General features: G+C 39.9%; 5 protein-coding genes, 1 long non-coding RNA gene and 1 pseudogene across 18 annotated transcripts; 4 read left to right on the top strand and 3 right to left on the bottom strand.

Moving 5' to 3' along the window:
* Positions 1–26,815: 26,815 nt before the first annotated feature.
* Positions 26,816–98,281, bottom strand: LOC132674462 (putative cation-transporting ATPase 13A4). Its single transcript, XM_078453123.2, has 27 exons — positions 98,214–98,281; positions 98,045–98,125; positions 96,479–96,548; positions 94,852–94,986; positions 90,604–90,673; positions 80,316–80,450; positions 77,642–77,812; positions 76,421–76,578; positions 75,625–75,813; positions 73,053–73,114; positions 69,246–69,396; positions 67,535–67,621; positions 67,159–67,312; positions 65,898–66,009; positions 60,358–60,482; positions 55,722–55,882; positions 54,778–54,900; positions 53,485–53,564; positions 51,976–52,018; positions 51,477–51,586; positions 49,030–49,126; positions 47,444–47,516; positions 40,140–40,311; positions 38,958–39,151; positions 37,506–37,594; positions 35,538–35,618; positions 26,816–30,367 (listed from the first exon to the last, which is right to left on the bottom strand). Exons 4-27 carry the CDS (start codon positions 94,894–94,896, stop codon positions 30,155–30,157), a joined length of 2,895 nt encoding a protein of 964 aa, XP_078309249.1. The 5' UTR covers positions 94,897–94,986; positions 96,479–96,548; positions 98,045–98,125; positions 98,214–98,281; the 3' UTR covers positions 26,816–30,154.
* Positions 98,282–119,313: 21,032 nt separating this feature from the next.
* LOC132676583 (phospholipase A and acyltransferase 1-like) lies at positions 119,314–134,432 on the top strand. Its single transcript, XM_078453122.1, has 3 exons — positions 119,314–119,467; positions 125,108–125,376; positions 134,180–134,432. Exons 1-3 carry the CDS (start codon positions 119,329–119,331, stop codon positions 134,279–134,281), a joined length of 510 nt encoding a protein of 169 aa, XP_078309248.1. The 5' UTR covers positions 119,314–119,328; the 3' UTR covers positions 134,282–134,432.
* A 1,439-nt stretch (positions 134,433–135,871) lies between these two features.
* Positions 135,872–251,543, bottom strand: ATP13A5 (ATPase 13A5). 2 transcript variants are annotated; one of them, XM_081796604.1, is made up of 30 exons: positions 251,312–251,543; positions 227,584–227,757; positions 226,767–226,913; positions 226,429–226,499; positions 226,249–226,329; positions 222,368–222,437; positions 210,525–210,659; positions 201,566–201,638; positions 200,641–200,769; positions 193,307–193,477; positions 190,976–191,133; positions 188,060–188,248; positions 184,056–184,117; positions 182,316–182,466; positions 179,694–179,780; positions 178,949–179,105; positions 176,867–176,984; positions 173,547–173,671; positions 172,569–172,729; positions 170,248–170,373; positions 168,798–168,877; positions 166,499–166,541; positions 164,693–164,802; positions 161,242–161,338; positions 159,177–159,249; positions 150,953–151,127; positions 148,518–148,720; positions 142,669–142,757; positions 140,261–140,341; positions 135,872–138,332 (listed from the first exon to the last, which is right to left on the bottom strand). In XM_081796604.1, exons 1-30 carry the CDS (start codon positions 251,372–251,374, stop codon positions 138,072–138,074), a joined length of 3,660 nt encoding a protein of 1,219 aa, XP_081652730.1. In that variant the 5' UTR covers positions 251,375–251,543; the 3' UTR covers positions 135,872–138,071. The 2 variants fall into 2 exon arrangements, with proteins under 2 accessions (XP_081652730.1, XP_081652731.1); XM_081796605.1 differs by having other exon boundaries at positions 226,471–226,499.
* Positions 141,273–144,739, top strand: LOC144612749 (uncharacterized). The gene is made up of 3 exons (XR_013557951.1): positions 141,273–141,489; positions 142,955–143,131; positions 144,247–144,739. It is a non-coding gene; the product is annotated as an uncharacterized LOC144612749 (long non-coding RNA).
* An 11,514-nt stretch (positions 251,544–263,057) lies between the features above and the next one.
* ATP13A4 (ATPase 13A4) lies at positions 263,058–387,078 on the bottom strand. Of its 3 annotated transcripts, XM_078453119.1 has the most exons (32): positions 386,252–387,078; positions 385,509–385,848; positions 384,074–384,221; positions 351,494–351,667; positions 338,955–339,101; positions 334,584–334,654; positions 334,412–334,492; positions 332,846–332,915; positions 331,219–331,353; positions 326,972–327,041; positions 316,655–316,789; positions 313,981–314,151; positions 312,760–312,917; positions 311,964–312,152; positions 309,392–309,453; positions 305,585–305,735; positions 303,869–303,955; positions 303,249–303,402; positions 301,988–302,099; positions 296,452–296,576; positions 291,780–291,940; positions 290,833–290,955; positions 289,541–289,620; positions 288,032–288,074; positions 287,533–287,642; positions 285,082–285,178; positions 283,496–283,568; positions 276,187–276,358; positions 275,001–275,194; positions 273,549–273,637; positions 271,578–271,658; positions 263,058–266,407 (listed from the first exon to the last, which is right to left on the bottom strand). In XM_078453119.1, the coding sequence occupies exons 3-32, from the start codon at positions 384,134–384,136 to the stop codon at positions 266,195–266,197; spliced, it is 3,591 nt and encodes a 1,196-aa protein (XP_078309245.1). In that variant the 5' UTR covers positions 384,137–384,221; positions 385,509–385,848; positions 386,252–387,078; the 3' UTR covers positions 263,058–266,194. The 3 variants fall into 3 exon arrangements, with proteins under 3 accessions (XP_078309245.1, XP_078309244.1, XP_078309246.1); XM_078453118.1 differs by lacking the exons at positions 385,509–385,848; positions 386,252–387,078 and having other exon boundaries at positions 384,074–384,539; XM_078453120.1 differs by lacking the exons at positions 384,074–384,221; positions 385,509–385,848; positions 386,252–387,078 and having other exon boundaries at positions 338,955–339,001; positions 339,072–339,101; positions 351,494–351,552.
* On the top strand, positions 280,852–281,501 carry LOC132674463 (large ribosomal subunit protein eL22-like; annotated as a pseudogene).
* Positions 387,079–413,488: 26,410 nt separating the features above from the next.
* OPA1 (OPA1 mitochondrial dynamin like GTPase) lies at positions 413,489–500,269 on the top strand. Of its 10 annotated transcripts, XR_009612270.3 has the most exons (33): positions 413,489–413,672; positions 419,886–420,204; positions 420,848–420,944; positions 422,653–422,760; positions 423,260–423,313; positions 423,984–424,051; positions 432,263–432,373; positions 437,098–437,151; positions 440,554–440,658; positions 442,344–442,430; positions 443,945–444,058; positions 447,950–448,030; positions 448,157–448,231; positions 448,545–448,616; positions 448,700–448,799; positions 449,115–449,245; positions 451,821–451,893; positions 451,988–452,060; positions 453,367–453,482; positions 454,353–454,417; positions 455,206–455,282; positions 461,068–461,233; positions 463,199–463,351; positions 464,706–464,814; positions 465,346–465,425; positions 469,423–469,563; positions 471,785–471,901; positions 473,185–473,278; positions 473,801–473,911; positions 494,630–494,799; positions 495,710–495,777; positions 496,809–496,905; positions 498,160–500,269. XR_009612270.3 is itself a non-coding variant. In XM_060639549.3 (31 exons), exons 1-30 carry the CDS (start codon positions 413,641–413,643, stop codon positions 495,772–495,774), a joined length of 3,048 nt encoding a protein of 1,015 aa, XP_060495532.2. In that variant the 5' UTR covers positions 413,491–413,640; the 3' UTR covers positions 495,775–495,777; positions 498,160–500,269. The 10 variants fall into 10 exon arrangements, 4 of the variants coding, with proteins under 4 accessions (XP_060495532.2, XP_060495533.2, XP_060495534.2 ...); XR_009612271.3 differs by lacking the exon at positions 496,809–496,905; XR_009612272.3 differs by lacking the exon at positions 423,260–423,313 and having other exon boundaries at positions 413,490–413,672.
* The last annotated feature ends 640 nt before the right edge of the window (positions 500,270–500,909 follow it).

Genomic DNA, 500,909 nt, shown 5'->3' with positions numbered 1-500,909 from the left:
GCAAGGATACAGAGAAGGGGGAACCCTCTTACACTGTTGATGGGAATGCAAACTGGTACAGACACTCTATAAAACAGCATAGAAGCTCCTCAAAAAGTTAAAAATGGAACTATCCTATGATCTAGCAATTGTACTACCAGGTATTCATTCAAAGGATACAAAAAAAATACTGATTTGAAGGGGCACATGCACCCCAATATTTATGCAGCACTATTAACAATAGCCAAATTACATAAATAACCCAAATGTCCATTGACTGATGAATGGATAAAGAACATGGGAGCTATATGTATATAATGGAACATTACTCAGCCACCAAAAAAGAATGAAATCTTGTCATTCGCAACAACGTGGATGGAACTAGAGTGTATTATACTAAGCAAATAAGTATATGCTTAGAAAGACAAATACCATATGATTTTACTCATATGTGGAATTTAAGAAAGAAAACAGATGAACACAGGGGAAGTGAAGGAAAAATAAAATAAAAACAGAGAGGGAGGCAAACCATGAGAGACTTAACTATAGAGAACAAATGGAGGGTTGCTGAAGGGAGGTATATGGGGGGTTGGGTCGAATGGGTGAAGGGCATCAAGGAGGGCATTTGTGACGAGCGCTGGGTGTTGTATGTAAATGATAAATCACTACATTCTGCTTCTGAAACCAATAACGCAGGACATGTTAACTAACTTGAACTTAAATAAAATCTTGGAAGAAAAAACAGATGTCATTTTATCGACTTTTTAAATCATTTTTTACAACACACAATGATCTCTAATATTTATGAATTCACTTAGAACTCAGTTTCAGTGGAGTCAGTGTCAAGCACATAGCATGTGCTATGGTGGAAGCAAAATTATTTTAAGCACTCAGAGCCTGTCAAAAATTGATTATTCTTATTTATTTTGAATTTTGAAAAATGTTTTATCAATATCAAAATCTAACGATTTACCTTTCTAAACATTATTTACCTACAATGGAGAATTCAGTCTCTTAAAACACACTTCATCTCTGACCTTTTTTTTTTTTTTTAACATTTATTTATTTTTGAGACAGAGAGAGACAGACAGAGCATGAACAAGGGAGGGGCAGAGAGAGAGGGAGACACAATCCAAAGCAGGCTTCAGGCTCCGAGCCATCAGCCCAGAGCCCAACGCGGGGCTCGAACTCACGGACCGCGAGATTGTGACCCGAGCCGAAGTCGGACGCTCAACTGACTGAGCCACCCAGGCGCCCCAGATCTCTGACCGTTTTTATTGCAGTTTCTTCTTCCCATACTCACATGCTGCAGATTGAGTCAAGTTGTGTGATGAAAATAGAAGACTGCATTTTTATCCAGATTGTTGAAAAATAACATATTCGTCACATCACAGGTTTTTAGCAAGATGCTCTGAGCATCAGGCACATCAGCATGGGCCCCTCCTTTGAACGGGATGGGGGGGTGGGAGTCATCTTACCCAAAACTGCAGTGAAATTCATGGGAAGAATGTATCACAAGCCCAAAGCTGGCCATCCATGCACATATATTTTGGTCTCTTTATTATACCTTTCACTTTTTTTATTCCCTCAATTGTCCCCATTTTGGTCCTGCTGGCCCCACTGTTAATAATGATAGCAGAGAGGGCAAACCTGAGGAGGTAGATGTAGTCATCTGATGTACAGACATAGTGTGAATGAAAAAACCCATCTGACCAAAACAAGGATTATTTTCTTGGTGAAGTGCTCTTTACAATGATTATGAATTAGATGAAATATTACCTAAAACTGGTGCCACTCTGTTACCTCTACTTTCTATATTCTCTAATATATTAAACTTCTACTTTAGTCCTCACAGTGAACTGACATCCAGTTAGTAAATTAATAGGCTGCATTTTAAGAGTTTCTTAAACACTTGGATATATTTTGTGCATTAACAAAGCTTTTGTTCTTTAATGTTTCTTATTATTTCCATTGCAACATGCTTTTCTTACAAAATATAGCTCTTCTCTTTGCTTGGCATAAAATGCTCTAATTGTAGATGATACACTAATGATAATACGATTTTGAGTTTATATAAACTCAGTAGAAAATGTGGTTAAATACTTCTTGTATAAGAAACAACACCATCATAATTAATTTAACTCCCTTATTCAATATTCTTTTGAAACCAAAATACAAAGTAGTATTACTTGCTTTTTTCCTACTGAAGGCTTAGTAAGTAGATGGAGAAAATACTACCACTCCTTTCAAAATAACCAAATTGACACCTGGGAGAATCTTTGACAACCTGAAAATGTATTTGAACAGGAAGTTTAAACAGCAGCTGGCTTTTTGATAGTGGAGGAAACTGCATATGTGGGGGACATGGGGTATGTGGGAAATCTCAGTACCTGCCAATCAATTTTTCTGCGAACTGAAGACTGCTCTAAATAAAAGTCTAATTATCTTTTAACATGTGACCATGCTAAACAAAGTGACCACTGTTGTGGATTAGAAATAGACTAGAAATGTGCAGTATGGAGTGGAGGTTAGCACAATCAGCTCACTGGGCTCCACCTAAGGAATGGAGAGTGGTGGGCTAGGGACTCATGCTACAGGGAATATGATTGACAGTGTGCCACAGAGGCAGGGGACAAAACCAGCCTTGCTCTCTGACCCAGGAACAGAGGCCAAGGAAAGTCACAACCAGCAGCTGTTCACTGGCAGAGGGCAAAATGGAAAAGAACAAAGTTCATGGTGCCACTGTGAACTTGGCCAAACCCCAGCTGGCTCAAGGCCTGAAGATGCTTGATCCTGGGGAGTAGAGCCCCACCCTACAGGAGTTGGTTCTGAACTGAGGGCCATGGGGACTACCAAGAGGCAAACTCAGAGCCATCCTACAGGGACAGTGGACACAGAGAAAAAGAGAGAAATGTAGACAAGGGAAGTACCACTTAAGGGCAGCTCACCAGAGCTGCCTCCATCACTACCAGAGCTTCCATCACCATCACTAATAATAATAACTTCAATATTTGCAAATGACATATCAGATAAAGGGTTAGTATCCAAAATATGCAAAGAACTTATCAAACTCAACACCCAAAAAACAATCAATGATTATTATTAAGACATTATTAAGACAATGATTAGAGGGAAATATATAATTTTAGATGTGTATGTAAGAAAAGAAAATAAATGTTTGAAATCAATGAAATAAGCTCCCAATCAAGAAGCTGTAGAAAGGAACTGCAAACTAAATCTTAAAAAGTATAAGGAAGGAAATAATAAAGAAAAACAGGAAAAAAAGCAGAAATGAATAAAATAGAAATCAGACTTACAATGGAAAAATCCAATGATGTTGAATTTGTACTTAAAAGTTAACTAAAATTGATAAATTCAGAAATAAATCAGAATATTTTTATGGCTCCTAAAGAAAATTAATGTGTAACTAAAAGCTTTCTACAAAGATATCTTCAAGTCCAAATGGCTTGTGAATGCTTTCAAATCTTTAAGGTAGAAGTGATATCAATTTTGCACAAACTCCTTCATAAGTAGAGGAGGTGGAAACGTTCACAACTTGTTTCATGAAGTTAGCATACTCATATACCAAAACCCGATAACGTTTGTTAAAAGAAAGGAAAATTACAGGCTAAGATCTGTAAGAAACATAGATGAAGTAATCACAAAATATCTTATCCAGCTAAATCAGTGATATATATTAAAAGGTAATATGTTGTTACCAAATGGAGTTTGTTCTAGGATTGCAGGAATTTGAAAATCAATCAATGAATTTTGGTATGCTAACATTCGGGAAGAAATTTATAATGTCATGAAAATTGGTATAGAGAAATACTTTCATAAAGTTCAACACTAATGCATGAGAGAGAAAGAAGGAAACAAACAAGGAAACAAAGAAGCCTCTCAGCAAACTAGGAATAGACAGAAACATCCTTCAGCTAATATGCTTAATAATGAAATATTGACTATTCCCCCTATGAAGTTATAAGTAAAAGAAGATTACCAATAATCACCACTAATGTTTAATACAGTTCTGATAGTTTAACAGTGCAATAAGACAAGAAAAAGTAACAACATTTATAATTGAAACATAAGTAACAGTACTATATTATATACTTGATAGTTTCTAAAAAAAGTAGATCTTAAATGTTCTCACCACAAAAAAATAAATAGTAATTATGTGAAGTGGTGGAAGTGTTAACAGACACTTTGATGGTGATCATTTCACAGTATTTAAGTGTACCAATCAACTTGTACACCTTAAATTTACACAATGTTACATGTTACATCGTTACACAATGTTACATGTCAACTAAGAAAAAAAAAGTACAGCTCTCTGTGTGAGTAGATAATGTAATTATTAAGAAATCCAAAATAATGTACAAATTATACAAGTTAATAAGTGAATTTGTCAAGGTTGCTGGATACTGGGTCAATATAGAAAAACAACTGTGTTTGTAACAAGCAATTTGAAAATGAAGTTAAATGCCATTTGTAATATCATCAAGCCAAAAAAATCAATATACTTATAATAGTCCTAATCAAGTTAGACAAACCTCTAGACTGAAAACTGCACAATATTGCTGAAAGCACAGATCTAAATAAAAGGAGAGATATATTAAGTTTGAGGGTTAGCCAGGAGCAATCCCATTTATACTCACATCAGACATTTTGTGTGTGTGTGTGTGTGTGTGGTAGTTGAGGAGCTGATTCTAAAATCGGTATGGAAGTACAAAGGACCTAAAGCCATCAAGACAATTTTCAAAAAGAATAATTGTGGAAGACCTACACTACCAGAAGTGAAGACTTACTACAAATTCCTACTAATTACAAGCCAAAAAGGAAAAAAAATGAGAAACAAAATAGAGTCCAGAAAGAGACTCAAAGATATTTCATCGTTTCATTTACAAAAAAAGGAACCATTACAATTCAGTAGGAGAAAGGATGGTTGGCTCAATAGGCAGTTGCTAGAGCAAAATGAACAGTGCTAGAAAAATGAGTTTTCCCCCCCATTTTACACCATATACAAATTAATGGTGGCACATGTACTTAAATGTGATAACTAAAACAATAGATCATCTGAAAGAAAACACAGAAAAAATATTTCATGAACTTTAAGTAGGAAAATATTTCTTAAACAGGAGATAAAAAAGATAAAAAAAGATATCTTACTTTAATGAAACTAAAAGCTTCTGTTTATCCAAAGGTCTCTGAAGAAGATACTAGCTATCTGTACCTATGTATAAAAAAAGAATCATATTTGGAAATATCACAAATGACTACGAATCAATAAAAAATGTAATGTATACGCAATAAAAAATGAGCAAAAGACTTGAACGGTCATTTTACAAAAGAGGATTTCCAGGATAATATTCCACAAGGTGCTCAATATCATGTCATTAAGAAAATGCAAAATAAAACTACAATAACATATCACAGCCAGAATAGCCAAGGCAATCCTAAAAAAAGAACAAAGTTGGAAGACTTCACCAGATTTGAAGACTTACTCTAAAATGACACAATGATAAAATGACACAACAATGATAAAATGACACAATGACATAGCCACAGTATAGCTAAAGTGGAAAAAACTGATTATACCAAGTGTAGATAAAAATGTGAAGCAATGGTACTCATATACATTGTTTTGGGGAGTGTAAATTGGTACAAACGTTTTGAAAAACTGTGTTGCTAAAGATAGGATCACTCTATGAGCTAGTAACTCCATTCTTAGATTTTTACACAGAGAATTGTATATGTTCGCCAAAAGATTTGCACAAGAATATTTGTATCAGTTTTATTCATAAGGGTCCCAAATTGGAAATAATCTAAAGGTACATCAACAAGAGAAAGATAAATATTGTGTTTTCGTATAACGTAACACTACAAAATAATTTTTTAATGTAACTTTTAATGCGAACAACAATAAATGTGAATTTCACATACGAGTAAATAAAGGATGGTAAATCAAGACACAATTCTATTTATAGGAAATGAGCAAAAATAACTGATAATAGAAGTCATTGAACTGTCTGTTTAAGATCAGTGCACTTTGTTGACACCACTGAATTTATATATGTCAACAAAAAGTAATAAAGGGAGGGTGTTTATTAGACACCCTGTTCCAAGTTGGTGGAAGTTACTTTAATTACTTTAATGGAGTTATATCGAGAAAGAGAAAATAACAGCAAAAAGTCACAGTAACTTTCAGAAATATGTAGCTCCTTGAGCAAAGATGAATAGAAACAGTATTTTTGCTTCCTTGATAAATTGGCCTCATAAACCTTGGTAAATTTCCTATCATGTCTGTTTTCCCAAAGGTTATAAGCTAGATGTGGGACTTGAAGTTTCGGTTGAATCATTCTTTCATCTGGCATTCTTTTTAATCAAATCCTCTCAGTCAGCTTGCCAATGTTTGTGTAATTTGAGTTTATCTTAGTGTATATCTCCATTTTGACCAATGAATCTCAAGTATAATTTCAGTGTTCTCAATGATTATTCTTCTGAGGCAGTTAAGAGTCACTCAGATGTCTCCAAAGTACTGAACACCCATGGGTAAAATCCACTAAGAAGTGCAGGGTAGAGGAAGGAATATGTGTGCTGTTAAGAGGAAGGTAAGTAGAATCTAGAGGCCTCGTAAATGTAAAGACATTGGGAACAGAGAGAGGAAGGATCGGAACCTCAAACGCACTACATGTAGTTCCTTGCGGTAAAGTGGCTTTTGCCACCTATAAGCTATGTGACCTCAGGACTTACCTTCTCTAAGTCTCAGTTTCCATCTCTGTACGTAGGGGATAACAGCACACACCTGGAAGCATAGTTGTGAAGAGTAATAGAGGTGGAAGGTGTTGAGCACAAAGGAAGCTTTCAATCAGTGTTAACAGGTGATCTGATAATTGGTTCAGCCAAAGGTGGAGAGAGTTTTTGGTTTTGAGTTGTGAGATACTGAAACAAGGTTGGTAATGGGAAGCGGCTGTGTTCCACAGGGTGAGGAACCCGGATCTACCACCTACTAGTGAGTTGAATAGCACAAAGGTTGCGCCATCTTCATATAGACTTGATTTCTAGTCTCTGTTGCCAGTAATGTTCCCTCACTTTTTTGTTTCCTACTAGAATTCCATGCTCCCAATACCAGGAGAGGTACCACATTTCTAATGGTCTTTTCCTTGGCCCAAAATACAAAAGGAAGCAGCCTGGATTCGGAGTAACAATGAAATATGCACGTGCCTTTCAACAGAGGTTGCTGCTAAAGGGCACAATTTAGAGCCCTATCCAGGTCTATCAGCAGAACCTCTGTTCTTTATACCCCACCCCATTGCCTTCTAGAAGCTCTCGCTTCTGCTCCTTGCTCCATCACTTACTAGTTAATATGATCTGGGTAAATGATTTAAGTTCACTAAATTTTTAGATTCCTCATGTGAAACTGTGGCTGCATGAGAAAACTCAGCTCAAATCATCCCTCTACCACTTAACCCCATATAAGTCGTCGAGCAACCCACTTTATTTCTTCTGATGACTCACTTTCCCCTTCCATAAAGGAAAATATCAGTATCTTCCGGGTTTGTTCCAAGAAACCAATGAGTTAATGCATGCAAAGCATTTAGCAGGGCTCTTGAAACATTTCAAGTATGTAGTATACATTAACGGTTAATATTAGCTTGAGTAATGCACAGGTCAACAAAATTTCAGTAGATTAAAAACGGCTAGTCCCATTGGAGTCATTGTGAAATGATTTGACCATAGGCAATATTCAGAACTAAATGCTATTTGAGAAAACCATTAAGTTGTATTTCTAAAAGTGATTGATCCAATGGCTTAAGTGGAATTTTTGCTTTTCCCACAGAGCACGAATTGTCAAAATTGAAGTCAAACACAGGCCAAAAAGTAAACTGCTCACCTTCGTGATACATGAAACTGGGAAAAGAGCTTTAAGATAAACGCCAAATTGATTGAAAAACTAACTAGCTTAGTAACTAATATATAATATATATTATATGAATCATGCATTAGAAATTATATGTACATATGTATTATATATATGCATATATATGTATATATACGAGCATACACACACACACACAGTACAATCATCTTCACTCATATAGGAGGAAAACCGTGTAATAGGGGATCCTCCCCCCCACCCCGGGTAATGTGACTTTGCATATGTTACTTAACTGAGCCTCATTTTCTCAGTATAAAATGTATATCTGAGTGGCTAGCTCATGGGGATTAAATGAGAACATACAATATGGAGTTCTAGTGCATAAAAGGCACTTTTAAAATCATTTTCCTTTCTTTTTTAACGTTTTATTTATTTTTGAGACAGAGAGAGACAGAGCATGAACGGGGGAGGGGCAGAGAGAGAGGGAGACACAGAATCGGAAGCAGGCTCCAGGCTCTGAGCCATCAGCCCAGAGCCCGACGCGGGGCTCGAACTCACGGACTGCGAGATCGTGATCTGAAGTCGGCCGCTTAACCGACTGAGCCACCCAGGCGCCCCTCCTTTCTTTTTTAAATAAGTAGGTCTTATAATTACCATCAGAGATGGAACTAAGATTGGCCAAATTCCGCAGGAAAGGAGAGTTACAGGGTGCAGCTTCATCTAAACATTGTCTCTTCCCCCGAGTCCTCTTTTGGAGAGCTCCTCTTAGTTGGGGCGCAACCGTCCCCCAGCTCTCTGCTTATTTTTGTTCCTGAATTTTCATTGCATCTAGAGCACTAGCATTTGTGTGTGACTGGTGTTGTGAACAGGTCCTTTTGCATTTTTGTAAACGCTTTTATTCTTATGCTCACCTTTCATGTGTTTATCTAAATATTTCTTTTCAGCAATGTTTAAAGTTTACTTTTATTTATTTTGAGAGAGAAGATAGAAAGAAGTGCAGGAGGGGCAGAGAGAGGGAGGCAGAATCTCAAGTAGGTTCCGCCTTGATGCAGGGCTCCGTCTAATGAACCGCGAGATGGTGACTGGAGCTGAAGAGTCGGAAGCTTAACCGACTGAGCCACTCAGGCGCCCCTGCTTATCTACATATTTCTTGCGTACTTACCATGCACAGGCACCGTAGTATGTGACTCAACTCTTTTAGAATGGGTCTCTGGGTTACAGTTTGCAACACATTCACTTACTCAAACCCACATTCTCGCAGCACCAAGTCAGTATTTACTCAACCAAGACATAACATAAATAATTCTCAGTACGCTAATTACCTCTGGGAATGGCAATGCCAGTTTTTTGCTGTGAAGTGTTAAGCCCTTCCATGCAGAGGTGCTCCAATAGCCTTAGAGTAAGTTAGCTTTTTCTGGGCAGGCCTCAAACTTTCCCTTGAACCATGGACAAGGAGATGATACCTCTGAGTCCTTTTATGGGCCAAGAATTCATCGTGTTTGTCCTTTTTCTCAAACAGCAATCACAGCACCATGTTTCCATTCATTATTCACAATCTACCCTTTGTCATCTTTATCTGGAGACCCAATTGTGTTCCTTTGTGTGATAGGTGAGTGAAGGTTCTCCTCTGCTCTCTTGTCTCCAACTCTGCCGTGTTCCCAAGTTCTTTTCTTTAATGTTAGGGTAAATATCTCTGGTTCATGGATCATGTTAATATTTTAAGCCTACTTGTTAATTTTGAGAGAGAGACACAGAGAGCATGAGTGGGTTAGTGGCAGAGAGAGAGTGGGATAGAATCCTAGGTAGGCTCTGCGCGGTCAATGCAGAGCTGGATGAGGGGCTCGAACTCATGAATCGTGAGGTCATGACCCGAGCCGAGATCAAGAGTTGACGCTTAACCAACCGAGCTACCCGGGTGCCCCAATTAATGGATCATGTCAGTATAGTCATTGTTCCTTACCCCTCTATTACTGCTTTGGTTTGGCTGCATGTAGTAATTTGTGTTAGTCATCACTGATTAACAAGAAATTTTAGTTATAGTTTCATATATCTTGTCCTGTGTTCACGCATGGAGTGTCCCTTGAGCAGGGGGAGACAATGTCTTGGGTCACTTTCTCTTTTGTCTGCATTTGGCAATCAGAGCTAACCTTTCTCAAGCACTTACTCAGGTACCATTCAATCCTCACAACTACTCCATGAAATAGGCGTAATTATTTATGAAAATAGATACTATTATTCACAGTACTTATAAATTATTGTTTGTAGATCAAAAAATTGAGTCTTAAAGATGTTCAAAATAATTATTGAAATAGGTCAACCTCTTAAGTCTTCCCTGTACGCTTCTTTCTGGAATAAGAAAGGCCCTTTCCTCTTTAGCAGTGTGAATCAAAACCCAATACCGAAGAGATGAACATATTATCACTCTCAGCTCCAGACATTCCCATAAAGTCAACTACTCTAACAAAAGTGCTACTTCCTGGAAGTAAAAGTGCAAGTAAGGACTTTTGTTTGATGCAGCTAACAGCAAAAAAACAGAAAGCGTGAGTCAAAAAGTAATGAGATGCATGGGCTAATCAGCAGAGGCCATTTCGAGAGCCAGAATTTGCCTTAGACCAGGACATGGGACAACATGGCATGTTCTGTTAAATTTTATTCCTGAAATGAGGGCATCAATAATACAAGAGGGGTATCTCAGAAATGATATGGTTCAAATTCCTTTCCTGACAAAAATAGCTATAGACCATCCTTCACAATGAGCATCTAGAGGCTACCAAAGTTAGGCTGCTCACTAATTTATAGGGCTATACCTTCCCTTGTTGGATAGCTGTGGTGTATTAGTTTTTATTGCCACATAACAAACTTAGTGGTTTAAAACAACACAAATCCATTATCTCGCAGTTTCCGTGGGTTAGGGGTCTGACTGTGGATCCTCTGCTCGGTGTCTCACAAAAAGATCAAGGTGTCCTCTGGGCTGTGTTCCTTTCAGAGATCAAGGACCTCTTTCCAGATCACACGGTTATTGGCAGGATTCAGTTGTTTCTTCTAGCACCGAGAGAGAGAGACCACCACCCCCCCTTCTCTTGCTGGTTGTAAGCTAGAAGTTGCTCTCAGTTCTCAGTTCTTAGACACACTCAGAGCTCTTACCACACAGAGCTTTCCATCTTCAAAGATGCAATGGAAAAAGCTCCCTTGCATCAAGCCCCTATCATGCTCTGAATATCCATAACTCCAGAAAGAACACAAGCTCTTTTCTGTGCTCACCTGATCAGGTCGGGCCCACCTAGGCAATCTCCCTTTTGATTAACTCAGCTGAGTCTATGTTGATTACATCTGTAAAATCCATTTTGCCACACAACATAACATAGTCACAGGAGTCACAGCTCATCATATTTATGGGTCCCACCACACTCAACTGAAGGGAATTATACAAGGGGAAGAGTCAATGGAGAGGTATCATGTTAAGATTCTGCCACCAAAGATGGTTAGGAAATTGTCCTGTAATGAAAATAAATCAGGCTGGATTCTGCCAACTTATACTCTGTTCTCCACATCAGCCTCTCAACTATTGGAAGACAAGTGCCTTGATTATTCTTTGGGTAACTATTCCCAATACCTTTTAAACGATTCTATTTTTTTTTTTTAATTTAAATCCAAGTTAGTTAACCTATAGTGTAACAATGGTTTCAGGAGTAGAATTTGGAGATTCATCACTTACATACACCCAGCACTCATCCCAACAAAAGTGCCATTCCTAATTCCCATCACCCATTTAGCCCATCTCCCCATCCAACACCCCTCCAGCAATCTGCAGTTTGTTCTCTGTATTTAAGAGTCTCTTATGGTTTGCCTCCCTCTCTGTTTTTATCTTATTTTTCCTTCTCTTCCCCTGTGCTCATCTGTTTTGTTTCTTAAATTCTACATATGAGTGGAATCATACTGTATTTATCTTTCTCTGACTGACTTATTTTGCTTAGCATAATACATTCTAGTTCCATCCACATTATTGCAGATGGCAAGATTTCATTCTTTTTGATCACCCAGTGATACTCCATTGTGTGTGTGTGTGTGCACGCGCACGCGCGTGTGTGTGTGTGTGTGTATACTACATCTTCTTTATCCATTCATCAGTTGATGGATATTTGTGCTCTTTCCATAATTTTAGCTATTTTTGTTAGTGCTGCTATAAACATTGGGGTGCATGTGCCCCTTAAAATCAGCCTTTTTGTATCCCTTGGATAAATACCTAGTAGTGCAATTGCTGCATTGTAGGGTAGCTCTATTTTAAATTTTTTGAGGAGCCTCCATACTGTTCTCCAGAGTGGCTACACCATTTTAAATGATTCTTGTTTGTGAAATCCAGATATCCCTCTAAATACACTATACTTCTTGTTTGAATCTTAGAATTAAATATAACTCCCTAGAAGTTTCCTAAATATTATAGATTATAATAGAACTGTTATTTCTTCTATTATGCTGAATGGGCTTCTAGTGAGACATCCAAGTACTAATTTTTTATAGCTATATCATAGTGGTAACTAAAAATTCAGCCATGACCAAATAAAGCACTTTAATTACTTTTTCACGCATAGCTACGAAGCCCAAGTCATTGATATCCCCACCTTGTAGTTTGAGAATAACTTTAAACACAAACTCAATACCGAGGCCTGTTACACCACATTGTCAATTTCTCTCTTACAATCAAGTCTAGAAAACTTTTTGAATCTTGGTTCTGTCGCCTATATTGTTACCTTTCCCTCATAGTGGGGCGTCAGTCACAGATTAGATAAGCTTGCCTTCATCCAAGCTGTTAACATAAATTTTGACAAAAGACCCGAAAGAGGCCAATAGGGCGTGATTTTTGATTTTCAATTTTAATCCTTTGAGTAGGGTTTGTGTGTGTGTGTGTGTGTGTGTGTGTGTGTGTCTTTAAATTAAAGATGAGGAGTACATGCTGTTGTTTAAAATAATTCAGGGGCACCTGGGTGGCTCAGTTGGTTAAGCATCCAACTTTTGCTCAGGTCATGATCTCATGGTTCATGGGTTTGAGCCCTGCATTGAGCTCCATACTGGTGTGGAACCTGCTTGGGAATCTCTCTCTCCCTCTCACTCTGTCCCTCCCCCCACTCATGCTTTCTCTTTCTCTCAAAATAAATAAATAAACTTTAAAAATATATTAAAATAATTCAGACATTCCAAGAACCTGATTTTTCTTACTAATTCATCACATACTGTTTGGTTTCGTAATGGTAGCTCTCAAACAATTATCACTCCCCAAGTTTAATCAGACAAAGGGAGGATATTTCCAATACTAATTTCACTTACTATTTGCAAATTTCCCATAGTAAGTCCTGCCTCCTTGGATGTAAATGAACTCCTTATATTTTCACAGCACTTTCCACATTTCATATATGGGACTCGCAAAACTTTCAAATCAGAGGGGTTACGTGATACTGTTTTCAGGCAAACTAGCAAGGCCCCAAAAGGTGTCCACACTCGTGGTTAACAGCAGATCCTTGACTAAAGCCCAGATCTGTGGTCTTAGAGTCCAGGAATCCTTCACTGTTTCCCAGAAAACAAATTAATGAAGTGAAGAGCTCTCCTGTCAAAACTGTATCTTCCACACCAAGTAGCCCTTTCCTCCCCTGGAGCTGCTCCCAGTTGTAATGTTGACATTTAGTTGGCAGGCGTCAGTAAAGAGGGGGAGAGCACCAGTGGAAAGATTGGCTTTGCAACTCATGTGAACAAAGCATCTCTTGTGTCTCAGAGGCAGAATCAAGACCACCTTTAGAAAGCAAATGCAGCACGAATGGCCTAAGAGAACCCTGAATCAACGGCTGACATGCACACTGTGTGCCTCAATACATGCCTGGCTAAGGAGAGAGACCTATGCACCCCATGTGATTCAGAAAATTAAAGTACTAGGCTAAAGACTTTATAAATACATCACAGAGTTAGAGAAAAAATAAAGAGCGGCCAAAGATTTTCATGAACAGTCATCTACATGTTGGGAAAAAAAAACATCAAAACTGGCACAGAGCTGTTTAGTAGTGAATACAGGTAAGCAGGTTTTAGTTCTTTGAATCCCTTCAAGATTTGAAGCATTATACCATTGTCCAGATCAGTGTGGTATGATAATAGAAGTCGCTGATGTGAACCATGTTTGTAATTGAAATTTCCTAGTGGACGCATTAAAGAAGTAAAAAGCAGATTAAATCAATTTTTATAACATATGTTATGTAACCCAACATATCCAAACTATCATTTCAAAGTGTAACCGATATAAAAATTATTGAGCTATTTTACTCTTTTTTCTTTCACTATCTTCAAAATCTGGTGTGTATGTTACACATAGAGCACATTTCACTTTTGTCCCACTATTTTGCTAGCATTCAAGAACCATGTATGACCAGGGACTGCCTTCTTGAACAGTGTAGGTGTACGTGAAATCACTTATTTTTATTAGGTTAACAAAGAAGGGTGTGGAGAGAGGGTGGGTGTGGATTTCCCACAGATCTCATGGGGAACTGGAAGACCAAGCAGGAAACTGACACCCTTCTGCTATGTGACCCACATCTCATGGGCCCTTTCCGTCTCCAGTGTTCCATCTCTGTCTGGGCCCCCATTCTCCTCCTCTCCTTTCTCATTGCCTACCTGCAGACACTATTGCAGTGTGAATAGCATGGAGTGTGAAGGGGGAAGAAGGGGGCTCGATTTCCAGCCTGTCCCTTGTAGACTGAAGACCTTTTACAAGTTACTTAACCTCTTTGATCTCAGATTTCTTTCTATGAAATAGGATTAAGTCCTTCATCACTGAATTCTAAGCATCAATTAAAATGACAAATGTAAACTTGTCAATCCCAAACAGACCCTGCAGTTTCTAAGCTTTTAATGATTATTTTTCAAGATGGCTATAAGTTTGGTAGAAGAGGCAGTAGGGAAAGAGAACTGGAGAAGTGAAAACTTTTTAAAATATATATATATACTTAATACCAGGCCACAATGTTCTCTTTTTTTAGTACTTAGTGCTTAAAACCTCTCTATACTTTTAGCATAACTTCAACCCAAAGCACACCGAGCTTCAGTAATACAGATATACCAAAAACATAAGAATTAACAAAAAACTTTCAGGTTTTGCTTGAGTTTGTCCAAGTAGATGGAGACCCAGATGATGAGGGGGAGACCCCTTCCTGAGCACGATGTGGGATATACACTGAATACTCCACAAAATGTCTAAGAAGGAAAGTTCATTCTGTCTGATGCATATGGGGTTGGCAAGAACTCCATCATCTAGAAGACAGTCTTCTCAGCCCGTTCCCCAACTATAAAATTGTGCCCTTGGATCTCAAGGAGCCTTACAATAATTAAATCTCTGCAGTTCCTAAAGCCAGTACCACTACAGTTGCACCTACCCATAGCCTCAGATACTTTGAGAAGTCCGTACTCCAAAAAAGGGAAGACTCACCAGTTCATTCTCCTCTCCTTGGTTGAGCAGAGCCCGGTGGTCCTTCTTACTCTTCTCCTCCATCTAAACCAGACTTGTTAGGGTCCCTCCTGACTAACTCTTTGGGGAAAAGTCAAAGCTGCTTGAGCCTTATGTGAACTCAGAGCAGTCACTACTTGTCACTGCTTTCTCAGGTGCTTTTAAAATCTCTTACCACAATCCTCACCTATTAGGCTAACAAAGAAAAGAGAGGAAATACTCTCCTCAGCCACAGGATTGGCCCATTCATCTATCCGCTTAGTGTGTTTCTTTTTTTTCCCCCCTCCCTGGTGTTTATTTGCTGATGTGAGATGTGATAGGCTCTAGACCTAAGTTGTTGAACCAGAAAGATTAATAATTTCGTGCACTGCCCGTAAGTATCTCAGCCAATGAATGAGAATGGCCACTTCACTAAAACCCCAAGGCAAAAAGATTAACTAGTTAGAGATGAATAAAAACCCTGTGTAACTTCGGGATATGGATATGTTGGGGTGACATTGAGAATCTTAAGGAAGGGGAGTTGGGTTCATGATGGAGAATGTAGCAATCATTTTGGAATCAGGAAAACTTGAACTCTAGTACCTGCTCTACTGATGAGCTTGAGCAGATCACTTAAAATCTGAATTTTAGGTTTCTAATATATAAAGTGTCAAAAATAATTAAATAGTTGATATGACGATCTAAGATATTTGTAAAAAATCAACAATAGCACCTGTCACACTCAATAAAAGATAATCATCGTCACCATTATTGTAACTCTAATGAAGAAAAAAGAAGTTTCTAATAATAATTTGACTCCTTTCACTTTCTTTTTTTAGTTTGTAAAAGTTTTCAGATAAGCATATAATGCAGGAGCAGCTAGAAAGGCTGATTATTGGGGATATCATCTAAATTTCCACAATTGTATAATTACCACTGAACTTGATATTTTTATTAAAAAATAGGTGCACTGGGATCCACTCTAAGTTGTTCATAAGAAAGAATTTTATCTTTTTTTTTTCTTTTTATTGCATCTAGTCCACTGAGCAAAATCCTTGCCACTTTGGCTATGGAAGAAAACTTACCAGGAGTGAAGACTGCAGAGGATGACACTTGACTCTCTCTTCTGCCTAAGAGAGTCATTGGTTGCCTTCAAGGGAACCAGTGCTGCCTTGAAGTTTAGGACAATCCAACGTGCTCTCTGGCCCAGGAGGAAGTGGTTGATGGAAACAAATAATTACAGCTTTGCATGCCAGAGAGGCTGCTGAAGTGCCCACACTAAAGAGAAATATGTGATCACAAATGTGGCATTTTAAGTGTTACCAATCTGAGGTAGAGCTCAGATTTGGAGAAAGTTGTCCTGGGTTTTAGTAAAACGTAATCAAAGACTTGAGGAGCAGCTGTCACTTACTTCTTACCCATCCACTATTCACTCATATTTCTGCTAAAAGAATAGCTCCTTTGTCTGGGCAGTCTGACTTCAGCTGAAAGCACCAGGAGGAGTCACGATTTACCTAAGAGTGGGCATGTGACCCAGTTCTCAACAGTAACGTGCAAAAGAAAGACAACTAGGGACAGAGGTCTTCTGGAAAAGATGAACCTATTGATGAAAAAGAGAAAATAGCTTATTTTCTATCTTTTACTCCCTTCCTTTGAAAGCGATAGGTGAGGTTGTGATGCTTGGAGTATGGCAGCCATCTTTCGATCATAAGGAGAATGAAAATCACCATGCTAATGATGGCAGAGCAAAGAATAGAAGAGCTTAGATCCTTATGATACCACTGAGCCATGGCACTAAGCCTGGGACTACTCGCTCCAGACACCTTGTTCCAAACTTAATGAGGTGTTCTTAATAAAGCTGCTGCCGTTTGTGGTTTCTGCTACTTACAGCCCAAAGACACAAAAATGTAACACCCATCACAACTCTGTTCAACACCTACTCAGTAATTGCATGTTAAACAACAGATACTCCAGACATTCGTGCTAGGCCTTTGGGATTTAGTGGCAAAAAGGAAATTCACTATCCTGAGGGAGTTTACGGTTGCTTGGGAGAAACAGACAAGTGAGCATCTGCCTAATTAGAAAGGATCTAGAACTCAGAGTGAATGGGATAACAGCTTCCTGAAGGAAGTGGCATCTGTGCCGACATCACAAAGATGAGTGGAAGTTAACCAGGTGGAAGGAATGGGGGATAGAGCTGGGTGGTGAGCACCTGTTAGGCCAGAGAACAGAAGGACAGAATGTGGGAAACGATTCAAGAGAGGTGAGAAATATATCCTGTGTGGGGTATCAAGAGAAATCAATGACTTAAGAAGAGAGGCAGAGAAGGGATGCACAGAACAATGACGATGGAGATGTAAACAGGGGTGCACCTGGCTTGGAAGAGCTTATAAACCAAGTCAAACTGATTGGTCCATTCTTTGAGTGGATTGCATGTGTGCCCGTGCATGTGTATGTGTACGTGTGTGGGTTCTTTTGCTTTGTTTTGTTTTGTTTTTGCTTAGTATGTGGCTAAAGAGTTCTCCTTACTAGCTAGACCTGAGACATTTCTACTAATGAACATTCTTTCCATTCAACATAAAGTCTTTGTTTTTCATGTTTACTTGCTTATTTTGAGAGAGAGAGAGAGAGGAAGAGAGTGCAGGGAGAGGTGGAGGGAGAGAGAGAGAGAAAATCTCAAGCAAACTCTGCACTGTCAGTGCAGAGCCCGTTGTGGGGCTCGAACTCATGAACGGTGAGATCATGACCTGAGCCAAAACCCAGTATTGGATGCTTAACCGACTGAGCCACCCAGGCTTCCCCAACATAAAGTCTTCTAATAATTACAACTGTTCACAAATGGCCCGCAGTTCATGAGCTTCTGAGCCCTAGCGGTGTGCATGCTGACATTTGGCCTGCTCACCATACAGATAATTGAGTCACCAGGTCAAAGTTTGTATTAGATACTCTTGAGGTTTTGTAAGTACTGAGCTGTTGCTTCAGCCACCAGAGGACATGCTCTGCAGAGAAAATAATCACATCTGCCTTAAACACTAACTCCCAGAGGATCTGCAACTGACAAAGGTCAAAGGATCCACTGTCAGATGTCCATAAGCCAGATAAAGCCAGTCACACTCCTGTGGCTTAGCCAGCCCCTTGCAGGCCCACGTGTGGAAGAGTCGCCAGTTGTGTTTATGTGTGTAGCAGGGAAGTGGGGCAAGGGTGAAAGGATCTCTGGTGCGAGAAGGCACATCAGCATTAGTAGGAATGACTTCCTCCATGCTGCACAGCCATAGTGCTCAGGAGGTGATAACTTACATTGGGACATTGGGACGTTAGGACTCTCGGATCCTTTCTATCTGAAGGCAGCAGATTCTTGATCCCCTGTGGCTGGAAGCAAAACACAGTTCATCGTGTGAACCCCGAAGGAAAACTCTTTACTAATGACAAGAAGTTGTCACCACCATATGCCATAAGGTAAGGCTTCCAGAGACAGGAGAGGAGGGAGGAGCAGGATGAGGAAATGCAAAAGGAAAGGGAGGGAAAGGCTCACCTCACACACAGTCCTGAAGAAATGATTCCCCTCAAAGGCCTAGTCTTAGACCTTACAAGGACTTACTGTTCAGAGTAAAGCCAGAGGAAGTATAGAACTAAGAGAGTATCTCATTTCCTCCCATAGTCCCTGACTCAGAACGCAATTTGGTTAACTGTTCAACTCTTGGTTTTGGCTCAGGTCATGGTCTGTTGGTTCATGAGTTCGATCCCTACATCAGGCTCTGTGCTGACAGCCTGCAGACTGGGATTCTCTTTTTTTTCCCCCTCTCTCTCTCTGCCCCTTCCCACTCATTCTCTTCTCTCTCTCTCTCTCTCTCAAAATAAATAACCTTAAACAAACCCACAAAACTTAAATTTTAAAGATATTATTCAAAGTCAGCACTATATTTCAAGTATCAACTAAAATTTGCACTTATTATACAAAAATATTTCAGCTCACAACATGTACCTTGCTTTATTCTTTTTGAAGAGCCTTGGAAGAAAAAAACTAGATAACCAAGTTGAAGCCAGTGGATGGAAATCTGATCGAGCTAAGGAATTAGATTTTATGTGGTTGGCAAAAAAGCATCCCTTAGAGGTGTACAATGACTCACCGACCTGTTCAGCTCCATTCCATTCTGCCCACACAGGTGAAAAGCTGCCTTATGCAATGCACTGTTCTAGGCCCTAAAATGAGAATCTAGAGCTGAATGAGCCTCAAACCCTGCCCTTGAGCTCAGACTACTGGAGTCAAGTTCCAGAATCTAAATCTGTATTTTCTGCTTTCCTCCAGCTGCTCTTGTGACCCATGTCACAAAAGGGCTTTGACAAGTTCATCTTTCATCCACAAGCTCAGTTCCAACTAGTCATTGATATGTTAACCATTCACTGCTCAGCTAGATCCTTTGAGATGTCTTCCTCCTGTAGAAACTGGATGATTCAGAATCTGTTGCCAGAAGTTATGTTTGAAAGTCACTGATTGTTAGAATATCTGAAATTATAGTAGAAAACAAGGCAGCTCAAGGATTTCTGATTAGAGAATGTGAAGCAAGGGGGAAAAGGTATTCCACCTCCCCCACTTACAACTGACTTTGATTCATGAGGTTCTCATTTCTGCTCTTGTTCCAGGCCTGGCTGCCCATTCAGCTGCCCTCTGTAGGGGACAGAGACACAAGTTAGGTAGCTGGGCCAGCTCTTCCATGGCCCTCATGGGGGTCAAGTATGAGAGCCTGCATCAAACCTTAGGATCTTCTTGGTTTTGATTATAAAATTAGTTGGGACGCCTAGGTGGCTCAGTCGGTTGAGCGTGCGACTTTGGCTCAGGTCATGATCTCTCACTCTGTGAGTTCGAGCCCCGCATCAGGCTCTGTGCTGACAGCTCAGAGCCTGGAGCCTGCTTTGAATTCTGTGTCTCCCTCTGTCTCTTCCCCTCCCCCCACTCATGCTCTGTCTCTCTCTCTCTCTGTCAATAATAAACATTAAAAAGAGTTAAAAAATTAGCTTCAGATGCATTGCAGATACCATAATTTGGTGTGGAGCATTGAAAGTTATTTTTGCTCATGCACTTGCTTATGCTGTGATTTTAAAAGTATTGTATCTTCAGTAATTGAATAAGTATTAATTGACTTAATCTGTTATGGAGTCGATTATATTTTCCTAATGGTTTATACGTCCAGGTTTGGTAGCCCTCGTGGCCCGTGGGTTCACCAACTTTGCTCTGGGGTCCATTCCCATAGCATTTTATACATAAGTCAGTAACAAAACTCTTACCACATTCAAGGGAAAGGACCGTTCTTCAAATCCCAGCATTAAGTTCAGGGAGTGGCAGATATGGTAGGTGCTCAATAAATAATGTGTAAATGAATAAATCACTCTGTCCCTGCCTAGAGAATCTGCTTTACAATATTCCATGTTTCAGATTGGGCAGATGTGTACAGAGTTTTTCCTTTAGGATGGTCATTGGCAGAGTGGAAAACAGAACTAGAGCAGATACTATCTGTGGTCTGTTTAAATCCCTGTGGATGCCTTTGAAGCCTCAACAGGTGTTTGCATGTTCTTCTAATGACCTGCATTGGCCATTCTCTGCAGAGGATTGCCTTTGAGCCCTTTTGCCTGTCCCAGCAAAGACCCCAAAGTGCCTGGAATTTACTCCCCACCCCCACTCTCCCCAAGCAGTCCTGAGCCAATGATGAAGGCTGAGTCTGAGCCTTTTCTCCCTCGCCAAGAGTTAGGACACTGAGGTGAAGTGTGCACTCCCAAGCTCCCTGGCAGCATCAGGTTGAGATTAACACTTTGCCAAAAATCACATTCTTACTTGTCTCTTCTTCCACTACTTTACCAGTTTCTCCTGGAATAGTTCCTTAATAAAATATTTGCACATAAATCCCTGTCCCGGTGTCTGTTTCTGGGAACCCAACTTCAGGAAAGAACTAAGGCTTCCTGGTATTTGTATCCCCTGAATCTACGTAGGTACCATCAGCCCATTTCTATTGGGGGGAAGGAAACCACCGGCTATATAAGCAGATTTCACCTTCCCATGCCCTCACCTGGCTTTTACCCAGCAACCTCACCTCAAGGCCTCCAATTTCTTTTCTCCCTGCTGTAAAAGTTTCCATAAAACGTGAGTTTAGTTTTACCATTTTTTCTGCCTAAGGTTTTAAAAACTTTCCAAGAGAAGTCGTAACTTATTTTATGCTGCTGGAAATGGTTTGACTATTGTCAAGGACCTTAAGCTTGCCAAAACTTATGCCACATTGTCCAGGGTACTCTGTGTATTTAGTAGCTGCGTAAGAACAGAATGTGTAATTTGATATTCGGGAGGGCTTTCCTGATGACTGGTCACAAGAACAAATCTACACCGACTGCCACTTGCACGACTTGTCAGCTGAGCACAGTAAATGCCAGTGAGAATGATTGTCAAGTGTTAACTGTATTTGTCAGGTAAGTCACCAACTGGAATCTGACTAGTGGCCAAAAATGCCCCGGTGCTGTCAGATCACTACCATGGTGAACACTAAACCCCCACTCCTGCCTCCCTCATGCTACTGACAATGCTGATGACCACTGAGACCAGTGATGGATGCTGAACAGAAGGGCAATAGAATTTCTGAAAATGATGTTGTCTCCACTCAAAGATCAGGGTTTCAATTATATTTGTCAATCCAGGAGGCTTCCTTGGGAAGAAAACAGCCTGGATGAGGCCAGATGATTACAAACATAGGGAATGGGGGAGCCTGGGTGGCTCAGTCGGTAAAGCGTCCCACTTCAGCTCAGGTCATGATCTCCCAGTTCGTGGATTCAAGCCCTGAGTCAGGCTCTGTGCTGACAGCTTAGAGCCTGGAGACTGCTTCAGATTCTGTGTCTCCCTCTCTCGCTGTCCCTCCCGCACTCCTGCTCGCTCTCTCTCTCTCTCTCTCAAAGATAAACAAACATTAAAAAATGAAAAAAATCAAGGGCACCTGGGTGGCTCAGTTGGCTGAATGTCCGATTTCTGCTCAGGTCATGATCTCGCAGTCTGTGAGTTCGAGCCCCATGTCGGACTCTGTGCTGACAGCTCAGAGCCTGGAGCCTGCTTCGGAGTCTGTGTCTCCCTCTCTCTCTGCCTCTCCCCCACTCATGCTGTGTGTGTGTGTGTGTGTGTGTCTCTCTCTGTCAAAAATAAATAAACATTAAAAAAATTAAAAAAGAAAAGAACAGAGGACTTAGAGTTTTAACAAAGAGCAGGGATAACTGGACTCACCTCAAGGGAGAGAAGTCGGTCAGTGGGGTTTCTTCCCACCAGGGTCTTTTATAACATGGAGTACAGAATGCAGGGTGATAAACACAGTATTTCCAAAGGAATTACACCAAAAAAAAAAAAAAAGTTCTCTCCCCACTGCTGGAGTTGTCAGGAAAAAATTGTAGATTTATCTCTATGGGGACAAGGGCAAGATAGCACATTTAGGGACAATCTAAGTTATTCTTTTAGGATCACAGTTCCAACACCTGATTCATCATCAGAATCACCTGGAGAGCTTGCTAAAGATACAACTCCTCTGGACTCATCTCAGAGATTCTGAGTGAGTACGCGTGAGGTTGGGCCCAGGACTTTATTCCTAATAAGCAACTTGGGGATTTTCACGATGGCTCAAGTTTGGGGACAAGGTTCCACAGGAAGCCTATAAATTGCTGGGAACTATTTCTTGGATAGAGTGAGCTAACACTCTAATGTTAATAATGTCTAATAATGGGATGGCCAAGAGGCCAACTAAACACTACCTATAAATATGCCCCAACTTGGACTCCCTTGCGCAGGTCTTTGCATCTCATTTCAAGATCCAGTAGACTTCAAGGACCAACTGTAAAAAGCCTTCACCATAGTCATATGCTGGGATGACAAGGCCACAAAACGAGGTCTAAAAATAAAGTTGACTCTTTTGAATTGCAAGTTACTGATTCTATAAACCAAGGCTGGAAGTAGGTCATTCTCTACCTCATTTTACATAACAATCAGGGGCACCTGGGTAGCTCAGCTTCTTAGGTCAAGCACCTTTAGTTCAGATCATGATCTCATGGGATCCAGCCCTGGAGTTGGCTCTGTACTGACAGTGTGGACCTAGCTTGGGATTCTCTCTCTCCCTCTCTCTTTCTCTCTGCCCCTCCCCTGCTCATGTTCTCTCTCTCCCTCTCAAAAATAAATAGATACCTAAAAAATAACAACAAATAAATAAATAAATAAGAATCAGCAGACTACATAAAAAAGAATAATTTTAAATAATTAGTCAATTATGGATAATTACGTTTTAATTAAACTAGAATTACACTCAAGTCCTAGAATTGTGTGTTCGTTAGTTCGTTCCTTCTTCATTTATGCATATTCTCTTATCCTCCTTTACTGATTCACACAACACATTGAAGAGCTATACTATGTGCCAGGCCAAGACTTAAGGACCCTCCTTAAAGTTTTAGAGATGAAGGAAAAGAAACTATTGCCACATTTAATTTTCTTTGACATCTGCAGTTATGAAGAAGGGCGTAAATAATATTCACGTGCCAATAGTCAAGATGTAGACACAGTGACTAATTTGCTCAAGTCGCAAATCAGGAAAGTCTGGATTAGAGTTCAGAAGGGTGTGATGCCTAAGCTCGTACTCTTAACTGACATATGCCATTGCCCAAAAGGAAATTTGAGGTTGGTTTTCTCTATCCGAGTACTGTGTGGTTACTGGTAATGGGGTCAGACATGGGGCTCTGAATAAGAGCCAATGACTTCAGCTGGCAAGACTGCTGTGTCAACAAAGCCAGCTCTGCCCTCACCCCAGCCCCAGGTGCACGCCCAGACTCCTGCTGGCTGGAGCCACCCCACTCTTCTCTGGGACACTTGTGAACTTTCCCCACTGTGCTAGGCAGAGCTGTGGGTGGATACACAAAGATTTGGCCTTTCCCAACTACCACTCTTGGCATCCAGACCAAATCAGTTTCTGGGATCCATTTAGGGAGGATCCAGACCTACAAAATTAGCCTCAAATCAAACCGGTTTCCAATTAGTCATGGATGGTGGCTTGAGTCTTAAGACTATCAAGTTCACCAAATTCTCAAGGCTAGCCTCGGGTTAGGTGAGGACAGAATTGGCTCAGCTTTCAGACCACAGGATCCAGCCAGTTGTGCAGTCACCTCCTCTTGTGCTTTGTTCTGTCCGTTTGCAGGCCACGGACAGAGTGGCTTTAGGGCTCTGTGGAGCTTTCTCAGAGTATCCCTCCTACATGTTCCTGTATGGACTTCCACTAAATAGGCATTCACCTAGGGGGGAGGAATCTTTCCTATCTTTATAAGTTATGTTTTCTGCTTAACATAAACCTGGAACAACCTGGATCCCAGATGGCCTACCACTCTGAAGTCCCTCCTGAGTCACTGAGAATTTCCACAGAAGCCCTCTGCAAGTGATGCTGCTTGTAGGGCTCCTACTCACAGCATGCTCTCCCCTCCTGCCACCGGGCTTGGCTCTAGGTACCACAGGTCACCACTCTGAGATGATCTCTGCTCCTGCCCGAGGCTTCTGTGGGCCTTGTCTGACTCTGAGATTGGTTGCCAGGGTCCCCAGACTTCTGTGACCGCATGGCCACTCTGTGTCACTTGTCCATTCTCCATCCCCTTCAGGCACTTTCTATCTCCTTTAGCCATTTGGAGACATGTTCAGACTGTCCATGTTACTTGTTACCTATGTGTCTGTGCATGATACGATCACCATTAGCAACATGCATCTGTGCTCCCACAGCCACGACACTGTCAGGATTCTCTCCACCCGCCTTTTATTGCACTGTGACACACAGAACACAGGACGGTTTAGCTCTTCCTCTCTTTCTGTCTCTCCCTCACTGCCCTCCCTCTCTCTCCATCACAGCTTCCCAAGTCCTTGCAAAAGTTCTGAAAGTTAGGGTGAAACCAGAGAACAGAGAGAATACACACCCAGTCGTACTCAAACTTCCCTTGTCCTCCAAAACCTTGTCCCTTGGTTTTTAAACAAAGTGCCCTGCCCCAGTTTTCCCTCCCCTTGGGTTGAGCATATCCCTGAGAGAGCTTTTGTCCCTGCACACACATTCACTCCTTGGGTCCCCTACACATTGAGAGTGTCTTTGCAACACATGCCTAACCCATCTAACTCCACAGCATACCTCCGCACTCTGCCATGTAAATGGGCAGCTGGACTGATGAAGCTTCCATGTTGGAATCACTATACTTTGCACTTTGTGTTTTTATTCATAGTCCTATTGTTTTAGTTCAGCTTCTTTGTACTGCATGGAAAGCAGATGTTCACAGACAAAGGAGGAAAAATAAATCAACAAAATGTCCTAGTGATTATATTTTTTATTCAATCATGCCACAGCTGCTTGCCGAGCCCCAACCACTGCCCTGTGCTGGGTGCCGAGTGGGCAGATGAGAAGTATCAGGCTTGGTCCCTACCCTCAGAGAATGTGCACTCTAGTTAAAGTGGAGTTGGGTGGGAGTTGGAGGAATTCAAAATGGCACAGGACCATAATGCATGATCAAAAGAGGTGCCTGCCACACAAAGGAAATATTTGTGGAGTGCGAGCAGTGTGTAGACAGAAGAGATCTCCCTTCTGGCTTGCAGATCAGGTGGCATTCTAACTGGGTCTTGAGAATGGGTGGGATTTGGGTGTATGGGGATGAGAGTAAGAATTATCAATGCCCCCAAAGAGAAAACAGCATGAGCAAATGTATCGGGTTGGGAAAGTAAGTCCCTGTATGCCTGGAGTGAGTGAGTTACCGAGTGCTGGCAATAATGAGCTACTGACTGGCGTAAGGGAGGTTAGCCTAAAGCCAAGACAGAGTCCATATGACTCGAAAATGCTGGACAAAGTGGAGGCCGAGCAAAATTCAAGCAAAGATATAGGTTTCTGCTTCTGGAGACCGAAATCACAAACCAGAGCTATATCTGCTCCCACAAAATAGGCTGTAGGGCTCTGGTTATTGGATTTTACTCCTCAGCGATGGGAGTTGACCTTTCTGTGACTGATGATCAAATTCAAGAGAACTAAAATCTCTTTTTGGAAGCAATTACACTTGTCATGGCAGTCCACTGGATGGTTACCTTGCTTTGATTGCCTTCTTGTTCTTCAATGCTACAAACATTTCATCCAGGAGAAACATGGGAGAGTGACAGAGCAGAGAACTCATTGGCAGAAGTCCTGCATCTGAACGCAGCTCCAGCTCCTACATGCCCTTGTACAAGTTACTGAGACTTTTGGAGGGTCTGGTACCTCATCAAAAGAAGGAGGATAGTAATTCTTGCCCTGCCTTCCTCTTTAGATTGTCATGAGGCTTAAACAAGAGAATGAGTGCAAAAGTTTTTGTAGACGGTAGTGCCCTGTTACCAAGTGGGGAATAATGGTGTCTACAGCATTAGGAAATGTCTAAAACTTTGTAAAGATGTGATTTTGATTCCACATTCCTGGAGTATTAGCCACAGTGAAATACCCCACTGCAGAAAGGGAAAAAGGTTGATTTTATAACACCAGAATTACAGATTATGCTTGCCTCTTTTGCACAGAATGACTTATTACAGCATAAACTAAATACAGGACTCTGAATAAATACTTGCTTTTCTAGTCATTGCATCTGCAAGTGTGCACACGCACCCTTCTATGAGCTCAGAGGGTGCAGATGGCACAGACATATTTCCATTCGCAGATCATTACATGTTTCGTGAGAAGAACCCAGAGCCAGAGTTCCTCTCTGTGGGTCAGAGCTGCGTACCTTGGAGCGAACATACAAGGGACCTTTTAAATGATGTGGATCAGATGACTGTGTTCTTTTCTCCTCCAAGTCCTGGTCAGACAAGCGTATCAGGCGCAGGTACTCTGACCTCAGGTTTGGCACATTCTCCCACATTTTCTTTACTGATTTTTTTCAAGCAGCTCTTTCTATGAAAACACACACATCAGAAGTATGTCCCAGCTGTCAGTTTGGTGGTCAGGACCCATCAGTGGGTACCTGTTTTCTAGAATCTTATCCCCAACCAAAGCCACCTTCCAAGGTACAGAGCAGTCAAGCCCATTTGACTGTGGGACCTCACAGGGCTATAAATCTGTCCTCCCCAGCCCGTCTCCCCACAATAGGCAGCCTGATATTCTATGTGGGCAGTGACAGTAAATGGTTCACATCACAGCATAAGATTGAGACATGTGCATATCAAGTCTGAAAAGGATCTGGTAGGTAATTGAATTCCATCGGATAGTTGACTTCCACCTCTAATTGGTCTCTGAATATCCATCCCCTTGTACTGCCAATGTCATGGGGCACACACCTCATGGGTCACCAGCTTCCACTGCTTTTTGAGCTGTTGGGGCAGTGGTCTTCGTGTCAGCCTGAAGCCATATCCACTGTGCCCTTTACACACTGAGCGTGCCACCAGGCACAGGTGGAAGCCTTCTCTCCCACAGGAACCCTTCAAGTATTTGAAAACAACTCTCACATCCCTTGACAATACCCCCAACCCCATTTTTTCAAGTAAAGCATTTTCTCACTACCTCTCAGTTACAGTTAACTTCAAGTACAGTCTTCAGAATAAGTCTCTTTTGACAAAGATTTTAGGGTTGTTTGGCTGGTGAGGAAATGGAGTCTTCCCTCTCTGTTTTCCTGCCGGTCTTGTTGAATCACTGAGGATGGAACTTAGGACCAAGGTAAGAGCAACTCAGAGTCTCAGAAAGACAGACAGACACTCATGGGTTTTAGTTTTGTTTTGTTTTTAACCTGCCTCTAGCCCAAGCTTGGCAGGATGCCTGGCATTCATTTGAACATTAGGCCCTGGTATTAGCAAAAGGTTGCTTCCTTCCACCTGGCGAATAAGAAACCTATTCTTTGTTTTACTGTGAGATCACCCCAAACACCCAGCCCTGCTGGAGCTTTGTAATTAGGAGGTATTTGGAAACAACAGAAGGTTTGCTCAGGAGATCTGTGTCTGAGGCCTGGGTCTGCTCTCCTTACTCTGAATCTCAGTTTCCTCACGTGTAAAAGTGGATGATAAGCCCTTCCTTGCCTGAGTCTGAGTGAATCGTGCAATGCAAATGAGACAAGAGAGGTGACAGCACCTGGTAAGGGGATCTTCTAGGTGGGAATGCCCTTGCCCAGGACTAGGTTGTAGACCATCTCCAGCCTGCCATGTTGAAAAATGAGAAAACTACGAGTTTTAGAAAAAGACATTCAGAGCTACCATATCTCTGCTGTGGCTAACTTTGTAAAAGGAAACATTTCTTTCTGTACCAAGGAAGACAATGATTCTGCAGCCTATTTACATGATTCTTCACACCCTATTTTAAAACCAGAAGCAACAAGATACTTTCATGGCTGAGAAACACTGTGTTTCCAGAATTATCTGCAGCCACAGAGCCTCCAGCCATGCTCCGGAATTCAGCCAGGGAAGGGAATGCTTGCAGAGGCTATTGATAAGGAGAAAAGCCAGCTTGGGACACTCCCCCATCCAGAACCTTCACCTAGGATTTGAGGTTTGTAATGAAAATTTTGCTTTTGCTTTAAAATACTATCTGTGGATGTTTTCCTAAAACTCATAGTTGTTTGCTGAGCTAACAGAAATCTGGATGTTTTCTATGCTAAATGAATCCAAGATAACAAAATTGTAATAGTGATAAAATAAGGGCAATTTCTGTTTCCTGAAAATTGAAGCCTTTTCAAATTTAAGAAATGTGTAGATTGCATAAGCACTTACATCAATTGATAACATATAATGTTGTGGTACAAGACTAATTTTTCTCAAAAATAATTTCCATTTTGTACTCAGCCCCACAAATTATGTAGTTGGTCCAGCTCGGGTTCCTGGGAGAGAAACTAAAGTAGCATGTATCAAAGAGCATCAAAAATTAAGAATTTCGAGATGGCAGCAGCAAAGCATTAAACCAAATGTGGGGCCCTTCTAAGCATGGGGCCCCAGGTGACTGCACAGGTCATGTGCCCATGAAACCAGCCCTAAACACAGGAGACTGTACTTCCCAGCTCCTTTGCCAAACCCTTGATTAATGAGATATGAGTAGTGGAAGAGAGGCGTTCCACTTTTTGGGTGAGGCAGTGAAAAGCCTTTGTGCCTTCTCCAGTCTCTTCCTTTCCCATCATAGTGAACGTGGAGTACTTGTTTTCAGCCGGTGGAGCCGACAGATTGAAGCAGTCACCACTGAGGAGAGCTAGTCTACAGAGTCACCTGGACCACGAAAGAAGCTCTTGTGTGTTAAGCCACTGAGACAAGGGACTTGTTTGTTACTGAAGCATGAGCTTAGCCCATCCTTCCAAATATGTAGGGGAAGGCCAGAAGCAGAAGAAAATGTCTCAACTCTGAAAGTACTATGCAGGAAAGGAAACCAGACAGTGAAGACTGGTATAATGGCTCTCATGCACTTGTTTTTCCATCAATAAAATAAGAATTCAAAGGTGATCCTTCACATGTTACAATTCTATGGCTACACATAGTGCTACTTTCAATTCATTTAAAAAATGTTACCTAAGAAAAGAGAGTATATATTCTCCTTGTCCTTTAGCCTCCCAGTCTCTGGGCTGATTGCCATCGTTAGCTCACTCTTGATTCACCAACACCATCAATACTTTCAGAATCAAGAGGAAGGCACTCTTCTGGGGGCAGTGTTCTGCTCTGTAGAAAGTATTTTATCAGGTAAACTTGAATTCGCGACCGTGATTGGATAGGTTTTTTTATTCCAAAAACTTCAGCTGATTTTGTAAGAGTCCCATTGTTTGAAAATTACTGAAACTGGTCCCTTTTGTCATTGTTTCTATGCTTTATCACCTTAGAGATCACTTTGGCTTCAGAGTTGTTCCTCATTGCTCTCAAACACCGGATTGCTGTAAGACACCCCGCTGCCACACTCTGGCATGTCAGAGTAGGACGTTTGGTTTAGCGGGGGCCAGCTGGGGTCATCTGCCAAGGCCCTCTGCCATATCCGATACTGGCTTTTTGATTGATAGCCAAAACACCTTTTGAATGTTGTCCACAGGGCTCGGTTTTCAATAATGGCCTCCTGCAAAATAAGAGAGTTATTCTTTACAACCAGAGGTTGGCTATGGTCCTCCATAGACCCTACAGAGAAGCTACCACATTAGCTGCTTAGATCCAGCTTGACAAAAACTTGAGGCCTGTACGAACAAATCCAATGTGGTTTCATGAGATAGGTCTCAGCCTCTCAAGCTTTTCCACTCAAGGAGCTCTTCTGGGAAAAGAGAGAGTTCCCAGTTTTAAGAATCTGGAAACATAGCTTGAAGTAGTCCGCCTCGAGGGTGAAATTCCTTTTGAATCTCATATATAAATTAAATTTAAAATCATTCAAATTCTGCAGTCCACTCCCTACCACACCCCATGGAATTACCCTATAGAAAGATGTGGCTTTGGTGTGCCCTGCCATATGACTGCATAGTCCCGAATACAGGTCAATAAATTGGAATGTGGGCCACAGTCTTACACCTGGACAGATCTGGATTCAAGTTCCAGCTCTGACATCTATTATGGACAAATCAGTTACCTTATCTGAGCTTCAGTGATTAGAAATAATAATTCCTTCTTTGTGTAACTCTCCTTACAATGTAGGGCAGGGCATGGTATAGATGCCTCCCTTTACCACCTTTATGAATTATTTACTTAACAAATAGCTATGGGGGCATCTGGGTGGCTTAGTCAGTTAAGCCTCCTACTTTGGCTCAGGTCATGATCTCGTGGTTTATGGGTTTGAGCTCTGTGCTGAGAGCTCGAAGCCTGGAGCTTGCTTCAGATTCTGTGTCTCTGTCTTTCTCTGCCCCTCCTCCCTCATGCTCTGTCTCCCTCTCCTTCAAAAATAAATAAACATCAAAAAAATTTTTTTAAATAAATAAATAAGACAATCAGCTATGTACTGTGGCCCTATTCACTGTGGCCTCTTTCATCTACAAGTATTTCACTACAATGCAGATTATAGAAGATATGTCTCTTTGGAAACATTTTGGACTGCCATTTTATTTCATGAGTTAGACTGAGCCTCAAACAGACCTCAAGTTATAACATAATACAGAGTGTATAAGAGGTTATTGTGTTATTTTTTCATTTTTATCGTAAGTCATAAAAGTTAACCATCTTAGAAGTTATCTTGAGAAAAACAAAAAATATGAGAAGCCTGCTGTCCCACAGAATGAGAACTCATTTTGGTGTCTATCAGTGGTATCTTTGCTAGATTGGAAGAATCAGTTCTATGGGATTCCACAAGGACCTTTGCCAGGGTAGTAGTTTTCCTAAATTCCACCCATCTTTGATATTGGAGTCCCATTGCCAATGGAAATAATAGAGAACAGCTAGTCTGAATCTTTCTGTCTCAAAAAATGGATCATGTGTTAGCAGGCTGTTAAAGACCCACCCAGCCATCTCAAGAGCATCTTGTAAACTTCAGGGCTCACCTAGCCAGACTTGTTATTCTACTTTTTCATTTTGTACTCAGCCCCACAAATTATTACTTTCCCACAGCAAGTTGTTTTTTTGTTTTTTGTTTCGTCCTTCTTAATTAAAAAGAGAACAGTAGTTCTCCATCGAGCTGGAATAGGGCAGGATCATAGGTATCCAATTACTGGTCTTTAAAGTCTAACTTACCTCTAGGATATCTTATCAGGTTTTAAACAAAAAAACAAACAAAATGAAACAAAACCAAACACACATACAGACACACACAGAGAGACTTTAGTGCTATAAGACATGCCTTGAGTGTTATCACAATTCTAGAAGTATAATGGCCTGTCTCACCTTGCTGGTCTGGATTGGGAAACTGAAGGACCGAGAAGTAACCTGTTCTGTCACTCTACATTATAAATTAAATGTAGAACTAGAAACAAAAGGAAACCCTTGAAGAAATATGATTTGTAAAACAAAACAAAACAAAACAAAAAACATAAAACAAACAAACAAAAACTTCACCACACAAGCTCTTCAGATTGGCTACTAAAATAATTCACACACACATACATACATACATACATACACACACATATATACACAAACACATAAGTAATAAAAACGAGAAGGATTAAAACTATCCAGATTAGCTCCTATGCCTTTCAGTTGGAGGTTAGATCATGAGAAAGCAAGGTGAGGATAAGATCCCAATCAAGACTGCTCTAAAATTAGGGATAGTCTTAGTCCTCTCAGCAGACCAGGACATATTTAGAACTGTGCAACAGGAGGCCAGCCATCCCCCATGCCTGTCCCTTGAAACCTCTCTGGACCATCTTTGTCACCAACTGGCCACCAATCTTTAGTATCTCCTGTCAGATATACCTAGAGCTATGTGAGGAAAACATCTTGCTGCATCCGTGATAGCCTGCGGTCTTTACCTACTCTGCTCACCTCATAGGGCATGAAATCTTAGTGTCTGTAATTCTCCATTACAACTTCCTTCAACCACAGACTCAAATGGCTTTGGTTTGTTCCTGAATGCCTACTGACAGCAGAAGGTAACTTCGAATAAGTGAAGACTGCCATGCAGGAGCCTGGGGGTGAGAGCTAGGACCCCACAGCATCATTTCTCAGTGTGAAAGCTGCTGGGAACCCCCACTGAACATCTACGCCGGTCTCCATTTCTCAGTGGACTCGAGAAACAAAGGAGAAACTTAATCTTTCATGAGTGTCAAATTATCCTCTCCATCTGCTGGAGGCAAGCAGCGTCACTTCTTAACATTTAATAATTGAACAAAGCTTTATCCAGCTTCTATTAGAATAAAGCAGGGTTTTAGACACTGTAGATACTGAGATGAGTTCTTGTCAGTGCCGTTTACACAATCTACACACTTGCTGTAGACTGTGAGCAGCATCCCTCCATCATCAGGATCTGCCTCGAATTGCACCCTAGGTCATGGCACAGGGTCAACAAATGTTTGTGGAGTGAATGAACAAATGAAAGCCTGCATGACTGATAGATACAAACTAAGAAATGCTAAGTATCACAAGAGATAACATAATGATAATAGTTTATATTTATCAAACATTTACTACATGCTTTTCTGTGTTCACCTTTCATGCTCACAGTAACCCTGTAAGGTTAGGTACCCTTATTATCACGGCGTTTCAGATGAGAAAACGGAGACATAGAGAAGTGGAGTTGCAAGTGCTGCCCAGAGTCAGGCGGCAAGAAAGGATTCCAACCCAGGTGAACTACTTCCAGCTTATGCTTTCTTTTATCTGCAAACATGGTGACATTCGAATGGCTTCCTGCTAGAGGATTATGGGAGACTTTGTTGCTCGATTACCTATAGCACAATCCTCCCAACTTTTTCCTGCCCACCTAAGAGGAAAAAACTCACACACAATGTCAGCAAATCTGTCTAATGTTTGGCATAGATCCACTTTCCCAGAATCCTTTTCTCCTCAGGATGACAATAAGACACAGTTCTGACCAATGAGGCATAAGAGGAAGTCTGCAGGGTGGCTCTAGAAAATGACTTTGTTTCCTTATAAAAGGTTCATACTTAAGGGAAGAAAAGCTTGCTGGTGCCTCTCCTTCCATTTTTTTTTCCTGCATCAAAACACAGGTAATGCTCAGCTATGTGGAAGCTATCTGGACACCATAAGCAATACACGCAAATATGAAAGGCCCGTATCTAAAGATGGGGAGGCAGAAGAGAGAAAGATTGATGATCCCCAATGACACCACTGAGTTGCTGAACCAACTCTATGGCCACTTACCTCGAATCTTCCAGTTAAGTGAGACAATAAATATCTTGACTGTTTAAACCACTGTTACTTGACTCACCCATCCAGGCTTTGGGAAAGATTCATGAAGACGATACTACTACTGCTGTGCCATAGAGGATGGAATAGCATTCCCATAAGGAGATATTGGGGGAAGCTATACCAGGCAGAGGAAATAATGTGATCACTGACAGGGACAAGGTACGAACATAAGATTATCCTTTAAAGGGCAAGGTTCATCCTTCTGCAGCTGGGTATGAGGACACTCATGCGACCCTCTCTTATTAATTTGGTGGCTTTGGAGACCATACGGGTTAGCACGGTACTTCACAGTGTGGTCCCTCCACCAGCAGTATCAGAATCACCTGACAAACACTTGTGCCTATTCTAGACCTTTGAATCGGAAATGCTAGGGGAAGGGCTGGGCAACCTGGGTTTTAATAAACCCTCCAGGTGACTCTGATGCCCACTCAAGTTTGAGAAGTCCTGGATATGCACACAGAGAGAGGCTCTAGTACCTTAATTCTATGTTCTTTTCTGCCACTGTCTCCTGTGTGGTTTTTACCCTGCCTGTTAAGGAAGGTGCTGCAGAGAAGTCAGGTTCCAGGGATTCTCCCCTCACTGGCATAAGGCTGTGTTTGCCACTGGAAACATTGCCACCCAGACTGGGGACAGATGGAATCTGATGCTCACCTCCCCTTTGACACAGATGTCTTTTCTAACGGTGACCCCTGTTCTCCAGGAGGCTTTGAAGAATGAAGATTTGGTCTAAATAACAGCGCTGAAGGAGGAGAGTGAACCACATAGCCAAAGAAAGGAGACCACAAACTCATTTCACTGAGGAAATGGAGTAAATGGGAGATGAAGAATCAAATCTAAGAAAAGCTCACTATGAATCTTATTTCCCATGTGTAAAGTAAAAGAAATAGACGTTGTTAAGTGAAAGAATCCAGACATAAAAGGCCACGTATTCTATGATTCCCTTTATGTGAAATGTCCTGATAGGTAAATGCGTGGAGACCGAAAGTAAATTAGTGGTTGCCAAGGGGTGAAGAAGGGGGAAGGGGGAATGAGGAACGACTGCTAATGGGTACAGGATTTCTTCTGGGGTGATGAGAATGTTCTGGAATTAGTGGTGATGGTTGCACAACTCAGTGAGCTGCACACTTTTTAAGAAGGCGAATTTTGTAGTATGTGAATCATACGTAATTTCAAAAAAACGAATTGAGTCAGTTCTCTACTTGTGGATTTTAGAAACGAACAGGTCCTTAGACATCATAATCCCATTCTCTCCAGGTCCACCATGTCGATGAGAAAATTAACACCTTGTTTGGAGCTCACTAGAGGAAAGCACCATTGCTCATGTCACCAGGGCAGGGAGCCTCTTGGACTGCTGACTCTTATCCTCTAAGGCTGTTCCTTTTTTCAGACTCCCAAAGAATGCCCCGTCCATCCCTACCCACAGTGATCAGAAGCCGGAGGGCACTTACCTCCACCACAAGGGACACAATGAAGTTGGAGCTGAGCATAATTGTGATGTAAACCCTCCACAGAAGAGGAGTACAGAGAAGCTGGTGGGAGATGGAGAATCACTGTTAGTTTGAAGACAAATAAATGTCAGAAAGCTGTTCACATGTTCACAGTGTACATTTTCATAGGTTATAAATCACATGTGTAATAGACATGCTTACATGTAGACATTACATGTGTGCATATTAGAGGCACACACATAATAACGGAAACTATGATTGCTGCTTTTATTCTTTTATCTTTCTTTCTTCTCCTTTTTATTTTTTGGTGCCCCTGTAATTTCTCAATTTCCCCAAATCAATTCGATCAAAATTTGACAAATTTGATACAAGTGTTTTTGTTTGCTTGCGTTGCTCGCTTTTATGAGGGAATACAGGAATGTGGCTCTATTCCCAGGAGGCTCTGATGGTACACAAGTCGAATGTGACAGGGGCAGTGTTGCCCTTGTCTCTCTGGTGCCACATCTCCCCTCAGCTGAGCCCTGCTTTGCAGCCCCGAGCCACGGCTTTACCCTCAGGGCTGTGTGCACGGCTGCACAGATGGTGCCATGACAAGGGTACTCACCAGTGGGGCAAGTGGAGCTGAATGGGAATGGATGTCTGTCTCTGCCTGCATATTCACATTTTCTAGAATGTACCCACAATTTTATGTAATAAGAAGAAAAATAATTATTTTTAGGGTGAGCAATAATTCTCTGCAGACTCCTTGGCAGTCATGTTGGCAATGACCCCACACAGGTCCTCCGAAAACTAAATAGGCTCCCTATTTTGTTGTACCAGAGGAATCAGCCTCTCTGTAAGACTCTTTCGTCTTAAAGAGTGTGACTAAACCCAACATATCTTAACCCTAACTTCTGCAGGATTAAGTTTTAACTCACTTAGAAGTCTAGCAGCCAAAGACTATCTCCATGACTGCTTACTCGAATTCGTGAACATATTTAACAATAGTGGCAATTACGCTGTTAACCACAGTGATACAATTATCACAAGGAAAACCGAATGTAGACATGAGTTTGTATGTCACGTGTCAAGAAGGGTTTGTGAAGGTTTTGCTGGTTTGCAATGAACTGTGAGCTTCCAGTGCTCATCTCCATTTAGGAACCTGATCTACAAGGATCAGTCATTTACTGCCCTTATGTGCCATGGGTTATATTAGGCACTGGTAATATGAAACTGAATAAGATAGGACCTTGGCCTTCATGACACGTGTCTTTGAGTTGGAGAGATGGGCAGGCAGGCTCACGTAGCACTAAGTAAAAAAAGTCCATTCCCTTTTACCATCTCTTCTGTATTCTATTTATTGGTCTAAAGGACATTTGGTAATAATAAACTTCTAATTCAAAAGTATAGGTTAAAGGAATTGAAATACACATTTCCCCTAGCTTGTATATGTAAAAATTGTCTCATAGATTTTGACATTTGCCTCAAAATTACACACTCTAAGAGAGTTCATGAGGTAAGTTATGGCTCTTTGCAAACAAGTTTTGCAGACATTAAGTATGAACATACAAACACGTCTTTATAGAGATTTTTTTTAAAGATGTAAGTACAGATTTGAGAATTAACAGAAAAAGTGTTATAGGCAAACTGTTTTCAACAGCTTCAAAACAGAAGCGCTTAGGGGAAAAAATTTTCTTACGCTCGAAACAGTGTATGTATATAGATTTTTCCATTCTTACAGGGATCTTTTAAAAGAAAAATGGCCAATGCTTCTGAAATATTTGAAATCAAGACTAGACAGAATCTTATTTCCTGGCTGGCTTAAATTAAAAAAAAATACAAATAAATGTAGTATTCTTTTTTAACTCTACTATTCCAAAAGGATAATCAGTGTCACGAGTCCATGTCAATTGCCACCGTGACCTGCTTCTTGCAGTCAGGGTATTATATAACAGTAAACCATCCTCATAGCCCAGAGATAAGACTTACATCCAAACGCCTATATAATTCTGGAATATCAGCAAATAGAATGAATAGACACACACCCAGCTGTATGACCAGCACAAGGACAAATATATCTGAGGAAATAAGAACACAAGCTATCATTTAGAGAAATTGGAGTATATACGGAGTTTCACATCTATTGACAGACATAGTCTAGATGAACACTGATTAAGCTTACTTGATTCCTACATCCAAACACAGCATAATAAATGGAAAGTACTCATTTCTATGCAATGGGTCTCACCTCCACAATTTCTATGCATGTCCTTGAAGCAGATGGAAATTTTCACATGCATGTTGTAAGTTTCAATTAATAAAAGTGGGAAATACAGAGAGAGCAATTTTGACCTAATATATTTTCAAAAAATGCCTTGAAGACAGTTAAGTACCCAAGTCTTTTTAATGCAAATCCCCTGCTTCAAATTCTATTCTGGAAAAAAAAGAGGGCTGTAAATAAACAAATATTTAAATTGCAGTAATGTAGAGGTAAGCATTTGACTGCTTTCTCATCCCAAGAAGGAGAAAGGCAAAATAATTTTCTCTAAATAAACTAATTCTTATGAGGACATTGATCCTTCAACTTATGCTTCTAAATTTTCCCAATTAGGGGTGCCTGGGTGGCTCAGTTGTTAAAGCATCCAACTCTTGATTTCGCCTCAGATCACCATTTCATAGTTCATGGGTTCGAGCCCCACATCAGGCTCTGCACTGACAGCATGGAGCCTGCTTGGGATTCTCTCTCTTGCTCTCTCTCTCTGCTCCTCCAGTGCTCATGCTCTCTCTCCCTCTCTCTCTCTTGAAATAAATAAGTAAAGGTAAAAATAATTAACTAAATATTTAATTAATTAAATGTTCCCAATTTGAGAAGTAGGGATGTATACAAATGAATGTTCCACAGGGTAACCAGGTCACCCACTTCTCCTAACACACACCGCACTCCAGTCCAGAATGTAAGGAGGTAGCATGTACTTTGGCCAAGAGCCTCCACAATTACTATAGCCAGGTTCCTTCAGGCTGGACCCCCTCCCAGGCTGCCAACCACACAATGCCATCTTAACCATTGTCTTCACGGCAGGAGACATGTTCCAACTGAGTGTTGTGACACTTCTCTCTCTCCACCTCCTCCCAGATGAATTCCGACAAGTACTGACACATGAGGAAATAAATGACTCGTCCCAATTTACAGTGGTGCCATGAAAGGACACCTGGAGACAAACTTCCGGTGAAGGAAAGAGGTAGAGGAAGAAGCCCTAGAATTTAATGCAGCTTTGAGGAAAGGAGCTAAGAATGAGGCTGCCAAATGTGTTTATAGAGCCCTGGAGTATAAAGTCAAGGGCTCCAGATAAGCATCAACTCCGCTGCTGCTCCCCGAGTGACCTGGGCATGTCTGTTCCTTCTGATGACCCCTCACCTCTGATCTGGTACAACGCTACTCACAATTTTTATATATGGGCTGCCTAAATGGTTTTCCTTTAGAGAAAATAAGAGCCACGATGATACAGTTGATTGTTCCCAAGAACCATATGGTAGTGTTTTCGAAGCTTGTGAAGGCACCATTACTTCCGATTTTTTCTGGAGCAGTGGGAGAAATGGTTAACTTTGAGATGCTTTCATTTTGCACTGTGCAGGCACTAAAAAGGAAACAAAAAAGGTAATGAACGAAGATGACAGGTCTTTATGGAGCACTGGTATCTACAGGATTCCATGCCCTCAGTGCTTTTGTAATTACCTACACTTTGGGAAAGAATATACTGAAAAATAAGGGGAAAGAAACCAACACAGATAGATCTATATTTTGGATAGATGAATAGATAAAAGATAGATATATGATAGGTAGATAGATAGATAGACAAGTTATTCAATAATTTGGGTACCCTTCATGTGTAGTAAGGTTATGTGGGAAAAAGATGAGTAAGCCATGAGTTTTTCCTCTTGTGGCTTAAGATCTCTGAATATTGATAAATAGGGTGACCATATAATTTATCATCCAACAGGAGCATATTTGAATGTGAAAGGAAAAGACTAGTATCATCAGCAAAACCGGTAGTTGCCAGAGGAGACATGCGTGGAAGGGGTGGGAAAAATAGATAAAGGGGATTCAGAGGTCCAAACTTCCAGTTATAAAATGAATGTTATGAGGATGCAAATTACAGCATAGGAGCTGTAATCAAAAATAGCATATTAATATATGGTGACAGATGGGCACCACATATCATGGTAAGCAAGGAATGATGTATAGAATGGTCGAATTGATAACTTGTTATTAATGTAACATTGTATGCCAAATATACTTCAAGGATTAATTAATTTAAAAAATTTCACTGGGATATCAGGCTCAAACTGGGGATGTCTGGGCAAATTATAATGCATGGTCACCCTAGGTGTAAAAGAAGGTCATGGATCATTACCACACAAGACAGGCAAAAGTAAGTGCCAATGGATAATATCCTCAAACTGTGCTACAGAGGAGAGAAGATCACTGGAAAATTCCCCAAGGGACTTGAAAGAAAGCCAACGCCTCCAGAAGAATGAAGAACCCTTTACTTCTTGTCATAAGGGCCAGACCATGTTTGATGGAAATTAGGATGTGAGAAGCTGGAATCAGAGCTGTGATAGTACCTGTGCATCTCCATGGAATACCAAGGCTGCCTCTGAACCAGAATGAAGCCCGCAATGTGCATGGCTAAGCTGAGAAGAAGGTTGAGAATCACAGAGAGCAGCAGAGGTGGGGAGATCAGCCGTCCTGCAGGCCTGAAGGGCACCAGCTTGGGGTAGGCACCATTCAAATTCACTACAAAATAAATTCAAGTGTTATGTTTGTGAGAGAAGGAAAATACTGTATTCTTCATCAGAAGAACGGTGTAACTTCTTAGGCCCACACAGCCAAGGAAACTGACAAACTGGAGTACATCAGGGTTTTGAGGGAACAAAATACAATGAATGGCTTCAAACTCAAGTCATAGGAGCAATTCTTCAGGGAGAAGACAAAAACAATCATGAAATGCTTTCAGTTTTGGCTATTTTTTAATATATGAAATTTATTGTCAAATTGGTTTCCATACAACACCCAGTGCTCATCCCAAAAGATGCACTCTTAAATGCCCATCACCTCCCCTCCCCTCCCTCCCACCCCCCATCAACCTTCAGTTTGTTCTCAGTTTTTAAGAGTCTCTTATACTTTGGCTCTCTCCCAGTCTAACCTCTTTTTTTTTTTCCTTCCCCTCCCCCATGGGTTTCTGTTAAGTTTCTCAGGATCCACATGAGAGTGAAAGCATATGGTATCTGTCTTTCTCTGTATGGCTTATTTCACTTAGCATCACACTCTCCAGTTCCATCCACGTTGCGACAAAGGGCCATATTTCATTCTTTCTCATTGCCACGGCACTCTCAACAATAGCCAAATTGTGGGAAAAGCCTAAATGTCCATCAACTGATGAATGGATAAAGAAATTGTGGTTCAGTTTTGCCTATTAAATAGGCAAAGCCCATCAAATTATAGGTGAGGGCATGATGATAATGTACACTCTTATACACTGCTTCTGGAAACGTACACTGACACAAACCTTCTGCAGGGCAATTTGGCAATAAATATGAAAACACCGGAACATGTTCATAACATTTGACATGGTTATTCCATTTCTGGAAATTTGTCTTAAGCTAAAAATATCAGAGATGTAGAAAGATGTTCTTTAGTGCATCACTTACAGTAAACTATGTACATCTACATAATGAAACAACAGGCAGTCACTAAGAAGCAATGCTTTAAAATATTCAGTGACAATGGGACACCTGGGTGACTCAGTTGGTTAAGCATCTGACTCTTGATTTCGGGTCAGGTCATGATCTCGTGGTTCGTGAGTTCGAGCCCCGCCTTGGTCTCTGCACTGACAGCGTGGAGCTTGCTTGGGATTTGTTCTCTCTCTGTCCCTCCCCTGCTCACTCTCTCATTCTCAGATAAATAAACTTAAGTAAAATAAATTAAATAAACTTAAAAAAATATTCAATGACAAAATGAGAAGTGACATCGGAAAAAATGGCAGAGCAGACAGCCCTAAGGTCCCATCCTTCCACAGAAACATTGAAAAACAAGCAGAAACTATCAAAACTAACTTTTTCAGAACTATGAACAACAAAGGTTTACAGAAGTCAAACAAATGCTGAATCAAGAAAAAGGCAACTTAAAAATGGTAGGAAAGCTTTGTGACATCTGTACTTGCCATTGCCCTACCCCTCCTCAGCTCAGTGGCAATTTCAAAGTCGGTCATTGGCCCTCCCAGTGGAGGACTCTGGTCTCTGGTCACAGGAAGAGCAAACTGCATCCATCGGGTATGTCCATTCTAACCTGTCTGGGGGTACCTGAAGGACTGGTGCAAGGCGCTCATCTCTGTTTCACCTAATGCAAGACTGAACTCAGGGCAGCAGCATCCACTGCTTGAAAACAACTGTAAGGCTCACCAACTACCCACAGTCACCTGGGGCAAAAGATGGCAGTTGAGACATAAAATAATAGCTACGATAAAGAAAAGCTAAAGAACGTTTCTTTGGAAAATTACGGCTTTCAAAAACATATGTGTATTTTGGGGACTATAGAAAACCATGCACACACCTAAGGCAAGTTACCCACTCAGGAAAGACTGGAACAGCCCCTCAGTTTTGAGCTCTGGATGATCTCTGCACTCAGCACAAGCCTGGCTGAGTGTTGAAGGGCCCCAGCACAGAACAAATCTGCAAAGACTGGGAGAGGTTGTTCTTTGTTCATGGTTTTGCACTCATGGAAGTCAAGAAAATCTCTGTCAAAAACACTAGCTAAACAAAAGCTAAAGGAACAGAGATTTCATTGACCATACATGGCAACTGATACAGTCTTTGCAAAAAATAGTTTAGGAAAGTCACCAAACAAATGGACTATGACAGCCTTCAAAAACTAGCAGAACAAAAGCCATCAAGTCCCGGGGAAGGGGGATTTCCAGAGTTATCTGGATTTCCAGAGTTACGACATTATAATATTCAGCAGAACAAAATAAGTTGACAGAAATAACCTCTGAGGACACCCAGACATTGGACTTACTAGACAAAGACTTTGATTATTTTTCTCCAAATCCCAGCTTTTTTAAAAATTTATTTTTTAAATTTACATCCAAGTTAGTTAGCATATAGTGCAACAATGATTTCAGGAGTAGATTCCTCAATGCCCCTTACCCATTTAGCCCATCCCCCCTCCCATAACCCCTCCTGTAACCCTCTGCTCTCCATATTTAAGAGTCTCTTATGTTTTGTCCCCCTCCCTGTTTTTATATTATTTTTGCTACCCTTCCCTTATGTCCATCTGTTTTGTATCTTAGAGTCCTCATATGAGTGAAGTCATATGATATGTTAGACAAAGACTTTAAAACAACTGTTTCAGGGGCGCCTGGTGGCTCAGTCAGTAAAGCATCCGACTTCAGCTCAGGTCATGATCTCGTGGTTTGTGAGTTCGAGCCCCACGTCGGGCTCTGTGTTGACAGCTCAGAGCCTGGAGCCTGTTTCGGATTCTGTGTCTCCCCCTCTCTCTGCCCCTCCCATGCTCATGCTCTGTTTCTGTCTCTCAATAATAAATAAATTTTTTAAAAATTTTAGAAAACAACTCTCTTTTTTTTAATGTTTCTATTTATTTTTGAGACAGAGAGTCAGAGCATGAGCAGGGGAGGGGCAGAGAGAGGGGGAGACACAGAATCCGAAGTGGGCTCCAGGTTCTGAGCTGTCAGCACAGAGCCCGACACGGGGCTCGAACCCACGAACCATGAGATCGTGACCTGAGCCGAAGTCGGACGCTCGACTGACTGAGCCACCCAGGCGCCCCGAAAACAACTCTTTCAAATATGCTCAAAGAAATTAGGAAACAATGTATGAACAAAATGAAAATGTCAATAAAAAGACAGAAAATATGAAAAGGAGCCAAAAGAAATTCTAAAGAATCTTTTTTATAATTTCTACCTCTTCATTGACATTCTTTCTTTTGTCCAGTAAAAGTAACTATTTGAGTGGCGCCTGGGTAGTTCAGTTGGTTAAGCATCTGACTTTGGCTCAGATCATGATCTCACAGTCTGTGAGTTCAACATCTGTGCTGACAGCTCAGAGCCTGGAACCTGCTTCAGATTCTGTGTCTCCCTCTCTCTGGCCCTCCTTCACTCGTGCTTTGTTTCTCTTTCTCCCTCTCTCTCTCTCAAAAATAAATAAAAATAAAAACTAAAAACATTTTAAAAAAGTAACTATTTGAGCAAGTATAAAAGGCTGTAGGGGCACCTGGGTGGCTCAGTCGGTTAAGCATCCAACTTGGGCACAGGTCATGATCTTGCAGTTCATGGTTTCAAGCCCCACATTGGGCTCTGCACTGACAGAACAACGGAGAGCTATTACTTAATGAGTACAGAGTTTCTGTTTGGGGAAATGTAAAAATTTTGGAAGTAAAGAGTGGCAATGATTGCACAAAACTGTGAATGTAATTAATGCCCCTGAACTATATGTTTAAAAATGGTCAAAATGGCACATTTTATGTTATGTATATTTTACCACAATAAAAAATAATTAAAATATTTAATGACATGAAAATTTATGACAAAGTTAAATGAAGAAAATGTACGCACAACTATATAGAGAACATAATTCAAATTTCTTCATTTATATACATACAGAATGCTTTAATTCATTAGTTCTGAATGGTAGAATAAAGATGGATTTTTTTCCTTTGTTATATCTTACAATGTTTTCCATCTTTGTTTTATAATGAATATATATTAGTAACCATAAGAACAAAAAATAATCAAGTTATTTATCAAAATATAGAGGAAAACCTGGAGATGCTTGTTACTAAACAGAGAACAATTAGAGCTGAAATGAGGGGTGTTTTGAAAAATGTGGAAGAAAGACTGATCTAGGGAGAAAACATAGATGGCTCTTTGCCACCCTAAATCGCAGAGCTGGGATGGGTGCAAGTTACATAGAGATAGGCTTGGCTTCATAAGAAGAATTCTGTTAACAGTATGGACTGGCCAAGGGTGTTCTTTCCAGAGATTTGAGCCCCTTGGATACACCTGACACTGTCAGAATTACAGGGAACACAGCAGTAGTCAAGATAGACAAGGTGCTGTTCTCACAACGCACACACTCTGGGACAGGGGAGGCAGGAAGACGCAAATAAAAACACAGATAAAAGCATAACTTCAGATTGTGAAGGGCACCCGCCCCCCCCCACACACACACAAATAGAGCACAATTGTGCTTTCTGCCTCCACTGCCACCATGGTGCCCATTAAAAAGTTTCTGGTGAAAGGGGGCAAAAAAAAAAAAAAAAAAAAAAAGAAAAGAAAAAGGAAGAAGAAGCAGCAAGTTATGAAGTTTGCCCTTGACTGCACCCACCCTGTAGAAGAGGGAATCATGGAGGCTGCCAATTTTGAGCAGTTTGTTCAAGAGAGAATCAAAATGAATGGAAAATCTGGGAATCTCAGTTGGAGGGGCTCTAACCACTGAAAGGAACAAAAACAAGATTACAGTAACTTCTGAGGTGCTTTTTTCCAAATGGTGTTCGAAATAACTCATCAAAAAATATTTGAAGGGGGCACCTGAGTGGCTCAGTTGGTTAAGCATCCAGCTTAGGCTCAGGCCATGATCTCATGGTTCCTGGGTTTGAGCCCCACATGGGGCTCTGCACTGACGGTGTGGAGCCTGCTTGGGATTGTTTCTCTCTCCCTCTCTCTCCGCCTCTTCCCCACTTGTGCATGCTCTCTCTCTCTCTCTCCCCCCCCCCTCAAAATAAAGAAATAAGCCTAAAAAATATATCTGAAGAATAATCCCTGTGATTCATTGCGAGTAGTTGCTAACAGCAAAGAGAGTTACAAACTGTGTTACTTCCGGATTAACCAGGATGAGAAAGAGGAGGAAGAGGCGGATTAAAACTCATTTATCTGGAACATTTTGTATGAATTCTTGAATAAAACTTGGGAACTAAAAAAAAAAAAAAAAAAAGCACAATTGTGTGATAGAGAAAAATTGGCTTGGTGACTACTTAAAGTGAACTTCCTGAGGTGGTGACATTTGAGCTAAGATCTGAATAAGAAAAAACCAAAGCCATATAAAGATGGAAAGGGAGAGTGTTTTAGGCAAAGCAAAGAGCAAAAACAAAGGTACTGTGGTGATCACAAGCTTGACAATGCTCAAGTGACAAGAAGACCCTGGTGCCTGGGATAAGAATGTAACAATGTGGTTGTAAGTGAAGCAGAAGCAGGCAGGGGCTAGAGCATTTTAAGCAAGTAGGTGGCAATAAAATTTACTTTTCAAAATTAACACTCTTACTGCTCTTTGAAAGGTAAATGGGGAGGAGGGGAAGCAAGATGAGTTGTGAGGCTGTTGTGGGAATCCGCAAGGGAGGTGACACGGCTCTGTGTCAGGGGGTACAGAGCTTCGGAAAGCAGAGCCAACAGGAGCTCCATCCAAAGGGATGTGAAGGATAAAGAAAAGAGAAACCAAGGATGGCTCCAGGTCTTTGAACAACCAGGTTGTTTTACCAGAATGCAAGGAAAGGGAATTTTTTTCCCTTTCACTGATGTGTTCTAAGTGCCTATTATGGTAAGTAGTACAAATTAGGCACTCAATAAGTAGCTAATAATTTTGTTGAATACCAGATCTGGTAGAAGATAAGAAAATATATTTATATGCTGATCCAGCAGACCAGAGAAAAGTTGATGACCGTGAAGAAGGAGATTATAACAGAAACAAAATCCCCAAGAAGGTAGGAAGAGGTAGGATTAAACGTATAAGTGGAGCTGTTGGCATTTATATGTAACAGAGAGGAAAGCAGAGAATATGGTGGATGGTGGGGAGTGGATGGGTTGGGGTGAAAGCCTACAGCAGGGAAATTGGGAAGACAATTCATGTTAATCAAGAGGTGGAAATGGGAGTGGCCTAATGGCAAGATTATCTTTAATCTTCATTCAAAATCCCCAAAGGCTAGGATTTAAAGATCTAAAACAGGGGCACCGGAATGGCTCAGTCGATTAAGTGTCCAACTCTAGATTTCAACTCAGGTCATGATCTCACAGTTCATGAGATTGAGCCCTGTCAGCATTGACAGCATGGAGCCTGCTTGGGATCCTCTCTCTCCCTCTCTGTTCCTTCCCTACTTGCTCTCTCTCTCTCTCTCAAAGCAAATAAATAAACTAAAAAAAAAAAAAAAAAAAAAAAAAAGATCTAAAGCATAAAAGCTATCCAGCCTCTATAAACTGGGCATATATTAACTATAATTACACCTGAAAGCATACTGAAGACAGCATTCCTGATTTTCAAAGTGCACTTGAGAAACTGAACAAGAAGACCATGGGAGAAGGGAAGGGGGAAACGATAGTTACAAACAGAGAGGAAGGGAGGCAAACCACAAGAGACTCTTAAATACAGAGAACAAACTGAGGGTAGTGGGGGGAAGGAGTGGTGGACAGAGGGGAAAATGGGTGATGGGCATTGAGGAGGGTACTTGCTAGGATGAGCACTGGGTGTTGTATGTAAGCAATGAACCACAGGAATCTACCCCAAAACCAAGAGCACATTGCACACACTGTATGTTAGCCAAATTGACAATAAATTATATTAAAAAAAAATGAAAAGCAATAAATTATCCCAAAATATAAACAAACAATCAAATAAATAGATAAATAAGTTTAATGACCATTATGGAAGCCCCGTATTTTGTGGAAAACAGAAAAATAACTAGCCAGCTTTTCCATGGCTAATACTTTTATTTCAATCCAAGACTCACAAATGGGGCTCTTATTTCCTTTTTCCCTCTCTGAATGGATCTTTGGGCGTAAGTCCCATATCCCTGAGGCTGCAACTGGTGTCCCTCCTAGTGGACCAGCCCTTCTGGAAGAGCCAAGAAAGTTTCAAAAATGTCTTACTTGTTACACCAATAAGAGTTGTGATGGCCAGATCCTGGAACAGAAACTGGTAATTTGAAAGGCTGTTTGTCTCCTGAAAAGAAAAAGGAAAGCAGGTCAAAAATGTTGTGACCCTCTGGATGAAGTCTGACATCAGTTGCATTCATTTTTGTTCCTGCAACATGGGATTTTACAAGAAGAAGGTGTGGCCAGGGTCCTGTTTGTGTTGGTAGAAGTACCAAAGATAAGGCTGTGAAACCCCCTCCAACCAGGAGGCCACCTTTGTGTGCTTTCTAGGCTGGGTCCTTTGTACATCAACATCCTCCTGTTGAGGGAGATGTCTTACTCTACTAGATCCATCTCTGATCTCTTTTCTACCTGCTAGCAGAAAGTCAGGGTTTGGTCTGGAACAACAGGACAGTGAGTTCCCAGTAGTAACAAGAGACAAATGTGTGGTGATCTTACCCAAATTTTACCAGTGGAAAAAGAATAATTGAACTCACTATTTGCAGTCTTGGGTGTTATTAGCAAGTCCTGATAAGGCATCCTTGATATTCTTGGGGAAAAAAAGGTTAAGATCTTACTGATTTCAAGTAACTTGCTTCCTTGCCCCCCTTTTAGTGGAAAGGAGATCAAGATGACCCAAGTTCAACTCTAGTTTGTAGCATGAGTTGTTGGGATTCCAAAATAGGACCAAATTTCTGTGCACAGCCTCTCCTTCTCCATCTCATTCATTGTGAGCGGGAAAAGACATAAGCAATCTGAAAATAACAAAACTGAAACCTTCAGCCCAGAAGCAAGAGGGCAGGACATAGAGATGAATCTAACGAATCATCAGTAGGCTGCTTATACTCGCTCATGAGAGTCGATTGCAAAGTTTTCAGGGATTATTTTTTTGAACTGGCTGTTAAACACAGCCATTATAGAACCTGAAATTATACAAATCTACCATTAAATACATTATGCTAAAACAAAGCTAATAAACACCCCCAATCCAGCACTTCCTAATCCTTTTCCTACATTGTGCTGTTATCTATGTTCTTTAAGATATTTACAAGTCTTCTAACTCTGGGGTGCAAGTACTACATAATGACATGCCATGTGCACACCTCTTCCCAACTCCATGCTCAGTGACGTCAGGCAGGCAGCTCGAAACCAGCCATGGTGGGCATATTTACACCACGGAAATCAGCAAACATGAATAACCAGGGCTTGCTGTCCCAGGGAGAGCGGCTCTGAAACATTTACCAGCTCCCCAGTCCCAGATCATCTCGCTACTGAATGGTACGCTCGGGTAGAGTCACACTGGAACAGAGAAGATGGAGACCTCGTCCAAGCAGCCAGAAGCAACCGCGAGAAAGTGCTATGCCTTGATCTTCAGCTACTACTACACACAAAATGTCTCTGTCAGAGAGTCAGAGAATTGACACCTTCAGCTTCTCCTGTGTGCATCTATTTCTGATTTACTTTCACCATAAAGGTAGTTTCAGAGGGGCCCTTGGTCCTCCAAGCTCCCCCACGTGCACTCTTCCTCAAGAGGCATGCAGGTTGGGAGGATGCAACTCCTTGTTTCAGTTCTAACCAGGAGCTCGGGTCACCAGTCATACCCAGTAGAGCAGCAGAACACCAACATACTGGATCATGCTGTACAGAGCCATGTACTTGAACATGCAAAATGAGGTAACGAGAGCGGCACGTCCTTCCCTGTGTAAGCAAAGAAAGGACAGAGTAAGGAGATGGAAAGAAAGGTCAGTGCCTCTGCTGTTCAGCTGAGCTTAGGAGAAACACTCCAAAGCCTGATTATTCAACAGTTTGTCTGACAGACTGGATAGCCTCGAGCCAGAGCGAGCTGCCTGTCAGTATGCTAAACGACTAGACTTTCAGGAAAGACCAATTCCCGGCCCAGCCCCCCAGCCTTGGTCCAGTTCGAGAGCCCAGAGTGCATGGTAGCCTCGTGCTCTCTGTGGGCATCATGTCAGAGCGGAGTCAGAGGACCTGGGGATGCGTCCTATAGCTCGTACCTACTCACAAGTGTAATTTGGAAGGTCATTTCCTTCTGTCAGTCACAGTTTCTTCATCTGTAAACTAAGGAATTTAAATAAGATTGCAGGCTTGGGGGCTATTTTCATGAAGGTGTTTCATTTCATTCAAATCATTTGGCCATCCCCGCTTTTTCTAAAACTGCACTGAAACAGTGTCTATGCTCAAATACATCATATATCGAATTTAAATAGACTGAAAACAACGAACGTGTTTGTTTCCGTTACTGTTGGTGGACTTTGAGTAAATGGTATATATTTAAAGCATAAAATAGATTATTTATGAGATGCCACTTTTATCACTTTCATTGGAAAGAAACGAGTTTAAATTTGCTTCTGGTCATAATGTTTTCCTGGGATTCCAAAGCCTGATTTCAGAGTGGGCTTTTCCCTGTACTGGGGCTCAGCTGCTGTCATTTGCTCTACCAGAAGGTAGTTTCTCGTCATCTCTCACCTCCTTAGAAAGGGTTTTCGCATGCCACACACCTGCAGCAGCCAATTCCACCCCCCCAGCCGCCTTCTTACTTTTCCCATTACCCTTGATTTATCTGTGTATGTGTTTATTGCCTGACTTCTCCACCAGAATAAAGCTTTATGAGGTCAAGGAATGTGTGATTTACTTGCTTCTGGGTCTCCAGGGTCTCCACCAGTTCCTGGCACTAAGTGCCTGCTCTATAAATATTTGTCAAATACACACATAAATTTTTAAAAATTTGGGAGGAGCCAGCAAAATCATCATTTTAATATGGTGGGAATAGTATGACATTTGTAGAGAAAACATTTAAATACCATCAGTTCTAACATAATTTCTAATCCTATATGGCTGTGTGAGCTTGGGAACCTCAGTTAAGTTCTCTAAACCTCCATTTCTTTATTTGTAAAAGGAAATAGTGACCACTCCGACATCTCCAGGCTGTTTGGAAGTATAAGATAATGGGTATTAAAGCACTTCACAAGCTGTAAATACATGCTAGTTATAATCACCCAAAGCAGCCACAGTGCTAACCATTTCTATCATCCCAATAAAATACAGCAGAAGTACATCTTCTGGGAGGTACAGATAAAGCACCAAGGGAGATTTTAGTAGAAGCAGCAAAGATGAGTTAATATTTTGAAAACTGGGGATGGGAAGGATATTCCAAAGAAGCATAAAGAGGCAAGAGGAAAAGAGGGCAATCGGGGAAAGGAAAGTTTGTCTCTACCCCCCATTATAAAGCACCTATGGAGATATATGTAAAAATAACAATAATAAGATCAACACTTTCAAAGCAGTTACAAGTTCCAGATTCCAGGGGTGCCTGGGTGACTCAGTGGGTTAAGCATCTGACTCTTGATTTAAGCTCAGGTCATGATCTCACAGTTTGTGAGTTCAAGCCATGAGTCAGGCTCCGTTTTGCTCATGGAGGCTGCTTGGGATTCTCTCTCTCCCCCTCTCTCTGCCCCTCTCCTACTTCTGCCCCCTCCCCTGCTCATGCTCTCTCTCTCTCTCTCTCTCTCTCTCTCAAAATAAATAAACAAACTTTAAAATTAAAAAAAAGTTCCAGATTCCAATTTTCTAAAGATAACCTATTGAGTGGTTTTCATTATGCCACTACTCTCCCACAGTTATTATTTTTTTTAAATTTTTTTTACATTTATTTATTTTTGGTAGACAGAGACAGAACACAAGTGAGAGAGGGGCAGAGAGAGAGGGAGACACAGAATGCGAAGCAGGCTCCAGGTTCTGAGCTGTCAGCCCAGAGCCTGATGCGGGGCTCGAACTCATAGATCGCGAGATCATGACCTGAGCCCAAGTCAGACGCCCAACTGACTGAGCCACCCAGGCGCCCCTCCCACAGTTATTTTTAACTGCTGGTAAGTCCACTCAGGAGTAGAATGGCTGACTGCATTGTCCTGCAAAGCACCCACCCCACCCAGGGACACAAAATTTCCGTTGTTTCCCTGGCCGAACAATGGGATCTGAACTTAAAAGTCAAGAGAGATTAAAACAGTGCTGGTGGAAAGCGTCTACTTACTTGATAAGGTGAGGTACACACTCAATGTTTGGAGTTTTAGAAGTGAAAGGTGAGGCCACAGATGCCTCCTGTTCTGATAAAGAGATGCCCACGTGAGCCATTTTCAAAGCCTGAAAGCAAAGAGTCAGCTTACTCTGCTTGCACACTCACAGATGTCTCCCCTGAGGCCACACGGGAAGAGCTTGTCAAGCTAGCTACAGGATGGCCCGTGGACCCAAGCACGAGCCAGGAGGGGACCAGAATTTGTTCTGCCTATTGCATAACAAAGAGACGACACTGGGACATCTGGCCAAAGAAGTCAGTATACTGATCACTGAGTCATTGGGCGGCCTTGGTCAAAACCCTCCCAAACCCTCCACGTCAGTTCTTCCATCAAGAAGAATGGAGATAAGTGTATCCCAGGGATATTATGTCTAAAGGACTCCAGGCAAGTGCAATTAAGTGTAAGTCCTGATGTGTCCTGGTGTGATTATGGCCCCACACACCGGCAGCTACTTACCCCGCAGTCATTGGCTCCATCACCGCACATACCTACAAAGTAACTAAAAGGGAGCCATGTCAATTGTAGGGGAAATCAAAGCAATTTTAACTGCTCATTTCTCTAATTAAAAAAAATAATAAAATGAACTTCGTTACTTAGGGGACACTCTGATTCTTTATTTTAAGGGAGTTTTCTGAAGGGTCCAGTTTGACTAAAAGTAAAGTGTGACTCTACAGCTCCCCGATGGATTAGGAAACCCAGCACACCATCCTGACTCCAAGCATTTCAGGGAGACTCTGTACTTCACTGCTTAGAAAGCAGCTTTGTTGGCTGTAAAATGGGACGTTCACAATTATATGACATAACACCATGGCACAGTGGAGAGGGCACCAGATTTGAAGCCAGATCTAGATCTTTGACCTGATCACTTGACCATTTTGGCCATTATTTTTCTCTCCTACAAAGTGTTATGAGTATTCAGTGAGATGCTGTAGGGAAAAGTGTCTTCTGATTTCTAAAACAATAAACGAAAATTACTTGGTGCTGTAAATAGTAACAGGGCAGGAAATTTGCCATTTTAGCAGTCACTCAACTAACAAATGCCCAGACTTTGAAGAAAGAAAATATATTCCTGCGTCAGGATCGCTCTTTGAGGGTGAGTGCATCCTGCTGGCTTTAATTCTTGACAAAGATTATGGATAGTGTGCTTTTTAAGGTAGGAGTGCTCTGACAGTATTTATAGGATTTGCTGTACTTGCCTTCCACACTGTCCTATGAAGGCAACTAGTTTACTATCTAGGTTTTCAACCAAGTTAAGAAGACAGGACTTTCTGAATCAAGAAGCTTGCCTAGTGACTAAATCAGGGGGGATGAAGTGGGAGTGAAAAAGATTAGGAGTCATGTCTATATGGTCCAGCACCAGAAATGAAGAAAACTTACAGGACTCCATGGGTTCTGTTAACAGGAAATAAAGGGTCTCAAATGATGGGCACTTTATTTGAACTGCCTATTCTCTAATGCAGATCCTTTGTGTTAAAAGAGAAGTATTATTCTGATTCAGGACAGAGAAGATACTTTGCCATATAAATATTTCAGTATTTTTAAGGTTATGTGAATCCCTTGCCATACGAATCTCCTTATGTCACAGCTGTGATGATAATGTATAATGTCTAAATTGTCATTGTACCTTCAGGAGCTGAACTCAAACTATCCTTCCAGGTTCATTTCTCACCACACACTTTCACGTCCCATATGTTCTAGTCCAGTGGTTCTCAACTCTGGGTGCAAAATTGACCCATTTGAGGAGCGTTGAAAAAACACTGATGTCCAAGCCCCACATGAACAACTGAATTAGAATATCTGGACAGTGGGGTCCTGGGACTGTTATTTTTTCAAAGCTCCCAGGGTGACTGTCATAGGCAGTTAGGTTCAGAACCACTGCCTTAGGGGACTTCTTGTACCTCTTACACTCTCCCTGACTGTCATGCTCCAGGCACTTCATACCACCTGAATTGGTAAAGAACCTACTCCAGTTTCTGAAATTCTTCCACCAGACTGGATTTCTGCCCAGGAGACATTCTTGCAAAGATTGTTCCATTTATCAGTATCTGTAAGGAACCCAAGAGAAACTTTATATCACGTCAGTTGGTCATACATGAGATAATTGATAATACTTAGAAGGCTGACTGGAAAATAACATCCATGAATGGCAAAACACAATTTGTTTCCAAGAAGTCTTTTTTTTTTTTTTTTTTTTTTTTATTTTTAAGACATTGAGACCTTGGTCATCAAGTAGGCGACCAAGGAGACCAAAAATCAGTCAAGATGACTGCTTAATAAAAATATTGGATGAAAATGATGACCTTCAGATATTTAGCTGAACTGCCATCAAGAAAGTGGTCAAAAATTCCTGAGCTTAATGGAATCTTGAACCAGTAGAGTATGAGAAATTGCAAGATATCGAGAGGTCAGCATCCTAGGGAAAGGAAAGGAGGCAACAGCTTCTCAGAAAATTGTTCAGAACGAGCAGGAAAAACAGCCTCATGATGAAATAGTGACAATTAGTGGTCTTTGATTTAACCATGCCATCTGGGCTTGACCAATTGTGGAGCTCAGCTGATATCCCAAGTCTAATTTTGGCTATGGAACATTGGTGGTTTGGAGATATAATAAATGTATACCAGCTCCATCCACCTGAGCTTTATTCTACAGAGTCTGAATTCTGTTAGATCTCTGTGCTCCTTGCTGTTCTTGAAAGTAACTCAGCTTAGTCTTTAATCTTTTTGTCTTAAACAGTGCCTAAGATGATAAGCAATTGAATACAAATAATTTATCTTTGGATTACACTAGACACAATCTTTCTTTAGTTTGTCCACCTGTTATGTATATAACTTACCTGCCCCTGCTATGGGTTTATTCTTCATCAGAAAATTGTTATCTTTGACCCTTTCTTGTGTAGACTCTCTATCAAAAACCTAACAGAATTCCTTTCTTGGGCTGCTTTCCTCTATAATTGATGGATTTCCCCTTCACCGTTAGACCCCTCACCATGGCAGTATGAAGACAGCCACCCAAAAGCAATCCTTATGACTTGAGAAGCTCCTAATACTTTATTTCTCTAGATGGTGAGAAATGGGCTAATCAAATTTACTAATTTTAAACCTATCTAGAAATGAGACAACAAAATGTTTTTGCCCCTTTATGACACATTCAATAGGTATTTCTTACCTACTTAAAAGTTTGAAATTACTTAAGAACATGCTCTGTAAGTGACTTCATTGGCATCTTTACTGGGAGACTGATAACCCTCTTAGAACTTACCTTTGGGAGTAGGCTACTGAAATGTTGACTTATAACCTGAAAGGATTTTCCACTTAAGGCAAAATGGTAACTTCCCTCTCTGCCATGATCAGAGACTTCTTCCTTGATATTAATGTAATTATCCTGCAAAAGCAAAACACAAGTTATTTTAGACACTTGATAGAGTGGTAAAGGACCACAAGTATATCAGAGAGAGGCAGTGACGACTGGCCTCTCTCTTTAAGAGAGACTGGGGTCTCTCTTTAAGAGTCACACTCCAGCACCAATTCCTCAGAGAAACACTTTGTCTTTGCTGGATCAATCTTTGCACATCACAGCCTCTAGTGAATAGAATAACACTCATGTCCTGTTCTCATCCTGATTTGATCTTGGTGAGTCCCAGAGAAGAGCACATTTCACAAAATTCAAGCGTAAAATACAAAGCACTACAGCTTAACAAGTCTCTCCCTGAAGTGAGAAATTACCATTTTTTTTCTTACAGAATTAATATTGTTCCACAAGGACACAATAGAGATAGGATACTGAATGATTGGGAATACATGGATAAAACTTTCTTTTCCCAGCCCAAAGACATAGTCTAATTTTCCAATGTGCACAGCAGTTTCTCTCCCAGGGACTAAATCTCCTTAGGACCCAGTGGGATGGTTAGCAAGCAAAAGGAGGATGAGAAATTAGATTCACAGTCCCCCTTACTACATTTTTTCTCCTATAGGGCCAACATTATTACACTTAAAATAATGGATCCTTTCCAGGACCCACAACGACACTATACATTAAAGCTCAGTAGGAACAGTATGAGAAATGGATGAGTTCTTCGAACTGCATAGGTGTTAGACATTTGGGGAAATTTGTTGACCCTAGGTCACCTCTACATCTCTGCCAGTCAAAGTTGCTCAGAAGTCAACACTATGAGCCAAGTTAGAGAAGTCTGTTTTTAGGTGTACCTGATTGCTGTGTGCAATGGACTTCTCTTCTACTAATTTCCAAGATATAGCGGCTGATGAGGACCCAGTGATTTCATTCGCTTCAATCAGAATGACTTGTTGGCTTTCAGAAACCATTCCAGACTTTCTGGCCACTGTTATTGCGGTCTGAAGATTGTCACCTATAAGAAAGGAAGGGTATAGCAAGGTGAGGTTGAAAAGATAGAACCAATTCATGCAGGGCCTGGAAAACTAGGGTAAGGAGTCCAGAATTTATTTTAGGTGTGAAAAGAAATAATTTCTAAGTCTCTCTCATGCTGATTCTCCATGAATCCATGATCCCTTTCATGATTCTTATTGCTTTTTATCTGGTTACTTCATAACCCACCAGTTTTTCCAGAGAGTGGAAAGAAAAAACAAAAAGGCAAAATTCAAATCTATTTCCATCATTTTTCAGCTTGGTAAACGTTTACCAAAACCCTACTGATTTAATATAGTACCAGGTGTTTCCACTTTCAGCCAAATTGGAATAAGACCACTAAAATCTATCTCTCCCACTGATTACAATGGGAAACTATGGGAAAAATACAAAAAGCAACTATCTGAGGACTTTGAAAAGTAAACAAAAGCAGGTAGAATGTGGAAGGGAGTCAAATTTGGAGAAATAATCTACAAGGTGGTGATATTCTTGGTTTTATTTTTTTCTCTCACATGTGTGACCTGAGTGTGAACCCCAGTCCCAGTGCTGTGAAGGATGCTAAATACAACTCCAAAAGAAACTTAGTCTTTCTGACCAGAGAAACTAGAAAAAGAAAAAGCTTAAAGGCTGAAGAACTATGGGGCAGACCCTGGAAAGGAGACAGCTAGACAACCAGACTAACTTACTGGGTGAACTCAACCCAGAGCTGTGCATGTGCAGAATAAACCCAGGGAAGGAGAGTAGAAGCCTCAAGAATTGAACTATGATAGGAATCACCTCCCATGTCCTATAGTTTTGCTTGCTCAAACAAACAAAAATCACCCTCACCATTCTCCAGGGGATTTTAACAAGATCCGAAATCTCACACTATAATATTTTAAATGTTCAAGAAAGTCAACCTATAAAACACCTGGAAAATGTGGTCAATTCTCAAGAAAAGAAAAGACAATCAACCATTGCTTGTACCAGGATGACCCAGATGCTAGAATTTACCAATGTTCTTAAAGCAGCTGTTATAAGCTTCCTCCATGAGGTAAAGGTTACCACTCTTAAAATAAATGACAAGATAGAAGTTCTTAAGAGAAAAAAATATATATACTCTATAAATAACCAAATGACGGCTTTAGAATTGAACAATATAATAACTGAAATAAAAAATTCCCTGGATGCTCTCAAAAGCCAAATAGAGGTGACAGGAGAGGGAGGCAGTGAATTTGAAGATAGGTAAGTAGAAATTATACAATCTGAAAAACGGAGAGAAAATTAAAAAAACAAAAGAACAGAGACTGGAGAATGACAACAGTCATGTCACTAGAGTCCAGGAAGGAAAGGAGAAAGGAATCAAAACAGGAAAAAATATTTTGAAGAAATAAAGCAGGTAAGTTCCCAGATACGGTAAAAGATTTAAATTCATAGATTTAAGAAGCCCAGCGAATCCCAGTAAGATAAACTCAATGAGATCCATACCCAGAAACATTACAATCAAACTTCTAAAAACAAAGATAGAAAATACCTTAGAAACGGCAAGAGAAAATAATACATTATATATTAGGGAATGATTACTCAAATTATTACAGATTTGTCATCAAAAAACATGGAGGCAAAATGACAGTGAAATATCTTTGAAGTGCCGAAGAAAGAACTGTGAAGCTTTGAAAGTACCCTTCAGAAAGGAAAGAGAGATAAGACATTCTTAGAGGAAGGGAAACTAAGATAATTTGTTGCTAGCAGACATACTCGGAAATGCTAACAGTTCTTTAGGCTGAAAGGAAAGGACACCAGAGGGAAACTTCTAACATTAGGAATAAAAACATAGCAACAGAAATAATGAAGATCTGGGTAAATATAAAAGTCTATTTTTCTTCCATTTGTGTGTAACTCGTGCCTATTGAAAGTGAAAACCTTAACATGGCATGGTGGGGTTTTCATTGTCATATACGCGACAACCATAACATAAAGGAGAGAAGGCAAAGGACGTTCATGGTTGTAAGCCTTCTTGAAAGGGTAGGTACAGATGTGATTGCTAGAGCAACCACTGAACAATAAATAACATCTGACTGCCTATCCCTAACATGGCTTTCTTCAGGTCTCTACCAAAGTACGTATGAGGAAGCCCAGAAGAGCTAACGGTGGGCAGGAGTTTCTCTACCCTGAGGCCAGAGCCCTGAGAGCGAAGAAGTGTCCACAATGCCTCAGCAGGTCACCAATAGTTGGGCTGCTTTGCAGCACAGGACACTTTTGCCATCCACTACCTGAGAAGTTCCACGCCTGAGCCTCAGTCATCTGACAGAGAATATAACAACCTACTTTAGAAGTCTCAGAAGCTAGAGAGGAAAATATCAGGCAGAACAACCAGAACAACACATGACAGACAAAATAGAGCAGTTGTTGGAGATAGATAAAACCTGCAGTAACTCCGGGAGCCTTGCGGGGCTCAATCTGTTAAGCGTCCGACTTCATCTCAGGTCATGATCTCACCACGGTTTGTGGGTTCAAGCCCTACCTCAGGCTCTGTGCTGATAGCTCAGAGCCTGGAGCCTGCTTCAGATTCTGTGTTTCCCTCTCTCTCTGCCCCTCCCACGCCTGCTCGCACGCTCTCTTTCTCTCTCTTTCAAAAATTAAAGAAAAAAAACATTTCTACACAGTAAAGAAAAAAAACTTTGCATTATCTCATTAAAAATAATAAGTGCACTTAAGAAAACTCAAATGTAGCCCTTCTCCTCTAACGCCCCCCCACCCTTAAAAAAGGTTTTCTAGAGCTATTCCCACCCCAAAACGTGATTTCAGATCTCAACATTAAGAGGTAATTTGAAGGAGATAATGGTCATTTTTGGAACCTGAGTTTATGGTTTGGAAAAACTGGATGCAAAAAAAAATCTTAAAACATGTTGGCAAATTATAAAAATGTGAGAATAACAAGAAAAAAGATAAGAGACTGAGAACATAAATCCAGAAAGCCTATCATGTGAATAACAGAAATTCCAGAAGGGAAAAAAGAAGAGACAGAGCAAAGGCCATAATTAAATGAACAATAGAAGAACTTTCCCTGACAGGAAGAAGATAGATTAAAAGTGTTTACTTTTAATTAGTTAATGAAATCAATGGGACAAAAAGACAAACATATAGACATATTCTGGCAGTATTTGTAAACTCCGAAGTTGAAGAAAAGGACAATATACAGAAGAGAATAAATTACCTACAGTGGACTGGCATTGGACTTGTAATAACACCTAGAGATCATTAAGGAAAAAACAGGACTATAACCCCCAAATCCTACACCCAGACAAGACGGCATTCACCTGTCAGAGCCAAGAAAGATACTCCAGGGTATGTAAGAAATTAGAGACCATAACATCCTTCTATCCTATCCAAGGACAAGCCTTGAGAAGAAAAATTTAACCCAGCAAGCAAAGAAACAGAACAGAAATTCCAATATGAGTGAAGAAGTGAAGAAGCGGGGTACAGAGTGATGCGTCCTTATTTCTACCTAAATCTCAATACTAAGGATAGATTATGGAAATGTGTAAAATAAGTGCTAAATAAAGATTTTTGAAACAGACGGGTCATGATGTAAGGGCAATTCTAAGTAGCAAATTAGCTCAGCAATACCTACAAGTTGGATTGAGGGACTAAAAAGGAAGAAGGTAAAAGGGACCCCTAAGTCTCTTGTATTGTGGGGGTAGAATGGGAGGTGGGAGGTACAGAGGAGAAAGTAGAAGTATCCTAGACTGGGAAATAAGGGCTCTGGTGGGGAAATAGTGTACCTTGGCGACACAACTATCAGAGTTCAATGCACCTGACTGGAAAGCAGGGAAAGAAAGGCACGCACTTAAATTTGAACACATGAAGAAATGATCTATTCTCCACTAAGAAGCATTCATTAAGAAATTTCACACACTTTTCTTGCATGATCCTTTCTCACCACTCCCTTGATTTGGGGTTTGAGAGAAGCACAGGGGACAGTTTTTTGTTTTGTTTTTTTGTTTGTTTTGTTTTTGTTTTTGTTTTTGTTTTTACCACCAGAATAATAAATGGGCCTTCAGGGTAGTTTACACACCATGCTGACTAAGCATTTCTCTTCCTACTAACATTTAACAAAAATTGTCATCTGTGCCTGACCCACGTCTTCTTGTCAGTCAGGGGTTATTTCAAATGGCCTTTCTCAGAGAGGACACCACATATAAAGTAGCCAGTTAAGACATCACCCTGTTTTGTTTTATGTACCTCATAACTCTTATTGCCAGCTGCTTGTTTGATCAACTGATTGATTTCCTATCTCATCCCACCTGGATGGAAACTTGGTGAGAGCAGTAATTTTGCCTTTTCTGTTGCAGATCTCCAACACCTAGAATGGTGTCCCACCCACAGTAGGTAGTCAACAGTCTTTGTGAAATGAATGGATCTTGTCTATTTCCACATCAAATTCTTTCTGTTTCCATGTACAACTTTGTTATATACCTGTGATCATTACAGTCCTTATCCGGGCAGAGATGAGCTCTTCCAGAACTGGTTTTGTTTCTTCTTTCAACCGATTCTCCAAGATGAGCAATCCCAGAAATATCAGGTCTGCTTCTACTTTGTCCCTGGAAACATATATATAATTGAACAGAAATAACACAATATGGGGGCGCCCGGGTGGCTCAGTCAAACATCCGACTCTTGACTTTGGCTCAAGTCATTATCTCATGGTTCATGAGATTGAGCCCCACGTTGGGCTCCACACTGATGGCATGGAACCTGCTTGGGATTCTGTCTCTCCCTTTCTGTCACCCTCTCCTCTGCTGGTTCTCTCTTTCTCTCAAAATAAATAAATTAAAAAAAAAGAAATAGCACAATGTGGTCTTTCTTAGGGGAAGCAAAACCAAAGCAAAGGCAAATATGATCCTATCAGAAGTGGTTCCCATTCACCCACTTAAGCACCATTCCTTAAACACTGAATATGTGCCAGTAAATATGCAGAAAGAAGACAGGAAGGGACATGAAGGATACTGAGATATTTGCTCTGACTGAATCAATTGGAAGAGAGAGTATTTACTAAACAAAAGATTTGCTTTAACCTTCCTAGAGAATGAACTAAATGACCCCAAGTCTTCTTTCTGCTGTGGCTAGTCTGGTTTCCAACACCTCACCTGTTAGCAACCCCCAGAGAGGTATTCTAGAATGGAAACATGAAAAGTAAGTGAGACTCAAGAACAATAAAATAAAATGCTAGTCTCTCCTGAATCCAAGCCTATAAGCAATATTATTTTAGCCCCAGGAGTTCTCAGACTCAAAAAATAGCCCCTCTTTTATTTTTATTTATGTATTTATTTAGTTAGTTAGTTTATTTATTTTGAGAGAGACAGCACAAGTGGGGCGGTAGGGGGTGGGGGAGAGGAGAGAGAGAGGACCCCAGCAGGCTCCGTGCTGCCAATGCAGAGCCCGATGTAGGACTCAAACTCACGAACTTTGAGATCATGATCGGAGCCAAAACCAAGAGTCAGATGCTTAACCAACTGAGCCACCCAGGCATCCCAAAAGAGCCCCTATTTTAAAGCCAAGCTCCTCCCTCTCTTCTTCCCTCAGTGGAGAGCATTGTTCTTCTGCATATAGTATGAATGTTTCTGGAAAGAAGAGGGGCTTCTGAGGCTCCCGTCCACCTCAGTAAAATTTCCAAGACATTCCATAGGATTAAGTGCAGGGAAGTATATCTGGGGTTGGAGCTCCAAAAATTCTGCCATGATTCACTTATCTGAGACCCAGACACCTCTAGCAGACACAAAAGCAACATACCAGCATTGCCTAATTCTGTCTGAAATATGGGTGAAAGCAGCACCCAGCAGGACCCACCTTGCCCTACTTGCCACGGGCATCTCACAGCTGGGTCTCCTGTCAGCCAGCGGCATCAACTAGAGTTAGTCATGCTTCTAGGACCCTGCTAACACCTCCACCAGAGTAGTCAGAAGTGGGCACAGTTTGCGCTACTCGCTCCAGGCATTCCCCAGTCTTCTGAACCTGGCATTGAAATCTTTCCATAATCTGGTTCCAAACTATCTCTCCAGCTTTACCTATCACTAAATTCTTCACCTACCCTAACCTCCTGACAAGGTGGACCAGCCAACATGGCTATGTTCTGTACTCAACCATCTCTAAATATTTGCTCTGAACTGCCATGAGACATTCTTTCTTACTTTACGGAAAAGGTTGTAAGTTCACCATGATCTGCCATTGAAGAAACCCTGCCTGTTTTTATTCCGAGGCCCAATTCACAGGCCCGTCCCCATAAAAACCTTCCCATGGGGGTAAATATAATTGCTCCCTCAGGATCTTACCTCTAGCTCAGTGTAGCACACATTTTATTTGTTTATATACCTCTTGCCATTCTTTGTTATCTGATCTGTCTCAACAACCTGAGGGCAAGCCTGCCTAGTTCAGAGACAGGCTCAACAACATGTGCACGGCGCCCAACAGAGGAAGTGCTCAGCCAGGGTTCCCTTAGTCGAAATGCTTTGATGCCTGATGTGACCTTTTTTTTTCTTTGACAAGCAGCCGAGGAAAATGTATTTTCTCTTTCAGAAATTCTGCTGCCAGAAGAGTTTTTATGGAAAGCAAAGCCAGTCAGTCTGTCAAGTGAATGACCATTTACTGAATACCTAAATGAGGGCAAGGAACAGGGCTGAGGAGAAGGGGGAGAGAATGTGCAGAAACTATAGTAGCCCCTAATTCTGGGGATTTCACATTTAACCAGGAGGAGAAGGGGGACTTGATTGCCTCGTTTGTATGGAAGGCTGGGAAAAGTACCAAGAGGTACAAATAATGGTCCTATGGAGTCAGATAGGAAGGTGTAATCATTTCTGGGTACAGTGATAGGAGAAACTTTCCTGGAACAGGGGATATTTGAGCTACTCTTTGAAGGATAACTTAGTTGATGACTGAATGAGGTCCTCCAAACTTTCTAGTGGCCCTCGTATCCAAACCTCAGGCTTTGGCTATTTTCAGAGATATGACATAAGCCAACCACAAGGCACCAGGTTGGGTCAAGGAAATGGCCACAGAGTCAGCCATCTGATGTAGTCTGCAGCCTATCCCGGCACTCATGTTTCTGGTTCCCCCGGCACATGGCCTTCATAGGGTTCCATGCACAGTAATCAGGATATTAACTAGTTCTTAACCCAGATCTGCCACTACCTTTGCTGTGTGACCATGGGCAAATCACTTTCTCTGTCTGCTAATCTACTTCTTCTTTTGTAAAAGAAGGTAGTAAAACTAATGCATCTCCAAGATCTCTTCTAGCCCTAACACTACATGATTCTTCTTTTCATGAGTTTCAATATAAATCAAGAAGTAGAGAAGAAGTGGTCTCTTGAGGGATCTGAAGCTCTGCAACCTGGAATAGTGAGCTACCTTTTCCTGCTTCCTGAACAGACAGTATATCTCCTCCTGACGCATCTAAAAATAATCAAGAATGGGGAATGTGATGCAAAGGGGATATTGTCATCCATGAGATTACATTTCCTGTCCTTGGAATCCAGGCTGTTTTTAAAGGTTGAAATATGCAAAAAGTGGGCTGAGAACCCTCAAAGAAATTATGGTATCAGGGTTGGAAGCACTCTGCGCGCGTGCATGCACACACACACACGCACACCCTAGAAAAAATTTTCTGCTCTAATTAGGGATTAGCAAAGCTTAGGTAAATTAACTAAGCTAGGAGTAGATGTATGGTGATGTGGTTTTAGCACAGGAGGGGCAAATTGACAACCTAAGATTAGATCCTATTGGATCCTATAAGGGTTTAGATCTTGCCAGACTTTGAAACGTTGGAATTTCAATGCTGTTAGCCCAGGCATGTACTCTCCTGTGTGCCACAACCCTCACAATTCCCTATTGGTTATCCGTCTTCACCATTAGTGCTTTGTTATATGCACCAGCTCAAAAATCATGAGTTTGAAACTGGTAGATATGCAACTATTTATTATAATCATCAGAAATAGCAGAATAGCCAGAGTCTTAATATATATCTGTCAATGGGTTCTCAAGAAACAAAGTTCCATTCCCAATTCTGCCACAACCTGACCCCAGGTTTGTTTGTTTGTTTCCTTCAAATGTGAGATCCAGTCTCAAAGTTCACACTCTTAGCTCTCTGACTTGAGTAACTTTAATGGCCCGAGTCAATTAAATTACAACAAATACCCAGAGTTGTAATAGCCCGAGTTTTAAGGATCAATCTAAGCGGGCCTCAGGACTCCAATACTCAGTAATCTTTGATGAGCCATTTCCCCCTCTGGACCCCACTATCCATTCACAAAGTGACAGAGTTGGACCCTGTTGGTGGTTTTCAGCAGGAGAGGCGCTGCCTCTAGAAGGCATTTTGGAAACCTTGTAGGCATCCAAGCAAGATTTCCTGCAATGACCAATGCACCATGAAGAATTCCCCTGCATCTCACATGCCTCTTGAATATTTTACAGGTCATCCTTTCATGGACATTAAAAAATCATTTATACTTTCAGTACTGGGTTATACTGTTTATAATGTACTATTATTATACTATATGGTATCTGTGTTATTATAGCATATCTAATACTACGAATATTATATTAAACAAATATAAATTGTTATACTTCCCCCATGCTGTGTTTTACATATAAACACAAAGTATTTTTTAAACACTTTTGATATTCTATTGAATTTTTCAGAAATGTAACTGCCATGTAAAGTGAGAAGAGATTATACTGTTTGATTCAGTTTTACCAAGTGTTTGTAACCATTTCAGAGTCACCTCCCTGACAGCAAGCAAGACTGCTGGCAGTATTTGCAACTCCAATATGTAAATGCACCTGTATCAGTCTGCACAGTGATTCTGCACACAGGGGCCAGCAACATATTGCTTCATTTAGATTTAGTGGAGTCAGCTGAGCATTCACTGAAATATTACTTTTTGTCATGAATTGCATGTTTGCTTCTATGTTTACTATATAACAGGGCATGGTCTTTACTTCTATTTTTTTTAATTTTTATTTATTTTTTTTTTTACATTTTTATTTATTTTTGAGAGACAGAGAGAGACAGAGTATGAGTCGGGGAGGGCCAGAAAGAGAGGGAGACACAGAATCCGAAGCAGGCCCCAGGCTCCGAGCTGTCAGCACAGAGCCCGACGCGGGGCTTGAACCCACGAACCGTGAGATCATGACCTGAGCCGAAGTTGGACACCCAACCGAGCCACTCAGACGCCCCAGTTCTTATAGAAAATACGTGCTGATCAAATTACATACAAATTTTATTTTAAAGGAAGTGGTACAAAATATAATGACAATAGGAGTGTTGAATCTGATAGGATTGAGCACAAGTATGTTAGACCTCCCAAATTCAAGATCCAAAATAACAAAATAAGTCCTGATTATCTCCACAGCAGTGTTACCCCCAGAAGCTGACAGAGTACTGGACATGGCAGTGAAGGTGAAATAAACAAGGTAGCCTATAAATGGTGGAAAATACAACAACAAATTTGAGCGCATAAATACTGGAGTCCATTTTAGTTTTTAGGCACCTCTTTTACATCTCAAAACTACCTCCTGAATGGCTCTTCTGATTCTGTGTAAGTCTAAACTCTGTTCATTTGTTTCATTAAGTTGCAAATTTATCAATTGTTTTTCAGACAGATGTCATGTTTTCTAGCAACTAATTCACTAACTCTAACAAAAAATGAGCTACTTGTATTTGTTTCAAAACGGGGTCGTCACCACAATTTCAAACTCTCTGAAACGTTGGTTATTTTCCTATGTCTGTTTTTACAAAGCTGTACAATGATGTCATATTTTATAGTTTATACAGTTTTTTCTCAGAAATTCTCCCAGGGTTCACATCAGCTTTGTGGCTGAGGCAGGACAAGGATGACTCTATCCCTGTTTACCAAGTTCAGAGACATTTTATGCACGCCAATCCAGCAAGCTGTATTGTTCAGTCCACTGCCCAGTCCACTGCCCAGCAAACCATTCTGCTTTATCAAATCCTCCCTACTTACCTGGTGAAGGCAGTGGTGTGATGATCCATTTCTAGCTTCTTGTAGGCCAGTGCTATGACCCGGAAGCCCTGTGTCGTGTAAATCTGAAGTTCACTAACAAAACTAGTTGGTACTGTTCAGAAAATAAGGCAAGATTAGTATGCAACATTTATTCCGCTGGTACCGGTGGAAAAATTCTTTATAAACAGATCCAACTCTGTCCCAAGAAAACACACCTCGTAAAAGATACACAAATAAGTCAGTGAGAACCCTAGATATAATTATACTGTCAGGGTTGGGATCCAGTGAAGCTGAAATGAGAAAAAAGCAGGACAAAAAAAGAAAAAAGAAAAAAAGATGGGAATCGTGTGTAATTCTTTTTTCTCCAGTTTGACCAACAAGCATTCATTGAGAGTCTGCTTACCATGTATGTGTCAGATATTGGCTCTACAGAGACTGAACGGCAGACCCTGCTTTAAAGATCTCTGTCGGGTTAGTAACAACCAGTGGAATGAGATCATTGCCAGTGTAATGAGATCTAAGCAATTGCAGTGTGCTATGGAAACATTTCGAGGTGCTTGTATCATCCTGGCGGGAAGTGGGTAGACGAAGGAAGAGGAAAGGCATTTTGGCCAAGGGAGCATCATATGCTCAGACATAGAGACACAAGACAGCAAGACTTGAGTAGTGAGTTCAGCTCGGGGGAAGCATGAGGAGAGAGGATAGGAGTGGCAAGGCATATCTGGAAAGTGTGGTAGGATCCAGATCATGAAGGACTTATGTGTGATCCTAAAGGAGTCTGAGACTATCCTGGAACCTATGGGAAGTGACCGAAAGAATAGCAGCAAGAAAGTGACAACAGGGTTATACTATGTGGTGGAAAAACCAATCTGGCCACAGTATGAAGGGTGAATCGGAGTAGGGGAACCTGGGACCAGGATTTACCAAACATTGAAGTGATCCAGGGGAAAGGTGATGAGGGTCTGGGTGGATGGAATGAGAGGGCCATGGATCAGCAATTGATAAAATAGAGGCTCTGAAAGAGAGGGAGGAATCAGGGCCGAGTCCTAAATTGGGAGTAGCGGCAGAAATTCGTAATACCATTCACCAAGATGGAAAATACAGGAAGTGAGAAAGAGAAGTATTGAGTTTGGGATGCCAGTTGGGTTACCGAATTAGCAATGGCCAGTAGGCAATTAAATTTATAGATCATGTGCTGATGGGACACATTTGGGCTGGAAAAAACAGATCCGTCTGTTGAATCACAAGTCTGTTCGCTTACCTGTCTCAGGTTGGCAAAAGCTGGCCACCCTTTCTGGTGCACCTTTCATGAATGCCAGCCGGTCACCCCCCATCTCTTGGACAATGACTGTCATCCTCTGCAGTGCTGATGAGAATGGGAACAGATGCAGGATTGCAATTCCTTCCACTGGGACCTGGTTGAGGGAGGGGGAATGGAGAGGGACATACCAACATAGCTTCTAGCTAGTCAAGAGTTCACTACTCCCTCAATTCTTATTTTAGCAAATACGGGAAGCAAGGTCTTAGCAATTTTCACCTATGGAATTCAAAGAAGACACGTCTGTCTTCAAAATTTTCCCTTCAAAAATTTCCCTTTGAGTCTGGGCATTTGGGGGTGGATAGCAGACAAGGCTTACCTGGCTGGCTGTTTTGCAGGGCTTAACTACCATGGCATGTGCTGGCACTCCCTTGATGTGGAAATCGTCCCCAGAAACAGCCATCTCCTGTTTCACAAATGGGATATTTCTTTGTAGAGATTTAGTTCTTATTCGTCCACTGATACCACGCTCAAACCCCCTCTTTGAGAAAATCCTCAGGCCACCTTGATGTATTCTCAGTGTCACCTCCCTCAGTCAGATGGAGGTGAACCAGACTTATTTTGCCATGGGGCGCGGGGGGGGGGGAGTGCATTGGAAATGCCACAGAACTTGCAAGGCAGACACCTCTGAATTATTCATGCAATTTATCCTGCTTTCTCTGTTGGAATGTGCTGCATAAAGGTTCATTCTCCGCTTCTGAAAAGCTTAACTTGAAAATAGTGAGCATGAAGAGGCAGGCTTGTGTGAGGCAAGCACCATACTGTCTTTGTTTTCCCAGAGTTCGACACTGTTCCCACCCTTCCTTCTCTGTCTAATTTGAATCGATAGTCCTCAGGGCCAGGCAGGGCAGGGACTGTGATGTACGTGGCTAGTGTTCAGTAAACGCTCAGTAATTGGTGTAATAATAACTCTAAATTATAGTCAAAGGAACCTTTTACCCAAAGATGTCAAAATGCTTTGTAATCATATCATCCAGCAGCTGAAACAATCTCAGAAAGGAAATTGTAATTCCTACTTAAAGATACAGAAAAACAGTGACCCAGAAGAAATGGGGGGACTGGCAGAGTGATATCAGACTGCTACAGAGCCATATCCCACTAGCGCTGGAGGGGACCCTAGAGACTGTCTCCTTTAGCAGGGTAGCACGCGGGAATCACTGAGGCCTAGAACTGCACAGGGCTTCCGGGAGTAGGAGTGGGCTTGTGGCGAGCGTTTCCTGTATTACACAGGGTCTATCTTCTATGTCAACCACAGCAACTCCAACTGTTGGTTTTTTAATAGAATGTTTCTGAATAGGTTTCCTTTGGAGAAAAGATTCCAGCTCTGTTATTTCATTTTGTTTGTTTGTTTTATATGAACACTGCTGATCTAAATCAAGCCCTTTTGTTTTAAGGTCATGGGAGCCAACACTTGAACAAGAGGGATGCCTTCACAGGGTCAAGCAGTCAGAGCAGAGCCAAAACTGGAACCGGGAAACCAGAGACCTGGTCCTGAACTATACGTTTTGCTCTTAAATCTACTTCAAAATCTCAACAAAAGCTCTTTCACGGTTTCCCTTTTTATTTCTTCCAGTCTTAGAAACAAAGTCAATATTCATTTAATAGGAATAAAACTTTGGGTAACAATGAATTATCCTAAGCAGTGGAGACAGTGCTGTTTCCTAATCCCCATGTTCTAGAAAACTTTACAACCAGACATTGCTCAAAAGTTGGAAAATAATTATACAGCAATTATGTTGTCTCAAGAGTTGGAAGATATAGAATAATTGTATGAATATGGTTAACCTACAATGTCCCAGGCATACTATCAGGGATTTTTTTTTAAATGCATCATTCCATTTATCCTCATAATAACTCCACAATGGAGATACTATTATTAGTTAAATTGTACAGATGAGGAAAACAGACTTAGATTAGTTTGTCCATCACTACTGCATGTACCTCTATATTGAAAGTATTGAATATGATAAAATCTGTGTTGCTCTGGCATTGAAGAAGCTTCTTAGGTCATGTGCAGAGCAGGATCTTACCCAGGTGGTGGCTTCAAACATCTTGAGATCCAGAGGATCTCCCTGGATGGTCCCATCAAGAAGAATCAGAGAGTGGCAGCTGGCCATGGCCGCACACAGCGGGCCCCATGGCAAAGACCTGCCGGACACAAAGCTGTGGACTTCTTGGAACCTGAAGGAGAAAAGGGAAGGGCCTTCAGTCTATCCATCCATGCTAAAATGGAGCTTGTGGAAGTAAATATCTGTTGAAAAATTACTGCAGCATGCATGGTTACACTGGCATGCATCTTCTAATGCCCCCAAATTAATCATGCTTTATTTAGCCGTTATTCTTCTATAAATTCAGCAAGCGTGAGAAAGGTCTTTGAGGTTTGTCTCAAACTCTTTCTTTTCCTTGCTCTTTCTCTGGCACTGATTTAATCCCAGAGGTATAGAAAAAACTAGAAGTATCACCCTTAGTTTGAAACACATCCACTACCACCCCAACTACCAGACCGCTTCATTTCCAATGTGGTGAGAAGCACAGGCTAGCTCATTGTATGGCTGTGTGTGTATATGTGCATCTTCACTCAACCCTTCGGGGCAGGCATACATTTTTCCATCTTTCTCTCCAACATATCTGACGTTTGGCCCACAGCAGATACTCAACAAATGTATGAATGAATAAATGAATGAGTTAATTACTGGAAAACCAAAAGACTTTAATGATAAAGAACTTTAAAAAAAAAAAGCATTTTTGAAAAGGACATTTTGTCCCCCTCTTCCGTCCTGACATCTAGCGTCCATCATCACCATCATTTTTTTATAGAAACTAGCCTCGTCTAAAACCTACTGAGGTACAACTCCAATTGTCACATGCAGGGTTCTTTCACTAAGTCAGAGATGAAGTCATCAAGTGTGGCCTCAGGTTTACTAGATGCATGTCCTTTGAAGCCTTGCTGTCATGTCTTACACGTGGAGCACCGTAGGTGGTCCACAAAGCAGCCCATCCTACGTGGGGGACCTCAGAGGGGCAGGTGCTTCCAAGGGGCCAGAGTCTACATGCTCTTGTTTCAGATTTGTGGACCAGCTCAGCTGTGGCCCTATTATCTCTTCTTCCTCTGGGGCTACATAGGACCTCTAGCTGTGCCTCCAATGTGCAGTTTCCAGACCTCTCTACCACCCTAATTACTCATTACTGGAAAAGTTTTTATGTGTCACATTTTGTCTTAAAACATGCTCTCCAAGATCAGATTATTATTTCCCATGATATGGACACTGAATTTCTTTAAATATGGCCTTAGTTTGCTCTAGCCTTTTATTCCCGAAAGCCTCCCCATCACAGAGCTAACTCATAATCCAGGCGTATTTCTTCCTGGCTTCCTCATTCAAGTTTCCCTACAAGTTCAAAAACCTCTTGGCTGATTACTGACCCTGTTGATTATATTTATTATTATGTATCAGTAGTTCAAGTTGTCTTAGTGGTTTCCAACATGTCCCCCAGTATTTTAGTACACATTAAGCAATCACCAGCAGCGTGATTAACACAGATGCTTAAGCTCACACTGAAAAGCAAACACAGATTAAGGGAAAAAAATCTTATTTTTAAGTTGGCACACATATTGCCATTGCTACGTAATTCTGAATATATAATTCTGAGTTCCTGGGGACTGGGCCAAACTCTTGTTTTTATAACAAATAAATAGAACTCTCTCTCATCCTTGTCCTTGTATTTTTATTTGAATGTTTATGATTGATCCTGCTCAAGTAGCCCAGGTGGCCTTCTAATGGTTCTTGAAGTATCTGGCACATTGGGCAGGAATTTTTGGAAAAGAATTATTAAAGATGAGCTTACCTTTTACAAGAAGATATTTAATAGCCTGTAAGTCAAATGCTGACTTCTACCTAGTATTGAGTAGGTTTTCTCTGATGTTATTAATTAAATTTGGCAATCTTTCTTTTCAAATTTTAAATTTTCCTTTTAGGAAGCAAGAGTAGCAGGCTTAATTAATCAATCAATAACTTAAACATTGTATCAATGTTTTAATTTCAATTTGACAGGTTACATTTATTTCTTTATTTATTTATTTACTTTTTAACATTTATTCATTTTTGAAAGGCAGAGAGAGACAGAGCGCGGACAGGGGAGGGGCAGAGAGAGAGAGGGAGACACAGAAACAGAAGCAGGCTCCAGGCTCCGAGCTGTCAGCACAGAGCCCGACGTGGGGCTCGAACTCACGGACCGCGAGATCACGACCTGAGCTGAAGTCGGCCGCTTAACCGACTTAGCCACCCAGGCGCCCCTGACAGGTTACTTTTAGAAAAGAAAGTTTTGTGAATAAGAGGATGCCTGAATTCAATAAGTGGAAAAGCATTCAAAAGATGGAACATTAAAAAAAAAAAAGGTGGAACATAGTAAGTTCATTTTAATTAAACATTTGCTGGGCACCTGTTATGTGTGCCCATGTGCCTGGTATAGTGCTACAGCACTAGGAACACAAATATAAATAAAAGACCAACTACTCTCAGGATGCTTACGTATTTGAACAAATACATACATTTTTTGTGGAAGCTGAAGCGGAAACATACAAATGAACAGGAAGACCAGGTCTATATCTAAATCTATGTTTGAGACAAAATGAAAAGAACTTGAGAACGTTTAATATTTATAAGAGTTTCTCCTGTGGACCAAAGTGGCTAGAAGCACTGAAATCTATTTGTTAACCCAGGAAATAGACTTGCTTATAAATAATATTTTCATATGAGAATGTATTACACACATGTAATTAAAATATTTTGTGGATAAATTATAGGTCACCTGCATATAAGAAGAACCACAATGTACCTTTTATGTATTAGATGCTTTTGTGATGGAGGATGTGAGGATACGGGGGAAATACTTTCATTTAAAAAAAAATGTAAAAGTCAGATGGTTCGTGTTCTGTTCGCAAGTGGAGGTAGTGACCAGAAAAAGCGGGGGGGGGGGGGGTGCAATGTCAGACATGCCCACAAGAGGGCCACACAAGAGAGCCATGCAAATCATACCACCCCGAGCTGAAAATTGCCAAAAAAACGAGTCTTTTCTGGCCAGAAAGGAGGAGTTGCCCTGCACCCAAAAGGTGGAGTTTCCAGAACTGCAATACCAAAGAAAATGAGTGCATTAGCTACGGGTTCACGGCTGCTGCTCTTCCTGAAACTCACTGTGCACAAGTCAGTGCAGTGTTCTCCTTCCAGGCAAACTGAAAGGCTTCAGTTTGTAGAAGGAATGTTACCTCCCTGAGGGACCGTGTCCTGGTATTCTCCAAATCAGGTACACTGGGTCAACTTCAGGCCCCTCACTAATATGCTGACAGCAAATTACAGTTTTAAGATTTTTTTGCAGGGTGCCTGGGTGGCTTAGTTGGTTAAGCATCTGACTTTGGCTCAGGTCATGATCTGGGCTCTGTGCTGACAGCTCAGAGCCTGGAGCCTTCTTTGGATTCTGTGTCTCCCTCTCTCTCTGCCCCTCCCCTGCTCTCTCTCTCTCTCTCTCTCTCTCCCTCTCGCTTGCTCAAAAATAAATAAACATTAAAAAAATTTAAAAATGGTTTTACAAATCACATCTTAGCAAAGACGCGAAACCCCTCTGTCTCCTAGGTTTGCGAGTGGAATGGGGCAGGGGATAGGGTGTAGGGAGCTATGCATGTTTCAGTAAGACTTGGAAGTGCTCCAAAGAGACATTACATGAAGGCACTCTGGCAACCACTGCTCTGAAGCCAAAATGTCTTCATTATTAATTTTCAGGAGAAAATGCAGAGTATTTTCTCTGGGAAAAGAGAAACTCCAGTGCATTCAGTCCCAGGTACTCACCCACTCCTATCGCAGGGTACGGCTCCCCAGAGATCCAAACCATCCCTTGTTAAGGTGCCTGTCTAAACAGAAACGAGGGCTCGGTTTACTCTGAAGCGACAGCCCATAAGGTATGTTTTAACAGGGAAATATATGTCACAAACACGTTACTGAAATCAGCACCTCAAGGAAGGACACAGTCAGGTGGGAATCCTGGGGTCCTCGGCAGAAGCTTGGACGGCTCCTACCAGTTGTACCAAGCTGGCAATAAAGGAAGAAAACGGTATCTGTCTTACAGACTTCAGAGGCTGGTTGTGAGGATCTAATGGGAAAGTCTTGGTAAGCCTGTAAGAGCTATAAAGTGGGTGAGTCCCAGGTTTTACAGCAGAAGATAAAAGTATGTCATCAGAAATAAGTAATGGGAGTAGACTTTTTCCCTGCTCTAAACAGGTGGTTTGCTCTTTGACACCTGTTAGGTAAAAGAGGGTGCTTTTTGGTATTTCTCTCCGTACAGGATAATGATGAAGAGCTTGGACTCGTTTAAAACACTAGCTGTATGACCTGGGAGAGTTATTTAATCCCTCTGAAACTTGGAGCCCTTACCTGTACAATGTGCTTATAATCGGATGAGGTTATTGTGAACGTCAAATTAGATGATACAAATAAAGTGCTTGATTTAATGTCTGACACAGAGTAAGAGCAAATTATGATAATTACCCCTAATTATTACTTATTTTATGCAAATTCATGTCATAATGATTTGTCCCACCCCTGCTTCTTTTGCCAAGTGCAGGGATGAGATGACCCCACAAATAGAACATTCTTCTTTGTTATGCTAATTGGATCACAAAATAATTCAGAAATGCTGGCAAGAGCCATGTTAGCCTTCTGATCGTGGTAGGTCTCTCTGATAGTCCAGTAACCATGTAATATAGCTCTGATCCTATTACTTTTCTGTCATCAAGAACCTCAATGTCCTGTTTAATGGACACAGGGTTTCCATTTGGGAAGATAGAACAATTCTCAAGATGGATGGCGGTGATGATTGCGCAACAATGTAAGTGCACTTAAAGCCACTTAAAGATGGTTAAAACGGTAAATTTTATGGAATGTTCATTTTGCCACAACAAAAGTAAGAAAAAGGAGAACGACAATTAAAAAAGCAAAAACAGAACCAAAAACCACTCTCAAAGGTACCGCACTGCCTGAAAGGTATGTACAAATGTCTTACCCAGATAGCAAAGGTGTACAAACCTCTCCCATTACTGACGTCTTGCTCTGGTCAAAACCACCGGCTCTATTGCTTTCCTAAATCCACTCATTTGCCCATATTCACCTGCCTATTATACCCTTGTGTTGTATTAATTTTCTATATATTATGATGATTTGACATCTTAAAAAACCTTTCTAAGGAAAGACTCCATCTCCTGGGCTAGCCAATTCTTAGAGATAGTAAGGGACTCCGCGTGCCTTTGACATGCAAACTAATCATCTACCTGGCCCCCTACTCCTCGGGAGGCAATAGTCTGCTGCCTTCATCATCCTGGGGCCAAGGGCCAGAGACCACCCTGCAGCCCAAAGCTCACCCAAATCGTTCAAACTAGCCAGTCATAAGCTGTTTACCCTGCCCTGACCTGCCTTCCCCGTAGAGACCCCAGTAAAGGCCTTGGTCTAGGCATTTCCTCAGATCCCTTATCCAAACTTGCCATTCCTCCCATGGCCCACAGGACTGTGCCTCTCCTTACCAGGAGAACTGTAATGTTAAACTTCTTTCAAAGGCATTGACCTCTCTCTGCAGTCATCAATCCCCTTTATAAATGAAGACCTGGACACAAGACAGCCCATCATCCCTGCCTTACGCTCTCACAGCCCCTACCCTCACTCAGTATAGGCAGACACCAGACCAAAAGAATATATGCAGGAGGAGGTAGAATAAGAGGCTGGTTGGGAATAACTGGCATATAGTCAAGAATAATTTTAAGCAATATACTACAGATGGGAAAATACAGTAAGGATTTGATTGGAGCTTTCCTATAGCCAAGTGCAACTGCCCAAGTAAAATACAGTTAAATAAATCCTTCCCTTTTTAATTCATTCATTATTTATTATGATTAATTATTATTTATTCATAATTATGCATTATTCATTATTATTCATCATTATCATTATTAATTATTTATTTATTCATTATTAAACCAATAAATATTTATTGGGCACTGACTATACGCTAGGCAATATCCTTGACCATGGTAGTGGTCAAGCAGGGACCATAGTGAAGGGTTTAAGTTTTGTTCCTTGTATGTGGTTTTGTCTGGGGAGGGACAGAATGCTACCTTAATTAACTGTGTTTTAGAATACTAGAGCTGGAAGGACTTTCAAAGACCTGCTTATTCAGTACCTACTCTCCCTCTTCTAAACCCTAGAATCTGGAAGCTCAAGAGACGTGCCTTTCCTAGATTACGCATCCAACCAGAGATAAAAGGAAGGCAGATAACACATCCTGTGTTTCCTGCCCCAGAAAAGTGTGAAGCGCCTCTACCCGATGACAACGATGATAAAAATGGCAATGATAATGAGGGTGAAACACACATACCTTGTCAAAGCAGACAAGGTTTAATTGTCCACATACATTGATCCTCTGGGGGCTGATGCAAAAGATGCCTCTCTTCTTCAGCCTCTTCTGGGCATAGATAATGCCTGTGGTCAGAGCAGCAGGTAGAGCAGGAGGGACCGCAATTGTGATGACATCAAGGGCTTTCTTCACCACCTCCTCTGGAGGCTCCTGGGACATAAAGTCACTCTTCAGCTATTACAGGTAAATCAGTCCTGAACAGCGTGGTGCATATGACTTTTTTCCTCCTTTTTGTTTACTTCCTTAGGTCAGATTCCCAGAAATGATATGAGTGGGTCACAAAGTATGCACGGTTTATGGCTCTCATAGATTTTCCAAAGTGCAATGAAACAGTTTGTAATGAGTCATTGCTGCTACCAGCAGAGAACAATGTACAAATTTGCCATGGCCTCACCAACATGGGGTATCCAGGTTTTATTTTCAGCTCCTTATTTAGTAATGCCAAAATACTATGTTACTGGGATAAACATATTCTCAGATCGAAAATGAAAAAATGGTGTAAGAAGTGTAGAAGATGAGAGGCACTGTTGGTAGCTCAGGAAACAGCGACTTGCCCCTCTAGTTCTGATTGTTATAATATTACTTGGGGATCAATCTCTCATATTGGTGAACTGTGAGTACATGTGCAGGTATCAGTGTTTGGCTTTGTTTCCCAGGTTTATAAACCATAGCTGAGATTAAGGTTAACATGCAGAGTATAAATTATACCTCCATGAGTGTTACGTGTGCATGTAGTAAAAGAACAAAAGCAACTTACCCCGTTGAGCACATAGACGCACAAAGTATAGATCATCCCAATGGTTGCTGTCCCTACAAGGCACAGGAGGAACCTGATGGCATCCCTGTAAAGCTTAAAATTCATTGGCTTCGGGTACAGAATGGATCTCACGAGGTCGCCTTTTGCAGTGTTGAATCCTGAAGTAACAAACACACAATCCACATTCTTAGGATGACAAATCTTACTACTAGCACGCTTCTAAGCCTCAACATGGCCTTTGTTTTTCTCTAGAGATATTTCAACAGTGCTTAAACCCAAACACAATTAAAGGATAATTGGGAAGACACCTGAGTGCTAGAATGGAAATATCTTACTTTTTCAGAGCCTATTCCCTTCTGATCTTTCTTCTCTCTACTTTCAAAATCAATGTGACCCAGAGATAGGAAACCACCACACTGGGATCAGAACACAGCCTTGCCCAATATAACTTCATTTTAAGGAAACGACTCACACACACACATACACACACACACACACACGTTACTTGAAATTAAACCATAGGACCCAGTAAATACTGATGGACTTAATTTCTAATACTTTTCAGTGTCAAGTTTTCAATTTCTTTTTAAAAATTTTTTTAATGTTTATTTATTTTTGAGACAGAGGGAGACAGAGCACGAGTGGGGAAGGGGCAGAGAGAGAGGGAGACACAGAATCCGAAACAGGCTCCAGGCTCCGAGCTGTCAGCACAGAGCTCAATGCAGGGCTTGAACCCACAAACCGTGAGATCATGACCTGAGCTGAAGTTGGACGCTTAACCGACTGAGCCACCCAGGCGCCTAAGTTTTCAATTTCTAACCCTGGCTAGAAAAACTTGGGATTTGGGGCTAAAAGATCTAAGTTCTAGACCCAGGTCTTTCAGTGACTAGCTATGTGATTTTTTTTTTTTTAAGTTTGTTCAGATTGTGCTGACCTCAGCCTATTTATGTACGAAGTGGGAACAAGCATCTTTGCTGTGCAGGTTTGATATATAGAGATAGTTTCTAAACTACAAAACATGTTAATAGTAATTATTGTCATAGGTATTTTGTTGACTAAAAGGCATGTGCCATAGTGCAATTCACACTTGAAATATGGAACTTTAATAGGTTTGGTTCGTTATCGAAAGACTATTGCTTACCTAATAGATTTCAGGCACTAGACACACTGAGCAAAAATATTTCATTAAAGTAACATACCAAAGAAGGGATGCTCACTCACCAGTCTGCAGCACCACCGCCCTCACGGTCCCGGAGCACGCTCCCTTAGCTTGGATAACCTCTGTCCCACAGAAAAGGACATGCCTTTTATAGTCGGCTTCACTCTGCGTTTTCCAGGGCATGGAGCTCTCCATCTTGGGCAATGGAGTTTTAGTGACTGGAATACTTTCTCCTATAGAAAACAAACATCTCATTTAAATCACGTATGCACTCACTAGGCATGCGGTGGACGTTTGTTATAAGCCTGCAGGGGGTGGCAGGGACAACCCTAGGTATTAGGGATACAAGGAGATTGTTTTTTAGGAGACTTTTAGTCCCAATAAATAAGAATAATGTATTATAAATACTATAAGTATTGTAACATCCAACAAGGACATTAAAGAAGGCTAGAAATAGCTGTGTAGGGAATAGCAAGTTGTGAGGTCCAGAATGTGGGGCATGGGGAGTGAGGGGCCATGAGACCTGTGCAGGAAACCAAAGCAGGGAAGCCCTAGGTGCACATATTTAAGTGTTTACATGGTTTTTGTAGGCATTAGTGGCAGAAGGGAGTGGGGAGATATTTAAGTGTTTTTTTCAGGAGAGTAATATATTCATGTACGAGAGAGAGTACTCTATCTGCAGTACAGGGAATGGATTGAAGTCTGGTGAGGTTGGAAGCTGGACATCCAGATGGAGAGAACAAAGTCTGACTTATGGCAGCAGGCAGTGAGAGTAAAAGGAAGTCCAGGAGCTGAGAAATAAGAAGGTAAGAAGTTACAAAACTTGGGGAGAGTTTTATATTGGGAGGTCATAGGAACAGAGAAATTCAAAATGGCTTCTTGGTTTCCAACTTGGGGAAATGAGCAGAGGGTGGCATTAGTCATCAACAGAGGGATTATAGGAGGAAGGAAGAGTTGCTTTATGTTCACCATGAGTTGGAGATGTCTTGTGGGATGGCTATGTTGAGACGTCTTGCATTTATTTATTTGAGTCTGGAGTTCAAGGGAGAAGCCTAGACCAGAGACATTTAGTCAAAGTTCACCACCTTACAGGCTATGATTAAAGTCACAGGAGAGAGAAGATTACTGAGGGACCAAGAGTGAGGATAGAAGAGGATAGGACTAGGACATAGCTCTGAGCACTACCAACAATCAGGAGCAGCATGGGCAGGGCGCTATCTTGGACAGTTAGGGAGAAGAGAGTTTTCCAAAAAGAAAGATGGTCAGAATCATCAAAGGCAGCAGAGAGGTCAACAAGAAGAGAAATCTAAAGAATCCATTGGGTTTGGCAATTGGGACATGGGTGACTGCTGCCAGTGACATGGAAGGAGCAGATGGCAGTGGGCTGAAGTGCTAATACAGGGTGGTGAATGACGTTGAGGAAGTAATTAGGGTCTGATCTGTGGAATAAACCTTGTAAAGCCTTCCACTGGCCTTTGAAAAGTGGGCAGTACAAAGTCAGAGATATGTCCCACTGTAGTAGGGCCACTTTTTGCCAGAAGAAAGGTACTTAGCATTGCAGAGGTCCCAGCACTAAAGGAATTTTACAAATCTACGGATTCCTTATATGAAGAAACATGGCCTGCCACGCATTAAAAAAATTGGGGTGGGGGGAGACCATACGCCTGGGTGGCTCAGTCGGTTGAGTGTCTGACTTTGGCTCGGTCATGATCTCACAGTTCGTGAGTTCGGGCCCCATGTTGGGCTCTGTGCTGACAGCTCAGAGACTGGAGACTGTTTCCGACTCTGTGTCTCCCTCTCTCTCTGCTCCTCCCCTGTTCATGCTCTGTTTCTCTCTGTCTCCAAAAATAAATAAACATTAAAAAAACCTTTTTTAATAAAAAAATAAAAAAACATTTTTTGGTAAAGTTACATAGAAGAAAGATACATGTTCTTGTCTCCATTTCATGCCTTCCTGGTCTGTCCTAGAGAAATGGATTCAATTTTGGCTTCAGTGGGAACCACAGTATGTCAATGTGTCTTCTCAGCCCCCTAGTCCATCTGTGAAAAAAACTTTATGATTCTTCTTTATCTTACAGAAATGTTGGCACAACATCTCCTCAAATGTGCACTCGTGAGAACTTGAAGCACTGTGATCTCAAGGTCTCTTCTCTCTGGACCTCAGCTTCCATATCCATGAGATGCAGTGACCTCTAAGGTCCCTCCCTGCTCTAGCAGCATACTACTTAAAAATGAAATTCAATTAGTCCTAAAGTCCCAGTGTGTTTTCAGGCAGCAGATGTGTGACAAATCCTTTGTCGTGAACCTTTTCACATATTCAAGCCAAGGCAGGGAAGAGCTTGGACTTGACCTTCTGGGTTTCAGGATGTCATCAATAGCTTTCATATCTTCCAAGTTTATCAAAAAATATAATTTATGTGAAAATATGGAACATAAAAGTCACAGATGATTTGAAATGTCTAATGATCTCTACAGTCTTTTAAGGTAAAGCGACAGGGTTGCAATAACCTTTGTTCAAGAAGAAAATGCTAAGCACTCAGAAAATTACAACTGTATCAAACATAGGACACAGAAAGCAGCTTTAATTTGAACTCTCCCATCCAGAGCAGGACAGTCAAGTAAGAATTGTGGGAGTGTAATATCCCACAGCAAGCCCCAGCTTTGCCACTGTTGTTCTGATAGAGAAGGAACCTGGGAGAGCTTGCCAAGGCTGTAAGTCGTGAGACAGAACCGTACCTGTCAGCATGCCTTCATCTACCACACAGCTGCCATCAATCAGGATGGCATCGCATGGCATTTGCACTTTGTTCCCCGTCAAAATTAATAGATCTCCGGGTACCAGGAAGCGTGATTCCAGCTCTTGGATTCCAGCTGAAAGTGTGAGATGGCAGAGTCAAGTCAGATTTTTTTCTCACAACAACTAGTCCAACATCTAGCTTAATTGGAAATCAATGAAAAAGCAACGTGGATGGAACTGGAGGGTATTATGCTCAGTGAAATAAGTCAGGCAGAGAAAGACAGATATCATGTTTTCACTCATAGGTGGAATATGAGAAACTTAACAGAAGACCGTGGGGGAAGGGAAGGGGAAAAATAGTTTCAAACAGCGAGAGAGGCAAACCGTAAGAGACTCTTAAATACAGAGAACAAACTGAGGGTTGATGAGGGGGTAGGGGAGAGGGGAAAATGGGTGATAAGCATTGAGAAGGGCATTTGTTGGAATGGGCTGGGTGTTGTATGTAAGCAGTGAATCGTGGGAATCTACTTCTGAAGCCAAGAGCACACTATATACACTGTATGTTAGCTAACTTGAGAATACATTATATTTTTAAAAAAGGAAACTATTCCTCAATGTTGATTCAAAATCTGAGAACAATAAGAGAAAAAAGTAATAAATTGCATAAAATGAAAACAGAGAAAAAACCTAAAGACAAGTTTAGAAAACATATTTGAAATTTACAGTACATTATATTACAAAAGATTAATATTCCTAATATATAAAGAATTCCTGAAAAAAGAGATGTACAGCAAATGACTATAGCAAAATTGCTAGAGATGTTAACAGTTCATACATGCACACACACACACACACACACACACATACGCATAGAGGCATACGCACAATGCAAATGGCATGCTAAACATTTGAAGAGATCTCATTCTTACTCATAATTTAAAAAATGAAAGTTCCTTCCCTCCTACCTACCTTTCTTCCTTTCCTCCCGTCTGCTTTCTTTTACTTTTTTCCTTCCTTGCTCCATCCTAAAGCTAGAGGGGTTAAATAAGATAGGCATCCTTGCAGAAGGTTGGGTGGTGTGGGGTGTGGGGGCAGCCTGCTACAAGTTTTGGAGCCTAAGCAGAATGGACAGGTGTTTACATGACCCGGTGCAGGGTGTCAGAGCCCAAGGAGGGAGAGAAGGGCCACATTGGTGACAGTGGCCTGGTGTGGGATGTTGGAATCCAAGAAGGGTGAAAAAGGGGTCTACATGGAAGTAGGGGAGGGCATCAGTAATGATGGATGTTGGGTTCCGCTCAGCAGGGATTGATAGAATAAGTAGATATAATGAGGCTAATAGGAGTCAGGTTTCTCATAAAGAAAGGAACTTACAAATATAGATGGAAATAAACCTAGAATAAACTCTTTGGTATTAGATTAGAATTAGAGACAACAATGTAAACTGACAGTTTTCAATAGATAAATAGGGAAATAATATAGATGTAAATGTATGTGTATGTAAGAACACGCATATATAAAATACGTTTGCTTATCTTTTGATATACATATATTCACTAATTCTGTTCTCTGGGAGGGCCTGGGAGCAGTGAAACCCCAATAATAATGTGCATATCTAGTGCCCAAATTTTGGTTTCTAAATTCTATTCCTCTCCCCAAAAAGAATCCTTATTCCTTAAGGAAATGGCTGATTATAAGGCTGGGTCAAGAAAAGTATCATATAAGCTAGAACATTTTGTTGCTCAAGGAAATACGGAGAAAGAAAAAACATCAAAACCAATTTAACAGGCTTTCACTGCCTAAATGTGTAACAATTTGAGCATCACAGTAAATAAAGATAAATGAACTATGACCCATCAAATAAAATAGGAATTCATGAGTCCATATGATATAAGCACATGGATGAATAAATGAGGAGAAAGATAGTTTTTTCCTACAGTAACTTTACAATTAATGTAGGAGAAAAGATAAAATTAGAAAATCACCATTTGGCAACCATCAAAGTAATAATTTAGCCAAGAAATAGCAATGGATACTACAACTAGTGGGTAAATTTAATGAGGAGAGTTTATTTATATCATCTCAAAGTATCTCTCAACAAAATATTTATTAATTACAAAGGGGAAAAGAGTAAATTTACAGTGGAGAAACCTGGCAGGTACTATTTAGCAAAGTAATCCAAATTAACATCACCAGTAATAGGACAAATTTAAATTATGTAGCACTTGAGAGGAAGCAACAAGGACATAGCATCACTTCTGTGATATCCAGCCAAAAATGCATAACCTGAATTTAACTATTAGGAAACATCAGACAAATCCAGATTGTGAGACTTTCTACAAAATAATCAGAGTGAAAGGAATCAAAGTCATGAAAATCAAGGGAAGATTGAAAAATAAAGAGATATGTTGAACAACACCATTGTGTGATCCCAAATCCTTTTCTATTAAGAACATTATTAACCACTGGGAAAATTCAAATAGGGTCTGAGTATCAGTTTCTATTAATATATCAATATTAACTTCCTGATATTAACGGCTACACTGTCATTTATGTAGAAGAACGTCCTTGTCTTTAAGAAACACACACTAAAATAGGTAAGAGTCATGGAGCCTTAGTTTGGCAACTTACTCTCAAATTGCTCAGGGAAAAAGTTATTTGAACTATTCTGGCAACTTTTCTCTAAGAGTCAAGTTATTCCCTTAAAAAAGAAAAAATAAATAAACATATACATATAACATTGCCCATCTATCTAATTAGAAAAATCTAAAAGTTTGCCGGCATAGTCCGTTGACAAGGCCATGAAGACACAGGCACTCTCACAATTTCTGGTGCAAATGCAAGTTGGTACCATCTCCATGGAAAGAAATTTAGCAATATGTACCTAGCAAAAGTACATACACACATCCATCCTTTAACTCAGCAATTTTACTTCTTGAAATCAATGCCAAAGACAAACTGGTGGCAATATGAAAAGACATATGCACAACAAGCCTTTTTACTTCAGCACTATCTGTAATAGTAAAAACTAAAAAACAACAATAAAAAACATACTTCAATAGAGAATTGGTTGAATAAACAATGGCTCCGCCATACACAAGAGTACTATACAGCTGAAATCACACACGAAAACTATTTCTTTATCCCATTATGAAAGACTCTCTATGAAACACAGTTAAGTATATAAATACACCTGAAACTAATATAGCATTCTATGTCAACTATACTTCAATTAAAATAAAGCATGTAAAACATACACACCAGGAAATGTAAGTTAAATGTGTATGGTATATCCCTGTCATCTAAACAGCAGTATAAATATATATAATCTTCTGGATACATGCGATACAGATATGGATATTATATATAACTTTTGTATCCGTTAAATGTAAGAATAAATCAAAAGCAAACAAAAATGATTCCTATAGAGATTATACAAGGTAGATAAAGAGGGATAGGAGCCTGACTCTCCCAAATGTCTTGTCTTATGGATTTAAGACCTTTAAGATCTTTTGAACCATGCAGATAGTTTATGTAATCGTAATACACATTTTATCTAATTTATAATTTATACATTATATATATAATTTTATTAAATTTATACATTTATATTTTATACAATATATATTTGTGTAATATCTACATAAGGGAATACAAAAAACAAATTTGAAAAGCTAACACTAAAAACCTAAGGCAAAATGAATGGGATGACCCTATCAAATTGTTGACATAAACAGAGAAGAATCATTTTGAGTAACTCTGAAACATAATTTTTTTTTTTAAAAATGTATAATTTGTACATTTGAAATGGCATATCATAAGTGGGAGAAAAGAAGAATTCCAACAAAACATGAAATTGTTTTTAGGAATTACATTCCCGCAGGGTGTCTTGGTTTGCTATTCTAAGATTAGTGTGTATAAGGAACAGAGCAAATGAGTAATTTGTTGCTATCATTGAGAATCAGGACACTTGAGATAGAGAAAGGAGAGACAATCAACAATCAACAATCAACAATCAACAAAGTTAAGTAAAAAGCCCATAGCTCTAAACTTGAATTAGAAAGGCCAGTATGAACTCATAATGTATTGTATCTTTAAGAAATTATTTCCTGGGTGCCTGGGTGGCTCAGTCAGTTAAGTGCTGACTTCGGTTCAGGCCATGATCTCGCGGTTCGTGAGTTCGAGTCCTGCGTTGGGCTCTGTGCTGACAGCTCAGAGCCTGGAGCCTGTGTCGGATTCCATGTCTCCTTCTCTCTCTGCCCCTCCCCTGCTCACACTCTGTTTCTCTCTCTTTCTCAAACATAAATAAACATTTAAAAAAAGAAATAAATTATTTCCTACATCTGTCTCCTAAAAAGGCCTAGCAACAGTGACTAACACGTAGAAACGAGCACTTCCAGTGCACTGTTTGAGGTCTCTAACTACCATTAATTACTAAGAGCTCTTTGGAAAAATGGATGTGTCCAGGTTTAGAGCAGAACTGTTCCAGATGAACGTGGAATATCATACCATATCAGAAAGCAATAAAATTTTCAAAGACTGCTGAAGTCATGGCAAAAGAATTCAGAAGCCAACCTGAGGAGGCACTCAACGGCCAAAGATGAGACAATTTGAGCACAATAAGAATAAAAATTGCCATGGAGAGAAATATACCAACAACGTTTAACATTATACATCCATATTGACTCTAAAAAAAAAATTCTTTGGATAATGCTAGAGGATCAACCCATTATTTTGAAAGCTGGTACATAAAAAAAAAATAATCAAATATTAATCTTTTATTTCTTAAACAAACTGAATCTCAGGGTAATGAAATAGTTGAGGAGGGTTTTTCTTTACTGAACTATTACGCTTAGTATGTGAAGATGGTATGATACAAGTAGAAATTTCAAACTCCTAATGAAATAGTAAATCTAGGTCATAAACATTTGTTTGCTAATGTCACAAAAAGAAGATAATCAGATAGTATGCACCTCCCATTTTAGAAGTTCACAATATCAGAGTGCCTGGGTGGCTGAGTTGGTGAAAGGTCTGACTCTTGATTTCAGCTCAGGATGATCTCACCATCCTGAGATTGAGCCCCACATCTGCTCTGACAATGTGGAGCCTTCTTGAGATTCTCTCTCTCTCTCTCTCTCTCTCTCTCTCTGCCTCTCCCCTGCTCATGAGTTCTCTCTCTCCTTCGCTCTCAAAATAAATAAATAAACTTAAAAAAAAGTTCACTATATCAACTATAAAGTATTCTTGCCAAAAACTCAAGCCTTGGATCTAACTACCAATTTACAGGAATTGCAAGCAATAGAAAATCAAGTTAAATAATTTTATGAATATGCAATCAACATAACCCAAACTGTAGAACCCACAGGATGAAGCACTTCCTTTCTTCAACAACAACAAAAAAATGTGCAAGGAAAATGTAAGATATGGAGGAGGGAATGTGTAGTTAAAATAAACTTGAGACTTGGGGCCCCTGGGTGGTGTAGTTGGTTAAGCATCTGACTCTGGATTTGGGCTCAGGTCATGATCTCACAGTTTGTGAAAGTCGGCTCCATGCTGACAGTGTGGAGCCTGCTGGGAATTCTCTCTCTCTCTCTCTCTCTCTCTCTCCAATGCTCTATCTCTCTAAAAATAAGCATTTAAAAAATTATTATAAAAAATAAACTAGAGGAGACTAACCAATCATTTGCAGTATGTGGACTTTATTTAGATCCTGATTTGAAGATGTATATACATGTATAAACACACACTGGTGACTCAACTAAGAAAGTTTGAATACTTCTATATAATTGATTTTTTAAATTATGGAGCTACTTTATTTTTTTTAGGTAAAGAAATTTAAAAGGAATTGTTATATTTTGCATATATACTGAATTTTTTTCAAATGAAATCACGTGATATCTGGAATAGCAACAAAATAAATCTAGAGTGAAGGAGGTAGTAAGACAGTTGGAAAAAAAAAGATTCAATGAGCTGATAATCATTGATTCTGAGTGAAAGCTACATGGGTGTCATTATTGTATTCTCTCCATTATTGTCTGTATGCGAAATGTTTCATCATAAAAAATTAAGCAAGAAAATGACCAGGTTATTTTTAAAAGGTCAAGATTCACTTCCAGCCAAGAAGTAGTAAAAAAGAACAGATTTATCTTCCCACCAGAAACAACCAAACCCATACAAAATATGTGAAACAATGGTTTTGGGGCACTGAACATAAGCAACAAAAGACAGAAAACAAGTGAAGGTGCCTTGCAATTGCTTAGCTTACTGCCTTTAGAGACTTCCCAGGCCACTGTGCAGGGAAGGGGAACCCAGACAAAATCCAGAAGTCTCTATGAGTTCAGAATACAGACCCAAGAGTGCTTAGAGATGAATCATCACATGCATTTGAGGAAACTACTGGCAAATGAACAATTGAACATTTACATTTAAAAATACCATTCACAAGACCATCAAAATCATGAAATATTTAGGAATGAATCTTAGAGAGAATGTGTAAGGCCCACACACCAAAAACTGTGAAATATTGCTGAGAGAAAGAAGACCAAATTAACCAAAATCAAATAAATGGAGAGACATACTATGTCCATAGGTCAGAAGACTCAAATTTATTAATATGTCAACTTTCCACAAATTGATCTACAGATTTCACACAATCCTAATCAAAATCTCATCATGGTTTTTTTTGTTGTTGTTAGAAATTGACAGGATGATTCTAACAGTCCTATGAAAATGCAAAGGGCCCAATATCACCAAAGCAACTCTGAAAAAGAGAACAAAGTTGGATGACTACATTATGCTATTTTAAGACTAATTATAAAGCCACCTTGTGGCTTTGGTATAAAGACAGACAGATCAGTAGAATAGATAGAATAGGGAGTCTAGAAACAGATCCGCCTGTATAAGAACAACCGATTTTTTACCAAGATGCAAAGGCAACTGAGTGAAGAAAGGATAGTCTTTTCAACAAATGATATTGGAACATTTGAATGTCTATTTGCAAAAAAAAAAAAAAAAAAAAAAAAAATGAACTTCAATCTTTAAAAAAATTCAAAATACAATATAGATCTAAATAAGAAACCTAAAACTATGAACATTCTAGAATCCAATGTAGTTTTTGTTTGTTTGTTTCTATTAATCTCTGAGGGAGACTAAAAACCAGAACCTTTACCTGTCTATCATGAATTTAACGTTATCTGATATGACTGGCCGTTATAAATTATGAGTTTCCAACAAGATTCAATTATCAAGTAGAAGAGTTATAAACAAAATAAGACTCAATCAGATTTTTAAAATCCAAGTGAATTTTAAGAACATTTTTCTCATCTCCCAACATGTCTTCCCAATTTTGTCATTCTGTTGTCTGTTCCTCATTGTACATCAAAGACCTCAGGCGAAGTTTTTTTTGTGATCATTAACAGACAAGAAAGAATCCCAAATATTTCATGGTTTTAGATCCTGGCTTAAAAGGGTCCCAGAATGACCGTGAAGAAGAAAAGCTTCACAGCAGGCAGAACTTTACTTATTACATTAATTTTCCTATTGTGCCTGAAAGGAGAAATAACTAGAAGACCAGATCGATACTAATTTACAGTAGGAAGCAAAGGATTGTCCTGAAAGATTGAAAGTGTATTTGTCCATTAGAAGCCTCATTAATGATGTCTAGTCTGGAGGAGGCCTTTTACACCTGGAGAAAAACAGAAACAAAAACAATACATTCATGGTTATCAGCTAGCCACCAAGGACTTCACCGATTGTCTCATGAAAGGAATATAGTGGCAGTGTTGCTGATTATTTATGAGTTCAAAGACGTGTTCTTCCACTCACCAAAGCTAAGTTGGTTATAAACCCTGCTAAGCACCCAATTTGCCAGCAGCAACCCCAAACTCTTAGCCACCATAAGTAAATAAAGCTAAGCAAACAGCCTGGTTTTTGCTACCAATTGTTCAAACAAAAACACGGCACTTAATTTAATCTGAATGTGGCTTTTTTTCTCTCTCATGAAGGACATTCCCCTTTTGGAAAGAACCCCATCACTTGGAGGTCTGAGAGGAAGGGTGACAGGGGGCATCACCCTGCATTCTATGTAACATTATGATCCTGGGACCCAAATCGTTTCTGTTTGGGCTACAAATTTTATGGCTTTTTGTTGCTTGTCTGGGTGATAGAAAAGTATGCATTGTAGTTGTTAATTATAGCCCTCTCTCCTCCTGAGAACCAGGTGTGTTCCAACCTAAGGGTTGGATAAAGAAAGACTAGAATTTTGCCACCAGGTTATATTCATAATTACTATCCCATTTTGAAAACTATGGATTATTTCTTGATGAAATGAGTTATTCAGACTATTCAGTCCTTTAGGAAAGTGTCCTACTTGTACTCCCCAACTTCATATGCAACAAAGTTGTTAAATATTGTTAAATCTGTTCAATCTACCCTAACCTTTAACAAATTTCCCAAATGTGGGGGATTTCCAAGGAAGGTACCAGCTTGTAACCCTTCATTTTGCAAAGGATGTCTCATGTTGGGATGAGCACTGGGTGTTGTATGGAAGCAAATTGGACAATAAATTATACTTAAAAAAATAGCACTCTTTCTAAAAATTAAATATTATAGGTTATATAAAATACATCTAAATAAAACTTTTAAAATTGAAAAAAAGAAAATAACCAATATTTCCCATTGTATGGTTATAAAAATACATTTTCAAATAAAAAATACCTCACATCAATTTATTGAGTAAATATTCATTAAGAATTTATGTATTAAGCACTTATTTACATTAGGACAGCACAGAAAAGCTTGATAACCTTGGATTAGACAAAGATTTCTTAGATCTGACACCAAAAGCATGATCCACAAGAGGAAAATTTGATAAACTGTACCTTAACAAAAGTAGAAATATCCACCCTTTGGGAGACACTGTAAAGAGAATGGAAAGCTAAGTCCCAGAGTGAGAAAAAGATATTTGCAAGGCATCTTTGTGACAAAAGATTTGTATTCAGAATACAGAAAGAAATCTCAAAAGTCAATTAATAAAAGTGAATCTAGCAGCACAAAAATTTTAACTTCACCAAAGAAAATACATACGTAGAAAATAAGCACTTGAAAAAGTGGTCAGTGCCATGAGTCATTGAGGAAATGCAAATTAAAATTACAATGAGATATTATTACACACCTGTTAAAAATGGCTGAAATTAAAAAGACTGAGCATACCAAGTGCAGATAAGAGTATGGGGCAACTGCAGTTCTCATACACTGCTGTTAAGAATGTAAAATAGTACAAACACTTTCTAAAACAATTTCGCAGTTTCTTAAAAAGTTAAACACTTACCTGCCATATGACCTAGCCATTTCGCACTTTTGTATTTTCTTTTTCTTCTTCTTTTTCTTTTTTTAAATGTTTATTTATTTTTGTGAGAGAGACAGAGAGCAAGCAGGAGAGGGGCAGACAGAGAGGGAGACACAGAATCCGAAGCAGGCTCCAGGCTCCGAGCGGTCAGCACAGAGCCTGACGCGGGGCTCGAACTCACAAACCGCGAGATCATGACCAGAGCCAAAGTCGGTCACTTAACGGACTGACCCAGCCAGGCGCCCCACAGTTATGTATTTTCCCATAAGAAATGAAAGTGGATGTCCATGCAAAAACTTGTACACAAATTTTCATAGAGGCATTATTTATAATAGCCCAATACTAGAAACAACCCAAATTTCCATCAGTAGGTGAATGGGTGTACAAACTAGTCTATCCATACACTGGGACTCAGAAATAGAAAGGAATAAACTATTGATATACTTAATAAAATAGATGCATTTTAAAATAATTAACTTTGATTCCAGTAAAATTAACCCAAAATATCTTATAAAAGACAAAAAATGCCCACTGTACAATGCCATTTATATAAAATTCTAAACACGCAAGGCAGTTGCTTGAGGATGGGGTTGGGTAGGGAGAGGTTACAGACAGAAGGAACTTTTGGGGGCAATGGATAGTCATTATCTTTATTGTGGTAATAGTTTCATAGATAGTTACAAGGATGTACATAAGTCAAAATCTATCAAATTGTATCCTTTAAATATGTTCAGCTTATTTTATGTCAATTTTACCTCAGTAAAGTTCTTTTTAAGGTGAAAACATCTCAAGTCCTTCATTCCTTTAAGTAAGTGCACCAGAAACACACACACACACACACACACACACACGAAGAGGAAAGTAGTAGCAACAACCAGGAATACAAGTTTAAATCCCGTTTTGATTCCTTATGAACAACACAGATCTAAAATAATGAGACTTACCTCTTCTCCCACATACAGAGACTGTAATGCTATTATGTGACTCAACTAGGTGGTGGAGCTTTACAGATTGCTGAAAAAGAAGAAAGGAAAATGGGAAAAAAGGCTTTTCTACTTGAGGAGAAGTCCCAGGTATTAATTCAGTAAAGTGCTAGTCTCTTTAAAGATAGAGCACTGACTTGTTCCCAACTGAATGCACTGGCTAAAAATGAAAGACCAAGCAGCCTATTAGTTACCTGAAAAGTCATTCAACTTGCTGTGCTGTTCACCAGCAGTAAGAAGTATGTGTTCTTGGATAGAAAGAAATTTCCCAGCATGCTCTGTTCACTCAAAGTAGTTTTTGATGACCATAAATTTGTATTTAGTTCTTTCAGCAGAGAACATCAAGAACTTGAGTCATTCAAGATAAATGTTCATACCTAAATAGCTTTGAGAGCTAAGCAATATCTCAGTTTTGAGTTATTCCACATCAGAGTTCTTAATCTGTAACTTTATGAGGAGTTTTAGTGGTGCCTACTATTCCTCATAGTATACATTGTTTTAATATATGAAATACACAGGACGTTGACAGTGAATCAATAAGAGGATAAAAAAGAAAAACACAATAAAATTACATTTGATTTCACAGTTTTAAAGAAAGTGTTGTGTAAAAGAGGGGTTCCTGGGTGGCTCAGTAGGTTAAGTGGCCGACTTCAGCTCAGGTCATGATCTCAAAGATCGTGGGTTCAACACCCGCGTCGGGCTCTGTGCTGACAGCTCAAAGCCTGGAGCCTGCTTCGGATTCTGTCTCCCTTTCTCTCTGCCCCTCCCCCACTCACGCTCTGTCTCTGCCTCTGTCTCTGTCTCTCTCTCTCTCTCAAAAATGAATAAACATTTTTAAAAAAGAAAGAAACTGTTGTGTAAAAGAACTATCTGTTTCTAGGGGTTAAAACTCCTAATCATCTAGTGTATTCATTTTTTTTCTTCTGATTTTGCCATTTATGACACCGCCTAAACCTTCTAGCATAAATCATTTATAAATCTGATTAATATGTCCTAAGAACAATTAATAGAGTAACACATAGTGAAAGACTGTTTTGCTATTAATGTATCCTTTTATTCATTTTTTCATCCACTCAGCATTTATTACACACACTCTGTGTCAGGGACTATGCTAAGAGGTGGGGATAGAATGTTCAAAAAAAAAAAAAAGAAAAAGAAAAAAAAAGATATAGTTCTTACTAGCAAGGAATTTACAAACCACTGGGAGAAATATATTTATCAAATAGTCACAAACGTAAATGTATCATTACAATCAATAATTAAAAAAAAAAAAGGTATGCTTTTGGAGCATATACAGCCCATAGAAGCAATAATAGAAAACTTCCCTAAATAAGTGACTTTGAATCAAATCGGTTGTTGCATCTATGAGTCTCAAACTCAAAAGAAATGTTTGGGCTGGAAATATATACAAATTTGAAAGTCATTTTAGAACTCATTGGTATATACAGCTATCAGAACAGTGAAGAATCTCTCAATATACATACATGAAAAGGCCATGAAGACATACTATTATGAATAATAATAAAGCAAGTTTGGAGATTACATAATGATGCTACCTTTTACATAAGAAAGAAGGAAAAACAAGGTTCATATATTTGCATTTGCTTGACTTGCCTAAAAATTTCTTCTGAAGAAAACACAAGAAATAAATGTGGTTGCACAAGTGGAGGGGAAGAGAAAGATAGAACATACATTGTATATGCGGTAGAGTATACATTGTATAGTTTGCATATTGTTTTGCTTTTGAGACACTGCCTCCCCCACAAAAGGCCACTAGAGGAGGATGAACTATAAAAAAGATTGAAAAAGAGCAACTAGAGAGGATGGAGAGTGTGTTGTCTCTGAAGTCTCAGGGAAAGAGTGCTTCAAAAAGAAGCAACGGAGCAGTTAACTATCAATTGCAACTGAGAAGTTTAATAAAAGCTGCAGCGTGAAAAAAAAAAAAAAAGTGTCCGCGGTAGGAGGGAGACCATGAAATCAACAAACAAAAGACCAAAAGTCCAATAAAAATTAATGAAGGACACAAATACAGTTCACAGTGAAAGAAATGCAAATAGCTTAGGACATGAGCAAGTGCTCAACTTGTAATAGAAAACATGCTGTTGAAGTTATGCAATTCTATTGTCACTTATATTGGCAAAGATAAGGGAAACCAACACTCCTCTACTGTTGGGAGGAGTGTAAATTAGTATTACTTGTTTAAGATGCCTTTTGAGGATGCCTATGAAAACAATATACCTAGTTTATAATTAAGTAATTTCAGGTATAAAAATTTTATGTCTCTATGTCAATATATATAAGCACACATATGTATACTTGTTATATCCATATGCATGTGTAATATAAATACACATAATTTATATATATTTATAAACACACATATATGTGGATGTGTAAAAAGATACATGTGCAAGAATTGTGATTGTTTTAACAGCAAAAGACTAGAAATAATCTAACTATCCATCAACATCAGACTGGTTTAAAAAATTATGGTGCATCTAGAGAAAACATATTTGGGCAGACATGAAAGATATTTAACATATATTAGGTGGAAAATGGGAGCGAGCGCACAACAGTGCACATAGTGTTTCCATTTGTGTGAAACAAATTAGTGCCTGTGTGTTTAATACTGCTCAAGGTCATAGAACTTTTGGTCTCAGTGAATGCCTTTGGAAAGGGAACCTGGATACTGGGAGATCCAAACTGGGAGGGATATTTACTTTTTATTTATACCGTTGTGTTCTATTTGAACTTTTAAAAAATCATGTGCATATATTACTCTTTCTATTAAGAAAAAAATAACTAGTTTAAAAAAAGGAAGTTTTTAATTTTTATTTTAAAAAGTTTATGTATTTATTTTGAGAGACAGTGAGAGAGCGCGCATGTGAGCAGGGGAAGGGCCGAGAGAGAGGGAGAGAGAGAATCCCAAGCAGGCCCCAGGACCAGCTCAGAGCCCAACACCGGGCTCAATCCCACGAACCGTGAGATCATGAACTGAGCCGAAATCAAGAGTCAGATGCCCAACTGACTGAGTCACCCCAGGCGCCCCTTAAAAAGGAATTTTTAAAAAAAATGTTATAACCACCTATGGCCTTAAGATTATAGTGGTGATCTTAACAAGAGTTCTCTAATGGAGTCACCAGAGAGGAAATCAGGTCAGTATAGTGAGAAGAGACCAGGAGATCAATAAGTGACAAAAGCACACATAAAGAAGTTTTGCTGTAAAAGGGAGAAGAGAGGTAGAGTGGTAGCTACAGGTGGAAGCGGGGTAAAAAGAAATGGTTGCTTCCTTACTTGAGCACATTTAAATGCTAACAGAAAGGCCCTTGGGGGAGGGAGTGAGGAGGTCATTGAAGGACCACAGAAGCACCCTGAGCAGGTCAGAGAGGGTGCTTTGGCAAGCACAGGCAGGGGCCCTTTCTCCTCCATAACGGGAGAGCAGGGCGGGTGGGAGGCAGAAACAGAGTCCTTTGACAGTTGGAGAGTGGGGAGTTGAGCAAATTCCTGTCTTCTGGCTTCTATCTTCCTTGTGGAACAAGTGGTGAGATTATCTGCTGAATTAGAGAAGTGGACTATGAGATGAACAGGAGATCTCTCTCATGGAGAAATATTTGGTGTGAATTCTTAATTTTGAGAATGGGACAGTGCATTGACCAGGGACCTACAGAAAGCTTGCCCAGATAAGGATGGAATTCATGGATTTAGAGTGTCATCAACCAATCTGTTCTACAGGACTTTTTCCCAACGGCACCTAGATTCCCCTGGCGTGGGTATAAAGAAAGCCTAGTGTTGGACTCAGGCTTTGACAAATAAGTACTGACCAACTAGAAAAGGCAAAGAGTCATTATGAAACAGACCCTTCCACCTTGCACCCTCTCCCATCATCTTCAAGATTCGACAGTATTCTCTGTACATATTTTTTCACTTATGCACAATTCATAGATATTTGTAAATTCCTCTGGCTGATCAGCCTGAATAAACTAAAGAGAGGAGGAAAAATAACTTGGAAGGTTAGGAATCAGGATGTAATAGAAGGAAAAGGACTAACGTTGTTGAGTATCAATATTTGTGCTAGATATTTACAAACTTGGTCTCATTTATTGTGGAGTGGGCAATGGCTATTTCCTGATTCTTCTTTCTAACAGTATTTCAATAAAGGTCCTACTGTTCCCTTTCTGTGGCCACAAGATTGGTGGGGGAAAAACTCACCTCTCTGAGATCATATACCGTCAACGCTATGGACGTGATGGACATGATTATGATGGCAAAAGCATATTCCTTATAGTCTTCACTAAACCACAAACAGACACTGAAGAGTTGAAATATGTAAAATGGATTTAAAACCTGTTGGCAGACACAAAAACAGGAAGGCAATGGGGATATTTAGTCTTCGCCCTGAGCTACTCATTGACTTGTTTGCTTTCAAAAGCCTCTCTGTGACACCAACCACCCCATACAATATTCTCATTCTTACTGTATTTATTCAGCAATTGTCACGTGCCAGACACTGTGCTTAGCAACTTTACCTGAATTTTCTCATTTAATTTCCATAATTACCTTATTACCCAGAAGCTTTTACTTATCTCCATTGCAAAGATGGAGAAGCTGAGCCTCAGATCTCGAGATCTGAGACATGAGATTCTTGAGAAACTTGCTGAAGGTCACACAGCTGCAACAAATCACAGAGTAGGCCTTGAACCCGGGGAGCTGACCCTGGAGCACTTACTTTTAATCACTGCTGCACCTTATCATTCACAAAGTAGTGTCTCGTGGGTCCTCATGATGACCATCACAAGGGTGTAGGGTGTGGATACTATGAGGTTTAGTTCACATGTACTGGCCCTCAGAAGGGTGAAGTTTTAGTTCAGGTTTACGGAGTTAAAATGCTCTCGAGTCTGTTGTTCTTCCCTCGGACACAGCATCTGCCATCTTCTAAGCCATCAAAGTACTTAGATTTATGGATAAGTTGAAGACTACATTTGCTCATTAGTAGAGAGCCAAGCTGAAACTGGGAAACTGTCCTTGAACATCTAGGACACTGTGGAAGAAGGGAGAGGCTAACTCCACAGTTGTTAGCCTGCTTTGGTTTAAGACATTTTGTACCCTTATTCAAATGCTCTCCAGTTGATTTCCATCTGTCTAAGATGGGAACAGTAATCTTTGCCTCTGGTTGGGGAAGGAGCACACAGAAACATTTCCTATCAGTTTCTTTTGCTTCCTTTCTTACTAGAAATATTGAGAAAATACCTTGGGTTTAGTAAGTTTTTTCAAAAACAAGTAGGAGTAGAAGTAAAGTTCAGAAAAAGACCCAGGGTACAGCTGTATGGTTATAGTTTCATAATAATCACTGCAAAATGAAAAATAAGCTCAATGGTAGACTCAAAGAGGAAAAATTCAACTTAACAAATGATGGCCAAGTCCTTTTTTTCCCTCCCACACAAACATTGAGATCTAGAGAACTAATAAGGCTAATGCTGAGGAAATTATGTTGCCCATAAGAAATGTCTTGAGTTTTTAAATTTTTAATTATTATTTTAGTTTCACAAAGTTGGGAAAGGCTAAGAAACATTGGATTAAAAAGGAAAGAAAGAAAGAGAAGAGGTGCACCCAGTTATTAAAGGATAAGTAGACACATGAGTGTCATTATACTGTGCCAGGCAACATGTGCAAAAGATGGTCTCCAAGGAAAACAGTAGAAAAGAGATATGAAGAATCTATCCTTTGTACTGTTTTAAAATATCACAAATTACGGTTACTTATTAACAAGTAGCATTCTTGATTGTTTGACTAGAACTCCTTTAGCCTCTATTTAGTGCCAAGAGTAAGTCCTGCGTACCTCTTTGATGAGTAGTTTCCAAATTGGTGTGATTTCAACATCGATAGTATTAGGCCCACATATTAACCTCCTATAGGGAGAGATCATAGGTCAGTCAGTTACAACTAATAAAAATGAAGCTCATTTTTCACTCATTCGAAAAAAGGCCTATTCACTTTCTCCCAGTCAAGGTAAGCCTCCCTTGTTCCATAATATCTCCATCCTTCTCAAAATAACTGAGTGGGGAGGGGGTGGTTCCCAAGGACAAAAACAATAAACATGATCCTATTGCATCTACTAAATTAGATTCTTCCTGAGGTCTAAATATTTCCCTGATGGCAATTTGGGTATTTAATATTAGTGGTTGCCTCATTCAAGTAAGTTTCCAGATTGGCACTCTCTCAACTCTGTCCCCAACTGTGGCTCTGTGGATGTGGGATGGAGAGATCATTGCAAGAAAATAGTTTTACTAGTAAGAAGTACTGGACCTACCTTCCTACTCCTGTTTAGTTCTGGGAAGCTGTAGAATTTATTTTAATGTGAGCAAAAAGATGTTGGGATCTCAAAGACAGCTCTATACACAAAGTTATACACCCTTTAACTGAAAACCTAGAGGTATATTTCTTAGATTATGCAGAGCAAGGACCCTTTATGAGTTATTTTGCTGTTGGGAACACTGACCACACTCTCTGTGCCTCCTATGTAGATATTCAGATCAAGTAGCTTGGCCAAATGTATTAGAGCAGTGTCTCCTGAGATTTAGCGTTCATACACATGACTTCCTGATCTTGGTAATGTGAAGATTCTGATTCAGAGGGATGATGTGTGGTCTAAGATTCTGCATTTCTAACAAGCTTCTAGGTGATGCGGATGCTGAAAGGCTCTGGGTCCCTTCAAAGTACTGGAAAATGGGGGTGCAGGGGAATATGAGTATCACAGAAACTTAGGACCAGCAAGGTCTTTCCAAAGTCCTCCTCCCCTTTTTAACAACTAGGGAACCAAAGCCCGGAGATGAGAAGTTCCTTGCTCAAAACCACACAGTGAATTACTGATAGACTTGACATTCAACACTGTGCTCTTCCTCAGCCTGGTTCCTCTGCCCTGGAACTGCTTTGGAATCATGGAGCTGCAGTTCTTGCACAACAGTTTCTGCTGCTCTGAAATTATTATTCAACTATGTGATCTTGGCATAAAATATATTTCCTGCTTACAACCCAAACTGGTTCAACCCCATTATTATAACCTTGAGAAGCTCTGTGTAGAGTAGAAAGAGGACTAAACCTGTGAGACTCAGCTCTTCAATCACCTCCCATCCATGTGACCTTTGTTCAGGCCATCGAACCTCTGTGAGCCTCAGATTTCTCATGTATTATGTTGGAATGATGGGGATATTCATTCTACCTCCCCCACAACGCTGATCCGACGAAGCAAGAGAAGGTATGTGCATGCATTGAATCTAACAATACTGAATAGAGCATTACAAAGTTTTCTGATATTGACCAGCTAAGATAATGATTTGCTAGGCTCTCTATTTGGCTGATGGCAACCATCCTCTTGAGCTGATGTAGAAAACAGTAGGCATGGTACCTAATCTCTTGTTCTTCTCTTGTTAGACCTGATCCAAATTTCAGATGTATCTTGGCAGAACTGAGCCAGTCTTCCAAAGAACTGAAATAATAATGAGAAAGACCTATTTAGAAATGATATTTTTGAGATAAGTTTCTCTGTTTCAGATGAAATTACTGAAATGACTTACCCAATTTTCTGGAAATGTCCTTCTAAGTTGTTCCAAACATATCTTATTTTCTGCACTTTTATACATCTCACCTGGAAAAGAAAAGTACTAAGAAAGTCTCTTATGTAGGGATCAGTAAATACATAGCAGTTTGGTGGCTAAAGAAGTGCCTGCAGAAGAAGCAAAATAGAGCTCTAATACACTTCTTACACTCCTTTCCTAACTTACTGCAACTTTCCCTGCTACACAAGTGGCATTCTTTCTTAGGAGTTTTCATTCAGTTGAAGTGTATCATGCGTGGGCTTACTATGCAGATGAGTATATATGATAAAACTCTGTCTCTGTGTTCCACTAGGTTATTGATAACCTAACAAAGGAAGAAAATCTGTTACAAAAGTGAAAACTATACCATACAGTCCAATATATATATGTCAAAGAAATAAAAATATGATCAAGTAAGATGTATGGTATTGAAATGCCGTAGAAATGTTGAGCGGGCAGATGGCTGAAGGCATCATGGAAGTGATGGCGTCCGAGCTGCAGCCTTGAAGGGCTGAAAGACTCCTGCCCAGATAAGAAGGAAGGAGGCGATGTCAAAGAGAATCTGCAGAAGTCGGTTTTGAGGAGGGGCAAATGAGTGGGTCTACTTGACTGCAGACTGGAGAATGAGGCTGGAAAGATAAAGGTCTGAGTGTACCATCTTAAATGCTAGGGTGGAGTATTTAGGACTTTGTCTTGTGGGCAATGGACATTCAGAGAAAACTATAGAATAGACTGTGAACAAAATTAGCCTGGTAGCATGTTCCAGGAAAGACTGAGGAGGTTTTTGCAAGAAAATTTTCTCCAGGAAGTGAGCGTAGATGTCAGCAGTGAAAACGAAAGTTAAGGTTAAGGCTTATGGGAATTAACCCTTCTTATTTCTGATTTCTTTAAGCAACTATATGTGAATCTGAATTTCCATTAACTGGCGACCTAACTGAACAGAAAGAAATATAGTGCCATGTTTTTATGGGGCAATAGGTATAACCTACTTTTGCCCATTGGAATTAACTGGAAGCTTTAAATACTAATGCCAAGGTCTCACCCTCAGACATTCTGATTTCACTTTTCTGGTGTGCAACCTAAGCATAAATTTGTTTAAATTTCCTTAGATAGTTCTAATGTGCAGCCAAAGTTGAGAAATGTATTCCTTTTACCTCTACTCTGAGAATTGTGTTCTTGAGAAATTCAAGTAAATTTCTCTGCACTATAATTTTCCCAGAATATACTGAGGAAATTGAGCAGATTATCTCTAATTTCCACTGCACTCTTCTGTGTATGTTCTATACCTCTGAATAGTACAGTCAGTATAATCAGATAAATTCTAGAACTAAGAGTATACAGCTGAAAACTAAAAAGGGTTCACTATATGTTTTTTGGTAAAGAAGTGAAAGAATGCTTTTAAAACCACATGAACATCTAGAAATAGAGGTGAAATCCCTAAGCTCCAAGATCTGGAGTACACCAAATCAATCTGAATCCTATTCAATAAATATATGTGCATGCACACGAGTGGGCACACACACGTGTGCATGCACACACACATTCATAGTTACCAGTGAGAGCATTAAGTGCTGTATATTTTATTTTACAGGATCGATTTTTTTCAATGAGATCGGTTGCAAAGTAACTTTAAAAAATCCTATTTTCCTATTGATTTTCTGTATAAAATTTAAAATTGGAGTGCACTGCCACTGGGAGTGATTCTCCCTTCACAAGCTGCAAGTTAGAAAGAGGAAAGAGGGTCTGAAGGAGATTGGTTGCCATTGTCCACTTTGCAACCTCATGTCTCCTAACACCTGGCTGTCTTGTTCAGTCCCGGCAATTCTGCAGAGCTGGACTGTTGGGTACGTGGGCTTTTGACACATCTTTAGTCTTTTTCATCAATCTCTGGTAGACATATTCTCACCTTCATATCTTTAGTTCACTTTAGGACTTTTGTCCAAGATCGCATCTAGTAAGCAGGGATTGAATTTTAACTCAAGCCCACATGGCTCCAGAATCCCGTCTCTTAAAGGACATGATAGTCAAGCTAATCTCAGAAGAAGGTATGAAAAATCCCATAGCTGCCAGAATTCAAGTTGAATTGAGGGCTGCCTCCTTTGTTCCTTCTGTGGTTTCACAAATCTGGGTTAGAACATTTTTAAAGGACACACTGTGGGAGGATATGAGGCCCCTGGTCAGAGAACCCAAATCCAGAGGATGTGAAGGCACAGACTGAGAATGAGAAGCTTATAAAACAGCAAACACGAAATGTCAGCAGATGAAGGCAGAAATAATGAGGAATAAAGAAGTTCCTGCTAAGTTTTATCTCAGGTCAGAAAATAGAAGATTCCATTATCTCCTGATAATTTCTTGTGTTTAAAAAAATTTTTTTTTCTTTTATTTCAAGACAGAGAATGAGTGAGGAAGGGAAAGAGAAAGGGGGAGAGAGAGAATTGCAAGCAGGCTTTGTGCTGTCGGTGCATAGTTGGATGGGAGACTCCAACTCGGAAAATGTGACATCATAACCTGAGCTGAAACCAAGAGTCAGACACTCAACGAACTGAACGACCCAGGTGCTTCTATTTGAATTTTTAATATTTCAACATGACTTTTGGTATAGCTTTAGTGAAACTTTATTAAGTCTTTTGTAGACAATCGTGGCATTAAAATTTTGTAAGAGCTTAATAACTGTCAATTGGTTTATTCAACAAATATTTATTGATAACTTACAATATGCCAGGTCTAAGCTAAAAAATTAAGAGATTTCACTGTAATGCAAAAAGGGTAAACCATGATCCCCGTTCAAGAGGTGCTAATATTCAGATGGAGGAATAAGCCCTTAAATCATTAGTTTGGGAAACACACTCAAATTTGCCTCCACCGGGATTGACTTGCCTTGAAAAATCCTGCAAATCCTCTAAATCCAGCTCAAATCCTACTCCCTTCAAGAATCCTTAATCCTTATTCTGTTCGGCCAAAAAAGGTGTCTATTCCATCTATCTTCTCCAGTTTATGTAGTAACGACGTGTTCATCCCTTTCCTCCATTTGATTTCATCTTCTTGAAGGCGAGACCCTGTATCTTATCGATCTCTGTATTCTCCAGTTTGGCTAGGACAGTCACTTTCATGTAGGAAGCACTGAATATGTATGGAATTCAAGTAAACTTTACGACATTGATTAGTTCTCACTGAGATCCCATATACAAATTTCTTCTCTTACAAAACAGGAAGATTAACAGATGCAATAAACTTCTAGTTAATCGCCTTAATTTGGATGAGATATTATTTGCCTGGACTCTGAGAAAAGATGATAGGGAGGTTTTAATTGTAATAGTATAGTAAGGGTATATTATTTTCACTGAAATAAGGAAAATGTAAAGAATTTTAGACAGGAATCATTGTCACTTGAAACTTAGATCATGGATTACACCACACTACCTAGAGTGTTCAAGCAATACAATGTTAACAGAGTATTTTAATTACTTTTTAAGTTTATTTTGAGAAAAAGAGGAGAAAGCACATGGGTGTAGGGGCAAATGAGGGAGAAATTATCCCAAGCAGGCTCAGCACTGTCAAAGCAGAGCCCGTCATGGGGCTCAAACTCACCAACTGTGAGATTGTGACCTGTGCCGAGATCAAGAATTGGATGTTTAACCTGAGCCACCGAGATGCCCATCTACAAACTATTACTGACTGCGTCTGGGGAAGTGTGGGTGAGGCTACCGTATAGAAAAGAAGGAATGTCATGGATAAGACTTGAGATCATGGGAAGAAAGATGGAGTAGGAGAGCTGTGAATGGGAGGAAGTTTTAGCACTAGATGCAACATAGAACAAAGGCCAGTGCAACTGGTCATTGAAAGTTCTAGCTGTCTGTGGTTACAGCTCTTTCATGTCCCTTTCCTGGGCCATAGTTTGAAGTGAGATTAGGCTTGGGACTGTGCCGTGAAGACTCTACATCGAAATTAATCATTTTCAAAAATAAAATGGTAGAAAAATGTTCTGGGAAAATAAACTATCCAATGGATTAAAAGGAAGAGAGCTTGGGACAAGAAACACAGGAGCAGCTCTTTCTGTTCCAGTAGGGGGCGGGAAGGTGGCGAGGGGGTGAGAGTAGATAGTAAAACGGAAGAAAGGAGAAGGAACAAGAAATTCAAGCCCCAGACAGCTGAAACTGCTCCATTGGCTGAGAGGTCAAGTGCCCTCTGCAAGCCTTTTCATTTACCAATGACTTTGTTCGGTGCTCCTTTGGATGGTAAGCATGCTTTGATGGGGAAGATGCTATTCAGAGTACTGAGGTATGAAAGATTTCTTCAGTACTTTGCAAGAGTTTCCACACAATGACCGGAAAACATGTTCACATGTGCCCAAGCCAAAGGCTTTTAATCTTTGGCCCAGAAAAGCAAACGAGGGATATCAAATAGTACCTGAAGAACTGGCTCTTCCCTTCTAATGAGGGAGAAGCAATAGAGACCGAAATGTTCTCACCACGTTTTGTAAATTTCACATTTTAGTACCAGATGGCATTAACTTGCTAGAAATGTCTGAGCTAAAGTTCATTTGAGGTAATGTTTTTGGATTTATTTCATTTTAGTCCATTCCTTTGTTTTCAGAAAACAAAAAATATTGAAATACATGGAAAAAAAGAGAGAGAGAATATTCAAGACAACAGTAAAAAACAAGCAGCTGCATTCAATTTTGGAATTAGGATCTTAAAAAAAGACAAGCTGTTAAATTCTAGTTGTTTTTCTAATATAACATGTTGAGAAATAGAGTCTGGTCATTAAATCCAGACCTAAAATTATTTTCAAATAATTATTCTTCCACTATACACAGTTCACTGAAAATATGCTTTAAGCCTGATATTTCCCTAGTAACAAAAGGTGAAATGGTAATATTCAATAAAATGTGATCCTGAGGAGTATCTAAACAGAATATATTGGCCTCACCATTGAGGGCTTTTTCTCTCACATCAATACAATTTTCCTCCAGCAAATATCCTTTGTCTGGGTTGATGGAACATCATTCTGCCATTTTTCATGAGTTGCTAGGGAGTCCGTTGAAGCACACAGACTGTATTGTGACAGACTCGTGTTACTTATACAAGGTATAAATTAGGGAAATTGTAGACTTGGGCATTTTAAGATTCCACAACCCATTACTAATTCATCCTTATTTCTTCTCCATTCCAAAGCCAGTACTTTTCCTTCCACCACGGTTCAGGCTTAGTTTGTATTCAAATTGTCCCAAAATTCATGGGAATTTGCTTTTGTGGAATCGCCTCTTAAAAATCTTGAAGTTTATAAATTTTTCAATGATAAACGGTCCCAGGTCCTGTTCCCTTTGGCTTTCATACACGTTTTTCCTATTCTGAATCTACTATTTCCCTAAAAATGGCAAACATTTTATAAGCTTTCTTATAATTCTCTTGCCAACTCTTCTAATCCCCCATAATGAATACATTTTCCTTAAAAGGACTGTTTGACTTCATCTTGGTAACCTATTATGTTCTTTAGAAGCCAAAGAAACATAAATGTAAGCATCTTAAATTTCAGTTACTGCAATCCAGAGGACTCTGGTGAACTTTATTCCTGCAACTCAGTTTGATCTCACTTGGCATTGCACAGCCCATCTAAAAGCAGGCTAACTGTCCAGTCCACTCTAATAGCGCCAGTTCAGTGTGGGTTAAAATATTATCAGTTCAAGATTCTCCTTTCCTCTCCTCCTCCTATGGGGATGGCATTTGGACTTCAGGAGAAGTTCACTGCAGGGAGCACTGAAGGTGAGCTTGTGGTCCGTGACAACATCCCCATGGTATCTTTTACTAACATAACACATAATGTGTCCTCTCCCGCTGGGTCTTTCACGGTGACCACTCTGTGGTGCGTTGATACTTAAAAGATTTCAGCGCCTCAGTCCCCAGCCAGTGGCTGAAACCACACCTTTCTTTAGTGTATGTTTCTTCACTTCTTTGAAGGAACTTTTTGGCAGATAATGGCTCTCGCTTTCAATAAATTTCCATATTCTATTCATGAGTATGAAATTTTGGATCTCTTTCTTACCGTCTGTGAGATACCAGGAAAATTTAGGAAGGGGCTGTCCTTAGGAATCTGCTGTCTGTATTCATTTCTGTCACCTTACTGCTCCCTCCCATGGCCAGGTGATAAGGGGACTTGCCAGAAAGGAAATTGTTCTCAAAAATCTTCAGCTGGAAGCTGGTCCTGGGATTCCCCAATTTTTAATTTGTTTTTTTTTTTAATTCTGTTATTTTTAATTCTGTTATTTAAGCACCTAACCCTCTCCTCGACTCTCTGCTACCAGGGATGTTTTTAATAAAGAAGGTGAGGAAAAAGTAACAGAAAATAATTAGTTCAACTGGATGCAAACTATTTTAAAATCTCCACCTCACATCAAAATCATGGACTGTTTACCAAAAACTTCTCCCTCCCAAATTTGATGTTTTTGTCATTATTCTTGCCAACTTCTTTCTCATCCATCACAGGGGCCCAAGTGCTTCTGGGTTCAAAGGAGAGAGGTCATAGAGGAGAACTGCATGCTAATTAGTGTAGTCAGAATGTATACTCTGCTCCCAGCTGGGGTTTCTAGTAGAATTAAGGTTGAGGTGCTGGTGGTAACAATGGAGTACCACAGGATTCAACTGAACGTCCAAGAAAGTAAAGGTTTCTCAAGGTGTATGATGAGTTTTGACTACACTTGGGCCTAATTAGGAGAACATAATTGTTGTTTGGGGGAGCTAAACTGTGTCTCATACTTTAAAATGTCAACCCAGTGTAAGCTGTTAATCAGGGAAGTAGGATAGCATTTTGCGTAGAACACCAGAGCAGACTCTAGCCACACAATGGCAGAAAGACTGTTTGCATGAGAGGACATCATAAATCCACTAGGTACTAATAGCATGCGAAAACTCCTTTCAGAAGAGCGATTTTGCACACAAAGAGCCCCGAGGGAAGAGATGGAAATGGAAGCATCCATCAAGTAAGGAAAGGGTGTTTAGAAAATTGCTCTTCCGACTTCATCTATCATACTATCAGAGACTGCTGTGTTAATCCATTTACCACCACTGAGTATGAGCCCAAAGACGAAATGCAGAAATGCTCCTTGGGGAGAGCGTTCAGCAAAACTTCTGCAGAGGCTAATGTGGACAATGGGGATCATCCCCATATCATATCCAAGGAGTATTGACTGCAACTTACACACCAACATGCAGCTGTGTGTGGTTTTTCAAATGAGTCATTTCTTAATTCTTTGGCTTAAGGAGCATGTTTTTGAATATATGTGAATACATATATTCATGTGAATACATGCTGTAGTTTTATCCCTGACTCTTCCATGGTGTTTGAACTTGTTAATTCTCCAAGGGTTAAAAACCAAATAAGGTCTTATTTCTCTGAATGCTACTGTGATGTATTAGTTCTCCATGTATATATAAAAAAAAAAGAGTGTTAATTAAAAATGTTACAATGATTATGGAGAAACTTTTACAATGTTACTCTCTTAGCTTTCATAGTTGCCCAAAGGAAGAAAAACAAATGCCAAGTGCTCACTGTGCTGCTATATGTTACCAATTTCAATATTAACACCTTGATAATGAAAATAATGTCTTTTGTTTTTACAGTACTTTTCTCTTTCTGTAGTGCTTTCAGAACTTTTATCACATCTGGTTCATTTTTATGAACATTCTGAAAGCTAAACACTTCCTTACCCTATTAACTATTAGTTCATTCAAATGATTGAAGAAATCCCAGTTTTTGTGAAGATCATGTGAAATTACAAGACGGAAACTGTTTTTAGGCCCATTATGCTTTGGTGGTTTCATTGGAGCCTTAGTGACGTGTGATTCTGAGTGACAAAGAGGCCATCCCCTGTGGAATGACCAGGAGTTGCAAAGGCAGCTTAAGAGAGCAAACTGTGCAGCCAGTGTTACACTAAGAAGGATCATTCCCTATAGACAATGGTCTAGGAGAATCATTCATTTATGGTGAGTGCTGATGACCAAAAAGGAGACTTAGCTTTGAATCTCTTCAGGAAATGCATACACTACTACAATTCACTTGTGATAAGGATTACAACACACGTTTATGTTAGTGATTTCAATCTTTTCTGAGCAGAGCCTGTTTTGGACATAAAATATTACACAGATGGGGTGCCTGGGTGGCTCAGTCAGTTAGGCGTCCGACTTCGGCTCAGGTCATGATCACTTTCGTGAGTTCGAACTCCATGTCGGGGTCTGTGTTGACAGCTCGGAGCCTGGAGCCTGCTTCAGATTCTGTGTCTCCTTCTCTTTGCCTTTCCCCCGCTCGCACTCTGTCTCTGTATCTCTCAAAAATAAATAAACGTTAAAAAAAAATTTTTTAAATATTACAGATAGAATAATACTTGCCTTTATATTATTTGGACCCAAGTCCAACGTTCTCAGGGAGAAGGACCACATCTTTTTAATTCAGCGATCCATACCTTCATAAATATTTGGGTTTTTTTAAATCATCACACCATCATCTACATACACTTTAGGTAAAAGTACCGTGTCTTTGGCTATGCTTGGTTAACATGCAGATTCTTATTATAGATCCAAAGACCTCAGAGATTTTCGACTCATCAGCTCAGAGCCTCTATCGTTCAACATCAAGTTTATATCCACATATCGATTCATGTATTTATTAATGTGTTCTTTTCACAATTTTAAAGTATTTCTTTTTTTTTTTAATTTTTTAGTGTTTAGTATTGACAGAGAGAGAGTGAGAGAGACAGAGCATGAGTGGGGGAGGGGCAGAGAGAGAGGGAGACACAGAATCCAAAGCAGGCTCCAGGCTCTGAGCTGTCAGCACAGAGCCTGAGGCGGGGCTCGAACTCACAGAAAGCGAGATCACGACCTGAGCCGAAGTCAGACGCTCAATCGACTGAGCAACCCAGGCACCCCATAATCTTAATGTATTTCACATGATATACTTTGCATTGCATGATATTGGGTGCCATGGAGGATAGAAATTGCAGATTTAACATAAATGGGGGGAAAATCAGTAAACAGCAAGTAGAAAAAAATATTCAAATGCTTCTCAGAGAGAAAAATAGAAGTTCTGAGAGTGTGAATAAGTGATATGGAAGAGAGTGAACAATTTGGCATATGTCTACCTGAAGTTATAAAAGAAGAGCATAGACGCAGCAGGAGAGAGTCAATATGTGAGGACTTAGTGTCCAAAAGTATTTCAAATGTATTAAAAAACTAGACCTTGGGGCGCCTGGGTGGCTCAGTCGGTTAAGCGTCCGACTTCAGCTCAGGTCACGATCTCGCGGTCCGTGAGTTCGAGCCCCGCGTCGGGCTCTGGGCTGATGGCTCAGAGCCTGGAGCCTGCTTCCAGTTCTGTGTCTCCCTCTCTCTCTGCCCCTCCCCCGTTCATGCTCTGTGTCTCTCTGTCCCAAAAATAAATAAGCGAAAACAACAACAACAACAACAAAAAACTAGACCACTAGACCTTATTTCAGAAAACTGAACAAATGTTGAAGAGTATATATAAGGATAAAAAGAAATCCACAAGTAAATGTAGTACAACAGAAGACAAAGACAAAAAGAGAGAAGACAGATTATATCCCTATAGAGAGAAAAGGCAGATTTTCTAAGAGGAATTAGTAGTGAACTGGAAGCAGCTGGAAAATTTATATATATATAATATCTTCAAGGTATTGAGAGCAAAAACCTATCAATCCAGAATTGTATACTTCATAAAAGTATCTTCCAATTTAAGGGGTAAAATTAAATAATTTTAGGAAAAAGTCCTGAGAAAAGGTGCCAATAACTGACTCTTACTAAAGACATTCAAAAAGATAGAAAGGTTAAGGTGCAAGAAGGAATAATGAGCAAAGACAGATAAATATATGAATAAATCTAGACAAAAATCAACAGTATAAAATAATAGTTATAATGTCTATTTTGTTGAGTTAAATAGGTAAAATAGAACCAAAATTCTGTACAATAGTAGCATGTAAATTGGGAGCACCTGATCAGCATTAAAGTCCTCTGAGGTCCTCGCATTGCTTATGAAGAAGGAAAAAATCATGACTTACTTTAAACTTTGCACATTGAAGTTTTTAGAGTGAGCACTAACAGAATAAAAGTATAACTTTCAATTGCTAGAGGGAGAAGTGAAATGAAAGAAAAAATACAGCAAACCCCAAACATTTTGTTATTAGCTATGTAACAAATGATCCCCAAACGTATCCCCTTAAAACAATCATTTATTGTCACTCATGAACCTGTGTATTGCTCATCAGGCAGTTCTGCTAACCCGTGCTAGTTTAATGGTTCTTGGGTGGGATCATATATGTGACATCACTGGGGGCTTGGTCTCTGGGGGCTGGCTAGTACGAGCTGGACTTATCCAGGACTGTTCATCTCTGCTCCACATGGACACTCATCTCCCAGTGGACTTACCTGTTCTCATACACATGGCAACTGGACAAGTTCCAATAGAATGAGTGACAGTCCTCTTGAGACCTACACCACAGGTTGGCACACTTTTTCTGAACAGGTCCACACAGTAAATATCTTAGGCTTTGTGGGCCATACTACTGAAGAGTTGGAACTACTCAACTCTACTATTTTTCAAGAAGCATTCATAACCAATTCGTAAATGGATGAGTGTGGCTATGTTACAATAAATCTTTACTTACAAAAATGGCATGGCAGATCTGTCCTATGGGCTGTAGTTTGCTGACTCCCAGCCTAGACTTAGAACTGGATTAGTTTCTCTTTCACCTCGATGGAAGGAAATACAGTCTTACTGCCAAAGGGATTTGCATACAGGGAGAGAAATAATTGCATCCCATTTTTAACAACAGCAACAACAAAATCCACCATAATGTCAATAAATCAGAAAGAAATCTAGGAAAGAGGGGGAAAGTCCACAGAAAAAGTAAAATAAGACAATATAAGGCAATATAAATAAATCCAAACATCATTATTCACAAATTCACAATGAATGTGAGGGGAATCATCTCTCATTTTCAAGCTATAAAGCGAAAATTGCTAGAACTGCAAAGAGGAATTTTAAAATTCATCATCACTGCGGGAGATTTTAGCTCATTTCTCTCAGTAATTGATTACGCAAATGACATTATGGAGTGCGGCTGAAAACATACACCCTGCATAACTCTGCAGTTCTTGTCCCAGATATATATTCTGAAGTTATTCTTATCTGTGTTCACCAAGATTCATGTACGAGGTGCCCCACAGAATCAGTGCACGTAAAGCAAAATAACTGGAAAGAACCAAAATGTCAGTCGAAAGGAGAAAGAACGAAGAAAATAGGCTTCAGGCCTAAACTAGAATCCTGCATGCTAGGAAAAATGAGCTTCACCGCACAGATGAGTCTCAGGAACTGAGACTAGAGTGTCCAAAGCACGTTGCAGAAGAACACACACTATCTGATGTCATTTACCTAATGTTCGGAACATGCAAAACCAAACAATGTATCTTTAGAACTAAATACATGTATGACAAGACTATTAAGATGGCACCTGCCTTTGTAGGTTAGGGATGGGAATGGGATGGGGGGGCATGTAGAAGGCTTCAAATACCTCTTAAGGAGAGGATCCATGTTAGATTATCTCTTTCCAATATAAAACAAGTAGGTTTCTCTGAGTTTCCTCTCCTCTCATCCATTACTTCATTTGCATAATACAGACCCTGTGAGGCTGCACTCCTCTTACTGAAGGAGGCAGAGAAAGAGGTTATGTGGCCTGTGACAGAGGACACCATGGGTTTTCATATAAAAAAAATTCTCTTTCACCTTGTAATTACATTATCCAGTTTTTCTGCTAAGCAGAAAAACTTTAAATACCGTTTTTCAAATCTCATTACAAATTATATTTACGCTCAGTAAATATAATTTGATTTTTATCCTTTGTTACTTCTGGTCTTTATATTTGACTTTAATAAATGTGTATTTATGAATTTTTGTACGACTTAATTTAGACTCTTCAAGCTAAAGTCTACCAACCACGTGTGATTGTTTAATCTACCAGGTAAAGTGTGTTACTGTAAAATTTACTCTGGTGTGGGTATTTTCCCTAACCTGACGCCATTAAATCAAGTGGTCCACCTATGAACCCCTGAACCCTTCAGGAAATAAAATTGAGTCCTGGGCACGCCAGCCCTCCCCCCTATTGTTTGTCTGGAATCCTCTTACTCACTCATTCACTCTTATTTGAGTGGGGTGGAAGGAGAGAAGGAAATTTTTCTAATCTCAACCAAGCCCTCCCTGCAGAGGTGACACCTAGGAACAGAGGGACAGGGACCACTCTCCTGAGAGATGATTGAGTTCACTCCTTCCCTTGTTTTGTCCCTAGTACCGACACAGCTTTATTTTTTTTTTAATTTTATTTTTTATTTTTTAAAATTTACATCCAAGTTAGTTAGCATATAATGCAACAATGATTTCAGGAGTAGATTCTTTAGTGCCCCTTCCCCATTTAGCCCATCCCCCCTCCCACAACCCCTCCAGTAACTCTCAGTTTGTTCTCCATATTTGTTTTGTCCCGCTCCCTGTTTTCATATTATTTTTGTTTCCCTTCCCTTATGTTCATCTGTTTTGTCTCTTCAAGTCCTCATATGAATGTTCATCTGTTTTGTCTCTTCAAGTCCTCATATGAATGAAGTCATATGATTTTTGTCTTTGTCTAATTTCACTTAGCATAATACCCTCCAGTTCCATCCACGTAGTTGCAAATGGCAAGATTTCATTCATTTTGATTGCCGAGTGATACTCCATTGCACATATATATATATACCACATCTTCTTTATCCATTCATCCCTCGATAGACATTTGGGCTCTTGCCATACTTTGGCTATTGTGGATAGTGCTGCTATAAACATGGGGGTGCATGTGTCCCTTCAAAACAGCACACCTGTATCCCATGGATAAATGCCTAGTAGTGCAATTGTTCGGTCGTAGGGTAGTTCTTGTTTAATTTTTTGAGGAACCTCCATACTGTTTTCCAGAGTGGCTGCACCAGCTTGCATTCCCACCAACAACGCAAAAGAGATCCTCTTTCTCCACATCCTCGCCAACATCTGTTGTTGCCTGAGTTGTTGATATTAGCCATTCTGGCAGGTGTAAGGCAGTATCTCACTGTGGTTTTGATTTGTATTTCCCTGATGGTGAGTGATGTGGAGCATTTTTTCATGTGTCAGTTGGCCATCTGGATGTCCTTTTTGGAGAAGTGTCTATTCATGTCTTTTGCCCATTTATTCACTGGATTATTTGGTTTTTGGGTGTTGAGTTTGATAAGTTCTTTATAGATTTTGGATAATAACCCTTTACCTGATATGTTATTTGCAAATATCTTTACCCATTCTATCAGTTGCCTTTTAGTTTTGCTGATTGTTTCCTTCGCTGTGCAGGTTTTTATTTTGCACAGCTTTAAACCTTGTGGCCTTGACCCTAGTCCTGATTCATGCTTGCCTGTGGGAGTTGACATCAGAGGTGAATTTCCTGGGCTTGCTGCTCAGCACTCCCTAGCCCAAGGTTTTCACCTGCCTCGGGGTCCTTCTGTATGTGATATTTCGAGCACCACCCTGCCTGACATGGATCTCCCAGTGAGTCAGAGCTACTGAGAACCCCTGCAAGTGAAGTTTACATAATATTATGGCTAAATCTTCATTTATTTGTTCACCCATTAAATTACCACGGATGGTTAAGAATGGTGCCTCTAGAGCAAGACTGCCCTTGGGTCCCAATCCTAGCTCTATTACTTATAGCTGTGTGATCTGGGACAGGTTTTCATGTCTTTCTGCTTTGGCTTCTTCTTTGTGAAATGGATAGAATAAAAGTACCCATTTCATAGGTTTATCTGAAGGGATTAAACTAGTTAAAATATTATAAAGCATTTAGGGCATGCCTAGAATGTAGTAAACACTCAAGTAGTCTTCACAATTCTTACCATTGTGTTTTAAAGAAAGTTCTAGGTACAAAGCGGATTTTATATCTAGAGGTCAAGTATGAATTTGAGAGTGTTAACATTAATACTGAGCAGTAGTTCTCAAACTTTTCATCCCAGGAGGCTTCACATCCTTAAAAATTATGTAGGATCCAAATAACTTTTGTTTTTGTGAGCTATATCTATTGACACTTATTAGAAATCAATACAGAGCGATTTTTAAAATATCTATTATTTAAATTATTAATAATGCCCTTTGTATAAACATAATGTTTATTAGTATAAAGTAATAATAACTGTTTTACAATAATTTTGTAAAAAGTAACTGTTTTACAAGGCAAAAATAACACAGTGGTAAAAGTGGCATTGCTTCCCATTTTTTTTCAAATCTCTAACATCTGGCTCAGTACAAGACAGCTGGATTCTCATACCGGCTTTGGAATCAGCCTGTTGTCGTATCACAAGTCCTGTCGCCTTTGGAAAACACTGTATACTTGTGAAAGAATTAGTATGAAAAAGAAAAAAATAATGACTCAGCGTTAGTATGAAAAGTGTTAAGACCTTGTGGACTCCCTGAAAGGGTCACGGGGAACTCTGGGGTACACAGATCATACCTTGGAAACTGTTGTGCTAGAGCATGTAAGAGTAGGGAAAACAAAAACAAAACGACAAGCTTAAGGGTTGGTCAGAAGTGCTGCAAATCCTGGGGCTTTCCTGCTTTGCAGCCAAGGGACCTCAGGGCTGTTGTGCTTACCGGAGCCTCCACCTGGCACATTCCACTCTTGCGTCTTTGCATGGAGGGCCCCTTCTCTTTCTTCTTCGTAGCTTAAATACCACCTCCTTAGGGAGATGGTCCCTGACTGCCCTACTGAAAGAGATCCTTTGTTATTTTGTAGCATAGCACTCTGTTGTTTCCTTTTTAGTACTGATCACAAACTGTAATCACATATATTTGTTTGCTGGTTTATTGGCTGCCTATCCCACCAGTAGATAAACCCCCTAAGGTCAGACCCTTGTCTGTTCTGTTCATCATTGTAAGAGACATCTGACCCCTCTCTTTCTTCCATATCTCATATTCAATCCATCAACAAATCCCGTTGACTCCACCATCAAACTATACCCGGAATCAGGTCATTTCTCACCTCCTCCATCCTGCCACCCTAGTCCAAGTCCATGACCTAGTCGTGATCTGTTAAATAGCCTTCTGAATGAACTCTCCCACCCCTTTCCTTGCCACTTGCTATCTTATCAGCACAGCCAGAATGATCCTTTCTAAACAAAACTCCCTGCTCTGCTTAAATCTTTCCATTACACTTAGAGTCAGATCTAAAATCTGAATCATGTTCTATAAAGTCCAACCTGATCTATTTCTCACTTCTTCCTTTACGTTAGTCATACGTTTTTCAAACACATCAGGCATACTGGAGTCATTGTACTTACTGATCCCACTGATGAAAATACCATTCCTCGAAATGACTAATTGCTTCCCTTCCTTTAGGCCTCAGTTCAAATCTCAGTCATCTTATTAGAAAGATCTTCCACAGCTACTCTCCATAAAGCAGCAACCCCACACTCCCCAACCTTAGTCTATATACCTCTTCACCTGTTTCCGTCTGCTTATTAGCGCTTATTGACACCCAGCATGTTATATATGCTTTTGTTCAAATCTTTCCTCTCTCATTAAAATGTAAAATCTCTGAGCACAGGAATGTTAACTTTTTTTCATTACTACCTGTTTCCTGTGCCAAGAACAGTGCCTGATTCCAGTAGGCCATCGCATTCTTTCGTTGCATGCATGAGTGAAAAAGAGGTCGCTTGAATGCTATGACACTTGATTTCTTGTTCTACGTGATGCGGGAAGGTCAAAGGGGTCTTGTAGTTTTGTTGCAGAATCAGGACAGAGAAGTCATTTTGCTCACCTCCAGGTCTGGGTCAGAGGTTCCCCGAAGAACTCTCCCCGCACTCTATTATGTTTGTGGTGACATTTGGTACAAAGAGCTTGCTTGCTTTTTTCTGAGGACTGTCATAGCTCCGGTGCCTAGCCCAGGGCCTTACCACATAGTGGATGCTTAAGCAGAGTTTGACAAATGAATTATTGCATGAGCAAATAAATAACATGGAAACCAAGGTTTCTAAAAGTAATACATGGTAGCATCTGACCCTTGATTTCAGCTCAAGTCATGGTCTCACAGTTCATGAGTTTGAGCCGCATATTGGGCTCTGTGCTGACAGTGCAGAGCCTGCTTGGGATTCTCTGCCTCCCTCTCTCTCCGCCTCTCTCTCTCTCTCTCTCAAAATAAATAAAGCACTTCAAAAAAAGAAAAGCAATACATGGTTCTATGCATATTTAAGCTGTTGTATGAGGAAAGAGGGCTAACCTCTAAAATCAGACTCAAACTGGGGGAAGTAGAGGAGAAACAGAGACCATAAATAACAGCGGCAGTCGCATTTCAACTGATGAAGACTGGAGTAGAAAACCGAACAAAACACTTAGTAACTACAAACTATTTCTGGTCCCAGTTACATAGCTGATCTATAGCAAGTGCTATCATACCATGAGTCACAATTGTTCTTTTAGGAGCAAATCATATTACAGTTCTTTTAGTTTTTACTTGGTATCGATAAATAACAAATTAAAACCCACAGCAACATCGCTTGCTCTCAGCAATATATATTCTTTCCTAATGAACTGAACTGGCTAAGGAAGACTCTCCCCCCACCCCCTGCCACCCCAACCTGTGCAAGATGGCTCTGTGAACACACTTCAGTGAGAAAAATCTGGCTGGATCCAATGTAATCTACACTTCTTTATTGAGAAGAGATCATACAATGTCCTCAGTCGGCAGTTCTTAGCCTACCAAACTATCAGTCTATTTTGGGAAAACATGTCAGATTTGCTTTTATTCTCGTAAAAAGGAAAAAAAAATGCATTTTTAAAATTTGTAATGGAAAACCTACTAATCCTGGAGAGAATACTCCTGTCTAGGCTCTGCGATTTACTAGCCATGTGACCTTGGTTAAATTATAACCACTCTGACTGTAATTGCTTCATCCAAAAAAAAAAAAAAAAAAAGAGGAATTGTAAGAGTTAACTCCTGTGGGTCTCTGGCCCACCAGTTCCTTTCCCCAGCACCTAGAAAAGTGCTTCAGACCCGGAGCAAGCTTGATGAATGTTTCGAGAATTAGGACATGTGATACAGAGAAACTGTGATCTTTCATCTTGTGAATTTTCAGAGTATCCACTCCTAGCACATCAGTGGAGCTTAGAACATGTTTATTAAAAAGGAAATGATTTTTTAGTAGTAATAAAAAGATTAAGATGATGCAATTCAAGTTGTGGGTAATTGAGCCCAAATCATTTTTAAAATATATTATTTGAAAGAAATAAGTAGATGTAGGCAAGTCAGTAAATGTGACTTGCTCTTTCCCAATCTTCCCTGGAGAGGCTGGCCAGGTGGTTTTCAGTAACATGCCTTAGTAAGGGATTTTCTTCACACAGAGGAACACCCCACATGAGCTCAAATCTGAAGATCTCAGGACATAGTTCTCAACATGGAAATTGGTGGGAAAGTGAGGTTTTGGGTCACTTGCTTTCGGATTCAATAATACACGTGTCACATCCACAAAGAAGCTCTCGCACCAGCAATAGAAGGAAGGAACTCCCTTACGAGGTACTATCCTCCAGGAGAAGAGCGACTCCTGTGGCATTGGTAAAAGGCATCTACTGTCCGGCCCAATCAGAAAACTTGACAGCCCTTCAGGTAGACACAGCACAGCTAGAAGGTTGTGAGCAGAAGCACTAATTAACAGTGGCTTCATAGATACAAGAGTTTTTCCATATATCTTGATCTCTAGATAAGACATATGAAAACTCTGTTTATGTCAATCTGCTACACAAACGTGTTTTCCCCAAGATGACCTTCTCACTCACGGATATAAACCAGGTGGGATCTATGAGGCCCTCAGCACTAAACCATTCATCTTGCTGAGAAAAGAATACTCCGAGAATGTTCTACAGATGAAGCGTGTCATTCTCATGTATGAGAAAGTCTATTTCTGTGTATCCAACTGCTACTCATCATTCAAGGCCCAGCTCTCTGGTCAACCCTTTCTGTGAATCCTCTCCTAATCTCCCAGCTGAAAATGAGTTTTCTCTTCCCTTAGAACTCTGTTTCTCAGGGCCCCTGGACAGCCCAGTAGGTTAAGCATCCAACTCTTGATTTTGGCTCAGGTCATGATCTCATGGTTCCTGGGATTGAGCCCCGATCGGGCTCTGCACTGACATCATGGAGTCTGCATGGGATTCTCTCTCTCCCTCTCTACCCTTCCCCCACTCTCTCTTTCTCTCTCTCAAAATAAAATATTAAACATTAAAAAAAACCTCTTTCTCTCTTGTGGCTTTGAGAATTCCTTCTTTTTATTACAGACAGTGTTTCCTTTTTCTTTCCAGTTTTATGAGATATAATGGACACATACATTGTATTAATTTAAGGGGAACAGCATAATGATTCAATATTTGTATATATTGTGAAATAAACACCACAATAAGTCCAGTTAACATCCATCACCTCATAAAGTAACACATTTGTTTTTCTTCTGACAGGAACTTTCAAGATCTACTCTTATAGCCACATTCAAATATGCAATACAATAGTCATATCTATAGCCACCATGCTGTACATGACAACCTCAAGATTTATCTTACAACTGGAACTTTGTACATTTTGACCACCCTCACGCATTTTGCCCACTCTCCACACCTTCCTTTGGCAATCAGCAATTAATTCTTCAGAATTATGTGTTTGTTTGTTTTAGATTCTATATGTAGTGAGATTGGGCCTGTGTTTTTATTCCTCCGCTATACCAAGGAGCCTCCTCAGCAGAGCCAATTGCCTGCCAAAGGCCTGTTTAGCATGCAGTTAATAGTGAAAAGGGAATGAATGAAACATTAATCTAATATTCAGAATTAACTATTGCCTTCTCATTTGGATAGAGTCTATTTGATACAGCTTTAGGAACTAATTATACAGAAGCCCTACGGCTTAGTAGCTGAAGTTAGACCTGGAAGTTGGGAGATAATTCTTACTGCTCATTTACTAAGGACCCTTGAGGAAAATACATTACTTATCATTTCTCTCCTGGAATACTAGAACTGAAGGTGTCCATAAAGGTTATTTAGTCTATTTCCTAAGACACCCAGAGGAAGAGAGACTTACACAGATCAGCATTGTATATTAATGATCCAGTCAGAGCAGAAGCCTGCTCCAGACCCTAATCTATGCAATACAAAGTGGAGGTTACTTTGGTGAGGGATTGGCTGGTGAGAGGGGCAAGGAAACTATCTTAGGGGACAGAAATACTCTCTATCTTGACCGGAATGGTGCTTGCTGGAATGTATACACATCCCCCCAGTTCTACACTGAAGATTTGTAAATTTTACCAAGTGTAACATACTTCAGGGAAAAAAAATTAAGCATTTTAATGAAATTGCATAGTTCCTCATCCATTATTTCACTAATGCTATTTACTTTTTTTAAAAAAAGTTTATTTTTGAGAGAGAGAGAGAGACAGAGCGTGAGTGGGGGAGGGGAAGGAGCTTGAACTCGGAAAGGCGTTATCATTATCTAGACCCAAGTCAGATGCTTAACTGAGTCACCCAGACGCCTCCCTCACTATTATTATTAAATACATGTCCAAAATTTTTTCTGATTACAAAATAATACATATTTAGTAAAAATTCCAAAGTATCAGAAATGTAAAAACCTAGAAAAAGATTACCTTTCAAAGAACCACTCCCCACAGAAAAAACAAAACATTGTGTTTACTATACAACCCAGGTTTTATGTTTATATTTAAAAAAAGCAGCTTTTTTGATAGGTTGAAAGTGCTACATGTTGTCACCTGCTCCATAATCTACAGGACATATTGAGTAGTGTCATGCTATTATTTGTGACAACACTGTCCCCCTGCTTCTTAAGTACTTGAGATCTACATCAGAGAGATGAGAGACTCTGCTATCAATTAGAGATTCAACAAGGATATAGCACTAAATCTCCTTTTGAGTATTGATGAATGTCTGTCATTCTACTCTCATGCCATACTTATGTAGAAAATGTAACATTTCATAAAAATCGACCATCAGAGACTTAAATGTTCTTTCTGAAAAATAGTGACTTAAAAGAAAAAAAACTCACAAAGCTTAGAATTTTCATATTCATCAACATGACGAACTCCCCAACCTTCCAAGTTGTCTCACTTCTACGGTGGCCACCTTAACACTGTTTCTGGAATCAGTAAGTCAGGAACCAAGCAGAAAATGGGGCAGTAAGGGAGGGGTGGAAATCTGTGTGGATATTTGTGGTTGTCACATGACAAAGAGCATTTACTGATATTTAGTGGGTAGAGACTGAAGTACCTAGATTGCACAGCAGTTTGGCACAAGGAATAAATGTCCCGTGTATTACAATATGACTGAATATGTGACTGGCCACTCCTCTGAGTCTGGAACTTCTTTCTGCTTAAGTTAAACGAGAGAGAAATTTTGCAATACAAGGTATTTTTTCCATAAAATATCAGTGTCAGCCCTCGCATACCATGTTCTTTGATTTTATTTATTTGAGAGGCTGAAAGGCTTCTCATCTTCTGCCACTGTTGACTCTTTCATGGTAAGTAAGTGCACACTTATGGACATTTTATTGTATCTTTTTGTATAGTCATGGACCGATTATTTACATAAGTAAAATACGTACTATTGTAAATTTACTTCACCTTTTTGTTCAAATAGGGCACAATATTACATATTTTTGAAATTTTGTGTATGGTAAATATTTTCTATGAATATCTGGATTTAAAGAGAGAACTATAAGATGCTTAATATCGTAAAAGAGATCTGTGGTTGATCAGGATGAGAAGCATTGCTATAGAAAATTAAACAATTAGCAGAAAAATTCTTTCCCACTTTTTTTCACTTTTGCACGCATAATTCAGTGTTGGAATCATACAAAGAATGATCATACAAAGGACAGTGGTGTGAGTTTAAGTCTTTAATACGGAATGCAATCCCAATAAACTCTGTATCCTTATACTTCTGTGGAGGTCTTAAACTGATTTTCTTTTGGCAAGTCATGTCAGCTAGATCGTCTTTGTGTCTGTCATTGCAGATGGCGTTTAATGATTGCTTTAGTTTGAGCTATCCTGGTAACCCCCAGCCAGGGGGCTTGATTGAAGTGTTTCGTTCTGGCTATCAGCACTGGGCACTGTACCTGGGTGATGGTTATGTTATCAACATAGCACCTCTAGGTAAGTTTTGTTTCCCACAACTCCTGGAGGTTTTGAATTCTCTTGTTATAAGAAGGAATCATGAATGAAATCTTAAAAAAAAAGAAAAAAAATGTAGAAAGTAGATATATTTATCCGAAATAGGTTTAATGAAGGACATAGTAAGACCAAAGTGGCTTTGGTTAAATAACAAAGACCAATTAACATTAAAATGTTAACCATTTAACATTAGAATCTAGTAAAATCTCTGGATTAAAAAAATTAATAAAAAGGAAATAATCCACTGGGGAGAATATTGCTCACAAACATAAGCGTCAGTGTCTTTACCTATCACACTAATCATTTCAATTTGTTCAACATCTATTTATAGATTACCCAGTATGTGCCAAAAGCTATTCTAGATGCTGGGGATACATAAACAGCAAAATCCCAACAAACATATGGGTAAAGAACTATGAACAGTATGTAGAAGAAAAGAAGTCAATACCCATCTTTAAAGGGACTGATCTAGGAATTGTACAACAGAAAAACAAAATTTATGCCTATCACATTAGCAAACGTTTAAAAGTGATAACAGCTAGTGTTGATAAGAGTATAATGAAACCAATGCAAGTATATTGTTGAAGGAAATGAAAGTGGATAACTTCATTCATAAAAACAATTTATTATGGCATAAAAACAGACATGTAGACCAATGGAACAGAATAGAAACCCCAGAAGTAGACTCACAAACGTATGGCCAACTAATCTTTGACAAAGCAGGAAAGCATACCCAATGGAAGAAAGACAGTCTCTTTAACAAATGGTGCTGGGAGAACTGGACAGGAACATGCAGAAGATTGAAACTGGACCACTTTCTCACAAATTTCACAAAAATATACTAAAATGGATAAAAGACCTGAATGTGAGGCAGGAAACCATCAAAACCCTAGAGGAGAAAGCAGGAAAAGACCTCTCTGACCTCAGCCATGGCAATTTCTTACTTGACATATCCCCAAAGGCAAGGGAATTAAAAGCAAAAATGAACTAGTAGGAATTTATGAATATAAAAGCTTCTGCACAGCAAAGGAAACAACCAACAAAACTAAAAGGCAACAAATAGAATGGGAAAAGATATTTGCAAATGACATGTCGGACGAAGGGCTAGTATCCAAAATCTATAAAGAGCTCACCAAACTCCACGCCTGAAAAACTACCCAGTGAAGAATTGGGCAGAAAACATGAATAGGCACTTCTCTAAAGAAGACATCCTGATGGCCAACGGGCACTTGAAAAGATGCTCAACGTCGCTCCTCATCAGGGAAATACAAATGAAAACCACACTCAGATATCACCTCACGCCAGAGTGGCCAAGATGAACAAATCAGGAGACAATAGATGCTGGACAGGATGTGGAGAAAAGGGAAACTTCTTGCACTGTTGGTGGGAATGCAAATTGGTGCAGCCGCTCTGGAAAACAGTGTGGAGGTTCCACAGAAAATTAAAAACAGACCTACCCTATGACCCAGCGGTAGCACTGCTAGGAATTTAACCAAGGGTTACAGGAGTACTGATGCATAGGGGCACTTGTACCCCAATGTTTCTAGCAGCACTGTCAACAATAGCCAAATTATGGAAAGAGCCTAAAGGTCCATCAACTGATGAAAGGATAAAAAATTTGTGGTTTAAAAACACAATGGAGTACTAGGTGGCAATGAGAAAGAATGAAATATGGCCCTTTGTAGCAACATGGATGGAATTGGAGAGTGTGATGCTAAATGAAATAAGCCATACAGAGAAAGACACCACATGTTTTCACTCTTCTGTGGATCCTGAGAAACTTAACAGAAACCCATGGGGGAGGGATAGGAAAAAGAAAAAAAGAGGTTAGAGTGGAAGAGAGCCAAAGCATGAGACTCTTAAAAACTGAGAACAAACTGAGGGTTGATAGGGGGTGAGAGGGAGGGGAGGGTGGGTGATGGGTATCGAGGAGGGCACCTTCGATGAGCACTGGGTGTTGTATGGAAACCAATTTGGCAATAAACTTCATATATTGAAAACAAAAGAAAGCAATTTAATAGTGTGTATGAAGAGTCTTAAAAGAGTTCCTATGCTCTGACCCTGTAATTTTACTTCTCTGAGTCTATTCTTCAGAAGTATTTATAAAGATGTAGAATAACATTCAGCATAAAGGTATTCACTTCTATCTCATAAAAGTTTAAAAAACAGGCAATGGCAGAATAACAAATGATGGTGAGGATGTGGAGAAAAGAGAATATTCCTGCACTGTCAGTGGGAATATAAATTGGTGTAGCCATTGTGGAAAACAGTATGATATTTCCACAGAAAATTAAAATTTCCTCAAAAATACCAATGATCCAATAATTCCACTATTGGATATTTACCCAAAGAAAGTGAAAACACTAATTCGAAAAGATGTATGTACCCCTATGTTTATTGCAGCATTATTTACAAGGGCCAAGATAAGGAAGCAACCTAGGTGTCCACTGAGAGATGAATGGATAAAGAAGATGTAATATATATACTCGCTCACACACACACATGCACACACACAAATATATATATATATATACACAAGAAGTTATGTATATGTATATACACATACATATATACATAATATGTAATATATATATAATGGAATGTTAGCCATAAAAAAGAATGAGATCTTTGCATTTGCCTTAACATAGATGGATCTAAATGGTATTATGCTGTGTGAAATAAGATAAAGACAAATACCATGTGATTTCACTTCTATGTGGAATCTAAAAAAAAAACCACTCACCCACAAAAAAAACAAAACCCACAAAATCACAAATGAACAAACAAACCAGAAACAGACTCACAAATACAGAGAGCAAATGGGTGGTTGCCAAAGGGGAGGGATAGGGGGATAGGTGAAATATGTGAAATGGGGGCGCCTGGGTGGCGCAGTTGGTTAAGCGTCCGACTTCAGCCAGGTCACGATCTCGCGGTCTGTGAGTTCGAGCCCCGCGTCAGGCTCTGGGCTGATGGCTCGGAGCCTGGAGCCTGTTTCCGATTCTGTGTCTCCCTCTCTCTCTGCCCCTCCCCCGTTCATGCTCTGTCTCTCTCTGTCCCAAAAATAAATAAAAAACGTTGAAAAAAAAAAAAAAAAAGAAATATGTGAAGGGGATGAAGAGGTTAAAAAAAAAAAAGAAGCCAACAATGGCTTAGATTCAATAGTGGACTAGTTAAGTGAATTATGACTTTGTCACAGAATATTGACAGAATTCTTTAGTTGCAAGTAACGGAAACAAACAAAAGTTAGCATAAGCAAAAAGGCAAATTCATTGCTTCACTGAGGAAAACTACAAAAAAGGATAAAGATGGTTGGTGCTGGCTTCAAGGATGCCTGGATGTAGGGGCATAAACATGAGTATCAAGACTCACATCTGCATTTCCTTTCCAAGTATTGTCTTAATTCTCCCAGACTATGCCTCTCTAGGAGACTGAACTGATAGTCATCAACATCCTTAGGCTCTTATTCTTACAGTCTTGTGATCTAATAAGAGAGGGCCAATCCCTGCCTGTTGCAGTTAGAAATAGCATGGAGAACAATCTGATTTGGGCGAGTGTGGATCCCATGCCCATCACTGCACCATCGTTGTGCCCTGGAGAAGGAGATACTGTGATTAGCCCACACAAAATCATTTCCAGAAAGAAAGAGGCAGAGGTGGGATGGGGTGCTAGATAAGCCAAAACAATAGCTATTTAACGGCCATTAAAAATCATATTTCTGGACATGCTTAATTGCTTGAGAAATACTCTTGCATGATATTTACTTGAAAAAAAATCTAGATTAAAAATGCAGTGTGTCATATTATACCTACTTTGCAAAGAAATAATATATACCCATGTGAATGCACACATAGGCATGCTTCAATATACATGTGTTAATAAAAGACATAATAGAAAGATATGATAATATTATTATCAAAATAATAACATGATTATGGTTGGGCAGATAATGGGTGATTTAAATTTACACATTTATGTTGTTTTTTTATATATTTCCTAAATATTTAGAAATAAACACAAATTAATTCATTTTTTAAGAAAAAAACTGTATGCAAATAACAAGTAGCCTGGAGATTTTTTTTTCTTCAAGTTACATTTAGAAAGAAGTTTTAATAACCTTGGTCTTACTATCTTGGAGATGTCTGAGAATTTTTAATGTAGTGACTTTTGCAACATCTTGAGATATTTGCCTCTTGTTCTAGAATATTGGGAATGGAAATGGCAAATAAAGTGACATTTACGATACACACCCATTAGTTTCTGCAGAGTCTAGTGATTAACAGTAAGCAATGCTGCAATATCTCTGCAGTTTTCACGTCTGGAATACAATAAGAGATTTTTCTGCTCTTCCCTTATTTTCATGTGTTAAGCTCCATTTTAATATGGTTCTAGTACTGAGCTCTGATCCTGTAGACTGAAACGCAGTTTTCTGGTTCTATTGTTAACTACTCAGGTGGTATTTTGCAAGCCAGTTTACCTCTCTAAGCTTCAGTGTCCTCCTCTATAAATTGATAGCATCAGACTAGTGTAAATAAAACTTTAGTAATTCTAACTAGGAGATCTCTGCTCTAAGAACTTGTACAAGAACTTCCAATGTGTAAGATATTAACTGGAAATGCTGCTTGAAGGAAAAGGAACTTGGAAGGTAGGAAAAAAAAGGGAGTGGAAAAGAAAGTTAGCTTTTAGTTATTACAAAAAGGAAGACTCTCTTCACACCGGTTACATGGAGACTCTCTCATGATTGACTTGAACACATAGCCAAGCATAGCAGTCTTGGGCAGATGGAGAGGGACCAGGGCCAGGTGTTAGAGCTGAACACTGAGCAATCATCTGTCCAACCTCAGATACTGGCAGTAGCAGGCCAGGAGACAAAGGTATCTAGACAAAGGTAACTGTTTGCCAACTGAGGCAGTTAAAAGGGAGTTGCAGGGGTGGGACATGTAACAGGTGGGTATGGCATTGCATGGGGCTGCATCTGGTGGACAGGGCCTACTAGGTTAGATTCAGTTTCAGGACTTAGTTTCTTGGCCTAAAGGAACTGGCAAGATAAAAGCAGGGCCCCAGCTTGACCCCAGCTGACCCCTTGGAGGGGTTTCAAATTGGAACCAAATTGAAGCCAAGTTGAAAGAACAAGTGTAAAAAGCAGAGAAAGGGGTAAGGAGCACACTTAGACAACTAGGACGAGCTTATCAATCACAATGCACACAGCTGAGGCCCAAAGAGAGTAGCTGGGAAGGGTTCAGATGCTGAATAAAAGCATATTTTATAGGGAAAAAAAAAGGAGACAATGGTTTTATTTGTATTCTGTTAGGGACACATACCAAGATCTCTAATAATAATGCCAATTGATAGAGAACGTGTTTCTCAAGAATGGGTAGTTTTCTCACTCAATTTTCTCTATGGGCAGATACAGGTTTCTCTTCTATTTTCCCTCATTATAGATAAACTACCAAGTGAGTTATTGAGCCTGGTATGATTAAAGTGGCTTCTGGTTTGGTGCTAAGTTGGGAACCGAGCTGGGTTCAGTGACTCCATCACTTCCAAACATGTGGCATTGCAATACTCTGGCATTGGGGTTCTCTGAGCTGGGTCACCACATCTTGCTAACCAGAATTCTCCTTATAGAGGATGGCATTCCTGCAGCATTTACAAGCGCCAAGTCTATATTTAGCAGGAAGGCCCTGGTGAAGATGCAGCCCCTGAAGGATGTCGTGGGAAACGACACATACAGAATAAACAATAAATATGATGAAACTTATCCTCCTCTCCCCATGGAGGAAGTCATGCAGCGGTCAGAGATTGTTATTGGACAAGAGGTGGATTATGACATACTTGTCAACAACTGTGAGCATTTTGTGACTTTGCTTCGCTATGGAGAAGGAGTTTCAGAGCAGGTGAGTTTTCTTTAGAAGACATAGAAGTTGCTTACCTTGGGAAAATAAGCACTACTGACTATAAGATTCTCAGGCCTAAAACAAAATGAAAAGAATGGAGAAAAGGTGAGAATCCTGAAGGATAAGGACAGGAATTGAGGTGTCCAAGATCATGTAGCAGTTATGACCACATTAATGCGTGAACGTGGACATTTTGAATTTGGGGCTGGAAGGAGCTTGAAGCAGAATCAAGACCGTAGCTTTTCTGTCAGTCCTGTTGAGTTCTGTCCTTCAGGGTTCCTTCCTTCCATTTTTCTGCCATACAGCAGCCTCACATGCTGAAAGGGACATTCTGAAAAGAATGTTGAAATATTTAAATGGAAGTTCCTTTGCCAGAAATAGAGATGGTAACTCTGAGATTCTTCTCCATTACCTGACTGAGAGAGGCCAGCTAATGACAGACATATTTTGGTGGCTTTGAAAATTGTTTCTGTCTCCTTGCAATGCTAGTTTCAGAGGAATCTTGTGCTTTTAAGCAGGTCCTTTGATTGGTTGAGATTTTGGATGATTTCTTAAAATGGATCAATTACTTTATTTTTAAAGTAGCATGCAATGTTGTCGTCTCTCACACTATTTTGTAGCGTGGCAGATTCCTAACTAAAAGCATGCTTGGTTCATTTGCCTTCTTTCTACCTATTGTGGCACCAATCCAATTCCAACGTTGATGTTCTAACCTAAAGATTTATTAAAGGGATATTAGAGAATGAATAAAGGCTCCCAGTATCCTGAAATGGTTGAATCAGTTACAGAAACATCTGTTCTAAGGAATTAGTTTCCAATTCCCCTCACGGAAGCTTGGGAAGATGGGACAGGGAACATAAAAGGATACATTTGTTTTCATTAGGAAATAATTTAATTGGAAATGCATTTCTTTAGGAAATATATTAACATAATGAATGTGCTATTCACATGTAACAATAAATCGCTTGTGAGCCAGAGCACAGAAAATATCCACACAAAAAATCCTGTTCACCTTCGCATTAAAAACTAAGGGTGTAACTAGGAAGTGAAGTCCATTCCTCTCCTTTGTAAAGGATAAAGTTGTCCACTGTGTTCAAGAAGCAATTTTTTTGAATGTGGCTAAAAAAAAAAAAAAAAAAAAAAATGGGATCAGAACCATCTTCTTGCTTTGGCTCTAATTTACCATCCCTCATCTTTTCCCCTTTCATACCCAGAATCAAGACCCATGAAAAATTAATCATTCCTCAACAACTAGAACTGTTCTCTAGCTGGTTCTGTTGCAGGAAGTACAGTGACAGCCCCAAGAACTCACCTAAGCTTTGAAATTGTGCTTACCTGAGCTACAACCACATCTTCCCCAGTTATTAGGTTGGTGGCTTGGAGAACATTGTTTATCAGTTTCCCAACCTATAAACTGAGGCTCTTTGGGGGATTATACTAGATATTTGAAGTCTCTTAGTGCACTGTATTATATATCATCCATCTCAATAAACAATGTGTCTTAGATGAATGTTATTTTTAATTATAGTAATTAAGAATTTTATAGCTCTGTATTGGTACTCCTCGATAAAATTTATGTTGATCTGATAGAAACTGTAGCACATTATTATTATTTTCATTATTATCAACAATTCATAATATTACTACCAACAATAGCTAGTGTTTGATTAGTTTTGGGGTCTCCTCAGGGATTAAGGGCCTTTTTTTTGAAAGTTTCAACAAATTTATTTATGTATTTATTTACTTATTTATTTATTTAAATCTAATTTATTGTCAAGTTAGCTAACATCAGCATATATAGTGTCCTCTTGACTTTGGGAGTAGATTCATTGCTTGCATACAATGCCCAGTGCTCATCCCAAGTGTCCTTCTCAATGCTCATCACCCATTTTCCCCTCTCCCCCACACCCCCCGCAAATCAACCCTCAGTTTCTTCTCTGTATTTAAGAGTCTTTTATGGTTTGCCTCCCTCTTTGTTAAAAGCTATTTTTCCCCCTTTGCTTCCCCCATGGTCTTCTCTTAAGTTACTCAAATTCCACATATGAGTGAAAGCATATGGTACAGTCTTTCTCTGACTGACTCATTTCACTTAGCATAATACCCTCCTGTTCCATCCACATTGTTGCAAATGGCAAGAGGTTGTTGCCTGTTTTCTCCTCTAGGGTTTTGATGGTTTCCTGTCTCACATTTAGGTCTTTAATCCATTTCGACTTTATTTTTGTGTATGGTGTAACAAAGTGGTCCAGTTTCATTCTTCTACATGTTACTGTCCAGTTCTCCCAGCACCATTTGCTGAAGGGACTGTTTTCCATTGGATACCCTTTTCTTGCTTTCTCAAAGATTAGTTGGCTGTACATTTGTGGGTCCCATTCTGGGTTCTCTATTCTATTCCATTGGTCTATGTGTCTTGTTTTTGTGCCAATACCATACTGTCTTGATGATTACAGCTTTGTAGTAGAAGCTAAAGTCTGGGATTGTGATGCCTCTGGCTTTGGTTTTCTTTTTCAACATTAGCTTGGCTATTCAGGGTCTTTTGTGGTTCCATACAAATTTTAGGATTGTTTCTTCTAGCTCTGAGAAGAATGCTGGTGCAATTTTGGTATTTCACTGAATGGGTAGATTACTTTGGGTATTATTGACATCTTAACAATATTTGCTCTTCCAGTCCATGAGCATGGGAATGTTTTTCCATTTCTTTGTGTCTTCTTCAATTTCTTTCTTAAGTGTTCTATAGTTTTAAGCATACAGATCTTTTACATCCTTGCTTAGGTTTATTCCTAGATATTTTATGGTTCTTGGTGCTATTGTAAATGGGATCAATTTATTGATTTCTATTTCTAGTGTTTCATTATTGGCGTATAGAAATGCAACTGATCTCTGTACATTGATTTTATATCCTGTGACTTTGCTGAGTTCATATATCAGTTCTAGCAGCTTTTTGGTGGAGTCTTTTGGGTTTTCCATGTACAGTATCATGGCATCTGCAAAAAGTGAAAGTTTGACTTGTTCTTTGCCAATTCGGATGCCTTTTATTTCATTTTGTTGTCTGATTCCTGAGGCCAGGACTTTCAACACTATGTTAAACAACAGCGGTGAGAGTGGACATCCCTGTAGTGTTCCTGATCTCAGAGGGAAAGCTCTCAATTTTCCCCCATTGAGGATAATATTAGCTGTGGGCTTTTCATATATGGCTTTATGATGTTAAGCTATGTTCCTTCTATCCCAACTTTCTTGAGGGTTTTTATTAAGAAAGAATGCTGTATTTTGTCAAATGCTTTTTCTGCAACTATTGACAGGATCATATGGCCCTTATCCTTTCTTCTTTTAATGTGATGGATCACACTGATTGATTTGTGAATATTGAACCAGCCCTGCAGCCCAGGAATGAATTCCGCTTGGTCATGGTGAATAATTCTTTTAATATACTGTTGAATTCGATTTGCCAGTATCTTGTTGAGAATTTTTGCATCCATGTTCAAGAAGGATATTGGTTTGTAATTCTCCCTTTTAGTGAAGTCTCTATCTGGTTTGGGAATCAAGGTAATGCTGGCTTCATAGAATGAGTCCGAAAGTTTTCTTTCCATTTCTATTTTTTGGAACAGCTTGAGAAGAATAGGTATTAACTCTGCTTTAAATGTCTGGTCGAATTTCTCTGGGAAGCCATCTGGCCTAGGCTCTTATTTGTTGGGAGATTTTTGATAACTGATTCAGTTTCCTCGCTGGTTATGGGTCTGTTCAAATATTTTATTTCTTCCCACTTGAGTTTTGGTAGTGTGTGGGTGTCCAGGAATTTGTCCATGTCTTCCAGGTTGCCCAGTTTGTTGGCATATATTTTTTCATGGTATTCTCTAATAATTGTTTGTATTTCTGTGGTATTGGTTGTGATCTCTTCTCTTTCATTCATGATTTTATAGGTCCTCTCTCTTTTCTTTTTGAAAAGTCTGGCTAGGGGTTTATCAATTGTGTTTATTCTTTCAGAAAACCAGTTCTTTGATGCGTTGATCTGTTCTACTGTTTTTTTCAGATTCTATATTGTTTATTTCTGCTCCCATCTGTATTATTTCTCTTCTTCTGCTGGATTTGGGGTTTCTTTTTTTTTTTTTTTTTTTTTAATTATTTTTTTTAACGTTTATTTATTTTTGAGACAGAGAGAGACATAGCATGAACGGGGGAGGGGCAGAGAGAGAGGGAGACACAGAATCGGAAGCAGGCTCCAGGCTCTGAGCCATCAGCCCAGAGCCCGACGCGGGGCTTGAACTCACGGACCACGAGATCGTGACCTGAGCTGAAGTCGGAAGTTTAACCGACTGAGCCGCCCAGGCGCCCCTGGATTTGGGGTTTCTTTGCTGCTCTGCTTCTAGTTCCTTTAGGTGTGAGGTTAGGTTGGGGATATTTCTTGTTTCTTGAGATAGGCCTGGATTGCAATGTGTTTTCTTCTCAGGACTGCCTTTGCTGCAAGGGATTAGGGGTCTTGGACATAGAACAGTTTTCTTGGGGAATGGCTATGTATTTCTCTGAAATTAAAAAACCTCAACAGCATTTAAAAAGATTAGAAAGGTGGAAGGATCATGGTCCATCTTTTTCTTCTTCGTGCTTTTTTGTGTTAAAAAAGTTATAGGCTTTATTTTTTTTTAGAGTAATCTACAGTTCACAGCAAATGTGATCTGGAATTTTAGAGAGTTCCCACATACCCCCTCCCCATCACCCATATACACGGCCTCCCCAACCATCACCGTTCCATATCAGTGTGGTATATTTGTTACAAATAATGAACCAATACTGACACATTATCCACCAAAGTCCATAGTGAAGGAAACTAGAATATCACCTCAAAATCTGTGTCATAAGGATTATTATTTATTATCAAGAGCTGAAGGCACTTAAGAAGGAGGCCCTGCTCTCCACATATTTGCCTAAAAGTGGGAGATACATTTTGAAAGGTGTCCCTCTTCCCTTTGCTAGCAGGAAGGACAAAAATTAATCATCACAGACAACCAGTAGAGGAATCTAAATAACAACACTTACTGGGGCACCTGGGTGGCTCAGTCGGTTGAGCGTCCGACTTTGGCTCAGGTCATGATCTCGCGGTTAGTGAGTTCTAGCCCCGTGTCGGGCTCTGTGCTGACAGCTCAGAGCGGGAGCCTGCTTCGGATTCTGTGTCTCTCCATCTCTCGGCCCCTCCCCTGCTCACGCTCTGTGTCTCTCTGTCTCTCAATAATAAATAAATGTAAAAAAAAAATTTATATAACAACCCTTACTAACTAGCCTTTGCCATTAATTTCCCATGTTTACCTTACCGCGGTCTGCCATCCTAGGCAGCCTGAAACTGCTTTCTTTTGTCCTGCCATTACTCTACAAATGTATTGATCTTTGCTGAAGATGTGCTATGTAAGCCTGAATTCTAAGCCACCTCTTTGAATTACTCTTCCCTGAGTTTCTCCTGTGTATGTTTGAGATGTACATGTTAATAAACCTCTGTTTTTCTCTTGTCAATTTGCCTTTTATTAGTGAGCCTCAGCTGAAAACCTAAGATGCACAAAGGAAAAATTTTGCCTCTCCTAAAATAGTTTACATTAGGGTTTAGTCTTAGTGTTTTGCATTCTATAAATTATAACTGTATAGTGACATATATCCACTAGTACAGTATCATATGGAATAGTTTCCCTACCCTAAAACTTCTCCGTGCTCTCTTTGCCTATTCGTCTTTCCTCCTCCCAAGTCTCTGGCAACTGCTGAGAAGAATGCATACTAAGCAACATGCATTTAAAATTCCTCCATGTCTTTTCATGATTTGGTAACTCATTTTTCTCTATCACCAAGTAACGCTCCGTTGTCTGGATGTACATTCAGCAACTAAAAACCATCTTGGTTGATTCCGAGTTTTGGTAATTATGAATAAAACTTCTAGAAACATTTGTGTGCAGGGTTTTGTGTAAATACCAAAGGGCATGATTACTCGATTGTATGGTAAGAATATGTTTATTTTTGTTAGAAACCATGGAAGGTCTTACAAAGTGGCTGTGCCCTTTTGCATTCCCACCAACAACGAATGAGAGTTCCTGTTTTTCCATGTCTTCTTCCACATTTAGTATTGTGAGCATTTTGGGTTTTAGCCATTCTAATAGGTACACAGTGGTGTCTCACTATCTTAATGTGCAATTCCCTAAACGTGTATGAAGTTAAGCATCTTTTCATATGCTCCTTTGTGATTTGCATATTTGACGATGTGTCTCTTGAGATCTTTTGCCCATTTTTAAACTGGGTGGCTTGCTTGTTTTCTTTTTGTTGAGTTTTAAGAACTTTTTACATATTTTGGATAACAGTTCCTTATCAGATTTGCCTGTTGGAAATGGTTTGTTTTGTTGTTTTCTAGTATGTGGCTTGTCTTTTCTTTTAAAAAAGATTTTAAGTAGACATGTTCCACTGGTATAGTCTTAACAAGGTATTGAAATGTGCCTAGCTTTGTGGAAGATGGCAGCACTCTTGCATAGGCCTGAACAAGCTGATCTACAATATACCCTGACTGTGCTTCAGTGCATAGCACTGTGAACTTAGAGTCTCAGAGGAAAAGGAATTTTGGTAGACCTTGTGGTCATCTGTGACCCAGCTGTGCTATGTCAGGATACAGCACTCCAGATTCAACTAATGTTTCCTTGGTCATGTTTAGATCCTCAGAATGAGGCTTTTATTATGGCCCACAGTCAGAAAGCCCTGTAAAGGATAAAAGTATGAAGAGTCAGCTTAGGTGACTTTATAATCCTAAATTGTGAAATAAAAGCTCGTGTTCATATAGGTTCTGAGAACATTCTGAGATGTTACAATCTTGCAAGTCAGATCCTGTTACTCAAAACGCCAAGGGATTGTCCCAATCACGCAGGGTTTTGCCATCTAGAATGTAACTTGAAGTGTTTGGGATTTGGGAAACCGCGTGCACTATAGGAAATAGTTTCCTTGTAATAGTATCTGGCCTGTGTGCTGTCAGGGGATTTTGGCTTAGGATCACATTGCTTTCCCCAGGCCTCTTAGATCTGTGGGATTTCTTTCATCTCTTGTATTTCTACTGGCTGAAAGATACCCAGTGAGTTAGGTCTGCGTTTAGCAGATCCCAATACACAAAACGCCAAGGGATTGTCACAGGATTTTGCTGTCTAGAATATAATTTTAAATGTGTTTGGGATTTGGGAAGCCCACAGGATCTTCCCCAGGGCTGTACCCTACTGCCATTTGACTCCTCTCTCTAAAGATACCAATTGCATCTTCCTATTTGTTCATTGCCCCGCCACCACCACATTTCCCTGTATCAGATCTTGGGATCTCAGCATCTGCCTGGAATTATATGAGAGTTAGGCTTGATTATCCGATTGACTATCTGATTATTGATTTTGCCTCTCTTTGGAATTTTGTCCTCTGTCTTGTGTCTGCCTGTCCCCCTGGCTCCCCATGGGTAGTTCTGGACTGCAGCAAATTCTGACTCTTTCCCCGGGAAATAACTTAGGTGGTGACTAATTAAAAATTATGAGTAAAATAATCAAGCAACCAAATAAAGTTAGGATTGTAAAGTAAAATAACATTTGTCATTTGTTCGCCAGCTGCCACTCTCCCTGGCAGTTGGGGATGGTGGCACAGCAGGGAGTTTTGGTGCCTGGCCTTGTCCCTGCAGACCGCAGAGTGATATAAATGGAGTAAATGCTCCTGTCATTGGCCAGGCCCTTGTGGTCTGGTTCCCACAGGGAAGCTGCAGGTAGGGAGGCAGCACTATGTGGCAGTCACGTAGGGGTGGCAGGCTCTGTGGTGGAGACCTGTGGGTTAGAGAGAAGGCATGCTCAAATGTGATCTGGGTCAGGCTTTCCAGCATTTGGGTTGGTCCCTGGAATCATTTGGGGAAAATATTTTGCTTTATTTGAAAGCCTGATTTCTTCAATCCCAGAGAACAATTGTTGTTTTCAGAATGTCTGATGACTCTGAAGCATCTGAATATGACCTTTGGGTCATAAAACTGCATGCAAACTCATGCAGATGGAAGGCAATATTAGCTGAGTGCCATGAAAATCATGAATATTTATTAGATCCCTCATCATGATGATTAATACCCTTAAAGCTACAAACGTCTGAACTCCTTTATGGACAACTGAGCTTGAGAGTAGTTTATTTTAGTTTGTCTACATGAGAAATTAATTTGTGACACAATAGTTAACATCAGTAGCGACCTCTTTTGAAGTTTGTTTATCAAAAGAGAAATTGTAGCTACCAAATAAGAGCATAGAGGTATTTAGTTTAGATTACATCTGTGAATTCTTTCTCTAGTAGACATTCTTGAGTCAGGAACACACATGCGCACACACACACACACACATGATATTCACTCTGGTATAGACCAAACTAGGGTGTATTAAGGAGGTAGGGATTGTTTGGAAGAGAAACACATGGTTCATGGCTCAACCCATATCTAAACATGTTGGTGGTATGACCTCAGGCAAATCACTTAACTTACCAAGTTTTCCCAAATAGGAGTAACACTACCTCCCAGATGTACTATGATGATTATTAGGAATTGTGCCATCATGAGTTATAAACTATTGGGGGTCATAAAAATATGAGAAACATATGCCTACATGTATTTAACTATCTCTTTGTCATAATTATAAAAATTATAAATTTATTCATCTTCACACAGAACTTAATTTGGCATGAAGCTTTAAATTTTTCTGGTGTCATTGAAAGGGTCTTCAGTTTGCTTGGATTTAGGACACTGAGGTGCCTTTAGAATAAGCTGTGGTGTTTTTTGTTTCTCATTTCTCTATAGGCCAACCAAGCAATAAGTACCATTGGGTTTGTGACAGCTGCTGCTGGTGTCTTCTCACTCCTGGGCTTGTTTCCAAAAAGACAAAGAGCAAAATACTATTAACAATTTACTGAAGAGATATTGGAACTGAAGGAATTTGTGAGGAGGGAAAAAAAAAAAACTGGGAATACTTATTTTCGATGCATCATTATTGTTCAAAATTCCAGTGATGGATGGCAGTCTCTTTAATAAATTGCTTACTGATGTTATCGCATTATTGAGCCGTGGAAATTTTTCTCCCTACCAGCAGAGATTTGCTGTGGCAGCTTAAACAAGAAGCAGTAGCCTTTTGAGCAAGCCAGCGGAAGATCTTAACACAATCACATCATATTTTACCTTTTACCATAAATATTGGTTTCCTTTCTCCTGAGGGTGGGCTATTTTGTACTTGCCAGAGGAATGAAGAGCCATTTGTATGTGGTTTTAAAAGAAATGTTAAGATTCCCAAATTGTTCAGATTGACATCTAACTGAACAGAAAAGAAACTGGGAAATTGATGGGCATTGAGGTGGGCACCTGTTGGGATGAGCACTGGGTGTTGTATGGAAACCAATTTGACAACAAATTTCATATTAAAAAAAAAAAGAAACTGGGAAATTGAGCATTTGGTTAGGCAGTTTGAGGAGCTTTGATTCACAATCCATTTGAGGGTGGACTCCTAGCTCCTAGTTCCTGTGCAGATGGGGTTGGGGCGGATGGGAGCTGGTGTCCTTTGCTCTGGTGTTTGGGATCCAGATTTCCCTGGAAGTCACTCATTTGTCAGGAGTATGTGTCAGGAGTGAACAGCAAGAGTGGGTTGTTCTGTTCTACGGAGCTACATTGTTTTCTTTGAAGTATTTCGGGGGTTTGACCCTTTTAACCCTAACAAGAGATCATTAAATGTAGGTTTGAAATGCCATTTTTAGAAAACAATATCTCGTGTTACTGTTTAAGGCTTTTACTGTAAGTCAAGGAGTGTCATGATTTTATCCTTGCATTTTGTTGATTATATGTTGAATGAAACAAATTACTTTTTAATATGTTCCCAATGTAATTCCTGTTGGCAGCAGGTGGAAAAAAAGTGAATGCAGGTCTCAATACCCTAGGATTGTATCAGACATTGTAACATTACCCTACCAACCACACTGCTAAGCAATGATATCCTTCTTATGTCATAATTAAAAGCATGACATTAAATAAAGAAAAAGTTCAATTAAATGGGGGTGAGAGGGTATGATCAGGGAATAAGGAACGTGGTAGATAAAGTAACTAAACAGAAGACTCAATGAATAGATAGGGTCTATGACCCTATCAATGATAGGGACCCCATCTCTCTTCCTTGTTCCCTGTCTAATCCGTTCCCTTTCTTATGACACCAGTTCTGCCTCCAGATAACTCCCAAACTCCCTCTTCCTCCACTTGTCCTCTGGGAGAGGTGGGTGTCTTCTACCGGATACCATGATCCAAAGTCACCCCTTCATTTTTATTCTACATTAAGTTTCTTCTTCCTTTTATGCTCTCCTTTCAAGTAATAGTAAAAAAAAAAAAAAAAAAAAAAAAAAAAAAAAAAAAAGAAAGGAATTTTTCTAATATTGTCAAACTAGGGTGAAATTGGCATCAGCTTAATGTGTTACCTTTCCCAGGGTGTGCTTACCTTTTAATAAAGTATGACTGCAGAGGGCAAATTTTACCCAAAGCAGGAGACTCGGGTGTGGTGGGATTACCACACCAGCCGATGGGAGAGGGAACGGAAGTGGAGACAGAAAGGACCTCCTGAGGATCTTCAGGTCAAACCTTACTAGTGAATTCTAGACCCCTCCACTCCACAAGGCAGTCCTAGCTGTGCTGGGTCACAAATGCACTTCTAAATTGAATTCGATGATATCTTTTCCACATAGGTTGTGTTCAGGCTCCAGTGGTGTTCACCCTGAGAGGAAAGCTCACAAAGGTAGTCATCAGTTTTCCCATAAAAATGTCCATTCTTCATGATGGGCAGCTTAAGACTGCCCAGGGCCATGCTCATTGTGCTTTTATCAAACATTTCTTCCAAGACTATTAAGCCCTTCTCTGAGAGTACTTTCAGCAAGGTCAAGCATAGGGTTCAACTTTATTATGTGCCCTCCCCACACACACACAAAAAAAGATCTATGAAATAAATATCATCATCTATCAGATAACTAATAGGGTGTTGGAAAAACTGGGCAAGGGAGGCTGTACATTTATTGAATAAAGATTTTTTTAATCTTTTTATGTTATCTAAATGTCATAGTGTGTCAATTGAATCTTCTGATTCTGAAGGTCAAATTACTAAATACAAATAACGCCAGTTCAAGAAATCTGAGCTGCCATATATTTTAGGTTGGCATACATTTCTTAATCTAGAATTCTGCTTTGTCTTTTCATCTTTCATTGGTAGTCACTAAATTAGACACATTTTAAAATAATCCCTCTCTAAAGCCATCCACCCAAGAAAAGGTTAAAAAGCAAATAAAGTGTAAATAAAAAGGGTTTGTTTTTATAGGAATTTGCATTTATGCTGCTGGTGTGTATAACAAAGTATATAGTACTATATACAGCAATGCATTGCTGAAATGTTAAAAACATTTTTTCAGCTCTAAGGATTACAGAATTATAAAGGTATTATTGAATGCATCTATCACTGTTAGGCCCATAACTGAAGCTCGTGGGATAGAACTGGTTAGCTAATTGCCTATGAGCCATTAAAGATATATTAGCAAAACTCAATTTATGGTCACAAGGAAAGCCTACTAGCTAATTTAAAAGGTTCACTAGAGATGTATGTCCTCTCAAGGTCACCGAGAGGTAGATATATATTAAAGGTAATAGCGTACAGAATATATTTACAGAGGATATACCTTTTCTTGTGGCCATTAGTGCGCACATAATGATTGAGTAAAATAATGAAAAGATGAAATGGGACTTGAGGTCGTTCAGCAGCCTGATGCTTGTCATGCTGTAGACACAAACATTAGGAGTCCCTACTCCAGGATTGTGTTTTAAGATGAGCAATGCTGAGTTTGAACCAACTTTTTGACTTAGAACCTGAGGGTTTCATCTGTCCATAGCAAAAAATAAATAAAACTGTCATGTTTCTTTAAGTGAAAAGTATAGTTTAACATTTGTCCCATTATCTTTGTGATCTACCACGGACTTTCAGGCTCACTGCTCCCAAAACAATATACTTTGGGTTATGCCAACATCAGTGGAGTTGGCTTAGATATAAGCTGTGCCCAAGCCAAGATTACAGGCAGTTAACAGGCACCTCCATCATTTTCTACTTATTACAGAGTTAATTTTTCTGAAGGAAATCTCAGTTCTTCTTTCTTTATTAAAGCCATACAAAAGAAGCAAAAAGAGGAATTTTGTGACCTTGGGCAAAGTTAAGTACATAAATGGTCTTCGCAAGTAAATATAAGGTTCAGTAAACCTGTGATAATTTATTGACAGAAAGACTTTTTCCCCCCACATTCTTTTATTTGTCTGTGAAAATAAAGATATATTGGTGAAACTTTCAAAGACCAAACTCTTCTTGAATTTTCCTTCTACTGATGTTCATATCACTAATTTCACTACCATAAAAGCTTGGGCATTTCAGCCAGGATAATGGTATGCAATATTAAGGAAAAAAAAAAAAGACAATCGAGGAAGTTCATGTTTTTCCTCAGTAGCGGAGGATACAGTCAAAATAAGCATATTTAAGGTTCTTTTTTGCAAGGTTCAATACATCGAGAAATGCACCTTGAATTCTCTGATGGATAAAGAAAGGTAGAGGTAGACTGTCATCACCTCTCCACAATATGTTAGTTTCTGGGAGCAAGGAGATGCTGTTAACCCCATATGACAATAATTCTGATTACAGCCTGGTCCAAAAATGCTGTTCTGTGGTTTGGCCTTCCAATTCGAGTTTCGCTTTTGGAATCTGTTCAGGGCTTTCATAGCCACGGTTGATGTAGAATCCATTTTCACCATCGCCTGAATAATCCGTTCTGTTTGTGGGAGGCCAGGTGGAATCTTCTGCCAGCGTTTTTTGCCAGTGCCTATATTGACTTTTAGAATAGAATCCAAATTCTTTTTTGATCCACAGCCAGAGCTTTCGATTTTGAAGGATGAAATCCTGAGAAATCAGGTGGAGAAAACAATCAAACCATCCTTCCACATTCCCCTGCAGCCAGGGTGCTCACCGCCCGCCCGGGGCCTCTCAGATGTACTTATTTAAAGCTGCTTCTGCGGCAACTTTACTCCCTGCTGTCCCCACCAAGTCTAGCAGCTCCCTGGTTCTCTCCCTTGAGAAGGGAGTGTGCTTGTGTTCACACCAAAAGCTTACAGCCTTTCATTTCTACAGATTTCCTAGTTAAATCCTGGCTGGTGATTCACCTAGAATTATTTTACTGCCAGACTGAAATGATAACAAAATAACATACTCAAAATCGAGAAAAGGAAAAAAAAAATCACTGCTACCTGCCACAGGCCACTTACAAGGTGCCCCCTGATGGTTTGTTGAATGAATGGAGGAACTCTAGAAATCAAATGGGTTTTGCTTTCCGTTTGGGAAGGGTTCTCTTTTTTTCTATGTTCACATGCACTCACAATGTTTACACATTTATAATAGGAATGGTCAAATTTTGCATTCCACTTCTGGTTATGCTAGACTTTCTGTCACATGTAGCCATAGTCTTCTCAATAATCACTTTTAATGATCCTATACCATTTTTTCAAATTGGTGTATAACGATTGATTTAAACAAACAGCATCTCTACTTTTGAACATATAGGTTGAATCTAAAATTTTACCACCATAGGGGTACCTGGGTGGCTCCGTTGGTTAAGCGTCCAACTTTGCCTCAGGTCACGATCTCATGGTTCATGAGTTCGAGCCCGCATCAGCCTCTGTACTGACAGCTCAGAGCCTGGAGCCTGTTTCCTATTCTGTGTCTCTTTCCCTCTCTGCCCCTCCCCTGCTCACACTCTGTCTCTCTCTCAAAAATAAATAAACATTAAAATGTTTTAAAATTAAGATAAAATAAAATTTTACCACCATAGATAATACTACGATGAATACCTTCATACATGTAGGCTTTTTTTCTCCCCCTTTGGGTTATTTAAAAATCTCTATAGTCTCAGGCACCTGGGCTACTCAGTTGGTTAAGCATCTGACTCTTGATTTTTGGCTCAGGTAGTGATCTCACAGTTTGTGAGATCGAGCCCTACATTGGGCTCTGTGCTGTCAGCAGAGAGCTTTCTTGGGATTTTCTCTCTCTCCCCATCTCTCTCTGCCTTTCCTCCACTCGTGTTCTATCTATCAAAATAAATGAATAAAAACTTAAAAAAAATAAAATACGTAAAAATATATATAGTCTCAAATGGAATTCCTTAGAGTATGAGAAATTTTACACTCATTGTATACAATGATGTGTGTGTCACACACACACATATATTTATATAGATTTGTTTGAACCCTTTTCCCAAGGGATTTACAACACATGAATCTTTTTTTTTTAAACTGTCCCTTAAAAAAAATAATACCCAGGACTTTCACTGAGTAGGTAAAGTCATTTAATGACAGTGAATAGAAGAAAAATACTATAGGGGAAGACTTTCAAGAGTAAGAATTGACTAGATGAGCAATGGTTTCCTTCCACTCTTAATTAAGGAAGCCCTTCTGAAGACAGCTCTTCACGCTGAAAGGTCTCATTGAATTTTAGAGCTTGTAGGTCACCTGGTCTAGTCTCTACTAGCTTATTGATAATACTAGAAAAATACACTACGATGCCTTCATGGGAGACAAAAATTAGAGTTAATTTGATGTTTTGCCTTCCATGCTAAACATGGATCCTGAGAACATTTCTATGCAGCCTTTAGAGAAGTTTAAATCACTCTCCAAGAGTTTCCCCCAAAGAGAACATGCACAGTTCTTATAAACCGTTAATAACTATCACTTTGGGAGACAAAAACGGTCCATCTAAAAAACAGGTATGTGTTGAGAATGAGACCCTTTATTTGTTTATTTTCCCAGAAAGAGTGTAAGAGATGTACAGAAATTTACCTCTATGAGGAAGGCCACACAGAATTGGGTGAGGGCTGCCACCAAAATCGAAACCCTCCATGATGTCAGTGTTGGGATAAACTGTTAAAAAAAGAATCTTACCTTTATACCATGCAGACCTTAAATTTTGAACATACACACACATAAACATTATCTTATTTAATTTATGTATTTGTAACAGCTCTCTGAGCTTGGAGGGTAGGCATTGCTTTCTCCACTTCACAGATGAGGTCAGTGCGTTGCCTAAGGATGCAAAGCCAATCAATAAATAGAGCCAGAATTCAAATCAGAACTGACTGCCTCTTGGCCTGTGTTTCCTCCACTGCCTGAGAGTAAACATTCGGTAAAATGTGCCATGGGTCACAGACATGAGACAAAACACTTTGGAACCTGTGTGTCTCTCTTCATTTTTATCTTTTCAAATGGAGGTAAGAGGATGCAGGATTAAGTCATTCATCTAATATTGCTATCACTTCTAATCCTCCCAAAGTTAAAATCTACTTGGAGTTCATTCATTCAGTGAAATTGACGTATGAGTAAAACATAAAGGGCACAGAGGTTACCAGTTACTTTTGATACTAGGTAGAAACTTTCCGAACCAAGGTTCCCAGCCCTAAGTCTAACGGCTTGATCAACGTTGAACGCACACAACCCACCTCCTTTTAAGGATTCAAGGGTACCTATTGGCCACCAATTATGATTAAATGATAGGTATTAACACTACAACTTCCCATGCTGGCATCAGTGGCAAAAGATTACTCCCACAACTCCCTTTCTGATCCCAAAGTCAAATATGGGGGCTGAGCTGTTGTTGGGACTAAAACCACAGATCCTCCACAGCATCTGATTGCCCCCTTGCAATTCTCATCCCCAGTCAGATACGGGTTATTGCGCTTTATTTTCTCCCGTCATGTAGAGACAGCCTTTCTCAGGGTTGTGAGACAGAGCACCTGGGTGCAGAGCTGTCTGGAGACTGTTGTGAGATCTGGCAGTGGGTCAGAGCATAGTGGAGAACCTGGTCCTTCCCCTCCCTGCTGCTCCTGCCCTGATCTGAGAGGACTCCTCTCCATCCCTTGGCCTGGAAAACACTTGTCACACTGCTTTGGAATTATCTGCCCACGGGATGGTCTTCCCTCCTAGCCTCTGAACTACTTGAGAGCTGTGCCCACGCGCCTTACACATCTTGGGCTCGCTAGTGCCAAGCATGCTCTGGAGCTTCATAATGTCTTGTAAGTGACTAAATGGTCTAGGTTCTCATTTCCTAACTGCATCTCCCTCCATAGACTCTCTGCTCAAGCATATAGCATCACGTAATTAGGCTGCCATCACGTAATTAGGCTGTCCTAAAAGCCCTGCTGGAAAGCCTGCTCAGATATCTTCATTGACTCTCTGTTGCTCTCAGGAGAAAGCCCAAACTCCCCTGGCCACCTTTGTCCAGCCACACCACGCCTTCCTCACATTCCACAGCATGTTGCCTCAGGCTTTGCCAATCCTCCAAGCATTCTGTGAAACAAGTCTTGCTTTCGATTTTTATTTCGGCCACCTTACATTCTTTTGCATTTCCAAGACAAAAGAGATTCTTGCAGCCTTCTCTGCTTGTGCTCAGGCTGTTTTCCTGGTTTGAAATACCTTTACCTCCTACCTAGCAAAATCCAGCCTATCCTGTGGACCCAGATCAAGTTGAGCCTCCACCATGAGGCCCTCCATGATGGTACAGGGTACAGGCCCCGTGAGAGCTCCTCCTTCCTGTGTTCTTCCCACTTCTCCCTACACCCTCTACAAGCACAGGTGGTCCCAGGTGGCCATGTCATCATTTCACTCGCATAGGACACAATGTCCTCAACAAAACTATAGACTGCAAGAGTCAATCCCTCTCTTTCATTTCTCCCACAATGCTGGCTCTAAGAATGGTTTCAATGACCTCTTCTTAAATTTTATTTTAACCCACCACCCCTTGGGTTAAGTGATGCCCACTGAAATAAAACTTCCCATAGTCAATGTCTGACAGACAGAACCTGATTGGCCTACAGGTCTACTTTTTCTTACTCCTTACAACTACATTATAAAGGATTTCTACTATATGTTTAAAAAACGACACTTGAAGAATTACTGAATTAACACATCAATTTATCATATTAGCATAACATGGATGAATAAAGTATCCAAACAGCATTTTTAGGTGTGAATAGGATAAATGTTCTAGATTGATAATACAGATGATATGGGAACAAGCAGAGGTTATCACACATAAGTGTGATGAGTTATTTGTTCCTCTAGGAAGTCAGAATAGCCTCACAACATGAGATGGTTGGAGAGAATACGGTAATACCTGACTTGCAAATTACAGTGCAAATATGGTCCCATTGCACATATGAGTCACTCCAGAGGTGGAAATGAATACCACTTACCTCCATTCCACGATATATATCTTGAAAGTCAGAAAACAGAATGAAAACTGTGAGGCCCAAGGCAGATATCAGCAGAAATGAGAATATATCTGAAGAAACACCAAACGTTATTTTTAGATGCTAAACGAATGTTTCATATAATTTGGCACACACTGCAGAATCAATTATCTCTGTTGGGCAAATATCGGCTCTATCTTCAGATGTTTTGATAGATCCTCATATGTTTTAAAATATGTTCTAATGCTTACCAGACAAAGGTGACAGCTTCACATCTTTCCTTTGAAAGGCGTGCTATGGAAAACTGCTGATCTAATACAGGACACTCCATAAAGGAGTCACGTCAGCTGAGAAGTCCAGGAGGGCCGGGACGCCCTGCAGTGACCAGCCTACGTGAAGGGTCACCAGAGAAGCCCCAGTGCTTTATCACTGCGTGTCTGGTGAATTGTGCATGAATGGATGAACGGTCAGTCCTCTTAGTATCATTGCATTCTTTGTTGCCTGGAGAATAAAGTCCAAGGGTCTTCAACTGATATTCAAGGTCTTCCTTGAATGGAATCCAATTTCCATCTGCCTTTCTGTTCTAGTCTCTTATTGCTCTTTCTTATGTGTTGGAGGGGGGTTAAATCACAAACCTGCTACCTCCATGGAGGACTTTGTTCACAAAGTACCCTGTATAGCGGATATTCTTTATGTCTTGGCAGTTTTTCTTAAATTTTTCTTAAAGAGCCCAATTCAGATACCACGTTCTTTTTAAGGACTACCCAGGCCTCTCTCACAAAGTTTTCTTTCATATGGTTATGTAACACTCTGCTTTGCAAGATCTTTATGCATCTACTAGACTGTAACCTCTTAAAAGTGACTTCGTATGCCCTTCTGTAGGACTCTGAATTGAAAGAATGAGGAGCTATCATGTACATCTGCTGGGTTCTTTCTCTCCAACCTGCCCGAATAGCTTTGCTTTAGGAAGCTTAAACTTCCCAGGATGCACTGTGCCAACACCACTGTTTTTATCCCTCCGGCCCTACCCACGTCTGCATCCACAGAGCTTTTACACACTTTGTAGATGGGCCTTACAAATGTTTTCTGATGAGATTAGCACCTTCAGGCCCGAACAATTGGATTTCATCAGTGTTGCCATGATATAAAGGATCCTAACACGCTCTAAAATTTATAAACAAACAAACTGGATGTTCTCTTATATTCTCTCTACCTCGTTTATTCCAAGGTTTATGGCCTGCCAGCCCCCACCTCTATACAGGTCTATACGAACCAAAAATCGGAGATGACCGTGCCGCTGCAGCTGGCCCTATTTTTGTGAAGACATCAAAGCTCTGTTTCACCCCTGTGCACCTACACACCCCCTCATATTCATCCAAGCTTCACTTGATATATACAGCTAGATGCCACACCTCCCAGAAGAAGAGCCAGGCTTGCTTGGGAGGGGTGTGAAGCAGAGAGAAGAAAAAGCAGGGGCACCAGGATCGCTTATTTCCCAAAATAATGTGTGCAGCTGGGTAAGAAGAGCCCAGGAGATGGCTGTGTGGATTTTTCATTTATGTCATTGTTTCCATGTCCCAGGGACCCAGATGTTGGGAAGAAGATGATGCCCCAAGTGTCCATCCTGACAAAGGCCTGGTAGTCACAGCAACTGAGTGGAGTGCTGGACACATCACACCGTCCTTAGACTAATGATCTGAAAAGCAGGCCAGGTGGGCACACGAATGACCAGTGTGGAAGGAAAATTATAAGGCCTTCATGTAATTCAGCTTTGATTGGAGAACATAATGATGAACGGAAGTGATTGTTGCCTCCCTAGATCAGTTGCTGTTGATGAGGAAGCTTGAAAGAATGGTACTCTTTTTGCACACGTCATTTGGGAAGACATGTCCTGGGCAAGACACTACAGATTGTTTGCAAGGAAGGGAAGGGTTTGCAAATAGTCACATCTGTTTCCATAAAGATTAAGTTTGTATTCTTTCTAGATCGTCTCATTATAAAGTTGATCTGCCAAAGGCTATCAAGAAAGATACAGAGTTGAAAATAAAATTGCTTGATATTGTAATAGAAAGTTCCAAGGACTTTTGAGACTAAGTGACTTAGGAGATTCTGTTGTTAGAATATTTGTTTATAAAACTTGTTTTTAACTTAAGATTTTCAGTTATTTTCGATGTAGGACTTGAGTTTACCCACAAGCTTTAAGTCACTATGATGTAACTAATTCGGTTCTCAATTCAATGTATGTAAAAAACTTTGTAGTTACTGTTCAAACTAAAGTACTTGCCAAAGTAATATATCATATCCTCCTTGTAAAATACATTCACAATCAAAAAAAGGACTATAAGTGATTTAGCTTAAAACATAAAGCAGAATCTTGATTTGTTGTGACAAGAGCCAAGGGCATTATCAAACACTGAATCAAAACTAAAAAATATCATAAGAAAATCAGGAAGAAGTTTATAGAAAATATAAAATGAAAGGAAGGTCTTAGCATGCTCTCAAAACCTTTGAAAAAACAGCTGTACCAAAAAAAAATGGGGTGTGGTAGTGACAATAGATAGAATGGTAAATAATTACTAAAACTAGTTTAACATAGTCAAGGTATATTTCTAATTTAGGAATAGGAATGAGGCTTACTTTTCTAATATCTATGACTTATTTAGAAAATTACAGATTGCAGGTTATGCCATACGATGGCAAAACTATAGTAAATTCCCCAGAGCAGAAATTTTACAGGCCAGGTTCTCTGATCAGGACAATAAAACTAGAAACTATTAACTAAATTTAATGAAAAATCCCTTCTAACATACAGATTTAACACAAAATTCAAAACATCAGCTGGGACAAAAAAGCAAATCAAGTCCATTTGCAGACTGTTGAATAAAGAGGACTAGAGGAATGAAAACGAAATCCCTTTCCACTTGAAACGGAAACCTCTCTATTCTGAAAACTAGGTGGGTCAGAGAAGAAATCAAGTCATAATTAGAGACATGTGAAAATGTAAAGAACGTGGCCCAAACTTTGTTGATCTTGAATGATTTTCTTGTTTCACAAGAATCAAAAGAAAATACATTATAAAGTCAATTCAAACATTACAATTTTTTCAGAGAAAGTAAGAAGGAAGAAAAAGAATGAAAACAGCAAAATTAATAAGTTAGAAAAGAGAAAGCATACAGAATTTATTAAATCTGAGAACTGGTCTTTTAAAGAAAACCAGCAAAAATATCGTTCTTGTAAGAATATATGAAAAAGGTAACACATACAGGATGAGAATATTCAAAGAGTTATAAAAGGAAATAAAATTATAAGAACATACGACTCAAAATCTTATGCTGAGACTCAATAATCTCAATGAACTAGAAATATCTGGGGGAAAACTTGTTATGTGAAAACACAGTTTAAAGGGGCGCCTGGGTGGCGCAGTCGGTTAAGCGTCCGACTTCAGCCAGGTCACGATCTCGCGGTCCGTGAGTTTGAGCCCCGCGTCAGGCTCTGGGCTGATGGCTCGGAGCCTGGAGCCTGTTTCCGATTCTGTGTCTCCCTCTCTCTCTGCCCCTCCCCCGTTCATGCTCTGTCTCTCTCTGTCCCAAAAATAAATAAAAAACGTTGGAAAAAAAAAAAAAAAAAAGAAAACACAGTTTAAAAAGAGGATAATTTGGGGCACCTGGGTGGGTCAATCGGCTAAGTGTCCGACTTTAACTCAGGTCATGATCTGGCAGCCCCTGAGTTTGAGCTCCCTGTCAGGCTCTGTGCAGACAGCTCAGAGCCTGGAGCCTGCTTTGCATTCTGTGTCTCCCTCTCTGTTCCTCCCCCACTCACACTTTGTCTCTCTCTCTCTCTCAAAAGTAAATAAACATTAAAACAATAATAAAATAAAATAAAATAAAATAAAATAAAATAATAGAAAGAGGGTAACAAATCAGTCCTTTAAAAAAAACACAAATCTTTCAAAGGAAGGATTTAGAGCCAGATTATTTTACTGGGTTCTTGCAAATTGTCAAGAATAGACCCAGGAGAGAAAAAGTCAGAGTTTTCAAGCCTAATAATAAACCTAACAAAACACTACCCACACACACAAAATCAATCCAACAGGAAATGCAGATATCAAAAAGCTATAAAATTTGGGGGGCCTGGGTGGCTCAGTTGGTTGAGTGTCCTACTTCAGCTCAGGTCATGATCTCACAGTTCCTGAGTTCAAGCCCCATCTAGGGGTTTGTGCTGAGAGCACAGAGCCTGGAGCCTGCTTCAGCTTTCTCTTTGCCCTGCCCCCTTCTTTCTCAAAAACAAACATTAAAAAAAATTTTTTTAAATAAAGAATGAACAAATGGAGAAGCATAATATAGTATGTCTTTAAAACTGAGGACTTAATTGTGTAAACATTATAATTTCCCCAAAGTATCAAAATTCAAAAAAGGAATTTTAAAAAAGCCTTACAATTTATTCTAGAGTTTATCTGGAAAGATGAATAAGAAAGAGAAGTAAAAAATGTTTGAAAACTGAAGAGTAATGAAGATACATCAATCTAACTGCTTATTAAAACTTATTATAAAACTATAGCTAAATAAATGAAACTATAATTTTTAAAGTATAGTGATAGACCAAGAATAAGCTGGCATGTTAATGAGACAGAAAAGATAGTCTAGGAACTAATTAATTGTATATAAATTAATATGTAAGTATATAACAAATATAAAAACTCACATAATATAAATTATGTATATAATGCAGCCATAAATATACATGAATATGTAGGTATGATAAAGGTGGCATATAATCGGTTGAGAAATAAATGATGAAAAGAAATATTAAGTAAAATCTGCTGGGAAAACGAACCACTAGTTAGATAAAGTAGTTTGATCTCTACTTCAAACTGTATGATGAAATTAACATTAGATTTAAAAAGCAATAAAAGAAATTTAAAAAACAAGAGAAATTCTAATCTACCTGATTTTGCAATGGGAAAAACCTCTCTGTGCCTAAAGGCAATGGGAAGAAAATCGCAAAGGAATAAACTCATACAAATAAATAAGAAATAGAAGAGTGACCCTGTTGGAAAAGAATGGATAAAAATGTACGTAGGCAATTCAGAGAAGAGATGGCTAAAATCATGAAAATGTGTTCATCCTCACTGGTGATTCAAGAAATGCACAGAATAAAGTAACTTGCCCAATGTTGTGAAGCTACAAAGAGGTCAAGTTGTATCTGAATTGGTTAGAAAAGTCTTTTACAAAGTGTCTGGATATATATACTCAAAATCATTCTTGATGACTCACAACAGGACAGGACTCGTAACTATTTAATAATGCATGTGTGTATCTGCACATAAGGAGTTTCCTGCCCAGGTTTCTACCACTCATGAAAATTATCCTTCAATACTCCATTAACAAAAATTTTTTTTAATGGAATTACATTTAAAAAAAATTTTTAACGTGTATTTATTTTGGGGAGAGAGAGACAGAGTGCAATTGGGGGAGGGGCAGAAAGAAAGGGAGACACAGAATCTGAAACAGACGCCAGCCAGGCTCTGAGCTGTCAGCACAGAGCCTGATGTGGGGCTCAAACTCAGGACCTGCAAGATGATGACCTGAGCCGAAGTCAGACGCTTAACCTACTGAGTCACCCAGGCACCCCTCTTTTTTAATTGCAAGATAAAGCTGAGAAAATACAGAAAGTGAAAGAAAATAATGGTGGATAACTAGAGGGAGAGCTTGTAAGAATGAGAGCAAGTCACAAAAGCATTATACAACCATTTGTAGATACTTCATTCCAGAGTTCAGCCATCACTTTACCACTGAACTGCAACCCTGGGGAGGGTGGGGAAATGGAAGGAAAATTAAACTTCATATACTCACAGTTTGTGTAGATGGGTTTTCGAAATGGCTTTCCCTTAGAGAAGATAAACGCTGCTGTGATACAGTTGATGGTGGTGAGGGGCCACAGTGTGGTACTCTCAAAACTTAAAACTGAACCAGGAATCAGCGTTGTATTTTCAGTCCCATTTCTCTCCAAACTCATATTCATTGAGAAATTACTTTTGTTGTCCAGAAAGCACTCACTACAAGAGAATCGCCAACATTTATAGGATTTTCTATTCTATTTTTATCCAGGTGGCGGGAAAACAAAAAAAGTTTATCACTGCCATGGGGTCTCAGCTTTCAGATTGTCCCAGCCAGTAACTACCAAGACATATTTTGTTCACCTCTTGCAATGACAAAGCAGAAATAACACTTAGAACAAGTCAAAATTATTCTTTGTCTCTCATTCCATTTAGAACAAGTGATTTGTGTTGAAAGGGCTTGGATGATAATTTTCTATGAAATTCCTTTCAGTTCAGAACAAATGAACCATGGCTGCCCATGTGTGTGCATTCGTGCATGTTGGGGGAGGGTTGTGGTGGGCACATGTGTGTGTGTGTGTGTGTGTGTGTGTGTGTGTGAGAGAGAGAGAGAGAGAGAGTATGTATGTGTTGTTTTCTCTTCTGAGGACTAATATAAGCCTACTACCTTAGGTCCTGAGTATGAATCTGCCTGCTCTATATCACTCTCTTCCTGAGGATCCAAAAATGACCCTCTCCTGTTTCTGAGTGTCAGTGGCTCTATTTTGCTAATAAATTAAATGCCAACTTCTCAGGCAAGCCCAGAAATCTTCGAATCTGGCTTCCTGCCCTTATCTTTTGCCAGCCCTTCTCTGCTCCTTATACTCCAAACACATAGGAAAATTTTCTGTTCCCCAAGTACTACAGTTTGCACACGCCTGGGTCGAATACTCTATTCCGTCTCCATCCCTCTGTTGTCTTTAGTTCACTGGAAAGTTTGCCTACTGCTCTCTGTTCTTGCTTCTAGTGCTGTATTTAGCTCATTGTTCTGCAATTATTCATTCACATGTTTTTATTTTCCACCCCTGGGATGAGAGTTCCTTGAATATGGAATTTCTCTTTTGGGTTTACTTTGTTGTGATTTTACCCAAATTTACAACACCTTAACACCTAGCACAGAAATGCCACAGAATAGTTCCTCAGAAAAACATTTGTTTAAAAGATGAGCCTTCCCAGTCCAGATTGATCTATTTGCAATGTTTATTTTTTTTAATCTCCAAACTCACAAATTAGTTTGTATCAGCTTTCTTGTTCAGCTTGAAACTTTTTACTCTTGTAACTGTTTATAGATGAAATTAGTTCCCAATAAATAGACTTAAGTCTTAATATCTTTGGTTCCCTAGGGTCCCACAATGTGTTTGGCATATGGTAGATGTTCAATTAATGTTTGCTGAGTACATTAATGAAACAAATAATCAGTAGTCACAAAATGTTTTTGCACAAGACAGATAGACCAGAAGGCCTGAATTATAGAGTTTAACACAAAAATATATTTATTCTGTTATACTTACATTGCAGATAAGAGAGTTAAGATCTAGTGTTGCAGGGTTAGTGATAAAGGCAGGACTACCTAGCCATCATCCATTTAGCTATCCCTGCTTGTCTCCCAGATTCAGAATTTTACTTATCTGAATATATGCCTTCCGATGAGGAGAAAAATCTGGTTTTGAGACAAAAATGAATTCTCTACTCCAAGCAATAATACTTGAATTGCTGAATTTAGGGTGTAAATGGCAATCTTAGACATCATTCAGTAGTTTTCAATCTTTCACTGGTTGCTGGGGCTCCGGTGCTTCAGGAGCATCATGGAGTCTGTGAAGAGGAGTTTGTCCAAGCCTTACCTCAAGGCTTGAAAAACTCAAGCTAATTTAAGCCAATCTCTCTTGTAAATCAGAGGCCAGCTGACTAAGTCCATAGGCCAAATCCAACTCAACACCTCTTTTTGTAAATAAAGTTTTATTGGAACATAGTCACACCTACTTTTTATTGATTGTCTATGTCTGCTTTTCACTGCAACAGTAGTACTGAGTAATTGCAACAGACACTGTCTAGTCCAAAGAGCTTAAAGTATTTACTGTCTAGCCCTATGTAAGAAACGTTTGCTGACCTCTGGTCTATATGATAACCAAACCACCAGGGAATGAATGCATTCATTTACTAAACACATTTAGTCTACACATTAACAACCAATGTGAAGATCTTCCCCCCCCCCCTCCACTGACATGGCTCACCCCAGGACTCCACCTATTAACTGTGTTTGGTGTTCTATCCTGACATTGGTAGCATAGAACCCTGGAGACCCAACTGTTGTTAATTAAAAATTTAGGGTGTATGTTCAACCAAGTTGTACAGTGACATTGGGCACTCGTTGTATCACCTTCAGAAAGGAAAACTAAAAAAACTGAACTTTACCTGTATCTGTAGACCTCACAATACCAGGGCTGCTTCTTCACATAGAGAAATGCACAGATTTGCACAATGCAGGTGAAACAGGTGTTCAAAAAGACTGAGAGCAGCAGAGGGGGAGAGAGGAGCTGTCCGGCCGGTCGGTAAGGAGCCAGTTTGGGGTAGGCATGAGTTGAACTCACTGAAAGACAAATGCATTTTCCCCTATTACAGTTTCATTATTGACAATAGAAGATTGAGATGCCTGTTATCTTGAGACTTCCGTTAGGATTCAGATTCAGCAAACATGAACTCAGGGTTTACATCTAGGGAAGCACATTGCTTAGGTGTATATCCAATGCTACCAGCCTTTGCCTCTTCCATGCTTTTGTTTCACCTTCAGAAACAAAAAGTAATAGGTTTAAAAGCTCTATAAATAATACATTTACCATATTTCATGGTGCATATATTTTCTTCACAAGATGACCAGGAAATGTATGTAAAATAGAAAGGTGGCCTTCCACATGGATAAGCAGTACTATGATCTCTCAGTGCTGGTAGGAAGGCAGAGAGTTTAAGATAAGGAGAGTAAGAGGCATCAGGCTAGATTAATCTTCATATGCTGGAGATTATGTTTTAAGTACCGATTTTATTATTCATTCATCCAACATTCTCTGAGCACTTTAGTGTACCAGGATAGATGCTAGAGGTGTGTTCTGTTCCCTGCTGGATAAGTGTGTAAATGGAGAACTGCTAGAGTGTATTAAGCTTGGTTAGGAAAAATAACTCAAAACAGTCTTGCTTCCAGATGAGAGTATTAAAATGTATTATAGCTTTGATCCTAGAGTTTATGTATTTTTTTTTAATTTAAAGGATAGGCGATAGGCAGAGATTAAACAGAACCACAAAAACAACAGACTGCATCCTTCTTAGGAGCCATATGTTCTAACAAGCTATTGAAAATGGAATGTACTTTACTTCTTAGGGCAGTGCAGGGAAGAAGCATGGAAAAGTCAGGAATTAGATACATTACATCAAAGGTTTACACAAGAGTCGTGTCTCACTTCTTGTCTTCATAGCTGATACCTTTTCCTTTTTCATAGCAAATCATTGGTTTCTTTGATGTAAGGAAGAAAGTAGACTGTGTATGCTGAGGTTTGTGTTCATGAATGAAGGGGTAGGGTGGTAGGAGCAGGTGTCCAGTCTGGGATGATAAAACTCTAAAGTAGGTCTTCAGTTTGCTCGGTGGGTTCTTGGGTAATCACCTGAACCCTCTGGTACTTCATTTTTCTCAAGTATAAAATGAATGTGTTGGAATATCTAAATGGTCTCCAAAGTCTCTTCCAACTCTTTTACTCTAAAGCTCTATGACTCTCTAAGGATTTACCTTTTTTTTGCTTAAGTTTATTTATTTATTTATTTATTTATTCATTTGGAGACAGAGAGAGTGAGCAGGGAAGGGGCAGAGAGAGAGGGGGAGAGAGAATCCCAAGCAAGTTCTGCACTGTCAGCATGAAGACTTGATGCAGGTCTTGAACTCACAAACCGCGAGACCACGACCTGAGCTGAAACCAAGAGTCAGAGGTTTAACTGAATGAGCCACCCAGGTGCACCTAAGGCTTTACCTTTACCAATTTAATCAATAGTTGCCTGGGACAGTGCTAGGCTGCAAGCTGTGAAGTATGCACAGATGAGGAGGTCATCTCATCTGCCCCAAAGAACTTGAAGTCTAATGGAAGACAAAGACGGGTTGTAATAAAGAATTTGGTTGGCTTTTATTCCCAGTTCCTGGGATGTATCCTCTAAGTTGTTGGGATTTCCTAAGTTGATAGGAGTGTCTTTATTCATGATAGCAATGATGGTTTATGCAAATAAGATGACAGATGGCAGGCATAAAGAGAGTTGGTGATAAAATGATAATCCAGCATATAGATGCCATGACACCAAAGGTTGAGATCAACTTGGGGCATCTGGATGGCTCAGCTGGTTTAAGCATCCAACTCCTGACTTTAGCTCGGGTCATGACCTCGTGGTTCATGAGTTCAAGCCCCACATCAGGCTCTGTGCTGGCAGTGCAGAGCCTGCTTGGGATTCTCTCTCCCTCTCTCTCTCTGTCCTTCCCCTGCTTGCCCTCTCTCTCTCTCTCAAAAATAAATCTCAAAAAAAAGAAATTTGAAAAATAAAAAGATTGAGATCAACTTCATGGCAAATGATTCCACCAATCATGTCTAAATAATGAAACCCCAATAAAAACTCTAGACACCAAAGTTCAGGTGGATTTCCTTGTATGGCAATCCTCTGCATATTGTCACACATTGATATTCCAGGAAGATAAGGCAAACTGACACCCCACGAAGAGGACAATGGATGTGTGGGGATCCTCCCACCAGACCTCACTCTCCCTTTGGCTGGTTCTGATTTGTATCCCTTTGCTATTATAAAACTGGAATCATATGTATAGCACTTCCCTGAATGAGTTGTTGATATGAATCACTGAACCTATGGGGAGAAGAAGAACCCCCCAATTTTGCAGCCAGCTAATCAGACTTGTGGGTGTCATGGGGACCCCCAAACTTATGGCTGAGGTCTAAAGTAAGGGCAGTCTTGTGGAGGCTGTGCCCTTAAGTTGTAAAGTCTGGCCTCACTCTGGATGGTTGGTGTGAGAAGTCATTGCATGGCACTCAAGGAAGGGGCACCATGTGGACTGTGGTCAATGCAAGGAGACTGTGCCCTGGGGGCACAGAAGGCAGAGAGGCTACAGTGTTTCTAGTTCTTCCCATGTTCCTGCACTCAAGGAAGAAGACGGCCACCAAATGACTAAGTAGGCTGTGGATAATGGAGAGAAGTCTAATTGCATCTCTGTGTATTCTGCTCTCCGGTACTCTCTTTCTCAGATGCTCGCTGAGCTTCTGACTTTTCTTTTACACAGAGACTGTGCTAGATTGAATTATTGGCCTCATTGTGGTAGAGTGCACTTTACCACCCTTTAATTTTGGTTTTGCTTTGTGATTTTCTCTGGCCGAAGAGATGTTAGAGGTTTGAGGCCTGCTTGCATGGCAATGCTCACTCTCTGTGATCATGCTCAGGTCTGTTAGGCCAGCCTGGCTCCAGAATTAAAAATGTGGAGCTGACTTGAATGAAACCCCTAACCTGGGGCAAGACCAACTGATCTACCTCCTAAAACAGATCAGATTCAGCTGACCTAGACCAGCTGACTATCTACAGAGCAATGGTATTGTAAGCCACCGGGTTTTGGGGAGAAGTTTGTTATACAGTAGTAATGTGGTAATAGCTGATTGATAGAGTCCTAACATAAAGAATATTTTAACTTTTCCCATATTAGAAATCCTAATACTTTCTGATAGAGAATGTGTATATCTGACTATAAAATTAACGGCTAGCGTTTAAGGGCCCCTACTATGTTCCAGAGGCTATGCTAAGTGTCTTATACACATCATTTCTTTTTTTTTTTTTCTTAATGTTTATTTATTTTGAGAGAGGGGGACAGAGGGCCAATGGGGGGGGGGGCAGGCAGAGAGAGAGGGAGACTGAGAATCCCAAGCAGGCTCTGCACTGTCAGCGAGGAGCCCGCTGCTAGGCTCGAACCCACAAACTGTGACATCATGACCTGAACTGAAATTGAGAGTCAGACGCTCAACTGACTGAGCCACCCAGGGGCCTCTAAACGTTATTTCTTTAAAAATCAATGCAAAATAGTTATCTCTATTTTACAGGTGAAGAAACTGAGCTTCAGAGAAGTAGGGTCCCTTATGTAAAGACCCATAGTTTGTGAGCAACAGCGTGGTAAAATAAACTTAAGTCTGTAAAGCCCCCCATTCTCTGCTCTATAGCATATCACAGTAGTGTGGATTTCATGAATCAAAAAGGATAAAAAACTTTTCTGAATTGCCCAGATTTCTTCAAAATGATGATGATATATGCAATCATGTTGCATGGAGAGAAATGTAAGCTTGTGAAGTGTTATATTTTATTCAGAATTAATCACTCTCTCCTCTGAGAGTCCACAGCACATTACTCATTTTGCTGCCCTGTAGTGAGGATGTCTCACATTAAATCTAGTCGTTGACACATGCACTCAGCAGACTGTGAGCTCGTTGAGGGAGGAAATCTAGGCTCATACCATTTCCTGTCCCTTACTGAAATTAGTACAGGGCCTGCTATGTGGGAGGACCTAGCAGTTTCAAATTTTTATTTTCAAAGGATACTCATAATTTTTCAGCATTATTTGAATATAATGTGGGTGTGATTCTCCTAAATAGTTGGCTTGCTTTATATTATGGACATTTCAAGTCATGTAACTCAAATTTCCAGAGCCTCCTGAACCCACCTGAACCACATGCAAGATTTTGAATGTGCCTCACGAGGCTTTTAAGGTGAAAAGATCTCTGTCCTCCATGATACTCTCCAAAGGGACCAAGAACCAAAAAAAAAAAAAAAAAAAAAAAAATTTACGATTCTTTGAAGCAATGTTGGAATTTATGTAAGAGATGCATTTACATAATGGATGGAGTCCCTCCTACAGCCTTTTTCTCTGGACAGTACCTCCTTCCACACACTGAAATGGTTGGCCTGAATGGAGCCAAATTACATGACCTCATTTTCATTCACAGAAATGACTGGCTTAAGGTAGACATCTTACTCAAGTTAGGTCAATGAATTTTCTCTCCAAAATATTTGCAAATGAGACACCGAGAGGCTGAGCTAATTAGCTGTGCAAAGACAAACAGAAAGGTTATGGAGATTCAATAATAGAGACACCATTTAGGGTCATTTGCAAGGCGAATGAGTTTAAGTCAGATGAAAACAGAGTGGAAAGGAGAAGAAAGAGACAAGATGGTTTCTTGGAAATAAAAAAAGTGGCCTCTGTTTTTCACTCTTTGGTGTTCTAGTCCTTCTCTGGACTGGGTGCTTCTGAGTTTCTAGTCTCAGATTTTTTCTGAGAATTATATTCATAAACATCCCCCTATCTCTATTTTCTTGATCTAATTTGAGTGGGTTTTGTTGAAGAGGATAGAGATGCAGCTAGAACAAATTCCTTTCAAAATGGCTCCTATACCTACTAGGGTCAAATTGAGCTTTAAGACATACATTTTCTTAATTGACTTCTCTGACTTCATTTTACTATTCTGCTTGATTTCCCCTTTAATATAGCTTGTCTTATTAGCTACCTTTGTGTTACCTTAAAATCTTGTAAGAACAAGGCAGGGTATATATAGATATGCAGGTGCATAAAAAATTAAATATGCAGTGGTATTGTCTTTGTACCATACTAATTCAGGCTTGAGGTTAAACACCCTAACCTGGGAACCTGGAAAGAAAAGAGCCTTGGTGAGAGTGATTTTATATTAATCATCCAATTGTCAATGACTACTAACATCTGCAGATGAATGTCCACGGTTCTCAACCCGGTAGTCAAGTTCTATGATCTGACCCAACTCATCTTTTCAAATTGCATCTCCCGCTGTTCCTTTTCACATACGCTACAGTGTGGTCAAATTGAAAAACTCATGCCCCAGCTCTCTCTTGCTCATGCTGCCTCATTCTACTTGAAAAGCTCTTCTTTTGGGAAAAGATTTTTGAAATCTGTCCATCCTTTCTATTTTGGTGCAAATGTTACTTCTTCCATGAAGCCATCCTTAGTATTTCTCTTTTCTCCATTGCCATCTCTGCCTATTATCAGAAATAACCTCTTGTTTCTCTGAACTCCCAAAGCACTTGCTGTGCTCTGGCACTCACTACTTTTGACTTTCATTTCCTTCATACATTTGTGTGAAGCCCCCTCCCCAACTAACTCTATACTTCAGTGATCAGTCTTTTCATGCCCCAGACACCTATGTGCCTAACATATAGTAAGAGGTGAACACATCTAAGAGGATGTTGAATGGGGCTTTTCCTCTGTCTGGGGAATTTTACTGAATCTCATATTTGATAATGATAAATCCCAACTGAATGTAAAGAGAGATCATGCCATATCTCTGTTGTACTCACTCAGAGGTATCCATACTGGTCCTTCAAGTGTAGCCATGCCCCTACCCCCAAGCAATTACCTATGTGCCAAATACATAAGAGAAAACCATGCTTTAAAGGAAATTGTTAAGAGCTGCAAGAATTATGGTTATCTTCCTAGCATCACTCCAATCCAAAATTAGGGGAGGTCATAAGAACTACTCTAGGAGAGACCTGAAGTGTCTTGAGGGGGAAGATTGCCTTGCCACCTTCGGTTGCAATATCAGAGGAGAAGGACGGGGGGCAGCAGCGAGAGAAAGCTATATATCTATCCATTAGGTGAAGTGGATGCTATGGAAATTAGCCAGGCTGGGGCTGTGTTGGAAGGAATCTGCCCAGTGGGGGCAGTCTGCGGGGGCTAGGGAGCCAAGCAGTAGAAAAAGTCTTCGTGGTGTTTACCACCAGCAGGCAATTGTTGAAAGGAATCCTGGGGAGTCAGAGGGAAAGAGTACCACCCATGTCAGGAAGGAGTCTAGTCCAGAGCAATTCAAAGGAATCTGAAAAACCCCCAAACTCACCAGTGATCCCATACCAATTGCCTGAAGTTTAGATGCCTGCCACATTAGAGGGTACTCGACAGGACAAAACTACAATACCCCCACGTGTATAAAGGGCCATTTGCTTTTGTTGTTCCAAGGCTCCCTGAGCAAGGGGCCCAAGGAAAGTAGAGAGTATGGCCTTCTCTCCCACTGCTTGCTTCAAGGTCAGGTTTGATCTAGAGGAAGAAAAAGTTTGAACTGGATGCAAACACAAAATGTGAATTTACGATACCTAGACTTTTGATGTCTGAAGATGAAATCATTTTAATACCTGATATTGACCAGGAAGTGATGTGCCCGTGGGATGATTGGGCTTGCAGTGATGGAAAAACAATAGCGTTTGAAGGCAGAGGAGTAAAACACAAACACTACTACCCACGTTTTTGGATTTTGAACCAATCAGCCTAGCTGTACGCATTCTAACTCTGTTCAAGGGCTCACTGAGTTAGCCAGTTATTTCAAAAGAAGAAAAAGAGATTAGGTGCAGGGTGGTATCATTCATCTTGCTGTGAGTGCTTACAGTGTGTGACACACTGTGTTGTACCCTTCACATGCATTGTTTTGTCTGATCCTCACAACCATATGAGAACATTTCATGTCAGAAAATTATTTCATAAATAATTTGCCAAAGTTCTCAGAGATAGGGAGTGGTGGAGAATAGCCATAGCCTTCACCTTTATGCTACTACTGCTAGCTTAGCTCCTGGAAGTTCCTGGTGGGTTTTTTTCTTCTTCTTCTTCTTTTCTTCTTCTTTTATTTAGCATCATCAACCATGTTCACAAGTAAATCATACAAAATGCTTAAAAATAGCCAACACTGCAAAGGCAATATCATTGACTCAAAATGTTCCAGTCATGTGACCATTAATAATGCACAGAAAAATAGGCTAATGGACTACAAATACACACTTTCACCTTAAGAATCGAAATTGATGTCACTTATGTTTCTGACACTGGTAAATTTTGCCACAGGGTTGATGTATCCGTTTCATGTTTTAAGATGCTACATGAAATTCTCAAGGTTATTAATATTCTGCATTGTCTGATTTTTTTAATCTGTTTTCATAACAGTCTCATTGTTGAACAAGGAAAAAGAGATGACTATGTCATTCTTTTTCTTTGCTCTCTGTTGAGGCAGTCTCCTTTCTCCCTTAAGAGTTAGTATGAAGCCCTGAGTCCTTGGATAAGAAATACTTTATCGCAGTGTCCTCGCAAAGGAAGGAAATGAGCAGTAGCTGCTGTGAGTCACACCTTGCTTTTGAGAGAATTTCTAGAGTTAAATGCTCGCATTTGTTCTCAACATGTCAAACACCTGGCAAAAATCTGGTTTCATATCAGTGTGAAACATAGCTGAATAATGGAAAGTCACCTTTGGGTTTTAAACATTTCCCTTTCTAGGTTTCTTGTACAATTTTCTATGTACAAGACACAAACCCACAAGGAACTCAGAATACATTGACCATTTTATGAAGCTAAGATTTATTTGCTATCAGGATGTTTTAGTGCCAAATCTCAGGACTTCAAGCCTCCACTTACTGCCAACACCTCTTTCAAAAAATTCACAAGTACAGTGGTTTCAGTAGTAAAGGTGTATCTTTCTCAAAAGCTTTTATTTGTATGAGCATTTCTAGAATGTCATGGGTAAATAAATACAAATAATGCTGTTTACTTTGCTGAAGTACTTACTTGTTAAACAGACCATCAAGGTAATGGCTACGTCTTGCATGAGATACTGGTAATTCCCAAAGAGCTGTAGCTGCTGGAAAGGAAATAAAAGTAAATATAAATGTTGCTTCTGCCATTGTAGCATTTTTATTATTGCCAACTCTCTTTCTGAATGTAATCAGGAAGCAACTGTTATTTTTCTCTCCTCTTTAAAAAGAAAGTAACTTACCTATGATCTTTAGCATCTCATTGTAGATAATGAAGCCAGATCACTACTTTCCCAGTGTTTAACTTAATTCCATGTTAGCAACAAGAGTCAGTCCGTTGGGAAACACCCGGGCTTGGGCCACAGTAATCTGACAGCTGTAGTCTCAGCCTGGACATTTGAATTCTCGACATAAGATACCCGCTGGGAACTTCAAGCTTAAACATTTGAAATCCAAGCCTCAAATCATTCAACAGGTGTTCCTCTCCATCCTATCCATGGATTGAGTTCACAAATAGTTCTCTTGGGGTCCATTCATTTTTACAAACTGAACAACTGCCACTATTCCCAAGAAAGCCCATTACAGACTTCAGTCTGGTGTGCTTGACTTTCTAAGGTCTGTGTAGACATAGAAGTTGTTTGAAGTTTACATTTATGGAGTCATATATAAAAGTCAGCATATAACCTCCAGAAATTTGCCTTGCAATACCTTTTGCAGCCAGGTCTGTTTATGTGCTTCATAGCTGCTGACTGAGCACTAACTTATAACCTGGTCTGAGCCATTATAGACCAGATTTATGCAAATGAGAAATATTTCTGGATTTTTAGAGTGTGAACCCAAGGCCCTGAAGTTTCTAATTTAAGGTCTCTGGGGGACACTCTTTTCTGGGTCTAAACCATCAGAATGAATGGCTTCAGGCTAGACTATCATTCCAATTCTATGTGTGAAGACTTTGAACTGAGAAATATTTCAGATTTTTAAGAAGATACAAATGATTCCTCATCCTCCATAAAGGGTTCCCAATGGTTCTCATCCTCTAAGTCTCTGTCCTCTTTACATTTCTTTCTCACATCCTTCCTCTTCTTTCCCCCTCAGAATGGTGCAGTTATATATAGGCAGGGTGACACGAAACAGGGAGGAATTTTCACAGGCAGCTTCAGTATTTGTTCCGGAAGCAGTTTTCATAGAACTATGGGGATCTGCCAGCCTGACCTCCCAGAGGCATATAAAGGCTTGGTCAAGGGCAAGATCTAGTATGTTCTTAGTGATAAAGGCAGAATTTGAATCTAGGTTTTCTGACTCCCAGTCCAGTTTCTGTTTCTACCCACCTGGTTGCCCCTTAGCCCTCTGTGTGTGATTCTTGTAGTTAATAGCCCACCAGATGCTAGAGACCTGTGGTCCTCATTCATGTCTCAAATGTCCCAGGAAAGCAGTATAGTAATAAATGCTCTCTGAAGCACTCCCTGAGTCTGTTGGATCATTTTACTCTAGAGCAAGTTATGACTGAAATAATGAAGATTTTCAACTTATACATATCCCTTCCATATAGCTATTTAATTTGTAAGTGATTATTTTTATCATTTAATTGCAAAAGTCTTTTTTTTTAAATTTTTAAATGCTAATCCTTTACTAATGACATGTCTATGTGTCTAACTTCTGGGCGAGTTCAGAAGTAAAGCTCCAGTATGTGAGTTTTCCTAGTTTTTGAGCCCTTCAAGGTCAAATTCCAGAACTTCTCTTTCTTTTTATCTCTTCTTAGTCTTTTGCCCATAGTTGGAGACCGACTTCTTGTTGAGTTGTATTTACGCTGTTCTGAAGTTCTCTTCATACTCCAAGTGGAGAACTAAATGCTTGAAGAGGTCAAGGTTCTTAGGTTATCTAGAAGAAAACAGCACTGCTAGAAAACTGATCTCTAGCTACTTATTTCTAGCTCCATGCTGTATGTGCAGTTATGTCAAGTTCCAAAGTTTGCAGACATCTGTTTTGAGAAATGTCATTTATTTATAAAACATTAAATCCTGTGTAGGAGCCACACCCCCAAGAACAAACCAAGTATGTAAATGCAATTAAAACTGGGAAGAAATTATTTTGGTTCATACCCAATAGAGCAGTGATGTACCAATAAGTTGGATTATGCCGTACATGGTCAAGTATTTAAATACCCCAAAGGATGAAACCAGAGCAGCTCGGCCTTCTCTGTTTAAGAAAAGATAAAAATAACTGGTTATGCATAATATACATCTCCCAGTCTTTTATATTTCAAAGGGAGTTCAAATTTAATAGCTTGTTAATATACATTCACTTAATCAATGATTCATCGTCTCAATTATTTGTTGAAACACTCATCTGTTCATTCATTTTCAGCTTCTATCATGACCTCACTCATTGACTCACTTTTATTTAGGGCTTATAAGGTACCAGCATTGTGCTAAGAGTCATGGAGGATATAAATGAATCAGGCACAGTCTTTATTTTCAGTGAATTAAAAAGATTAACACATATAGTAGAAACACATGACATTATGATGAGATACAAAATGTCAAGCACTGACTCAGCTGTGACTCTTTACATCCTAACAACAGGCTTCTGAGAACTGAAGTGTGTATGTTTTGGAGTCCTGTGGAGACATTAAGCTAAAGGACAGGTGCTTTTACATGTTAGGAAGTGTGGGTGTGCCTCCAATATGTGAGATGAATTGGGTTTTGTTGGTTTCCATACTCCAGGGAGAACCCATGGTAATAATCTGAGCTGGTGTGCCCTTCAAAAGACACAAAGACAACAGTAAAAACCGCAGGTTAAGAAGTAAATATCCACCCCGCCTTGAAAAATCCTGTTTGGCTGCTATTCCCTTAACTGAGGCTTGGTGTGGTGGTGGGTTATGACAGGCCAAAGAAGACAGCAACACGAGGCAGGAACATGTGATGGAGGGACGGTGAACTTGGCAAACAACCCCTCCTGCAGCCTGCTCTCATCAAAGCAGAAGCGAATTCACATGGGGGGCAGCCCATATCACCACCACCACCACCCCCCCCCCCCACATTGACATGGGCATTAGTGCTACTTGAAGACTTTGTCAATGAAATGGGGACTCAAGAAGGAAAACCTTAAAAGACAAATAACCACCTGGGCTCAGGCAGGATGAGAATGTTTGGGAGGGATGGGCCAGGATGCGTTGGGCAGATGTTCTCCACCAGGCTGTGAGGCACTAACATTTGTTTTCAGCACAGAGGGTGCAGCAGCAGAGAAGCTGAGAGTGGGGCAGGCATGTGAAGCCTAGACCGTTTTCTGACATAAACTTGGTGGTTTCATCCTTTTTCTCCTTTTGTGAAGGGCTCAAGAAGCCATTCTAAATAAACTATGGGTCTCCAAAATTACTCCTATAATTATGAATTTTAAGAAGCCAATTCATTTATTTATGCAGCCTACAAACATTCATCCAGTGCTCTGTTGTGTCCAGCTTAGTGCTGGGCACAATAATACAGAAATGAATAAGGTGCAGTCCTTATCCTAAAAGGCTTCCACTCTAGCAACAAGTCAGTCATGTTTCAAAAGATACAAATGAAAACCTGTGGACCTATGCATTTAAAACAGTACCTCGCTGCCCCTCTGGAGGATGTTTTCTCAGAAATAAGCATACATCAAGGATAGCAAGGGTAAAATGAGCCTAACAGAGCTGAACCATATCTAATTTTTATGAATCTAGGAAATAAAAAAGCAAAGAGCTTCCACCTTGAGTCTTACTAAACCATCTGCCACTAGAGAAATTTTACACCATGACGTGTATCTTAAAACACTGCATTCCATTCACAAATGAATTGGGCCATGTGTGTGAGACAGCATCTGAAGTTCAAATTGCACTGCTTCTCAGATGGATCAAATAGGCACTTGTGCAACCATCCAAGAGTTTAAACTCCCTCCACACCTGTTGCTCCAGCTTACCCTCCATAACTCCCACCTGAGAAGCCTCCCAACAGGAGGCTTAAGGAGGCTTGAGAAGCCTGGGCTATTGGGCTCTACACTCTCCAGTTAAAATCCCATTTCTAAATGTGGCTCTCCACTTCTCCCACTTGGAATGTTCTCCCACCTCCTTCCTGTTTACGTACTTCCTATCCATCCTTCAAGTCCCAATTCCCCTCCTGAAACCTTCCCTCCTGGCTTGAGTTACCAATTGGAACTACTGGAACAATTACCATATTGTTTGAGCATTAATTTTTTTAAAACTAATTTGTTGAGCACTTCTCACTGATCAGGCAGATGATTCTCTGTTTAGTGATTATATTTCTATCTCTCTGTACCTTTACTGGAACATGAGTCTTCCAGGACAAAATCTGTCTCATCCTTTATCCGCCATATTTCCAAGCACAATATTTTAAAAAGCTCCATGAGTTGTATTGACATAGGGACAGGGTCCTGGGCACTCTCATTTCGTAGTCACTGGCTAGGAACCAAATTTAAGGCAGTAGAGAGTAAGGAGAGGACTTGGAGACAGTCTCCCAAAGACAATCCAGTAAAACATAATGCCTGCTTGGCTATGGATGAAGAAAGGAGAGAGTTCAGATTTCTCTGAAGTTCTGAGGGCTCTAAGGACCAGATAGTTCTCAGAAGCAGAGAACATGGGAGTTAGGAAGAGGAGTCTCCTGCTCTGGAGGCAGAAGAGCTGCTGATGTTTGAGGGTGTGGAAGGACACAGGGACAGGCACCCCGAGATCAGAGAGATGTGTCAAGCTATTTGCTATGCAACCAGACACGGGCATAGAATTTCAAGCCTAGCACCTTTAGGTGAGTAACTCCTGCTAGTAGGTGCCCATTCAGATGCACAGATGCACCAGGGGACATGCTGGAGAACTTCATGTTCATCCCTTTGGAATAAACTTCAAGTTTCAGGGATGTCTTTCAAACCACTGGCTGTGAAGATGGCCTAAAGTTACCCCACAGTGTTATAGGGAGCAACAGAAGAGTACGATTTGTGAACAAAATATAAAACCTAACATTTTATTCTTAACTACGTTTAAACTATGAGTAGAGACGAAAATCAGTAATGAGAGCAGAATGGAGGTGAGGGAGCTATCTTGACAAAATAAATGGTCTTTAATTCCTTCCCCTTCCCTCGATTATAAAAGTCTTGCGATCATTTTGGATATTTGCTGATTGGTATCTTGGAGAGATAACATTATCTGGGGAGGCTATGTGATGGAGTGTTTTCTTTGTGCTGCCTCACCCTTCCCAATCCCCAGGAGGAAGGTTCCAGTAAGCACCCAACATACAAGATAAGGGAGAGAAGTAAGAAATGCAATCAGTTTTTAAATATCAACTCTACCTTTCAACTGTCCATACAATATAGCCTTTCATCCTTTCAGCCTCGGCAAAGGTCACTTTTTGTGGTTTTTACCAGCATTCCCAAGCAGCACAAATGGCCCCTTAACTGGTGCTCGGATAGCACTGTACCCATACCTCTGTGTGACATTTATCACTTTAAATTGTGGTTGAATTCTGTACAGAGCCAGACAATGAGCCCGTCGGTCATGAGGGTGGAAGGGAACTAGTGGCTTACCTGATGAGATGAGGCACACACGCGATGTTGGCTATTTTCGAGGTGAAAGGGGAGGCCACAGATGCCTCCTGCTCTGACAGCGAAATGCCCGCATGAGCCATTTTCAAAGCCTAGAAGGATAAATCCACGTTACACCCATGACTCCTCGGGCCATGTTCTATTTGAACACCATGAGCTATTCTTCACATTATTGAGTTTATAACCCTGTAACCTTCCAGCCCTGGGTGTCTGTTTACGCTGTCCCTCCACATGGAGTACTATCCCCCTCCAGATCCAGAAAGTCACCAACCAAAGAGGCGCCAGATAAACGATGCTCCTGGGGCAAAAGAGTGGTGTGTGCGTTCATATGCATGTGTGTGCATTGCTTGTGCGGATGTAGATGTGATAAGCAAAAGGAAGGAATAATTCAAGAAGTCAACTGAAAAGGTGATAGCATTTGGATGGGTATGTGTGGGGGTCTTCCTCATCAACAGTTCTTACACTCAGCAGACCATCTTCACGAACGATAGGAAAAGAGATCAAATCCCCACCTTTCCCTGGGCTGCCTGATATAGCCAACCAGTTAACTGTTGGGACAAAGTACGGGGCTCACAGCATCTTCACTGGAGACAGGGACCGAATCGTACTTATCACACATCCTTCTAGGACCTGTGTTGCCTCACTAAAATAAAGGCTAAATCATTGTCACAAGACTCGAAATGGCCCAGAGAGAGCGTAGAGCAGACAGTGGCCAATAAGCAGGCCAGAGTCAATTTTTTAATCCCATAAGAATTGTATGAGCATAAAATGAGATTTCGTAGTTCTGTAGTTCTGTAGAACCGCAAAGCATCTGTTTACCGTGGCTGGCACACACTAAATTCATGTTCAATACACATTAGAATAGTTCCTTCTCCCTCTATTCTCTCTTAGTATTTTGTATCTCTATTACATATTTTAAGATCATCTGTTTTATGCTTGGGTTAATATATAATTTTTAATGTTTATTTATTTTTGAGGGAGACAGAGCATGAGCGGAAGAAAGGCAGAGAGAGAGGGAGACATAGAATCCAAAGCAGGCTCCAGGCTCTGAGCTGTTAGTACAGAGCCTGACACAGGGCTCGAACTCACGAGCTGCAAGAGCATGACCTGAGCCGAAGTCGGATGCTTAACCAACCGAGCCACCCAGGGGCCCCTGTTTGGGTTAATATTATGCATGATTCTTTCCACCACTAGATAATGAATTTTAGGGGGGCAGAGACTATGTCCTTTTTTAGCATGATTTGTTTTGTTCTAATTTCTACATAATTATGGGAATGGGTAACTCATTTTAGGTTTTGAAGCGTAGACTAACAACGAGCGTCTTCTCGTGAAGCATAAGGTAGAAAAATTCATAATAGATCTCTAAGCGTGAACACAATTTTTCACAGAACTTAGACGAAAATATTTAAAAAGAGAGGAGCACAACTACCCAGATCCTAAGGATCTAGTAGGCTTTGGAAATACAAAGCAATCCCGTTCAGTTTTGTGCTGAAGATTTTGTACTGAAAATATTTGCTTACGCACATAAATCTTCAAGGTGGGCTATTATTTCAACCATATCTTCAACACTCAGAGTCTAAAACACGTACTGCTTTCTCTTGTGTATGGGAAGGCATCTGCTGAGAATTATTTAATTTAGGCCTCTCTATAGTTTGTAATAGCCACATAGTTTGGTCTGCGATTTCACTATGTTATGCATACATGATTTTATACATAATTCAACACTTTAAACCATCAGTTTCAAACGTTTCCTTCACTCGGCCTTTACCACTCATGTGTTCTACTCACCCCACAGTCATTAGCTCCATCTCCGCACATGCCCACGTAGTAACTGCAGGGGACGGATAAAAAACATTAATGCCTTAACGCCTCTCTTGGGTAATTTTCATCACAACCAACTCACACGTGATGTATGTGTGTGTGTTGAACACACGTGGCATCAGGCTCATGGCAAACGACTTGGACAGCAATATCCCCAGAGGAATAAGGCTGTTGTATTTAAGTTGTTTCCACCATGTGGAAATGACAGTGATTTTGCCAAGGACGGCCACCAAGAAGATTACACATTTCTAAACAAGTCCTGGGTGATTGTATCCATCAGGGCTAAGCTTAAGCGTGTGCAGCCATAATCACAGCACTTCCCACACCTGATGCACCGAATAACCTGATCCATCTGTGTTTTTTGGTGGCTGATGCCACTGGAAGTTTAGACACTAGGATGAGAAACCTTTGGGAAATGGTTGAACAGAAAGAACCAAAAGCATATACACATAATCTTGAGGCATTCTGGAGTGATATGAGAGCATATGCTCCTAATCTCTACCAGTTTGGTGTGCAAACACCACAGCATGAATAGAAGAGTAATAACAAAACCAATACAGGCAAAAAATAAAGTTCTTGGACAGTTTCCTTATGATTGACACATAAGAGATGGTCATTTTTATAAGTCAAAAATGGTCAAAAACAAACAAACTCATAAGATTCAACCCAATATTTGGCAGGTATATACGAAAATATTCTTATAAACATTTCATGGGCTCACACGCATGTCATGACTGTGTACATTTGCTGAAGTGGGTCCTTTTCTTCAGGCTCAAATCACATATTTAGTCTCTATATCACACAAAGAATCTTACATCTTCAAGTGCTCCCTGAATTCGGAAGACAACTCAGACAACCTTATGTGCATTGTCAGTGATAAAGTCAGGAGGAATAAGATGGGGAAATCGAGAAGACAGTTCATTCCGAGACAGCATATTTTCCTGAACTGATTTTTCTTTAAGGGAATATAGCTTTTCAAAAGTAAGCATATAAATTGGCAAAATTTCTTAGGCATTTGAGATGGGTAAAATTACTTTCTTCGCCCATTATCATATAATGACCATGTAAGTAAAATAGTCACTTAAACACTGGCTACTAACCCAGCCTCAAGGCATTATGGGAGTTGACAGGCATTCTCTTTAAAACTTCCCAAAGAATGTTTTGGCAACACAAAATAATAGTGAAAGGCAGTCTCCTGATTTTAGCTACTACTTGTCAGTAATTATATGAAGTTTCACTACTCTCTTTCCTTTTCACTTTCTGGAAATATGTAGCTCAGAAATTATAACATTCCCAGAAAATTATAGGTAGGTCTGGTCTCAAGAAGAACCATTTCACTCTGATGTACATGGTTATCTATATTTTGAAGGAGATAAAAAAAAAAGGACTTTTTTTTTTTTTTTTTTTTTTTTTTTTTACTTTGGCCTCCATACCCAAACCATGGCCAGGGCCAGATATAGTGAGACTATCATTCCACCTCTTTCCTACTGGTCCTGGAATCATTCACATATCTTCTAATGGACCAACCTCAAATAATTCCAAGGGATGACCCACACACTTCCTCATTTTTCTCATTCTGAGATATATAAGCCCCTATTTTTTCTATTCCCCACATCCAAGCAGAAGATCTTCCTTTAAGTTATGCTGTATGGGCCACAGAAGGAATGCTGTATGGGGTAGGCAGCTTCCAAATGGCTCTATGATTGCCATCTCCTGGTGTTCAAGACGTTATATAAAGCCCTTCCCTGGGTGTGGGCTAGACTCAGTGAAGTGCCTCTTATTAGAGAATACTGTGCTGTATTAGAGTATTAGTGCTGTATTAGAGAATACAGCAAAAGTGATGCGATGTCTCTTCTGAGATGAAGATATAAAAAATGGTGATCTCTCTCCTTCTCTCTTTTGATCACTCTTGTGGATGCTAGCTACCACACTATGAGCTGCCTTATGAAATGATCCATGTAGCAAGGAGCAGAGGGTGGCTTCTGTCCAACAGCTACAGGGAACTAAATCCTGCCAACAGCACGTGAGGGAGGTCGGTGGCGGGTACCTCCTCCTCCAGCACTGAGGTAGCTGCAGTCCTGCCTAACACGCAGCTTCAGCCTTGTGAGAGGCCTGAGCCGGAAGACTCAGCTCAGCACACCTGGCTCTCTGACCCGTTGGAATGTAAAATAATAAGTGGTGTTATTCTAAGCCACTAAATGTGGGGCTAATTTGTTACACAGCAATAGATAATGAATACACTCTCCTTTCGTGCAATAATACCTACTTTAATTTCTGAAATTCTTCAATAAGACTAGATTTCTGCCCAGGAGACATTCTTGCAAAAATGGTTCCATTCACCAGGATCTAAAGAGAAAAACAACTACTGCAATAAGATTAGGATGAAGAACACTTTTTTTTTTATTTTTAAAGTTTGTTTATTTATTTAGAGAGAAAGGGACAGAGAGAGAGCAGGGGAGGGGCAGAGAGGGAAGAGAGAGCGAGAGAGAGAGAGAGAGAAAGATAATCCCAAGCAGGCTCTCTGCTGTGAGCATGGACCCACCATGGGACTCGATCTTATGAACCACGAGATCATGACCTAAACCCAAATCAAGAGTTGGACACTTAACCACCTGAGCCACCCAGGAGCCCCCAAGGACACTTTTTTAAAAAAAGAACAGCCCTGAAAGTCATTCCCAGCCACTCTTTGAATATAGCAATAGGTGGTGTGTCGTTAGCCCAAATGTCAGGACAGGGAGAAAGGGGACTCAATGCTTTAATATTTAAGTTTCACTTTCATCTCCCATCACAACTTTATGACTTTTTTCCTGGCCATTTTTCTGAGATGGGATAAGCTCTAGTTAATAATAATAGCTGAAAAGCAGCAGAGTATATGGGACAAAAATGCTTAAGGAAATACAGTTCTTTCTACTAAACACTATCACCACAATTGCAGCACAGATAGAGGAAAAGTGATAGGTGAGGAGTGGAGACCAACGTTTCATTCTCAGCTCTGGTCCCACTAGCTGGGCAAAGCTTAGACAAGGGACCTCAACTCTCTGAGTCTCAGCTTCCCCATCTCCTCAATTAGGTACTGCACTAGAGCTTTCTAGAAGCCTCTGGGGTCTAGATTCAATGGTCTTGTCTGTTAAGGTGACAGAATTTTCAGGAAACTGCTAACAGATGGTTGCTTGCCCTCAGCTTGTGCTCCACTTATCTCCTTCACACTGACAGCACAACCCTGCACAGCACTATTTTTAAATAGACACACAGAGGACAAGATAACAAATGATTTTGAAAATAAACCACGGGGTCTTTGTTTCCTGCTGCTGTAATTTAAGAATCCAGACAGGAAGGGGAATAGAGCTCAACCTGACATGAGTTGGTGGCTTTCAGAGAGAGGCTGACCCACAAAACAGGCAGCACATTTGGAACTATTTGGAGGTCCTCCCTGCTGGGGAGGGAAAGGAGGAGGGAGACTGGGATTGGGCTGGCCATGGGGGGGTGAAGAGCTGTACCAGAGCTCAGACTCTGAAGAGGGGGTTATGTGCATGTGCAGGATCAGGTAGGGCTGGGGAACTTCTGAAGGAGCACCTTTGGGGGTGTTTATTCCCCAAATCTGAGACAACCTCACTGATCATCACCTTCACTATTCTCTTCTTTTTTTTTTTTTTTTTTTTTTTTTTGCCTCAATAATTTGAGAGCAAAACAAAACACTTCATTTCACCAGTACTTACTTTTGGAAGCAAGCTGTTGAAATGCTGAAATATCACTTGGTAGGATTTCCCACTCATTGCAAAATGGTAACAGCTCCCTCTTGCTCCATCAGGCACCGAACTGTTCCCAATGTTAACGCAGGTTTCCTAAATTCAAAAGGGCATTGTTTCCACATGGGCTCTTAAAGAATGTCTCTGCTTTCCTATGTTTTATGGAAGGAAGTGTATTCAAGTTATGCAATAGTGTAATGCCAGCAAATGCATAAGGTGCAATTTGTCCATGGAACCTAGACTCCGATGAAGAAGACACTCAAAATGTCCTTCCCAAATTATATGAACATATGAGACATTGACAACACAATGCTCAGGATCATGTCCTAGGAGTTAATACATGTATGTCAGTCTGCTGAGGAAATCCTTCCGAGGTACCCGTTAGTGATTCCAAGGAAGAGTAGAAAACATTCTTCCCTCCTCTTTCCTCTCCTCTTCATGCTTTTATTTCCTAAGATCTTTTACCAGTCATTCACTCACCAATCATTCTCCAATTTCTTCCTTGTAAAATAGGCAGACTCTTTCTTCAGAGCCTAGCTCCTTATAGCACCTGCCTTCTCCCCACCTCAACAGGCAACATGTTCCTTCATGGTATTCCACTCCTCTTCCATGCCCTATGTTCCATTGCACTGGCTCTTTCTCTCCTGCCCTCCACTTGTCAATGTGCTCCCATCACTGCAATCTAGCTCTACCTGGCTCAGCCCCAAGAGAGAGCACCCGATGAATGCACATGCACTCACAGTGTTGACAGCTGATCATGCTTTTTCATGCAACATTTCTCAGGGGTCCTTACATTAGTGTAGAACTCTGAGTTCAAATAGCATAGAAGGTGAGAACATTCTTTTCACTAGAGGGATTCATCTTGATATTCTGAATTGGGAGGCAAGGAGATACACCCCTCTCTTTCCACGCCCCTTCTCCCAACTGCAAAATAGCCAACAAAAATATGCTTAAAGCATTCCACATGAGGCAAGGAAAGAATTCCTTCTGCTTTCAATAGAAAGTTGGATAGGGAAAGTGTGGTGGGAGGGAACCAGACTACCCAGCGATGGCCAAAACTTCAGTAAAGGTATTAAATTAGTGAGTGGGTAGTGTGAGTGGACTGTTAAAAATTAGTGAAGACCTGATTTTTATCACACAGTGAAATGGAGGCAACATGCATTGACACAGAAGCAAGCGAGTTTGCAAGGATATAAAGCACCAGAAATCTGCTGAAAGTACAGATAGAGCTGTCATCTTTTACAGCCAATATGATGGGGTTTGAGCCAAGTAGGGGTAGGGTCACTGTACAGTTGTGCAGTTTGTATACTGTACGAGGTCTACTCTACATTTAACAATCCAAAGGGCTGGTCAGCCTGAAGGAAGGGAGCATTTTTGTAATTTATCACCTGGAGGACCATCTGGAATTCAGACAGGCAGATGTGCCACATTTAATGATGGAATGTCAGGCTGCAGCCCATTTTTTTCACAAAAGCACAGGAAACTTGCTATCTCGAAAAGCTTGACACTTGCTAACTTAACGTCACGAACACAGCACAATCTAAATGGCCATGGATCTGGGGGCTCCTGGGTGGCTCAGTGGGTTAAGCGTCCAACTTCAGCTCAGGTCATGATCTCACAGTTAGTGAGTTTGAGCCCCGCGTCGGACTCTGTGCTGACAGCTCAGAGCCTGGAGCCTGCTTCAGATTCTGTCTTCCTCTCTCTCCGCCCTTCCTCAGCTTGCAATCTGTTTCTCTCTCATTCTCACAAAATAAACATTAAAATTTTTTTTTAACTTAAAGAAAAAGTACTTCTGAAAAGTCTTTAAAAAAATAAACAAGTAAATGCCCATGGATCTGGGTGCTATCAAACAGACCTAAATTTGATTTCCTGCTCTGCAACTTGCCAGCGGTGTGTCTTGGGCAAGTTTACCTTGTTGGACCTCAGTTTTCACATTTGTGAATTGAACAGTTTGTCAACTGTATAGGCCAACTATGAGATTCAAATGGGAAATATGGACATAAGTTCCCAGCCACATTGGAATCATGGGCTGATGCCAGCTCCCAACCCAGAGATTTGGATTTCACCAGTAAAACCTTGGCACTGGAAGCTTTAAAACTCTTGCAGGTGATTTCTTCATGCAGCCAGGGCGAGAAGTGCTAGTGGAAATGCTAAATGCTTTGCAAACTTCAGAACCTACAGCTGTGAAGGGTTTTGACTTTGGTGACTTCTAACGCCCAGAGAAGGCTGCCCAGGCCAGGGCTGTATGCCATCAGCCCAGGCCACCAAGGGGCCTTCTAACATTTGCTCACATTCTTCTCTGGTCCATTCTCCTGGTTCTCAACCAGCTGCCAAGTCACAGAGGCAGGAACAAAATCTTCTGGTTCATTGGCTTCAACAAGGATCACTTGGCTTCCTCCAGGAATCATTTCAGAATTCTTTGCCACAGTAATCGCTGTTTGAAGGTTGTCACCTAGATGACAAAGAGAGTCAGCTTGCTTTCTGTGTAAATCTCTCAGCAGCTCAAATTGAGCTCTGCCTCCTCTGAGTGGGCATACCCCAATATTGGTGCTCTTTGTGGGGCATTTCCCACTTTGGGCCTTATTTGATAACCATTTGTCTGTCCCTCTTGCCCAAGCCTGTCTGTCTCTAGTGGTCAAAAACAATGTCTGCATCTCCCTGCCACAATGGTATCATGTCTTCAACATTGAATATTTCCAAAACATGCAAGGATGAATAAGGAAATGGTTACATGCTTTTTGATGAACCCTCACAAGACTGAGAGCCCCAAGTGGTGAAGATAACACGGGCCCACTCTGATCGCATGCAACCATTTTGGGGATCTGGGTTGCAGTCAAACAGAGACTAGAACACTGAGGGCTGGGCCATGCGTGGACTGGATCAGCATATGCTATGCCTGCCCCACAGCCCTGAAGGACAGCTAAGTAGAGTTTTACACACTTTACACAGACGTCTCACGGGGGTTCTTGATGAGCACATATCCGTTCTTGTGTTTAAACATTTACTGTGAGCCTATTAACTCTGGACCAAGCCCAAGTAGGGAGAAGGGGCATTAGACAAAGAGAATGAAGTATGGTCTCTGCTACCAAATCTCACAGTCATCTTGGGGCTGCTGCACTTGTGCCGCAAGAAAAGGAGTCAAAGAACAGTAACACATGACAGCTAAGTATTTTTCCTTCTGCCTCAGCCACATGAACCCACTTAGCTCACATGGTCTTTTTCTGACGCCTGGGATACATTGAACGTGTCAGGCCTCCGGAAGTACACACCAGTAATCATCACGGTCCTGATGCAGGCTTCATGCAGTTCCTTCAAGACTGGCTTGCTTTCTTTTTTCAAGCGATTCTCCATTATGAGAAGTCCCAGAAATGTCAAGTCTGACTCCACCTTCTCTCTTGGGATTCAGGAGAAAATATTAAAGCTTATTTACGGAGTCTTGACGGTTGAATTTATTTCTTCCTTAAAAAACTTTTTCTAAATTTTATCAATGGAATGCATGCATATGTTTTAAAAATAAAAAAGAACCCAAAAGCTTATGATGAAAACCAATAGTCCCTGTCTCCACCCCTATTCACCCCCTCTCCTTCCCAGAGGCAACCACTTTTATATCTTTTAGCAACTTCTTCCATTTTTCAACTCCATTTTTTAAAAGAATGTGTTTATCTACCAACTCTTCTGTTGGTTTTTAAAATTTTTGTTAATCACACATATTTTGTTTTTAATTTCAAAGAGCTTTTTTGTGACCTGGTAATCAGTTTAGTTAGGCATTTAGTAAGTCTACGGGATACTACGGTCACAGTTGAATATGGAATCATTCCTTTCAACCTCCATCTGTAACTTCCAGAAAATATATGATATCAGCTAAGCCTTCAAAAAGTTATCAGAATTTGAAATTGGAAGCTTGGAGTCTAACTGGGTTACACTCATTTTATAGGAACTCACCTCAGGAATGGAATAAATCTCAGGTGACTGTTTAAAAAGTCAACGTGGGGGGCCAAGATCTCTTTCTGAATCTCGCATTGTTCCTTTTTCTGCCCAGGGAGGAGTTAAGATTGCAGGAGGAGCTGGAGACCTAGGGACCTAACCTTGTTGGGTACAATCTCCCATGTTCAGTCCTGTCCCACGTCTACCTTCCACAGTACGTGATAGAGCTGAGTCTCTGCCTGTCAGGCTCTACAGGGTGGAGCAACTCCCCTCTCGCCATCTCTCTCTCTGTCATGGCGTAAACCACACTTCTTCCATCCCTACTGATTCAGACTCCATTCACCGCCCCCCACCTATTTTTCATCTTACAGAAATGGTAGAAATCTCCTGTCTGCACTTAATCACCTTTCTAGTTTTCTTTGATGTTATTTCTTTTCTATCATGCTGGTAGGACTTGGGAGATAGAAGAAATAAACACGCAGTCAGTAAACCTTCTTCAAGAGAAAGAGCAGAGTTGGATTTCTTGATGAAAAATATTACTCAAACTTAGATGGGAACACAGTGAGGAAACTTCTCTCTGGAGTACAGAACAAGTTACTCCATCTTTCATTCAAAAGTCCACTCACCAAACAATCACTCTGTTTTAGACCTTGTATTGGGCACTTGCTGAGTACTCAGATTATCGGATATGAATCCTGCCTCAGTGATCTCAGAGAATATTATGAAAGACCTACCTAAATACAGAATGTGTTAAATTTCTATCATTTAACTTCATAGCTGCCTATTATACATTGGATTCATATTTTCCCATTAGCTAGAACTAAAACAAAGAATCGTCCCACCAGTTTCTTCCAGTTTTGGTCTCTATTTGAGGACTTTTCCCTTTTCCACCAATTCAGGCACTTGGGCCTCTTGCTACCTTGCAACATTCCCGGCAAATCCCTGTGTCAGGGCCCTTGCACTCACTCTTCTGACTGCCTGCAATACTCTTCTTCTGGATATCCTCATGCCATATCTCTGTTCAAATGGCACCTCTTCAGAGGACTTTCCCTGATCACTCCATGTAAAATGGTATCATTATCTATCTTTCCCAATTAGGATATAAGCTTCTGAGGGCAAAGATTGTCTCACTTCAGAATCTTCAGTGCCTTAAAGAGTATCTCGTGCACCCTCAAACTCAATAGAAATTTGCTAAACCAATGAAAGGGAGAATTTTGACAAAGTATTTCTTCTGTTTGTTAGTGTGGGTGTTTTATTTTTTCCAAAAAAAAAAAAAAAGAGAGAGAGAGAGAGAGACAGAAAGAAACTCTTCTACTTCCCTTTTATGACATACCAGTTTTTAAAGAAGTTTTTGATCTTTCTGATTCGAAAACTTTGCGAAATATAATTTGATTCTAAAAAAAACTGAAAACACTTTTCCCTTACTCTGTTTGAAAATAGTAGCGAAATTTTAAGAAGCATAATAGGATCCTGATATTCTCTGGGAAAATCTGAGATGATTGGAAATCTAGCACATTTGATCATCACTTTCTTATTCTGTTATATTTGTAATAATGTCTACTCATCAGTGACTTTTAAATGAGAACATCACAGCTACATTAGTGTGTGGCAGCTGGGTGGTGGCAATATTCCTTGTCAAACTACATGAATTTTTTCTTCACACATAACCTTAGCTTTTGTTATTAAAATTTTTGCCTTGAGAAATTACAAAATCCTGTGTGTTATGGGTCTTCGTGCTTGCTCAAGAATAGCTAACACCTTTAATGTTAAATCTGAGAGTGCCATAATTTATTTCATTGATTTCAAAATGAGCTTTCTGATTCTATTTAGAAGATTAAAATGTCATGGCTGAAAGGCTCCTTAAAGATCATCCAATCCTACACTTGAGAGACGAGGGAAATAGACACAGTGCAAGGAAGGGACAAAGATTCTATTAGAACACATGGACATAGCTTGTAAACAGTAACATTGAACCAAGGATATCCACATCTTATGTGAAGGTGCTAATTGTATATAAGTGAGGGTTTCTCTATCAGCAACACTACATCGAAGATAATGCATAGTTTGTTATTCAATGTTCCGCAGTATTTCACTACTCCTTTGTCTTAGACAATTCAAAAATAACCTTTAAAAACTGAGAAACATTAAAAGAGAAAAGAATCTGCAGATTATACTCTCAAGAGGACATCTTATCCATTAATGTAATTAAGAATACTGAATCCTATTTCATATAACTCAACTTAGACTCACTACATCTCCAGGTCTGAAACCAGGTTTAAAGCATACTGGAGGTCAGTGTGTCACAGCGCCCACTCTCTCCTTCTCAACCCGTTTGTACGTGGGACCCCCAAGCCAGTCAGCCACATAATGTTCCAAGATTGAAGGAGTGTTGGTTATTTTTGATTGGATGATGGACTGCCGGGCAGAGATAGCTCACTGACAGCTGGGAGTCAAGAGATCTGGACTACCATCTTTGTTCTACCTCCAACCAGTCTTCCCCAGTGTGGCTTACGGTTGCCCGGCTCCAAGTTAGGAGATTGGATGAGACGACTTTCCATCTCCAGGAGGCTTCCTCGTGATTGGAGCTGTCCTTCTGTCCATCTCCAACATTCATTTACTTCACACACACAGAGCCTGCTCTAGTGTCGATATCTGACTTCCTTACCTGGCTAAATTCTCTACTTCTGAAAGCTTCTTCATCTTCAAGCCTTTATGGGCAAAAGCAATGACACGGAAGCCTTGTATTGTGTATTTCCTGAGTTCCTGTGGGAAATTCTTGGGTACTGTCAGGTGAGAGGAAAGAGGTAAAGGTAAGGTCACACTGAAGACTGCCCACCTCCTAAGCAAGACTCTGGGATCCACTGTACCTTGTTTTAAAATTCCAAAAAAAAAAAAAAATACTTTAATAGAAAAACTACAGCTCTGGCTAAAAGCCACAACTTCATTAGGGTGCTCTTATTATTCTGACAGAAATGAATGCCAAGGATGCGCCGGTCATCCCCTGGGTGTCAACTCCACTGGCTGGCTTTAATAAGGTTAGACCTCACGACTATGTCTACAAGGATAAAATGAAAACAGCTGATCCTCTGGATCAGGGGTCAGCAAACTAAAGGCCAAATCTGGTCCATTGCTTGTTTTTGTAAATAAAGTTTTATTGAAATGCAACCATGTCCATTTGTTTATCATCTATGTCGGGTTTGGGGTCACAATGGCAGGGTTGAGCAGTTGAGACAGACACCATGTGGCCTGCAAAACCAAAGTTATTTTCCACCTAGCTCTTTGCAAAAAAGTTCGCAATCCCTGCTATAGAGGACAGATGACACAATGCCGTTTGTGTATTTTGACATGGTAGTCATTACCAATATTACAATATTTGTGAAATCTTTATGGCTCGTAGGATGCCTAGAAGAGCATTAAAAAGAACAGTGTAATGGAAGTGTAGTGGCTTAGGTAGCAAAACACTTGATTTCTAGTATCCACTCTACTGCCAACTAGCTCTCTGACCTTGGGCTTGGTAGGTCTCTCTTCTGGCTCCTCAATTTTCCCATCCATAGAATGAGAGGGTGTGGACCTCAGTATCCCCATTCAGCTCAAGCTTCCTGTAATTCTAAAATGATCCAGAAGGTGGGGATCAAGGCATCTCCTAGCTCTCTATTTCCTAAATACAGGGGGAGAAATCACTGACGTTATTAGCATATGTCAAAGATCTGAGGTCAGGACAAATAAGAATTGGGCTACCAGAAGGATGAGAGGTGAGAAGTGACAGGCCCAAACCCTTACCAGGGAGCAAGGGCAATAATCACCAGTTAAAATTTCAAGAAGATACTCACTTGCATCTGTGAGACTGAAAAAAAAAAAAATGTATAGCAAAATATAAGCCATCAGTCTGTGAGGGATAGAGTGATAGAGGGATAGAGTGTTAGAGGTCATGGGAGTTCTGAGGAAGATCAAAGTCAGAAAAAGGGGCCGCTTCTAAGGTAAAAAAGGCTCTAAGTAGAGGGAGAAGTTAAAGCAATCATTTGCCAAATCTAAAATTGTGTGCACAAGTTGATGGCTATCAGCAATCATAGGGAGAATGTAGATGAAAATCAGGAGAAAAAGGCCAATTTTATCCAAATGAACTCATTTGAATGCAACAATATCCTTACAAATCTGGGCTGCCGCTTAGAGAGTGCATATGTTTGTAAGACAAAGAGACAATACAAATCAGCTCAAAATCTGGCCCAGAAAGATGAAATTGCTGTGAAAATGATCAATTGCATTGCTCTAATACCGTCTAATTTGCTCTAATTACTTTGTGCGTGTGTGAAAGATTTATCTTGTCTGTATTCTCCTTCCATTGACCTGCACGAGGCCCTTACATGGTGCCAGCCCCCAGAGGTGTCAGGCGGAGCGCCCCAGCTGCAGGCTGAGTGCAGGGCCCAGACCTGTCCCATTATTCCCTTCCCACGTTCCTGGTTCGCTTACCCTTACGTAGCTTCCTGTTCTGGCTCCTGATGTTTGCTTCATATCTCCTTCCCTGATACCCCATTGTGGTTGGACTTTTCTGGATGGATCAAAGCCAGATATTTACTCTCTGCCTCACGGCCTTGAAATGATCACCTCTGTCTTATCAGATCTCCTGGGCCCACTTCTCACTCACTGAGAAAACAATCACTTCCACATTCATTTAGTCTTGTGTGCTCTGTGTGTTTGGGCTTCTAAAACATTTTTACCTCCTGAAAGAGAGAACAGGGTCAATTAGTACCTGTTTCAGACTTGCAGAACTTGGCCAGCATCTCCGGGGCACCCTTCATGTACACATGGAAGTGATCCTCCCCTGCCACCTGAGCGACCACAGACATCCTCTGCAGGCTTGAGGAAAATGGAAACTGGCGCAAGATGGCTATGGCTTCCACGGGACTCTGAGACAGCACCAACAAAGGGGAGCTTAAGATGCTTGTGAAATTTCACAGATGCACACCAACAAATAGGACTTGCTCTGCAATGAACCCAGGGACGTCATGAAGTGGTATGTTTGTCACAACATTGATACTTTTCTGTCTGCCTCGACGGCGATTCCCTCATCAAGTTGTCTGGTTCTGCAAGGCCTTTCCCTTTGACTGCCTGGAAAAATCCTAATCATCTTCCAGGCCAAGTTCACAGGTCCCTTCCTCTGTGGCACTTCTCTCTCATAAATAGTATTCACTCTCACCTCTGAACGCCTGCAGCTCTTTCTTCAGCCTTTATTATAGCAGTCGGCACAGGGTATTGCACTGATTTGCACCTATATGGATTTTTCTACCAGCCTCTGTACTCCTCCAACACAGAGCCCCACACATCTAGCTCTGAAATCACTCTATCCCTTAGCACCTAGCGCAGTGCTCTAGCATAAGACAGGTTCATGAATAAATTTAAAAATAGATTCAGGAATGAAGGGACGAGCAAACCAACTATGGACACTGTTAGTTTCAAGGAGAAAGAGCTGTCTGATTTGAAAAAGCAAGTCATACCCAACTGGCTTTCGGTCCTGGCTTTATTATTATGTTTGAACCTGGCATCCCAAATGTGCAGTAGTCTGCATCACAATCTTCCATTATCTGTTTCAAAATGAAAACATTCATAAGATTCCTTAGAGCAAAATAGTAAGAAAGAAATACCTCTCATTTGCATAGCACTTGAAACTTTTCAAAGCCCCTTCCACATATTTTCTCTTGTAGGCTAATTATCTGAATACCATCATTGTCAAATTTCTGTTGTGTTATTAAGGACCTTGGAGAATGTCAAAAAGCCAGAAATATTGTGACTACAGTTTAAGTGGTAATTGATGGAAGAAATGCCAGCTGCAAGCCAATGGCTCTTCCTGAATGGTATGACTAGCAATTGGATGAGAATTTAATATAGCTGAGCACATTAGCCCTCAGTTGAGTTAGGATTGGGTCTTGAGATAAACCTGGGATTAACTCTTATTCTGTATCTACGTTACTAGCCTAATTGGTTAGCTAGAGAGTTAACAAGTTAGCTGCTGGCAAATTAGAAAGCATATTTGAAAACAGTTTGCATTCTTTGGAGGTTGCAACAGTATAAGTTACACCATTTGAGAAACCAATATTAACCTAAAATATAGGAAAGGCAGTCAGATATACAAATCAGAAAATAGGAGACAACATTTGGCCTCTGCTCCATCACTTACCTGTTTAACGTTGGGGACAATGCCTCCATTTCTCCAGATCCCAAATTTCTTCTGAAAAATATTCTGACATCCCTTGTAGCACTAAAATTATTGGAGTCTACAAGGATATTTTCCCTCCTCATGTTTCATGACAGTTTCCTATCCACCAAAGGATATTTATTTCGAGACTGAAAGTTTCTCACCTAGTTTTAAATTCTGCAAACCACTTTGCACTTCCATACTTTGCTTGGGGTGGATACCACTGCTCTTAAAGACAGTTCTTACAGAGCTAATCCTAGCAATTTATGTTCCTGCACAAGACCCCAACTTGTATGTCATGTGTACAAATAGACCAACACCCCTCGATGGAGAAGAGCCACCGTCAGAACCAGGATCAAAGTCACATATAGTAAGAATGACCCTAAGCAGCTCATCATTGTGTCTACGCGAAGGATGCCGGTGAGGACAATGTGTAATAATTACACTGATTCCTCTCCGTTAAGATCCAGGAAAGTGATTATCCCTTTGTGTTTAAGTAGAAGATTTCTCCACAGCAAATGCTTAAATTTTAACTTGCTGCTATCAAAACTTTCCATGTTTACCAGGTTTCCTCTTTTATTATTTTGGCTTCTAGAAAGCTACATTTTTGCCAGTACACACTTTTTAAAATTTTTTTTTGTAAGTTTACTTATTTTTAGATAGAAACAGTGTGGGGGGGGAGGGGCGGAGAGAGAGAGGGAGAGGGAATCCCAAGCAGGCTCCACACTGCCAGTGGAGAGCCCAAGTCGGGGCTTGAACTCATGAACCCGTGAGTTCATGACCTGAGTCAAAACCAAGAATCGGACACGTAACCCACTGAGCCACTCAGGTGCCCCTCCCCCCACTATAAATCTATACATCTATAAATTTGCCTTTTTGTGAGGTGTATTTCATGTCCCTGCAGTCATGTGTTTTCATTCCTTTAACATTCTGTTTAAATGCTGCCCTGTAGTTAAGATATCATTGTCAGTAGCTTGAAAACGTGTTTTGTTTTGGTTTGGGTTTTTGGAGAGCAGAGTAACGTAATTAACTAAATAGTGACTGCCTGAATGAATGAATGCTTTTCACTTGGTGGGCACTTTACAATGCAAGCAGCCCCTGTAGGCTCATAGGATCAGTGCTTACCACAAGTCGGTGAGTGAGGCATTATTATCACCAATGCACACCTGAGGTAACAGACTCAGAATCTTGGTTCTGGATTTGGGGTCACACAGCTAGAAAGTGATGGGGTCGAGAGGTCTGCTCACCATGTCATGACAGCCACGAGAATGGGTTTATACCCTTCAACTGTTCACACTCAGCTCAAAAAATTGATCCAGTTGGACTGGGAAACCTTCAGGCTAGTATCTAGACCTATACTGTCTAATACAGTAGCTACCAGCCACCTGTGGCCATTTATATTTAAATTGATTAAAGTGAATAAAATTGAAAATTCAGTCCTTGGTTGCATAGCCGAATTTTAAGTACTCGATAACCACATGTCGCCGGCTAGTGGCTACTATACTGAATAGCACTGCTTTAGACCACTGTTTCTCTGTGAGTGTTACAGAGAATGTACCATGTTTTTGGCCTGTCAAGGTTTTGTGGTCAAGAAGGTTTGGTAAATGCTGCTTATCCTATTCCTTCTTGAATATTCACAATGCACCACAGTATACTAAAGAAATCTGCTGGTCAAGAAATCAATTTTACTTTCTTAAAACAGCAGGTTCCCAAACGATTTGATCACAGAACCTTATTTCAAGCTGCACTCATTAACAGAGTTCTTGGGAGCAGATACTGGGAAATTCAGGTAGAGTCGAACCTTCCTTCAACGTTGTTACAAATCTTCTCTGAGCTTCAACCAAAGTTAGAAAACTTTTCCACTTTCAGTAAGGATTTCTTCAAGTTTTTCTCATTTAGCCAAAACAAGAAACTATCATCTTACCCAGGCAGTGCCCTCAAACATTTTGAGGTCCAGTGGGTCTCCTTGGATGGTCCCATTGAGAAGGATCAGAGAGTGGCAGCTGGCCATGGCAGCACACAGCGGGCCCCATGGCAAAGCCTTGCCTGAGGCAAAGCTATTCACTTCCTGAAAACTGGGAGAGAAGATGATTAAGAAATGAAAGTCTTCAACAAAATCATTTTACACACTCTGCCCCTTAAATCTTGCCAACACAGAGTTTCAATAATGCTTAACCTTTATGTTCAAATCCTTCCAGAGCTCCTCATGTCCCGTATGATAAAGTCTAAGTGCCTGGATATAATCACAGAGACTTCTGTCAGGTTACTTGAGGTCAGTGCCTAAGGTGACAGTAAGCTCAGAACCTGCAGCCTGCTTCAGAATCTGTCTCCCTCTCTCTCCACTCCTCCCCCACTCATGCTCTCTCTCTCTCTCAAAAATAAACATTAAAAAAATTTAAAATAAAAGAAAAGCACACCTGGACTCTGAAATATTTCTCACGACTCAGTCCTTTGCCCTATTTCTAGAAACTCCTGGCATAGATATCCAGCGTCTCATTTTCCTTTATGATGGTAGACTGGTACAGTTTACCATTCTCATTTCCCATCTAATAGCCAAATGAGAATTGTAGACTGTGGTTTCTACACCCCGAAAACCTGAGCATTTGGGGAAAGGAAAAGAGAGGAGGGGTGAAAACCCTAAGCATCCTATTCCCCTTTCACTGGTCTGGCCAATAGAAGACAAAGCAGTGCCTGCCCGGACAAAAGCTTGGCCCGGCCATCTGAGCAACCAGGAGCTGAACCACATGAGTAGGGTTGAACCCAAGTATTTTCTGCAACATCGCACTGCCTGTCTGCTGTTATCTCGTGCCAGAGCTGTGTTTGGCCCCATCACTGTGCTGGAGAGCCCCTGCATGACTCAATGACAGAGGCTCAACCACTGTTTAGAGCCAAGGGGGGATATCTAGAGCTGAAGAGTCAAGGCATCTTGTACTTAGACCGAGAGGGCAGATCTCAGCCCTGTGAGGAAGGGGAGCAAGGGCCCTCTCCTCACTATCCATTCTGGGGTAGCATCTCTGTGATTGTTCTCCCCTCTCCTGTGGCCAGCTTTTCACCTGTGTCTGTAAAAATGGTAGCCATATACCCTTTAACATTCTATCTCAAGTGCTATCTTTGTCAGGCGTTTTTCCTCATTCTGTTCATTTCCAAAATTAATTTCGACCTTTTATTCACTATGTTATTCCAAAATCCAAGACTGTGTATTATATCAAACAATCATTATTATTTTTTCTTCTCTCTTCTGATATGCGTGCCTTAATCATAGCTCTTTCCATGGACTGTATTATGCGTAGAAGATGAATGCATTTGTGCCTTTCAATCCCATGAGATGTGAGCTACATGAGGGAAGGGAGGGAACTCTTCCTTTCTGGACTCCTCCCCCCACCCCGCCCAGTCCAATAACCACCAGCAAATCTTTGTGGTTTTTAATTAAGTACACTTATGATTTCACTCTTTCCTCCTCTTTTTTATTCATTCAGCTTCTTACTTATCCAGTTCGTTCTATTTTTTCATGTGGAGTTTGAAGGCCTATTTTCCCCATCTGACTCTGAACTTAGAACCCATTTAATTTAACAAGTTAGAATAATTGGGACACCAGAAGGACAGACTTGAATAGAACCAAGGTAGCTACACCAATCCCACATCCCATCTTCACTGAAGTGCTTACCAGTTGTCAGCAGTAGGGACAGTCCCCCAGAGGTCCAGCCCATCTTCCGTAAGAGTGCCAGTCTGGAAGAAGTTAGAATTGGTATTAGCATAAGATTTAGAACTTTTGGTTATATCATGATTTAAACAAAACCCAACCTCCCAAAACATTAAAGTAGATCTAGTTGTCCAAAGTCCTTGTTTGTAAGCATTAAATTTTGTTTTTTTATTATTTTTTAAAATATGTTTTTAATGTTTATTTTTAACAGAGAGAGCGAGCATGTGTGCATGTCTTGAGTTGGGGGGGGGGGGCAGAGAGAGAGAGGGAAACAGAGGATCCAAAGCAGACTCCGTGCTGACAGCAGTGAGCTTGATGCTGGGCTCAAACTGTGAGATCATGACATGAGCCAGTCAGATGCTTAACCAACTGAGCCACTCAGGCACTCTTGCAAGCATTAAATTTTAAATCAGAGAAGGGTACCTGAAGGAAGAATTCAGCAGGTGACAAATGATTCCTGAAAAGACTGTGTCGATAATGAAATGATTCTAGATACTAATCATTACAATCAAATGTTAGTGTTTTGCTTTTGTGTGTTTATTTTTGCACTTGCTGTTGTTAAACGAGAAGCATTTAGTGAATAGAAATCCAATAAGGACCAGTACGAGTTTGACTTTATAGTTGGCACCTGCTATCTTTCTAAAGCAGAGTTCAGAATTTTTCTTTCTTTTTAAGACTGATTAGTTCATAGTCTGCCATCTGGCTCACAGCAATTTTCTAAAATATGGGTGACGTGATGACTGTCCGGATTGATAATGAAATGTTGATAAAGGGCTTTTTGAGAATTTGGAGAGAAATGAAGTGCTAATAATAAATACTCATTAATGCCCATGAATGAGTTTTATTGTTAGATTGTCAAGAGGAAAATGGTTGGGAGATTTGATTTGCTATATTATGGGAGAGTATTTATCACATAATGTAACAAAGAAAGCAACATGGAACTAAGTACTATGACAGCACTTTGAATTTGCTTATTGCTTCATAGCCCACCATTAATTACAGACCCCGGTGTCTTTATGCAAGAGGCCAACACCCAGTCAGAGTAACCATGTGGCTCCCGCTACTTCAGCGCTGTCAAGGCTGAGCAGAACATTCCCAAGTGCTGGGGTGTATCCCTTTTCAATACTGACACCCAGGTCTCTGTCATCATTCTTTTTACAGTCATTTCTGTATAAGACACTGAATTTTCTAGCTTCCTATCAAATGACATTTCTTTCATTACAGCACATTAAATTGGCATAACGCTTTATGATGAAGTGCTTACAATGCTTCTAATTCTTACAATCGACTAAATAGGGAAGGGACATTCTCAGGTTAGAAGTTAAAGGAGCAGCCTCAAGGTCCAGTGGCTTGCAGGTTGGAGAGAAAGAACCAGAATCTGGCCCATCTAGAATCTCCCTCTAGATGACAAATGTTAAATAAATTTTGCAAAGCATGCAGAAAGACAAAACCCATACTGGACTTCCAATTAAGGAATGAAGGATTCTTTGTTTCATTAATTTATTTGGGCTTCACAGAAAGCTAACACGCTTTGTGTGAGTTACTCCTTGAAGAACAATAGAAAAAAACTTATTTGCTTCATTTCCCTCCTGCATTTTATGAGGGTTCCAACCTGTGTGTTTAGATTCCAAATCCTCTTGAGTTATTCCATTTCAAAAAGAGTTAGCAGCTTAATTCAAACTGAAATGTTTCCCTGATGATCAGATTATATTTTTACACATCAATATTTTGAACATGAAAACAGAGATTAGATGGCAGCAAACAGAAATGGGACCGTGTCATTTCTCTATGTGAAACTGATTCTTATACTATAAAACTAGCCATGAACAGAAAGAAAACTAAATTATAGTTACAGTTGTAAAAGGAATAAGACAGAAAAAGCCAACTTCTTAGCATAAATACTAGCCCAGGCTTGGGCTGAGCTGAATAGAAAAGAGAGAACTGTTTTAGAGAACTAACAGACCAACATAAACTAGAAATATATGGGAATAAGAAGCACATGGTGAATGTCTTGTAAGTGGAAATAAAAGTAGACGGGGACCTCGATTAATTGTGGGGTGCTTCATTCCAACACCATATTGGTAGAGTTTTACAATGTACAAGCTGGAAAGGCACTGAGAGATCATTGGAGTTCAAATTTCTCTTGATTTCTCATTTTGCCGATTCCCAACCCAGTGTTTTTTGCACTATGACATGTTGTCATGCCACTGGGGTTTGGCCAAGCGTGCCGAGGAGCAGTTCCTCAGTTGGTCTAGCAAAGGAGCACATGAGGACGTGGAGGGGAAAAGCTTTGTATGAGACGTAAAATGAACAACTGGAAAAATTAGTTTTAGAAAAAGACAAATATGTAACGAACCTAACTTTATAAATCTCCCTCTTATATTACAGGCACCAGTGAGGCTGCTGGGTAAATAATGGGAATCCCTACCAGAAAACTTCCAAGGCCGTGGAACTAAAAGAAGCTACTGTTAACCCTAGTGGTTAACTTGAGGAGTGGTGATTGAGGGTTTTCTTTGCCAGAGGAAACTCAGCCAGAATAGAATGGAACTAATTTTAGGGCTGAGCTGCTTCCAGTGTGGAGCCAAGACTTGTCAAGTCTACTCATGGTGTCTCTCCAGTTTGTCCTATACTCTCCATTCTTGCCCTCCTTGCTTAGGACAATGACCCATCTCTTCAGTCTTCCCTAGATAGCTTCCTGTCTCAGTCCTACCTCCCTTTTGTTCCTTCTCACCAATTACCCTCGATGGAATAAACAAAACACACCTATAAAAATGTCTTTGATCGTCTTTAAAAAAAATGGTACGGCTCCCATTCTCCTTCACAAGGCCCCACTTCTTAGCTTGACACATCAGGCCCTGAGCAATTGGGCTCTTCCTCTCCAGCTACATTCCCTACCACACAGCCCCTGTTGTAGCCACACCCACATGCCACAGGCCATGACATCCCTGTGCTTCTGAACTGCTCATCTCTGAGCCCATTCTGTCTAACAACCAAAGCCACGGCTCAGCGGTGACCTCCCATCCATGGCAGGTAACTTAACTTGGACGCTTTTCCATGCCTCTTTGAGCATGCATTTCACTGCATTATCATGGTTTACACTTCCATTGTACCTGCTTCCTCAGCTAAGTCACGAGCTTCTCCAGAGCAAGGACCCTCTTATTAATGGGACTCTTGGCCAACGTAGGTTAATTAAAAAGTGTCAAAGCCTTAATTAATTATTCTAATACAAACAAAGTGAAGACATGGAGGGATCGTCCAGGCCCACTGTGTTACAACAATTAAATTGGCCTGCCCAAGCAGAGGGCAGGATCTGAACAGCAGGTGGACGAGGCTGAGGTCCCTCCAGGGACACAGGACCCCCACAGGAGAGTCACAGAAAGAGGTTTTAGACCTGTCCCAGAGCAGCAATCCTTCCCATTTGGACATACTTCTCCCCTGCTACCTCCAGAACCCTAAACAGTTACAGGACAACATTCTTCTAGTCCTGAGTCCTGATAACCTGGGGGTCAAAGGAGACAGGAGGGACTGAGTGCATTAACACAGGCACTGTCCCCTCCCTCCCTTTCCTTAAAAGAAGCAGAGGAGAAAAATGGAATATTTTCAATTAAACACAGGACAAAGTATTTCAGGAAACAGAAATGTTCCTCACAAATTTTTTTGCCTGAAAAAGCCAGTCAGTCATAGAAGTTATTACAATAAGAGATTGTTTTGAAACCCAATACGGGCAAAAAATATTAAATTTCATAGGGAAGAAATTTATGATGTGATATAGCTAAACCACTTCCTTAGGACTCTGTACAGTGGGCTTGTAGAGCATGGTCTCACCACTAGCCCACTGTGTGACCTTCTCTGGCCTCAGTGTTCCTATATGTAAAATGAGAGCAGTGAACCAGGCATTCATTTGGAGGCCTTTCCCAGCTCTGCTCTGCCTTGAAATCAACCTCCAATCAGGAAAGTTTAGATCATACTTTGTCAAAGCACACGAGGTTTATTTGTCCACACATATTGATTCTCTGCGGGGAAATACAGAAGATTTTCTTTTTCTTCAGCCTCTTTTGTGCATACACGATTCCTGTGGTCAGGGCAGCTGGTAGCACAGGAGGGACAGTCACGGTGAGGAGAAGCAGGGCCATGGTTGCCGTGTCTCTTGGAGAAACCTAGGGAGGGAGGGACATGGAGGTTAGCCTAGCAGCACAGGGCGGCACCCTTTCTAGCACCATCTCCTGCAGCACTCCAAGAGTTCTAGAAGCTCAAAATATTTAAAGAGAGCTGCTCTCTCCGTGGGGCTGAGAGATCTCTTGGGTGTGCTTAAGGAACAGACAAGTTGTCTCCCATTGTGCACAAAAGAAACTCTGATCCCTTTTCTATGTCCACCCTGCCCTTTTTGACTGTTTCTCTTTGCTTGGTATTCCCTCCACCCAGAGTACCATCCTTCCTCTGCTCATCATAACACACCCTCTTAGACTCCCCAGGCACTGAGACCATTTTTGAGTTGTAACATTTCACACACGGGCTTGACAGTTGGGTTATAAATCTCCCCCAGTCGCTTCCAAACCGCTTGGGTGCAGCAGCTTGGCTTATACATCTTTGAAGTCCTTTGCAAGTTCATCTTATTCATCTCTAGATATAGAGCCTAGCACAGTTTCTGACACAGGAACTATTAAATGAATGGTAACCTGATAAAAATGATGACCAAGAGTCTGCTAAAGGAAAGTCCATAGTAAAAATAGCTTGTTCTCACTGCACACATTCTGGGGCGAGAGCTGGATTAGGCTACATAAATGATTTAGTTACTCCTCACAACAACCTTAGGATGTAAACACTGTTATTTTCTCCATTTAACAGATAAAGAAACCAAGGCTTAAAATATTAAAATAACTTCCCCAAGCCATCTGCTAGTTAAATGGTGAGGATCTGAACCCTAGGCTGTCCCACTAGGGGGGCACAAATATGTGACCAGTATCTTATAGTATCCAGTCAATTCTCATAGAGTCAAGATCCCAGGCGGGTCCACAGAAATTCACATGGCTGATAAGAATAGGGCCTAGATCAAATCACAGCATGGCTTGTTCTATTTTTCACCTTCTCTAGAAATTAATGGCCTTACCCTAGATTTTTATGAAATTAACCGTAATTTTAGCCACTAAAGTCCTCTTCTGAGTACTGGGAATACAGATTCAAGTTCAATATCAAAGGCTGCTAGATACATCATTGGTCCAATCTCAGATTGTCACAAAACCCAGCGTTCTCTGTTTTTCCCAACCACAGCCACAAAGTGTTGACACTGAGGACTCAGCTCTGTCTATTCCTGAGACAGTACAGATGAAGGAAGCCAGCAGGGTCACAGGTTATGACCCACAAGAAGGTGGGGTCTACAATTAGTATCGCTGCTTTGGTGTGTATTAGATGTTGAGTTCTACCCGGGAAATCTTCATTCCGAATCACTGTGGGTGCTTCCTGGTCCACAGAAGAGGGCCTTTTGCTTGTTTTCCTGCTCAATGCTCCTGCTCCCCAGATGAAACTGGCACAGTGCCTCAAGTTCCAGTCCCACTTGCTTTAACAGTCTGCCCAGCTCTTTCCAGGGTCCATTCTAGGGGTGCCAATATGTCCTGGCCTCCTTTGCCTTTGCCTGACCTAGAAATGCTGCCTGAAGGCTTATATCAGACTGAAATGACTACCCAGAGCTCAAGTACGAGAGTGAACATTGCCTGGAAATTCTCGTCACTCTGTCCATCAATATTTACCCCTCTCCCCGACAACACACACATAGAATGCACTAAATTTGGGCATTGTAATTAAGTCACCCATACCCAGTTTCATACCTATGTTTGGACCCTTTTATTTACATTTTTTTTTCTTCTTCCCAATGAGCCCACATTGCTAACATCCCAGTATGTCTTAAAGAAGAGATTACACAGTTCACAAAAGAATCACACTCTCAGGACCAGAAAGGACCTCAGAGGTCATTTGTGAGAACCCTTCCTTCAGCCATCACAACTATTAAGAGAAATGTTCAAACAAACCAAAACCAGACCACTATGAAGTTTAAAAGGAAGTGGGGATCCGTGCAGCATATAGTTCTGTAAAAGTGGACAGTCAGTTCTATTTTAGAACCTAACAAAACATAGAAAAACTCACTGGGTACATGGTATGTTGGGTATGCCTTAGACAATGTACACACTCAAATATCTCAGCATTCTCAAATAATCCAAATTTCTAAGCACGGCATTCAAGATCCCCTTCAATGTGACCCATTTTACCTTGCTAGACTTAATCTCTCAGTTGCTTGCTGGTTCCAGAAGACCCATCTGCATTTCTTCCTTTGTCCTTTTCTCACTCCAACTAGCATGCCCTTTCTCCTCCCTGATCTGATTGACTAAATCCTCTCCATTCTATGAGACTTGAGAAACACCTATTTCCTCTGAGGATGTTTGGGCTTCGGTATTACCAATGCCACACATGAAGTAACCTCTCATTCGCATCCAAGTGGTGAAAGAAGTCATGAACTTTGCAACTTTTCATAGCTGTGCCATCCAATACAATTTTCACTAGCTACATATGGCGACTTGAATTTAAATTAACTAAATAATCAAATCACTAAATTACTTAAATTAATTAAAACTAATTAAAATGAAGTAAAACTGAAAATTCATTTCCTTGGTCACACTAGCCACGGTTCAAGTGTTCAATAAGCACATGTGGTTAAGGGCTACCAAACTGGACCATGTAGGTATAGAATAGTTCCATCATCTAAGAAAGTTCTATTGGACAGAACTGATCCACAGAATGATGGGGCTAAGAGAGAACCTTATCCAACCCTTTTGAGTTAGGTGAGGATCCTTGAAAAAGCTATGTCATTAAAAAGCCTTACCCCCAGTACTTACTCCATGGTACATATATACACCAAGGGCATAGAAGAAACCCACAATGCCAAGGAAGGCCAGGAACACTATGAACTTGAAGGCATCATTGTATAGCTTGAAGTTCAGAGGTCGGGGATAGAGGATGGATCTCACCAAGTCCCCTTTGGCAGTATTGTAACCTGCATGAAGGTAATCACAGGTGGAGTAAGTTCCTTTAATACAGTTTACCACGACACCCAAAATGATTTGCATTGAATTAAGGATTGGTTAATAGTGTCATCTGAATATGGGATGAAGACATCACTGCAAACAGTATATTTACATTTATTATCCCTACAAGTCACTAGGAACAATAAGTGGTATTCACTTAACCTTGTTCAATTTCTCTTGCTCTGGAAGTCAGTGCTACAATGGCTCACACAGTGAAGCTCCTCACTCATGCATAAGATTGAGGAAAAGAAGACTGAGGACTGACAGACACAGTCACCAGAGAAGACGAGCTGCTAAGAGAAGACATTAAAGCTCAAGTATGTGTTGAAAATAATAGAAAATGAAGACAAAAGGAAAGCACAAAACAAGTAATTTCTTAAACACATATACCTCTGATCATGTCATTCTTATGCCCAAACACCTTCCAGAACCCCTGATTTTTTGCAATAAAGTTAAAATTTCTAGGCACGGCATTCCAGATCCTGTCAACCCTCAGTATACTCCTGTGTTGCTAGACTTATCTCTTTACTGCTCGCTGCTCTCAGAAAACCCCAAGGCAGTCCTTCTTTTGTGTTTTGCAGAAATAGATTAGCATGTTTTTTTAGCTTTCTGCTAGGACTGGCTAAATCTTTCCCATCCTATCAGGCTTGGCTCAAAATGCCGCCTCATCAAATAAATATTTTCAGAGTTCTACTCCCACACTTCCTATCAAAAATAATTTCTCCCCCTCTTTGGGGTCCCTGTAACACTTAATCATGTGACATCTATCATTGCTCTGTGTTTAGTTAGCTCTAACTCCACACTGTTTCCTGCACCAGACCACAATCCTCTTTAAGGGTAAGGAATGTCTCCTAATTTTTTTCTTTAGCCCTCAGGGCATGGCACTTAGTAGATCTTCATTAAAATCTAAGTTATTGGCAACAAAAGGGGGGCTACTAGATATGAACCACTGTTGTATGAAACACGCCTTAATCCCACTGCTTGGTAAACATATAGTCTCCTCAAACATGGCTTTGTAGGCTTTGGAGAAAAAGAGCAGAGTTTTCTCTAACTTGTTGCCTCAGCATTTTACAAGCTCAGATAAGGTGGTTCCCATGATTTCCATTCATTAGCTCATGCCCACTGACCCCTTTGAAGCAAAACTTGATATTTTTAATTTAAAAAAATCAGGTAGAACAATTGAATCATAGGCTAACACATAGAGACAACAAAGTTCAAGGTGGGTTTTGGATCTGTGCATATGTGGCTGGCAGAAACACAGGTCAGGGGTAGTGTTGGCTGTGTGATGTCCTGTGAAAGACCGGGAGTAAGATTAGTAGTCTTGAAAACTTTTTGAGCATGGTGTGTGTAAACTGCTTCAAAATCTGCTTTAGAAATATGACTTGGTGGCAGATCCAAGGGGAGGTGGAACAAAAGACAAGGCAAAGTATTTGAGGCAAAAGCTGAAAGGGAACAGTCAAGAGAATATTTCTGTTGCAATGGTTAGACAAGAGATGATGAAAGGCCTGGACAAAACACCAACTGTGGGGATGAAGGAAAGGGAGACAAGACTCAGAAGGTATTTGTAGAATTGACAGGATGTGGTGTCCTACTTGGTACGGGAGAAAGTGGGAAGCTAAAGGTGATGTGGACAGACCGGCTAGATGGTGATGCTGTCGACAGAAAAAGGAGGATAAGTCCTTTCGATGCCTTGACTTTGAAGTGTCTGTAGGGAACCCAGAGGGAGGCATCCAGCAGGGACCTGGAAATAACAGCCCAGCAAGCAGCAGTTTGAAAGGAGAAAGTCCTCAGGTGATAATGGTTGGAACTTTTTTCTTGGGAATCACTTAGAGTTGGTATAGAGGGAAAAGGAAAGAAGCCTGGGGACATAAAAAACAAACAAACAAGAACACAGTCTTGCCTTTGAGGCAATGTATTTCATCTCTGTATCATCAATGTATTTCATCTTAGACAAGGGTTTTAACAATGAACCAGTGAGGTTGGAAATGGTGGCAACTTAGAATAAATAAGGATCTGACTAGAAACAAGTATGACTGTTATTACCAGAAGGTGGCAAACTCCATAATCCTAAACCAAATTTCCCCAATCCAACTCCCCCACCTCTAAGCAGGGACTACATTTACAAAAGTGGAATCTACTAACCTGTTTGCAAAACAACTGCTCTCACTGGCCCCTGCCCAGACGGCTTGACCTGGATAACTTCTGTCCCGCAGAAAAGGACATGTTTCCGATAGTCCTCCAAGCTGTGGGATTTCCAGGCCACGGTGTTCTCCGTATGGGGCAGTGGCGTCTTTGTGACAGGTATGCTTTCTCCTAAAGAAGATTGTGTTTTGTTGATTCTGTGTGAACTCAGGTATTCAGAGTTGGTGCTTGACAGTTTTGAGACAGTATACAAACCATAGCTATTCAGGTCTTAATGCCCATTTCCTGGGTCAGATGATTTCTCAAGGATGCTGGCGATGCAAGCAGTGGTGTACTTGGTTATATTTTACATATTTATTTAAGGTCCACCTATATTTTCCATACCTGGTCTGCATGGTTTGCTATCGTAATTTAAAAAGCAGGCCATTTTAACAAAGATAGTTGTCACCTAATTGTCCCCTCAAGTGTTCTTTAAGCCCAAATTTATGCTAGGTAATTAAGGAGCTATAAAGCAAGTATATAGCTATTGTTATTTGCCTCTCATTTATTTATCAACCCATTCATCCATTCACTTGACAAATATTTTTAAGTGCTTATTTTGTGCCAGGCACTGTTCTAGGTGCTTAAAATAATGAAGACAGAAATCCCTCCCTCAGAAAGCCCAGGGAGTCAAGCCAGTAAATAGCAGTAAATAAATGATTAAAGTACAATAAAGTAAGGATTTTGGTAGTATTACTGGGTGATCTGAAGATCTAACCCAGAGGACCAAGAAACATTTCCAGAACAACTAATAAATGACAACTCAAAAGGAAATGAGGCCAACTAGATCAAGGTGGAAAGGAAATTGTTCTTGGAAGAAGTGAAAGATCATGCTGTGCCCTTGGCACTAAAAATGGTTGAGAATGTTTGGGACATTGAGTGTAAGGGTAGAGGTAAGCGGTCCTAGAAGTACAGAGATGAATGAGAAATTATGCCTTCATAAAACCTCTTAAATGTTCTTCATGATCTTTGTGGAGCTTGCAGTGAAAGATAAAAACCAATATAACAAGACAGGGCCTCTCTTTTTTCTTTCTGGATGATCTCAGCTCCATTCTCATTAATACATAATTAATTAACAATTAAAGTGTTAATTAACAATTAATTAAATAGCTAGATCGATAATGTCTAATCTTCATTTCCTCTCTCCTGTGCTTTTGTTCTATGTTTCCCAATGGTGGGCTGTTCATCCCAACCTGGATATCCCACTAGCATCCCTAAGTCCACATACCTAAAATCCATACTAATATTTTGTTTAATTTTTATTTTATTTATTTTTGAGAGACAGAGTGGGGGGGGGGGTCAGAGAGAGAAGGAGAGAGAGAATCCCAAACAGGCTCTGCGCTGAAAGCCCAATGCGGGCCTTGAACTCACAAACCGGGAGATCATGACCTGAGCCACAATCAATAGTCGGATGCTTAACTGACTGAGCCATCCAGGCACCTCCGTACTAATATTTTTACCACTAAACATCCTCCTTTTTCTTTGTGGTATCATCCTTTTGCTGAGTGACAGGTTTACAGTCTCGGAATCACCTTTGATTCCTCCTCTTCCCGTGCTCTGCCCTCTCATGGTCTGATTCCCCAATTCCTAACTGCTTTTCTCCATGAGTATGTCTCACCAAGTAACTCTTGGACTCTTGCTTTTGGGTCCCAAGGGCTTCACTAGCAATCACTATCTAGTGGTGGCTGCCTTACCAATGGATTACCTATAATTGGCTCCTTGACATGAAAACCATTTTAATAATAATAATTTGAGTCTATGGTAGAACTAATATTTCTTTTTTATGAAAAAGTATCTCACCCACAATATGCCTTGACCTCTTGAGTTGGAAAAGACCTCCAGTCCTTCCTCCTATGTGTCTCCTTTGCTATGAGGCTACTACTGCACTCACACACTCTTGATGCCGTATGGATGGGGATTTTCCCACAACGAGCAGTTCCGTGACACTAGCTGGTTGTCCTACAATTCAATTCAATTCAACTCAATTCAATTCAATTCAATTCTAGATATAGCATCAGATCCCACAGGTTAAGGACTCAGTCCCACAGGACTGCTCCCATGCCACCTCAGATGCTAATTGCAAACCCACATTGTCAACTGTGCTTCTGACTAATAAATCCGAGGTTCCCATAATCCCCTTCTTGGGTTCAATTCATTTGCTAGAGCAGCTTATAGAACTCAGGGAAATACTTACATTTACCAGTTTGTTAAAAGATCTGGTAAAGAATATAGGTAAATAGCCGGATGAAGAGATACATAGGGTAAGTTTTGGAGGGGTCTCAAGTGCAAACTCTTTTGGTAGATTTTCAAAGCCACCACAATCTGAGCATCACTGGCTTTTTTTCCTACACACTCCAGCTAATCTAAGCCACTTGCATATCCTGTTATACATATATATATATGTATTCTTACATGATACCATTCCTCTACTTCCCCTGATGGTGGGAAGACAGGGTATTTAAGATACAAAGAAAATTAGCTCAGAGTTCAAAAGGATACATTTCAGAGATAAAAATAAAAGTGCTAATAACTTCCTCACTCCCAGATTTAAAAAGCATTAGAATGAATTTAAAATTCCATCAGTCTTTTGCTAAATGTTCAATTAGCAAAATAACATGTCATATTTCTAATTTGGAAATAGTATTCTATTGATTATAGTTACAAAATCTAGGTTCTATCTCTCCTAAGTAATAACTGGTGGCAAGGACTTTGACATATATAACTTTTTATATTCCTCATTTTCCTTGCTGGTATGTGATAGGTTGAAAAGACTTATTTTTGCTGAATGCCTGGATGAACTGAATAAAAACAACTGCCCAGGTTTTCCTATGATTGGTTTTTCAACAACCAGTTTTCTACATGGTGCATTTTTTATATCCTAAGGTGCAAGAAGCCATACAATTTTTATTAGTGATCTTGAAAAATCTCAGGAAATTCCTTTAGCCAGGCATTGTCCCTAACTCACTGTCTTTAAAAATTATGATATTTAGCCTTTGTTTGATATTTATCCTTTGTTTGGATTTACCACTTGTGGTCTAAGTGGCTTTGGAAAAGGGATAGGACATTTTGACAAATCTCCAAATCATCATAACACATTGTTTTGAAATCTACCTTTGTGAAAGCAGATACTTAGAGATGATTTCTAATGTTTTTATGCCTATGAATCACTGAATATTAATCCATTATATATTCATAGACTAATATTAGTGGATAGTTTCTGCACACACAACCAATGACATTCGTGGCAGGCAGACATTCAATCAACCAGGGATGGAAGCCATTTGGAGATAATGTTCCAAAGATAACATTCAAATCAGATATGATTTTACACAGAAATGACTTTCAAGTCTCTTTTACACTACTCGCATATTAATAAGGAGCCTCATGCTTGGCCTTTCTTGGAATCTCAAGAAAGGACAATTTGCCTACAAATCTATGGAGTTCTAAGTAGCCCGGAGAGTGTTTCACAAGGAAAAACATTCATCATCCACTTCACCTGGCTTCTAGGACCCGGAAGTCCTGGTGCTGTGAAGCGGGATACTCTCCCTTGTCCCCAGTGAGCCAGTGCCTCTGCATGGAAGCAGTGTTTGAAATGCCATGCCCTTCTTTGTTTCTACTTCTGGGGCCATTAGACTGTGAGCTGTGTAAGGGCAGTGGCCATCTCTCATTTGTCTTGGTGACTCCAGCACACAACATAGTGCCTGGCGCAGAGGAGGCATTTCTGAACCTTTACTGAATAAGTGGATGGGCAAATGAATAACTGAAAGAAAAGGAGAAGTGAGAGACTGGAGGAAAGGAAAAAGGAAGAGGGAAAAGACTCATTAACTCATTATAAGCTTGTCGGACAGGATGTAAATGGGAAATCACCACTTAGGAAAATTTCTGTGTACCCAACTGGGATCTCTGCATACTTCCCCCCCACCACACACACACGTTTCAAATACATCGCTGATTCTGTGAGTAGAGGGAGAAGGAGGGGATTGTGGCAGAGTGAATGAATCCTGCCACTCTCTGCCATAATCACCTCTAAGAGAATGAGGGAGCAGTAGTTTCAAGCATAGGCTCCCAGGTCAAAAGGCCTGGGTTTGAGTGTTTTCGCTTCTTCATAGAATTTATAAGCATTGGAAATTTATGTCATTTACCTATTTTCATGTTTTCTTTGTCTCCACTAGAACATCACCTCTATGAAGACAGATTATTATCTGCCTTGTTCACTGTTGTATCCCTAGCACATAGTAGAGCATTCTGGAATAGGAGCTAATATACATTTGTGGAATGAATGAATGAATGAATGAATAAACAAATGAATCCAAATAGCAACTCTACCACTTTTAAGCTGTGTGACTTTAGGCCAATTACTTATCCTTTCTGGCCCTCAGATTCTCCCACCTTATAGATTCATAGGTTGAATGAAATAATACACGTAAAATATTAGCATAGTGCCTAATACATATAAGAAATAAGAAAAATTAGCTTTTGTGCCAAAAGAAAGTTTCCAGGCATTAACATAATTTCCCCCACATAATTTCCCCCTTTTGCCTCTTGACCACTTTATGAGGAGCTAGATCTTGAAGGAGCCCATTGCCTCCAGAGGCAGAAAGGATAGAGAAGTTGATAGCTGGCTTCTGGGTTTTACACATCATTCGTAAGTTTGACCATGAATTTTAGAGACTACATGAGAATAAGAACAAAGCTTTCCCGTTCACCTGCCTTCCCTCCACTACTTTTCTAGCTACATAAAAATCCCTAGATTGGGAGTTGGAAGAAAATCCAAAGGAAGCTTAGATGTTGTGTGTACTTGAGAGAAGGGGCCGGCACAAAAGTAAGGTAAGGAAAGACCCTAGAAGTTTGTGAAAACAGAGAAAGAGGCATCAGTAGGCCTCCTTTTACAGGGAGATAGGCTTGGGACATTTCTCAAGCCCAGAGCAGAGTGGAAGCAACCGAACGGAGGGCTGCCCTAGACAGACCCACCTCCCCAGTGCCTTGCACAACTTCAAGTAGCCAGACTTGAGTCAGGAGACCTGCCAACTGGTGGGGACAACTGTCTGACTTGGACCAGATACTTTGCAACACTGCTTACTTTCAAGGATGGCAAGATTTGGAGCAAAAATTAAAAAGTAAGTGTAGTTATACGATTACGTTTCTTGCATAGTTGAGCTTATGGCAGTAGGACGAGGCTAAGGAGAGGAGGATGAAGAAGACCCTACAATGGACGTGTGTTATGGGCAGGACTACCCAGTGGAGAGAAAAAGATGAGGAGGCACAAGGAATGTCAGCTCTACCCCTCTTAGAATCTGCTTCCTCCTCACTCCGGTGGCCCCTCACGTCTGGGAGCAAAAAATACCACCTCCAGCCCTGATACTGGCTAGCTGGGCAGTCTGGTCCCTTCTCACCTGCATTTCCTCATTTGTAAATTGGGCATTATAATTCCTAATTTGTTTATCCTATGATGAAGTGAGATATAAAAATTATTTATAAAACATTCATTGCTCTAAAGATGTTTGGAGTATTTGCTAATTCTCTTCTAAATAAAGACCTCTATATATACGAAAGACTGGTTTGCACATGGGACAAAAAAAAAAAAAAAAAAAAACCCAAAAAACAAACAAAAAAAAAAACCTGAGTCACATTCTTGGACAAATGCTCGAGGAAGACATATGCAGTTTCAGGAATCTAAGCATAATCTTATTGTTCAATCAGGATCCTTTTTACAAATGTATACGTGAGTGGGCAGATCTATGTAGACTATGTAATAAAGTATTTAGAGTATGATGGTCTTAGATCTTTCCAAAGAAAACAATGAGAAAGAAGTATATTTCTATTTTATGTGTCTGTCTCTAAAACGGATTTTTACCAGTACATAGTTTACACAGATATTAATGCTGGTGACCTTCTTTTTCTAGAAGTAGACCTAAGAAAAGCCACTCACTGCTTAAGATCATTTTAGGTCAGTTTTGCACATTGAAAGGCAGCTTTGTTTGCCAACTCTACCGTTTCTTTCTCTGAGTTTTCCTCAGAAGTAAGGCAAGAACCAAGCACCCCAGTCAGTAGACCCAGCGGAGTAAACACTGCGATCTCTCCTTCCCTTTTTTCTCACAGCCATGCTCTGTCACCAATGAGAGAAGCCATTCTTCACTGGCAGGCTGCTGGGAAATGTGAGACAGTTGCTGTCTTTGGTTTAGGAGGCCAGTTTTTCTTGGGCATGAGGTTTGCACGTTGGGTGCTATGGCAACATTCCGGATGAAAGATATCATCAGTATGCAAATCCTCATCACTATCATTATAAGGCAGTTAGATTTCAACACACTAAAGGGGCATTTTGTAATTATACCGAGCATAGTTATGTTTACTACATTTCCTTGTCTCAATTTTAAATTAAGCAGACCCATTTTTAATGTGAAATCTGCTTGTGTTGAACAATTTAGGAATCGATGATTCTCTTTACATTTAGGTGATATTAAAAAGGTGTGTGTGTGTGTTTTCCTGTCTTTAGCAACTTGGGAACAGAAAAATACAACAATTTGTAAGCACGAAAGACACATTCTTTCTATTTTTGTGTTGTTGTATAGTTTCTTCTCTCATCATGATGTCCCATGTGTTTTGGTTTTTGCCTAAAGAATATTTTCTAAATAGTGCCTTCCTAATTACACAAATTCAAGTGAACTTTACAAAGCGCAAATGAGAGCAAGGACGACAGTTCAAATCGTTGTTACAAGAAAACTGGCTTTCTGCTTGGTCGGATCAACTGGAAACACAATTCTAAAGAACAGAATGTTACACTGACTTTCCTGAAGGTTCAACTCAATACTCTTCCAGCAAAAACTGGGGCTCCGTTTTCCATCTACAGAGAGCAGGGCTGTATAAAATCTCTGCATCCTGCCAATTATAAGAGTTGTTGGTTTCCGGTTGTGTTCTGTTTGGATAGGTGTGTAAACCATGCTCATGTTTATGAAGACATCATGCATCAAGTAGTCTATTCTCTCACCGTCCTCTGAACCAAACGATCTTATTCACCCCACGCATCAGGAAATTAACCAATCACATATATTAGACTTTTCTTCTAATTTTGTATTTATTATCATTTGATTCTTATATTACGGGTATACATTATATAAACGGGATATATTTTATCCCGTTTGCATTTATGGAGTCTTCACCTGCATGAATAGCCTAGCCGTGTCTACCTCACCTATCTTTCAAAATCTTAATATCAGGCAGGTAAGGATATGTTGATCTGCTTTGCTCTTGGCCGAGATGTTGGACAGGAAAGAAGCAGCTCCATGGCAATGGCCTACCTGTGAGCATGCCTTCAGTCACCACACAGCTTCCATCAATCAGGATAGCATCACATGGCAATGAAGTTTTTCCTGGAAGAATAAGAGTATCCCCAGGAACCAAGAGATGGGATTCCAGCTTCTGCAAACCTACACAACAAAGTTCCCGTGACTGGCTGACCTTTTCCTGTTTTTACTTAAGAATGGGGGAAGGGGAAAAAAATTTAAAAAAGTTACAGAGAGGGAGGGAGGCAAACCACAAGAGACTCTTAAATACTGAGAACAAACTGAGGGTTGATGGGGGTTGCAGGGGAGGGGAAAGTGGGTGATGGGCATTGAGGAGGGCACTTGGGATGAGCACTGGGATGAGCACTGGGAGGAGGGCACTTGTTGGGATGAACCACCCAGCCAGTTTCTGCTACTCTGGGCTGCAGCTCCCTGCTCCTTACAGAGAGCCATGGCCACCCCAACCCAAGGTAAGTCAGAGCAAATACCATTTACAAGCATTCTTCGGGTCTGGATTCTGGATAACAGATTGAAGTGTTAGAATTCAAGGTCTGTTTGGGATCATTAGTTGGGGAAATCAAAACGCCTCAAGAAAGCTTACCCAGTAACATTCCAGTGAGTGAAATATGGGAAGGCAGAGGGAATTGGAAGTGACTCAGACACTGGGTCAAAATGGTTCAATCAGGAGGAGGCATGCAAGGTACTCAGGGTACAAAATTCAGTGAGGTGCTCACCGTCTGGGTCCTGGAAAAGCAGGTCAGCGTTTGCCTGACCTTTCCTCCTTAAGTTTGTCATCTTAAAAGTCTTATTTACCTTACTTTAGCCTCCGTCCTGGGTTTCATCAGAAGAGGTTTTCTCCTCAACTAATAATCGATAACAAATGGGACTGATTCCACTCTGAAATATCAGGATGCTGAAGATGGCAGAACATATCACGTACCTTTGTCCTTTACCATGACTGTAACCTGGACTTTGTTGTGATCCTCCACAAGGTTGTGCAGCTTCACTGATTGCTACCAATTCAAAGTCAACGTTTAAGTATCAGATAGTCCATAACCGGAAAACCACATGATCTCAATACTGTAAATACCAAGCCTGTCACACAGCAAAACTTCCTTGGGCAAAGGCTCACACTCTAGCGTTTCTGCTTCCCTGCCCCAATTCCTACCGCAGCCAACCCCCGACTTATAGCAACAAATATGGTAATTAGTTTAGTGCTATTTCAATTCCAGGAAACATAATGCACAACCACTGTCCCCAAGGACCAACGCTAAGTCCCCGAGGTTGTACTTCTTAAGGGCGCACGATGACACAAGGGAAGAACAAGACCATGAACAGATTAGGTTCCCTCTCGGTACCCGTTTCCCTGTCTATAAAACAACAAAAATGAATTTGATCTTTCCATTGTAAAAGCCTGGGAATATTTGAGTTATGTTTTGATTTTACGTGGAATTTTATCCCCTCCTTTACAAACTGGTGGATTTTCCTATTGGGTCAGCCTGGAGACTGAAGCCATGATGCTCCAGAACCCTAGTGCTTCCCCTTAGGCATTATTCAGCTTAGTTAACTCCCTTTTCCTCATCTGAAAGTGGAGATATTAACAGTACCTCTTCTAGAGGGTTGGATATTACTCATTACGATGGTAAGAGCTCAGCAAGGGTTAATGATTAATAAGAAAGTTGCTGTTGCAAAAACAGCATTGTTTTGTCTAATGCATCCCCTTGGAAGATTTGCTTAGGGTGGAATTCACTGAGATACCACCCTGGGCTAAGTGGAGGAAATGGAAGCAGCCTGGAGAAGCGAAGGCAGCATCTACTGGGATAACTCAGGAGACAGGAAGGCAGAGGAGTGAGGGCAAATTGTCCACACAGTTCCATACACTGACTGTAGGCGACGCCATTGGCAGAGGCATCCCTGGAAGGCACTGCCTCCTTCTGTATGGACGTCACTTACTTGGATACTTCTAAGTAGAAGAGATCTGAATACCGTCAACAGTACTTTAAACATAGCTTAACCTAATTCAAGTATAAAACTTTCCCTTTTAGATGATAGGGTAAATTATTTTTATCTGCCCTCTTGATGATTTTTAAGGTAGCCAATGTCACCAGATAAACATTACACACAATTACACAATTTTCCTCTTGAGAGAAATTAATAAATTTGGTGTTTCTATTTATACAGAACAATTTCTTATTTACTCCATTTTTTTTAGGAAAGGCAACACTTCAATCATTTGGAACAACTGAATGGAAGAAATGCTACTGCTGTTTGTTAGGTACATAGTCATTGCCCTAACTTGACTTTCTGAGGCTTCCCTATTGGGGCATCCATTTTACTGATGGGTAATAGCGAGAAAGTCAGCCGTGGTTCTGGGACAAGAACACTGGATTCATTCAGGACTCCTGAGTCGTGGGTCAAGTTTACCCACTAACCAGCCATGTACTTGTATATAAGAAATTTCAATTTATGTTACTTGTTCTTTCTGTAAACAAATGACATTGAATTGAATCATTTTCAAGCTCCTTCAAAACTCAACATGTCTGATACGGATATGTTTTGCATATCAGAGATTTAGTCAAAGCCCCTAAGACTTCATAGAAGAAATAACCTGGGGTTTATAAATGGCTCACAGTATTATTATTAGGCAGTTTAAAACAGTAAGCAACTCCTACGTGCCAGGCACTGTTGTAAGCACTTGAAATGTATTGCTTGATTTTTTTTTTTCTCCTCAAAATAATCCTATGATGTTATTGTCTCCAATGTACATATAACAAAATAAAATGACCAAAAAGAAACAAAAAACAAAAAACAAAAACAAACCAGGGTCTTGGAAATGTTAAAGTAACTTGTCTTCAATCATTTACTTACTAAGTATTAAGATTGACAGTAAAACCTGGGTTTATCTGACTCTAAAGCCTTTTCTGTTGATGAATATGTTCCCCTAAAGTGTTTGAAAATAGCTTTTTTCCTTTAAGAAGATAAATAACCTTCCTTTGTTATAAATTTCTTTAAGTTACTTTCTTGCTTAGCAAACTCTTCTAGCCACTGCCATGAGAATTTCACCCTAGCTTAAGAGGATGATAATCAACACATTTGGAAGTGGTGAAGTATAAGTTCAAAATGCCCTCTCAAAAATCATTATGGCATCAAGCTGGATTTATTCATCAGGCTTAGCATTCTGCGAAACCTGCCATGCTTCCATGCCTTCGTTCAAGCTATTACCTGGAATGCTCACCCAGGTTTTCTACCAGCAAACTCCTAATCCTTCACATAAAGTCTGGCTCAAACGTCACCGCCACTCCATAAGTCTCTAACATCTCAGAAAGAATTCAATGTTCTGCTCCCTGTGTTTCCGCCTGTATTAGTGTATGACCAATTCCATTACAGGCGTTTTCTTGTCAGGTCTCCTGTGTGAGGCAGGTGGTTCAAAGAGCCAAACACTCATCTATGTACCCCTGGAGTCTGTCACATAGTAGGCCCTCAGCAAACATTTACTTAATAGAACTGAATTGTTCCACGTCTCCCGACAACACTGGAGAAGGATAATATAAGCTTCCTCTCTGAGCTAATGTACCCAGAAACTCTACAAACACAGGTTTCTATGACAACCAACCAGCTAGGAGAAAGCAGGTGCTATGATGCTTGCCGTGATTTGGAAGCTCGTTGCCTGATTTTCATTAGGCCCCCTCTGGTTTCTCCAGTCCCGGTTTAGTGGGACCAGGATCAGTTTCCAAGGCTAATTTGCATATTGTTATTATTCCGGCATCTGTTGCTGTGTGTCCTTGTGTTTGCTGTGGCTGGATTTCCTCCAGAGATGAGTAATGAGGGCACTAACTCAGGTGTCTTTTGAGCCCAGCTCAGTCATGGCTAAAGGCAAAGCACCATGGGTCAGATACTCTCAGTGCTATCTCTAGTGGCCGCCTGTGGAGCCAGCAATAGAGTATGCAACACGGCTCAGTGTAAATACAGTTGAGTGCCAGCTCAATTTACACTCATACCTACACCAAACTTGCTAGAGAGGGGCTGCCGAGGGTGTTTCTTGGCGTAGGCAAGGTGCCTCTCTCTTTGCTGCATGATTTGGGGCCACAGTAGATGCAGAAAGATAGTTTATTCCACTCCTGCAAACACCTCCCCTCTTGCAATTTTCAAAAGCTGTTATATCTTTAGCATGATTTGTAAATGACAGTAGATGCTCCTTCCATTTCTAGCAGCCCCTTTCCCAAATATTTTCGTAATAAAATTATCAATCGTTTACTGCTGCAAGGAAACGCATAGGTCTCTTTGAGATTTTGCTCCGTGGGACAGTGTGAAGTACTTGATGTAGAATCAGGAAACCCGGGGCTGGGATCTATAGCCACGATTACCGAGCAAGTCACTTCACCTCCCTGATTGTCCCCATCCCTCCGTCTCAGGTGGTGGGAGGACACCACAACCACATGCGTATCATTTTAGAGGCTGCCATGCCCCACACAAGCACATCTGTCACAGACGGGGGGAGCCCGTTACAAATTGTGCTAAATAAATATTGATTGGTGAGCATTTGTGATTTAAACTGCAAAAATAGTTTCAGGCAACTGGCCCATTTTGTATAATGTTACAAGATCCCTTAGAGTTTGGGTCTGATAAGCTTTTGTTAACAAATATTAACTGCAAGGGCACCTGGGTGGCTCAGTCAGTTAACAGTCCGACTCTTGGTTTCGGCTCAGGTTATGATGTCACGGTTTTGTGGGTTCAAGTGCCCCATCAAGCTCTGTGCTGACAGCTTAGACTCTGCTTGGGATTCTCTGTATTTCTCTCTCTCTGTCCCTCCCCCCTCGCACTGTCTCTCTCTCAAAATAAATCAATAAAACTTGGAAAAAAAACCCAAATATTAACTGCTAATGGAATTAATGTCTCCTTGTTAAAGCTTTTGCAGTTCTGCCATCAAGTGAAGTTCCCAGGTCAGTTACTATTTTAAACAAAGACATGTAGGGATTTTAAGATGAAGAACCTGAATATTTAAGATTCATTAAAGATTTTAAAATAAATATTGAGAAAATTACAAATAGAACAGAGCATGCCTACTTTTAGAAGAGCACTTGAGCAGCAAAACAAGAAAGGCAGAAACCCAGAAAAAAGAGAAACATATTTGACTGCACACATTTTAAAATATCTGACAAAAGTCAAGTCAGAGGAAAAATGATAGACTAAGAAAGAAAACTTTTCCACATGGATGATGGATATAAAGAGACAATAAATAGAAAACAAAAATGCATATATCTTTTGGAGGAAAATGTATCTAATCTCACTAATAATTAGTGGAATATAAATTAAAACATCATTGGGACACAATTTTTTTAAAATACATTAGACTAAAAAAAATTTAAACATCAATATATAACACTGGTGAGGATCTGGAGAAATGGATACTCTCATATGTTGCCGTTATTTTATTTAAGAAAATAATAAATATCGCAGGATCTATTAACATCCAAAATATACATACCTTTTGATTCAGCAACCTGGCTTTTGATTATTTTACTAAAAACAAATGCAAACACTCATATGTAAGGACACATCTATATTGTAGTTGTGTGTAATTCAGCATACTTGTGGTGGCAAAAATTGGAAAGGAAGCCCCCTATTTTCTAGAAATAAACGAATGGCTGAACAAATTATGATATACCATGGAATTTCACACCGTTATTTTTAAACGTGATTTAGAATTATTTATTTACTTGGTAGATAGCCGTTATATTTATTGTAAAGTGACAAATGCAAGTTCCAGATTAATGTACAAAGTATGTTCCTGTTTTATTGAAACAAATTAATAAATACATAAGTAAATCTCCACATAAACTTGTATTTCTCTGCATCTTATAGAGGAGAAAAAATGAAATATATATTTAGCTAATGATGACATAAATAAATAAATAAATAAATATATGTATGTATTGGGGATCTTAGTGCTTGAATTTGTCTTTTGGTGGATTCCTCTGGAACAACAGCTCTTAAGCTTTCAGAATGCATGACAAGCACCTGTTATGAAACTGTGAAAAAGCACAGATTCCTCTTGTTACCTTGGATATTTTGACTTAATGGGTCAGGAGCTTAGGAATCTTGACTAATTCTCTCACTGAAACATTGCCCTCTAGAGTATTGAATCAAACCTCTTTTCTCTGTAACCCTTCCCAACTCCCACACAGGAATCTCTATATTTCTTTTCTGTTTCCTTAAAGACAGTTATACCTACGTTCCAAATGAAAAAAAATAGTGTAAAGGAACTTGAGGAGAGACTGAAATTTGTCATAAACATGTAGATGGGAAGTATGTATTTAAGTCAGGGGAAATATGTGGAAATATTGTAAGGGGTGTAACACATCAAGTGGTAACACCACATTTACTTAGGACCCATTGATTACAGGCAACAGAAATTGGTTAAACTGGTTTAAGCAGATGAGAAATTGTGAAGATGCAGGGACATCTCACTAACCTAAGGTGGGAAGTGAAGCCAGAGCTCCCAAAGGCTTCAAACAAGAGCAGGAAATGCTATGAAGAGTAGGTTATTCATTCGGTCTCTGTCTCTCTGCCTTCTCCCTTTCTGCTGGGCTCCATATGGCTCACCTCTGTGTCTCTGTGTATTTGGTTCGTTCTTTGTGCCAGTTTTTTTCTCTTCTGTCCACACACAAGGATCAAGGGTTGCCACCCTGGTCCTAGCATCACTTTTCAGATCACATTCCTGACAGAGCATGACAGATAGCTTCAAGTCTTAGGCTTGGATCCCAGGCTAAAAGATATATGGGCATCATTCCTGCTGATGGACTGGCTTCCGCTGGGTCAGATACCCCCGTTCCAACTATGTGTGCCAGTGGAAAGAGAGAGCCACCTAGAGCAAACTAGTTGCAGGCTGCCAGAGTTCTAAGAGGAGGGGGGTTGCAGTGCTTGCCCCAAAATATGTGTACTACTTTCATGCTTGTCAGGGAATACGAGGCTGGAGAGAGTAACCCAAGTTCATGGGTACAGGCTCCATTAAAGTCCACTGTACTTCATGTCTTTGGGTCCTATGAGCTACTGGTACATATTTATAGTACATATCCCTTTGATGATTAGGGTAATTTAGACAGGTTTCTATTCTTCATACACATCCTGACTTGAGTAGTTTAGGACTAAAGTCCAAGTGAACACTATTAGGGTCCAATAGGAATTAACTCCAGTTTGCAGCACATGCTCTCAGATTTCCAGTGGCCAGAAAATTTCTTACTAGCATTCTAAAGTTTTCAAGGGCTTTTTTTCATTCCTTGTCAGTGGCCCTGGCAAAATGATAGAATCCTAAAATGGTGAGACCTAAAAAAGTAGGGTATAACCTCCACCATGCATATAGCTGAGGAAAGTGAGCCCAAGGAAAACAGAGTCCTCGGGCTCATATGAGTGAACCAGCGGTTGTTACCAGCCCTGTCCTGATGGTCCCATGCTGCCTCCTGTTCTCTTCAATCTCTGTACCCCCTCCCCCTCCCATCTGTCCCTTGCCAACTTTCCCTAACTTTTAATAATAAAAACAGCAACAGCAATATCAATGATAACAAGAACTAACATTTTACTAAGTGCCTACTATGTACCAGAAATATAAGTATTCAAAGTGATTGTTTCATTTAATTCGCTCAACTCTAACACCAACACACACTCACGTGCCCACACACATACACACCTTCTACAGATGAGGAAACTGATTATAACAGCACCAAGTAACACAAACAGGAGAGGTAAGGGGGAGGTTTTCAATCTGACTAGATAAGTTCTCCCTCCCAAAAGGCCTCAGAGAGTTCTGTGTTTTTCCTGAGAACACTTGGATGGTTTATGACGATATATCCGGGTGACTGTGCGTAGATGTCGCCCCAGTGGAAGGAACGACATGCGAGAAGGGCTGTATTCACTGATGTGTGACTTAAGCCAGAAAGTGTATGAATGGCTTGCACGTATCAAATCAGATATTCTATTAAGGAAAGATTTCTCAAAACCCAGAAACTAGAAATTCTATCTGCTGGCTTCACATTACATACCTTTATCAAATGACTAAGGTAAAAGCTTAGGACACTCTACTTTTCTATTGAGACTCAGCAGAATAGTCAGATCTTTATTGTCTTGGTGTCTATGGTCATGCTTTTGCTCAAAGGCCCAGAGTTCACCAGAAAGACAGTTACTCTCCCCCAGGTCTCGGCATCCAGGCAAGTTGCTGGTCACTCTTCACATCTTTGGGATATAAATTAGTTTGTGAAAAAACACACCTAGGTACTCACTTTTTAAAAAGGCAGAAAACCAGAAACAAAACAAAGTCCTAGTAGCCTGGTCTCCAGCTCAAAGTATCTCCATTCATCTAACTTTTCATTTTTAGATCCTGTTTCCTAACTCTTTACATATCTATTGTCTTTCATTTCTCATCAAAGACTTCATAACTCAAAATTTGTAGGATCTAAAACCAGATAACGAGCCGATATTAGATTTAATATTGTTGAGCCACTGAAATGGAATAGGAATGAAAGCTCCCTTTCAGTTAGGCTTATGTAAAGGCCCCACGTCTGCCTTTCTGACTTGTGCCCAGTGCTCACTGTGTGGACATCGAGAACTCATCTCCCTTCTCAACACTTGTGTTTGACTTTCATTCCCAGCTGTGACACTACTTTGGAAAGTGCCTTATGCTAAGGAAATATCGCACATGTGGCAGAATTTCATTTTATGAGGAGCCAGAAGCTCTGACTCTGTCACAAAACCAAACTCTGATTTGGAACAAGCTCCCTGGATCTTAGTTTTTTTCCCTGGAGATGAAGGATGAAACTTGAGACTAGGTGGTTTCAACAGTGCAGTAGAGTTGACAGGCTGACACAGTGTACCGTAACAATGCCCAGCCCCCAGCCCCATCTCTACAAAGCTAATTCCATAGTCAAGTTTTCAAAAACATACAGAAAATACAGTGAGACATCGTTTTTGGGGTTGCCTCCTGATTTTCAGGCTGATGATTCTTAAGCAAAGTAGCCAAACGTTTTCTAGAAAGATACTGTGGGGGCTGAGACTTGCAGGGACTGTGGAGTTATAAGTAATATTCAGCAAAATTCTATTTCAGAATGCACTGCTATCTCATTTAGAAGACTGATTATTTTGGGGCACCTGGATGGCTCAGCTGCGTCTGAATCTTGATTTCAACTCAGGTCATGATCTAGTATTTCATGAGATCAAGACCCATGTTGCCTTATTGGAATTCTCTCTCTCCCCCTCTCTCTTCCCCTTCCCTGCTCATGCTCACTTGCTCTCTCTCAAAATAAATAAACTTAAAAAAGAAGACTATTTTTTAAAAAGGAAGACTTTAAATCGCTACAAGATGGGGCGCCTGGGTGGCTCAGTCGGTCAAGCATCTGACTTCAGCTCAGGTCATGATCTCACAGTCTGTGACTTCAAGCCCCATGTCGGGCTCTGTGCTGACAGCTCGGAGCCTGGAGTTTGCTTCAGATTCTGTGTCTCCCTCTCTTTCTGACCTTCCCCTGTTCATGCTCTGTCTCTGTCTCAAAAATAAGTTAAAACATTTAAAAAAATTTAGCTATGAGATGAACAATGATGGAAAGGTATGCTGTCATCATTAATCCATCAAAGCATTCTTTCCCACCATACTCAGATACAGCCTCAGAGTCCTTCTGAACACTGTATGCGGGTCAGCCTTCAGTCGATAAATCCAGGTTTTCAAAGACATTTACATCTACCTGCTATTTCTGAAGATCTCCTCCTGAGTTCTTACATTTAGTAAGCCCTTTTTTTTTTTTGCTTTATGACTTAAGTTTCACAAAGCTACTCCTTGCTGTCAGTGGAAAACCCAGAGGCTTTGCTTCTTGTGCACCATAAGCTTAATAGAACCCAACTGTGATTTTAGCTCTTACCTGTCGCAAATCATACACACTTAAGACAATGGAGATAATAGACAAGATGATGATGGCCACAGAGTATTCTATGTAACCTTGAGACAGCCACAAAGTTAGGGTAAAGGCTTGGAACACGTAGAATGGATTTAAAACCTGCAAGTACAAAAACAGCATGTGAGTCACTTGCATGGATCACATCATTTCAAAGAAATTGAAGAAGAAACAAAGAAATGGAGAAAATTTCCATGCTTATGGATTAGAAGAGCAAATATTGTTAAAATGTCTAAACTACCCAAAGCAATCTGTACATCCAATGCAATCCCTATCAACACACCACCAGCATTTTGTCACAAAGCAAGAACAAACAATTCTAAAATTTGTGTGGAACCACAAAAACCCTGAGTATCAAAAATCATGTTGAAAAAGAAAACAATTCCAGACTTCAAGCTATATTACAAAGCTGTAATCATCAAGACAGTATGGTACTGGCACAAAAAACAGACACATAGATCAATGGATCAGAATAGAGAACCCAGAAATGGACCCACAACTATAGGGTAGCTAATCTTCAACAAATCAGGAAAGACTATCCAATGGAAAGAAGACAATCTCTCCAACAAATGGTGTTGGGAAAATTGGATGGCAATAAGCAAAAGAATGAAACTGGACCACTTTCTTACACCATACACAAAAATAAATTCAAAATGGAAGAAAAGCCTAACTGTGAGACAGGAAACCAAAATGCTAGAGGAGAACATAGACAGCAACTTCTTTGATCTTGGCCACAGCAACTTCTTACCAGATACATCTCCAGAGGCAAGGGACATGAAAGCAAAAAAGAACTATTGGCACTTCATCAAGAAAAAAAGCTTCTGTACACCAAGGGAAATAATCAACAAAACTAAAAAGACAACCTACAGAATGGGAGAAGATATTTGCAAATGACATATAAGACAAAGGGCTAGTATCCAAAGTCTATAAATAACTTATCAAACTCAACCTCCCAAAAATAATCCAGTGAAGAAATGGGCAGAAGACATGAACAGACATTTCTCCAAAGAAGGCATTCAAATGGCTAACAGACACGTGAAAAAAATGCTCAACATCACTCATCATCAGGGAAATACAAATCAAAACCACTGCCAGATACCAGGTACCACCTCACACCTGTCAGAACGGCTAAAATTAACAACTCAGGAAACAATGGATGCTAGCAAGGATACAGAGAAGGGGGAACCCTCTTACACTGTTGATGGGAATGCAAACTGGTACAGACACTCTATAAAACAGCATAGAAGCTCCTCAAAAAGTTAAAAATGGAACTATCCTATGATCTAGCAATTGTACTACCAGGTATTCATTCAAAGGATACAAAAAAAATACTGATTTGAAGGGGCACATGCACCCCAATATTTATGCAGCACTATTAACAATAGCCAAATTACATAAATAACCCAAATGTCCATTGACTGATGAATGGATAAAGAACATGGGAGCTATATGTATATAATGGAACATTACTCAGCCACCAAAAAAGAATGAAATCTTGTCATTCGCAACAACGTGGATGGAACTAGAGTGTATTATACTAAGCAAATAAGTATATGCTTAGAAAGACAAATACCATATGATTTTACTCATATGTGGAATTTAAGAAAGAAAACAGATGAACACAGGGGAAGTGAAGGAAAAATAAAATAAAAACAGAGAGGGAGGCAAACCATGAGAGACTTAACTATAGAGAACAAATGGAGGGTTGCTGAAGGGAGGTATATGGGGGGTTGGGTCGAATGGGTGAAGGGCATCAAGGAGGGCATTTGTGACGAGCGCTGGGTGTTGTATGTAAATGATAAATCACTACATTCTGCTTCTGAAACCAATAACGCAGGACATGTTAACTAACTTGAACTTAAATAAAATCTTGGAAGAAAAAACAGATGATGTCATTTTATCGACTTTTTAAATCATTTTTTACAACACACAATGATCTCTAATATTTATGAATTCACTTAGAACTCAGTTTCAGTGGAGTCAGTGTCAAGCACATAGCACGTGCTATGGTGGAAGCAAACTTATTTTAAGCACTCAGAGCCTGTCAAAAATTGATTATTCTTATTTATTTTGAATTTTGAAAAATGTTTTATCAATATCAAAATCTAACGATTTACCTTTCTAAACATTATTTACCTACAATGGAGAATTCAGTCTCTTAAAACACACTTCATCTCTGACCTTTTTTTTTTTTTTAACATTTATTTTTGAGACAGAGAGAGACAGACAGAGCATGAACAAGGGAGGGGCAGAGAGAGAGGGAGACACAATCCAAAGCAGGCTTCAGGCTCCGAGCCATCAGCCCAGAGCCCAACGCGGGGCTCGAACTCACGGACCGCGAGATTGTGACCCGAGCCGAAGTCGGACGCTCAACTGACTGAGCCACCCAGGCGCCCCAGATCTCTGACCGTTTTTATTGCAGTTTCTTCTTCCCATACTCACATGCTGCAGATTGAGTCAAGTTGTGTGATGAAAATAGAAGACTGCATTTTTATCCAGATTGTTGAAAAATAACATATTCGTCACATCACAGGTTTTTAGCAAGATGCTCTGAGCATCAGGCACATCAGCATGGGCCCCTCCTTTGAACGGGATGGGGGGGTGGGAGTCATCTTACCCAAAACTGCAGTGAAATTCATGGGAAGAATGTATCACAAGCCCAAAGCTGGCCATCCATGCACATATATTTTGGTCTCTTTATTATACCTTTCACTTTTTTTATTCCCTCAATTGTCCCCATTTTGGTCCTGCTGGCCCCACTGTTAATAATGATAACAGAGAGGGCAAACCTGAGGAGGTAGATGTAGTCATCTGATGTACAGACATAGTGTGAATGAAAAAACCCATCTGACCAAAACAAGGATTATTTTCTTGGTGAAGTGCTCTTTACAATGATTATGAATTAGATGAAATATTACCTAAAACTGGTGCCACTCTGTTACCTCTACTTTCTATATTCTCTAATATATTAAACTTCTACTTTAGTCCTCACAGTGAACTGACATCCAGTTAGTAAGTTAATAGGCTGCATTTTAAGAGTTTCTTAAACACTTGGATATATTTTGTGCATTAACAAAGCTTTTGTTCTTTAATGTTTCTTATTATTTCCATTGCAACATGCTTTTCTTACAAAATACAGCTCTTCTCTTTGCTTGGCATAAAATGCTCTAATTGTAGACGATACACTAATGATAATACGATTTTGAGTTTATATAAACTCAGTAGAAAATGTGGTTAAATACTTCTTGTATAAGAAACAACACCATCATAATTAATTTAACTCCCTTATTCAATATTCTTTTGAAACCAAAATACAAAGTAGTATTACTTGCTCTTTTCCTACTGAAGGCTTAGTAAGTAGATGGAGAAAATACTACCACTCCTTTCAAAATAACCAAATTGACACCTGGGAGAATCTTTGACAACCTGAAAATGTATTTGAACAGGAAGTTTAAACAGCAGCTGGCTTTTTGATAGTGGAGGAAACTGCATATGTGGGGGACATGGGGTATGTGGGAAATCTCAGTACCTGCCAATCAATTTTTCTGCGAACTGAAGACTGCTCTAAATAAAAGTCTAATTATCTTTTAACATGTGACCATGCTAAACAAAGTGACCACTGTTGTGGATTAGAAATAGACTAGAAATGTGCAGTATGGAGTGGAGGTTAGCACAATCAGCTCACTGGGCTCCACCTAAGGAATGGAGAGTGGTGGGCTAGGGACTCATGCTACAGGGAATATGATTGACAGTGTGCCACAGAGGCAGGGGACAAAACCAGCCTTGCTCTCTGACCCAGGAACAGAGGCCAAGGAAAGTCACAACCAGCAGCTGTTCACTGGCAGAGGGCAAAATGGAAAAGAACAAAGTTCATGGTGCCACTGTGAACTTGGCCAAACCCCAGCTGGCTCAAGGCCTGAAGATGCTTGATCCTGGGGAGTAGAGCCCCACCCTACAGGAATTGGTTCTGAACTGAGGGCCATGGGGACTACCAAGAGGCAAACTCAGAGCCATCCTACCGGGACAGTGGACACAGAGAAAAAGAGAGAAATGTAGACAAGGGAAGTACCACTTAAGGGCAGCTCACCAGAGCTGCCTCCATCACTACCAGAGCTTCCATCACCATCACTAATAATAATAACTTCAATATTTGCAAATGACATATCAGATAAAGGGTTAGTATCCAAAATATGCAAAGAACTTATCAAACTCAACACCCAAAAAACAAATAATCCAGTGAAGAAATGGGCAAAAGACATGAGTAGACACTTCTCCAAAGAAGACATCCTGATGGCCAACTGACACATGAAAAAATGCTCCACATCACTCATCATCAGGGAAATACAAATCAAAACCACAATGAGATACCACCTTACACCTGTCAGAATGGCTAACATTAACAACTCAGGCAACAACAGATGTTGGCAAGGAGAAAAAGGATCTCTTGCGTTACTGGGGGGAATGCAAGCTGGTGCAGCCACTCTGGAAAACTGTATGGAGGTTCCCCAAAAAACTAAAAATAGAACTACTCTATGACGCAGCAATTGCACTGTTAGGCATTTATCCAAAAGATACAAGTGTGCTTTTTATCCAAGGGATACAGGTGTGTTGTTTCGAAGGGACACATGCACCCCCATGTTGATAGCAGCACTATCAACCATAGCCAAAGTACAGAAAGAGCCAATGCCCATCAATGGATGGATAAAGAAGATGTGGTATATATATACAATGGAGTATTACTCAGCAATCAAAAAGAATGAAATCTTGACATTTCATCCACGTGGATGGAATTATGCTAAATGAAATTAGTCAGAGAAAGACAAAAATCATATGACTTCACTCATTTGAGGACTTTAAGAGAAAAAACAGATGCACATAAAGGAAGGGAAACAAAAATAATATAAAAACAAGGAGGGGGACAAAACAAATGAGGGGGACTCATAACTATGGAGAACAAACTGAGCGTTGCTGGAGGGGTTGTGGGAAGGGGGTGGGCTAAATGGGTAAGGTGCATTAAGGAATCTACTGAAATCTTTGCTTCACCATATACTAATTTGGATAAAAATTTAGAAAAATAAAAAATAAAGTTAAATCAAAAAAAGAAGGAAAAAAATAACTTCAAAGCACACTAAGAAAATATTCTAAAAAATAAATAAATCCACTAACAAAGAAGTCATTCCCAAAAAAATTGACATAATAAAGCAACCAGAGAAAGACAAAACTAATATGTTTAAAATCATCAAAAAGAGAATAGGGGTAGGAGATGTTCCGGAAGATGTCATCGTAAGAGGACGTTGGGCTCACTGCATCCTGCTGATCACTTAGATTCCACCCACACCTGCCTAAATAACACAGAAAACCACCAGAAGACTAGCAGAATGGATTCTCCCGAGCCAAGCGTAGACAAGAGGCCCACGGAAGAGGGTAGGAAGGATGGAGAGGTGGTGCGCGCTACACGGACTGGTGGGAGGGAGCCGGCCAGAGGGGCGGCCAGCCGGCAAAACAGAGCTCCTGAGTCTGGCTTGCAAAAGTGGAGGGGCCAGATGGAGTGTGTTCTGACAGCAAACGTGACTTATGTGGAAGGTCATATGTTAACATCTCTGCTCAGAGAGCAGGAGGGCTGGAGGACAATGGGAGGGAGAATTGTTGAGCCTCGGACAACAGAGCTCAGCTTGGAGGGGAACAAAGGTGCTCACCAGCACCATATTCCTCGCCCACCCCCCAGCCAAAATCCCAAAAGGAATCATTTCCTGACAGGGAACTTCCTTGCACTGCGCACTCAACACTGTGCTTCTGTGGATCCATCCCCTCCGGCAGAGGGTCTCACTCCCTCCTGGTGCTGCAGGGCCCCTCCCGAAGCAGATCACCAAAGGAAAAGCGAGCTGAGCCTTCCCCTCCCACCCCTGTGCACCTTGCTGGTCCACCCCAGCTAATATGCCAGATCCCCAGCACCACAAGCCTGGCAGTGTGCAAGTAGCCCAGTCAGGCCACCCCACCCCATGGTGAATCCCCCCCCAGGTGAGGGGAAGAGAAGGTACACACCAGTCTGACTGTGGCCCCAGTGGTGGGCTGGGAGCAGACATCAGGTCTGACTGCAGCCCCACCCACCAATGCAAGTTATTCAAGACAGCACAGGGGAAGTGCCCTGCAGTTCCCCACCACTGCAGAGACTATCCAAAATGATGAAACGGAAGAATTCCCTTCAAAAGAAACTCTGGGAAATAGCGACAGCTAACAAACTGATCAAAAACGATTTAAACAATATAACAGAAAGTGAATTTAGAGTAATCGTCATAAAATTAATCATTGGGCTTGAAAACAGTATAGAAGACAGCAGAGAATCTATTGCTACAGAGATCAAGGGACTAAGGAACAGCCAGGAGGAGATAAAAAATGCTATTAATGAGCTGCAAAATAAAATAGAGGTGACTACAGCTCTGATTGAAGAGACAGAGGAGAGAATAGGGAAATAGAAGATAAAATTATGGAAAAAGAAGAAGCCGAGAAAAAGAGAGATAAAAAAATCCAGGAGTATTAGGGGGTAATTAGAGAACTAAATGATGCACTGAAGAGAAATCATCTACATATAATTGGTATTCCAGAGGAGGAAGAGAGAGGGAAAGGTGCGAAGGTGTACTTGAAGAAATCATAGCTGAGAATTTCCCTGATCTTGGGAAGGAAAAAGGGATTGAAATCCTAGACGCACAGAGAACTCCCTTCAGATGTAACTTGAATCGATCTTCTGCACAACATATCATAGTGAAACTGGCAAAATATAAGGATAAAGAGAAATTTCTGAAAGCAGCTAGGGATAAACGTGCTCTAACATATAAAAGGAGACTAAGACTCGTGATGGATCTCTCTACTGAAACTTGGCAGGCCAGAAAGGAAAGGCAGGAAATCTTCAATGTGATGAACAGAAAACATATGAAGCCGAGAATCCTTTATCCAGCAAGTCTGTCATTTAGAATAGAAGGAGAGATAAAGGTCTTTCCAAACGAACAAAAACTGAGGGAATTCAACACCACTGAACCAGCCCTACAAGAGATACTAAGGGGGATCCTGTGAGGCAATGTCCAGAGGCATCGCTACAAGCATGAAACCTACAGACATTGCAATGACTCTAAACCCATATCTTTCTATAATAATACTGAATGTAAATGGACTAAATGCGCCAACCAAAAGACATAGGGTATTAGAATGGATAAAAAAACAAGACCCATCTATTTGCTGTCTACAAGAGACTCATTTCAGACCTGAGGACACCTTCAGATTGAAAGTGAGGGGATGGAGAACTATCATGCAACTGGAAGTTAGAAGAAAGCTGGAGTAGCCATACTTATATCAAACTAGACGTTAAATTAAAAGTTGTAACAAGAGATGAAGAAAGACATTATATAATAATTACAGGGTCTATCCATCAGGAAGAACCAACAATTATAAATGTCTATGTGCTGAATATGGGAGCCCCCAAATATATAAAATAATTACTCACAAACATAAGCAACCTTATTGACAAGAATGTGGTCATTGCAGGGGACTTTAATACCCCACTTACAACAATGGATAGATCATCTAGACACATGGTCAATAACCAAGTGCCCTGAATGATACATTGGATCAGATGGACTTGACAGATATATTTAAAACTCTGCATCCCAAAGCAACAGAATATACTTTCTTCTCGAGTGCACATGGAACATTCTCCAGCATAGATCACATACTGGGTCACAAAACAGCCTTTCATAAGTATACAAGAATTGAGATCATACCATACATATTTTCGGACCACAATGCTATGAAGCTTGAAATCACCACAGGAAAAATTCTGGAAAACTTCCAAAAGCATGGAGGTTAAAGAACACCTTACTAAAGAATGAATGGGTCAACCAGGCAATTAGAGAAGAAATTAAAAAATATATGGAAACAAACGAAAATGAAAATACAACAGTCCAAATGCTTTGGATTGCAGCGAAGGCAGTCCTGAGAGGAAAATACATTGCAATCCAGGCCTATCTCAAGAAACAAGAAAAATCCCAAATACAAAATCTAACAGCACACTTAAAGGAAATAGAAGCAGAACAGCAAAGACACTCTAAACCCAGCAAAAGAAGAGAAATAATAAAGATCAGAGCAGAAATAAACAATATAGAATCTAAAAAAAACTGTAGAGCAGATCAACGAAATTAAGTGTTGGCTTTTTGAAAAAATAAACAAAATTGATAAACCTCTAGCCAGGCTTCTTGAAAAGGAAAGGGAGATGACCCAAGTAGATAAAATCATGAATGAAGATGGAATGATTACAACTTATCGCTCAGAAACACAAGCAATTATCAAGGAATACTATGAAAAATTATATGCCAACAAACTGGACAACCTGGAAGAAATGGACAAATTCCTAAACACCCACACTCTTCCAAAACTCAATCAGGAGGAAATAGAAAGCTTGAACAGACCCATAACCAGAGAAGAAATTGAATCAGTTATCAATAATCTCCAAACAAATAAGAGTTCAGGACCAGATGGCTTCCCAGGGGAGTTCTACCAGACGTTTAAAGCAGAGATAATACCTCTACTTCTCAAGCTATTCCAAAAAATAGAAAGGGAAGGAGAACTTCCGGACTCATTCTATGAAGCCAGTATTACTTTGATTCCTAAACCAGAAAGAGACCCAGTAAAAAAAGAGAACTACAGGCCAATATCCCTAATGAATATGGGTGCAAAAATTCTCAAGATACTAGCAAATCCAATTCAACAGCATATAAAAAGAATTATTCACCATGATCAAGTGGGATTCATTCCTGGGCTGCAGGGCTGGTTCAACATTCACAAATCAATCAACGTGATACATCACATTAATAAAAGAAAAGATAAGAACCATAGTATCCTGTCAATTGATGCAGAAAACATTTGACAAAATTCATATCCTTTCTTTCTTTTATAAATTTTTTTTAACGTTTATTTATTTTTGAGAGAGACAAAGCATGAACGGGGGAGGGTCAGAGAGAGGGAGACACAGAATCTGAGACAGGCTCCAGGCTCTGGGCTGTCAGCACAGAGCCCGACAGGGGTTCGAACTCACGGACCGCGAGATCATGACCTGAGCCGAAGTCAGCCGCTTAACCGACGGAGCCACCCAGGTGCCCCTCAGCATCCTTTCTTAATAAAAACCCTCGAGAAAGTCGGGATAGAAGGATTATACTTAAATATCATAAAAGCCATTTATGAAGAGCCCACATCTAACATCATCCTCAATGGGGAAAAACTGAGAGCTTTTTCCCTGAGATCAGGAACACGGCAGGGATGTCCACTCTCACCACTGTTGTTTTAACATAGTGTTGGAAGTGCTAGCATCAGCAGACAACAAAAGGAAATCAAAGGCATCAAAACTGGCAAAGATGAAGTTAAGCTTTCACTTTTTGCAGATGACATGATATTATACATGGAAAATCCAATAGACTCCACCAAAAGTCTGCTAGAACTGATACATGAATTCAGCAAAGTCGCAGGATACAAAATCAATGTACAGAAATCAGTTGCATTCTTATACACGAATAATGAAGCAACAGAAAGACAAAGAAACTGATCCCATTCACAACTGCACCAAGAAGCATAAAATACCTAGGAATAAATCTAACCAAAGATGTAAAAGATCTGTATGCTGAAAACTACAGAAAGCTTATGAAGGAAATTGAAGATATAAAGAAATGGAAAAATATTTCATGCTCCTGGGTTGGAAGAATAAATATTGTCAAAATGTCAATACTACCCAAAGCTATCTACACATTCAATGCAATTCCAATCAAAATTGCACCAGCATTCTTCTCGAAGCTAGAACAAGCAATCTTAAAATTCATATGGAACCACAAAAGGCCCCGAATAACCAAAGTAATTTTGAAGAAGACCAAAGCAGGAGGCATCACAATCCCAGACTTTAGCCTCTACTACAAAGCTGTTATCATCAAGACAGCATGGTATTGGCACAAAACAGACCCATAGACCAATAGAATAGAATAGAAATCCCAGAACTAGACCCACAAACGTATGGCCTACTAATCTTTGACAAAGCAGGAAAGAACATCCAATGGAAAAAAGGCAGTTTCTTTAACAATTGATGCTGGGAGAACTGGACAGCAACATGCAGAAGGTTGAAACTAGACCACTTTCTCACACCATTCACAAAAATAAACTCAAAATGGATAAAGGACCTGAATGTGAGACAAGAAACCATCAAAACCCTAGAGGAGAAAGAAGGAAAAGACCTCTCTGACCTCATCCATTGCAAATTCTTACTTGACATATCCCCAAAGGCAAAGGAATTAAAAGCAAAAACGAACTACTGGGACCTCATGAAGATAAAAAGCTTCTGCACAGCAAAGGAAACAATCAACAAAACTAAAAGGCAACCAGCAGAATGGGAAAAGATATTTGCAAATGACATATGGGACCAAGGGCTAGTATCCAAAATCTGTAAAGAGCTCACCGAACTCCACACCCGAAAAAAAATTTCCCAGTGAAGAAATGGACAGAAAACATGAATAGACACTTCTCTAAAGAAGACATCCGGATGGCCAACAGGCACATGAAAAGATGCTCAACGTTGCTCCTCATCAGGGAAATACAAATCAAAACCACACTCAGATATCACCTCACACCAGTCAGAGTGGCCAAAATGAACAAATCAGGACACTATAGATGCTGGAAAAGATGTGGAGAAATGGGAACCCTCTTGCTCTGTTGGTTGGAATGCAAACTGGTGCAGCCGCTCTGGAGAACAGTGTTGAGGTTCCTCAGAAAATTAAAAATAGACCTACCCTATGACCCAGCAGTAGCATTGATAGGAATTTACCCAAGGGATACAGGAGTACTGATGCATAGGGGCACTTGTACCCCAATGTTTCTAGCAGCACTGTCAACAATAGCCAAATTATGGAAAGAGCCTAAATGTCCAACAACTGATGAATAGATAAAGAAATTGTGGTTTATATACACAATGGAGTACTACGTGGCAATGAGAAAGTATGAAACATGGCCCTTTGTAGCAACATGGATGGAATTGGAGAGAGTGATGTTAAGTGGAATAAGCCATACAGAGAAAGACAGATACCATGTTTTCACTCTTATGTGGATCCTGAGAAACTTAACAGAAACCCATGAAGGAGGGGAAGGGAAAAAAAAAGAGGTTAGAGTGGAAGAGAGCCAAAGCATAAGAGACTGTTAAAAACTGAGAACAAACTGAGGGTTGATGGGGCGGGTGGGAGGGAGGGGAGGGTGGGTGATGGGTATTGAAGAGGGCATCTTTTGGGATGAGCACTGGGTGATATATGGAAACCAATTTGACAATAAATCTCATATATTAAATAAATAAATAAATAAACTTGATACAAAAAATAATAAATTCATCAAAAAGATCACGGAATTAATATTACCTCACCACCACCACCATTACAACCCCCATCAAAAACTTAAAATGAAAAAAACAGAAAATAATGAAACATGAATCTGTCTCTCACGGGTAGAGATTTTTTTAAATGGATTTTAATTTAAAACAAGTGGTTATTTAAAAAAGACCATTTAGAAATCTTGGAATAAAAATATATTTATTGAAATAAAAAAATAATATAAAAGGAAAAAACTTTCACAGACAGGAAAAGCATAAAGACAGAAGGGAAGAACAAAAAGAAGTTATATGAACCATAGATTTTGTTCATATCCAAGTATCCGTGTGTTGCCTAAAATTTCCTGAATACCAGGAAATAAAAATAAAGAACAAAAATTGTTTTTTTTTCAAAGATAGATGAAACAGTTACCTGTTTAATAAGCAGCTTCCATATGGGCTGGATTTCTACCTCAATGGCATTGGGCCCACACACTAATCTTCTGTAAGAAAGTGATCACCAATTAAGTGCCAAATCTAAAACCTCATTGAAAGGGTGGGTGATGGGTATTGAAGAGGGCATCTTTTGGGATGAGCACTGGGTGTTTTATGGAAATCAGTCTGACAATAAATTTCATATTTAAAAAAAATTAAAAAATAAAAATAAATAAAAATAAAACCACATTGATAAGTGAGTACAACCAGACTAGGCAAAAGTCACTTCTCTACCTTTAAGGCTCTTTGTGCCTTTAATCAAAAAATTAATGTGCACATCCTAAAATACTAACATAGTTTTAAAATGAAAGTGCATGATGGACAAAGTTGTTTTTCTAGTTAAAAATATATCAATGCAACTCAAGAATCAAAATGCAGTTAGAAAGGCATGTTATTTTTTAAAGAATTCAATCACATTCTGAGAACACCTAACAAGACACAGATATGACGATGTTTCTAGAATTCTTAGGCATTCTAGATTGCTCTTGATGTTCGAGATCATATATATCTTACCTTGGTCTCTTCAGCACCTAGGACAGGCCCTTAGTATATGTAAATAAACACATGAATGAATGAGCTAACAAACTAGAAGATGATATATGGTCTTCACATCTAACACTTTGTTAATCCACACATGAGTACATTCCAGTAAGAGGCCCTCATGTTTGTACAGCATCTGACAATCTACAGCGTTCTCACACAAGATTCTCTCGTTTGTCACAACGGTCTAAAGGAAAGGGCTAATATCTCCCATTTTGCCAATGGGAAAAACTATTCATTTTGTGTGTTCTGCCAAAGGTACCCATATCTAGTATTAATTGTGACAATGCAACTCTTAGCCTTTTATACGTATTATCTCCTGTAATCATCACATTACCTCTACGAGTTTTCATATTATCATTTTTATTATAAAGGAAAGTGAAGTTCAGATAAACTCAGTAACTCCCCCAGAGCCACAGAGCAGGAAAGAAGCGGATCCAGGTGTCACAACGTGGGCTCCACGACTCCACCTCACACTCCGTGAGCACTGATGGTGCAATGTGCATGACATGTCCTCAATCTAAGGTGTAACAGAGCTCAGCCCAAGTTTGATTTCCAAGCCACGCCTTTCCTACTGCAATGATTTGCATGGATCCCAGAGGACGCAAACCAGGGTCTTCTGACTCCATGTGTGAAAACACTGAGGTGCAGAGATGCTGGGAGACAGGTCAAACAGCGTGTGCTGCTGGGTTTGCTGCCTGTTACTCAAGATTCCTTTCCTCTGGTACTCACAGGCATGCCCTTTTTTCCCAGTCAGGTGACAGATGTTGAGAATTAAGTTCGGCCCTGATGTATACCCAAGCTGACAGGGAACATCTCTTCCAAGCTCCACATTCAGTGATGTCACGTTGGTGGCTTGAAATCAGCAATAGCGGTTGTTTTTCCCACGATAGAATTTGGCAGACTCTCCCCATCCAAGCTTTTCTTCTTCCAGAGAGCTGGGTTACCAACAGGGTGACTGGTCTGGGGCCCACGTTAAGAGCTGTCTTGACCACCAGACATTTCTTCTACTTCAGTAGGGTAAACAAAGGAGGCAGGAGCAGGGCATTAAGTGAAAAGAAAATGAGGAGGTGCACAACTTAAAGACTGTCCTTATAAGATTATTGGATGGATGGGGGTAAGGTAGGTGTGGTTTTCCCTGTTTCTGTGAGATAAGAGAATTGCCTCAAGTCCCTGTGGACATATCTATGACAGGCAGTGAGAGAGAAAGTGGCATCCAGTTCATGAATAAGTGAAGATAGGAGCGGGGAAGCTCCTGGAATATTTTTCTTCCCAAGGCCTTCTGAAAATTTCTCTTCAGGATGTTGTCTCTCCTGATGTTCTGATTTGCTTTTTTGTTACCAAAAAGGTGACCACATAAATGTGTCCATTTTCCCTCTTTGCCTGGTTTCTGGGAATCCTGAAGAGAAAGTTGTATTTAGACTTTGTGGCTTTTTGTCATCGAGGAGTTCTCAGTATCCTCCTTCATTTCTCATGTTGCATCCTTGCTTTTCATGAAGGCAAACTCATCTCCAGTTAGGAATTTAATCAGATATCACTCAATCAATCAATCGCATTTGAGTTTTGAAAAAAAAAAAATCCCTAGTCTTACATTAAAAAAAAAAAAGCCCTAGTCTTACATTAAAAAATGATGGGAAAAAATAATACAATAAAAAATAATAAATAAAAAATGATGGGGGTAGGGGGAGGAGATCTTCACATTCTATTCACTCTCTTTACTGTCCCCCTAGAAAAACCCATGAGTAAAACCTGCCCGTGTATTTGAAAGTAGATTATTTCCTCTATCCTTCGCATTTGGGAAACTAAACTCTTTGTCTTGCTCATTACATTGTCAAGTTCTTTACGGTGTGGACCAGCTTTAAATTTAATTATTTGTGATATTTAGTAAAGCTTGGCACTTGCTAAGGACAAATGTGAAGGGCAATCCTTCCTGTAGAAATGGTGTCCTAGGAGAAGTAAACTTGCGTTAATCAACTACACCTCCTAACTTAGCTCAATCCTTCACGTGTCTGGTGCTTAATGCTATGAAACCAGTACGCTCTTAATGACTCTGACGACATTTTGTGTTTCAACGTAATCAGCATTACATCTGAAATCTTATACAGTGATACTATCTCTAAGGCGTTTTGCAAACATTGTCAGAATCTTGATGATGCCTTGTTCATTTTTTCGTCATTTTTCATTCAGCAGAAAAGTTTAAAAACAACAGATCGGTAATTCTCAGAGTTGGTGCGCATATGAATCGTTGGAGGGGGGGTTTGCTTAAAATGCAGTTTCTGCTCTCACCGCTACCCTTAGTTCCTATTTACTAAATGAAAATTATGAGGGTGGAGCCCAAGAACCTGTATTTTATGTACCAGAATGCTTCTTAGCTGGAGAATTTGTGTTTCTGATAGACTGTGAGGAAGGTCGGGCAGGATAGGTCCTGAAAATGGGCAAGAAATGAAGGTAATTATTAGGATTCTGGGGAAGTCTTGCAATGGTTTACTTTCAGACTCACCAGCATTCACTATTTCAAATTACAGATGAGGGAAGCCGAGACTCAAAATCGCTATGGGTTAATAAGTAGCATAAGCATTTTTATGGTACTACTATACTATTATGTCCTAATCTCTGTGCATTTATAGATATCATTCTCACAATTGTACCACTATTCTTTCCCAATAGTCAGTGAATGTCTCTGGGGTAGTGAGTAAGCCTTATTTATCCTTAGATCTTTAGTGCTTGCAAAGTGCTTAGCATAGTAAAGGCATTCGGTCAGTAGATTAATGAATGCATTCATGTATTCATTCATTCCACAAATAACTGTTGAGCGTCCACCATGAATCAGGCACTGTTCTAGGTGTTAAGAATGACACAACTACCTGAGCAAACAAAATCTTCATCTCCAGGCTGTTTCTTCATAGGAAAATTAATCATAATATTGTCTTTCTGCCTCTCCAAGGATTTAGAGGATGACAAATCAGAAGTCTATGAAATGACTCAAGGCTTTTTAAGGAAAGAATGAAAACAACAACACAGACGAGACTGTTTTACAATCCTGAAAGAAAAGATCAAATATTTGCCTGCACTGTTCTTTTGGGCTCTTCTTTTTAATAAGTTTGCTTATGATTTTTAATAAGTTTGCTTGTGATTAAAATTTGTCTCTGTTGCTGGTAAATAAACTGGAATTAAATGAAGCTGGTGAAGCATTATGCCTATAGCTCACTGATCATAAGCCTTTTGATATTTCAATTTCTGCCGGCCGAGTTTACTCTCAGGAAGTATCACAAACCCTACCTGACCTCTTGCTCTTCACTTGTCAGGCCCAGTCCAAACGTGTGGTGGATATCATAGCAGGAGTTGCTGTCTTCCAGCAGCCTAGGGTGTGGTCAGGACAAGAAGCATACCTTAGTTCGTGGCACCCAACAATTCCGGTTCCTCCCTTATATCCTGATGAATGCTGAGAAAAAGACTTACCCGACTTTCTGAAACCTCTTCTCCAAGTAGTCCCAAACATACCTGATTTTCCGCACTTGGATATATCGCAGCTGCAATTACAAATGTGATAGAACAGATGTCATTCACCAAGTAAAGCCTGTCAGGGGAGGTGAGGGCTTCTTGGTAGGGGTCCCCACGCAGCTCTCACTTGCCTTGATACATTGTTGTAATTCCCAGCCCAGCAGCCTCACTTGCTTTGACACACTGTTGTAATTCCCAGCCCAGCAGCATGACATTCAGAACTTTCCTCCAATAAACATTTGCAGTATTCTTTTTTAGCAAAGACATGCCATAACATTGCACTCAAAATTGCTTACTTTTAATTCTGGCTTCAATACCGCATGGTTAATGACAGAGTGGCGGTCAGCCACCAGGGGTTCTTCTGGGTTCTTGCTTATAGGAAACTTCAGTGTAGCTAAGTAGAGGCATATAACCTTCTTCCTCGTATATCTTTGGAATTCATCCTAGAGAAATCAATCCAGCCCATGAAATTCTCAAATATTTATTCAATAAGTCACTCAATCAACCAAATACCTACCTAGACCAGAGATTCTCAAAGTTTGGGCTACAGACAAGAGGATTAGCATTAGCTTGAAACTTGCTAAAAATGCAAATTCTCAGGCCTACCACAAGCCTACTAAATCAAAATTCTGGGGTGAGGTCAGCAGTCTGTTTTAAGGAGCCCTCCAACTAATTTGAGAACCACTGTGCTAGAGAATAAAAAGACATACTTCACAGGAAAGTTTTTTTATGAAGAAAACAGCTTCTGGCTATCTTATGACATTTAAGGGTTTAAAATATCTACTTCCCCTCAAAATTTGTATTCTAAAAAAACTGAAAAATATCTAAAAATACATCCTTCTTGTGTTATGTCTATAAGAGTTGTAATACCAACAGCCACTACTCATGTAATGGCTAAGGAAACTGAAAATCAGCCTGACATAGTAATTTCCCCAGAGTGACATGGAGGAAATGTCCTTCCTTCCTGAGTCAAAGTAAGAGAGGGCAAGTAAGTTCCAGGATACTATTGCCATCTCCTACTTGGGAACAAGAAAACTCTTAAGCAAAGAAAGATCTCTGGAACACCAGCCAGCCATTGGTGGCACCACCAATGCAATGTTGAAGGGCACGTACCGTTGTTCTTAGCAAAACAGTGTCTGCTTCTTGCAAAGGGCATGGGTTGCAATTAGCCCACACTCTCCACTGGGGCTTCCAGTAGAACACCAGCAGAAGAACCCCACATGTCAGCATGGTTGTTATAAGGCATAGGGCTCTGCGTAGATTCTGGGTCCGGTAACCAAACACCTCCTGGAGAGTAAAGAAAACATGACTCTATTTTTCTTTTTTTACATAAACACATCATTTTGTTCCAAGAAACACAAGCTTTAGATGCAGGGGTGTTAGATGGGAGACAGATCTGGTTTCGGCTGGTTGAAACAGATCAATTGTCACAGCTGTCAGCTGATACAATTAAAAAAAAAAAAAAGACCCATTTGGCTACCCTGGCATATGGAGCTAAAACAGACGGGCAGACCAAAGAATGGGCAGACTTATTTGGTTCTAGTTTTAAGAGTCACCCCATGATTTGTACCAGATTCACTTTTTTTAGGTATAAAGTTTAAAAATATATTAATGTAAATTTACTGGTGGAAGGTGATACAAATGGTGGGATGATATAAATTAAGAGATTATCTGTGAACATGAAAGATTTTCAAAAGACAGCTTATAGGAATTTACCCTGATGGTAACATGCTGAAAAATTTCTACTTTTAGTAGTAGGGGAGTTGATAATATCATGAAATGAATAAAGACTTTGAGACGCGGTTTTAGAAGGAAACAGTCGAAAACAATATATACCTTTATTTCAAACAAATTTCTAATTTCTCTCTTCCACAAAGAACTGTCACAGCATTTGTTTTTAAATTTCAAAAACTTGATTTTTAGTGTACTTGGGAGACCCAGAAGAATGTTGATTATGAATGACATTATTACTATACTATTATTTTAACCTCTGCTGTTTTGTGTGTGTGTTTGTGTGTGTTTCTAAGACTCTGACTTCCATGTCCACATCACAGAGATGTAATGTTAATAAATGGGTTTTTACTGAGTTTCTATAGCATTTTTAATGAGGAAATCTTCTGGAATTTTATGCCAGTTTAGATCATGTTATAATAAATCTCTTGGCTTAATATTTGGAATAGTTATCATCTTCAGTGATCATTTTCATTAATTTTTTCTAATAAAGAACTCTGGTAAATGAAGATTTTAATAACATTTGTTGAAAGTAATCTTTAAACATGATGGAAAGGTCACAGGTAGCAAAGATGTTTGAGTCACTGCTCTACTGGGTATTAGCTATGTGACCTTAGGTAAATCATATTGTAAGGGTTAAATTGTAGTGTAGGGCTAACAGGAAGCTTGAAAAATAACAGCTTTGTTCTGACACTGAAGGTGAAGGGATAACAGCCGTGCTTTACTCTTGTAAATCACATTTCATACTCTTGTAAATCAGGCTTTACCAATGAAGGAAAACAAAAGCTCAAAGAAAGCATCAGAGGCAAGGTCAAGGAGATCCACTGGTTGCAACTTAGTGGCAGAAAGTTTAAAATAATCACCTCATTTGGCAACTGTTTCTAACTCATCTGGGAACTGTTTCTCCGTTCTGTTCCCAGGTAGTGATAAAACGATGTGATCGGCTTTAAAAACTCTGTACCCCGGCTGTTCGAGGCCGCATTCTTATCAAGAGTGTTGGTCCCGATCAGTTGGCCTTGCCTCTCATTGTAATAGACTTTGTTGTGACTGTCACTGGTGCCCCTAGCATTCTGTTTCAGGTGTCATGTGGATGCAACATTTTGTGCATGGGCCGGAAAAGTTAAAGGTCTGAAACAGGGTTCTTTCCTCGGATTGCTGCACCAACACTTGGGAGAGGTAAGGAATTCTTGGGGCGCACCATTTGAATGACTCAGGAGGGTCTGTCGGATGCACCTATAGACACAGAGTCAGGGATGCTACTGGGACACCGATGGACCCCATTTGATTTGGTTTTTGTCAAGAAAAATCCTATTTTCAGGTGACTGCCACTGCCTACTGGCCTTGAGATCTCAAACTGTGTTGTCTTCGTGTCTTGTTTTCTTCCTGTTGACTGTGCGTCCCTGTCAGTTTTGCCTATCTTTGTCATGGGTCAAAATCAGAGTACCCCCACCCCTCTGAGTCTCATTCTAACTCATTTCTAGGACTATAGGAGAGCTGCCTCAGTTTTCGGCCTCCACGTTAAGAAGCCAGTCCTTTGAACTCTGCGAGGTGGAATGGACCAACTTTCAGGTCGAATCGCCTCCACAGGGGACCTTTGACCTTACTTTGGTATATAATTTTCATGATATTGTCTCTTCTAGGCACGAAGACAACATTCGTGCCTAGAAAGACCTAGAAGACCGCATTCGTGCCTCCACTGAGGCATGGAGGACCCTCATTGAAAACCCTCCAGATTGGTTAAAACTTCTTCCCCTTCCCCCTTGCCTCCTTAAAGTACAGGCTTTATCACTCAAAGGCTGCCCATTTGGAGCTCAGAATAAGAATCCTGATGGGACTAGGTGGCCGCCCCCTCTATCACCTGCACCAGAGGAAGAAGAAGAAACCACCCGCCGCCCTATAGTTCTCGCTCAAAGAATACAAGTCAAGATGCTTCAGATCAGTAGGGACACTCCCCTGAGCCCGTCTCACACCCGGTCAGGGACTCCCGGAATTCCACCACCCTCCCACTGCCCTGCCCCTTCTTCCAGGGCCACTCCTGCAGGGTGATGTCCGACCCTTTATGACTTATGTACTCTTCTCCACTAGCGACCTTTATAATCGGAAACTTCAAAACCCCTCATTCTCAGAGAAACCCCAAACATTAATTTCTCTTCTTGAAACTGTATTTGTGACCCATCAGCCAACGTGGGATGACTGCCAGCAGCTCTTGCAGGTTCTCTTCACCACTGAGGAAAGAGATAAGATCCATCATGAGGCCCAGAAATTAGTGATGGGGCCAAACGGGCAACCCACCGAGGATCCCGCTGTACTTGAGGAAGTTTTTCCCTCCTCACATCCTGAAATTGGGACTGAAACACTCCTCACGGTAGGCCATCATTGACCCTATTTCGCCAGACTCTACTGGGAGGTCTCCCAGTGGCCGCCCGCTGGCCCACAAACATGTCTAAGGTAACAGTAGTTCAGGGGGCCGAGGAAAGCCCCTCAGCCTTCTTAGAAAGGCTCATGGAGACATACCGCACCTTACCCCTATTGACCTTGCCCCACTTGAAAATAGAAGGGCATTAAACCTGGCCTTTGTCTTACGAAGGCCCCAGACATTTGGAAAAAGTTACAAAAATTAGATGGGTTTGAAGGAAAAAATTTATCTGAGTTAGTTGAAATAGCCCAAAAAGTTTTTAACAATAGGGATTCTCAGGAAGAAAGACAAAAAAATTGACTAGGGTGGTAAGCGGCTGTCCTGGATGCCCGCGGGGAAGAGGACCCAGAACGTCTAAAGAATTCTGGTCTGGGCAAAAGAAGACACAGGGTTAAAGCGCCACTAGGAAAAAAACCAACGTGCATATTGCAAACAAGAGGGACACTGGAAAAAGGATTGCCCCAACTTAGCCCCACGCAAAACTCAGCCACTCCAGGTATCTGTAATGGGAGTTGATTCAGACTGACAGGGCCGCGGCTCGGTAGCCCACTTCTGAGCCGTTGGTTACTGTTAATATAGAGGGCCAACCTAAGACCTTCTTGGTGGACACTGGGGCAACCTTTTCAGTTCTAAAACAAGATCCTGGCCCCACCAGGCAAGGAGCAACCCTGGTGCAAGGAGCAACTGGGTTCCAGACTTGTAAATGGACCACTGAACGACAAGTAGATTTAGGCCATAAAACCGTTACACATTCTTTCCTAATCATGCCTGAATGCCCCTACCCTGGATTACTAGGTAGAGACGTACTACAGTTTGAAATTCACTGAAGGGGGTATGCATGTTAAAGTTGGCCAGGATGGCCCAACAACAGTAATGGTGACTGTGCCACTTGGGGAAGAGGGCCTGCTCACTCCGGTGCCTGATAAAAATGTCCATGCAGTTGATCCCCTCCTTAAAAGCCTCTAGGCGGACTTCCCCCAGGTATGGGCCGAGGCCAATCCACCTGGGCTGGCGATTCATCAAGCTCCGATAATAGTGGAACTTAAGGCATCCGCACTTCTGGTAATACTAAAACAGTATCCCATGTCCCGGGAGGCTAGGCGGGGAATCGTCATTCATATCAAGCGTTTGTGCCACTCTGGCATTTTGATCCCATGCAAGTCGCCATGGAACACTCCGCTTCTCCCTGTCTGGAAGCCTTACTCATCCGATTTCCGGCCAGTTCAGGACCTAACAGCAGTAAACGCCAGGGTAATGGACATTCATTCCACTGTACCCAACCCTTATACTCTCCTTAGTTTGCTTCCCCCTTCTCAGGTGTATTATACAGTTCTGGACTTAAAAGATGCCTTCTTTGCCATCCCGCTTGCCCCACAAAGCCAGCCACTATTTGCATTTGAATAGACTGATCCTGAAGAGGGAAAAGCCAAACAGCTCACTTGGACGCGACACCCCCCAGGGATCTAAAAATTCTCCTACTCTTTTTAATGAGGCCCTGCACCAGGATTTAGAGCCATTTCGAATATCCAACCCCCAGGTAACTCTACTGCCATATGTTGATGATATCTTGTTGGCGGCCCCTTCTCATTTAAAATGCCTGAGAGCCACCAAAGAACTCTTGAGTCTTCTGCAAAAACTGGGGTACCAGGTATCAGCCAGAAGAGCACAGATCTGTCATATTGCAGTGACATATTTAAGTCACAACCTTAAAAAAGGTAAGCACTATCTCGGTGAACAAAGAATTCGGGCTATATTCGATATTCCTCAGCCTAAAACTCGCAAACAAGTTCGCGAGTTCCTGGGGGCAGCAGGCTACTGCAGACTATGGATACCTGGCTTTGCTGAACTGGCAGCCCCTTTGTATGCCACTCTCAAGGGGTCTCCAGAGTCCTTCACATGGGGGGAGACTCAAACTAAAGCCTTCCAAGCCTTATGAGATGCTCTCATGACCCCACCAGCCTTGGCCCTGCCAGATCCCACCAAGCCATTCCATTTGTTTGTAGCCAAAAAAGGGGGGTAGACAAGGGAGTTCTGACTCAGCGCCTGGGACCTTGGCCCCGACCGGTGGCCTATTTATCCAAACGGCTGGACCCAGTTGCTTCCGGGTGGCCCCCATGCATTTAACAAATTGCCGCCACCGCACTCCTAAAGACGCAGACAAACTAACCTTGGGGCAAGCATTATCTGTCATGGGACCCCGTGAAGTGGAGGCTTTACTGCAGGCTCCCCCAGAGCGATGGCTGTCAAATGCTCGGATTACCCAATATCAAGCATTGCTACTCGACCAGCCCCAAATACGTTTTTGTGCCCCCCACAGCCTTAAACCCAGCCACTTTGCTGCCCAAAGGACAATGTCCGCCTCTGCACTCTTGCCCAGAAACCTTGGCGATGATTCATCCCTCCGCTCCGATATTACGGATGTTCCCTTACAAGACCCTGATAGCATGTTTTCAGACGGCAGTAGTTTTGTGTTTCAAGTGCAAAGGCAGGCCGGCGCTGCAGTGACAACAGACCGCGAGACTTATGGCAACAGACCCTTCCCCCGGGAATTTCAGCCCAGGACGCAGAGCTCATCGTGCTAACAAAAGCCCTAAAACTCAGAAGAAACAAGTCAGTTAATATTTATATGGACAGCCGCTATGCTTTTGCAACCGTGCATGTACACGGATCCATTTATTAAGAGCGCGGTCTCCTCATGGCGGAAGGCAAGGACATCAAAAATAAAGCTGAAATTTTAGATCTTCTAGCAGCCATCTGGGAACCTGCGAAGCTGGCAATCATTCACAGCCCGGGACATCAAAAAGGCGACTCCCTCGAAACAGTCGGAAACCTCCTGGCTGATGCAGCAGCTCAAGAAGCTGCCCTAACTAAAAGTAAAAGTGCCTTGGAGATACCGATCTTGACAGAGCCTTTGCTTCCACTGGAGCCCAGTTACACTCCTAAAGATTTGGAGTGGGTTTCAAGAAAAGGGGGAAGTATGATACTGGGACGAAAGTGGTTTCAGGATCCTGAAGGTAAGATACTCTTACCCACGGCAATCGGGCCGCGCATGGTGTGTCAACTCCACCAAGGGACTCATCTGGGAAAACCAAGATGGTGGAATTAGTGCGGAAAAATTTCAGGGTGCAAGGGCCGGGAAAAGAGATTGAAGAGATGGTTGAAAGGTGTGTAAGTTGCGCCCAAGTAAATCAGGGTGCAAGTAAGAAGGTTTCAGAAGCTAAAAGAGATAGAGGAACTGAACCAGGCTGGTTTTGGGAAGTAGATTTTACTGAAATTAAACCAGGGAAATACGGATATAAATACCTGCTTGTTTTTGTAGACACCTCCGGGTGGGTCAAGGCGTTCCCAGTTAAGAAATTATTAAATGAAATAATTCCTAGATTCGGGCTGCCTCTGAGCATAGGATCGGACAATGGCCCGGCCTTCACAGCGCAGGTGTCCCAGGGTCTAGCCCGGGCATTGGGAGTAAATTGGAAAATTACATTGTACGTATAGACCTCAGAGCCCAGCTCAAGTAGAAAGGATGAATCGGACCCTAAAAGAGACCTTAACCAAATTGTCCCTTGAGACAGGTGAAAATTGGGTTGATGTCCTGCCTTTTGCCCTTTTGCGAGCATGTTGTACTCCATTTGTCAAGGGATTTTCCCCTTATGAAATTTTATTTGGCAGACCTCCACCTATCCTGCCGAAGCTAGGAGACGACGTAATGGAACAATTGGAACAGGACCGTTTGCTGGCTTTGCTCATGGCCCTGCAACATGTACAAAAGGAAATAACCAGGGCCTTGAAAGAAGCCTTTGCTCATCCTCCTGTTCTTCCTCGCCCCTTTCAACCAGGAGACTTAGTCTGGGTCAAGAGGCACAAGCCTAAAACCCTGGAGCTGCACTGGAAAGGACTGCACACCATGATCCTGATATGCCCACGGCCGTGAAGGTAGATGGTGTCCGAACCTGGATTCATCACTCTCAGTTTAAGAAAAACTGCATCAAGGCGGGAACACCCCAGACTGATACGAAACCAGACAACAAAACAGCAATGGAAGGTCCAAAGGCACCCAGAGGATCCTTTAAAGCTAAGACTGATGCGGGCATAATAATTGTCTGGGTTTGTATAATGATAAGTGTGGGGGACTGTATGGAATTGCATCCCCTATCTTTTTGGCCATACCAATGGGAACTCAGGGACACTGTCATGGGGTAGGTGATAGCATCTAATACCTCTTCCACTGTGCCTTGTTTTTTGTTTGATTTCTGTGACTTGGTGGAGGACTCATGGGGGACTTTAATTACTAATTATAAACAGCCAATGGGCTCCACTCCTCCGGTCCCCGAAAACTCCTATGTGGTTACCTATGGATGTGGACACAGGGATCAAGAACAAAAATTGTCTAACCTACCAGGGTTATACAGTTGCCTTGCAAATAGAAAGGTTGAATGTGAAGGAAAAGGCCAATACCATTTTGCAAAACGGGGTTGTGAAACGCTGGCTCCCTGGCTGGCAGGACAGGGCCATGACTGCTTAATCACCCGCCTTAGAACTCCAGATCCCGAACATAAGACTCAAGGAAAATGTAACCCAACAAAAATATGTTTAAAAAAGGCTTCTAGTTCCAGTAATTTTTCCTCTTCCTGGGACACTAGACACACTTGGGGGGGGGGGGGGCGGTCTCAGAATGTATGCTCCAGGAGTTGACAAGAGCATTTCCTTTACTATACAAAGTGTGAAAAGAAAAACTCCACCCAATCCGGTAGGGCCAAACAAGGACATGATTTTACACCCCCCGCTCTTTCCGACTGTCCCTTCCCAACCTTCCCTACGATCATGTGCCCCCACAAAGTCAGAATTACCAACAACAGGTCATATCCAGAACCCGTTCTCCCATGAGACGCATTGGTTAGATGCAGTAGATTCTATGTATGCTTGGCTACATTCATCTCACACCAAGATTGTACAATATTGTTGGCTGTGTTTAAACCCTAAACTCCCGTATTATGTGAGAGTGGCTACAAATGCCAGCATTGGACAAGACATAGACAAGCATGTCGTAAAATTGCTAAATCCAAGCATGACATTATGCCCTTGGGGTTCACGACCAATTTTAACCCTAGGAGACCTCCAAGGGCAGGGTTGGTGCATAGTGTCCCAAGAATATAATTGGCATACCTCCCTTTACAAAAACTCTTGTGCAGAAGTGTATATTCTAAGTAGATCAGATACTGATAGCCCCCCAAAATATAGCATACCAAGCCCTTACTGGAGCCTGGTTTGCTTGCTCATCAGGAATTACCTCCTGCATTGCAGCCACATACATTGGGGTTGGCACCCGAGAGATTTGTATCCTAGTTCATATTCTCCCACAAATATACCTATATAGCGAAGAAGCAGGTAGAGAAGAACATTTACTTCTGTTCAAAGGACATTCCAGGGTGAAAAGGGCAGCACCAGTCCTCATTCCACTCCTAGTGGGACTGGGAATTGTGGGATCCACAGCTATTGGAACTGCTGGACTCATTGTGGGGGACCAAAATTTCAAAACTATAAGTGAGCAAGTAGACCGAGACCTAGGCTACTTGGAAATTTCAATTTCTCGGCTGGAACATTAAGTAGACTCTTTAGCCAAGGTTGTATTACAAAACAGAAGAGGACTTGATTTACTCTTCATGAAGGAAGGGGGTCTCTGTGTGGCCCTCGGAGAAACCTGCTGTTTTTATGCCAATTCCGGAGTAATCTGAGACATTCTCGGTTTGGTCAGGGATAATCCTAGGACCAGGGAACATGCCAGGGAGGCCAGCAATAATTGGTATTGGAGTTTATTCTCTTGGCCCCCCTGGCTCATGTCACTGCTCACCGCCATAGCTGGGCCACTGCTATTGTTACTTCTTGGGTTAACCATTGGCCCATGCATAATCAATTGGTTAGTACAGTATGTCAAGAGGCAAGTTGGTGAAATAAAAATTATGATGATTAGGTCCCACGATATCCCCTTAGTTCCTAATGATGAATCAAGGGATTGATTCACTGGCAAGAAAAGGGGGAAATGTAAGGGCTAAATTGTAGTGTAGGGCTAACATGTAGCTTTAAAAATAACAGCTTTGTTCTGACACCGAAGGTCAAGAGAAAACAGCCTTGCTTTACTCTTGTAAATCACGTTTCATACTCTTGAAATTCAGGCTTTACCAATGAAAACAAAAACTCAAAGAAAGCATCAGAGGCAAGGTCAAGGAGATCCACTGGTTGCAACTTAGTGGCAGAAAGTTTAAAATAATCACCTCATTTGGCAACTGTTTCTAACTCATCTGGGAACTGTTTTTCTGTTCTGTTCCCAGGTAATGATAAAACGATGTGATCGGCTTTAAAAACTCTGTACCCTGGCTGTTCGAGGCCGCACTCTTATCAAGTGTTGGTCGTGATCGGTTGGCCTTGCCTCTCATTGTAATAAACTTTGTTGTGACTGCCACTGGTGCCCGTAGCATTCTCTTTCAGGAGTCGTGTGGATGCAGCAATATCACCTCTAGGGAATCCCAATTGATTCCTAAAAAAAAAACAGTTAGAAATGCATGCCTTACAGGGTACTAGTGCTCAAATGAGATAATGTCTCCTTAAGTGCTCTGCAAAGTAATTACAATTTTAAGAGTTCCTTTCCAGTGCTTCTCAGTTATTATCATCCACTTGGGAAAAAATGTTCATTAAGTTTAGCAATGCAGCCACTCTATTTTGAGATTATTCATGATAAGATTTTAATGTAACTCTAAAATGTGTTCACTCTGCCTCTAAGCGTATTTCCAGTTGGGTCTCCTTTCTCTTTTCCTATCTTCTTTTTGATTCCATAAACCTGTTCTAGTTTTATTTGTGAATGATAGTTTTATTAGACTCAAATAAAATGTATATGCCAGTTCACATATTATGTCATAAATATGCATTATTTCATATTTATTATATGAATAAATAACTATATGAACTAACTATAACTATATGAATAAATAACTAAGTTATTCATGTGGACTTATTGCCAAAGTATTCAAAGTAGAAGCAGAATGGTTTGGAACTTTAGGCCAACTCATAGGTTGAAAAAGCCCATCACAAATGCCTTTTCCTTTTTTGATTCACTTACATACTACAATGGCATTGGTAATCATAATTCTGATACCCCTTCAGTTCTTTTCTTTACAACATTTTTTAATTAAAAACAGAATTGACAATGCCAGCAAGATGGCAAAAAAATCACTATGACTACATACTGCTAAAACCTTAAAATTTGAATAATTCTTTAGAGAAAGCAAGGTGACAAATTATATCAAGATTTTATAAAGATGTTTCTATTTCTGGAATCAGTAATTCCACACTTGGAAATACACCCTAAGGAAATAATACACAAAGTAGAAAGTGATGTGTATAACAATGCTCAGTGCAGTATTATCTGTAATAGGAAAAGTTATTGGAAGAACCAATTAATAGCTAATGGCTCCATAAGATGTGGAACTCAAAACAGTGGGCTATAGTGGCACCATTAAAAACAAAATTTATGAAGTCAATGCAGAAATGTGAGCCATTGTAGCATTAAGTGAAGAAAAAAAGATAAAGAATAGATACAATAGACAGAAAACAATAACTTTAACCCAACAATATCAGCAATTACATTCAAGATAAATGACATTAATACCGTGATTGAAAACAAAGATTGTCTGAGATAGTAAAAAACCCACTATATGTTGTTTACGGGAGACACCTTTAAATACAAAGAAGCAACTAGTTAAAATAAGAAAGAAAGGGAAATATACAATGCAAAGACTAACAAAAAAGAACTAGTATAGCTATGTTAATTTCAGAGAAAATAGACTTTAAAAATAAATAAAAATATTTAATAATTAATTATAAATAAATAATAAATATGAGAGAAAGGAGGACACTTCGTAATCTAAAACAAAAGAATCAATTCATCAAGAAGAAATAACAATTTTAACTTTGGGGGCACTTATAAGCTGTTTCAAACTTTGTAAAGCAATAAATAGCACTTAAAGCCACTGTCATCATGGGAGATATTAACACCCCTTTCTCACTAACTAATAAGACCAGTACACCAAAAGAACAAAACAAAACAAAAACAAAAACAAAAAACTCACCACCAAAAGAATACAGGAAGTATGAACAACCCTATTCACCTAATTAACAAATGAAGAAAATTTTAACCCCAAACTGCATACTTCAAATTTTTCTCAGGTACACATGAAATATTTACCTAAATTGACGACGTTCTGGAACATAAAATGTGATGACATTATAATTAAACTAGAAATAACAACAGAATGGTAACTTAAAAATTCCCAAATGATTTGAAATTTTTTTCAAATAGCGTATTTCTAAGTAATAGAGTCAGGTGAAAAATTACAATAGCCATTAAGAAGTATTTTGAACTGAATAAAAATGGAAATTGACAAATAAAAACTTGTGGGATGAACTTAAGACAATGATTAGAGGGAAATATATAATTTTAGATGTGTATGTAAGAAAAGAAAATAAATGTTTGAAATTCAATGAAACAAGCTCCCAATCAAGAAGCTGTAGAAAGGAACTGCAAACTAAATCTTAAAAAGTATAAGGAAGGAAATAATAAAGAAAAACAGGAAAAAAAGCAGAAATGAATAAAATAGAAATCAGACTTACAATGGAAAAATCCAATGATGTTGAATTTGTACTTAAAAGTTAACTAAAATTGATAAATTCAGAAATAAATCACAATATTTTTATGGCTCTTAAAGAAAATTAATGTGTAACTAAAAGCTTTCTACAAAGATATCTTCAAGTCCAAATGGCTTGTGAATGCTTTCAAATATTTAAGTAGAAGTGATATCAATTTTGCACAAACTCCTTCATAAGTAGAGGAGGTGGAAACGTTCACAACTTGTTTCATGAAGTTAGCATACTCATATACCAAAACCCGATAACGTTTGTTAAAAGAAAGGAAAATTACAGGCTAAGATCTGTAAGAAACATAGATGAAGTAATCACAAAATATCTTATCCAGCTAAATCAGTGATATATATTAAAAGGTAATATGTTGTTACCAAATGGAGTTTGTTCTAGGATTGCAGGAATTTGAAAATCAATCAATGAATTTTGGTATGTTAACATTCAGGAGGAAATTTATAACGTCATAGCAATTGGTATAGAGAAATACTTTCATAAAGTTCAACACTAATGCATGAGAGAGAAAGAAGGAAACAAACAAACAAGGAAACAAAGAAAGAAGCCTCTCGGCAAACTAGGAATAGACAGAAACATCCTTCAGCTAATATCATGCTTAATAATGAAATATTGAATATTCCCCCTATGAAGTTATAAGTAAAAGATTACCAATAATCACCACTAATGTTTAATACAGTTCTGATAGTTTAACAGTGCAATAAGACAAGAAAAAGTAACAACATTTATAACTGAAACATAAGTAACAGTACTATATTATATACTTGATAGTTTCTAAAAAAGTAGATCTTAAATGTTCTCACCACAAGAAATAAATAGTAATTATGTGAAGTGATGGAAGTGTTAACAGACACTTTGATGGTGATCATTTCACAGTATTTAAGTGTACCAATCAACTTGTACACCTTAAATTTACACAATGTTACATGTTACATCGTTACACAATGTTACATGTCAACTAAGAAAAAAAAAGTACAGCTCTCTGTGTGAGTAGATAATATAATTATTAAGAAATCCAAAATAATGTACAAATTATACAAGTTAATAAGTGAATTTGTCAAGGTTGCTGGATACTGGGTCAATATAGAAAAACAACTGTGTTTGTAACAAGCAATTTGAAAATGAAGTTAAATGCCATTTGTAATATCATCAAGCCAAAAAAATCAATATACTTATAATAGTCCTAATCAAGTTAGACAAACCTCTAGACTGAAAACTGCACAATATTGCTGAAAGCACAGATCTAAATAAAAGGAGAGATATATTAAGTTTGAGGGTTAGCCAGGAGCAATCCCATTTATACTCACATCAGACATTTTGTGTGTGTGTGTGTGTGTGTGTGTGTGTGTGGTAATTGAGGAGCTGATTCTAAAATCGGTATGGAAGTACAAAGGACCTAAAGCAATCAAGACAATTTTCAAAAAGAACAATTGTGGAAGACCTACACTACCAGAAGTGAAGACTTACTACAAATTCCTACTAATTACAAGCCAAAAATGAAAAAAAAAAAAGAGAAACAAAATAGAGAGTCCAGAAAGAGACTCAAAGATATTTCATCGTTTCATTTACAAAACTGAACCATTACAATTCAGTAGGAGAAAGGATGGTTGGCTCAATAGGTAGTTGCTAGAGCAAAATGAACGGTGCTAGAAAAATGAGTTTTCCCCCCATTTTACACCATACACAAATTAATGGTGGCACATGTACTTAAATGTGATAACTAAAACAATAGATCATCTGAAAGAAAACATAGAAAAAATATTTCATGAACTTTAAGTAGGAAAATATTTCTTAAACAGGAAATAAAAAAAGATAAAAAAAGATATCTTACTTTAATGAAACTAAAAGCTTCTGTTTATCCAAAGGTCTCTGAAGAAGATACTAGCTATCTGTACCTATGTATAAAAAAAGAATCATATTTGGAAATATCACAAATGACTACGAATCAATAAAAAATGTAATGTATACGCAATAAAAAATGAGCAAAAGACTTGAACAGTCATTTTACAAAAGAGGATTTCCAGGATAATATTCCACAAGGTGCTCAATATCATGTCATTAAGAAAATGCAAAATAAAACTACAATAACATATCACAGCCAGAATAGCCAAGGCAATCCTAAAAAAAGAACAAAGTTGGAAGACTTCACCAGATTTGAAGACTTACTCTAAAATGACACAATGATAAAATGACACAACAATGATAAAATGACACAATGACATAGCCACAGTATAGCTAAAGTGGAAAAAACTGATTATACCAAGTGTAGATAAAAATGTGAAGCAATGGTACTCATATACATTGTTTTGGGGAGTGTAAATTGGTACAAACGTTTTGAAAAACTGTGTTGCTAAAGATAGGATCACTCTATGAGCTAGTAACTCCATTCTTAGATTTTTACACAGAGAATTGTATATGTTCGCCAAAAGATTTGCACAAGAATATTTGTATCAGTTTTATTCATAAGGGTCCCAAATTGGAAATAATCTAAAGGTACATCAACAAGAGAAAGATAAATATTGTGTTTTCGTATAACGTAACACTACAAAATAATTTTTTAATGTAACTTTTAATGCGAACAACAATAAATGTGAATTTCACATACGAGTAAATAAAGGATGGTAAATCAAGACACAATTCTATTTATAGGAAATGAGCAAAAATAACTGATAATAGAAGTCATTGAACTGTCTGTTTAAGATCAGTGCACTTTGTTGACACCACTGAATTTATATATGTCAACAAAAAGTAATAAAGGGAGGGTGTTTATTAGACACCCTGTTCCAAGTTGGTGGAAGTTACTTTAATTACTTTAATGGAGTTATATCGAGAAAGAGAAAATAACAGCAAAAAGTCACAGTAACTTTCAGAAATATGTAGCTCCTTGAGCAAAGATGAATAGAAACAGTATTTTTGCTTCCTTGATAAATTGGCCTCATAAACCTTGGTAAATTTCCTATCATGTCTGTTTTCCCAAAGGTTATAAGCTAGATGTGGGACTTGAAGTTTCGGTTGAATCATTCTTTCATCTGGCATTCTTTTTAATCAAATCCTCTCAGTCAGCTTGCCAATGTTTGTGTAATTTGAGTTTATCCTAGTGTATGTCTCCATTTTGACCAATGAATCTCAAGTATAATTTCAGTGTTCTCAATGATTATTCTTCTGAGGCAGTTAAGAGTCACTCAGATGTCTCCAAAGTACTGAACACCCATGGGTAAAATCCACTAAGAAGTGCAGGGTAGAGGAAGGAATATGTGTGCTGTTAAGAGGAAGGTAAGTAGAATCTAGAGGCCTCGTAAATGTAAAGACATTGGGAACAGAGAGAGGAAGGATCGGAACCTCAAACGCACTACATGTAGTTCCTTGCGGTAAAGTGGCTTTTGCCACCTATAAGCTATGTGACCTCAGGACTTACCTTCTCTAAGTCTCAGTTTCCATCTCTGTACGTAGGGGATAACAGCACACACCTGGAAGCATAGTTGTGAAGAGTAATAGAGGTGGAAGGTGTTGAGCACAAAGGAAGCTTTCAATCAGTGTTAACAGGTGATCTGATAATTGGTTCAGCCAAAGGTGGAGAGAGTTTTTGGTTTTGAGTTGTGAGATACTGAAACAAGGTTGGTAATGGGAAGCGGCTGTGTTCCACAGGGTGAGGAACCCGGATCTACCACCTACTAGTGAGTTGAATAGCACAAAGGTTGCGCCATCTTCATATAGACTTGATTTCTAGTCTCTGTTGCCAGTAATGTTCCCTCACTTTTTTGTTTCCTACTAGAATTCCATGCTCCCAATACCAGGAGAGGTACCACATTTCTAACGGTCTTTTCCTTGGCCCAAAATACAAAAGGAAGCAGCCTGGATTCGGAGTAACAATGAAATATGCACGTGCCTTTCAACAGAGGTTGCTGCTAAAGGGCACAATTTAGAGCCCTATCCAGGTCTATCAGCAGAACCTCTGTTCTTTATACCCCACCCCATTGCCTTCTAGAAGCTCTCGCTTCTGCTCCTTGCTCCATCACTTACTAGTTAATATGATCTGGGTAAATGATTTAAGTTCACTAAATTTTTAGATTCCTCATGTGAAACTGTGGCTGCATGAGAAAACTCAGCTCAAATCATCCCTCTACCACTTAACCCCATATAAGTCGTCGAGCAACCCACTTTATTTCTTCTGATGACTCACTTTCCCCTTCCATAAAGGAAAATATCAGTATCTTCCGGGTTTGTTCCAAGAAACCAATGAGTTAATGCATGCAAAGCATTTAGCAGGGCTCTTGAAACATTTCAAGTATGTAGTATACATTAACGGTTAATATTAGCTTGAGTAATGCACAGGTCAACAAAATTTCAGTAGATTAAAAACGGCTAGTCCCATTGGAGTCATTGTGAAATGATTTGACCATAGGCAATATTCAGAACTAAATGCTATTTGAGAAAACCATTAAGTTGTATTTCTAAAAGTGATTGATCCAATGGCTTAAGTGGAATTTTTGCTTTTCCCACAGAGCACGAATTGTCAAAATTGAAGTCAAACACAGGCCAAAAAGTAAACTGCTCACCTTCGTGATACATGAAACTGGGAAAAGAGCTTTAAGATAAACGCCAAATTGATTGAAAAACTAACTAGCTTAGTAACTAATATATAATATATATTATATGAATCATGCATTAGAAATTATATGTACATATGTATTATATATATGCATATATATGTATATATACGAGCATACACACACACACAGTACAATCATCTTCACTCATATAGGAGGAAAACCGTGTAATAGGGGATCCTCCCCCCCACCCCGGGTAATGTGACTTTGCATATGTTACTTAACTGAGCCTCATTTTCTCAGTATAAAATGTATATCTGAGTGGCTAGCTCATGGGGATTAAATGAGAACATACAATATGGAGTTCTAGTGCATAAAAGGCACTTTTAAAATCATTTTCCTTTCTTTTTTAACGTTTTATTTATTTTTGAGACAGAGAGAGACAGAGCATGAACGGGGGAGGGGCAGAGAGAGAGGGAGACACAGAATCGGAAGCAGGCTCCAGGCTCTGAGCCATCAGCCCAGAGCCCGACGCGGGGCTCGAACTCACGGACTGCGAGATCGTGATCTGAAGTCGGCCGCTTAACCGACTGAGCCACCCAGGCGCCCCTCCTTTCTTTTTTAAATAAGTAGGTCTTATAATTACCATCAGAGATGGAACTAAGATTGGCCAAATTCCGCAGGAAAGGAGAGTTACAGGGTGCAGCTTCATCTAAACATTGTCTCTTCCCCCGAGTCCTCTTTTGGAGAGCTCCTCTTAGTTGGGGCGCAACCGTCCCCCAGCTCTCTGCTTATTTTTGTTCCTGAATTTTCATTGCATCTAGAGCACTAGCATTTGTGTGTGACTGGTGTTGTGAACAGGTCCTTTTGCATTTTTGTAAACGCTTTTATTCTTATGCTCACCTTTCATGTGTTTATCTAAATATTTCTTTTCAGCAATGTTTAAAGTTTACTTTTATTTATTTTGAGAGAGAAGATAGAAAGAAGTGCAGGAGGGGCAGAGAGAGGGAGGCAGAATCTCAAGTAGGTTCCGCCTTGATGCAGGGCTCCGTCTAATGAACCGTGAGATGGTGACTGGAGCTGAAGAGTCGGAAGCTTAACCGACTGAGCCACTCAGGCGCCCCTGCTTATCTACATATTTCTTGCGTACTTACCATGCACAGGCACCGTAGTATGTGACTCAACTCTTTTAGAATGGGTCTCTGGGTTACAGTTTGCAACACATTCACTTACTCAAACCCACATTCTCGCAGCACCAAGTCAGTATTTACTCAACCAAGACATAACATAAATAATTCTCAGTACGCTAATTACCTCTGGGAATGGCAATGCCAGTTTTTTGCTGTGAAGTGTTAAGCCCTTCCATGCAGAGGTGCTCCAATAGCCTTAGAGTAAGTTAGCTTTTTCTGGGCAGGCCTCAAACTTTCCCTTGAACCATGGCCAAGGAGATGATACCTCTGAGTCCTTTTATGGGCCAAGAATTCATCGTGTTTGTCCTTTTTCTCAAACAGCAATCACAGCACCATGTTTCCATTCATTATTCACAATCTACCCTTTGTCATCTTTATCTGGAGACCCAATTGTGTTCCTTTGTGTGATAGGTGAGTGAAGGTTCTCCTCTGCTCTCTTGTCTCCAACTCTGCCGTGTTCCCAGGTTCTTTTCTTTAATGTTAGGGTAAATATCTCTGGTTCATGGATCATGTTAACATTTTAAGCCTACTTGTTAATTTTGAGAGAGAGACACAGAGAGCATGAGTGGGTTAGTGGCAGAGAGAGAGTGGGATAGAATCCTAGGTAGGCTCTGCGCGGTCAATGCAGAGCTGGATGAGGGGCTCGAACTCATGAATCGTGAGGTCATGACCCGAGCCGAGATCAAGAGTTGACGCTTAACCAACCGAGCTACCCGGGTGCCCCAATTAATGGATCATGTCAGTATAGTCATTGTTCCTTACCCCTCTATTACTGCTTTGGTTTGGCTGCATGTAGTAATTTGTGTTAGTCATCACTGATTAACAAGAAATTTTAGTTATAGTTTCATATATCTTGTCCTGTGTTCACGCATGGAGTGTCCCTTGAGCAGGGGGAGACAATGTCTTGGGTCACTTTCTCTTTTGTCTGCATTTGGCAATCAGAGCTAACCTTTCTCAAGCACTTACTCAGGTACCATTCAATCCTCACAACTACTCCATGAAATAGGCGTAATTATTTATGAAAATAGATACTATTATTCACAGTACTTATAAATTATTGTTTGTAGATCAAAAAATTGAGTCTTAAAGATGTTCAAAATAATTATTGAAATAGGTCAACCTCTTAAGTCTTCCCTGTACGCTTCTTTCTGGAATAAGAAAGGCCCTTTCCTCTTTAGCAGTGTGAATCAAAACCCAATACTGAAGAGATGAACATATTATCACTCTCAGCTCCAGACATTCCCATAAAGTCAACTACTCTAACAAAAGTGCTACTTCCTGGAAGTAAAAGTGCAAGTAAGGACTTTTGTTTGATGCAGCTAACAGCAAAAAAACAGAAAGCGTGAGTCAAAAAGTAATGAGATGCATGGGCTAATCAGCAGAGGCCATTTCGAGAGCCAGAATTTGCCTTAGACCAGGACATGGGACAACATGGCATGTTCTGTTAAATTTTATTCCTGAAATGAGGGCATCAATAATACAAGAGGGGTATCTCAGAAATGATATGGTTCAAATTCCTTTCCTGACAAAAATAGCTATAGACCATCCTTCACAATGAGCATCTAGAGGCTACCAAAGTTAGGCTGCTCACTAATTTATAGGGCTATACCTTCCCTTGTTGGATAGCTGTGGTGTATTAGTTTTTATTGCCACATAACAAACTTAGTGGTTTAAAACAACACAAATCCATTATCTCGCAGTTTCCGTGGGTTAGGGGTCTGACTGTGGATCCTCTGCTCGGTGTCTCACAAAAAGATCAAGGTGTCCTCTGGGCTGTGTTCCTTTCAGAGATCAAGGACCTCTTTCCAGATCACACGGTTATTGGCAGGATTCAGTTGTTTTTTCTAGCACCGAGAGAGAGAGACCACCACCCCCCCCTTCTCTTGCTGGTTGTAAGCTAGAAGTTGCTCTCAGTTCTCAGTTCTTAGACACACTCAGAGCTCTTACCACACAGAGCTTTCCATCTTCAAAGATGCAATGGAAAAAGCTCCCTTGCATCAAGCCCCTATCATGCTCTGAATATCCATAACTCCAGAAAGAACACAAGCTCTTTTCTGTGCTCACCTGATCAGGTCGGGCCCACCTAGGCACTCTCCCTTTTGATTAACTCAGCTGAGTCTATGTTGATTACATCTGTAAAATCCATTTTGCCACACAACATAACATAGTCACAGGAGTCACAGCTCATCATATTTATGGGTCCCACCACACTCAACTGAAGGGAATTATACAAGGGGAAGAGTCAATGGAGAGGTATCATGTTAAGATTCTGCCACCAAAGATGGTTAGGAAATTGTCCTGTAATGAAAATAAATCAGGCTGGATTCTGCCAACTTATACTCTGTTCTCCACATCAGCCTCTCAACTATTGGAAGACAAGTGCCTTGATTATTCTTTGGGTAACTATTCCCAATACCTTTTAAACGATTCTATTTTTTTTTTTAAATTTAAATCCAAGTTAGTTAACCTATAGTGTAACAATGGTTTCAGGAGTAGAATTTGGAGATTCATCACTTACATACACCCAGCACTCATCCCAACAAAAGTGCCATTCCTAATTCCCATCACCCATTTAGCCCATCTCCCCATCCAACACCCCTCCAGCAATCTGCAGTTTGTTCTCTGTATTTAAGAGTCTCTTATGGTTTGCCTCCCTCTCTGTTTTTATCTTATTTTTCCTTCTCTTCCCCTGTGCTCATCTGTTTTGTTTCTTAAATTCTACATATGAGTGGAATCATACTGTATTTATCTTTCTCTGACTGACTTATTTTGCTTAGCATAATACATTCTAGTTCCATCCACATTATTGCAGATGGCAAGATTTCATTCTTTTTGATCACCCAGTGATACTCCATTGTGTGTGCGTGTGCACGCGCACGCGCGTGTGTGTGTGTATACTACATCTTTATCCATTCATCAGTTGATGGATATTTGTGCTCTTTCCATAATTTTAGCTATTTTTGTTAGTGCTGCTATAAACATTGGGGTGCATGTGCCCCTTAAAATCAGCCTTTTTGTATCCCTTGGATAAATACCTAGTAGTGCAATTGCTGCATTGTAGGGTAGCTCTATTTTAAATTTTTTGAGGAGCCTCCATACTGTTCTCCAGAGTGGCTACACCATTTTAAATGATTCTTGTTTGTGAAATCCAGATATCCCTCTAAATACACTATACTTCTTGTTTGAATCTTAGAATTAAATATAACTCCCTAGAAGTTTCCTAAATATTATAGATTATAATAGAACTGTTATTTCTTCTATTATGCTGAATGGGCTTCTAGTGAGACATCCAAGTACTAATTTTTTATAGCTATATCATAGTGGTAACTAAAAATTCAGCCATGACCAAATAAAGCACTTTAATTACTTTTTCACGCATAGCTACGAAGCCCAAGTCATTGATATCCCCACCTTGTAGTTTGAGAATAACTTTAAACACAAACTCAATACCGAGGCCTGTTACACCACATTGTCAATTTCTCTCTTACAATCAAGTCTAGAAAACTTTTTGAATCTTGGTTCTGTCGCCTATATTGTTACCTTTCCCTCATAGTGGGGCGTCAGTCACAGATTAGATAAGCTTGCCTTCATCCAAGCTGTTAACATAAATTTTGACAAAAGACCCGAAAGAGGCCAATAGGGCGTGATTTTTGATTTTCAATTTTAATCCTTTGAGTAGGGTTTGTGTGTGTGTGTGTGTGTGTGTGTGTGTGTGTCTTTAAATTAAAGATGAGGAGTACATGCTGTTGTTTAAAATAATTCAGGGGCACCTGGGTGGCTCAGTTGGTTAAGCATCCAACTTTTGCTCAGGTCATGATCTCATGGTTCATGGGTTTGAGCCCTGCATTGAGCTCCATACTGGTGTGGAACCTGCTTGGGAATCTCTCTCTCCCTCTCACTCTGTCCCTCCCCCCACTCATGCTTTCTCTTTCTCTCAAAATAAATAAATAAACTTTAAAAATATATTAAAATAATTCAGACATTCCAAGAACCTGATTTTTCTTACTAATTCATCACATACTGTTTGGTTTCGTAATGGTAGCTCTCAAACAATTATCACTCCCCAAGTTTAATCAGACAAAGGGAGGATATTTCCAATACTAATTTCACTTACTATTTGCAAATTTCCCATAGTAAGTCCTGCCTCCTTGGATGTAAATGAACTCCTTATATTTTCACAGCACTTTCCACATTTCATATATGGGACTCGCAAAACTTTCAAATCAGAGGGGTTACGTGATACTGTTTTCAGGCAAACTAGCAAGGCCCCAAAAGGTGTCCACACTCGTGGTTAACAGCAGATCCTTGACTAAAGCCCAGATCTGTGGTCTTAGAGTCCAGGAATCCTTCACTGTTTCCCAGAAAACAAATTAATGAAGTGAAGAGCTCTCCTGTCAAAACTGTATCTTCCACACCAAGTAGCCCTTTCCTCCCCTGGAGCTGCTCCCAGTTGTAATGTTGACATTTAGTTGGCAGGCGTCAGTAAAGAGGGGGAGAGCACCAGTGGAAAGATTGGCTTTGCAACTCATGTGAACAAAGCATCTCTTGTGTCTCAGAGGCAGAATCAAGACCACCTTTAGAAAGCAAATGCAGCACGAATGGCCTAAGAGAACCCTGAATCAACGGCTGACATGCACACTGTGTGCCTCAATACATGCCTGGCTAAGGAGAGAGACCTATGCACCCCATGTGATTCAGAAAATTAAAGTACTAGGCTAAAGACTTTATAAATACATCACAGAGTTAGAGAAAAAATAAAGAGCGGCCAAAGATTTTCATGAACAGTCATCTACATGTTGGGAAAAAAAAAACATCAAAACTGGCACAGAGCTGTTTAGTAGTGAATACAGGTAAGCAGGTTTTAGTTCTTTGAATCCCTTCAAGATTTGAAGCATTATACCATTGTCCAGATCAGTGTGGTATGATAATAGAAGTCGCTGATGTGAACCATGTTTGTAATTGAAATTTCCTAGTGGACGCATTAAAGAAGTAAAAAGCAGATTAAATCAATTTTTATAACATATGTTATGTAACCCAACATATCCAAACTATCATTTCAAAGTGTAACCGATATAAAAATTATTGAGCTATTTTACTCTTTTTTCTTTCACTATCTTCAAAATCTGGTGTGTATGTTACACATAGAGCACATTTCACTTTTGTCCCACTATTTTGCTAGCATTCAAGAACCATGTATGACCAGGGACTGCCTTCTTGAACAGTGTAGGTGTACGTGAAATCACTTATTTTTATTAGGTTAACAAAGAAGGGTGTGGAGAGAGGGTGGGTGTGGATTTCCCACAGATCTCATGGGGAACTGGAAGACCAAGCAGGAAACTGACACCCTTCTGCTATGTGACCCACATCTCATGGGCCCTTTCCGTCTCCAGTGTTCCATCTCTGTCTGGGCCCCCATTCTCCTCCTCTCCTTTCTCATTGCCTACCTGCAGACACTATTGCAGTGTGAATAGCATGGAGTGTGAAGGGGGAAGAAGGGGGCTCGATTTCCAGCCTGTCCCTTGTAGACTGAAGACCTTTTACAAGTTACTTAACCTCTTTGATCTCAGATTTCTTTCTATGAAATAGGATTAAGTCCTTCATCACTGAATTCTAAGCATCAATTAAAATAACAAATGTAAACTTGTCAATCCCAAACAGACCCTGCAGTTTCTAAGCTTTTAATGATTATTTTTCAAGATGGCTATAAGTTTGGTAGAAGAGGCAGTAGGGAAAGAGAACTGGAGAAGTGAAAACTTTTTAAAATATATATATATATACTTAATACCAGGCCACAATGTTCTCTTTTTTTAGTACTTAGTGCTTAAAACCTCTCTATACTTTTAGCATAACTTCAACCCAAAGCACACCGAGCTTCAGTAATACAGATATACCAAAAACATAAGAATTAACAAAAAACTTTCAGGTTTTGCTTGAGTTTGTCCAAGTAGATGGAGACCCAGATGATGAGGGGGAGACCCCTTCCTGAGCACGATGTGGGATATACACTGAATACTCCACAAAATGTCTAAGAAGGAAAGTTCATTCTGTCTGATGCATATGGGGTTGGCAAGAACTCCATCATCTAGAAGACAGTCTTCTCAGCCCGTTCCCCAACTATAAAATTGTGCCCTTGGATCTCAAGGAGCCTTACAATAATTAAATCTCTGCAGTTCCTAAAGCCAGTACCACTACAGTTGCACCTACCCATAGCCTCAGATACTTTGAGAAGTCCGTACTCCAAAAAAGGGAAGACTCACCAGTTCATTCTCCTCTCCTTGGTTGAGCAGAGCCCGGTGGTCCTTCTTACTCTTCTCCTCCATCTAAACCAGACTTGTTAGGGTCCCTCCTGACTAACTCTTTGGGGAAAAGTCAAAGCTGCTTGAGCCTTATGTGAACTCAGAGCAGTCACTACTTGTCACTGCTTTCTCAGGTGCTTTTAAAATCTCTTACCACAATCCTCACCTATTAGGCTAACAAAGAAAAGAGAGGAAATACTCTCCTCAGCCACAGGATTGGCCCATTCATCTATCCGCTTAGTGTGTTTCTTTTTTTTCCCCCCTCCCTGGTGTTTATTTGCTGATGTGAGATGTGATAGGCTCTAGACTTAAGTTGTTGAACCAGAAAGATTAATAATTTCGTGCACTGCCCGTAAGTATCTCAGCCAATGAAAGAGAATGGCCACTTCACTAAAACCCCAAGGCAAAAAGATTAACTAGTTAGAGATGAATAAAAACCCTGTGGAACTTCGGGATATGGATATGTTGGGGTGACAATGAGAATCTAAGGAAGGGGAGTTGGGTTCATGATGGAGAATGTAGCAATCATTTTGGAATCAGGAAAACTTGAACTCTAGTACCTGCTCTACTGATGAGCTTGAGCAGATCACTTAAAATCTGAATTTTAGGTTTCTAATATATAAAGTGTCAAAAATAATTAAATAGTTGATATGACGATCTAAGATATTTGTAAAAAATCAACAATAGCACCTGTCACACTCAATAAAAGATAATCATCGTCACCATTATTGTAACTCTAATGAAGAAAAAAGAAGTTTCTAATAATAATCTGATTCCTTTCACTTTCTTTTTTTAGTTTGTAAAAAGTTTTCAGATAAGCATATAATGCAGGAGGAGCTAGAAAGGCTGATTATTGGGGATATCATCTAAATTTCCACAATTGTATAATTACCACTGAACTTGATATTTTTATCAAAAAATAGGTGCACTGGGATCCACTCAAAGTTTAAGTTGTTCATAAGAAAGAATTTTATCTTTTTTTTTCTTTTTATTGCATCTAATCCACTGAGCAAAATCCTTGCCACTTTGGCTATGGAAGAAAACTTACCAGGAGTGAAGACTGCAGAGGATGACGCTTGACTCTCTCTTCTGCCTAAGAGAGTCATTGGTTGCCTTCAAGGGAACCAGTGCTGCCTTGAAGTTTAGGACAATCCAACGTGCTCTCTGGCCCAGGAGGAAGTGGTTGATGGAAACAAACAATTACAGCTTTGCATGCCAGAGAGGCTGCTGAAGTGCCCACACTAAAGAGAAATATGTGATCACAAATGTGGCATTTTAAGTGTTACCAATCTGAGGTAGAGCTCAGATTTGGAGAAAGTTGTCCTGGGTTTTAGTAAAACGTAATCAAAGACTTGAGGAGCAGCTGTCACTTACTTCTTACCCATCCACTATTCACTCATATTTCTGCTAAAAGAATAGCTCCTTTGTCTGGGCAGTCTGACCTCAGCTGAAAGCACCAGGAGGAGTCACGATTTACCTAAGAGTGGGCATGTGACCCATTTCTCAACAGTAACGTGCAAAAGAAAGACAACTAGGGACAGAGATCTTCTGGAAAAGATGAAACTATTGATGAAAAAGAGAAAATAGCTTATTTTCTATCTTTTACTCCCTTCCTTTGAAAGCGATAGGTGAGGATGTGATGCTTGGAGTATGGCAGCCATCTTTCGATCATAAGGAGAATGAAAATCACCATGCTAATGATGGCAGAGCAAAGAACAGAAGAGCTTAGATCCTTATGATACCACTGAGCCATGGCACTAAGCCTGGGACTACTCGCTCCAGACACCTTGTTCCAAACTTAATGAGACGTTCTTAATAAAGCTGCTGCCGTTTGTGGTTTCTGCTACTTACAGCCCAAAGACACAAAAATGTAACACCCATCACAACTCTGTTCAACACCTACTCAGTAATTGCATGTTAAACAACAGATACTCCAGACATTCGTGCTAGGCCTTTGGGATTTAGTGGCAAAAAGGAAAGTCACTATCCTGAGGGAGTTTACGGTTGCTTGGGAGAAACAGACAAGTGAGCATCTGCCTAAGTAGAAAGGATCTAGAACTCAGAGTGAATGGGATAACAGCTTCCTGAAGGAAGTGGCATCTGTGCCGACATTGCAAAGATGAGTGGAAGTTAACCAGGTGGAAGGAATGGGGGATAGAGCTGGGTGGTGAGCACCTGTTAGGCCAGAGAACAGAAGGACAGAATGTGGGAAAAGATTCAAGAGAGGTGAGAAATATAGCCTGTGTAGGGTATCAAGAGAAATCAATGACTTAAGAAGAGAGGCAGAGAAGGGATGCACAGAACAATGACGATGGAGATGTAAACAGGGGTGCACCTGGCCTTGAAGAGCTTATAAATCAAGTCAAACTGGTTGGTCCATTCTTTGAGTGGATTGCATGTGTGCCCGTGCATGTGTATGTGTATGTGTGTGGGTTCATTTGTTTTGTTTTGTTTTGTTTTTGCTTAGTATGTGGCTAAAGAGTTCTCCTTACTAGCTAGACCTGAGACCTTTCTACTAATGAACATTCTTTCCATTCAACATAAAGTCTTTGTTTTTCATGTTTACTTGCTTATTTTGAGAGAGAGAGAGAGAGAGAGAGAGAGAGAGGAAGAGAGTGCAGGGAGAGGTGGAGGGAGAGAGAGAGAGAGAGAGAAAATCCCAAGCAAACTCTGCACTGTCAGTGCAGAGCCCATTGTGGGGCTCGAACTCATGAATGGTGAGATCATGACCTGAGCCAAAACCCAGTATTGGATGCTTAACCGACTGAGCCACCCAGGCACCCCCAACATAAAGTCTTCTAATAATTACAACTGTTCACAAATGGCCCACAGTTCATGAGCTTCCGAGCCCTAGCGGTGTGCATGCTGACATTTGGCCTGCTCACCATACAGATAATTGAGTCACCAGGTCAAAGTTTGTATTAGATACTCTTGAGGTTTTGTAAGTACTGAGCTGTTGCTTCAGCCACCAGAGGACATGCTCTGCAGAGAAAATAATCACATCTGCCTTAAACCCTAACTCCCAGAGGATCTGCAACTGATAAAGGTCAAAGGATCCACTGTCAGATGTCCATAAGCCAGATAAAGCCAGTCACACTCCTGTGGCTTAGCCAGCCCCTTGCAGGCCCAAGTGTGGAAGAGTCGCCAGTTACGTTTATGTGTGTAGCAGGGAAGTGGGGCAAGGGTGAAAGGATCTCTGGTGCGAGAAGCCACATCAGCATTAGTAGGAATGACTTCCTCCAGGCTGCACAGCCATAGTGCTCAGGAGGTGATAACTTACGTTGGGACATTGGGACGTTAGGACTCTCGGATCCTTTCTATCTGAAGGCAGCAGATTCTTGATCCCCTGTGGCTGGAAGCAAAACACAGTTCATCCCGTGAACCCCGAAGGCAATCTCCTTACTAATGACAAGAAGTTGTCACCACCATATGCCATAAGGTAAGGCTTCCAGAGACAGGAGGGGAGGGAGGAGCAGGATGAGGAAATGCAAAAGGAAAGGGAGGGAAAGGCTCACCTCACACACAGTCCTGAAGAAATGATTCCCCTCAGAGGCCTAGTCTTAGACCTTACAAGGACTTACTGTTCAGAGTAAAGCCAGAGGAAGTATAGAACTAAGAGAGTATCATTTCCTCCCACAGTCCCTGACTCAGAACGCAATTTGGTTAACTGTTCAACTCTTGGTTTTGGCTCAGGTCATGGTCTCTTGGTTCATGAGTTCAATCCCTACATCAGGCTCTGTGCTGACAGCCTGCAGACTGGGATTCTCTTTTTTTTCCCTCTCTCTCTGCCCCTTCCCACTCATTCTCTTCTTCTCTCTCTCTCTCTCTCTCTCTCTCAAAATAAATAACCTTAAAAAAAACCCACAAAACTTAAATTTTAAAGATATTATTCAAAGTCAGCAATATATTTCAAGTATCAACTAAAATTTGCACTTACTATACAAAAATATTTCAGCTCACAACATGTACCTTGCTTTATTCTTTTTGAAGAGCCTTGGAAGAAAAAAACTAGATAACCAAGTTGAAGCCAGTGGATGGAAATCTGATCGAGCTAAGGAATTAGATTTTATGTGGTTGGCAAAAAAGCATCCCTTAGAGGTGTACAATGACTCACCGACCTGTTCAGCTCCATTCCATTCTGCCCACACAGGTGAAAAGCTGCCATATGCAATGCACTGTTCTAGGCCCTAAAATGAGAATCTAGAGCTGAATGAGCCTCAAACCCTGCCCTTGAGCTCAGACTACTGGAGTCATGTTCCAGAATCTAAATCTGTATTTTCTGCTTTCCTCCAGCTGCTCTTGTGACCCATGTCACAAAAGGGCTTTGACAAGCTCATCTTTCATCCACAAGCTCAGTTCCAACTAGTCATTGATATGTTAACCATTCACTGCTCAGCTAGATCCTTTGAGGTGTCTTCCTCCTGTAGAAACTGGATGATTCAGAATCTGTTGCCAGAAGTTATGTTTGAAAGTCACTGATTGTTAGAATATCTGAACTTATAGTAGAAAACAAGGCAGCTCAAGGATTTCTGATTAGAGAATGTGAAGCAAGGGGGAAAAGGTATTCCACCTCCCCCACTTACAACTGACTCCTGATTCATGAGGTTCTCATTTCTGCTCTTGTTCCAAGCCTGGCTGCCCATTCAGCTGCCCTCTGTAGGGGACAGAGACACAAGTTAGGTAGCTGGGCCAGCTCTTCCATGGCCCTCATGGGGGTCAAGTATGAGAGCCTGCATCAAACCTTAGGATCTTCTTGGTTTTGATTATAAAATTAGTTGGGGCGCCTAGGTGGCTCAGTCGGTTGAGCGTGCAACTTTGGCTCAGGTCATGATCTCACACTCTGTGAGTTCGAGCCCCACGTCAGGCTCTGTGCTGACAGCTCGGAGCCTGGAGCCTGCTTCGAATTCTCTGTCTCCCTCTCTCTCTTCCCCTCCCCCCACTCATGCTCTGTCTCTCTCTCTCTCTCTGTCAATAATAAATAAACATTAAAAAGAGTTTAAAAAATTAGCTTCAGATGCATTGCAGATACTGTAATTTGGTGTGGAGGATTGAAAGTTATTCTTTCTCATGCACTTGCTTATGCTGTGATTTTAAAAGTATTGTATCTTCAGTAATTGAATAAGTATTAATTGACTTAATCTGTTATGGAGTCGATTATATTTTCCTAATGGTTTATACGTCCAGGTTTGGTAGCCCTCGTGGCCCGTGGGTTCACCAACTTTGCTCTGGGGTCCATTCCCATAGCATTTTATACATAAGTCAGTAACAAAACTCTTACCACATTCAAGGGAAAGGACCGTTCTTCAAATCCCAGCATTAAGTTCAGGGAGTGGCAGATATGGTAGGTGCTCAATAAATAATGTGTAAATGAATAAATCACTCTGTCCCTGCCTAGAGAATCTGCTTTACAATATTCCATGTTTCAGATTGGGCAGATGTGTACAGAGTTTTTCCTTTAGGATGGTCATTGGCAGAGTGGAAAACAGAACTAGAGCAGATACTATCTGTGGTCTGGTTAAATCCCTGTGGATGCCTTTGAAGCCTCAACAGGTGTTTGCATGTTCTTCTAATGACCTGCAATGGCCATTCTCTGCAGAGGATTGCCTTTGAGCCCTTTTGCCTGTCCCAGCAAAGACCCCAAAGTGCCTGGAATTTACTCCCCACCCCCACTCTCCCCAAGCAGTCCTGAGCCAATGATGAAGGCTGAGTCTGAGCCTTTTCTCCCTTGCCAAGAGTTAGGACACTGAGGTGAAGTTTGCACTCCCAAGCTCCCTGGCAGCATCAGGTTGAGGTTAACACTTTGCCAAAAATCACATTCTTACTTGTCTCTTCTTCCACTACTTTACCAGTTTCTCCTGGAACAGTTCCTTAATAAAATATTTGCACATAAATCCCTGTCCCGGTGTCTGTTTCTGGGAACCCAACTTCAGGAAAGAACTAAGGCTTCCTGGTATTTGTATCCCCTGAATCTACGTAGGTACCATCAACCCATTTCTATTGGGGGGAAGGAAACCACCGGCTATATAAGCAGATTTCACCTTCTCATGCCCTCACCTGGCTTTTACCCAGCAACCTCACCTCAAGGCCTCCAATTTCTTCTCTCCCTGCTGTAAAATTTTCCATAAAACGCCTGAGTTTAGTTTTACCATTTTTTCTGCCTAAGGTTTTAAAAACTTTCCAAGAGAAGTCGTAACTTATTTTATGCTGCTGGAAATGGATTGACTATTGTCAAGGACCTTAAACTTGCCAAAACTTATGCCACATTGCCCAGGGTACTCTGTGTATTTAGTAGCTGCGTAAGAACAGAATGTCTGTGTAATTTGATATTTGGGAGGGCTTTCCTGATGACTGGTCACAAGAACAAATCTACACCGACTGCCAGTTGCATGGCTTGTCAGCTGAGCACAGTAAATGCCAGTGAGAATGATTGTCAAGTGTTAACTGTATTTGTCAGGTAAGTCACCAACTGGAATCTGACTAGTGGCCAAAAATGCCCCGGTGCTGTCAGATCACTACCATGGTGAACACTAAACCCCCACTCCTGCCTCCCTCATTGCTACTGACAATGCTGATGACCACTGAGACCAGTGATGGATGCTGAACAGAAGGGCAATAGCATTTCTGAAATTGATGTTGTCTCCGCTCAAAGATCAGGGTTTCGATTATATTTGTCAATCCAGGAGGTTTCCCTGGGAAGAAAACAGCCTGGATGAGGCCAGACGATTACAAACATAGGGAATGGGGGAGCCTGGGTGGCTCAGTCGATAAAGCATCCCACTTCAGCTCAGGTCATGATCTCCCAGTTCGTGGATTCAAGCCCTGAGTCAGGCTCTGTGCTGACAGCTTGGAGCCTGGAGCCTGCTTCAGATTCTGTGTCTCCCTCTCTCTCTGTCCCTCCCCCACTCCTGCTCTCTCTTTCTCTCTCTCTCTCTCTCAAAGATAAACAAACATTAAAAAATGAAAAAAATCAAGGGCACCTGGGTGGCTCAGTTGGCTGAATGTCCGATTTCTGCTCAGGTCATGATCTCGCAGTCTGTGAGTTCGAGCCCCACGTCGGACTCTGTGCTGACAGCTCAGAGCCTGGAGCCTGCTTCGGAGTCTGTGTCTCCCTCTCTCTCTGCCCCTCCCCCACTCATGCTGTGTGTGTGTGTGTGTGTCTCTCTCTGTCAAAAATAAATAAACATTAAAAAAATTAAAAAAAGAAAAGAACAGAGGACTTAGAGTTTTAACAAAGAGCAGGGATAACTGGACTCATCTCAAGGGAGAGAAGTCTGTCAGTGGGGTTTCTTCCCACCAGAGTCTTTTATAACATGGAGTAGAGAATGCAGGGTGATAAACACAGTATTTCCAAAGGAATTACACCAAAAAAAAAAAAAAAAGTTCTCTCCCCACTGCTGGGTTGGCAGGAAAAAATTGTAGATGTATCTCTATGGGGACAAGGGCAAGATAGCACATTTAGGGACAATCTAAGTTATTCTTTTAGGATCACAGTTCCAACACCTTATTCATCATCAGAATCACCTGGAGAGCTTGCTAAAGATACAACTCCTCTGGACTCATCTCAGAGATTCTGAGTGAGTACGCTTGAGGTTGGGCCCAGGACTTTATTCCTAATAAGCAACTTGGGGATTTTCACGATGGCTCAAGTTTGGGGACAAGGTTCCACAGGAAGCCTATAAATTGCTGGGAACTATTTCTTGGATAGAGTGAGCTAACACTCTAATGTTAATAATGTCTAATAATGGGATGGCCAAGAGGCCAACTAAACACTACCTATAAATATGCCCCAACTTGGACTCCCTTGCGCAGGTCTTTGCATCTCATTTCAAGATCCAGTAGACTTCAAGGACCAACTGTAAAAAGCCTTCACCATAGTCATATGCTGGGATGACAAGGCCACAAAACGAGGTCTAAAAATAAAGTTGACTCTTTTGAATTGCAAGTTACTGATTCTATAAACCAAGGCTGGAAGTAGGTCATTCTCTACCTCATTTTACATAACAATCAGGGGCACCTGGGTAGCTCAGCTTCTTAGGTCAAGCACCTTTAGTTCAGATCATGATCTCATGGGATCCAGCCCTGGAGTTGGCTCTGTACTGACAGTGTGGACCTAGCTTGGGATTCTCTCTCTCCCTCTCTCTTTCTCTCTGCCCCTCCCCTGCTCATGTTCTCTCTCTCCCTCTCAAAAATAAATAGATACCTAAAAAATAACAACAAATAAATAAATAAATAAGAATCAGCAGACTACATAAAAAAGAATAATTTTAAATAATTAGTCAATTATGGATAATTACGTTTTAATTAAACTAGAATTACACTCAAGTCCTAGAATTGTGTGTTCGTTAGTTCGTTCCTTCTTCATTTATGCATATTCTCTTATCCTCCTTTACTGATTCACACAACACATTGAAGAGCTATACTATGTGCCAGGCCAAGACTTAAGGACCCTCCTTAAAGTTTTAGAGATGAAGGAAAAGAAACTATTGCCACATTTAATTTTCTTTGACATCTGCAGTTATGAAGAAGGGCGTAAATAATATTCACGTGCCAATAGTCAAGATGTAGACACAGTGACTAATTTGCTCAAGTCGCAAATCAGGAAAGTCTGGATTAGAGTTCAGAAGGGTGTGATGCCTAAGCTCGTACTCTTAACTGACATATGCCATTGCCCAAAAGGAAATTTGAGGTTGGTTTTCTCTATCCGAGTACTGTGTGGTTACTGGTAATGGGGTCAGACATGGGGCTCTGAATAAGAGCCAATGACTTCAGCTGGCAAGACTGCTGTGTCAACAAAGCCAGCTCTGCCCTCACCCCAGCCCCAGGTGCACGCCCAGACTCCTGCTGGCTGGAGCCACCCCACTCTTCTCTGGGACACTTGTGAACTTTCCCCACTGTGCTAGGCAGAGCTGTGGGTGGATACACAAAGATTTGGCCTTTCCCAACTACCACTCTTGGCATCCAGACCAAATCAGTTTCTGGGATCCATTTAGGGAGGATCCAGACCTACAAAATTAGCCTCAAATCAAACCGGTTTCCAATTAGTCATGGATGGTGGCTTGAGTCTTAAGACTATCAAGTTCACCAAATTCTCAAGGCTAGCCTCGGGTTAGGTGAGGACAGAATTGGCTCAGCTTTCAGACCACAGGATCCAGCCAGTTGTGCAGTCACCTCCTCTTGTGCTTTGTTCTGTCCGTTTGCAGGCCACGGACAGAGTGGCTTTAGGGCTCTGTGGAGCTTTCTCAGAGTATCCCTCCTACATGTTCCTGTATGGACTTCCACTAAATAGGCATTCACCTAGGGGGGAGGAATCTTTCCTATCTTTATAAGTTATGTTTTCTGCTTAACATAAACCTGGAACAACCTGGATCCCAGATGGCCTACCACTCTGAAGTCCCTCCTGAGTCACTGAGAATTTCCACAGAAGCCCTCTGCAAGTGATGCTGCTTGTAGGGCTCCTACTCACAGCATGCTCTCCCCTCCTGCCACCGGGCTTGGCTCTAGGTACCACAGGTCACCACTCTGAGATGATCTCTGCTCCTGCCCGAGGCTTCTGTGGGCCTTGTCTGACCCTGAGATTGGTTGCCAGGGTCCCCAGACTTCTGTGACCGCATGGCCACTCTGTGTCACTTGTCCATTCTCCATCCCCTTCAGGCACTTTCTATCTCCTTTAGCCATTTGGAGACATGTTCAGACTGTCCATGTTACTTGTTACCTATGTGTCTGTGCATGATACGATCACCATTAGCAACATGCATCTGTGCTCCCACAGCCACGACACTGTCAGGATTCTCTCCACCCGCCTTTTATTGCACTGTGACACACAGAACACAGGACGGTTTAGCTCTTCCTCTCTTTCTGTCTCTCCCTCACTGCCCTCCCTCTCTCTCCATCACAGCTTCCCAAGTCCTTGCAAAAGTTCTGAAAGTTAGGGTGAAACCAGAGAACAGAGAGAATACACACCCAGTCGTACTCAAACTTCCCTTGTCCTCCAAAACCTTGTCCCTTGGTTTTTAAACAAAGTGCCCTGCCCCAGTTTTCCCTCCCCTTGGGTTGAGCATATCCCTGAGAGAGCTTTTGTCCCTGCACACACATTCACTCCTTGGGTCCCCTACACATTGAGAGTGTCTTTGCAACACATGCCTAACCCATCTAACTCCACAGCATACCTCCGCACTCTGCCATGTAAATGGGCAGCTGGACTGATGAAGCTTCCATGTTGGAATCACTATACTTTGCACTTTGTGTTTTTATTCATAGTCCTATTGTTTTAGTTCAGCTTCTTTGTACTGCATGGAAAGCAGATGTTCACAGACAAAGGAGGAAAAATAAATCAACAAAATGTCCTAGTGATTATATTTTTTATTCAATCATGTCACAGCTGCTTGCCGAGCCGCAACCACTGCCCTGTGCTGGGTGCCGAGTGGGCAGATGAGAAGTATCAGGCTTGGTCCCTACCCTCAGAGAATGTGCACTCTAGTTAAAGTGGAGTTGGGTGGGAGTTAGAGGAATTCAAAATGGCACAGGACCATAATGCATGATCAAAAGAGGTGCCTGCCACACAAAGGAGACATTTGAGGAGTGCGAGCAGTGTGTAGACAGAAGAGATCTCCCTTCTGGCTTGCAGACCAGGTGGCATTCTAACTGGGTCTTGAGAATGAGTGGGATTTGGGCATGTGGGGATGAGAGTAAGAATTATTGATGCCCCCAAAAAGAAAGCAGCATGAGCAAAGGTATTGAGTTGGGAAAGTCCCTGTATGCCTGGAGTGAGTGAATTACCGAGTGCTGGCAATAATGAGCTACCAATTGGCATGAGGGAGGTTAGCCTAAAGCCAAGACAGAGTCCATATGACTCGAAAATGCTGGACAAAGTGGAGGCCGAGCAAAATTCAAGCAAAGATATAGGTTTCTGCTTCTGGAGACCGAAATCACAAACCAGAGCTATATCTGCTCCCACAAAATAGGCTGTAGGGCTCTGGTTATTGGATTTTACTCCTCAGCGATGGGAGTTGACCTTTCTGTGACTGATGATCAAATTCAAGAGAACTTCTATGAGAACTAAAATCTCTTTCTGGAAGCAATTACACTTGTCACGGAAGTCCACTGGATGGTTACCTTGCCTTGATTGCCTTCTTATTCTTCAATGCTACAAACATTTCATCCAGGAGAAACATGGGAGAGTGACAGAGCAGAGAACTCATTGGCAGAAGTCCTGCGTCTGAACACGGCTCCAGCTCCTACATGCCCTTGTACAAGTTACTGAGACTTTTGGAGGGTCTGGTACCTCATCAAAAGAAGGAGGATAGTAATTCTTGCCCTGCCTTCCTCTTTAGATTGTCATGAGGCTTAAACAAGAGAATGAGTGCAAAAGTTTTTGTAGACGGTAGTGCCCTGTTACCAAGTGGGGAATAATGGTGTCTACAGCATTAGGAAATGTCTAAAACTTTGTAAAGATGTGATTTTGATTCCACATTCCTGGAGTATTAGCCACAGTGAAATACCCCACTGCAGAAAGGGAAAAAGGTTGATTTTATAACACCAGAATTACAGATTATGCTTGCCTCTTTTGCACAGAATGACTTATTACAGCATAAACTAAATACAGGACTCTGAATAAATACTTGCTTTTCTAGTCATTGCATCTGCAAGTGTGCACACGCACCCTTCTATGAGCTCAGAGGGTACAGATGGCACAGACATATTTCCATTCGCAGATCATTACATGTTTCGTGAGAAGAACCCAGAGCCAGAGTTCCTCTCTGTGGGTCAGAGCTGCGTACCTTGGAGCGAACATACAAGGGACCTTTTAAATGATGTGGATCAGATGACTGTGTTCTTTTCTCCTCCAAGTCCTGGTCAGACAAGCGTATCAGGCGCAGGTACTCTGACCTCAGGTTTGGCACATTCTCCCACATTTTCTTTACTGATTTTTTTCAAGCAGCTCTTTCTATGAAAACACACACATCAGAAGTATGTCCCAGCTGTCAGTTTGGTGGTCAGGACCCATCAGTGGGTACCTGTTTTCTAGAATCTTATCCCCAACCAAAGCCACCTTCCAAGGTACAGAGCAGTCAAGCCCATTTGACTGTGGGACCTCACAGGGCTATAAATCTGTCCTCCCCAGCCCGTCTCCCCACAATAGGCAGCCTGATATTCTATGTGGGCAGTGACAGTAAATGGTTCACATCACAGCATAAGATTGAGACATGTGCATATCAAGTCTGAAAAGGATCTGGTAGGTAATTGAATTCCATCGGATAGTTGACTTCCACCTCTAATTGGTCTCTGAATATCCCCTTGTACTGCCAATGTCATGGGGCACACACCTCATGGGTCACCAGCTTCCACTGCTTTTTGAGCTGTTGGGGCAGTGGTCTTCGTGTCAGCCTGAAGCCATATCCACTGTGCCCTTTACACACTGAGCGTGCCACCAGGCACAGGTGGAAGCCTTCTCTCCCACAGGAACCCTTCAAGTATTTGAAAACAACTCTCACATCCCTTGACAATACCCCCAACCCCATTTTTTCAAGTAAAGCATTTTCTCACTACCTCTCAGTTACAGTTAACTTCAAGTACAGTCTTCAGAATAAGTCTCTTTTGACAAAGATTTTAGGGTTGTTTGGCTGGTGAGGAAATGGAGTCTTCCCTCTCTGTTTTCCTGCCGGTCTTGTTGAATCACTGAGGATGGAACTTAGGACCAAGGTAAGAGCAACTCAGAGTCTCAGAAAGACAGACAGACACTCATGGGTTTTAGTTTTGTTTTGTTTTTAACCTGCCTCTAGCCCAAGCTTGGCAGGATGCCTGGCATTCATTTGAACATTAGGCCCTGGTATTAGCAAAAGGTTGCTTCCTTCCACCTGGCGAATAAGAAACCTATTCTTTGTTTTACTGTGAGATCACCCCAAACACCCAGCCCTGCTGGAGCTTTGTAATTAGGAGGTATTTGGAAACAACAGAAGGTTTGCTCAGGAGATCTGTGTCTGAGGCCTGGGTCTGCTCTCCTTACTCTGAATCTCAGTTTCCTCACGTGTAAAAGTGGATGATAAGCCCTTCCTTGCCTGAGTCTGAGTGAATCGTGCAATGCAAATGAGACAAGAGAGGTGACAGCACCTGGTAAGGGGATCTTCTAGGTGGGAATGCCCTTGCCCAGGACTAGGTTGTAGACCATCTCCAGCTTGCCCTGTTGAAAAATGAGAAAACTACGAGTTTTAGAAAAAGACATTCGAGCTACCATATCTCTGCTGTGGCTAACTTTGTAAAAGGAAACATTTCTTTCTGTACCAAGGAAGACAATGATTCTGCAGCCTATTTACATGATTCTTCACACCCTATTTTAAAACCAGAAGCAACAAGATACTTTCATGGCTGAGAAACACTGTGTTTCCAGAATTATCTGCAGCCACAGAGCCTCCAGCCATGCTCCGGAATTCAGCCAGGGAAGGGAATGCTTGCAGATGCTATTGATAAGGAGAAAAGCCAGCTTGGGACACACCCCCTGTCCAGAACCTTCACCTAGGATTTGAGGTTTGTAATGAAAATTTTGCTTTTGCTTTAAAATACTATCTGTGGATGTTTTCCTAAAACTTATAGTTGTCTGCTGAGCTAACAGAAATCTGGATGTTTTCTATGCTAAATGAATCCGAGATAACAAAATTGTAATAGTGATAAAATAAGGGCAATTTCTGTCTCCTGAAAATTGAAGCCTTTTCAAATTTAAGAAATGTGTAGATTGCATAAGCACTTACATCAATTGATAACATATAATGTTGTGGTACAAGACTAATTTTTCTCAAAAATAATTTCCATTTTGTACTCAGCCCCACAAATTATGTAGTTGGTCCAGCTCGGGTTCCTGGGAGAGAAACTAAAGTAGCATGTATCAAAGAGCATCAAAAATTAAGAATTTCGAGATGGCAGCAGCAAAGCATTAAACCAAATGTGGGGCCCTTCTAAGCATGGGGCCCCAGGTGACTGCACAGGTCATGTGCCCATGAAACCAGCCCTAAACACAGGAGACTGTACTTCCCAGCTCCTTTGCCAAACCCTTGATTAATGAGATATGAGTAGTGGAAGAGAGGCGTTCCACTTTTTGGGTGAGGCAGTGAAAAGCCTTTGTGCCTTCTCCAGTCTCTTCCTTTCCCATCATAGTGAACGTGGAGTACTTGTTTTCAGCCGGTGGAGCCGACAGATTGAAGCAGTCACCACTGAGGAGAGCTAGTCTACAGAGTCACCTGGACCACGAAAGAAGCTCTTGTGTGTTAAGCCACTGAGACAAGGGACTTGTTTGTTACTGAAGCATGAGCTTAGCCCATCCTTCCAAATATGTAGGGGAAGGCCAGAAGCAGAAGAAAATGTCTCAACTCTGAAAGTACTATGCAGGAAAGGAAACCAGACAGTGAAGACTGGTATAATGGCTCTCATGCACTTGTTTTTCCATCAATAAAATAAGAATTCAAAGGTGATCCTTCACATGTTACAATTCTATGGCTACACATAGTGCTACTTTCAATTCATTTAAAAAATGTTACCTAAGAAAAGAGAGTATATATTCTCCTTGTCCTTTAGCCTCCCAGTCTCTGGGCTGATTGCCATCGTTAGCTCACTCTTGATTCACCAACACCATCAATACTTTCAGAATCAAGAGGAAGGCACTCTTCTGGGGGCAGTGTTCTGCTCTGTAGAAAGTATTTTATCAGGTAAACTTGAATTCGCGACCGTGATTGGATAGGTTTTTTTATTCCAAAAACTTCAGCTGATTTTGTAAGAGTCCCATTGTTTGAAAATTACTGAAACTGGTCCCTTTTGTCATTGTTTCTATGCTTTATCACCTTAGAGATCACTTTGGCTTCAGAGTTGTTCCTCATTGCTCTCAAACACCGGATTGCTGTAAGACACCCCGCTGCCACACTCTGGCATGTCAGAGTAGGACGTTTGGTTTAGCGGGGGCCAGCTGGGGTCATCTGCCAAGGCCCTCTGCCATATCCGATACTGGCTTTTTGATTGATAGCCAAAACACCTTTTGAATGTTGTCCACAGGGCTCGGTTTTCAATAATGGCCTCCTGCAAAATAAGAGAGTTATTCTTTACAACCAGAGGTTGGCTATGGTCCTCCATAGACCCTACAGAGAAGCTACCACATTAGCTGCTTAGATCCAGCTTGACAAAAACTTGAGGCCTGTACGAACAAATCCAATGTGGTTTCATGAGATAGGTCTCAGCCTCTCAAGCTTTTCCACTCAAGGAGCTCTTCTGGGAAAAGAGAGAGTTCCCAGTTTTAAGAATCTGGAAACATAGCTTGAAGTAGTCCGCCTCGAGGGTGAAATTCCTTTTGAATCTCATATATAAATTAAATTTAAAATCATTCAAATTCTGCAGTCCACTCCCTACCACACCCCATGGAATTACCCTATAGAAAGATGTGGCTTTGGTGTGCCCTGCCATATGACTGCATAGTCCCGAATACAGGTCAATAAATTGGAATGTGGGCCACAGTCTTACACCTGGACAGATCTGGATTCAAGTTCCAGCTCTGACATCTATTATGGACAAATCAGTTACCTTATCTGAGCTTCAGTGATTAGAAATAATAATTCCTTCTTTGTGTAACTCTCCTTACAATGTAGGGCAGGGCATGGTATAGATGCCTCCCTTTACCACCTTTATGAATTATTTACTTAACAAATAGCTATGGGGGCATCTGGGTGGCTTAGTCAGTTAAGCCTCCTACTTTGGCTCAGGTCATGATCTCGTGGTTTATGGGTTTGAGCTCTGTGCTGAGAGCTCGAAGCCTGGAGCTTGCTTCAGATTCTGTGTCTCTGTCTTTCTCTGCCCCTCCTCCCTCATGCTCTGTCTCCCTCTCCTTCAAAAATAAATAAACATCAAAAAAATTTTTTTAAATAAATAAATAAGACAATCAGCTATGTACTGTGGCCCTATTCACTGTGGCCTCTTTCATCTACAAGTATTTCACTACAATGCAGATTATAGAAGATATGTCTCTTTGGAAACATTTTGGACTGCCATTTTATTTCATGAGTTAGACTGAGCCTCAAACAGACCTCAAGTTATAACATAATACAGAGTGTATAAGAGGTTATTGTGTTATTTTTTCATTTTTATCGTAAGTCATAAAAGTTAACCATCTTAGAAGTTATCTTGAGAAAAACAAAAAATATGAGAAGCCTGCTGTCCCACAGAATGAGAACTCATTTTGGTGTCTATCAGTGGTATCTTTGCTAGATTGGAAGAATCAGTTCTATGGGATTCCACAAGGACCTTTGCCAGGGTAGTAGTTTTCCTAAATTCCACCCATCTTTGATATTGGAGTCCCATTGCCAATGGAAATAATAGAGAACAGCTAGTCTGAATCTTTCTGTCTCAAAAAATGGATCATGTGTTAGCAGGCTGTTAAAGACCCACCCAGCCATCTCAAGAGCATCTTGTAAACTTCAGGGCTCACCTAGCCAGACTTGTTATTCTACTTTTTCATTTTGTACTCAGCCCCACAAATTATTACTTTCCCACAGCAAGTTGTTTTTTTGTTTTTTGTTTCGTCCTTCTTAATTAAAAAGAGAACAGTAGTTCTCCATCGAGCTGGAATAGGGCAGGATCATAGGTATCCAATTACTGGTCTTTAAAGTCTAACTTACCTCTAGGATATCTTATCAGGTTTTAAACAAAAAAACAAACAAAATGAAACAAAACCAAACACACATACAGACACACACAGAGAGACTTTAGTGCTATAAGACATGCCTTGAGTGTTATCACAATTCTAGAAGTATAATGGCCTGTCTCACCTTGCTGGTCTGGATTGGGAAACTGAAGGACCGAGAAGTAACCTGTTCTGTCACTCTACATTATAAATTAAATGTAGAACTAGAAACAAAAGGAAACCCTTGAAGAAATATGATTTGTAAAACAAAACAAAACAAAACAAAAAACATAAAACAAACAAACAAAAACTTCACCACACAAGCTCTTCAGATTGGCTACTAAAATAATTCACACACACATACATACATACATACATACACACACATATATACACAAACACATAAGTAATAAAAACGAGAAGGATTAAAACTATCCAGATTAGCTCCTATGCCTTTCAGTTGGAGGTTAGATCATGAGAAAGCAAGGTGAGGATAAGATCCCAATCAAGACTGCTCTAAAATTAGGGATAGTCTTAGTCCTCTCAGCAGACCAGGACATATTTAGAACTGTGCAACAGGAGGCCAGCCATCCCCCATGCCTGTCCCTTGAAACCTCTCTGGACCATCTTTGTCACCAACTGGCCACCAATCTTTAGTATCTCCTGTCAGATATACCTAGAGCTATGTGAGGAAAACATCTTGCTGCATCCGTGATAGCCTGCGGTCTTTACCTACTCTGCTCACCTCATAGGGCATGAAATCTTAGTGTCTGTAATTCTCCATTACAACTTCCTTCAACCACAGACTCAAATGGCTTTGGTTTGTTCCTGAATGCCTACTGACAGCAGAAGGTAACTTCGAATAAGTGAAGACTGCCATGCAGGAGCCTGGGGGTGAGAGCTAGGACCCCACAGCATCATTTCTCAGTGTGAAAGCTGCTGGGAACCCCCACTGAACATCTACGCCGGTCTCCATTTCTCAGTGGACTCGAGAAACAAAGGAGAAACTTAATCTTTCATGAGTGTCAAATTATCCTCTCCATCTGCTGGAGGCAAGCAGCGTCACTTCTTAACATTTAATAATTGAACAAAGCTTTATCCAGCTTCTATTAGAATAAAGCAGGGTTTTAGACACTGTAGATACTGAGATGAGTTCTTGTCAGTGCCGTTTACACAATCTACACACTTGCTGTAGACTGTGAGCAGCATCCCTCCATCATCAGGATCTGCCTCGAATTGCACCCTAGGTCATGGCACAGGGTCAACAAATGTTTGTGGAGTGAATGAACAAATGAAAGCCTGCATGACTGATAGATACAAACTAAGAAATGCTAAGTATCACAAGAGATAACATAATGATAATAGTTTATATTTATCAAACATTTACTACATGCTTTTCTGTGTTCACCTTTCATGCTCACAGTAACCCTGTAAGGTTAGGTACCCTTATTATCACGGCGTTTCAGATGAGAAAACGGAGACATAGAGAAGTGGAGTTGCAAGTGCTGCCCAGAGTCAGGCGGCAAGAAAGGATTCCAACCCAGGTGAACTACTTCCAGCTTATGCTTTCTTTTATCTGCAAACATGGTGACATTCGAATGGCTTCCTGCTAGAGGATTATGGGAGACTTTGTTGCTCGATTACCTATAGCACAATCCTCCCAACTTTTTCCTGCCCACCTAAGAGGAAAAAACTCACACACAATGTCAGCAAATCTGTCTAATGTTTGGCATAGATCCACTTTCCCAGAATCCTTTTCTCCTCAGGATGACAATAAGACACAGTTCTGACCAATGAGGCATAAGAGGAAGTCTGCAGGGTGGCTCTAGAAAATGACTTTGTTTCCTTATAAAAGGTTCATACTTAAGGGAAGAAAAGCTTGCTGGTGCCTCTCCTTCCATTTTTTTTTCCTGCATCAAAACACAGGTAATGCTCAGCTATGTGGAAGCTATCTGGACACCATAAGCAATACACGCAAATATGAAAGGCCCGTATCTAAAGATGGGGAGGCAGAAGAGAGAAAGATTGATGATCCCCAATGACACCACTGAGTTGCTGAACCAACTCTATGGCCACTTACCTCGAATCTTCCAGTTAAGTGAGACAATAAATATCTTGACTGTTTAAACCACTGTTACTTGACTCACCCATCCAGGCTTTGGGAAAGATTCATGAAGACGATACTACTACTGCTGTGCCATAGAGGATGGAATAGCATTCCCATAAGGAGATATTGGGGGAAGCTATACCAGGCAGAGGAAATAATGTGATCACTGACAGGGACAAGGTACGAACATAAGATTATCCTTTAAAGGGCAAGGTTCATCCTTCTGCAGCTGGGTATGAGGACACTCATGCGACCCTCTCTTATTAATTTGGTGGCTTTGGAGACCATACGGGTTAGCACGGTACTTCACAGTGTGGTCCCTCCACCAGCAGTATCAGAATCACCTGACAAACACTTGTGCCTATTCTAGACCTTTGAATCGGAAATGCTAGGGGAAGGGCTGGGCAACCTGGGTTTTAATAAACCCTCCAGGTGACTCTGATGCCCACTCAAGTTTGAGAAGTCCTGGATATGCACACAGAGAGAGGCTCTAGTACCTTAATTCTATGTTCTTTTCTGCCACTGTCTCCTGTGTGGTTTTTACCCTGCCTGTTAAGGAAGGTGCTGCAGAGAAGTCAGGTTCCAGGGATTCTCCCCTCACTGGCATAAGGCTGTGTTTGCCACTGGAAACATTGCCACCCAGACTGGGGACAGATGGAATCTGATGCTCACCTCCCCTTTGACACAGATGTCTTTTCTAACGGTGACCCCTGTTCTCCAGGAGGCTTTGAAGAATGAAGATTTGGTCTAAATAACAGCGCTGAAGGAGGAGAGTGAACCACATAGCCAAAGAAAGGAGACCACAAACTCATTTCACTGAGGAAATGGAGTAAATGGGAGATGAAGAATCAAATCTAAGAAAAGCTCACTATGAATCTTATTTCCCATGTGTAAAGTAAAAGAAATAGACGTTGTTAAGTGAAAGAATCCAGACATAAAAGGCCACGTATTCTATGATTCCCTTTATGTGAAATGTCCTGATAGGTAAATGCGTGGAGACCGAAAGTAAATTAGTGGTTGCCAAGGGGTGAAGAAGGGGGAAGGGGGAATGAGGAACGACTGCTAATGGGTACAGGATTTCTTCTGGGGTGATGAGAATGTTCTGGAATTAGTGGTGATGGTTGCACAACTCAGTGAGCTGCACACTTTTTAAGAAGGCGAATTTTGTAGTATGTGAATCATACGTAATTTCAAAAAAACGAATTGAGTCAGTTCTCTACTTGTGGATTTTAGAAACGAACAGGTCCTTAGACATCATAATCCCATTCTCTCCAGGTCCACCATGTCGATGAGAAAATTAACACCTTGTTTGGAGCTCACTAGAGGAAAGCACCATTGCTCATGTCACCAGGGCAGGGAGCCTCTTGGACTGCTGACTCTTATCCTCTAAGGCTGTTCCTTTTTTCAGACTCCCAAAGAATGCCCCGTCCATCCCTACCCACAGTGATCAGAAGCCGGAGGGCACTTACCTCCACCACAAGGGACACAATGAAGTTGGAGCTGAGCATAATTGTGATGTAAACCCTCCACAGAAGAGGAGTACAGAGAAGCTGGTGGGAGATGGAGAATCACTGTTAGTTTGAAGACAAATAAATGTCAGAAAGCTGTTCACATGTTCACAGTGTACATTTTCATAGGTTATAAATCACATGTGTAATAGACATGCTTACATGTAGACATTACATGTGTGCATATTAGAGGCACACACATAATAACGGAAACTATGATTGCTGCTTTTATTCTTTTATCTTTCTTTCTTCTCCTTTTTATTTTTTGGTGCCCCTGTAATTTCTCAATTTCCCCAAATCAATTCGATCAAAATTTGACAAATTTGATACAAGTGTTTTTGTTTGCTTGCGTTGCTCGCTTTTATGAGGGAATACAGGAATGTGGCTCTATTCCCAGGAGGCTCTGATGGTACACAAGTCGAATGTGACAGGGGCAGTGTTGCCCTTGTCTCTCTGGTGCCACATCTCCCCTCAGCTGAGCCCTGCTTTGCAGCCCCGAGCCACGGCTTTACCCTCAGGGCTGTGTGCACGGCTGCACAGATGGTGCCATGACAAGGGTACTCACCAGTGGGGCAAGTGGAGCTGAATGGGAATGGATGTCTGTCTCTGCCTGCATATTCACATTTTCTAGAATGTACCCACAATTTTATGTAATAAGAAGAAAAATAATTATTTTTAGGGTGAGCAATATTTCTCTGCAGACTCCTTGGCAGTCATGTTGGCAATGACCCCACACAGGTCCTCCGAAAACTAAATAGGCTCCCTATTTTGTTGTACCAGAGGAATCAGCCTCTCTGTAAGACTCTTTCGTCTTAAAGAGTGTGACTAAACCCAACATATCTTAACCCTAACTTCTGCAGGATTAAGAAGTTTTAACTCACTTAGAAGTCTAGCAGCCAAAGACTATCTCCATGACTGCTTACTCGAATTCGTGAACATATTTAACAATAGTGGCAATTACGCTGTTAACCACAGTGATACAATTATCACAAGGAAAACCGAATGTAGACATGAGTTTGTATGTCACGTGTCAAGAAGGGTTTGTGAAGGTTTTGCTGGTTTGCAATGAACTGTGAGCTTCCAGTGCTCATCTCCATTTAGGAACCTGATCTACAAGGATCAGTCATTTACTGCCCTTATGTGCCATGGGTTATATTAGGCACTGGTAATATGAAACTGAATAAGATAGGACCTTGGCCTTCATGACACGTGTCTTTGAGTTGGAGAGATGGGCAGGCAGGCTCACGTAGCACTAAGTAAAAAAAGTCCATTCCCTTTTACCATCTCTTCTGTATTCTATTTATTGGTCTAAAGGACATTTGGTAATAATAAACTTCTAATTCAAAAGTATAGGTTAAAGGAATTGAAATACACATTTCCCCTAGCTTGTATATGTAAAAATTGTCTCATAGATTTTGACATTTGCCTCAAAATTACACACTCTAAGAGAGTTCATGAGGTAAGTTATGGCTCTTTGCAAACAAGTTTTGCAGACATTAAGTATGAACATACAAACACGTCTTTATAGAGATTTTTTTTAAAGATGTAAGTACAGATTTGAGAATTAACAGAAAAAGTGTTATAGGCAAACTGTTTTCAACAGCTTCAAAACAGAAGCGCTTAGGGGAAAAAATTTTCTTACGCTCGAAACAGTGTATGTATATAGATTTTTCCATTCTTACAGGGATCTTTTAAAAGAAAAATGGCCAATGCTTCTGAAATATTTGAAATCAAGACTAGACAGAATCTTATTTCCTGGCTGGCTTAAATTAAAAAAAAATACAAATAAATGTAGTATTCTTTTTTAACTCTACTATTCCAAAAGGATAATCAGTGTCACGAGTCCATGTCAATTGCCACCGTGACCTGCTTCTTGCAGTCAGGGTATTATATAACAGTAAACCATCCTCATAGCCCAGAGATAAGACTTACATCCAAACGCCTATATAATTCTGGAATATCAGCAAATAGAATGAATAGACACACACCCAGCTGTATGACCAGCACAAGGACAAATATATCTGAGGAAATAAGAACACAAGCTATCATTTAGAGAAATTGGAGTATATACGGAGTTTCACATCTATTGACAGACATAGTCTAGATGAACACTGATTAAGCTTACTTGATTCCTACATCCAAACACAGCATAATAAATGGAAAGTACTCATTTCTATGCAATGGGTCTCACCTCCACAATTTCTATGCATGTCCTTGAAGCAGATGGAAATTTTCACATGCATGTTGTAAGTTTCAATTAATAAAAGTGGGAAATACAGAGAGAGCAATTTTGACCTAATATATTTTCAAAAAATGCCTTGAAGACAGTTAAGTACCCAAGTCTTTTTAATGCAAATCCCCTGCTTCAAATTCTATTCTGGAAAAAAAAGAGGGCTGTAAATAAACAAATATTTAAATTGCAGTAATGTAGAGGTAAGCATTTGACTGCTTTCTCATCCCAAGAAGGAGAAAGGCAAAATAATTTTCTCTAAATAAACTAATTCTTATGAGGACATTGATCCTTCAACTTATGCTTCTAAATTTTCCCAATTAGGGGTGCCTGGGTGGCTCAGTTGTTAAAGCATCCAACTCTTGATTTCGCCTCAGATCACCATTTCATAGTTCATGGGTTCGAGCCCCACATCAGGCTCTGCACTGACAGCATGGAGCCTGCTTGGGATTCTCTCTCTTGCTCTCTCTCTCTGCTCCTCCAGTGCTCATGCTCTCTCTCCCTCTCTCTCTCTTGAAATAAATAAGTAAAGGTAAAAATAATTAACTAAATATTTAATTAATTAAATGTTCCCAATTTGAGAAGTAGGGATGTATACAAATGAATGTTCCACAGGGTAACCAGGCCACCCACTTCTCCTAACACACACCGCACTCCAGTCCAGAATGTAAGGAGGTAGCATGTACTTTGGCCAAGAGCCTCCACAATTACTATAGCCAGGTTCCTTCAGGCTGGACCCCCTCCCAGGCTGCCAACCACACAATGCCATCTTAACCATTGTCTTCACGGCAGGAGACATGTTCCAACTGAGTGTTGTGACACTTCTCTCTCTCCACCTCCTCCCAGATGAATTCCGACAAGTACTGACACGTGAGGAAATAAATGACTCGTCCCAATTTACAGTGGTGCCATGAAAGGACACCTGGAGACAAACTTCCGGTGAAGGAAAGAGGTAGAGGAAGAAGCCCTAGAATTTAATGCAGCTTTGAGGAAAGGAGCTAAGAATGAGGCTGCCAAATGTGTTTATAGAGCCCTGGAGTATAAAGTCAAGGGCTCCAGATAAGCATCAACTCCGCTGCTGCTCCCCGAGTGACCTGGGCATGTCTGTTCCTTCTGATGACCCCTCACCTCTGATCTGGTACAACGCTACTCACAATTTTTATATATGGGCTGCCTAAATGGTTTTCCTTTAGAGAAAATAAGAGCCACGATGATACAGTTGATTGTTCCCAAGAACCATATGGTAGTGTTTTCGAAGCTTGTGAAGGCACCATTACTTCCGATTTTTTCTGGAGCAGTGGGAGAAATGGTTAACTTTGAGATGCTTTCATTTTGCACTGTGCAGGCACTAAAAAGGAAACAAAAAAGGTAATGAACGAAGATGACAGGTCTTTATGGAGCACTGGTATCTACAGGATTCCATGCCCTCAGTGCTTTTGTAATTACCTACACTTTGGGAAAGAATATACTGAAAAATAAGGGGAAAGAAACCAACACAGATAGATCTATATTTTGGATAGATGAATAGATAAAAGATAGATATATGATAGGTAGATAGATAGATAGACAAGTTATTTATTCAATAATTTGGGTACCCTTCATGTGTAGTAAGGTTATGTGGGAAAAAGATGAGTAAGCCATGAGTTTTTCCTCTTGTGGCTTAAGATCTCTGAATATTGATAAATAGGGTGACCATATAATTTATCATCCAACAGGAGCATATTTGAATGTGAAAGGAAAAGACTAGTATCATCAGCAAAACCGGTAGTTGCCAGAGGAGACATGCGTGGAAGGGGTGGGAAAAATAGATAAAGGGGATTCAGAGGTCCAAACTTCCAGTTATAAAATGAATGTTATGAGGATGCAAATTACAGCATAGGAGCTGTAATCAAAAATAGCATATTAATATATGGTGACAGATGGGCACCACATATCATGGTAAGCAAGGAATGATGTATAGAATGGTCGAATTGATAACTTGTTATTAATGTAACATTGTATGCCAAATATACTTCAAGGATTAATTAATTTAAAAAATTTCACTGGGATATCAGGCTCAAACTGGGGATGTCTGGGCAAATTATAATGCATGGTCACCCTAGGTGTAAAAGAAGGTCACGGATCATTATCACACAAGACAGGCAAAAGTAAGTGCCAATGGATAATATCCTCAAACTGTGCTACAGAGGAGAGAAGATCACTGGAAAATTCCCCAAGGGACTTGAAAGAAAGCCAACGCCTCCAGAAGAATGAAGAACCCTTTACTTCTTGTCATAAGGGCCAGACCATGTTTGATGGAAATTAGGATGTGAGAAGCTGGAATCAGAGCTGTGATAGTACCTGTGCATCTCCATGGAATACCAAGGCTGCCTCTGAACCAGAATGAAGCCCGCAATGTGCATGGCTAAGCTGAGAAGAAGGTTGAGAATCACAGAGAGCAGCAGAGGTGGGGAGATCAGCCGTCCTGCAGGCCTGAAGGGCACCAGCTTGGGGTAGGCACCATTCAAATTCACTACAAAATAAATTCAAGTGTTATGTTTGTGAGAGAAGGAAAATACTGTATTCTTCATCAGAAGAACGGTGTAACTTCTTAGGCCCACACAGCCAAGGAAACTGACAAACTGGAGTACATCAGGGTTTTGAGGGAACAAAATACAATGAATGGCTTCAAACTCAAGTCATAGGAGCAATTCTTCAGGGAGAAGACAAAAACAATCATGAAATGCTTTCAGTTTTGGCTATTTTTTAATATATGAAATTTATTGTCAAATTGGTTTCCATACAACACCCAGTGCTCATCCCAAAAGATGCACTCTTAAATGCCCATCACCTCCCCTCCCCTCCCTCCCACCCCCCATCAACCTTCAGTTTGTTCTCAGTTTTTAAGAGTCTCTTATACTTTGGCTCTCTCCCACTCTAACCTCTTTTTTTTTTTCCTTCCCCTCCCCCATGGGTTTCTGTTAAGTTTCTCAGGATCCACATGAGAGTGAAAGCATATGGTATCTGTCTTTCTCTGTATGGCTTATTTCACTTAGCATCACACTCTCCAGTTCCATCCACGTTGCGACAAAGGGCCATATTTCATTCTTTCTCATTGCCACGGCACTCTCAACAATAGCCAAATTGTGGGAAAAGCCTAAATGTCCATCAACTGATGAATGGATAAAGAAATTGTGGTTCAGTTTTGCCTATTAAATAGGCAAAGCCCATCAAATTATAGGTGAGGGCATGATGATAATGTACACTCTTATACACTGCTTCTGGAAACGTACACTGACACAAACCTTCTGCAGGGCAATTTGGCAATAAATATGAAAACACCGGAACATGTTCATAACATTTGACATGGTTATTCCATTTCTGGAAATTTGTCTTAAGCTAAAAATATCAGAGATGTAGAAAGATGTTCTTTAGTGCATCACTTACAGTAAACTATGTACATCTACATAATGAAACAACAGGCAGTCACTAAGAAGCAATGCTTTAAAATATTCAGTGACAATGGGACACCTGGGTGACTCAGTTGGTTAAGCATCTGACTCTTGATTTCGGGTCAGGTCATGATCTCGTGGTTCGTGAGTTCGAGCCCCGCCTTGGTCTCTGCACTGACAGCGTGGAGCTTGCTTGGGATTTGTTCTCTCTCTGTCCCTCCCCTGCTCACTCTCTCATTCTCAGATAAATAAACTTAAGTAAAATAAATTAAATAAACTTAAAAAAATATTCAATGACAAAATGAGAAGTGACATCGGAAAAAATGGCAGAGCAGACAGCCCTAAGGTCCCATCCTTCCACAGAAACATTGAAAAACAAGCAGAAACTATCAAAACTAACTTTTTCAGAACTATGAACAACAAAGGTTTACAGAAGTCAAACAAATGCTGAATCAAGAAAAAGGCAACTTAAAAATGGTAGGAAAGCTTTGTGACATCTGTACTTGCCATTGCCCTACCCCTCCTCAGCTCAGTGGCAATTTCAAAGTCGGTCATTGGCCCTCCCAGTGGAGGACTCTGGTCTCTGGTCACAGGAAGAGCAAACTGCATCCATCGGGTATGTCCATTCTAACCTGTCTGGGGGTACCTGAAGGACTGGTGCAAGGCGCTCATCTCTGTTTCACCTAATGCAAGACTGAACTCAGGGCAGCAGCATCCACTGCTTGAAAACAACTGTAAGGCTCACCAACTACCCACAGTCACCTGGGGCAAAAGATGGCAGTTGAGACATAAAATAATAGCTACGATAAAGAAAAGCTAAAGAACGTTTCTTTGGAAAATTACGGCTTTCAAAAACATATGTGTATTTTGGGGACTATAGAAAACCATGCACACACCTAAGGCAAGTTACCCACTCAGGAAAGACTGGAACAGCCCCTCAGTTTTGAGCTCTGGATGATCTCTGCACTCAGCACAAGCCTGGCTGAGTGTTGAAGGGCCCCAGCACAGAACAAATCTGCAAAGACTGGGAGAGGTTGTTCTTTGTTCATGGTTTTGCACTCATGGAAGTCAAGAAAATCTCTGTCAAAAACACTAGCTAAACAAAAGCTAAAGGAACAGAGATTTCATTGACCATACATGGCAACTGATACAGTCTTTGCAAAAAATAGTTTAGGAAAGTCACCAAACAAATGGACTATGACAGCCTTCAAAAACTAGCAGAACAAAAGCCATCAAGTCCCGGGGAAGGGGGATTTCCAGAGTTATCTGGATTTCCAGAGTTACGACATTATAATATTCAGCAGAACAAAATAAGTTGACAGAAATAACCTCTGAGGACACCCAGACATTGGACTTACTAGACAAAGACTTTGGTTATTTTTCTCCAAATCCCAGCTTTTTTAAAAATTTATTTTTTAAATTTACATCCAAGTTAGTTAGCATATAGTGCAACAATGATTTCAGGAGTAGATTCCTCAATGCCCCTTACCCATTTAGCCCATCCCCCCTCCCATAACCCCTCCTGTAACCCTCTGCTCTCCATATTTAAGAGTCTCTTATGTTTTGTCCCCCTCCCTGTTTTTATATTATTTTTGCTACCCTTCCCTTATGTCCATCTGTTTTGTATCTTAGAGTCCTCATATGAGTGAAGTCATATGATATGTTAGACAAAGACTTTAAAACAACTGTTTCAGGGGCGCCTGGGTGGCGCAGTCGGTTAAGCGTCCGACTTCAGCCAGGTCATGATCTCGTGGTTTGTGAGTTCGAGCCCCACGTCGGGCTCTGTGTTGACAGCTCAGAGCCTGGAGCCTGTTTCGGATTCTGTGTCTCCCCCTCTCTCTGCCCCTCCCATGCTCATGCTCTGTTTCTGTCTCTCAATAATAAATAAATTTTTAAAAAATTTTAGAAAACAACTCTCTTTTTTTTAATGTTTCTATTTATTTTTGAGACAGAGAGAGTCAGAGCATGAGCAGGGGAGGGGCAGAGAGAGGGGGAGACACAGAATCCGAAGTGGGCTCCAGGTTCTGAGCTGTCAGCACAGAGCCCGACACGGGGCTCGAACCCACGAACCATGAGATCGTGACCTGAGCCGAAGTCGGACGCTCGACTGACCGAGCCACCCAGGCGCCCCGAAAACAACTCTTTCAAATATGCTCAAAGAAATTAGGAAACAATGTATGAACAAAATGAAAATGTCAATAAAAAGACAGAAAATATGAAAAGGAGCCAAAAGAAATTCTTTCTAAAGAATCTTTTTTATAATTTCTACCTCTTCATTGACATTCTTTCTTTTGTCCAGTAAAAGTAACTATTTGAGTGGCGCCTGGGTAGTTCAGTTGGTTAAGCATCTGACTTTGGCTCAGATCATGATCTCACAGTCTGTGAGTTCAACATCTGTGCTGACAGCTCAGAGCCTGGAACCTGCTTCAGATTCTGTGTCTCCCTCTCTCTGGCCCTCCTTCACTCGTGCTTTGTTTCTCTTTCTCCCTCTCTCTCTCTCAAAAATAAATAAAAATAAAAACTAAAAACATTTTAAAAAAGTAACTATTTGAGCAAGTATAAAAGGCTGTAGGGGCACCTGGGTGGCTCAGTCGGTTAAGCATCCAACTTGGGCACAGGTCATGATCTTGCAGTTCATGGTTTCAAGCCCCACATTGGGCTCTGCACTGACAGAACAACGGAGAGCTATTACTTAATGAGTACAGAGTTTCTGTTTGGGGAAATGTAAAAATTTTGGAAGTAAAGAGTGGCAATGATTGCACAAAACTGTGAATGTAATTAATGCCCCTGAACTATATGTTTAAAAATGGTCAAAATGGCACATTTTATGTTATGTATATTTTACCACAATAAAAAATAATTAAAATATTTAATGACATGAAAATTTATGACAAAGTTAAATGAAGAAAATGTACGCACAACTATATAGAGAACATAATTCAAATTTCTTCATTTATATACATACAGAATGCTTTAATTCATTAGTTCTGAATGGTAGAATAAAGATGGATTTTTTTCCTTTGTTATATCTTACAATGTTTTCCATCTTTGTTTTATAATGAATATATATTAGTAACCATAAGAACAAAAAATAATCAAGTTATTTATCAAAATATAGAGGAAAACCTGGAGATGCTTGTTACTAAACAGAGAACAATTAGAGCTGAAATGAGGGGTGTTTTGAAAAATGTGGAAGAAAGACTGATCTAGGGAGAAAACATAGATGGCTCTTTGCCACCCTAAATCGCAGAGCTGGGATGGGTGCAAGTTACATAGAGATAGGCTTGGCTTCATAAGAAGAATTCTGTTAACAGTATGGACTGGCCAAGGGTGTTCTTTCCAGAGATTTGAGCCCCTTGGATACACCTGACACTGTCAGAATTACAGGGAACACAGCAGTAGTCAAGATAGACAAGGTGCTGTTCTCACAACGCACACACTCTGGGACAGGGGAGGCAGGAAGACGCAAATAAAAACACAGATAAAAGCATAACTTCAGATTGTGAAGGGCACCCGCCCCCCCCCACACACACACAAATAGAGCACAATTGTGCTTTCTGCCTCCACTGCCACCATGGTGCCCATTAAAAAGTTTCTGGTGAAAGGGGGCAAAAAAAAAAAAAAAAAAAAAAGAAAAGAAAAAGGAAGAAGAAGCAGCAAGTTATGAAGTTTGCCCTTGACTGCACCCACCCTGTAGAAGAGGGAATCATGGAGGCTGCCAATTTTGAGCAGTTTGTTCAAGAGAGAATCAAAATGAATGGAAAATCTGGGAATCTCAGTTGGAGGGGCTCTAACCACTGAAAGGAACAAAAACAAGATTACAGTAACTTCTGAGGTGCTTTTTTCCAAATGGTGTTCGAAATAACTCATCAAAAAATATTTGAAGGGGGCACCTGAGTGGCTCAGTTGGTTAAGCATCCAGCTTAGGCTCAGGCCATGATCTCATGGTTCCTGGGTTTGAGCCCCACATGGGGCTCTGCACTGACGGTGTGGAGCCTGCTTGGGATTGTTTCTCTCTCCCTCTCTCTCCGCCTCTTCCCCACTTGTGCATGCTCTCTCTCTCTCTCTCCCCCCCCCCTCAAAATAAAGAAATAAGCCTAAAAAATATATCTGAAGAATAATCCCTGTGATTCATTGCGAGTAGTTGCTAACAGCAAAGAGAGTTACAAACTGTGTTACTTCCGGATTAACCAGGATGAGAAAGAGGAGGAAGAGGCGGATTAAAACTCATTTATCTGGAACATTTTGTATGAATTCTTGAATAAAACTTGGGAACTAAAAAAAAAAAAAAAAAAAGCACAATTGTGTGATAGAGAAAAATTGGCTTGGTGACTACTTAAAGTGAACTTCCTGAGGTGGTGACATTTGAGCTAAGATCTGAATAAGAAAAAACCAAAGCCATATAAAGATGGAAAGGGAGAGTGTTTTAGGCAAAGCAAAGAGCAAAAACAAAGGTACTGTGGTGATCACAAGCTTGACAATGCTCAAGTGACAAGAAGACCCTGGTGCCTGGGATAAGAATGTAACAATGTGGTTGTAAGTGAAGCAGAAGCAGGCAGGGGCTAGAGCATTTTAAGCAAGTAGGTGGCAATAAAATTTACTTTTCAAAATTAACACTCTTACTGCTCTTTGAAAGGTAAATGGGGAGGAGGGGAAGCAAGATGAGTTGTGAGGCTGTTGTGGGAATCCGCAAGGGAGGTGACACGGCTCTGTGTCAGGGGGTACAGAGCTTCGGAAAGCAGAGCCAACAGGAGCTCCATCCAAAGGGATGTGAAGGATAAAGAAAAGAGAAACCAAGGATGGCTCCAGGTCTTTGAACAACCAGGTTGTTTTACCAGAATGCAAGGAAAGGGAATTTTTTTCCCTTTCACTGATGTGTTCTAAGTGCCTATTATGGTAAGTAGTACAAATTAGGCACTCAATAAGTAGCTAATAATTTTGTTGAATACCAGATCTGGTAGAAGATAAGAAAATATATTTATATGCTGATCCAGCAGACCAGAGAAAAGTTGATGACCGTGAAGAAGGAGATTATAACAGAAACAAAATCCCCAAGAAGGTAGGAAGAGGTAGGATTAAACGTATAAGTGGAGCTGTTGGCATTTATATGTAACAGAGAGGAAAGCAGAGAATATGGTGGATGGTGGGGAGTGGATGGGTTGGGGTGAAAGCCTACAGCAGGGAAATTGGGAAGACAATTCATGTTAATCAAGAGGTGGAAATGGGAGTGGCCTAATGGCAAGATTATCTTTAATCTTCATTCAAAATCCCCAAAGGCTAGGATTTAAAGATCTAAAACAGGGGCACCGGGATGGCTCAGTCGATTAAGTGTCCAACTCTAGATTTCAACTCAGGTCATGATCTCACAGTTCATGAGATTGAGCCCTGTCAGCATTGACAGCATGGAGCCTGCTTGGGATCCTCTCTCTCCCTCTCTGTTCCTTCCCTACTTGCTCTCTCTCTCTCTCTCAAAGCAAATAAATAAACTAAAAAAAAAAAAAAAAAAAAAAAAAAGATCTAAAGCATAAAAGCTATCCAGCCTCTATAAACTGGGCATATATTAACTATAATTACACCTGAAAGCATACTGAAGACAGCATTCCTGATTTTCAAAGTGCACTTGAGAAACTGAACAAGAAGACCATGGGAGAAGGGAAGGGGGAAACGATAGTTACAAACAGAGAGGAAGGGAGGCAAACCACAAGAGACTCTTAAATACAGAGAACAAACTGAGGGTAGTGGGGGGAAGGAGTGGTGGACAGAGGGGAAAATGGGTGATGGGCATTGAGGAGGGTACTTGCTAGGATGAGCACTGGGTGTTGTATGTAAGCAATGAACCACAGGAATCTACCCCAAAACCAAGAGCACATTGCACACACTGTATGTTAGCCAAATTGACAATAAATTATATTAAAAAAAAATGAAAAGCAATAAATTATCCCAAAATATAAACAAACAATCAAATAAATAGATAAATAAGTTTAATGACCATTATGGAAGCCCCGTATTTTGTGGAAAACAGAAAAATAACTAGCCAGCTTTTCCATGGCTAATACTTTTATTTCAATCCAAGACTCACAAATGGGGCTCTTATTTCCTTTTTCCCTCTCTGAATGGATCTTTGGGCGTAAGTCCCATATCCCTGAGGCTGCAACTGGTGTCCCTCCTAGTGGACCAGCCCTTCTGGAAGAGCCAAGAAAGTTTCAAAAATGTCTTACTTGTTACACCAATAAGAGTTGTGATGGCCAGATCCTGGAACAGAAACTGGTAATTTGAAAGGCTGTTTGTCTCCTGAAAAGAAAAAGGAAAGCAGGTCAAAAATGTTGTGACCCTCTGGATGAAGTCTGACATCAGTTGCATTCATTTTTGTTCCTGCAACATGGGATTTTACAAGAAGAAGGTGTGGCCAGGGTCCTGTTTGTGTTGGTAGAAGTACCAAAGATAAGGCTGTGAAACCCCCTCCAACCAGGAGGCCACCTTTGTGTGCTTTCTAGGCTGGGTCCTTTGTACATCAACATCCTCCTGTTGAGGGAGATGTCTTACTCTACTAGATCCATCTCTGATCTCTTTTCTACCTGCTAGCAGAAAGTCAGGGTTTGGTCTGGAACAACAGGACAGTGAGTTCCCAGTAGTAACAAGAGACAAATGTGTGGTGATCTTACCCAAATTTTACCAGTGGAAAAAGAATAATTGAACTCACTATTTGCAGTCTTGGGTGTTATTAGCAAGTCCTGATAAGGCATCCTTGATATTCTTGGGGAAAAAAAGGTTAAGATCTTACTGATTTCAAGTAACTTGCTTCCTTGCCCCCCTTTTAGTGGAAAGGAGATCAAGATGACCCAAGTTCAACTCTAGTTTGTAGCATGAGTTGTTGGGATTCCAAAATAGGACCAAATTTCTGTGCACAGCCTCTCCTTCTCCATCTCATTCATTGTGAGCGGGAAAAGACATAAGCAATCTGAAAATAACAAAACTGAAACCTTCAGCCCAGAAGCAAGAGGGCAGGACATAGAGATGAATCTAACGAATCATCAGTAGGCTGCTTATACTCGCTCATGAGAGTCGATTGCAAAGTTTTCAGGGATTATTTTTTTGAACTGGCTGTTAAACACAGCCATTATAGAACCTGAAATTATACAAATCTACCATTAAATACATTATGCTAAAACAAAGCTAATAAACACCCCCAATCCAGCACTTCCTAATCCTTTTCCTACATTGTGCTGTTATCTATGTTCTTTAAGATATTTACAAGTCTTCTAACTCTGGGGTGCAAGTACTACATAATGACATGCCATGTGCACACCTCTTCCCAACTCCATGCTCAGTGACGTCAGGCAGGCAGCTCGAAACCAGCCATGGTGGGCATATTTACACCACGGAAATCAGCAAACATGAATAACCAGGGCTTGCTGTCCCAGGGAGAGCGGCTCTGAAACATTTACCAGCTCCCCAGTCCCAGATCATCTCGCTACTGAATGGTACGCTCGGGTAGAGTCACACTGGAACAGAGAAGATGGAGACCTCGTCCAAGCAGCCAGAAGCAACCGCGAGAAAGTGCTATGCCTTGATCTTCAGCTACTACTACACACAAAATGTCTCTGTCAGAGAGTCAGAGAATTGACACCTTCAGCTTCTCCTGTGTGCATCTATTTCTGATTTACTTTCACCATAAAGGTAGTTTCAGAGGGGCCCTTGGTCCTCCAAGCTCCCCCACGTGCACTCTTCCTCAAGAGGCATGCAGGTTGGGAGGATGCAACTCCTTGTTTCAGTTCTAACCAGGAGCTCGGGTCACCAGTCATACCCAGTAGAGCAGCAGAACACCAACATACTGGATCATGCTGTACAGAGCCATGTACTTGAACATGCAAAATGAGGTAACGAGAGCGGCACGTCCTTCCCTGTGTAAGCAAAGAAAGGACAGAGTAAGGAGATGGAAAGAAAGGTCAGTGCCTCTGCTGTTCAGCTGAGCTTAGGAGAAACACTCCAAAGCCTGATTATTCAACAGTTTGTCTGACAGACTGGATAGCCTCGAGCCAGAGCGAGCTGCCTGTCAGTATGCTAAACGACTAGACTTTCAGGAAAGACCAATTCCCGGCCCAGCCCCCCAGCCTTGGTCCAGTTCGAGAGCCCAGAGTGCATGGTAGCCTCGTGCTCTCTGTGGGCATCATGTCAGAGCGGAGTCAGAGGACCTGGGGATGCGTCCTAGAGCTCGTACCTACTCACAAGTGTAATTTGGAAGGTCATTTCCTTCTGTCAGTCACAGTTTCTTCATCTGTAAACTAAGGAATTTAAATAAGATTGCAGGCTTGGGGGCTATTTTCATGAAGGTGTTTCATTTCATTCAAATCATTTGGCCATCCCCGCTTTTTCTAAAACTGCACTGAAACAGTGTCTATGCTCAAATACATCATATATCGAATTTAAATAGACTGAAAACAACGAACGTGTTTGTTTCCGTTACTGTTGGTGGACTTTGAGTAAATGGTATATATTTAAAGCATAAAATAGATTATTTATGAGATGCCACTTTTATCACTTTCATTGGAAAGAAACGAGTTTAAATTTGCTTCTGGTCATAATGTTTTCCTGGGATTCCAAAGCCTGATTTCAGAGTGGGCTTTTCCCTGTACTGGGGCTCAGCTGCTGTCATTTGCTCTACCAGAAGGTAGTTTCTCGTCATCTCTCACCTCCTTAGAAAGGGTTTTCGCATGCCACACACCTGCAGCAGCCAATTCCACCCCCCCAGCCGCCTTCTTACTTTTCCCATTACCCTTGATTTATCTGTGTATGTGTTTATTGCCTGACTTCTCCACCAGAATAAAGCTTTATGAGGTCAAGGAATGTGTGATTTACTTGCTTCTGGGTCTCCAGGGTCTCCACCAGTTCCTGGCACTAAGTGCCTGCTCTATAAATATTTGTCAAATACACACATAAATTTTTAAAAATTTGGGAGGAGCCAGCAAAATCATCATTTTAATATGGTGGGAATAGTATGACATTTGTAGAGAAAACATTTAAATACCATCAGTTCTAACATAATTTCTAATCCTATATGGCTGTGTGAGCTTGGGAACCTCAGTTAAGTTCTCTAAACCTCCATTTCTTTATTTGTAAAAGGAAATAGTGACCACTCCGACATCTCCAGGCTGTTTGGAAGTATAAGATAATGGGTATTAAAGCACTTCACAAGCTGTAAATACATGCTAGTTATAATCACCCAAAGCAGCCACAGTGCTAACCATTTCTATCATCCCAATAAAATACAGCAGAAGTACATCTTCTGGGAGGTACAGATAAAGCACCAAGGGAGATTTTAGTAGAAGCAGCAAAGATGAGTTAATATTTTGAAAACTGGGGATGGGAAGGATATTCCAAAGAAGCATAAAGAGGCAAGAGGAAAAGAGGGCAATCGGGGAAAGGAAAGTTTGTCTCTACCCCCCATTATAAAGCACCTATGGAGATATATGTAAAAATAACAATAATAAGATCAACACTTTCAAAGCAGTTACAAGTTCCAGATTCCAGGGGTGCCTGGGTGACTCAGTGGGTTAAGCATCTGACTCTTGATTTAAGCTCAGGTCATGATCTCACAGTTTGTGAGTTCAAGCCATGAGTCAGGCTCCGTTTTGCTCATGGAGGCTGCTTGGGATTCTCTCTCTCCCCCTCTCTCTGCCCCTCTCCTACTTCTGCCCCCTCCCCTGCTCATGCTCTCTCTCTCTCTCTCTCTCTCTCTCTCTCTCAAAATAAATAAACAAACTTTAAAATTAAAAAAAAGTTCCAGATTCCAATTTTCTAAAGATAACCTATTGAGTGGTTTTCATTATGCCACTACTCTCCCACAGTTATTATTTTTTTTAAATTTTTTTTACATTTATTTATTTTTGGTAGACAGAGACAGAACACAAGTGAGAGAGGGGCAGAGAGAGAGGGAGACACAGAATGCGAAGCAGGCTCCAGGTTCTGAGCTGTCAGCCCAGAGCCTGATGCGGGGCTCGAACTCATAGATCGCGAGATCATGACCTGAGCCCAAGTCAGACGCCCAACTGACTGAGCCACCCAGGCGCCCCTCCCACAGTTATTTTTAACTGCTGGTAAGTCCACTCAGGAGTAGAATGGCTGACTGCATTGTCCTGCAAAGCACCCACCCCACCCAGGGACACAAAATTTCCGTTGTTTCCCTGGCCGAACAATGGGATCTGAACTTAAAAGTCAAGAGAGATTAAAACAGTGCTGGTGGAAAGCGTCTACTTACTTGATAAGGTGAGGTACACACTCAATGTTTGGAGTTTTAGAAGTGAAAGGTGAGGCCACAGATGCCTCCTGTTCTGATAAAGAGATGCCCACGTGAGCCATTTTCAAAGCCTGAAAGCAAAGAGTCAGCTTACTCTGCTTGCACACTCACAGATGTCTCCCCTGAGGCCACACGGGAAGAGCTTGTCAAGCTAGCTACAGGATGGCCCGTGGACCCAAGCACGAGCCAGGAGGGGACCAGAATTTGTTCTGCCTATTGCATAACAAAGAGACGACACTGGGACATCTGGCCAAAGAAGTCAGTATACTGATCACTGAGTCATTGGGCGGCCTTGGTCAAAACCCTCCCAAACCCTCCACGTCAGTTCTTCCATCAAGAAGAATGGAGATAAGTGTATCCCAGGGATATTATGTCTAAAGGACTCCAGGCAAGTGCAATTAAGTGTAAGTCCTGATGTGTCCTGGTGTGATTATGGCCCCACACACCGGCAGCTACTTACCCCGCAGTCATTGGCTCCATCACCGCACATACCTACAAAGTAACTAAAAGGGAGCCATGTCAATTGTAGGGGAAATCAAAGCAATTTTAACTGCTCATTTCTCTAATTAAAAAAAATAATAAAATGAACTTCGTTACTTAGGGGACACTCTGATTCTTTATTTTAAGGGAGTTTTCTGAAGGGTCCAGTTTGACTAAAAGTAAAGTGTGACTCTACAGCTCCCCGATGGATTAGGAAACCCAGCACACCATCCTGACTCCAAGCATTTCAGGGAGACTCTGTACTTCACTGCTTAGAAAGCAGCTTTGTTGGCTGTAAAATGGGACGTTCACAATTATATGACATAACACCATGGCACAGTGGAGAGGGCACCAGATTTGAAGCCAGATCTAGATCTTTGACCTGATCACTTGACCATTTTGGCCATTATTTTTCTCTCCTACAAAGTGTTATGAGTATTCAGTGAGATGCTGTAGGGAAAAGTGTCTTCTGATTTCTAAAACAATAAACGAAAATTACTTGGTGCTGTAAATAGTAACAGGGCAGGAAATTTGCCATTTTAGCAGTCACTCAACTAACAAATGCCCAGACTTTGAAGAAAGAAAATATATTCCTGCGTCAGGATCGCTCTTTGAGGGTGAGTGCATCCTGCTGGCTTTAATTCTTGACAAAGATTATGGATAGTGTGCTTTTTAAGGTAGGAGTGCTCTGACAGTATTTATAGGATTTGCTGTACTTGCCTTCCACACTGTCCTATGAAGGCAACTAGTTTACTATCTAGGTTTTCAACCAAGTTAAGAAGACAGGACTTTCTGAATCAAGAAGCTTGCCTAGTGACTAAATCAGGGGGGATGAAGTGGGAGTGAAAAAGATTAGGAGTCATGTCTATATGGTCCAGCACCAGAAATGAAGAAAACTTACAGGACTCCATGGGTTCTGTTAACAGGAAATAAAGGGTCTCAAATGATGGGCACTTTATTTGAACTGCCTATTCTCTAATGCAGATCCTTTGTGTTAAAAGAGAAGTATTATTCTGATTCAGGACAGAGAAGATACTTTGCCATATAAATATTTCAGTATTTTTAAGGTTATGTGAATCCCTTGCCATACGAATCTCCTTATGTCACAGCTGTGATGATAATGTATAATGTCTAAATTGTCATTGTACCTTCAGGAGCTGAACTCAAACTATCCTTCCAGGTTCATTTCTCACCACACACTTTCACGTCCCATATGTTCTAGTCCAGTGGTTCTCAACTCTGGGTGCAAAATTGACCCATTTGAGGAGCGTTGAAAAAACACTGATGTCCAAGCCCCACATGAACAACTGAATTAGAATATCTGGACAGTGGGGTCCTGGGACTGTTATTTTTTCAAAGCTCCCAGGGTGACTGTCATAGGCAGTTAGGTTCAGAACCACTGCCTTAGGGGACTTCTTGTACCTCTTACACTCTCCCTGACTGTCATGCTCCAGGCACTTCATACCACCTGAATTGGTAAAGAACCTACTCCAGTTTCTGAAATTCTTCCACCAGACTGGATTTCTGCCCAGGAGACATTCTTGCAAAGATTGTTCCATTTATCAGTATCTGTAAGGAACCCAAGAGAAACTTTATATCACGTCAGTTGGTCATACATGAGATAATTGATAATACTTAGAAGGCTGACTGGAAAATAACATCCATGAATGGCAAAACACAATTTGTTTCCAAGAAGTCTTTTTTTTTTTTTTTTATTTTTTATTTTTAAGACATTGAGACCTTGGTCATCAAGTAGGCGACCAAGGAGACCAAAAATCAGTCAAGATGACTGCTTAATAAAAATATTGGATGAAAATGATGACCTTCAGATATTTAGCTGAACTGCCATCAAGAAAGTGGTCAAAAATTCCTGAGCTTAATGGAATCTTGAACCAGTAGAGTATGAGAAATTGCAAGATATCGAGAGGTCAGCATCCTAGGGAAAGGAAAGGAGGCAACAGCTTCTCAGAAAATTGTTCAGAACGAGCAGGAAAAACAGCCTCATGATGAAATAGTGACAATTAGTGGTCTTTGATTTAACCATGCCATCTGGGCTTGACCAATTGTGGAGCTCAGCTGATATCCCAAGTCTAATTTTGGCTATGGAACATTGGTGGTTTGGAGATATAATAAATGTATACCAGCTCCATCCACCTGAGCTTTATTCTACAGAGTCTGAATTCTGTTAGATCTCTGTGCTCCTTGCTGTTCTTGAAAGTAACTCAGCTTAGTCTTTAATCTTTTTGTCTTAAACAGTGCCTAAGATGATAAGCAATTGAATACAAATAATTTATCTTTGGATTACACTAGACACAATCTTTCTTTAGTTTGTCCACCTGTTATGTATATAACTTACCTGCCCCTGCTATGGGTTTATTCTTCATCAGAAAATTGTTATCTTTGACCCTTTCTTGTGTAGACTCTCTATCAAAAACCTAACAGAATTCCTTTCTTGGGCTGCTTTCCTCTATAATTGATGGATTTCCCCTTCACCGTTAGACCCCTCACCATGGCAGTATGAAGACAGCCACCCAAAAGCAATCCTTATGACTTGAGAAGCTCCTAATACTTTATTTCTCTAGATGGTGAGAAATGGGCTAATCAAATTTACTAATTTTAAACCTATCTAGAAATGAGACAACAAAATGTTTTTGCCCCTTTATGACACATTCAATAGGTATTTCTTACCTACTTAAAAGTTTGAAATTACTTAAGAACATGCTCTGTAAGTGACTTCATTGGCATCTTTACTGGGAGACTGATAACCCTCTTAGAACTTACCTTTGGGAGTAGGCTACTGAAATGTTGACTTATAACCTGAAAGGATTTTCCACTTAAGGCAAAATGGTAACTTCCCTCTCTGCCATGATCAGAGACTTCTTCCTTGATATTAATGTAATTATCCTGCAAAAGCAAAACACAAGTTATTTTAGACACTTGATAGAGTGGTAAAGGACCACAAGTATATCAGAGAGAGGCAGTGACGACTGGCCTCTCTCTTTAAGAGAGACTGGGGTCTCTCTTTAAGAGTCACACTCCAGCACCAATTCCTCAGAGAAACACTTTGTCTTTGCTGGATCAATCTTTGCACATCACAGCCTCTAGTGAATAGGAGAATAACACTCATGTCCTGTTCTCATCCTGATTTGATCTTGGTGAGTCCCAGAGAAGAGCACATTTCACAAAATTCAAGCGTAAAATACAAAGCACTACAGCTTAACAAGTCTCTCCCTGAAGTGAGAAATTACCATTTTTTTTCTTACAGAATTAATATTGTTCCACAAGGACACAATAGAGATAGGATACTGAATGATTGGGAATACATGGATAAAACTTTCTTTTCCCAGCCCAAAGACATAGTCTAATTTTCCAATGTGCACAGCAGTTTCTCTCCCAGGGACTAAATCTCCTTAGGACCCAGTGGGATGGTTAGCAAGCAAAAGGAGGATGAGAAATTAGATTCACAGTCCCCCTTACTACATTTTTTCTCCTATAGGGCCAACATTATTACACTTAAAATAATGGATCCTTTCCAGGACCCACAACGACACTATACATTAAAGCTCAGTAGGAACAGTATGAGAAATGGATGAGTTCTTCGAACTGCATAGGTGTTAGACATTTGGGGAAATTTGTTGACCCTAGGTCACCTCTACATCTCTGCCAGTCAAAGTTGCTCAGAAGTCAACACTATGAGCCAAGTTAGAGAAGTCTGTTTTTAGGTGTACCTGATTGCTGTGTGCAATGGACTTCTCTTCTACTAATTTCCAAGATATAGCGGCTGATGAGGACCCAGTGATTTCATTCGCTTCAATCAGAATGACTTGTTGGCTTTCAGAAACCATTCCAGACTTTCTGGCCACTGTTATTGCGGTCTGAAGATTGTCACCTATAAGAAAGGAAGGGTATAGCAAGGTGAGGTTGAAAAGATAGAACCAATTCATGCAGGGCCTGGAAAACTAGGGTAAGGAGTCCAGAATTTATTTTAGGTGTGAAAAGAAATAATTTCTAAGTCTCTCTCATGCTGATTCTCCATGAATCCATGATCCCTTTCATGATTCTTATTGCTTTTTATCTGGTTACTTCATAACCCACCAGTTTTTCCAGAGAGTGGAAAGAAAAAACAAAAAGGCAAAATTCAAATCTATTTCCATCATTTTTCAGCTTGGTAAACGTTTACCAAAACCCTACTGATTTAATATAGTACCAGGTGTTTCCACTTTCAGCCAAATTGGAATAAGACCACTAAAATCTATCTCTCCCACTGATTACAATGGGAAACTATGGGAAAAATACAAAAAGCAACTATCTGAGGACTTTGAAAAGTAAACAAAAGCAGGTAGAATGTGGAAGGGAGTCAAATTTGGAGAAATAATCTACAAGGTGGTGATATTCTTGGTTTTATTTTTTTCTCTCACATGTGTGACCTGAGTGTGAACCCCAGTCCCAGTGCTGTGAAGGATGCTAAATACAACTCCAAAAGAAACTTAGTCTTTCTGACCAGAGAAACTAGAAAAAGAAAAAGCTTAAAGGCTGAAGAACTATGGGGCAGACCCTGGAAAGGAGACAGCTAGACAACCAGACTAACTTACTGGGTGAACTCAACCCAGAGCTGTGCATGTGCAGAATAAACCCAGGGAAGGAGAGTAGAAGCCTCAAGAATTGAACTATGATAGGAATCACCTCCCATGTCCTATAGTTTTGCTTGCTCAAACAAACAAAAATCACCCTCACCATTCTCCAGGGGATTTTAACAAGATCCGAAATCTCACACTATAATATTTTAAATGTTCAAGAAAGTCAACCTATAAAACACCTGGAAAATGTGGTCAATTCTCAAGAAAAGAAAAGACAATCAACCATTGCTTGTACCAGGATGACCCAGATGCTAGAATTTACCAATGTTCTTAAAGCAGCTGTTATAAGCTTCCTCCATGAGGTAAAGGTTACCACTCTTAAAATAAATGACAAGATAGAAGTTCTTAAGAGAAAAAAATATATATACTCTATAAATAACCAAATGACGGCTTTAGAATTGAACAATATAATAACTGAAATAAAAAATTCCCTGGATGCTCTCAAAAGCCAAATAGAGGTGACAGGAGAGGGAGGCAGTGAATTTGAAGATAGGTAAGTAGAAATTATACAATCTGAAAAACGGAGAGAAAATTAAAAAAACAAAAGAACAGAGACTGGAGAATGACAACAGTCATGTCATTAGAGTCCAGGAAGGAAAGGAGAAAGGAATCAAAACAGGAAAAAATATTTTGAAGAAATAAAGCAGGTAAGTTCCCAGATACGGTAAAAGATTTAAATTCATAGATTTAAGAAGCCCAGCGAATCCCAGTAAGATAAACTCAATGAGATCCATACCCAGAAACATTATAATCAAACTTCTAAAAACAAAGATAGAAAATACCTTAGAAACGGCAAGAGAAAATAATACATTATATATTAGGGAATGATTACTCAAATTATTACAGATTTGTCATCAAAAAACATGGAGGCAAAATGACAGTGAAATATCTTTGAAGTGCCGAAGAAAGAACTGTGAAGCTTTGAAAGTACCCTTCAGAAAGGAAAGAGAGATAAGACATTCTTAGAGGAAGGGAAACTAAGATAATTTGTTGCTAGCAGACATACTCGGAAATGCTAACAGTTCTTTAGGCTGAAAGGAAAGGACACCAGAGGGAAACTTCTAACATTAGGAATAAAAACATAGCAACAGAAATAATGAAGATCTGGGTAAATATAAAAGTCTATTTTTCTTCCATTTGTGTGTAACTCGTGCCTATTGAAAGTGAAAACCTTAACATGGCATGGTGGGGTTTTCATTGTCATATACGCGACAACCATAACATAAAGGAGAGAAGGCAAAGGACGTTCATGGTTGTAAGCCTTCTTGAAAGGGTAGGTACAGATGTGATTGCTAGAGCAACCACTGAACAATAAATAACATCTGACTGCCTATCCCTAACATGGCTTTCTTCAGGTCTCTACCAAAGTACGTATGAGGAAGCCCAGAAGAGCTAACGGTGGGCAGGAGTTTCTCTACCCTGAGGCCAGAGCCCTGAGAGCGAAGAAGTGTCCACAATGCCTCAGCAGGTCACCAATAGTTGGGCTGCTTTGCAGCACAGGACACTTTTGCCATCCACTACCTGAGAAGTTCCACGCCTGAGCCTCAGTCATCTGACAGAGAATATAACAACCTACTTTAGAAGTCTCAGAAGCTAGAGAGGAAAATATCAGGCAGAACAACCAGAACAACACATGACAGACAAAATAGAGCAGTTGTTGGAGATAGATAAAACCTGCAGTAACTCCGGGAGCCTTGCGGGGCTCAATCTGTTAAGCGTCCGACTTCATCTCAGGTCATGATCTCACCACGGTTTGTGGGTTCAAGCCCTACCTCAGGCTCTGTGCTGATAGCTCAGAGCCTGGAGCCTGCTTCAGATTCTGTGTTTCCCTCTCTCTCTGCCCCTCCCACGCCTGCTCGCACGCTCTCTTTCTCTCTCTTTCAAAAATTAAAGAAAAAAAACATTTCTACACAGTAAAGAAAAAAAACTTTGCATTATCTCATTAAAAATAATAAGTGCACTTAAGAAAACTCAAATGTAGCCCTTCTCCTCTAACGCCCCCCCACCCTTAAAAAAGGTTTTCTAGAGCTATTCCCACCCCAAAACGTGATTTCAGATCTCAACATTAAGAGGTAATTTGAAGGAGATAATGGTCATTTTTGGAACCTGAGTTTATGGTTTGGAAAAACTGGATGCAAAAAAAAATCTTAAAACATGTTGGCAAATTATAAAAATGTGAGAATAACAAGAAAAAAGATAAGAGACTGAGAACATAAATCCAGAAAGCCTATCATGTGAATAACAGAAATTCCAGAAGGGAAAAAAGAAGAGACAGAGCAAAGGCCATAATTAAATGAACAATAGAAGAACTTTCCCTGACAGGAAGAAGATAGATTAAAAGTGTTTACTTTTAATTAGTTAATGAAATCAATGGGACAAAAAGACAAACATATAGACATATTCTGGCAGTATTTGTAAACTCCGAAGTTGAAGAAAAGGACAATATACAGAAGAGAATAAATTACCTACAGTGGACTGGCATTGGACTTGTAATAACACCTAGAGATCATTAAGGAAAAAACAGGACTATAACCCCCAAATCCTACACCCAGACAAGACGGCATTCACCTGTCAGAGCCAAGAAAGATACTCCAGGGTATGTAAGAAATTAGAGACCATAACATCCTTCTATCCTATCCAAGGACAAGCCTTGAGAAGAAAAATTTAACCCAGCAAGCAAAGAAACAGAACAGAAATTCCAATATGAGTGAAGAAGTGAAGAAGCGGGGTACAGAGTGATGCGTCCTTATTTCTACCTAAATCTCAATACTAAGGATAGATTATGGAAATGTGTAAAATAAGTGCTAAATAAAGATTTTTGAAACAGACGGGTCATGATGTAAGGGCAATTCTAAGTAGCAAATTAGCTCAGCAATACCTACAAGTTGGATTGAGGGACTAAAAAGGAAGAAGGTAAAAGGGACCCCTAAGTCTCTTGTATTGTGGGGGTAGAATGGGAGGTGGGAGGTACAGAGGAGAAAGTAGAAGTATCCTAGAGCTTCCCACAGTGAAGCTGGATTCAGGGGAAATGGGCTGGGGAATAAGGGCTCTGGTGGGGAAATAGTGTACCTTGGCGACACAACTATCAGAGTTCAATGCACCTGACTGGAAAGCAGGGAAAGAAAGGCACACACTTAAATTTGAACACATGAAGAAATGATCTATTCTCCACTAAGAAGCATTCATTAAGAAATTTCACACACTTTTCTTGCATGATCCTTTCTCACCACTCCCTTGATTTGGGGTTTGAGAGAAGCACAGGGGACAGTTTTTTGTTTTGTTTTTTTGTTTGTTTTGTTTTTGTTTTTGTTTTTGTTTTTACCACCAGAATAATAAATGGGCCTTCAGGGTAGTTTACACACCATGCTGACTAAGCATTTCTCTTCCTACTAACATTTAACAAAAATTGTCATCTGTGCCTGACCCACGTCTTCTTGTCAGTCAGGGGTTATTTCAAATGGCCTTTCTCAGAGAGGACACCACATATAAAGTAGCCAGTTAAGACATCACCCTGTTTTGTTTTATGTACCTCATAACTCTTATTGCCAGCTGCTTGTTTGATCAACTGATTGATTTCCTATCTCATCCCACCTGGATGGAAACTTGGTGAGAGCAGTAATTTTGCCTTTTCTGTTGCAGATCTCCAACACCTAGAATGGTGTCCCACCCACGGTAGGTAGTCAACAGTCTTTGTGAAATGAATGGATCTTGTCTATTTCCACATCAAATTCTTTCTGTTTCCATGTACAACTTTGTTATATACCTGTGATCATTACAGTCCTTATCCGGGCAGAGATGAGCTCTTCCAGAACTGGTTTTGTTTCTTCTTTCAACCGATTCTCCAAGATGAGCAATCCCAGAAATATCAGGTCTGCTTCTACTTTGTCCCTGGAAACATATATATAATTGAACAGAAATAACACAATATGGGGGCGCCCAGGTGGCTCAGTCAAACATCCGACTCTTGACTTTGGCTCAAGTCATTATCTCATGGTTCATGAGATTGAGCCCCACGTTGGGCTCCACACTGATGGCATGGAACCTGCTTGGGATTCTGTCTCTCCCTTTCTGTCACCCTCTCCTCTGCTGGTTCTCTCTTTCTCTCAAAATAAATAAATTAAAAAAAAAGAAATAGCACAATGTGGTCTTTCTTAGGGGAAGCAAAACCAAAGCAAAGGCAAATATGATCCTATCAGAAGTGGTTCCCATTCACCCACTTAAGCACCATTCCTTAAACACTGAATATGTGCCAGTAAATATGCAGAAAGAAGACAGGAAGGGACATGAAGGATACTGAGATATTTGCTCTGACTGAATCAATTGGAAGAGAGAGTATTTACTAAACAAAAGATTTGCTTTAACCTTCCTAGAGAATGAACTAAATGACCCCAAGTCTTCTTTCTGCTGTGGCTAGTCTGGTTTCCAACACCTCACCTGTTAGCAACCCCCAGAGAGGTATTCTAGAATGGAAACATGAAAAGTAAGTGAGACTCAAGAACAATAAAATAAAATGCTAGTCTCTCCTGAATCCAAGCCTATAAGCAATATTATTTTAGCCCCAGGAGTTCTCAGACTCAAAAAATAGCCCCTCTTTTATTTTTATTTATGTATTTATTTAGTTAGTTTATTTATTTTGAGAGAGACAGCACAAGTGGGGCGGTAGGGGGTGGGGGAGAGGAGAGAGAGAGGACCCCAGCAGGCTCCGTGCTGCCAATGCAGAGCCTGATGTAGGACTCAAACTCACGAACTTTGAGATCATGATCGGAGCCAAAACCAAGAGTCAGATGCTTAACCAACTGAGCCACCCAGGCATCCCAAAAGAGCCCCTATTTTAAAGCCAAGCTCCTCCCTCTCTTCCTCCCTCAGTGGAGAGCATTGTTCTTCTGCATATAGTATGAATGTTTCTGGAAAGAAGAGGGGCTTCTGAGGCTCCCGTCCACCTCAGTAAAATTTCCAAGACATTCCATAGGATTAAGTGCAGGGAAGTATATCTGGGGTTGGAGCTCCAAAAATTCTGCCATGATTCACTTATCTGAGACCCAGACACCTCTAGCAGACACAAGAGCAACATACCAGCATTGCCTAATTCTGTCTGAAATATGGGTGAAAGCAGCACCCAGCAGGACCCACCTTGCCCTACTTGCCACGGGCATCTCACAGCTGGGTCTCCTGTCAGCCAGCGGCATCAACTAGAGTTAGTCATGCTTCTAGGACCCTGCTAACACCTCCACCAGAGTGGTCAGAAGTGGGCACAGTTTGTGCTACTCACTCCAGGCATTCCCCAGTCTTCTGAACCTGGCATTGAAATCTTTCCATAATCTGGTTCCAAACTATCTCTCCAGCTTTACCTATCACTAAATTCTTCACCTACCCTAACCTCCTGACAAGGTGGACCAGCCAACATGGCTATGTTCTGTACTCAACCATCTCTAAATATTTGCTCTGAACTGCCATGAGACATTCTTTCTTACTTTACGGAAAAGGTTGTAAGTTCACCATGATCTGCCATTGAAGAAACCCTGCCTGTTTTTATTCCGAGGCCCAATTCACAGGCCCGTCCCCATAAAAACCTTCCCATGGGGGTAAATATAATTGCTCCCTCAGGATCTTACCTCTAGCTCAGTGTAGCACACATTTTATTTGTTTATATACCTCTTGCCATTCTTTGTTATCTGATCTGTCTCAACAACCTGAGGGCAAGCCTGCCTAGTTCAGAGACAGGCTCAACAACATGTGCACGGCGCCCAACAGAGGAAGTGCTCAGCCAGGGTTCCCTTAGTCGAAATGCTTTGATGTCTGATGTGACCTTTTTTTTTCTTTGACAAGCAGCCGAGGAAAATGTATTTTCTCTTTCAGAAATTCTGCTGCCAGAAGAGTTTTTATGGAAAGCAAAGCCAGTCAGTCTGTCAAGTGAATGACCATTTACTGAATACCTAAATGAGGGCAAGGAACAGGGCTGAGGAGAAGGGGGAGAGAATGTGCAGAAACTATAGTAGCCCCTAATTCTGGGGATTTCACATTTAACCAGGAGGAGAAGGGGGACTTGATTGCCTCGTTTGTATGGAAGGCTGGGAAAAGTACCAAGAGGTACAAATAATGGTCCTATGGAGTCAGATAGGAAGGTGTAATCATTTCTGGGTACAGTGATAGGAGAAACTTTCCTGGAACAGGGGATATTTGAGCTACTCTTTGAAGGATAACTTAGTTGATGACTGAATGAGGTCCTCCAAACTTTCTAGTGGCCCTCGTATCCAAACCTCAGGCTTTGGCTATTTTCAGAGATATGACATAAGCCAACCACAAGGCACCAGGTTGGGTCAAGGAAATGGCCACAGAGTCAGCCATCTGATGTAGTCTGCAGCCTATCCCGGCACTCATGTTTCTGGTTCCCCCGGCACATGGCCTTCATAGGGTTCCATGCACAGTAATCAGGATATTAACTAGTTCTTAACCCAGATCTGCCACTACCTTTGCTGTGTGACCATGGGCAAATCACTTTCTCTGTCTGCTAATCTACTTCTTCTTTTGTAAAAGAAGGTAGTAAAACTAATGCATCTCCAAGATCTCTTCTAGCCCTAACACTACATGATTCTTCTTTTCATGAGTTTCAATATAAATCAAGAAGTAGAGAAGAAGTGGTCTCTTGAGGGATCTGAAGCTCTGCAACCTGGAATAGTGAGCTACCTTTTCCTGCTTCCTGAACAGACAGTATATCTCCTCCTGACGCATCTAAAAATAATCAAGAATGGGGAATGTGATGCAAAGGGGATATTGTCATCCATGAGATTACATTTCCTGTCCTTGGAATCCAGGCTGTTTTTAAAGGTTGAAATATGCAAAAAGTGGGCTGAGAACCCTCAAAGAAATTATGGTATCAGGGTTGGAAGCACTCTGCGCGCGTGCATGCACACACACACACGCACACCCTAGAAAAAATTTTCTGCTCTAATTAGGGATTAGCAAAGCTTAGGTAAATTAACTAAGCTAGGAGTAGATGTATGGTGATGTGGTTTTAGCACAGGAGGGGCAAATTGACAACCTAAGATTAGATCCTATTGGATCCTATAAGGGTTTAGATCTTGCCAGACTTTGAAACGTTGGAATTTCAATGCTGTTAGCCCAGGCATGTACTCTCCTGTGTGCCACAGCCCTCACAATTCCCTATTGGTTATCCGTCTTCACCATTAGTGCTTTGTTATATGCACCAGCTCAAAAATCATGAGTTTGAAACTGGTAGATATGCAACTATTTATTATAATCATCAGAAATAGCAGAATAGCCAGAGTCTTAATATATATCTGTCAATGGGTTCTCAAGAAACAAAGTTCCATTCCCAATTCTGCCACAACCTGACCCCAGGTTTGTTTGTTTGTTTCCTTCAAATGTGAGATCCAGTCTCAAAGTTCACACTCTTAGCTCTCTGACTTGAGTAACTTTAATGGCCCGAGTCAATTAAATTACAACAAATACCCAGAGTTGTAATAGCCCGAGTTTTAAGGATCAATCTAAGCGGGCCTCAGGACTCCAATACTCAGTAATCTTTGATGAGCCATTTCCCCCTCTGGACCCCACTATCCATTCACAAAGTGACAGAGTTGGACCCTGTTGGTGGTTTTCAGCAGGAGAGGCGCTGCCTCTAGAAGGCATTTTGGAAACCTTGTAGGCATCCAAGCAAGATTTCCTGCAATGACCAATGCACCATGAAGAATTCCCCTGCATCTCACATGCCTCTTGAATATTTTACTGGTCATCCTTTCATGGACATTAAAAAATCATTTATACTTTCAGTACTGGGTTATACTGTTTATAATGTACTATTATTATACTATATGGTATCTGTGTTATTATAGCATATCTAATACTACGAATATTATATTAAACAAATATAAATTGTTATACTTCCCCCATGCTGTGTTTTACATATAAACACAAAGTATTTTTTAAACACTTTTGATATTCTATTGAATTTTTCAGAAATGTAACTGCCATGTAAAGTGAGAAGAGATTATACTGTTTGATTCAGTTTTACCAAGTGTTTGTAACCATTTCAGAGTCACCTCCCTGACAGCAAGCAAGACTGCTGGCAGTATTTGCAACTCCAATATGTAAATGCACCTGTATCAGTCTGCACAGTGATTCTGCACACAGGGGCCAGCAACATATCGCTTCATTTAGATTTAGTGGAGTCAGCTGAGCATTCACTGAAATATTACTTTTTGTCATGAATTGCATGTTTGCTTCTATGTTTACTATATAACAGGGCATGGTCTTTACTTCTATTTTTTTTAATTTTTATTTATTTATTTTTTTTACATTTTTATTTATTTTTGAGAGACAGAGAGAGACAGAGTATGAGTCGGGGAGGGCCAGAAAGAGAGGGAGACACAGAATCCGAAGCAGGCCCCGGGCTCCGAGCTGTCAGCACAGAGCCCGACGCGGGGCTTGAACCCACAAACCGTGAGATCATGACCTGAGCCGAAGTTGGACACCCAACCGAGCCACTCAGACGCCCCAGTTCTTATAGAAAATACGTGCTGATCAAATTACATACAAATTTTATTTTAAAGGAAGTGGTACAAAATATAATGACAATAGGAGTGTTGAATCTGATAGGATTGAGCACAAGTATGTTAGACCTCCCAAATTCAAGATCCAAAATAACAAAATAAGTCCTGATTATCTCCACAGCAGTGTTACCCCCAAAGCTGACAGAGTACTGGACATGGCAGTGAAGGTGAAATAAACAAGGTAGCCTATAAATGGTGGAAAATACAACAACAAATTTGAGCGCATAAATACTGGAGTCCATTTTAGTTTTTAGGCACCTCTTTTACATCTCAAAACTACCTCCTGAATGGCTCTTCTGATTCTGTGTAAGTCTAAGCTCTGTTCATTTGTTTCATTAAGTTGCAAATTTATCAATTGTTTTTCAGACAGATGTCATGTTTTCTAGCAACTAATTCACTAACTCTAACAAAAAATGAGCTACTTGTATTTGTTTCAAAACGGGGTCGTCACCACAATTTCAAACTCTCTGAAACGTTGGTTATTTTCCTATGTCTGTTTTTACAAAGCTGTACAATGATGTCATATTTTATAGTTTATACAGTTTTTTCTCAGAAATTCTCCCAGGGTTCACATCAGCTTTGTGGCTGAGGCAGGACAAGGATGACTCTATCCCTGTTTACCAAGTTCAGAGACATTTTATGCACGCCAATCCAGCAAGCTGTATTGTTCAGTCCACTGCCCAGTCCACTGCCCAGCAAACCATTCTGCTTTATCAAATCCTCCCTACTTACCTGGTGAAGGCAGTGGTGTGATGATCCATTTCTAGCTTCTTGTAGGCCAGTGCTATGACCCGGAAGCCCTGTGTCGTGTAAATCTGAAGTTCACTAACAAAACTAGTTGGTACTGTTCAGAAAATAAGGCAAGATTAGTATGCAACATTTATTCCGCTGGTACCGGTGGAAAAATTCTTTATAAACAGATCCAACTCTGTCCCAAGAAAACACACCTCGTAAAAGATACACAAATAAGTCAGTGAGAACCCTAGATATAATTATACTGTCAGGGTTGGGATCCAGTGAAGCTGAAATGAGAAAAAAGCAGGACAAAAAAAGAAAAAAGAAAAAAAGATGGGAATCGTGTGTAATTCTTTTTTCTCCAGTTTGACCAACAAGCATTCATTGAGAGTCTGCTTACCATGTATGTGTCAGATATTGGCTCTACAGAGACTGAACGGCAGACCCTGCTTTAAAGATCTCTGTCGGGTTAGTAACAACCAGTGGAATGAGATCATTGCCAGTGTAATGAGATCTAAGCAATTGCAGTGTGCTATGGAAACATTTCGAGGTGCTTGTATCATCCTGGCGGGAAGTGGGTAGACGAAGGAAGAGGAAAGGCATTTTGGCCAAGGGAGCATCATATGCTCAGACATAGAGACACAAGACAGCAAGACTTGAGTAGTGAGTTCAGCTCGGGGGAAGCATGAGGAGAGAGGATAGGAGTGGCAAGGCATATCTGGAAAGTGTGGTAGGATCCAGATCATGAAGGACTTATGTGTGATCCTAAAGGAGTCTGAGACTATCCTGGAACCTATGGGAAGTGACCGAAAGAATAGCAGCAAGAAAGTGACAACAGGGTTATACTATGTGGTGGAAAAACCAATCTGGCCACAGTATGAAGGGTGAATCGGAGTAGGGGAACCTGGGACCAGGATTTACCAAACATTGAAGTGATCCAGGGGAAAGGTGATGAGGGTCTGGGTGGATGGAATGAGAGGGCCATGGATCAGCAATTGATAAAATAGAGGCTCTGAAAGAGAGGGAGGAATCAGGGCCGAGTCCTAAATTGGGAGTAGCGGCAGAAATTCGTAATACCATTCACCAAGATGGAAAATACAGGAAGTGAGAAAGAGAAGTATTGAGTTTGGGATGCCAGTTGGGTTACCGAATTAGCAATGGCCAGTAGGCAATTAAATTTATAGATCATGTGCTGATGGGACACATTTGGGCTGGAAATAACAGATCCGTCTGTTGAACCACAAGTCTGTTCGCTTACCTGTCTCAGGTTGGCAAAAGCTGGCCACCCTTTCTGGTGCACCTTTCATGAATGCCAGCCGGTCACCCCCCATCTCTTGGACAATGACTGTCATCCTCTGCAGTGCTGATGAGAATGGGAACAGATGCAGGATTGCAATTCCTTCCACTGGGACCTGGTTGAGGGAGGGGGAATGGAGAGGGACATACCAACATAGCTTCTAGCTAGTCAAGAGTTCACTACTCCCTCAATTCTTATTTTAGCAAATACGGGAAGCAAGGTCTTAGCAATTTTCACCTATGGAATTCAAAGAAGACACGTCTGGGGCGCCTGGGTGGCGCAGTCGGTTAAGCGTCCGACTTCAGCCAGGTCACGATCTCGCGGTCCGTGAGTTCGAGCCCCGCGTCAGGCTCTGGGCTGATGGCTCGGAGCCTGGAGCCTGTTTCCGATTCTGTGTCTCCCTCTCTCTGCCCCTCCCCCGTTCATGCTCTGTCTCTCTCTGTCCCAAAAATAAATAAAAAACGTTGAAAAAAAAATTAAAAAAAAAAAAACAAAGAAGACACGTCTGTCTTCAAAATTTTCCCTTCAAAAATTTCCCTTTGAGTCTGGGCATTTGGGGGTGGATAGCAGGCAAGGCTTACCTGGCTGGCTGTTTTGCAGGGCTTAACTACCATGGCATGTGCTGGCACTCCCTTGATGTGGAAATCGTCCCCAGAAACAGCCATCTCCTGTTTCACAAATGGGATATTTCTTTGTAGAGATTTAGTTCTTATTCGTCCACTGATACCACGCTCAAACCCCCTCTTTGAGAAAATCCTCAGGCCACCTTGATGTATTCTCAGTGTCACCTCCCTCAGTCAGATGGAGGTGAACCAGACTTATTTTGCCATGGGGCGCGGGGGGGGGGGGGGGAAGTGCATTGGAAATGCCACAGAACTTGCAAGGCAGACACCTCTGAATTATTCATGCAATTTATCCTGCTTTCTCTGTTGGAATGTGCTGCATAAAGGTTCATTCTCCGCTTCTGAAAAGCTTAACTTGAAAATAGTGAGCATGAAGAGGCAGGCTTGTGTGAGGCAAGCACCATACTGTCTTTGTTTTCCCAGAGTTCGACACTGTTCCCACCCTTCCTTCTCTGTCTAATTTGAATCGATAGTCCTCAGGGCCAGGCAGGGCAGGGACTGTGATGTACGTGGCTAGTGTTCAGTAAACGCTCAGTAATTGGTGTAATAATAACTCTAAATTATAGTCAAAGGAACCTTTTACCCAAAGATGTCAAAATGCTTTGTAATCATATCATCCAGCAGCTGAAACAATCTCAGAAAGGAAATTGTAATTCCTACTTAAAGATACAGAAAAACAGTGACCCAGAAGAAATGGGGGGACTGGCAGAGTGATATCAGACTGCTACAGAGCCATATCCCACTAGCGCTGGAGGGGACCCTAGAGACTGTCTCCTTTAGCAGGGTAGCACGCGGGAATCACTGAGGCCTAGAACTGCACAGGGCTTCCGGGAGTAGGAGTGGGCTTGTGGCGAGCGTTTCCTGTATTACACAGGGTCTATCTTCTATGTCAACCACAGCAACTCCAACTGTTGGTTTTTTAATAGAATGTTTCTGAATAGGTTTCCTTTGGAGAAAAGATTCCAGCTCTGTTATTTCATTTTGTTTGTTTGTTTTATATGAACACTGCTGATCTAAATCAAGCCCTTTTGTTTTAAGGTCATGGGAGCCAACACTTGAACAAGAGGGATGCCTTCACAGGGTCAAGCAGTCAGAGCAGAGCCAAAACTGGAACCGGGAAACCAGAGACCTGGTCCTGAACTATACGTTTTGCTCTTAAATCTACTTCAAAATCTCAACAAAAGCTCTTTCACGGTTTCCCTTTTTATTTCTTCCAGTCTTAGAAACAAAGTCAATATTCATTTAATAGGAATAAAACTTTGGGTAACAATGAATTATCCTAAGCAGTGGAGACAGTGCTGTTTCCTAATCCCCATGTTCTAGAAAACTTTACAACCAGACATTGCTCAAAAGTTGGAAAATAATTATACAGCAATTATGTTGTCTCAAGAGTTGGAAGATATAGAATAATTGTATGAATATGGTTAACCTACAATGTCCCAGGCATACTATCAGGGATTTTTTTTTAAATGCATCATTCCATTTATCCTCATAATAACTCCACAATGGAGATACTATTATTAGTTAAATTGTACAGATGAGGAAAACAGACTTAGATTAGTTTGTCCATCACTACTGCATGTACCTCTATATTGAAAGTATTGAATATGATAAAATCTGTGTTGCTCTGGCATTGAAGAAGCTTCTTAGGTCATGTGCAGAGCAGGATCTTACCCAGGTGGTGGCTTCAAACATCTTGAGATCCAGAGGATCTCCCTGGATGGTCCCATCAAGAAGAATCAGAGAGTGGCAGCTGGCCATGGCCGCACACAGCGGGCCCCATGGCAAAGACCTGCCGGACACAAAGCTGTGGACTTCTTGGAACCTGAAGGAGAAAAGGGAAGGGCCTTCAGTCTATCCATCCATGCTAAAATGGAGCTTGTGGAAGTAAATATCTGTTGAAAAATTACTGCAGCATGCATGGTTACACTGGCATGCATCTTCTAATGCCCCCAAATTAATCATGCTTTATTTAGCCGTTATTCTTCTATAAATTCAGCAAGCGTGAGAAAGGTCTTTGAGGTTTGTCTCAAACTCTTTCTTTTCCTTGCTCTTTCTCTGGCACTGATTTAATCCCAGAGGTATAGAAAAAACTAGAAGTATCACCCTTAGTTTGAAACACATCCACTACCACCCCAACTACCAGACCGCTTCATTTCCAATGTGGTGAGAAGCACAGGCTAGCTCATTGTATGGCTGTGTGTGTATATGTGCATCTTCACTCAACCCTTCGGGGCAGGCATACATTTTTCCATCTTTCTCTCCAACATATCTGACGTTTGGCCCACAGCAGATACTCAACAAATGTATGAATGAATAAATGAATGAGTTAATTACTGGAAAACCAAAAGACTTTAATGATAAAGAACTTTAAAAAAAAAAAGCATTTTTGAAAAGGACATTTTGTCCCCCTCTTCCGTCCTGACATCTAGCGTCCATCATCACCATCATTTTTTTATAGAAACTAGCCTCGTCTAAAACCTACTGAGGTACAACTCCAATTGTCACATGCAGGGTTCTTTCACTAAGTCAGAGATGAAGTCATCAAGTGTGGCCTCAGGTTTACTAGATGCATGTCCTTTGAAGCCTTGCTGTCATGTCTTACACGTGGAGCACCGTAGGTGGTCCACAAAGCAGCCCATCCTACGTGGGGGACCTCAGAGGGGCAGGTGCTTCCAAGGGGCCAGAGTCTACATGCTCTTGTTTCAGATTTGTGGACCAGCTCAGCTGTGGCCCTATTATCTCTTCTTCCTCTGGGGCTACATAGGACCTCTAGCTGTGCCTCCAATGTGCAGTTTCCAGACCTCTCTACCACCCTAATTACTCATTACTGGAAAAGTTTTTATGTGTCACATTTTGTCTTAAAACATGCTCTCCAGGATCAGATTATTATTTCCCATGATATGGACACTGAATTTCTTTAAATATGGCCTTAGTTTGCTCTAGCCTTTTATTCCCGAAAGCCTCCCCATCACAGAGCTAACTCATAATCCAGGCGTATTTCTTCCTGGCTTCCTCATTCAAGTTTCCCTACAAGTTCAAAAACCTCTTGGCTGATTACTGACCCTGTTGATTATATTTATTATTATGTATCAGTAGTTCAAGTTGTCTTAGTGGTTTCCAACATGTCCCCCAGTATTTTAGTACACATTAAGCAATCACCAGCAGCGTGATTAACACAGATGCTTAAGCTCACACTGAAAAGCAAACACAGATTAAGGGAAAAAAATCTTATTTTTAAGTTGGCACACATATTGCCATTGCTACGTAATTCTGAATATATAATTCTGAGTTCCTGGGGACTGGGCCAAACTCTTGTTTTTATAACAAATAAATAGAACTCTCTCTCATCCTTGTCCTTGTATTTTTATTTGAATGTTTATGATTGATCCTGCTCAAGTAGCCCAGGTGGCCTTCTAATGGTTCTTGAAGTATCTGGCACATTGGGCAGGAATTTTTGGAAAAGAATTATTAAAGATGAGCTTACCTTTTACAAGAAGATATTTAATAGCCTGTAAGTCAAATGCTGACTTCTACCTAGTATTGAGTAGGTTTTCTCTGATGTTATTAATTAAATTTGGCAATCTTTCTTTTCAAATTTTAAATTTTCCTTTTAGGAAGCAAGAGTAGCAGGCTTAATTAATCAATCAATAACTTAAACATTGTATCAATGTTTTAATTTCAATTTGACAGGTTACATTTATTTCTTTATTTATTTATTTACTTTTTAACATTTATTCATTTTTGAAAGGCAGAGAGAGACAGAGCGCGGACAGGGGAGGGGCAGAGAGAGAGAGGGAGACACAGAAACAGAAGCAGGCTCCAGGCTCCGAGCTGTCAGCACAGAGCCCGACGTGGGGCTCGAACTCACGGACCGCGAGATCACGACCTGAGCTGAAGTCGGCCGCTTAACCGACTTAGCCACCCAGGCGCCCCTGACAGGTTACTTTTAGAAAAGAAAGTTTTGTGAATAAGAGGATGCCTGAATTCAATAAGTGGAAAAGCATTCAAAAGATGGAACATTAAAAAAAAAAAAAGGTGGAACATAGTAAGTTCATTTTAATTAAACATTTGCTGGGCACCTGTTATGTGTGCCCATGTGCCTGGTATAGTGCTACAGCACTAGGAACACAAATATAAATAAAAGACCAACTACTCTCAGGATGCTTACGTATTTGAACAAATACATACATTTTTTGTGGAAGCTGAAGCGGAAACATACAAATGAACAGGAAGACCAGGTCTATATCTAAATCTATGTTTGAGACAAAATGAAAAGAACTTGAGAACGTTTAATATTTATAAGAGTTTCTCCTGTGGACCAAAGTGGCTAGAAGCACTGAAATCTATTTGTTAACCCAGGAAATAGACTTGCTTATAAATAATATTTTCATATGAGAATGTATTACACACATGTAATTAAAATATTTTGTGGATAAATTATAGGTCACCTGCATATAAGAAGAACCACAATGTACCTTTTATGTATTAGATGCTTTTGTGATGGAGGATGTGAGGATACGGGGGAAATACTTTCATTTAAAAAAAAATGTAAAAGTCAGATGGTTCGTGTTCTGTTCGCAAGTGGAGGTAGTGACCAGAAAAAGCGGGGGGGGGGGGGGGTGCAATGTCAGACATGCCCACAAGAGGGCCACACAAGAGAGCCATGCAAATCATACCACCCCGAGCTGAAAATTGCCAAAAAAACGAGTCTTTTCTGGCCAGAAAGGAGGAGTTGCCCTGCACCCAAAAGGTGGAGTTTCCAGAACTGCAATACCAAAGAAAATGAGTGCATTAGCTACGGGTTCACGGCTGCTGCTCTTCCTGAAACTCACTGTGCACAAGTCAGTGCAGTGTTCTCCTTCCAGGCAAACTGAAAGGCTTCAGTTTGTAGAAGGAATGTTACCTCCCTGAGGGACCGTGTCCTGGTATTCTCCAAATCAGGTACACTGGGTCAACTTCAGGCCCCTCACTAATATGCTGACAGCAAATTACAGTTTTAAGATTTTTTTGCAGGGTGCCTGGGTGGCTTAGTTGGTTAAGCATCTGACTTTGGCTCAGGTCATGATCTGGGCTCTGTGCTGACAGCTCAGAGCCTGGAGCCTTCTTTGGATTCTGTGTCTCCCTCTCTCTCTGCCCCTCCCCTGCTCTCTCTCTCTCTCTCTCTCTCCCTCTCGCTTGCTCAAAAATAAATAAACATTAAAAAAATTTAAAAATGGTTTTACAAATCACATCTTAGCAAAGACGCGAAACCCCTCTGTCTCCTAGGTTTGCGAGTGGAATGGGGCAGGGGATAGGGTGTAGGGAGCTATGCATGTTTCAGTAAGACTTGGAAGTGCTCCAAAGAGACATTACATGAAGGCACTCTGGCAACCACTGCTCTGAAGCCAAAATGTCTTCATTATTAATTTTCAGGAGAAAATGCAGAGTATTTTCTCTGGGAAAAGAGAAACTCCAGTGCATTCAGTCCCAGGTACTCACCCACTCCTATCGCAGGGTACGGCTCCCCAGAGATCCAAACCATCCCTTGTTAAGGTGCCTGTCTAAACAGAAACGAGGGCTCGGTTTACTCTGAAGCGACAGCCCATAAGGTATGTTTTAACAGGGAAATATATGTCACAAACACGTTACTGAAATCAGCACCTCAAGGAAGGACACAGTCAGGTGGGAATCCTGGGGTCCTCGGCAGAAGCTTGGACGGCTCCTACCAGTTGTACCAAGCTGGCAATAAAGGAAGAAAACGGTATCTGTCTTACAGACTTCAGAGGCTGGTTGTGAGGATCTAATGGGAAAGTCTTGGTAAGCCTGTAAGAGCTATAAAGTGGGTGAGTCCCAGGTTTTACAGCAGAAGATAAAAGTATGTCATCAGAAATAAGTAATGGGAGTAGACTTTTTCCCTGCTCTAAACAGGTGGTTTGCTCTTTGACACCTGTTAGGTAAAAGAGGGTGCTTTTTGGTATTTCTCTCCGTACAGGATAATGATGAAGAGCTTGGACTCGTTTAAAACACTAGCTGTATGACCTGGGAGAGTTATTTAATCCCTCTGAAACTTGGAGCCCTTACCTGTACAATGTGCTTATAATCGGATGAGGTTATTGTGAACGTCAAATTAGATGATACAAATAAAGTGCTTGATTTAATGTCTGACACAGAGTAAGAGCAAATTATGATAATTACCCCTAATTATTACTTATTTTATGCAAATTCATGTCATAATGATTTGTCCCACCCCTGCTTCTTTTGCCAAGTGCAGGGATGAGATGACCCCACAAATAGAACATTCTTCTTTGTTATGCTAATTGGATCACAAAATAATTCAGAAATGCTGGCAAGAGCCATGTTAGCCTTCTGATCGTGGTAGGTCTCTCTGATAGTCCAGTAACCATGTAATATAGCTCTGATCCTATTACTTTTCTGTCATCAAGAACCTCAATGTCCTGTTTAATGGACACAGGGTTTCCATTTGGGAAGATAGAACAATTCTCAAGATGGATGGCGGTGATGATTGCGCAACAATGTAAGTGCACTTAAAGCCACTTAAAGATGGTTAAAACGGTAAATTTTATGGAATGTTCATTTTGCCACAACAAAAGTAAGAAAAAGGAGAACGACAATTAAAAAAGCAAAAACAGAACCAAAAACCACTCTCAAAGGTACCGCACTGCCTGAAAGGTATGTACAAATGTCTTACCCAGATAGCAAAGGTGTACAAACCTCTCCCATTACTGACGTCTTGCTCTGGTCAAAACCACCGGCTCTATTGCTTTCCTAAATCCACTCATTTGCCCATATTCACCTGCCTATTATACCCTTGTGTTGTATTAATTTTCTATATATTATGATGATTTGACATCTTAAAAAACCTTTCTAAGGAAAGACTCCATCTCCTGGGCTAGCCAATTCTTAGAGATAGTAAGGGACTCCGCGTGCCTTTGACATGCAAACTAATCATCTACCTGGCCCCCTACTCCTCGGGAGGCAATAGTCTGCTGCCTTCATCATCCTGGGGCCAAGGGCCAGAGACCACCCTGCAGCCCAAAGCTCACCCAAATCGTTCAAACTAGCCAGTCATAAGCTGTTTACCCTGCCCTGACCTGCCTTCCCCGTAGAGACCCCAGTAAAGGCCTTGGTCTAGGCATTTCCTCAGATCCCTTATCCAAACTTGCCATTCCTCCCATGGCCCACAGGACTGTGCCTCTCCTTACCAGGAGAACTGTAATGTTAAACTTCTTTCAAAGGCATTGACCTCTCTCTGCAGTCATCAATCCCCTTTATAAATGAAGACCTGGACACAAGACAGCCCATCATCCCTGCCTTACGCTCTCACAGCCCCTACCCTCACTCAGTATAGGCAGACACCAGACCAAAAGAATATATGCAGGAGGAGGTAGAATAAGAGGCTGGTTGGGAATAACTGGCATATAGTCAAGAATAATTTTAAGCAATATACTACAGATGGGAAAATACAGTAAGGATTTGATTGGAGCTTTCCTATAGCCAAGTGCAACTGCCCAAGTAAAATACAGTTAAATAAATCCTTCCCTTTTTAATTCATTCATTATTTATTATGATTAATTATTATTTATTCATAATTATGCATTATTCATTATTATTCATCATTATCATTATTAATTATTTATTTATTCATTATTAAACCAATAAATATTTATTGGGCACTGACTATACGCTAGGCAATATCCTTGACCATGGTAGTGGTCAAGCAGGGACCATAGTGAAGGGTTTAAGTTTTGTTCCTTGTATGTGGTTTTGTCTGGGGAGGGACAGAATGCTACCTTAATTAACTGTGTTTTAGAATACTAGAGCTGGAAGGACTTTCAAAGACCTGCTTATTCAGTACCTACTCTCCCTCTTCTAAACCCTAGAATCTGGAAGCTCAAGAGACGTGCCTTTCCTAGATTACGCATCCAACCAGAGATAAAAGGAAGGCAGATAACACATCCTGTGTTTCCTGCCCCAGAAAAGTGTGAAGCGCCTCTACCCGATGACAACGATGATAAAAATGGCAATGATAATGAGGGTGAAACACACATACCTTGTCAAAGCAGACAAGGTTTAATTGTCCACATACATTGATCCTCTGGGGGCTGATGCAAAAGATGCCTCTCTTCTTCAGCCTCTTCTGGGCATAGATAATGCCTGTGGTCAGAGCAGCAGGTAGAGCAGGAGGGACCGCAATTGTGATGACATCAAGGGCTTTCTTCACCACCTCCTCTGGAGGCTCCTGGGACATAAAGTCACTCTTCAGCTATTACAGGTAAATCAGTCCTGAACAGCGTGGTGCATATGACTTTTTTCCTCCTTTTTGTTTACTTCCTTAGGTCAGATTCCCAGAAATGATATGAGTGGGTCACAAAGTATGCACGGTTTATGGCTCTCATAGATTTTCCAAAGTGCAATGAAACAGTTTGTAATGAGTCATTGCTGCTACCAGCAGAGAACAATGTACAAATTTGCCATGGCCTCACCAACATGGGGTATCCAGGTTTTATTTTCAGCTCCTTATTTAGTAATGCCAAAATACTATGTTACTGGGATAAACATATTCTCAGATCGAAAATGAAAAAATGGTGTAAGAAGTGTAGAAGATGAGAGGCACTGTTGGTAGCTCAGGAAACAGCGACTTGCCCCTCTAGTTCTGATTGTTATAATATTACTTGGGGATCAATCTCTCATATTGGTGAACTGTGAGTACATGTGCAGGTATCAGTGTTTGGCTTTGTTTCCCAGGTTTATAAACCATAGCTGAGATTAAGGTTAACATGCAGAGTATAAATTATACCTCCATGAGTGTTACGTGTGCATGTAGTAAAAGAACAAAAGCAACTTACCCCGTTGAGCACATAGACGCACAAAGTATAGATCATCCCAATGGTTGCTGTCCCTACAAGGCACAGGAGGAACCTGATGGCATCCCTGTAAAGCTTAAAATTCATTGGCTTCGGGTACAGAATGGATCTCACGAGGTCGCCTTTTGCAGTGTTGAATCCTGAAGTAACAAACACACAATCCACATTCTTAGGATGACAAATCTTACTACTAGCACGCTTCTAAGCCTCAACATGGCCTTTGTTTTTCTCTAGAGATATTTCAACAGTGCTTAAACCCAAACACAATTAAAGGATAATTGGGAAGACACCTGAGTGCTAGAATGGAAATATCTTACTTTTTCAGAGCCTATTCCCTTCTGATCTTTCTTCTCTCTACTTTCAAAATCAATGTGACCCAGAGATAGGAAACCACCACACTGGGATCAGAACACAGCCTTGCCCAATATAACTTCATTTTAAGGAAACGACTCACACACACACATACACACACACACACACACGTTACTTGAAATTAAACCATAGGACCCAGTAAATACTGATGGACTTAATTTCTAATACTTTTCAGTGTCAAGTTTTCAATTTCTTTTTAAAAATTTTTTTAATGTTTATTTATTTTTGAGACAGAGGGAGACAGAGCACGAGTGGGGAAGGGGCAGAGAGAGAGGGAGACACAGAATCCGAAACAGGCTCCAGGCTCCGAGCTGTCAGCACAGAGCTCAATGCAGGGCTTGAACCCACAAACCGTGAGATCATGACCTGAGCTGAAGTTGGACGCTTAACCGACTGAGCCACCCAGGCGCCTAAGTTTTCAATTTCTAACCCTGGCTAGAAAAACTTGGGATTTGGGGCTAAAAGATCTAAGTTCTAGACCCAGGTCTTTCAGTGACTAGCTATGTGATTTTTTTTTTTTTAAGTTTGTTCAGATTGTGCTGACCTCAGCCTATTTATGTACGAAGTGGGAACAAGCATCTTTGCTGTGCAGGTTTGATATATAGAGATAGTTTCTAAACTACAAAACATGTTAATAGTAATTATTGTCATAGGTATTTTGTTGACTAAAAGGCATGTGCCATAGTGCAATTCACACTTGAAATATGGAACTTTAATAGGTTTGGTTCGTTATCGAAAGACTATTGCTTACCTAATAGATTTCAGGCACTAGACACACTGAGCAAAAATATTTCATTAAAGTAACATACCAAAGAAGGGATGCTCACTCACCAGTCTGCAGCACCACCGCCCTCACGGTCCCGGAGCACGCTCCCTTAGCTTGGATAACCTCTGTCCCACAGAAAAGGACATGCCTTTTATAGTCGGCTTCACTCTGCGTTTTCCAGGGCATGGAGCTCTCCATCTTGGGCAATGGAGTTTTAGTGACTGGAATACTTTCTCCTATAGAAAACAAACATCTCATTTAAATCACGTATGCACTCACTAGGCATGCGGTGGACGTTTGTTATAAGCCTGCAGGGGGTGGCAGGGACAACCCTAGGTATTAGGGATACAAGGAGATTGTTTTTTAGGAGACTTTTAGTCCCAATAAATAAGAATAATGTATTATAAATACTATAAGTATTGTAACATCCAACAAGGACATTAAAGAAGGCTAGAAATAGCTGTGTAGGGAATAGCAAGTTGTGAGGTCCAGAATGTGGGGCATGGGGAGTGAGGGGCCATGAGACCTGTGCAGGAAACCAAAGCAGGGAAGCCCTAGGTGCACATATTTAAGTGTTTACATGGTTTTTGTAGGCATTAGTGGCAGAAGGGAGTGGGGAGATATTTAAGTGTTTTTTTCAGGAGAGTAATATATTCATGTACGAGAGAGAGTACTCTATCTGCAGTACAGGGAATGGATTGAAGTCTGGTGAGGTTGGAAGCTGGACATCCAGATGGAGAGAACAAAGTCTGACTTATGGCAGCAGGCAGTGAGAGTAAAAGGAAGTCCAGGAGCTGAGAAATAAGAAGGTAAGAAGTTACAAAACTTGGGGAGAGTTTTATATTGGGAGGTCATAGGAACAGAGAAATTCAAAATGGCTTCTTGGTTTCCAACTTGGGGAAATGAGCAGAGGGTGGCATTAGTCATCAACAGAGGGATTATAGGAGGAAGGAAGAGTTGCTTTATGTTCACCATGAGTTGGAGATGTCTTGTGGGATGGCTATGTTGAGACGTCTTGCATTTATTTATTTGAGTCTGGAGTTCAAGGGAGAAGCCTAGACCAGAGACATTTAGTCAAAGTTCACCACCTTACAGGCTATGATTAAAGTCACAGGAGAGAGAAGATTACTGAGGGACCAAGAGTGAGGATAGAAGAGGATAGGACTAGGACATAGCTCTGAGCACTACCAACAATCAGGAGCAGCATGGGCAGGGCGCTATCTTGGACAGTTAGGGAGAAGAGAGTTTTCCAAAAAGAAAGATGGTCAGAATCATCAAAGGCAGCAGAGAGGTCAACAAGAAGAGAAATCTAAAGAATCCATTGGGTTTGGCAATTGGGACATGGGTGACTGCTGCCAGTGACATGGAAGGAGCAGATGGCAGTGGGCTGAAGTGCTAATACAGGGTGGTGAATGACGTTGAGGAAGTAATTAGGGTCTGATCTGTGGAATAAACCTTGTAAAGCCTTCCACTGGCCTTTGAAAAGTGGGCAGTACAAAGTCAGAGATATGTCCCACTGTAGTAGGGCCACTTTTTGCCAGAAGAAAGGTACTTAGCATTGCAGAGGTCCCAGCACTAAAGGAATTTTACAAATCTACGGATTCCTTATATGAAGAAACATGGCCTGCCACGCATTAAAAAAATTGGGGTGGGGGGAGACCATACGCCTGGGTGGCTCAGTCGGTTGAGTGTCTGACTTTGGCTCGGTCATGATCTCACAGTTCGTGAGTTCGGGCCCCATGTTGGGCTCTGTGCTGACAGCTCAGAGACTGGAGACTGTTTCCGACTCTGTGTCTCCCTCTCTCTCTGCTCCTCCCCTGTTCATGCTCTGTTTCTCTCTGTCTCCAAAAATAAATAAACATTAAAAAAACCTTTTTTAATAAAAAAATAAAAAAACATTTTTTGGTAAAGTTACATAGAAGAAAGATACATGTTCTTGTCTCCATTTCATGCCTTCCTGGTCTGTCCTAGAGAAATGGATTCAATTTTGGCTTCAGTGGGAACCACAGTATGTCAATGTGTCTTCTCAGCCCCCTAGTCCATCTGTGAAAAAAACTTTATGATTCTTCTTTATCTTACAGAAATGTTGGCACAACATCTCCTCAAATGTGCACTCGTGAGAACTTGAAGCACTGTGATCTCAAGGTCTCTTCTCTCTGGACCTCAGCTTCCATATCCATGAGATGCAGTGACCTCTAAGGTCCCTCCCTGCTCTAGCAGCATACTACTTAAAAATGAAATTCAATTAGTCCTAAAGTCCCAGTGTGTTTTCAGGCAGCAGATGTGTGACAAATCCTTTGTCGTGAACCTTTTCACATATTCAAGCCAAGGCAGGGAAGAGCTTGGACTTGACCTTCTGGGTTTCAGGATGTCATCAATAGCTTTCATATCTTCCAAGTTTATCAAAAAATATAATTTATGTGAAAATATGGAACATAAAAGTCACAGATGATTTGAAATGTCTAATGATCTCTACAGTCTTTTAAGGTAAAGCGACAGGGTTGCAATAACCTTTGTTCAAGAAGAAAATGCTAAGCACTCAGAAAATTACAACTGTATCAAACATAGGACACAGAAAGCAGCTTTAATTTGAACTCTCCCATCCAGAGCAGGACAGTCAAGTAAGAATTGTGGGAGTGTAATATCCCACAGCAAGCCCCAGCTTTGCCACTGTTGTTCTGATAGAGAAGGAACCTGGGAGAGCTTGCCAAGGCTGTAAGTCGTGAGACAGAACCGTACCTGTCAGCATGCCTTCATCTACCACACAGCTGCCATCAATCAGGATGGCATCGCATGGCATTTGCACTTTGTTCCCCGTCAAAATTAATAGATCTCCGGGTACCAGGAAGCGTGATTCCAGCTCTTGGATTCCAGCTGAAAGTGTGAGATGGCAGAGTCAAGTCAGATTTTTTTCTCACAACAACTAGTCCAACATCTAGCTTAATTGGAAATCAATGAAAAAGCAACGTGGATGGAACTGGAGGGTATTATGCTCAGTGAAATAAGTCAGGCAGAGAAAGACAGATATCATGTTTTCACTCATAGGTGGAATATGAGAAACTTAACAGAAGACCGTGGGGGAAGGGAAGGGGAAAAATAGTTTCAAACAGCGAGAGAGGCAAACCGTAAGAGACTCTTAAATACAGAGAACAAACTGAGGGTTGATGAGGGGGTAGGGGAGAGGGGAAAATGGGTGATAAGCATTGAGAAGGGCATTTGTTGGAATGGGCTGGGTGTTGTATGTAAGCAGTGAATCGTGGGAATCTACTTCTGAAGCCAAGAGCACACTATATACACTGTATGTTAGCTAACTTGAGAATACATTATATTTTTAAAAAAGGAAACTATTCCTCAATGTTGATTCAAAATCTGAGAACAATAAGAGAAAAAAGTAATAAATTGCATAAAATGAAAACAGAGAAAAAACCTAAAGACAAGTTTAGAAAACATATTTGAAATTTACAGTACATTATATTACAAAAGATTAATATTCCTAATATATAAAGAATTCCTGAAAAAAGAGATGTACAGCAAATGACTATAGCAAAATTGCTAGAGATGTTAACAGTTCATACATGCACACACACACACACACACACACACATACGCATAGAGGCATACGCACAATGCAAATGGCATGCTAAACATTTGAAGAGATCTCATTCTTACTCATAATTTAAAAAATGAAAGTTCCTTCCCTCCTACCTACCTTTCTTCCTTTCCTCCCGTCTGCTTTCTTTTACTTTTTTCCTTCCTTGCTCCATCCTAAAGCTAGAGGGGTTAAATAAGATAGGCATCCTTGCAGAAGGTTGGGTGGTGTGGGGTGTGGGGGCAGCCTGCTACAAGTTTTGGAGCCTAAGCAGAATGGACAGGTGTTTACATGACCCGGTGCAGGGTGTCAGAGCCCAAGGAGGGAGAGAAGGGCCACATTGGTGACAGTGGCCTGGTGTGGGATGTTGGAATCCAAGAAGGGTGAAAAAGGGGTCTACATGGAAGTAGGGGAGGGCATCAGTAATGATGGATGTTGGGTTCCGCTCAGCAGGGATTGATAGAATAAGTAGATATAATGAGGCTAATAGGAGTCAGGTTTCTCATAAAGAAAGGAACTTACAAATATAGATGGAAATAAACCTAGAATAAACTCTTTGGTATTAGATTAGAATTAGAGACAACAATGTAAACTGACAGTTTTCAATAGATAAATAGGGAAATAATATAGATGTAAATGTATGTGTATGTAAGAACACGCATATATAAAATACGTTTGCTTATCTTTTGATATACATATATTCACTAATTCTGTTCTCTGGGAGGGCCTGGGAGCAGTGAAACCCCAATAATAATGTGCATATCTAGTGCCCAAATTTTGGTTTCTAAATTCTATTCCTCTCCCCAAAAAGAATCCTTATTCCTTAAGGAAATGGCTGATTATAAGGCTGGGTCAAGAAAAGTATCATATAAGCTAGAACATTTTGTTGCTCAAGGAAATACGGAGAAAGAAAAAACATCAAAACCAATTTAACAGGCTTTCACTGCCTAAATGTGTAACAATTTGAGCATCACAGTAAATAAAGATAAATGAACTATGACCCATCAAATAAAATAGGAATTCATGAGTCCATATGATATAAGCACATGGATGAATAAATGAGGAGAAAGATAGTTTTTTCCTACAGTAACTTTACAATTAATGTAGGAGAAAAGATAAAATTAGAAAATCACCATTTGGCAACCATCAAAGTAATAATTTAGCCAAGAAATAGCAATGGATACTACAACTAGTGGGTAAATTTAATGAGGAGAGTTTATTTATATCATCTCAAAGTATCTCTCAACAAAATATTTATTAATTACAAAGGGGAAAAGAGTAAATTTACAGTGGAGAAACCTGGCAGGTACTATTTAGCAAAGTAATCCAAATTAACATCACCAGTAATAGGACAAATTTAAATTATGTAGCACTTGAGAGGAAGCAACAAGGACATAGCATCACTTCTGTGATATCCAGCCAAAAATGCATAACCTGAATTTAACTATTAGGAAACATCAGACAAATCCAGATTGTGAGACTTTCTACAAAATAATCAGAGTGAAAGGAATCAAAGTCATGAAAATCAAGGGAAGATTGAAAAATAAAGAGATATGTTGAACAACACCATTGTGTGATCCCAAATCCTTTTCTATTAAGAACATTATTAACCACTGGGAAAATTCAAATAGGGTCTGAGTATCAGTTTCTATTAATATATCAATATTAACTTCCTGATATTAACGGCTACACTGTCATTTATGTAGAAGAACGTCCTTGTCTTTAAGAAACACACACTAAAATAGGTAAGAGTCATGGAGCCTTAGTTTGGCAACTTACTCTCAAATTGCTCAGGGAAAAAGTTATTTGAACTATTCTGGCAACTTTTCTCTAAGAGTCAAGTTATTCCCTTAAAAAAGAAAAAATAAATAAACATATACATATAACATTGCCCATCTATCTAATTAGAAAAATCTAAAAGTTTGCCGGCATAGTCCGTTGACAAGGCCATGAAGACACAGGCACTCTCACAATTTCTGGTGCAAATGCAAGTTGGTACCATCTCCATGGAAAGAAATTTAGCAATATGTACCTAGCAAAAGTACATACACACATCCATCCTTTAACTCAGCAATTTTACTTCTTGAAATCAATGCCAAAGACAAACTGGTGGCAATATGAAAAGACATATGCACAACAAGCCTTTTTACTTCAGCACTATCTGTAATAGTAAAAACTAAAAAACAACAATAAAAAACATACTTCAATAGAGAATTGGTTGAATAAACAATGGCTCCGCCATACACAAGAGTACTATACAGCTGAAATCACACACGAAAACTATTTCTTTATCCCATTATGAAAGACTCTCTATGAAACACAGTTAAGTATATAAATACACCTGAAACTAATATAGCATTCTATGTCAACTATACTTCAATTAAAATAAAGCATGTAAAACATACACACCAGGAAATGTAAGTTAAATGTGTATGGTATATCCCTGTCATCTAAACAGCAGCATAAATATATATAATCTTCTGGATACATGCGATACAGATATGGATATTATATATAACTTTTGTATCCGTTAAATGTAAGAATAAATCAAAAGCAAACAAAAATGATTCCTATAGAGATTATACAAGGTAGATAAAGAGGGATAGGAGCCTGACTCTCCCAAATGTCTTGTCTTATGGATTTAAGACCTTTAAGATCTTTTGAACCATGCAGATAGTTTATGTAATCATAATACACATTTTATCTAATTTATAATTTATACATTATATATATAATTTTATTAAATTTATACATTTATATTTTATACAATATATATTTGTGTAATATCTACATAAGGGAATACAAAAAACAAATTTGAAAAGCTAACACTAAAAACCTAAGGCAAAATGAATGGGATGACCCTATCAAATTGTTGACATAAACAGAGAAGAATCATTTTGAGTAACTCTGAAACATAATTTTTTTTTTTAAAAATGTATAATTTGTACATTTGAAATGGCATATCATAAGTGGGAGAAAAGAAGAATTCCAACAAAACATGAAATTGTTTTTAGGAATTACATTCCCGCAGGGTGTCTTGGTTTGCTATTCTAAGATTAGTGTGTATAAGGAACAGAGCAAATGAGTAATTTGTTGCTATCATTGAGAATCAGGACACTTGAGATAGAGAAAGGAGAGACAATCAACAATCAACAATCAACAATCAACAAAGTTAAGTAAAAAGCCCATAGCTCTAAACTTGAATTAGAAAGGCCAGTATGAACTCATAATGTATTGTATCTTTAAGAAATTATTTCCTGGGTGCCTGGGTGGCTCAGTCAGTTAAGTGCTGACTTCGGTTCAGGCCATGATCTCGCGGTTCGTGAGTTCGAGTCCTGCGTTGGGCTCTGTGCTGACAGCTCAGAGCCTGGAGCCTGTGTCGGATTCCATGTCTCCTTCTCTCTCTGCCCCTCCCCTGCTCACACTCTGTTTCTCTCTCTTTCTCAAACATAAATAAACATTTAAAAAAAGAAATAAATTATTTCCTACATCTGTCTCCTAAAAAGGCCTAGCAACAGTGACTAACACGTAGAAACGAGCACTTCCAGTGCACTGTTTGAGGTCTCTAACTACCATTAATTACTAAGAGCTCTTTGGAAAAATGGATGTGTCCAGGTTTAGAGCAGAACTGTTCCAGATGAACGTGGAATATCATACCATATCAGAAAGCAATAAAATTTTCAAAGACTGCTGAAGTCATGGCAAAAGAATTCAGAAGCCAACCTGAGGAGGCACTCAACGGCCAAAGATGAGACAATTTGAGCACAATAAGAATAAAAATTGCCATGGAGAGAAATATACCAACAACGTTTAACATTATACATCCATATTGACTCTAAAAAAAAAATTCTTTGGATAATGCTAGAGGATCAACCCATTATTTTGAAAGCTGGTACATAAAAAAAAAATAATCAAATATTAATCTTTTATTTCTTAAACAAACTGAATCTCAGGGTAATGAAATAGTTGAGGAGGGTTTTTCTTTACTGAACTATTACGCTTAGTATGTGAAGATGGTATGATACAAGTAGAAATTTCAAACTCCTAATGAAATAGTAAATCTAGGTCATAAACATTTGTTTGCTAATGTCACAAAAAGAAGATAATCAGATAGTATGCACCTCCCATTTTAGAAGTTCACAATATCAGAGTGCCTGGGTGGCTGAGTTGGTGAAAGGTCTGACTCTTGATTTCAGCTCAGGATGATCTCACCATCCTGAGATTGAGCCCCACATCTGCTCTGACAATGTGGAGCCTTCTTGAGATTCTCTCTCTCTCTCTCTCTCTCTCTCTCTCTCTCTGCCTCTCCCCTGCTCATGAGTTCTCTCTCTCCTTCGCTCTCAAAATAAATAAATAAACTTAAAAAAAAGTTCACTATATCAACTATAAAGTATTCTTGCCAAAAACTCAAGCCTTGGATCTAACTACCAATTTACAGGAATTGCAAGCAATAGAAAATCAAGTTAAATAATTTTATGAATATGCAATCAACATAACCCAAACTGTAGAACCCACAGGATGAAGCACTTCCTTTCTTCAACAACAACAAAAAAATGTGCAAGGAAAATGTAAGATATGGAGGAGGGAATGTGTAGTTAAAATAAACTTGAGACTTGGGGCCCCTGGGTGGTGTAGTTGGTTAAGCATCTGACTCTGGATTTGGGCTCAGGTCATGATCTCACAGTTTGTGAAAGTCGGCTCCATGCTGACAGTGTGGAGCCTGCTGGGAATTCTCTCTCTCTCTCTCTCTCTCTCTCTCCAATGCTCTATCTCTCTAAAAATAAGCATTTAAAAAATTATTATAAAAAATAAACTAGAGGAGACTAACCAATCATTTGCAGTATGTGGACTTTATTTAGATCCTGATTTGAAGATGTATATACATGTATAAACACACACTGGTGACTCAACTAAGAAAGTTTGAATACTTCTATATAATTGATTTTTTAAATTATGGAGCTACTTTATTTTTTTTAGGTAAAGAAATTTAAAAGGAATTGTTATATTTTGCATATATACTGAATTTTTTTCAAATGAAATCACGTGATATCTGGAATAGCAACAAAATAAATCTAGAGTGAAGGAGGTAGTAAGACAGTTGGAAAAAAAAAGATTCAATGAGCTGATAATCATTGATTCTGAGTGAAAGCTACATGGGTGTCATTATTGTATTCTCTCCATTATTGTCTGTATGCGAAATGTTTCATCATAAAAAATTAAGCAAGAAAATGACCAGGTTATTTTTAAAAGGTCAAGATTCACTTCCAGCCAAGAAGTAGTAAAAAAGAACAGATTTATCTTCCCACCAGAAACAACCAAACCCATACAAAATATGTGAAACAATGGTTTTGGGGCACTGAACATAAGCAACAAAAGACAGAAAACAAGTGAAGGTGCCTTGCAATTGCTTAGCTTACTGCCTTTAGAGACTTCCCAGGCCACTGTGCAGGGAAGGGGAACCCAGACAAAATCCAGAGGTCTCTATGAGTTCAGAATACAGACCCAAGAGTGCTTAGAGATGAATCATCACATGCATTTGAGGAAACTACTGGCAAATGAACAATTGAACATTTACATTTAAAAATACCATTCACAAGACCATCAAAATCATGAAATATTTAGGAATGAATCTTAGAGAGAATGTGTAAGGCCCACACACCAAAAACTGTGAAATATTGCTGAGAGAAAGAAGACCAAATTAACCAAAATCAAATAAATGGAGAGACATACTATGTCCATAGGTCAGAAGACTCAAATTTATTAATATGTCAACTTTCCACAAATTGATCTACAGATTTCACACAATCCTAATCAAAATCTCATCATGGTTTTTTTTGTTGTTGTTAGAAATTGACAGGATGATTCTAACAGTCCTATGAAAATGCAAAGGGCCCAATATCACCAAAGCAACTCTGAAAAAGAGAACAAAGTTGGATGACTACATTATGCTATTTTAAGACTAATTATAAAGCCACCTTGTGGCTTTGGTATAAAGACAGACAGATCAGTAGAATAGATAGAATAGGGAGTCTAGAAACAGATCCGCCTGTATAAGAACAACCGATTTTTTACCAAGATGCAAAGGCAACTGAGTGAAGAAAGGATAGTCTTTTCAACAAATGATATTGGAACATTTGAATGTCTATTTGCAAAAAAAAAAAAAAAAAAAAAAAAAAAAAAATGAACTTCAATCTTTAAAAAAATTCAAAATACAATATAGATCTAAATAAGAAACCTAAAACTATGAACATTCTAGAATCCAATGTAGTTTTTGTTTGTTTGTTTCTATTAATCTCTGAGGGAGACTAAAAACCAGAACCTTTACCTGTCTATCATGAATTTAACGTTATCTGATATGACTGGCCGTTATAAATTATGAGTTTCCAACAAGATTCAATTATCAAGTAGAAGAGTTATAAACAAAATAAGACTCAATCAGATTTTTAAAATCCAAGTGAATTTTAAGAACATTTTTCTCATCTCCCAACATGTCTTCCCAATTTTGTCATTCTGTTGTCTGTTCCTCATTGTACATCAAAGACCTCAGGCGAAGTTTTTTTTGTGATCATTAACAGACAAGAAAGAATCCCAAATATTTCATGGTTTTAGATCCTGGCTTAAAAGGGTCCCAGAATGACCGTGAAGAAGAAAAGCTTCACAGCAGGCAGAACTTTACTTATTACATTAATTTTCCTATTGTGCCTGAAAGGAGAAATAACTAGAAGACCAGATCGATACTAATTTACAGTAGGAAGCAAAGGATTGTCCTGAAAGATTGAAAGTATATTTGTCCATTAGAATCCTCATTAATGATGTCTAGTCTGGAGGAGGCCTTTTACACCTGGAGAAAAACAGAAACAAAAACAATACATTCATGGTTATCAGCTAGCCACCAAGGACTTCACCGATTGTCTCATGAAAGGAATATAGTGGCAGTGTTGCTGATTATTTATGAGTTCAAAGACGTGTTCTTCCACTCACCAAAGCTAAGTTGGTTATAAACCCTGCTAAGCACCCAATTTGCCAGCAGCAACCCCAAACTCTTAGCCACCATAAGTAAATAAAGCTAAGCAAACAGCCTGGTTTTTGCTACCAATTGTTCAAACAAAAACACGGCACTTAATTTAATCTGAATGTGGCTTTTTTTCTCTCTCATGAAGGACATTCCCCTTTTGGAAAGAACCCCATCACTTGGAGGTCTGAGAGGAAGGGTGACAGGGGGCATCACCCTGCATTCTATGTAACATTATGATCCTGGGACCCAAATCGTTTCTGTTTGGGCTACAAATTTTATGGCTTTTTGTTGCTTGTCTGGGTGATAGAAAAGTATGCATTGTAGTTGTTAATTATAGCCCTCTCTCCTCCTGAGAACCAGGTGTGTTCCAACCTAAGGGTTGGATAAAGAAAGACTAGAATTTTGCCACCAGGTTATATTCATAATTACTATCCCATTTTGAAAACTATGGATTATTTCTTGATGAAATGAGTTATTCAGACTATTCAGTCCTTTAGGAAAGTGTCCTACTTGTACTCCCCAACTTCATATGCAACAAAGTTGTTAAATATTGTTAAATCTGTTCAATCTACCCTAACCTTTAACAAATTTCCCAAATGTGGGGGATTTCCAAGGAAGGTACCAGCTTGTAACCCTTCATTTTGCAAAGGATGTCTCATGTTGGGATGAGCACTGGGTGTTGTATGGAAGCAAATTGGACAATAAATTATACTTAAAAAAAATAGCACTCTTTCTAAAAATTAAATATTATAGGTTATATAAAATACATCTAAATAAAACTTTTAAAATTGAAAAAAAGAAAATAACCAATATTTCCCATTGTATGGTTATAAAAATACATTTTCAAATAAAAAATACCTCACATCAATTTATTGAGTAAATATTCATTAAGAATTTATGTATTAAGCACTTATTTACATTAGGACAGCACAGAAAAGCTTGATAACCTTGGATTAGACAAAGATTTCTTAGATCTGACACCAAAAGCATGATCCACAAGAGGAAAATTTGATAAACTGGACCTTAACAAAAGTAGAAATATCCACCCTTTGGGAGACACTGTAAAGAGAATGGAAAGCTAAGTCCCAGAGTGAGAAAAAGATATTTGCAAGGCATCTTTGTGACAAAAGATTTGTATTCAGAATACAGAAAGAAATCTCAAAAGTCAATTAATAAAAGTGAATCTAGCAGCACAAAAATTTTAACTTCACCAAAGAAAATACATACGTAGAAAATAAGCACTTGAAAAAGTGGTCAGTGCCATGAGTCATTGAGGAAATGCAAATTAAAATTACAATGAGATATTATTACACACCTGTTAAAAATGGCTGAAATTAAAAAGACTGAGCATACCAAGTGCAGATAAGAGTATGGGGCAACTGCAGTTCTCATACACTGCTGTTAAGAATGTAAAATAGTACAAACACTTTCTAAAACAATTTCGCAGTTTCTTAAAAAGTTAAACACTTACCTGCCATATGACCTAGCCATTTCGCACTTTTGTATTTTCTTTTTCTTCTTCTTTTTCTTTTTTTAAATGTTTATTTATTTTTGTGAGAGAGACAGAGAGCAAGCAGGAGAGGGGCAGACAGAGAGGGAGACACAGAATCCGAAGCAGGCTCCAGGCTCCGAGCGGTCAGCACAGAGCCTGACGCGGGGCTCGAACTCACAAACCGCGAGATCATGACCAGAGCCAAAGTCGGTCACTTAACGGACTGACCCAGCCAGGCGCCCCACAGTTATGTATTTTCCCATAAGAAATGAAAGTGGATGTCCATGCAAAAACTTGTACACAAATTTTCATAGAGGCATTATTTATAATAGCCCAATACTAGAAACAACCCAAATTTCCATCAGTAGGTGAATGGGTGTACAAACTAGTCTATCCATACACTGGGACTCTACTCAGAAATAGAAAGGAATAAACTATTGATATACTTAATAAAATAGATGCATTTTAAAATAATTAACTTTGATTCCAGTAAAATTAACCCAAAATATCTTATAAAAGACAAAAAATGCCCACTGTACAATGCCATTTATATAAAATTCTAAACACGCAAGGCAGTTGCTTGAGGATGGGGTTGGGTAGGGAGAGGTTACAGACAGAAGGAACTTTTGGGGGCAATGGATAGTCATTATCTTTATTGTGGTAATAGTTTCATAGATAGTTACAAGGATGTACATAAGTCAAAATCTATCAAATTGTATCCTTTAAATATGTTCAGCTTATTGTATGTCAATTTTACCTCAGTAAAGTTCTTTTTAAGGTGAAAACATCTCAAGTCCTTCATTCCTTTAAGTAAGTGCACCAGAAACACACACACACACACACACACACACACACACACACACACGAAGAGGAAAGTAGTAGCAACAACCAGGAATACAAGTTTAAATCCCGTTTTGATTCCTTATGAACAACACACAGATCTAAAATAATGAGACTTACCTCTTCTCCCACATACAGAGACTGTAATGCTATTATGTGACTCAACTAGGTGGTGGAGCTTTACAGATTGCTGAAAAAGAAGAAAGGAAAATGGGAAAAAAGGCTTTTCTACTTGAGGAGAAGTCCCAGGTATTAATTCAGTAAAGTGCTAGTCTCTTTAAAGATAGAGCACTGACTTGTTCCCAACTGAATGCACTGGCTAAAAATGAAAGACCAAGCAGCCTATTAGTTACCTGAAAAGTCATTCAACTTGCTGTGCTGTTCACCAGCAGTAAGAAGTATGTGTTCTTGGATAGAAAGAAATTTCCCAGCATGCTCTGTTCACTCAAAGTAGTTTTTGATGACCATAAATTTGTATTTAGTTCTTTCAGCAGAGAACATCAAGAACTTGAGTCATTCAAGATAAATGTTCATACCTAAATAGCTTTGAGAGCTAAGCAATATCTCAGTTTTGAGTTATTCCACATCAGAGTTCTTAATCTGTAACTTTATGAGGAGTTTTAGTGGTGCCTACTATTCCTCATAGTATACATTGTTTTAATATATGAAATACACAGGACGTTGACAGTGAATCAATAAGAGGATAAAAAAGAAAAACACAATAAAATTACATTTGATTTCACAGTTTTAAAGAAAGTGTTGTGTAAAAGAGGGGTTCCTGGGTGGCTCAGTAGGTTAAGTGGCCGACTTCAGCTCAGGTCATGATCTCAAAGATCGTGGGTTCAACACCCGCGTCGGGCTCTGTGCTGACAGCTCAAAGCCTGGAGCCTGCTTCGGATTCTGTCTCCCTTTCTCTCTGCCCCTCCCCCACTCACGCTCTGTCTCTGCCTCTGTCTCTGTCTCTCTCTCTCTCTCAAAAATGAATAAACATTTTTAAAAAAGAAAGAAACTGTTGTGTAAAAGAACTATCTGTTTCTAGGGGTTAAAACTCCTAATCATCTAGTGTATTCATTTTTTTTCTTCTGATTTTGCCATTTATGACACCGCCTAAACCTTCTAGCATAAATCATTTATAAATCTGATTAATATGTCCTAAGAACAATTAATAGAGTAACACATAGTGAAAGACTGTTTTGCTATTAATGTATCCTTTTATTCATTTTTTCATCCACTCAGCATTTATTACACACACTCTGTGTCAGGGACTATGCTAAGAGGTGGGGATAGAATGTTCAAAAAAAAAAAAAAGAAAAAGAAAAAAAAAGATATAGTTCTTACTAGCAAGGAATTTACAAACCACTGGGAGAAATATATTTATCAAATAGTCACAAACGTAAATGTATCATTACAATCAATAATTAAAAAAAAAAAAGGTATGCTTTTGGAGCATATACAGCCCATAGAAGCAATAATAGAAAACTTCCCTAAATAAGTGACTTTGAATCAAATCGGTTGTTGCATCTATGAGTCTCAAACTCAAAAGAAATGTTTGGGCTGGAAATATATACAAATTTGAAAGTCATTTTAGAACTCATTGGTATATACAGCTATCAGAACAGTGAAGAATCTCTCAATATACATACATGAAAAGGCCATGAAGACATACTATTATGAATAATAATAAAGCAAGTTTGGAGATTACATAATGATGCTACCTTTTACATAAGAAAGAAGGAAAAACAAGGTTCATATATTTGCATTTGCTTGACTTGCCTAAAAATTTCTTCTGAAGAAAACACAAGAAATAAATGTGGTTGCACAAGTGGAGGGGAAGAGAAAGATAGAACATACATTGTATATGCGGTAGAGTATACATTGTATAGTTTGCATATTGTTTTGCTTTTGAGACACTGCCTCCCCCACAAAAGGCCACTAGAGGAGGATGAACTATAAAAAAGATTGAAAAAGAGCAACTAGAGAGGATGGAGAGTGTGTTGTCTCTGAAGTCTCAGGGAAAGAGTGCTTCAAAAAGAAGCAACGGAGCAGTTAACTATCAATTGCAACTGAGAAGTTTAATAAAAGCTGCAGCGTGAAAAAAAAAAAAAAAGTGTCCGCGGTAGGAGGGAGACCATGAAATCAACAAACAAAAGACCAAAAGTCCAATAAAAATTAATGAAGGACACAAATACAGTTCACAGTGAAAGAAATGCAAATAGCTTAGGACATGAGCAAGTGCTCAACTTGTAATAGAAAACATGCTGTTGAAGTTATGCAATTCTATTGTCACTTATATTGGCAAAGATAAGGGAAACCAACACTCCTCTACTGTTGGGAGGAGTGTAAATTAGTATTACTTGTTTAAGATGCCTTTTGAGGATGCCTATGAAAACAATATACCTAGTTTATAATTAAGTAATTTCAGGTATAAAAATTTTATGTCTCTATGTCAATATATATAAGCACACATATGTATACTTGTTATATCCATATGCATGTGTAATATAAATACACATAATTTATATATATTTATAAACACACATATATGTGGATGTGTAAAAAGATACATGTGCAAGAATTGTGATTGTTTTAACAGCAAAAGACTAGAAATAATCTAACTATCCATCAACATCAGACTGGTTTAAAAAATTATGGTGCATCTAGAGAAAACATATTTGGGCAGACATGAAAGATATTTAACATATATTAGGTGGAAAATGGGAGCGAGCGCACAACAGTGCACATAGTGTTTCCATTTGTGTGAAACAAATTAGTGCCTGTGTGTTTAATACTGCTCAAGGTCATAGAACTTTTGGTCTCAGTGAATGCCTTTGGAAAGGGAACCTGGATACTGGGAGATCCAAACTGGGAGGGATATTTACTTTTTATTTATACCGTTGTGTTCTATTTGAACTTTTAAAAAATCATGTGCATATATTACTCTTTCTATTAAGAAAAAAATAACTAGTTTAAAAAAAGGAAGTTTTTAATTTTTATTTTAAAAAGTTTATGTATTTATTTTGAGAGACAGTGAGAGAGCGCGCATGTGAGCAGGGGAAGGGCCGAGAGAGAGGGAGAGAGAGAATCCCAAGCAGGCCCCAGGACCAGCTCAGAGCCCAACACCGGGCTCAATCCCACGAACCGTGAGATCATGAACTGAGCCGAAATCAAGAGTCAGATGCCCAACTGACTGAGTCACCCCAGGCGCCCCTTAAAAAGGAATTTTTAAAAAAAATGTTATAACCACCTATGGCCTTAAGATTATAGTGGTGATCTTAACAAGAGTTCTCTAATGGAGTCACCAGAGAGGAAATCAGGTCAGTATAGTGAGAAGAGACCAGGAGATCAATAAGTGACAAAAGCACACATAAAGAAGTTTTGCTGTAAAAGGGAGAAGAGAGGTAGAGTGGTAGCTACAGGTGGAAGCGGGGTAAAAAGAAATGGTTGCTTCCTTACTTGAGCACATTTAAATGCTAACAGAAAGGCCCTTGGGGGAGGGAGTGAGGAGGTCATTGAAGGACCACAGAAGCACCCTGAGCAGGTCAGAGAGGGTGCTTTGGCAAGCACAGGCAGGGGCCCTTTCTCCTCCATAACGGGAGAGCAGGGCGGGTGGGAGGCAGAAACAGAGTCCTTTGACAGTTGGAGAGTGGGGAGTTGAGCAAATTCCTGTCTTCTGGCTTCTATCTTCCTTGTGGAACAAGTGGTGAGATTATCTGCTGAATTAGAGAAGTGGACTATGAGATGAACAGGAGATCTCTCTCATGGAGAAATATTTGGTGTGAATTCTTAATTTTGAGAATGGGACAGTGCATTGACCAGGGACCTACAGAAAGCTTGCCCAGATAAGGATGGAATTCATGGATTTAGAGTGTCATCAACCAATCTGTTCTACAGGACTTTTTCCCAACGGCACCTAGATCCCCTGGCGTGGGTATAAAGAAAGCCTAGTGTTGGACTCAGGCTTTGACAAATAAGTACTGACCAACTAGAAAAGGCAAAGAGTCATTATGAAACAGACCCTTCCACCTTGCACCCTCTCCCATCATCTTCAAGATTCGACAGTATTCTCTGTACATATTTTTTCACTTATGCACAATTCATAGATATTTGTAAATTCCTCTGGCTGATCAGCCTGAATAAACTAAAGAGAGGAGGAAAAATAACTTGGAAGGTTAGGAATCAGGATGTAATAGAAGGAAAAGGACTAACGTTGTTGAGTATCAATATTTGTGCTAGATATTTACAAACTTGGTCTCATTTATTGTGGAGTGGGCAATGGCTATTTCCTGATTCTTCTTTCTAACAGTATTTCAATAAAGGTCCTACTGTTCCCTTTCTGTGGCCACAAGATTGGTGGGGGAAAAACTCACCTCTCTGAGATCATATACCGTCAACGCTATGGACGTGATGGACATGATTATGATGGCAAAAGCATATTCCTTATAGTCTTCACTAAACCACAAACAGACACTGAAGAGTTGAAATATGTAAAATGGATTTAAAACCTGTTGGCAGACACAAAAACAGGAAGGCAATGGGGATATTTAGTCTTCGCCCTGAGCTACTCATTGACTTGTTTGCTTTCAAAAGCCTCTCTGTGACACCAACCACCCCATACAATATTCTCATTCTTACTGTATTTATTCAGCAATTGTCACGTGCCAGACACTGTGCTTAGCAACTTTACCTGAATTTTCTCATTTAATTTCCATAATTACCTTATTACCCAGAAGCTTTTACTTATCTCCATTGCAAAGATGGAGAAGCTGAGCCTCAGATCTCGAGATCTGAGACATGAGATTCTTGAGAAACTTGCTGAAGGTCACACAGCTGCAACAAATCACAGAGTAGGCCTTGAACCCGGGGAGCTGACCCTGGAGCACTTACTTTTAATCACTGCTGCACCTTATCATTCACAAAGTAGTGTCTCGTGGGTCCTCATGATGACCATCACAAGGGTGTAGGGTGTGGATACTATGAGGTTTAGTTCACATGTACTGGCCCTCAGAAGGGTGAAGTTTTAGTTCAGGTTTACGGAGTTAAAATGCTCTCGAGTCTGTTGTTCTTCCCTCGGACACAGCATCTGCCATCTTCTAAGCCATCAAAGTACTTAGATTTATGGATAAGTTGAAGACTACATTTGCTCATTAGTAGAGAGCCAAGCTGAAACTGGGAAACTGTCCTTGAACATCTAGGACACTGTGGAAGAAGGGAGAGGCTAACTCCACAGTTGTTAGCCTGCTTTGGTTTAAGACATTTTGTACCCTTATTCAAATGCTCTCCAGTTGATTTCCATCTGTCTAAGATGGGAACAGTAATCTTTGCCTCTGGTTGGGGAAGGAGCACACAGAAACATTTCCTATCAGTTTCTTTTGCTTCCTTTCTTACTAGAAATATTGAGAAAATACCTTGGGTTTAGTAAGTTTTTTCAAAAACAAGTAGGAGTAGAAGTAAAGTTCAGAAAAAGACCCAGGGTACAGCTGTATGGTTATAGTTTCATAATAATCACTGCAAAATGAAAAATAAGCTCAATGGTAGACTCAAAGAGGAAAAATTCAACTTAACAAATGATGGCCAAGTCCTTTTTTTCCCTCCCACACAAACATTGAGATCTAGAGAACTAATAAGGCTAATGCTGAGGAAATTATGTTGCCCATAAGAAATGTCTTGAGTTTTTAAATTTTTAATTATTATTTTAGTTTCACAAAGTTGGGAAAGGCTAAGAAACATTGGATTAAAAAGGAAAGAAAGAAAGAGAAGAGGTGCACCCAGTTATTAAAGGATAAGTAGACACATGAGTGTCATTATACTGTGCCAGGCAACATGTGCAAAAGATGGTCTCCAAGGAAAACAGTAGAAAAGAGATATGAAGAATCTATCCTTTGTACTGTTTTAAAATATCACAAATTACGGTTACTTATTAACAAGTAGCATTCTTGATTGTTTGACTAGAACTCCTTTAGCCTCTATTTAGTGCCAAGAGTAAGTCCTGCGTACCTCTTTGATGAGTAGTTTCCAAATTGGTGTGATTTCAACATCGATAGTATTAGGCCCACATATTAACCTCCTATAGGGAGAGATCATAGGTCAGTCAGTTACAACTAATAAAAATGAAGCTCATTTTTCACTCATTCGAAAAAAGGCCTATTCACTTTCTCCCAGTCAAGGTAAGCCTCCCTTGTTCCATAATATCTCCATCCTTCTCAAAATAACTGAGTGGGGAGGGGGTGGTTCCCAAGGACAAAAACAATAAACATGATCCTATTGCATCTACTAAATTAGATTCTTCCTGAGGTCTAAATATTTCCCTGATGGCAATTTGGGTATTTAATATTAGTGGTTGCCTCATTCAAGTAAGTTTCCAGATTGGCACTCTCTCAACTCTGTCCCCAACTGTGGCTCTGTGGATGTGGGATGGAGAGATCATTGCAAGAAAATAGTTTTACTAGTAAGAAGTACTGGACCTACCTTCCTACTCCTGTTTAGTTCTGGGAAGCTGTAGAATTTATTTTAATGTGAGCAAAAAGATGTTGGGATCTCAAAGACAGCTCTATACACAAAGTTATACACCCTTTAACTGAAAACCTAGAGGTATATTTCTTAGATTATGCAGAGCAAGGACCCTTTATGAGTTATTTTGCTGTTGGGAACACTGACCACACTCTCTGTGCCTCCTATGTAGATATTCAGATCAAGTAGCTTGGCCAAATGTATTAGAGCAGTGTCTCCTGAGATTTAGCGTTCATACACATGACTTCCTGATCTTGGTAATGTGAAGATTCTGATTCAGAGGGATGATGTGTGGTCTAAGATTCTGCATTTCTAACAAGCTTCTAGGTGATGCGGATGCTGAAAGGCTCTGGGTCCCTTCAAAGTACTGGAAAATGGGGGTGCAGGGGAATATGAGTATCACAGAAACTTAGGACCAGCAAGGTCTTTCCAAAGTCCTCCTCCCCTTTTTAACAACTAGGGAACCAAAGCCCGGAGATGAGAAGTTCCTTGCTCAAAACCACACAGTGAATTACTGATAGACTTGACATTCAACACTGTGCTCTTCCTCAGCCTGGTTCCTCTGCCCTGGAACTGCTTTGGAATCATGGAGCTGCAGTTCTTGCACAACAGTTTCTGCTGCTTTGAAATTATTATTCAACTATGTGATCTTGGCATAAAATATATTTCCTGATTACAACCCAAACTGGTTCAACCCCATTATTATAACCTTGAGAAGCTCTGTGTAGAGTAGAAAGAGGACTAAACCTGTGAGACTCAGCTCTTCAATCACCTCCCATCCATGTGACCTTTGTTCAGGCCATCGAACCTCTGTGAGCCTCAGATTTCTCATGTATTATGTTGGAATGATGGGGATATTCATTCTACCTCCCCCACAACGCTGATCCGACGAAGCAAGAGAAGGTATGTGCATGCATTGAATCTAACAATACTGAATAGAGCATTACAAAGTTTTCTGATATTGACCAGCTAAGATAATGATTTGCTAGGCTCTCTATTTGGCTGATGGCAACCATCCTCTTGAGCTGATGTAGAAAACAGTAGGCATGGTACCTAATCTCTTGTTCTTCTCTTGTTAGACCTGATCCAAATTTCAGATGTATCTTGGCAGAACTGAGCCAGTCTTCCAAAGAACTGAAATAATAATAATGAGAAAGACCTATTTAGAAATGATATTTTTGAGATAAGTTTCTCTGTTTCAGATGAAATTACTGAAATGACTTACCCAATTTTCTGGAAATGTCCTTCTAAGTTGTTCCAAACATATCTTATTTTCTGCACTTTTATACATCTCACCTGGAAAAGAAAAGTACTAAGAAAGTCTCTTATGTAGGGATCAGTAAATACATAGCAGTTTGGTGGCTAAAGAAGTGCCTGCAGAAGAAGCAAAAATAGAGCTCTAATACACTTCTTTAAGATTATCCTTTCCTAACTTACTGCAACTTTCCCTGCTACACAAGTGGCATTCTTTCTTAGTTTTCATTCAGTCGAAGTGTATCATGCGTGGGCTTACTATGCAGATGAGTATATATGATAAAACTCTGTCTCTGTGTTCCACTAGGTTATTGATAACCTAACAAAGGAAGAAAATCTGTTACAAAAGTGAAAACTATACCATACAGTCCAATATATATATATGTCAAAGAAATAAAAATATGATCAAGTAAGATGTATGGTATTGAAATGCCGTAGAAATGTTGAGCGGGCAGATGGCTGAAGGCATCATGGAAGTGATGGCATCTGAGCTGCAGCCTTGAAGGGCTGAAAGACTTCTGCCCAGATAAGAAGGAAAGAGGGCATGTAGAAGAGATTCTGCACAAGTCGGTTGTGAGGAGGGGCAAATGAGTGGGTCTTCTTGACTGCAGACTGGAGAATGAGGCTGGAAAGATAAATAAAGATCAGAGTGTACAGTCTTAAATGCTAGGGTGAAGTATCTAGGACTTTGTCTTGTGGGCAATGGACTTTCAAAGAAAACTATAGAAGAGACTGTGAAACAAAATTAGGCTGGCAGCATGTTCTAGAAGAGAGTGAGGAGGTTTTTGCAAGAAAATGTTCTCCAGGATGTGAGCGTCCGATGTCAGAAAGGAAAGGTAAGGTTAACGCTTATGGCAATTATGCCTTCTTGTTTCTGATTTCTTTAAGCAACTGTATATGTGAATCTGAATTTCCATTAACTGGTGACCTAACTGAGCACAAAGAGATATAGTGCCATGTTGTTATGGGGCAATAGGTATAACCTCCTTTTGCCCATTGGAATTAACTGGAAGCTTTAAAATACTAATGCCAGGGTCTCACCCTCAAGAGATTCTGATTTCACTTGTCTGGGGTGCAACCTGGGCATAAATATGTTTAAATTTCCTCAGATAGTTCTAATGTGCAGACAAAGTTGAGAAACAGTGTTTTCCTTTTATAGCTACTCTGAGAATTGTGTTCTTGAGAAATTCAAGTAAATTTCTCTGCACCATAGTTTCCCCATGAATAAACTGAGGCAATTGAGCAGATTATCTCTAATTTCCACTGCATTCTTCTGGGTTTGTTCTATACCGCTGAATAGTACAGTCAGTATAATCGTTAGATAAATTCTAGAACTTAGAAGAGTATACAGCTGAAACCTAAAAAGTGTTCAATACATGTTTTTTGGTAAAGAAGCGAATGAATGCTTTTACAACCACATGAACATCTAGAAATAGAGGTGAAATCCCTAAGCTCCAAGACCCGGGGTACACCAAATCAATCTGAATCCTATTCGATAAATATATGTGCATGCACACGAGTGTGCACACACATGCGTGCATGCACACACACACACACACACATTCATGGTTACCCAGTGAGAGCATTAAATGCTGTATATTTCATTTTACAGGATCGATTTGTTTCAATGAGATCGGTTGCAAAGTAACTTTAAAAAAATAAATCCTATTTTCCAATTGATTTTCGTATAAAATTGGAGCACACTGCCACTGGGAGTGATTCTTCCTTCACAAGCTGCAAGTTGGAGAGAGGAAAGAGTGTCTGAAGGAGATTGGTTGCCATGGTCCACCTTGCAACCTCACGTATACTGTCTCACACCTGCCTGTCTTGTTCAGTCCCTGAAATTCTGCAGAGCTGGACTGTAATCACAGCTTGTTGCGTACGTGGGCTTTTCACACATCATCATCTTTAGTCTTTTTCATCAATCTCTGGTAGACAGATATTATTCTCACCGTCACTTCATCCCTGAAGTTCACTTTAAGTCTTTTGCCCAAGATCGCACCTATTAAGTAGGGATTGAATTTGAACTCAAACCCAACTGGCTCCAGAGTCCAGTCTCTCAAAGGATATGATATTGAAGCTAGTCTCAGAAGAAGGTATGAAAAATCCCATAGCTGCCAGGATTCAAGTTGAATTAAGTGAGGGCTGCCTCCTTTGTTCCTTCTGTGGGTTCACAAATCTGGGTTAGAACATTTTTAAAGGACAAACTGTGGGAGGATATGAGGCCCCTGCTCAATTAGAGAACCTAAATCCAGAGGATGTGAAGCCACAGACTGAGATTGAGAAGCTTATAAAAAATAACAAACACAAAACATCAGCAGATGAAGGCAGTAATAATGAGGAATAAAGAGGTTCCTACTAAGTTTTACCTCAGGTCAGAAAATAGAAGATTCCATTATCTCCTGTTAATTTCTTCTGTTTTAAAAAAAATTGTGTATTTATTTATTTCGAGAGAGAGAGAGAGCACAAGTGAGGAAGGGAAAGAGAGAGGGGGAGAGAGAGAATCGAAAACAGGCTTTGTGCTGTCGGTGCAGAGCTGGATGCGGGACTCCAACTCCGGAACTGTGAGATCATGACCTCAGCTGAAACCAAGAGTCAAAGGCTTAACCAACTGAGCCACCCAGGTGCCCCTCCTGATAATTTATTGAGGCCATTCCTCACAGAGTGAGAATGACCCCATCAGAGACCTTTTGAATTATCTTTAAAATTCTCCTAGCAGGAATCATCTGTGCCTGTAGTTTCTCTGTTTCCCTCATCACCTTCACAGGCTCTGGACACCAGGTAAGAGGATATTAAGCACATTATTTGCATGGGGTGGAGTTTATTTGCCCACTTTCTGGAACTTCAGAGCAGGAAACTGTAATTAAGGCATCAGGAGTGTGCGGTAGGGTGATTTTCAGCTTTCTACTTGGAACCAGGAAGCCTGCCCCTTCCCAGGCTTCCTGTTCCTCATTTCTTGTTGAAACACGTTGTGAGAGCGTCCTGTTTAACAGGTTAAGCACTGGGTTTTACTTTTGCACACAATCCCAGGATAATAGTTAAGTCTCCTCTTAGCTGGCTTTTATAAACCTGACAGAGCAGATCTCCAAACTCTCCCTGAATGGTTTGAATGGTTATCATGTTGGTATTGTTGCCCTTACAGCTCTCGCCGTCAGTATCGTCATGGCTGAAGCCTGTGGCTTCTCCTCTGTTTTCATGAGAGTTTCAGTCCTTTATGAAAGTAGCACATCACAGTCCACAAATCACCCTAATGTCCATCTTCTCATCTTAGGTGTACAACAGCCTGAGGAACAGGCACAGAAGGGGTTATTGCTCTCATTTTATAAATAAGAAGCTCAAGGCTCAGAGAGACAGTAATTAGCCAAACCCCCTAAGCCACATGCTGGTAAATGAAGATACCACCCTGGTGCCACAGGTTTCCATTTCAAGACCTTTGCCCCTTCTTTATGTTTATTTGAGCATTTCTTCATCTTTTTGCCCACTTATTAAAGAAGCTGAAGGTCAATAATAATCTGAGGGCAGGTCCCTAAGGTTGATTTGGGATGCCTACTTTTGCAGGTGAATAACCCCCTGACAGATTATGCAATCTGTTGGTTTGGAGGTGTTTGACCTCTTTTGTTTTTGTTTGTTTGGGCAATTAAGACACCTGGGTGATAACAATTGACAATACAGAAACTGCTCAGCAATCAAGTTCTATTATTTTAAAAAACTGACCTTGCGCTCATAAAACTAAGTTAAACAGCTGCCCAACACACATGAACTTAAGAGAAAAACAGCCTGTCTTATAAAATACATTTCTAATATGAATGTTAACCAGCCATAATCCAAGTAGTACTAATTTCAAATGGAGAAGAGGGAGTAACCCAAACACATTTGAATGACAGAACTCAAAATAAGTTCATTTTGCAGACATAAGGAAGTCCCTGGGATGTTTCTGGGTCATCACCCCATTTCATAGATAATCATACAGAGGGCTTGATTCTACTCAGAGCTAACATGTACTGAGTATCTACTACTACGTATATCGCACCATAAAGATTTTTGTGTTCCTTAATTCATTGAATGCCATCAGTGGATATTAGAGGTAGGCATTATCATCATCATTTTATACATGAAGAAATAGAAACTTGGCAGAGTTTAGTAACGGATCCAAGGCTCTACAGTTTAGAAGGATGAAGCTGAGATTTGAACTCAGTTCTGTCCAGCTCCAAAGTACATGTTCTTTATAATGTTCTATGTATACTGTTGAGGATTGGTGTGGTGGAGGATCTGAACTTAACCTTAAATTTTGGGGAGAGAATTAAATTTCTTTAGCATTAGCAGTTAGCATAAAGGTACTAACCTTTAGGTCTGGCTTTCTGATGGCTCTATTTATGATGTCCTCCTCATCTGTAATGAGAGGGTGGTCAGGAGTGACACCAAACGTGCTGTTTAATGTTGACAAGTAGATCCACATTACCTTTTTCCATGAGTAAGTGTGGAATTCATCCTGAGGAAATAGACACCAAAACCCCATGAAGTTGAGAGAAGTCATCAAGCTAAAATTCAACCTGAGAAACATCATTTTCATATAATCCTGTAAGTTTATGGACTTAATAAACATTCTACACAAAGTTGCATGCCCATGAAAGCTGGTAGATATAAAGACTTGAAGGAAAAAAAAACCCTATGGTCATTTATTGAGGAATCTGGGTGTGAATATGAGGCAATGGCATATATAACAAAACTCAAGAGGAGGGAGGTAAATTCTTAGCAAAGAGCCAATTTCTTGCTATAACCTTCAAATCCATGAGGCCACAGTCAGATGCAAAACTTTACAAACAAACAAGCACTCAAAAGGGTCTGTAGGTCCCTGAGGTTGAGGACACCAGGTCAATTAAACCATCTCAGGGTTTCTAGGCTTAACTTCAATTCTACCTCTTCCAGGAAAGCCCCTGTGATACTGTCTTGCCAGGGGGGAGGAGGGTCTACCACTATACTCACTCCAAAAGATCCTAGCTGCCCCTCTCTTGTGCTCCTAATCACTTTCTGCCATGTATTCTCCTTGTTTGTCTAGACCATCTGAAAGGTAGGAACCATGTATTATTGTCTCATATATCCCCATCCATTTGGTGAACTGTGACCTGCCCAGTGAGAGTGAATGGATGTTTTTACATGCCTGAATGTGTGGATTGAAGGTGCCCAGGGGTAAGTGTCAAAAGGTTAGCACAGGTGGGTTCAAGGCGGCACCTTCCTGCATGACCCTAACTGAAGCCACTTCCTTCACATTCACTGCCGATTTCATCAGAGAATAAAACTAGAGTGAGCAGTACTGGGTTAAGTAACAGGTACCACAATGGTCCCTTAGAGACTGATGTGATAATAACTGTGGTTATTATCTGAATGGGTAAATGCTATGCATAAAAGCCACTAGGACACCTGGTACACCTCAGGAGCGAGGAACGACAGACAGTAAGGGAAGTCAAGCCTGGGAAACAATTTAATGCCAAGGAATATAGGTCAGAGCTGGGAATTTTCTCCACCACACCCACATTTGCCAAGAAGAGTATCCCAGCTGACGTTGCAAAAGGACAGAAAGGAGAAGATATGTTGTTGTTTGGAGCTAATCTCTTACAATGATTCTCCTCCAGAGAAGCCCTCCTCCATGCCTTTGCTCCTTCAGCTTCCTTAGCCTGGAAAACACTTCCTCCTCTACTCTCTTTAAGCTTTCACAGGGCTAGATCCAAGCATCCTGTAGGACCCAGCTCAAAATTCACATCATGAGAACTGTTCTAATTTCTCTTGGTGATATTTCCCCTAAACTATAAGGTTACTTGAAATTCTTACCACATTCTACCTCATTGCATTCCTCTTTACCTGCCCACCTTATCACTCCTCTTGGACTGTGGGCAGGGACTGTGCTTGATGGGTATCTGTGCTCAGCCAGATCTAACACAGCTTCTGAGAGACAGACAGAGACTGAGACAGAGGAAGACAGAGAGGTAGGGTGGAGGAGCAAGAGGGGAAAGCAAGGCAAAGGATGCGGGGAATAAAGGGGGGTAAGATGAGGGAAGAGAAGGAAAGGAAAGAAGAAGGGAGGGGAGAGGAGAAGAAAGGGAGGGGAAAAACAACAGAAATTTAAGTTAATTCTAAAAATCAGTAAACTTGACTATTACCCTCATTTAAAAAAAAAAAAGTCAAATTAAACCAGATTTGCATAGAGTTACCTTCAGAGCCCAAAAATGACTCAATTTCTAATGACTGAGCCACTGAACTTGGGCATATTCTACGTATTGCGAGATAGGCAACAACTCCATAGGACACACCTTGACATTGACATAGTTCACCATTATACGGCTACACCTTTGACCACTTATGATGTTGTTATGAGTGAGTTTCCTCTGAATATCAGATAATAATGAAAATAGCTAACATTTATTTAATACTTATGTTCCAGGCACTCTATCAGCGAGGCTCAGACAAGGCCAGTCTGGTATGAGTAGCAAGGCAAGAGGCAGGACCTGAAGCCAGGTCTTCCCACTCTAAGTCTTGGCTCCTTCCTCTTTGTTTCCACAAGTTGTCCATGGTTTCTGTGGCTTATGTATGAAAATTACCTTGAATTCTATACCATATAACAAATAGCATCCAGTTTCTCACAATCTCTGCTCTCTTGGCAGCAGAGAATCCGATTCCTAAAACCAAGCTGTCACTCTTTGGCCCTGTGTGACAGCAAACAGACCTCTAGACTATAATGCCTAAAAAGGGAATGGCAAAGGGAAGTTTTGGAGTTCTAGTGAACTCCCAAGCTCTTTGAGGCCCGTGCTAATCCAATGCGCAAACTGTATGCCTTAGACTGGGCAAGCATGAGACCAAAATTCATCTACAGGCCTCCATCTTATTATATAGCCTGTACCATAATTAAACCAAAGGTGTTTAGGTATCTGTGCCTTTAAGTTTATTTCTTACCCCCAAGCCCTATAACCCATAATTCTATATAATGCAAAGTACAGTTCAATAGGTTAAGGAAGGATACTTTAGTGAGACCACCATTTTTCTTACAGTAAGGCAATAATATTGACTACTCTCTTGTTTATTACTATGTTAAAGACTCTGTAAAATCATTCATATTTTTAAAGAAATCTATCCAACTTTTTAAGAAAAAAAAAAAGGCAAAGAAATGGAGGGAAAAGTGTGTCAGGGTGAGGTGGTCCCTCCAGGCAACATCATCCACGTCCCCTAGTTTTCAGTTTGGTGTTACCCAGAAACAAAAGAACACAGGCTCCTTCCTGAGCCTCAGTTGTGAACCATCTTGAAAATCATGGCAACTCTCTGAGCCGAATTTTTCTGCATCTGGCCAGTGGGGATGAGAATACCATATTTCATGGATGCTTGGAGGATTAAACGCAATAATACATAATGCATCTGGTCCAAGGGCTGGCCAGTAGCTGAGTGTAACAAATGCTCCTTGGCCTATGGCTCTGGGCCTCATTTTCTGCAGCATGTTGCTTCTGAGCTCTTTCTGTAAATAGGAACTTAATTTTCCCTTGGAAGAACTGTTGAGAGGCTCTGAGAATCTTCCAATTTATTTTTCCTTCTGAAAAAGAAACATTTTTACCCGGAAAGGGCTATTTCCTCTTTACCCCTGTTTCCCAGCTCTCTCAAGTAGGTAAAGATCCTTAAGAGACTTAACTGCACCTGAGGAGCCAACCACTTTAAATAACTGCTTTGTAATGCAAATAATCCAAACTATTTGCCAGGCCAATCTAGACTTTTAACACCTCAAGTCTCATTGAGGGGGCTTTACCTTCTCTTTATCAAAAGAGAATTAATCAGCTGAATTCTAAGAGCAGAATGTAAAATAATTCAAGAGCGCATTTCAAAGAACTGAATGTAACAGATGACCTCAGTTTGCCCTGGAAACAAAGGTATAGGGAGGAAAACCGGGCATTTTTGATTTCCTGTGGCCTTGCTCTTTCTGAACTTTGAAATGCCAGGCTAACTTTTCTAGTTGCACCAGGTGAGTGGCCTTGCTTATCTTCTTACAACCTTTTGTTATAAGCATCTTACCTGTTGGAATTTTAAAGTAGTGTAATGGTCACTTTAAGTTCACACCAACGCTGTGACTTACCTCCTTGTGTAGGAGTTTGCTATCCAAAATGTACTCCTGAGATTTCCTTAAGAATTTCTTCTTAAGTAACCCATTGCAAAGTTCCAAAAAGACACCAGCACTCCAGTACTTTTCACTTGGAGATGGATACATTGCAACGCTAAAAAGCATGAACTCTCTCACTAAGGTGAAGTGCTTAGAGGATTATGGATAGATAAAGCAATAATAACATTTCTCAAGTTATTTCTAAAACACCATGCTGCCTTTGCAGACCCATGACTTGGACAAAATACTGTTCTTTTTATATTTAAGTGGCCCTTTTTTCTTTCCTTTTCCTCCTGTTGGCCAGACCCACTGATACTCTTGACACCTTGACCTCATATTCCCAAAGTGGCTTAGCTGGAAAAAGTTGACATTGGCTAGAATGTAGGATTTAGTTATAAAACAGAGAAAGAAAGTTCTAAGCATTGGAAAAAATCTTACACAAAATTATTGTCTCAGTACTCCTGGAACATGTTGACCAAAAAAGGGGATGAGGTGGGGGGGGGGGGGGCGTGGACAAAGCAGGGAAGTTATATGACACAGCAAAGGCTGTGTCTGTATCTATGTCGATATCCTGAACAATTCAGCATACATTTTTGGAAAGACTGAGTGCTTTGTTTTTACGATCATTTTCTCAGGGAAGAGGGAGTAGTGAGTTAGCTGGCTCATCATCTGAAATATCTGGAGATGCAGCGTGTAGCAGAAAGTAACAAAAAGTTAAAGTTGGTTTTAAAAAGTGTGTAGTAACCAATGTCCAGGAAATGACTCCATGCCAGGCACAGATTCATCAAGGCACTTTACATGTATTTCTCATTGATTTCTCATGGTAATGAGGCAGATACTATTGTTAGCCACTCTTTTTTTTTTTTTTTTTAAATTTTTTTTTTCTTCAACGTTTTTTATTTATTTTTGGGACAGAGAGAGACAGAGCATGAACGGGGGAGGGGCAGAGAGAGAGGGAGACACAGAATCGGAAACAGGCTCCAGGCTCCGAGCCATCAGCCCAGAGCCTGATGCGGGGCTCGAACTCACAGACCGCGAGATCGTGAGCTGGCTGAATTCGGACGCTTAACCGACTGCGCCACCCAGGCGCCCCTGTTAGCCACTCTTAACATATGAGGAAGAGGAAGTGGAGGCAGAGTAGAGGGTAAGTAACTCACCCAATATGGACTGATTCCATATGTTGAAGCCCTAGCCACCCCCCCCCCCCCCCCACACCGACTGCATTTGGAGATAGGGCTTTTAGGAAGTAATCTAGGTTAAGTGAGGTCATAAGAGTGAAGTCCTAATCCCATAGGGCTGGCGCCCTCATAAGAAGAGGAGGACACCAGACAGCTCTGTCTGCCACGTGAGAACAGAGAGAAGGCAGCTGGCCATGTGCAAGCCAGGAACAAAGATCTCACCAGATACTAACACTGCCAGCAACTTGATCTTGAACTTCCAGCTTCCAGAACTGTGAGAAAATAACTTTCTGTTGTTTAAGGCACCCAGTCTGTGGTGTGCTATTATGGCAGCCTGAGCTAATACATTGCTCAAAGTAGGTCAAGAGCAACACTGGGAATGAGACCCAGGCAGTCAGGCTCCAGACTCTACTCTTCAACTGTTTCATACTACTGCCTCTGTGGAGTCTTCTCACTAGCCAGGAGATAAAAAAATCTTCAGTTCCAACTCCAACTCTGTTCTCAATAGAAGTTTTTCTTTCACTGCTTACAGCTATGGGACCCCGAGCTCTTCCCTGAACTTCTCTATGCTTCTATCTGTAAAGGGGGAAAAAATGATCTCTACCAGAATAGACCAAATGAGGCAACATATATGCAACTGTAAATCACAATACAAATGGTCCTGTGTTAGTAATCAAAACAGTATGGTACTGGCACAAAAAATAGACACAGAGATGAATGGAACAGAATAGAAAACCCAGAAATAAACCCACAATTATATGGCCAATTAGTCTTCGACAAAGGAAGAAAGAATATGCAATGAGTAAGACCGTCTCTCAAATGGTGCTGGCAAAACTGGAGAGCAACACGCAAAAGAAGGAAACTGGACCACTTTCTTACACCATACACAAAAATAAACTCAAAATGGATTGAGGACCTAAATGTGAGACCTGATACCATAAAAATCCTAGAAGAGAGCATAGGCAGCAATTTCTCTGACATCAACTGTAGCAACATTTTTTCTAGATATGTCTCCTGAGGCAAGAGAAATAAAAGCAGAAATAAACTATTAGGACTATGTCAAAATAAAAAGTTTCTGCACAGCAAAGGAAATCATCAGCAAAACTACTGAATGGGAGAAGATATTTGCAAGTGACATATCCAATAAAGGGTTAGTATCCAAAATATATAGGGGTGCCTGGGTGGCTCAGTCTGTTAAGTGTCCAACTTCAGCTCAGGTCAGGATCTCATGGTTTGTGGGTTCGAGCCCCTGCATTGGGATCTGAGCACAGAGCTCAAAGCCTGGGGCCTGTTTCAGATTCTGTGTCTGCCTCTCTCTCTGCCTCTCCCTCACTCTCTCTCTCTCTCTCTCTCTCTCTCTCAAAAATAAAATAATCATTAAAGAAAACATGCCAAAATATATAAAGAACTGGTACAACTCAACACCTAAAAAACAAATAATCCAATTTAAAAATGGGCAGAACAGGGGTACCTGGGTGGCTCATTTGGTTGAGTGCCCGACTTCCGCTCAGGTCATAATCTTGCAGCTCATGAGTTCAAGCCCCGCACCAGGCTCACTGGTGTCAGCCTGTAAGCACAGAGCCCACTTTGGATCCTCTGTCCCCCTCTCTCTGCCCCTTCCCCACTTGCGCTCTCCCAAAAATAATAAAATATTTTTTAAAAATAAAAAATAAAAAATAAAAATGGGCAGAATACATGAACAGACATTTCTTCAAAGAAGACATCCAGATAGAAAATAGACACATGAAAAGATGCTCATCATCACTCATCATCAGGGAAATGCAAATCAAAACTGCAATGGGATACCACCTCATACCTGTCAGAATGGCTAAAATTAAAAACACAAGAAACAACAGGTGTTGGTGAGGATGTGGTGGAAGGGGAACCCTCGTATGCTGTTGGTGGGAATGCAAACTGGTACAGCCACTGTGGAAAATAGTATGGAGATTCTTCAAAAAATTAAAAATAGAACTACCCTATGATCCAGTAATTCCACTATTGGGTGGAAAAAGATGCAAAAAATGAATTCAAAAGAATATATGTATCCCTAAGTTTATTGCAGCATTATTTCCAATAGCCAAATTATGGAAGCAGCCCAAGTGCCCATCGATTGATGAATGGATAAAGAAGATGTGGTATATTACACAATGGAATATTATTCAGCCATAAAAAAGAATGAAATCTTGCCACTTGCAAACCATGGGTTGAACTAGAGAGTACAATGTTAAGTGAAATAAGTCAAAGAAAGACAAATACCATATGATTTCATGCATGTGGAATTTAAGAAACAAACAACAAAAAAACACAAGCAAAGGTGGAAAGAGAGAGACAAACCAAGAAACAGACTTTTAACTATAGAGAACAAACTGATGGTTACCAGAGGGGAGGTGTGAGGGGAATGGGTGAAACAGGTGATGAGGATTAAAGAGTACGCTAAAAAAAATAAGTAAATACAAAGCCCTGTGTTATGAAGGATAATGGCTTAAAAACTATTTGTCATGACAGAATTATTTCTGAGGGGCGCCAGGGTGGCTCAGTCAGTTAAGTGTCTGACTCAGTTTTGGCTCAGGTCATGATCTCATGTCACAGTGAAGAGCTGTTTGGTATTCTCTGTCTCCCTCTCTCTCTCTGCCCCTCCATCAATTGCTCTCTCTCTTTCTCTTAAAATAAATAAATAAGTATTTTAAAAAAAGAATCATTTTTGATAGGAGAGCCCACAGAATCTCAGGGCTTTCTGGCTAAATGTCTAAGGAAAAACCATTGAAATGGGAGCTGGGGGAATGAGACTCAGAAGCGGAATGTGTACCTGAAAGAAACATAATACTATCTTCTCTTACTTTCTCAACCATGAACCTTTCGTTTTAACATCTGTGTAAGATGTTGGTAGAAATCATGAGACCATTTATTACAGATTAAATTCAATTCATTTAATCAAATCAAATAAATATTGAGTACCTGCTGCAACTATGTTCTATATATTGTGGGGAATGGAAAGTAAGCCACAGTTACTGCCTTCTAAAAGCCTATAACCTAATAAAAGCAAAAACTATTAAAAAAAGGAAAGCAGCATGGTGGGAAAAAATTCTGGATTTGAGGGTCAGAAGACAGGTACAAGTGCTTTGTCCACACTATTCCCTTTTCCTGGACCATTTCCCATGTGTCCCTCCCTACCAGCCACCATCACCTTTTGACTCATCATCCTTTGGATCTCAAGAAAGCCGTCAGGCTTTCTTGACTTGGTCAGAACCCTATTTTATAATCCTACTATGACCATGAACCTTTCCTAAGTAGCACTTCTAGCAGTGGGATGTTTGCATTTATTTGTGTAGTGATCTAATGAATTTCATGAGGTCAAGAACTCTGATTTTACTAATTATTATATCCCACCCCCTGTCCATGAGCTACCACTGTGGCTGGCATACAACCTGTGCTCATCAAATTTATGAAGGAGGGAGGGAGGGAGAGAAGGAGAGAGGGAAAGCCCGACGGAGATTTACTAGGCTTAATAGCCTGCAAAGGTGGTCTCTATACCCTCATCTGTAAAATAGATATAGACGATAATGCCCATTTCCCAGAGTCGTTATGGGAATTCTATGAAATTGTCAGTGAGATGCTGTTTTATAAAATGTGAAATGAATAGCATTTTAATACAAGGCAGATTGCAAAAAGCATTATAGCAGCCTGAGGTGAAAATATGGAGCTAAAAGAGAATGAAAGAAAGGTGATTAATTCCCTCCAGAATTGAGGCAGAGAATAGATCGATGGAAAAGGTGGTAGATGGCTGAGGAATGAGTAGATTTTAATAAATAGAGGTAGAACACCTACTTTCTATACTCTATAGAAAGTGCATGTGTGTGTGAGTGCATGTGTGTGTGTGTGTGCATGCATGTATGAGTTGACTCCTCACCAGAATGTCACTTTACAGGACGTGGAGTCCCACTTGCTTTGCTCATAGCTGTATTCCCAGTACCTGTAACAATGTCTGGCACATGATTGGTTCTCAGGAAGTGTTTACTGAATGAATGAATAATTGAATGAATGAAGAGGATAGAGAATATCAGAAGAAATGTTCCGAGTAAAAGCATAAACAAAATGTGTCTGGCTCCCTTAGAAAATGGTGTTGATGTGAGGCACATGGGCTTGGAGAGACGAGGCTACACAGGAGGAGGGAGAGATGAGGAAGGGATCCAGAACATGAGAACACAAGCACTGGGAGCTGATGGGCATCCTGGCAGGCTGGTGGGACGTGGGATGCATTTGCGTGGCTGATTTGCAGAATTTCTCAGTTTTCCAACTAAAGCCCCTAGCCCTGACATCTTTAGAGGGAACTGAAGGGAAAATGCTCCCCATTTACAACACCCTGACTCAGCCTAGTAACCAATCATCACATTCTCCTCTGCACATTATGAGTCTTTGACAACATGTGACAAAGGAAAAAACTACATCTGTAATTATAACAAAGATGAAAACTATGGAAATCATCAGGAGCATCTGAATTCAAAACACCAATGAATGTAAATTATGATATTTGCATAGAAATGTGGTAACCCTACAGATATTGGTTAAAATTCAGAAGTAGATGAATAATGAATAAAATGCCAGTTTTAAATTATAAAATAAAAGTGCAATTACTCTTACCTTTTTGGAAAAATCTCACCCTTAGACGTGCTTAATAAGAGATGGGGAACTGGAAATAAACTGAGTGCCAAGGACTTTCAGTCAGTACATCACATCCCCCCTCTTTTTTTTTAATGTTAAGAAATGACTACCTAATCAGTATCTGTGATAATGATCTGTAATCTTACCAGTGTGAGATTGATGATAAATACCAAGTACTGATTTTTTAATAACATGGAAAATAAATATACAACACATTTTCAGGTAGGAGTCTTCTTAGTCGTCCTTAATGCGAAGTCCTTACGGTCCAGCTATAGTAATACAATTCAAGTAAAAATGTTTAAGGTGTCATTTTAATGCAAATAAACTAGCTGCACACTTATAAACTATTGGTGCCCAAAGCTCATTTTTATCTAAGGCTCAAATAGTAAGAATGTTTGATATAATTGAGTTCTTGTCTAATTACATAAAGACTAATTTAGAACCTCATTTATTTGGAGAGTCTCTCGCACAGCAAATCCATTTAAAATGACACATAAGAGGAGGTAATTAAAAATTAAAGTTGAAATCAAGATGAAAAAGGCAAGATTGAAGCTGGTTTCCAAGGCTTTGATTAGTTGTGGAGGGCAGTTGAATGGGGGAGGGGTTTAAAAGGCTTTGAAAGAGACAAAGGAAGAGGAGGAGGGGGAGGGCACACAGCTCCCTGAGGCACCAGAGCTTTGTAAAATTTTTCCAATATATATCCAGTTATGAAGTGGATCACATGCAACCAGGAAAGGTGACGTTATTGAGCATGGATAAATATTGAGGATTCCCAGGCACTGGATCTGTTCCCCAAGTTTCCTGTCCTGGAAAGGAATGCTCCTTGCTAATAAGGGGAGGACACAGCATCCAGATAAGCAGGGCAGCTTACATGTGGCACCTGCCTGTAGCATGCTCTTCTGTACAGCAAGCTCTCGGAGCTGCTTCAGCAATAATACACACACATAATCAAAATGGTCTGATCATGTATTTTATAGTTTGCAAAGGGCTTTTACATACATAATCTCACTTCCTCCTCACACCAACTCAGGAAAGAACAAGTACTTTCACTAAGCCTGTTTCACAAGTGGAGAAATTGAGGTCCTGAAAGGTCAGGTAACACATCTGAGGTGTAACACATCCAAGGTGCTAGGACTAGAGGTCAAACGCCTTGACTCCAAATCCCAAACTGCATCATTACCTGTTGGTTGACACTTGATTTTTTTTTTTAATTTTTAATTTTATTTTATTAAAAAAATTTTTTTATTACGTTTCTTTATTTTTGAGAGGCAGAGAGAGACAGAACATGAGCGGGGGAGGGGCAGAGAGAGAGGGAGACACAGAATCCAAAGTAGGCTCCAGGCTCTGAGCTGTCAGCCCAGAGCCCGACGCGGGGCTCAAACCCACGAACCGTGAGATCATGACCTGAGCCACAGTTGGACACTCAACTGACTGAGCCACCCAGGCACTCCTTTAGTTTTATTTTAAAGAGAGAGAGGGGTGCCTCGTGGCTTAGTAGGTTAAGCATCTGACCCTTGATTTTGTCTCAGGTCATGATCGAGCCCATAACATTGGGATCATGACCTGAGCCAAAATCAAGAGTTAGATGCTCAACTGACTGAGCCACCCAGACGGCCTGACACTTATTTTTATTTCTAACATTCTTACTAGATCTTTCTTTCTCTTTTCTCCTCCTTCATTTTCCTTTTACCAACCGTACTCTCCGTTTCTTTCATTTTCCTCCCTTCCCTTGCCATTTTCTTGCTCATTTCCTCCCATTCCTATTTGTGCCTTGACTCTGCCAGCAATCTCAGAGGCTGCAGCTCAGCCAACCAGACATTCTCACATCTGAACAGTCTGGTGGTGCACTCAGAAAGGCAGAAAGCTTTTCTGTGTCTGAGGTTGTTTCCACTGCTGCAAGATCATTGCCCCCTGATAACCAGAGTGGAACTGGGGAGGCAGTACCTCAGCTATCACCTGTATTGTGGTTATAAGACTCACTGCTATCCTCTCCTCTTGCTGCATTAGAGTATATCTATCTATATCTATATCTATATCTATATCTATATCTATATCTATATCTATACAAAAGTTAACAGCCCAGCAGAAGTTGCCTTATCAAGAATTTTGTTGTCATTCTGGGTCATTTAGGTTGATGCATTGTTAGAAACGCTCACTAAAAGTCAGCCAGAAAAGTCAGCACAGTGTCCTCTGTGAGACTGTACTTTGACTCCCACCAATAGGAATATCTACTTCCACTTGTCAGCTACCACATCTTTATGGGATCCCTACCACATGCAGGAATTCAGGATGCAGCGGGTGGCAAGCTGGAAATGATCTCTTCCCTTGTGGAGCTGACAGTCCAGCAGGAACAGGAATGGCACACGTTGCCTAAGTGTAATGAGTGCCAGGAGGAATTGTTAGCTGAGCAAATTCAGGGAAACTCACCTAATACCAGGACCTTGAATTAGCAGACAGAGACAATGAGCTCAGGACAAGATGGTTGCATTTTTTACCCGAGCATATCTGCAGGATGCAACACAACCATGGCTCCTCCCCACGTCTCCTGGTCCCTTCCTGCAGAGTTGTTCCAGGGGGACTAGGATAGGTATGACACATCAGGACAGGGGAAAGGAGCCATGTGAATTTTGCAGTGTGTAGCCTACTCAGCTACCTCACATTACCCATTGTTTGTACCTATTAAGATGGTTATTCAGGCTGTAATATTCATAAAACTCACAAGTTTAAAAGGAATGCCCTGTGAAGTCGGCCTTTTTAATGAGATCCCACCATACATAAATTATTGAGTTCTTGGTAAATAAAACACAAGGCTGTGATGGAACTTGCCGTGTGCACATCTTCTCACAGCCATCCTGTAACGAGATGTCCAGGAAAAGAAAGGGCCGCCAAGTACAAAGCCAGATACACACTTACTGTTGTCCTCAGCAACACGACATCTGCATCTTGCAAGGAACACGGGACACAGTTTGCCCACACGTGCCAAGCAGGTCTCCAGTAAAACACCAAGGGGAGGATCCCAAATGAGAAGATGGATCCAGCAAGACAGAGGGTTTTCCGGCAGCCTTGAGTCCGGTAGCCAAATAGCTCCTGGAGAAGAACCAAAGTGAGCCCAAATATTGGTTATGCACAATAAACAGCAAATGAACCAATTGGGATTTTGGTATAAAACTGGGGCAGAGACTGAAGTAGTTGAGGAAAGACTGAGAACATGGAGAAGGATCTCTGACAAAGGATCCCAAGCCTCCAGGAAGTCGCCATCAAACTGTGAAACTCCCTTTCTATAATTTGAGCACCTGACTACCCTGTGTCGCGCACAATGCTAGATGATATGTTATCTTGTTTAAGTCTTGCCAGCGGCCCCTGAATGGGATAAGATTACCCTCATTCATAAACGATGAGGCTGAGCTCAGCAAGACCTGGCCAAGGCCACCGAGCTAGGAAGTTCTGCTTCCAAGATTCAAACCCAGGTCTGATCCACAGCCTTGACAGGCATGACCATGAGCCTTGTGACAGGAGGACCAGATGACCGCAGCAACAGATGATTCCCTTGGCTGGGACCAGCAGCTCCATGGGCAGGACAGAAACGAGCCTTGAGTATAGTGTCGGGATGTGATCAAAGTGTTTGACCCACAAGAGGAGGAATAACTAAGTGTCAAGTGGCTGTCAGGTGTTTAGGGTGGAGCTGTGCATTACCACCCTCCTCTCTTGTTCAGCAGCAAAAAGAATTTTACAGAGTCGGGGAAAATCCATAGAAACAACATGGGTTATTGAGCTCTTGCCATGAGCTGGGAGGGGATATGAGGCCCCGGATGATACAAATATGAACAAGAGTCTTATACCTCTAATAAAGTTATAATCTGGACAAACTTCCTCCTTTCAAGTAGAGCCTGGGACAGAATGGAAAACCAACCATCTGAAGTTTACGGCCTCAGTCCCACAGTTACATCACACAAAGTCATATGTATACTTTGCGCTGATTATGATGGCCAAAAGTGTCGAGCATCTTGGTTAGCAGCACATTCTCTGGACCAAGGCACGTTGGATTCAAGGCCTAACTCTGCCACTTACTCGGTGTGACCTTGAGCAAGTTATTTAACCTCTCTCTTCCTCAGTTTGCCATCCGTAAGATGGAGGCAGTGATCATACCCACTTCCCAGGGCTGTGGTGAAAATTAAATGGGTTACTAGGGGTAAGTGCATTTACCGCTGCTGCTGCTTATGCTGCTGCTGCTGCTGCTACCATCTGACCATCTGCCCAGAAGTAGACCCGAAATTCTACCCCTTAGTCTATTGGCATTTAGATCTAAGGATTCCTAGTGTCAATGGCTCTGCCCCTGCTCGGATTGCCTGTTAGGATAACAAGGATGCTGGAACTTGCAACTTTAAATCAGCCATCTTCTCTGACTCACCTGATAGAGATTGCATTATCAGAAAAGATTGCATTATCAGATCGTTGGCTGAAAGCTGCTTTCATGTGTAATTTTCGGGTGCCTTCCTCTTATTAGCAAGCAGTGAATGCAGGTGCTGGCTGACTGCCTTAGGTATTGTCCACATTTGGCATGCCTTTGATGAAACATTCACATTAACTCAGAAACATAAGCTCTTGGCTGATTTTGTAAACTAGAATGTCTATCTTGAAATGAATCCTCTTTTGTCCCAAACTCCAGCTTTTGCTCTCCAACTGCCAAATCTGGAATCGTTCTGTCCCCTCATGATTCCTGAAGCAATGCTTCTTTGAGCTCACACTGAGCAGGATCCCAATCCTAAATCCCATACCTGTCCTAAGTCCATCCCATCTAATTTTCCCATGTACTTTTTTATGTTCCTATACTTTGGAATAGGTCAACTTTCTAATCAATGACCCAGAAATTGTATCATATTTTATGAAGGCTATATTTAAAAGCTTCTTTATATTGTCAGTCAATTGAGCTACCCCCTCCATGTAATATGTCTGAGTTATGGCAATTCTAGAAGCACAAATCTCCCCGTTAGCATGCATTCTTTTACAGGCTATGCAATGAGAGCCCTCTATAGTTTCCAAAGTAAATTCATGTTCATTATCATAATAATGTAAGCAGGAATTATTATCTTTAATTTCCAGCTAAGAAAACTGAAGTTTAAAGTTATTATATGTAATAGATATTATTAGCAACTATTATTGGTAACAATAGCAGCAGCTAATATTTTTTGAGTACTTCAAAGTCCTTCACAAAGCACTTTCCACCTACTCTCCCATTTAGTTGAAAAAGAAGACAAAATAAGTTTCTCAAAACGGCAAAGTTCATCAGTAACTCAAAACTAGACCTCCAGTCTAGACCTTTGCAGCATGGGAGGATAATGTAAGTTGGTCATTGCCATTCTAAGGACCTTTTTCACTCTGTCTTGAATTTCAGTTCAATTTAAATAAATAAATTTTAAGGGTCCACCAAAGAGCAGACATGTGCTACACACAGAGATGAATAAGACAATGACTCTACGGGCACCTGGGTGGTTCAGTCAGTTAAGCAACTGACTTCAGCTCAGGTCATGATCTCACGGTTCATGGGTTCGAGCCCCACATCGGGCTCTGCGCTGACAGCTCAGAGCCTGGAACCTGCTTCTGATTCTGTGTGTGTCTCTCTCTCTGCCCCTCCCCCACTTGTGCTTTGTCTCTCTCTCTCAAAAATAAATAAAATGTAAAAAAAAAAAAGTAAAAAAAAAAAAAAAAAAGACAATGATTCTACTACCAAGGAGGTCATTAGCTTAATGGGAAGAGAGTCACATAAATGATAAGAACAAACAAGGTTAGAGCAATAAAAGGGTTATATAGAGGGATGACTATATAAATTGTCCTCTGAATTGGGTGCTATTAATAAGAACGCTGGAACAACAGAACAGAAGTAGACAGTCAGGCCAGGTGAATATCCCCTAGTTATACCAGAGTGTTGCTTTATTTTTATTTTTTTACTTGAGAGAGAGAGCGTGCAAGCAGGAAAAAGTGGTAGAGGGAGAGAGAGAAAGAGAGAGAGAGAGAGAGAGAGAGAGAGAGAGAGAATCCAAAGGAAGCTCCATACTGTCAGCACAGAGCCCAATATGGGGTTCAATCCCATGACCCTGGAATCATGACATGAGCGGAAATCAGGAGTTGGATGCTCAACTGACTGAGCCACCCAGGTACCCCCAGAGCATTGCTTTAAAAGCTTACCTGCTCTCAGTTCTGTGGACACTACAACATCAGTTCATAGCTCATGGCCAATAATCCATTGGTAGTAGAAAGGCTGGAATAATGTGGACAAGGAGTGTTCAATTATTGCTTACTAAAGTGAGTTGAAGGGTGGGAGGGAGGGGTGGGTGGGTGATGGGTATTGAGGAGGACACCTTTTGGGATGAGCACTGGGTGTTGTATGGAAACCAATTTGACAATAAATTCATATATTGAAAAAAAATAAAGTGAGTTGAATTGTACTGACTTGAGTTGTACTGACTGCAAATTACATTAAAGGGACATTAACAGATACTGGCTTTAAAAATGCAAAAATTAGCATGGTACTGTTTTTTATGATCCCGTAGCGGTTTATTTCCTATGCCATGGAGTGCCTTCCATGTCCCTGAAAATGCTTGAGGGAACCATCCCTGCCACTCTGCACTCCCCCCACCCTTACCTCCCACAAAGGGAATCAATCAGCCAAAAAAAAAAAAAAAAGAATATTGAGAAAATGTCAAAAGACTATTACACTCATGGCAGTCAAGATGCATTATGAAATAGCACATTGTCCCTTTCTTCCTCTCCCTTTCTACCCACAGATTCTTCTGTTCTCTCTGTCCCTGAAGATCTAGGTCTTTTGCATTCCTACAGGCTTAAACTTTGGCTTCCAAGTGTCCAGATCTTCTTCCCTGCAGAACCCCTATATTCAAAAAGTCAAACTTATGCTCCCCAAAGCAATGATTTCAACTACCTTAGCCAACAGAACCCCTTAAAAATCTATAGACCCTGTCCCCAGAAAAATACACACAGATGCAGATAAATAATCTTCTCCAAATAGATTCAGGGAGTTCCCACAGTCTGGATAAAACCTGACCTACAAGGTTTATAAGGCTGAATCAAGACTGATCTTTCCAGAGGTTATACTCTGTACTTGTACTTAGGGTTTGACACTAGGTGAGCACTTAATGATTGTAGAGATGTGAAGACAATACTCCTGGAAATGCACACGAGAAGGTGATGAGAGCAGGACATTGGCTGACTTCAAGAAGCCTTGTAGGGTAATGTCATCATCTGGGGGCTCACCAGGTCCTGAGAGTGGCTCTAAGCCCTCTAGTCCCAGAGACTGCTAGCAGAACACCTCTCTCCAGGAAGATTCAAGTTCACCAGGTCCCAGAAATTGGTCAGAATGGGAGAATGAGATGTATGTGACAGTCACACGACGAGATGAATATATGGGTAGGTATTAAGACTTTGTTCTCTTCCCAACACCACCATTTTCAGTGTGATTGTCCCGCCAGGGGGGCCGTATGCCAGCATAGTGCTTAAAACGGGCTAAGGACTCTTCTCTGACCATCTCCCACCCTGACTGACATGCCTTCTTTGAACATATTAATTAATTCAATCAAATTACACTCAAATCCCATTAGCCTGGGAGCCATTTATTCTCTGTAAGACAATTTTGCATTTCTTTACTGGCTTCATTAAATATTTGAAAGTGTAAGTGATTTTTTTTTTTTATCTCCCTTAAGATAAACTTTTTCCCTTATTTCCAAATTTGGGATGTGAAGAGAATGTTTCACTGTAATTTTCATGCAACTACAACAAACTATGCTACATGAATGCAATTTACATCACTGCTTATCCCAACCACCAACCCTACCCTATTCCAGTTTTCACCTCAGTAGTTTCTTGCTTGACACCCTTTCATGCAGAAGAATGACTTCCCCAGGCTCCCCTAAGTTCATTTGACTTCTAGATTGAAGTGAGATGCTCTCAACCTGAATTGACCTAATCCGGAAATCTTAAACTGGAGGCTCAAGAAGAATGGCCTGTCGACAGGTTTCTTGCCAGCCTGGTAAGCATTTCTTAAAACTTTATGTTAGTCCCCCAGTCACTTTCACATAAAAATTCTGACTTCTATCTTTTCTTTAAAATAAATCAGAAATTGGGGCGCCTGGGTGGCTCAGTCAGTTAAGTGACCAACTTCAGCTCAGGTCATGATCTCATGGTCTGTGGGTTCGAGCCCCGCATCAGGCTCTGTGCTGACAGCTCAGAGCGTGGAGCCTGCTTCAGATTCTGTGTCTCCCTCTCTCTCTGCCCCTCCCCTGCTCCTGCTCTGTCTTTCTTTCCTTCAAAAATAAACATTAAAAAAAAATTTTTTTTAATAAATCAGAAATTGTGACAGCACTGTACCCACATTGTACCCAGCACTGGAAGAATCAGCTGGAGAGCACCAAATAACCCAGGAACTATCCCAACACCATCCAGTGGGAGACAGGGTAAGGCACTGCAGTACATTCATACAATGGGATCTTACACAGCACTTCAGACAAATCAACTCCAGCAACACCCCACAGTATGGCTGACTCCCAGTGACATAACTAGGAAGTGACAAAAGTCAGTGCAAACAACTACATCAGTAAAAAGAACATTTTTAAAAAGTTAAAAGCAATGAAACTCAAATGTATTTTTGGGATACACTTAAATAAAAGAAAGTTACATCGAAAGGGAAGTGAGGAATTGATGAAGACATGATATAGGACAATGGTTACCCCTAGAGGCAAGGTGGGGCCACATTGTGCAATGTAGACTATCATCAAGGTCCTAGCTTTGTTGGGGTGATGGGGTCATCACGTTATTATAAAAAACCGATGGAAAGGCTGAGATAACACAACACAACATAGACAAGTAATGAGAGGGTCTTGGACCATGGTCCCTGCCATGTTTTCTCCTTTCCCCAACACTGAGACCATATGTCAGATTCACTTCTCATTTCCTACTGGGCCTGCTCGTCTGAGCTACAACCTCACCCTGTAGGCCGGTGATTCTCAACTAGGAGTGATTCTGTCCCCAGGTGACATTTAGCAATAGCTGGAGAGCTTTTTGGTCACTCTCAACTGAGTGAGAGGTGCTACTGACATAGCTTCTGGGGCCAGGAATATTCCAGGAATATTGTTAAATATCCCATAACGCAGTTGACATCCTACAGTGCAGAGGACACCGTTGCCCCTCAACCTCCACAGCAAAAACTTATCTGGCCTCAAACAATGCTGAGGTTGACAAACCACATAGGTATTTGAGTCCCCCCCACCTAACTAACCTAAGCAGGTCTCTAGGTCCCAGTACCTACCATGTCCTCCTCAGCACCCGGAGGAGAGCTAGAGGATTTTGATACTGAAATCGATGGTAAAGAAGGATTTGCACTTCATGCCAAGTGGTCACTCAAGACCCATAATGGACTCAGCAGCCCATTTGCAGATGAGGAAACTGAGGTGCTAAGAGAGAATGCAAATTGCCCTGTGGTCGGCACCTGCCACCCTCCCCAAACAGAGCCACTCTCCCGCCACCTCATTCTGTGCTGCCATGCCAGCCACAGTCACAGAGCCCTTTCCTGCCTCGGGGTCTTCCCATGGCTGGCTACCCCTCATCTGTTTAAGCCTCCTTTAAGTGTGTCCGTCTCAGAGGGGCAGTAGCTAATGTCCTATATAATGATAAGCCCCTGATCTCACCCACCCTTTATATTTTTTTTACCATTTTCACAATGTGTACTTGGAATTTTTTGCTTGCTTCTCTAACTCCCTCCTTTCCAGCTCCCACAAGATTTTGAATTCTATCAGTTTAGGATCCTTTCCAGTTTGTCTCCTCCAGTATGGTTTACCCAGAATCTGGCACATTATCTGCATGTAGTAGGCACTCAGTAAATACATGCTAAATGGATGAATAAGTGAGTGATTGTGCTAAAGGAAAGAGGGAAGGAAGGAAGGAAGGGAGGGAGGGAGGGAGGGAGGAAGGGAGGTCTGGAAGGTAATGAACCCTTACTCTTCTTGTTCCTAGCCCAAGTTTAACTGTAGCCTCTTCTCTGACCCTTTAAAAATTAAACCATTCCATGGTGGGGGGCATAGAGGGGAGAGGAGGAATCATAAACAACCCCAAGATACTGCCCTGCCTTTTGTCATTAGGAAATGTTAACTAGTTTCACTTGCATTACACTCACATCAATCTCTAAGGCTGGCTTTCTTAAACAAGTGCTTTCAGGGGAACCTGGGTGGCTCAGTCCCTTAAGCACCCAACTTCCGAGGCTCAGGTCATGATCTCAAGGTTTGTGAGTTTGAGCCCCTTATTGGGCTCTGTGCTGACAGCTGGGAACCTGGAACCTGCTTCGGATTCTGTGTCTCCATCTCTCTCTCTGCTCCTCCCCTGCTCATGTTCTCTCTCTCTCTCTCTCTCTCAAAAATAAATAAACATTAAAAAAATAAAATAAACAAGTGCTTTCATTTTTCTTTTTCCATCTTTTTGTCTGTCTCTGGGGGTTGAAAAGATGCTAAAGATAAGACTGAGTTTTACAGACTCCTTACCTTCCACAGAGGCAAACCAACATCTTGGGGTGTGAACAACAAACTGATTTGGGCATCTGCTGCCCAGGCTCCTGCTCTGGACCAAAAGGTGTGTGCACAATTACCTGTGAGTGAGCTATGATAATTTCACAGGTTTGGAAATTACTTTACAAAAAAAATTATTTTTGAAATAGATAAAGAGATATCACTATACTAACTAAAAAAATGACTTTAGAAATAAAGAAAGATATCACTACTTAAGAGCTGAATCACATTTTCCATTAACAATGTTGACATCCATTGAGTCATGGCAAGTGTGAGCCTTGAGGGGACCCTTTGGGGATCTAAGTGACCTGGCTGCCATTCACTGTCCTCTGACAGACAGCTGGAATGTCAATTTCATTCCCAGCTCTGGAATCTCACTTCTCTCTCATTCCTAGTTTTGGAATGTCATCTCTCTTGCCAATGACTCCCAGTTCTCTTGCCAAAGCATTACCTCACACAACTGCTATGGCAAACAGTGGAATGACTCCTGTGTTAGGTGTCAGGCCCCAGAATGGAGGAACTCATCATAGAAATGTTTAGCTGCTACCTCCCAGCATAAAGTCTTCAAGTGTCTTTGCTCAAGTTCAACTCAAGTTGCCTACCATGTCTAAGGCCATGGGTAAAGTAGGTCTGCTGAGTATAAATTCCCCACCCTCCAGGGGCTGACAAGGGAGATAATGAATTAAATCAATTAATAATTAATTAATTAAAATATACCTCTGAGCAGAAAACAGTAAGCGCCATCTGAAAAACACTGGGAGAAAAATGCCATGAGGTTCAAGTGGTAAGGCGATCCCACTAAGATGATAATTAAGAAGTCATTCCAGGACCTTTGTTCCTTGAGGTTGGACTTGGAGAGAATTGTTGGAATTTCAATACTCAGGAAAGGAGGGTAGGAGAAGAGGCATTCCATGTGGAGGAACCAGCCTTGAGCAAAAGATACGGAGTGTGAAAACGGAGTGTATTTCAGGACAAGATGTTAGTTTAAGGTGTAACAAGTCAGTGTACTGTGGGGTTACAATTAACCTAGTCATGTCAGGCCAGATAATTCACTTTGGGATGGGACTCTGGGAATCAGGGATGTGTATTCCACTCCAGCTAGCTGGTGGCCAAAAGTTGCTGAACACTTAAAATCTACACCTCCATTTTTGCCCCTCCCCAACCAGCAAGTGGACCTCTCCTGGCTTCCCTAAAAGGGGGTGTCCTTAGGCCAAGTCAGGGGAAGAGGCTGCTGCCCATGGCCTTTCTAGCTGGGCAGCAATCTTGTTACGGAAACAAAAAGAACAGACATGTGTGGGACATCAGTGTCCTTCAGTTAATCAGGGTTTCTTCTTCTCAGCCCAGGATGCTGCCAGCCTGGGCTGTGGAAACTCCTCTTTGTGACACCAGTTGGCTGGCAGAAAAGCAAAGTGTTCCAGCCATCAGTGGCAGACAGGGTGGTAACAACCTGCCCCGTCAATAATTGTCCACCTTGCGTGGCTGAAGCTCATGAAAACATAGTTTGTGTAAATAATTTCTATTATGTCCCAGTCACCCTAAATATATATTTTTCCACATTCTGATTTTTAAACATTTTTTTTTTAAGTTTATTTCAATTTATCTTGATAGAGAGCATGAGGGGAGGGATGGAGAGAGAGAGAGACAGAATACCAAGCAGTCTCCGCGCTGTCAGTGAAAAGCCCAATGCAGGGCTGGAACTCACAAACCATGAGATCATGACCCGAACTGAAATCAAGAGATGGACACAGACTGAGCCCCCCCAGGCACCCCCGCATTCTGATTTAATCATCAAAACTCTATAACAAAGTTAATTTCAGCGGTGGGAGAGAAATAAGGAAGGCAAGGTTCAAAGAAGTCAAAGAATGTAACTTTCGTCAGCCTTCTGATAGATAACAGAGTCAGGTACTTCTTACTTAACACGGCCCCCCTCCCCCACCCCACCACGCTCCCCCCCCCACCCCACCCCAGGCTGCTTCTCAGCTGTCTGACATCGTCATCTGGCAGGTGTCATGGGGGACAGGGCTTAACTCTTGCTAATTGCTCACATTTGAGCTATTTGACATAATTGAGGTGCTGCTCAGACACGTTCTTAGGTTCCCCTCAAACAGGTTTTCACAAGCTTCAAACTGAGGAGAGAGGGGAACTAGGCAAGAGGGACTCCACCCGGCAACCAGATGGTGGTTTCTGCCAGCAACATCCTAATCTTCTGGTCTGGCAATCTTGGGCAAGAGGCATATTCTAGGTTCTCGTGTGGTGCTCAAATTAAAATGTTTCTGGTGACACCTGAGTGACGTGAGACAAAGCACAGACAGGTCTGTATGTAGGGCTGCCATCCTGTCAGGGCAGTCTCCTCACTGAACAGTGTAAACACCCAAGACTGGGCAGAGCAGGGGAAAAAGCCACGTGTAAGAAGCACCAAATACTTGAAGTCAAGACCTGGCTTTGCCACTTACTAGTTTTATCATCTGGAAATCATTGTCCCACTTAAAAGTTAAGAACACTAATGCCTCCCTCACAAAACTGTTAGGACACTGAAATGGAATAGCAGTGGTTGGAAGCATTATTCAAAACTAGGCTGTTGTTATTGTGAGGGCGATTAGACTTAAGGTTAATTGTTAAACCCTCAGGGGCGCCCCAACATATCTGGCCCCTCCTTATCATTGAGATTTTGGCTTCCTTGACCACATGGTCTCAGGAAGTCACCCAATCACTCTGTAGCACATCATCCTATTTTAAACCTCCACAAGCCCTTTATCCCCATTTTATTTATTTATTTATTTATTTATTTATTTATTTATTTATTTATTTATTTTTGTGATCTGTTCCTGGCAATTTTCCACAAGAGCAGAACTTCTGTCTGTCTTTTTCATTGCGGGATCCCTGGCACAGAGTAGAACAGTTCCCAGCACATGATAGGCCCACAAATACTGTTTGAGTGCACAAATGGATCCAATTATATTGTAATTTCTTAGATTGGAATATTTTTAGACTGGTAAACAGAAAAGCCAAAAATGGTAATCATAGACTATTACAACCTGATGAATCACAGCAAACACCAGTCAAATATTTTCAGGGAAGAAAGCTGAGATATTTTTTTTTTTAATGTTTATTTATTTTGAGAGAGAGCACGATGGTGAGAGGTGCAGAGAGAGAAGGAAAGATAGAATCCCAAGCAGGCTCCATGCTATTATTGCAGAGCCCAACTCTCTGTGAGATCATGACCCGTGAGATCATGACTTGAGCCGAAATCAAGAGTCAGATGCTTAACCAACTGAGTCACCTAGGTGCCTCAGGAAGCTGAGATCTTAAGAGACTTCTTAAACCAAGGCATATAGAAAGCCTAGGAAAAGCAATGATCTCCTTCCAAAGTCAGTCGGACTCCTACTCTTTGATCAATAGACAACTGATCTGGATAATAAATTATATTCCCAAGTATTGTTATATGTCTTTCTCCCCAGGTATGATTATTTGTCACTTACCATAAGATTTTAGAAAAGATCAGAGATGACCCGATCCTGTATTTCTTTCACAATATGGAACTCCCACACCTCCAATGAAGCAAACTCTACTTCCTGGGGAAGGCTGTTCCATTTTCAGATAACCCTACTAATAATTACACCATGTGCCAGACATTGAGCTGGGGCCCAGGTGTACTCTGAGCTCCCTCCCACTTAACACACACGCCCCCAGAAAACACTGCCCTTTCAACCAGAACAGCTCCATTTCTACCTGTTCAAACAACATAAAATCAATATAAATATATTGATTGTATCTATGTATACACATATATACATATATATCTACATACATATATATATGACTAACCAAGGGCCTGTGTAGATAAAAATCATTCTAGAAGCATTATATTACCTAGCTTTCTCATTGAGAAGGCCACTACTTTCCATGTAGTGGAAATGAACAGAAAGCATGTGAGAGAACAATGATTACCACCCGTTTTTATAATGAGGAACCCTTGCTTCACATTGTTGGTGAGAGAGAAATTGTCAAGACCGCTTTGGAAGGCACTTTGGCATCACATAGTATGGTTAAAGATATGCACACTGTGTGATATCCTTTATACAAGGAAAATTCAAAGCTGGAAACAATCTAAAAGTCCACCAACAATAAAATTAACTTTTTAAAGAATATTTATTTATTTTTTAGAGAGAGAGAGAGAAAGAGACAGAGTGTGAGCAGGGAACGGGCAGAGAGAGAAGGAGACACAGAATCTGAAGCAGGCTCCAGGCTCTGAGCTGCCAGCACAGAGCCCAACGCAGGGCTTGAACCTACGAACTGTAAAATCATGACCTTAGCCGAAGTCGGAAGCTTAAATGACTGAGCCACTCAAGCGCCCCAAAATTAACTTTTTAAAAAGTAAAGTCTTACAATGCTATATTCTGACACCCTGACAATGAATAAACTACAGTTTTGTGCAGCAACGTGGATACATCTCACCAATATAATAAGCTGAAGAAGCAAAATACAAAAGAAGATGATCAGTATGATTTCAGTCATCTGAACCTTTAAAATACTGTTATGCGATGCAGACATAGTTAGAAAAAAACATTTTAAAAGGCAAGAAAATGATAATTATACAAGCCACGTGAGAGGTTACTTCTGCATGGGGGTTGGAGGGACAATAGAGATGGGTCCTTGTTAGGGCAGACCCCAGGAGAATCTCTGGAGGGCTAGTGGTGTTCCATTTTCTGACTCAGGCAACGGCCATATGGGTTTTGAATTATTATTAAAGTGGTTGTATATATTTTTTCACACTCATATGACATTTCAAAAAAAATGCCATACACTCTCAAATGACTGAGTTCTACTTTTGCTTATAGACATTACACCAATGCTTGTTGGACCCAAAGCAATAAGTTTAACTCTCATCAAGGGTCAGAGCCCACAATTTCGCAACCACTGGTGTAGGAAAAAAAAAAAAAAGACTGGCTTGGAGATGGGGTTCTCGTCTGAACTGCGGTCCTCTACAACAATCCCTTTTCCCTCTCTGGGCCTCAGTTTCTCCATCTGTCAGAGAGAGGTTTGGATTATATGATCTCCTGAATCCCTCTAAATTTGGATACCTGTAAGTACTGTAACAATAAGAACTTCCCCGATACTAAGTATGTGACAGCTTGCATTCCCCTCATAGGTGCCCCTCTAAGGTCATAAATTCCTTCTACGGAGATGCCTATTTCCACTTCAAAGCTGCCCACGTGGCCCTCACTCAAGCTCCATCATTTGAAAGAAAAATAGAAGATGGTTTTTGTTAAACTATTTGTGCACATTGGTGCCAACATACCATGCAGACCACCTGCTGGAGAACTCAGCCCTCTGGGAAAGGGTGTGTGCCACGTGCAGGAAGCCCCATGCTTGGCTCGGAGAAAGGGGGCTATCATGTCACAGGGTGACTCCCTGGCCACTGCTCCAGATTCACCAACCGAGCAACAGCATTCCCCAGGGTGACAAGACAACTTGATTCATTTCCATAACTGGCAGTCAGAACTGAGCACAGCCTCGGGGAAGGTTTCTCGCGATTCAGTAAGAGGTCACCGTCAAGCCATGATGCATGATTCTGGTTTTGACTGACAGAAAAGGGACTTCCTAACCTGCTGAGGAATTTCAAGCAAATGGACAGATGTGGCAAAAGGCGAAATTAGGGTAAGTAATAGGGAAATGAGTAACTTGGTAAGAATGGAAAATTGTTTGGGAGAATAGTGGGACATAAAGGAGACCAGAATATCTACCTTTTTCTAGTATCCTGGGATGTCACACCCAACTGATACAGAGTAATTCGGGACACTAAATGCTGGGCCAGATATTTGTGACATCATCTCGGGAGGCATTATGCTTTTATTAATACAGAAGCGGGGCTGGATCCCACAACCCTGGGATCATGACCTGAGCTGAAATTAAGGGTCAGATGCTTAACTGACTGAGCTGTCCAAGCAACCCCCCAAGCACACTTTAAAGATCAGAAAACAAAAATACCAATGAAAACTTGACATTCCCACAACGCAGAGATCACCACAATTAACAACTTACTGCATATATGTTGTTTCTTTTACCAAAATGAAACCATACTGTAAATGCTCTTATACAGTCTGCTTTTTTCATTCACTGGCCTCCATTTTTTCCAGGTCAGTGATTTTTTTATCTCAACCAATACCCAAACCATATTCAAATTTCACAATATCACACTAATGCTCCCCTCTAACTCGTTTTTCTAAAATGGTTAGGCATTATTCTATTTCTTAACCTAGATGATGGTTAATAAATGTTCATCTTATAATTATCCACTGATCTGTACAAAAGTATTTGTGCATTTTATATAGATATAATATATAATATTAATATATATAAGAATATATTTCACAATAAAAGAGGGGAAAAGTTACACACTCTTATATGAATATCAGTATAGTTTTGCTCGTTCTTTTTAAATCAAGTTCTTTCCCTATCTCATAATAGTCATTCTGCAAGAGTTCAAATACTAATAGCTACACTCCCACTAATTTCAAAAACAGCAGACAAATGACCTAAACTTCAGCTGCTTTTATTTTAATGGGTATATAGTTTTTAGAAATAATAGCATTTGTCCCACCAGGGATGGTGAAAAAAGATCCAAGTTTTTGTTTATAAAGAACTTAATCATTTCACAATATGTACGTATATCAAATCATTGCATGGAACACCTTGATCTTACACAATGTTATATGTAATCTCATCTCAATAAAGCTGTGAAACAATAAAGTCTATGAGTCAGAAAGAAATGGAAACTTAATTTTTGTTTTGTTATTTTGCATTCTAATAAAAACTTCGGTAACTTTGAAGTCGATTTAACTCTAACTTAAACAAAAGAAAGGATTCCCTCAGTACAGTGCTCCCACATCTTTTCCATAATTATATGGAAAATGACACCCACAGTAAAATGACAATATTCGCACAGTGCAGATCAGGTAAATAGATGAGGCTACTTAAAACTAGAGAGGATCAATATCTCAACAGTCCTGCAAGAACCCCTGTACTCTTATCTCTAGCACCCTAGTGCCATTCATGGCACACCAGTTGGGTAGCCTTGCCTTATCCTATATTTATGGCGAAGCAATGCCTTTGTCTTCTCTTATTTCCCTTAGTCTAATCAGTCATATCAGGCAAAATAGCACCTAAACTGAGTAGGTCATATAACTACTCACATTCGTAGAAATACCCTACTCACCAATATGCCTTTATTCAAGCAGGTTTTTTATTTTTGTTTTGCCAAGGCCTGCCCCAACCTTCTTGTTCCCTTGCGCAGCAAAAAATAAATCCTAGCAATCTTTAAAAACACTTTGCAATAAAAATTTCTCTACAAAGCCTCCTCAGTCAGAATTAAACTTAAGTTTAAAACCAAACACAAGCGGGACACGTGGGTGGCTCAGTCGGTGAAGTGTCTGACTTCAGCTCAGGTCATGATGTCACGGTTCGTGAGTTCTAGTCCCGTGTCGGGCTCTGTGCTGACAGCTCAGGGCCTGCAGCCTGCTTCAAATTCCGTGTCTCCCTCTCTCTCTCTGCCCCTCCCTCACTCGCGCTCTGTCTCTCTCTCAAAAATAAATAAACATTAACAAAAATCTTTTTAATAAATAAATACAACCAAACACATTAACCACACACTCCGCCACTGCTTCTACACATCCAGTTATATGACTCAGCAATCTAGGGATTCCCTTTAATATTTTTCTCCTTCTCCCTCCACATCTAATCAGTTCGATGTCTATTGATTATGTCTCCTAGATATTTCTCAAGTTGGTCTCCTCTTCTCCCTTCCTGATACTTTATTAGTTCAACATGTGCTCACACTAGAATCACCACAAGAGGCATTGTGTCCAGTTTCACTTCTGTCTACATTGTTTTCCACATTGCTACAGAGTTACCTTTCTAAAACAGACACTTGATTACAATTCCTTACTACAGTGACCAGCCATCCCAGTTTGTTCAAGACTGAAGAGTTTCTCAGGGTGTGACCTATAGTGCTAATGCCCAGAAAGTAGTTGGTTACCTACTTAAAACTCTTAAATCCCTTTAGAATGGCATGCAACTTCTTAATCTTCCCCACACTATCTTTTCAGCCTCAATTCTCTGTTCTTTGCATCCCACTCCACCACACACACACACACACACACACACACACACACACACACCTGCACATCAGCTTTGCCAAGCAACAGTCAGTTCTCTGAATGGAATGTGCTTTGTTCTTTCACATGTCAGTACCTTTATACATTATGTCTCCGTGACTTAGAATGTCCTTCACCCCTAACTGGGCTTGCTGGTAAACTCCTGTTCATGCATCTAGAGTCTTTTCAATTGGCACTTGTCCACAGAAGTCTTCCAGGAATTGGCTGTAGCTTCTTTCAGAATCTTGTGTGTTCTGCTGTCATAGCACTAGCCCACTGAAGTCTATCCTCCGCCAGATATTGAGCCTAGGGCTTTTCTTTGTATATCTAATAGCTAGCACAGGGACTCACACATAGTAAGTGCTTACTAAATGAGGAAGGGAGGAAGGAAGGAAAGAAGGAAAGGAGGGAGAAAGAAAGAAAGAAAGAAAAGAAAAGAAAAGAAAAGAAAAGAAAAGAAAAAAGAAAAAAAGAAGGGAACTGTAGACCAATCTTCCTCAGGAACACAGAAGCAAAAACCCTGAACAAAACGCAAACACATAGAATGCAGCAATATGTTAAAAGAATTACACACCATTACCAAATAGGATTTATTCCAGGGATATAAAGCTACTTTAACACTCAAAAATCAATGTGATCCACCATCTTAACAGATTAAAAAAAAAAAAAACACACATGACCAGGGACGCCTAGGTGGCTCAGTCGGTTGAGTGTCCAACTTCAGCTCAAGTCATGATCTCACAGTCTGTGAGTTCGAGCCCCACATCAGGCTCTGTGCTGACAGCTCAGAGCCTGGAGCCTGTTTTGGATTCTGTGTCTCCCTATGTCTCTGCCCTTCCCCTGCTCATGTTCTGTCTCTCTCTGTCTCAAAAATAAATAAAAACATTAAAAAATTTTTTTAAATAAAAACCACATTATCATATCAATTGGCAAGGAAAAAACTTTTGACAAAATTTTACAACCATTCATGATAAAATTCTCAGTGAATTAGAAATGAAAACTAACTTCCTCACCTTGATACAAAGCATCTTTAAAAACATGTAGGTAACTATATGTAATGATGAAACAGTGAATGTTCTCCCAGTGAGATTAGGAACAAGATGAAAATGTCTCCTCTTACTGCTCATACTCAACATAAGAAGTTGTAGCTAGAGAAGAAAAAGAAACAAACAGCATACAGATTTAAAACAGTTTCCAAGGGCACCTGGGTGGCTCAGTTGGTTAAGTGGCTGACTTCGTCTCAGGTCTCACAGTTCCTGGGTTTGAGCCCCGCGTTGGGCTCTCTGCTGACAGCTGGGAGGCTGCAGCCTGGAGCCTGCTTCGGATTCTGTGTCTCCCTCTCTCTCTGCCCCGACCCTGCTCAGGTTCTCCCTCCCTCTCTCTCTCTCTGTCTCTCTCAAAAAATAAAAAATAAAAAAATAATTAAGTAATTAAAAAAATAATAAAATAAAACTGTTTCTACCTGCATGTGATATATGTTTTTATATGAAAATCCCAAGGAATCTACAAAAAAAAAAAACCCTCCTAGAAGGTTATAAGATACAAGATAAACTTATAAAAATCAATTAATTGTATTTCTATAACCTAGTAATAAACATTGAATACTAAAATTTGAAATGCAAGACTATTTACAATCTCTCAAAAAAATGAAATACTTAGGTATAAATCTCATGAAACACATACAAGACTTGCATGTTGAAAACTACAAAATGCTGATAAGAGAAATCAAAGAAACTTCTAAATAAAGGGACTAACTTATCATGTCCATGGTATGGAAAACTTAACATTGTAAAGATTTAATTATTTTTTGAAGTTTATTTATTTATTTTGAGAGAGAGAGGTGAGAGAGGGCCAGAGAGAGAGGGAAAGAAAGAATCACAGGGAGGCTCCACACTCAGCACAGAGCCCAACATGGGGCCCAATCCCATGACCATGAGATCATGACCTGAGCCAAAATCAAGAGTTGGATGCTTAACCAACTGAGCGACCCCAGCACCCCTATATAGTAGAGATTTTAATTCCCCTCAAACTAATATACAGATTTACACAATTCCTATCAAAATCTCAGTAAAATGTATGTAGATATGAACAAAGTTATTCTACAATTTATTTGTAAAGGCAAATGAACTATAATAGCTAAAACAATTTTGAAAAAATGAGAATTAAGTGGAAACAAGTCTACCTGATTTTAAAAATTATTTTATACTTCCTTAATCAAGACTGTGTAGCACTGACACATTGATCAATGGAACAGAATAAAAACCAAGAAATAGACCTACATAACTCTGCCCAACTGATTTTTGATAAATGTGCAAAAGCAATTTAATGAAAAAATAGACTTTTCAACAAATGGCACTGGAGTAATTGGATATCCATAGGCAAAACAATAAACCTCAATCTAAATTTTATACCTTATACAAAAACTAATTCACAGTGGATCACACACTTAAATATAAAACATAAAGTTTTAAGAAAAAAAAGTAGGAAACAACCTAGGTACATAGGGCTAGGCAAAGAGTTCTTAGACCTGACAGCCAAAGCACTATCCACAAAAGAAAATATTTATAAATTAGATTTCATAAAAATTTTAAACTTTTGCTCTGCAAAAGATCCTGTTAAGAGGAGAAAAAGAAAAGCTATTGACTGGGAGAAAATATTTGCAAACTACATATTTGATAAAGGACTAGTATCTAGAATACATAAAGAACTCTCAAACTCAACAGTAAAATACCAAACAACTCAATTACATAATTGACAAAAAAACATGAAAATACACATGGCAAGTAAGCACACAAAAAGATGTTCAAAATCATTAGCTATTAAGAAAATTCAAATTGAAACCACAATGAGATATTACTATAGCTATATATAGAATGGTTAGAGATAAGCGGTCAAAATGGTTAAATATTTGAAGAACCAGGATGACTCATACATTGCTGGTGGGAATGTAAATAGTACAACCACACTGGAAAACAGTTTGGTAGTTTCTTTAAAAGCTAAACATGTAAACACCTTGCAACCCAGCAGTTGCTCTCCTGAGAGTTTATCCCTGAAAAATAAAAACTTATGTTCACATAAAAACCTATTCACAAATGTTTAGAGTAATTTTATTCATAATAGCCAAATACCAGAAATAGCTACGATGTCCTTCAATGGATGAATGGATAAATAAACCAGGGCACCATGGAATATCATGGAAAACTACTGAGCAATAAAACAGAATAAACTATTGATACACACAACGATTTAGATCAATCTCCAGGGAATTATGCTGAGTAAAAAAGCCAATCCTAAAGTTCACATACTGTATGATTATATTATAGAACATTCTTGAAATGACCAAATTATAGAAACAGAAGCACAGTAGTGGTTGCCAGGACTAAAGGAGTCCATGTGGATGGGAAAAAAATGGATGTGGTTATAAAAAGACAAAATGAAGGATGCTTGTGGTGATGGAAATGTTCTGTACCTTGCTCTATCAGCATGAATTCCTTGACTGTGACATTTTACTTTAGTTTTACAAGATATTACCAATGGAGACAAATGGGTGAAGTGTACACAGAATCTCTATGTAGTATTTCTTGCAAACGTATATATATGAATCTACAATTATTGTTACAAAAGAATTTTTTTTAAATGAATGTGTTGGACTAGATTCTCTTTGAGTGATTTTCTATATCTGAAATCCCATGATTTGTGGGAACCTAAGGCTCTTGGTTATAAATGACTGTACTATTTCCAACAGGTGATGCTTCTTATAGATCTGGACACCAATGTTCATGCTGGTAAGCAAGGGTCTGGGCAACCTCAAAATGAAGATACAGGTATGTAGCTACATTAGATCCTACAGATCTAGATCTATTTAGAGATGGTGGGTGGGGGTGGGGAAGGAAGCCAGGCAAGGGGAACTCCTCACACAAAATGAATGGTTAATGGAAAAATCCATATCAGAAAGAACCCAGGCTTCCAAACAGAGTACTTTCCACCACAGCAGTTTGTAAATATCTATTGACGCACTGACAGCCAGTCCAGATCCTTAAATACCACCAGCCCAAACCTTTCCAGACCTTAACTAAGCCATCATTGGTAGATGAGAAAACTTGGACAACCCTAACAAGTAGCATTTTACCATGGCAATAAAGAAAGAGTTTTGTTTTTCTTTAATGACATCAGGAGCGCCTGGGTGGCTCAGCTGGTTAAGCAACCGACTCTTGATTCTGGCTCAGGTCATTATCTCACCGTCATGAGGTGGAGCCGTGTGTCAGCTTTGTGCTCTGCATGGAGCCTGCTTAAGATTCTCTCTCTTCCCCTCTGCCCCTCCCCCACACGTGTGTGTTAAATAAATAAATAAATAAATAAAAATAAGGTCAGAAAAAAATAAAAGTGATCAGAAGGACAAGAGTAGGGTCAGCAAAGTTCTTCTGTAAAGTAACACATGGGAAATATTTTCAGCCTTGTAAGCCTCGTGGTCTCTCTGACAAGCATTCAGTTCTGCCTTTGTGGTACAACGGCAATCAGAGACAATCTGCAAACAAATGCAGGCGGCTGTTTTCCAACAAAACTTTATTTTCAAATAAGTTAGTGGGCCTGATTTCACCCACAGTCAATAGTTTGTGGTCCCCTGCCATAGAGAAACAACGGAAACATTTGGTTTTTGCGCCTATCGTAATGGTATTTACCTAATGAGGTTACCGTGAATAAAGTATCACATCGAAGTGCGTAGCAATGGGCATAGGACTAGTAAATAGTCCACAAATGTTAGAAAAGTACATCGTCCCTGGGGTAATGAAATATTCCACTTTTATTTGCATATTCTCGCTATTTTTTAATTGGCCAATGAATTTACTCACAGGTACTCTGTATGTAATTATTTCAATAATGTTAAAACTCAAAAAAAATTGTTTTCCTGTTCTGGGAGCTTATGCAAAAGTTCAGAAGGAAGATGATTAGATTTTTCTCCCCATAAGGTTGAAATCTCCCACAATCAGGCTTTTATTAAAGAACAGATACTATAACTGTAACGACAGGGGATACGGTTTGATACCAAAATAATAGAAATTCTAACTTTTACTTATTCCTCATATAGCAGAAACAGCGGGAGGAAGCTACATGGGAAATTTTCTGAAATGAAATATGAAGGCCCCCTAGTTTGTTACTAGAGCCTCATCGTGCGCTGTGCTCAGAACTGACCCTTTATAGGCACTTGCTGTTTTTGCCTGAAAAGCCATTAAGTAGACACTTCAACTTCCTAGTACACACTCTCTCTTCCTAGTTCTCTGGGATGGACAATGGCAAACATGCACTTCTGAGCATCAAAACCAGATCCTATCCTGGCAATTCCTTATTAGCCTAGATCTCTACTCCTTAGAAGGATTTTGAAAGAATGTGCATGCCTCCAAAGGGTATGATTTTAGGCCATTAAGAAAGACTCTCTGTTTAAAAAAAGAAAAAAAAAAAAAATCCCAGGGCGCCTGGGTGGCTCAGTCAGTTAAGCATCCGACTTTTGGTTTCAGCTCAGGTCATGATCTCACAGTTCATGGGTTCGAGCCCCGCGTGGGACTCTGCTGACAGTGCAGAGCCTGCTTGGGATTCTCTTTCTCCCTTTCTCTCTGCCCCTCCCTACCTTGTGCTGTCTCTGTCTCTCTCAAAATAAATAAACTTAAAAGAAAGAAAGAAAGAAAGAAAGAAAGAAAGAAAGAAATCCCTCTAACTTACACAAAACACAGACAAGACTCATATGCAGAAATGTTCACTGCAATATTAGTAGTAGAAGTAAATAGAAAGCAATCTTCGAATATAAGAATAGAGTAATTATTAAGTAATATTACGTAGTCATTAAAATAATGTTTATTATGTATTTTTAATAACATGAGGAAAAACATATGTAATAATATTAAGTGAAGAGAAACAACATAAAATTACACAGTGCAATTTCAAATTTAATTGAAAAAAGGTGAGGCACAGACAAAAAAGACTGGAAGATAAATAGATCAGATAAAATACTAATGACATATGCCTTGGGTAATGGAATCATTGTGATTCTTCTTTTACATCTGTGTTGCACACATTTTAATCTCTGAATATGTTTCACTTTTAAAATTAGAAAAATAAATATTTATTTCTTTTTAGAAAAATAAGCACATATATTTAAAAGCCCTTTTCTACTTCTTCACAGATAATCTAAAATACCAGCAAGAAAGCTCCAAATGTTATATTCTCTCTAGCAAAGAAAATTACATAGGGGAACTGCCTACTTTAAACAATGTCTTTTCATGGGGCACCTGGGTGGCTCAGTCAAACATCCAACTCTTGATTTCGACTCGGGTCGCGATCTCACAGTTCACAGTTTCGAGCCCTGCGTGGGTTCTGTCAGTGCAGCGCCTGCTTGGGATTCTCTCCCCACCGCCCCCCCCCCCCCACCCCTCCCCTGCTCTCTCTTGCTCTCAAAAATAAATAAATATACATTTAAAAAATAAACACTATTCAGTTCATTTAAACTATTATTTATTGACTATCAGACTGGAAATTCTGGTTTCCATTTATATTTTTTGTTGAGACCACTCAGTCCCCATTTGTCTCACTTACTTTTTTCTGTCAAACCACCCACTTCACCACCCTCAGCTTTACTTCATGTAGAGCTGACTCTGACCCCAACTGCAGACATGGACATGTGCCTCAGAGCTTGGTATTCTCCTGGCCTCACTAATAAGTTTGAAAAGGGGATGATCTAATCAGAGCCAGTGAGAAAACAAATGAGTATTTTGCTGCAACTATGGAAAGAAAGGCAATTTTTTCCCCACTGGTGTAGTCCGAGGACACGTAATATCCTCAGTTACCAGAAGGCCCCCTGTATAAAGTCTGAGAATAAAACCGTTAGGACCAGATTAACAAAGGCCAGCTACTTCTAAGCAGGAAATTCTCTACCAGAACGAAAGCAAAAACCCACTGATGCTGGATGAAGGATAGAAGTAAATATCTTCTACAACTTGCCATCCTGAAACCAAGATTCTACAAAATCAAGCCCAAGCAACTGCTGGCGGAGGGGCAGAAAAGCCAACTGAAGCCAACTTCAGGTATAAGACGTAGCTGCCATGGAGAAGATAAACAGGAATATTAATAAAGCACCGCTCATCAAAGCCCAGACACAAAGGGACTGCCTAAGACAAAGTTGGATAAGGGTAACAGATAACCTTCTCTACCCCTTCTAGAAGCTTAGCACTCGGTGACAAGCCTAGGAGGTCACCGTTGGGGAAGGGACAAGAGCATGAGGAGACACCACTTGAGTAATGCAGGCACAGATGGCTGAAAACTGAAGAGGTATCCCTGTTTGCTTCTATGCCCAAAAGATCAGAGAACTAGTACTTTTGTAAAAAGAGACCTGGAGGTTTTGTCTCTCACAAGCTATTGGGGGAGAAGGATAAACACATGACTCTACTATAAAACCTTGTGAAAATTGCGCGAATAGGCAGTTAAATCTACTCCAGACAAGGAAGTGATCAAGTGTGACCCAGGGGTTCCCATACAGCTTTAAGGCATGGAATCGGATTTGAGATGGGTTTCTGGTAAATCGGCAGGACCATGGTGGTCAGGTATCAAGGAGAAGACATGTCCCTGGCAGAGAAAGTCTATAATGTACTCTGGGAAGAGCAAGCAGACCACATTTGGGAGAGCAGAGAAAATGGCAAGTAAATAACTGTCTGCTGTAATTGGGCTAAAGGAAAAACCTCCACAAGGTGGCTTGGTCTCCAACCTAAAGATCCATGCTTTGCTTGATGATTCCAAGTTGAAGGAGAGCAAAGTTGAAGGTAAATGTGTGCCATAAAAATCAACCTCATTTTTCCATTAAAAAAGCAAGTAAAAGTAATTATTTATCTACCCAATTCACTTCTTGGATTATTTTGTTTTTGAACTGGCCTCAAAACATTAATCTCACCATATCATCTCTACTGATTCTGAGACTTGAGTCACAGTTTCGAAATCTTCCATTCATGGCTGAGAGATAGTAATAGATCCTGGAAATGCCAAAATAATTATAGTCCCAGCCAGAGCCCTCTGTGTATAACTAGTAAAATCAGAAAGTGTCCTAGCCTGGGGGACATATTTCTCTGGAAAGCACGCAGCACACTGGGGCCTCCCCTCTGCCCTGATACCTGAGGGGGCATCTAGGACATAGCTGTGTTTGTTCTCCATAAGGGTAGCCTTAGGCTGGGGACAGAGTTGAGGAGGCAGTGTTTTGAGCTGCCTTCCATCTCTACCCAGGCTGTGGTTTCAGACAACTCATCAAGGTTTATATGACAGGCATCCAGAAATGGGATTTAGGCCATGTAGGTAGGCGGTCCCACTCTGGCTAGTCTTCACAATGCTTTAAAATAGCGGCAAAGCCTTGAAACTGGCACCCAGTAATGAATCTCCTCTGGACACGTCACCAATGCACCAATGCTTCTGAAGGCCAAGTTCCTGTGCTCAATGTCTTCTGGAGACCTGAGGACCCTATAGGGTTCAGCACTGGTTAATCATTTATCAATGGGTTTACTCTTTATTCAGAAGTAATTAACATAACAACTGCCATAAATTTCAGTTCCCACTTGGCATAATGCCTCCAGATCAGTTGTCCTTTTCTTGACTAAAACACTCATAGTGCTTTGAAAAAAATCAAAAGTGTCACTTAAATTTCTTAAGATATTTCACAGTGATTTTATCCACCTGTTTTAGAACTTTTGAAATCATATCCTTTGTGTGTATTAGAGAAGGCCTCAAGAAGCCATTGGCCTTGGTCCCTGGTTCAAGCTAGTAAGGTTTTATTATCTCCACCCTGTAAATGAGACAAACTCAAAGAGAGGTGACTGTGATTTGCTTTAAATGTGAAAGAATAAATAACGGCAGAGCCAACACAACAATGCTAGTAGTCTCCTGTCTCCTAATGTTGTATTTCTTTCAGTTACAGCCCTGCTGTTTTTGCCACCATTAACAGCTAAAGTAATACATTCAGAATTCAGAAAAATTAAGAGGCAGTAAACAATTATGTTTAAACTGGGATCTTAAGCCATAGCCTTTCATTTACTTAGCCAAATGAATCTGGTCATGCTACTTAACCTCTCTACACCTCAGTTTCCTCATCTGCAGAAGAGACATGATAATTCCTTACAGGGTTTCTGAGAGAATTAAGTACGTTACTGTGTGTAAAGTTCCTAGTCCACGTCGATCACCATATAGGTATTTGCTACTATTATTGTCATTTCAACTCCTGACCTGTTCCTACTTTTCCCTGTGGGATTCAGTGCTTGCATCAACTTCCCCCCCACCCCCACCCAACTGTAGAAACTAGGAACCTTAAAGACACCCTTAATCCTACTCATCCTGTTCACCTCTTCTCTCTTACCCCACAATCTATGGATCATGAAATCTTCTCAATTCTAAGTATCTTTCTTTTTTTTTTAAGTTTATTTATTTATTTTGAGAGAGAGAGAGAGAGAGAAAGAGAAAGAGAGAGAGAGGGGGAGAGATTGAATCCCAGGCAGGCTCTGTGCTGTTGGTGCAGAGCCCGACTCGGGGCTCGAACTCACGAACCCTGAGATCATGACCTGAGCTGAAATCAAGAGTCAGACGCTTAACCGACTGGCCACCCAGGCTTCCCCAAGTCTAAGTAACTTTTCAAATCCATTCTCTACTCAGCATCCTCTGTGCCAAGGCGGCAGTTGCAACTGAATCTCTCACCTAAGATATTTCAAACACCTCCTGCCAGGTCTCTCCTACTCCCACCAACCTTCCTCCCGCCATGATACAACATTCTTTGGAAAGGTGAATCCTACCATATCATTTCTCATTTCCAGCAGCAGCATCATTGTGTCCACTAGGCTGGCAACACAATCATTCTAACCAATTCTAGCTCCACCACCAAAGATTCTAATTCAGGACGTCTGGAGCAGGGGCTAGGAATCTATTCTTTACAGATTCTTCAACTTGAATCTGGCACAGTTTTTTCAGGGACCAGTGTTTGGGAATCAAAAGGGTAAAATGTGCACTCGTGAGGGTGTCTTATAAAGCCTTTCATGATTTTGCCCTCACCCACCCCTCCAGGGGAATTAAATGCCACCTCTCCCTTTGAAGTTGTCTTTGACTGAGTTTCTCTTTCATCTGCACTCCCACAACTCCATGTACGTAACTCTCCCAGTGGCACCTATTTTATCATACTCTCATTACGTTTGTGCCCCTGGCTCCCCCACTTGTAGGGCCAACTTCATGGCCACATGTCTGAGTAATTCCTCAGCGCCCTGCGCTCAAAAGGGCCCTGAACTTGGCTTAATGCTCGGCTAGAGCCACCCTGAAATTCTTAATAATTGTTGAACAAGGGGCACCTCATTTTCATTTTGCACTAGGCCCCACAAATTATGTACTCAGGCCTGCCCGCTCGACTGTGAACTCCTTTAAAACAAAAGCTTTTTGCTATTCACTCAAAATCCTCGTTGGTTAGCACAGAGAAGTCTTGGCACAGAGTAAGGGTTTGGTAAATATTTGTTGAGTTGATACATGAACGGATGAAAGGATAGCATAAAGGATCTCATAGAAAAATAGTGTCGTATGGCTAATTAACTCCAAAGAATAAGCTCTGTTTATGCTTGGAGGAAAGAGGAGTCGATTGATAAATTCATAAGATGATTGGCCACTCCAAACAAATAACATACAATTTCCTAAGTTTCTTTTTAGATTATTCAAACTGCTTCTCCCTTTAAGCCCTGCTGCCTCCCTATTCTCAGAATGCAAAATTACAGGTTAATGGAGCTTGCAATCATGCTATCAAAGATGCCCTGACTGTGTGTGCCAAGCACTATGCTAAATTCTGAGGCTAGGGAGAAAGGGAAGGGGGAGGCTAGAGAAAGGTGAAGTAAGCAGGGTCCCTGTCCTCAAGAAGCAATTAAATCTTACCCCTCAAGAGTTTATGTCTGAGATGAGTTGACTTCATGGGAGTTCTGCAGCAATGAATCAAGAATAAAGACACTAGACTTGGCCAGTGGCCCAGCTTCCTGAACACTTCAACTGACAAAATGTCTCAGTCTGAACACAATTCCCCCACTATGAGATCTGTGGGTTCACTAGTTAACATTGGCAACCGACTCGGAGGTGCTCACGGAGCATAATAAATAAATGGCTATTGAGGTGGGGGGGGGTGTGCTTTCGCTTCCTGGTGTTAGAGAAGAAAAGACGAACACTGGCTCTGAAAGTGAGCCAAATAATTGGTGAGGACAGATGTCCCTTGCTCATGCTGAAGGCACGACAGGGCTTTCAAAGTGGCAAAGACCACACACCACCCTGCTGCCTTATTATGCGCTCATCACAGCACTGACTTCTTGCCGTTCTCAGAAACGACATGGAAGTTCAGAAAGAGTTTCTCTTGCTTTTCCCCACTCACCAGGCTTTAGTTATGCAGTCTACTCGTTGCTATGACATACATGATAACGTTAAGAGATTGCAGTCAAAAAACTATAAATGCTGCTAAACATGTAGTGATGTACTCAATTTCAAGCCAAGGAAATGCAAAAGTAATACAATAATAAAGTATCATTTTCATATATCAGATGAGCCAGAGTTGAAAAGATGGATAATGCTCAACACTGGCAAGTGGGGTAGAGAAAGCAAATATTCTCTAAAACACAAAACAAAACAAAAAAAATTGCGAGTCAGACTGTAAATTTAGTACATGCACAATCTTATGAGAGGCAATTTGGCATTATGCATCACTCAAAATTTAAACATACATCCCCTTTTGTGCATCAGTGCTATTTCTAGGACTTTATCCTATGGAAATAAACTGACAAATATATGAAAGTACACGTACAAAGTTGCCCATCACAGTCAAAACATTTAGAACTAACACAAGTGTGCCACACGAGGTATTTGCTGAATATGCCATAGTTCATTTAAATACAATTTAAACATTAAAATAGTTATGTGGAAGCAATAATTATCCAAAAGAAAATATATCCATGATATGTTTTTAGCAGTGATGAAAAGGACAGCATAAAAAAGTATAGAGGGAATGACTCCATTTTTTGTTTAAATAAAATATATCTGTGAATGTGTATGCATGTTTAGAATAGAGTGTGATTGCTTTTATTGTGTTTTGGCATGAGGCATAGTGCAAATAAATGGGTGATCTCCAAATACAACATGCTTCCTGTATTTAGACATGTATCGGGGGGAAATGGAAGTCTTGAAGAAATAATATGTTCGGTGGTATGCTGGTAAATATTGAACAACTGGCCTTCAGGTGGGTCAGGATGTAAGTCCTGTGTTGCATTTACCAATTTCTATGGCATAAATATTCGCAACATTATTCATTTCAGGTTACTGAATGTGGAGTCGAAAGAGACATAAGTAGCACACCATTATGTAGTATTTCCATGATACAGATACACAGATGTAAATAAACGCAACAGTATAGATAATAGTAAGTGTAGTAAAAAATTACTAAATTTTATATGTTAGATGAATTTTGCGTATGCACTTTTTATAAGTCTAGAAAGAGAGTCAACAATACTGATCATGGTCTGAGTGGAAGATTTATGAATCCTATCTACTTCATTTTTTACACTTTTTTTGTCATTTCAATATTTTTATAGTAAACATGTTATGTTTATAATCAGAAAACAACTCAAGGGTTGATTTTTTTTGTATTTTCTAGAACCTAGGAAAGAAAAAAAAATCGGGGAACATTACTTTCAGAAACAAGTCTCGCTAGAATAAAACACTTCCCCCAAAGGAGTATGGTTTCATTAGGGTGTAACTAAGAATAATGGTAAGCAATATTCTAATCAATTAAAGCAGGATATCTTTGTTAAGTCACCATGTAAGGAAATGAGCACTCAGTATTTCGAAGATGTTTCAAAGCATAAATATGTAACAATAGAATTCAAAGGAATTTGAGCTCCCCGATGGTCGGATACTCTCCCTCTACAATGGAGGAAACTTAGTCCCAAGACAGGGAGAGGTTTTCTCAAAGTAAGCACTACAAGGTCTAAGGGAACTCAGTTCCTCTCTTTATAAATGGTCTCTGTAGCTTGTGAATAGAAGTGTACATTCCTTCCTTGTCATTATTTACTGAGATGAGATGACCTCATTTTGGGGGGTAGTAGTCATTCAATTGGTTAATTGTTGAAGCCCTGACTCTTCCTTTGTTTAGATAATAGGAGCTTACACTTACCTAGAATTTTATACTCCTCAAAACCCTTCCCCATAGCTTATTTCAGCGGATCCTCATATGAGCCCTGTGAGACAGATAGGGCAAGAAGGACCACTCCTATTTGACAAATACGGAAACAGGCTAGAGCAGCAAGTGGCTAGCCCAAGGCAAGTGAGAGCTGGGCCTCTGGTCCACTAGAGGAGGCACTGCCTAGGAGTCAGTCATCTGGAGGAACCTGTTCTGAAGGTTACTCCCCCCCACTTTCTTCCTCGTCCTTCTAACAAATTCTTTCTTCTCTTGTCTCCTGTCTCATTTTGCACTTAAGAAATATTACTTTCATATCACCTAGAGTTGCTCTTTAGTTCTTATTACTTTTATTCTGGAATGGAAGACAGTCCCAGGCATCTTTAGGCCTGGAAATATTCTGGTTATTCATTTGACATGAGGGCTAAACCCCCAAATGTTGTTTTTTCTTGAAATTTGAAGTCATTTCTGTCATTGAAGGAATAACTTCTGCAAAGGTCCAAATAATGCATATTATAAAGCAAGAAACTGTAAACAGTTTGGGGTGACATATTTGTAGATAATTTTTTGGCTTTCTAAAAGGGATTAAAATTGAAGTCAGAAAAGATGGACTTATTCAGGAAATACAAATCTACAAATCATATATAACAAAACAGATCCTAGAGAATCGAAGATCACGCGTTCTCCCAAGCTTTGTTATATCAAGGGAGGAAGTGTGATCTGTTAAGAGTACAATGTCCTCGGGAAGGATTGAAAAAGGTATCACCAGGCTATGTTTAGGTCCAGAGGCAAAAAGAGGTACCAACTTAATTCATATGGTATCTCAGCTCCTGGACTTACTGGCTGATGCAACCTTAGACAGGTAAATTCTCAGTGCATCAATTTCTTCATCTTTAAGGTGTGATTCATAGTAGGTACCTTACGAAGTATAGTAAAAACCAAATTAGCTAGTGGCCAAGAAAATACTGGGTAAACTCACTCTCACTATAAAAATATGTGGACTATCTTTTAGATATCTTAATAATTTTGGGGGCACCTAGGTGGCTCAGTTGGTTAAGCGTCTGATCTCCACTCAGGTCATGATCTCATGGTTCATGAGTTCAAGCTCTGTGTCAGGCTCTGTGCTGACAGCTCGGAGCCTGGAACATGCTTCAGATTATGTGTCTCCCTCTCTCTCTGCCCCTCCCCTGCTAGTGCTCTCTCTCTCTCTCTCTCTCTTTCTCAAAAATAAATAAACATTAAACAATTTTAAGGCATCTTAATAATTTTTGTGAGATCTTGCCATTCACAACATCATGGATGGACCCTAGAAGCTACAGCGCTAAGTGAAATAAGTCAGAGAAAGACAAATACCACATGATTTCACTCACATGTGAAATCTAAAAAACCAACCAAACAAACAAACAAACAAAAACAGGCTCATAAACAAAGAACAAACTGGTGGTTGCCAGAGGGGAAGGGGTTGGGAGAATGGGCAAAATGGGTGAAGGGGACTAAGAGGTACAAACTTCCAGTTATAAAATAAAGAAGTCATGGGGTAGGAAAGTACAGCATAGGGAATATAGTCAATAATATTGGGATAAAATTGTATGGTGACATACGGTAACCTCACTTATTGTGGTGAGCATTTTGTAATGTATAGAATTGTCAGATCACTGACAATGGAATGTCCACCTGAAAATAATATAGCATTGTGTGTCAGTTATCCTCTATCATAAATAAGTAAAGAAGTAAATAAAAAATAAGTAAATACATAAATAAATAAGAGATCTTGATAATTTTGGAAGTTTACAGCTCTGGGCACAGGGAATAGAGCAGTGAGTTACAAGGGACAGAGTCAGACACAGCAACAGGCAGGTGGCCAGGTCTCTCCAGGCGGAACAAGATGGAGAGCCCAAGACTGCATACTAATGGCTGCATCTCCCCATTAGGGAGACTGCTGGCCAAATGACCGCTCTCTGGGAAACACAGAGTGCCTCTCCATACCAAAGGCTGCCTCCTAACTGGACTTTCAGAGGCACACAACATGAAGTTGACACCCTGCTGCACCAGGCGGTGCCATTATGAGGATGAACTGTGAACAAAATTGCCATGCCGCAATGTGTAGGCTAGAGTAGCAGGACGGTGGTTTCCCTAGCACTAGGAATGTCTACTAGCCAGTGGATGACTCTGAATGACTACTGAATGACAAATCGTCAAAGAGCAGAAATGAGAGTATGAGAAAAGAGTGGGTGTGTTTCCATCTGAGGATTTGAGGGAGGAGCCCCTGCCTTCTGGCGAAGGGATTCCAAGATGAGGGTCAAATTTTCAACTCAATATGGGGAATAATAGAAGATTCACTCCTCAACATAGGGTCAGAAGGTCATCTCTAGTGATATTTGCTTAGGGCCTAAAGACACTTGTCATTCGGCAGAGTCAAATCCAAAAGAAGTAAGGAGATGGTTAAGAAGCCCATGTAGATTTGGGTGCCTTTTATTCCCTTATAATTTTTTCAGCTTTGATAGCAAAAGGGATCTACTCTTGAAGGTCCAAAAAATGTTGTTGCTATAGGAACAGGTAAGCAGATTAGACTTGAAAGACCAGTTTAGGAACAAAGAATTTAATAGTCAGAGCTAAAGCAATTAACCAAGAAAAATTTTAAATAAACATCTTTTGGGTTTCTTATTTATATATTAATTCCAAGAAGATAAAATACTATTATAGAATGGGAGTATCACATTTTAACATTTTAATTACACCATGACTGGTATAGACTATACTTACACAATCAGCAGAAAGGCCTTATTAATCAGAAGTACACATTTCTAACTCTCTCTTGATTGCATTGTAATTGACAAATACAGCTTTAAATTCAGCAAGAACATGAGAATCATCTTTGATTTTCCTATAGTTCCTCAGAGGAGAACACATCTAAAATAAAAGAGACAGTGAACTGCAGAAAGTTTTTTGTAATCAATCTCTATACCTAGAGACATACAAGCAAAATTGTAGAAGTAAACAGCGAAGTGTGTAGGCTGATAATTGTTAATATTTTATGTTTTCCCAGTCCAACATTCTTTGTGAACACAGATATGTGAGAAGAGAGTCAAAGACTCAGCAGCACTCCTACCTCACTGTGGATGTTCTCTTTCTTCCTATCAAGGAATACACTGCATCCCAACATTAGGGATTTGCTGAAATCATTAAAGTTCTGAACAGAACTTGCTAGACTCGTGAGGCTCAAAAATGCTTCATAAAGTGGCATTGTGCTTCTCTCCCTTTCTGTTTCATTTAAAAAGAGAACATTCTTGATAAAATGAATACAGTGTTTTCATTCTAGCAAATTTCTGCTGTCAGAGATTACATTTATGGGACAGAGAGACTTTTTGGACACTACCTTTTCTCACATAATACCAGAGTCAAATTGCAAAGAAGCATGTGAATGTCTGAGAGAGAGTGTGTGTGTGTGTGTGCATACGCATGCGCATGTGTGTGCATGTGTGCATGCGTGTGTGTGTGTGTGTGTGTGTGTGGCAGGGGACAGTATCGGAGGCTGGGGAATGGGAATAGGAAGAGGGGAGTGTGGCTAGAATCTTACCATTTCATTCTCTTCTCCTTCATTGAGCAGAGCGTGCTGGCCCTTCTCAAAGTGGTCCCCCATGAAAAAGTGATTCCACTCCTCCCTGGCCTTCCTGAACAGGAGCCTCCGAGACCAACCTGCCGAGCCACCGCAGCTAGCCAGCTGACTGAAAGAGTTAATGATTCTCCAGGTTAAGACTCCTTCTTGTGCACACACCTACTCTCGGCAAATGACAATACTTAGCAAACTGAACTCCTCCCACCAGTCGCCCTCTGCTCGGAGGAATTTCTGCCTTGCTTACAGCATTGTCTCAGAGCAGCTGTCCCCAAAGAGGCTGCTCCCATGCCGGTCTTTTTGTGCCCAATTTACAGGGAAAGAACTCATTGCCTGCCCAGTGCCTGCCAGCATAAGACATCTGACTGCAAATCCAACAGGACAATGCCGAGTTGGCAAGACCTTTCCGAGGAGTGGGGGAGCGGGCTCAAGAACTCCCAGGTCACTGCTTTATTCACAGAGGCTAAGGAATTGGGGTGGGGGGTTGGGGAGGGGTGGCTGACAGAGCTGCAGATTTTATTTGATTACTGAAAGCCCCAATCCACCAGCTTTTAATAGTATCCTCATTCATTTTGCTTACAAAAGGTACAAATTACGACTAATCCTCTTCCAAAGTTATTTGTAATCACATTTCTTTGTGCATGCAAAAATGTTCTACTCAATGTGTATGTGGAATTGAGTTTACTTTTGGGAAAACCATAGAGAAAGAACAAAGGTATAATCAAACTATTATATGTGGTCTCCTCTCACTAAGATATTGGTGGTTAAACTCTTGAGGAAGTCTAGAAATAAAATATTCACATGACTATGTGGCAAGACTCATTTTTTAATTTATCCACACCTTCATTCAATATACACAATCTGAGCACGGGGACTGCCCATATAAATCAAGTGATATCTGCTACCCTCAGACTGATGTCAGCATTCAAACGTGCAAATAAATATGATAGAAGGAGGTTTGTTACTATGAAAGCTGGACCAGAAGTCTGAGAGAGCTGTCAGAAGCCTCAACATGGTGTAGGGGAACACACAGCCACTGTGGCTCTGGAGAGAAACCTGGATCCCAGCTGCTGGTCCATGCTCTGTGAGCCATGTGATTATTTAACCTACAGGAGCTGCCTCTTCTCATCCAGTAATTTGAGGCATTGAATGAGGACTTGGGAGAGCATATTGTACAGCTCTGATCAAGTGCTGTTGGTGTCATTAAACTAAAGGTCCAATATAACAGCAGGTAGTAGAACATAGTGGTTAAAGGCGTGTGCCCTGAACTTGAAGAGCCTGGGTTTCAATTTGGGCTGTGAACCAAGATGGCCTAGTTCTGCCATTTTAGGATAATATGTGTCATAAGCTTTAGAAAACCATTATTTCCTCACATAAAGGTGATGATAATAGAACTTACCTGAACTAGAACTTCCTAAAACTGTTGTGTGAAGAACAGTACAAGGGAAGAAGTATGTGTTCAATAAAGGAGAGTTATTTTTACCTTCACCGTGTCCACTCACTCCTTCAAGCTACAACTCTTGGCACTAATATCCCCAACTTGACCCTAGTAGCCCTAACAAGACCACGACTAGGGGTGCCTGGGTGGCTCAATCGCCTAAGAGTCAGACTCTTGACTTCGGCTCAGGTCATATCTTATGGTTCATGAGATTGAGCCTTACATCAGGCTCTGCATGTTGTCAGCTGTGGATCCTGCTTGAGATTCTCTCTCTTCCTCTCTCTCTGTCAAAATAAACAAACTTAAAAAAAAGATCAAGACTAAAGTGTGTGTGTGTGTGTGTGTGTGTGTGTGCATGCACACACATAAAACCTTGATCAAATGATAAAGTATCAGCAAGATAAACATAAAAAATACTAAGCTATTGTAATATGAATTACAAAACATATGCATACTGTTTTGAGTTTCCAAATATCATTAGCACACATTTCATCAAATAAATAGAAGTGAAATTAGCATTTCACCACAAGATCAAAATACAAGGAGTATGGGATTTTGGGGGGCGAGGGGATGAAAATGTTCCAGAATTAGACAGTGATTTTTGGCTGCACAACTTTGTGAATATACTAAAGTCCACTAAATTGCACACCTTTAAAGAGTGAATTTTGTGAGTGAGATTTATCTCAATAAAAAACTTACCTCACAGAAAGGTAAGTGAACACGTTAGAGCTCCAGCAGGCAGTCATTCAAATATGTAGGAGAGAGATAATTACAGTGAGATTTCAAAGTTTGCACCAACTGATGGGGGTTGAGTGTTAGTATGTAAAGTGGTGATAAGCATCCTGATGCCAGAGTGCAGGTAAGAGAAGAGGGTTTCATTCTCTTGTCCATAATTGGTAATCCTTGCACTGGTACCCCTGGCTGGGATCCTCAATACACTTGGCAACTCGGGCACCACCGTGAGTGAGGATGAGTGTGCAAATGATTAAGAGTTCAAGGAAAGCCTTCGCCCAAACTTATGTCACTCAACAAATCTACTCATGCAATAACAATATTGAAGCCAAACTTGAATAGCAAAAGAAGTCCCTAAGAACACGAAACATTTTTGTGAAACCCAGGGAAATCTGTAGGAAATCATCTCCAACGACATGGTCCAGTAGAACCGATGACTGTGAAATAGTGACAGTTTCCTCACATTCCTCCAGGAGTTCTAATAGTAAAACATCCCAGTGCCCCAATGGCAGTGTGACTTATGAGCAGTGATCTTCCAGTATATATACAGGTTCATGTGCTATATACAAAGTGTTCTGCAAGGAATGTTGCCTTTATTTGGCTAGGAAAGCCTCTGTGTGGAGGAAGCATTTGAGAAGGGCCTTGAAAACAGACAGGGAAGGAAGGTCTTAGCAGGTGGAGATGCTGAAGCCTGGACTGGGAGTGGGGCCACTCCCAGAACAAGAATGTGAAGCAGGGGAGCCATCAGAAGGAGAGGCACACAGCTTTGTCCAGGGTGCATTCATCACCTTTCCTGTAGCCAGGCTGTGTGACGGAAGAAGAGGAGAGCGAGATGTGGCAGAAAATACAGATCAAGGCCATTCCAGGGAGGTCTTGAATTTGAGGCCTGGGTCTGGACTTAATGCAATGGGTAATGACACAAGTGAAGGCAAACTGGTTTCATAAATACACACATTTTTTTGTGATCAGCTCCTGTGTAAATATTATAGGAATCATTGCATCAGCAGGTTCTAAAGTGATATTAAACGCCTTTGGAGAGTTCCCTTGAACCCTCTAAGTGACATCCTCAATTTCCCTGTTGGAAAGTTTAATTTTTTTGTTAAAAAAAAATTTAATAGACTTTTTTTTAGACTAGTTTTAGGTTCACACCAAAATTGAGCAGAAGGTACAGAGATTCCCATATACTTTCTGTGTATACACATCCTTCCCCCCTATTGTCAACACCCAGAATGATGCATTTGTTACAGTCGATGAACCAACCTCAACACATCATCATTTTCACCCCAAATCCAAAATTTACATTAGTGTCATACATCCTATGAGTTTTGACAGATGTATAATGGCATATATATCCACCATCACAGTATCATACAGACTAGTTCCACTGCCCTAAAAATTCTCTCTGCTCCTTATATTCATCCCTATGTCTCTCCCAACCCCTAGCAACTACCGATTCTTTCACTATCTCAATCATTTTGCTTTCTCCAGAATGTTATACTATTGGAATCATACAGCATGTTGCCTTATCAAAGTGACTTCTTTCCTTTAGTAATATACATGTAAGTTACCTCCACGTCTTTTTGTGCCTCAATAGCTCATTCCCTTTTATTGCTGAATAACACTTCACTGCCTGGATATACCATGGTTTATTTATCCATTCACCTCCCAAGGACATCTCGGTTGTTTCCAAGTTTTGGAAATTATGGATAAAGCTGCATACATTCATGGAAGGACTTTTGTGTAGACACATGTTTTCAACACGGTTGATAATGTTGTCAGGGAAGTGCAAATTAAAACAACAATTAAATATCACTACAAATCTATTAAAATGGCCAAAATTGATAGCACCGACAACACCAAGTGCTGACAAGTATGTGGAGCGAAAGGAACTCCCATTCATTGCTGGTGGGAATGCAAAATGGTGCAAACACTTTGGGAGACAGTTTGGGGGTTTCTTTTTGTTTGTTTGGGGGTTTCTTACAAAATTAAGCATCTTACCATATGTGTTTCTTGGTATATACCCAAAGGGGTTGAAAGTTTAGATCAGTCTTTCTCTTCCCAGTTTGCCTGTTCAATATTTCTATTCTGCACTGCAGGTGCCTCACACATGGTGAGAAGAGCAGATATGGATTTGGTGTGGTCTGAATTCAAATCGTGACATTTTGCTGACAGTTTCCATTTATTCATTTAATACTTATTTGATTGACTTCAGTATATCAAGACCTGTACTAGATGAAGAACAGAGATTACTAGAATACACCTTTGAAGAGTGAAGTGTGCTGGAAAGCAAGACCAACACTAAAATATAAATTACAAAACATGTGCTAAATACAAAGGAGTGGCAGAGGGAGTCCAGGTAGAGAATGAAGCCAGGAAGGCTCCGTGGAGGTAGGGAGCTCTATGCTGGCCTAGATCAATGGAGATGGCTAGGGAAAACATTACTGGAAAAGGAGACACAAAGCAAAGGCACAGAGGAGTTCTTGCACAAGAGCTCCTTCAGAGACTACGAATCACACACATATGCTGATGACCTAGAATTGAGAGGAATGTCTGAAGAAAAGTTGCTTCAGCCATTCTCTGATTCTCCCTCTGCACTCATTTCCTCTTAAACATTTCATCTCCAAATAAGAATGAAAAAGGAAAAAAAAGAAAAGAAAAGAAAAGAAATAATTAGCTACTTCTTGGTTGATCTGGTATCTCAGCTTGCTCTCATTTATCCCACGAGGATACCCACTGCTCTGAGCAATTCTCAACCTCTTTGGGTGTATATAACAGATGTTAAATGGAAATAATGGCAGGACTAGTTTCTGCCAGCACTGTGGGGATGCTGATACTTCTCTAGCCTAACCCATTTAGACGGTGTGAAGATAAGTGGTAATAATGTTTCATCATATATTAATTTCCACCTTTCATCTGAGAACTCCATAGCATATTACAAACATTATTCCTTGCAACATCTCTGTGAAGTACAGAGGTGAGTAATATTATTGCCCCCACTTGAGAGCTGTAGGAACTGAGTCACAAAGAGGTCAAAGAACTGTTCAAGGTCATGTGTCCTCAGCATGGAGTAGAACCTCAATAATGTGCAGCCTTTCTGCCTTGTCATTGTTGGCAATGAGCTGCCTCAAGCTTCCTCTTTAGTCCTCATTACCCAAATCTGATATTTGTAGAATACTTGAGACTGTTGGCTATAGAACTTTATCTAAACTCAAAGTTTTACTGTTATTATTAACTAACTTAATCTGCACTAATGCATAATGTGGAAAACTGAAGATGTGATGTCCCAAAGAGGAATTACCTGCCTCAAGGTGCTGATGTGAAGCTCAATTGAATTAATTAATGTTTGTAAAACATTTAGCAACCCTTAGATTAAAGGGTCTAATACAAAGATACAAGGCTTTCCCTTTAATTACAGAAGAAAAGAGCTCGCTAATGGCTATCTCTACTTCTCAGAGGCGTTGTCTCTGATTCTCCCTGCTCAGCACTGGGGTCTGACCTGCTTTAAGGTGGTTTGGGGTGGCTCATATATCCACATTCAGAAAAGCCCCATTCCCGTGCATTCTGTGATTTCCAAAACTAAACTAAAAGATTCCTCTCTAAAGGTAAGGCGGCTTCCCCTCTGTGAAGCTTACCTTGGTTGGCAACTAAGATGATAATTTTAGGTCACGAAAGACAGTCTATTTAGAAAAAAAAAAAAAAAAGTCAAAAGAGTAAATCCCCAGGCAGAAACTTCATGCCAGTGTACTTAATTCTAAGAACTTTTAAGCTAGAAATTTGAATATAGAAAATAATACATTTTAGAATGTAACTGTTAAGAATTATAGACTGTTACGATTCAGCCTTAGACATTACTAAATGACCCTCATTGTTTCTTGGGTGAAGAAAAAGTTCCAGGAAGACTGTATAATGACGTGTCCAGGGTTACAATATGCAAGATGGGATTCAACTCAGGGACTTAAGTTTTGTATAATGTACGTCACATAGCACCATACTGCTGTCCACCTTCCGTAAAAGAACCAGAGTCAGATATTTGAAACATTCTCTCTAGAATATTTAAAAGAGAATTTCATTTGAAAAGCTTGATTTAAATAGAAAATTCCAAGGACCCACCAGTTATATAAGGCTATGGCCATATCACAGAATTGTAGGGTGTTTCCCATCACTTGGGCAGGATAGAGAGGGATTGGGACATGGCATTGGATATACCTACTGGGTTAAAAAAAAAAAAAAAGCTGCGCTTGGGAAACTGATGAAATTGCAGGAGCTAACAAAGGAAGTTTAATCTAGCCAGCAACTGAAACTTATGTCAATCTTTGCTTACAGCTCAAGAGAGCAGTTGGCCAAGGAAGTGGGGGGAGGGACATAAAACAGAAGTGGAACATTTCCAACAAGCTGTTGGAGTCCAGCTATGAGGAACATGGGGCAGGTGATACCTGGAAATCCAGACAGTAGGAAGCTGGCTCCTGGAGTCCGTCCTCTAGTGGCCAATCCCAACCAGAGACTTTGGGTCTGAGGCCAGGTTCCAATACCAAGAGCCTGGCAAGAGAAAGACTAGTCCTTACTTTTAGGGAGGATCTGGGCTAAATATGAGTGGCCAGACAGGGACTTGGAACCTAGACTTAGGAATGAAGTAGGAGCCCAATTAGAAGTATCAGGGCACCATTTCTGGTCAGACTGGTAGGGAGTGTGATATTGCTGAGCACTGACGAGCCAGCCTGAGCAGGGTTCAGGACCTCCACCCTGGCCCCAGAATGACCCAGACACAGGGCTGGCCACCTGGTGGGAATCAAGAACGGATCCCGGCTGGAGATGGAAAGAGAGAGACAAAGCTGGGACTGGCTATCGGGCCTCTCTGTTTCCCTCCTCCCTGATGTCCATTTTATGCTTAGTTATTGCTCTCATCAACAAGTAAGAAGCTGCACAGAACATAGGAGACCCTCAAGTAGATCAACCCATGACATTTTTGGAGAAGACTAATGAAGTTCAGAGCTTTGATTTGTCCATATTACACATGTCTTTCAAGGCCCTAAGCAAATGGGTAATGGGAAATATTATTTCCTGGTGAAAAAACAGAATGGAAAGCGGAAATAAGGCACCCCTAGTACTCAGACACCCCCACCCCCATTAGTGTGGCATCTGAGGGGGCTGAGGTTTTTGAGCTCTCCCTCAAGCCGCCATTAACTCTGCCAAAGACCTCAAATTAACAACCGAGTAAACACTGCGTTTGCCATGCAAATGCAACTTTGAGCTAAATCCTCCAGCCTCCAGCCTAATCTCCGTTCTCTCAGAGGGGGATGGGAGCTGTCCCTGTCTTGGCACTTCCCTCCTTTGCAAGTCCCTGTGAAACCCTCTTTTCTGCGTGGGCCACAGGAGTCTTACTACACTTCTCTCTGCACTGGGACTTGAGCCCGGTCGTCTCCCCCTTCCTCTCTGTCTCTCTTTGGCCCCAGGGCCCTTGTATCTGGCTGGTTGTGTGTCTTGTTGTTGCTCTGTTTATTTCTCATCCACTCTTCAGGAGGCGGCTTAGAACAGCAGAAGTTTTTTAAAACAGTGGTGGCTGTCAGTCACTCCACAAACCTTGGTCCAAACCCAGACCTACCATACCAGAGTCCCTGGGAGAAGAAACACAAGGTTTGACAACTATAGGTTATATTATACTTGCATTACTTTAAAAAAAAAGGAGAATAAAAGAATAAGCTAGGTGTATAATCATGGCAAGCTGTCTATGATACATACCTGCAAAGTTAAGTTACAGAATGCTGTGTAGAACATTATCCCATTTCTATAACAGCACAAAACATATGTATGTGGGGGTGATGGGGTGTATTTAAGGGTATTAAATCAAAGGAGTCCTTGGACTTGGGATTTAAGTCACTGATCCCCATTTCCCTCTGCCACCCCCCCACCCCAAATCCTTGATGCACTGAAACCAGATCTAGCCTTAGATCACACACTGTATATTATGGCTCTACCATTTAATAGCAGTGGAAAAGTTGTCAGCTTACTCACCTACCCTATGCTTCAGTTTTTCACCTGTGAAATGGAATATTACTACTCTATTCTACGGGATGTAGTAAGGATATGTAAGATAACATGTACATGCCCAGCCTAGTGTCAGAAAACTTAGAAAAATATTTTTAAAGAAAAGATACTAAAAATTTGAAAGTACTCAGTCAGTTAAGCGTCCAACTTCAGCTCAGATCATAATCTCACAGTTTGTAGGTTGTAGCCCTGCGATGGGCTTTGTGCTGACAGCTTGGAGCCTGGAACCTGCTTCTGATTCTGTGTCTCCCTTGCTCTCTGCTCCTCCCCTGTTCGTGCTTGGTCTCTCTCTCTCTCTCTCTCCAAAAAATAAAATAAAAACATTAAAAAATATATATGTAAATACATACACACACACACACACACACACACACACACACACACATATATTTTAGGGGTGCCTAAATATATATTCAGGGGAGCCTGGAGCCTTCTTCGGATTCTGTGTCTCCCTCTCTCCCTGCTCCTCCCCCACTCGTGCTCCATGTGTGTATCTCTCTCTCTCAAAAATAAATAAGCCATAAATAAGTAAATATATACATATATATATTTAGTAGAAGTTGAACATGAAGCTGTACTTGTGAATTTTGTCTTCCCTATATATGTGAAAATGGAGGAAAAAGACCATTCAAATGTTTTTATTTGTCTTTCTAAAATAAACACATCTACAGATTGATCACTTACTTGTATGGTGTGAGCCCACCAGCACGAGAGCATTCAAAGCAGCATCTGCTAACCTGGAGACCTCCCAACCCTGGCCCATCTGCCTACCCAGGGCTTGCATTGGGCACCACTGGCTGCCCCCTGCAGGCCTGGTCCCAGCCTATGGGCTTCAGGACAAAAGCTTGCATGACTTTTGACAGACTGGAGAATCATCCAAGTATCCAATTACCTAGGCAAAATCCCTATGGGAGGGTTAACAAGCTGATAAAAGAAACTCCCCTGGGTACTATGAAATGCATTTGCGGAAACTTAGGATGGTGCTTACCTTGAGGAACAGGACATTTCAAAAGCACAGTGGGTCTCTTCAAATATCTGACTGCTCTTCCAGTAGAAGGATGGGCTTGATACTACAAGTTGAAGCTGCTTGAGAGCAAGGGCTTCAGTCCTCTTGATTGTGGTGATGTCTTCACGGGTGTGTCCCTGACATATTTTGCACATTACATATGTTCAATTGATAATAATTCAACTATAAGTCAATAAACTGAAAGAGTATTAGCCTTGATGTCACATAGCTTGGGCTCCGATTATTGCCTTGCCACTTCTGGTCAGTATGATTGAGAACAGATTCCTTGACCTCTTATCTTGGAGTTGACAAGAAGCTAGGAGAGAGAAGAGTCAGTATGAGGTAAATACTGCTGTTGCTATTGGGTGCTCTGACTTCTGCAAAGTTCTTAATGTTGGAAGGGGTAGTTTAATATAAGGGAGGGCAGTTTTGCAGTCCTGGGTTTCCCAGGGTCTTTGAAAGGCCATCAGAGATCACGGAAAACAGGAAGATCATAGCCGACCTCTGCAAGTGTCACTGTCTAACAAGGGCAACCCCAGGCTTTTGTTTTTTTTATTTTTTATTCATTTCATTCATTTAAGTTTATTCATTTATTTTGAGGGGGGAGGGGCAGAGGGAGAGAGGGAGAAAGAATCCCAAGCAGGTTCCTTCCTTTAGCATGAAGCCCTAGGCAGGGCTCTATCCCACAAATCTTGGGATCATGACCTAAGCTGAAACCAAGAGTTGGATGCTCAACCGACTGAGCCACCCAGGCGTCCCACCCAGCCTTTTAAATAAGAGAAATTCAGAGCCAGATTATCTTGGCATGGGAAGGACTCAGAAGCTCCACTCTGTCACAAGGTGTCCCAGCCTTCTTCTTCTCTCCCTCCTGTGCTACCTCCCTCCCAGCACAGGTCACCTTCCCCAGCTGGCACTCTGCTGGCATCTGGCGGCTGGGAGCTTGCACATTAAAGGCTATGAAATAGTCAATTATTTTGGAAGAGAAGGTGGGAACCACATCTACTTCCTGTCTCTTTTTCTTTCATCATGTGCCCTTGAACAAGGGTCTCTTCTTTGCCTTGAGGCTCAGTTTCCTCATCTGTACAATAGAACTGATATTATTTGCCCCATCTTTGTACACTGTAAAGCACGTAATACTGCCCAGCACAGAGTTAAGGCAGGTCACGAGGCCGTCATGATTGAACATAAGTGAGGTAATGAGGTGAGGGTAGTCTAGGAGGGAATGCTTGAGTTTTCAAACCACAAGCCCTTGCAGGTGAGGATGGGAAGGAGTCAAAGTGCTTCCTTCCCCTCCTGGTAACATAGATGTGTTTTAGACCGTGGTTCTTTGGAAACAATCACTTGCCTTTGTTTCTTAACCTACTCGTTTTTGCTACTGCCTTAAATTCCAGTTTCATTTATTAGAATTTACTACTTTAGTGATTATCTTTAATTTTGAATCTCCAGGTTCTTCTTTGCTTTGTCCTTTATAACCCTTGTGATAGAACAGATGGTCTCCAGCTTATACATTCTCTACAACTAAACATTCCATGTTCTGGACAGCAGCTGGCCTGCCTCCCTCCTCAAAGCACTGGTGACCCCATTTAGCTTATATTATGTCCTCAATAATCTGTGACTGCTCCTGGGTATGCAGCCCAAAACCAATGTCACAATGTCTCACACACACACACACACACACACACACACACACACACATGCATGCACACACCTACATGTGCACACCCAGCATCCCAGCATGAGCCCTGGTCTCACTCCCATTAGATCCACTGGTGATATTTGTCTCACCACTCCTTTCCAAGATCTTTCTCACCCCTCCAACCAACTCTTTGGGAGATCTACTGCTAATTTCTTCAACCCCTTTGGCCAAGACCCCATCTCTTATCCCAGATGTCATTCACAAAGCCTAATGTTATGGTTTACAATAATTTCAATTACTATTAAAGTATTTGATAACATGCTCATGTTAAGAATGAAAAGTTTTCTGGAAGACTATTTGCTAGTATTTATCAAGAAGAATATATTTATAATGGCAACGCCAACATTCATTGAATGCTTGTCTATACCAAACTCTGGTGTAAGGTAACTCACCTCCCCTCATATTCCTGTCATCAACTCTATGAGGTAGACACTTTTCATTCTCACCACTTCTAGAAATCTATTCCACTTCTAGAAATTGTTCCAGAGGGAATACTTTTGGCTATATTCAAAATGAATATGTAAAAAATTCATCACAGCATATAGTTCTAACTGAATATATCCAATGTTATGGAGGATAATGCATCTATCAGATGTCATATCTTTAGGAATATTTAATAACATGGGAAAGGTAATGGAATATTAAGTGAAAAGCAAGATGCAAAATTTTATATGCAACACAAGCCCAATATTATCCATGGATGCATAGACAAGGAGAAAAAAACAAACAAACAAACAAACAAAAAAAAAAGCAGAACAAAACCCTAACAGTGAATATCTCTGAGTGGTATCTTTGCTTTATTAAATTATTTGTATCATCTATTATTTCACAATAAACATACTCTAATGTCATAATCAGGAAAAAATAATTTTATTAAACATAGATTTTGCTATAGCATAACTTCTTTAATGTCTACTTAACCTCTACAACAGACCAAGTGGAGAGTTTCACAATATCATTCTCCCTGAAGGGGCCAATGAGCTAGAAGTTAATATTACTCCCAAGGATATGGAGTTAATATTACTCCCAAGGAAATGTAATGCAAGTTTATTCCAATTGCACAGAAAAGACATAAAGAAGCTGTGCACTTCACTTGGTGGCAGGAAATGAATCCTCATTAAGGATGCACTGAACTCACCAAACTGCCCAAGAAAATGGAGATTTTGCTACCATGCAGTAGCCCTTCTCCGTTCCTCGAGGATGCTTCCTTCTTCCAGAATGGTTCATTTCTGTAATGTGCTCTGTTTCTTTTCTCCCCTCCAGTCCCTGCCTCTCCCAAACCCAATTGGCCCTGGTCCTGTTCATAGCCTCCCTGGGGTCCTCTGGTGACTCCCCTTCCTCTGATCACACCAGCCTGGGCAAGGCAGTCTGAGATCCTAGGTCTGCAGTGGTGCGTGCGCTTGGTAAAAATGGGAGCACCTGAAGCACCACCGAAGAGCTTTGGCAAACAGTTGATTCCATGACAAAAGCAGCTTCTCTCTCTGGAGAAAATAGTAAAAGTAAAGGCAAAATCATTCATCCAATTGCACGCAATAATGGACACTCCACTTAACCATTATTTCTTGGGCATAGTGAAAGAACATGAATTTGTAGTCACCCCAAATCCAGACATTAGCCAGGCTCTACAGCTAAGTGGGGGAGCCTGTGCAAGGCTGCAAAGATTGCTCATCTATAAAACAGGTCTAATAGCTTCACAGTGCTGTTGGAAGAATAGAAGTGTACAAGATGTGTACATGAGAGAACATAAACCTAGCACTCAGATCTTTGTTTCCAATACCATTTTCCAATAAAAAGATTCAGGGTTCCTTGGAAAAATGACTGATTTTAGGACTAGGGCAGCAAATAAACAAGATGAGCCTGGAGACTCTTAGAGTGCTAGAAGGTAAGGAAGTGCTCAAAAACAAAACCAAACCAAACAATGGTGGAGATATATCAAGAAGGTACTGAAGCAACTGAATACCACCCCCCCCCCAAATGGCCAAAGCTAAAACAATCTAAGCAAGAAAATATAAAAATTGGATTTGGATTATAACCCAACACATAAAATTGACATCCATGAATCCACACTGATGTCAATAAAGGATAGAGTAAATAAATAAATAGGGGAGAAGAGAGACCTCTCCTACACAGAAGAATCCAAATAATTTATGTAGATACTGCCCCCCTGCCCCAGGCAGGGTTACATAGCTCTCCACTCATGTGTAGTCTGCACATAGCGACTTCCTGCCAAAGAGTGCAGTATAGAAAGAGGAAAAAAAGAGTAACTGAGTGGTGGAGAATCCTGACACACTCTCCCTCAGCCAGGTGATGGAGGTCAACATCAACAGTGACAATTCATGTTGGTAGTATGCACCGTCAGCATGATGAGATGAACATGCCCCTTTACCTCTGTGATATTTCTCCCCTAAACTCATAATTCTGGTCAAACAATGAGAAAAACCTCAGGCAAATCCCAGTAGAAGGACATTCTACAAAATAACTGCCCAGTACTCCTCAAAGCTGTCAAGGTCCTCAAAAACAAGGAAAGTTTGAGAAAAGGTCACAGCCAAGAGGAGCCTAAGGAGACCGTAACAACTAAATATAATGTGGTTTCCTGGAACAAATAAAGAACATTGGTTAAAACTAAGATAATCTGTATAAAGTATAGACTTTACTTAATAGTAATATGTCAATATCGGTCCCTTAGTTGTAATAAATGTACAATTCTCAAGAGGTTAACAATAGGAAGAACTGGGTTTGGGGCATATGGGAAGTCTGTACTATTTTCACAATTTTTCTGTAAATTGAAAACTATTCTAAAATTAAAACTTCAGGGGCTCCTGGGTGGCTCAGTCAGTTAAGTATCTGACCTTGATTTCTGCGCAGGTCATGATGAATTCAAGGCCCCCGTTGCGCTCCATGCTGTTAGCATGGAGCCTGCTTCGGATTCTTTCTCTCTCCCTCTCTCTCTGCCCCTCCTCCACTCGCATTCTCTCTCTCTCTCTCTCTCTCTCTCTCTCTCAAAATAAATAAATAAATAAACTAAAAAAAAAATTAAAAGTTCAGTCTTTAAGAAGCAGTGTGACTATAATGTGTTTATTACAGTAATTGGGAACTGCCTGGTTTAAATTTAAAGCATCCCTGCCTCTGTTTGTCACTTTGTTAAAATAATTGAAGCCACCTTGACGGCAATGTCAAGATTTTGATGTAGGTTGATGTTATGAACTGGCTTGGGCTCTACAAAAACAAACAAACAAACAAAAAAACCCCCCTTGGTTTAGTGAGATAACTCTGCCCTCTAGTGGCTTAACATTTTATATACTTTCAGTGGCAAAGGACAGTCTAGAACGCTACTCACTTTTGATGTTTCAAAGTCCAGACAAGAGTCAAAATATACTCAGGGCCTTTAATCTGCTGGGACCATACCCCACTTTGTAACACTTACACAGAACTTTACCTTCCTGAGTAGTCTCTGAGAAAAGACACATTTGTGTGAAGGAACTGTCTGGTGGGAATATAAAAGGCAAAGTTAGGTGGGGGGGGGGCAGTTTGACAATGTGAATGAGAAGACTTAAAGATATTTATGTAGCTGCACCCCTTAAATTCACTTTTGGAAACTGTTCCACAGGAAATTAATGCAAGTTACAGAAAAAGATTTAAAACATTTTTAAAAAATGTTACATTTAACAATGAACAATTTGAAACAAAGTAAGTGTTTCACAATGGGGTAGTTGTGGAGGAAAGGAAGGAAGGGGAAGGAAGGAACACTGTATCTGTATACTGGACTTATTATGCATGCAATAAGGGCATTCCTAAGAATATTTCATGACATGGTTAAATTGTTCATGATATAATGTTTAGTAAAACTCCATCAACAGTGTGATCAAAACTTCAGGGAATAATAGAGATGACCATGTATACACACACACACACACAAACAAACAATGACACATACTTCTCAGGTCACAGTGTGAAGAAAATGTAACTATTTTTGTTTAAATCTCAACTTGATTTTTGCTTTAATCCTTCATTTTGCTTGATGGACAAAAATGGATCTGGTTAGCTATGAGGTAGCTCAATCACACCAGGGTTTTCTTCAGCGCTTTGTGTTTAAACAATCATTTAAGGGATCTACCGCTTCCCTCCTCCATCCATTAGATTGGCCCCTCTGTCCACTGGATTGTGGCAGCACACAGCGAGGAAAGGCCGGTCCTTCCTCACCCTCTGTCACTGGCATAGGTTGAGCCATCACTTGTCTTTGTTTATCTGGTGATTTGCACGTGGTGGGCTTGCCTCCACTGAGACACTTGTGGCTCCATCAAGAGTCGTCTCTGACTTCTCTTGGTCCTTCTCTACACCTTTGGAGCAAATGAAACCCCAGGGCACTTTCCCAAGCCTCCTTGGCCACAGGCAACGTGGGGTGAGCTCTCCAGCTAGACTTGCCTTGTTTTGCTCATTTCTTCATTACTGCTGTGATGTGTGAGCACGAGAGACTTCTGTGCCATTATCACTCTCCCCTCAGATTTCCCTGGCAATCAGTATATAGTCCTCTGCTTGAGGTCCCAGCCCCACTGTAGGACTTCCATTATTCTGCAAAGTATGGGAGTGTCCGTGAGACCTAGACCAATACCAAACTCCATCATTCCTCCCAAATCTCTCCTTGCTCAGCTGTGACATTTCTATCAAATCCACGGCAGGAAAATTGACTCCTACATCACTCATGCTTCCAAAGTCTATTATTTACAAAGATAAAATTGAGCTTTTGTCCCCAAAGGCAAACTTGGAGACTCAGAAATCTTTTTTCTCTAAGTAATGTCTCTTCCAGGAATGTCAAGTCTATTTAGAAAATGTAAATACTGATAATTGTCTCCTTCCTTTCTCTTCACATTCCTGCTGTGACCTTACCCTGAGTGCACACACACACACACACACACACACACACACACACACGTCTTGCTGGTGATTGAACAATCAGAGGAAGCACGGGAGTAAAAAGGAATAAATATGTATACACATATGCTCATATATACATGCATCTGTAAGTATTCATGTTTATATAAAGAATACAGAAATCAATTCAATGCAAGGTTTCAGGGGTTATCTATGCATTACACTTTCTTTTTTATTATAATTTCATATTTACTGAATTTCTAGAAGAAACATGTGCTGTGTCATCAGGAAAAGAAACATATATAATAAGGGAAATAAACAAGGTCTCTGGCTCCCAGCACCACCATCACAGTGAAGGAGTGAGAGTAGGGGACCCAAGACTTCCATTGGCCACAGCCAAAGCTCTCCTCTCCTCATCTCTGTTACTTGATCTTCTTGAGGTCCATCTGTTCCTCAGCTTTCAGAGCACCAGGCTCTCTTGGCTCTTTTTTTTAGTTATTTGATGCATCAAAAACCTAGATCTCAAGTCTGAGTCTGATGGAATGGAACTTTGGAGGGGTCCTGGGTGGGGAAGAGGGTAACTGGCATGAAGGAGTAACATCAAAATTTGTTGTAAAATAAAGATACAACACTTTGACTTGAATATGACAGGCTCTGTGACTACTTTGACCCATATGTGAAAAGGGACACTGAAGGCTCAAGGCTTAAGACACTGGCAGCTCTCTCTTCTTGGTACATAAAGCCCTTCCTCCAGGAGCCCTGAGCCACCATGTAAAAAGTGAACTAGTCCAGGCATAGCCTGCTGGAGGAATCCAAACTAACCACGTGGATATGCCATTTGAAGAGAGATATGATGTAATGGTTGTTATTTTAAGCCACTAAATTTTGGTCAGTTGTTATGCTGCAGTAGATAATGAGAACAGCTTTCTTCCCGTGAAAGGGGTTAATACCACTGTGGCTACATACAGGGAGCTCGTCAGTGAGAACTGCAACACGATTCTATTTTAATTATCATAATAGGTTACAGAATTACTATGGGAGAGGTGCCTTTTTGTTCTGAAAAATACCTCAATTCACCATTAGGGGTGGAAAATAAGACCCTAAGGAGATGAGTTGGTACAGAGAAGTAAAATAATATAACTAAACCACTGAATTGAAAATGGACACAAATATGCAAGTAGGGAAGAACAAAGAATAGACAAGGTAAAGAGAGATAAGGGAAGAGAAACCAAGGAGGGGCAAGCAATGTGGCCAGAGGCTAGACAAAATGACCAAGAGAAGTTTTTAAGAATATGGGCACCTAACAAATTCTTATTGGTTGCATACTCATGATGAAAATCTCTCAATTTCCCCAGAACTTCCGTCATATTTTCTACCAGTAGAGGTACCTTTTGTGACTTAAAAAAAATGGTGGAAATTAAGAAAAAAGTTTGAGCACCATGCCTACGTTGACTTGGTGACAACAGGGACAATAGGTGTCAGTGCCTACACTAAACTAATTTAGGATAGTGGTTCTGAAGTAGGAGTGATTTTGCCCCCCGGGCAACATTTAGTAATGTCTGGAGACACTTTTGATGATCATAACCAGGACAGAGTAACTGCTAGCATCAAGTGGGCAGCAGCCAGGAATGCTGCCAAATTCCTCCAATGTGCAAGACAGCCACCCACAAGAAAGAATTGTCCAGCCTAAAATGTCAAGGTTGAGAAATCCTGATTTAGAGGAAGCAAAAGACTGAGTCAGATGTGTCCATGAGAACCTAGATCTCCTGTAGAATGTGTAGAAATCTTGGAGAAGACATTGGACTTTCCGCAACCTATTGAATGTAGTTTGAATCAATTTTATCTAAATCATCAGGGCAGGGTAGTTCTAGTTAACGTCCAGGTTACATCAAATTTAACAAATGAATCAGTAATGGCTCTTATTTGGAAGTAGCAGAAACAGCCTCTAGGAAAAGTGAGCAGAAAAGGAATGTATTAAGTAATAGAGGGCAGATCAAAGAATCATTAGAATGGTTGGAGAAAAGAACAACTCCTAGAAGAAAACCCCAGGAGTGCCTGGGTGGCTCAGTGGGTTGGGCATATGACTCTTGATTTTGGTTCAGGTTATTATCCCACTGTCATCGGATCAAGCCCCTACATTGGTCTCTGCACTGAGTGTGGAGCCTGCTTGGGATTCTCTCTCTCTCTCTTTGCCCCTCTCCCCCCACTTCTCTCTCTAAAAATAACATAACATAACATAACATAACATAACATAACATAACATAACATAAGAAAAGAAAAGAAAACTCCAGAATGGGTCCATGAAGATTTCAGTCCTCTGACAGCTGGCAGGGCCACTGATGGAATGAAGGAAGTATGGATGTAAAAGCCATCAGACAGAATGGATATTTCAAAAGAGGAAAGGAGAGGAGCTGCCAGATTGGTGAACACGTGGAGATATGGGGAGAATGGCGGCCTGGAGAGGGCAAGAAAACTTGCACCCTTTTCCCACATGTCGCCCTAGGCATCTCTTCATCTGGCTGTTGATTTGCATCCTTTATCACATCATTTAACACACTGGTAAATGTCTATTAGTCGATCAAGATGCCCTGGTGGCAGGTCTTCAGATGTTAAAGGTTAGTAAGGAGACAGCATTGGATGTGATACACCAGGGCTCCTGCCCAGAGATCATTCTTTGTTGAAGTTGAAGAACACCCTGATGCCTCACATTGGAAGTGCTACTTATCAAGCCAGATGATAGATGATGGAAATGTTGGTTGAAAGCATCCTGGCTTCTCCCAATGTCTTTATCGTTCCTAATGAAGTGCTACTTAAATGATCTTATGTGGGCTGAAAATTCAGTGGGATGAAACACAGCAGATTAAATAGGGGGAAAATCTTTTAAAAAAATAAGAGGAAAAGAAAGAGAAACATGACATCAAAAAAGTTCATTTTAAAAGCATATAAACATCTTTCAGTCTTAAATAGAAAATGAAAATGCTGCACTTAGGCTTAAATTTTAATTTCCATCTTTGACCCTATAACCATAATCTAAGTCAGACCACATTGGGATAATTACTATTTCCTCCTAAGTAGGCTCTCTGTTTTTTGCTTCCCACCTTTAACCAACCCTTCTCCCACTGGTAGATTAATCTCCATAAAGCACCATCTGGATCATGGTGCTTCCTTGCAAGGAAGTTGCACATAAGTCCTTTTGCCAAAAGAAAAATATCCAAAACATAAGTGGACATCTTCAAACCACTCTATGATCTGCTCTGAACCTATTTTCCAGTTTTCTCTCCCATTATTCTCCCAGACAAATGGTTTGCATATTGAGCCCTAAATATACCATACACTTCCAATTTACCTTGTGACCTTGAGAAAATTAATATATTTCTCTGAACTCATAAAAATACAAAACGGAAATCACATTGTCTGCACTGCCCATTGGCAGAACTGGAAGCCTTAAACTCAGTGTCCTAAAAGAACCAGAGGGTGAGGACTAGAACACAGTCTTTCTCATGCTTTTTGGTTGATAGGTAAGATTACCAAGTGCAACCCTTTCTCCACCAGATCTCTAAGCTGCAACCTAACATATGGAAGGCTGTAGCTCACAAGAACCTTTTTTTTTTTCTTTTCAGTGCTCTTAAAATGGCCACACCTCATTAACAGGCTCATGGAATGGTCCTAAAAGTTGAGATTACTTCAATCTCTTTCAGTATCTCTGCATAGAGTGTATATTTTGAGGGGGTAGGAATCAGTCTCAGACTGCATACTCAGGTGTGTGATAAATACTTCATTCCTTTATATTGACTGAATTTTAACTCTGAGCCCTTGTTTAGTTGGTTTCTAGGAAATTCAATTGCTGTCAGTAAGGTGGCTCTCCTGATATGGAGAATAAAATAAAATTAGGTTACTCTCCCATTATGGACAAAATAAAGATAAGTTTCGTGGTATTTTAGAAACAGATTGCATAAGTTACAAAGTAATCTAAAACTCTGAGTTCAATAGAAATATAAATAGCAAACATAACCAGAAGAAAATACTCCATTCTTGGAGAATAATAACGCTATCATTGGAGAAAAATAAGATTACTATTATTGGTGTTGTCGTTATAGCTAATGCTCATAATGGCAAAAGTAGGCAGTCTGAACAGTTCTCCATGTGCTCCTCTGTGGTTCCCAGCTTTACTTGTGGTTAAGTGGGCCATATGACTAGGTTCTGGCCAATTGAATGTGGGCAGAAGTAATCTTTGACCTATTGCCCACTCTCAGAGTGGTCCCTTTCACGTTATTTCTATTTTAGTCCTTAGCAATTATCCCAGACAACACTCTGGGCCCTCCAAAGTGACCTTGAAGGCTATATGTTTCAGATGGTATAGGTTTAAGCAGGAAGCAAGCTGCAGGTCTGAGTCTCTATTCTTCAGGAAAGCTCCCCTCCCCCCATTATACATCAGATTGCTATGTGAGAAGGAAATAGCTCTGTATGGGATTAAGTCCTTGAGATTTGGAAGTCTATTTTCTAAAGAAAAATAGCCCATCCTACTTCAACTAATACAATTAGTAAGTGCTTACTATATACCTTGCACAGCTCTAAATGCCTTACATATACCAGCTTTTTCTAGAATGAAATAGACACATTAGCACATATTATGATGTCATGGTAATAGAATCATGTGGAAGTACAAGCCTAAAATAGTCATTGAACCCCAAGTTCACCACACACATCCTTCCAGCATTTCTTCCCCCCACCCTTCTGCTTCTCTAAATCTCACCCATCCCCAAGGAAGAAACAAAACAGCAAACAAAGGAAGCAAAGGAAGGAGTTCTAATTTCTATTTGTTTTCTGTAAAGACATAAATCCAGTCCTGCTTGTTAAGAACTCCTTGGGTGTTACGCACTCCTGTCATTGCTCCTAACTGGAATAAACAGGTGAATGAATCATTTTGCCTTTTCTAAATGCTGGCACCATCACGGTGTAGGCAGGTCTCCAGACCAGGAGATGGTAGAGCTCACTTGCCTGATGGTGTTCGTGAGTTACATTACGATTAGAGCACTTGTGGCAAGCTACTGCCTCAACTGCTCACCTTGGCCCACCCCACTGCAAAGGAAGGACCACTCAAAGTATGAGAAAGTAAGGAGGCTATCAACAGCTTGCAACAATGAACAGCAAGGATGTGGGATCTGATCCCTCTGCGAGGCACACGGTTCAATCTACTCTAGCTGAGGAAGGCACTAGCAAGCTGGGGAGGAGTTTGTACAGGTACTCCTAGAATGGATTGCCATGCAAAATTACTTAAGGGCCTAAGATGTATTTTATTTCTCACACAGGCTAAGTTTGGGAACATGGTGGAAGTAGAGGATATATTTTTAGTCTAAAAAGGAAGCAAAAAGCAAATGTTCCAAAGTGGGATCAAAAACACCTCCAAGCAGGAGGGAGAAAGCCTCAGAACCCGGGGAGTGGAAGAGAGCAATACTTCTGCAGGCTCTGGTTATGGCAGTGGCCCCCAAAAATGAGATGGCATAGAAGTGGTCAGAGACATAGGTAACTTCAAAACAAATTAAAAACTAAATGGCAAAAGTTTTCAGTGATGGAAAGATGGAAACAGACTGAAGAAACAACTGGTGTATTGCTTAAGCATGCATATGCATACCAGTGGTATGCTACTAAATGTTTAATTAACTTTACAAAAAAATTACGCATATTTATGCAAGTTTACTATACGTTTGACTAGGAATAAATGCTTGATTATTTTGATTGCTATCTACTCAGCAAAGAAGTTCCTCACATCATTGACCTATGAGTTGAAATCTGACATGAATATTGGTTGCTATTTGCCTACACATTAATAAGAGGAAAATGAAACAACAAAGGCATATGTGAGCACTTAAATAATTCATGATAATGTGCATGACTTCTTTACTGAATCAGTTAAAATGTTTTAAATACTGGAAGGATATTTCCTCAGTTTTCTGTGCTCTTCACAATGAAATAGCCACAGATACAACACACTTCTAAATGTAACCCATAGTAGGGGTGCCTGGGTGGCTCAGTCGGTTGAGTGTCCAACTTCAGCTCAGGTCATGACCTCGCAGTTCGTGAGTTTGAGCCCTGCGTGGGCTCTGTGCTGACAGCGCAGAGCCTGGAGTCTGCTTCAGATTCTGTGTCTCCCTCTCTCTGCCCCTTGCCCGCTCATGCTCTGTCTCTCTCTGTCTCTCAAAAATGAATAAACGTTAAAAATAAATTTAAATTTAACCCATAGTATTACTGTTTTTTCATAACTTTCTTAAGCTTAAACAATCAGCAAAATAATAAATCAAGCCCTGATTGGTAGTGTTTGCTGACTTCTATGGTGTAAATGATGCCACAATAACTAATGTCAATGAATGCAGGGTTGGAAAGAGATATGCAGCACACTATCATACGATATTTCCACCACATGGATATACTGGTCATAGATAACCATGTGCATAGAAAATAGTTCTTTTTCTAATTAGTGGTCATAGGTAACCTCTGGAGTCCCCCCAGATTCCTAGTCTTCATGATCCTTTTGAATCTGATGGATCTGCGGTTTCTGATCATGCTTAGGTGAAATTTTCTGGGGGGCTGTGAACACTCAGAGGTCTTAATCTCTTCCATGTACAGGGAGGGTAGTTAGGGGAGAACATTCTCCTCTTTCTGGCCTCTAGGAATCTCCACCCTCCAACTTTTGCTTCTCCAAGGCCCTCTCTCTACTCCTAGGCTCCTAGCAAAATTCCAACACAGGCTTAAGCTTTCATAGAAAGCTTTCAGCAAAACAGCCTTTGAATTCCCCCACACTACCTTCCTGCTAACCTCCCTGATGTAAAGAAATTACAAAAGCTGTCTACTCTTTCAATGGTGGAAGGAAAAGAGAAGTCTGGAAAAACAACATAAATTCAATTTAAAACTTTACCTCACCTCAGGAGTGTGTAGGGCTGAGGCATGTCTTCAGTTTGAGTATCTACAATGGAGCCATACTTTCTTAGCCAATAAGGTATTTTAGTAGTCCTTGGTGCGTTTTTTTTTCCTAATAATTAAAATACTTGTGAAAACTCAACAAAAATATGACAAAAACCTCTAGCCAGATTCACAGAGGGATAACCACTAAGCATAAGACCTACACAGCAGAATTGAAGATTATAGTCATCAGTCAATACTTCCTTTGCTACATAAAACAAAGTAAACCCCTTGACCTTAGAAGAACAGGGAAGAAAAAGAAAAGATGAAGCCTGTGAAAACCGGAAGGATATGTTATAGGTAAATGGCAGCCTAGTGCCTAGCACATTAAATGGGTGTCCGCTGGGTAATAGTCATCATAGCAGTCATTATAATAGAAAGATCCAGAGGAAGATCACATCCATGAATTTATTGTCTAGGAGTTTGTTCACTATAGGGACAGGAAAAATTTTAGACAATAATTTTGCATCTTTAATATGATGACAAATCTTGGCCTCTAAGATATAGGCACAGAAAGCAATAAAGATAAGTGAGAGGAAATATTTCAAGGTTTACAATGCAGAAATAACTTTAGAAATTACTTAGAAGGCAAAAGTGCCACTGCAGCAAATGAAATTTGTGACATGTAGTGCAGACTTGAGATTTCTTCTTAGAAAGGACAAAGGTATAAAAGTCATTAAAACAAAGAAAATGATGAATATGAAGAACAAAGATTAGAGAAGTACAATTTTGAAACTACAGCTATTTCTGATGTGGCTGAGCTGCATAAACTGGATAACTCACACTCACACACACCAACAACACACATACACACATTCCTTAGTATCAGAGAGAGAGATTGGTCAAAAGAATTTAAATGGAGCTGTGAGGTAGGCAGAATAAAGCCTCCCACAAAGAAGTCTGCATCTGAATCCTTCGAACCTGTGAATATGGCAAAGGAGAATTAAGAATTCAGATGGGGGGTGCCTGGGTGGCTCAGTTGGTTGAGTGTCCGACTTCGGCTCAGGTCATGATATCGTGGTCCATGAGTTCGAGCCCCGTGTCGGGCTCTGTGCTGACAGCTTGGAGCCTGGAGCCTGTTTCAGATACTGTGTCTCCCTCTCTCTCTGACCCTTCCCCATTTATGCTCTGTCTCTCTCTGTCTCAAAAATAAACAAACACTAAAAAAAAAAAATTATAAAGAAAAAAAAGAATTCAGATGGAATTAAGGTCGCTAGCCAGTTCACTTTAAAACAGGAAGACTGGGGGCAACTGGGTGGCTCAGTCGGTTAAGCGTCTGGCTCTTGGTTTTGGCTCAGGTCCTGATCTCACAGTTTCGTGGGTTCAAGCCCCGCATCGGGCTCTGTGTTGACAGTGTGGAGCCTGCTTGGAATGCTCTCTCTCCTTCTCCCTGCCCATGACCCACTCATGCCATCTCTGTCTCTCAAAAAGAAATAAACTTTAAAAAATAAATAAAATACAATAGAAAGATCATCCCAGATTATCTGGATGGGCCCAATGAAACCACAAGCGTCCCTAAATGTTGAAGAGAGAGGTAGGAGAGTAAGTGTCAAAGGGATATGATGTTCCAAAGATTTAACCAGCTATTGCTAGCTTTGAAGATGGAAGTGAACCAGAAGCCAAGGAATGTGGACAGCCTCTAAAAGCTGGAACAGGCAAAACAAACAAACATACCAACCAACAAACAAAAAACAACTTCTCCCTGAGAGCTCCCAAAAAAGCAGCAGCACTGTGGATATTGTGCTTTTAGCTCAGTGAAACCATATCTTACTTCTGACCTCTAGAACAGGAAGAAAATAAGTTTGTTTTGTTTTAAGCCATTACATTTGGGGTAGTTTATTACAGCAGCAATAGGAAACACAGACAGCTGGAATAAATTCTACATAGCACACAGCCTGCCTTCCATACTCCTCCTTTGCTCTTCCCTCTCACACCCACAAAACAAGAAAGTGAAATGCATTTTATTTCCTTCCTGAATCATTTTGACAAGTATGTGATACATTTTACAGCTATTTTGATGAAAACTTTCTAATACGTACAAGGTGAACAGACAAGTACGAGGAGCCCTCGTGGACCTACCATCCGGCTCCCATAATTATCCACATTTGGTCACTCTTGTCCCATCTAATTTCCACCTACTTCAACCCTCCCCAGTCAATCAACTTAGAGATGTATATAAAATGCATGTACACATACTTGAAACTTGGAATGCACAAATCCTAGCTGTACATTTTTAAAATGTTTATTTATTTTCAAGAAAGAGAGAGAGAGCGAGCACAAGTGGGGGAGGAGCAGAGAGAGGGGGAGGAGCAGAGAGAAAGGGACACAGGATCCAAAGCAGACTCTGCGCTGACAGCAGTGATGTCAGGGGCTCGAACTCACGAACTGTGAAATCATAAGCTAAGCCGAAGTCGGGTGCTCAACTGACTGAGCCACCAGATGTCCCAGCTGTACATTATGAAACAGATACATACAAGCCATTCAGACCCCTAGCATATGAACATCTATCTCTATATTCCTAAAAAGTTTCCCAATGTTGCTTTCCCACTTCCAATATCCATTTTCCCATAAATGGAACATCCTCTTTTGATTTCAACATGTCTGTTAGACTCATTCATGTCGTTACAAATCCAGTAGCTCTTCCCTGTTTCGGTTGAGTAGTATTTCCTTGTATAAGTTTGTTTATCTATTTTTTGTTGATGCACATTTGGTTTGGTTCTAGTTCTTGGCTATTGTGAACAAAGCTGCTATAAACATTTTTATACAATCTTATTTGTGCACCTGTGTTTTATGTCTCTTAGATAAATTTTAAGACTGGAATTGCTAGACAAAAGGGGAGCTGTATGTTTAACTTTGTAAGAAACTGCCAAACATTCTTCCAAAGTGCTCATACCATCTTACATTTCCATCAGCAGTGCCTGAGAGTTCTGGTTGGCTCACATCCTGACCTAAAGTCTTTTTAATTTTAGCAGTTTTAGTGAAGATACAGTGGTATCTCATTGTGGTTTTAATTTGCATTTCCTGGATGACTAATAACATTGAACACTGTATATGTTCATTGGAGATTGTATATATATATAATATATATATATTATATATATATATGTTACATATATGTAATTGGCACCTTGGTCTTGGACTTCCCAACCTCCAGAACTGTGAGAAATTTCTGTTCTTTATAAGCTACCCGGACTAAGACATAACCCAGTTAAAAATTGAAACAAGCACTACACAAAAGAAGATATAGAGGTATATATATATATATACACATACACCTGGTGTGGAGGTTGGAGATTATATATATATATGTGTATATATATATATGTGTATATATATATAATGGTCTTGTTCTAGTCAGTGAGAGCCTCTTTCTGGTTCATAAATTTTTTTTTGCTGGAACTTCACATGGTAGAAAAGTTAGAAAGCCATATGGGGTCTCCTTTAGGTTGCTAATCTCATTCATGAGGGCTCCACTCACATAATTTAAGGCCTCCCAAAGGTCACTAATTCCAACACATTATGGACATTAGGATTTCAACATAGGAATTTGGCAGGGGTAGGGGGATGATACAAACATTTAAATGATAGCAGGTTATTTATCTTATTACTGAGTTGTGAGATTTTTTTCATTTTTTTAAACATTTACTTATTTTTGAGAGAGAAAGAGAGAGAGAGAGCAGGGGAGGGGCAGAGAGAGAGAGACAGAGAATCCGAAGCAGGCTCCAAGCTGACTGTCAGCACAGAACCCGAGGCGGGGCTCAAACTAACAGACTGCAAGATCATGACCTGGGCTAAAGTCAGATGCTTAAATGACTGAGCCACCCAGGTGCTCCAAAAATTTCTTATATATTCTGGATATGTATACTTTGTCAGATATATATTTAAAAAATGTTTTCTCCCAATGTGATGCTTGTCTGTTAAATTATATCAGTGGTGTTATTTCATTAGCAGAAGTATTTTAGTTTGATGAAGTCCAAATTTATTAATTTTATTATTTTGTGGTATTACTTTCTGTGACGTAAGAAATCTTTGTCTACTCCCAAGTTGCAAAAATATTTTTTATTTTCTTCAAAAGCTTTAGAGCTTTTTATTTTTACATTTAGGGATATGTCCCAGCGTATACAACTTTTGTGTATATACTAGTTTTTGTATATGATATAAATTTATATTAAATTTTATGTACAGCATGTGTAGGGTATATTCTTTTCCACATAGATATCCAATTGTTCTAGCATCATTTATTGAAACAACTTCCATCTTTATTGAATTGCTTTGGTGCTTTTGTCAAAAAACAATTGACTGTACAAATGGAGGTCTATTTCTGAACCCTCTATTTTGGTCCCTTGATCTGTTTCTTCTTATCCCAATACTATACTGTCTTGATTATAATAGTAAGCCTTGAAGTCAAATAGTTGTAAATAATCTAGTTTTGTTCCTTGTTTTAGAATAGTTTGTTAATTTCTACAATATGTGCCTGCTGAAATTATGTTGAGAATGGGCTGAATATATAGACCAATTTGGTTCTAACGCCTTGGCAGCCTACTAAGCAAACAAAAACCTAAAGCTTATAAATACATTAAGGTTAAGAAAGCATACCTAAGGCAACCAATCACAGCCAATGAGGCTTTCCAAATAAGGCGACCACATAAAGCTAAAGCCAATCAAATAATTTCCTTGTTTTGCTTCCTTTTCTTCTTGATATAGTCAGTCTTGCCACTGACTCCTGTTGATGCAGCATTCCTAACCACTTCTGGCTCGGCACTGCTGAATTCAAATCAATTTTTGATCAAATAACCTCTTACAATTTTTAAGATGCCTCAATTTATCTTTTAACAATGTTGATTCCAACCTTTCATTTATTTTTTATTTTTTTTAACATTTATTTATTTTTGAGAGACAGAGCATGAGCAGGAGAGAGAGAGAGAGAGAGAGAGAGAGAGAGAGAGAGATACAGAATCAGAAACAGGCTCCAGGCTCTGAGCTGCTTGTTAGCACAGATCCCGACGCGGGGCTCGAACTCACAAACTGCAAGACCATGACCTGAGCTGAATTCAGTCGCTCAACTGACTGAGCCACCCAGGCGCTCCCTCCAACTTTTCGTTATTACATGCAAGGCAAACATATACATCACATGTATGTCTTTGCACATGTGGTAATGATTCAGTGGGATAAATGCCTAGAAGTAGAACTGAAAAAAAAGGGCCTTGTGAAATGTAAAGATAACCCATACATGAAAGACGTTACCACTGTTTGGTTTCTCTTATTTTTTTCTAAAACAACTAGGAAGCAACAGTAACAAAGGAATTTTTGCACAACTCTACAATCCCGGAAAAAGCTACAGTTTGCGTAGGTCAGTATAGCAAGTTCCTTTCTGTACCTGTCACTAAAACAGTTACCACAATAAATATAATAAAGAAAATCCTGGAGTCCTGCATTTGGGAAGTTTCCTGCTAATGGCTAGGTCTACTACTTGGCTTTGTTGTGAATGGATGGATACTGACTTAGGATTCTGATGACTAAGGAAAAAGGAATTTTTCAATATTTTGTGTATGGGGGGGTGCCCTTGAAGTGAAGAGGGGGGCCCTTTGATTTTAGTCCTGGTTTTGCCACTAAATAACTTCATTACGTTTCACAGGTCACATCCCTTTTATAGGCCCCAGTTTCCTCATAAAATGACAAGAGTAGTAAGGGGAAAACGTATTTAAAGTCCTAGAATTGATTCGATTACTTAGGGAGAAAATGAAGATAGAGAAGGAAAGGGACCCAGGATCTCTGAAATCTGGGACCCTCTTACACGGAGAGTTTTTGGGAGAGGAGCCAGCAAAGGAGAATGGGGAGCAGAAAAGGAGAATGTTACGTCCTGAAAACCAGGAGAGGGAAGCCAACAAAGAAGGAGACCGCTGAGCACCCAGGCTTCTGAGCTGAATGCTGAGAAGTCCAGTGTCCACTGACAATATGGAATTGTTGGAAGACTTTACGCAAGCCATTTCAACAAATGAGTTCAAGTCAGACGAAAGCCAGTTAAAGAGTAAACAAAATCATTTGTGATGCCTTTATAAACTGCTCAAGCTTATTGCAAACCCACAGCTGGTCTAATTCATCAGAGCCCTTCTCAGATCCGACCTTCAGAGATTCTAAAGCACTTAATCAGTCCATGACTCCTCTTGCCTCCCAAGATTGTTCTGAGAGTGTTTTATAAACAAAGACACCGAACAAAAGAGTGGGGCAACCGTTGGTTTTCATTATTCTATTACACTATTACTGTATTCATTTTGTACTCGCTAGGCTCCTCCAAGCTCCGTAAATACCTACATTTTCTTAAATTGGCAGCCACCCAGAGAGAATTTATCAATCAGGTTTCCTCGCCCGGCACCCTGCCAGTCCCTGCCCAACTCTCAACCCCTCACCTCTCCAAATCTTTGACCTGGGAAACTCAATTTCGTAACTCCAACCCGGAAACAAAGAAGGAGGGAAGGGGTGGTGGGAGGCGGAATGAGGCAGTCTCCTCTGGAGGCTCTGAGCGCAGGCACTAATCCTCCACGGACCGTTTGTGCTGCCCTCCTAGGAAGGGTGGCGGGGGTGGTGCTTATTTTCCTGACGGACAGAGTACGGGTGCCGGGCGGGCTCTCGCGGAAGTCCGTGCGCCATTGGGAGGGCCGCAGTAGCTGCTCTGTGCCCTTGTTGCCGAGGGCCTCTTCCTGGGTCACTCCTGGAGCAGGGGCCGGACTGGAGCTGACACCGGGGCTCCGGCGTGGCCCTCTCGGCGCCCGTGTGACCTCCTCGCCGGCGGGATGTGGCGACTACGCCGAGCCGCCGTGGCCTGGTAAGTGCGGGCTCAGACCTGGCCCCGTTATTTGGGGGGCCTCCGGAAAACCGGGTTATCCCATCACTACCTCCAGAATGTGCACCTAACTCTCAGGCCAGGCGGAGGGCGGTTGGAGGATTCCGGGATATTTTTGAGGACCCGTAGTTACAGGAGCCCTGACTGGGCTTACCTGAAGTCCCGGCTGCAGTACCGGCCCTTGTGCCTGTTTCTGTGCCGCCAGAAGATTCTGCGCTCCTTTCAGTCTTGGCCTTCTCTGTTGTCCTTCTGTCCCTGTCCTCTTTCACCTTTCTGCCCTCGCTGTTATCTCTGTCTCTGGTTGCTTCTTGTTTCTGCCCTCTCCCTCCCCTCGCCGTGTCCCTCTTAACTCTTTTTCTTCTGCCTCCACGCCAGGTGTGCCTTGCTCCTGCAGGTACTCTGTCTTCTGCTAGGGTAAAGAGGACTCTGCCTCTTGCCTTCGTCCGCAGACTAGACTTGCTTTGGAGTCAGATCTGAAGCAGTGACGCAAATGGTGGCGGAGGTGGTGGTTAGAGATACCCTGTTAATAGCAGCTTTTCAGTGTTAGGGAGAAAGGCTTGCTTTGGATGCGAAGTGGTGAATATAGCACCAGCTTTCTAATCACACTTATTTTTGCCCTGGCCTCGTTTAATCCTAAGTAGAAAATCATAGGAGTTTTTTCATTTCTGTGGGTTACTACGGGCATTTTAAAGAGATTTAAATTTGACTTTATCTTGACACATATTTGTGTTCTAATAACCTTAGATACTTTCAGGCTTAACTCATTGTTGCAGGCTTTTGAGAAGAAGTAATATGCATCAATTAAGGTTGGGAAAACTTGGTTTTCCTGAATTAGCCTCCAAACACCTGTCTTGAATTTTTTTCAGAACGTTGTTTAAATAGTGTAGGTAATTTATAGTGTTTATAAGGAATGGAATCCATTTGTTTTATAAAGGTTAATTTGAGTCTATATTTAGAATCAGATAACATACAACAGTTACAGTCCATTAGAATAAGTGAATAGTTATTTCTAATTTAATGGAATTTGAGTTTCTGAGTAAATCCATAGCCCTTGATAACTGCGGTAGGTTATTTCCTACTTTTTTATTTCTACTCTTCACTGTTTCCTGGAGAAACCTATCTAATTTTATTTAAATAAAAGAGAAAAGACTTTGCCAAAAATAGCATACTTCATTGGAACAATTAAGATATGTAGGAAAACTTTAAAAATTGACCTTAACAACAACTAATTAATAACTGATATATTTGTTTGTGGATGTTGTTGGGGTAAATTATTTCTAAAGTTACTATAGACTCTGCAAAGTCATGGCTTAAAAGTGTCTTATGTTGATAGTGCAGTTTAGCTACCCTGCAGAAGTAGAGATCTGGAAAGTTAGAAGCCTCAGCTCTGAAATTTGTCTTTTGCTGTATTTCTTCTGCAAAGAAGAATACGTGTTATGAAGGAGTACACTTAAATTTCCATTCTTTTTTTTTTTATTTTTATGTTTGTTTATTTTTGAGAGAGAGACCAAGTGCAAGCAGGGGAGGGGCAGAGAGAGAGAGGGAGACACAGAATCTGAAGCAGGCTCCAGGTTCCGAGCTGTCAGCACAGAGCCCGACACGGGGCTGGAACCCACAAACTGTGAAGTCATGACCTGAACTGAAGTCAGACCCTTAACTGACTGAGCCACCCAGGTGCCCCTGAATTCCCATTCTTAAACAGATGGGAACATAAACATTTTTTGACATACATATCTAAATACATACTCCCATATTTAGGTGCAATAAATATTTGTGTAAACTTGTTGAAAAGAGAATTATGTATTAGGAAATGATGCATAAGTTAAAAGAGATGGTAGAGGAGAGAGAATAGATGGTTTCGGGGGCAGCAGAGGAGCTTGCTTTGCATCACATTTGATTTTCACTTTGGCCAAATGTAGAAGTCTGTATTCAAAATACTTTTCCTTCAGAACTGTAAAGGCACTACCACATTTTTTTCTGGCATCCTTTGTCAACGAACACGGAATACAGACTGTTGGGACAATCTGATTTCTCTGTGTTTGTAGGTATCCTCTTTTTCTTTTCTTCCCAGACCTTCCCTGCCCTGCACCCCACACACACATGAGCTTTAGCTCCTCCCTGGCAGATTGTTCATCCTGGGGGCAAGTGTTCGTATTTTAACATTCAGCTGCACTGGACTGAGGGTGACACAGCCTTTCCCCAGATGGTGCTTCAGTAAATCTCAATTTCTTCTCCTTACCTCTTACCTATATCTCAAGAGGACCCTTTTGTGGAAAAGAGTCTCTCCTGTATGAGCATTGATCTCACCATGAATTGGAAGCTCTGGAAATAATACTTGAGGATACCTTCCCAAGTACTAGGATTTTGTTTTGAGTCAATTAGCTTTTCCAGGGGATTGATTGAAGAACATTTTACATGTGGTTCCTGATTTGGACAACCAGATACTCTTTTTTCTTGGTGTCACCCACAGCTGTTGTTGCCACCATTGTGGAAACAGGGATTTTAGAGGTTTGGGAATAAAAAAGGAAGAAAATAACGAAAAGCCAAAACATCTTAGCAATATGACTACTTGGGTCTGGAGTTTATCTATTTGGATATATATTTAGATTAACTACTTTCTTTAAAAAAGCAAACAACTTTTGAGGGATAAAGGACTACTCATCAATACATTAGTAGAGGCTAGGGCAGTTATTGTTGAAATGACATTTATTGAGCACTTACTGTGTGGTCATTGCTAGGTTCTTTCACCTTTTGTTTTGGTTTTGTTCTCCCAATAACATATGTTCATTCAGCAGATTTATTAAGTGTCTATTGCTTGTGAAGCATTGGGCTAGGCTTTAGAAATACAATGGTAAGCAAAACAGACAAGACCCCTCCCTGGCCTTATGAAGATTATAGTTTATTAGTAGAGACAAATATTAATGCAATAATTACATTATTATGTAAAACAAATTTTATGTGCCCTAAAGAAAAGTGCAGGGAACTAAGAACTGTAGCAGGGGAACTCGAGTGAGAATGTCGATGCCAGAAGAGAAAGGGATCCTGAGGTGAAACCATTACTGACCAGAGTTCACAGGAGTAACAGGAGTTAAGAAGGTAGAAGGGTTTGCCCAAGCACAGTGGGCATCTAGGCCCTGAGATGGGAAGGATTATGGCACAGTCGAGGAGCTACCTGAACATTGGTCTGGGTAGAGCTCCGAGGTTAGAGGGAGAGAGGCAGGACTTTATAGACCAGGAGTTTGGATTTTTATTCTAAATGCAGGAGGAGACATTGAGGGAGATTGACGCATGTGAGTGACAGTGATCAGGTTGACATTTCAGAAGAGTGCCCTGTTGTGCTGTGGAGAACACCTCAGTCCAGACTGTTGTTGCAAGCCCAGGCGAGGCATGGTGGTAGCAGAGATGGGAGAGTGGAAGGCTGGAGATGTATGCTGGAAGTAGAATGAATAGAACTTGAGGATGAGGAAAGTATCAAGAATGAGCCCAAGTTTGTGGCTTATGCGACTGAATAGGTGCTTGTGCTTTTTCCTGAAATAGGAAGTCCTGGATGGGGGCCAGGGTTTGGGAGGGACGGAGGAGAGATAGCATGGATTTGAACATCTTGATTTGAGGTACTCCTTTGATATCTAAGGGGTGGTGTTCAGTAGGCAGTTGGACACAAGGATCTGGAACTTAACTGTTTGTACTAGACGTACAAGTTTTGAGAAACGTGGATATGCAGATGGCAGTTGAGGAGATGGGTGTGGATAAGGTTGCCTGGGAAGAATGGGTAGACTGAGAAGACAAGTGACTTTACATCTAAGCCCGATGAACTCCCAACATTTAAAAGGTTGTTGGGGAGGAGGTGCCTGAAAAGGAGTGGCCAGCGAGTAGGAGTAAAGCTAGAGACTGCGGAGATTGAGGGCGTTCCAACAAGGAGGGGGTGTCAATGCTGTCAGATATTGCCGAGACAAAGAAAATGCGAATCGAAAAAACAAATGCCCACTGGAAGCCTTCAGGGCACTCGGTGAGGGCTGTTTCACTGAAGTGAGACAAATGGAAATCAGGTTGGTTTGGCTTTTAATAGAGGAGCTAGAGCAGGGAACTGGGGTCTGTCTTTCTCTCCTTTAAACTGACAGAGACTTGACTAGTGATTCCTGAAAAGAAAGGAGGAATTCAGAGGAAACAGGGATTTGCCTTTAAAAGGCAGAAGAGTACTTCCTTACTGTAATCTTACAGGGCCTGTGGAGGAGGGTGGGTGTCAATGCGGTAGGTAAGCAACAGCATGTGTCCCTCTGATGGCTTCCATTTTCTCCCAAGAGTCGGAGGAAACAAGGAGAGATGTGGGAGGGTAGAGGTGGGTGGGGAACATCTGAAATAGTCCTAGCAGAGAGTGGAAGAATGAATTGATAAAAAATAAGATGGCCAAGCTTTTTTTAGGGCCTAGCTGAGATGTCTGTCCAATTGGGTGTGACTTTCTTCAGTAGTGCTTCATTCCCTTGGTACAGGCTTAAAGTGATAATAAGGTTCATCCAGGGTTTGTATATTGCCAAACAAGTGTAACAAAAAGTCAGAGGGCAAGGGAGTTTAGAGTATTTGCAAAAGAGCCTTTAAGACTATGAACCAGGCTAACTAGGTAAATAGATAAGGTGGAGACTGATAGGTTAGGGAGAAGATAGAGGTATCCATGACCTGGCTGTTCCTATAGGGCCAAAGATGGTTGTAGTGAAGGGGATTATGGTCTGAGAAGAAGATACTTGAATTAGTGATTATTGACAATAACTCTGATGTAGACGTAATCCTGTTTTAACAGATTAAAAAAACTGAGGCTTTGGTAAATTCATAATTTGCCCTTGATTGCACAAGAGTAAGCAGTGAAACTGGAACTGGAACCAAAGTTTATCTGACTCAAAACACTAAGTGGCTGGCTATAAGGACGGGGTTGAAAGAAGTTTGAGCCAAGTGTTATGAAGCCGTGGGCTATTCCCCCAGTTGGTTTGGCTCTTGATTGTTTTATATCTGTAAATGTAGTAATCTTAGTCTCCCAGCTAAAACTTTGGGATTACTATTTACTCTTTTCCTTGTCTCCTGTGTCTAGTCCGTCATTCTGGTATCTGCCTTTCCCTTTCCTTTCTTAGTGCTGCCACCTCACTTTAGTGTCTTTTCTTGTATCTGTGCAACTGATACACGATCGCCTTATTGCTCCCCAAATTACCAAACACTGGGCGGCTTCAATGGGAAATCATTTATTTCTCACAGTTCTGGAGGCTGTGAGCTCCGAGATCAAAGTGCCGGCATATTTAATGTCTGCTGAGGAATCACTTCCTGGTTCCTAGATGGGGGCATCTTTTTTCTGTGTCCTCACGTGACAGAGAGATCTGTGCTCTTCATCTCCTTATAAGGGCACCCAACACATGGGCACATCCATGACTACAAATAAACCAAATTATCTCGCAAAGGCCTCACTTCCAAATACTTCATGTTGGGGATTAGGCTTCCACATACAAATTTTGGGGGGACACAAACATTCAGTCTGTAGGACGTTGCCTTTAATAACCTTCTTTCATTGCTGTTTGATTACTCTTACTTACTCTACTCAGACACTTTCAGCCAGGTACTTTATGTGGTAATGATTTGTTCCTTAATTTCCATCCCTGGGCTGTCTCAGGATCATGAGACATAGAGGAGAGACCAAAGAATAGCTGTTCTAAGCTGCTGGAATTTTTGTGTTTGAAAGCAGGTTTGCATTCATTTTGTTTTCACTTTTACTGACAGTGAATAGCAGTTAATAAAATAAGTCTCTGCCTTTTTTCTTTTCATCTCAGTTCCTTGGATTGGGATAGCCTGCATGTAGTAAATGAGAGGGAGGGCTCTGGAGTCCCACTGCGTCAGTTTGAATCTTCATATAAGTGTGCACTTAGATGAGTTGTGTGTGTGTGTGTGTGCGCGCGCGCGCGCCATCTTTTCCTTGTTGGTAGGATGGAGGTAATACTAATACTTTCATCGTAGGATTTTTAGCAGGATTAAATGAGGTAGCACATGCCGCAGCAGTGCCTGGAAATGGAGTAAGTGGTTAATGTAAGCTATGGTATGATGTCGCGTGCTTGGTCACATGCACCCATGTGCATTTTCTCTTGTGCATACTGCTCTTTTTATGTCGTTTCCTTCTCATTGTTACCCGGTCTGATCTTTGTCCCATTTTGGTTTTCTTTTCAGTGAGGTCTGCCAATCCTTAGTGAAACGTAGCTCTGGAATCAAAGGAAGCTTACCACTACAAAAACTGCATCTGGTTTCACGAAGTGTTTATCATTCACATCATCCTACCTTAAAGCTTCAAAGACCCCAATTCCGGACATCATTTCATCAGTTCTCCTCTTTAGCTAACCTTCCGTTACGTAAATTGAAGCTTTCTCCAATTAAATATGGGTACCAGCCTCGCAGGAATTTTTGGCCAGCGAGATTAGCTGCAAGACTCTTAAAACTTCGATATCTCATACTAGGATCTGCTGTTGGCGGTGGCTATACAGCCAAAAAAGTGAGTAGAACTTTCCACTGCTTTTCCAGTTATTTTAGCACAATTATTTGAAGGTCTTATAACACAAATCGTTTTTCTTTAGTGAAGTAGAATATTTAAAAATTTATGGTGTATCTCTACCATGTGCTAAATTAACGTTGCAAATAGGAAAAACTCTTCGAATCTTGGTTATAATTACAGTAGGTGAGAATGGCCTAGTGGAAGGAGCACTAGGGTGGGGTGAGGTCACCTGGCTTTGATTTTCAGCTTGCCACTTAGTAGCACAGACAGGAAAGTAGGTGTCATGCTAACACAACCACTTTGGGGCAGCTTTGGGAGCAGAGGCAAGGTGTCCTGACCCCTGGTTTGTGTTTCTTCTGTTCCACAGTATTGTTTAGCTAAATCATGAAGCCTATTTGAAGTAAGAATATATTTTCAATTTTTACATTTTCCATATTTAGTAAAAGGACGCTTACATGTTCTATACGCTTGCCTACTAATTTGTTTTCAAAGGAGCTGAGGCTATTTTGTTTCTAAAAATTTTGACCATAATGTATCACTCTTTGTAGATAAGCATGTTTTAATTAGATAAATTAAGGTGGTTTTTCTTTATTTTTTGTATGACATTCAGAACATTCGATTGGCATATTTTCTTTTCTTTTAGACTTTTGATCAGTGGAAAGATATGATACCTGACCTCAGTGACTATAAATGGATTGTGCCTGACATTGTGTGGGAGATTGATGAGTATATTGATTTAGGTTTGTATCATCAACGTTAAAATACGTTTTTTTGGTCATATCTTCGGGAAAGAGAAATAGTGGTATTGAGATAGTTTCTTCACTCATGAGTTCACTGTGTAGCAGTTTTATTTTAATGATAAAAGTAATAGAATATCAAAGAAAAAACTGGTAGAAAAAAAATAACCCCTTCGTCCATCACTTTCACATAGCTACTACTATCCTCATGGACATTTTCTTTTAATTGAACCTAGTCTGTGTATGTAGTTATTATTTTAGTTTCCTTTTTAAAAGTTATATGGCAACAGTATACACTTTGGCTTCTTTTCCTGCCCAACACATTTGTTAGTCAAAGCAGCCTCTCTGGACATCACTTTCAGTGTTCTGTATTCTCACCCAGAGCAGATGCACCATAACCCACCTCACTAGTTACTTTTTATTGGATACCTTGGTGACTTCTACTTTTTGTAGCCAAGTCCCTCAAAGCCCGCTAGAGTCCGTAATAATTTCTTGCCATAGTCAGGTACTGTTCACCTTTTTCTATAATAGGTAGATGAGAAAAAAGTATATCTGATAGTTCTGATTGCCAGTATGTTATGATGATTTAAACAAAATTTTCTTTTAATGGAATTACTTTCCTCAGTCTTTTTTTTTTTAGAGTTTGTTTAATTTCTTAGGTGCATGTGGGGGTGGAATTACTCTCTACATGCACTTACAGCTCTTAAAGATAAAACCGTGCTGCACTGACAGAGGGATCTGCAGGAATCTGTAGCATTCTTTCCATGTTTTTCTAATATTCGTGAGGAGCGCTTTTACCTTGATGCATTTGCCAGCACCACAGTGTGGGGCTGAGGGTCGGGTTCTGAAGCTGCACTGGCCAGCCTCAAGCCTGACTCCCTGCTTCTTTGCTGTTGTGCAGGCTCATCTACTTAACCTCAGTGCCCCAGTTCCTCACCTGTAAAGTGGGTTTGATGATAACTGTTCTGTAGGGCTGCCTTGAGGATTAAACAGGAGAGTGCCGTAACAGCATTTAGAATAATATCTGACATACTCTTATTTTGAGAATATTTATGTATTTTAGTCCTCTGCAGAGAAAATTAAGAAAAGCGCATTCTAATTCAGAAGATACTGTACCGTTGTACCAAACTTTGACAAAATTGAGCGTCAAAATTTTTGTAAACAAAAATGAATACTTTGACCATTTTATAAATAAAACCAGCAAAAATAAAACCGAAGTTTGCCATGGGTTCTTAGACAGTTATTTCCAAATGTTAACAAGTGTGAATTTTCTTAGGGTCTGTGAAAGGATGGAAAAAAGTAATGGAATTCTATTTTTTATTTCATTACTGTCTTCGAGTTTGGAGCAGGTGTTTCAAGAGGCGTTTTTCTGTATTTTCTTTGATTCTTGGCCTCTTTGCTGTGACTTTCTCCTTAAAAGTACTTCTGATTCCAATACAGCATTAACATTGTTAACACAGTGCATATAGTTCCTGGCATTTAACTTATAAATGAAAAGTTTCCATCTAAGCCATACATCTGGTGACTCTTTTTAAAAACATTTCATGGCCTGTGGAATATCATCACAATGACATATTGTTTCAGATACAATTATAGTTGTAATAGGGAGAAAAATAGAAAAATATTTTAAGTTTATATATGATGATTATTTCTATTTTGTCAGTGTTTTAATAGTCAAATTCTTATTTTGAGAATTTTGTTTGTTCTCCAGAGAAAATTAGAAAAGCACTTCCTAATTCAGACGACCTTGCAAAATTGGCACCTGACTTTGATAAAATTGTTGAAAGCCTCAGTTTACTGAAGGACTTTTTCACCACAGGTAAGGAAGGACCCGTTTGATCTCACTTAAAATGTCAGAAGACCCAGAGGAAAAATACTAAGATGTATTCATTTGTTTATTCGTATCTTTTAAATGAAAATATCTAGTACAAATTAAAAACAAATTTTTGAAAAAACAGATACACAAAGTTTTGTTGCTCAGTGGTTTTAAATTTTGGTTAGTGCAACAAAATGAAAATTTGTAAGAGGTTAAACATACTTGGCTTTAGTCAGTGAGGGAAAAAAACGATCTCTTGTTCCTGACAAGTAGGTTAGACTTCCTATGTGCTTGCTTTTCATAATTGGTTAGAGCCGATTTGGTGATTTTAAAACAAATTTAATTATGATGGGCCGTAATGAATAGAATTTACTAAGGTTGATCTTGGCGTATTTGCCCAACTCACACCCTATCATGATATAACTCTGAGATCTCAGACATTTGTTTGCTCATTCCTGTCAAATTTTACATTTCTATTTCCCCTTTTGCTGATTTTTCACAGGTCACAAATTGGTTAGTGAAGTCATAGGAGCTTCTGACCTACTTCTCTTGTTAGGTGTGTAAACAGACATTTTTGCTGACCTTAACATGCCTTTTAAATGCTTCTAATAAACTAGTTGCAAATAAATTGCAGACCAAATTTATGCTGCTTATGCTGAATTTTAAAACTCCAGAACTCTATTGGGCAAATTCCTTATCTTACAGGTGAAAATAATAAAATAATTATCTTGCAGTAAAACTAAAATTCCTAAATACGTTTCTATAAGATTAAAAGTATTAAAAAGAAAGTTTGTTTAACCAAAATATTTTCTTGAAATTGATCTGATCATTTCTGATAATCGAAATGAAAAGTAATTTTAGTTTGTCTCATCTGTCCTGTCACCCTTTGACATTTTAAATTTATTTTGTTACCACATGTGGTCTGTAACGGCAGTGATATAGGACTAAACTGTAAGTACTCTCCTGGAAAATTGTCTTCATCAGAAATTGTCTTTTTTAATTGTAATTTTCAGTGATTTGTTTTTAAATAGGTTAAACATGTCCTATAATATTTACAAAGGTTTTTTTGCGTAGGTTATCAATGTGTTCCTTAAAATAAGAATAGTTTTTAATTTTCAAAAAAGTGGGTTTTATAAAAGTCCATTTGCCTTTACATTAGACGTAATTTGGAATTTCGGCTCTTGATATCACTGGAGAATTTAAAGGACTGCTTATTTATCTTTAAGGTTCACCTGGAGAAACAGCATTCAGAGCAACAGATCACGGATCTGAAAGTGACAAGCATTATAGAAAGGTAAGTATAAGGGAGAATTCTTCACACAGGTAGTCTGAAAGAGTTAAAAAAAGTTTTCACCTACATGAAAGGTTTGAAAATGGTAACATCTGAGGAGCAAATATAAAAGCATCTAAGTAGAGGTGTTGTTAATCTTGGTACAAAGTGAAAGGTATTGTGTGACAGTTCTGGAAATATAATTGGAGAAGCCCATTGCCTTCAAATACGTTGTGAAATATTAGTTTCAAGGATTGGCTTCAACAAAGGGTCTTGTTGTTAAATATGTGTGGGAAAGCTGATATAAATAAAACAAGCAGGCTTTTCTTTTCCTTGGGATTTCTCAGACCTCACATACTTATGTGTATTATAAATCCCAGGAGAAGTCAAAGTGTACAGAGTTTTCCAGATTTATTTAGCAACAGAACCCTTTTTTGTGAAATGTATTTTAGGGACTAATGTTTCATGGCATACGCTTAGGGAAATATTAAAGGAGTAGGAAATGGGTTATTAGGGGATAAATTGATTCTGTGACATTAATAGCAATTGTGTTTGGAGTTATTTAGGGTGTGTTAATTTCAATACTTGTGTTAAAATCCATATGAAAGTTTTAGGAGAATTGCTAATTAAAATAACACATTCATTGCTCTATTTATATTCATATGTTAACTTGACATTTTCTTAGTCTTCATTTTTTCATCTTTTGGAATTGGTAAGTTAACTGATTCCTTGCAAGTTTTTCTTAAAAAAATGTAGGTAAATAGATATTTGAAAAACATGTTCTATGAACATTTAAAAATTAAGTATGGAGTATGTAGCTTTTATATTGAAAGTTATTATGGTTTTTGTAAATTGAAAGGAAATAATTTTATGTTTATTTTGAAAGTGGAAAGACAATACTTCCTATGTATAGGTTTCCATCTCTCTCTTTGTCCTTTATCGTTGAACTTTTTACATGATATTCCAAGTTTAAATTCTAGTATTTCAAAAGATTTTTCTCTTGCCTTTTAACTAGATCTTTCTTTTGGAGAAAACTTATTTTAAAATGTGTGTGTATGTGTGTATGTGTGTACATGTGTTTGCCTTTTAAGTTGATACCTTTTCCATTGGCATTTTAACCAAAGGAACACTTGACTATTCATGCTACTGGGGGGAAAAGTTTTAATAGAAATTAGCCTATTATGCACAGCGTATTTCAAACCAAAGACTTGACCCTTAGTGCAGGTAGATTTTATATGTAGAGAGGCACTAATCTAAGGGGGAAAGGAAGCTCTCTTATAGGATTAGCGGTGTGGTTTCTTTTTGCCTAGATAAGGTAGGCGAGGTCTGCCTCTGGTATTCTCTGGTATGGTCTAGGATCACTTTGGTGAATGAGAAACCTGTTTCAGGGTCTAACTCACATAATTTCCTTAAAATCCTGCTAAAGTGCTGAATGAATACTTGACAAATGATGAGTAGCTCTGCAATATAGAAGAGAGTGGATCACTGGGAATTTAATTATATTCACAGATTTTATTTTATACAGTAGACATGAAAGCAAATTTATTGCTTTATTTCATAATTTACTTGAAGGTAAATACTCTCATATACTATTTCCTTTTAACTTTTTCATGCTTTATGATGATTATGTTGCCCATTAAAAACCTAGCAATTATTACTAAATCTAGAGTTTTAATTAGGCTGTTTTCAATACAGGCTAAGTTAAATTGTAGTCAATGCTAGTAGTATAAAAATTTACTATACAGAAAAGTATTTCCAGCCTCAACTAGTGGTTTTAAATCCTGTTAATGTGCAACATTATGTGTTTCAAGGCTTGACTTTTATCTGTAATACTTGAAGATGATGAACCACTCAGGCAAGATGCAAATAAACTGACTTTAGTAGACTTATCTACAAATTAATGGCTGAATGTGAGCATGGAAGGAGAGACTTTCTTCGCAGAATCCTTTTTGAAATTACTCTAAAATGTTAAGTTTGAAAATTTGAGTAGTAGTCACAGGTGGTAGGATGACATCCAGAGATTAGTTGATACTTTTTTGATGGTTCAGAATGTTGTCTGAGAGTCCCAGATAGAAGGTGGTATTTAGAGTTTGAATGCACTAAGCAGTCATGCATTAGCTTAATGGTTGTCTGGTTTGTACCAAAATTTCTGGCCAGATTTATACTAGAAATGTAAAAGTAAATGTGAATCCGATTTCTTTTTTTTTCTTTTTTAAGTAATAAACTGAAAACATTTCTACAACTAGAACTAAAAAAGGAAATTTGTCCTTTCTGATAGAAGAACACATGTGGAGAGTGTGGGCAGGTAGAAGAAGTTAGGACCTGTGAAGTCAACTGAAGCAAGAGTGATGGAATTGAGAGCACACACATGTCAGATTGTTTGAGTTGAGTCCAACAGAATGGATAACACTGTGACCTGACTACCTGTGGCTCCCAGTTTGGGGTCACTAGACTTTTAGGCACTCTGGAAAAGTTGTAATTGAGGTCTTCAGAAAGTCCAAAAAAGCAGAAGACATGTATTTCTGCATAATATTGCACCAGCTAACATAAATATCAGTTTCTTTGACTTTGTCTGGATCTATATCCATTCAGTTTGTAGACAGTAGGTATGTCTATCATGTTGACCAGAAGTTCTGGTATGTATTATCAGTAAATTAAAAACTGGAAAAATATTGAAAACACTTTTCAAGGAATGTTTTTCGTTAATCAGAAATTTTAAAATTTGTGTCCACTGGAGAAAAATATTAGAGCCCTTCGTGTGAACTGAATAATATCCTTGAGACCTGGAGACCTTCAGAACTACCTGAAGGCAAATTGAAAATTGAAGTGGTGAGCCTATTTTAATGAATAATTTGTAAATCTGTAGATTTCCTTATATTGATCATAACATAGACAGGTGACAGGACCACTTAGTGAATCTTCTGTTTTAGATTCGGTAAGATTGTCTGTTCTAGTGAAAATTAAATGAGACATTATATTTGTGCTTTTGTTTTATCATGTTTCTGATAGCTCATGAACATTTCACAGAAGTAAGCAACATGGTCATTCTGAAGATTACAAATACATTTATAGTTTATGGAAAATATTTGAAGGACCTTTTAAAAGTCCAAATCATGAAGGGTGGAATTATTATTTTAAATATAATTATTAGACAGTAATTAAAGTTCTTCTTTTTTACATGTTATGCTAATTCCTTTTTTTGTGGCTTTATTTCTCTTGTACCTCCCAGCTGAAATCTCTGTCTTCCCTCTTCTAATTTTTACTCATCCTTAAAGCCTAGGCTCTGTTGTCCCCTTCGTGAAGCCTTCCATAACCATTTTAGTTCCATTAATTATACTCTAAAGAGTGAAAACAGATGCCAGAGGAAACACTATTTACTTTGGTTTACATTCTTTAACGGCCTATTTCTGTCATAAAATCTCTGTCCTCAGAACACTGAGGATAAAGCAGAGCTTTTAGCAAAATTGACACAGCAAAAGAGAGGCTAATTGAAGTAAATGAACTTCATTTATGCCAACTGGTAGGCCCCCAAATTTTATATAATAGGTGTTTTGGTCTGATCACCTGTGAATTTCTCCTGGCCTTTGATATTGGGCACCTACCGAGGAGAACAAGAATGTGACAGTGGTACATGTGCTTGGTGTTCTAAACTGTAATGAAGCAGTGTTGCTTAAGTAGGATTTACATTTCTAGGACTCCTCATGCAACAAATACTGTAGTAACCTGGGCAAAATGAAATTCTCACAACCAATATCATCAAGTAGCCACAGATCAGTAAACTTGTTTCCTGAGCAGCTAAGTAGCAACTGTACTAGGTTAGACTCTTAGCCAGGAAGCCAACCCACTTGTGCACTAGAGTGTAGTAGTTGGGAGGCAGAGGGGTCAGAGGAAGAAAAGCCGGGAAGATGTGCCTGAAAAAAAGTGGAATGGCAAACCAGGCAATCTTGTTTTATTGCTTCATAAGCACACTGTGCTTTTATGTCATTTAAGAAACATTAAGTAAGTATATACTGTGTACATAATACTGTTTTTAGGTGACAATTTAGAACAAAAGGGATTTGGCAGAAGTTGTAATATTGATAGTAACTATCGGTAATAGACTGATTTGTTCATCTCTTAAAATTATCCATTGTAGAAATTGTCCAAGTATTAAAATAAGAAATGGTATTTCTGAACTGAAGCAAGGTGGATGATCCAAATGGAAAGATGTATTTCCTTCTGCTATCCATTAATTGACCTTTTTCAGTTGGCCATAAATACCTTGAGCAGAGTTATGTATTAGTGGGAGGGGAAAAAATAGGAAAATAGTTATTTTTAACTAATCAAATAGAATTATTCAAATTTCGAAAAGTAGTTTAATGCCTAGGAGTATTTTTGAATGGAAGGGGAAAGAAGTCTTCACTTTCATAAAGTTCTTTTCTGGACCCAAGTTACTTTTAAAACTAATAGAGCAGGGTTGGCACACTTTTCTTTAAAGGGCCAGGTATCTTAGGTTTGCAGGCTTTAAGGTCTCTGTGGACTATTCAGGCAGCCCATCTTCTTAGTAGTTCAAATATGCCTTCTGATGTGTTGTACTGTTACCATTTTCTTTTTTTAAATGTGGATTGAACCTGATGGGATCAAAGCCACTTTGGAAATAGCTAGACCATCGTGTCAACAGGATGGTATCAGGTGTAAACTGTAGTCACACTGTCTGCATTCAGATCCTGTCCTTCCTGCTTTCTGAGCTATGTGATCTTGAAAAAGATCAAACTCTTTGAGTTGCTGATTTCCTCTTTTGTAGAAGGGGGAACCCTACTGGATAGGATTGTTTTGAGAGTTTTGTAGCCCTTTAGCACAAAATCTGCACATAATAAAAATAAATATTGGTATTAAGGTGATGTTGATGACCATGATCATTATTACCTTACAGTTTGAATTATTCCATTAGTTAATTGCCTATTAACATTATTTGATTAATTTCCTCCCCGTAATTTCTGTGGAGTCTGTTCTGAGGACTGTGAAAACTGGGAAAATAGATCATTGGGCTGATATGTAGCTTATTTACAGAATACACATTTGTTCAGAAACCCAATTTGGATTTTATACTGGAAACTTTGTGTGCATTATTAGGTAAAAGTAGGTCATAATTTGACTCATTCAAGGAGCAAACGTGTGTTCAGCCCTAATTTAGGTATCAGCTGTAACACATACCTAAAGTGTCAGATGTTATTCTAGGTGCTAGATAAATATACGAACGGGATAAGGGTCCAGCTCTGCTATAAATGTTTAAAATACTGTTAAAAATATAGTGTCTTAAATATGTTCACATATAAATGACAAATAATTTTAAAGTGTCTTAAAATCTTTCCTATCAAACTCATTAACTTTTAGATTTTCACAGCGTATTCAGTTGATATTTTGGTTTTTGGAGTTATCACTGATTTTCTTGACCTGATGTTATAATTTTTTAAAAGTCTGACAATACTGTATGTGAAATATGAGACTGTAAGAGCTGCAGTGTCAAATTGGTAATAACTCTTGAGAGAGTGTATCATCTGTAGTTGTTCGTTGTTTATTTTTACTGTTTATCATTATTTACAGTTACTTATTATTTATATTTAATGTATATGATTTTAACATAATTACATGCTGTTTCTTGAGAGAAAACTATCTGAGCTTGGGAAGATATTTATTATATTTTTTCTGTTTAAGGAATGTGTCTTGCATAGCAGTTACACACATTTCTTTCCCTTCCTTATTCCACATGGCCTTAGCTCAGAAGCTGTATAGCCTGTAGCCCATCACTCAGTATTTAGGGTGAGATTTGATGTCCAAATTTGGATAGAGGTAACCTCCTTTAGTCATGTAATATAGTGTGAATAGTTTTCTCTGTGTCTAATTCTTGTTTTCTTCCTACTTTTTTTAGGAGGTAACAGTTAATTTCAGCTATCTTCACATAACAGTGCTTCAGTAACAGACTTGGAAGGAAAGTGAAATGTTACTAGAAAGAGGGTGTTTTCTTATAATGTAATAGATATTAAGTATTAGCCATATAATTTGTATGTAGATAGAAGCAATGGATTAGGGAAGGATGTTTAAGCTGTAAGTAAAAAAGAATCTTGTACCTGATAGACCAGCAAGCATAGTTAAGAAATGTGGAATATTTGCTCACTACTTTGACATCTTAGAGAGTACTGGTGGTATGTTAATTAAAGCCCATAAGCCAGCACAGGAAACCTTTAAAAGGGTATTACTTTGAGACATCTAAACACTCGGATGATTAGAAGTGGTTATAGTAAATGACTAAAAATAAGTTGGATTATTCTTCTTCTGCTTCATGAAAAGCAATGATACAGAAAATGAAAAAATGACAGATAATTAGGTAAATGATGAGGGTAGTGAGTTGGCATTGTCTTTCTTTGATAGATATATCAATGACCATAAAGTATTAACTTAAAAGAGATATCTTTAAAGGTAGCCACAGGTTTTTATAAATATATTTTCTGCTATTGGATTTGGAAACAGATGTTGACAGTTCAGTTGTGTTAGTTGCCATTTTGATGTTCTCTCACTTGTCATGCAGAAATACCAACTAGTCTCATCCTTTGATTTATAGTAAGTCATCCAGTTTCATTATTGTTGGCATGGCCTAATGTATTAAAACTAAGAGTCATACAAAAATTCCCCAAATTATATGCTAATACTTTCCCTTAATTTAAAATGCTTTACTATAATAGTAGCTATCCTATTTGTATTTGCTTCTTTTCTGGAAAACTTTTATTTATAGAAGTCTTTGGCTTAATAAAGTAAGTTATTAAGCCCCTGGATGAGTCTACCAATTAAAATTTGAATGTAATGTTAACCAGTATTTCAAGAAACTTCCTAGTTGTATTATATAAAATGTAATATTTTGGGCAATTATTTTAAAAAGCTCTGAAGCTATTTGAAACTCCCAATGTAGGTTATTTTAATGAGTATTAGTTTTCCTAGCTCTTTCTATTTTTATAACTTGGTAAAAATTGAGTTCATTGTTCTCCCAGAACACTCTTCCTGTGCAGATTAAATAGTGACTTCATTCACTGAGGTGTCTAATTGAGAAAATATTAGGCTTGTGACATTTTCAATTCTTTGTTGTCTTTTTCTCTGTTGTCATTTCTTGAGGGCTATTATCTAATAGGCCAGCAATTAAAAATACTATACAGAAAATGACATGTATTGGGTATTCTGCCACATGTAAATACATTGTGATAAAAATTACATTAGTTAGCATGTCATGATTTTTAAGTGGAATGAATTATAAACATATAAATGTTGATTGTATTGTACACAGGTCCAAACTAGGTTTTGTTTCGTTTTAAATTTTCATAATAACTGTATTATTTCCAGATCCTAACTATGTTCTTTTATAGTGCTTTTGCTCTAGTAATTGATATATTCTTATATTCTTAGAGGCTATTTTTACTGAATGTCAAAACAGCTCATAAAAAGTGAAAATTCAGTCAGACTACTTATTTTATGTTGTATAAAGTTAAAACAGTGCCTCAAACATTATTTCTTAATTTGCAAAAAAAAAAAAAAAAGAAACTAAATTTTAGTCAGATAAGCTTGTATGTATAGGCATGTAGAGTATATGAATTAATGTAAAACCTTGATTAACTTGATGCTTGGAAACTCAAATTAATGGTTTTGAGGGGCTATGGTCTTTAATTGAAGACATCAGATATCAAAGAACAAATACATAATAATAATTTAATAATTAAACTATGATGTATTCTCCATTCAGTTTTATGAGAATTATGGTTGACAATTAAAAGATTTTTTCCCCCTTATGTTTCAAGTCAGGAGCATACACTAGTTCATATTGGCAATTCAAAACTAAGGGTTGAGGTAATCAGTTGTTAACTGCAATGCCACTTTCCTTGAGCATTCCAGTTAGTCTAGGTTTTACGGTATATTAATATTATACATCTGGCTCACTTTGTTCAGCCGACAGCCACATTGCGTTTTCTTTTCACTTTTTAAACTCTGCTGTTTTATATTTCTGAGACATCTAATTTTACTGAGGGGAAAAATGGAAACGTGGTACAGAGCCCTATTATATGGTGGCTTTCTAAAGGTACATAAATGCGTTTCCATTTTTGTTGTAAGCTATCCCTTCTTCCCTAACTTAATCTGTTCCTTGCTTGTGCCCTTTGGTTTAACATTGTTCTCCTCCCCAATTTTCCTCTTCTCCTCATTGTAAACTCATGGCAGGGTCTGCTTGGTGAGCTCATTCTCTTACAACAGCAAATTCAAGAGCATGAAGAGGAAGCGCGCAGAGCCGCTGGCCAATATAGCACAAGCTATGCCCAACAGAAGCGCAAGGTGATGGATGGTTTAAGGGGGCTACTGATGTGTTCACACTAATCAGCCATTTCAGCCAAGATCATGTCATCTTAATACCTTCATGGACTCCAATTATGAGTAATTATTTTTGACAAAATAAAAATTTGAAAGGTATATAATACAAATATGTAACTTTCCTAGAGTGGATAAGCAAATCCAAAATGTTAAACATAGGATTTATTTTCTGAAATGAGATGATCTGTGAGGGAGCACGGATTTGTATTTAGAAAAGAATTATGAATTGTGATTTACTTGGTCCAGTTACTGAGTCATCCTAGGTTTGTAGCCCACTTATCTGTGGTTCTCCCAAGTTTTCATTTCTAAAATGTAAGGGATTACTGTGGATGACCACAATTTAAATTATTTAAATAATGAAAATTATAGTTTTAGTAAAATGAATCAGCAGAAAATACTGTTATTTCTTACAGAAGAAAACTGTTTTGATGTAAATTTTGGACAAAATTATTCTTATATACCTTGATCAACTCATTAAGTTTTTCCACAGTTGTGAAGTCAGCACAAATAAATTTTCACCTCGGATGACTGAAGGATTGAACATTGGAAAGTTGATATAATTGAGGTTGCTAAAAAACAGATTCTAATAAAAGTCAGCATAAATCTATATAAATGTTTGGTTATTGGTACAGTCAAGAAGTCCTTAAAAGTATGCTTTCAGCTGTTACATGATCTTATGGTGTAGATCTCAAGGTTAATGTTCTGAAGGGGCTTGAGTCAAAATGAAATGAATGTAATGATTTTAAAGTTATCTTCTGAGATCTTGACATCAGCTTAATTATGTTGCATATATTAGATCAGGAAAGTTTTAAAGTCGTATACAGATTTTATTCAGGAAAAGAAATTCAGCCATTTAATTAGGTTCCTGTAGGTTCTGATATTGAAGTTACCCAATACTATAGATAATGATTGAATGCAATAAATTTGCTTACTAACCCTATCGCATTTGGTGATGGTAATATTTGAGAGTATGCCTCATAGTTTCATTTATCTTTTCAGTGTCACTTCCTGGCTTTTCTCAATTCCAGGGCTGTGGAATCAACTCCTGTATATTTAGCTGAGTGAGCGAACAACATAGGTGGAAACAGAAAATAAGTTATTTTCCTGTTTGGTTAAGTTAAAGTAGATGTGTTAAACCAAGGAAGGGCTTATTTTAAATGGTGCTTTAGCATTCTCTGTTCTGTATTTTGTTGAAGTGCCATTTAAATATTCTAACAAATTGGATGCTTAAAGCTAACCATCTGTTCCTTAGCTTTGTTACAGAAAGAAGGCAAAGGAACTACTATATTCTGGTATGTTAGTTAGAAATATGGATAGCTCTAGCTGCAAGTTGTTCTTGTTTTTTCATAATGGTAAAAGAATTTGAAATGAGTCCCATAGATCTGCCTTCCATTTTAAGATTTTAAGATACAGTTTAAGATTATCAATATACTTTTGAACCTGATGTTTTAAGGGATATTAGTAGTGAATAATGTTCGTTTTCTACATTGCCCAAGTTTGATGTTCATTTGAGGCCTACTTTCTAGACTGCTTTCAGGTTTAGTGATAACATTTCATTTCTGATATTTTCAGATTATTCATTTAACCATTTTATTCCTCATTTTCCCCTTTTGTAAAATAGCAACTGATTGGACTGTACCTCCGTCTGTTTTGTTTATTAAGGCATACTTAGGAGAGCACCAAACAGTCTGGCCCACTTTGGAGTTGTGTGAAAGTAAATGGAACTTTAAAAACAATTCCTGCTCTTCTATGATGATGTCATACCCCTTACTGCATCTTCCCCCGATTCCCCCTGTAGTTGGTACACAGGTGACTTTTCAGCCCTTCACTGTCCTCATGATCCCAATCCTAATTCATGAGATTTATAGCATTCCTCTGGGTGTGTGAGGTTTTCTTGAGGTACAAAGCCACAGCTTTTTGTTGATTTTTAATCATCCTTCCTTACCTTCTTGAAATGTAAGTAGGCCTTCATTTTTTATAGTAGCAGCTAATAAACTGTCCCTGTAGCTCATGCAGGGGCGTACACGTACATGGAAATGTTTGCGAGTCCCTTATATGTGTATTTTGCTATTTCAGAATGGCCGCAATGGCTTAGTAGGAAGAAATACTTAAAATTTAAAAATCAGGCTTGGTTTTGTGAGGAGCTAGTAAAGGTTTTTCTCTTTCAGCTTTAGCTTGTTTCTGCGGAGGATTCCGCTCTTTCTCCATCAGTTTCACAGCCCTGGAATTGTAGAAAAGCTCTGGTTTCAAGACCATTGATACCCATTTCTGTCAGGGTGAGTTTTAAATTTCATAATGCAAACAGTATGTTAAACAATAGGGCAAGAACTGAACTCCTGTCGTAAGTAGCTGAATTTTACCAGCAAAGTGCATCAACATTAAATATACCGACTGCCAGTTAAGATATTGAATAAGTGATACGTGCAAAATAGCATGTGCTGTTCCCTTAAGAAAATATGTAAAAGTATCTTCTCGGTATCTTTAATATTTATCTTGTAAACCTAAAGGTTTGCATCTTGTTTCCTAGAAAATGTGAGGTCTAATTCTTGACTCCACCACCACCTGTCTTTTAATACGATGTTAATTTTGATGTTCCATTAAACCAAGCAGATAGGAAGCATATTGATAAAACTGTGCATGAGTCATGCCTAACACTTGTGCCAGAAAGGGCAAGTGATAAATCTAAATACTCCTAAAAATCTGAATTTATAAAAATCTTAACAGTCATCATTACTAAATTCTAATATTAGCATAAAGATTGTTATTTGTAATATTCTAATAACCTTATATCCTTTTAACCTTTTATATACCCTTTTTATTTTACCAAATTACCGAGTTAGCCTTTTATAGTCCTTGGCTTACAGTAAGCATTCTAACTTTTTGTGTAATTGTATTAGTTTCTTAACTCTTGCCCCAGATGTAGACTAACACTGGATTTTCTATTGTAATTAAGGACATATTGCATGAAGTCATGAAATATTCACATTCAAAACTAAAACAGTTTATGCTCATACTATTTATATAATTTCATACTAATTTAGCTAGTGTCAGATGAGTATTTAATGGAACAGAATTAATCCAAGTACCTTTTAAAATGAATTGGGAATTTAATGTGCATAACATTTTTATGAGTGCATTATTACAGTATGATGGCATGCCACACGAAAACAATATGGAAGAATTTATTTCTTCATTGGTCTTCAAGATTTTGTTCTTTGGGTTGTTGGTTCCTCCCCAACTTGCTTGTTTCCTCACATTTGAGGTGACTATTAATAATTCTTGTCCATTTTATACAAACACAATCAAATGAGAAAAGTTCTCTTCATAAGTGTCTGCTTGCTATATAAGAATGAGAAAACAGCAATACAAAATTTGTTTTATATTCTCTTTTCTTCTAATTACTGAATCATATTTGGAGATTTTTAGGCATAGACTTTTAAGGAAAAAATAATATACTTACCATTTGTAGCAAGCGTTGTCATTTTTATTTACAAGAAATTTCAGGATTATTTTGAGAAAGTATTTGGAAATAGGAATTAAAACTGCAAAATAAATTTTTATTGTATGGATTAAGAGTTACTAATATCTGCCTCAAGAAGCAAATCATTTAAAATTTTTTCGTATATATTTGCTACCATGATATCTTGATTGCTTGAATAGCCATTGAATGAAAGTGAACAAGGACTTACATGAATTTTACCTTGAGTTTTGTCTCCTATGAAATAAATTCATGTTTACAAGTTTTGATTATTAGAAATTAGATCATTCTTTTGAAAGACTGAGTATGACAACTTCACCTCACCAAGGAGTCAAAGCACAGTTACATGGATTTGCCATAATTGACATCATTTTAATTAAAATTGATCATTGCGTTTCATATTTAGAATTGTACTGTGACTATAGTCTGATAATGCAATAAAGTTCTATGTTGTTTTGGGGCATCTTATCTTAGAGTTATCAGCATTAATAACAATTGGAAGTAGTTTCCACAATAGCTGTAGATTTTATCCTACTTTTGTTTTATATTTCAATCAATTTTAGTTGTTTTACTCAACTTTATTGCTACTGATGCATTCACTGTATTATGGGTTAGCAGATCTTGTACTGGAACTGAATTTAAAAACCAGCATCAGGCTCCACGTAAAGCTCTGAAAATACAGGGTCTTTGCATTTATTAAATACTTCCCTACTTATAGAATAGAAAGGCGTAATATATGCTTAAAATATCACTATGACCAATGAATTTCGTCAGTAGCTATAAATGATAGCCTAGCCTGTATAAGTTCCCTGAACACATTCTGTAGGTATCTGTGCCCTTTTTCTCCAAGCATCAAATGCCTGTCCTTGAGAACAAAACAGCCTACGAAAACGGTAGTGACCGTGTGTTGGTCTCTTCATTTTATAACGACTCATTCATCAGAAATCACTAGAATAGCATCCTGAAAGTGATTGCTTTTTAAGGCTTTTACTTATGAATACAGTTATGAAATTTTGATGAGCAATTGTAGTGAATATAGTTTTTTTTTTACTTTATTCATTAATCACTTGATTTAAAATGTGCTTTGATCAAATATGCAGATAAAGTCAGTATTTATTTTCAAAAATACTTTTCAAAAAATTTAACTTAGTGCCCATTTTACATAAATCCATTTCTCTGGAAATAAAATTAATTTATTTTAAATGTTTAGGTTACAGACAAAGAGAAAATTGACCAGCTTCAAGAAGAACTTCTTCATACTCAGGTAATTCTGATGAGTAGAAAGAACCAGGGACTTTATGTTATAGTCTTAAGTTTGGTGATGTGGAAATTTTTTTAAGAAAGCAAAATTTGGAGTGGTTTGATGATACACCCTTATTAATAAATGTAAAAAAAAGTGCAAAAGCAAATTGATAAGGAATTTGGTAAGTGTGGTTAACTCCTTCTATGTGTAAAGACCTGTTTTTTAGTGAATCTTGTGCTTCTAATTTTAAAGAAAAACTGCTGTGAAAAACGAAAATGAGGGAAAATGACTCATCCTTATGTAAACCTACCTATGCTTGTACATTTACATTGACAGGCTAATTAATGTAAGTAGTTTTAGAAACCACAGTTCTAGTCAGCCCTCAGTATCTTTTTCCTTTACTTCTCTAAATCCCCAAAGTAGTCAGATAATGACTTCTCTAAATGTATTTCTGGCACTAATTTGAAAATCTATTCTCCGATAGTTGGTTATAAAGCTACTATTATTTTAAAGACATGCTGTATTCAGTGTGATGAGTAGGTATATTCTAGTGCAAAATTGCCCTATCACCCACTTCATCATTAGTTATAGTATTATGATTATTACTATTTTATAATGTAATATAAACACAACTGTAGTATATAACATATAGTATAATTGTTATTTTACATAGATAACAATGATATACAATAATTGAGGTTTTGTTTTAAGTTAAAACTTGTTTTAAAGAGCTTTCTTTTTAGGGGAAAAAAATACAAGGGGCAACCTAGATAAAATTAAACAATCAGTATATTTTTGGTCACAGATTTTCTTAATATCTGTGGTTGATTTCCTTGATATCTATGCATTGATCTTTATGCCAGACCATACCATATAATCACTTGTGCTCTGGCCATCACCCTATGTATTTTTAAATACTTCCCAGCCAGGCAATTCCAGTCTTCAATTCAGCTAGAGTTTAAGAATCATTGGTCTCAAAATGTGGTCTCTGGAGCAGTAGCAACCAGTATCCTTTGGGAACTTGTTAGAAATACAAATTATTGACCCCTTCCTAGACCCCCTGAATCAGCACTCTAGAAGTAGAACCCAGTAATTTTTCTTTTCAGAAGCCCCCAAGTGATTCTGATGCATCCTTAAGTTTGGGAACTGTTGGTCTAGATCTTTGGAAGACCACTCAGTAGCATGTCTCTGCAGGATGGCTATAGATTGGCACCTGTACCAAAGAATGGTTCCATCCCCAGAAAATGTAGACCCCAAAATTAATTCCATATTTATAAAGAAATGAGCCAGTGGAAATCCTACCACACTTGTATGTCCATTGATATCAACTCTTGACTTGAGCGATTTGTAGTGTCAGCCACCGGGTATTGACAAAAACACTGTATGAAAAATTCCTGATGTAATAAGCCATGGGGTTATCTGTATTACTGAAATGCAATAGAAACATAATGCAAGCCGCGTGTGTAGTTTTAAATTTTTACGTTACAAAAAGGTAAGAAGGAATAGGTAACATATTTTTAATAATGTATTTTATTTAACCCAGTAGATCCCAAATTAATATCCTTTAAACATGTAATTAGTATAAAAATATTAATGAGGTGTTTTATTTATATACTGAATTGTAAAAATCTGGTGTGTATTTTACCCTTAACGCTACATCTCAGTTCAGACTAGCCACATTTCAAAGTGCTCAGCAGCTATAGTGGCTAGTGGCTAACATATTAGACAACAGAGATTTAATTCTGCCATAATTTCGTTGTATATATTATTACTACATATAAATGAATAAGTGTGTTTAAAATAAAAAGTTTATAGTAGAATCTAGCCTCTAGTTCTACTTGTTTCATAGTACAGAGTCCTACTGCAGAATATGTTTTTTAAAATTTGACTCAAGTTTAACATTCTCTGAGGACAGGGCCCTGACTTCCTGTCATTTATTTACTTCATTCTGAGGAGATTACACCAATCTAAAAATTTTCCTAAGGGTTCTTTTCCATTTTATTTTTTTTTTATTTTTTTTTTAACGTTTTATTTATTTTTGAGACAGGGAGAGACAGAGCATGAACAGGGGAGGGTCAGAGAGAGGGAGACACAGAATCTGAAACAGGCTCCAGGCTCCGAGCTGTCAGCACAGAGCCTGATGCGGGGCTCGAACCCACAGACCGCGAGATCATGACCTGAGCCGAAGTCGGCCGCTTAACCGACTGAGCCATCCAGGCGCCCCTTCTTTTCCATTTTAAAAGGCATGATATTATAAGTTGGATGTAAACATTCTGCTGGTTGGAGAGAGAAGTAATTCTTAATAGTTTTCTGAACGTTGTTAATGTTTAGGCAAGAAGTAATATTATACCAACTGAGGTGACCAAGTAGGAAAGAATCACATGTATTTGAGAAGAACAGCATGTAGCTAAGCATCTGCTTTGACAAAACAATCTGTCTTGTTTTGTCAAATGTATTTGTCAATGTATTAGTCTTCTTTAAATCTGCTTTTATATCAGTATTTTAAAAATTGATGTATAATTTCCAGCCACGGAAATGTAACCAAAATTTGGACAGTTTAAGCTCTTGACTCTGACCTATATTCAGAACTCTGTGACCTTGGATAGGCTACCAAGTGTCCCTAACCTCTGGCCCCTAACTTTTGTCTCCTGTAAAGACTTAAGGACACTAATGCTGTTAAAACATTCAGTATCAGGCCTGTCACATAATACACGCTCAGGTACTGTTAGTTATTGTTATTTTGTATCATTTTATTTATTTATTTATTAAAAAAAATTTTTTTTACTGTTTATTTATTTTTGAGACAGAGAGAGAGAGCATGAACAGGGGAGGGTCAGAGAAAGAGGGAGACACAGAATCCGAAACAGGCTCCAGGCTCTGAGTTGTCAGCACAGAGCCCGACGCGGGGCTCGAACCCACAGACCGCGAGATCATGACCTGAGCCGAAGTCGGACGCTCAACTGACTGAGCCACCCAGGCGCCCCTATTTTGTATCATTTTAATTACAGCATAAGATAACATGGAGAATGGGAAGAATTTGAATTTTTGTCAAATGTCCCCATAATGAAAATTTAAATTTTTGATGTGATAGGAAATATTACTTCAATAGAATGTACTTAAGAACTTGCTTCTTTAAAATCTTACATTTTAGTATTTTTAAATAACTTAATTTCTTCAGTGTAAATAGCAAAGAATTTTCCAAATAAAATGCCAGATTATAATAGAAAACTATAATGAATTCCACTGTTTGTGTGAGATAATATAATTTATTTTATTTCCAACATTTTCAAAGAAACTTTATAAATGAAAAGCTCATTTTAAATAGGAGATATGACTTCAGGAATTTGGAAGATTTCAATTTAGACTTAATTATGTTATTAACCCATCTTTTTCTTATGTAATTATGGTATTATTTTGTTGCAGTTAAAGTACCAGAGGATCTTGGAACGATTAGAAAAAGAGAACAAAGAATTAAGAAAATTAGTATTACAGAAAGATGACAAAGGCATCCATCACAGAAAGCTTAAGGTATTTTAAGTTTATCTGAATTTTGTTAGTTCCAGAAGTTTGCCATTTCACACTGTGCATTCAGTCAGTACGTTTTTAAAGCTGTAATATGTTCTATCCTTTTCTTTCTAACTTGATATCCTTGGGAGATTGGGAAGTCTTTCCTATCTTAAGACATTTCACAAATTATAGTCTCCAGACATTTGTTTCATACTAGGCCTATAAAATCTTCATACTTTTAACAATCATTTCTTGTGAATCAATTTATTTTTCTGAAATAGCCAGTTTATCTTTAGGCTTATTTAATTTCTGCGGCATAAAATCAGAATTGTGAGTTGATGGACATTTAGATACGACTTAGCTTCATTGCCACACTTGTATTTCCAGTGAATGATTGGTTCACTTTCCTCACTTTTATAAGAATTCACGTTTTTTTCTGGAAGGTTTCTTAGGTATTTTAGAGAATGTTGGAAAAAAGTATATACTGGGATTGTGACCATCAGCACACTGGTAATTACCATTATTGGTAAGTTAAATCTTATTATTGCCCACTAAACCAGGCTGTATGTGCTGAATTAAATTGAAGTAATATTTTTAACTTCTATCTCATGTAAGTAAACAGTATTTGTGTATAGCAAACCTACAATAAATCATGACATGTATTCTGAAGCCAAGGTCCAAAGCTAAGTAGTACTAGTTTAACCAACATGTATTAGTAGTCCTGACTTTAAATCACGACTGCATAAAACAGATAAATAGCATGGCTTTATTCACAAGTCACATGTGGCAATTGAGGGAAGTCATGTCCAAGTGTTAATAGAGTTCACCTCAGAAACAGTATTTTCTCTCATAAAATGAAATGGTAGTGAAAATTTCAAGAACTTTTTATTTTGGGGTGGAGGGCATAGCAGTTGTTTTCCATTTAATTACTTTGAGGTGTTATGAGATGCAAGAAAACATAGGCCCCTCGTTTTGTTCCTACCTTGCATTGAAACTTGTCTTTAATTATTACGTGCTTGACAGTAACCCTTTTTTTCCCACCTGTTTTACTTATTTGTTGAGTCACTCATCAGATACTTTCTTCAAGCTTATTGTTTGCTGGGTCCCATGTTCTGTCCTGGTTCTACACAGAAAAACAATGCAGGATGTCTGTCCCTGATGCTCTCACTCCTTCATCTGCCCAGTTGTCACAGTACACGTACTCATTCTTACTGATTTAACGGTCTTCTTGGTGACTTTTTTTCTCTCCTTTTATCCTTTCTTCGGTCTCTGTTTCTCACCCTCTCTGTGTGTCTCCCTCTGATCCACATACCAAACTTGATAGAGGATGATTCCCTTGCAGTTGGTCACTTGACTCCTTGTTTGGCCTTATGGTGTTAATGGTCTTCCTTTGTTGGGCATTTATTTTAGCTCTTCAGTGTTAAACCATAACATCCCTCTTTTAACATTTCATTAGAAGCTTAGGAAATCCTCAGTTAATGTACTTTATTAAATCAGTATATCTCTAAATAAAATAAGATGGATAAGAGGGAAATGGAATTTCATGCCACACTGTTTTACTATGAATGTGTATTTATATAATTGGAAAAAAACAATACAGTCATTATGGAAACACATTTTGGATTAATCAGCTTTTTTTCTCTTGACACATCTGATTTTTTTTTTAATGTGTTCACTGTTTCATACTAATTTTTAAAATTTTGTAGAAATCCTTGATTGACATGTATTCTGAAGTTCTTGATGTTCTATCTGATTATGACGCCAGTTACAATACACAAGATCATCTGCCAAGGGTAAGTGAAAAATTAATACATAGTGAACTTGCTCATTAGCAAAAGAACACCTTACGTTTTTTATAATATTTATTTATTTTTGAGAGAGACAGAGACAGAATGCTAGTGGGTTAGGGACAGAGATAGAAGGAGACACAGAATCCAAAGCAGGCTCCAGGCTCCGAGCTGTCAGCACAGAGCCCGACGCGGGGCTCAAACTCCTGGGCCGTGAAATCATGACCTGAGCCGAAGTCGGACACTCAACCGACTGAGCCACCCAGGCACCCCAAGAACACTTTACGTTTTAAAAAAGTTCTGTGTATATATACCCAGACACACAATATAGACATATACATATGTGCACACCACACACAGACATAAACAGAGACATATGTCTTTTACCTATATAATATTATTTATGTGTTCTACATGATGTCTTAAGCATTGAATGTTGTTTGGCTGTTTTGGTTCACTGGCCCATTTGGCCCATTGTATAAATATACACGTTGAATTTATGTGTAATGAAGGTTATCAGGTATCTGCCATTATATATTTGTAATACCCATGGTACTAAAATACCTGAATAGTGGATTAAATTAGTGAGGGAAATTTAATTTCACAGAATTGAAAATGTCTTTGTAAAGAGTAAACTAGCTATGGAAAAGATGTGTACAACAGAAATGATACGGTTTTAGAAGTAGTTGTTTAATTAGCATAAGGGTTTTTTGTTTGTTTTTTTGTTTTTGTTTTTGTTTTTGTTTCTATTTAAGTCAGTTAACATACAGTGTAGTCTTGGCTTCAGGAGTAGAACCCAGTGATTCATCTCTTACACATCACACCCCGTGCTCAGCCGTAAAGTGCCCTCCTTAATGCCTGTCAGCCATTTAACTCACCACCCCCCACCCTTCCCCTCCAGCACCCTCAGTTTGTTCTCCGTACTTAAGAGTCTTTTATGGTTTACCTCCCTCTGTTTTCATCTTATTTTTCCTTCCCTTCCCCTATGTTCATCTGTTGTTTCTCAAATTCCACATATGAGTGAAATCATGATATCTGACTGACTTATTTTGCTTAGCACAAGTCTTTAATACAAATTTAGTTATAAATAATGGATCCAATTAATATTTTCCTGTTTATATTTTCAATAGGCACACGTGTATTGGCCATCTTTGTTTTCCGGATGGTGTTTTCAAAATCATTTAGCTGTAGCTATTTTAAAAGACTAAAAAAACCTCAGCAGTATTTCAAATCTATTTAAATGTAAGTTTGTATTAAAAACTCTGGGGCGCCTGGGTGACTTAAGTGTCTGACTCTTGATTTTGACTCAGGTCGTGATCTCATGGTTCATGGGATCGAGCCCCATTTTGGGCTCTGTGCTGACAATGCAGAGCCTGCTTGGGATTCTCTCTCTCCCTCTCTCTGCCCCTCTCCCGCTTGTGCACGGTCTCTTGCTCTCTCTCTCTCTCTCTCTCTCTCTCTCTCAAAATAAATAAACATTTTTTTAAAATGTGAATAAATGTTATTTGTTCTGTGATAAGGTTGTTGTGGTTGGAGATCAGAGTGCTGGAAAAACTAGTGTGCTGGAAATGATTGCCCAAGCGCGGATATTCCCTCGAGGATCTGGGGAGATGATGACACGTTCTCCAGTTAAGGTAGGACAGCAGGCCATCTGGGCGAAGCTCCTCAGGAAAGTAGCAGCTTCCGTCGAGTTTGTTCATTGTGTTGAAATGAAGAATTGTAAATGAGAAGACTGACACATAGCACTGGGAAGTACTCCTGTTGTGGAAATCGGTGGAGACACAGCCAGGAGGCCATTGTGACAGTTGCTGGGCAGGTGAGGGGAGAAAGATGGGAGAGGAGGGTAGAGGCATGGTGGGGTCAGACTGCACTGAGCTGTTCATTGTTAGGACTCTAGATTTTATTCAATGTGAGGTTAGTGAGAGGCTAAGTACGAGAATGGGAATATTGGCTGTGGAGTTAGTAAATATAAATTTCCTAGTTTTACTGTAAGAAGAGTAGAGAAATGGGGTAGCAACAGTGGAAATATGTTGGGTAAAGGGAGAGATTTTTATATACTGATTGTAATGATCCAGTGTCAGAGGTAAAAATGATGTAAGAGAGAGGGAACGATTGTAATAGCAAAGCCTTTGAGGTAAACAAGGCTGGGACTCGTTTAATACATTCCACTGTTTGAGGCAGCGTGTTGGTAAACAAAACAAAGATCTTTGCCATAATGGAGGATACGTTCTAGTAGAGGAAGCAGACAATAAATAGTAAACAGAATAAGTGACCAGATTATGTAGTATGTTAAAAGATGGTGGGTGTTTTGCCAAAAAAAAAAAAAGAAAAAAAAAAAAGTGGAGCCAGACAAGGGAAATGAGGCTGCCAGGGTGTTGGTAGACTGCATTGAGAAGGTGACATTTGAACCAGGATTTGCACTAAGTGAGGGAAGAAGTTGTGTGGATATCTAGTCTACAAGTGTTCCAGGCAGAGAAAATGTTAGTGTAAAGCCCCTGAGGTGGTTAGGTGGTTTTTGTGTTTGAGGCCAGTGTGGCTAGAGCACAGTTAAGATTAGCAAATGATGAGGTCAGAGTATGGATAATGGGAGGCAAGGGAAAGCAGATCAGTAGGGCCTTGTTGGTCATCATGCAAACTTTGGTTTTTATTTTGAATAAAATAAGCAGTCCAGGGTTTTGAACAGAGCAATATTACTTTTTCAAAGGCTCACTCTGGCTACTGTTTTGAAAATAGACATAAGCAAGATGGGTAGAACCACGGAGACCACATGGGAAGCTATTGGAGTGTCTAGGTGATTCTTACACCAGGGAAGTAGCAGTGAAGGTGATAAGAGATGGTTGGATTATGCATCTATTCTGAAAGCAGCATCAATAGGATTTCCTGAGATACTTGATAGAGAGAAAGAGTCAGTTGTCAGGACAACTCCAGTGTTTTGGGCCTGAATAAATTTCCACATGTAATTGACATGGGGAAGTCTGGAGTAGAGTGAATTAGCTCTGGGGAGAAGATCAGGAGTTTGGGACTTGCAAGGGATGTTAACAAATAAATAGGCAGTTGGAGCTACAAATTTGGAGAGAGGTCTGGGCTAGCGACATAAATTTAGGACTCATAATCAAATATCTAAAGGTGATATTTAACTCCATGATCTTACTGGGTAAGATCACCAAGGAAGTGAGGAGAGAGAAGACACAGGATGAAGGATTGTGTCCTGGGCATACCCAAGATTAAGAGGTTGAGGAAGGAGCAGACAACAAAGGAGCTTCTGAAGGAGCTACCAGTGTATTAGAGGGAATCAGAACAGTGCAGTGTAGTGGAAGTCAGGTCAAGAAAATACCGAGGGGGGAGGTAGTGATCAGCGAGGTTGAAAGCTGCTGACAGATCAAGGAGTGAAGACTGAGAATCGACCGCTGAATTTACCAGTGGAGGCAATGAAGTAGAATATGTGCAAGTTTCCTTCTGCTTACTTCCCCTTGCTCAGTGACTCTAAGAGGCTAGATTATCAGTTGTTAAGTAAAGAGAAGGGAGAAAGTGTTAAAGATTGAGCTAAGAAGGAAGACTTTCTAGGCCAGAAGTGAGTTGACAAGAGAAACTGAGAAATAATAGGGTTGCTGAGCCATACTGAGGTCCCCATTAAGATCTGTGGACATAAATTTGAGGGGAAGCTGTATGGTTGTGTATTGTTTTTTTTACGTCAGGTAGTCAGGTACAGAGTAATTGGAGAATTAGAAAATTGACACCATCAAGAATGAAGACCAGAATAGACAATGAAGCTGATTCTAGAATCTTCCAGAAATGAAGCGGTCTAGTGTGATCTATACAGAGTGCACTGTTTTGGGTCTGGGTGTGAACTCAACTATGTTGTGTAAAACTAGTTTCCTTTTCATTGCTCTCTGGTTTTGTGTGAATGTACCCAACTTTATAGATCCATTTTCTATTGATGGGCACTTGGAATACTTCCATTGTGGGGGGAAATTGACTATACCTCATGCCTTGCTCTATAATCATCTCTAAAAACATTGTAAACGTAGCTTCTGCATTGTGAGCAGCACTGTAATTATAGCGGCTGTGGACAATGTTATATTTTAGGAAGGGGTTAATTTTCTTCTGGCAGGTGAGTAAATCATGGACAGATTCCCTTGAAACATAAAAGGCTGGGTTTTTTGTTTTGTTTTGTTTTTTTCCAGTTCACCATTACTCCTCTAGAATTTGCTAGAAGACTTCTCCTTGATGGACTCCAAACTCAATTTTTGTCTCTCCTAAACAAGTTGCCAAAATCTTGACTTAGCCTTTTTAGCAGCTTCTTTCTGCTGTGTTTCCACATGTGCAAATGCCTTACGGGGGGCAATTGTGCACAAAAAGTAGGGCTTGGTTTTTGGAGATTCATTTCTGCTGTCCATTTTTTTCTGGGGCTTTAGCACCTTAAATTCAGGGCTGCTTGATACCCTGATCTCTGATTTTGTCTCCTCAATCCAGTAAGACTGGTAACCTTTTCTCCAGTGCTACCGTGTTCCACAAATCTGCTAGCACCCTGAGAGAAAACAGCCATCAGAATGTGTCCCTAACATCCTCGGGGGTCTTGGACTGAGTTCAGGCTGCCATGGTTGCTCTCTGATGCTTTCAACCAGCTGGATTTTATTGGTTATCTAGCCCGCTTTAGGTAGTCTCACTAGAAGGAATTGTATTTTAAAAATGAAACTGGAACATTATAGAGAAGCTTGAAAAGTTAGAAAGAAAAGAAAGAAAGAAAAGGAAGGAAAGAAAGGGAAAGAAAGAAAGAAAGAAAGAAAGAAAGAAAGAAAGAAAGAAAGAAAAGAAAAAAGAAAAAGAAAGAAAGAAAGAAAAGAAAAAAGAATGTGAAGGTTAGAAGTTCTCAGGAAGGCCCTGTTCACAGGGCCTTGCATTGTTAGAGAATTCCTTATGCAAACATCACTCACTCCTTGGGCGAAGGCTGCCTTAGTTCCTCTGTGGTCAGTACCACTGTCTTTTGTGTGCACCTAGGTTTTACTATACTGTCGTGTCAGCTCTGTGTATACTTCTCCCAGAAGCAGTGAGGTCTAAGCCAGGGACGGTCCCTTCTTTGTTTCCCTCCTGCAACACTTGCACAGTTAGCCCTCAATAAATAGAAGTTGAATAAATGAATTGTCCTTTACCTAAATTTACCTTTGAGGTTAAATGCAAGATTTTCTTTTTGTTTTTCAAGTTTTAGATTGATGGTTTTGTGCTCAGTACTCTGTGTAGCCATTAACTGGGAAAGGAGAGGGGCAGCAGCACTTTCAGTCATGAAAGAGTAGCCGCAGGCTTGTTGGGAAATTATGACACTTGTGACAGATGTATGGACAACACAGATAAATAGTTCTGTGATCTCTGCGCTGCCATGTTGACAGCCCCCAGGGATGCTCCTGGTGTGTGCTGCAAAGGGACCTGATGCGTGCAGTGCAATGGTCCTGTCTAGGCCGTGTTAGTGCTGTGGGAGTCAACGTGAATTGTAAATGCACTGTTGCGTGTCCATTTTCTGTTAATTTCAGGTCACTCTGAGCGAAGGTCCTCACCACGTGGCCTTGTTTAAAGATAGTTCTCGGGAGTTCGATCTTACCAAAGAGGAGGATGTAAGTAGAATTTACATGAGGTTCATGTGTGTAACTTGATAATGTGTATAAGCTTATGAACGACAACTAACTGGAATATTTTTTAAAGGAAGATTATCACAGGATTTTGTTGTTTTCCATTAATAGCTTGCAGCACTAAGACATGAAATAGAACTCCGAATGAGGAAAAATGTGAAAGAAGGCTGTACTGTTAGTCCTGAGGTAAGTGTTGTAGTTCATTTTAACAGTTTTATGGAAAGTGTTTTATGGAAATCCAAATGATTGGAAATAAATCATGATATTGGCATTCATGTTTAGAGAATACAGCTGTTTCAAGACAGATGTTTTTTTTAATATTCCAAATAATGTATCATTTGTGAGTAGTTTTCTAGAGTGATTAACTTTTAGGATCAGAGAAAGGGTAACTTTTTTGTGAATGGATGAGATACAGAATTTTTAGAACACGTATCACCAATAAATCCCTAACAAACCGCCCCCCACAATTAGTTTCCTTTTGTTTTGTTTCCCTGAGTAGACCATATCCTTAAACGTAAAAGGCCCCGGACTGCAAAGGATGGTGCTTGTTGACTTACCAGGTGTGATTAATGTAAGTATATACAAAACTTACATTTTATCTTGTTCCTATTGTGGAAAACATGTATAATGACATTTAAAACCTTTTTCTTCAAGACTGTGACATCAGGCATGGCTCCTGACACAAAGGAAACTATTTTCAGTATCAGCAAAGCTTATATGCAGAATCCTAATGCCATCATACTATGTATTCAAGGTAAATCTTATCAAAAGGTTTTAATCGCACCAATACGCTTCTTTCCTTAGCAGTCTTAAGCTTTGCATGTTACATAAACATGCAACATAAATATGTCTTGCCCTTCTGTAAACCATTCGTTTTATTAGTAAGTAGAAATGAAATTAAGAATATTTTGATAAAACATCACAGAAATTTTTATTAGCTAGAATTTCTTTTCATAACTAAGATAAATGTATTAAGAAAAATTTTCTTAGTATAATGTAGATACAAGGGTTAAAGTTATAAAATCTACTTGGCAATCATTGCAGTGTCATTTTTCAATTTTTTTTTCAGATGGATCTGTGGATGCTGAACGTAGCATTGTTACAGATTTGGTCAGTCAAATGGATCCTCATGGAAGGAGGACGATATTTGTTTTGACCAAAGTAGACCTGGCAGAAAAAAACGTGGCTAGCCCGAGCAGGGTGAGGACAAGCTCTTTATTATGAGAGAACAGATTCTTTGTATAAGCGTCAGCTGTAGCAGGAACTGGCTATAAAAACAAAAGAAACAAGCAATCAAAAAGTCCTTGTGGAATACTTTGGTGGGATTTTTCTCCTCAATAAAAACAAAGTATTAGAAAGTTACAGTAAATTACTTAAGTGTAATTTTGAAGTATAAATAAAATTCCATAATTTCAGTTAGTTTGCTTCAGAAATTCTTAAATTACTAATGTTGCTTACTCTAATATAATCTTACGTGCTGATGTGCAGTCATTAACTACTTCTTAATTAACCACAAAATAATGATTGTGGTGTTTCTTTTCTAAATTTGTTTTTAGTTGATTTTCATAAATTAGTGTAAGACTAGTCACACTATAAATACCTTCTGGACATTGTGTATACTTTTTTTTTTTTTTTGCTAATATTTTATTTCCCAACTGCTCAAAGACTGTGAAGCAGATTTTTATAATAGAGAAGGCACTGGATTAGTGTTAGGCCTCAGCATTCTTATCTGGCCACCAACCGGCCGTGTGTCCTTGGACAAATCTTGTTGCTTCTCTGCATCGAGTTAGTGCCTAATCCATGCTATCAATCTAGTTGGTCTCTTAGGGTCATTTTCATTTCTGAAATTCTGCTACTTCTATTCATGGGGTTCAGTGTCCCTCCTGTCCTTCTGTAACAACAAAAGAATTTTATTTCAAGGTAACGTTGTAAGTCTTACTAGGGTGCCAGTCTTGACGTAGGACATGTTCTTTACCAAAGGTAAAGGCAGAAGGTAGTGGTTGCAAATATAGATTTTGTAGCCAGATTGCTTGGTTTCAAAAGCTGGCTCTACCCTTTGCTAGCTGTGTCATGTTGGGTAAATTTTTAAACTTTTTCAGTGCTTTAGGCTTCCTCATCTGTTGGAAGTGAAGATATTAATGGTACTATCTCATAGGCTGTGAAGGTTTAATGAGTTAAATATTCGTTGTAAAGTGGTTGAAATAGTGCTCTAACATTGCAAAGTCTTATATACATGGTGGCTGTCATCTGTTATTATTGTTACATCTCTGTCCCCCATAGAACATCTGCCGTTAGAACTACTCATCCCTTGTACTACTGCATAGAGTTTCTCTCCTTCCCACCTGAAACTTTCTGGGACTGTGCCTCTTGTGCTGGGTTCCCAGGACAGACCACCCCTAGGTTCACTGATTCTGTAGAAGAACTCACAGGACTCGGCACATAGTCACCCTTAAGCCTAAGATCTATTAACAGAATTGGATGCAAAGCAAAATCACGAAAGGCTAAAGTGCGAGAGCCTGGTGTCTGGAGGAAACCCGGCTCAGGTTTCCAAGAGCCCTTTCCTAGTAGAGTCATGTGGGAAATGCTCAATCCCTCCAGCAACAAGTTTCTCGTGAGACTCGGCACCTGAGGTTCTTACTGGGGGCTGGTCATGTAGGCACCCTCAAGTACCAAAATTCCAGACGCCCAAAGGAAAGCAAGTGTTCAGCCGAAACCACACTGCTTGCACAATGAGTCACTGTTATGTGGAGAAAGTTTTATGTCAATGTGGGAATTGTTTACCAGTGAGGTCCTCAAATGCCAGCCAAGGACGAGCAGACCTTTCTAAGGACAGCAATCTCAGGCCTGCTGTGTTAACTCTTCTGTGCACAACCTCCGTGACCTTTGCTTTGCCTTGTTTTGTGGGGGAGGCCTGCTGTGGCGGTTTTGGTCCTGGTCGGAGGAGGGGAGAAGCGAGGTAGAAGCAAATTCTGTGCCTCTTTCCCAGCTCCCTTTATTTCTTTCATGTCTTTCCCCTCTTCTCTAGGATAGTTTATATTTATTTTGAAATGCAACTGAAATTGACATCAGTCCTTTTTTATACCAAAGCTTCAGCATTGGCTTAGGGCTGTGACTTGTCTTAGAGGATGGATTCTTACCTGCAGTATTAATTTGAACAGGCACAGGGAGCAGGAACTCTTACATTGTATGAGGGATTGATCTCTGTGGAAATGTGCATTTTTCTGGGGACAGAGTCTCTAGCTTTTAATACGTTTAGAAAAGGGTTTTGACCCTAAAAGAGCCAGTGGATCCCAATATTTGTAAAAAAAAGAGAAAAAAAAGTCCAACTTGGTTAGGATTTATATATTTGAAGAAAAGTATGGGAAAATAAAAACAGCAGCTACTATTTATTGAGCGACTCTGCATGCCTGGCACTGTGGTAACGTACCTACCATATTGCCTCATACCATGTTTTCAGCCATCATTTTGAAAAAGTTCAGCAGCTTACTTAAAGCTGCATAGCTAAGGAGTGGAGGAGCTGAAATTAAACTAAGGCCTGACCCCAAAGCACTGTACAGCATTCCCAGTTTTCATAATGCATCTTGTAGTGTAGTGAAATTAAATGTGTTTTTTCCCCTCAGGTAGCAATCGAAAAACATTTTAATACTTTTGTATAGATTTATATATTTGAGGATGTATATACAGCATTATTAAGTTTGCTTTATGAATAGTATATTATGCTTCAAAAAATTATATAAACCTGCATCTCACATTTATTTCCCACTTTTAAAAATAGATTCAGCAGATAATTGAAGGAAAACTCTTCCCAATGAAAGCTCTAGGTTATTTTGCTGTTGTAACAGGAAAAGGTATGCAAAGATGGATTCTTACAATTTCAGTTTTTGTTGTTTTCAAATAATAAAGATTAATTTTCTTAGTGAGAATTTCATTGTCTTTCCCTAGGGAACAGCTCTGAAAGCATTGAAGCTATAAGAGAATATGAAGAAGAATTTTTTCAGAATTCAAAACTCCTAAAGTAGGTATATGTTTTAAATACTTGGAGGGAGTAACTTAAGCTGTTCTCACTTAAAGTTTGCTTTATAGTATTAGTTTGTCATTGAATTTCCAGAATTTTTCTGAAATAGTGATCTGGATGTAATAGGCAGGCCTGCAGGGTACTAAGAATTAGGAGCAGCTTGGGGCGCCTGTGTGGCTCAGTCAGTTAAGCGTCCAACTTCGGCTCAAGTCGTGGGCTTGTGGTTCATGGGTTCAGGCCCCGCGTCAGGCTCTGTGCTGACAGCTCAGAGCCTGGAGCCTGCTTCATGGATTCTGTGTCTCTCTGTCTGCCCCTCCCCTGCTCATGCTTTGTCTCTCTCTGTCTCTTAAAAGTGAATAAACATTAAAAAAATTAAAAAGAAAAAGAATTAGGAGCAGCTTATCACATGGTACAATACATGCTCGCATGAAAAACTGCCCCTGGGGATATGGGCACTGAAGGACAACGGACACATCTTTAGTTGTTTTACTTATGAAGTGACTTTTTTAAGATCAACACTTACATTTTTATTTATTTTTTTGAAGAAACCCATCCTTCTGGTATTTATGTTTACTTATTTTTTAAATAAACTCTGCCCCCAACGTGGGGCTTAGACTCAAAACCCCAAGATGAAGAGTTGCATGCTCTACTGACTGAGCCAGCCAGACGCCCCCAACAATTCAAAATTTAGATTTTTAAATACATGTACTCGTTTCTCTTTCAGTATTGGGGAAAGTGAGAGTGGGGGTTGGGGATGTCAAAGGGGTATCCTTAAATAGATATTGACAGAAAATAATATCCTGAAAAACAGTAAAAAGGAAAAGTTAAATGACAACTGAATTACCTTGTATGTAGAGAGTCTCTTAAAATGGCAAGGTATGTTTGCCTCTGCATTAGTACAGTAAATCAAGATAGTTCTTGCAAACATAGTCTTGAGTCTTATCTATGGGGACGGGAACTGACAGGTGTAGAGAACTGAGGTGTCCAGCATGGCAGGCACCGGCCTCAGGTGATTATTTAAGTGTGAATTAGTTAACTTTAAAGAAATTAAAACTCCAGTTCCTCAGCACACTAGCCATACACTCCAAGGGCTCAATAGCCCCATGTGGCTGGTAGCTGCCATGTTGGATAGCTCAGATACAGGACGTTGTCTGTATCACAGAATGTTTTATTAGATAGTGCTAGTTTAAAATGTGAGAGTGGTATTCTCATTACATTATCATAACGAGCACGTTTTCAAATTTGGTGATAGTTATCGTCCTTCTTGCCATTTTTATGTACTTTAGCTTTTATTATTTTGTAATAGGACAAGCATGCTAAAGGCACACCAAGTGACTACAAGAAATTTAAGCCTTGCTGTATCAGACTGCTTTTGGAAAATGGTACGAGAGTCTGTTGAGCAACAGGCTGATAGTTTCAAAGGTAAGTTGGCTGTTTAAAATAAGCTGACAACTTTAGACATTTTATTAGTTGGCAAGGTTAGGCATCCGTCAGATTTTTTATTCCTTTAACAGTGGCTTTTTACTTCATTTTCTGTTAGGTAATATGTGGAAAATGGAAAAAATACAAATCTTTAGTTGTTGTATGAGAACACTTTCACCTTGAGAGGAAACATCACAAGGAGGACTTTGCAGATTTTTAACCGAGTAGAAAGTTTGCAGTAGGGTTTGAGAGCAAGAGCTTAGTAAACCATAGTGGACTCAGATTCCCCCTTCTAGAGGGAGGAGGGGACTGGTGTTGGGGGGCAGAGCAGCCTGTGCTTCAGCTACTTTGTACCAGTTCCTGAATGCCACGCTTTCTTGCTCCTTGGCTTTGCTTCCGTAGTTTCATTTGATGAGAGTATACTTACCTTCCCTTTTCTCATGTGGAAAGTCCACCTGCTGAGTCCCTCAGCAACCTTAAGAGTATTGTTGTTACTCTCATTTTACAGAAGAAGAAACTGGGGCACAGAGTAACTTACCTAAGTGGTGCACCCAGCTCATACACGGTCAAGAATAGACCCAGGATTTGAATCTTGGTGGTGTGATTCCAGAATCCATGCCTTTAGCAGCTGTACTGAGCTGTTCCCTTGTGTGTGTTGTGGATTGAAAATGGAGAAACTAAAGTCAAGGAGATTAGTTTGGAAAACTTGCAGAGGTGAGATTCTGACATGTTGAGAGCCCACGGCACTCAGGAGCCATAGGCGTGCACTCAGCAATTCTGTTAGTACAGAGATGTGTGAGATCACCTTTAACCACTGCAGCTGGGAAGAAAGAGAATCCTTAAACTGGAACACCTTTTCTTCTTCCTTAGCAACACGTTTTAACCTTGAAACTGAGTGGAAGAATAACTATCCTCGCCTACGAGAACTTGACCGGGTAACGTTTGTGTACCTCATGTATTTTGTATATGTCTTATTTGATACTGTGCTCTAACAAAAATTTATGTTGATGAGCAAACTCTGGTAAGCCAACCTGCTTCGGTTTTGACCATAGGATTACTAATGTAGAGCTGCAAGAATACATTCCCGGAGCAGTTATCTCTTCTACGATAATTTAAATTATTTATTACATAATATTAAAAAATAATTACAGATCATAAGATACTAAAGCAAGTATTTAAAAATGTTTTCTGATAAAATGAAGAACATTCTTTAAAGGTCTTCTAGAATTAACATATTTATGTAATACAGACTTTTTAAAATCGTACATCGACTCTTTTACCTTTTCAGCATTTACTGTGGAGAAATATACTCTGATTAGTGGGACTTAAATATTGGTATTCCTTGATTTTAAAATGCCGTCTTTTATAAAACAGCATCAGTTTACTAATACTAATGGACTAAGTTAATATGTACTAATACGTTCACATAACATTTGTTATGTGAAAAACTTACCTGACTGAATAAATGTTACATGAAAAACTACAGTGAGCATTGAGTGAATAAGGTAGACATTTGTGTCAGTGTCTTTGTCCTTATCTGGCTATTTCTCATTCCTAAAAATGAGACTAGAAGAGAAGAGCATTATTTGCTGGTCATGCCTGCTTCAAACCTAAGCTCAGCCTGCTTGCCTGTCAGAGGCCTTTGTAGAGATCTCTGAAACTCATGGCAGGGCAGATTGACTCTCTTGTGAAAATCTTACTTACTTGTATCTATATTACCTAGAATGAACTATTTGAAAAAGCTAAAAACGAAATCCTCGATGAAGTTATCAGTCTGAGCCAGGTCACACCAAAACATTGGTGAGTATTTGACCTTTTCTCAAAAATATTGCTATATAGATCATAATGAAATACTAACATTTAGGTTGATAAAGCAGTGATTTATTGTAGCCTTGGTTCATCCCCCAAAACACTTAGTAAATAAGTAATAGTATAAAAGTATGTCTTTTTTCAAAACATAACCACTTTTGTTGTCTAACCAGGTAAGTATTTAAGTACAATAAATTATTTAAGTATATTTCAGAAAAGATATTCTGAAAAATTGTTCTCTCCACAGTCTTTTTAAGTCTTGTTTCATCTTAGGTTTTTCTTTACCTTATACTTAATAAACACTTAATTTTGATTTCTTTAAAGTCATTTAGGCAAAAGTTTCATCAAATTGTGCTTAAAGATTAGTCTTTCAAAATTGGTTACTCTTGTTAGATTAATCACAGAGAACAAAACTATCGAGAAAATTGGTTTGTAAAGGGAAAAGGGTATGTATTCTTAAGTTCTCATTTCTGAGCAGGAGCAGTTGGTGCTTTTTATAATATACACCTCATATGTTTTGTACAAATAATATTTCAAGTTGAATTCTGTTTGAGATTCTTAAAAAATAGCAGGTAAATCCATCCTTTTGAAAACTACTCCTGCAAATCTCTCTCAGGGCAAACTATCACCTTCTATTTATGTGTATGTGAATTTGGCACTCTTAAATTTATTGGAATGGGACACTAACCAGAATAGGTTCTATGTACCTCAAGTAAGCTATGTATAAATAGCCTTGATTTTTTTGCAGTCATATTTTAATGAACAAATTCATTGTACATAAATTATGTTTCTAATGAAGCCTATACTGTTTCTAAGAATTTATCATTCTTGGAATAGAACTATCCTTATTGCCATTCTTTATAAATATTTTCTGTACCTCTTCTGTTGAAGAGGTTCTGTAAAGAGTTGAAGATTATCAAAATTGAGCCTAGACAGTTAGTGTCCAGTACTTAAGTTTGAATTCAGTGTTGCTAGTTTCCCCATCCTGGTGCCCTTTCTTCCTCAGTGGTGAACCATTTTCTTTAAGGAGTCAAAATTTGCCTACTTTTAATCTCCTCTCCTCTAAGGATTCTGATCTTATCTATACTTGTTGATTGATTAGTCAAATGTGTATATATATCCAGATTATCTTTGTTATTATTTGTATTTTAAACCAATCTGTGGCTTTCTGTAAGCCAAATGGCTTTTGAAATTGCGAGAGGTGGATGTGTATACACACTCACACGCACATGCGTGCGCACGCGCATAAAGAATGAACACTACTTCCATTCTAGGTTATATGAGGACAGTATACACGAAAAGTGATATGTAAACTGTAATAGCTGGTAATGCTGTTTATGTGAGAAAAATAGGGTGCCTCTGTAAATTCCTGGCATCACCAGATGAAATGGTTAGTGTCGTTTGGGCAGAACAGTCTGAAATCAAAGTATTCCTGCACTAAAGTGAACCATGAGGTTAAACACCGTTTATTTAGTATGCAGGTGGCTGAAGGGAATTGTGAAGGGCTGAGAAGCCTATATTTCCAGAGTGCCTGTAGAGAAGGCAGGGGAGGGAAGGAGGACATCTAGCTGCTAGCGATGTATTTTGTGAGCCGCTGGAGCAGGTGATTCTGTATTTTATCAGATCAACTTTTTTTTTTTTCCTGGTTCTAAAGCTTGATACAAACATAGATCAAAATAGCAGGTCCTAATTGTAACTGTTCATGCCACACTGAATTCAACTGCATTGTACCCAAAATATTTTATTTTTGTGACATAGTTGATGTTGCCTTAAGCAGTATTTTGTTCTTGTTGCATAATGAATGCCTTATGTGATATTTTAGGGTGCATGCCTAAGATGTTAATTATTTCATTGCCAGGACTATTTGATCTATATTTGGTGATCTGGAAACAGTGTTACAAGCGTTTTATGTCCTAAACATGATAGTTTGTTATTAAAGGCATTCTAGTCTACTGTAACTATATTTTAAGAAAGTTATTGGGGGTTTATATTCAACGTAAGTTGCATTATAGGGAGAAATAGGCTTTCAGTGTTTCCACACAATATACCTGACCTGATCATCAGGGATTGATTGCTGACATTAAGCATAAGATATTGATATATCGTTAACATTATGTGACTGTTACGATAGATAGATCTTTTTTTCATATGTCATTTAGAAGGATAGCTGGCTGGATTTATAGAAACACTTTAAAAAATGCTACAGTGTTATGCATACAGCTATTGGTTAAAAGTACTGAGTTTATTTTGTTGAAATTTGAAAAAATGAAAGGAAAATGGGAACGCACAGTTGAGTCCCCTGACTCAGATTTGAGGAATCGAAAAGATCTCTGGTACCATAATCCTGGATTTAAAGAATAAGTGGTGTGACAGGAGAATTGCAGAGGCCAGGAGATGAGAGAAAGCAAGGGGACACAGGTGGCTGAGGGGTGTTACCTACAGCTTTAGCATAGTAGGAGGCAAGAGGCAGGAGAGAAAGCAGTAGATAGAAACAAGATACAGGTTATTAAGGGCCATACAAGCCATGTTTGGAAGCTTGGAATTTATCCCATGAGCACCAAGGGCCACTGAATATCTTTAGGGCAGATTTGCAGTTTAGAAAGATCTTTATAGTGGGGCAAGTGGGATGCTGTGAAGAAGGAGGCAGTGAGCAAGGAGGCCACTGGCTGCTGAAATTACTAGATGAGAGATGATAGCACCTTGAACTTGAGTCAGGATGGTGCAGATGGAGAAGAGACAGTTTTGAAATATTTGAGGAGTCACCTAGCAGATAGAATTGACAGGATTTAGTGACTAGATGTGTAGATAATGGAGAAGTTCATTAAACAGTGAGTGCATTTCTACACAGTAATTACATTGCTGCTAATTTATAGGAGTGAAGATATATTTGACAAAGATGAACATAAGAATCGTAAGAATCGTCACCATGGTTTTGAATTAGTGTAAAAAAATTGAAAACTTCCGTTTCCTATTTGAAATTATGTCATATTTGATTTATTCATAGAGTGTATTACTGTGATGACACTATGGAAAAATGTAGGAAATTGACATGGAAAACGGTACAATATGCTTTTAACTAACATAGTATGTGCAATTTGATCCACTTATGTAAACACACAAATATTTATGCAGGCATTAAATGTTTTATTGATAAATAAAGCTGTGAATAGTGGTTATACCACTGAAAGGGGAATTATGGAGGACTTACTACTTTTTCTGTATTGGTTGAGGTTATTATATAGGGTAAGTCCTTTGCTTTGAAAGAAGAAATTTCTATTTTGAAAAGTGTTTTGATTAACATGCAGTATAGACAAAGATCCTGGAAGTACAGAGGTGAATGAGCAGAACTATAATGTTAACTGAATTTTGTGTGTTTATGGACTTTTCCCTAGATGATGGCAAAATTTAGAATAGAGAAGTCTACCATCATCTAAAACATGCTAGGAAACGTAAACAAGGGCTCAAGTCAGGGTAGCAGACGGTGTAAACTGGCCTCACAGCACTGGAGTTTACACGAGAGCTGAGGACTCTTGTCTGGGAAGAGATTTTGGAGTGAAGGGAACCTGGCTTCCACTCCCTAACTAAGCACCTTCCAGTCAGCAGGATGTGAGGACAGTCACTGTCTGGAAGGGAAAGCCAGGAAAGGTCTGAGGATATATGGAACGGGGGAAGAGTGGGAATGTAAAGCGGTTTGTTTGTTATGGAACAGAGTATTGGGGGCACAATAAACATGATTATGAGGGAGAGGAGCAGGGGGAGTGTGGACAGAGGACAGCAGCTTGGTGACAAAAGGGCAGGTGAGGATGGGTGACAGGAGCTCCCTGTGGTGGACTGGAAAACAGCCTCCTTTGCGAACATTACCTAAGCTCGTCAGGATTTGGTGGTCTGGGATTTTGCTATTATCTCCTCGAAAGGGTGTCTGGAATGTCACTTCCTCCCCCACAGACCCCTGGGAGGAGGTAACAGACCAAGTCTTTTCTGACGCAGGAGTGGCATAAAGCCCTGGTGGTCAGAGGCTGGATCCTGGTTTTTTGCTTATCTTTCAGAAATCTTGAGTTTGTGTTTAAAATTTTATCCAAATTGGAGGCACTGACAAGCTTTTTTTCTTCCAGCCTGCTCCTAAAATTTTCCGCCTATCATTATGTGTCATTAACACCATGACTAAATTGACTTTGTCCTTCTGGTCCTCTGTGGTGTGTCCTCTCCTCACACTCTTTCTTTTGTTTTCTGCTTGTAACCCAAAAAAAGACCTGAAAATTAGCAAGGGGAAACCAGCAGCTAAGCCGATTGACTCAGTACACTTGACTTTACACAAAATGTTAAGTGAGTATGAGTAGTCTTGGATGGGAGGGAGTGTAGGCGCTCCTCAACTAAGAAAATTGTATCTTGGCTTCTGGACAGCCGGGATGTTGCTGCTACAAAAGTGGCTGTCGTAGACGGTTGAGGTTGCTGACTGCTTTTGGTAAGCAGAATGTTTTTTGTATGTTGTCGTATTATCTCGCAGTAGAAATTAGTTTGGGAGAAGCCAAATACATATTTTCTTGAGAGTTCAGTTTTTTTCTTCACTGAAATAGTTGTTTTTTTCTTGCTTAGAGATGTGTGGTCTTGTAAGGTACTTTTTAAGGCAGGATTCTCAACTTGATTATGCATCCTTTATAGTGTTGCCTTTATCATGATGTGTTGACCGGTTTTACCTAGCAATATCCCATAACATCTCTGTGCTCTGTGCTGTGGTCTGATAAATCGTTAAAATTATACCTAGAAATTCTCAGTCTTGGACTGCACTTTTCAGCAATACATAAAAAGTCTGTATAGGCAAATAAGCACAGGAAAAGATGCTTAAAAGTATTCGCCATTAGGGAAATGCAAATGACTGCAATGAGATACCACCGTAAACCTGTCAGAATGACTAACCATATCAAATGTTGGCAAGAAGCAGAGCATCTAGAACTCTCATACTGTGCTGGTGGGAATGTAAAATATTTCACCCATTTGGACAGTTTGGCAGTATCATAAAAAGTTAACTATGTAGCTACCAAATGATCCAGCTCTTCCAATCCTAGATATTTTGCCCGAGAGAAGCAAAAGTATGTGTCCATAAAGACTTGCATGTGAAAGCTCATTACGGCTTCATTTGGAAGAACTGACGGTGGGAAACAACGCAGATGTCCAATAGCAGCTAACTACGTAAACAGATCCATGGAGTGGAATATTACTCAGCAATAAGAAGGAGTGAGACAGGGCGCCTGAATGGCTCATCAGTTAAGTGGCAGACTCTTCATTTCAGCTCAGGTCATGATCTCATGGTTCGTGAGATCGAGCCCCACATTGGGCTCTGCACTCACAATGTATGGAGCCTGCTTCCCGTTCTTTCTCTCCCTCTCTCTTCTCCTCCCCCACTTGCAATCGCTCTCTCTCAAATAAATAGACTTAAAAATAATTTTTAAAAAAAGGAGTGAAACATCGATACAACAATATGGAGAAATCTCGAAATGGTTTTGCCGAGTGAAAGAAGACAGACAAAAATAAGAGTATATACTGTATGGTTGCATTTACACACAATTCTAGAAAATATAAGCCAACCTCTAGTAACTGAAATCAGATCCAGCGGCTAGAACTTTTGAAGATGGTGGATAGGTTGGTTCTCTTGATTGCGGTGATACACAGGTATGTTCATATGTCAGCACTGTAAATATGATACTTCAATGCAGCTGTTTTTAAAAACAATATAATATTTAAATTTGATGTTCTTGAAACTTGTTTTGTCTAATTTCAGGGAGGAAATCCTTCAGCAGTCTTTGTGGGAAAGAGTATCAACTCATGTGATTGAAAACATCTATCTTCCAGCTGCACAGACCATGAATTCAGGGACTTTTAATACAACAGTGGACATCAAGCTTAAACAGTGGACTGATAAACAGCTTCCTAATAAAGCAGTAGAGGTTAGGATATAATTTAATTAAATGGGTAAGAAGCATTATGTGAAGGGAGTAGGAGCCGTGAATTTTAGGTTTTATTCCCATCACAGCCACTTTTTCTCCTTTTGGTCTTTAGGCTCCATTTATTCTCTATTCCTTATCTCTGTGTTGGGGTCAGCCTTAATGCTATTACCAGTTACTACTACTAATTGGCATTTTGTTGTTCCGAGGGCATTGGTCCTGTTCCAAAGATAGCATTTAACAAAACCAGCAAAATTTGCTTAACTGTGAACTGTTTTTAACTTTTTCTGCGAATAAGGATCCCATAAGAAAAATGTTTAATGGTTGAACTATTTCATCTATTGATTTTCTGCAGGGCTCAGTTGCACTTAAATAATCATTTCCTTAGTTAGGATCCTGCCAGAACATTAGACCAAGAATTATAAGAAAGTCCCTTAAAGAATGCTTATCTGTTACACATTGGCTGTACCACGTAGTAGTTGGGTGATCTTTGGACTCCAGGTGCTTAACCTTTCTGTTTACTTGTACAATAGGGATGACGATGTTGCCCACCTTGCAGATTGTTATAAGGAGCAAATGTGCGTAATACATAAAATACTTAGACACACCTGGCCCATGGTAACTGCGCAGTAAATGCCAGCTGCTGTTACTGTGATGATGAGCATCCCCTGAGCTGATCTGCCACGCGTATTAGTCTGAAGAACGATTGCGCTCGCTCAGTAAGACGCGGTGTGTCCTGTGCCTCTTTGTGAGGTTGCTCACAAAATGAGAGTCAGTGTCAAAGATAATTTCATTTTTCATACTTACCTTGTCAGCTTCTAATTATTTGGGCGTCATTCCCCCCTCTCCTGTCCTGCTCCAGCCCTGACTGCACCTGTTTTCTCAGTTTCTTCGAGCTTCTCTTTCTGAGAGCTGGCAGCTGCTCTGCTGAAGCTGCATACCGCTGACCCCTGTCAGTTCTCCACACATTTACCCTTGAAATAGCTAGAGAGCTGCTGCCATCACTCACCAGCTCTCCTCACAACCTAAAAACATCTGTGCGGCCCCGGTCCCACGGTAGGATATTTTCACATCCTAAGGCTCGGCCGTGGAAGTGGTCATTCTGTCTCTTGCCACCTTCTCCCTTCTCACCTGGGTGTGGCGGAGACATGAGGATCTGCTGAAGGTCAGGAAACATAGATTCTAATACCTCACTGGATATTCTTGAACAGCCATCTTTTTTATGCCGTGATTTCTTCATGTTTAAAAGGACCAGGGCTAAATAAAAAACACAGCATTAACCAGCCCACTTAATCATAAGTAGATTTAGTTCTTCATTACTTCTGGCACTGGGCTCTTCCTTCAGGTAATTAGGAGTTAGCTGTGATAGAGCCTGAATACTGCTGGGCTCTGTTTGAAGGTATTGATGCTTTGCTTCATATATTTGCATAAAGGCAAACATGTGAAGAAGACTAAATCGTTATGAAATTTTAAACTTTCTGCAGAATGAAAGAAGCAGGCAGACTCACCTCTTGTACAGAAGGAAATAAATTAGTGAACTAAGTCTGGGGGCTGATTGGAGTACAGACCTTAAGTCAAGGGGGCAATTTCTTTTCAGCTCCAGCTAGCGTTATGTAGGAATGTGGGTACAGTGCTGCCGGATAGTTCAAGAGAGGCTGGAAACACAGATTTTTATATGAAGTCTCTCTCTTTTTAATGTTGGCTCTGTTTGTTAAAATTTAAAACACCATGTAGGTCTAGCAAAACATGTCAACATGTCAGGACGCCAAATCTACCCCACTAGCTACCAGTGTGAGATCTCTAGGCCAGTGTTTATGTATGCGGCCTTTAAAAAAAAAAAAAGGGGGTTTCATATGTACTTTGTGATAAGCTTATTTTATCTGTTTGGCTTTAATTCACATGTGTGTCATGTTACATATTAAATATAAGTATGTACTGTGAATACAGCTTTTTTTCTTTTAAATCTAGGTTGCTTGGGAGACCCTACAAGAAGAATTTTCCCGCTTCATGACAGAACCAAAAGGGAAAGAGCATGATGACATATTTGATAAACTTAAAGAGGCTGTTAAGGAAGAAAGTATTAAGCGCCACAAGTGGAATGATTTTGCGGAGGACAGCTTGGTATGTCATTTGTATGTTAAGGTGTCGGCCTCATGCTTTTATATAATTTCTCAAATTGGTATCTTTTTGTAGGAAGCTGTTTTTATATGACCATTTCAATTAGGTTCTGAATTTAAAATAATGAGGGGAAAGAAATAGTTTAACCATCTGTAATTAGTCCTTTAACATTTCTCTGCTATTTCTTTCTTGGCTAGCATTTCAGAAAAAAAGTCAAACTTTGCGGTAAAGAGGCTTCTATTAACTTCCACAAATTTTTGTCCACTAGCCATTACATGGACCTGATCTACAGATGGCTCAGATAGCTGCTTCTCATTTTACCCTTCGTGGTAATAAAAGGAATTAGATGCATTGGTTTTCAGTGGATTTGAGTCATACAATGTTAGACTTCTAAAATAATGCTAACTGCCACATGTTGAATGCTTGGAAGGTGCCTGAAACTCTACAGTGTATTTTGTAAGCAGATTTTATTTAGTTCTTAAGCAGCCCTATTATTGTCCTTGGCAAAACTCAGACCCAAGCCCTGACTCTGCTACAAAGCCTGACTCCTGACCTTCACCAAATCCAACCACCTCCAGCAGATCTTTTGTTATGTGGAACATTTCATCACCATAATCAAACCTGGTTAAGCACCTGCTCTCTTCCCAGACAGTTCTGAGGAGGACTGTTGAAAGATTGAAAAGTTTTCCAGGATAATGCATATCTCACTGTGGGCTGGTCATAATTGTAATTTATTTTAGAATAAGTGTTTGTTTTCATGTTTGAAAGCTATGTTCGTTCATGTTAAATGCCTTATAAGACTTGCTTCCTGAGAGAATAGTGTCCTTTTTCATGCATTCATTCAATGATTATAAAATTTAGAGATCAGTTTTCTTATAATGAAGAACTCACATTTGCTTATGATTGTCTAGACCTTTTAAGCTTTCCTCCTTTACACTTTTCATTGGTGTTAACGGTGAGACAGTGGTTGTTTTTCTCGTTTTTTTGGAAATGCTAACACAGATCATATGGCAAAAAGGAGAGGTAGCGATGATCTGAATCATTAACTCCTGAGTTACTAGGGTTCTAGGTGCAGATTTTATGCGGTTACATGTGTAACATACCTCTCTCGATCTTAGACATAGCTTACTCAATTTGGGATAGGAAGAAGTCTTCACTGTTTATATTTTGGGGAAGAAAGCTGACAAGTGGGCAGGTAATAAGACCTGAATTTGCATGGTAGGGGCATACTTTTATGTTGTTTTAGGCACATCTGTTCTTTTGGATGTTTGAGAAGCTGTCAATTTGAATACAGTTACTAAGATTATAAGGCCTAGATAAATCAAAATTGGCTGTTTTTCTTTCCTTGTTATTTCAGAGGGTTATCCAGCACAATGCTTTAGAAGACCGTTCCATATCTGATAAACAACAGTGGGATGCCGCTATTTATTTTATGGAAGAAGCTCTTCAGGCTCGCCTCAAGGACAGTAAGTAGGACATGTGTTGAGTTGTGAGTATTCGCAGTGGTGAAGGGGGGGGGGGTCATCCAACTTGATGAACGTTTGTAAAATAAAGTTTTTAAAAAAAAAATAAAACTAACATTTCATAGCTTTGTCATTAATAACATAGTTAAATTTTTTTTGTGGGATTTTTCAGTCAATGGCTTAGTAACTAGGGAAAATATTAAATAAATTGGACATACGTTCATATGTACTCCTATTCTGAAAAAACTATAAGACCATTTAAGTGTTTGCCTCTATACCTATGGAAACGGTATACCTTGCAATACCAATTGTACCTTGCGCAGATTATAAACATATATAATTAAATCCTTTCTTCTACATGTACCATATCAATCATGTAATTTTTTTTGTCTTTATTTCAGCTGACTTTATATTGATATAGCACTTTAAAATAGTTAATAAAATAAGACTGTTTAATATTAGTTATAATCTATGTACTTGGTAAATGATAAAATTTTTGATGAATTTTTAAAAAGTTTTTTTTTAATTTTGCAGCTGAAAATGCAATTGAAAACATGATAGGTCCAGATTGGAAAAAGAGATGGTTATACTGGAAGAACCGGACCCAAGAACAGGTAAAAAAAACAAATCTCTGGTCTTATGATATAATTTTGATTATTTTAATTCAAGCATTAAAATACCACTTTTGCATGCCTTCTAGACCAATCTTAATAATTTCAAATGTTTTATATCAGCCTTTCTACAATATAATGAAATTTTAGAATAAGTAGTAAGCTATAAAAGCAAGTTGTTTTTTTCAAGTGCAGTAGCTATGTTACTAAAATGGGAAATGAACCATGCTCCTTTTGTGGTTGATTACTTTGTTCATTTCAGTTCCTTGTTTGAGGTAAAATGAAGGTTGAAGTTATAAACAAAAATAAAAAATGACACGAATTTCAGAGGATGTAGAGTAAATGTAATCAGAATGAAAGATACAGTGACTTTGTTTACCTCATCTGTTACTTCTGGATTTTTCTGTTGTCTATTCAGATTATTTTGTTCTTTTGCATTTTTTGCTGTTGTATTCCCAAAATAGGTATAAAAATTCAGACAGGAACTAGAATTACAGAATTTATTCCATAAATATTTAATGAGCACTTCAGAAGAACAAAATGGTAAAGGCAAGTATAAATAAATTGACAAATGAGTAGAGGGAGGATGTATGAATCATTCAAATTCCCATCCCTTACCTTCTTTTTATTCCTTATTGTTATGGCTCCTCTTCCTATCTAGCATTTAGTCATACACCACATCTCATTCTTACATTCATTACTTAAATCAAAGAGTGAAAACAGGATATAAAATCAAAATGCACAAGTGAAAGTAGTAATGACTAAGAAAAAGAGGTGGCATCCAGTCCTCTTTCAGTCCGAATCCATGTAATTAGAGAAAGGAGAGCAAGATACAGAAATATCAAGAGAGAAGATAAAGAGAATGGAAAATTGCCAAATGACATATCATTCTTGTTTCCCTGTTTCCTTATTTATTTATTTATTGTTTTGTTTTCATCTTAAATACAGAATTAAGTTATATAAACTTTTTTGTTGTTGTTGTTGTTAGTTTCATGCCCTTTTTTTTTTTTCCATAAGCTGTCTGTCAGATATGAGTCCCAATTTATCTTTAAAAAAGGGAAGGAGGGCGCCTGGGTGGCTCAGTTGGTTGAGCTTCCGACTTCGGCTCAGGTCACGATCTCATGGTCCGTGAGTTCGAGCCCCGCGTCGGGCTCTGTGCTGACAGCTCAGAGCCTGGAGCCTGCTTCGGATTCTGTGTCTCCCTCTCTCTCTCTGCTCCTCCCCCGTTCATGCTCTCTCTCTGTCTCAAAAATAAATAAACATTTAAAAAAATAAAATAATTAAAAAAATAAAGTAAATAAATAAAAAAGGGAAGGAACAGTCTTCCTCTTCTCTTTTTTCTGATAGGATTTTTGTGGAGAGAACCTGAGGAGGTAGACAGGGTTAGCAGTTGGATCACATCTGTCTTCAGGGAGCATCAGTTATCTCTCTTGACACATGGGCTAAAAGGAGGAGGTCTGTCAGAAAAGAATTTCTAGGAGAGCCATTAGACTCTAACGTGATCTGACTTTAAGACTGGAAGAAGCAATGATTGAAAAGAACTGGTGTGAGGCAGGTAAACCTGGAAGGAAAATGGTGTCCACCCATTAGGGTTTAGGGAAATTAGGCTAAAGTCTCCACAGTAATCGATGTTGGCACCTTGCCTCAGCAACTAGTGGCCAAATGCTCTGAGAGAGAAATAATTCCTAGTTGTAAACTATTTTCTCAGGAATTTGAACCTGTAGGGGATCCCTGCAAGGGAAGTGGAAAATTAAGTTTTAAGATTAATGGAAGGATCCGTGGCCTAGGAGAGGAATATGGAAACCCTTCAGAGAAAGCCCTTTTCCTTTCAGGGTTTCAGGGCAGCATATGTAAGACCCAGACTGTAGAACAGAAGCCATAATTTGGAGTGTAGGGAGAGGGACATCAGGACTGCCTTGGGAGGTGTTTGTATGTGCGTGTTTCATTTTCTGTTTCAAAAGAAAGCCTCCTGTCAGACCTACTGAATCAAGTTCTTATTCTCTAACCTTTCTACCCCTCCTGCTCCCAGTTGAAAACCACTGTTGTAGATCTCATTCCTGGAGGTTACCATGAGAAACAGATTATGGAAGAGGTTGAGACTGTCCCCACATCTCACACTGCAAGTTTAGGTGGCTGTGTAATAGTTCCTTCTGTCTTTTTGAGTGATTGATTAAGCAGGAAAAGAAATTTAAGACTGTCCTACGTTAAAAATGAGAAGTCTGTGCTCTGAAAACTACTTTTTGCTTTTATGTTGTTACTTTTTCCTTAGTTTTCTAGGGAAAAATCCATTCCTTTGGAACATTCTCACCTTGTCTGAGCTGAACTGTGGAGATCTTGGTCAGGATACATGGGAGAGTAGTGTTCTTCTGAACAGCCAGGGTGGTGGGGACAGGTGGACAGATAGAAGTAAAAACAGGACAAGAAGAGTTGGGGAGTATCATCTAAATTAAAGATTTATGGGGCGCCTGGGTGGCTCTGTCAGTTAAGCATCCGACTTCGGCTCAGGTCATGATTTTGCAGTCCATGAGTTCGAGCTCCGCGTCGGGCTCTGTGCTGACAGCTCAGAGCTTGGAGCCTGCTTTGGATTCTGTGTCTCCTTCTGTCTCTCTGCCCCTCCCCTGCTCTCTCTGTCTCTCTCTCTCTCAAGTAAATAAACATTAAATTTTTTTTTTTAATTAAAAAAAAATAAAGATTTCCTTCTTACCTCAGACCAAGAGCAGATGTTAAAGGAAAATGTGAAATTTCTCTTCATTAAGTAATAGTTTTTCTAAAGTGTCATGTTTTCAGAGAATATTAATTAGTAGTTTCATTTATAAACCAGTTATTTACATTTACATTTTATTCTTGAAGTACTCAGATACTGTAGCTTGCTACAGTTTGGGGCAGAGTGCTATGGTAGTAACTTGTTTAGAGTAATCAGTGAATTTGAAGCTAGCTTCTTTTATCATGCAGTTTTGGAAAGATTGAAAAAAGGAAAGATAAACATAATTTGACAATGTGTAAAAGTCTTACTTTCAAATTTATCACTAGTGTATGTTTTCCTCCTTTGGTCCTCAGATTATGAACAGTTATAAAGAAGAGAATGGAGGTACATTTAAAAATGATAGGCATCGGGGCACCTGGGTGGCTCTGTCGGTTAAGCGACTGACTCTTGGTTTTGGCTCAGGTCGTGATCTCGCGGTTTATGGGTTTGAGCCCTGCGTTGAGCTCTGCTCTGGCAGCACGGGGCCTGTTGGGGATTCTTTGTCTCCCTCTCCCTGCCCCTCTGCTACTTGTGCTCTGTCTCCCTCTCTCAAAATAAATAAACATTTAAAAAATATAAATAATAAAAACGATTGACACCTTCGGGCTCCTGGCTGGCTCAAACTATAGATATAGAGTGTGCTACCCTTGATCTTGGGGTTGTGAGTTTGAGCCCCATGTTGGGTTTAAAGATTATTTAAAAATAAATTTAAAAAAAAGGAATGATAAGCACCTTGCAGAAGCAGTTTAAAGCACAATTTTTATTAGAAATCCTTTTTTTTAAATCCCAACTATGAATTTCATATTTATCAGAAAAGAAGCCTGTCAGCAGGTGCAAGTTCTTACAGCCATCTAGTTCTTAGATACAAGGCATTTATTAGAACATTATCTCTTCCCATATATTCAGGGTACTCTTTCCTAGACTGATATCCTACTCTAAGGTCAAGAAAGTATACAGTAAGCTACCTGGTGCTGTAACTTCGACAATAAACCATTTGATCAAAAGCAAAATATATAACAAATGTGGCTAATTTCTTGTTTGTTTCTTTCTCCTCATATAAGTCCAGTTTATTCTGCTTCCCAGAGCTGTTGTCCTGTATCCTAAGCTGGGGACTGTGTTCTTTCTTGTTTGCTGTGTGGGGCTCGTGTCACCTATTGTGCAGCAGCAGTGTACTTAACTAAAATCAGGGCTCTGTTTTTATAAGCGTGGCAAATCATGAACCATCTAAAGCAGAATTCTCTTTTAAACAATTTCAAGTTTGTCCACAACGAAACCAAGAACGAATTGGAGAAGATGTTGAAGTGTAACGAGGAGCACCCGGCATATCTCGCAAGCGATGAGATAACCACAGTGCGAAAGAACCTGGAATCCCGAGGGGTAGAAGTGGACCCAAGCTTGGTAATAAATATTGCGGAAAAGCCTGAACTTACTTCCTTAATCTTTGTTCTTGCGGTAAAATGTTGCTACTTCTCACATGTTACTCGGATATAGAAGTGCTTGACCTGACTTGGGTCACGTGTGCTTTTGCTGACAGTAAAAAACAGTCACTTTGGTTGTGTACAGAGTAGAGATTTATTCTTGGCGGTGTTTTCTTACGGGTAATACTTTAATTCGTAATGAGGAGTTTGAGACTTGGAAAAGTGAAGTACCTGGGCATGTTCAGCAGTTAGCTCTTGCAAAAGGAGGTGAAGCCCAGTCACATCTCTGCACCACGTTACGCCGTTTCAGATAGCAAAATAGAAGTTCTGCTTCAGTGTGTTTCATTTATATATATATGTTTTCTCTGTCAAATGTACCTTAATCAGGGGCGCCTGGGTGGCTCAGTTGGTTGAGTGTCTGACTCTTGATTTCAGCTCTGGTAGCTGGTAGATCCCAGCGTGGTGGGATCAAGCCCCATGTCAGGCTCCACGCTAAGTGTGGAGCCTGCTTGAGATTTTCTCTCTCTCTCTCTGCCCCTCTGCTGCTCACTTGCTGTCTCTCTTAAAAAAAAAAGTGCCTTAATCAGGTATGAGTGGATTTAGAAAAAATGTGAATGTTAAGTTTGTATTAAATTGAGTAGTGCCTTGGGGTTCTATCTCATTTTCCTCACATCATCATAATAAATATGAGAATAAAAATAATTACAGACTATGTTTTGCTTATCTTCATGATGCTTATTTGGGGAAGATTTGAAAAAAATAACTGTTTCTGGGCCTATGTACCCCAGTTAGAGTATAAGGGATTAAAACCTCATTTTAAGGGGCGCCTGGGTGGCTCAGTCGATTGAGCATCCAACTTTGGCTCACATCACGATCTCACAGTTTGTGGATTCGAGACCCCCATCAGGCTCTGTGCTGACCTCTTGCTCAGGGCCTGGAGCCTGCTTCAGATTCTGTGTCTCCTTCTCTCTCTGCCCCTCCCCCACTCACGCTTTGTCTCACTCTGTTTCTCAAAAATAAATAAATGTTAAAAAAAAATTAAAAAATAAATAAAAATAAAACCTCATTTTAATATTAGCTTAAGTTAAGTGAAACCCAATTAGAAAAATAATTCTAAGAGGGAAAACAATCATATAAGAAGTTTCAGAGCCACACAGAAGTTCTTTTAAAGATTATCTACTATTTATATTTTTGCACTTGAGAAATGAGTATATTTAATTTAAATTCCCCAGGAGGTCAGAACAAGAAAACTGGTAAAACTCAAAGCAAGTTAAAGCTGTTACATGTAGCATTATTTGTAAATAGAAAATGAAATTAAAACTAATGATTACATGAAATTATTAGTTGAATATGAATTTAATTTATCCATCCTTGGACTTTGCCTGCATATTAGGATATGGATTGGCTGTATATATTGACTTTCTCTGAGCAAGAAAATCTCAGCCCTTTTTCCAAGAGACATTTTGTTCTTCCAGTGCACTTGATGAAGCTATAAAATAGATAACAAGATAATTATGACAAACATAGCAGATGGACTACTGTCAGAGATGTAAATTCTAGCGCAGTTCCATCCCATTCACTAGTAATACTGACATCATCTCTGAGCTTCCACTTTCCTCTGTGTTACATAGCGTTGATTGTACTGGTTGTACCTGCGTACGATTATTACTGGTCTACTTAGAAAAGACGCTTGCAAGAACCTTGAACACTTTGACAAACTACGTAATAATGACACGGCAGGAGTCATTTTGCTATGGTAACAGCAAGATGTAGTAATCAGAAAGGAAATAACTGTTGGGTTGATGGTCTGAGACCAGCTTCCTAGTCCTGACTCTGTCCTTAGATAAGGCTCACAACCTCTTTTTCCTTGGGGCCTCTTACCTCTAACTAGGGGCGATAATAATCCCAACCCTATCTACTCTACAGAATGATTATTTGAATGTAATAACAACGGTTGTTAAAAACACTACATATTTGGAAGTATATAAACTGGTAAGGGGTCAGAATAGTGGTAAATCTAATCTTTTGTCTTAAAAAATTTTTTTCTTAATGGGTAAAAATGGTTGGTAGAATAACACTGCCACTAGTTTTAATTAACTTTTTTATAAATAAACTTCGTGGATGACTTTTCAGAATGTGTTTGGTCAACTTGAGGGGAGTGTACAGTAACTCTTTGGTTTTGTTTTCTTTCTTCATTTTAGATTAAAGATACTTGGCACCAAGTTTATAGAAGACATTTCTTAAAAACAGCTCTAAACCATTGTAACCTTTGTCGAAGAGGCTTTTACTACTACCAAAGGCATTTTGTAGATTCTGAGGTAAAGTGTCTAAAAACCAGGGAAAATGCTTTTAGTGATGGTTGTTTGGATGCTTGAAAGTTAACTATAGCTTTAGCATTAGTTTTAAGTCTTTTGATCTGCTGGGAAAAAGTATATATGATTTATGTCTGAAGAATAACCTAACTCCTATCTTTTCTAAGGTTTTTACCACTTTATATTTTACACACAATAAGATTTTGTGTGCAGAGAACAGGCACTAAACCACTTAATTTTTTTTTTTTAAGAATTAACTTTTTTGTATTAGAAAATAACACATCGTTGTGGAAATACAGTAAAGAAATGTAAAAGAAAATTTCAAAGGGAAATAGTCACTTACTAATATTCCTTATTAAGGAATAAGTCACTTATAATCCCCTGACCTAGAAGTAATTTTAGTTAACATGTTTATATGTCTGTTAATCTTTATAGTTGTGTGCATGTGTATAACATAATCCATTTGCATAGTGGACATCATCCTGCAAAAACAGCTTTTATTGTGCTTTTTCCTATATTGTATTTCTTTATATCACCAAAATCTTTAAATAATTCTTTGAAAGAAGTGTGTGAAGTTGTACAGTGTAATGTCATGTTTCACAAAGTAACCGCTAGGTGGCAGCAGACTGATGTATTTTGAGCATTTTCTTGTAAGTAGAAGTGCTCTGAAAGAACTCTGTTAATTAGTAATCAAAGGCCCCTAAAATGCTTTTGAGTTTTCTACAGCTTGAAGGAAATTTGTATGTAACTATACCTATGTAAAAAATGGCAAGTGTTTTGCGTAATTTAATCGTTGAGAAGACCTCTCTACAGAATAAGCTCTTTTTGAAGCATATCATTAATTTATTTTTATCTACAAGCTGCATTTCAGAACTGGCTTGCATGCATGCTCGAAGAAAAGAGGTTAACCTAAGGACATATTTAAGCTAACATGGTTGTTAGCTGAAACTAAATACAAATTAAGGGTATATGCTGTGAATTTCCACTTGTATATAATGTCATGAAATTCTCTACTTCCCGGATTCATTTGCTTTGTCCTCAGAATCAAAACAAAGCTATATAGGAGTGAGGTAAATTGAATGCATATCACGCGGAAGTTCGTGAACCCTGAGCAGAAATGATTCGGTGGCTTCTGTCTGCGATAGGAGTACGTGTATTAGATAAATCTGAGGTTTTTTGTTAAAGCTTAGGGTATAGGTATTAACTTTAGTAGTCAGTCGTATGTGTTTGTGATCATGGTTTTCACTTTTAAATTTGCATCTGGTAATCTTACTGACCTAATATTTTAGTTGGAATGCAATGATGTCGTCCTGTTCTGGCGAATACAACGCATGCTTGCCATCACTGCAAATACTTTGAGGCAGCAACTTACGAACACTGAAGGTAAGCCACAGAGGGACCACTTTCTAACTTTGACAGCAAAAATAATAGTAGTAATATTCATTTAATAGAATGATGCCAAGATACTTCTTTAAAAATAGGTTTATTAGAACATTTGAAAATTAAATCTGCCCTGAAAATATTAGTGAAAGTAAATCATAATTGGGAAAGATGGGAGATAAAACGTACCAAGAGTCTCCCCTCATGACACAAAAATTCTGTTAGAAAAGGACTCCTAAGCTTCATGTAGTTTTTGGGGGAGAAACCTGCACTTCCATTAAAGAGTTAGGGCTTAAATATGACTGTCTCTGAGAATTGTATTAGTTTTATGCTGATAAAAGTATTATATGATAAGTAAAGAGTCTCCCTGTAACTGTGGGAAGTTTGAACTTAATAGATCAAACTCGATGAGAAAAATAAGAACTTACCCTCCAAATACTGCTACCCTCCAAATACTGCTAATTTTATCATCCTTGTGCATTCATTAGAAACACAGCTCCTCAAGTTTTTGTTTACTTTGAATAGTCAGGCGATTAGAGAAAAATGTGAAAGAGGTATTGGAAGATTTTGCTGAAGACAGCGAGAAGAAGGTAAAACTGCTCACTGGCAAACGAGTTCAGCTGGCTGAAGACCTCAGTAAGTGGTTCTTCCTGCCCTCTACCTTCCTGCCTTTTCTCCTTCCCCATTTCCATTATTTGTTCATCCAGTTACTCTCAAACTATAGAAATGTGCATGCAAAGAACATTTTTTCCACTGACTGAGAGAAAGGTGCTAACTCATAGCCCCATCACTTGCAGTACTTTAATGCATGTTTCTTAGAAACCAAGGTTTCTCGTAGCAGCCATAATGCAACCATCAGAATCAGGATGTTGACACTGATTGGTTACTGCATCTAATCTTCAGACCCTGTTCAAGTGTCGCGTGTTGTCCTGATATTGTCCTTCCGTGTAACAAGATGTTCCGTGCTCATCCTGTACTTTGATCCGGCTTCCTTGCTTTGCAGAATAGTAGTTAGAAATTAAGAGCTGGGTCCTAGGAATGCTCATTGTCATTGGACTATCACTGCTCCCAGACCCTCTCAGTGGAAGGAGCTGGGGAGCAGATGCTGTATGCATTCGTGCGTGTGTGCGCACACGTGCGTACATGTGCAGATGCACGTCTGCACGTTTACGCCTGTATTCCTAATCACATGTATACGTCTATGTTGAAAGCCATAAGTTGTCACTGGTACTTTCCATTTTGATTCAGTAATACAGGGTTCATTCTGTTTTTCTCCTTTTGCTGACAATGAGAAATCTGGCTCCAAGTATCCTTAATATATTTACTTACTTTGATCAGTCTCCCTATATGTAACGAAACTTGTCACCGTCCCCTTCATTGCACAGGCATCCTTCTCACCCAGCTCAGGCTCTGATCACCCAACTCCAGGCCACCACCACAGCACCTTACCCTGTGTTGACACCCATTTTACCTCATCCAGGCTCTGATACCCCATGCCACGTTCCCCTTCACAGAGTCCTTTTTACTGAGCTCATGCACTGGCATCGTGTGCCAGGCATGTCCCCCTTTATCCTTCCCACGTCTTCCCCTGCCCAAGGACACCCTCCTCACCAGAAGCCAGGCCCTGCTTTTCTTAGAGGACGCCCTCTTCATCCTATGTGTGCTCCAGTACCCTGCACCAGACTGGACTGCCCTCCTCCACAGATATTCTCCTCACTACCGGGCCAGGCCACTGGTACCCCCATGTGAACACCCTCTTTGCCCGGCTCAGGTTCTAACACCTCCACTAGGCCCACAGGGCTTTCCCCTCTCACCACCGCTCCCACACCTCCATCCTAGCTTGGCCTTACTGATCACTTTATCACTTAGTTTGTGGGGGATATTTGGTTCTTTCCTGAATGCTAGTGCAGTCCTAGTTTTCAGGTACTTGGATTACATATTGATATTTACTTAGATCCTTGAGAACCCAAGGAAATCCGTGAAAGAGTTATGTTAAATAAATATAAAAATACTGAGGTTGGTGCTTCTGTCTGAGCTTACTTCGTTACAAGTTTCCCTTATGTAATTTCATGAAACAAAGTATTTTTCCTTTCAAGGTGTGCTTAAATTTACTGTCTTAGGAGTTTTCTGATATCTAAGAGAAAGCAGATACTAAATAGGAAGAAATTCTTCAAATTTGAAAACTGTTTCTAAACTGAATTTATGTCACTATAGTACCCCAGAGTATCTGAGAGAAGCCAGTGGTTTTCCTGTTTAATACCCTGCGACTCAGCCACGTGCACTCCACCACTGTCTCGTCCCTTTCTCTGTGACCTCAGCACGTCGTTTGCTCTCTTTTCTCTCCTTTCTGCCTTTAAATAATCTTGTATTCGAAACGTATCTCATTTTAGCTCTCATTTCCACTTTCTGTTCCTTTTCTTTTAGTTCTTTTCATGCCATGTTGTCAGAATAATTCAGTTTGTGCTAGCTTATAGATCTGTGTTGAATGTGAACTGCCCTTCACTAGCTGTATTATCTCAGGCAGGATATCTGTCAGAGCCTTAGCCTCTTTGTTTGTAAAAATCACTCCAATAGTTACTATATTGCTAGGAGGGTTTTGAGGAGAATTAGTTCAAAAACCCCTTGCAAGTCCCTGCTTCACAATTTTATGCCACGTTAGTGCTGTTACAGGAAGAGGTGTGTCAGTGTTGCAAGGTGTACAAATATATTTCTTTTGTATCCCCCTGGACATGGTTATCAGACAGTGAAATACTTCACTGTATTTTACCAGCATATATAATTGTGAGTGATTAAAAACAGTGGGTCTTTTCTCATGTTTTGTAATAGAGCCTTATATAACCCCATTACGTTCCAGTCCCAGTTTGATTACTTGAAGAAAGTGTATTGCTAACACAGATTTGTGCACTGTCAAGCCAAGTCTTAGATTATCCTGCTGGTTTTCCTGAGAAAGTACTCATATGACTCCCTTGAAGTGATTTACTACTTTTGTACATATAAAATTATAGTCGTGTTAATGTACCAAATAATGGCCTTGGAAGCAAGTGTTTCACCAGTGACTCGGCTTCATCATTCACACTGAAGGAGATGAGCCATGACTTTGTCTGTTAGTTGGAGAAGAATCTTGGGAGTACCTTTCCCATACTGTTTATCTTTAATGTAACACTTGGGAATATGGTCAGGGATCCTTTCAGCCAGAAAACTTTCAAAGTTTGGACAGTAACTACTGTATTACTTGGATCAAAGTTTTTAGTACAGCATATTCAAGTAGAATATATAGTTAACGGAATTCAGAGAAAGGGAAGCAGCCAAAAGAGTTTTTACTACAGTTTCAAATCAGTACAGGGGCAGAGTATTGTGGAGGCTCGGGAAAGTTTGATGCATCGTATTTTTTGCCAGTCTTATTAAATAAATGTGCTCAGTTCTAAATCATTTCACCACTTTCCTTTGGAAATTCATCAACTGATTGTCCTGAGTTAGAAAGACCAAAGAAATGAAAGAAGAGCCCACCCCTTCTTGTCTGTAGAAAAGAAGTCGTACGTAGGAACCAGGGCTCTTTGGAGATGTAGTGGAATCCACAGCTGGAGCAAGAAAACGTTAGGATGAACCTGGAGCTTCCTAAGATGAGAAAGTAAGAAAGTACGTGAAGGGAGATGGGAACATGGCAACAAGGCAGAGAAGCCAGCTTGAAAAGGCTCCTGCTGGCCACAACTAGGACAATTCGGGCATCAAAATAAATAATCACAGGTACAGACTGTGACCCATTTAATAAAACAGGATTCCATAAATTGATGATTGTGTAAGCAAATGAATAAAATTAATTATATCAGTAAAACCAGTGATTAGGAATGTGGTGTTCATATAAGCACACAAAGTATCTCCACACAGAATAATTAAAAGAGGAAAAAGTAACTGTACAGTGGTGAAGGCTGGCAACAACCACCTTAATCAAGCCGTCAGAGTTATTATTATCAGTTACCACCAAATCAGAACTGTGTGCAGCCTTCCAGAATGCAGTGGGAAAAACCCAGTGTCACTCCTTGGATATTTGTGCCAAAGATGTATAACTTAAATCCAATCATAAAGGTCTATCAGACAAACCCAGATTGAGGCACAGTCTATATAATAATTGGCCTGTAATCTTCAAATGTATCAAGATCATGAGAAACAAGGAAATCGTGAGGAACTATTCCAGGTCGAAAGAGCATGGAAACAAAATGCAATGTGTGATCCTGAACCTGACCTTGTTGCTCTAGAGGACATTAATGGGACGGTTGGCAAAACTTGAATGAGATCTGAAGGTTACATGGTAGTAATACATCAGCGTTAATTTTTAAATCTTGATTAAATTGGGATTATTTAGGAAAATATCTTTATTTGTAGCTAATACACAATAATACAGTATTTAGGGTATATGGGATGTAATGACAGTAAATTATTCAGAAAAAATATGTTCTATGTAGGATCCTTACAGCTTTTCTCTGAGTCTGAGATGATTTTTACATAAAAAGGGTAAAAAGTTGTTTTTATAACTGGATTTGTTTATATAAATATATCATGGTCATATGAAAATAATTTAGAGAAAATTAGAATTTTTAAAATGTGATCTCTGAATATGTCAAAAGGCTGAGTTACTTCCTGGACAGTTTGATAAAAGACATGACTCATCTTTCCACCTAAATTCCTTATTTACAGCATCAGATTACACTTAGAACTGTTTAGCGTTGAAATATGCCCACTACAACCTTCATGAAATTCTTTTGATTTTATATAGCAGATTTTATTTCAAAGGATTTTTTATAGATATTTAAATATAGTGTCAACTTAGATAAAATCTATTTGGGTTAATAATATGTTCAATCTACTTATTGAAACAGACTGCAGTTTTAAAATGCCTTCTTTGAAGAGGGGAGGATTAGAATAGTATAGCTCAGTTCCAAGTTTTTCTTTCTATAATGAGCTGTTTTATGATTTGTGAAATCTTTTATGATTGTCACCATATAAAACAAGTGATAGTGCTAGCGTCTCACAGACATTTTGGAAGTTGTTCATCCCACCCTGGAAATGGAGTATCTGGGCACCGGTAACAATTGCTGTAATGTTGCTAAAGTGCATTTCACCAAAACAGCATGGAAATTCTTTCATCGTTTGTTATATGAATGTTGTACCAACTGTTAACTAGGGTAGTGTGAGTTTTGGACCTTCCTATCAATTGCTTGGGATTTAGAGCTTAGTTTTCTTTTTAAAATCTTGTTCACTAAAGCCTGAATTACTTTTCATTCTCTGTGCACATAATCAAAGAACCCTTGATACCCAGGAATTAAAGGGGCATTACAAATCATTTCGATCGCTCTAAGATCTACGGTCTTTCCCTTCTGACTTTACAATACATTTCTTTTCATTTTTATATCAGAACCTGTTTATATCAGAAACTGTTTATGAATGTGAGCTAATATTTGAATATTTTCGCTGTGCCGGGATTAGGCTGTGTGCCTTATATGCATTCTCATAGGTATAGTCATTTGTCTTATTTTATAGATAAGGATATGGAAACCTAGAGACACATGTGTAGTAAGTGGGAAAGCAAAGATTTGAGTCCAGGTCTTTTAGCTACTGTGCTGAACTAATTTGAGGAAAAAAAACTCAAGCCATAGAAAAATATAATTACATAAAATATAGTCCTTTACATTTGGAAGGTTATAGTTAGCAGTATCCTTTGCAGAGTGGGTCAGAAAGACATAGGTAGTAGTGATTTAATATTTAAACTTTGAAAGGACATGAAAACTTTGATAGAATTGGAACATCTGGGTAAGGGGACACTAAAGTGTTTACTAAAGTAAACCAAGCCACTGACCACATTGAAAGGGTTAATTTTCTTTATATGTCTTGTGAACATGTCTCGAAGTGTATTCTGTCAAATTCCACCGTTATGAATTAAGTAGTTTGTAAGTTGCCCAAAATTCAGGCACAGGTTTTCAGTGTGATGTGTTCATGCTTAGAGTCTTAAGATCCTCTTGTAACAGAGAATCTATATTTGAGCAGAATGGCTGTTCTCTAAGTTGAGGGGTTTTTGAGCTGGTCTGGGAGCATTGAAATGTGTAATAATAAATTTCGGTGTATTGCTTCCTACTTTTTGTACTTTATATGAGTTGAAGATGTGCTTCAGTACAATCTTGAGTAACTTCATTACACCTCATTTACTAATGAAAGTGAAAACAGTGATAAACTCCTTTACTTGGGCTGCCATTGCACAGGCTCATTTTAATGATATAGTTTGATGCCCTTAATGTTAAAAATATTAGAGAGCCTAGTAAATTAGAATTTTCCAATATCCGCAGCTTTTTTTCTCCTGCAGTTGATTTGCCCTGCTGACTCCCTACACGAGGTGGCAACAGCTGGCCTTTCACTGGAGCCGGGGGATTAGGGAGCAGGAGTCAGCAGCGGGCTCGCCTCTCGCCTCTTTCGACTGTTCTTTATTGTTTGATGCCTGGGCATCTCCCAGACAGCCAGCAATTGTTTCTTAAAACTTAAAGTTTGTTTCTCTTGCGAGTGTACAATGCTGGTGGGGCTTGTCTTTGTGTCTCTTCACTCTCCCAGTCTCCTCTTATAATCCATCCTGTGCTTTCTCTTGATAATTAGAAAGGAGCAGAGTTGCAAGCTTTGTCTCTTAGTGTGCATAAGATTCAGTTTTGACTCTAAAACCTTAGATGGACATTTTCTTTTTCCCCAAGCTACCAGATACTCACTAACACATCATTTTTATAAGGAAAACTTTGTTCCTTATTAATACACTAGTGTATTTTTGAAATGTGGTGATAAAAAGGGCGTGAGAGCAGAATGAACGAGTGCTGCCATTTTAAAAGCTAAAACCGGAAGAGAAATGCACCATAGCTGCTTAAATCCAAAAAGGATTTAAATAAATAAATCCATACCTTTATTGGTATGGCATGGGGAATGGAGTCAGTGGTACTGTAATAGCGTTGTGCGGTGACGGATGGTGAGCGTGGTGTAACATATAGGTATGTCAAGTCACTATGTTGTACACCTGAAACTAATGTAACATGTGTCCCAACTACAATTAAAATGTTTTTTAAGATTTTTTTTACTAGCTCTAAAACAGAATTCTGATTTATAGAGTAGTTAAGAAATATCTTTATGCCATGATAAAACTTGAATAAGAAATAGTCAGAACATATCTAGATGGAACCCTCAGAATGATTTTGTTGTTCTTTATTTAGAAAGGAAGAATGTCAAGATACTCTCCAATTTAATTTCCTTTGGTTACTCCACATTCCTGGACTTCTCCCACACCTGCCATATGCTTGAAGGCCATTATGGATGACAATAGTGGCCACGAAGTAGTGTGAGGCTGAAAATTATCCTAGAACATGATTGTTATACTCAGAATCCAGAACTTAAAATTATGAAAAAGGGAACTCCCATCTAAAACTATTTTTCCAGAGTTAGGTCTCTGGCATGCAAATTTTAACACGTCTCCATAGGGGATTTTTCTCTGCTCCACCACCATCCACCCTCCTGCCCCCAGATCTGTACTCTAGAGGGTTCTTTCTGTTCACAGCAGTAAAACTGGTCGTTTTATTAATTGGGATAAAATTGACATATATCTTCTTTTAGTGGAGTCTTAGAAACTGTATGACTGTTGAAAATTTGTTAGGTTATTTGAACTATATCTGTAGTAGCATAGTCATTTTGTGTCTGTCGATACAACCAAAGAAAATGAATCTTAAAGGGCATTGAAGAGAAACGAGTGGCATTGAATTGTAGAATTCTGAGTCCATAGGCCCAAAGAGGGTTTGGTTTTTATTTTTAAAGGCACAGTCACAGAAAATAGGATGAAGCGCCCGGGAGGGAAAACATGAAGTATAAGGACCCCGTAGTTTCACTTACATCTAACCACTGCAACTTCATTTCTTTGGCCAATAATTGCAAGACCTCAGTACTCTTTGTCTCGTCTCTCCTTGCATCTAGCACATTTCTAAGCAGTCTTTTCCCTTTGTCTCTTTCTTATGTCTCTCACGGTGCCTTCTTTCAGACCATTATCATTTGCTCGACCAGTGTTTTTCCTCCTCCCTACTTATTTACCTTCCTCCAGAGATTAAAAACCTTACCGAGGTACTGCCAGTGTTGTTTAATTGAGCAGAAGGCAGACTTCCCATGGTAGGCAAGTGTAAATCAACCAAAATAACCAGTTAAGAAAGAAAAAATTTTGAGTCTCTTTTGACCAATCAGTTCTGCTCAAGTGATTTGGTTCTTTCATAAATTCACCATACCTTGTATGGTATATATTGTACATGTTCAGTGACTGTTTAATCATGACCTTTCCATACGGTTTCTTCAGTAGCCCCCTCTTCCTGACTTAAAAAAGAGGGAGAAGGAAGCTAAGTCTTCTCATGATAAGGAACCTTTCTTCCACTCTGTCACCCAGAAAGCTACCCTCTCATTTCTCTTGTAGAGCAGCTTGCATCCTCTGCTGCATTCGCCCCTGTACCCACCCCTGCGTTCACTCCTGTACCCACCCACTCCCTTGCTGACGTCTTGTGATAAGGCTTTCACCCCTAGTGAAAGCACTTCTTTCTAAGTCACCAGTGATTTCCTAATTGCCAGTCCATGCAGTTCACTAAGACACTTTCATAATTGTTTTGTTTGTTAGGCATTTTTAAGTTCTAACTTAAATGAATATTTTTGTTCTCTTTAATATTCGCGTACTTTTTGGAATGGTTTTTAGTGGAAATGAGTATATTTAAAAAATGGAAAGGTTGAAACAGCTCTCATTTTCATACAGAATAAGGTAACTTTCTGTTTTATGTTATCAGCGTTTGAGGTCTTTAAGGTATCTGTACAGGGTAAAAGCAATTAAATTTTGAATTTTGCGAGCTTGTGAAGTAATATTTTTCATAGTAAGGTGAAATTGACAAACTAAGGAAGGTGGTGAAAGATTATTTTTACCTTGAGTCTGCGTAGGTCAAGTAGACCCTGCTTTGTGTTGTAGCCAGAGAAGGAGAGAGACGACACGGCACAAAGAATAAAGTAATCCTCAGGGAGAGTCCTCTGTGTTAAAGAAGTAGTTATTTACACACAGAATTCCACATGATGAGCCTGAGTGGTGCGCTTTCCAGGTTATTGATGAGAAAATCCAGACTCAAAATGGGGCATTTAGAATCAAGCACATTTTTCATGGCCTAACTCTATCTTTTAAAGAGAGCATTGAAGAATATTGATCAGTTGGTACAAGATTAAAATGACATTTACTTCTCTGTAATCTTATATAGGCTACTGGTATTCAGTGCTTTATTAGCAAGTATATTCTTTTTGCCTTAAACTCACATTTTAACTGATTAGAAATAAGAACAAAGATAAGAAAGGTCTCTTCAGTAATGATTGAATTGAGTTGATCATTTTGAAGTAGGTTTTATTTACATTTTGTGATATATGTTTATGTGTATATTCTTATGTATAAAAAAGCCAATGTACACATTTTCATCTAGAAGTTAGGCTTTTTTTCCTAGCTAGTATTTCTTACCACTTCCTTACTGAGAGTCTAGAATGAAGTAACATCTTTAAAGTCGGGATTAAATTTTGGTGTGTTTTGTTTTTGAATTATGTTTTATGTATTCTCTCCATTTCTAAGATGGAAATAAATGAAATCTAGTCATTGAAAACTAAATCTAATCACAAAACAATCTACTGACCTGTGAACAGTATGTTAAAAAAAAAATAAAATTAAGCAAGATTTGAATAAATATTTTTTTAAAAAAACTGGGCGAATTGGTGTGCGCTAAACTGAATGAAGTGTGCTACTTTATGAAGTAGGGGTCTCAGGGTAGTTGGGAGAGGGGAGCTAAAGGCAAAAGGAATTTTAAGTTTTTACTATTTTATACATTCCTAAACTGTTGCTTAGAATAAGCATAGGAATAAGCATAATGCAAAATTGCCTTAGAAATTTCATATTCTTAATTTTATCATATTCATAGAAACGACAAAGCTAAGTGACCGAATACTTTCCCAAATAATCTCTTGGTGATTGCGATGCCAAGAAACACTTCATGGGACTAGATAGTAATTGCTCCTCATGGGGTCATCCCTTAGCATTTGAGATTCACTGTGAATTCTTCGGATTTCCAGTACATGCCCACTGTGGATCTGTCATGTGTAAATGAATTGAAATCCTCTTTGAACTGGTGAAGTTTTCAAGTTTGTGCAACTCAAGTTTGTGCAAAGTACTTTTCCTAGTATTTTGCATTGTAGAAAGGAGTTTGCTGGGTTTCATTCACTTCAGTTAGATCTGTTTCCTGGCTGAAGGAATTCAAGTCTTTTTTAAAAACCTTGCCTGTTTAGTCTCCTTGAGGCAACACTTCATTCTCTGAGTCATAGGTACAGACTGCCTGTCTTTACCAAGTACTACCAGGATTTCAGGTGTCTGTTTCAGCCCTTCTTAACTGTGACAGAGCTGGTACGTATATATATGCATTGTGGAAAATTAGAAAATACAGATGGCAAAAATTTTAAAACCATTGCCACTATCGAGAGATGACCACTGTAACATTGTATTCTAACAGATTGTTAAAGTTTATGTATTTAATTTGAGAGAGCACACACAGTGGAGGGGCAGAGAGAGAGGGACCCAAAGAGAATCCCAAGCAGGCTCTGTGTTTGAGCCTGATATGGGCCCACACTCACCAACCATGAGATCATGACCTGAGCTGAAGTCAGAAGCTTAACCAGCTGAGCCACCCAGGCGCCCCTCTAACAAAATCTTTAACGTAGTCTTAGGGACATAGTTTCTGCACATTTCTGGAACACATTTTTCATGAGATCTCAGGTTGGCTTCTACTTAACACCGCCAATCTTCCCCTTATTGCCATCACTCCTGCTTCTGGTCTCTCATTTATCAGAGCAAACTCAATTTCTCCTCTTTTTCTTCATGTTAACTTATTTCAGAAAGGTTCACTGAGAAGTATAAGCAGCATTAGTAAAAATAAAACCTGTGGTACTAGTTACTTTAAGTAGGCCGTGGATTCCAAAGGCTGTATTATAGCAGAACATATTCAGAAAATCACTCTTCTTTGAAAGTTAATCCCCACCTGTATCCAGGACTCTGGCACTTCCCATGTGTGCTTATGTCTGCATTATGTCTGTCCTTCCTTCAAAAGACGCTCCAGTCATCCCCACCTTAAAACTATTGGATTGATTCTTCCATACAGTCTACCTACCTTTTTTTTTTTTTAATGTTTATTTTTGAGAGCAAGCACGAGCAGGGGAGGGGCAGAGAGAGAAAGAGAGAGAGAATCTCAGGCAGGCTCCACACTGTCAGCCCAAGAGCCCATTGCAGGGCTCGAACTCATGAACTGTGAGATCATGACTTGAGCTGAAATCAAGAGTCTGATTCTTAACTGACTGAGCCGCCTAGACGCCCTGCAGTCTACCTACGTTTGATCTTGATTCACTTATCCAGAAAAACCTTCAAATGTTTGCCTGCTACCTCCACTCTCAACCGTTCACTTTCTTAACTTTGTAATCTTTTCTCATTTCTACGGAATTTGGTTTTTCCAAGATTGCTGACAGTTAAGAGAAAGCAATCAGCCAGGCGAGCCTCTTATGTAATTGCAGCATTTGGTACTTTGGTATCCAAATCCTGCTTGGAGCCATACAACTGTCTCTTAACATTTGTATAGAGCTTTGCACTTTACAGAACGTGTTATGTCTGTCCATGTTTACCTTGTAAAGGCATATGAGGCTTATAAGGTATTATCCCACATTGTTCAGATGGGGAAATTAATGTTCATTAAGGGAAGTGATTTAGCCAGTCACATAAATATTTATAGCAAAGCTGGGGCTAACAACATGTGTTAGAGATAGTATCTTTTTAGATTTGTTTTGGGCTTCTGTTCGTCTTTAGTCTTTGGGTTTGTGTTTGTGGGTGACTACAGATAACTGAGGTAATATAATTTGGCTTCCTTTTTTTATATTATTTTCACTGTGCTAGTTTTTAAACCTGTTCTCCTAAACTAATCATTAAGAATCTAGAACATTGAATTTTTCTCCTAAAGACATATGTAATGGTTTCATTCTTCAGATAAATATATACAGGTTTATAAATCTGTGTACTCTTACTGCTTACTTCAATGTTGTGATTTTCCCTTTCTGTAGAAAATAAGAAATTGTGACAAAATTTAAAGGTGATTTTCTAAATCAATGAATATGTAAAACTAATTCTGGAGTTCTTTTCATTTCTCTGAGCCTTATTCTGACTTCTGGACCCAGCATCAGCAGTGATACTTTTCTGCAGGGTTGTAGTAGAAGTAACTGAAAACTTAGGGAATCACCCTGACAAAACATGAATGCCCGCTAGCTCTCCTTGTGACGGGTTTAATAATCATCTGTTGTCCTGATGCAGCATTATAGTTAACAGATACAATTGTATTTCATTTTTGTTTTTCATCTCGCTTAATTCATAACTTTATTAAAACCTGCAATTTTTAGTTCCATATTTTTTCATATACTTTTGGTTTGGTTCATAAATCAGAATTACAGTCTCTGTTCTCATATTCTTTCTTTTACTTTAAAAATTACATTAATGAGCTGACTGTTTAAGAATCATTCTCATGATTCATTCATCTGTTACGCCTCCTTTTAAAGCTTCAGCACTGAAGGTCTTTTGACAAACCAATATTTATAACAGTTTGACAGCAGGATGAGGAACAGCGTTTGTCTTTGTAACAGCTTGAAGAAAGACCCTTTCCAGGACCCAGTCATGCAGTTACAATCTTGACCTCTTTCTTACGCTGGGAACATACATACAGCAGCACCTCCCATGTGTTTTCTTGTCCCATTGACTGTCCATTCACTTCCCATCTGTTTTGCAGTCTTAAAGGAACAGAAGGGGCCCTCTTCTTATAAATCTGTCTTTGCAGGTGATAAATGATGTCCTGTCTCTTTAAGGGCTGCCTGGGTGGTTTTCCTTTTTTTAAAATGTTTCTACTTTCCACCTAACAAAATTCAGAGTAAGATACACTTTTAAGTATAAGAAGAAAATAGAAAAGAAAAAAAATGATGGATTATTTTAAACCCTTCTTAATTGATTGGGACCAAAAATTTTACTGGTCATTAGGCTAGGCTTTTTTAATCATCTCAACTAATTACCTGAATCATATTTAAATTTTTTTTTATGTTTAGATTTTTCTATGGAGACAGAAGGAATGCATTCATTTTGAAATAGTGTATTTATTTAAACTTTTTTTGGGGGGGGAATAAAGCAATGTATCATTAATGAGTTAACATATAAAATAACTTTTAAAGATTTTTTTTACCATAATTTGAGTTAATAGATATAATTAATAAGGCACATTTTATATACTGGATACAGAATAAAAATTCATGGGAGATGATTATTAATCTTATGGTAGAATCTAACTTTTACATTAAAAAGACAATCATGAATCCCATAAAAATTTATTATTTTTCTTCCATTGCGGAAAAGAAATGCTTTAAGTATACATATTTATATCATTGGATTTTCTAAGCATTAAGCAGAAATAAAATTTTTTTTCTCCTATGCAGAAATCACCTATAGAAGGTTAATGGGACAAATATTGTCCCCCCCCCCTCAAATATTTTAAATTCCTGATCTTAAAAGCATTACTAGCATAAGAAGACCACTTTTCAAGTATTATGGTATATTTATGAATCAGCTCTCTAGTGGTACATCTTCTGCGAACTAGTGTGTTAGCTTATTTATTAATTCCCCGCCTATTCCAAAAAGGATTTGAGGCAGCTTGCAAAGATCTATCCTGTGCAAAATGTAAAAATGCTTAATTGGAAAGTTGAATGAAGGAAAGAGAAGGTTAAGGCAATTTGAAATAATGTGAAACGTGGGATAAGATTGGTATCCCCCTCAAAATACTTGGTTCAGGGGTTCTTCCATTTTGCAGGTAACCTGCAAATGTAGCCCTGAGCTTCCTAGACAGCTGAAGCAAAACGGAAAGCAGAGTTGATTATGGGATTTATGGTGGCTGTCAGACAAAGCAGTTGCTTCGTTGAAGCATAGGTGTTCCTGGTACACACACCTGAGAAAAAGTTCATCTCTGCTCACGGAAGGAACACTGAATTATATGATACAGTAAACCAGATGACTACATATGATCATTAATTTCATGGAGCTTTTTACTATAATGTTCCTCATTGTAGGCTAATCACGTAAGCAGTTCTAGGTGAAACCAAAATGACACAGTCCAGATACATAGCTATTTGGCTTATCTAAAGATGGACGTACATAGTATCTAGCATAGTATCTAATATCTAGTGTCCCCCATACAGTCTTCCATAAATATTATTTCCTCTTGCAGCTCTGAGCCTTTTAATATCAGGTAGCAGAGAGTTCAAGGTTTCACGCTCACTGACACTGACACACACCTGGAATGGAGCTGCTCAATTAAGGGCAGATCCATAAGCATTAATAGTTAGCTGAGATGTGAGATGAAATTACGATTGCCATCTACTTATAAAAGTGAAAGGCTTAGTCAGGGTCGAGGCCTAAATGTAAGCTGCTCTATGTTCGTTCATACTGAAGTCTTTGGAGAATTTTAATATATCAAGAAAGTATTTTAAGAGGTTTTGATTATATCCTCCAAAAGAGCCTGGTAGAAATGCTTGCAGTTAGGAGTTAAAAAGAGAGAGGTAGAGAGAAAGCTGAATTTATCCACAAGTCACTTTGAGCTATTTATATATTCATCAGACTTAAGCTGTAATTTATCTCACAGACTTTCTTAAGGCAGCTCTTTCTAAATCATATTATTTGGTGGGGGGGGGGGTGAGGGGGCGTCTGATTATAGCAAATTTTTTAAAATAAATTTTTTAAAAATGTCATCTTTAATGTTTGAATTATGTATCAGGTGAGTAGATTACTCAACAGTGAGTGAGTGAACAATGAGTTCATGGACATCTATTGCTTAGTGAGTTCTGTGCTAGACTCAGTGATTTTAAATGATGGACTTTTTTGTATGTAGATAATTCATGCAAGCAGTCCCACATTGATTCCTGGGGGAAAAAAAACCCAGTATAATCCTGATCTTTCTAAAATGAATTATGTAGTCGTGTGAGAATAATATTGTCATTTGCGATTGAATTTTTACTAGGAGCTTACCATCAAATAAAAAAATACTAAGGAGTAAACAAGACAATTAAGTTTAAAAAGATGTAGTTAAAACATATGATCGGTTAGTATAGTACATTTCAGTCCTAATGTAAAGCATTTTGGGCTTTGAATTCTGGACAGGTTCCCTCATTTTATAGATAAAGAGACCAGGGCTGTGACATGACTGTGGTCATGAAGTTAAAGGCACAGATGGGTCTAGAAGCCTGGTTCTCCTGACCACGTTATCATATAGCTTTTAACTCGTTATGTTCTCATCTTTATAAAATCCATATAAAATTACTACCCCATTGATTATTAGGGTGTAGGGATTCCTAACATTTGTTGTCATCAAACACTCCTTTTGTTATTGTGTACTCCTGTGAAGTCTGTTTTAGAAGATCTGCCTATAGTAATATACTTACATTCGTTTTCATTAGGAACATAGAGTTACAATCCTATCTCCTAATCAACCTAAATAATAATTGTTGCAGAGTAGATGTAATTCTGGCAAAAGAGTTCCATTTGAACTTTTGAAACAAAATAACCCAGAGGACTCTGCTACCACCTTCAGCAGACCCCTAGAAGTCAGTGACCCCACCCAGCTTTGAAATTACCATAGCAGTCTCAGACAGCTTTCCAGAACATAGGAGTCTCCTTTTTCTGTAACGAGCAGAAGTAATTCTGTTCATCCTTGTTAATGAGTCGGTTTAAAAATAATCATAGCTCAAGAAAAAAAAAGAAAAAAGGCTCTTTGTAGGGGGAAAAAAACTACAGGACCAAGATTCAGAAGAGAAGTGTTAGGGGCTCCTGGGTGGCTCAGTGGGTTAAGCATCAGACTTTGGCTCAGGTTATGATCTCGCGGTTCGTGAGTTTGAACCCCGCGTCGGGCTCTGTGCTAACAGCTCAGAGCCTGGAGCCTGCTTTGGATTCTGTGTCTCCCCCTTTCTCTGCCCTTCCCATGCTCATGCTCTGTCTCTCTCTGTCTCTCAACAATAAATAAATGCTAAAAAAAAAAAAAAAAAAAAAAAAAGGTGTTAGATTTGGCTACACACCTTGGATTGTCGCTTTGCTTCTTCCTCTCGACTATAAAAGGTGCACATTTTTTCTTGTGCTAAATCTAAGATTTTGACTATCTTAAATCTTAAGATTTAACGTATCTTTGAGAATCTTAAAGCTTGTCTCTGGTTCACCCTTTCTGTTTGTTTTCTTCCCTTGTTTCCTTGTACTCTAGATAATCCCTTTAAATACGGAACTCCTAAAGAGCACTTACAGTAGGATTGTCTAATAAAAGGCAAGCCTTTTGATGAGCAACATATATTACATGTTAAGAACTTTTTAAAATTTTCAGTCCTTTAGTGAATACTTTTTTACAGCAAAACCTCACCTCCAAGGTGTCCTCAAGTTTCACTCTAAATGTGTATACAGCTTGTTATAAAACAGTTCTATTAAGGTACATTGTGATCTGTGGATGTGTGGTTTGCTTAAGGTACACTGCATTAGTTTGCAGTTTGTTTTTCATGCTTTCTTTAAAAACATCAAAAGTTGTAAAAGATTTATTTCAGTGCATGTGGTAGTGTTTTGTGTGTGATTCTTTGTTCCTATTCTAAACTGTTATTAACCACTGAAGTGAACCTTCTCCCAGGTTTGGCCTCTTGGTATTCACAGTGTATTCAAAACCTAATTACAGATTAGTCTATATTTGAGACTTTTAGAGCAAGTATCAGAAGATTCAAAAAGAAATTGAGAGTAGCACTATCATTTCATGTGGAGATAAAGAGACCCAAAACATGAATGGATGCCAAGTCATCTGAAGAAAAAAAGAGAAGGACCTTCATTCACTGAGAGGGGCGGTTTATGAGGTGGGGATTATGGGAATATTCATGACTCAATCAAGAAGCACAATGAATTGATGTCTGAAATAGTTCATCTTTTAAGTAAACATTGGATAAATGGCAAGTAGACTCAGTATTCACTACAAGTAGAATTGCCTATTTCAGAGCAGAAATAGCAGTTCAAACAGAAATAGGAGTTTGTTCATCCCTTCCTGAGTTGGTTTAATTTATCAGGTTAATCTGAAATTTTATAAGAGTTCTCCAACTATAAATATTTAAGGCAAATGTTTAATAGAAAAAGGAGTTTGCTTTATAATTACCCTTTGCTAACCTGTATGCACATTTCTGTGGGCAAGTAGTTTCTAATGGCAAAATAGTTAAGTACAGTAAGATTTTGGGACTTGAAAACACTTTAACACTGGGACATTAGTGTTTGGAAGGATCAGAAAGTAGAAAGTTTTAGTTGCTGACATTCAACTTTGATTTTTATGAATAAGTCTTGTTTTCTGTGTGCAGCCGGATGGCATAGTTAGTATATAGGAAGTGCTGAAGACTTTTATCAGAATTTGAAATGAAGGAATTCAAATATGGGAAATAATGCTGTTTATTATCTGTAATATAGCTCCTTTGCAAAGAATGAAAGCAATATACTTTCTAAAGCTCTCTCTGTGTGTGTATGTGTGCAGTCAGCATATTTTGGTCTTCTGAATAAGGTGAAATAATTAAATTGAAATTTCTCTTTCCACTTACTGTATTGTGAGACCTGAGTATTCTCTGTCCCGTGTTGCTTGTGTGGTTCGAGTGACCCACCAGCTTTCCTAGATCTTCATTGTCAATGTGTATGTACCCTGCCTTCTGTTCCCAGGCTGGCTCCACACCTTGTGCTCCTGGCTTCTGCCCTCTTGGTCACTGGTATAACACCCAGGAAGTCTGTTGAGTGATTTTTTTTTTTTCTTGATAACCTGCAGCCTTTGTTTTCTGTACCATATTTTTGGGAATTTCATTTATCGTTTATCAGGTATTTGTTGAGCATGTGTAGTGAGTCAGACATTGTTGTAGACATTGGAGATGCTGAACTTTTTTTGTCCAGTTTCATACGTTTGTATTGTTTTCCAAGGGTTTTTTCAAATATATTTAGGTAATAATATTTATTATACTTTTCTTAGTTATTCCTAGGCACAGAACTACTTAGGAAGGTGCTTGGTAACTATTCCATTCCCTCATTTTTACCACAGTATGTCTTATCTCAGGTAAAAGGTAAAGCTCACAACAAATACCCTTCAAATAATAGCATTTGTTTTGTTACCATTTAGAGTCTGTATCTGGTAGTGGATCTAGTATGTTTCCAAATCAGAGAAACTTGCACAAAGCTAACTCTGCAGGCTTCAGGTCCTTGTCTTCTGCAGGGACACCTTCAGGGCTGTATGAAGACCAAATGAAATGTGGGATTTAAAATCACCTCAAACATAGTAGATACTTCATAGACTCAGCATGAGGTAGGTAGGAAGTGATCAAGGAATTCTTCTCAAAGGCAAGATAGCATCTGTGTCCCCATATCACTGCATTAAGTACATTGTATAAAATGAAGGAACAAAGAAATGGATTTTTAAATTTAGTGTAAAAAGAGTACATTTATCACAGTTATTTTTTCTTTTTTTTTGTTTTTTGTTTTTTGTTTTTTTGTTTTGTTTCTTTGAGAGACAGAGAGAGAGAGAGCGAGCGAGCATGGGAGCAGGGGAGGGGCAGAGGGAGAAGGACAGAGAGAGTCTTAAGCAAGCTTCACACCCAGCACAGAGCCTGACGCAGGGCTCTGTCTCACAAGCTTGAGATCAGGTCATGAACGACAGTTAGAGTCAGACGCTCAACCGAGTGAGCCACCCAGGTGCCCCTTCTTTTTTCTTTTCACATTCACCTCCACCCTCTCCTCTCTTCTCCTCTCTTCTCCTCTCTTCTCCTCTCTCCCCGTTACCTCCTAGTAACTTACTTAAATGCCCTTTGTGTCATTTTTGACATTTCAGAGTATGTTGGCACGGTGCCCTGATATTCTAGTTGAAAATATTTTGTAAAAACAGCTTTTTAAAAGGAAAATTTGGCAATTTTATTCTGTGGTCTTCTTATTAATCAGACAGTCTTTTAACTTTTATTTAGAAAAAAACATATCGCTTATCTCTAATTTTATAAGAATTTGAACTTGATTCAGACTCCACAGTTAGACACCTGCATCAGAGTGGCTCTTGGTCTGTCAATACAAGTAGATCTTGCTCTGAACTCTCTCTTCTGAGTGATGCTACTGAGCCACCCAGTCCCAGATTGTGCAGCTGAGGATGGAGGTCACGGACAGGGCAGAAGGATGGACAGAGCTGGCCCTGCTTGGACTCAGGTCGTGGAGCAAACAGTCAGAATTCTTCTCATGCAGTACACCTTTCCCAAGTAGTATAGCTCAGTGAGATGGTTAGAGGAACTGCCATGGCTTTAAGTACCTGTTTTAGATTTCCATATGTTGTGCTATTTAAGCCAGATGATTTTTTTTTAATTTTTTTTAATGCTTGTTTATTTTTGAGAGAGAGAGAGAGAGAGAGACAGCGTGAGCATGAGTGGGGGAGGGGCAGAGAGAAAGGGAGACACAGAATCTGAAGCAGGCTCCAGGCCCTGAGCTGTAAGCATAGAACCCGACTCAGGCGCAAACCCACAACTGTGAGATCATGACCTGAGCCGAAGTCGGATGCTTAACCGACTGAGCCACCCAGGTCAGATGATTTTTTAAATACCTTGTTCATTTCCAAAATTCTGTCAGACAATTTAGAAAACTCTTTTTCTCCTACTGTCCCCTTTTTAAAAAAATTCTTCAGGGGGCGCCTGGGTGGCGCAGTCGGTTAAGCGTCCGACTTCAGCCAGGTCACGATCTCGCGGTCCATGAGTTCGAGCCCCACGTCAGGCTCTGGGCTGATGGCTCGGAGCCTGGAGCCTGTTTCCGATTCTGTGTCTCCCTCTCTCTCTGCCCCTCCCCCGTTCATGCTCTGTCTCTGTCTGTCCCAAAAATAAATAAAAAACGTTGAAAAAAAAAAAATTTTTAAAAATTCTTCAGTTGATGAACTGCACTATGTAGAGCTCTCTAAATACTCATGAAGAGAACAGGTGAAGCTCTTTCAAAGCAACAAGATGAATTAGTTTTAAAAATAAGAATGTGGCCTTATTTTGAGAAAGGAAGTATGTTTACCGGTTTGTTGACTTAAAAAATAGTACAGATTGCCAAAAAATACAGATTAAACTTCCAAGAGATAGGTTGGGATTATAGGTTGGGTTTCTCTAGTTTACTTTTACATAAAAGGAATTATTGTTGTCTCTGCGATAACTGTTATCATGTTTGCTCAGTAAATAGTTGAATTAAAACAGTATGGCTTTTTTTTTTTTTTTCTATATAGATTTGGTGTTAGTCTCAGACTAATACCAAGAAGTAGTAGTGTTAAATTGCTGGGAAATGAAGATGAAGACATTATGTTCTTTATATGCAGCTGGATAGACCTTGTCGAGTTCCTGCAATGCTCATGAGAATTCATAAAAAGGACAATTCTTCCTTTTATTGGCTGCTCATCAAAACTGCTGTCCCAATGATAGAAAGGAATACTTTATGTCTTCAATTGCAGATTATTTTTAAATATAAAAGATAAAATGTTGAATATTAATATACTTTATATGATTTTTCTATAGATGTAAAGCAGAATGCTTTACAGTTTTGCCTCTAGATCAATAGCTTTGAACCAGTCACTTCACTTTAATTGGTAATTCCCACTAATATATAAAATTGTGTTAAAAGGACAAATATATATATATGTTTATTTATTTTTGAGAGAGAGAGAGAGAGAGAGCACAAGCAGGGGAGGGACAGAGAGGGAGACACAGAATCTGAAACAGGCTCCAGGCACTGAGCTGTCAGCACAGAGCCTGACGCGGGGCTCAAACTCAAAAATTGTGAGATCATGACCTGAGCTGAAGTCAGACGCTCAACCGACTGAGCCACCCAGGTACCCCACCACAAACTATATTTTAGGAGGCCAGTGCCTTCTCCATTAGGCTACCGGGGCATCACAAACTATATTTTAAAATGGGAGTTGCATGATTAAGTAAGCAATGAAGTAGAATAAATCATGACTTCCATTTTTTGCATATTGGGAGATTGACATGTCCTGTGTGTGAATAGTTTGTATTTGTGAAAGAAATCTTTATATTTCAGAGAGAAGTTATAGATTTTATTTGGAAGTCTGCAAACATGAAAACATAAAATCAAATAAAATAATGTAAATCTGTCTTCAGTGACTTTGAGGTTTTTGTTGTGGTTGTTTAATACATTTTTTAATGTCTGTTTATTTTTGAGAGAGAGAGCACAAGCGGGGAAGGGGCGGAGAGAGAAGGAGACACAGAATCCGAAGCAGGCTCCAGGCTCCGAGCTGTCAGCACAGAGCCCGACGTGGGGCTTGAACTTAATGAGCGGTGGTGATATCATGACCTGAGCCACAGTCAGAAGCTTAACCATCTGAGTCACCCAGGTGCCCCTGACTGTGGTGTTTTTAAACTTTATACATTTATAGCTAGGAAAGTACATTTGTATGTATTTTTAAAGTGTTATTGCCCTTTTAATACTTGTTGCAGATATTTTCTACAATTTCTTTTGTCTTTTAAATTTAGGACATTTTGACATATAAAGTGTACATTTTAATGTGATCATACTAGTAATCTTTTCCTTTGTAGCTTTCTCCATTTATCCTAGAAAGTCTTTTTCCAGTCTAAGGCCTGTTAGATACACTCCTGTATTCTTTTTTAATTCTTAAAAATGGTTTCATTGGGACACCTGGGTGGCTCAGTTAAGCATCCAACTCTTGATTTCGATTCAGGTCATGATCTCATGGTCATGAAATCGAGCCCCACGTCAGGTTCCACACAGTGTGAAGCCTGCTTGGGATTTTCTGTCTCCTTCTGTCTCTGCCCTGCCTCCAACTCGTGCTTGCTCGCTCTCTCTCTCTCTCAAAAGAAATAAACATTTTTTAAACAATTGTTTCTTATTTTATATTCTCCTCTGTTGCAGATATTGCTAACCGAGTCCTTGGTTGGACTCCAGAGAATCTGAGAACTCCTTAAAATTCTATATGCAATGATGTATGTGTCTATACGTACATTTTTCTCTGTAACATTCCGTAATTCTTATTACATTCTTAGCGGGGTCAGTCACAAAGCCCATATTCCTCCCCTTTCCAAAAAATTGTTAAGAGCTACTACGACAATCCATTTGAACATTTTTTGGATATAAGGTGATACGTGATGCTAAGGTAATTTTTGTCCCTTTTCCAAAATGGTTTAAGTATCCCAGACAGTTTATTGAATAATTGTCTTCAAAGATTTGTGATGCCTTTGAAAATAAATTCACTTTTAATTAATCTAATAATCTTTTTATCTCCACAGAGAAAGTTAGAGAAATTCAAGAAAAACTTGATGCTTTTATTGAAGCTCTTCATCAGGAGAAATAAATGGTAATAAGTTAGTAAGAGCCTTTTTACTGCATTCATACTGACTAAATGCAAAACATATACTTTTTAACTTATTATAGTTTGTCATTGTACATGACTATATCCTGCTTGTTCCTGAATAATAATTTTAATGTAATTAAATAATTTTAAAGGCAGGAATCTCTGAAATTAATTCTAAATTTCATATGTACAGTGTTCCTCTTGAATACTTGATTGCCTTCGGGGTGAACTAAAAATATCCTGTAGAACTAATTTTGAACAGAGCAAAAGTAAACAAAGCTAAGATATTTCATAATATGCATGTGGCTCATAAGTTTTCTGCATGTAAATAATCAAACTGTAGCCTTCATTATTTTATTTCTCATTGTTCATATTGAGTGGACAATGATGTGTATGTTAACTTGCAAAACATTTTATTTGGCTTGACTAATAATAATTGTTCTTGATTTTATTCTCATGTTTGAAACCATTTCTCCTGTTTAAAGTAACTCAGATAGCCTTAGAATGCAGTACTCTTCTGAATGTGTGGACTCTTATCTAATTCTGTAGTCTGGCATTGTAAGCATGTTCCAAATAAAGTATTGTATATTTAAATACAGATTTTCCGTAGTAGCATAGTAAACTGCTAATTACTGCTGAAGAATTATAATTAGTAAGTCTTTTGCTTTTATTGAAGAAGCTGAGAAAGGGAAGGTGCTCTAATTAAGACATTATCATTTCTTTAAGATATTTAATTAGTCACTTTATCTGTGAGCCTTTCCCTGTAGGCAGCCTGCAACACAGTCAGAACTGGAAGGAGTATTAAAGTAAAACATTCCCTCCCTAGCTGCATTCATTTCAGAAAAGGCCCTGTGACCAAACTACGTGTTTTCCTGTAAGGGAGGCACAGTACATTTGAGAAAGCAAGCCAGAAAAGGAAGTGCAGCTCAGACCACTATCCCTCAGAACAGCATACCAGCAATAAGTGAGAGAGGAAGAAGTTAGAAAGCTTTCCAGTAATGTTTTATTACTTGGTTTTGTCTCTCTCCCCTAAGTTAAGACAGATGTATACATGGATGTACACAAAAATGTATCCAGAGAGTAAATATCAACCATCTTTGACACAGTCCAAAAAGAATTCATTGTTTTCAAGTATCTGTGTTCATAAATGTTTTATACAACTTCAGTGTATGAAAATTTCCTTTTAAAACCATAAAGTTGTTATGATACCTTCCTCCTTGTCATACTTCCTATCAGTAATTCATGTTAGAAATAAACATTTTGAGAGCCTTCTTGATTTGGAGATTCTCCTCTTCAGCACCAAAGTTCACTTGATATTTCTGTTTGTAAATGTGGTTTTGGGGGGAAGAAGATTCATGAAAATCACAGAAACCCCATTAAAAATATAAGCTTCATTTCTCTCTTTAATGAAATGAAGAAGCCTAAAGGCAGCCAGTGTTTTACATAAAATAGTGTCACTACCCTGAACTGGTTAGTGTGACATCTAGTGTTACTGTTGCTATTGGGAACATGCCTTTTCCTGCCAGAGAGTCTGTCTCAAGTGGAGGCCAGGGTAGTCGTAAGAGCTAAGTTGTGATAATCTGTGTCTATGAGGAAACCATCCCAGTTTTCTTTGTTCTTTACTTGTCTTTAGTCTCCACAGCCCTTCCTAGCCCTTGGGTTTTATAACCCTTTGAACTATTTGAATATTGGAAAGATCAACTATTTTGTACCCTGAAAATCCATTTAAAAGAATAAATGTGGCAAAATTGTAGCCTTGCTTCATTTTGACCATTTTATAAAGTTACCAGTCACTTTAAAGAATAGTTTTTGTGTGTGTGTGTGTTTTAAGTTCATTTATTTATTTTGATAGAGAGCGAGAGCAAGGGAAGGGCAGAGAGAGAGGGAAAGAGAGAATCCCAAGCAGGCTCTGCAGTGTCAGCACAGAGCCCAATGCAGGGCTCAAACTCACTAACTCTGAGATCGTGACCTGAGCCAAAACCAAGAGTTGGACTGAGCCACCCAGGGGCCCCTGAGGAATAGTTTCTTAATGATAGTTTTAACATGTGTTGAGTTCTTCAACCTGATAGTTTTAAGTAATTCATTCTGATAATTGCTGAAGATATTTATACCCAGCACAGCCAAACACAGATTCCTTCTACCAATCAATTTTAATATGTTTTTAAATTTTCTCTGTAAAAAACTAATGACAGTATTTTTTAATTCACACATGTTTAATAAAATTGTCACATTGTTATAGTAGGTGATATTTTAAATTTCATAAAACTAGCGAACAGGCAGTTAAGCTTCAGTATTTTTTTATGATCATGCAGTAATAAAGTTTATTTAGAAATTTTGCATTTGTCTCCCCATACCTTAATTTATCAAATGTGTTTATTTTTACAGAATCCTACTCATAATATAATCACCTCCGCATACATGTGAAGAAAGAAAACTCCAAAGTCTTTTGTCCTGCCTTTTTTCCTTCTGCTATTCCACCTTTCTAAACATGAAATAAAGTCATGGGGTAAAAATACTTAATGCGTATCAGAGGCACTTTGACCATCAGTTGCCTTTTGAATGCACGAAGAGTGGAAATGGCATTAAAATCCTATCTTATTGTATTGAAGTGACACATTGAGATAATACAAGTGGTGTGGCCGTTAGGTTGAGCCCTTGACGATAAGAAACTTGCTCTCCTGCTTGTGTCATTTGTGGTGGCACTATTTGTGGTGGCACTCGTTCACCTAATTCATTAGCCGGTGCTGCTCAGTGTCCGTTTCTTCTCTGGGGAAAAAATGCCAGGTGTTGTGAAAAGCTATCAATTGTATATAAAATGATGGTAACCCGCTAACTTGTTGTCTGTATCTGTAAATGTTCTTCATCCAGAAACTATCTGATTATGAAAATTCAGTCCACATTTATCATGTGAAAGAGAACTCGTAAACAGAAGAACCCCTCAAATAGGTTAATTTGGATTGCAACAATTCCGTGTGCATTCAGTGGAAGAGAGCTCAGCCTTCCCTGACAGCTTAGAGAGCTGCCTGGGAAGCTAACTCAGCAGCAGCTTACCTGTTTGCTTCAATGGATGTTTTTGTACTTTCTGTCTCCATTTGAAGTTCATTCATTTTGGATGTGGTATAGGTGAGCAAGGTTTTCGGTTAACTTTGCGGGGGGGTGGGGGTTACCTGTTGACAGAGCTGTTGGATTGAGACACAGGATAGGGAAGATAAAGAATAATCAGTTGACTAGTTTTATTAGACTGTCAAGCAGTTCAGGGAGGCAGCAGGAAAAGGCTCTTTCATAAGAGTGCATTATTTCAACAGCATGTTAACCATCTCCCTCTTAGCTGAACTTTTAAAGAGAAACATAAAATTGGATTCATTGCAGTTCAGTTACAATACCTTCACAGCATTTTTGTGTGTGTCATAAATACTTTTTTATTGGCTAAAGGACTTTAAAGCAAAGAAGTATACCATTTTTGACTTCAAATGTCTTTCTCATTTATCTCTGCTCTTTGCTTCCATTTTGTTAAGCCTTTAGTATTCTAATAAAAATGCCCATTGTGGACAGTTTTTTACAGTTTTTTGGAGGTTTTTTTTTTTTTTTTTAATTCTGTTTTGGTAACAGTTCCCTTGCTACCCTACCTTTTTTTTTTTTTTTTTTTTTTTTTTTTTTAGCATCCATAGCATTGTGATTTCTCTTGAGATCTGATGACACTTAATATATAAGGTTGGAAGGGTAGCGCAAAATATTTCAGAAATCAAGAGTTCAGTATATATTTGTTTTATACTGTTTGATAAGATATGTAAATCCAGGTTTAATCGGCTGGTAGCAGTGTATATTGTTATTTGGTGGATGAGGAGTCTAGAACATTTCATGTGTCTTTCAGCTCTAGGGTTAGTAGGGGAACAGCAAGGGAGTACCCTCCCACGCCCCCCGCCCCGGGTGTTCTGTGCTGAATGTAGAGGTGACCTCACTGGTAAACTCTCTCTAACCAGTGCTGCTTGCTGGTAACCCCTCATTGAAGCAGACACCATGTAATTATTTTTTTTGTAGTTGTAAATCATAACCACTTTACAACTACAAATCTGTTTCCAAAGAAATAGGACCGTGTTTATTTGTATGTGCTATGGATGGGGAAAAAATGCCCTCAGCTATAATGTGTAGATTTTTTCTAAGCTAAAGGCTGATGTTCAGTGAGACCTTTTATCACATCCCTTTGTATAAATTTAAGAAACGGGGATGGAGAATCTTCATTTCTCTGAGATCAGTGTTTGTAATTTAAACATATAAATAGATGATTAAAAACCCCAAATAAGAGTCCAGACCTCCCACATCCCCCACAGTACATGTAGATGTTACATGACTTCTTTCTCTCGTGGACTACATACTTTTTTTTTTTTTTTCCTTTTTAGCCTATCTCATTCTAAGCATGCCTTTTTTTTTTCTTGAAAGCTAGGTTGATGCAGATGTTATTAAAAGAAAAAATAAAATTCGGATTCTCAACAGTAAACCCTGTGTGTTGTGTCTGTAGTTCAAAAATTACAAATGATTCAAATTTAAACAGATCGCTTCAGAAATTCAGCGTACAGGAGTTAAATTCTAACTAGACCAGGAATCCTTTGTTTCAGGTCAGAATTTGCAAAGAGTAGCGTGAACAAAGCTCTGTATGGGAGACTGAGCAACTGTAAATAAATTAGATCTAAAATTTACTCGGTCAGGGTATCAGTTTTAAGAATCCGTACTCATAGGCAGTGCACAGTGGGAAACAAGTGGTCCTCGCTGCTTCAAGTTGAATCAGCTGAGCTATGGCCACAGGTGAAGCAGTCAGCCTTTCCTAGGAGCTTAATTACATTCTCTCCTCTTTGCATTATCGCCCCTTTTCAGGCTTTACTCCAGTGGACTCCTTCCCACAAATAATGTAGCCCCAAGTACAAATGAATAGCATAAAAATGAGGAGGGAACATTGCAGAGAGCGGTGCTTCCTAACCTTATAATTTGGGAGTTTTACATGTGATGAAGAGAGAGCGTAGGCTTAAAAGACAAATTCCTTAGCTAGTTTATAATCTTATATTTATTTTAGATGTATCTATTTGCAAAAAGAAGGACGACATTTTAGTTTTCCAGTAAGAGGGATCAGAATGATGCTTTTT

Source organism: Panthera onca, chromosome C2, assembly GCF_046562875.1.
Source record: "Panthera onca isolate mPanOnc1 chromosome C2, mPanOnc1 haplotype 2, whole genome shotgun sequence".
Lineage (NCBI taxonomy): Eukaryota > Metazoa > Chordata > Mammalia > Carnivora > Felidae > Panthera > Panthera onca.
Note: the sequence above shows the minus strand (reverse complement) of the source record. Positions and strands in the feature narration are given on the sequence as shown.

What these genes read in the sequence shown, in the direction of transcription:
- ATP13A4 (XM_078453119.1), bottom strand. Translation starts at nt 384,136, where the DNA reads ATGGGGGACCACTTTGAGAAGGGCCAGCACGCTCTGCTCAATGAAGGA. An exon ending in TCAGAAAGCCAGACCTAAAG is followed by an intron (nt 334,655 to 338,954) that starts GTTAGTACCTTT and finishes TTTCTTTTCCAG; the next exon opens with GTGAGATGTATAAAAGTGCA. An exon ending in ATGGAGCCAATGACTGCGGG is followed by an intron (nt 287,643 to 288,031) that starts GTAAGTAGCTGC and finishes CTTTGCTTTCAG; the next exon opens with GCTTTGAAAATGGCTCACGT.
- LOC132674462 (XM_078453123.2), bottom strand. Translation starts at nt 94,896, where the DNA reads ATGTCCATCACGTCCATAGCGTTGACGGTATATGATCTCAGAGAG. An exon ending in TCAGTAGCCTACTCCCAAAG is followed by an intron (nt 53,565 to 54,777) that starts GTAAGTTCTAAG and finishes GGTTCCTTACAG; the next exon opens with ATACTGATAAATGGAACAAT. An exon ending in GCAGCCCATATATAAAAATT is followed by an intron (nt 37,595 to 38,957) that starts GTGAGTAGCGTT and finishes TTATTTCCTCAG; the next exon opens with ATATATTTGTCCTTGTGCTG.
- LOC132676583 (XM_078453122.1), top strand. Translation starts at nt 119,329, where the DNA reads ATGGCGTTTAATGATTGCTTTAGTTTGAGCTATCCTGGTAACCCCCAG. An exon ending in TATCAACATAGCACCTCTAG is followed by an intron (nt 119,468 to 125,107) that starts GTAAGTTTTGTT and finishes TTCTCCTTATAG; the next exon opens with AGGATGGCATTCCTGCAGCA. An exon ending in GAGAAGGAGTTTCAGAGCAG is followed by an intron (nt 125,377 to 134,179) that starts GTGAGTTTTCTT and finishes ATTTCTCTATAG; the next exon opens with GCCAACCAAGCAATAAGTAC.
- OPA1 (XM_060639549.3), top strand. Translation starts at nt 413,641, where the DNA reads ATGTGGCGACTACGCCGAGCCGCCGTGGCCTG. An exon ending in GTGGCTATACAGCCAAAAAA is followed by an intron (nt 420,205 to 420,847) that starts GTGAGTAGAACT and finishes CTTTTCTTTTAG; the next exon opens with ACTTTTGATCAGTGGAAAGA. An exon ending in GAAGGACTTTTTCACCACAG is followed by an intron (nt 422,761 to 423,259) that starts GTAAGGAAGGAC and finishes GATTTTTCACAG; the next exon opens with GTCACAAATTGGTTAGTGAA.
- ATP13A5 (XM_081796604.1), bottom strand. Translation starts at nt 251,374, where the DNA reads ATGGAGGAGAAGAGTAAGAAGGACCACCGGGCTCTGCTCAACCAAGGA. An exon ending in GTCCCTACTGCTGACAACTG is followed by an intron (nt 182,467 to 184,055) that starts GTAAGCACTTCA and finishes CTTCTCTCCCAG; the next exon opens with TTTTCAGGAAGTGAATAGCT. An exon ending in CTTGATGGTCTGTTTAACAA is followed by an intron (nt 151,128 to 159,176) that starts GTAAGTACTTCA and finishes TTTGTCTTTCAG; the next exon opens with TGAGTTCAACTCATGCCTAC.